Source organism: Sebastes umbrosus, chromosome 10, assembly GCF_015220745.1.
Source record: "Sebastes umbrosus isolate fSebUmb1 chromosome 10, fSebUmb1.pri, whole genome shotgun sequence".
Classification (NCBI taxonomy): Eukaryota; Metazoa; Chordata; class Actinopteri; order Perciformes; family Sebastidae; genus Sebastes; species Sebastes umbrosus.
The window spans coordinates 11497098-12073813 of NC_051278.1; the positions used below are offsets into that span (position 1 = coordinate 11497098).

The 576716-nt window shown below is 40.6% G+C and overlaps 15 protein-coding genes and 3 long non-coding RNA genes across 44 annotated transcripts; 9 read left to right on the forward strand and 9 right to left on the reverse strand.

Moving 5' to 3' along the window:
• Window positions 1–45429: 45429 nt before the first annotated feature.
• Window positions 45430–132235, reverse strand: dntt (deoxynucleotidyltransferase, terminal). The gene is made up of 11 exons (XM_037781412.1): window positions 132042–132235; window positions 125827–126004; window positions 121866–121979; window positions 106462–106632; window positions 102880–102951; window positions 102543–102666; window positions 99639–99771; window positions 88908–89010; window positions 78179–78427; window positions 77636–77719; window positions 45430–46910 (listed from the first exon to the last, which is right to left on the reverse strand). The coding sequence occupies exons 1-11, from the start codon at window positions 132233–132235 to the stop codon at window positions 46824–46826; spliced, it is 1509 nt and encodes a 502-aa protein (XP_037637340.1). The 3' UTR covers window positions 45430–46823.
• Window positions 132236–138072: 5837 nt separating this feature from the next.
• Window positions 138073–171258, forward strand: blnk (B cell linker). Of its 5 annotated transcripts, none has more exons than XM_037782639.1 (24): window positions 138073–138331; window positions 138577–138639; window positions 150429–150475; window positions 158628–158693; window positions 160594–160640; window positions 163382–163419; window positions 163498–163615; window positions 163909–164012; window positions 164196–164268; window positions 164369–164452; window positions 166399–166424; window positions 166523–166551; window positions 166667–166729; window positions 166830–166857; window positions 166962–167001; window positions 167173–167233; window positions 167346–167373; window positions 167537–167567; window positions 169170–169245; window positions 169396–169424; window positions 169542–169597; window positions 169703–169786; window positions 169883–170038; window positions 170801–171258. In XM_037782639.1, the coding sequence occupies exons 1-24, from the start codon at window positions 138263–138265 to the stop codon at window positions 170915–170917; spliced, it is 1533 nt and encodes a 510-aa protein (XP_037638567.1). In that variant the 5' UTR covers window positions 138073–138262; the 3' UTR covers window positions 170918–171258. The 5 variants fall into 5 exon arrangements, with proteins under 5 accessions (XP_037638567.1, XP_037638566.1, XP_037638568.1 ...); XM_037782638.1 differs by having other exon boundaries at window positions 138074–138331; window positions 166956–167001; XM_037782640.1 differs by lacking the exons at window positions 138073–138331; window positions 138577–138639 and adding an exon at window positions 149832–150296 and having other exon boundaries at window positions 166956–167001.
• On the forward strand, window positions 152911–154171 carry LOC119495817. Its single transcript, XR_005208571.1, has 3 exons — window positions 152911–153292; window positions 153399–153569; window positions 153683–154171. It is a non-coding gene; the product is annotated as an uncharacterized LOC119495817 (long non-coding RNA).
• A 36-nt stretch (window positions 171259–171294) lies between the features above and the next one.
• LOC119495814 lies at window positions 171295–179593 on the reverse strand. 2 transcript variants are annotated; one of them, XM_037782636.1, is made up of 3 exons: window positions 179436–179593; window positions 173278–175471; window positions 171295–173188 (listed from the first exon to the last, which is right to left on the reverse strand). In XM_037782636.1, exons 2-3 carry the CDS (start codon window positions 175454–175456, stop codon window positions 172545–172547), a joined length of 2823 nt encoding a protein of 940 aa, XP_037638564.1. In that variant the 5' UTR covers window positions 175457–175471; window positions 179436–179593; the 3' UTR covers window positions 171295–172544. The 2 variants fall into 2 exon arrangements, with proteins under 2 accessions (XP_037638564.1, XP_037638565.1); XM_037782637.1 differs by lacking the exon at window positions 179436–179593 and adding an exon at window positions 178919–179183.
• An 8357-nt stretch (window positions 179594–187950) lies between these two features.
• ccnj (cyclin J) lies at window positions 187951–193211 on the forward strand. Its single transcript, XM_037781345.1, has 6 exons — window positions 187951–188156; window positions 188358–188451; window positions 190337–190547; window positions 190639–190938; window positions 191825–191984; window positions 192258–193211. Exons 2-6 carry the CDS (start codon window positions 188383–188385, stop codon window positions 192598–192600), a joined length of 1083 nt encoding a protein of 360 aa, XP_037637273.1. The 5' UTR covers window positions 187951–188156; window positions 188358–188382; the 3' UTR covers window positions 192601–193211.
• Window positions 193212–203496: 10285 nt separating this feature from the next.
• On the forward strand, window positions 203497–231880 carry btaf1 (BTAF1 RNA polymerase II, B-TFIID transcription factor-associated). 2 transcript variants are annotated; one of them, XM_037782581.1, is made up of 38 exons: window positions 203497–203882; window positions 207228–207351; window positions 207631–207745; window positions 209549–209692; window positions 210761–210960; window positions 212538–212671; window positions 212977–213106; window positions 213193–213261; window positions 213459–213548; window positions 213635–213730; window positions 214040–214216; window positions 214445–214585; window positions 215315–215439; window positions 215853–215973; window positions 216101–216205; window positions 216401–216550; window positions 217729–217877; window positions 218034–218208; window positions 218339–218542; window positions 218988–219408; window positions 220585–220772; window positions 220873–221029; window positions 221533–221642; window positions 222292–222493; window positions 222677–222825; window positions 222951–223103; window positions 223584–223705; window positions 224854–225021; window positions 225246–225323; window positions 225422–225551; window positions 225648–225789; window positions 227122–227252; window positions 227898–228017; window positions 228351–228503; window positions 228793–229004; window positions 229111–229270; window positions 229601–229771; window positions 230721–231880. In XM_037782581.1, the coding sequence occupies exons 1-38, from the start codon at window positions 203869–203871 to the stop codon at window positions 230859–230861; spliced, it is 5571 nt and encodes a 1856-aa protein (XP_037638509.1). In that variant the 5' UTR covers window positions 203497–203868; the 3' UTR covers window positions 230862–231880. The 2 variants fall into 2 exon arrangements, with proteins under 2 accessions (XP_037638509.1, XP_037638510.1); XM_037782582.1 differs by having other exon boundaries at window positions 203498–203882; window positions 220588–220772.
• Window positions 231881–233359: 1479 nt separating this feature from the next.
• Window positions 233360–285181, reverse strand: cpeb3 (cytoplasmic polyadenylation element binding protein 3). Of its 10 annotated transcripts, XM_037781988.1 has the most exons (12): window positions 283222–283619; window positions 282967–283102; window positions 281840–282792; window positions 273316–273469; window positions 263306–263362; window positions 258868–258891; window positions 255908–256075; window positions 254349–254438; window positions 243961–244079; window positions 241741–241855; window positions 241100–241281; window positions 233360–239438 (listed from the first exon to the last, which is right to left on the reverse strand). In XM_037781988.1, the coding sequence occupies exons 3-12, from the start codon at window positions 282779–282781 to the stop codon at window positions 239211–239213; spliced, it is 2079 nt and encodes a 692-aa protein (XP_037637916.1). In that variant the 5' UTR covers window positions 282782–282792; window positions 282967–283102; window positions 283222–283619; the 3' UTR covers window positions 233360–239210. The 10 variants fall into 10 exon arrangements, with proteins under 10 accessions (XP_037637916.1, XP_037637909.1, XP_037637911.1 ...); XM_037781981.1 differs by lacking the exons at window positions 282967–283102; window positions 283222–283619 and adding an exon at window positions 284669–285181; XM_037781983.1 differs by lacking the exons at window positions 282967–283102; window positions 283222–283619 and adding an exon at window positions 284669–285179 and having other exon boundaries at window positions 273385–273469.
• A 363-nt stretch (window positions 285182–285544) lies between these two features.
• On the forward strand, window positions 285545–314857 carry march5 (membrane-associated ring finger (C3HC4) 5). 2 transcript variants are annotated; one of them, XM_037781993.1, is made up of 6 exons: window positions 285545–285976; window positions 299036–299238; window positions 309823–309953; window positions 310242–310425; window positions 311010–311161; window positions 312741–314857. In XM_037781993.1, the coding sequence occupies exons 1-6, from the start codon at window positions 285933–285935 to the stop codon at window positions 312855–312857; spliced, it is 831 nt and encodes a 276-aa protein (XP_037637921.1). In that variant the 5' UTR covers window positions 285545–285932; the 3' UTR covers window positions 312858–314857. The 2 variants fall into 2 exon arrangements, with proteins under 2 accessions (XP_037637921.1, XP_037637920.1); XM_037781992.1 differs by having other exon boundaries at window positions 285547–285976; window positions 310995–311161.
• Window positions 314858–314921: 64 nt separating this feature from the next.
• Window positions 314922–350904, reverse strand: ide (insulin-degrading enzyme). 2 transcript variants are annotated; one of them, XM_037781979.1, is made up of 25 exons: window positions 350748–350904; window positions 349370–349554; window positions 348037–348244; window positions 345788–345957; window positions 344977–345099; window positions 343674–343786; window positions 343215–343377; window positions 342006–342098; window positions 341815–341906; window positions 341368–341448; window positions 340721–340824; window positions 338217–338319; window positions 338011–338133; window positions 337474–337556; window positions 336066–336210; window positions 332411–332521; window positions 332040–332160; window positions 330075–330166; window positions 327966–328077; window positions 323777–323944; window positions 321837–322109; window positions 320894–320955; window positions 318135–318207; window positions 317961–318028; window positions 314922–317348 (listed from the first exon to the last, which is right to left on the reverse strand). In XM_037781979.1, exons 1-25 carry the CDS (start codon window positions 350834–350836, stop codon window positions 317253–317255), a joined length of 3051 nt encoding a protein of 1016 aa, XP_037637907.1. In that variant the 5' UTR covers window positions 350837–350904; the 3' UTR covers window positions 314922–317252. The 2 variants fall into 2 exon arrangements, with proteins under 2 accessions (XP_037637907.1, XP_037637908.1); XM_037781980.1 differs by lacking the exon at window positions 336066–336210 and adding an exon at window positions 335133–335277 and having other exon boundaries at window positions 317253–317348.
• Window positions 350905–352514: 1610 nt separating this feature from the next.
• On the forward strand, window positions 352515–371029 carry LOC119495877 (kynurenine 3-monooxygenase). Of its 4 annotated transcripts, none has more exons than XM_037782779.1 (16): window positions 352515–352541; window positions 354927–355030; window positions 356393–356462; window positions 356661–356758; window positions 357398–357487; window positions 358416–358464; window positions 360282–360369; window positions 364652–364817; window positions 364932–365003; window positions 366760–366881; window positions 367347–367494; window positions 367574–367631; window positions 367730–367812; window positions 369296–369397; window positions 369492–369551; window positions 370362–371029. In XM_037782779.1, the coding sequence occupies exons 2-16, from the start codon at window positions 354971–354973 to the stop codon at window positions 370506–370508; spliced, it is 1413 nt and encodes a 470-aa protein (XP_037638707.1). In that variant the 5' UTR covers window positions 352515–352541; window positions 354927–354970; the 3' UTR covers window positions 370509–371029. The 4 variants fall into 4 exon arrangements, with proteins under 4 accessions (XP_037638707.1, XP_037638708.1, XP_037638711.1 ...); XM_037782780.1 differs by having other exon boundaries at window positions 352518–352541; window positions 354935–355030; XM_037782783.1 differs by lacking the exons at window positions 352515–352541; window positions 356661–356758 and having other exon boundaries at window positions 354414–355030.
• Window positions 371030–384676: 13647 nt separating this feature from the next.
• Window positions 384677–413208, reverse strand: LOC119495880. Its single transcript, XR_005208586.1, has 3 exons — window positions 413197–413208; window positions 409756–409762; window positions 384677–385104 (listed from the first exon to the last, which is right to left on the reverse strand). It is a non-coding gene; the product is annotated as an uncharacterized LOC119495880 (long non-coding RNA).
• On the reverse strand, window positions 389687–402149 carry opn3 (opsin 3). The gene is made up of 4 exons (XM_037782784.1): window positions 401588–402149; window positions 397687–398006; window positions 392079–392330; window positions 389687–390493 (listed from the first exon to the last, which is right to left on the reverse strand). Exons 1-4 carry the CDS (start codon window positions 402009–402011, stop codon window positions 390215–390217), a joined length of 1275 nt encoding a protein of 424 aa, XP_037638712.1. The 5' UTR covers window positions 402012–402149; the 3' UTR covers window positions 389687–390214.
• LOC119495879 lies at window positions 402593–450716 on the forward strand. Its single transcript, XR_005208585.1, has 5 exons — window positions 402593–403034; window positions 412508–412589; window positions 438754–438834; window positions 438994–439139; window positions 450329–450716. It is a non-coding gene; the product is annotated as an uncharacterized LOC119495879 (long non-coding RNA).
• A 1795-nt stretch (window positions 450717–452511) lies between these two features.
• Window positions 452512–459073, reverse strand: cdc42ep3 (CDC42 effector protein (Rho GTPase binding) 3). Its single transcript, XM_037783036.1, has 2 exons — window positions 458406–459073; window positions 452512–454338 (listed from the first exon to the last, which is right to left on the reverse strand). The coding sequence occupies exon 2, from the start codon at window positions 454111–454113 to the stop codon at window positions 453046–453048; it is 1068 nt and encodes a 355-aa protein (XP_037638964.1). The 5' UTR covers window positions 454114–454338; window positions 458406–459073; the 3' UTR covers window positions 452512–453045.
• A 22650-nt stretch (window positions 459074–481723) lies between these two features.
• Window positions 481724–530572, forward strand: LOC119495428 (regulator of microtubule dynamics protein 2). 3 transcript variants are annotated; one of them, XR_005208485.1, is made up of 12 exons: window positions 483203–483492; window positions 485578–486032; window positions 497608–497785; window positions 497887–497989; window positions 500856–500916; window positions 511621–511696; window positions 512272–512349; window positions 514242–514340; window positions 515765–515818; window positions 515917–515997; window positions 517058–517195; window positions 530536–530572. XR_005208485.1 is itself a non-coding variant. In XM_037781853.1 (11 exons), exons 2-11 carry the CDS (start codon window positions 485587–485589, stop codon window positions 517109–517111), a joined length of 1230 nt encoding a protein of 409 aa, XP_037637781.1. In that variant the 5' UTR covers window positions 481724–481815; window positions 485578–485586; the 3' UTR covers window positions 517112–518353. The 3 variants fall into 3 exon arrangements, 2 of the variants coding, with proteins under 2 accessions (XP_037637781.1, XP_037637780.1); XM_037781853.1 differs by lacking the exons at window positions 483203–483492; window positions 530536–530572 and adding an exon at window positions 481724–481815 and having other exon boundaries at window positions 517058–518353; XM_037781852.1 differs by lacking the exon at window positions 530536–530572 and having other exon boundaries at window positions 517058–518353.
• LOC119495427 (cytochrome P450 1B1) lies at window positions 524399–530527 on the reverse strand. Of its 5 annotated transcripts, XM_037781846.1 has the most exons (6): window positions 530173–530527; window positions 529974–530044; window positions 529593–529629; window positions 528636–528671; window positions 526713–527735; window positions 524399–526224 (listed from the first exon to the last, which is right to left on the reverse strand). In XM_037781846.1, coding segments are annotated over exons 4-6 (1620 nt in total). In that variant the 5' UTR covers window positions 528638–528671; window positions 529593–529629; window positions 529974–530044; window positions 530173–530527; the 3' UTR covers window positions 524399–525629. The 5 variants fall into 5 exon arrangements, with proteins under 5 accessions (XP_037637774.1, XP_037637776.1, XP_037637778.1 ...); XM_037781848.1 differs by lacking the exon at window positions 529593–529629; XM_037781850.1 differs by lacking the exon at window positions 528636–528671 and having other exon boundaries at window positions 530173–530526.
• Window positions 530573–563540: 32968 nt separating the features above from the next.
• Window positions 563541–567143, forward strand: LOC119495839 (N-acetylneuraminic acid phosphatase). The gene is made up of 2 exons (XM_037782704.1): window positions 563541–563750; window positions 565821–567143. Exons 1-2 carry the CDS (start codon window positions 563589–563591, stop codon window positions 566460–566462), a joined length of 804 nt encoding a protein of 267 aa, XP_037638632.1. The 5' UTR covers window positions 563541–563588; the 3' UTR covers window positions 566463–567143.
• A 185-nt stretch (window positions 567144–567328) lies between these two features.
• polr1b (RNA polymerase I subunit B) lies at window positions 567329–573770 on the reverse strand. Its single transcript, XM_037782703.1, has 15 exons — window positions 573594–573770; window positions 572033–572200; window positions 571755–571901; window positions 571521–571653; window positions 571282–571418; window positions 570891–571114; window positions 570628–570799; window positions 570323–570494; window positions 569952–570233; window positions 569695–569828; window positions 569432–569602; window positions 569126–569282; window positions 568783–568979; window positions 568454–568704; window positions 567329–568211 (listed from the first exon to the last, which is right to left on the reverse strand). The coding sequence occupies exons 1-15, from the start codon at window positions 573768–573770 to the stop codon at window positions 567329–567331; spliced, it is 3405 nt and encodes a 1134-aa protein (XP_037638631.1).
• Between the last annotated feature and the right edge of the window lie 2946 nt (window positions 573771–576716).

A 576716-nucleotide genomic window follows, 5' to 3' on the forward strand; every position in this document is an offset into this window, starting at 1 on the left:
GCTGTACAGTGTAAGTGTGAAAATTTGTCATAAATCGGGAGAATTTTGACCCCGGGGGAAACCGAGAAAGGTCAATCAAAAACGGGAGTCTCCCAGGAAAATCAGGAGGGTTGGCAAGTATGCGTTATATACCGACAATTCTATGATAACTACCATCCTGTTTTCTTTGCAAACCTGTGGGCCGGTAAAGCCCTTTGAGATGACATACAGTGATTCGAGACTCTCACGAGCTACAATATCGGCGAAACATTTCATAGACGTAGAAAATGTTGCTAATATTTCAGCCTTCTGCGCCGCAGCGCTGAACTTACACAGAACGCCAAACTATTAGAGAGATGGAGAGAAAATGTTGTACTTTGCAGTGTAGGCAGTTGTTAACATGCTGGAATAGCAACTTTCCCTGCAGGATATTCCGCCATTGAATCAGTCTTTCACTATCTGAAGAGACGTACACGCGCATCTGCATTTGTAGACCAGCCAATAGGAACGCTCTCTCTCTCTGAAATGACCTGTGATTGGCTAAAGTCTCTTTTAAAGCCTGAAAACAGAGCCATGAGGAAGTTCAGAAGTCTAGTTTTCTCTCAGAACACTTGAATTACAATATGCTGAAAGGTTATTATGGATTTTTTGCCCAATAATGCCAACAATATACTGCCTACCCAGCTTTAAGTGTCGACACAACAACGCTTTCTGGTTGAAGAGACTAAAAGATTGACCAACTTCGAAGAAATGCCCATTGGGGATCCGGCTGCTGAACTACAGATTGCAGATATTTTTAACAACAATGGTTCCTCTAAAAGAGTGTAATAGTGGGACGCATCTCTAACTGTTACTGCAGGGATTCCAGCATCCCCATCCCTTCTTGATGTGCAGTGTTTACTAAATCCTTGCAGAAGTGTGTGTTTAAAATTGAATGCTGACTCAAACATGCAGAGATGCTTGAGATTCATATTTGGCTCGATGACAGAGATGGTGGTTTGTTCTGTAATACATCATAAATCTATTTCCCATATTTCCTTTTCAGTAGAAGTTAGAGCATCTTTTACATTTCCTCCAACGTGTTCAGAGATTTTAATGTGGGAGTAAAAACAATGAATTGTTTCTATTGCTTTTGGCGCCGTGTGTCTTGCCAAAGTGTTTGCAACTGTGGCATATGCATCATGTTTATTTAAACATTTGGAAATCAGAGAAGGCTCTTGGTAATCACTTAGCCAATCGGATATTTTCCATTTAATTCCATGTTAATAACAGTCAGCATGGTTATTCTTCCACAATGTTTCCACACTTTGAGAAACTGTGAATGGTTGCTGATGCCTCGAGACTCCAACTATTAACCTCAATGCCAAGACCTTATCAGTCATGTTTTTTACATGTTGTATTTAATCATTTAATGAGTGCTTAAACTTTAATTAGTATTCTGATTAAATATTAGATGAAGACCTGAGAAAGTGTGTTCCAGCGGTCAAATTCGTGACAATAATGCAAAGTGAATTTACTCTTTAGTTTTTATTTGCCTCAAGCAGCCAATGCACCAACTGTACAGATGTTAGCTGTCCCTAGCTAGCAAACACCGACTGTGTGCGTCTGACTGATCTCAGAAGTGTTTCATAACTCACCAGGAACTCCAGTTCTTTCAGTCTATGTATCTCCTTTTCTCTCTTGTCTTTGTACATCTATGAGGTGGAGTCAAACAAGCTCAGTTGTTTAGAACACTGGTTTCCAACCTGGGGGTCCCGACCCCCACTAGGGGTCTCCAAAGCTTCACAGGGGGTCACGGGTGTAAGACAACTTTTTTTTTTTTATTGTTTTTCTTAAAAAAAATACTCAAATCAACAAATTAATTATCAAAATAGTTGATGATTAATTGATTAATTGCTGCAGCTTTAAACCAAAACAATGAGCTTAAAGAAGCATCACTCCATAACGTTAATAGGAACTTTGGAGTTGGGTGATAATTCTCAGTGGATTTGTCACTATACGAGCGACCCCTTTTACATTAAGATAAGATAATTTAAGATTAGATAAACCTTTATTGATCCCCAGTAGGGCTATTATGAGGCACATGAACTAAATTGTATTATTATACATAGTAATTTAAATCATTGTAGTGTAACCTAGAGTGAATTTGCATCCGTTAGCTCCCATTGCCCTAAAAGTTGCTCCATGTTCAGTCTGAACCTTTAATTTAATTAACCTTTAAAATGATTTAATACATTTTAATTTAATAAAACCATTCTGCAGTCTAAAAAAAAGCTCCACTGTGGTTCTCACTCAAATTTTCTGCGAGAGGAAAAGCCAACACTCTCATTCACCATTCACCGTGATTGCACACTGCTACTTGCTGAGTATGAAGAGAACAGCTCTGTGAGTAGGAACCACCACAGGGCGTGAGGCGACTCAATCACCATGGTGACAGAAGAGGACGCCCCATCAATTCCTTGCATGGCGAAGAAATACATAATTTTCCTGGAGGACAGGATCAAGAGCTGCGACCTCCCACTCCACTGTTCGTTGACCCACTGCGGGTGATTCAAAATGCAGAAGGCTCTCATTATCCCGCGAACAAAACCAAATCACGGAGGAGAGTCGAGTGTTGACCTCTGAGGTATGTTTAAGGCCTGCGGTGTAGCGTCACATTGGAGGAGCTGAAGGAGCATCGAAATAGATAACAGAGCTGCGAATCTGACTTCTTATTAATTGGATATTAGGTTTGAAGCGTTTAGTACATCTTAAAAGAATAGTTAGACATTTTGGGAAATATTCTTATTCACATTCTTGCAGAGAGCTAGATGAGAAGATTGATACCTCTCTCATGTTTGTAAACTTAATATGACGCTATATAGCCACGAGATATAACATGTTACTTAGCAACCCATTCTGACTCCCAACTCGTCAAATACCGATGCTTGGTCAGAGCCCCTCGTCGTCTGATACCGACGTATACTAACTGTAACGTAAACCCATCTGCACCATTATTAGATGGTCAGAGCAACTCACGTAGTGGGCTATAAAGAGCGAGAAAGTCTGCGTAGGACGGGTCAAACGAACTCTGACTTTCAACCAGGAGACCGCTGTTCGTTTCCCGCGTGAAACCAAATCAATGTTGACTAATTTCACCGTATAGTTTTGTTACGCAACTTCCGCACTTAAAGGTGCTCTCTCTAGCTCTGTTAGCACCGTTAGCGGCAAGCCGTCAGCTCAGACGTTGCCATGTTGAGAGCCGTGCGGAAGCAGTAAAAAATGCTCCCAATCTCGCATGTAGCACCTTTAATTAACACCAGTTATGTAACAAACAGACTTATTTTAAATAACAAAAGTAGTTATTTTAACCCAAACCACAATCTTTTCCTAAACCTAACCAAGTATTTTTGTCGCGCAAGTAAACCTAAAACTAATTTTATTTTGAAAAGAGACTGTATGCATGTAACGAGTAGACACGTCTGGCCGTCCCTGACACGTCCAAAACTGAAGCTAGTGGGGTACATAGAGCGTCATAGTTTGAAGTGTAGGGCCATTGACCAAGAAGCAGTGGTATCAATCTTCTCATCTAACGCTCGGCAAGAAAGCAAATTAGCTTATTTACTAAAATGTCTCAGCAAATAATAATTCAAGTATGAAACAAATGCAGATTTCTGATGTTTTTTGCTCAGTTTGGTGGTTTATCGTCACATCATTCATCATTTACTGCAGAGCAGAAAAAGAAATGGCTGGCTTTAAATGACTCCCTTTGTGTGTGACAGAAAGTATTTCCAAGTCGTCGTTTCCTCTCTGTGTCCAGCGCCCAGGCGATCAGCCGAGCTAATTTGGAGCAGGTGATGTGGGAAAGTTATAATTGCGCTTTTGTTCACACATTCACAGCTGACAATGTACCACCTGCCACTGTGTGAAGCGCGCTCTGATTATATGCCGCCTGTACTTGCCATGCGGTTTTCACACAGAATTTGTGTTACACATTACGTCTACTTCCATAATAATTCAGACATGCTTTGCAAATAAGCTCATCAGAGATGCAGAACATAATCTCCTCTAATGGTGACATATTTAAAGTCCTGAGAATAAGCAATCATTTCTTCACATTGGAATATATTAATACATTACCGTGCTGTCAATTCCAGCAAATTTGACATGTGAAATTGGAGGTTTTACTGTGTGGGAGTGTATCATTGCCCTGTAATGTGAAATGTGGCCTGTCGGCTGGAGTTCATTATCCTGCTCTTGGCCTGGTGCCGGTTAGAGAGCAAACCTCTGAGCAGGTTTCAAACCCCACTCAGATCAGCATGAACTTCCCTCACAATAACTGGCTGCTCAGTCAGTTGACCACACATCTCTGAGTTTGACTAGCTCATTCTCACGACGCCTACGAAGCCTCTCCACACGAGCACAGTGTGCGATAGGCAGGGGGTATTTTTAGACGCGCTACTTGGAAGTCGCTGCCTGTTAAACTTTTTTTTTCCCCTTACCCTGATTGAGAACGATTAATCCTCCTACTTGACTGAAACAATGCTGCACAAAAACACTTTTTTTTCATTGTCACATACATACATGAGTACATACATGAAATTTGACCTCTGCATTTAAAGGAACAGTGTGTAACGTTTCAAGGATCTATTAGCAGAAATGGAATATAATATTCATAATTATGTTTTCATTAGTGTATAATCACCTGAAACTAAGAATCGTTGTGTTTTCGTTCGCTTAGAATGAGCCCTTCCTATCTACATAGGGAGCAGGTCCTCTTCACGGAGTCCGCCATGTTTCTACAGTAGCCCAGAACAGACAAACCAAACACTGGCTCTAGAGAGTCATTCATGTTTTTACACTACCTGAATGCCACCGTAGTTCCCCAACACGTTTGTGCAAAACCACGGTACCGCCAGCCGCCGTCTGACTTCCGTTGCTCCTAAAGTAGTGTTATTATGGTGAGGATGGCCTCTGAGCTAGGCGAACGGCGTTACCAGAGTTTTGCATTCGGTGGCTCACGTTAGTCTTGGAAAAGGAGGAGTGAGCGGAGGGGTACTCAGTTGGTTGTAATCTGCAACCACACCATTAGATGTCGCCACATCCTACACACTGGACCTCTAACCCGTCCTAAGCATTAGGAGCAGAGGGCTGTTGTAAAGCGCCCGGGGAGCAACTTGGGGTTCAATATCTCAATCGAGGACACTACGCCAGGTGGACAGGAGGAGCTGGGAATCGACCCACCAACCTTGTGATTAAAGGACGACTCGCTCTATCCCTGAGCAACAGCCTCCCCCAAGTCCCTGAACCTACCACCTTGACTAAAGCAGTGTTGCTAAAAAACATTTTTTAAAAGCATAAATCCTTCAGAATCTGTTCCTAAACTTCTGGGCTTTCAAAAGGAAAGAGTAGATGGCAGCTACGGTGTGACACGATTTCCTCTCCCCCCATCCAGCCTCACCACCACCCTGAAAAAAGAAGAGACTTCATCAACAATAAAGCAGCTGACAGGAGTGTGATGTAGGCCCACGGTGAGCAAATCCGACAGGGCTACACCGAACGTCTCCCTGCTGACTTATTAGCATCCTGAAAAGTAGGTCAATCACAGAAGGAAGGGAGAGGCGAGTTAAAAAAAACACTTTATAGTAGAACAACAACAACAAATACAGAACTAAAACATACATATGTTTGTATTGTAGTAGTATAGCTTACAATGAAACTGATATATACAAATGAAATATGTGCAGATGCCTAATGTTTTAAGATTAATAATTTGATTGCAAAAACAAGTTATAAGGGCATTTCAGAGCCATCTTTAAATGAGTAATCTCTGCTCATTAGCACTATATCTTCTCTGCTTTCTCCCGACTATGGCTTCTTACAAGCTAATTGCCAATTAATTCATTAAGAGCGTTCCAGAAGAGTCATTCCCTATAGTGCATAAAATATTTTTCTTCAGTTCCCCATTGTTGCTGCCAAACACTCAGTAGGGCTTAAAGTCAACCAGATCTGTTTCATTACATGATGACATTTAAACGGCTATCGTTGCAATCAGGAAAGTTAAATTCCTTTTACAAATAACAGTATAACATGAGAAAATTAAGGTGACACTTCATTATACAGGTCTGAAAAGGTCATGGTAATTAGGTGATAATTAGCAAATTTGAAATTTCTTTGGAATTACTTCTAAATTACCCCAATATTTACCTCAAAATTTATAAAAAATCACTTTATTATAAACATTATTTAATAGTTATATTCCGCTATTTCCCAATAGCTGGTAATTTAGTCTATTAGTTCTGGTTTTCCACTCCGATGAAGAGCAGTGCACAGCCGCTTCTCAAGCCTAAGGGCCATATTTTAACGATTACATGCTATTTTAGCATATAATTACTAAATAATGTTTATAATAAAGTTGATAAATGTTGAGGTAAATATTGGGGTAATTTGGCAGTAATTCTGAAGAAATTTCAAATCGGTTACTTGCTATTTATCACCTAATTACCATGAAATTTACGGACCTGTGAAATGAAGTGTTACCAAATTTTATATTAAATGTGAAATATGTGATATGTTTTCAGTATAAGACAAGCACCGGGAGTCAGATATGATTTTTAAAAGGGGGATATCATTAGAGAGCTAATACCGTACATTGTCACATTGTGATAAAGATGACAGTAGTGTGGTTTTCTTTTGATTTGAAGCTGGTTTGAAGTTGGAGTCTTTCAGAGGCTCTTGTAACCTCGCTGCAGTAATAACGGTGATGATGATGATGTCAGCTCCTGCAGATGAGAAATGGCACAGATGAATAGGAGCCTGTGTTTAAGTACGAAATACTTTAGCTAATGCACGGAATGGGAATGACATTAGTCGAACAAATATTCATAGCAGAGCGCTCATGTATATGTGTGTCAATTGTTTACATAGCCTGTAACTATTCTTTGCGAAGCATCTAAATATTTAATGGCGTGTAAAGGCTTTTTTCTGGATATGCTGTGTTTGCATATTTATATGCTTTTAAGGCTCCGCAAACAACTGTGTTGATGGCTCACAGTGGATTCAATAAAGTTATGATGATGGAAAAGTACGAGGTTCTTGCAAATGGACTCCTTGTACATTTATCACTCATTTCACTGGGCCTATAATTCACTCTCTGGCCCGTAATTTAAAAAACACAACGCACAGCACATAATGCAAATGCACACAGGTCTTTGATGGATTTGTGTTATAATATGCATGCAAAATCCTAATTATTCTGGCTGCTGGGAGGCCAGGATTGCCAGGGAACTGCCTTCGTATGGATGGTACAGCTGCAGATTGCCCTAGGTTAACTTTTTCCTGTCTTTTTTTTTTCCTGTCTTTTACAGTGAAGCTGTTATCATATAGGTGCTTGAAGCTGTCCATATTAACTCTGATCACTTCTATAATCATGACCGTGGAGGAATCACCACTCGTGATCGCTTTGTCCCGCATTCAGCTCTGCCCTCATCCCTGGAAATAAAAGCAGCAGAAAATGAGTTAGGGTAGTACTTTTAGGGGTGGGGGGGATTTTTTTTTCTACATCTTGGCTTTTTCTCTGACAGATCTTTGAAGTTATTTGTGTCCTCGGGCAAAGCAAAAGTACTGAGTGTGATAGCTTTTTATTTTTCTGTAAGATTTGGTTTTTGTTTTGTTTCTTTCTCTCGACTTGTTTTATGCAGCGTGGCATATTTTAGACACACTGATGGCGGCTGAGCCTAAGGGAGTTAGAGCTTGTCTGTGTGCAGAGTGCACTTGTTAGGGGCCCTATAGCGGCGGAGATCAAAATAACACTGGATGAACGGAAAAATGCTGAAAATGAAATGGCACTCGAGTTTAAAACGATAAATTGAGATTTAAAAACAAGATTAAGGGTCTACAGCCGTGGTAACAGCTCTGTGAGGTTGTACTTATAGGCACAGTGATGCTTTGAGGTAAATGCTAACGTCAGCATGTTAACATGCTCAACAATAACAATGCTGACATGCTGATGCTCAGCAGGAATATTATATTCAAGATGGTGAATATGTTAAATTCACCATGTTAGTCAAACATATAAGCATGCCAACCTTTTCTGAATAAACACAAGTACAGCAAAGGCTTATGGGAATGACAGATTTGCAGGTGTTTGATCATAAACCAAAGTATTGGACAAACTGAAATGTCAGCCTCATGTTGGTGCTAGAGGAAAAGTCAGGGGAACACAAAAATCGTTAGGATTCATGGTCTGGGAACAATAAATGATTGTACCAAATGTTGTGCCAATCCATCTGGAAGGTGTCGAGAAACCCATTGGTTTGTGGACTGCTGTTTTGAAGCCTCAAGCTAATGTTAATAATAATAATAATAATAATAATAATAATGTTAATAATTACAAGAAAAACAGAAAGAATATTAACCAAAAAGACTCATAATTAGCTTGTTTGCAGAGTTTCTACATGTCATCTCAGTAGGGGGGATTCATAACAAATCCAGTTCAACTCTAGCTAAGCATGACAGATGATCTGCACTCTTATGTCATAATTGACCTCATCCTGTGTTGGTGCCACTTAAGACGGATATCCATTTCGTCATGCGTACAAAACCATGCAATCTAAATCCTTCTCAGTGGTTTGATCAGCTATTTATCGAACTCTATACAAACATGGCACCATGCAGGTTTCTTGAAAGAGCATTCAGACTTTCTGCATAAAAGAGTCTGTATAAAAAAGATTCTAAACGTACTTGGTTTGAATGCTCTCTTAATCAAGGGTGAGTGTGGGGTTGAAAAGCCCTGAGTGTGGGTATAGAGGGGATGATCCTTGAATGACTTCTATGTAATTCACTGGAACATGCGTGTTGGAAATGTCCGCTTGATAACCTCAGAAATATACACAGTCCTCCGGCCCTCATTCTACCAACCGAGCATGGACGGATTACTGAATGGGGCCTACGGGGGCACAGGCTGAGGGGCTCAAACTGACTGCAGAGACAAAAACAACTACAAAGAGACACAAAACAACTACAAAGAGACACAAAACAACCACAAAGAGACACAAGACAACTACAAAGAGACACAAAACAACCACAAAGAGACACAAAACAACTACACAGAGACACAAAACAACTACAAAGAGACATAAAACAACTACAAAGAGACACACAACAACTACAAAAAGACACAAAACAACTAGAAAGAGACACAAAACAACTACACAGAGACACAAAACAACTACAAAAGAGACACAAGACAACTATAAAGAGACACAAAACAACTACACAGAGACATAAAACAACTACAAAGAGACATAAAACAACTACAAAGAGACACAAGACAACTACAATCAGATGGAAAAGGGATACAAACAAACAACATGACTACAAAGAGATACAAAACAACCACAAAGAGATGGAAAATTACTACAAAAAGACACAAAATGTTTTGTAGTAATTTGTATTCGTTTTGCGTTTCTTTCCGTCTGGGTGTCTAGCTCCTACGGGATGTAGGAGGGGTTGGGGTGTTTTATATGTCTGTATCCAGGGGCCCATTTTCTCATAATCCATCCATTCAACAGAGTTTTCTGAGTAAGTATCACTGGATAAAGATATATTTACTATATATACTAATATATTTGCATTCTACAATTGAATCATAAACTCCAAGGTTGACAGTCGCCATATTCAGTACATCTTTTTTCTTTCTTTCTTTCTTTCATATTTGTATTCAAACGCTTTTGTGTATAAAGTCACCTGCTCACCATATAATACAATACCAGTAGCCAAGGTCTGAACCGCCACGTCTGTATAGACAACAGGATAAATAATGCCCGGAACTGTATGGCTTTTAATTCCATCTCCCAGCTATCTCCGACCCACATCTTCAAATGTGTCATTCATTCACCGTTATATGACATCTGTAGGGCATAATGGATCTGCCAGGGCCACGACATTGTCACTGCTGTCACGTGTGCTGATATTCAAGGCTGCTGGCTTTATTGCAAACGAGCACAGAGTAGAGCAGAGCAGAGCAGAGCAGTGTTTTGCAACCCTACAGACTAACAAACTGTGAAAATATCACAATAATTCAAGTAATGTAGTTTATTTGACTCAATTCAGTCATAAAGTATCAATCCCTATTTCCTCTACTTGTTTGTTGTTAGAGATGCATACGTGGGCTTTGGTAAATTAAGTTTAAAGGGCGACTAGGCTTGAGCAGTTGATTTGTTTTCTGCTGAGGAACTGATTGTCATGTAGATCTCATTTCCCCGAGACTCCCACAGATTATAATCCACTTGATTAGAGAGCGGTTGATCCCTCAACTACACAACAAATCAAAACAATCTGAAGTGCGGCCCTGCTGTATAACCACAAGTGCTGTTTTTCTCAGAACAAAATCAACCATGTGCTCGCTACTAAAATCCAAAAGCTTCATCAGTCTTCTTTATAGTCTTTCATCATGCAATTCTTCACACAGCAAACATAACATGCAGCAATTTGTTCACTTTAAAATCCATACTGTAGCTGGCTGAGTGCTTCCCTGAGTTTATCAACTCATTATTTGATGGGGAATTTATCCCAAAGAAAAGTGGTAATAAAGGTACAGAAAAATAATTAGTGCCTGCTTAAGCCTTCATTTATTTATAGCTATTAAGATTTTTTGATTAAAACACCGTGTGGGTTGTCACTCATCGAGCGGAGGAGGAATCGGGCAATTAAATCGTTTTTCCATGTTAGTTTAACACTGTAAATGTCGACATTATGGTGCACAAATACAGTAAAAGAGACACAGGGGACACAACATAAAGATAACAGAATTGATTATGCCGATTATTATTATTATTATTCCTTTTAAAAATATGTAAAAAAAGTATTAAAGTGTTTTATGTAGCCACATAAAAGCACACACAGAGCAGGACATCAAAGGGGATGTAGAAATACATGCAGATAGGATGGCAACACGTTTTAAGCTCAGCGCTCTTCTTCAGGCACCAGGGGTGACGAATGAGGACCCGAAATATGAAAGAAGAAAAGGAGGATAAAGGAGACAGATCAAATATTATTCATGTAAAACTATATAAAATACTAGAGTGTAGTCCTATTATTTCTTTTATCTGAATAATGTTAATAAGAATCTACCCAGCTCGGTCGAAAGAAATGGTGTATGAATGACATGATAATTTAGCGTGCAATAAGAACACCTTTCTTGCATTTGGTGTGTCATTTGTACGCCATGTAGTCTGTATTGACTGCAAAGCAAAATGCATCCGCGTGAATATGCCACGCTCAGAGCTAGTGACGGAGAATGAAAAAAGTGAGAAAGACTGCTTATGGCAGGCGGGAGAGGAGATGGATGGGTCCAACAAACACAGGGCCTTTAACCAGGAGACTGGTGTTTTATTTTGTAAGTTACGTTAGTGATGTTTGTCACGTTCTTTAATGACAATTGTGACGTATTTTCTGTACTCATGTTACGTGGTTTCTGTAGTATTTTACTTAGTTTAGGTACTTATTTTAAGCCCAGCCATGATGTTTTTTCCCGAAACCTAACTAAGTGGTTTTGATGCCGAAACCTAACTGCAGTACTGTAGTTTTGTTGTGTGGCATATAAATGACACGGAAAAAAGCCTAAAATGTGTCCTTGTGACAAACAGAATGTCCGTGTAATGTCGTACTATTCATACGCCTTCCCGTGAGACCGGGCTGTGAAAAACAAATAACCAAAGAAAAAGTGACAAGAAAGATACAAACAACAAGACAGATCAAGTTCCTCATTCAGTCCATCTGGTGTTTTGGTGCCCAGATCAAAAATCCGTTTGGCTTCTGCCTGAAGCAGAACCAGTGGGCAACCTCCAGGGTCTGAAAAGTGAAGCCAATGCTGAAGTGCCTTAAACTTGCATTCTTTCTAACAGCCAGCAGGGGGCAACTCCTCTGGTTGCAAATAGAAGTCTGATGAATAGAAGTCTATGAGAAAATGAGCCTACTTCTCACTTGATTTATTACCTCAGTAAACATTGTAAACATGAGTTTATGGTCTCAATCACTAGTTTCAAGTCTTCTTCATTCACTTAGCTCCACCCTCTTATGTCACTTCTGGTTGCAAAACACCGAGATGGCGACGGCCAAAATGCCGAACTCGAAGCTTCAAAACAGCAGTCCACAAACCAATGGGTGACGTCATGGTGACTACGTCTACTTGTTATATACAGTCTGTGAGCAATTCCTGGTAGTAGCCTCCATTCCTGGTGGATGGAGCAAAATTTAAATTATACGTCCACAGCTTCATGTTTGTAATAGATCACGAAGGGGGAAGAAGAGTCTCTGATATGGCGATAGGAGAGTGAACAATAAACAGTGAGGCTGATATAATTGAAATCAAATTAGTGTACCGTAACACTGGATTATATGTCTGCATCGTTGCCTACATGCATCATACTTGTGAAGGCAATTTAAATCCTGCAAGAAATGGCGGACTCCGCCACTAACAATTGTCCCTTTAAAAAAAATGCCACTACTACTTTATGTCTGAAAAAAATGAAATAATAGGAAGCAAATACTGCAGAGAACTGCATATTTTCCAAGGTTCTTTTTAAAGCAGATGCTAATCCAAACAACACCAACAAACAATTTGATGCTATGCAAACACCCACACAGTCATATTCAAATTAACAGGTGCCAATAGCTCCTCGAGCTGACTGCGTGGGTTTCAAAGTCCACCTGCGTAGAGCAGCGAGGTTGTGAACTCTCCGTGACACCGGCGTGTGAATGCACCTCGGCATCCATCCCTAAATAATTTGTGTGCTGCCAGCTGAACCGGGCTAAATGGTCTCCTAGCCCTTCAGAGATGCACTCTGCTCTGCAATCTCAACTGGTCCACATTTCATGCATCTGGGGGCTGCGATGATGAGAGAACAGCATAACAGATTGCACACATACTGTATGTATGTGCTGGGTAATTATATGCCACTCTATGGACGCTTTCCAAACCATTCAGTTTGACTCGTATATACGAGGAATGACAACTTTAAATAGTGGCACTTGTGAATATTCCAGGTATTACAGAAACATAATTTCCTCATGCTGCCATGGAAAGGAAGGCATAAGAGTTTGAAATACGGGGGGAGCTACAGGGAGCTCGGCTCCCCTGAAAGAGACACGAGTACCGCAGAAATCCTCGTGAGACATTTAGGGGGAGCTCTAAAGTATCATCATTTTTGGTGCCACTGTTTTTTTCTGTATACATTTTTATTTTCCTGTATATGTGTTTCAATCCGATATGTGTAGGGTGTTCACACAGTTTGAAGCATATGTTATAAGAGTAGCGTAGCCGCGTTGGGGAATAGCAAATGTGTGGTTGAGAGAGAGAGTGAAACCTTCACAGATGGCGCACAGCTACGAGCACGCACAAAGGTGCTTATGCTCAACGCCTTGTTCATATAGTATTCTCTGAAACACCAAGGGGACGTATAAAAAACACAATAATCTGTGAAGAAGCAAGATGTCAATTAGCGTTGCCTTCAAAACGCCATACACCAAACGTGCAACTCCTCAATGCCAAGGAGGAATTGTAATTAACTCATAATTAGTCTCATAATCTGATATCAAATATTCATGGATATACTTTATCGCCTTTATACAATCCCTGTAAAGAAAGTAGTTAAACATTTGGTACAACAAATGTATCATAATGAAACAAAGGATGAATGGTTGGATATCTATAATATTTACTCAAATGTAGATATTTAAGATCTCAGTGTTTAAAACTGAATTGGCCGTTTTTCTAAAATCGTGTATATTAATAATAAAAAGTAATTATTTTTCTTCTTAATTTAAGTTATTTGCTTTTATCAATATTTGCCGGAACACTACGGCGATGCGCTCAGAGCGGACAGTTGTTGGCGATCAAACAGAGAAGAAATTAGCAGTAAAGTAGGGTGTGGTAGTAAATGTACAGTGTAGATTACAGTTCAGCCATGATGAATAAACACAGCAGCTTCTCATGACCCAAGTAAAGTTACATGAATCATATTTCTGTGTTTTTGTTGTCCCAGGCTAAATGTGTGAATTGCATTGATAATATATTTTTGCACATAAGTGAATGCAATCATGTATGCACGAGCATGTGTACACGATTGACGGCTCTACTAGTGCAGCTCAGCACAGCTTAACGCTAATGCATCCAATTTGTGGTATTTTTTCACATAAGTCTGGTTTGTGGTGCAGGAATGCAATCATCACATAATTTGTGTCCACATTTTGTAATCTACATTTCAGCGTTTGTGTTCAGCTCCAGTGCCACCGAGACAAATTCCAATACATGTAATGTGCTTGGTAAATAAAGTGATTTATTGACGCTATTGCAATAATCCCTTGAGGCAATAACACAGCAACATTTATTAATATGCTCACTTACTGTGAGGGAACTGTAGATAAAAAAAAAAATCAAAGGAGGAATTACCGATGCATAAGATGAACGGTTATCAAAAGATTTAGGTGCCCGATGAGATATAACTCCGTAGTAGACTATAATCACAGCCAGTTTCATCTCCAGCGAGTATACATCACAAAGACGTAAAACGCTGGTGCTTTTATGCTTTGTGAATTGTAACACATTCATTGCGAGAGCTTCCTCCACTGAGATTACTGATGCATGCTTAACCAAGTAGGAACAATGGGGATATCAATTAGAAGAGGGGCTCACCCACCTGCCTGGGAGCCTGATCGGCCTGGGCCATCTGCAGGCTTAAGCAGGCTCACACATAGATCTTCCAATGAGCCAAAGCTTTGGGGAAAATGTTGGATTCACACCCCATTTAGCCCAATATTAACATAAATCATTGTGGGATAAACACTTCTACTAGCCAGAGCTGCACTGGAGCTCAGCACTCTATGGTTTCCCACTTTACTACTTCCATATGGTTTTCCATTTTTCCTTATTAATGATGCTTTTTGTAATTATGAGGAACCTTTTAGTTTTTTTTACTTCACGAGCAACAAGGGATCTCAAAGCCCTCAGTTTTACCACAAGGTTTATATAGGATTTAATATCACTTCTTTCAGAGGTGAAATAGGGTAAAGTTGGGACAGAGCCTTTTTAGCAAGTTAAAAGGCAACTGTGCACTTTCACCATGCTCACACTCAGTCACACCCTCTTCACTTTCAACCTCAAAGTGGAGAGGAGACCTTCTGACTCTTCGGTAACCCTATAATTTACAGGCTTTTAATTACGTACGTAATTACTGTACCACTTAACAATACTATAACAATCCATTTCTATATAATTACCAACCAAACCCTTTTATTTTGCTTTAATTTACTCTGTAATTACCCAATACTTTAGAGTATTTACCGGTAATTCTACTACTACTGCTTGTTAATTCCCATATAATTACAGACCACTGTGAAGTCACTGAGTGAATGTTTACTCAGGTGGTAGCAAGTAAGAAACCCTTTTTTGACAAATTCCATATCTCAGTAATAATATCTATAATAATTTTACAAATGTTGTCTTTTTCTCGAAGAAACCAACCCTACCCACTGTCCCAACAACCCGTTCTCACTCCCAACTCGTCAAATACCTCCGTTTGGTAAGTACCCATGGCATTGGAAACCAACACACGGAGGCGCCCTTTAGCGACAGCATGTGACGAACCGGGCTTTCAACTGACTCCAACGTAAACTCAGCCGCGGGGTGATCTGACGGTCAGAGCAAGTGATGTAGTATTCATAGCGTGAGAGTCCTCCAGGGCATGAGGGAGGGGTGCTGAATGGGTCAAACAAAGAAGACTTTTAACCAGGAGACCTCTGTTCGTGTCCCGTGGATAACTAAAAGTAACGTTGACTTATTTTGTCACATCAGTCTTTAGTCACATGACTCGTTGGTATTGTTGTTCCTGTGAGTCACATTACCCACATTATCCTTCTTGTTTTTTGAGATGTAGACATTTTCTACTAATGTTCTTTGCAATGCCACGTACAGGGAAATATATTTGAGTTATCGGAGTGAAGCCCTGAATTATTCATGTCAAGGAAGGTTCTAAATGACAATGTGCTCTCTAAAAGCATATACAGTATGCATGTATTGGCTTTCCACGGGAAGCAAGAAGAGCCAAGGACAAATCACGTGTTTGCAGCCATTTGGCGCCCCGAGTCTAGGTTGTAACAGCTACAATGACACAGGGAAGGCTCTGTCATTTCCTCTGCAATCACAAACTTGGATTTGTGTGAGGAAAATCTTACTTTGTTTATCAAAAATAAAGGTGTGAATATGTATGAGTTTCCTCCAGATGTTCCAGTTCCCCAGGTGGAGAGGAGACTTGTCCAATTTTATATGAAGGTGAATATATAAAGCCCTTTTCCATACAAAGATAAAATATACATGGATTTATTAGTCATTCTACAACATAAGGTTGCACAATGAAATGTAAGTTGTAGCCGCTTCACACTACTGCGGAAGCCCTAAACGGAAATGGTTGAAACATTTTTTTTGAATGCCGTTATCGCCTTCGCAAATTTGTTTTGACGCCACTAATTTCTTTAACGCATAAACGAAACTTGTGATATTTAGGTTGTAGCGGGCTCAGTTTTAAAGCTAGAGTGAAGATACTGGTATCATATGAAACTAGAAAACCTAAAGAATCCACTGTTAACTTGTTGCTCATGTCATACGCTGTAAAATGCAGATTTGAAATAAATGAATTACACAAAAAGTGAATAAATACATAACGCAGGATGCTACAGTCATTAGTGTTATACTGGATGCCTAAAGGTCACTAAAGCAAAGCCACTGGAAATAACAGAAATAACCTTTATCATAATAGGAATCTGAGTGAAATGGATTTGTTGTTATAAACCGAAGTGACTGCAAAGCTCCACTGTAAAAACAACACATTTAGAGAAAACACTGTCTGTCTTTAATGTGAGTCGCTGTTATCAACAATAGGCAACATGTCTGCAGTCAGAATTATAGCCTTTATAAACTCCCTTATTGAAACACACAAGTTGTTAAATTCTCCGAGCTTTTCAATCTCGCGGGACAAACACTGTTATTGTAAAACATAATACAACTCATTGTGCTCATCACAGGCACATTTCCTCATATCTTCCCTCGGACCCAGCACCTGCGTAGCTCTGTGCATCTGCCTGTCCTGCTCCTATAAACAAAAGGGTTCATGCATTCAGCTCTGCATAAACACTTTTCTCATTGCCCTACCCCGAGAAAATCAAATCCTGCAGCTAATTTATTCATATCTTCCCATTTCTCTGTGGTCTGGCATGGAAAACAAGAGGAAAAGAGAGGACAGAAAAGCTGTTTTTTTTTCCTTTTGAAGGCCTTCCATTAAAAATAAATGGTCCTCTGATTTGTTGAAAAAGAAGGCTGGGATTGGGATCGTCTCCCAGACGGAGACGGGCAGAGTCTGGCCATAACTGGTCCAAGTTAAATATCTTTCTATCTATTTTAGGTGTTTAGAGAACGAGCATACGCGCTTGGCAAACCCTCTCTGGTAAAAAGGTTTAAAAAATGGAGTTGCTTAGTGACAACTGGCTCGGATGTAACAGAGAAGACGCTTGCTTTATCGCTCTTCTAACTTCTAATGGTAAAATGTACCAACAGCAAAGTCAACTTAATGCCAGTCAGATTAAAATCTATAACAATTGTTCATGTCTGTATTGTTAGTGGCACGCCAGTAGATCAGAGAGGGAGAATCGTCACAACATTGGGCTTTGATTAATTGTGCTTTGTTCTAACAGAGAAATAGTTTTCACAGTTTTATCTCTAAGTGAAGGGGAGGAAACGCTGAATACAGTCAAAAGAATAATCACACTCTAAAACCTCTGGTAAACTTTATTTGTGCAATGTTTCAACTTGGACGGACTTTGGTGATGTGTCACCTGGATAACATCAACACTCAGTTGAAATAGTGCAATATTAAAGTTTTCTGGGAGCAGGAGGGCTTGAAAAATAACAACTAACTAAAAGATTTTATCAATAGAAAATACATGTGTTTGGGAAGTAGTGAGCATACGACTGGATAAATGAGACTTGGATCATACTCAAGCTGTGTGACAGTTTGTAAACGGATGTTTGCTGTTGTTAAATGCGGCCCCCGTTTACTTCAATTCATCAAGGTTGTTCTCTGTTTTTTTTTATTCTCCGTTCACCGTGGAGGCATGCGAGAAAAACAAAGTTTTCTTCAAGAATTCAAAGTAACAGGGTGAGTAATTGATATACAAATGGTCATTTTGGAGGTGATGAATTCCTTCCAAAGTGCCTTCAATTAGCTTTATGACTGTTACAAAAATAATTCATGAGCATTTTCTGATCTATCACCTCTACGGTTACGGTTTGGTTAAGTTTAGGTAACTAAAGGTGCTTTCACAAGCCAACATTTAGTCAGTTTTAATCGAACTCCGGTGCAGTTCAACCCCTGGTTTGGACCAAAACAACCAGTCCAGGACCACTTGCGAGAGGTAGTCTCCAAGTGAGTCTCCTAGTTAGGTTCAATTGCAGTGAGAACATAATCCGATCCAACTGCAGGAAGCGAACCAAAACGCGGGCTGCCTGTGCAGGCATTTGTTGAGATGGACACACTAACAACAGGTTAAGGTGAGTTGGAGAGGATTGACCTGAACTTATGCAGTCCGATGTTTGCTTGACATCTGTGCCGTACAGATCATACAGAATATGCTAAATAAAGTCCACAAAAATGGTGAAGTTTATAAAGTTACTCCAGATAAACTGAAGGAGAAGGGATTCATGCACACAGTAGATCAATGCCAAGTCAAAGGGAACACACCTTGACAGCAATATAGATAATAATGGCATCCTTTATCAACAGTATGTGACGAACTGGGCTCCAATGTAAACCCACCCCATTCGACGGACGGAGCAACTGACGTAGTATTAATAGCCGGAGAGTCCGCTAAGGGCAGGTTGGAGGGGAGGTCGATGGGTCAAACAAACACAAGGCTTTCAACCAGGAGACCTGTGTTCGTGTCTCATGTGAAACTAAAAGTAATGTTGACTTATTTTGTCACGTCACGTTTTTAATCGCATGACCTGTTGGTATCGTCAGTCCCGTGAGTCGCTAGTCAGTGACGTTAACATCAACCACAACACTTTCCTAACCCTAACTAAGTGGCTGTATTGCCTAAACCTAACTCCCTGTGAAAACGTATGTTTATTTTGAAAGGACACTATGCATGTATAGGGGGGTATATTGACACGCCGTCCCTGGTCTGTCCAAAAGCAACGCAAGAAGGGTACCCCGTGCGTCGGTCTCCGATGCCGAGGGGCACTGACCAAACGACGGTAGCCGTAAATAACATTATGTTCCCATTTCAGATCAGAACCTTAATATTCATTTCTATGCTGACGATACAGTTTTGTATGCCCCTGGTTCCACTCCAACCCAGGCATTTGGGCTTCTTTAGTTTGCCTTTGATGTTTTCCAGATATCACTTATTAACCGTAGACTTGTTTTCAATGCAGATAAGACAGAGTACATGGCATTCTCTACATCTATGGTTAGAAGAACCCATCTACTGTTGCTAGGAGACAGCATGTGAACCTTATGTCAGACACTTTATATGCCCAACCATATAACCTGACCTCCACTCTAAGACATTTTATAGCACCATAACATCAGGCTAATTCCACCTTTGCTTCTGAAAAAGAGCAGTCATTACTTGCACAACTGCAACAGCTGTAAAACTGTTTCTGAATATTCAGCTCAAAAAGAGCAGTTTATGTCTATGTCTTTTTTTAATTTTCTATATGTAGTGATTGGCAGAGTACCTGTGAGGGTTTCTGGACAATATTTGTCATTGATTTGTGTTGGTAATTTATTTCCAATAATAAATATATACATATATTTGCATAAGGCAAGCATATTTGCCCACTTCCATGTTGATAAGAGTATTAAATACTTGACAAATCTCCCTTTAAGGTACATTTTGAACAAATGAAAAACGTGCGATTAATCGTGATTAAATATTTTAATCGATTGACAGCCCTATCTTTTTTATATTTTGATTGATGCTTCTCAAAAATAGAGGAAGAGCTGCCTGTGATAGACGGTGATAGACAGATGGTTCATCCAATCACCTGTATTTTTTCTTTTTTTAAAGTGTCTGCCCTTTTCCAAATAGCCTGACGGCTTCTCAGATGGTTCTGTGTAACAAACCATCTGGCACGTCAGGTTAAGGCTCCACCTCATGCATTCAAATCTATGGTTTTTATGATGCAGAGGGAAAATAAACACACTAAACGTACATCATTCCTCACTGAAACAGCCTCTTATTATTGTGAATGTGTAAAGTGCTCTGTATACCACGAACATGTGCTCCTAAATGCAGACGCACGCGCAGCATATAGATAGATACAGTATAATAACATTTGACATTTTGCTATAAGGCATATTTGTAGTTGTGAATAATTCATATATTTTGAAGATTTAATGATGTGTGCATCATAGGGGAGTATTCCTGGTCAGTCAAGGTCCCAAGCCCGGCCCGCATCAGGACTGCAGCAGAATGCCTAACAAGACGGGCGGGCTGAGGATACCAGTGTGTGTGTGTTGTGCTAGGGAGTGGTCCTAAGATCACAGGGTGAAGGCCGCAAGCAAAATGCATCTTTAATTCCAAAGTTGTTTATCTTTCCTCCTGTTAGAAGTGCAAAAGTCTGTATAATGTAGAAAAACCTCAGCGATAATTACACTCTGATGCGAAAAGGAAATAGCTCTCGGTAAATCCTGAAAACAATCTTTAACACCCTCAGAGGAGAGTGTTTACATCAAAGAGGCATCAATAATTCCACGCTGAGACTAATTTCCTACAGGTTAAACTGCTGTTTGTCCCTGACAAGCTTAGTAAAGACAGGGCAAGGGCAAATCATGCAGAGAAGTAAACCTCATCCAAGATATTATTATCATAATATTCTTCATCTATTTAACTTACACTCTTTGCAACAGAGGAATATGCTTTAAATGCTTGTTCACTGTCTGTACAGGAAGCAGTAAGTAGGGAGGAAGTGCAAGGATTGAAGGCGCTGTGCCTATAACTGGATTTACACTACATTTGCATGAGCCTTTTCCACACTACATTAAGCAGAAAGTGGAGATAGACCTAATAATGTGAGCCCCTTCTTTTACGACAGTGATGAGCTTATTTCAACCATTACCCTTGAGAAATCTTCTTTGTTACCTTTAGGGAGAGTTTGCTGAGCAGGCATGCCCTTTTTCACTAACGTTCTGCCACAGGAGTCAAACAGTGAAAACACAATAGCACTGGTTACTGACATGGGGTAGGGTCGAATGTTTTCCTGTGTGATTATATATATATATATATATATTTTTAAAGTAATTTTTTTTAACGCTATTTGATTTCTTGCCATGACTTATATTTTATATTAAAAACAAAACTGCATACACTATCTTAAAAGCTTAATTACAACCCGTAAATTGTATATTAGAAGTGGACGTAGTCACCGGGATGTCACCCACTGGTTTGTGGACTGTCGTTTTGAAGCCCTGAGTTCAGCATTTTGGCTGTCGCCATCTTTGTTCTTTGCAACCAGAAGTGACACGAGGGGGCGGAGCTAAGTACAACCGAACGCTGAATAAGACATTTAGGAGATCAAAAAGTTACAATTAACTTTCATGAACTGAAAAACACACTGTGAAAGGGTTAAAGTTGCAAAACAAAAAACGGACAACTCCCAGACCCGACAACGCCGTGGTAACGCCCTAAAGCATACCCTGCTTTATGGTCTATTTGACTCTAAATGGGACTATAATTTACTAAATGAACATCACGCTGTGTTGAAGAAGACTTGAAACTAGCGATTGAGACCATAAACTCATATTTACAATGTTTACTGAGGTAATAAATCAAGTGAGAAGTAGGCTCATTTTTTCATAGACTTCTATAAAATCAGACTTCTTTTTGCAACCAGAGGAGTCGCCCCCTGCTGGCTGTTAGAAAGAATGCAAGTTGAAGGCACTTCAGCATTGGCTTCACTCTTCAGACCCAGAGGTTGCCCTGTTTCAACCACATATGTTCAATTGATGCTCTGCTTAGAAGCATATCCTCTTCTCTGTTTTAAAATGTCCAAAAGTCTTTTTGATGTGTTGTTTTGGTGGACTGGTTGCCTTTCTGCACTCTGGAGCCTTGCTTGTTTGATTAAAGGGGCTCTCTACCAAATGTATTAGAATGGAAGTGATAAGAACTGATAACATTCGAAATGGATGTTTCAGGAAAAAACCCTGATGAAGAAGTTGCAATTTAAAAAAAATCTTCAGTCATTTTCAGTTATATATTTTGCACTTTGTTTTGTTCATATTCTAAGAAATATTTTTTGCCACACGGAAAGCTGCCAATTATGCATGAAAGGAAACTGCTGCAGCTGAAAGGTAGAACCACTTATTACCACATTAGCAGCATTTCAAGGTCGGATATGTAGCTACAACAGTTCTATGGTAGTGTTAATGAGGTTTGGAGAGGGCTGCTTTGTTTCAGTACATAGAGAACACACAAGTGCACACAGACACACAAGCACACACATGCTAAACAACAAGTTCCTGGAGGCATTTTTTCCCGGGAAATGCGAGATGGATTTGGCAAGAATTTACAATAAATACTGTGAACTCAATCCCTGGCATTCAACCCTGGCACAGAGGCTGCTAACACAGGTGAGGATGGGTCAGTGGATTGATGCTCGTGTCAGAAACTCACCCTTTGAACTTAATTGGCTCCAAAAACCCCACAAAATGATTGACAGCTGCTGTATACACATGCCCCAGGACACATCTTGGGCAGAAAGCAACCTAGAAATGAAACTTCCTCACAGAAGTAGATCTGGTGGTACCATAATACTTGAGAGACAGGCTGTGTTCGAAACCACCTACTACACACTACCGTTACTGTTAATCTCATAATGGACATTTGTGTTGTGATATTTAAACAAACTACCCGTCTACAAGGAAATAAAAGCTTCTTGCCTACCAGACCGGTCTCCGGCAGGTGCTGGCTAGCTGTCCCGGCAGTTTGTGGCGCTTCTAAACTCCGGAAACGTTGGAGCAAATGTTCGATTCGCCATTTAATATCGTTAAACTGCCAATATTCAAAATCTACACAGTTGATTTCTCGCCTCAAAGATTTTCGGAAGTGAATTTAGTGATGAAATAGCTGCGAAACATGTTTTTAAAAAGTGCTGTTTTGGCTGCTGTCGTTATTGTAACCATAGCCTGTACCGTTCCAGAGCTTTGCATTGTGGGATACAGTAGGCGAGGTACACTGGTCCGATGCAAACTGGAAATGTTTTCCAAATCAGTCACACACTTTAATAGGCTACTCTATCAAAAAGTAAGAACAACTACAAGCCAAGTATACCAGTCTGTAGGCCTTTAAGGCAAGAATACTTAATTATACTTTTCTTAAGTATATCTCGATCAAAAGATTAAGTAGGCCTATAAGCCAAGTATACTTAGACTTTTCTCTATACTTGTCAAGTACACTAATGTATACTTTTATTAAGTATATCTCTGATAAGTACAAAACAAGTAAACTGAAAGTATACTCTCTTATTTTAAGTTTAAAAGAAGTATACTAATAGCACACTTGAATAAACTTATTTTTGGTAATGGATGACATCTGGGTATTTTTAGCATACTGTAGATTTAGCTTTTGTTTGTAAACTGCATGCCACATTTTTACCAAATCAGTACGTACTACTATACTAGTACAGTATACGGTTTTGAATACAGCCACAGCATTATTTACCAGTCCGTTGTGTGGATCTTTAGTGGTTGTGTTTGTACACAGACGTGTGAAACTTTTATTCTTATGCAGATATGATTTGTGTTGTTACTGGTCACAGCCGTTCCGTCTTCATCTGCCGAACAGTCAACATGGAAATGGAGCTGACGAGAACGGGACCAAAATTACTGTTTGATTAATGGAATCAGTTCTCATCATGAAATCGACAGATTAAGCTAATCTTTACCGTTGATTGAATGTAATGGAAACTAATGAGACCCAGAGATGTGCTTATCTTTATTCACTGTGTGTAATCTTAACTTAATGTTTAATAATGGCGTCATTACATGCCGTCTGTTATAGCTAATGGAAATCAAGAGGGGCTTTAAATTCTTACTTGAAATCATTCCCGCTATAACTAACTACCTTGTAATTCCCCGAAAGCCTTCACTTGATACAGCTCTTTTCAGATAGGATTAGTTTAACAGGTAGAGGTGATGTAATCATTACCAGAGCGTGTCTGCAATTTCAGTCCCCTCTGAATCTGCCGTGGCTGTAATTTGTATGGACTTACTCATGCCCACGCCACTTAAATCTGTGTCCCCTTTTACCTTTTTTATGATATCCAGTGAAAATAACCTGAGTCCAGTTCTGACATCTCTGAGCTTATTGCCAAATATTGGGTCATTTCCATTGGGAAAGGCGCTCCTTCTGTATGTTCGTGGACCATCTGCTCAAATTGCAATTGGCAGCCCAAAGAGGGAGCTGACCCAAAGTCTCAACTCTGGTTTGGCTCTGACTTTTCTCTGCTTGTTATCCTCTGCAAATTGGACTTTTGATGTCCTGGGTTAGCAGCTAATGTCATGCAAACAGGGTTTATAAGTCTATAATACATTTAAGCTGCTGACAAAACTGCATGTCTGCGCACATACTGTATGTGACAAAGCACATAAAAGTAGGATATTTCTCAGGCCTATAATTTTCAATTTGTGCTTTTCATGCACCCCGTTTCGCATGTGTTACACTCGGAAGCTGACTCTCAGAAGAAATAGATTCACTTTGGGGATTTTAATGACTCCAGACAGCAATTTGATCAAGATGAATTCAAAGCAAGCCCGGGGACTTTTAAGAGGCTTGAAGCTATTTAATCTCACAATGTTTGCTGCACAATGTACTGAATGTTCAGTAAACAGATATGCTTGTCATTAAAAATGCCATTACTTGCCATCTTCTCGCCTTAATTTCAGCTGTCATGGAGAGGCCCAGAAGAGGCCGAACAAATGGCTGCGGACGGTTTAACGCCTGTCAGACTGAGAGCCAAAGATGTAATTATTCCACTTACATAGCATACTGCCGGGGTTATAATAGACAATGAGTGTCGTAGAGGGCTTCCTGTCACGCATTAACATCAGATAAATACAGTGAGAGACAGAGACAGCGCTGAAGAGGATGGTGTTGTTTATCAGTATCTCTTCAGGGAGGTCGGTGTCAGCATCCACATAATTATATGAGTTTATGTGAGTCATATAGTTCATTTAGTGATCAGCTTGATCACAATGCAATAAATGCATGCATGTTTATTTAATTTCCCTGTCCTGTTTGTCAAAAGTAAAAGCTTTTATTTTCTTTTTGTTGTTGTTTATGCTTTTGTTGGGTGCTTGCTGCCAATAAACAGAATCCAGGCAGCAATATATATGTAATTTTTAGGAGACAGGGTTGATGATGTGTATAGCACAGTAATAGGGGTGGGAATCACCAGAAGCCTCATGATACGATATTATCACGATACTTAAGTCATGGTACTATCTTACTGCGATTTTATATTAGTATTGCGATAATATATATTTATTACACAGCTTTATTGAATACCTGATTCTGATTGGTTGATCACAGCGTTCTACGGTCTGTTATTTCTTTATAGCAGACCGTTGCTATGTATAACAGACCGTTGCTATGGGTGCAGTCCTGATGTCGGACTCTGGTGGACCGTTATAAGTAAGTAGCCGTGTAATAAGCGGGATAATGAACAGCCAGTCTATGTCACAACAATGACCGGCACGCTGTACATTACAAATTATGCAATTTCTCACCATCTGTTTTATCTAATAAGATACAGTTTTCACTCTGTTCATCTCAGAGTTTTCATTCACATATCTTGAGGTCAGAGGTCAAGGGACCCCTTTGAAAATGGCCATGCCAGTTTTTCTTCGCCAAAATTTAGCGTAACTTTGGAGCGTTGATATTTATTTATTTATTTATTTATTTATTTTCTTCCAGACAAGCATGTTAAGAGGTTAATAGTTTATATAATAAAAGATCAATACTCAACGTCTGTGTATCGATACATTATTGCCATGCAAAATATCCTATATCGATTTTTCCCCCCACCCCTGCGCAATAATAATAAAAGTCCCATAATCTAATGTGATCAGACAATTCTTCACATTTGACTTTGTCTTCTGCAGATTATTCAAGAAACAGGAAAAAAACTGCTTTATTGTCTTTCATTATAAACAAAGCTAAAGGTCTCATAGTGGCAGGTGGTGAAAATCGTTCTCACTGTTCATTGTTCCCAAAGACAAAGAGAAAACAAATGGCAGGGACTAAAGGGAGCTAGTGGCAACATCCTCTTTGGGACAGGAAGTAATGGCGTTCTTGCAAAGGCAGCATGAAAAACGCCGCTGGCGAGAGATTATCCTCGCTCTTATTTGTTCTGAAGGTATCTCACGTGTGTTGCAGTTATGATACATACATTTAATATTCCTGTCTAAACAAGCTATGAGACTCCTCTCCTCTCCCGTGTCTTGTAATTTACAAACTGGCTGTTATCACATGGTGCCATATCAGTTAATGTATTTTGGATTAGAAAAACTTTCATTATTTGTGCAACATAATTTACATAATTGGTAAAATAGAAGTTTTACTTCAATGTTTATTAATGTAATCTAGTCTATAACCTTGGTAGCGAAATGTTAACTTTTTCAAACTTGTTTTTGAGTCCTGACAGAATAAATTGACTGCCAGCTATAATATCACTGAGCCAAATGTATTCAGAAAATATGCATCCAATTATAGGATACATTTTTGGACAAGGATTTATTTAATTTCACCTTTAAATCTGGTGACGTCCATGCAGTTATGTGTCCTACTGTGTCTGAGACGGTTTTGGATTGTCCCTGTGTTTTCAGACTGTTCTCGTACACCGTTCGTAGCTCTGCCTACGAAAGGTGTTTCACTGTTATTTGTATATATCCCCTGAAATCAATTTGTATGTAATGCAAGTAATTGTGAACCAGGAAGTATAAAGGGTATCAAACGTCATGTCATACTTCGGAGTGGTCGGAGTGGATGGCTGGGACAGGAAACCGGTGTTTGTACCCCGTGTGAAACCAGAAGTCACGTTGATTTATTTGTCACGTAACTTCCGTACTCAAAATATGCTACTTCCGGTGTTGTTTTAACCCAAACCATGATCTTTTCCTAAACCTAACTAAGTAGTTTTGTTGCCTAAACTTACGGGAAGTTTATTCTGAAAAGACTGGAACGGAAATTGACATGTGTTGAAAAGTTCGTAGGAAAATGCATGAAAAATGAGGAATAACTTTTCGTAAGATATCATACGAACCGTTGTATGATTGCAGCAAAGAAGGCAACCCAGTGAGCTACACAGCCTTTAGATTATAAAAAAGTAATGCTTGAGCTATACTCTACCAAACTACCAGACTATAACAGATATTAGGGGGGAAATAAGGTTATTCCATCCTGTGTTTTAGGGGTAGATTATTATAAAATGCAGTAATGAACTGACCTTTATATTATTAAACTTTATACCTGGTAATATGAGGGTTTATTTATCCAGAGCAGTGTGTTCACCGGGAGGAGCGAAGGCGCGGGGGGTATTCTGGATAAATATTTGACTTTCTGAGTTTACACTGTTTATTAAGGATTATGAGTTTTGAGAGACCAAACACTCCAGGAGCGAGGCCTCGTCTACCGCACCCCCCCTCCTGATCTGCCTATCCGTAATGTTTCCTGCCGATCCATCACTCTGCCTCCCAGTGGGATCTCCTATTTCATAAAGACAACCGTGTAAACACACCTCTGCATTCCCGAGTTGTCATATTCACTCTGTAAGGTTTGGTGTATTTTTAAAAGTGTGTGTCTGCAGGTGTGTATAGATGAAACAGTAATGTGGGAGCGGTTTGATTAACATATGAGGAGCAGAAATGTGTCATTCATTAGTACAGATACTACAACATGCAATCCCAGGGGAATCAGACTGCAGTGGCTTATTGGATGTAATTTGATTTTCACACTGTCAAACATAAATCTTTGCATCTTTTAACCCAACAGGCGCGATCATCGGTGTCACTTGTATTCCCACGAAAATTACTGACATGATTATCAACTGCTCCTATTACCAATATTGCCGTCTGTCAAAGATCTCTCACACCCTAAGTGATGGTTCTAATGATGTGATAAGAGTGCTAACATTATAGACATCAAGGTAAGAAAGTTGTTTCAACACCTTTGCTTGGATGTTTGCTCTATGGCTCAGTATATTTGACTTATTTGAGGCATTTTTGTTTGTAAAAAAAACATTTTCACTGCTAGTTTTTGTTTAAAATATATCAGGGCTGTCAATCGATTAAGATATTTAAATCGTGATTAATCGCATGATTGTCCATAGTTAATTGTGATTAATCGCAAATTAATCACACATTTTTTATCTGTTCAAAATGTACCTTATAGGGAGATTTGTCAAGTATTTACTACTCTTATCAACATGGGAGTGGGTAAATATGCTGCTTTATGCAAATGTATGTATATATTTATTATTGTCAATCAATTAACAACACAAAACAATGACAGATATTGTCCAGAAACCCTCACAGGTACTGCATTTAGCATAAAAATATGCTCAAATCATAACATGGCAAACTGCAGCCCAACAGGCAACAACAGCTGTCAGTGTGTCAGTGTGCTGACTTGACTATGACTTGCCCCAAACGGCATGTGATTATCATAAAGTGGGCATGTCTGTAAAGGGGAGACTCGTGGGTACCCAGAGAACGCCTTTTCATTCTCATATCTTGAGGTCAGAGGTCAAGGGACCCCTTTGAAAATGGCTATGCCATGGCCATGCAAAATTTTGTGTAAATTTGGAGCATTATTTAATCTAATTATACATTATTACTATTCCTCTGCAAATAAGTTATTATGGCATGGTTGGTATCAATGGATTTCTTAGGTTTTTTCTAGCGATGCCAGTAGCTTCACTCTAGCTTTAAAACTGAGCCCGCTACAACCTCCGAAATATCGATTCCATTAAAACAAATTTGTGTTAACGCGTTATTATCCCATTAACTTTGACACCCTAAAATAGATATATCACATGAATAGATAATCTCTCCATTCAAGCAGTTATTTCTACTCCTTCCATATCTGTAGCCACGATAAAATGTAAAAACTCCATCAGTCACAAGCTGCCTAAGAGGCCCAAGGAGGTCAGGAGTCACATGCATGTGTGAATATTTGACAACTCAATTAAACAAAATTCAACAGGGTGAAATGCAAAAAAAAAAAAAGAGAAAGAAAAATGTTTCTCCTAATTACTGAAGCATTTCTTGCCTCATTTTAATGTTATGGGCATTTTGTGAACTTGCCCTCACCGCCCATTAACTTGTGACCCTGATCAGCATTTATTTCTAAAGATTTTAAAAACTCAACCACCGAGCATGATAACCTTTTAAATGGTCAGATCACCATGTACAAAAACGTGTCATTAAGAAAGATAAATAAATAAATTAAGATAATTGGTGTCTGACAACCTTAAAGGATGACATTCAAAAGCTGGCAAATAATTTACTGCAAACATTAAAGGAGCACGATTCAATATTTTTTTAATTGACAAAGGGTTGTATGACTGTGTGCAATGTGAAAATGCTGTTTGTGTCATGAAGAGTGACACAGGTGGACCTAAACGCAGGAGACTACAGACAACAGGCAGAACTGAACATCACGTTACAAAACCAAAGATCAAACAGAGACTGAACTGAAAGCCAGGACTTAAATGCAAACCAATCTGACGAGAGGATGACGTGCAGGTGGAGAGATGGGCGGAGAGGCTCAGGTGAGGGGAATGAGGTGTTAAGCAGGAGGATGGGCAGGGAGCTGATTGGCTGGCGAAAAAACACTGGGAACAGGAAAGAACTAACAGGGCTGATTCAGAGGAGGTGTGTAGATGGGCAAAGGAGAGAAAGGCAGTACGGGAACACAGAAAACAGCAGCAGTCTACAAAGGCTCGTTTCACATTACAAGGTTTAACACTCAATTTCGTTTTTTTTCCAGAGGTCTGATCTTACTGCCTAGACTTAATGATCAAGCTGTTGAGGTGGTGCAGCAGTACAAATACCTTGGCACGGTACTGGATGCTGTATGTAAAAAAGCTCATCAGCTGATGTATTTTTACTGTAAACTTTGTAGTTTTAAGGTACAACACTTCGATCGACACCACGATCTTTTTCTACAGTAACTAAGTGGTTTTGTTGCCTAAACTTAACCAAGTTGTTTCCTGTGAAGATGGAAGTTTATTTTGAAAAGACTGGAGTGGTCAAAATACATCTAAATAATTCAATATACCATACATCATAAAGTAGATACTTTTTCATTTTAAGCAATTTGGCAATCTGCTCTCTCTGTGTTTCCTCCAGTGGCCTTGCTATCCACACGTTCATCCATCTACAGCTCTTATTGAGCGATATTTTCTACCAAACGTTAAAAAGTAAAAAATATTAAAAACAATCCACAGCGATGTCAGTGGACTGATCATTTAATTTAAAGTAATGTGTCATACTTTTATGTATTTAAAATCATCAAACACAAGTATGAGATGGGAATAAAAGAACAATGTTGCCAAAAACATAAATATAAAATCACACATTACTTACAGAACTTGATCAAATGTAGTTAGTTTCTCTCCACCTCTGATCAAATGTTCCCAGATCTGTGTATAGCTGATAAAGGGGCAAACTGCTTTTCTCTGCACGGATGCAGTCATAAAAAAAAAGAGCATTTTTCATTGGTTGTGTGTATTGACTGTGTAGGCCTGTCTTCACACATGATCAATACCAATGTATAATGTCTGCTCTCCACCGCTCCTAATAATGAGCCTCAAACACAGCCAAATTTCCATTTTGCTTGGCTTTGAAAGAATAACAAGGTTGTTAATTACAAAAGGTTACATTGATTAATATCCCTTCTCGCCCATCAATGGATGAGTAATTCTTAGTAATGGAACATGCTCTGCTCAAAAGAATCGATCGGGGTTCATGGAAGTGGTGAAAAAATATCTGGCTGATATCAGAGAAATGATTTAGAGGACAATCACAAGGCGGCAATGAGCTCCTGCGTTCAGACATCTTAACCCTCTGAGACCCACAATAGACCTGTTTTTGTCTTTTTATGGGAGTACAGGGGAGATAGCAGGTCAACAGTAGTAGATGTCACATAGAAGTGTTGTACATCATCTGAAAGCTGGGAACCTGAAGATTAATTTGAGATGCAGCTCAGCACTGTGTGTCAAGTTGTTCTTGTCATAAATCAGAAATAAACATGAATTCATTTAAATAAATTGTGTATAGGAGTTTAGAACGTTATGATAGAGGTATATGATGGCCGTTCCCATGCTCTATTACGTCTCATAAGTTGTTGAAGCAATTTTTTGGGTTGATACCATTTGCTACACAGATTCGGTGCTAAATTTAACCATTTTTTTACCACCCGAGAATTGTTAAAAATTATCATAAATCCCTCTGAAATACCACATTAAGACACCGAGACCTTGAGGAACACCATAGAAAAAGCCATGCTGTGATTTGGGATCAAAAAACTTTTGACATTTGGAGATTTCTGCAAGAATTGCATTTTTCAGCGATTAGATGGCGAGTACTTCTGTTGTGTAAACTGCTCAGGAACCTCCTTATTGTCAACATACCTGGGAAAGCCATCCATCCTCTGAATGCTCTAGGTCTCTAGTTTATGGCTGTAAAGTTTCATGAGACTGTGATTATCCTAGAGGTCACCATAGGTCATTTTATACAGTGAGGTCAAGTTTAAAAAAATGGTCTCAATACAATGAAATGGCTACTATGGGGACTAACATCATCACACATGAATACAGTTGGGCTCATTAGATCCACAAGAGTCTCAGCTTTACATCCATCCATCTTCAACCGCTTATCCGGGATCGGGTCGCGGGGGCAACAGCTCCAGCAAGGGACCCCAAACTTCCCTTTCCCGGGCCACATTAACCAGCTCTGACTGGGGGATCCCGAGGCGTTCCCAGGCCAGAGTAGAGATATAATCTCTCCACCTAGTCCTGGGTTTTCCCCGTGGTCTCCTCCCAGCTGGTCGTGCCTGGAACACCTCCCAAGGGAGGCGCCCAGGAGGCATCCGTGCTAGATGCCCGAACCACCTCAACTGGCTCCTTTCGACGCAAAGGAGCAAGGACTCTACTCCGAGTCCCTCACGGATGACTGAGCTTCTTACCCTATCTCTAAGGGAGACGCCAGCCACCCTCCTGAGGAAACCCATTTCGGCCGCTTGCACCCGCGACCTCGTTCTTTCGGTCATGACCCAACCCTCATGACCATAGGTGAGAGTAGGAACGAAGATTGAACGGTAGATCGAAAGCTTTGCCTTCCGGCTCAGCTCTCTTTTCGTCACAACGGTGCGGTAAAGCGAATGCAATACCGCCCCTGCTGCTCCGATTCTCCGACCAATCTCACGTTCCATCGTCCCCTCACTCGCGAACAAGACCCCGAGATACTTAAACTCCTTCACTCCTCAGCTTTACAGTGATACCCAATTTATGTGAAGACTGATTAGGGACCCCAGGATGCAGAAATATTCAAATACACCATTTTAGAATAGGTGGAAATAACACATTTATACTACATGCAAAAAAACTGCATGTTTTTTGCCCCAAACTGCATGTGATCATCATAAAGTGGGCATGTCTGTAAAGGGGAGACTTGTGGGTAACACATTTTCATTCACATATTTTGAAGTCAGAGGTCAAGGAACCCCTTTGAAAAAAAAAATGCCAGTTTACCCTCGCCAAAATTGTGTTCAACTTTGGAGCGTTATTTAGCCTCCTTCCCAACAAGCTAGTATGACATAGTTGGTACCGAAGGATTTCTTAGGTTGTTCTAGTTTCATATGATATCCGATATCTACCTTCACTCTAGCTCTGAACCTGCTACAGCCTGTGAAAGACAGTAAAGTCAGTCGGGATCACGGGTCACAGAGGTTTAACTTGATGGAGTAAAAACAGACATAACGGGACAGGACTAAAATATACAAAAATCATGCATGAACAGTTGCCATTTTCTGCCAAAACGGCGGTAAATGTACACAACCAAACCCTCAGGAGAAGTACGTAAATCTACTGTATGTGGGCAGCCTGCTTCCAGCCCACATCCTGCTTGTGGACAGATTTATAATGACTCACTTGATTTGTAGCCAGAGGTGATCGTACATATGGCAGATAATGCACGCTGCACCTTCAGATAAATAAACCCTCTGCCACACATGCTAAGTGAGGCATATTTTGCTGTAGTCAAACAAGAAATTTGCACTTTTTGTGTTATTTTTAACTGGGTTAAAAAATCTGTTTTGGCTTCCGTGTGGCATCTCTCTTGAGTTGAGGGGGGAGATGCCATCCTGATCGTCTAATCCCCACCTCCCCCCCCCCCCCCCCCATCTATACGCCACTCCTGCCTATCTCTGTGACTGAGGCAGACACCGGCGGAGGGCCAGATGGTGCGTGTTACACTTGCTTTGCTGTCGTGCGACTGTTATTTATACGCCACAGAGGCGGCGGTGGCGGCAGCAGCGGGGCCCCCTAGACGAGAGCTTTTGTTTCGGGAAGCTTGAAGAGGAGAGAGGAGGAGACGGGCGAGGAATGAGCAGGGAGACAAAAACAAATGTCCCTATTAGATTATCACCTCAGCCCCTGTGGAAGAGCTCGCTCCTCCTGTCGTGTGTGTGTGTGTGTAAAGCTCTGCTGGCGTGGGTGTGAGCCCCCCCGCTGCCAGGAACAGAAAACAGTGGTCTGATATCTCAATATCACTGGTATTAGCCCGGGAAAGAGGCCATGGATCATTTTAATGCCACCTCGTGTACAGGAAGCCCCGAGTAGCGGATCGATGATACATGTCCCCCAGCCACCCATGACACCTACCAGCCGCACACACACACACACACACACACACACATCCCTCACCACTGCATTCCTGCCTTTTTACGCTGTCGCACACACACCCCTCCCCTACCCACTCAATAAACTGTGAGAAAAAGCAATATCTCTCTTGAAGGCAGAGGAATATGATTAAAGCCTTCGCGCTGCCGTTATCATCCCATGAGCCGTTAACAGCGAGCAAAATGAAGCAAAGTGAATTACCTCCAGCTGTCACCGTATAGCCTGCAGACCCAGAGTCAAGGGCCTGTAATGTTCAAAGCATTGTTGAAGCTCATAATGAGAGGTAGAAGTCAAGAAAAGCACATTGTGCCTTTGTAAAAGAAACCATGTTGGTGTGGTGAAAAGATTCTGCCATTGTTTCCACTGAGAAAATACTATCAAAGCTTTTATTGTTTCAGTATACTGTAGAGTGTGCAAACATCATGACATTGAATAGTGGCCGTTACCGCCTGCACCAGTGCTGGAACGCTGTGTACTGCACATATCGCAATTTCTCAAATAATGGATAGTTACATTTTGCCGTTTTTTGATCACTGTTGAGCTACTGTCAATGAAACTCAACACTTGTACAGATGTTTCATGTTAAAAGTCTTCTTGCAGCTCAAAGCTCCTACAAAATATATTTTCTCACTTAATTGTAGTGTTATCGAGCCGTGCTGGTAGTTTTGGTTTTATTTGTCTAGGTCAGCGGTCTGCATCCCGCGGCTCCGGAGCCCCTCTCAAGTGGCTCCCTGTGGATTTTTCTTTTTTAATTAGTGGAAATGAAGAACTGTTTTTTTGTTTACATTTTCAGTTTAATTTATCATTGTTGTAGGTCTATGGTACGACGGTACGGCGAGTATTAGGGCCACATTGAGGAAAAAAAAAAAATCTGAGATTACGAGAATAAAGTCAAAGGTTTACGAGAAAAAAAGCCGTAGTATTATGAGAGTAAAGTCAAAATATAAAGTAATAATTTTACGTGTTATTTTCTATTTTTCTTGTAAAATTATGACTTTATTCTAATAATATTACAACTTTTTTGTCGTAAAGTTATGACTTTATTCTCATATTATGACTTCATTCTCGTAAACTTCTGACTTTATTCTCGTAATAATACGACTTTTTCTCAAAAAGTTATGACTTTATTCTCGGAAAGTTATGTCTTTATTCTCATAATATTACGACTTTTTTTCTCGTAATATGACTTTATTCTTGTAATATTATGACTTTATTCTCGAAATCTCCGATTTTTTCCCCCCTCAATGTGACCCTAATACTCCATCGTACATTTGCACTTGGGCCCGCAGTGCATTAGACTTATACACTATATATTTAGACTATAAACTGTGTTACCTTCATCACATTGCTCAAATGTTTTGCGGCACCAGACAGATTTTTTTTTTTTATTATTATTGCCTAAAATGTCTCTTTTGATAGTAAAGGTTGCTGAACCCTGGTCCATTTTAAAAATTCAATGGAAACATTTCTCGCTGAAAACAGTGTCCCAATGACTACACTTAATGCCGAAATCTCACATATGAATATCTCAAAACCTGGGCTTAGCAAATAGTCTTTTTTGTATTTGTATTTTTTGTGAACCAACCACTTAATGTCTATTATGAATTCTAGTGCTGTGATTGTAATGCCTTAACTTGACTCAACCTGAGAGATGTGAGATCTGGGTGTAACGTAAAGTAAAGTGTAAATCATCATTCCTGTCATCACACTGTGATCTTGGTCTCTCATGCCTCTCGGTGTGTTGAGTTGTTGACAGCAACGTTAAGGGGAAACATTAAGCCATTTCCAACATGTCATTTACTCTGTTAATCTCATTATCTGGTCTCTTCCTATTTCCGGAGTGCATTTTATGTTCTGGGGTTGAAACATCGCAGAGAGAAAAGACGCGTTATAAACACCGTCATTAGAAAATGTTCACTGTGTCCTTTTGAAAAGCCATGGATTTTTGCAATCCTTCACAGATAACATTACGCCTCACCATCAAACGAAATATCATCAGCTCTGGCTGCTGCGCTAATCGGTAGCGGCACTGGCATGAGAGGAGACTCAGACAAGAAGAAAGAAAATGAAATAGAAGGAATGAAGTGTGAGTAGGAGACTGATTGCAGCCGGCTGTCTGATCCCTGTCGGTCTCCCTGTTTGAGTGCAGCCCTGTCAGCCTTAGTCCTGCTTCTTTTTCTTTAAGTCAATGGACAATTTAATGGTTTACTCTGTGATCAGTACTGAAATGCAGCAGGTATGGTGTCTTGTCAAACCTCAGGAAGCATTATCATTATATGTAGTGTGTAGGCAGAAACCAATACAACGGCTGTCACAGTGATCTCCCGCGTGAATGGAACGGCAGCGTGTTGATAAATTAAGTCAAATAAATTAGGACAGGGACTCATTTTGTGCCAGACTGACAATTAAAGATGCCTTGGGATTCACCCAGTGATAATATTCATCCCCTCTTTTACAGCCATTAAACAGGAGCAATCATCTAGATTGACACAATGAGTGCTTATGAAAAAACCCAACTGATTATATGACATCATTACTTGACTTTTCAGGTGCAACTAATCTTCAGTAATCTAGTTTTCTCAAAGGAAAGACTATAAGAATGTCCTAAATCTATACTGCAGAGATATCTCAACAGAATTTGAGTAGTAGTGTGTTTATGACAGAGTAGACTCAAAAAGGTGGCCGTAATGTAAATCATTACCAAATATTATTTTACAAAAAACAAATCGCAACATCTATTAAACATTAGGGGATTAGCAATCATAACAACGACTTTCAAACAGAATAGTTAGAAGAAAAGTCTCAGTCCATGTCTCCCCTCTTCCGCCATGAGGTCTTTTTAACAATTCTTCCAATTTGAACTACAAAACAGATCGTCATTGCCCTCCAAAACAACCCACCTGATCTGGTGCCCCTACCGTCAGGAAAATATTGTTTTTCAAAATGCATGACCATTACAAAATTATTTATATGACATTTTTGGATCCTTCATGTCAGTGGTTAAGGTTTGGTTAAATTTAGGTGCTTTCACAAGCCATAGTCCGTTTGGTTAGTCTGAATCAGAGTGAAATTAATACTTTTTGTTTGTTGTCTATTTAGTCTGGTTCGGTTTCACAGTGCACAAATTGAAGCGGATCAAATAAAAAAACTAAGTTGCTGAGGGGCGTGTATGAAGGAGCGAATTTGTCTTTTTCATCTCAAGAGTTGTCACTTTTGTACAGGGAATTGCAGACTTGATATATTCTTGTCGAAGTGTTTTAACTTTGACTCGGCACTGATCTACTGTGCGCACAAATCCCCTTTCCTCCAGTTTACCTCCAATGACTTTATAAACTTCGCTATTTTTGCAGACTTTATTTAGCATATTCCGTCTTTTCTCTCCGGCCCAGATGTCAAGCAAACATCAGATTTCTGCAGAAGTCCAGGTCCGTCCTCTCCCACTCATGTTAACCTGTTGTTTACCTGTGTCCATCTTCACAAATGCCCGCACAGACAGCCTGCATTTTGGTTCGCTTGGTGCGGCCCAAAACAAATTGTGCGAGGTGGTCGCGGACTGGTGGTTTTGGTCGGCACCAATTCCGCACCGTACGATTACTGCGTTCACAACTGCCAAAACTGCACCAGAGTTTGATTAAAACAAACTAAATGTTGGTAAATGGTAGTAAAGCTGCACTAACTTATATCTATATATTAACAAGGCAGCAAATGACTATGTGTATTGTGAAAGGTGTTGCTTGTAGTGACGAACCCACAGATAAATTTCACTCAACTCTGCAGTTTCCCACAGCTCTAAGGAGTGTTTAAGTATCATGCAGCTAATTGTTTTGGTTTTACAGCCGACAATGTCACTGTTTTGTTTCATTCTCACCGCTCTCATCAGCGCTGTTTCCAGGCGAAACAGGCAGCTGTTTTCAGTGACTAACCTCCAAAGACAAGCTGTTCTCTACCAGTCTAGCACCAAAAAAGACAGTTAATACTGCTTTAAGGCTGCCTAAAGGCCCTCATCATGTTTAAAAGAAACCAGTGCTTACTGTTGGTAGACAGCTGCAGGTCTCCTGTGTCAAAGTTGGAAACTTTTTAAATCAAAATATCCACCACAATCTGAGGTTTTGTGGCAATATAGTATGTATCAACATACAATCGTGCGATTGTTGTAAACAACAAAAATATACCTTCTCTTAAGTGACCAAACAAGCATATATACGTTCTTTGTCTGGTAAGGACTCTCTCAGTCTTACCATTAGTTATGAAGAGGAGATTGAGATTCAGCAGCAGCTTTTCGTAACGATCAATATGCAATTTTGAGCTTATGTAAAGTCGAAATGATGCAATTAAAACAGTGGAAATGAAACTGAGTTTTACATTAACTTGAAAATCAAAGCTGTTTCCATTTTGTGCTCTGAAGCATTCCAGCAGATTTCACACCTACTCTCACTCCATGGAGCAAAACATTTTGAAATTAACTGCCACCACGTTTAACAAAGAAGAAATGTAAGATGTGATAGAAACTAAGAACACTCCAGCTATAACACTCCAGACGTGGCTTCACTTTTGAGAACGGTGTGTGCTTATCGAAAAAAAAGGCTAAAGGTAACTTTACTGGATTATTGTCAACCTGCACTATAAGACCGACTCCGGCAGAGCGATTTATGTTTTCATTTTTTTAGTTCAATCTATCGGGATGGCGTGCGGCTTGGCCCCGGAGGGCGGCCAGACGTAGGTGTTTATTCAGCATGAAATGAGGTGAAGCCTAAAAATACATGGAGGTCTAGGGGGGGCGCTGGGCGGGGTTAAATGGTTGGCCCCCCCATTCAAAGAACCACAGAATGAACAGTGCTGCCTCATTAGCAGCCTGATATGGAAGCAGGTCCATCTGGAATAGCAGGCAGAGGAACCGGAGAGACTGAGCACAGACCGAGAGAGAGAAAGGTCAGAAATAGCTAAAAGATGAACAGACTGACCGCAGGACACACACACACACACACACACACACAAAACACACACAGGCAAGCAGACAAAGAAGGGAATATAGAGAAGCACACACACACATGATCACTGTTAAAGTCGGAGACAATGTCAAAGTCATACAGATACACACACCTAGATACAAACAAACAGATGCAGAGACAGATACGTTCACATCATCACACATACGTAGACATAAATTGTTGCTCAAGAGCCTTTTCCATATTTTTTATAGCTTATTCATAAGATGATGTAAAATAATGCAGTCTGGTTTATACCTTAGCTAATGGATTTTCTCATGGAACAGGACAGATGTGTTTGTGTTTCAATTTTTCTGAATGCATGTATATTTTAAATGTCCATAGGGTGATGGAGTAAATATGAATGCTGTATATGCAGTATGTATGAGTGTTACTGATTGGTCATGTTTGCATTGGGTATGCAAAACACTTCTCTTGTTGTGCGAGGTTTTTATGCATTGCTTAAAGGCGGTACTACACTTCATAAAGTTGAGGGACTCTGGATCCTACATCAGTGTTGCCGACTCTTTTCCGATGAAAGTAGCCAACACTGAGTCGCCAGATCTCATACGCTAATTTGCATTTCGCTGAGGTCACCGCATATTATTTGCATAAAGCTTAGTGGTTGTGTCGACTGAATGCCTGCCTGTGCACGGCGCAAGAGGAAAGGGAGAGACCCCGTGCTGTTGGCAGAAGAGCTGTGGACTCTGAGCAGTATGCATGGGAATAATTACAATATAATAAAGTTCTTGCTAAGTTGCTAAATTTGTTGCTAGTTGCTTTTTTAGAAATAAAGTCACTAAGAGGGTGTGGAGGGACTCTCCTTCTCTGGGGCAGACCATTAAATTAGCAAAATCCAATGACAAAAATTGCCCCAAAATCGCCCTGCTGGTCTTGGTCTCGCTGTCTGTTCCAGTTTATCTTCGGGATCCTGAAGGAGGTCTCCACACTTCTGTTCCAGTGAGGAGGAAAACTTTCATACATGGTAACACAACACACACACAACTGGCTCTCTCTGGGTTGTCGTTGGCGACAGCATCCAACACAAACTGCCAACGTTGACATTCATTATAGCAGAATGATTCCCTTTCTGTTGGCACCAGTCGGTGTTCGCTCTCGGCAGCTCCGGTTCTGGAGGGTCCTTGCCGGCCATATCCTCCCAGCAGCATCGAGCAGCCTCTCTCAGACTGAATATCAGAGTCAGCCGTACAATATGAAATGTACGCTGTAAAAAATCCTTGTCCATAACATCATCTGCACTGCACTAAGATGCCATTTTTCGCTGATGGAAACATACGTTTTTGAGCGGCATTGTGTCCCACAGCTACCAAAGCTGAAGTAGCTCCAACACTCTGTAGTTCTTCCGTACATTGTGACGTCACTGGTATACGGAAGAACTTCTTCTTAGGGGTTTTCCAGCATCCTTTAAGTTGCATTACTGCCTCCTACTGGATATAATCATCCACTGTTATACGGAACAGATTTTCCGGCTGTTAAACTGTGGCTTTCCCGGTCAATATAGCACACACTGAGGAATCTATTGGCTTAATTGACTACATTTACCGTCAACACTGATTGGACATCCACTTACAAAGTGGTGAATTTCTCTTTTAATTCATTCAAGTCACAAGAACCTTTTGTAGTTAAAAACAAACTACCGTCTGCTTTTGTGCTTGTTTATGGAGCGGGCATGTGGTAGAGAGATCAGAGGTCACATTTGAACAGAGAGAGAGTGCAAAAGTGAGGTGAAAGTTGAGAGTGTACGTTAATAGTGTTTTTGTTTGGGGGAATATGACAAGAATTATTCATTAATTTCATAAAAAAATGATGCTCGCTATGTCAGTGACATAGATGCAAACCTGCAGATACTACACACCAAAGATCTTTACAGAAAATGCAAAAACAAACATATATGTTAAGAGACAATTTGGCACATGGTCAGACTTGCAGACACATACCTGTACATGCACTGTAAAGAAAGCTGTGCATACACACTCTCATACAAAGACAAACAGATCAGACTCTCGTCCTGCCCGTTTGCCACAAAGCAGAAAGCGGAGGGAGGAGAGGAGATGTGGTGACATGTTGCAGCAGATGGCTCATCTCCTCATCCTCCTCCTCTTCTCTTCCTCTCATTCCTCTGCCACCTGTGGAGGAGGACACACACTCTCCGAAACCGTCCGCCCTCCCCGAAATCAAGGATGCAGGTCATTTATCATGAAAGGAGCGGGTCACCTCAAATTAAAGTTTGTTGTGCGAGTCTGTGCGATTGTTCTTGTGGGCTCTGCACATCACTCCGCCTACTAGTCAGACTGCTCAGACTGAGTCTGAAAGTCACAGTGACACCGATGGGAGTTTGTCTTTGCGAGCAAATTATCTCTGAGATCCATTTTAAACATCTCCACTGATCACACAAATCTTCAATTTCATTTCTTTTTTTTCTCAGGCAAATTAAAAGGGCTTGTGTTTTGCAGAAACTCTCAATAAATGTGATTTGAACAAAAGAAGATTTGTGCAGAACTCAAAGGTGGTCAAGATGAAAACTTATTTAAAAAATCCTTCATAAGTCTTTATTTCTATTTAATGCAGACATCTCACAGTGCAGCGTCTCGTCGTCACTCTCTGTTCTTTTGTTTCAGAGCCGGCCAAAGCCATGCATCGGCTTCACTTCTCTCCGGCTGAGTTGACGTCGTGACAGGCCTTGAGAGGCAAGGATACACAGTGTCCTTATTCTGTCACCTTCCGCCATTGGCTTTGACTGGCCCCAACACATGCATTCAACCCCCCTACAGCTCAGCCAATAAATCACTGTCTTCTGATACAATGCAGGAGAAAGTTTGCTCAAGGAGCTCGGCGCAGACATTATCAGTGTTTGGTCCCGATCTATTTTTGGTCCTCTCTCCTTTTCAGTCGCTTGATGTCTGACATGAAAGGATAGATCTGCTCGTGGATCACACTGTGATGAAAACTGTGATGTTCTTCGCTGCATTAATGGTTTTGGACGATAATCAAACTGATGTGGATTTGTGCGTCAGCTCCTTTTTTGGCATTTCATTCACAGATGCTTGCTCTCACTTCTGAGGAGTGTCTCCGCGCAATTACTCACATTACACACTTGCTCACTCATTGTTCGTCGCGACCTTTTGTCACATAACTTTGAGAGGAAAGTGACACTTCATATTCTATCTTCAGACCATCTCTGGAGAGGCATTATGGCTGATGCATGTTCCCCCGGGTACATGTGTCCTCCTCAAACAGCCACCCATTAATCTTTGAGCGCTTCCTATCAATGCAAACCGTCCCCATATCATCGGCTCTCTCAATCAACCTCATAATATCTGCAGTGACAAATTGACAGAGCTGCAGAATGACCTCACGTCATTTTACATTGCAGTTTATCCATGGATGAATTATGAGCACAGCAGTAGGCGATTTGAGGGGAGATGTCAATCCACTTGTTAGCAAAATGACTAAAATGCATCCTCCTTGTTAACCTGCTATCCCCTCTCTCCATCCCCTAGTAGCAGAGAGGGTTCAGGGGCAGACGGGTTGTTAAGTTGGTGTTAGTCTAGTCTGCCTGACTCATTGATCCTTTATCTGACTGAGGTTTGTGCAAGTTAGTAGCCTCCACCGGGTGCAGCTTATGATTCCACCAGACGCAACGCAGCATTTTTCTCTCTCTCTATGCACCCCCTGTTAAAAATTAACAAATTGCATAATAATTATGAGACAATGGCCCAAGTAGGCATTTTGCGTGTCTTTTTGTCCGTTTCTGTGTCTCTTTGTAGTTTTTTGGCGTCACTTTGTGGTCACTTTGCATCTCTTTGTAGTTATTTTGCATCTCTTTGAAGTTGTTTTGTCTCTCACTGTAGTTGTTTGGCGTCTCTTTGTAGTTGTTTTGTATCTCCTTGTAGTTTTTTGGCATCATTTTGTAGTTGTTTTGCGTATCTTTGTGGTCAATGTGCATCTCTTTGTGGTCGTTTTGCATCTCTTTGTAGTCATTTTGCATCTCTTTGTAGTTTTTTTGCATCTCTTTGTAGTCATTTTGCATCTCTTTGTAGTCATTTTGCATCTCTTTGTAGTTTTTTTGCATCTCTTTGTAGTCATTTTGCATCTCTTTGTAGTTGTTTTGTGTCTTTTTGAGGTCAATTTGCATCTCTCTCATTGTAGTTTTGCGACTCTTTGTAGTTGTTTTGCGTCTCTTTGTACAAGTTGCATCTCTTTGCGGTCATTTTGTGCCTCTTTTTGGTCATTTTTCATCTCTTTGTGGTTATTTTGTATCTCCTCTTTTTAACAGTCCTTGCCTCTTTGGGTCCCCTGAGCCTGTGCCAGGAGGTAATCCATCCATGACTGTATCCCAGTGCACATGCTTGTTAAAAGGTCAGGAGGGAGGCTGCGATGTTGCAAGACACAGAATGAATGAGACCTGGCTGGCATATACCATCAAGGTGTCAATATAAACCTCCTGTGCCATGATGGATCTGGCAGAGTTAAAAGAATGGCTGTCAGACTGCAATGATTGAAGGCTTTTGGCGCTGGAATGTCACTGAGAGACAACTGGGGATTGGAAATGATTGCATAGGTAGAAATGAAAACTGATTGGATGGCAAAATATATTTTTGTCAGCAAATCAAGCACTTTTATGCAAATTCCTGCGAGCAATTTTTCATATATTCACACATCTGTCATCTCAGTCAGACCTCAGACATCAAGCATGCAAAAAAGTGTTTGCCAGACTGCGAGGAGCCAAAGGCGGTGATTTGCATAGAAAATGGCCACATGTGATTGGCTTAAAGTGATGAACAAACAAATGAGTTAGATCTGAGGCTTTAGAGTTGGACCTCTGCAAAAACGATTTCTCTGAGTGAGATTGAAATTTGGACAGTAATGAGCTAATAGAATTTGTCCAGACATTTCTCCCCCAAATATTGAGCCTGTGTAGAGCAACAACAAGTACTGCAGTGTCTGATAGCTGGTTGGCACAGCCTGGTAACTTTGTTTTTGTTTGTTTGTTTCAGTTTAAAGAATATTATAATAAAAGTCAATGGGTTGTTTTACTGAGAGGGAATACAAATAGAGGCAAAGTAGATGGTTTGTTGCAAGGGGGAAGGTTTTAGTTTTAACTTTAGCAGTCAGACACAGTATGCACACTTGTGTATGTACTTTCAATCTTTCTCTTTCATTTGCACACATTAACACACAAACCAACCCTGTCTCCAACAAAATACGTTCCCATACAACTAAACTGCATAACCAAAATACGTTTTGAGGGAAACGTATTTTCTCCTGGATTACGGTCGCAGTTTAAAATGGTTTTGAACACGTGATTAATGTTGTAAATTGAAACAAAACAAAACAAAAACGCAACAAAAATACTTGGTTAGGTTTCGCAAAAACACATCATGGTTTGGAAAAACTGACATGGCCATTTTCAAAGGCGTCCCTTGACCTCTGACCTCAAGATATATGAACGAAAATGGTATCTCTGGGTACCTACGAGTCTCCCCTTTACAGACATGCCCACTATATGGTAATCACATGCAGTTTGGGGTCAAGTCATAGTCAAGTCAGCACACTGACACACTGACAGCTGTTGTTGCCTGTTGGGCTTCAGTTTGCCATGTTATGATTTGAGCATATTTTTATGCTAAATGCAGTACCTGTGAGGGTTTCTGGACAATATTTCTCATTGTTTTGTGTTGTTAATTGATTTCCAATAATAAATATATACATACATTTGCATAAAGCAGCATATTAGTCCACTCCCATGTTGATAAGAGTATTAAATACTTGACAAATCTTCCTTTAATATACAGTTTGAACAGATAAAAGATGTGCGATTAAAATGTGATTAACTGTGGACAATCATGTGATTAATCACGATTAAATATTTTGATCGATTGACAGCCCTAATAAGATTATAAAACAGTTTGTATCGTTATAGATTAAATTACACAACAGTAGTAGTAACAATCCAATAATATATTGTGAATGCAGGACTCCTACTAATGGAGTAAACACTGAAGGTTAAAGTCTGTGATGAGACTCTCTGAATTCCATGCACGTGCTTTCCAAATTCATTTCTGTAGTACAATTAGTAATTACCTGAGTTCACTGAGGTTAAGTGTTGAAATACTCCAGAATAATCACTTGTTTTGTGAGGCATTCACGACTACCTCCTTCACTTCAGTCAGACAAAGTAACGAAGATAAAAGATGTTCTCGCTTAATAATGTGTGATGATAACCACGTAAACATATTGATCCGTGGTGAATGAAATGGAGGGCTTTGGAGGAGATTTGTTTTTCCAGCTTTACAAACAGTTTAAGACCGAAACAACAATGTGTGAATTCTTAAATTGAGTGCTACAGCCTTTTAATCCCTTTACGCTGGTGAATATTTAATGTGAAAGTAGAAAAAAAGATCCCATCCGCACTTGGAAAAACAATTAGGAGAAAGAGAGCAGGACAAATGTAAATTTATTGAGGTCAGCTTGTTTTTACTCTGGAGAGATTTCCTAATTTCTGGTAAAGAATTAAGCCCTGCTTTAAAAGTGAAAACAGATAACCCAGGAGACCAGGGTGCCGGAGCTCGCTCCATCTGGTTAACACTCAGAACCGTCAAGAGTTTGTTTTGTGTCAGCGAGAGTGAGAGAGCAACACAGCGGGAGAGAAAGACAGACAGACCGAGAAGGAGGAAGAAGAAGAAAGGGTGGCGGGGAGGAGGCCCGGGTCGAGTCCTCAAAGTGCCGGACTGTTCTACTTAAAGATCTTTAAATAGGGTGATTCACTAGAAGGGCCTGGCTCTCATCTGTCTCTGCTCTTGTTGAGGCGCCATGGGATAAACTGGGGGCTGAGCATCATGGGAAAGTGGGTTGGGGTGTGGACAGCGGGGCAGGTTGTGTCCACACTGCAGGAACAAGTCGGACTTACCCAAATGGCCCACGGGGGATCAATAAAGTTTCTTCATTAGCGAATCATTGTCCTACACTGCCACTGTAAAATAAGGACATAAGCAAGCATCATACATAAAACATAAGCCAAAGTCAAACCAATAAGATAATGGACGCACTGGAGCCAGAGCTGCTTTGAATGCCAAGACTCATTCATGTGGTTAGTGGACTCATTTACCTTCCATCTGAATTCTCCAGGACTTCCCGGTGCAGCTGATTGCCTCTAATTTCAGCCGAGCATCTGGGGAAAGGGGATTCATTGTGGAACAAGAGCGGAGACTGTGGGTCTGTGGATTGCCGCATGCCAGCTAAATGATCTCCAGTGGACGTAGGCTTAAATGGAGGCTAAATGGCGACGCCGAACGCTCCTCTATCTGAAGCTCATTATCCGCCTCTCAATTCCCCAGAGACCTGGCTCAGCCTCACGTCGAGCACTTTCCTGCCAGGAGGAGGGTGATTACAACATTTTGCTCGACAAAAGCTCCCTTCCCCCTCGTTTCTCTCATCGCTTCCTGTCTTCTCCCTCGCCCTCCCTTCCTCTCTGTGGTCCCTCTCCTCTGTTTCTCTTTCAGACTCCCTTCTCTCCTGCACCTCGCAGGCACCCCGGGCGATTCATACTCCGACTGATTTGTCTTTGTGTCCTGCCTATGATTACGACACTTAGAGACAGGCAAAGCCATGAATGGTATAGGAGAGTGTTTACTCGCTAACAGACAATAGTGAATAAGCAAGAAGTGTGAATCATGAAGTCGTCCAGACAACAACAACCACAATAGCAGTAACAACAAAACAAAACTGTATGGAAATCAAAAGCTGTTTGAAAGTGAATCACAGGAGAGCCGCAGAATGGCAAGCAGATGGGATAAACACTGATGTACGCACAGGGTATCATCCAGCCTGGGAGGAGTGGAGGCCTACGCATTTCTCTGCCAAGGCTCGATGTACTCGAGACCCAGATGGGCAAAGATGTCCTTTTCAGTCGTAGCTGCCAGGAACTCTTTCTAGAGAGAGGACAAACAAACATAAAGTCAGTGACTTGTGCAGGAATGTGCAGGAATTTGTCTCGGTGACACCGGTGCAAATCCACAAATTCTCAATTTTAACTCCCTGAGAATGTTCATGTCGCAGCCTTAACCCGCGCTTGTATTTGGACTCCTATCTCCGCTGCAAGCTGTCAATATCAATTTAGGATTTTATTCCCCCAGTTTGTGCCAAAGCTCAAACATGCAGTGACTGTGCCGATTTACATTTGACCGCCCACCTCCCCTTCCAACCCATAAACACTCTAACCTTGCTCTAAGTGATTGCACTGTTCAGCAGATGAGTATTTTCCCTGACAAATCACGACAGGGCTATTAACTGCTGGCCGTCTACCAACGCCATGCGATGGGTTATGTCTCCATAGGAGCGGTGACGAGGCCTGACTCACCTTGAGAGCGAGACAGCCCGGAGAGAGAGAGAGAGAGAGAGGGCTGTGATTCTGACACATCCCGCCGTCAAGTGCTAAACTGGACCTGACAAGTTGCGAAGAGACGGCGGAAAAACCAAGAGCACGTCCGCTCCCGCTGCCAGCCGAGAGGCAGAGATAACTGAGAGCAACTAGTTCGCAGCCAGGAGAAGGAAAAACACTACAAGGCACGTCTCCCTACATACTGGCTTGTTATTTATAATGCAAATGACAGGTTAGCCATGCGGCGGGGAGGTTTGGGTGAAGGCTGCATTAAGCTCTGTTCATAACACAGATCTTCTTAACCACTTTATTTGGAAGTAAAAGTGAAAGTGAGCACACTTGAAAGATCCATAAAAATCCCCCATCGAACAGGGAAACAGTGTGCACACAACAGTGGAAGTGTGGTAAGTCAACCAGAGAGTCGGCCTATAGATTGTGATGGTTTACAATAGGGACTGTTTGGGTGATCATTTTACCGTTCACCTTTGTTTTTGCTTCATTTTCACTCCCTTTATTGTTAAGCTACTCATGTCAGTGGTACTATACATGTTCTGGTACAGGTTTGAACAGTTTTACGCATTTTGATTTTATTGTAGGAAGTATTATGTTTACATGGAGACTAAACTAAAGGCTTTTGCACACCAATCTGTATTTGTTTTACATTTTGGTAAATCTGCACCCTGAAAAGTCTTGCTGCATCAGCTGCTAGCAGTTCCTGTTTGCACTCAGTGTGTTTACATGCAATTAAATAACCGGGTAATGCTTTATTTATGCTTGCCGCATCCACAAGGGTCGCCGGTGTCCGCACGGCTTTAAGTGACATCACACCATCAGACACGGCCCTTCGCGGGGGGTTCTGTGCAGCAGGTTCTCGCCTATCCGTGCACATCCCAATTTTTCTAAATACGTCAGTCAGCTTTCTCCAGTATGGTTTCTTAAATGTCATGTAAATGGTAAACCTGGTTTCTGTAATACGGGGTTAGAGAGACCTGGTTTCCCTGGGTAGATATCTCCTGCAGGATGCAGATTTCTCTGCCATGTATACAAGTAATAGTTTATTGTGATGGGTATCGGGATAACTCAATCTCTGGAAGGACCAAGTTGCAGATTTCAAAAAACTGCAACTTGCCAAAACTACAAAAATAACACCCCAGTTGTAATAACCCCTCCTATCCTTTAAGGTCCACTTCTGAATATCTGTGGACTCTGAGGATAGTTCTGTTTCTAACTCTCATTTCCTCTTGCACACAAAAAACATTTAATCAGTGCCGCCCAGAGAAATATTACCGCTCTTTTACAAAAAAACATTGTATTGTTAGTGAAACAGTATTGTATTTGAGTGAAACCATCCCGAGGCCCATTATGTGGTCCACCACTGCCTGTATTTTTCATTGTGCTCATAACCCTGAACCCATTTATTGCTCTCACCACTCAAAACACAGATCGCTGCAATTTATGATGCAGCGAGCTCTACTGTATTGGACTTACAGGTGATAAAAAAAGTGGAGGCAGGGAGGGAGGGAGGAGGAATGAAAGAAAACAGGAAAGAAAGGAGACCGCAGGACAAGGCTGATGTGATTTGGAGTAAATCCACATTTCCAACAACACATGGCAGGGCTTACCGGAGATCCAACTAAAGGAGAAACAGGGTACAGATGAGATTCTCACCATTACCAATTTAGCCATTGTCCTGGATCAGGACTAAAGCCCCCTCTCCGCTCCACTGTCCACTTTCCTCAATTCCTACAATCCTTACACGCCCTCAGGGAGACGCTGCTTTATTTACTTAGCACAACACAGTGTGGGCTCTCTGAGAGAAAAATCCTTATGTACCTCTGAGTTCTCCCCCGGAGGCATACACAGGGAAACTATACTTGAAATGGCAAAAGCAGCTTTTTGGTATATCAAAAGGAGCTTAGGGTTTAAGAACAGAGTGGCGGTTAATTAGAAGGAGAGGTTATCTGTCTGAGACACTGAAGTTCTTCTCAGTGACTGGCACGCCATCAGCAAACCGCGAGCCAGAACGGAAGCCGGGTGTGTTACTCCGAGCCAGTGTCCTTGACTTAATAAGCCGCTAATCAGCTACATGTTTCTCTGTCCGCCGCGTAATGACATCCCTCGTGGACGTGAACACATATCAGTTCCTGCAAAACATCTGCCCCTTCTCTGCTGCACGTCATCGTCTCTCCGCCACCCGGCCCACTGCTTGATGGATGGAGCTGATGGACATGGCTGCCTGCCCGGCTCTGGCCCGACTCAACTGACACATCAGAGAAGAGAGAGCGAGGCAGAGAGACAAAGAGACAGAGGGAAGAACCTGGAGCGCTGCTCAACGCTATCCTGCCAGCAAGCATTTGAAGGACAGAAACATGGAGGAAAGCTCAACCCAAATGAGCAAAACCACTGAAGAAAATAATATATAATATTACCCTGAAGTCTGAATATGCATATTATCAAAAGCTATGCTGTAAAGGAGCAACATCTTTTGTTAGTAAATTGATTTTTATTTCAAGTTAACATTATTTTTCAGCTCCATTTCAGAACTTCAAGGCTACTTCGGATGTGAAGTCTTGTGAATTGGTATGAGATGAAAGAATGAATGTCCTGCTGAGTCTCATCAAATTAACATCCTGGAGAAACATGGTGAGCATATTAGCTTATTTCCCATGTGCATAGGTTAACACCTAACCTGACCCTGTCAGATGGTTTGTTTCACAGAACTGTCTGAGAAGCCGTCTTTGGAAACTGTTAGGTAGGCAAAGGTGCAATTTGACACTTTCAAAAAAATACTTGTCAGGTGATTGGATGAACTATCTGTCAATCAAATTAACGAAAGCCGTACTTTACACCTTCAGCGCCGTTCTTTGCTCTTCTTTCAATGACGAAATAGTCTTCAGTTCTAATATAAGTGATGCTATTGCAACATCTACGCTAACCTCTTCAGGAGCCGCCATCGGTGTTTAGAACGAACGCCTCTCTGTGTCGTCTCACACTATAGTCTCACCGTCTTAGATACGTAAGCCACAGCTGTAGCTGCAGTAGCTCCTCACAGGACGCTGATTGGTCTGTTGTCTAACAATTTCGTCGTCTCTCCATTTAGACATTTTCGTTGGCGCCATCATGTAAATGACTCTTCTTCTTCACCCTTGGATGTTTGTATTCTTACGGTTTCGCGCCAGTTGCATGGAAACGTCATCAACACGACTGTTGCTACTGTAACACGTTCACGTTATAATGTAATAATATATCAATGTTTTACAGCTTGTTGCGCTGTCCCCAAGTGGCCAAAAATCTATTAATGCAGGTGTAAAATGTTTTGCAGTACGAGTCATTATTAACAAACCCAGTAGCTATGAACAATTGATTTTTAGATTTACACAGATTTGTGGTCATTTTGCTGTATCCACATATAGTATATTGCAATGTTAACTTTTAGTGTGTACATTTAAAATACTAAACAAGAGACAGAAAGAAGTGATATGATATGAATTATCTTACATAAACATCAGACAGAGAGAGATATCTTTAGAAACACAGTGAGACAAAAGAAAACAGAAGTCTGTGAAGAGACCCAAGGTAAAGGTCATGTGGTGAAGTATGCAAAAAACAACCTGAATGCCATGCAAATTCACTCTCTGGTAGTGAAATGTATCTGAACAAAAGCCCCAGTAAGTGTGCAGTCATCTTACTTTCAGTACCGACTGTCTGCTTGGCCGCAACAGAAATGGCTGCACATCAAGAGCTCAAGTATTGAGGTCAGACTGAATGGCAGATGCACACAAAGCTTTCGAATCACTTTCAACATGTATTTTTACGGGTCTAACGGTATTTTATGTTTGAGGACATTCGCCTGTATAGAAAGAGTCCAAGGTACACTTCCCTCAGAGAAGGCACACTCGAAGGCAGAAAGAAATGCGATGTTTTTTTCACCGGAATTTCAGGTTATCACATCAGCTAATGTTCTCAGTCTCCTTTTTTTTATTTGGACTTCTCTCACTGACAGTTAGAAACGGATTACTTTATCGCCAAGAGATCAAGAAGAAAAATCCTTTGATTGCCTTTAAGTTAATTTGTCTTTATTGCAGCACACAGGAAAGGGCTGACAGGCGCAGAAAAAGTGGGAAGTCGATTATGCCCTAGTGTCTTCCTCCTGCAACGATCCGCCGCACACCCACACTTCCCCTGTGCTCCGGTCGGCGAGAGCTCAGCTCACAGGACAGCCGGAGCAACCAGAGAGGGCACAGACACCTCACTAATCACACCAGCAATTAGTGCAAGCATCATAAAGCACTGCTGCCTATAAAACAGCTATTGAGTTTAGTGTTATCGTCATTACCTATCCGTCCCCAGCTTGCTAATCAGCCCGTGCACTGGGCGCAGAGGCAGACGGGCAGCAAATAATGAATTCCTAATCAGAAACAATGGGATCCTCACTCCACGTCCCCGGTGTTATGGCTCTCTGCTCCCGTGGAGGAGTAAACATTTGCAAATCAAAGTTATTTAGTTGATTAGGCTGCCCAAAGGTAATGAACAGATACAGTAAAGAGTCTGAGAGAAGTGTAATAAAAGCTCTATGTTTTTCCAGCGTCCTTGTGATGTTGCCAAAGTAGAACTTCTAAATGTATGTTTTCAATTTGCACGTCATTGTCCTTGAATGAAAGGAACTGGAATGAAGCAATGACAATTTATGACTTATTTCTTCAGCATGTTACGACGCCTGTTAGAGCCGTGGCAAAACTGCTTCTTGCTCATCATGAATGCAAAGAAACATGAACCAGGGGAGGGCATAACTTGAAGGCAGGCGGAGGAGGTGGGGGGGCATATGCATTGAAACAGACATAGGCCTACGGTATATACAGTAACTGTATGTATGAGTGCTTGAGTATCGTTACAGAATACTTTTTTAGTCTGACACCGAGGCCAGGCGCCAGGATGAAGTGACTGAGATGCGGCTTTTTGAGATTGTGAGGGGGCAATTTTTTCGAATCGAATACAGTTTTCTTCAGCACAGCGGGGTCGTTTGGTTGATGAGGCTTTGTGAGATTCCTGCAGCACTCGCTTGAGCAGTGACTCTCGGCCTCTGCAGTGTGGCTTGTAGGGGAGAGGAGGGCAGATAGCGGTCAAGGCCAAGGACACAGCGGGGGTACACACAGAATCTGGATTAGTGGCATGCTCATCACATTTCAGCCCGGTCGCATGAAAAGGCGTGTGAATGACACAGTAATGCTCAAGGCGAAAGCGTGCAATTAGAACGCTGTTCTTGCTTTAGGTGTGTCATGCTCATGCCATGTAGTCTGTACTGTACTTATGATGGGCGGGAGGTTGAGGTGGATAGGTCCAACAAACACAGGACTTTCAACCAGGAGACCAACTTTTTTTGTAAGTTACGTTACGTTTGTCATGTGTTTTTTCCGTACTTACGTTATGTTGTTTCTGTACGTATTTTACTTAGTTTACGTACTTATTTTATGCCCCACCATGAGGTTTTTCCTAAACCTAACTAAGTGGTTTTGTTGCCCGCTGCTGGTACTGCACCTTAATAAACATGTGTAATATTTATGCTCCAGCGAGGCAACACGTGACACTTACACGCTACAGTAAATCCACCATTATTATTTTTTCTTCAAACTCCACAACACAATTATAATGATAAGGTATTAATGTATTAATTTAAAAGCATTACTTCAGTTTTAATACCAGAGAGGACAGTTACTAAAAAGTCCCTTTCAAAGTGAAATTATTGACTTCATTATCATTCTCCCTGACATACAACGTGTCAACTTGGACAATTGTCCGAGGAAGATGTTTATTTGTTGCCCTCACCCGTTTAATTTACATTTATTAGCTGATCATCTTCCTGAAGTTCATCGCTGAAGTTTGGAGGCATCTCGTGAACTTGAGTCGTATGAAGCTCTCTGTAATCTGCGGAGCCTGTAATTGTAGCTTGACTCTTCCTCATATGGACCCAAACAGAACACTCTTCTTATGATAACAATAAATTAACTTTCTCTGCTCCACTGAAGCCCATAAATAATTAATTGGTTTGTTGAAGAGGGGCCGGTTTTGCATGACCAATTTGCTTCCTGCTCCAGACAGTGTGATCGGATGCTGCTGCCTCAGCACTCCTTTCATTCTGCTCAATTAAAACGGCACATTGGCAAAATATGAGCTTTTGTTTGGGAATCTTAACGACACGGTCTCGTACTGATATGAGCCAGGATCTTCTGAGTCATTTGATCGGTCACACCACTGGAGGAGCAGTAAATCAGCAACGGGATTGGGCAGGAATATGCTGTACCTGAAGGTTAGAAATGCACGTTGTGACCATAAAACAATTCCAAAAGTAAGTTGTTATTTGTTGTGATAATAAAGTCAGCCATCATTACTTATATTTGTTTTGCTCTTATACTGTTGTACTAGATGTAACCTGTTGCAGGTTGAAAATACAGTATAGTCATCAAAATGCCTTTGAAATGAAGCTTATGATGTGAAACTATTTAATATATATAAGATCAATGTCAACGTGTAGTGTGCCAACACGTTCTCATCCCAACTCGTCACATTCTGACGCTTTGTCAGACCCCTCGGTGTCACTTTACAGTCCCATTAAATACATGCTTAATGTTGTGAATTAAACAAAAACACTTGCTTAGGTTTAGGCAAAAAAAAACACTCAGTCACAGGCACAGTTTGCGTTGGCTGAGTGATCTTTTTATTTACTTATAATGTAATAAAAATATATTTTTTTATATAATATAGTAACATCGGAAGCTCTCTGTCAACCCACTGAAGCCGTTAAATAAGCACTTCTGTTACGTCTCAAGTAAACAAACCACGTACCTACAGTATCAGCTGTGCGCTCGAGATCAGACTGGAGACGAAACCACTTAAAAGATGGGTGATACTCGCTATCTTCCTACGTTTGCACTTTTTTTAACAGAAAACACATTTTATATTATGATATCTATTGGAAATGTCATAAAATATAGCCAACAGCAAGTGGGAATATTTCAGACAATCTCCCTCCAGCCAGCTGTCACCTTGTTTATGTTTTTGTAGTGAAATGAGGAGGTATCGTGTAGATAACTCTTCATTTCAACTTCATGAATCAGCCGTTCTTCGTCCATTTCGGCGCTTTCAAATCGAGCGACAGGAATAAATAGAAACAGGGTGTGAAAAAGTTCAGCTCTAAGCGCTATGAACATTTGCTGATTGTAAAGTGAAAGTGAAACTGAACGCACGGGACATGACCAGCGGTCTCCTGGATGAAAGCCCTGTGTTTGTTCTACTTTTACAATTTCATGTGTTCAAGATTTTTAAAGGATAATGTATTCTTTGTGATTACAATGCAAGAAATTGTTGTTTGGAATTGATTGTTGATTTATAATTATAAGCTAGCAAGTACTACCGGCTATGCAGAACTTTTTTTTTTTTCCCAAAAGCTGTCAAAACCAATTTCAAACAATTTTTTTGAGACTGAAAAACGTCCACATTTACATGAGCGAATTTCATCTGTCGATTGCTGACTGTGATCAACCAAATATCATTAAAATATATGCGCTCCTACTGTCAGTGTATGCGTTCAGTTTGATTCTGTAGCCACAGTATTGGCAGTGCTGAGAGCACGACACATCAATCATCCAGCAGGTTTGTCTGTGAGGGCACTCAGGGTTCTATTTTTGTGACAGTGCATCGGTGGGCTTTGTGTCGGCCTTTTTGCCAGATGCACATAGCTTTATTTTCTTGATGGTAGTCATTTTGTATTTTGGTAACTCACTGTGATGGCGAATGACCCATTGGGGAGCCAAAGGTGCAATATAGTGCATGTCAGTAATGATCAAGCACTGCTGGGTAATTTGGGTGTCGGGGCCCTGGACTGTGTGCTCACAGAGAGACTCGGTCAGACTTTCATGGCAGAGGAAGCATTTTCTGTATTTGCACGGCTTTACCAGCGCTCATATCACAAGATCCCTAAACTTCTGAATAAATGACATTTTTCATTCCAATTGCTTTATCCTTCCTGGCTGTGCTTCTAATTCTTATCATCCAACACTGAACTGCCGATATGCGTCATGACTTAAGAGGCTGGCAAATATCCTCCTTCTTTTTCTCCATCATTGAGCAGTTTCATGCATTAGAAAATGGTTCTCTTAGGATCCAGGAACATGTTGCCAAATGTGCTATCTCCCTCCCACGCCAATTTAATTTAAGGTACCATATATTTACCTCAGAGTCCCACTGGGAGAGGCTTTTTGTGGCAGAGAATCTTTTGTGGTGGATTTTTGCTCTGAACTATTCTCTCCATCTCTAAATTGTCAGAGCGCGGTCGCTCAGAGCCGTTAAAAGGAACGACAAGAAGTGATCTGATTTGTCATGACTCATGTCAGGGCCTACACTGACTGATTAATGTATTCCTCCTAATCGCACCCTCGTTCCAACACAGAGTCATCGAGGCCACAAGGTGACAAAAAAAATCAGCTGCCACATCCTGTCCGCCTGCACCGTTACAGAAATAGAGCTCTGGATGAACTTCAGCTTCTTATCTTTGCTTTGCTGTCTCATATTTCACCCAAATGAACTGTAGTTGTTGATTCTGCAAACAGAAAAATGCCTCACCTCCGTGCAGGAGGGCTCTCATCAGTAAACAGTGTTCAGAATAGCTCAGATACAACCTTTTATGAACCGGCTGAATCATCAATGTATGACATAAACAGGGCAACAGGGTTGCCAAACAGACATTTTTATATGAAACATTTATACATTTTTAACACTAGACCCGCCAACAGGTCAAATTTACACGCAGCTGTTTTTCAATTGTATGTAACTTTGTTTCAATAAAATATTCAAGACCCCAATCTGTGACTTTTCCTAAAGTGTGATGTGTAGCACCGGCTATTGTCAAAAAATTGTCAAGATAAAGCCAGATTTTTTTTTTAAATGGCGGTATCACTTCATTTTACAGGTCTGCAAATTTCATGGTAATTAGGTGATAATTAGCAAGTAACCGATTTGAAATTTCTTAGGAATTACTGCCAAATTACCCCAATATTAACCTCAAAATGTATCAAAAATGACTTTATTATAAACATTTTTTAATAATTATATGCTAAAATAGCATATAATCTTTAAAATAAGGCCCTTAGGCTTGAGAAGCGGCTGCTCTTCATCGGAGGTGGAAAACCAAAACTGATAGAAGACACTTTTGATCAGGCACAAATCTCACATTGTGTGACTTATTGTCTACAAGCAATTAGCTTTGTATTCTTTTTCCCTGGAAATGTATTAAATAAATTATCAGCTATTTATTACTGCTTATTGAGAAATAGCGGAATATAATTATTAAATAATGTGTATAATGGATATAAAATAATAATGATAAAAGTCCAGAGTCAAGTCCCAAGTCAAGACAGCCAAATAAAGTCATTTTTGATAAATTTTGAGGTAAATAATGGGGGAATTTGGCAATAATTCCAAAGAAATTTCAAATAGGTTACCCATAAAGCAGGGTATGCTTTAGGGCGTGGCTACCCTGTGATTGACAGGTCACTACCACGGCGTTGTCCGGCGTTTTGGTTGCCTAAAAATGTCTTATTCAGCATTTGGTTGTACTTAGCTCCACCTTCTCGTGTCACTTCTGGTTGCAAAAAAACAAGATGGTGACGGCCAAAATGCCAAACTCAAGGCTTCAAAACAGCAGTCCACAAACCAATGGGTGACGTCACGGTGACTAGGTCCATTTCTTATATACAGTCTATGGGACTAACTAGTTAGTTTGGCAAATGCATGTCTGGTTAACATTTCCACCACCAAAGAAAAGCAGTGCATCCCACAGAAGAGCACTGTTTGCACTGTTTATAATGTAGAGTTATAACACGATGATTGTTTTCTTTGGCTGTTGTTGTATTTTCGTGAGCTATTAACCAAGTAATCATCTGATCTGACAACAATACTAAGTCACCAGTGAGGGGAGTCACTGATTTGTTTCATATATTCAGTTTAAAGAGTCTGTGTTATAGATTTGTTTGTACATGTACTGAACAGCTCCTGCAACATCTCCTTTTCCTGGTATTCTCCAGTGAAACCAGCCGTGCCTTTTAGAGGGCACGACAGCACAGAGACCACAAGATAAGCCTGAACCACCCCAATGATTGTTCAGTCGAGTGTCCCTGTAAATAAATCATGGCGCAAACTGAAACGGGAGCCCCGGACGGACGGACGGACGGCTGCCTGTGCCACCGCAGGGGCCGTGTCAATTAATGTTACATGGCAAGCGGACACGGCCCAACACCGGGCCTTTCCTGAAACCTTCTGTCATTCACTTTCATCAATAATGGAGCAGAATCTGTCTCCTGAGTGAGCCGACACCCCGGTTCAGCCCAATCCACCATGCAGCCCCCCCCCCCCGTCTCTCTCATTATATTGCATTCTTTGTCCTCTCCTTCCATCTAGCAAGTTCACAGAGTCAACTCATTTTTTCTCTTTACGCTGTAATTTCAGAAAAATAGATTGCAGGTTGCAGAATTTAGGGGGTATAATAGCCAGCTATTGAATTTCATTTTTTTTTTAGTGATGCAAAATGCAGGCTCAATAGAATCTATAAATACTTCCTATCCTTTATCTTCACCCATTAAGCAGTGATAACAGGCAGTGTGTGGGTGGATGGGAGGCTGGAGAAGTTGAGGCAGAGTGGGTGAGGTGGCGATGGTGAAACGGGTGACAGGGGTAAAGAGGGGGTGGTGAAGTACAGTAAGTGAACAGATAATATACATGCAATTATCCTGAATGTCTTTTCTCTTCTTTTAGAAATGTTCCCTCTCACCTATCTGTGTCCATCACTCTTCTTTTCACCCCTTAATTCCCTTTAATTTCAGTCTATTTTTCAACACTTCCACATTCCCTCCTCTATCATTACCCCCCTTCTGTCAGGCAATAGCTGTCAATATGATTTATCATTGATGCTAACTGATGTAGTTGTCCCCACTGTGAAGGCTGATTAGATGACCATCCTGCTGACACAGCCTCGTCAGGGATAACAGTCTGCGGGAACGGCGACAAAACCTTCCCGTCTCTTTCCTTCTCTCCATGTGTCACTCTATCCATCTTTCTCTCTCTCCCCGGTTTTATTGTCATGACTGTTTGCCTTCCCTTAGCACATTCCCACATCATGCCTCTTAAAGCTGCACAAGGCAACAATTTTATAGAAAAATATACTTGTCCTGTCAACATAAATCACAAATTGCAGCTACAAAACTACGTCCCCTTCCGTGTGATTTTTTTCGATTTGCCCTGTTTGCCCCAGGAAAAACTGTGGTGTCAGGCATGAACAGAATCTTTTCCTACTAGGGTGATGAATTGAAACATAAGACTGAAGTACAAACTATCTGCCAAACAGGAGTGAGAAATACTCCATCTACAGAAAGTGGAAGTCAGCACTGTTTTTTTCCCTGTTTCATCCCTTTGCTGTCATTTGGTATGAAGCATCACATGCTACCACTTCACTGATGGCATTTAAACAGTTTCTGTTTAAAACCAGCATGTAGCTGCCCAACGCAGCTTTATTATTGTTAATTTATCATTGGCCCATTGGCCCAATGCCCAATACAGCTTGTCGTGAAGGAGGCTAAATAACGCTCCAAACTTGTGCAAAATTTTGGCGAGGAAAAACTGGCCATTTTCAAAGGGGTCCCTTGACCTCTGACCTCAAGATATGTGAATGAAAATGGGTTCTATGGGTACCCACGAGTCTCCCCTTTACAGACATGCCCACTTTATGATAATCACATGCAGTTTGGGGTAAGTCATAGTCAAGTCAGCACACTGACACACTGACAGCTGTTGTTGTCTGTTGGGCTTGAGTTTGCCATGTTATGATTTGAGCATATTGTTTATGCTAAATGCAGTACCTGTGAGGATTTCTGGACATTATTTGACATTGTTATGTGTTGTTAATTGATTTCCAATAATAGATATATACATACATTTGCACAAAGCAAGAATATTTGCCCACTCCCATGTTGATAAGAGTATTAAATACTTGACAAATCTCCCTTTAAGGCACATTTTGAGCAGTGAAAAAAAAAAAGCATTACTGAAGAGCCTGATGGAAAATATAAGATATGGAACCTTCTCAATCACAACTTCAAGTCAACGCTAAATGTGGCTCCTTTACTACAAATGTAACAAAATACATGTTAAACTCAAAATGAAATAATAAAGACAATCGTTGTTCCAGTAAATCAACTTGTGAACTCAATACTGCTGGACTATTAACTGGCTCTGTAACACGAGGCTACGTCCATCATAGAGCACCATTATTGCATCAGCCCTCCCACTTCACACTCCACAATCATTCCCATTAAAGTCCCTTAATTGTTTCTCTGACCTCTATGGGGAACGACCCAATCACATGGCAACTGTATCCCGAAATGGAGGTCCATATTTGCATTAGTCACTTGTCACGGGGGCGCCATTACCTGGGTAGTTGGAGCGAACAGGTTTCTTGTTCAAGGGAAGGGAGGACAAAAGAAGGGTTCTCATGAATATCTTGATTTTTTTTAATGACCATGCCATCATAATGAAAGACATGTTGACAACTGATTTTAAGTTTCCAACTCTTCTGGTGTCCAACTACAACTCTTGCTTGAGATTTGCTGAACTAAAATGTGACATTTAACTTTTAAACTATAATAAATTCTAAGGTTTTGTATCTGTCCTTTGCCAAATGTTTTTTGTCAAAACAGTAGAGCACAAATCATGAAGGATTGGTCAGAAAACTGCAGGAGTGGAATCAGACGTCACTGCGGCAAACACCTTGACATTACACTCAATGAATGCTGTCACTGTATAATCCATCATACACACATGCTGATTTACCTGTCTTCAATCATTCCAGTCGGCTTCCGTCTTACAGTCGGAGCCTTTCAAGACCAACTCGAGGACAGAGCAGAGAAAATGTCCAAACTGGCGTGATCAAAGCAAATCCCTGAAGTGAAAAATTCCTTGAACCCCTTTTTGACTGGCAGAAAAAGAAGAAAAAAAAAACGGAAATATGTGCAGGCTTTTACGGGGAACCAGCAAACCCCTGTCTTTGTAATGCTGAGTGGCAGCTCCCTCGGAGGAGAGCAGGGTTCTTAATCAGAATAAATGCAAGAAGACACTCAGACCTGTTGCGTGGTTGTGGCATTAACATGGACAGAGAATCGACAGAGGCTTTCCAGCCCTGTAGAGGAGATCCTGATTATCGCACCTGCACACAGACTGGAAGCAAATGAATCAGTGGAAGATAACAAGCAGGCCGAAGTGCAGCAATAAATGATCAAAACAGGACGTTTCCGACATGTGTATGGGGATTGAGCTTGAATGAAAGTAAAAGTAAAAGATCTTTCTTTGGTGCCTATAAACGCAGCACTTACAGTATATTGTCCCCACGGAAATGCTTTCTTGGCAAGTACAAAGACCTCATTTACAGCTGGTAATACAATCTGGATCTGGATATACTATCTGGCTAATTAACAATCTGATGGTATTTGTTGTGATCTGTATTCTGTCTGTATTGACTAAATGCTATTTTGGATGAGCGCTGTGCAAAGAAGGTGAAAAGGTGAAAGTGAAAACAAGGGACATTTAAGATGCACAGTACACCTTAAACGTATTTTACTTTGCCATGGAAGTTATAGTTTATCAAGCAGGATTTTAGCCTTTTGTAAACTAATCCATGCTACCTTTTTATCTGAGTGGGAGAAAATTAACTTTTCTTGGACTAGTGCAGTGCGCGTAAGGGCCGACTGTTTCGCCGCCAGAAGTTCTGCTTGCAGCGTTGTCAAGAAGCGCGATATGGCTGCTTTTACCCGCCAAGTGTGAAGTTGATTGGATGAACGGTTCTCGAGATATGCGAAGGGCAGTCATACATACACAGACAGACAATAAAATAATACTTCCTTTATAGATAGATGATGCTGCTACAGCGTCACCTATTGGCCAAATGGCACCAAATTTCCAATGGTCACTCAGACATCATATCTACCCAAGTCCACCAAATGTGGTCCAAATAGCACAAAGCGTTCAGGAGATATAATATTTTTTGTAACATAAACCCCGCCCACAGCACTTGAGGTAAATTTTTAGAGCCAGCTATAGCAAAACTGTATGGAACATCAAAAATAAAAAAAGTATTTTTTTCTGGCTTGGTCCAGAGATGATCTGTACCAAATTTGGTGACGATTGCTTAAAATTTGTAGGAGAAATTAGATTTGGACAAAATTCGAAATGGCGGAAAATCAGTCTCGACGTAAATGGTCGTGGCTTATATAGATAGATTCGTCTTTACCACAAAATCCAGGACAAATTTCTTTTGTTTCCGAGACTTACTGTTACAAAAGTTACAGACTACAACAAGTTCATTGTTATGGCACCACCATCGGGCGAAGTTGCACCACATTCTACCCTGCGCTCCCTTGGGTCCCCAGCAATACACCCGCCAAGTGTGAAGAAGATCGGATAAGCGGTTCTCAAGATATGTGAACAACCAGAGGGACAGACAGACGGAGATTCCTGGCTTTATAGTTTGACGTGTGATTGTACCATGGTCATTAGTGGACAAGTAAAGAAGCCATTCCTTTCTCCAATCCATTCTTCCCCATGTGTGCAGTCCAGATAAGGATGTGTGATTAGCACTCAGTGACCAGAAAAAAGAAACCTTTGTTCACTGCCATTTTTGACCACCTTTGGCCCAGACATATACTGCCACACATCATGGCAGTGACTCAGAAAGGGACCAGGAGAGTCCAGTTGTTTAAACCGATCAAGTTCAACCCAAGGTGTGCAATGGGATTGACAGCAGGGGATTGTGGTGGCCGGGTCAAATTGGTTGTTTTATCCCACAACTGTGTTGTGACATTATCTTGCTTCTTGTGACCTGAGCCACCCGACATCTATCATGTTCATCTTCCAAGGGCGGCCACCCACATCTTCAAAAAAGGCCAAGCAGCAGCCAAGTCTTTATCAGCTAGATCAGGCTTTCAAACCCAGTCACAGTAATCCTTCCTTTAATAGTGTGGGGGAAATTACACACCTTACATGAATGTGGTAAAGTAGCAACACATTTGCAAATAGTGCTTCTTTTTTGCAGGGTTGGGTTTCTTTTTTTTTGGTCACTGCGTATCCGTGTATGCATTTAAAACAAGACAAAGAGTCTACAGCCATGTTAGTGTCTATGTGAGGCTGTTTGAGCCAAATGCTAACATGATCACAAAGATAATACTAGCATCATCAGAACAGTGTGATCTGCATTTGCATTTATCACAATAACATCCAACGAGTGGATGCACTACTTTGAGAGGGCACATACACTGAGAGGTGGCATCTCTTTGCAAATAAAGTTCAACTTTGCATGTAAACTACTTATTAAAAATCAAAACAGTGTTTTTGAGAATCGATACAGTATCACAAAATATAATATCACGATACTCAATATTTCCGATATTTTCTTACACCCCTTGGTAAGTATGGTGTTTGTTTTGATTAGTGAAACAGGAGAGAAAAGTATTTTTATATCATAATTATCTCACATGCAAATCACAGCTTGCAAATTTGCCGAAACTAACAACATAAATCACTTCTCCTTTGTAAAACTAAGTGCTACACCATCAATGCCTTTAAAGATAAACTGTCAGATAAATAAACTAGCGTGTTGCCCCTGTGACAGCATGCTTTCCTCCCCACGTTGGGGTGTGGCCTTTTGGAACAGATACCAACACTTCTGCATTAAGACACGGTGGAACAACAGTTCATTTCAAGCATACTCTAGCATAGGATCATGAAGTAGCAAAGCAAAAACAAAACTGTAAAGAAAGCCGAAGCAAACAGCAGCTTTAGAGGAAAGCAATTGTCTCAACAGTAAATACTAAGAGCGCTTCTGGCAAAACCAAAAGCTCCTGGCTTCCACACCTGCACATCCACATTTTCTCACTTCACTTTCCTTCCACAAATTATGACTGCAGAGATTTCACTGCTGGCCCGGCTCCATGCTTGTTCTGAGTTTGTCGCCGCAGATTGCGAGAATGCACAGGTTTGCAAAATTCAAGATGGTCCAATTTCCCAAATCCTATTTTACAAATCCGAATGAATCTTGTAATCTGCTATTTCCCGTTCTTATCTCACGGCTAGGTGGGAGCTTCTCTTGGAACGTGAGACAAGGTTTTATGAGAGAAATCTGGAGCGGACGGCCTGTAAATATGAGATATGTTGAGCTTCTTTAAATCCTGTAGTCTGATCCCAGCTTAAGAAGCAACTCCTGCTCTGCGCCAAGATGTCTTCATGCAGTATATCGCTCTACTTTTATTAACTGCCCAATTTTTCCTGGACAGCGTCGTCACATCACTGTCCAATGTTTCTGCGAGTTTCTTGTTGGCTCCAGAGATGATAATGGCCCATTTCATGATATATGGCCAGAAGTAGGGGACACGGGGAGTGTGTTATTACCCGAGATGACGTTTCTACCTGCAGTGATGACATTGATGCCCGTGGTGATGACATTTCTATCTGCGGTGCTAATGTTTGCACCCACAGTGATAACTATTCTACCCACAGTGAGGATGTTTCCAGCCATGATGATGACACATCACATTCCCATGGCCATGACATTTTGTTTTGTTTGGGGTTTTTTTTTGCAAAAATTATCACATCTCTCTCTACAGTAATGATGATTTAATTTGCAGGGTTTCACGTTTCTCCTCTCATGGATACTTACTGATTGAAACACACTAGGAATAGCTTTTTGGTATGGCTGACTCCAACAGTGTCATGCCCATTAAACTTGAAATTTCTCAAATTTTTGAGATTTGATGGCTTTAGAAAATCAGATTTTTTTCCTAATTTCTTTACTATTTCTATTTTTTTCCTTTATTCTTTCTCTATATTTTCTCTGTGTCTCTGATAAACAGAAACCCTCCTCTATGGGTATTTGGTTCCTTCCAGCTGGAGCACAAATACTAAGCTAAACACAGCACAGTTTTTACAGTCAGTATACAGCGTGCAGTACATCCAGGCCAAGACTTCCTTTTCCATGCGCTGCTCATTGTTTAGTCTCCGAGACCGGAGTTGGAGTTGAGTGACGAAGTCTACGACCGCAGCCCATTCGCACGGAATGGCGTGTGAATGCCACGAAAATGCGCAAGGCATTTAGCATGCAATAAGAACGTCTTTCTTGCTTTTGGCGTGTCATGTGTACACCATGTAGTGTGTACTGACTGCAAGGTAATGCTTCATGTGATTATGCTTCACTCAGAGTTAGTAACGTAGAATAAAAAGCAGTGTTAGAGACCGTTTTTTTTTTAACGTGTTTTGTAGTGACGTTTGTGACATGTTTTCAGTACATATTTTACTTAGTTTACATACTTATCTTAAGCCCAACCATGACGTTTTTCCTAAACCTAACTAAGTGGTTTTGTTGCCTCAACCTAACTTCGGATGTTACCGTAGTTTTGTTGCACGGCATACAAATGACACACGAAAAGTCTAAAATGTGTCCTCATGACACGCGGAATGTCCGTGTAATGTCGTGCTATTTATACGCCTTCCCGTGAGACCGGGTTGACGGCCGGATTGTTTCACAAGTAGCCAGTTTACAAGCTTATTTTCAACCAATAAAAAGCGAAATCATCGTCAGACAATAACCGGTGGGTTCCTAGCTTATATTTTGGCCAATGCGTTCTGCTTCCTTTGCTCTCCACACGGACTGTTTACCTGCATTCAACCAAAGCCTGCTTGAACATGACTGGTCAATACTACTCACACTACAAACGGAAACCTCCAATGCCAAAGTCTTGTCCCGTTGCCTACAGATTCTACATGTGAATGCAGAATCTGTTTATAGAGATTATTCGCAGTGTGCCCATTATACTATACTTCTCCATTTGTGTGACACAAACAAGCTTAATTCATACAGAATAGAGCAATGTGTTCTGTCAGATCGGGTGCTTTAAATACGTTATTTAGCAATCTTCATGATGAGGTAAACTGTTCATGTTGAGTTTTGAAAGCGTTCTCCTTGCCTTCTGGCAGGCAGCGATCGGTTCACCTCTAAAGGTGACCTACATGCCTGAACACATCCCATTTACAATGTTATCTGTGTGCATTTAACCTTAAACATACTTTTTATTATCCGGGTACAGAATTTGTTAAACAAGCTTGAGTCTGAAGCTGCACCTCCCTCGTGCATTTGCTCTGTAGGTCTAACCATTTTGCACAAAGTTCTTGACCAATTTAAAGGGGCTAAATAAGGGACAAAAGCAGAAGAGAGCACAATCCAATATTGGGAACAAACCGCACAAGGCTATAACAAAATAGACCATCAACAAACCTGAGGAAGCTGAGAGGAAGGAAGGAAGGAAAGGAAAAAACACTTGAAATCAATTTCTGCTCCCGAAAATAGAACAGCCAGTGTAGCAATTACCAGAGTAATATGCTCCTGGAATACTCCACTTCCACCACAATAATACGCAGGGAGGATGATTCGACTTGTAATCCACTTAGTGTGCTTAATGAAATGCTACATGTATTGTTTGTACCCATGTAAGACAAAGGAAAAAATAAACTTTCCGACTGGCTCGTACTTCCTTACCTACACTCAGCCCTCCTCAGTTAGATTTCATATGATTAGTGCAGAAATGGCTGCATGTCTTATTTTAGCTATTTAATTATTGCACTCCTTGCCATTGGTTGCTCAACATGTGGGCAACGAACAGGAATAATTTCAGGTTTTTCTTGCTTGTTATGAGCAGCATTGGATTAAAACTTTCAGCTAAAGGTTTTATAATATGGAAACAGAAATGGTAATAAAGTGGCAAGAAATTGCTGCATGCATTTAATTGGTATGGGATCATATTTATAATCAACGGCAGAGCGGCTGGTTGTTAGGATGCTACCTCCGGTGTGAATCGGTACCCTGGAGAATGGTGGCACTGCATTCTCCTGAGAGAGATGTCTGGAGGTGTTTAAAATAGTGTGGCAGTGGTGGAAAGAAACAAAGTACATTTACCCAAGTACTGTACTTAAGTACAATTTAAAGTACTTGTACTTTACTTGAGTATATACATTTTATGCTACTTTATACTTCTACTCCACTACATTTTGGAAGCAAATATTGTACTTTTTACTCCACTACATGTGTTTGATAACTTTAGTCATTTACAGATTCTGATTATCAACACAACATTTTAGAGCTGAAACGATTAGTCGATTAATCGATTAGTCAATTGACAGAATAATAACTGGCAACTATAGTATTTCAATAATCAATTAATCATTTCATTAATTTTTAAAGCAAATGTTTTTTCTGGTATTCAGACTTTTGGTCGAACAAAACAACATTTGAAGACGTTATGTTTGGCTCTCTGAAGTTGGGATGGCCATTTTCGTAGACTTCAGACTAAACAATTATGGATTATTTGAAAAAAAAAAAGATCGGCAGATTAATCGATAATGAAAATAATCGGTAGCTGTGGCCCTACAAAATATAAATAAACTAATAAGTTATGATATAATTTTATAGGTTAAGCTATCCCTATAACATATGTTAATAATGTATATAAAAATAAAAAATAAAATATATATAAATAATTCAAATTAACCCCATGTTTACCATCTGCAACCTTAAAGTGACATTAATACATCAATAATTATAATATAATAATATCAGATATATTATTCTGCATAATGACTACTTTTGCATTTTTACTAAAGTAACATTTTTAATGCAGGACTTTAATTTGTATCAACACTGTAGTATTACTACTTTTCCTCAAGTAAAAGATCTTCTTCCACCTCTGGATTGTGGTTTAGAGTCCATGCACGTGCATATCTGTGTGTATTTGTTTCCTTTCCCCAGGATTTTCTGTCTTGATTTTTTCTAAACCACGAAGCCCGTCTTCATATTTTCATCAATAAAAAGATTCTCTCACTATTGCACTTTATACAAAATGGATTGACTTTGGTTGAAAGCTAATAGCCACACACTGAGCACTGAATGAACTGGATCAACTTCTGACCTTGAAAAGGAAAAGAAACATCACAATGCGTGCCTCCTCTTTCAAACGCAGCTACAACAGCTCTATTCATCAACTTCTATTAATTAGAATTCATAAGTACAGACGTGCCACCAAGGTCGAGAAGAAACGTTTGCAAACGTTAATGGTAAGTGAACAACCTTCCCCCACCTCCTCCACACATCGCTCCATTTAAAAAAAAGGCTAATTTCCCAGCTCACCCAGGCTGCCACCGGGATGTTTGGAGGACAGAGGCCGCACCTTTCCTCGGCTCACTTGTCTGTCACAACGTACGCTAAGGTATGTGTGTGTCTTACAGTATGTGACGCCCTGAGGGTCCTTGTGCCACCATCCGCTAAATTAAACCTCTCCTCCCCATCCGCTGCTCGCTGAGATGGGGGCCCCCTTCCATGCGGCTCCCATCCTCACCGCGAACGCTTCCTGTGTGAGCAGCAGCCAGCCGGCCGGGGGAGCGTTCGAAACCACCGCTCCCCAAAGCCCAGTGCAATTGCCCTGTTATTGTCCACTCATCCACTGCTCAGAGGGTGGAGGAGGGTGGGGGGTCGAAAGAGCTGTGAGCACTCTACATCCAAGATATCGTAATTTGACAGTGAGCTTCGTATTAAATTCGGCTGTTACCCCGGTGGACACACACAGAGAGAGAGAGAGGACGTAGTGGTGGAGCACATTTTAGAAACGCTCTTCACTTTGTGATCACTTTTAAATTAAACATTTTATGCTTGTCACGGAAAATTTAAAGAGCAATCTGCAGAATGATGTTCATTTATGTATTTTTATAATGTTAAAAGGAATCTCCTGTGGACCTTCATGCTATTGTACTAAATTTGCGCTAAAAAAATCTAACAGATTGGCCCCTTTTTTACACATAAAAACAGCAGGAATATTGGTACAATCTATTTGAATTTTGTAAAGACACTTTGTGATTACAGCATATTTAATTTCTTTTTCTGATGTTATTTAGTTTTTGTTGTAAAAGTTAGACAATCCCAGTGAACATGTGCTGTTTATATTATATTAATATTAGGGCTGTCAATCGATTCAAATATTTAATCGCAATTAATCGCATGATTGTCCATGATTAATCACAATTAATCACACTTTTTCTTTTTCTAGTTTCATATGATACCAGTATCTTCACTCTACCTTTACGGCCGAGGCGCTACAGCCTCTGAAAGATCGAGTACATTAATATGTTAAAGAAATTAGTGGCATTAAAACAAATTTGCGTTAACGAGTTATTATCGCGTTAACTTTGACAGCCCTAATTATTATGTTATTATATATGGATATTCTACATGAAGCTTTACCTGCTACGGATCAACAGAAATTCACCATTTCAATTCTTTTTTTGATACATCCAGAAACTTATCATGAAAAAACCAAGACGTCTTACATACAGTTTTCATTTCAGCATTTAGTAACATGGTGAGGTTGTTAGATGAGAACAATATTGAATAAAATATGATTAATTAAAATAATCTGTTTAGATCTGGGCCTGTATTTATCAAACTGCTAAAAGTGAAATATAATGAAAGTAAATACTCCTACTCAGAAAAGAATAAAAGCTATTTATCAAATTCCCCATGACTTGAAAACTCTCTTAAATTTAAGAGCGCTCCAGAGATCTTTTAAATTGGATGACTGCAGGACAGAAATAAATTCTGAAACATGTTTATACAAAATATCATAGGCCAATATTTATAATTCAGAATAGAGTAGTTTTATCCTACTGTTAATATTTGAACATTTGATATGATGTTATACCACTTTTTCTTTTGCATTTATCAGAAACAAAGAGAACAAAGATGCAGCAGTCACTTCTTATACACTTCATTGTCTGCACTTTTCATCGGGTTTAAATTCTCCTTTTTAGATTATTTCTTTGACGTAGCTCATCAGCAGAATACCTTTTCTTTCTTTAGTTCGGGTATCTTTTTGTTTTCACTTCAGCCGATTTCCTATTATTTCATCCCTATCTATATATTGTAAATATACAAGAAGTCAGTTTCCATGTTAATTGCTACTGAAGATATCACGCAAATATATATATTTTTTTATTTCATACGTTTTAAAAGAATAAACAATGCAGGAGGTGTAGGATAAATCCTTGTTTGATTGGCTGTTCCTGCTCTGAGTATACATGTGATCACTTTGCTCTAAGTAGGAGTCAATTGATAAATTTGTCTTTGACACTCACAAATCATTTCTTTACTCATAAGTTGGTTCTTTAGAGCAGTCTTAAGTGCAATTCTTATAAGTTTGATAAATACAGGCCCTGGTTTCTTTGAAATATGTATATATCACACTACAAATATAAAGATGCAATAAAAGAATGAGAGGAAAAATGCAGTAGACTTTTTATAATTCTAAGATGTCAAAAAGTTTCTTATTGTACAAAAAGCTGTATTTTGTATAACATTCGGTTACTTGAACTCCACATCAGAGCGTGGCGTAGAGCTGGAGGAGTGTCAGCAGAGAATATGAATGGTCCTTTCATATCAGTAACTGTGCTTCAGGACCAAAGCCAGGACATCTATGCTCACTGCCTTTTGACCAGAACCTCATTAATCACACTCCTACACATGACATAGAGTAATTACCCTCTGAGAAAGACACATAGTGATACACACACTCACACTCGCAGTATATCGCACACTTTATGCACACGGTATGAGAAAGTATGCATAAATAGGCAGAACAAACGACAACGAATTGCATTTCCATGAACGCGTTTTGAACAGGTGTACTTTGGTTTGCAGCCTGGGAACACCTGAGCCACACCGCTGAGTACTCACACACACAAACACACACAAACACACACACACACAGAGTGAATTTCAAGGGTAGATCCTGCCACACATAGAGGGGTGTGTGTTTTTTCGAGGTGTTGGGCAGGTCATGGATCCCTACTGCCCAGGGAGGGAGTCAGTCTGTCTAGGCATGATGAAATCCTCCACCTGTCCTCATTCATCAAGCCCACTACACATATTAATTATCACACACCTTCAGACTTACAGCAGAGGACACACACACACACACACACACACACACACACACACACAGACCCGCCTCCCAGCCTACACCACCACTCCCTCAGACCTACAGTTAAAACTCAACTGTAGAGGCCAGGTACTGATGCGGGTTGTAAGTGCCTGTGGCACTACAAGTCAGCAGAGTATTTTCAGAGGACGCCTAGATGTCAGTTATTGCTAGCAGGGTGTCCCGACCCAAACCTGACAGTGGAGGGGCAGTCATATCGATCACACTACGGTGTGAAAGATATCCTGGTTCACAGTGACCGATGCGAGTAAAACAAACTGACTCAGTGGCTTCTTCATGTAAATAAAAGCCATTTTCCACAGCAGGAGCTTTTCCTGGGAAACCACAAGAACCATGATACAGAAAGCTCTCGTCCGGCGCCATCAGTACCAGGACCACCAGACACCTAAACAGTTTTTCCCTAAGACCATCACTCACTTCAACAACCCATCCTAGTTCCTTCCTTCCTTCATCCCGACCGTCTACTACACATCGTCGCCTAATGTCCCACCTAACCTCATCCCCCCCCCATACACACACTAGGGCTGTCAAAGTTAACTTGATAACGCATTAATGCAACTTGTGATTTTTAGAGTTGTAGCGGGCTCAGTTTTAAAGCTAGAGTGAAGATACTGGTATCATATGAAACTGAAAACCTAATGAATCCATTGGTACCAACCATGTCATACTAGTTTGTCGAGAAGGAGGTTAAATAACGCTTCAAACCTTACACTAAATTTTGGTGAAGAAAAACTAGCATGCCGATTTTTAAAGGGGTCCCTTGACCTCTGACCTCAAGATATGTGAATGAAAATGAGTTCTATGGGTACTCACGAGTCTGCCCTTTACAGACATGCCCACTTTATGATAATCACACGCAGTTTGGGGCAAGTCATAGTTAAGTCAGCACACTGACACACTGACAGCTGTTGTTGTCTGTTGGGCTGCAGTTTGCAATGTTATGATTTTAACATATTTTAACAAAAGTAACAAAGTTTTCTTCAAGACTTCAAGGTAAAACGGGGTGAGTAACTGATATACAAATTGTCATTTTGTGGGTGAAGTACTACTTTTGTTTCAAACCTAAGTGGAAATTGTTCATTCAAATACCAAAGCAGAAATGGAAAAAAACAAACATGAAACATGCGTAACACACTTGATTGTTGCTATTTTGGAGACAGGCATTCTGGTGTTTTCACTCCTGACCACCTCTGTATGCGACAATCAAATAACAGGAAACTACAAAGAACAAAATGAAGTGAAAACTGCCTCTCAGGCAAATTGCCTAATCATAATGGTTCTTCAGATACGGTGAAAATAGAAAACAGAATTTCAGTTTTTGATTTAGTTCCTTCTTAGGGGTCCTTATTTCCCTGGACTGTCTGGTAAAAGGGGCTAACGTGTTGGGAACCTTTCATCCTGCTAGTTTAGAGGATTTGGCGTCAGGAGGAAAAGCAGAGGAGAAAATGGTGGAGGCGAAACCAACTTAACATCTAAATATGACCGCCTCTGCCCATATTCTCAGCGCAGGTTATAGTCTGTTCATTTTGTTATGCGAGGCTTTATGAGCACGAGGAACTCCAGCTGTCAACACCCATCTCCTGATACCCATAAAGCCTCGTGTTGTGGGGTCATTCCCTGTAATTGGTTTGGATAATGTTCCCACTACGGACCAGAACCTGCACTTTCAGCCATTTCACTGCTGTTCCTCTGGTGTCACCTGTGTTCAAATTACATCATTTTCACCTGTGCAAGCAATCTGAATGACAGTAAATGCTTCAAACTGGAAACATGTTTGGTGGGAATGAACCCTGATGCTGTATGTTCACACTACGAGCAAGAAAAGCAACAAAACGACCAGCGCGGCCACTTACATTTTCGCCGGGTCGATGTCGAAGTGTTGCTCAAGCGCTCGATGACGTAGTATGATCGATAAATATAAAAAAGAAAAAAGCTAAAAACGTGTCTCTTCACTTTAACCTCTAACAGGCCTGAGATTCTTTTTTGCGTTTTGCTTTGCACTTACAGTATGCACTACTACCCTTCTTTTAGAATGTATTTTACTTGATTTATGCATTCTATGAAATCTGTCAAATTAATGCAATAGTAACGCATTAATGCAAATTCGTTTTAACGCCACTAATTTCTTTAACACATTAACGCAATCGATCTTTCGGACGTTGTAGCGGTTAAGTTTTAAAGCTAGAGTGAAAATACTGGTATCACATGACACTAGAAAACCCAAGGGATCCATTGGTACCAACCTTGTCATACCAGCTTGTCGAAAAGGAGGCTAAATAATGCTCCAAATTTACGCTAAATTTCATTTATCAAAACTGGCAAGTCCATTTTCAAAGGGGTCCCTTGACCTCTGACCTCAAGATATGTGAATGAAAATGGGTTTTATGGGTACCCACGAGTCTCCCCTTTACAGACATGCCCACTTTATGATAATCACATGCAAGTCAGCACACTGACACACTGACAGCTGTTGTTGTCTGTTGGGCTGCAGTTTGCCATGTTATGATTTGAGCATATTTTGTATGCTAAATGCAGTACCTGTGAGGGTTTCTGGACAATATTTGCATAAAGCAGCATATTTTCCCACTCCCATGTTGATAAGAGTACTTAATATTTGACAAATCTCCCTTTAACATATATTTTTAACAGATAAAAAATGTGCGATGAATTTACGATTAATCACGATTAAAGTTGAATCAATTGATTCCCTAATTATTATTCAATGGTTTTATCTTTCATTTTATATTATGCATTCTAAGTATTTTTTTCTGGTTTTATTTTTCCATCTTAAAATGTTTTTTTTACATGTTTTTATGTTCATTTTAATGTGAGGCACTTACACAACATTGCATGTAATGCAATTTGTTAAGCATTTTGAGCAACATTTCTTGTATGAAAGGTGCTATACAAATGAAGTTTATTACTATTATTATTATAGTTATGTTATTAAATAGCACTGGGAACTGGCTGACGGCATTTTTTATTTTTTTTAGATGGAACAGAACAGGGTGAAACAAAGGCATATGTTTGGTTGACGTTTCACCGCGTCATTGAAAAGTTGAAACTCAGCTCAACTTTGATTTTTAGCACGTCACGCACATCACACCCGTCACGCAGCGACAAGTGTCAGCCGTCAGTTTGTAGCTTCATGTCATCGGCTTCCATTGAAAATGACTTGTTGTTGTTGTGTCGCTCATACTGTGAACGCAGCTTCAGTCACTGTGTCTCTGTGTGACAGTTGTCCAGCACCCACCCACAGCGATTCGAGGATTACCCCTGAGCCTGTTCTTAATTGGGAGGAGATCATTAGCTTGAGTATAGCCCTCTAATCTTTTTTTAAGCATTTTATAATAAGAGAGAGGCCAGCTTGTATCCGCCGAGAGCCTCTCTGAAGCCCACAAGATTAAAGTCCTCTAAATGACCGCCTTTGGTCCTTAGCTGGGATGTCTCCCCTTTAATCAGACATCAGCCCTCATCGCTCCCATGTTTCTCTGACACGAGCAGCGTCGGATCTCTCCAAAACCGCTGGCCAATTAGAAGGGACACGGAAATGATGAAGGCGCCATTACCGCGCCGTCCACAGTCATACGTCGAACCAATTAATGTCGGTGAGCGCGGACGAAAAAGGGGGAAAACGCTCCTCCTGTGCTGCCCACGGTGAAGCGAGAGCGAACAGTCAGTGTATGCGGGCAGTGACGACACGACAGACACAGGGACAGTTAATTGATCTTCATTACATTAATTACGACTGTGATGTGGAGCGGAGAATGAAAAACGGGTCACACTGTTGTGCGATTCTGGGTGAATGTACCCCGTTAAGCATTCTGCTGACCTTGAAACTATAGCCAGGGAAGTGACGGCGCTGCTTAAGTGAGCATAAATAGTTTGGCCTGTTTCCCTGCACTTTTAAATCTCCGACAGGCTGATAGTTATCTGCTGTAAATCTCCTGTTGTGCTCACCTTTTCTCACTTTGTAGAATCTGCTTTTCTTGCCTGACGTACCCTCTTACCTCATCAAACTCCAACAAACACGTGCACGATTTCTGTCAGAATGAGTGTCCACTCCAGTGCCACGGATGGCTGCACTGTCAGCAGGCCCGGCTCTGCCCTTGCATTTGAATAAACACCATCTGAGTTGGCTGTTTGTGTATAATATCTGTCAGGAAGCTGCCACCCGGTGATCCCGGCGACTCTGACCTCTGTCCCCGGGGAGCGGCTGATGGGACACCGCGGTGACAGGGTGTCTCCCCTGTCGATCCGCCGCGCCGATACGCCTTACACCCCTTCTACCGCTCTGCTCGAAACGGCCTGCCGCTCCGTCCCGTGCATTGGAAATGAGCTGTGGCTGCCTTACAGGATGCAATGAATAGTCGCGAGGATAAGATAAACAAGAGCTTCGGAGATGGCTGTCACAAAGATTGATGGTTCCCTGGAATTTTTTGTTGTCGTCTTGTCAGTACTATAAACTTTTTTCCCTGCTGAATAACCGAGTCCTTCAGCTGAAGAGTCCTGTCAATCTTTTTTTAAGTTTACACGCACTCGTGCTTTCAGGAGTGTATCTCATTGTCTGATAGCTGTAAATCAATGAGCCGTGCGGATAAAAGAAAGCTGAGGTTGTGCAATTCCAGCTGATTTACGACACAAAAATGACTCGGATTGAATACAAAAACTACAAGTGGCTTCATTGATCAACACACTTCAAACAAAAAATTCAGCATTTGCTTGGTTTCCACGGTTTCAGTTAACTAAACCCTAATTATATTACACGACAGTCAAAACTCCCAGACTTGTTGCTCTCTCACCTCGCAGCTCATCGTCAAAACTGATTGTCACGTTTGGAAAATGACTTCTCTGTGTGGCTAAAAATATCTAACTGAAGGTCTGACTGTGTCATAGGTTACCAACTGTGACAGCCCATCTTAATAAAGTGGTATTACCACCTGTCACACTGCACGAGACTAATAACTACTGTATGAAAACACACCGACCCACTGTTCTATCCCTCCTGAAGCCAATTAAGCGCATCAACAAAGGCAAGGTGCTACTAAACAAAACCTAATTAGCTTTTGCATTGCAGGCAAGCAAAGAGTTAATTGGCTATTAAATTGCACGAGCTATGGTGTGAAAATATTTTCTCTGCTGCACCTTTGTATCACTGTGTAAGGTAAGATGTGGTTTATTTAATTTTGAAATGTGTAAATGAACCTTGGACTCCCCAATGCAATTACCTTTACGTTAACAAGCGTGCACTTTCATATATTTAAACATTAAGAGGGATTTTGTTCACTCGTCTTGCTCTGATGTAGTCATGTATACGGTGCACGATATATGTGTGTGTGTGTGTGTGAGTGATGCATCCTGCATCCTCCCACTAAGCACTGTGCTATGATTAAAAATGCTGCTCTTGCTCCAGTATCAACTTTCTGCTCGCTCGGAGTGGAAGCACATATTGCATCGAATAATTTGAGATAATTTGTCTAAGTTTTCTCATGCTGCGGTATTGCAACACGCCGGCACTAATCTTTCCAAAAACCTTGGAGCACCAAAGCTTTGGCAGTAATTCACTATTCAGATTCATAAGCGCACACTCAAGAGGAGAGATGAAGCAAATCCCACCTGATAGTATAAACTCTGTGGGAAACACTGATCAGATGGCCTGTACACCCGCTACTCTCTCTCTCTCTATCTCCCTCTATCTCCCTCCTTCCTTCCTTTTTAAGATCAACCGAAGAGGAGTTTTCGAGTTTAAAAGTTCAAGATGTAAAGCATTTTGCTTGTGTCCTCCCTCAGAGTAGCCTGGTTTAAGACCTCTGACTTGCCGCCTACTGTGCAATCAGCAATTCAAATCTTTCTGGTGTCCATCGGCTGTTTTTTCCCAGTTGGAGAAACAATTGAGAGCATTCGGAGCTTAATGGGCAGGACTAAAAACAGAGGTATCAGGAAGACTCTCGATTTGCCGCTACAACCTGCGAGGCAACGGTCAAGTGACCGACGGTAGTGGTCGAGCTAGCACTGCTGATACGTCCTGTACGAGCTAAAATAGAGCTCAATAGAGAGTTTCCGGAAGTGTCGTATTCAGAATCAAGGATTTTAACTAAATGCCATAATGTCATAACCATACAAGGTAGACTTATCACAAGCTATGAGATTGTGAAACGCTGGCTCCTGTAGAAGCAACAAGTCTGTATGATATCAACCTTGTTTTAAGAAAATCCTGTTTTATTTACGACGTCAGGGAGTAGTACTACTCTACCCAAAATCCTAACGTGTAACAGCGACGTCTGATTGGTGGAGCTCGCCGCATACACCGACACTTGCTAACATTAAGCACAGAACCTACGCACTGAGGTATTGATTAAAGGAGTTTGCTACCTGCATAGCACATTTTTGTTTAAAAAAACCTCTTAAAAATACATAAATCCCCGATGATTAGGCCCGGTGGGGAGTCAACTTAGCCTTGACGGAAACCCTGACAACTGTGGAAAGTTAAAGTTACATCTCTCCTCTCGACATTCCTACTCTATACATCCCGAAAAGCAGTCTGCTAGTGCCTCTGCATCTACTTCACTCAGAGCTGCTGTCAATCACAGCTGTCAATCATGACATCTCACCCCCTTTTATAGCATCAAATAACTAATTAAAACCAAAGTTATCAGAAAAATGAACACTTGAACATACATCAGCGTGAAAAGAACTACATAAAATGACAGAAAACCATCTTTGGGAAAAATGTATTTGACGTGTACTTTGACTTTTTAGTTTGGCCCATCTGCTAACATGGAGAAGGCAGGCTTTATGACCTTTACTGCAGCCAGCCACCAGGGGGCGATCGAGATGTTTTGGCTTCACTTTTGGGGAGCTGTCATGTCGTTCATCTTTATATACAGTGTATGGTTGCAACTAAAACTACAGAGTTTGTTTGTGGCCACCTTTTAAGAGTATTTGACACTAAATTGCTACGTTTTGCGGTTCTAAATAGTCAAAATAGCAAATTGCAAGACTATCTCAAAGCACAGCAATGATACCATGAGTATGGTCTTGTTTAAGCCACTAGTATAAATCTTATAGAATATATCTTAACTGTCTTCTCACACGTTTTTAGCTGATTGACTAAAGAAATCAGCTCCAGTGAATCTCGTGCTGCACTAAGTACCTTGCTCTTGTCGTACAGGGCGTGGTTGTCCAGAAGCATCCCTCGCTTCACTCGAGCGAACCTCCTCAGGTCTCTCTCAAACTGCTGTGGAAGAAAAGAATCAATAGTCTGAAACCAAATATATGTTTTACTTATCTGTTTTTATGGCATTGAAAGGAAATAGGGTTGCCTGAATGCATTTTTTCTTCCTGATGGACTTTATACCTACGTATCCTATAACAAAAGGTATTTCATATCAGATATTTTATATAACACTGTACACTTTCATATGACTTTGCATTGACTTTTCATATCTTTCAAATTTCTTTGAAGGTGTTTTAGTTGTCCATAATGTAGAGCCAGACTACCAGAGACTAAAAACTACCCGGACCTTGACCTTGTTTTTGTGTCCAAGCATCATTTTATCACATGGTGGTGGCACACACAAGAAAATGATTGATCATGAAAGACAGTAACTCCTACGTTTTTCTTTTTTGTACCCATGGATTCCACCTGCAGCTACCGCTCACTGTCATTCAACCTGCACTGTATAATCCTTCATACCCTGGAGCCGGTCCAGCCCAGGAGAGCAAAGGCGTAGCGATCCATAGGTGGCGACACCAAGTCCACGCGCACTGCCCTCCAGCCCCTGTTGTCGCCCTCGGCGCAGTGGAGACCTCCCTCCACTCGGCTGCCCTCCAGCCGCACGATCAGGAAGCACTTCGCAAAGTTGTCCATGGCCTCAAACCGGTGGTTGGGAAGCTTCGCCATATCAAAGGTGGAGGCCTGGTAGTCACAGTACAGCAGAATGCCCTGGTGAAGAAAGAAAAATTCAATAATTTAACAGAGATATTGGCAGAAATTGATAATTCCAATGTTTTCACTTTGCATCGACATGGATTGTTGATCATTGCATCGATATATCGATCCAGATCGATGGATCGTCACATCCCCCGTACTGATCATGTTTTCCTGTCTTTTATACTGTTATCTTTTTCTTCCCTCCCTCTTCTCTCTTATTTGGCCTGTGGGGAAGTATGTTTTTATGGTTGAGCGGAATAAGGGGAACGAAAGTGACAACATACTCTAAAGCCCCCCTCTTCAGCTGCTGTCTCACAATCATCTTTTATCCACCTATTAATTTGTTTGTAAGTAATTTATTATAATACTCTGCATTTCTGTTCTTTATGATCATGACTATTATTATTTTAACAAATTTCAATTTAATTTCCACCCACTTACGTACCATTATTATTATTATTATTATTATTATTATTATTATTATTATTATTATTATTATTATTATTGTTATTATTGTTAATATTATTCATAATAATAATTATAATAATATCTGTTTGTTTTTGGCTTTGTTTTTCATTGCTTTTATTTATTTATTTATTTTTTCTTTCCCCTCACATAAAAATACTGCTTTTGGATTTATGACTGTGTTGTGGCATGTGCTTTTTGTGTGATGGAGTACTTTGTATTTTGGAGAACGAAGTGCATGTTTTGTTTGGCTGGGTCAATAAATAAAAAGTTAAAAAAAAATAAAAAATAAAAAATGTATAATTTATGTATACTGGGTTTGTCCAAGACAATAACAGTATTATTTGTAACACTCAGCTTAAATAGAAACATTAAATTAAGTCAAAGTTATGCAATTTAAATGATGAAAACGCCTTTTTGCATGGGTCTTGGCGAGCGACTTTAAAGAGTACAGCCAGTCTATCTTTCTCAGGCGAGCACCCAAGGGCCCTGACAGGAAAAACCCGGCCACCTTTCATCTTTAGCCCAGACTTCAGAGCAGCCAAAAAGAGCCCTACTGTATCTGAGGATCAGAGCCCGCGCACTGGCTCATAGAGGATTAAAAGTACTGAAATATAATCTTATTTATCAGCAAGGTGTTGATAAATAAACCTTAAAAGTATCAAACTCTATTCATCAATTCTAACACTGACACCAAAGTGAGGACGCCACATCTGGAGTGATGTGTGGTCTCTTAGTCCTGAACAAAAGCACTGAAGATTTTCCCAGACCTGAGCCATGCCTTATTAGCATTACGGTAATCAAGATAAGAGGATATGATTATCTCTGCATCACCGACTGACGGGAACCATTTCATGTTTTAATTTGTATTTTAAAAAGACTCAATTACTGGAATACTGCTCAAGGTTTAAACTTGGATCAAAAAGCACAATTACAGTAAAATGTTTCAATTCATGTAAGAGTATTTGTTAGGGGGGATTCACTTTTGTCCAGGCTATTAAAACGTCTCTATTGTCACAGATAAGCTGCGGAAAGTTTGATGACATTCAGTCCTTCATCTGCCAAAAAGTGGTTCATTAATAAATCTAAGTAAAAGTTTTTACTGGAAGAATTGGCAGCGTGGAAATGATTGCCAGTCTGGCAGACAAGCATTTGCTCCCACTGTCTGACCTAGAATTGAGCCATTAAACACACCAAAGCCAGTCTTTCTGTTATTTGACATGAGAGTACAGCCGCAGAGAAACCAGACACTTATTTGGAGCTGAGTAAAAACCTTGGGATCTTTTTGTGGCCTGTAATGTTGTATTCACAGAGCACCTCCCTGTTTCTGGATTCATCATAAGATCATTTAACACAAATAAGTTCAGTGCTGTGCTTCTTACAGAAACCTGAATGCAATCCTTATAAAATGTTATTCTATGAGCACGGCAACCTTCTTTAGAAAAAGATTCTTCAAAATCTTGGGAGATAAATGCCGGCTTAGATTCAGGCCTGGAGTTATTGAAAACGGTCGAGTCAAGGTTACATTTCTTTAAACGAAAGATATTTAACATCTTAAAAGACTGAGCAGAGGGATATTTAGTTTATTTATTGTTAAAAGACATAAAATACTTTGAAATAAAATTATGGAGTCAGATCAGTCTCAATATTATTGAACGCACACACAGAGGGATTCACAAATGTATTTTGTGATTTATATATAAACGACTCTTTCTACAAAAATATTTTTCAATGCACACGAAAATAGTTATGATTATATATAAATGTAAAAACAAAAATCCATTTAAAAAAATAAGGTTCACAAATATATTTCTGATGGACACACAAATATTTCTTGTTTTAAATAAATACACTATAAATCCACAAATATATGTATTTAAAAGTATTTGCAATTTTCATCAAAACATATTTAGATGTTGTTACATTTATATAAAAATTGTTGAACCTGCGTTTACAAACTACTTGTCATGTGTGAACTTCACTGCATTTGTGTGTGGGATTTTTGAGACTCCCCTGACGTGCACCGATCCACAAATGCATTTTTTTCACCAGGGAATTAACTGTGGCCAATCAGATGTCTCCCTCCTTTTCAGCCAATCACATGAGCGTGTCCCCATGAGGTTATGATTTACGTCATGCACAGGGTGAACGCGGAAACTAGTCAGACAGCTACATGGATGCTTTGGTGAAGTGGTCATCGAAAAACATTTGACTTGTGCTCCCCAGCTGAGTGTTGAAACAATCAAACGTGGACAGATACGTCTGTAAAGATCCCCAAAATAATCCAAACAATGGTATGCCAATCGTGAGCCGAGCACAGCCGCAGCTGGTTAGTGAGAGAGACTCACAGCTGTCAATCATAACGTCTCATCCCCTTTTTATAGCATCAAATAACAGAAAAAGTGAACATATATCAGCGTGATAAGAACTACATAAAATGACAGAAACCGTCTTTGGGAAAAAATTATTTGACGTGTACTTTGACTTTTTAATTTGTCCCATGTCCCATCCACTAACATGGAGGAGGCGGGATTTATGACCCATACTGCAGCCAGCCACCAGGGGGCGATCAAGATGTTTTGGCTTCACTTTTGCAGAGCTGTCATGTCATCCATCTTTATATACAGTCTATGATTAATACACATTAAATGAATAAAATCTGCTTAGTGATTAAATCAAGAACAAAGTCAACCTGATTATTAAGCTTTAAAAAACTGCAACTTTAGTCTAGCTGAGAACAGAGCTAGCCAAAGGGCTATGGATGCCAGCAGAAGAACATGGACAACTGTGTGAACATCTGCTCAGACTTGTCATCAGTCTAATTTGAGCCTGGAGTGGTGAAAAAAGGGGATGGCTGAACATCCAATAGAGAGACAAGCCTCCGGTCAGCCATAGTAGATGGCAGAAGCCCATTCCCTGGTAAATGGTTCCACTCCTCAGATAATGGAAATCTCTGCCAAGTAAGATGTCAGTGTGTTGAAGAGAAGAGGAGAAGAAAGGGTCACTGATGAGAAACAAAGCCGTGAGTATAGAAAAGAGTGTAAAAGGAGTGAGTGCACTGAAGTTAGAGAATAAAGCGTTCAACCTGTAAGAGAAAGTGAGAACTAGGTGGACGAGTAGATAGCGAGAAAAGACAGAAAAGCAGAGAGAGGAAAGACAGAGAGTCTGTGAATTGATTTCCTCTGAGCCTCGGCCTGGCTGATTGTGCCTCTCCCTGGATGCAGGAGTGTTAAGGCGATTAAGATTACAAATTGTCAATTTAATTCCAGCGGCCAGCGTAATTGTTGGGATACGACTCTCCTCTCACCGGCCATAAATCTGCCACACTCTCCTTAAAGAGCAATAATTGGGGGAAGCGAGTGCAGCGAGCATCCACTCTGCCCATCCAGCCAATGACTGAGGTTAATCACAAGGCATTAAACACCTAGTCAGCATGCCCCAGAGGGCACTGAGGAAGGAGGCAGCGAGAAAGCCAAGGTGGTGGCGGTGAAAACCTTGAGTGGCACACGGGAAGCAGATCTCAAAGACATCGCCGTCCCCCTCCTCGCTTTTCCACTTCTAATTATCTTCAGGGGTGGACTCGTTTGTGGCGCAATTGCAGGCACAAAAATTCTTGAGATCATGCCTCTGCTGCTGCACCCCTGCACCGCTCCACCTCTGCAATTACAGATAACCATTCACCTTCCAATAATAGGCAGGGAGAGGGCTTCTTAAAGTTCCCTTTACGTTCAGTAATAGCTTCGCTGAAGGCGGCGACAGTTCCCACTTAGATAATGAGGCCAGAATGACAGCATAAAAGCACTCAAACACTGACTAATCTGAAATTAAAATCCCCGCGAGCCACACTTGAGACAAGTTGTGGGAGAAGGTCTGCAACCCGTCTCATGCATGAGGCCGCAAATGTAGGTCGCGTCTTATTCTGGCAGATATTGCGGTCCCTCCTGGCGGTGTATTTCTTTAAGCCTTGAATCATTTTAATGCCTTTAGAGAAAAGTATTAATGAGTTATGGTGACAGTCGCACAGACCATTAAGTACCTGAGTACGGACGCCCTTTGTTCGATGAGCTTCGCGGCCCTCCTGCCTACACACACACACACACACACTGCAGTTTCTCTCAGTTTCTCTCTTTCTGTCTGACAAACACACTCACAAATCCACCATAAAAACAGGATGTCATGAAGTTCCCCGTCTCAGCATCGCCGGGGGCTGTTTAGCCCAATAGCGCTCTGTAATCATCTCCCACGCAGCAGGTAATGTCAGCGAGCATCTGAGAGTAAGCTTATTCCACCAGAACTGTTTACAGAGGGAATTACAGAGGAGGACAGCGGGAAGATAATCTTTCCCCCAAAGCTTCGCCTCTGAGCGCTGAAAGAAAAAAAGAGTCAAGTGAACATGACTTCTGAAATTGTGATAGAAAAATAGCTGAGCTTTTTATTTTTTCCTTTCGATTATTTACTCTTTTCTTGAGAGGGGAGTGATGAGTGGTCGCAGCAACCACCTGCAACCACGCAGAGGACCGGTGCGGCGTTGTCAGGGACGAGAGGAGCTCTGATCTCATCTCGCAATCTCTCTGAGTCACGGAGAGACTTCAAAACCTGCCTTCAAGTCGCAGATTAGCGCGTGTTAGCCAGGACCGTTTGAACCGTGCTTCCACTTTGATTCGCAGCTTCGGCGGGAATGAAAGAGACTGATTGCTGAAATTAAAGCGCGGTGGGTTTGTGAGTCTGTATGTGTGTGTCCCTCAATGTCAGTCAGAGTAGCCTTCGCTGCCCAGATTTTATTTAAATCTCAATGTGACTGCGAAATGACCTCGGCTGTATGGGCCCCGAATCGCTTATTCAACCGGAGGGAACAGCCTCCGATCCCTAACCGCATCGACTCGGACCAAATCAGAACAATAAAGCCGGAGCTGAATGGCATTATAATGGTGGCAATGCACACAGAGCTCAGCCTTCAGAAAAAGCAGCACTTATACAGTATTTAGAGACAGAGATGATCGATGGATGGAGGATGAAACATGGCCCTCTCCGGCTCTCCGTTGCAATTACCAGGGCCAAGCTGAATCTCATCTGTCTGCCACAGAAGCTGGTGGCTGACCTTGCCTCTGCCCCCAAGTTATGCTTTCAGAATATCAGCAGGAGGAGGAGGAGGAGGAGGAGGAGGGGGAGAAAAAAAATGATGAACCCGTTTTTACAAGGACGTTTCTAGATAGATGTATTTTTAACTCCCTGCAGGCTGAGGAGGGGTGCTGAAGGGGCCCGTGATATTAGGCCTGACTGAAGACACGTGGGCCCCCGGGGGGCTTGATTGCAGATGACAAGGTTACACGACTTAGAGTCAACCTCTGCTACCTCCACTTAATCATTGTCTCTTGTGTCCTCGTCCCTGCAGACCGGTCCCCTCTGCATCCCTACTCCATCCAGGCTGCCGAGAAGAAAGCTTCCGGTCGTATCACGCTGTCCCCTTCTAAGCCTTTTAACACCTGCCCCGGCCGCCTAATTCACTGTCTCACATCCTTTCTACCTTATTATACCCACACGTTCACACATGCTTTCGCGCCATCACCTCGTTTCCCTCTACCTATAGTGAACGTAAGTGGCTGCAAGAGGTGAGAGCTCCCCCGCGATAACGTACAGTAAGTAGGAGGTAATTATCCACAGAATGGACCACTCAAGGAGTGGAGGCCTGTGGAGGTGTGGACGGAAGAGGGACGGAGGGATTTATTTTTAAACCCAGGGATGACAAAAAAGAAGCCGACAGCTAGACTAGACAGCGCTGCCTTGCTCTTCATCAAACACTTGTCTCCCCTCATGACCCTCTCCAAGTACGCATTTATCTCAGGGAGAAAACTGTGTTGACAAATCCTCTGCCTTTTTTCTTTAACAGATTGTCATGTACTGTACATTCTTTGTAAGTTATATTGTCCATAATGTATTTGTGTTGGCCTTTGGAGATACAGTTTTTTGTATTACATGTGTCATCCCGTACAGTGGAAAGAGATCAACTCAAATCCATTGTTGTTAATGTAGATGCACGGCAAGCACGCTCAAATGCGAGAGTGACGAGGAACAACCAATTACAGCCGGCAGATCATTTCTTCAGTAAATATCCGTCTACGGTAAATCTGGAGGAGACGTTAATCATTTTAGTGCAGGACTATCCAGAACTTGACCATCTGTCCCACGGACTATTTTACTTTGCTACACCCTTTCCGTCCAAGAACGTCACAACATCCGATTGAAATGTCAGCAAAATTGACGCTTTGAGTAATTGAGCAGTAAAGCTACTACGAGGGATTTACGGTGCTGGTTTTGGTTGCTAAGTAACGGCAGGCACGACAGTAGTGCAAACTTTGAAGCGCCTTGGATAAAAGGATGAAAGCGGCACGGCTGGTGTTTTCCATGCGTTTTAAACGATTTTATACTATATAACTATATCTTAAAGGATATGTTTTAGATAGATATACTGTAACTACTGTATATCGTTAAGGTGCAGTGTGTAGGATCTAGCAGCATTAGCGATGTGAGTTTGCAGATTGCAACCAACTGGAACTTCTCCTGTGTGTCACACGTGTAGGAGAACTACGGTGGCCGACGAGAAAACGTGAATGGCCCTCTCTAGAGCTGGCTTTTTTTTGTCCGTTCTGGGCTACTGTAGAAACGTGGTGGTTGGCTCGGTGAAGCGGACACGCTACCTGTGTAGATATAAACGGCTCAATCTAAGGTAACGTAAACACAATGATCCTTAGTTTCAGGATATTATATACTAATAAAACATAGTTATTAATATTATATTCCATTTCAGCCAGTAGATCCCCCTTAATGCTACACACTCTCCCTTTTATACAATACAAACATGCATTATGTACAATGATCTCCCGTCCATAGAGGCCATGCAGTGATCCCTTCATAGCGTGACTACACTGTAAGAAATGCTAGGGGGGAGATACACAGTTCTTGTTCTGTGCAAGTTGCATTTTCAAGTACTGTCTAGACAGGAGGCGTTTCAGCATTTATGAGTTGTCCATCTGACTGAAAAGCTGCGCTTCTATTTTAATCAATACAGCTGTCTAGACAGGTCGCACAATGGCTCGCGTGTATTTCCTATCGTTTTAGTGGACATTGAATGCAACGAGCTGCATTGGTGGGGGCGTGTTGCTTCAGGTACCGGTGAGAGACAATGAAATACCATCCAGAAAGTCCAGTTAGAGGAGCAGAGAAATGAGACTGAAGGCCTGTCTCACTGTCCTGTGAAAGCTATGTATCTCTAAAATGGTTTATTAACTAAGAAAAATGGGCTTGGTTTCAGCTTTGAGTCACTGCATTTTCAGATAACCCAGTGTAATGTGGAGACAAACTACAGTTGAACAGACCTAAATAGATATTTGGACTCATCAAACACAGGTGTAACTAATAACATTATTATTTGCTGCATTGCGTTGCAACAATTACTGGACCAGAACCACCGTTTATGTCATTAGTACATTTCCCGTCGTGGGAATTCACAATGTCTGCTGTGAAAAAAAATTAAAAATCATTCACTAGCAATGTAAAGTACAAAATAGACATTTTGCACATCAAGCAAACACGTCAGTCAAAGCCTTGCTCTACAAAACTCCCTCAATATAGCAGAAGAACCTTTTGTCTTTTATATGTAAAAGTAAGAAAGAAAGTTAAAGACACTAATGCAGAAACATAAAGTTCATGTTCTTGTTAATGATATTGTAATTAAATTATACTTGTTACTAGTTACCTCAAACCTGTTACAGGTTAATAAAAAATGTGATAAACATGAGCATCGAATGGTAGTGTGAAATTTCTTCAGCGTCAAAGGTTGGGTACAAGAGAAAAAGAGCCGCTGATTTAACCATTCTGGCGTAGCATCGATGCTACGGTAAGAATGTTTCTACAAAACATTAAATAACTTTGGAACTGTTTATGAGGATTAAAAGGTGTAGTTGCACCCAACTTCACATGGAGCTCAAAACCCCCTAAATACAACTTTTCACATTCAAAAAACAAAAATTCCCTGGTTGACTCTTTTTGAATGTAAAATCTGGTATACTCGCACAAAGGTAATGCATGATGGTGACTTTACACTGCACCAGAAATAAAGGGTATAAAGGGCGTTTCTCTGTATATGTATGCTCTAGAGGGTTAAAGTCTGCTGATCTTCAAGGATCTCAAATAGCGTGGTTGTTATGAATGAAAAACAACCAATAACATTGCCTATTTTTATCAAAAGATTAAGTTCTTTACTTCTGATTCATGCTTGCCAGTTATCTAACGGCACATCTGATCATTGTTTGTATAACTGAACTTGCAGACACTGATGTGACTTGGCTATTTCCTCGTCTCGGGGGCTGAATGCATGTATGCACACAACAAATCTTTACAAACTGACTCAGATTTTTCCATTTCGTTTGAACGCAAAAAGGTGCTGTTGTTGAAATTCCTATTCTCATATAGTGTTGTAAAGCCAGAGAGCTGGATGAGGTAAAAGCAATGGGTGTAAAAATGAACATGCAGGACTCGTGTTTGCACAACTGTGATTAAGACCTCAGTTTAACGTAATTAGGTAAATGTGTTTACATACATGAGTTTTAATCGGACACTTCTGGAGCGCATTGATATTTGTCACATTACTGCGATATTAGCAGCAAATAATTGTCATCATTTGCATACAGCCAATAATTAAACCATTATGTGGAAGTAAACATAGCCTTCCATTAACATTGTCTGTCACCGTTTTATCTCTCGCTCACACATTTCCTCGCTATTCTCGCTTTCTCTCTGCTCTAGTCAGACGCCATCTGTTTCGCCTCTCCTTCTCTCTCCTCCGTTCTCCATTGAAGGATCCATTTTCTGTTAAAGGGCCTCGAGAGCTGCCGATGGTCCTTGAAAGCCCAGCTAAAAGTTCTTAAAGTGACCTGCCAAATTGTACCATTTCTATTTCACCTGATTCACTCACCTTTTCCCAATCTCCTTCCATTAAAGGCAACTAAATCAGAACCTCGGACCACCTTTCTCTCTAAGTTTTATAAAAAGTAAGTTTCCAACAACAGTTCTGAATGGTGGAAAAGTATCCAACTCCATTCAGTGTCTTATTGTCGAAACATACTGCAGACAAAGATATATCCTTAAGGCAAGAAGTATTGTAAATTTGTACAGTTTCAGTGACAATGAATGGGAAATTGACTTTTGAATGAATGAGGTTTTTATCATATATCTTAATAGTGCATAAACATTTGAAAGTGAAGCCAATGCTGAAGTGCCTTAAACTTGCATTCTTTCTAATAGCCAGCAGGGGGCGACTCCTCTGGTTGCAAAAAGAAGTCTGATTGTATAGAAGTCTATGAGAAAATGAGCCTACTTTTCACTTGATTTATTACGTCAGTAAACATTGTAAACATGAGTTTATGGTCTCAATCACTAGTTTCAAGTCTTCACCAATACAGCATGATGTTCATTTAGTAAATTATGGTCCCATTTATAGTTAAATAGACCATAAAGCAGGGGATGATTTAGGGCGTGGCTACCTTGTCATTGACACAATTGGCGTTGTCCGATCTGGGAGTAGTCTGTGTTTTCGTCTTAGAGCTTTAACCCTTTCACAGTGTGTTTTCAGTTAATGAAAGTTAATTATAACCATTTTGGTCTCCTAAAAATGTCTTATTCAGCGTTCGGTTGTACTTAGCTCCACCCTCTAGTGTCACTCCCGGTTGCAAAAAACCAAGATGGTGACGGCCAAAATGCAGAACTCGAGACTTCAAAGCAGCAGTCCACAAACCAATTGGTGACGTAACGGTGACTATTCTGCAGTGCTCTGATTATTTATTTACCCTAGTCTATAATAAATCTATACCGCAATTGTTTTTCCAAAACAGAGTTAAATTCCTGAGATTTGGATTTAAACCAATGCTGCCTATTAATTATATAAATTGTCGGGAAAGCACTGCATTTTATTCACAACTGATGATCAACATCCTCATTACTTTCCTTAATTACAAAAAAGGAAACAACATACCTGCTCTTCAAGTTCATCAATAATGTCGGGCAGCAGACTCTCCTCCTTCCCCAGCTCAGGTGTGGTCACGATAAAGTCTACATCATGACCAAACTCCTTCCCCCTGAAGATAAAGACATAGAAACGTTACTCATCCACTGTGTCCAGGAAATAATGAACAGAATTATCTTTTAGTCACAGCCCTTAACTGATGAAGAGGGAAGGTGGCAGACGGCGCTATTAAAAGCACAGGCCATACTAATGGCATTGACTTTTTTCATTATTCTAACAAGTCATTTGTCCTAAGTTGTTAAGTTGGAAAGCTCCCTTTTTGATGCCTCAGCTGTCAGAGCTTTAACTTTTATGAGAATCATCATTTTCTGCTTGGATCGGTGTCATAAAGCAGACCCATATGGAGCCTGACTGCGCTTACACAATGCATTTTCTCCGTCAGCACAACTGCACCGTAGTAGAAGTGATTATTAAGTGATTATCAAGCAGGAACAGATACAATGAAAAGCTCAGCAGAGAACCCCTGGATGTGCATAAGATTGTACACAAAAGACATATCAAAGCTTCAGTCTGGAGTCAGCGCACTGAATCAGTTACATGACACAGTTTTCACTGTTATTCAGGACAGTGATGTCTCCATTTCTGAAGATGCCAATTGAGAGGATTGATGTCTAACCGTCTAACCTAAGGATCTGAAAATGAAAAGTGAATTCAATGCTGAAGTGCCTTAAACTTGCATTCTTTCTAACAACCAGCAGGGGGCGACTCCTCTGGTTGCAAATAAAGAAGTCAGATTGTATAGAAGTCTATGAGAAAATGAGCCTACTTCTCACTTGATTTATTACCTCAGTAAACATTGTAAACATGAGTTTATGGTCTCAATCGCTAGTTTCAAGTCTTCTTCAATACAGCATGATGTTCATTTAGTAAATTATGGTCCCATTTAGAGTCAAATAGACCATAAAGCAGGGGATGCTTTAGGGCGTGGCTACCTTGTGATTGACAGGTCGCTACTACGGCGTTGTCCGGTCTGGGAGTTGTCAGTTTTTTCGTCTAAAAATGTCTTATTCAGCGTTCATTGTACGTGTATGTATATTTCAATAGCCCTTTCACTCACAGGGGATTGGTTGAAGCGGGTTTATGGTATCAGGGTTGTTGGTTTATTCTCTTTTGAATTCATGTTGTGTCTTCACTGAAAGCAGAGTCAGATTGTGTGAGGCCAAGTAAAATATAAACTCATGACATTTGGTTATCGAAAATCTTATTGTAAATGTCAAATAAGTATGTTTAGCCCTGTGTGAATTTGCCACCGGAATCATATTGGGAGGCTGTGAGTTTGCTGCTCCAGAGGCGGTGTACTGTTGATTTGTGCTACCTCTTTGTTGCACTCTCATACTGTGGCGTAAATATATAGCTAAGCTGGCCTGTTGTTGTGTTCATTGAGGTAGTCTTACTGTAGTACAGTTTGCTGATTAGGAGAACTTAACTTTGAATACTCCAGTAAGAAGATACTACAAAACTGTGGATTCTTTTTACATCAGAGTCCTGTGGAAGTTGTTCCCTCTCAAGTTGAACACCAGTTAGGCCAAGGCAATCGTTGAGCTTCAACCCTTCATATTATTATTTATTGCATCCTGCCAGCACAATGGATCTGTAATCCAAGTTGTGCTGCTAAGTTGTGTAGCCCAGAGCTCTGAGTCTGATGTTAGCATAATAAGCACATGTTGGTGTTGCATGCTAATCTACTAACATGTAATTTCAGTATGTATACAACATTCACATTGTTATTAATACATCCCCTTCCAATTAATCTATTGGTTATATGCAACTTCAATCAACCAATTGTTTGTTGAATGAGCTCCCATCATATTACCTGCTGGTCTTGGGTCCAAACTGCCAAAAAAGGAAATGAGAGCTTCCAATGGGCCTTATAGTAGAGGAAACTCAGACTGTACCATTTTGAGTTCAGACGGGGGGTTTCATTGTTTCAGGGAATAGTCTTTTTAAGTACCCTAAACAATCTATATTGTTAATATTTCTGTCTTAGGACTATTAAAATAATGATTCAGAAATGTAGAAAATATTTAGTTGTTTTTACATAGAAATGTTAAATCATTGTCTTAATTGATTATGCACTTGGTTTGTCTGTGGGAGGAGCTTCCTGTTTAAAAACTAAGGGTAGTAGCTCCTGAAGGGTAGTGGCTCAAGGGAGCCTGCAAACTGGGGAAACTCAGAAGATTGTTAAGGTTAGGCATTGATCTCGAATAGTTAAGGTTAGGCTTAGACCTTGAATGTTTAAGGTTGTCGGGCAGCGAGTCTCGCAAGAGTTTTTGCAGATCTCAGATTGTTGTTGTATTGAGCGTTCAATCCATGAAGGACAGAACCTGCCAAAATAAAAAAATAATAAATAAATAAATACAGTACATGGCTCGATAGATAGATATAATATATGCCATTAAATGTACCAAAAATAATATTAAAAATAAATGTAGGCATTAATTAATAGATAAAATGTGACATAAACTGATATTTCTGTTTTAATTTGCTTCTTCATTTATTTACCTTTGTACTAATTCCCCTATCTTTCTACTGTTTTATTTAATTTTCCCTAATCCAAACTGTAAATATGAGAGTGAATGTGTGGTGGACTGACCATCTGTCTCGGGTGTTTCCTGCCTTTTCACTCAGTGCATCCAGAGTGACTCACAAAGCAGTCATACGGAGTGATGAAAAGAAACAGTGGGTTCCTGTGATTATAGCAACCGGCTAAAACAACCTCATATTGCAGTTTTTTTCGACAGTCATGGAAGTGAGAACAATACAGACACACACACACACACACAGCAAACACCATCCACGAGTGTTGAGGCTTCCCCCCGCCAGGCTGTGATCTGCTCAAGTTGGCCGCCGCCTCAGCTTTGGCTTACGCCGGCGCTACCTGCTAAAAGGCCAGGCATCCTTTCAAACTGATCATCACCCAACACTGACACACACACACACACACACACTCACAAACCGTTTGAGAAACAATAGGTGAAATCATATAGACGTAAGTGCCAACATGACAACGAATAGTGGCGATAATGCTGAAGACAAGGCTCAGCTGCCGCGAGGCTCCGTGTTTGATCTCTCCTCGTTGCCTCTCACAAATGTGTGATGGCAGCGAGAGCGCGGAACATTAAAGGAGGCCGTGAATGGCTTGTGGGAAAGCTTCGAAAGGTCACCGTGGCTAATTCAGGGAGCAAAGAAGTATTAGAAAACAGCCATTAGAGCTCCACAAGGCACGATAATGTTAATGGTTAGCGTTAGTGGCAGAGAGCGTGTACCCAGGTGGCATTAACAGAATGAGAGCCCGGCTTGCAGGTTCACTCAGCAGATGCTGCTTTAGTCACAGTCGTTTAATTTGCACTGTGACTATATGTAATTTATTCTCTTTCTAAAATAATAGAAGGTGTGGGAGTGCTCGCTTTTACGCTTGTGTTTACACTCAGTGGTATTTGTGTAGGAAAGTTGACGCTTCTTTAATGAGTTGACTGGTCGGACGCAGCTATTTGAGACTGCATCACAGATTTCCATCTGCTGAATGAGCAACTTTCCTCCGAGCTTTCCAACACTTAATTGGCGAGGCTGAGATTCCACAACACTTCCAGCTCGTACAGCGCGCTCAAGTTGTTAAGTGAATCTCGCTGTTAGCCTCTGCTGCGCTGGCAAAACTCACTCGAGTGCACTGCATAACTGTGTGCCATGAATAGCAAAAAAAACAAAGCGAGAGAGAGACGGAGAGATCATCAGCATAAATTGAGTTTACTCCCAATCAGAGCTTAAAAACAACCTGATTTTGTTGAAGCATTGGGAACATGGGAATTGGAGTTTATTTGAGGAGAAGACACCGCGGCGTTACACATTGCAGTGTCGGGTCTGTGCAGATACTTCGTCTGGTTCAACCGCAGTCAGCGGAAAAGTAGACGACTGCACATCAGGCACATTCTCTCCAGCAAAGAGGGTGTTTTTCTTCTTCTCTGCCTCTAATGGTGCACCTTCAGAACACTGTTTTTTATTTAGCATTAGTGCATCCACTCCTGCTCAGCAGGAGATATGGCTGGGAAGGTTGGGCTGAAAATATTAGCTTTGATGGTGCTGTTAACACACTGTGCACAGTAACACCGCCAGTGTGTCTTTAAATTAAGTGCAGCAAAGAGCACAGCAGTTGATTTTAGCCGGTCTACTATTTTATTGCGTGAGGGAAAATGCTAAATTATTCATTCTTCCAGCACAAAGCCCATAAAATATACATAGTTATTTACAAATTTGTGTGGACGACACGGCGACATGTATAAATAATACAGATGTGTGAAGTGTTGCTGCTGCTGGAAATTTCACAGAATGCATTTATCTGCAGGAAGGAGAGTTCAGCGGCGGTCAAAAGTGGCTGGTCAGGGAAAAGAAACAGGTCTGTGCACACTGATGCATCATTTCACCTTGTTTCTCGCTTGCTATCTTAAAGGGACAGTTCACCCCAAAATCAAAAAATACATATTTTCCCTCTGACCTCTATTTATAAATCTAGATTGTTTTGCTGTGAGTTGCAGAGTGTACCGTAGAGATGTCTGCCCTCTCTCAAATATATAGGTGGCACTTGGCTTGTGGTACTCAAAGCGCCAAAAAAATACATTTGAAAAACTCAACAGCAATGTGTCCTTCCAGAAATCATCCTGACCCGGTTACGCAAGATAATTCACAGACCTTGTTGTTAGCAGTTTCATGTAGTAACTATTTTCTTTCTATCGAACTACACCCGCCAACCGTATCACCACGCAGAAGGAAGCGTGTATCTACTCATAGAAGAGAGGCCGTCACAAGCACGAGCCTCTCGTCCATGAGTAGATGCACACTTCCTTCTGCGCGGTGATACAATTGGCGGGTGTAGTTCGGTAGAAAGAAAATAGTTCCTACATGAAACTGCACATGACAAGGTTTGTGGATTATCTTGATATCTTACGAAAACGTATTCCTCATTTTCCGAGTATTTTCCTACGAATGTCCAGAAATATGTGTCAATTTCTGCTCGTCACATGTATGCCGTTTTTTCAAAACAAACTTCCATCTTCACAAGAAATAACTTGTTTAGGTTTAGGCAACAAAACTACTTAGTTAGGTTTGGGAAAAGATCGTGGTTTGGGTTAACATAACACAGGCATATCTTAAGTACGCAGGTTATGTGACAAATAAATCAACGTTGACGTCTGGTTTCACACGGGATACAGACAGCGGTCTCCTGGGCGTAAATCCGGTGTTTTTTGACCCACCTATCCATCCCAACCTCCTACCTATGCAACATTTTGGCGCTCTTTATACTCCCTGGTTCACAATTACGTGGATTACATACAAATTCATTACGTAGGATATATACAAAATATAGTGCATTACTTTTCGTAGGTATAGCTATAAATGGTGTGTGATAACCGGGTTATGATTTATGGAAAGAGCCATTACTGTTTAGTTTTCCGAATGTATTTTTTGACACTTTGAGCACCACAAGCCGAGTTCCATTATATTGGAGAGAAGGCAGATATCTCTACGGACAATATCTCCAACACTCGGCAACTCAAACCAAAACAGTCTAGATTGAATAATAGCACTACAAGTAAGAGGGACACTATCTAACATTTTTGATTTTGGGGTGACCTCTCCCTTTATGTTTGTTGCTCACACAGAAAAACAAGGTGATAATCAGGAACATAAAAACAAGAAAAAGCAGTGCGTGGGCTATACCTCATGATCAGACAGCTTGTTTTGCTCGTTCCCCTGCTAGCTGATAATAGAGTTGGTTTTAAAAATCGTGACACCCTGAACTAAACTGATAAGGATTACTTATCTCGGTTGTTGTTCGAGGGAAACAATGCAGCGGGACTCGGTCCCTGTTAGAGGATTTGAGAGCAAACACCACTCATCAGTGTCACTTTGAGTCGTATTCCAGACAATCTGATGTTAAATAAGATCCACAGCGGGGACTTGCCGGCTTCACACCGAAATAAATACACACTCCGCTGACACGGTGTGAGCCTTTCACACGCAGTGGTGGTACAAGCTGTATTTTCCAGCCCTAATCTATTTTTAATCCTCCCTCCAACAAAACCGCTTTAAGACTTGTCACCCGCCTTCCACAGCTGTCCTTTCAATAAGGCTAATGTCAGTGGCATCAACAAATCCGCGCCATGCCGTTTCCCTCTGAAGTGGGTGACAGCTTGAGTTTACTGGAGCACGGCGCTTATTTCATGAAACTTTTTAGGAGCCGAGTTATTTCTTTGTGTATGTTATCCAGAGATGAAAGAGTTGCCGGAGCAGAGTATATCTATTTAAAGAGGTATATAGCAGGATATACAGTGTGTTCTGCTACTTTTTTGACAAGGGCTATCGGCTGGAAAGATGAAGCTAATAAAGAGGCTCTACATCACGCTGGAAATTATAAGTAATTAAATCGAGCTTTGACAGGACTTTAGAAGGGAACATTTTCAAATGTGTCACACAGGAGAGAATTAGTGGGTTATTAGTGGTGCTGCAGGCATCTTAGAGAGCATATGAACTATTTTGGTGTAATAGGCCTTATATAGCGCCTCCCGCTGCGCTCAAACCATGTCTGGAGAATCTGCTTTTCAGCAAGATAAAGGTAAATTACTTACTTACTGACTGATAATGTACAAGTCATCGTTCTTCAATTATAGCTCCGCATGATTCCAATTAGGTCTCACGTAATACTCCCCAAGCCTGCACCAAATATGAGATGAAGTAAATGTGTGCTTCATCTCCCCAAGTTTGAAGCCATAAAAGCTCCCTCGCAGGCCCCTTTACGCTTTGCAGCAGACTCCTGGCCCATAAATATTACGCTGTTCCTCCCCTTCATTCTTGATGTTAACTATGCATGATGCTCTAATCACTTTCCTCATCTCTTTTACCACATTATCCCCTTGAGGAGCGGTTATTTACATAATCAGATATCATTCCAGCTGTCATTTATCCTTTTGAAGATTAGAGATATTGGATGTAGTTTTTCTTGTGCTGTTTGATACCATCTTCACTTAGGAAAGTTGTGGACCTATAACCAGTGAGACAAATTAAATATACACCACGTTAAAGCGAGACTGAGAGGAGATATAACAACATCTTGTTCTTACGAATGAGAATGAATGAATGAGTTGAATTCATAAGCAGTACAACGCACGTCAGGGGTTTTACTGCTACCACCTTACTTGGTCTGGTATGACCAGTAGCTTATGGCGGCTATAACGTTAGCTAAAGTTAACTTTAGGTAAATATTGCTGTATAATGCACATTACTGAGTGAGTTTGCTGGCTTTATAGCTGTATCCCAAACAGTGCTTGACAGTAATACGGTGACCAGATGTCCAAGTTTGTCTGGGACTCTCCTCAAATATCTGTAAAACACTGAATTGTCCCGGTATTCACCATAATTAAAATAATAATATTAATATTATATATGTTTTCAGTGCTTACATAGATGTTTATAATGTCCTGTCCCACTCATTATTACTGTACATAACCCAATATAAAAGCATAAACAATGCACCATGCCTTGGAATTCAGTACTGGTTTGTCTGTATGTGTGTCCATCAGTCAATGTGTTGTTGTTGTTGTCAAGGCTGTTGCTATGACGCTTGCCGACTCTCTCCGACAGAACCTGTCAGTACGCTTAACTCTTAGCTGTCATGCCGAGGAGAAAGTCTGTCTTTTCTAAAGGAGCTCCAGGAGGCTCAGTCCTTCCTTGGTGAAGTGTAGTAAAGCAATGAAAATGCTGCGGTCTGCACACTGCAAGAGTAGGTAGTAGTCGTGCACGGTGGAAATGTAGATATAAAAGATCAAAATTAAGACGGTCAGATAGCAATATACGTAATAATAGTTACCGTACATTACTATTATTAACGCTCCGTAACCTCAAAGCTTGTGCGCTATTTTACTGTTACAGTCTGGTCCAGTAGATGATCCAAAAAAGGAGAAATGTGAAAACTCCACAGTTTACAGGGAGTTTTTGCCTTTATTTGAAGGTTTACAGTTATTTATATTATGTGAGTTCTTAGTTGGCTTGCTGATGTTACCCTCTGGTAAATCTACTTTTAGAAATCACTTGTGTGTGTGGATTTCACTGTAACGGTGGAACAGTGGTGCTGTGGTCAGTCACCGGGGTTAACGTTAAGCCAGCTTTTGGTGGTCAGTAAACCAAAATGTAGACTGACAACTTCTTGTTAAATATTTATACACAGGTCAAATACAGAATATAGGCCATGTGGATATGGAGGATCTGGAGTTGTTTAAAGGAAACGTAGTCACAGTTTGACATGTGGCAGCCAGTCTGGAAGGATTTGAAGTTTCAAATAAAAAATCAAAATCTGAGTTTCTGAGAGTTTCCTGCATTCTGGTGACTTTTAAAGAATGAAAATAAGAAAATAATAAATACACTGCAAAAGTATTTTTGTTAAATATTTACCGACTTTTAATTTTACTTTTAATTCTCCGGAAAGAGAACGGAATAATTCGCCCCTGTGGCGTGAACTTGCATGAATCTCTGGCATAAACTATTATTCATCAGTTTTCATTCATTCATTTTTTGCACCTGCTTGAGTATTTCTTTCTCTTAGTACTCTCCATTTCTCTCTCCTTCTCTCACTCACTGAAGGCGCTTTCAGATACCATGCGACAACCTTTTTTGTCCAATTGCTTGAGCCGCGCCATTGCGGCTTTTCGCTGCGTCGAGCAAAGCCCAACTAAAGGCACCGCAGATAACGAAAAGGAAAAAAAAAAAAATCATAAATTGGGAGAAACACAGGAGAATTGTGACTCCGAGAGGAAACCGGGAGAGGGCAATGAAAAATGGGAGTGTCCCGGGAAATTCAGGAGGGTTGCAAAGTATGCTGGCAGCTAAATGTTGTATCGTTTCCTGTTCGTATAAAACACTCAACTTTACTGATTTCTTGTATAGTACAGTAATTGCAAAAACAGTATGAAGGTTAGCATATACTGTTGTGGTCGTTGTTTAGCAGAAGTTCATTTTGTCTCACTTTAGTGATGTCTATGGTAATTTCATACCAAACTTTGACAGACTGAAATCTGTTAGAATACAACAAAAGGGAAACATTCATAAGCTTTTTAGAGAAAAAATAAATAACTGTCCTTGGCAACATGTAATGTTTGTAGCGGGCACTATTAAAGACCATCAGCTAAGCTGCGGCAGCCCTGTCACCCCTGTTGAGATGCAAGCGCCTGTCCTTACCGCCAGACTGCTTTTGAATTATTTACCGCACACGCCACTGGTTATGGCTGGATTTTTACAACACCACGGAGCAGAGTGCTCCGCGCTTACTCAGGCACAAAGCGCCGCACATAAAAAAAGAGCAGCTCAAAGAGGCGGCGGCGGAGGGAGGCGCCGGCTGTGAGCAAATAGTTGCACTCAGTAGGTGGCTTTACAAGAGCACTCACCATGCACTCTGAGATTGACAATGTAATGCATTTCAACATCTTAATGTAAATTCAATACTGTGCTTGGAATGACCTCTTTTTACGGTCAAGAACAAAGACATGTTGTGTTGTCATATCAACACATTTGATCTATTAATTCATATCAACTATAGGATGCATTTAACCACGGGCAGCTCTGATGCTTCTAACAACACACACTCTGTTACAGTAGTTAATAGGGGTGTAACGATTCATCTACTACATCGATGTATCGATTTATATCTCTACGATCCAACTACATCGATAGGTCCTCTGCAACTTGTCCTTCACGGGGGTTGATCTATATATCGATCTAAAATCGATTTGCAAAGTAAATAATCTATTGTATCGATACTAAGAATTGTATTTAAGCAAGACAAATGTTATATTGATGTATGTTTTAGCACTTTTAATAGTAAAAAAAATGTTAAACGTTACTCCGGTTCACTCTCCCTGTGTATGATGTCAACGACATGCGCCAGCAGCACCAATCTCAGAAAGACGACAACAAAATGCAGCAGGTCGAGGGCAGGGGAGAGCCAGACGAACGAGAGATTTTCAAGCCGTGATTGAGGTCCAACGTTGTGGAAACATTTTGGCTTTTGCAAAAAGGGAGAGGTCCTTGATAAATAGCTCGCTGTTTGCAGAATATGAAGCAGGTGCAGAAGCAGCAGGTTAAACTCCTGTTCATTTAACTTGTAGTTATTTTATTATTTGTTAAATATTGCTCTGCCTTGTATCTTAAGAACTGAAGCAGCAGGTCCTGAAGTTGCAGTTTTTATTATTTTCAAATAAAAGGTTTATGTATTTTCCGTTAATCATTGTTTACTTGTTTATTAATTTATCCCTGATTCCCTTACAAGAAACATTTTGAGGAATCTTGACCTGCACTGTCCAGTATCCAGCTGTTTATTGATTCATTGATTAAATTTTTGGCAAAATAAGGTTAATGTATCAATTTCAAGTCATTGAATTGTATTGTATCGTATCGTATGGTATCGCTCTAGATGAGTCAAATATCGTGCTTGAATCGTATCGGAAGGTGATACGTATCGCATCGTTGTAAAAACGTATTGTTACACCCCTAGTAGTTAGTAATAAGGATGGGGACTCGAGCAGACCTCTTGAAACTTTTCTAATATCATCAGAAAAATGAGTTTAACAACAGTGGAAAAGAAGTAAAACTGCAGTGCTGTTCCATATCCACACTGAGAGGAGGAGACAAGTCATGTACCTGCAAAAGCCACCTGTCAGTGCTATTACGGCGGCCGGCGTGATCGCATGGACAGCTTCGTCAATAATGTTCCCCAGGGACCGGGCCTCTGCTTTACTGACAGCCCTGGAGATGTCTCCATAATGTAGAAAACCTGCAGGGAAAAGACCACGTGGTTATTAGTCTGGGAGCCAGCCATCAATCATCAGCCATTTGCTCTGGAGAAGTGGAGAGTCAGGGTGAATTAAAAGCAAAGTAAAATGTGATGCGTTCTGCTGGCTGATAGAAGGCGACTAGCGGTGCACGCCTGCTGCAAACACAAGAGAATTACAGCCAGTGTAGATACGCATCTAAATTATGATTGATGGATGGATGGGTATCTTGTTGATTTCATGCATCTCACTTTGTATTTTTTCTGTGCTACATAAAAATGGTCTTTTTCTTCCCTTAGAGCACACAGAGCCACCCCGCCGGTTCATTACAATATCTTAATTAATATTTCTGTCTCTACTGCAATAAAATAAATGGGATAATTCATGTATCTGTTCTTTTAAGATTTGCAGAATACGGCGGAGGGATCAGGGTTCAAACACATTTCCCGTGTCAAAAACTGGCATTATTTCTCTGCACGCAGCGGAGACTGCAGTGTTCCGAATGATGGATTATGACCAGTTTGATGAAGATGTCTGTCAGCATAATACATCATCGCATGGAGTTTCTAACTGAATGGGAACCTGCGAGCAGTGTAATATAATGTTTTGAATTACCACCTCATGCAGTGCTACAGTGAATGCGGCATCCAGCACCATCCTAAGCAGCAGCAGAAGAAGCAGACAAATGAAAAGCTGCATATCAGTACTTCCCTTTGAAACATTTAACCACGTACATTAAATGCTCCGTGGGATTTCTGTCACCGACAACAATTGAGGCTGATGCTATCTTCATGTCTGGATGCTTCTACAGTATTCTTGTTCACTCAGCAATTTCTTTCAGATTTGAGCATCACCTCAGAGAATAATCACTGCAGATACGTTCTAAGATATTCTAACTTCTTCCTGTTTTGTTGAGCCAAATCATTATTATTTGTATGTTTTCAGCCACGTTGGTCCAGACTGGAAATTCTCAACACCTATATAATTGGATTCCTGTAAGATTTTGTACAGACATTCACGGTTTCCAGATAATTAAGCCTACTGACCCCTGACCTTTCCTCTAGCACCACCAGGAGGTGAAATGTCTCAACAACTATTGGATGGATGCAGTTCAGTGTAGACATTTACAGACTGTGAACTTTGGCAATCCCCCCAAATTCCATCTAGGTCGTGATTTGAAGTAGTCTAACACTTTGGTTTATGACCAAATACCTTCAAAACTAAAGACATTCTCATCAGCCTTAGCAAATGTTTGCAGCTGAGGCTGATGGGATAGTTTTGCAGGTATATTGTGCAGCAGGGATGACGTATTTTTTTAGGCTAACCAGGAAGTTAGTATCGCCCTGGTTCCCTCGACAAAAATGTTCCCATCGTGTTTGTTTTTTGGGATTATTGCAGAAGATATGCTCTGTGGCAAACAAACGTTTATGATAATTGCACGTTTTGTTCAGCAAGATAATCTCCACAAATGAACACCACTTCTATGATTTTTGAAGTGTGAATGTAATCGGCAGAAGTAAAAAGCTAACGTTAGGCTGTAAACAAACGCCACCACGGTCGCATGACTTCACGTCACCAACACTAAGCTAAAGGCGGACGAGTCAGCGTGATGATGTTTAGTAGTCCCATTTAGTCACTTGTTAGCAACCACCTTTTTTAAGACACTGACGTATTTTATGTCGTAGAACAAAACTTTAAAAATCTTTTCAGCTTGTGTTAAACACAGACATTATTTCAGGCATTTAACTAAAAACCCATTCAAAAAACGAACCGACTTTAAGACGAGGGAACCGAAGGTGCTAAAATGCTAATTCATTTCCGGGTTTTAGGACTCATTCCTGCAGCACTCGATTTGTCCAAAGTAATAGACAAATTTAAATTTTGACCTGATGAAGTTTAGGTATCACCAAAACCATTACAATTCATCCTGAGGGGGACAAGAATGTACCAAAATTCATGGCAATCAATCCGATAGACAGATATTTCACTGAAAAACACATATTTCGATCTCATGGTGGCGCTACAGGAAAAGTCAGGGGATCATCAAAGTCAGTAGGTTCCACCCTCTGGGGACCCTGAATGTTTGTACAAATTTAATGACAATTCATCTAATAGTTGTTGAGATATTTAAGTCTGGATCAAAGTGGCGGACCAACCGATAACCGTCAACAGTTTGGTTTTCTTCACAATGAGTATTTCAGCCTCACAGAGCTGCTAGCGTGACTGTAGACAAACATGTTCTACCAGCACCAAATTAATTTACTGCAGCTCTGGAAACTGTCCAAACACCTTCATCCAAAATCAATCTGTGATTAAACTGAACAATAATATTACAAAAGCAATGATTCCCCGCAGACGTATGAACCAAAACCTTCCTTTTACAAAAAGCTCTAGCTGAAACACATCATAGCTCTCCCACTGGAAGTCAGCGACCTCTCACGGTCTCTGCTTTGTTGGCCCTCTCTGCCCGGCTGATTGATGAGAGCTCATGGGAATTCTACAGCAAGCGTTCCCCTTCACAGTCACTGTTCATTGATTTTTATTAAAAATCCCCCTGCTGCCTTTTCCATTGTGTTTTCACTGTAAACTCCCTGCTGGTCACATCTCATCTCACTTTAGAAAAAAACACATTACAGCTAGCGCCTCACATAAGGAGCCTCCTATGGGACCAAAAAAATTCAAAATGACATGCAGGCCCCCCCCGTCTCTTGGAAGCAAACTCGAGTTGTAATTTTCAGTCTATAATTTGTGGAGTGGCAGAGAGTTGACGTACCACTTTGTTGCATCCGGTTTAGTTGAACGCTGCGGTCTGCCAGAACGTCGCTGAATGAGCGCAGCCCTCCGCGGTACCACTTCTCCGCCGTCTTAGGTCCAACCCCAAACACACTTGTGAACAGCTGGCAGGAAACGAGGTAAGGACGTAATCAAGAAGACATGCTCTGAAATGACAGGCTCTTCTCAGGGTAGGGGGGGGGGGTAGCATTCAAAGTTTTGAAGAGCAGCTCTATGTCCTTAAGAGATAGCATATGCAAATCATATTTTCGCAGCAATTTCGAAGCACCAAAATGGAGAAAGCAAGCGAACGTTGGAGTTGTTTTTCGTCTACTGACCTTAAGTGTTTGATACCTTTCATCGGAGAGGATATTCTCGACTTCAAACGAACGGCCGCATTGAAGGACGTCCTGCAAAATGTAAAAGTAGATGATATTAGAAACATGCTCTTAGGTGTCAGCATCGGCATGTTCCCCCCCCCCCCCAACCCCCCGGTTTCTGTTCCTTCAGCAATTAACAAATGGCCTTAAATTGCCGCTCATTTGAAAACAGTTTCCACTTAAATCAGGTGCTCCTCGTGTCCTCATTTCCATTTCTTTTCAAGAAATAACGACTTTGTTGTTGTGAAACCTGGGATTAATACCGGTTTTATGGCGTTCATAAAAAGCCCACGGTAATGTTTTCCCCCTGCTTCTATTGTTTGCTCCGAAACAACTTTTGTTCTGCGTTTAATTGTCTGCCGCTCTCAGCAGAGCACGGCTAATTTGCTGGTCACATTTTAACTGTCTCCATTTATGTGAAGACATAAAATGAGGCAGCAGTTATGTGGTTAATATCATCATGCCATCGTGCATTGGGGAAATTGTAAAAAGTTGTTGCCTGTATATTTGTGTTTTACAAGAAGTATGCATGTTAAGCTTGTGCATGAAGGGATGACATCTAGTATCAATGAACCAGTGAACCTGAGATCCACGCTGAGTACAGCGCCGTTTAAAGCAGCCTTCGCTGCTCAACGATGCATCCAGCCGTCCACCTCTGCTTTTCAACCCTCGAGCTAAGGCCATCCCTCAAACGCAGGGATAATGCTTCAACACACTCCCTGCTCTGGGGAGGACACACTTCTCCACATGCACGACGTCTCTCACACACACAGAAAACACATACTGACTATTCATCCCCAACTCTGCCTCAGTGCTCCCAGACTTTCATGTCAGTAGGTTTATATCTTTTTTTCCCACTTTGAATGTTCAGCGAGCGGTTCAGCCGCTGCTGACAAGAGTGTCACTCCGATGTTCACAGGCACATCAAGCGTTTTGTTTTTACTCTCTTTGGTTTCACTTTGTTTTTCGTGTCATGTCATTTTCTTGTTTTGAGCCGCGATCTGTTCAAAGAGACAACCTAGCGGAAGAAACCTCACCGCTGGGTGAACGTCTGAATCATGTAAGAACAACAACAGGGAGAGGTCATTCACAGCCGCTCTAATTTAGTCTCCCGGGACATTTATGTTATTTTGTTTAATGAATCTGCCTCGGCGCTGACAGATTTGACAGATTTTGAAACTTGCTCTGAGACCTGCCGTGTGTCTGTTAGGTGTAATGTGTCAGAGAGTTGGACTGCGGAGCTGCACCTTGTTCTCCTACAGGGACCCGCCGTTCTCTCCGAGCAAACATTTCTCGACACTTTCCCTGACAACTCGCCGTGATTTCTGCCCTGAGCACGACTGTAGGTGAGGGGATGATTGCCAAGTGACCCAATAAGACTTTTTTTCTCCCCCAAAAGCTGAGATAAATCGGTGTGATGCCTGTCAGTGTGTGCGCTCAAGTGTGTTTTGTTACCGTGTCTGTCTAGGACTTGAAATTTCAAAACTATTTTTGATATCTTGTTGAAAGATTGTATTTTTTTTAGCCTTCAATAACTCACAGCGAATGCGTTCTGCAAGATGAATTCCACTCTGGTGTCACCTGAAAGTATACATGTATTGGAGCAGATTGGTATTGTTAAAAGAAGAAAGCTACATTCTTATTGACAGCGCACTAAAACAATCTGCACAAAATTTGAAGGAATATACCAAAAAAGTATAAAATACTCCATGAAGCGAAGAAAAGTTTGGATCTTGCTCCCACACAGAGGACAGCAGCTTTTATCTATTTATCTCTCATAACATCAAAATGTGAAATCTTCATGATAAGTCAGCTGATAATGAGTCGTATTAAAATGTTTGGTAATGATGATGATGATGTTTTAACTGCTGTTGATTGGGATGAATGTTAATGGCCTGGATGTGGTGTACATTGTGAGACTGCGTGGTGGATTTTAGCATTTGTTTTACATATTTTTAATATATGTTTTATGTATTTTGTGTCTTATGTCTATTCTATAGTCCTCTGGCTCTAAATTTCCTCTCAGGGTAAAAAAAAAAAGTATCAAACTTCAGCATCAGTTTGCTCCAAACATCCATTCTTTCTCCCCAACATAGCTGAAGGCCCTGAAGGAGATAAGGCTGGTGTTCTGTATATTTTTCTTATTGAAAACAAATCCCATGTAAAGACCAAAATCGTCTCTTACTACTATACCTGACTTCTGTCTGTGGCACTCAACCCCAACCCCACTAGTTCTGAATATGGCCGTAAATCTTTAAAAACAAGTAAACAATGCATAGTTTCATGCAGTAAATAGTGCATTTGTTAGGTACTATTTCCAGTGGAAGATTATTCTACATTTGGTGTATTATTAAGTATTTACATCAGCAGGACAGTGTGTGTGTTTCATTGGCTCTACAGTGTCTGTGTTCATCGTTTTCAAGGAACAAGTCATCCAGAGCAACAATGTGACTCATTGATGTGTTTTTTTATGGACGACAATGGAGCTCTATGGCACAGAGAAAGAAGACATATCAGGCTTTGGCCAGACAGACAGAACTTGTTAGTAGGGCCAATTAATTGTTGGGTCTTTTCATGTGATTAATTTGCATGTTAAAATACTTTTTCAAACTGTTGTTTTTGTAATGAGTACTTTCACACAGAACATGAATATTACGCGGCAAAAAAGCGACAATTGTTTTTACAGACAAGGCCGATTTTCTGAGCTTTCACACCGCTCATAAAGGCGTCAGCCAATCACATTTTGCGCAACCAGTTGAGATGCGCCTATATTTATAAAACAACAACAAGGAGGCTCCGTTGTCTGAACCAGGACGGCAAAGTTTATTACTTCTTTCAACCTTGACAAAGGCTGCGCAGACCAGATCCACTCCTTCCATTCTTACCTTTCACAATAAAAGCCCAACACATATATAATATTCGCAGGCGAGTATTTTACATTTTCATGCCATTTTTTCGTCACACTTGTGATTTAGAACATACTGAAGTTGAATATCTTTCTATGGATGTTTTGATGTTTAGACACATTTTTACTGTGACTCTTCACTGTAGCAACCTTTGGGAAGGAGCAAAACATTGAAAACCCAAACACATGATATCTTTAACTGAGGTGACATAAACCAAATTGAGACACCCACCGACATCAAAACCTGTGTGCAAAATTTGCTACAAATACTTTATACTTAGCATTACTGCTGACTATTTTCTAATGCATTTCCCAAAGTGTCTAAAGGATTGACTTTCTCCCTTCAAGGCAGCCACTGAATTTAGATCATTTGACAACAGTATGAAAATCAAGTTCAAGAGACCTGAGAGGTGCGCAGTGAGAGAGGTAATCCATCACAGTAAACATTGCATTATTTATCGTTTGCACACAGAGAATGATTTGAAAACTCTCCTTGTTTGGAAATTTAAAGTCAGCTTATGCTTTCAGTCAGAAAATCAAACTAGTATGGCTGCCCAAATAAACAACAGTTGTTTCATGTGAGTCTCAACACATAATACAAATGGATTGGCTGTCAGCTGGACTCTGGGCCTTACCTCCATGACCTCCTTACTGTGTTTCCCCAGGCAAGGCAGGTCCTGAGTTTCCCCGAGGCACCGCACCGCCCAGGGCAGACTCTTCAGCACAGACGCAGCTCTCCTGAAGGCCAGGCATGGACCCTCGACCTCGTTGAATTCATAGCTCTCCGCTAGCACTTCAAAAGCATCCTACAGGGAGAGGTGGGCAAGGACACGTGAAGGAGGAATATTTTAGGAGAGAAGATAAGATGGATAAGGCGGGCTTATTGCATGAATCACCAATTCTTTGAAACATGTAAATAAAGGAAAGACAATGAAAGCCCAGGAAAGAAAGAAAGCGAGACCCAGCACCGATGTGTAAGGTGTGCATTCACATGTGAGATGCACTGACCCGAGCAGGAACCCAGACAGGGAAGGGAACTCCCTCCAGTTCCTTCCTCCCCCCCTCTTTATCACTCCTCTCCGTGTCCCTGTCACCGTCACTTTACAGAGGGACGTGCTACATGTTGTTTTTTCTTCTGGATGACCGGACAGAGACATTAGAGGCTGGCGAACACCAGAAAGGAACCTGTCATTTTCCACTTGTTCGCAACAGTCTCCCCAGGGGGCCGGCCATGGGCTCTCCCTTTACAAAGGCAACATGTTCAAACACTCAAAAAGGACGCAGTCGGGATCATGGAATGAATGGATCTACAAGAGAGAACAAAGTCTGCAAACTTTCATATTAATAATGGATCAAATGACTACTATAGGTGAGAGGGGTTACTTGTAGTGACAAACCAACACATGACCCTACAGTGCCCCACAACCAGGCTCTGATCCAGTCCAGCACCAAACGAAAGACACACAAAGTAAGCAGTTAGCTGGTGAAAACAATGGAGCATTTAGCAGCTAAAGAGACGGATATTTCTTTAAGAAGTTGGTGGACACAAACTGAGACTAACACAAGCTATAAGGGAGAGTGAATATTAGACTTACATGTGTCGGGCGAGGAGAAACATGACTCTGAATTAATAATAGGCCCTTTTTATGGAAGACAATAACATAAATCGTTCAAGTGTGTCAAAGTAAGCCGTGAAAGTGTGACAGTGAGCCAGCATGCGCGAAAGCACTCAGGCATCATTAACTGTATTATCTACACCTGTGGTTTCTCCCAAATGTCAAAATGTCTGCTGTGAAAAAGAGCGGTGTTGCTCTGTGTCTGCTGGATGTGTGAAGAGGCAGCTGTTCGCCAAAAAAGTTTGTAGTTTGTATACATTTTTCAACTTAATAAGGTGATATTTCAATGTTGTATGGCTTGTTCCCGCTGTACCAAAGTGGCCAAGAAATCAGTTAAATAATAATATATTATGTGAATCGGAATCAAATTAAAAATAGTTCTAATAGTGCTGAATGTTGGAGAATACTTAGGATATACTATGGGACTTCTAGGATTCAGCACAATGTAGGCCATTTTTCTTGAGGGTTTAATGAAGGTGGGTGAGTCAAAAAGTCCAGGGATAGTTTCATTCCCAGTCTGTTGGTGGTAGATAACCTCAAGTATGTAACAAATGTCTGTATAAAATGTTAAAGCAATCCATCCGGTATGAGATATTTCAGTCTGGACCAAAGTGGTGGACTGATCGGATGAGCGACCGGCAGAAAATCTGTGTAGGTGGACATGAGTGTGGCCTATATCGTATGTACAGATGTATGGGTTTGACCAAAGATTCCAGGAGAAAGAAATGTAGCTCCTCCACCTCATAGTTCAGGAGTTATGAGTGAAAACATAAAGGGCTTTGTAAAAAGGCCCCATGGTGCCACTATCTTCACCAAACCCTAATCAGTTATTGCACTTCAAGAGAATGAAGTGAGAGAAAACACTTCACCGTCACACTTTGTGATATTGGCGTGCAGCTGAACATTTGTGCTGCTGCTGAGGTGATGAGCTACCGTTGCGGAACCAAGTGGAGGAAAACATGTCACCACATGAGGGTTGGATCGTCAGTACAGCCATTCATTAGCCAAAAAGGTAATATTCTTATGTGGGCTGCGACAAAACGCTTGAATTGAGACTGCTGTCTGAATGTGTCTGAGAATGGAGCAGGTTGGTGCCGTGTGGAATAAAGAGCTGCAGGTGGGCTTTGCGCCTGTAGTAATATGAGAACTCCCATTATTTCTAATAGGTAGCACTTTCCTTAAGAAATGAAGCTAGTTTTTATTGAAGCAAGAAGGTGGAAATCTCTGAAATAAAGTCCCAGTTATGTTCTTTCTATTCAGCCACCAGTCTTAAAAAAGACATTAACAGTAAATTGTCAGAAAACTACAGTACAGTATGTGAACGTTCACTCTAACTACTCAAAAAAGTCTAAAATTTCACGGATAAGTGACTTGATGCAATTATCACATTTCACTCATTTATAGAAGCACATAACAGGAAATGCTAATGTGTTGCTTCATGAAAATCCTCGGGGTATTCTTCTTGCCAAAAGCCCAAAGCATGTTGTGTTATGTGCTGCGTTACTCGAGGGACATGAGATAATTGCAATGTATTTGTTTTTTTTTCAAATTGTTGGTGTGCTATCTTGTTATGTGGTTTTAATGTGGTGTGTGTTATTACACTGTACGCCTCCTACAGAAATTATTTTCCAACCCACAAATTTTATTATTAGTTTCAAAGAGGAAACTGCTATCTTATTATTTGTCTTCTTCTTAGAAAACCAGTTGTAGTCGACAAAAATCCTCTACCTTCTTTATACATTCTTCAGTGGAATAGTCCATTTCTATATAACAATAATGATACACAATGAGTTAAACAATTTGTAAAGCTGATTCATATATAAAATTATGACAACACATAGACTGTATATAATAAATGGACGTAGACACCGTGATGTCACCCATTGGTTTGTTGACTGCCGTTTTGAAGCCTCGAGTGCGGCATTTTGGCCTTCGCCATCTTGTTTTTTTTGCAACCAGAAGTGACACAAGAGGGTGGAGCTAAGTACAACCGAATGCTGGATAAGAATTTTTTATGCGACCAAAATGTTTACATTAACTTTTATGAACTGAAAACACACTGTGAAAGGGTTAAAGTTCTGAGACGAAAACACGGACAACTCCCAGACCGGACAACGCCGTGGTAGCGACCTGTCAATCACAAGGTAGCCCCACCCTAAAGCATCCCCTGCTTTATGGTCTATTTGACTCTAAATGGGACCATAATTTACTAAATGAACATCATGCTGTGTTGAAGAAGACTTGAAACTAGCGATTGAGACCATAAACTCATGATTACAATGTTTACTGAGGTAATAAATCAAGTGAGAAGTAGGCTCATTTTCTCATAGACTTCTATACAATCAGACTTCTTTTTGCAACCAGAGGAGTCGCCCCCTGCTGGCTGTTAGAAAGAATGCAAGTTTAAGGCACTTCCACTTTGGCTTCACTTTTCAGACCCGGAGGTAGCCCACTGCTCTTGACCAAAGCGGTTAACCGACCAGGCCAACATTGCCATCCCTAGAGCCGGCTACGAAGAACAATTCAGTCACTATAAATATATATATATAGTAAAAATGATATATAGTAACAAAAACCAAAATGTAACTGCAAAAAGCCTTCATTATTAACAACAATAAAGTTGTATTTGGGAAGCTACATGCTGGTTTTAAACAGAAACTATTTCATGTAAAAAAGCCATCGCACCAAATGACAGCAAAGGGATGAAATAGGCAAAAAAAACAGTGCTGACTTCTTTTTTCTGTAGATGGAGTGCTTCTCACTCCTGTTTGGCAGATAATTTGTACTTCAGTCTTATGTTTCAATTCATCACTCTCTCTAGTCGGAGAAGATTCTGTTCAAGCCTGACACCACAGTTTTCCTGGGGCAAACAGGGCAAATCTAAAAAATCACAGGTAAGAAGACACATTTTTCTAGCTGCAATTTGTGATTTATGTTGACAGGACAAGTATATTTTTCTATAAAATTGTTGCCTAGCGCAGTGTCATTTTCTCATAGACTTCTATACAATCAGACTTCTTTTTGCAACCAGAGGAGTCGCCCCCTGCTGGCTATTAGAAAGAATGCAAGTTTAAGGCACTTCTGCATTGGCTTCCCTTTTGAGAGCCAGAGGTAGCTCACTGGAGTACACGTGATGCTTAGTAGTAGTCTCTTGCCTTGTATTTCTGGTTTGATCCACCAACTTCTGAGAAATTAGACGCGTCTCTTTGTTCTAATGTTTACCTAATCTGACCACCTTTTCAGGCTGGTCAGGTATTGTACAGTCCTTCTTCAAAGCAGACATTTTGACTTGTCATATAGGGAAAGGGCAGACTCCGTTCTAGGGGTAGGAGTCATCAGAGGCCCCATAATACAATATTATCACGATGCTTAAGTCACGATACAGCCTTATTGCGAATTGAAACATTTTGAGATATGCTGAGTATTGCGATAAGATATGCTATGATATATAGATTTCTTACCTTTTTTTTCAAAAGATGTTTGTCAACATCTGTTTTATCTAATAAGATACAGTTTCCACTCAGTTCATCTCAGAGTTTTCATTCACATATCTTGAGGTCAGAGGTCAAGGGACCCCTTTGAAAAAGGGAAATGCCAGTTTTTCCTCACCTCAATTTAGCACAACTTTTAGGAGTTATTTATCGTTCTTCCCGACAAGCTAACATGACATAACATGATTCCTTAGGTATTCTGGTTTTGTGATGCCAGTATCTTCACTTGAGCTTTAAGACTGAGCTCACTACAACCTCTGAAAGACTTAATAGTTAATATAATAAAAGATCAATACTTGACGTCCGTGTATCGATACAATATTGCCACGCAAAATATCGCGATACTACTGTATGCTGTATCGATTTTTGCACAATACCACAAACCTGAAACTGTAGCAGCTAAATGGAATTCAGCCATCTTTTTTTCTTTTTCTTTACAACTGTGGTTTTTCTTTTGTCACATTTCTCAGGCGTCTATCTGATGTCTATCTTAGGAAATAGATACTAACCAATTCAAAGCAGCCTTCACTGACCACAGCATCTTCAAAGCTGTAACTGTATTGTTTTTTTCAGCACTTACACAAGCAAATACAAGACGGCGTATTAGGCTGTGTGTCAAAATGCTCCTGAGAACCGTGTAGTGCTACAGCTGAACAGTGTAGACACCGGAAGAGGTCTGCAGGTGCTGCTGATGTCCTGTTGTCGCTATGCGGACAAAAATAGACAATGTTTGTTTATCATTGGGATCCACACTACAACCAACCCTTTCATACTACGGGGATTCATTTGGTTCAACATTAGTAACAGAATATTGCTTAGTGAAGCTTTAAGAACACGGGCAACTGAGTGTGAAGTATCTTCTCTAAAACCTTAGATAGCACAAGGGGCTTAGAAATTAATCGGTAATCATGCATGGCATTTGGGTCAGCATTATATATTATACTAACTCTAGCATGCTGCTACTCTGCCCTTTATGTAATGCATGAATCAGTTATGTTTAAGAAGAAGATAATAATAGATATCAGTGAAATACAATACAGCCTATAAAACCAGTCTGCCGGGGCACAGTGCCTAAAGGATGAATACAGAAAGCCTCTACAGGGGCTAAAGATGAGGAATTCTAAACCCAGGACCTGGAATTGATGCGGCCTGGCGTGACCAGAGCTCTGGGCAGACTCAGACGTATTCATGCCTACGTTTCCTCTCCCCTAGCCAAGCCACAAGCTGAGGTCACTGCACCACCCGCAGTCCTGTGCAGACATGCAGCCTCAGGTCAGTGAGCAGCAGACTTTAGTCCAGCTCACCCAGGAGACGCACTGACCCGTTTACTACAGCACATGGAAAGGGAGTGACCCGTTACGTCCCAGCAAACACACACACAACGCACACACAAACACAAACACACACACAACCCACACACAGCTGGGCTCTCTTCACAGCAGGCGACAAATAAGAGAAGCAAGCTTGTAATTGGATAGGTGATGGGGCAAGCTTGTGTTATGCAAGTGTTTAGTGTTCAGGATCCAAGCAGTTTGTCTAGATGTTGTTGATGAAGTTGTTTTTTACTGGTTTGGGGTTCCTGGCACCTCACTATTATAATTTTTGTGATTGCTTACACACTAAAAGTGAATGCTTTGACAAAAACGGCAAAATTTCAACTTTTGTAACCATGCCTTAAAGGGACTCTATGTAAGAATCAGAAATTGCTTGTTAACAGCGACACCTGTGGCCATTAAGTCAACGAAAGTCAACGCCCTGTTCCGCTCGCTCTTGTGCTCGCTCTACATAGACATGAATGAGCATCGCTCCAAACAGTAAGGCGACACACGTCAGCTAAAACCACAATATCACCCTATATTTCACCTGCATGGCAGTAATGTTAGCTGACCAGACGAAGGTCTCTCCATGAATCAATGCTGATCCTAGTGTTGTCCTGCTTCAGACTCCTGTCTTCTGCAGTGTAGTGTACATGCATGCATGTGAGAGGTGGAGCGAGTGAGAACGAGCGCGGTGTGTGAGTGAAGGCAGGCATTCAGAGGAGCAGAGCAGCATCGACTCCAGCCAGGGAGACCAAAGCTACGGTCTCCCCTGTGTCTTCTGGCCGCGGTTGGGGGGCTGGAGCAGGAAGAGTTGACACTGTTTTGCAAGACGGGCTTCACTAGATATAACTTTGCGGTTTTGGTGCTTCCGTGTAGTTTGTGTTGGAACAGCGTAGCCACACGCGAGCATGCATGGTGACACCGACCCAATTTCTACGTGTAAGAAGTTACAAACAGTCCCTTTAAACAAAGGCACCAAAACTACGAACACATTTTCTGCCTCGACTTTGTTTGCAATTCTGCACCACACTTCTTGCAAAATACTAAACCTCGTTTCTTACTTTAGACACACACACTTTCAATAATGAAATCTCTTGCAATTATTGGGAAAACACTTCTTTTCAAAATGCAAAATATACCTGAAATTGGCAACCCCCACACACACACACACATGAAACACTTACACACTAATTGAACACCAATCAGTTTGAGCCTTAGCACAACAAATAGACCTCAGGTAAGCTCACCTCTTTTGTGAGAACTTCGCAAAAATGGGGGCTGTGAAAGCGAGGAGAAGAGGAAGAGGTGTTTACCGCTTAATGCGCTGCCCCCAGGTGGCCAAAAAATTCTACCTATTGCAGGTTTAAAGCCTCTGAACACACAACAAAGGTGTTTTCAGTCAATCTGGCTAACTAGACCTCTTCTCAGGACTGTGCTGACGCGTATAGACTGTAATGACTCCTATTAGCTTAGTTGCACCTTTATCATTCTTATTGTTTGATGAAGATTCGTGACCTCATGAATTCTCATCATAGCTCCACCTACCTTCAACCTGAGCAGAGGTCTAATCAGCCAGAATAACTGAAAACACCTGTGTGGGTGTTTAACTCCTGCGAGCAAACAAGTGAATTTCCCCCCAAAAATATTGTATTTCTTTGAAGCAACATAATTGCATTACTGTTTCTTGTTGCAAAATCATACTCAAGCAGAACACCCAATTATAATGATCTCACCTGCAGAAAAATCGTACACACTGACACACTCTCTCTGCAGCCAGTCTGTCAACTGTCATGTTGTCTTAGCAGCTGCATGGAGTCGGCGCTGCGGGCTGAAAAACCCACCCTGCATATGCATTCATCTAATTAATGAGGAGTTAAGGCTAGTAGGGGGACTTGGTACGCAGGGACGTTGATATAGCACGCCGATTTACCCCCCGCCACCGGATATCACGGAAATGCCTGCGAGTCATGTTCGCACAGCAGCCCGCCTCGCTGCATGCGCAAAAAGGAAACCATAAAACGAGGTCAGAGAACCCACTGAGAAGAGTTTTAACACGATTATCAGCTAGGAGATGGATATTATCTATCCCATAGCTAATGAATAAGTAGCCTAGCGGACATAATTCTGTAATTTGAAGCTTACATCAGATGAGGAAAAGGAGCTTCTTTAACTTTGGTTTCTACAAATGCCTTCAAAAAGCAAATAGTCTTTCCAAAAACACTTAAACCAAACAAGTATTGAAGAAGCATTGCTTGGCCCTTTTCTGATCTTTATGGCTTTTTGTTTGTTAGCTCTTTAAGTTGAGAATGTAACTCCGCTGGGGAATAGAGGGAATCAATTTGATGCATTTAAGGTTCAGTGCTCCCATACCCATACCCCCTCCACCCATCTGCTCATCCGTGGCGTTTGCTACTATCAATACATCGGAGGCCTTTTGCTGAAGGGGAAACAAATTCAGGATGTTTAGCCATTTCTCTATGTACCTCCTTCTCTCTCTCTTCCCCTCTATTGCATTCCCTCCCCTCGTTAGTCTGGCAAACTGTGTGTGCTTGTTTGTATTTGTGTGTGTGTGTGTGTGTGTGTGTTGCCATCAGAGAAAAGGCATTCGATGCTGCACGTCAATCAGCCACGACACAAATGTCAATTTTTGTGTCAGCGTACGTCAGGCTTACGGTGAAAGTATGACAGCAGAGGAGTCATGGCTAAGCAGATAAAAAAAGAGAGGGTGTATGTGTAGACGGTGTGGATTTCCCAGTCACAGCAAGAGACAACAAGAGTGAGAGAGAATGGGTAGACAGGGGACGGAGGGGGAGGGGGTGGGGTAGACATAACAAAAGGGCAGGAAGAAGTGGTGTGGGAGTGAAAGAGTGTGAGGCAGAGATGGTGAGGGATAAAGAGGGAGCAGGGATGAATAAATCAATAGCGCATGGTTGTGGAATGAAGGGCCGCTTGCTGCCAGTGTGTGATTGACACCTCACTGGGGTGCTGTTGCTGAGACGATGCTCATCCTCTCTTCCTGATCCTGACGCCTCTCTGCACCACCTACTTCCTCCCCCCTTCGCCAGCACACCCTGCTGCCTAGCCCCCCGGATGCCTCCCCTCCATCCTGTAAAATCATCGCAGGTTGTTTCCTCCGACACTTCCTCTGTCTGTCTATTGCATCCATCTACACGAACACGAAGATGCACAAACAGCATACGCCAAGATGTGCTTCAAAAACACAGCGGTGCACCTACACATGAATACAGATACGCATCATTTAAAGCCCCTGGGTGTTTGGCTCACTACACTGTATCACTGTCAAACTAATTGGTTTGGTTGGTCAAATACATTGGTTTTTGTTAGTGGTGAAAATTTCATGTGTTTATTCTTTGTCCTGCTTCCTAAACAAGCAATAGTTTCCATTTAAATTGCTGCTTGTTCATACAAATACTCACACAAATCTGTGCTAGGAGTGTGTCTCATCATCTTTTGGAATGGTTCGATAGTTTGGGAAATTCAGAGTTTTGCTTTCTTGCAGATAATTAGATGAGAAATTCAATACTACTGTCACATATCTGGGCATTATTAAGTGTGAAGCTGGAGCAAGGAGGTGATTAGCTAAGCTTAGCATAAATACTTAAAGGGAGGAAACAGGTAACTTAGGTCTGTCCAAATGAAAAGGTCTAAAGACATTGTTTTCTGCTAATATTACAGCTATTGGCACTCAACCATGGATGTATTATAACGGAATACTGGACTGAAAGATGGCGCCCATCCACTTGAGTGGATATTGCTCACTGAGCGCACAATTGACTTGCCGCGGTAGTCGTTGTTACACGGTGTTCAGGCGTACACCGATTACATTACTTGCCCACCGCCCCCTTCTTCGTTTTGCTTTTTTTTTTGTAGAAATAAAAACCCATTTAGTTACATTTTCGCATATCAGCGCCGTGTTATCAAAATATAGTCGGACGACGGACGCTACAAACTGAAAGTGAAAGTGTCTGCTTGGTACGGAGACTCAGCTCAGAGAGAGTTGGCAGACAAGACGATGGCGGAGGATTTGGTTTCAAAGCGAAAAGCAAAAGTGCCTATTTGGCAATATTTCAGATTTTAACCCAATGCTATAAGAGAACCAAAACGTTAATGAGGCAATCGCCGTGCACCGGGCGCGCCAGGTGGAAACTTGTGGCGCCGCAACGAAAAGAGGCCAGACACACCGCCATCCAACGTTAAAGATCAAAGTAAGCAGATATTGAGCGTCATCTTTTCTTGTAAAATGTCTGGTGTAATTGGTAACACTGGTGTTGTCACAAGTTTATTAACTGGTGGGAAAATGTCTTCACCGTGACATGCCTAGCACATAGGTCAAAGATTTCATGCTTCTGGGTTGTGCAGCCGAGTGCACCAGCCCATATGCGCATCAGTGTTTCTCCCGCTGGCTCTTCCCACTTTACAATAGGATGATGTCGCTCTATGGGAAATTTTTACAAATATGAAACCTTCATGGTTTATAAATTCATAATACACAGCATGACGACCGAGCAAAATGCTTTTTGGGCCACAGGGGGATTATTTTGTGGCAGCAAGGCTGAGTGGTGGCACCATATCCAGCTCTCTTAATACATCCATCCTTAATACATCAACTCAACCTGACTCGCCTCGTTCTTTGGGTCTGGTGAAATTTAACCTGCGGTAGTCAAAGGATTATGGGAAATGGTGTTTGCTTAAGGTAACTAAAAACATAAATATGAGTTAAATAAACTACGATATTATTTTTTGTTTTTTCAAACAAATGTCCGTTGATCTGCACCACCTAATTTTGAGAAAGGCTATGTTATAGACATGCTGGAATTCTAGTAATTTGCATTATTTCAAATGTCAATGTGATATTGAATGAGGTTTTCTTATTTCTGAAAGAGTTTACTTTTGGTTCTGCATAACTCTGGCTGTAATTTTGTGAAAGAGCTGCTTTGTTAGGTCTGGGAATATTAACTGTATTGTAATGTAAAGAAATCAAACTTTTACACACATGCATTTATAAAGCAATGCTGAATGAGTCAAGAGAGCTTCGTTTAATTGAGCTGAGGGATTCCAATTTGACTGTCTGACCTCTTTTTGCTCCCGATGAATACATCTCTTACCATCAAAGAAACAATTATCCTTCTTATAAATGGTTGTCCCAGACAGTTTAAGGTCCCCTGCTGCGTAGGTTGTGCCGATTTGTATTCACTCTGCAGTCTGCGTTAGGTACATAAAGGGGTTCAGGAGCTCACCAAAGTCCTCCAGTTTCACATTCTACAAACAGAAGCTCTAACGCTACAGGAAGCTTTATTTTAGATCAAATTTTCAGTTTCATCTCATACTTCATCCATGCTATGTATTGTGCAAAGCTTTTGAAGTTACATGAATATCAAATAACCGTGAAAAGAGTCCAGATTTTCAGTGAAGTGCAAATGTTGGATTGGCAGGGTTTCTCTTTTTTTGTAAATAATATAAAGATAGCCAAATAAATAATGAGAAAAAAACAAACCAAAAAGGCAAACTCATATGGTTGCGGTTGCTGGGTGACAGTGGCACCGGCTGCCCATGATTGAGCCAGATGAGCAGCCTGAAAGCAGTCAGAGAATAATGTGGCCACATGGCAGCCCAACAATTAACTGAAAACAATTTTGTCCATCGATGTGAGGGTATTTAACAATGTGGTTTTGTTGTGAGCATAGATTGTATATAAGAAGTGGTTGTAGTCACCGTGACGTCATCGCCATTGATTTGTGGACTGGCGTTTTGAAGCCTCAAGTTCAGCCTTTTTGGCAGTCACCGTCTTGTTTTTTTGCAAACAGAAGTGACACGAGAGGGTGGAGCTAAGTACAACCGAATGCTGAATAAGACATTTTTAGGCAACCAAACTGTTACAATTAATTTTCATAAACTGAAAACACACTGTGAAAGGGTTAAAGATGTAAGACGAAAACACGGACAACTCCCAGACCGGACAACGCCGTGGTAGCGACCTGTCAATCACAAGGTAGCCACGCCCTGAAGCATACTCTGTTTTATGGTCTATTTGACTCTGAATGGGACCATAATTTACTAAATGAACATCATACTGTATTGAAGAAGACTTGAAACTAGTGATTAAGACCATAAACTCATGTTTACAATGTTTACTGAGGTAATAAATCAAGTGAGAAGTAGGCTCATTTTCTCATAGACTTCTATACAACCAGACTTCTTTTTGCAACCAGAGGAGTCGCCCCCTGCTGGCTATTAGAGAGAATGCAAGTTTAAGGCACTTCAGCATTGGCTTCACTTTTCAAACCCGGAGGTTACCCACTGGTCGTGAGTCTTTGCTGCACATGAACATCTTTTTTTATTACAATAAAATTTTAGAGTGAACAATTCTCACCGATCTCTACCACCACTGCCTTTAGACATGCTTCTCCTCTGACACCGCTCATTACTACAATGCTGTGAACTGACATCTGATTTGCTAATGAGTGAGAATGAACTTTTCAAGCACCTTATTGACAACATTCATGAAGGAGCAGCAGTAATCGATATCTGGCCACTTGACTGTTGCATTCATCCATGACTTGACAGCAAGGGCACCAATGCATCAATTGCGTTGAGTCTGCCTCAGTGGCAGCCTGGTTTCCTAAAGATTACGTTCCAATACAACGAAACTGCATTGTCAATCAAAAGTTTGGGGGTATTTTTTCCCAGATTATGTTTGGTTTTGATGTATCACAAAAACATTTGTAATAATAGTCCGCGGAAGTCCGCATAGGGAGGAGGTCCGAGTGGATCAAACAAACACAGGACTTTCACCCAGGAGACCGCTGTTCATGTCCCGTGTGAAACCAAAAGTCATTGTCGAGTTATTTTAATTTACGTCCATAATTTATATCAATGATTGTCAACCTGGGAGTCGCCAAGGAGGGTCGTGAGATAATTTCAGGGGGACGCCAAATGGTTGTGGACAAAAACATCATATTTTAGACTGGGGAATGTTTGATACATCACATCAGAGATATAATTTGCCTTAGAATAGATTTTATTGAGTGTGTTTGTGAGAGGTAAAGTGTGCATGCACATGATTTCCAGAGGGTTAGGGGGAAAGAAAAAGTCGCAAAAAAGCATCAAAACTAAACTAAACAAAACTGTCATCACAAACAAAGCATTATATTATTTATCCTACATTTATTAATCAGAACATTCACAATAATCGCTCGAAATCAGCGCAGGGAGGTGCACAGAAAAAGGTGTTTATGCGTCGCGAACACCAACCTGATTATTCTGGGGGACTCTAAATTTTTAAGAACCACCGATTTAAATAACGTTAGAAAACGTACTAATTTTAAGCCAAATCACAATCTTTTACTAAACATAACCAAGTAGTTTTGTTGTGTTTTTGTTTTGTTTTAATTTACAACGTTATCCATGTGTATAAAACTGCAACCGTAATCTAGGAGAAAATGAGTTTCCCTCGAAACACGATTGATGATATGTAAATTGATCGTAATGTACGATGTTGTATTATATGATTTTATGTAAGATGTGCTATTCTGTTTTTTTTTATTTTTTTTTATTTATTTTCTTCTTCTTAAAAGCCTAACCAGGGACAAGGTCTGCAAATTAGCTATTGTTAGAAGTCCTATATACCTTGCATTGGTTGCACTTTAATTAAGTGTAACAATGCCTATGTATTGTCCCTGTCAAATAAACTAATAAATAAATAAATAAAATGCAGTTTAGTTGTATGGGAACATCATTTTGTAGGAGACAAGGATGTCAGTGGAGTGTTTTACCTGTTGCTTTCTCAAGATCACGTCACAAACAACCTTTCCCTCTAATCAGAAAGTCTTCTTTGATGTGGCTTTATGTGGGGATAATGAGTCAATCATGGGGATAGGGAAATTGAGTGGGATTGCTAATTATGGAGGTAATGCTGTGGAAAGAAACAGGGGATAAGAAATTGAACAGCAGCCCGCCCCAGGTGAGACGTGTGTGGGTGTGCACATCTGTACGCGCCTGTCCATGAGGACAACACACGCATGCGAGAAGCACGTGTGGGTGAATTGCGGTACACGTGTGTGCATCCATTATGTACATTTACCGTCACTGCGAGGTAAAAAGTCATTATGTCATAACAGATGCCTCACAGGCCCTCGCTAAGCCGTGCATAATAGGTCTAGAAACTCATCAGCGGGTCTCCAGACTCCCACACAAACACACACATAGGTTTGCCAGTCACTTCACGGTGATATTGCACATCTCAGACCTGCGATTTCATATCCTGTGCCAAATATGGCATCGAGACGGTGTCTCCGAGAGGGATCGCAAAAATTAAAATGAATGAAATGTAAAGAGTAGATCAAAGTTGAAGCATTTTTAGATACTTTAGTTCTTCTTTTACTGAGATTGTGAATGTTTCTTTAGGTGATAGCAGTGTTATTAAACTTACAAGTAATTACTGTTATTCAGTAATGATGGATTAATCTGTCAATCATTTTATGATTAATTATTTTCTAGATTAATTGTTTTGTCTATAAAATGTCAGACAATAGTGAAAAATGTCCATCATAATTTCCGAGAGCCAGAGTTACGTCTTGAAATTGCTTGTTTCTTTCCAACTAAAAGTCCAAAAGCCGAAGATATTCCATTTACAGTAAATGCAGCGAAGCCTCACATTCATGAAGGTGGAAACAGTAACAGTTTGGGATTATTGCTTCATAAATGCCATTAGGAGCACAGGAGGACACAGAGGATTTTTTTCACAGAATATCTGTCTCATGCACTATTGTCAAGATATAGTGAAAGTTTTATAAAAAATAACTTTTTAATCATAATTGCTCAAAGTTACCAAATTCAGCTTTAATACATTGGCCGCATGTAGACACTGCCTTGTTCCTATTTTCTGGCTGGTTTCTCACACTGCACCTGCAGCTACATTTCCATTATCTCAATACAACATCCTTTCCCTTTTCCTCCATGCTCATCAACACCTGAGCCAATCAGCCGATTAACCACCACTTCCCCATTCTGCGAGGGAACCTGAGGCTCTGAGGCCGACCTCACCCCTCCCTCCCACGCTGCCCACCAGATGGCAGAGGGACAGATCCATCGTTGCTTGTGAGGAGTGTCACGTCCGTCCCCCGTCTTGGCGTAGCGCACTGCGCCTCGGGGCGTGTCCGTGCCGGCCCCCTGTGCCAGGGATCGTGGGCATGTCAGCTGTTGCACCTCCAACGCGCCACAGCTGCAGATGCTGCTCATTTGCAGGTTAATGTATTTTGGGGAGAGTTGTGTCAGAGCGCTGGTGAGTGAAGCCAGCCATCCAATTAGAGCAGAACAGATTAGGCGGCTTTTTTACATTGGAAAGTCAGAGCGACAGCCTCTGGTGGGCGAACATGTAAAAGTGCATTTGTGACGGAGCGCCTTGTTAGTCGAATGGTTACGGCGCACGCCATATAACCGCAACGTCTTGGGAGCTTTGTTGCCTATCACACCCCTCTCTCTCTCTCCCCTCATTTCTACAGTCATCTGTCAAATAAAGGCGAAAATGCCAAAATAAATAATACAAAAAAGAGTGTTGTTGTGTCCAGAGTGAGGTGAGGTAACAGTTTCTTACTGTGAATATCTTGTTATTGTTTTCTATGGTTGTCCGTCTCTGGCAGGCGTATGGAGAGACGGTGGCCACAGGAGTGGGTGTAGAACCGTCTGGCGATGTGGGCAAGGTGTCCTCCTGTGTACAAAAATAACCACAGACTTATGAACCCACACATTCACATACAGTTACGCTTAATTTCTGAGCTCTTGCAACTTGTTGACGGGCTAAATGTGTAAATGTGTGTAAGGCTATTCCCGACTAGCACAGAGCCAAGAGTTCAAATTGAATTACATAAAAATGTAGCCATTTGCCTTGGAGAAGTTATTTTTATGACTGTGTGTCTCCAGGGCAACAGGCTAATGACACTCATCTCACAGTCTGGTGGCATCCAAATCCATTACGCCACCTAACCCGTGGCATTACAAATCTGCTTGCCATCATCCAATTTGCCTCCTGTAAATTGCCTTTTCATTCTATGAAGAAATGGTTCCCCCATTTGTAATATATGTGTCAAAAGGATTACCAATGTAATATTAATATTCTTGCCGACAATTAGACATCACAAAAGGGAACATTGTGTCCATAAAATTACCCATGGATCGGGTGGGAGAGTGATACGGAGAGGGGAGGAAGAGGAGAAAGAGGAAGATGGGGAGATTGTCACCACACAGTGTTGACTGGGCCCGTTGCTGCGGAAGGAACAGGGGTGTCTCAAAAAGATAATGAAAAGAGCTAGTACCTCTCACACTGCTGGGCTGAATCAATCAGTAAGGGATTCAAAAAATGTTCATCATGTATTATCTGCCAGGAGCCATTCCTGTTCTCAAAAAATATAGAATAACTGAATATATTTCACGGGACAATTTTTCTGCCAATCAAAAGTAAAACTGTCTTAGAAACTCTTTAAGGCCCTGATCAGACTGAGTGCGTTTTAGCAGTCTGGGATGGCTTTTTGTAGCTGTTTTCAATAAGATTGACGCGTTTTGCACGCTGGTTTTGTGTTGCTGAGCGCCTTGCGTTTTTACAGGAGTGCCCTGAACGCCTTGAGTTGAAAATAATTCAACTCTGAGTGGAAAAGTGCCCGACGTCATTAGCGTTTTTTCTAGGGCTGTCAAAGTTAGCGCAATAATATTGCGTTAACGCAAATTTGTTTTAACACCACTCATTTCTTAAACACATTAACGCAACTTGCAATTTTTAGATTGCAGCGGGCTCCGTTTTAAAGTTAGAGTGAAGATACTGGTATCATATGAAACTAGAAAAACCTAAGGAATCCATTGGTGCCTGCCATACATGTCATGTCATAGTAGCTTGTCGTGAAAGAGGTTAAATAACGCTCCAAACTTATGCTAAACTTTGGCGAGGAAAAAAACGGCATGGTCCTTTCAAAGGGGTCCCTTGACCGCTGACCTCAAGATATGTGAATGAAAATGGGTTCTATGGGTACCCACGAGTCTCCCCTTTACAGATATGCCCACTTTATGATAATCACATGCAGTTTGGGTCAAGTCATAGTCAAGTCAGCACACTGACACACTGACAGCTGTTGTTGCCTGTTGGGCTGCAGTTTGCCATGTTATGATTTGAGCACATTTTTATGCTAAATGCAGTACCTGTGAGGGTTTCTGGACAATATTTGTCATTGTTTTGTGTTGTTAATTGATTTCCAATAAAAAATATATACATAAATTTGCATAAAGAAAGCATATTTGCCCACTCCCATGTTGATAAGAGTATTAAATACTTGACAAATCTCCCTTTAAGGTACATTTTGACAGATAAAAAATGTGCGATTAATCGCGATTAAATATTTGAATCGATTGACAGCCCTAGTTTTTTCTCATTGTGGTGTCTTCTGCTGGATACCCGGAGCTATATGACTTTACCAACCGTAGTTAACATGATCTGAACAGAAGAAAAGCAGGAGGCAAATTTCTTTCGATTTTGGTTAAGTTGTTTTCATTCATTTAAACTGTTCTATTAACTATTTGGGTCAGGTACAGTTTGTATTAAGGTAGCGTTAGCACTCATTTGGTGGTGGCCTTGCAACATATAAAATAAAAAGACGCATCAAACTGCAAAAAAATCCTTTTTCTGATCGGCAACAAAAAGGCAGTGCGGTGCACTTTGTGTTTTCCATCTGCAAAACGCTCTGTCTGATCAGGGCCTAAGTGTGCTCCTTGTAAATACAACAAGGGGTTCTCCATCACTTTTTCAACCTCAGCTGCAGCTTGTTTAATCCAATATGGGATTGTGGGTCCATGGAGACGAATGTCTGTGCATCAGCATGCAGAGGTTGGTTTTCCCCATCTGGGCTCGGTTATTATACAGGCCTATAACTCTGTGGAAGTGAAAGCTCTCAGACTGATCTCAGAGGCTGCCTATCCCCGCCTGGCCTTCTCTCCAGTGTCCTCTCCACCTTTGCTGTATGGCTCAGATGTAACTAAACTAATGTGTACAGTCTACGCGCTGCAGCTTCATTTCTTCATGTACCATCTGCTGAGATGAAAAGCTACAGTAATCGTTGCAGGACCTCGCCCACTCCGGCGCCTTGCTCCAAACAGTAGAGGCACTCCAGGCCACTTCCTGCCTTCAAGTTAATGCCTGTCACGCAGTGCACTCAGGTGGGTTAATGAAATCCTCCCGGGCCACTGAGCAGGGCAAAGATCACAGAGGCTCCTCTACACTAACCCACAAACAGCTCACCTGTCTCCTAACAGAAGAGTGAAGGCAGACACATGTTCACAAGCCTGATGCCAACTCTAAATCCCCGGCAATCATTTCAATTTTCCTTCCTTTCAGGCAGCATATTCTTACATCTTACCACCTTTCCACTTAAACAGGCTAAACAGCCTCTCTGCAAGCCAGGGCGTAATGGAAAATATTACATTTCAATGGGTTTAATACTTAAAATTCCTCCCTGACTTGATGTAGAATATTTATGATAGTAAAACACATTGCATTTCCAGACTATCAAGAGGAGCCGCAGGCAAATGTGCCCAAGAAGTGGCCTGTTTGGGGAATATTTTATCTCTACATGGTAGCTCCTTAAATGGATTTATGACTCATAAAAACAATCTACTGGAAACGCCGCGCACATAAATGCCACAGCGCGTTACCTCGTTGGCTTCAGAGAGGAACTGCATCACAAAACAAGAAGAGAAGTGGGCTTGCGGTTACCTGGGGAGATGGGTCAATAAATGTCAGCATGGCATCATTAGCCCCGTCACTTAATGATGCAGCCGACTAGAAGCGCCACACTGATGTGCCGCACTCACGTGGCCATGTGGAAACAATGCTAGAACTAGACAAAAGCCGGCGAATGTCATCGTGACCGTTGGCGCTGTCACAGGCAGTTAGGGGAAAGCGGAGATGGAGCTTGGCAAACGTGACTTCGGGAGTGTTTTTCCCTCTCCACTGTGGGAGGAACAGGAGACAACATATTTCTTTATTTTGGATCCATATGCTGCCAAGCACTCATAGTGCCATTCACAAGGGGAAGTATGTGTGTGTGTTTGTGTGTGTGTTTTTCAGTTAGTGCGCCGCTCCGAGCCCTGACGTCCAGCTGATGGGTTTATTTGACTCTCCCACGCAATATGGGGGATGTTTCTGTTGCTATCAGCGAGGTGAAGTGCGGTTATATGAGCAGAGGCGGAGGGAAGTTAGATGTGTCCTCTTTTTAAGAGCTCCCTGTCAGGGGGTTGACATTATAGATTTCCTGGGAGAAGACGAATCTCACTATATACCTAGACGTAGAGGAAATACCTTCACAATATACATTATATTGTGAAGGTATTTCCTCTACGTCTAGGTACGTCCTGCATGAAAGAGTATTCAATTATAGTGTTTCCTCAAATACTTCATGCCTATTTCATTTCTTTGGTGGTAACATACTCAATGAAAACCTGTTTGGTTCGTAGTGCCATCTAGTGCTTGCCCCATATCTACCTACATACTTTTCTGTCTGGATCGTGACACAAACCTGAATGAGGTGTCTGGTCTCCACAGCAACAGGTCTCCCCTCTCTCATGCTGTCAGTGAACCAGCTGATGTGCAACACATGCACATGGCTGGGTAGATTCTTCGGGCCACACTCCTTTAGCCACTTCCACAGGGACGAAGCCTGGCTGTCCTCCGACACCACATGAGTGACCTCATCGCTGTAGAGAGAGAAGACAAAAAGCTGTTCAGTGTTCACTTTATGGTTTTATTCCGTTCTGTCAAAGCTCAAGGAGAGTGGTGAGCATTATTTTGTCTAAAACTGACAAGTTTTCAAGTTCCCGTTCAAGTTTCAAGCATCTGTATCGAACTATAAAACAAGGAATCTCTGTCTGTGTGTTATACGCATATCTCGAGAACCACTCATCTGATCAACTTCACACTTGGCGGGTGTATTGCTGGGGACCCAAGGGAGTGCAATTTCGAATGTGGGGCAATTTGGCCAGATGGTGGCGCTATAAAAATGAACTTTACGTTTTGGCCTGTACATTTTGAACATTAAGTCTAAGAAACAATATTTTCCGTCATTTTGAATTTTGTCCAAATCTAAGTCTTTGTTTCCTTCATTCTGTCGGCTTTTAAAGAATGAAAATAACAAAATAATAAGCACACTGCAGCCTACTTTTAATTTTACTTTTAATTATCAGGAAAGAAAAGTGAATAATTATCCCCTTTGGCATGAACTTGTGTGAATCTCTGTTATAAACTAGGCTAATATTGATCAGTTTTAATTCATTCATTAATTTTTTGCCCCTGTTTGAGTATTTCTTTATCTTAGTGCTCTCCATTTCTCTCTCCTTCTCTCATTCACTGAAGGTCCTTTCAGACAAAATGCGACAACGGGACCACTGCGTTCTGAAACCCATTATTTCCAACGGCTTGCGCTACGCCACGACGGCTTTGCTGTGACGCCGAGAGCAGCTCTCCTCCGCCAGGAAAAGACATTTATTGTAGCTCTATTGCCGTGTGGGTGGAAACGGTAGGGCTTATAGCTTATACACACAGTACAGTGCCAGAAATAGATTGAGATAATGAAAATAAAAAAAAAAAGGTTTGAAAATTGCCATAAATTGTGAGAAATATTGTGACCCTGGGAGGAGAGGGCAATGAAAAACGGGAGTCTCCCGAGAAAATCTAGAGGGTTGGCAAGTAGGTGGTACAGAACATCTCTGGACTAAGCTGGAACAAGTTACTTTTTTGGATTGTTGATGTTCATACAGTTTTGCTATAGCTGGCCCTCAAAGTTAGCTCAAATGTTCTGGGCGGGGTTTATATTACAAAAATTGTCATATCTCCTGAATGCTTTGTGCTATTGCGACCACATTTGGTGGACATGTGTAGATATGATGTTTAAGTGGCCATGACAAATTTGGTGCTATTTGGCCAATAGATGGTGCTGTAGCGGCATCATCTAACTATAAAGGAATCATTATCTGTCTGTCTGTCTGTCTGTGTATGTATGACTGTCCTTCGCATTGCTCAAGAACCGTTCATCCAATCAACTTCACACTTGGCGGGTACAAGCAGCCATACCACGGTTCTGGACGCTCCAAGCAGAATGCTGCAATTGTCCCGTTCCAGACGGGAACGTGCTCGAAACGGGCACCACACTAATCTAATTAAATTTCTCTTAACGCACCAAACAAGATGACAGAAGCCTTGGTGTCGGGTTTATGGATTAGGATTCCCAGGATGCCTTGAGTTGTTTGATTGAAAGATTTCCTTCACTGCTTGATTTAACAAAAAGAACTTTCCTGTCTTCGTCTCAGCAGCCTTCAGAGAGTCCAGAGGTTCAAGTGAGGCTTTTGAAATGCAGCTCAGATCTCAGTATCACGGTCTTACTCGTGCTGTTTGGGGATCAACACTGGGTGAACAACAATCAGCACAGACCCACAGTGCCTCCCTCCAATGTTTGATAGCTGAACTCATTCAACCGGTGCCTCCTCCAGCTCCGCAGAGACTTCCTCAACAGACTTTTTATCACTGCCTCCTCCCCCCTGCTTCCTTCCACTGAGTCCAACTACCGTACCCAATCAGGGCGCCCAGCCGTGCATAATTACCCTCCACACACTCCTCCTCTTCTTCTATCCTGGCGTGGGTAAATCACTGGAAAGACTCTTTAAGAGATGTCCCAGCAGAGCTCAGGCTGAGGCCTAATTGGCCAAATCACTGGCGAAACTAATCCTCTATCTGCTCGGCATACCAGTCCGACCACCGATTGTCCATGTTTTTAAAAAAAAATCCTTCCCAGCACAAAGATATGAACCAATAGCCTCTCAAACAGACACTTCACACTGTTTTATCGCGCAGTTTGCACTTGTTTTAATTTGCCTGTATTCATTTCTTCACTTTGTTGTACAGCTCTTTGAACTACACCCCTGTATAAAAGGTGATATATAAATCAAGTGTATTATTACACTTTGTATTATTATTATTACATTTCAGGTATCCAAGGGACTATTAACTCCACTGCAGTTGTCTAACTACAGTAATAGAGCTCTAGCTCTTGGTGCTGACTTAACTCTAAAATCACAAGAGGTTGAGTTGCTATATGTTGGAACAAGATTAAGATCATAGAATAAAATACTCTCTCTTCGCGCCGTGTTTACCTAGATATAATCCAGCCCCTGGATCTGGATCATTATCTTGTGCGTAGCTGCACAGAATGTAAAACGGCAGATTGACATGCAAATGAGCGAGAATACAAGCCCAGCACCAGATTGTTCTTCCCAGAATCAGTGGGACTCTGAGCCCAGACACAAGGACAGGCTAAAGTCAATGGGCTTTGATAGGGAGAACTGTCTCTCTCGAGTCGTCTCATGTCAGCAGCTACCCTGCGATTGCTTCCAGTGAAAACCAACAGGCAGATCAAAGACGCAGTATGTCCATGACTGATTTTTACACCATGGTGAGGCTTCATCTGTTTGCCTTTTTTTACAGCTGCTCCCATGAGACATCTTCACAGAGAGATGCATGATCATTGTAGATAGAGTAAATTAATCATAATAAATAAATAGCTAAATTAAATTACATTAAATTATCTTAAACTCATTCAAGAGGAGCTGCTTTCCATGCCAATTCCATTCCATCAACCAAGATGTCACATCACAGATAAACATGAGGAAGTGGCTGGGGCTATCGGTCAAACATTGGTATTGGCCGATTTTGCACCTCGTTGACTGCAAATCGGCATTTCGGAAAATAAGATGACATTCACCGATGGCAGTAGCTGATGTTTATGTGTTGCATTCATTTTGTGCTAAATGTTGTTTAGTAAACAACTCATATTTTCAGGTTAATTAAACACTAATGAAAACATAGTAATGACTATTTTATTCCATTTCTGCTAATAGATCCCCCGAAATGTTACACCGTTCCTTTAAACTGAACTAAAATTGTTAAATCGTACTTTTTACTTACGTAAGCAAATCAGCATGAAGATATTGAAAACCTATCAGTATTGTGTCATTTAAACAGTAATTCATCGACGGTCCCTTTAGTCGGAGATGAGCTGACAGCCCTCCTACTGCCAACCCCGGCGGGGTGAAACTGGGTAAGAAGATGCCTGTCATATCCAACTTAAAACTAACTTCACCGCAGTCATTCGTAAAAGAGCATTCATTGCAGCTCATCAATCAACCGGGACAAACATGTCGATATTTGGATCCATGTTCATGTGACTTGAAATAAGGCCAAGGGGAGTCTGGTGTGTGTGTGTCTGTGTGTTTGTGTGTGTGCGTGTGTGCGTGTGTGTGTGTGTGTGTGTGTGTGTGTGTGTGTGTGTGCGTGTGTGCGTGTGTGTACCAGCACAATCCTCTATGCACAGAGGAATGCACACAGCGTGTCTGACCATATGCTCAAGGCAGTGTGCCTATAACTTGTGTAAGACTAGACTAGAGATATGGGAGGTGTTGCCATCAAACTGCAGCTGATATCAGTTTTGTCGGCTTGCAGAATTAATGTCAGTTTGAGGCAGGCACGCTCTACTTCCTGTCGTTGGTTTCAAACAATTGTATCAAGCCAAGTGTAACCGTAGGAGCGCTCAAGCTGTGTTTCTGGGAATGCTGCCATGGCCAAGCTGGCGCACGGCTGGCAGGCGCACTTAGACACACATTTAAACACTCACACACACACACACACGCACACACACACACACGCATTGGTTATACTATACCCGTGAGGACCCTTTATTAACCTAAATCACGTGCTAAATTCAACCTTTTCTTTTTAACCTTAAAGGAACATAAATTTGAAAAAAAAACTAACCTTAATGTGAATTTCTAAAAGTCAAATTGATCCATGCAACGACAGAAGGAATACACACACCTGCTCGGCAGAGGAGCTCAAAGTCTGAGTGTTGAGCTGCCCAGCCACGAAAAACAAAGATGACTTTTAAAAACGGGAGGCTCCATCAACAGTATCACGAGCCTCAAAGGAACCGGACTCTGAAGCGTTAAAAGATGCTTTCAATCAAAGATGGATAAAAGTAAGAAGGCATGCTGCTATCATAATTACCGCACAATAGATGATTCACCATCACGAGGATCAAGCTCACAAAACATCTCCCCCCTTAAGTGAGACTTCACAAAAACTTTTTGCCCAACTCATTAAAAAAAAGTTTGTGTGTGCTCTGTTACCTTTCTTTCAATGTGTTTAGTTTTCTACAAGATGTAGCTGGTAAAGCCAATTTCTTCCCCTTCCTAAACGTATTTATGTAGGAGCTGTGAGTTATGGCTCAGGGGGGAAATCCACTAAGGTGTAGCGGAGATAGAATGGATGCCCTAACCCCTCCTAATGAAGTATTCATGAGACAATAGTGGCTCTCTAATTAGCTAATTGGACCTGAACTTCTTTAAAAAGGCATATGTTTTTAAGAAAATTAAAAGTAACACTGAATATCTTAATGGAGAAATGCTCTTTTCAATAATGTCCTGACCTTTTTTTTTCTTCCAGAAACAGCCTGATCTCTTTACTGTTAACATCTGGGTTATAGGTAGGGGTGTAAATCACAAGTTTCTTCACGATATATTATATTGATACAATATTTGCTGATATAAGTCTGCCACAATACGATTTTGATTTGATTCAATTCAGGGGCCTGCGATCAATATGAGACGATATCATATGGCCATTTAACACAATCAGTTACATTTATATCAACTCACAAAAAATAAAATAAAATATGATTTGACAATCTTATTACTGAGCTCTTCCAGACATTTAAATGAAAAACAATCTATTCTTCTTAATAAAAAGAGTAAATAAAAAAGTGAGAATTTCAAAATAAAGGTGTTTCTCAAAGATGATTATATTTATAGATTAGTGCTGTCAAAGTTAACGCGATAATAACATGTTAACACAAATTTGTTTTAACGGCACTAATTTCTTTAACACATGAAAGCAACTTGCACTTTTTAGGTTGTAGGGGGCTCAGTTTTAAAGCTAGAGTGAACATACTGGTATCATATGAAACTAGAAAACCTAAGAAATCCATTGGTATCAACCATTTCCAAAGGGGTCCCTCTGACATAAAGACATGTTAATGTAAATGGGTCTTATGGGTACCCACGAGTCTCCCCTTTACAGACATGCCCACTTTATGATAATCACATGCAGTTTGGGGCAAGTCATAGTCAAGTCAGCACACTGACACACTGACAGCTGTTGTTGCCTGTTGGGCTGCAGTTTGCCATGTTATGATTTGAGCATATTTGTATGCTAAATGCAGTACCTGTGAGGGTTTCTGGACAATATTTGTCATTGTTTTGTGTTGTTAATTGATTTCCAATAATAAATATATACATACATTTGCATAAAGCAAGCATATTTGCCCAGTCCCATGTTTATAAGAGTATTAAATACTAGACAAATCTCCCTTTACGGTACATTTTAAACATGTTATTTATGCATGAAAATAAGTCTTAATTTTGCATTCATTGGCCCGACTGCTTCACAGGATAACAATGCTCAAACAGGCCTTTAATTAGTCTTGTGAACTAAGTTACAATAAAGGCCTTGAAAGCCGACCACAAGGTCAAACCATTCTGGCTGGTACCTTCACAAAAAACACAGAAAATACTCCAGCATCCCTCTCAGCTCTACATTAGCGTGTCCTCTTGAGGTTCACATTTAGAAAAGCTTTTAGGCACCGAGCCCTGCTCAGTCATTGAACGACAAAATTGCAAGCTTTTTTCCAACCTGAGGACGTCTTCCACAATAAAGCCCTTTGACGTGGCCAGCTGGGTCAGAAAGCTTCTCCTGCTGCGGCCCATTTTCCTCTCCACCAGGTACAGCCTGACATCCTCAAACTTCACCTCTTCACGCCTGGGAACGCCGGCTTCTGCTGCTCTCAACCTTTTCCTCGCACGAGGCACAGCGGGACCGTGGAACATCTCTTCTGAGGTGAGCTAGCCAAAGTATTTCTGCACCTCTAGGAATCTGTGCTTTTTTCTGAGCTGTTTTGTTGTTGTTGTGTGCCACTTAACTTCCATCCAGGAAAAAACACCCACTTTGGTAAAGCCACAGTTGTTTATTTCACAGTTTTTTTTATTTGCCCAACTGTGGGACGGTGCGTCAGTTAGACCAGGGTTGGTGAGAGTTGGCAGACAGGAAAAGCCTCTGGCAACAGGTGTTGAGGATTTGGTGTTTACCAAAAAACACCTGCCAAGATCGAATGATTGAGGATGGGGGAAAGGAAGATAAAAACACCCTGTTGGCATGGCATTATTCACTTCCAGTAAAAGTTGTTCTGCAAACACACGTTTGGAGGAAGTAAACAGATGCAGTTGCTTCTTAAAAAGTGGCTCAAAAGTTTTCAAGCAGTTGTAACTCAACTCTCTTGGCTGGAGTAAAGCTTCACTCCTGGGAGATGCCTGAATTCTGGTCACCTCACAAACCCCTCACAGCTGTCCTGCCATGTCCGGTTCGTCTCGCCACTCTCCGGCTCATTATGTCCGGACCAAGTCTGCGCCATCTGCTCCGCCGCTTTAATTAGCTTACTGCCTAAAATGAGAGCCTTTGTGGGCATTTCTCCTGAGATCCCACAAGCTCGTACACGGCCTCTGCACACGCAGGTACTGTATATGCAGGCCATTGATGATTAGGAACATTTATCCGGGGAAAAGAGCTGGATGTGTTGAAAATGAATTTAATCTTTTTATCTATTCCTTTTCTTTCCAAAGAGGTAATTACAGTATGAGCCGTTGCCTCGTGTTGTTTTGATTTCTCTGCTACAGCGGTCAACACTGTGAATGGAAAGGTTTAAATGTCACTCCGCTGTAATTATCTACAATAATGCGTCTGCTTCAGTAAACCAAATAGGAATGATTTGTTGATTTAGGCAAAGGGGAAAAAAATCATTACGGCCTTGTTTCTACTCTAATTATAAAGCCTTTGTTCATTTATCCACTTTAATAAGCACACCTTGACTCTGTCAGCTAGACAGAATTTATTACACTGCTCTCATTAGCGTGGAGTTCTGAGGGTTAACGGGTGTCACAGGGCAGACGTGACTAATTGTTTGACTATTTACCCCCCCAATCGCTCAGCTGTATACGAGGGTGCTGGCCCCTATTCAAACTGAGACAGATGAAATTCTACCATCACTTAGACAAATGGCTCTTAAACTGCCAGCAGCAATCACTGCAAAGAGCAATGAATCCAATTTCTCATCGAACTTTCATCAGTAGCTCTGTGGATGCATGGTAAAATTGTACGATAATTGTTTAAAATCATCGTAGGCCTACAGGGTTGTGAGCCAAACTCAAATGTTGTTCAAACCCACAAGACTTTATTTTACCCGTACTACTTCCCAAAGACATTAAATATGATATTAAATTTGGTGGAAATGTGTATAAAACGATGCTAAAGACATCCAGTGGTGGATTTACTGTACAATTTTGAAGGTATTTAACTTGAATATTTCCATTTTATGCTACTTTATACTGATTCTCCACTCTTTTAAAGAAACAGTGTGTAACAATTAGGGGGATCTATTGGCAGAAATGGAATATAATATTAATAAGTATGTTTTCTTTTGTGTATAATAACCAGAAAAATAAGAAACGTTGTGTTTTCTTTACCTTAGAATGAGCCGTTAATATCCACATAAGGATCTGGTCCTCTTCACGGAGCCGGCCGCCACAGTAGCCCAGATGTTTTTGCGTCGGCCATCGTAGTTCTCCTACACGCTTGGCACACAGGAGAAGTTTTAATTGGTTGCAATCTGCAACCTCACAACAAAATAAAGTATTAATAGTTAAGGTATACATTATGCAAAATGGTCCATCAGTACTTGAGTACCAGTACTAGTATTTGAGAAAATGCACTTTATTTTCCACCACTGTATACCTTCATTGAAAACCTGGAACAGGCTACAGAATATGTACTGTACTATGGTATGTGTGATACTGTCAGACAGCGTGGAACAAGATGATTTTAACAACCTGGAAGCCATAATAATGTGTCGGACCCCTTGGAGGCAGCAGGACAAGCTGAAAACAAAGCATCTGATGTGTATCGACTTATAACATCGATATGGCGAACATATTAGCACAGAGTTGCCTTTTCAAACACATCCAGCAGACACGGATCATCAACAGTATTCATTCGGAGTCGTGTTTCTGGCAACTTGACAAATGCCAGAAAGCCTCCTTTTAGCTTTCCACCAACACCTGAGACAAACATCTGGTTCTTCAGATGCTAAATGCCCCACTTAGCTCACTAGCTAGTTGCTGAGTTTGTCTGTCTACAGTTTGGTGCTGGGAGGGTAACGTTAAAGTAGTGTACAGTCAGTTTATTAGAGCTTTGTTGCTGCTGCTGGAGGCGTGGTTGGTGAGAACAAAATCATAAAACAATTAAGTCACTAAAATTCTCGGGATGGGAGCTGCAGAGTGGTTTGTCACTACAAACACACCTTTCATTTTACAAGTAGCCACTTAATTCCATTGTTAATATAAATATTGATTAATGCAGCTTTAAAGCTACTTAAGGCAAAACACAATGTAAAAACTGGATGGTTAGGGTTAAAATGTCAACTCATCTATCGATTTATCTAGATAGATAAAATCATACCAGATCCATTAGGCCTTCTGCATTAAATGTTTTCAAATCAATACCCAGCAGAGCATCAAAAAGGGAGAAACAACACAGCCTCGAAGGTAGGTCTTATTATCCAGTTTTCTAGCTGAAGAGCTGCTGTTTTGTATCATCAATATTTCAGGTTGAGAATGCTTCCTAACAAAGTAAAAGGAAAAATTGCCCGCTAACAAAACAAAGAGATATAAAAAGAAGTAATGGTTTCCTTTTGTTTTATTGGAATTTACTTCTTCATTAATTTGCATGTTTTAAGGAAGTGTACGGCTGTGTTTGAAAGTCGTATTCATTATCTAGCAAGGATTCAATTTGCTGTTGGGTAATGAGAGGTTCAAACACATGCACACTATTACTGGAAATAATTGGAAAAATGTAGGAAATAAAGTAATTACAATCTTCCATCTAAAAAAAAAAAGGACGATTCTGTGTTTTAAGATTTTACACAAACACTGTTTCAGACCACAAAGGCTCCTATTCATCATTATCGTCCTCGGATCCTGCCTTAACAAAATAGTTTTTGGGGAAATGTGCTTATTTGCTTTCTTTCCAAGAGTTAGATGAGAAGATTGACACCACTCTCATGTTTGGTTGCATTATGTATGGAGCTTTAGAGCCAGGAGATGATAAGCTTACCTCTAACGTTCACCGATTTGAGTTCACAGCTCCCAGCAGCCACTGTTAAAAAAAAGAAACAACATATTATTCCCTGTAAAATCACAACTTTTTGTTTTAACGTAGGTAATAAAGATCCATGTTTATTAGTGGGCTTTAGAGTAGCTGGCTTTCAGGCTTGTCAGGCTTGTGATAACAGCCAGATTATTCCACATCTGCATTTATGTCAAAGGACGTAAAGGTCATCTCTTGTGGACAAACAGTGCATGCTCTGTCTAGTGGCAAATCCTTTGTTGCTTTTTTCGATTACAGTGTTTACATTTTTGAAAATCTATACTGTGTCAATGTACAATACATTGACACAGTGATTGTATAGTGGGTTTATATTCATGTAAATAAAATAAATGAAACAAAACCAGAAACTGTCCGTCTCTTAAATTTAAGGGGAGAAAATACAGAAAATATAAACAAATCTATTTTACAAATTTCGTCGTACCTATTGTTGCTGCCGTGATTCAACGTTGTTGTCTTGTTATGTGTTGGATGCTGCTATTTGACCCTGTCTTGGCTAGGTCTCACTTGTAAAAGAGTTTTTAATCTCAATGTGACTTCCTAATTAAATAAAGGTTTTATATATATAAAATATACATACATATATAAAAAAATAATATATATACATATATAAAAAAAATTATATATATATATATATATATATATACATATATATATATATATATGTATATATATATATATATATATATAATCCTTTGCTATGACTACTCAATGCAGGTACCAATTTTACAGCAGCAGGTGAAGTAGTTGTCACCGGTAACAACATTTGTTGTTCAAATACATGTTAGAATAGCCACATGTCCAGTCTTTGTGCTAAGCTAAGCTAACTTGCTGCTAGCAGTAGCTTCATACTTACCATGCAAACATGAGCTTTGTATCAATTTTCTCATTTAAAGGGACTGTTTGTAAAGCTTGTTAACGACGACACCTGTGGCCGTTAAGTCAACGAAAGTCAGCGTCAGGTTCACGCTTGTGCTCGCTCTACATAGACATGAACGAGCATCGCTCAAAACAGTGAGGCGACACACGTCAGCTAAAACCACAATATCTCTCTATATTTCACCTGCTTGGCAGTAATGTTAGCTGACCAGACGAAGGTCTCTCCATGAATCACTGCTGATCCTAGTGTTGGCTTTTCCTGCCTCAGCCTTTCGAGATTCTGAGGCAGTTTTGGATCGGAGTTTTGTTCGGAGACGATAACGTTTCTCGCTGCGGAGCCCCGTCACTTAACAAGACACGGGAAACCTCTGTTGGTCTTAGAGGAGCTGCAGCATTTATTTCTGCACAAACGTCCACTGTACATTCACTAGATATTCTCAGAGCTACGAAGTCTTCTGCAGTGTGGAGTGTGTAGTGTGTAGTGTGCGCGCATGCACGTGAGAGTGGAGCGAAATAGCGATAACGAGCGCGGTGTGTGAGTAAAGGCAGGCAGGCAGAAGAGCAGAGTACAACAGAGACCCCCTGGAGATCAAAGCTACGGTCTCCCCCGCGTCCTCCGACCGCGGCCAACACTGTTTAGCAAGACGGGCTTCACTAGATATAACTTTGTGGTTTTGGTGCTTCCATGTAGTTTATGTTGGAGTCTTGTCCGAACAGTGTAGCCACACGCGAGCGCGCATGGGAGACCGACCCGGATTGATTTATACATGTAAGAAGTTTCAAACAGTCCCTTTAAACAATTTAGTTTTGTGTCACATATTTGTCTCATTTATTATACAGGTACGGTGGGGTCACATTTTCTGACAGTCATCAGAAACGGTGACCTCGCCACAGATTTCAGTGGTCACAGATTCTGGTGTAACACCGGCAAGAAAGCACATAAGCGTATTTCCTTTATATTTGTTTTAAATCACAAGTTAGATACTTCCTTGTCCTTTATCTAAGCATGAGTCATCCAGTACTGACTGGTACATCCAAAAATAATATTTAAATTATCGAATTTGGTATGACTCAATCTGATAAAACCCCCAAAATCCATTTAATTTTAGGACTTTTAACATATTTTTAGATCTGTTTCTCTTGACATGTCTGACCACAGTCATATTTCTTGTAACTTTAGTTAACTTTAGCTCTTTAGATTAGTCAACAGCAAAAAAAAGAACAACCGTCTGACTGAAAATTTCCGAAACTTTGATTGAACAAACTCAACTTTCATTAAAGATAGTGCAGCTATTATTACCACTTCAGCGATCTTTCCCCCTATGGAGTCAGAATAGTCTTGCACCTTAAATAAGATTACACCTTGAAATGAAAATTCATGTACGATAAATTCACTCTTGCTTGACTGTAAATGAAGTGTGCGCTGGAAGGTGAAAGTCAACTCACACTCTATTATGACACTTTGGTTACTTAACACTTTTTATATATGACATTGAGGAAGTCCCTGCTTCCCTTTTGTGGATGCCTCAATGCAATCTTAGTGACAGATTTATATTTCTTTGGAAATACCATGAATTGCCACATTACTTATGGATGAGAGAGAGACGGAGAGAATGTGTTGGTTTTAATGAGGTGACCTCCCTGTGTGTACTTCTCCTTGTTGAAGCTTTCTGCTGTGTTGGAGCCGCGGTGCGTGACGGGTCAGTCCATTACTGTACATCCAAACACACACGACTGCTCAGAGGTTCCCTGTTGAGACAAAAATGAACGTGCCGTCCAGAGAGGAGTGGGAGGGGTGGGACCCGGCGCAAGTAGCCTTCTTTATGTGCAAGGTGAGTACAAGACTATGGTCCTGTTTTCTCATCATTTAAAAGTTAAGTCGTTCATTCTATCTAATGTGTAATGTCACGTTTGAGTGTTTCTCTTCATACACATTGGTCGTATACTGCTCAAGCAAGTGGTGAAATAAACATAATGTGAAATAAGATGACAGAAGACATATTATGGAATTAAATTCAGTTCATCTGTGTAGTTAAATGTAAATTCAGGTGAGTAAATCCATGTTTACTGCCCGCAGAACAAAATGCAAGAATGTGCTACCACCGTAATCAGACTGAATATTGATGGACAAAGATTTCTGGTGAGTTACTCCCTCACATTTCCCTTCTTTCACCTGAATTTTCCAGAAATATACTCGCTCTGTCCCTCTTGCAGTTACATAATCTGCTAATCCGTTCAGGTTCATATCTGGGTTGTTGGTTGTGCTCAGTTTGTTATTCTAATTACATCAAAATGGACAAATCCTCCCGAGCAATTATTATTATGATTATGGTATTAAAAACAGCCGGATGATTATATTTCCTCCAGCTATTTGTGTCTGTTTTGCTAAAAAAAACAAAATAGTTTACAATGCCAAACATTTACAACATCCTCATTATTCTTTTTAAAGTCAAATGTGTTTGTAAGAATATGTTATTTTCTTGTTAAGCCTAAACCTTCAAATTAATATTTCCTTAGTAAATTGAAGCCTTCCTATGAATCTTAAATTGTACTGCAACACTTTGTCCAAAGTTGAAAAACAGTGGAGAGTTTACTGGACATGAATCATGACTAAACCAACTTGCTTGTATTACTTCCCCCACTCTTTCGGTTCGTAATTAGTGCTCCTCCCAATATGGAAGTGAGTACATCACTTGCAACTTCTGCTTTGAAATGGCACACATTGCATTGTCTACAGTGTGTGTGTACACTCTCTGAGGGCCTTTGCCATGTTTCTGAGAGGCACACTGACACAATGAGTGCAGTGTGTGTCAGTGGGAGAGAGTAAGAACTGTGAAATGAGACTCGGGGGATAATAAAGCTGTGATCCCTACTTATTAAGTAAGTATCATTAAATCTGCTTGAGACACGAGGGAAGGGAGGGGGACTGTCTAACGAGGATTTTATGCAGTGAAATAACTGAAGCACGGGTTATAACTTCCTAATATTTAGTATTTAAAGGATCCATAATAATACCTCAGTGAAGTAGAAGCATTCATTCATATGCGTCTTTTTAGTGGCCACTTCTTCCCGCTACCAAATGAGAGCATCAATCTAATCCTCTATTCATTATTCACTGACCCTGAGCTGATAACATTTTAGGTGGGATATTGTATCATATCCCTTCCCCCCACCCCTCCATATCTCGCAGGCTTATCTCCCCCCAAAATATGCTCACTGTGGATTTTTATGAGTCAAAATGATTAATGTTTCAGAGCCGAGGCTTTGATGAGCAAGTTACCGGTGCACATCTGAAAAATACATATACATGCAGTATGTGTATTGACTGATAGATCCCATAGCTACGGAGCCAGCCGGGCTCTATTAAGCTGCAGGTAAACCCACGCTCATATCGAACGAGAATAATTCACCATGGCTGCACAGCTGGCTATAAACACACTTTCAATTTAACCAGCTCCAAGGCTGCAGAGCCGAACATTCACAGTCATACACCTGAAAGTGTGGACTTTTGTTTTCTGTATTTAATAATAATAATAATACATCAGATTTATATAGCTTCCTCAAAATCCTTAAATACGTTTTACATACTGTTGAATAAAATAAAGAATAAAATACAAGCAGTAAACTCTTTAATACAGACAGAAAAAAGATTAGGATAGATTAGAATAAAATGGTGTCGACTTGGAAATAAAAACATGTGGAGAGGGGGATTTAGCTGGGGAAGGAAAGTCTGAAGAGGTGGGTTTTTGAAGGCCTTTTTGAATGATGACAATGTGGGGGCGTTTTTGATGTGGTTTGGTAATGAGCTCCACAGAGAGGGAAAGGGAGGGAGACTCAGGTTTGGTCCTAGAGGCTTGCTGAAGTTGACATCTGCAGACTTGAGGCAAAGGGAGGGGGCGTGCTTTTGGGAGTAGGTCGGAGAGGTACAGTAGAGGGGAGCCAGGTTCTTGAGGGATTTGTAGGTGGTGAGGAGAATCTGCATGTTTAACCGGGAGCCAGTGGAGGTCATGGAGGACTGGAGGGATGTGGTCACTTCTGTACATACTGGAGTTTATAGAGTGGTGCAAGAATGACAGAGAGCTTAGTAATTACATTTTTCTGTGGCCGGGAGGCGTGCTCATGTGTTTCAGGCCGGAAGAAATTATTTGTAACACAGGTCAACATGTCACAGGAGTCACAGGATCTGTTTACTGACCACACTTCGAGCCCGGGAGTGGCCACCGCAGCTTTCCATAGACATTTCATGGCAGCTCGCTCTGGTGTGAATTTGGCATTAATCATCAGCATGTAAGCTATGTCATCGTGAGCATGTGAGCTTTGTCATCGTGAGGATGTGAGCTTTGTCATCGTGAGCATGTTAGCATGCTGATTTAGCTCAAAGCACCGCTGAGCCAACGTACAGCCTTGTTTAGGAGTATGTGCAATGATGGAGATGCCTCGGTATTGAATGGGGAATTATATTGACAAATCAAGTGAGGATCAATTTAACATTTGTAGTTAGTTACAGATAATTAGCTCAGTGGTTCTGATAGCAAGGCTATCTTGCTAACCTGAATCTTTTGTTTATTTAAATCAAATTCAATTTGGCTCGTTTTATTAGTGCTTTCCCCGTTATTTATTTATTTTTGCTCAAAGTCTTTTTATTGGCATTTTGTACAAAATCCAATAAATCACAGAAATAATTGTATAAACAAATTATTAAATAAGCAGAGTTAATTCATAAACAATTACATTTATACATATAAATGAATTCAATCCGATAGAAACATAAATGAAACACATACAAAAAAAAAGAAAGAAGGAAAAAGCAATAAGGAAAGTACCAAAAACAAAAAGATAAGTAAATTATTTTTAATGATTGATGAAGGAAGGGGTGACAGCATGGATTTTTTTTCTTTTTTTCAGCTTCTGAAGGGCAGCATGACAGAAAAAAGTTTGAGAACCAGTGAGTTAATGGATTACCTGACCAGTATACTGTAAAGAGAGAGCCTTTTGTGTGTATAAAGAGTGATTTGTCTCTTTGTCCTTGTGTGTCCTTGTACCTTGTCCTCACCGCATACTTCACCATGTGTGTCAGACGGAGCAGTGTTAATATTTAATCTGCCATCTGCATCCTCATCCTTTAGCTCTAAAAAGTCATTACTGTAAAGCCATTTGTCAGGTTTAGAAGTGTTTTATCTCCGAATTCAGTAGGTGGCACTCTTCACCTCTTCAGTTATGAGTGCTCCTGCTCATTGTAACCATCCAGTTCCTCTTCTATTTATGACAAACGGCCGACTGTTACCTCTGGCAGAGAAATGTCACATCCTGTTGCAGGAGGATTTTACAACACCAACTGCAAGCGCCGCTGCTTTAGTGTATCAGCCACAGTTGTATTATGGATAACAGTGAAACAAAACAGATATTTACTTACGCATATATTTTGATACTCCGAGAACCCATTCACTCAAAAATGTGTTTTGCTAACATAAGCTCCGAGCTTCACTGTGCAGAATGAAGAAAGTGCTGAGTTTGACACTAGAAAGCTGTATTTACATTATTCGAAGGGGGGAAGTTTGTCTTTGGTCACCTTAAATCAGAGTTGAAGACATGTACAAGCATTTTGTTACATCCAGTGGGCAACCTCTGAAAAGTGAAGCCAATGCAGAAGTGCCTTAAAGTTGCATTCTTTCTAACAGCCAGCAGGGGGCGACTCCTCTGGTTGCAAAAAGAAGTCAGATTGTATAGAAGTCTATGAGAAAATGAGCCTACTCCTCACTTGATTTATTACCTCAGTAAACATTGTAAACATGAGTTTATGGTCTCAATCGCTAGTTTCAAGTCTTCTTCAATACAGCATGCTGTTCATTTAGTAAATTATGGTCCCATTTAGAGTCAAATAGACCATAAAGCAGGGTATGCTTTAGGGAGTGGCTACCTTGTGATTGACAGGTCGCTACCACGGCGTTGTCCGGTCTGGGAGTTGTCTGCCTTTTTGACTTTTTCCACAATGTGTTTTCAGTTCATGAAAGTGAATTATAAGTCACAAATAGCTGATCATATATTTAATTTTTCTTCTCTCTTTTTTTTTATTATATGATATATGATTGTTTACCCTGCCTACATGCAGCTTATTGTTCCTTCCCCATTTTTCCAGCCTTTGCTGAATCAGTTCCTATCTAGGGGAGGTTATTTAAGAGAATGAGAGCCTCATATCTATTTGACTCTGATGAAGACGCAGATGGCGTCGAAACGTTAGTCTGCTAATAAAGTTGATTGCCTTAAATCCGTGTGCTTCAGTGCGTTTTGGAACTAGTCTCTTAGGCTTTGCCCGTTATTAGTTAACTATAACATTTTGGTTGTCTAAGAATGTCTTATTCAGCGTTCGGTTGTACTTAGCTCCACCCTCTCCACGAATATGATGGGTGCCAAAAACCAAGATGGCAACGGCTTCAAAACGCCCACAAACCAATGGGTGATGTCATAGTCTACATCCACTTCTCATATACAGTCTATGGACATATGTTGTAGGGCAGCGGTATGCCTTCACTGCAACCAGTCTGCCAGAAACGCAGCAGAAAAGGAGGAATAATTGTTTATTATTAGTTCTGTTTGACTCATCAGTAACTCAGCATGTGTCTGAGGGCAGAGAGCGCCTGTACTGTGGGCTCTGAATGTCATCCAGCGAGTGCACTGCTGCTGCTGAGCATTGCCTTTGGCTTACTTTGCATATTCATATGATGTTTATACAGTAGATGGAGCAAAGGGCATAAAAATCCTCAAGTAAACGGGCTCAAGTAAGTACAGATCTAAATAAGACAACATCGGCTGTGCTTCGAATGCACCTTCTTCACATTCCACCTACAACATCTCTTCATTTAGCGGTGAGAATGAAAACAATCCAGCCCTGTTGGAGTGGTGGGTGGCTGTATAGTACAGTGTGGATGGGAATGACAGTCAGTCAGCACAGCGTATAGATAAAGGTATTCTCCATCTCTTTGATGCCATGTTCGCTCACACAGGTAGACAGGTTAAAAGAGATATGTAGTAGATCAGAAGAACTGTCAGCCTCTATCTTTGTGACGCTGCCTGTGTGTGCGGCTGCTGTGTGAGGAAGTCACAATCAAAGTAAAGTAAAGGACAGCCTATATGCACACACATTCAGCAAAATATAACACATGATTGCTTTGTTGTTGGTATCGAACATCTACAGTGAAATACAAATGATATGTGCTTTGTAAAATGTGTGTAGTTAAAAAGAGAAAGAACAAATATACTTTTCAACAGAGATTATAGATGTTAATATGTATACAACTGTAGCCTTGATAAATCTAATTAAAATTCTGACGCAGACCCCTTTGTAATGGATAATAGAGGAAACAGAGCAACATATTAGTGTCTTAAAGCACTGGGTCCCGACTCCCTCTAGGGGTCGCCAAAACTTCAGCAGGGGTCACGCGGCCTTCTTCATTTTAAGAGGTGTAAGACAACCTTTTTCAAAAATATACAGGTGGCCTATATCTCAGAATTTCCTTCATTTCTGTGAAGAAAATTAAATTAAATTGTTATTTTAAAAGTTTGGATTATTTAAGATATAAACAGGATAAGAGCACGGTGAAGACCTGAACACAAGCTAAGAGCTAATAGAACAATGAGCGTCAGGGAGAAGAAAACACTGAATTTGTCAAAAAAAAAGCCTATTAATTATGTATTACTGTTAAATATTTTAAAAATACATAATACAGACAAATAATTGTATTAAATGTTAATAAAAATAACAGGAAAGCTCATCTCTGATACAATATTCATAGGTAAGAATCTCAAAAATCATCCAAATCACTCGTTCTACACAAACTTCCTGCAGTTATTACATTCATTATTTGGGTTAATCGTATAGTTTATCAGTTGTTTAGTTCTTTACTTCATTATTTGTGCTTATAATAAAATAAAACAAAGGAGAAGAGATATACAATAACATAAATAAAAGCACAGGTGGGTTGAAAATTAAAAACAGGAACCCATATAACATTGATATTAAAAACCGCTGTATTATAATTAACAAAATACAAAAAAACATTTTTAAATATCTAAAAAAAGGAAAAGAATACTTAGTTCTGTACTGTTATTGTTATGCATTGACTATAATATAAAATATCCATAAATATTTCACTTAGTCAGGGGTCGTCAGTTTACTCAATGATAGAAAAAGGGGTCCCTTTAGGAAAAAGGTTAAGAACCACTGCGTTAAAGGAGAAAAAGACCTTTAACCAGAATCAGAGTTACACTAGTGATTTTGTTACGTTCGGTGTAGATTAGTGAACATGTGGGAAGCCTCTCACATAATGACAGTCATGAGACTTTGCACAGCTGCTGTGAAAGAACCAAAGCTAATTTTGTGGGCATGTAGCTGCGAAGCTGCTCTCTCTGTCGTGAAATGGAACTCATTTCAAAGGAAAGCTTTAACAAATGTTCCACCACGCGTCAACACCTCCACGTGCTGTTTGCCACGCCAGCAGCACAGACGCAGACAGCCAGGCACATGTGTCTGTTCTGTACTGAGATTTAACCCCGACAGAACAGACAGAAAGAGCTGCAAAATGTGGGTAGTTGCCACGTTATGTGCTTTAAACTTTGGCAGCTTTGCACCAAGCTTTTTTGTTGTTTGGGCCTGAGGTCATCTTACCCAACATCTGCAGAGATGTCTGACAGCAAAGACATCTTTGAACCTCGAGGACATAGATCTATCCATTGCGAATATGCTAATGTTTAGCATATGGAGTATATTACAGTAGGTTGTTCGATTTAAAGCTGCTACATGTAGAATTTTACATAATTATTGTATCTTTAACATAATGATGATGGCATCATTTTAGACAAAAGAAACAATCCTGGCAATCTATATCCACCCCAAATGTCTTTTATTGTAGCCATGCTAGTAGCACAGCGCTAGGGATGGCAATGTTGGTCCACCACTTCAGTCCAGACTGAAATATCTCTACAATTATTGGATGAATTGGTGTCACATTTTGTATATAGATTCATGGTACCCAAAGGATGAATCCTAATGAGTCTGGTGAGATCCTGACTTGTTCTCCAGCGCCAGCAGCAGGTCACATTTGTATTTGTTTGTCCAATATTTTGGTTTTGAAATATCTTCAAAACTATTTCCAGTAGCCTTAGCTGTACTTTGTGTTAACTACTAATTTTGTAACCATATTTTCAAACCCTCAAACCGGGACCCTTTAAGTATACTGCATTGTTGCATGTATGCACCAAGGCCACGGACAGCGCCTCAGCAGACGAAAAATGATGTTTTGTCTCCCAAAATCCACCAAAATATAGTTTATTTGAAAACGATATAATAACTAGTAAACACAACACATCACAGAAATTGCAATTGGTGTAATATAACATATTTATCGATTGTCAGATACCATTTAAAACAAAACACAATGTATTTGCCGGTGTGCACAAGAGCAGGCTGCCAGCTAAATGGCCGACTGTGACACATCCTCTGCCAGATATTGTGTATTGATATCTGGCCGTCTTAATACTTCACGAAGGAAGGAGTAGCCTCCTGGAGCTCTTTAGAAAAGACCAACTTTCTCTTTGGCATGACAGCTAACCATTAGAGTAAAGAGCCGCTGGCATCATAGCAACAGCCTTGACAACGACTCATTGATAGATTGACGCACATACAGACAAATCAGTGCTGAATTCAGACGTGTGGTGCATTATGGGTGATAATGAGTTGGTAATAAATGTCTCTGTAAGCACTGAAAACAAGTATAATATTATTATTTTAATTGTGGTGAAAACCGGGACAATTTGGTAGAGACTGTTGACATTTCAGTGTTTTACAGATATTACAACCAGCTTGAAACGCTAAACTAAGACGGTGAACATGATAAACATTATACTTGCTAAGAAACAGCATGTTAGCATTGTTAAGGTACGTGTCCACAGGCTCCATCCTTTCCACACTTCCCATTCATTGTGTATGTAAGCAGCCGTGCAATGCTAGTGTGGTAGCGTGGCGGTGCAATTCGAGAGACGGGGCGTCACATCGCCCGCTCCTTATTTGCATAAAGTTGAGGTCTAGGCTACTTTGTGCAAAACACAGGCGTCCGAGGCAACTCGCCACCTCTGGAAACTCCCTAGAAACTTTTAAACTAAGCGTTGTCGTTCCAAAATAAAGATATATTCAGCTCCTGCATGGCTTATTTCTCACATAAAATGTTTTCAGAAACACATTTCGGTGAACTATATTCGTGAAATAAGAGAAGAAATTTTCCAAACGAGCCGCCATGTTGGTTCCATTTGAAAGCTAAGAGCAGCAGCCCACGAGGGAAAGCGTTCGTCCAATCAGGTGCCTTGTGTCTAGTGACACCCCATCAAGCGTCCACAATGCTGGGAAACGAGGCAATCCGTAAAAAACGCTTAACATTTAACTGTAGACTTGTAGCCCTGCAAATACAATCACAAAATGGTGTCAATGTCTGATATTTGAATATTCTACATATGTTGGCTTTAAAGAGAATAGAAAAAATATATCTACGAGGATCAATAGAACGTTAATTCAAATAATCTTAAACTCAAAAATTTGGCGCGCACACACATTGCTATTCACACAAATCATTGAAAACAAGAATTCCAGCTTGAGAAAGATAGTTCCACGGAGACCATAGTCTCTGTTCACATATGCTAATTATTGGTCTATATGTACGTTATAAAATCGTGTAAAAACTTAAGATGTCATTGCTCAGTACAAAGGAGAGGCTGCGGCTTGTCGAGCTGTTGTGTCTCATTTGAACAAGCTCAGACGCTCCTATAAATAATTCAATGTCGGAGCAGCGCCTGAGTATCCACTGGGGCGGACTATTTGATATTTTATTCTGTGTCAAAAGGCTAAGTCTGATTTTATAGCGATATTCTCCTGTAAGCCAGTGGGACGATCAAGTGTGTATCTGTGGGGCCAAGGTTCAGTTCTTTGAAGGAGGTAAAGCCTTTCATATTAAGTGATTTCGCTCTCTGATTTACAAATGATTAAATCACAAGCTCTGCTTAAAGGGCTTCACTCTACTATTCTGCTAGAGGTAATGCTTTTGTTGCACCTACATTCCCATATTCACTCGCTATATGTGAGCTACATTATCAAATCACAAGCAGCTTTGAAAAACTACTATTTAATCAACTGTATGCATCTTAACAGTATATCATTACACTTGTTTCACAGGAGAGTCTGCAGATAAAGGGCCTCCATACATTATTCATGTGTAAATTAACTAGCCATATTAGATTCATACCTCATACCTTCTTATCACAAGCCTCTCTCTGTTTGTTCATTTGACACCCAACAAACTTCAACGCAAAACATCCAAATTTTCACAAACATTTGCTGTCATGGATCTTCATCGCATTACGACAAACATAAAACAGAAACGAGTAACGACCCAGAGCAATGAATTATGAATGAAGTGGGGAATACATAATTTAGCGGGATTTTGTTGCATATTTTATGGTAATCATTTCCTTTCATTTGCGAATCACAATTGCCTTATACTGCAAAGCAGACGTTAAATGCAACACAGAATCCCAATGCAGCAGCGGGCAACCAGATAAACTTTTTCAAATGCTTGGTGATTTAGGAAATTGTGTGTAATATGGTGGTGGGTTTTTAGTTACGGGAGCAAGCTCTTTACTTGAAGGTCAGCTGTTTCAATTCACACAAGAGAAACCAGGCAACAGCAACACATCTTTTTATCTTTATTTATTTAGAGATTATGTTTGTCAGTTCTATGTCATTCATTAATCGATGAATTGTTTAGTTTATAAAAATGTGAGAAAATAGTGAAAAATGTCCATCACAGTTTCTCAACGTTCAAGGTGATGTCTTTAAATTAGGGCTGTCAATCGATTTAAATATTTAATCTCACATTTTTTATCTGTTAAAAATGTACCTTAAAGGGAGGTTTGTCAAGTATTTAATACTCTTATCAACATGGGAGTGGACAAATATGCTTGCTTTATGCAAATGTATGTCTATATTTATTACTGGAAATCAATTAACAAGACAAAACAATAACAAATATGGTCCACAAACCCTCACAGGTACTGCATTTAGCATTAAAAAAATGCTCAAATCATAACATGGCTTGACTATGACTTGCCCCAAACTGCATGTGATTATCATAAAGTGGGCATGTCTGTAAAGGGGAGACTCGTGGGTACCCAGAGAACCCATTTTCATTCACATATCTTGAGGTCAGAGGTCAAGGGACCCCTTTGAAAATGGCCATGCCAGTTTTTCCTCGCCAAAATTTAGCACAAGTTTTGAATGTTATTTACCCTCCTGCGTGACAAGCTAGTATGACATAGTTGGTATCAATGGATTCTTTAGTTTTTCGAGTTTCATATGATACCAGCTACTTCACTCTAACTTTAAAACTGAGCCCGCTACAACTTAGAAATCACAAGTTACGTTAATGGGTTAAAGAAATTAGCGGCGTTAACTTTGACAATGTGATGATGATGATGAATATCTTTGGGTTTGTCAGTCTGTGGCGGTACTGAGTTCCCCAGACTTTAGTTGTTCAGTCAGAAGACTGAAAAACAGTTCCCATCCACATAATAATATAAAATAAAATGCCTTCTTAATAATAATAATGAACAAATGCCTCTTCAATAATGAACAAATGCCTCTATATTAACAAACAATTAAGGAAACTGAAATATTGGTTTGTGTTTTTCCTTTTACCCTCCTTTAAAGTTTTCCCAAATAAAATACACTAAAAGAAATGGGTATAAAGGGTTTCATTGAAAATCAACAAATGAATAGAATACAAAAATACAGCCTGCAGGCGTTAGGCTATTGTAAGGCAAGCCAGATCGTTGCACAAATAGTACCTAAACGTCCCAGTGCAGGTAACCCAATTGGTTGGCACTTAACTTGTTTCCCCAACCAGGAGAGTCAACACTCTCAACAAACAAAACACAAAGATCACAGAATCCCAAAAGGGCCCAAAACAGACCAGAGTTTCTGGTAAAGCTGATAACACATGTTGCATTGAGTGAAGGAGAGATCAGAATGACACTGGGTGTGCAGTTTCCCTCCTCTTTTAAGCCCTACAGAAAGGGCGTCGTTACACCCTGATTGGCCAAGAGGGGAATGCACCAAGCTGCTCTCAACTATCATTTAAGAGCCAGTCCCCACACCCTGCGCAACAGGTGAACTGAATAACCCTCTAATCGCTCAGCAACTCAACCAAAAAAACACCAGGGAAAAGGGAAACAACAGCAAACACCAGAGAATTGGCAGCTGCCACAAGTCCAAAACCCAAAGATATTCACTTTAATATAATATAAAACAGAGAAAAGCAGGAAATCTCCATATTTGAGAGGCTGAAAACAGCATTTTCTGCCTTTTTTGCATGAGAAATTACTTCAGTGATAATCAGTTTTCAGTTATTTTGATTTTAATCTCATGTTGTCTTTGAGCCATTATTAAAGGCACCACACCCCAGCAGCTTCTCTCTGCTGCAGTATCTGACCAGCAATACTGACAATTGTAAGATAAAATGCATTTATGTAATGTTGGTGACCATATCTGACCCTGCAGCTCCCATGCTGTACAGTACGTACAGTTCATACTAATAAAGTGGTTTCTCTTCCTCTTGGTTTAACATGGGGGTTTCATGAGAAAAACAAACAGTGCTGTTGGAGTGGCCCTTACAGGGAGCTGCTGCCATCTCCTGTTAGCTAAGAGCTGATGCACGATCAGGAATGTATTTGTGTTGCAGCCTTTCATACGGTGACATGGTTAAGTGCATGTATTCAGCGAAGGTGACACACTTGTATTATCACTTCTGCTGTAAGAAATCACAGTCATTTGAGAACTCTTTCATTTTCACTTGTCACTGTATTACATTGATTTCTGTGATGTTTTCACAGAACCTGTCTGACACTGACATGAGCAAGTTTAGTCTCATCCAGCGACCGTAAGTAACACCGTTGAACCGCTGTCATCAAACACCCACATCACACCTTCCTCTCTTCACACCTTTTCTCCCTCCTCACATTTACTGCTCCTCTTACCTTCATTTTGATGGTTGTCATGAGAGTAAAACATTGCATACTCTTCATATCCAATGGGATAGTCAGTTTATTAATATTACTATTATTGTTATTATTATTATTGTTATTGTTGTTATTATTATTATTATTATTATTATTATTATTATTATTATTATTATTATTATTAATAATAATAATAATATTATTATTAATATAATTATTATAAAGCAATGAATTCCAAGAGACAGGATACTGGAGGTAATGCTTTTTATGCCTCAGTGTAGTATATAGTAAAAACCTACATATAGGGTTGTAACGGTATGCCGGTATCAAGATATACCATGGTATTAAAGTTGACGGTTATCATACCGTGTACATTTGCTTATCTATGGTATTGAAAAAAACTGACATAAATGAGTTAAAGATAGAGACAGAAGCAGCCTGGCTAAGCTGTCGCACACTTACAGTTTATGGTAATTGTTAATAATCATAGGACAATATTTTAAAAGATCACAGCTGATTTTATTTATTTTATTTATTTTATTTATTTTTCATTTAGTACTCTAACATGTAAACTAACATTCTTTAGTTATATAACAACATGTTATAGTTACAAGCAATTCTTTTGTCAGTTTATTTCAGTTAATTATAATTCTGTTGTCATTCCTTTAAGGGTCATTGTAACTGATACTACTACTACTACTAGTAATAATAATAATAATAATAATAATAATAATAACAGTGTAATCCCATATACCGTGAAACCGTGATGTATTCTGAGATGGTTATCGTTCCGTGAAAATCTCATACCATTACAACCCTACCTACATACTTATAAAATGACATAGAATTGTGTTTACAGTAATATGTGTCAGTGTGTGTTTGCAGGTGTTTGTGTGTATGTGCACGTACGGATGTAGAAGCAGAGTTTTGTCTGCCTTCTGACTGCACCTGCTCATTTGTCTACATGTTCGTTTGTTTGTTTATGAGATATGTTCCTGTTTATGTATCCTTGTCCTGTGTGTGCGTGTGTGTGTGTGTGCGTGTGTGTGTGTGTGTGTGTGTGTGTGTGTGTGCGTGCGTGCGTGTGTATCTCATAAAAACATGCCTGACAATATTAGTGATTAAGTGAAATTAGTCAAACTGAAACTTAATTTGCAATATGTGTATATTCATTTTATTTTACATTTTTTTAATTTTATATTTATAATTGATATATAATTAATAAATTCAACAATAAATTAAAAAACTAAATAAAATTATACATCTTTGTGTTTGAAAAAAAATTCTTTTATTAATGGTTAAATACGAGCTAAAATCATTACAAAATTCAAGGCCAAACTCCCATGTTTACACTTTAATTGTTAAGTTTCCATAACCTATTCTTTACCAATTAAAAATTAAAAAATTGTATGTGGATTATGCTTCGAGCACACCCAACTTTATTTATTCATTCATTTTTTAATCTTTAATTTAATCATTTTCATTTCAATTTTAATCTCAGCACTAATGGTGCTAACAAGCAAGTGAAATGTATTTTTTTTTGTATACTCTGCACAGATATTGCAGATTGCATATTGACTAATTTCAATGTGGTATTATCAGTCCCATGCTTTTCTCTTTGAGTTCCTGTTTTGATGTGTTCATTTTCATAAACATGTTGAACCAGGAAGTAACATGTTATTACTGCAGCATGGAAAGTTGTTATCCTCTGGTCCTCTTAGACAATGTACACTGTAAACAATTGCTGTTAATTTACAGCAGAATTTCAACAGTATTAACCTGTTATTGCTAAAAACAGCGCTTTACTGTTAATACAAAAGAAAATCTGTTAAATTACGCTCATAGGCCGTTTTTTAACTGAACTATAATGTATTCTTAAAAAACAGCACTTTACTGCTGATCAACTGTCTAAAGTATCATGAATAACAGTTTCATGCAGTATTTTTTGAATTCTGGGAAGAGCAATTTCACCTGATCTGCACATGTGAGGCTGGATCCATTCTTTTATTCATCCATCCCCATCTTACTGATTATTGGTGAGTAGTAATTTTATTTAATTAATAAATCTGTGCAAAGTTTATCAGTGATGTTTCCAGTTAGTTTGCATTACAGAATATGTGCATGTCATGATAGAGGGATTCAACAGCTAGCTAGAATTTCACAGATGATTGCACATTAATCGGACAACACAAGGAGCTCATTTTAATTTCTATGTATTCAAGTTAATATCTAAGTTAATGTGCTGATACATGTATTTTGCCAGTGAATTCATGCATAACGACGGTGTATACATTTTACAGTCTATGGAAGTCCCTTCAACATTTAAAGTAACATTAAGACTTCAGTGCATGTTGGTTATTGGGTGGTAATTCAGCAGAGCAGATACAAAATTGAAGGCAAGTTTATTTACTAGCTAACTAGTGTTTTTGAATGATATCTGAAAACCACATGTTCTATAGATCAGATGGTCAGAATATTCATAATTGATCAAAAAACGGTTTCTCAACCAGTAATGCACACCACTCAACACAATTCATTTCAAACATTGACTAAAAATCCATGAAGTTGACTGAGGAAAATTCTTTCTAAGTTTCAGGTGAAACAGCAGGAAGCTATTGGCGCTGGATGGTCAGCCTTGAGGGCCACTTCATATGTGAGGGGATCCAGCCCACCTTCTTGATGGGGCTTGCTGCATTATTTTCCACCTTCTACACCTGCACGCTCAAATTAATCTCAAGGTTAGATACTTTCAGTAAAACCTGTATTTTTATTGTGGCATTAATCTAAGTGATTCACACAACTTGATTTTTACACAGTACCTGAAGAAACACTATCATTTTTCAGGTGCACCGTAGGAATAAACCCTGAGAGAGGCACCAAGGATGGACAGGGCAAAGTCTTCTCAAAGAAAACTGGCAAATTCACGAGCTACAAGACAAGACTACAACCGTATATCCACATGTATCCACTCTGCTGATGGGACTCATGGACTTGAGTGGGACTTCATTTAAAATGGTGAGTTTACATTACATACATGATAAGAGGAAATGAGGGCTACACACGCTGATTTTGTACGTGAGAAGTTACAATGAAAGTTATGTTGGAACTCATATATCTCTCTCACACAGTCAGCGGGCTACCAAGGCTGGATTGAGAGTACTGGTGTCTTTGAGTGGGCCATAAGTCATTCGCTAACTCACTCCCCCATTATCGCCCAATACTTGGACTTCCACACTTATCCATGTGCCTTGTTAGAGCCTGAATATTCATACTTGGACATGATTTCACATGTCTGGTGGTGTTGGTGCTCATCAGTATATAGACAAATTATTTTGTATTTAATGTTAATTTTTTTTTTAATTTGTACCACTGATATGCCTTAAGGCTCAGCAATATATTCAGTATATTCACATGTTACATGATATAAGGCAAAATATTATTTGAGAGTTTTGTTTTAACTCTATGATATAGCTCAACTGTCTGTAACTGTTCCACAAAGTAAGGTTAGTAAGATTGACAGATGTCTTCAGAAATGCTATTTCTTCTGAAATTTGGTTTGTTATCTGTGTCAGGTTTTTGTTGGCGCTGTGTTGAACTTCATATGAAAATAAAAAATAAAGTGCAATAAGATAAGCTGTAGATGTTCTTTTCTCACACATTGTACACGATTGTAAAATCAGTGAATTAGCTCTGTTCTTCACTCACATGTTGTTATGGTTTGCATTCTGTGCTTGTAGCCAGCTAGAGACAGACATTTTGGGCCTTATAGCCTTAATTATAGCCTTTTTCTTAACAAGTGCCTTTAATTGTATTTAGTGTGACTATTCCTATGTCTGTAACCTGCTAAGTCTATTCATCTAGGCAAAAAATAATGTTTATTAAAATGTATGTAAAAAATACAACCTAAACAAATCAGTAAGATAATGTAAAAGAAAGGTGAAAAACAGCTATATAATGTATCCTTAAACAGTAAATTAACTGTAAAATACTGTGAAATTAATCAAAAAAACAGTATATACTGTATTTTTCATTAACAGTACAAAGCTGTAAATTTCAGCGACAGTATAATACTGTTAATTTTACAGTAGAATAATGGCAACCCTGCTTCCAGCTCTTTACTGTTATTTTACTGGGAAATTCTTAACAGTGTAGGAAACGTATATTTAAAAACCTACACAGGATGTTGAGTCATTGCTAAACATATGACAGCTACTGAACTGACTTGAAATGTTCATCACATACAGCAGGTCAGTTACTACAATATGTATATAACACACAACATGTTCTACTATCTCACATAGCCAGGAATAAACCAAACTGTAACACTCATTCACCCTCTCTGTGATATAACAGCAATATGCAGTGCAGCTCTGTACAGTGAATCAACTGGAAAACACCTGGTCAAGTGACAGAAATTAAAATTTCCCATCAGTATATAAATGTCCCCAGCAGTTTCACATCAATCTCCAGACCACATGGTGACCAAAGGCTGTCTAAAGACTTTTTCTCATCATGAATCACACACAGCTGGTTCCTTAAAGGAACAGTGCGTGACATTTCAGGGGATCTATTAGCAAAAATGCAATATAATATTCATAATAATGTTTTATTTGTGTATAATCACCTGAAACTAAGAATCATTGTGTTTTCGGTAGCTTAGAATGAGTCCTTTATATCTACATAGGGAGCGGGTCCTCTTCACGGAGTCCGCCATGTTGCTCTGCCATGTTTCTACAGTAGCCCAGAACGGACAAACCAAACATTGACTCTAGAGAGAGCCTTTCACGGTTATATTTTACCTGAAGGCAACCGCGGTTCTCAGACGCTCTTGTGAAACTGTGGTAACGTGAGCAGCAGAGCTCAAAACCGTGTTACCACCAGCCGCCGTCTGACTTCCGTTGCTCTTAAAGTAGTGTTATTGGCTGGACCGCAGAGGGCCAGAGTGACAGTGAGTGATAAAGTTACATTATTGGTCGGCCGAGTGTTGGAGTTTCCTCGTTGGTCGTTGCTCTTTCAACATGAAAAGGCAGGAACAGTCCTTTGTTTACGTTTTCAGGGGGGCGTGTCAGCGGTTCCACTCACTGGTTGGAGTGGTCCTCTCTTATTTTTTCATACATAGTTTTACAATAACGTGATATGCTACTGCAGTACATTTAAAGGGGACATATCATGCTCATTTTCAGGTTCATACTTGTATTTTGGGTTTCTACTAGAACAGGTTTACATGCTTTAATGTTCAAAAAACACTTTATTTTTCTCATACAGTCTGTCAGAAGATACCTGTATTTTTGCTCTGTCTGAAACACTTTGTTTTTGGCATATTTCAACGGAATGGCAGCGGAATTGCGTTGCTAGGAAACAGTTTGGGTCCATGTTTACTTCCTGTCAGCGGATGTTATTTACATACACTGCAACAGGAAATAAACTGGGACACATTTAGTATGTTTACTTTTAAAACTGTGAAATGGTCTAAATATTGTAGATTTGTGACATCACAAATGGACAGAAATCCTGACAGCTTGTTATAAACGCACAGTTTCTGAATACGGACTGTGTGTATTTCTCCATGGATTGAGTGTTTTGATACTTTCACAGTATTTACATATCACGCAAACCTGCTTTATAATATAAAAGACATGAAAATATCACTTTTTACAATATGGGACCTTTAAGTAAGACTTACTGGATTTAACATTATAGACCACTGAGTATTTGTGTAACAATTTAGCCACAAATTTACAGACAGACCATACACAGTCCAGCCATATACTCGGGTTTGACCGAGTCTAGTTATGGCAAGGATGGCGTCTGAGTGAGGCGAACGGCGTTAACACGATTTTGCACTTGGCGGCTCACGTTACCGCAGTCTTGCAAAGGGAGCGGAGGAGTACTCAGCTGGTTGCAATCTGCAACCACACAACTAGATGTCACCAAATCCTACACACTATACTTATAAAAAGTCTTTTAATTCTGGATGCACATTTGTCACCACAGGCAGCTCCCTGGTTTCTCATTCTCTGCTGTTGTTGACGGTGATCAGAGGAAGAGAACATAGATTTATTTAGCAAAGAAATCCCCTTTTTGGTAACCACCCACACACTCATCTTCCTGCCAGTTTAACAGGAAAGTTGCATTTTTACTCACCCTACGACAACACTGTACTTTCCATTGCACACCATACATGACATTGCACCTGCTTCAAAGCTAAAAATAGTGATGGATTAACACGCTCCCACTTCACGCTCACACCCACCAACGCCTGTTAATTATTTGTGAAAAGGTGTCCAACGATGACTAATGATAACATCTCTTGTGAGGAAACTTTTAAAACACAGTTTGGCACAGTTCTTGGCAGAGGAGTGTTAAGAAATTAAAGTCAATAAAGAGGTTTGTGTGTGAAACACTGGAAAGTGCATGTGTGACCTTGGTAGAAACAAAACATGTCCCCATTAACTTCAACTAAAGTGATCTCATTGGTGATGTAGTTATTAGCAGCAAACCAGGAAGTGGAATTGAAGAGGGTCAGAGGAGATGTGATGCAAGAGGTTTGTTCTCTGAAATGTGTTTGTTGAGTATGTGAGAGAGAGACGAGGAGTGGAAAAGAGAAGTGATTTTTCCCTACAGACACTGGTTAGAATGGTTTCCCTCCTCCTCCCCTCTCACACAAAGACTTGACTTGTAGCCTAAACGTCGTGTTCATTTACATTTCGGCGAACAATCTGACGGCACACACTTTAATACACAAGGCCCAAAAATGTTAAACGTGAATATGGATACGTTGGGTAAACTCGCTGCTCCTGCTACAGCAAAGATTCGGTAAGAAGATCAGTTTTATTTGAGTTCTTGCTTCCTAATATCAGTTTTTGCTTATGCTTTTTAATGTTTATAAAACTGTCTACAGTGGTGAAATGTAACTAAGTACATTTACTCAAGTACTGTGCTTAGGTAAAATGTTGAGGTATTTGTACTTTACTTGAGTATTTCCATTTTATGTGACTTTATACTTCTACTCCACTACATCTCAGAGGCAAATATTTTACTTTTTTACTCTACTACACTTATTTGACTGTTAGTTACTTTGTAGATTCTGATTTCTTAATATAAATTATAAACCAACTAATAAATTATGATGTATTATTAAGTAATTATTAGGTATATAAATTAGCTTTACCTTTACCAGCTGCAACATTAAAGTGATAAACACATTAATGCATCGATAAATACAATCCAATAATATACATATTATTCTGCATAGTGAGTACTTTTACTTTTGATTCTTTTAGTATATTTTGACAGTATTAGTTACTAGTTACTATTAGTATTTCCGATTCTTAATACAAATTGTAAACCAACTAATAAATGATGATGTATTATTAATTAATTATTAAGTATATATAGTAAAATAGCTCCACCTTAAGCAGCTGCAACATTAAAGTGATGAAAACTTTAATGCATCAATAAATACAATCCAATAATATAATACATATAATTCTGCATAATGAATATTTCTGGTACTTTTAGTATATTTTGATGCTAATACTTTTGTACTTTTACTTAGGTAACATTTAGAATGCAGGACTATTTCTTGTAACTGAGTATGTTTACACTGTGATATTGCTACTATTACTTGTGTAAAAGACCAAAGTACTTCTTCCACTAATGACTGTTTATATATTTGGCACTTTGGACAAAAAATAAACCACAACTTTGTACATTTTTGCATTATATTGTCCATAAAATCATTGTGTTACATGTGTTAACTTTGCTCTGCTATGAACAAAAGGGATCAAACTTGTCATGTCAATGTAGGCATTTGTTTTCAGTATAAAAATAGATGATTTTACCATTAACACAAATCAGAACTGCAATGCAAAACCTTGTCAGAAAGATTATATAATAGAGAATTCAAGGGAAAATGAAGAGTGACTAATTGATGTGAACACTGCAGCTGTCTTTCTGAAGTACCCGTTAAAGCTGAAAAATAACAATGACTACACTCTCAGCTCATAATACTGCATAATTCATTTTGTGAACACTTGTTTCTGAATGACAAAGCCACATTATGTTTTCCAGGCAGCTTCAGAAGATCGTACAAGACATCAAGAAAAATGACGGCAGCTTACTGAATAAACTAAGAAGGTCAGTCTCTAAAAATTCAACATCTTTGCTGCACATTTAGTACTACACATACTATCATGGATAAAAAAAACGCCGGGGGAATATATCAGTTTGACTTGTTGATAAGTAGAAGACAAATCTCTGAGAAGTCTGGCTGATCTAAAAATGCTCTGTTTGTGGTGTATATATGCATCATTGGGGAACGTAAATTCCTCTTTCACAACCGTTGGAATAAGAGTAAGAGCCACATACTAAAAATAACTCAAACAGATGGTTGTTTCGATTTCCTTTCCTTAAAATGAGTCCCCTTAAGGCACACAGATACTGTAATGACACACGTATTACAGAAGCCATTCATTCTCGTCCTGTCTGGTAAATATGCACAACAGCAGTCTGCTAACTACATTATGTAAATATAGACCTTCCACAGTTTTACAGCACAGGTGTCTGCTGAGATGCATGTATGCAACTATAAGTCAAGGTATCATTACTCAACCAGTTCCACTTGACTCATTTAAATCTCAGTTCATATCTTGAATTACTGTACATTTTTTTTATTGGCTTTGATGTAGATTTGTGGCAAATTTTCTGTTCACTGTATATGACTTAACATGAAAGCTCAAAGGTGAATTTTATGTTTACAGTATGTAACACATTCCTTCTAGGGCTGACAATCGATTAAAATAGTTAATCAAATTAATCGCACATTTTGTATCAGTTCAAAATGTACCTTAAAGGAAGATTTGTCAAGTATTTATTACTCTTATCAACATGGGAGTGGGCACAGTATGCTGCTTTATTCAAATATATGTATATATTTATTATTGGAATTCAATTAACAACACAAAACAATGACAAATATTGTCCATAAACCCTCACAGGTACTGCATTTAGCATAAAAAATATGCTCAAATCATAACATGGCAAACTGCAGCCCAACAGGCAACAACAGCTGTCAGTGTGTCAGTGTGCTGACTTGACTATGACTTGCCCCAAACTGCATGTGATTATCATAAAGTAGGCATGTCTGTAAAGGGGAGGCTCGTGGGTACCCAGAGAACCCATTTTCATTCACATATCTTGAGGTCAGAGGTCAAGGGACCCCTTTGAAAATGGCCATGCCAGATATCCCTCGCCAAAATTTTGCGCAAGTTTGTAGCGTTAATTAACCTCCTTCGCAACAAGCTAGTATGACGTGGCTGGTACCAATGGGTTCATTAGGTTTTTCTAGTTTCATATAATGCTGATCGAGCTTTAAAACTAAGCCCATTACAACCTAAAAAGCGCAAATTGTGTTGATGCATTAAAGAAATTAGTGGCGTTAACTTTGACAGTCATAATTCCTACGCAAATAAGTTTACTGTATACATACAAATGTTCATATCCTTTTTCTGTGTACTACCGTATTGTACACTATATTATTGACTTTTGACTTATTGACTTGCCAGTAAACGATAAACGATGGGAATCTAAAGATCAGTGTTATACACAACAGCATTCAGCTGGACAAAACTGACATTCATGTATCGTACGGTAAGAAGTCAGTGTCGACAAAAAAGTAGAACAAAACAGAGATGAGTATATAAGAAACATTTCCAGGGTTTGACTGCTGTGGTGAAAAAACATCAAAACACTTTACGTAACCAGGGCGGCTCACACGATGACAAAACAACGTTTCATTTTGGTGGCATTGGCCAATTTACTGACACAATAACTAGGTTCTGAAGCGTGAATGAAGTGTTTTGGGGGAGTTTCTGCCTTTTGCAGACATGCAATAGAGTTGTGATGTCCCGTGAAACAGTTGTGACAATTGCACTTACACTTAGAGAAGACTGAAAAACTGCAATAGTAAAGGGATATTATGTTCTGTTAAGTCATTCATTGCCTGCTGCTGATTTCAATATCTCTCTCTCTATGGCAGACTGAAGAGCAAACCACTTCCAAAAGTACCTGCGAGAGATTACAGAGGTAAGAACTGAGTCTTTGTCTCTGCTTCCACAAGAAGATTAACTCATCTGGTACAAAATAAGATGTCATTAAAACCTCTTATGATACTGAACACAGATGAGTGTTTTATGCACAGATAGCCAAGACGTCTTTATTCAAGTCTGTCTCATTATTGAAATCACGTTTGATTAACACGATAACCCATTATATATATACTGTATGTATATATATATATATATATATATGAGTATACAATGAATAAGTTGCTAGTTTTGCAAGATTTTGCATAAAAAAATATATGTTCAGTTTATAAAATATGATGCATAGATATAGATTAAACTACCCAAAATATATAAATATAACTGGATATAAATATAAATATATAAATATACAAAGGAGTTCAAAATAACTGAAAATAAAGATGTTAAAGGGACTGTTTGTAGCTTTTTAAGTGTATAAATGTACCGGGTCGGGACACATGCGCGCTCGCACGTGGCCGGAGCTCTCCTCCTCTGCTCGCCGTCACTGACACAGCGCGCGCGCGTTCTCGCTGTCTCGCTCCACCTCTACCATAGACGTGAACGTGCGCTCACTCCACACTGCAGGAGAGTTAGTTTAGCTCTGAGAATATCTAGTGAATGTACAGTGGACGTTTGTGCAGAAATAACTGCTGCAGCTCCTCCAGACCAACAGAGGTTTCCCTTGTGTTGTGAAGTGACGGAGCTCCGCAGCGAGTTACTTTACCGTCTCCCTCCTGCGCCCGCAGGGAGACAACGGGTGCCGGTGTCTCGGTTCACGTTTCTCGCTGCGGAGCCCCGTCACTTCACAAGACACGGAAAACCTCTGTTGGTGCGCGCTGTGTCAGTGAAGGCAAGCAGGCAGCGGAGGAGAGGCTCCGGTTGCCGGTGTCACCCTGCGGGCGCAGGAAGGAGGCGATAAAGTAACTCGCTGCGGAGCCCCGGAGGGTGAGGCAAGAAAAGCCAACACTAGGATCAGATCTAAATCATGTTCATGGAGAGACCTTGGTCTGGTCAGTTAACATTACTTCCAAGCAGCTGAAATATAGAGTGATATTGTGGTTTTAGCTGACGTGTGTCGCCTCACTGTTTTGAGCGATGCTCGTTCATGTCTATTTAGAGCGAGCACAAGCGCGAGCCCGACGCTGACTTTCGTTGACTTAACGGCCACAGGTGTCGCTGTTAACAAGCATTTACTGAACGTTACAAATAGTCCCTTTAATGCATCAGTAATAATATTCCTGTAATATACAGTCTATAGATATATATTTTCCGTTGGGCAGAGCAGCCCCTTATACAGAGAAGTATATTATAATATATATCTAATCTATAGACTTTATATTACAGGAATATTGTTACTGATGCATTAAAGGTCCCATATCATGCTTATTTTCAGGTTCATACTTGTATTTTATGTTTCTACTAGAACATGTTTATATGCTGTAATGTTCAAAAAACACTTTATTTTCCTCATACTGTCTGCCTGAATATACCTGTATTTACTCTCTGTCTGAAACGCTCCATTTTAGCGCATTTCAACGGAATTGCAACGGAACTGCGTTGCTATGCAACAGCTTGGGTCCATGTTTACTTCCTGTCAGCTGATGTTATTTACATACACTGCAACAGGAAAACAACTGTGACATATTTAGAATGTTTAGGTTTAAAACCGTGTGATGATCTATATATTGTATATTTGTGACATCACAAATCGACTGAAATCCTAACGGCTTGTTTCAAACACACAATTTCTGAATACGCGCTGTGTGTGTTTCTCTTTATATTGAGCGTTTTGATAGTTTAACAGTACTTATATAGCACTTAAACCTGCTTTATAATATAAAAGATATGAAAATTTCTCTTTTTACAATATGGGACCTTTAACATGTTTCATTTCACGGTTAATTTGAACTCCTTTATATACTTTTGGGTAGTTTAATCTATATCTATGCATCATATTTTATAAACTGATCATATATTTTGTTTGCAAAATCTTGCAAAACTAGCAACAGCAGTGGTCAGATCATTGTAACTGAGTAACAACTGACGTATTTCCTTTTGAAATGTAGGGGAGTAGATGTAGTAAGTATAGCATAACATTGAAATACGCAAGTAATGCACAAGTAATTAAGTACAGTAAATGTACTAAGTTACTTTACACCCCTAGATTTAGAGATGTTCAGCTTATTTCACTAATCATGGAGATGATATTGTATATTGAGCTAATCATGTGCAAGTTTCATATCAGCACATGATTTGCCTTAAATTCTCCATCAGAACAAACACCTACGAGATCTGTTTCATCTCAGTGCTTAAACTCCAGCCTGATAGAAACCTCCACGCTCATGAAATGTCCAAATTAAAAAAATAAAAAATAAAAAAACATATTGCAACTGAGCTGCGGAAACAAGTAGACATGACTGCACCTGTTTCCAGATGGTGTTCTGAGAAACACGCTGTGCTTAATTATGTGACGCTTCTGTTCAAATTGCGTCCTAAAAACAGCAATTAAAGTCACTTGTGGAGAGATTATTCAATAGTTCAAGAGGTGAGGAGACGCGATCCGCTGGTTCCTCAAGAGTCAGCTTCTCTCTAAAATTAGAAAATGTGCTCTGACACCTGCTCCGGTGAATCTAATGCTGGTATTTCATATTTTTTAAGGTAGCTGGGTTTTCTTAAATCTACAATTTCAATTCCATCTCATGCTCACTTCTCCCTCTTTGTAATGAATGTGTGTGTTTACAGATAACAGGGAAGATGCTGAACTGTCTGACCCTGATTATGTAAGTTGGGAATCATGTGAATTATTTAAAGTGTTTACCTGGTGTTTGTTTGAAACATTACAAGTGTGTTGTTCCCAGGATAATGACACGTATGAGGATCCACATGAGGACCACGACGACAGCTACGAGCCTCCTCCCAGCCACAGAGCCTTCACCACAACTCCCTCCACTTCGTTCCCAGCGGGGGAATATCTCGGTCAGTACGGTCATCTGACACGAAGAACCGTTTATATAAGCGCTTATTTGTCACCATAAAAGGCTAAAATAAATCTGTCAGGGTGTTAATTTTTATGGCAACATCATTAGTTCACACATAGTTTCTATATCTTCAATAGCTTCTCCTTTACAGTCATCTCTCTCTTCCAGCTGGAGGTGTACTTCGCCCCTTCACACCGTTGAGTCAAAGCCACAATACTCAGAGGGCTTCAGATTCTGGCGCTTCATGCAAATGCTGATGTCCTGTTTCTGCTTCTGCTTCTCCTTTTCCAGATAACCGCCGCAACCAGCCCGACCGGCCGCCCAGAAAGCCCCTCCGCCCAGGCAAAGCCTCCAGAGAGCTGCCCCCCGAGCCCACCCAGCTGGAGAGCGATGAAGTAAAGCACCCAAAGCTCACATGAATACTGCACTGCAGGCCTGTTGTCACTCGGATATGTCCACAAACATTATGGTGTCTTGGGAGAATTTCGCCATATCCTGAGTATTGCTAAATACCTTCCAGTGACTGTGTGGACAGCTGACCCCGTTTTTCACAATATGTTGTGTTTGTTGTTTTGCAGGAAGACTACATCGATCCAGACGGCAGCAATGATGACGACAACTACGTAGAGCCGTCAGGGAATGCACCTTCCAGTATGACACAGATTTTGTGATGAATATGGATACTACTGCTGCAAGGATACTACTATAAAGATATAATAATATTGATAGTAATCTGCAAGCCTCTCCTCAGATCCTGTGATGCATGCTGGGAGCAGAGCAGGGAGGGACCGTCCTATGTTGCCGAAACCTTCACCAGAGCGTCCACCCAGTCCTGGTAGGTACAACAATACCCATGCTGTACCTCAACACTAGCTCACAAGGGGGTCAACCTCTAGATCTATTGGTCCTAATAACGTCTACTCATCACAACTCCCTTACAATCAAACCCAGTGTTGAATACACCATCTGACAATGTACTTGTAACACAAGGAGAAACGGTGCATGATATAAAAGAGTGAACCCACTCCTGACTGCATTTTTGTCGTTGTCCACCGGACCATGTATTCAAGTTTCAGTTTTATTTGTCACATGCAGGTTAACACAGGGTCAATGGTACATTGAAATGTATAGAATGAGAGAACGGGTCAACTCTGCAATAAAAGCAGTAGTCGCATAAGATAAGATAAGATAAGAAAGACAATGATAAGATAAAATGACACTAAGTTGTAAGATAAAAAGTGATGACATAAATAAATTAAATATAGTGGGCGTACTATATACATATGAAAGTAGACAATATTAGGTGACAATATCTCCAAGAATAGTGCAGAACTGAATCAGAAAGAGGAATGAGGTATGAGGATATGAGAATGGAATTGAATAAATAGATACATTTCAAAAAAAAAATCTAGCACCATATACATAAAGTGGCTCAAAAACAGCAGTATGATGATGTTTTTTTTTCCACTGCATTGTCATTAACTTTAAAAAAAGGCATTTTTTTTTTGTTTTTTTTAACTTAGTTTTTTTAAACTAAGTTTAACATTTCAGAAATATACAGATAGCGGTGATATATTTTAAAAAACAGTCTACAGCCACGCTAGCAGCGCTTTGAGCTAAAATGCATGCACACAATGACAGTGTTAACATACTGGTATAATGTTTACATTGTTCGTTTTAGTTTAGCGTTTAGCATGCGAACATTCTCTAACTAGAAAATGCATTTCCTGCTAAAAATGCTTGGGAAAAGCTGAAATTTATTGAAAAGCGTTGCTGAAAATGCAGAAATGTGAAATGACTTGCCTAAAAATGTTAAAGCTCAAATGCATTGCACTGCACTGCTGAAAACGCTAGAAGATGAAATGTACAACTGTCAGAGTTGGAAGCTGAACTGCATTAGCTAAAGAAGCTAAGAGCTGAAATACATTGCCAGAAAAGCTGGAAGCTAAACTGTAATACTGTCAAAAGTGGTAAATTTGAATTTTACTGAAAAGGCGGAAAGAAGAAATGCTTTGTATTAATATCAGACAGATGAACTGCATTGCTAAAGACAAAGAGAGACAGAGATGGGCTTAAATGAGCACATCATCTGAAAGAAGACAAAAATACCTACGTTTGGATGTATTAATTGGGTATGAGGAGTGGAAGTTGTGGGTTAGAGAGCAACTTGTTTGGAAATGGTCTGAAAATTTAATAAAACGAAATTCGGAATCATCAAAGTTATTACTATTAACTGAGCGAGGCACAAAGTGTACCAAATTTGCAGGGTTATCCTTCAAATATGTGTTGAATATGCAACATTTCAGTCAAAATCACAACCAAACCTCATGGTGGCACAAGAGGAAATGTCGAGGCATCATTGCGCAAAGTCATTAGGATATCATAGCAGAAGAATGTGTGTTCCATCAAGTAGATCTGTTTCACTAAATGAGTGAACATTTTGAGAATTTATCCTTTAGGGGACCATGAATGTCTGTACAAACCATCCAATAACCTTCCTTAGAGGCATGTTACTAGCATGTCTAAACACAGAAAGGAAAAGGAGGGCCTCTATTATGTCTACAGCATTGAATGAACAGATTATAGGCCTATGCATGAAAAGTCTTTGCAAATACACGACAACGAGAGACAGTTAGTCCAAACACAAAAAAACGCCCAAGGGCAGATACTGCTGCATGCTGAAGACATGTTTGACATAATGAAAACAATGCGATCCAGCACCAAAACGAGGCTTTTGTGGTTCCCCAGTGTGTCTAATTTTGGCTTTGGTTGTTTTTCCAGACTTTTATGAAGTTCCTGACAAAGAGGTAGGCGTTTATGTAACAGCAATTCAAAGTATTTTTTTTTGTTAAAGTGCATTTACATGTGGAATTCATTGTGGTTCCATTTTATGATGTCTTTACAGGGGAACTCATTATCTCTCCCAGCAAGCAGGTCAGTGTGAGACTGAGGTTCATTTATGTAATTGAATAGACATTATACAATATAAAATGACAGTATTTTAAAGATAATTTTTGACTGCAGTCTGAGACTAATCATCTCCTTGCAGATTGTGTCCAATACCAATCCCCAAAACACAGTCGCACTCGTTGCCACCGAAACCCAGCCCCAGGTAGGACTCACAACATTTAATCTAGAGGCCTGAAAGTACGTCATTAAAGTGCATTGCTTTCCTATTACTACTCTAACAGCGAGTTGTTTTTCTTCTTCAGGGTGAATACGAGGAGATCTCCTATTGCTGTAAGTGATGACGAATGTGCATTTAGAAGAGGAGTTTTGCAGAGATTTGCAGTCTGCTGCACAGTTAGGAGGACTTTAATGGTGTTGTGATTTTCCAGGTCCAGGAGCCGACAGACGACGATGAATATGAAGTTTGTGATCCAGGTGAGTGTTAAATCTAACAATAAGTGACTTGTTTGTTAAATAAAGAAAGACCATGAATCATTCTAGCATGATACGCCATCTAGAGGACGGCCAGTGGAAGGACAGTAAATGGACAATAGACAGTAATACTAACTGATAGATCTCTTGGTATTGCATCGTGTGCTCCGCTAGGTTCCAGTGATAAACCTGCAGCTGGTCCTTCTCCTCTCCTACCAAAACCTTTGCCCAGAGAGTAAGCATCACCTAACCAAACATTTTTACAATTATATATATATATATATTGTAACCTGTTTAAGCTTTAAGAAGGGAATAACTGATTGTCTGATCATCTCTTTTTCTCTCAGGAGGTCACCAAAGCCACCTTTAAAGCCGGTAGGAATATCAAAGAACATCACGTATCATATATCATCAATATCGTCACGGCTTTACTGTTTCACTTTGTTTTTATGTCATCAGCTGATGTCTGTCAACAACATTACAGTATGTACTTTTGTTTATGATGCTGAAAAGTTTTTTTGTTGTTGTTTTTTTTCAGAGGCCAGATTTAAAACCTCGGGAATTTGAAAGTAAGTGTTTACATTCATTCAGATAATATACCATTTTACCTATGCTATTATTATTTACAAATTTATTCTTGGTAAAACAATTCTACCTACTTATCTTCTCTTCTAAATTTGAATTATGGATATTACAATCTCTGTTCGAAAGACTTTTTGCACTTTGTTGTTCCCAAAGTCAGAACTGAATTGGGAAAGAAAGATTTTATATTATCTGCACCTACTGCATGGAACAGTCTACAGACTGATCTTAAAGATTCAAGATTCAAGAGTTTTATTTGCCATTTGCACCTAAGTACATTGGAATTCTGAGCAGTTTACAAAGTGGCAGTAGGTAGTATATTTTTGGCATCATTGGGCAAAAATTCCATAATAACCGTTCAGCATATTGTATTTCAAGTGTTCTGAGAGATAACTAGACTTCTGCACCTCCTCATGGCTCTGTTTTTAGGCTTTAGAAAATCTAGCCCGTGACGGGAGACTTTGACCAATCACGGTCCATTTCAGAGAGAGAGCATTCCTATTGGCTATGCTCCGGTCATGTGACTAGAACTTGGCGTTCCTTCACCAGATTTCACAATGGCTATCGCGTCACAAACTTTCTCAATTTACAGCTAAACCGTGCACTACAAGATGATTCTGAAAACTTTTTAGGCGAGAAATAGGCATTAACGTAACATAATATTGATTCATATTTGATCATCGCAGTCTGGTTTGGCTGTTTGGTCAGAGTTTGCGAGTGATTGACAGCCGGCTCTCATAGACGGCAGCTGGACAGCAGACCTCAGATCAGCTCTGACTGCTTGTTTTCCTCCGGTCTGTGAAATCTTGCAGATGCCGTTAGGAGCACCGGAGGACACAGAGGCACATGATTTTTTTCAGGTTACCAGTTTCATGTACTACTGTCACAATATAGCGACCGTTTTATAATAATAACTTTTTTTAATCATATTTGCTCCAATCTCGCTTCAAAATATAATAAACCTGAACAAGTTTAAAACTATGGTAAAATCTATTGGGTCCAGTATGTCGGTGTACAAATGTTTTATCTGATGAGTTTCAATGTTACTCAGTTCTCAATGTGCTTTTACATTAATGTTAATTGTTGAAACTCTGTGTTGCTGCTATTCTTGGCCAGGTCTCCCTTGATCTCAAACCTGGTTAAATAAAGGCTAAAAAAAGTACACATAATTACTCACACACATCGTAAAATTAGTGCCAGTCACTTCCCTATGATTGGAGTTGTTCCCTGAAACACTATCAAACCACAATTGTTACCGTCGCACATTTCCTTTATTCTGTTTTTTTTTTAAGGCAATAATGTCCCCCAGTTACAAACCTTTAGCGACTTTTAGTGTCCAGTGATGATTCAATTCCATACACACATACAGTATGCTGCACACACATTGAGGATTTATAGATTATCCACATCAAATGTATTCCAGTTAAAAGAGAATGTGGATAAAGCAGACAGTTACAAATGTACAGTAAAAGCCTCAAACAAACTGCAAAACACATTTGCATATTTCATCTTTGGAATGAGTCTTCAATTTCTGCTCATTACTAAACAGCAAACAGTTTAATTACCACACGTCTGGATTTATTCCACAGACCGAACGCTGCCTGTGATGCAAATTGACCAGAAGCCTCCGCCAAATGCTTTTTCGCTGGACTTGAAACGACCAAAGTAAGAAGCACAGCAGCATACGGTTTTTACACAATGTACACAATTTTATGCACAGCATTTTTTAATGCCACTGAGGGGGAAATGTCCTTTAATCACAGCTTGGTGCTGAGCGTTAAATGTGGTCTGCTCTGTTTGTGGTCTCTGTTGCAGGATTCCTATCCCACAGTTGACGTCCCTCAGTAAGTACAGCTCACAGCAGGTTAACACCCAGATGCACAGGAGTTTGTTTTTTTTACTTTAACACGAAGTGAAAGAAAAAACAAAATGTTACAGTATTATAATGTTTGTTGTCTCAGATCCAGCTGACAGAAGAAGTGCGTCTGCTGAAAATGGGTCAATAGACCCAGATAAGGTGTGTTCTTACAACATGATATTGTAAATAAATTAACAAACTATATGCATACAGTATATCCAGAGAGATGGTGTATAAATCTATCCTCCATTTACTTTATTTCAGAACGCAGACGTCTATAGGAAACCCTGGTATGCCGGCGCGTGTGACCGCAGGACTGCTGACGACGTCTTGTGTCGCTCAGACAAAGTGAGAATTTGGGAGAGCACTGTCATTCAAATGAGTAGCCTGTGGTTTTTATCCCGTAATAAAACCCCCCTGCTGGGTGTGACTTTTCTGTTTCAGGACGGGGCGTTCATGGTGAGGAAGAGCTCCGGTCAGGACTCACAGCAGCCCTACACATTAGTGGTGTTTTACAAGGGCAGAGTGTACAACATCCCGATCCGCTTCATACCCTCGTCTCAGCAGTACGCTCTGGGAAGAGAGAAGAGGGGGGAGGAGGTACGGTGGAGGACTGTTTTGTCTGATCTGTATATTATATAGAGTATATCCTGTATTAGGGCTGTCAAAGTTGTTAAAATTTGTTTTAACGCCACTAATTTCTTTAATGCATCAATGCAAATTGCAATTTTTAGGTTGTAGCGGGATCAGTCTTAAAGCTAGAGTGAAGATACTGGCGTCATATGAAACTAGAAAACCTAAGTGATCCATTGGTTACCAACCATGTCATACTAGCTTTCGAAGGAGGTTAAATAACGCTACAAACTTGCGTTCAATTTTGGCGAGGAAAAACTGGAATGACCATATTCTAAGGGGTCTCCTTGACCTCTGACCTCAAGATGTGTGAATGAAAATGGGTTCTATGGGTACCCAGGAGTCTCCCCTTTACAGACATGCCCACTTTATGATAATCACATGCAGTTTGGGGCAAGTCATAGTCAAGTCAGCACACTGACACACTGACAGCTGTTGGTGAGTTTGCCATGTTATGATTTGAGCATATTTTTTATGCTAAATGCAGTACCTGTGAGGGTTTCTGGACAATATTTGTCATTGTTTTGTGTTGTTAATTGATTTCCAATAATAAATATATATACATTTGCATAAAGTAAACATATTTTCCCACTCCCAAGTTGATAAGAGTATTAAATACTTGACAAATCTCCCTTTAAGGTACATTTTGAACAGATAAAAAAATGTGAGATTAAGAATTGAAAGACATTTAAACTTTTCATTCTAACATCATTTTTTCTCTTTTTGCAGTATTTCAGCAGCGTCTCCCACATCGTCGAGAACCACCAGAGGAATCCTCTGATGCTGATCGACACCCAGAGTAACAACAAGGACGCCACCAAGCTGTGCTACCCTATGAGACCCTAGATGATCCTCGCCACGTAACTGGACTAATGCAGACTATTGTTTACAGATTGTGATGCTTTTGAGGCCGTGTCAACGGGACTGTATGCTGGACTTGCCTGCTTTGCTGCTTTTCCACACAGAGCCCAAAGTAGCACCGACTCAGCTGACTTTTTTTAACTTGTGTTTTATTGAGATGTTTTTTTAATGCTCAGTCAGTAAACAGTTTATTAAAGTGAGAGCTGGGAAGGAGACAATGTTGCTGAAGTAGACAACTTGTTTATGACAGCAATACTTTGGGGAGCCAAAAATACAAAGTTGTATATATTTTTGTTTTAATAAAACTCTTTTCTTGTGTTGTATAACTCTTCAGTGTTCAGTCATCACACAACGCCACCAGGGACTGACAAACTGGTTCATTTATTGTCTGGTCAACAAGTAATGCTATCATACTCATGCACATTTGTTGCATAACAAGGATTCCTAGGCACTTGGTGGAAACTCTCAGGTAATATTTTACAGTACCTCTATCTGGACTATATACACAATAATAAATCTTTATCTAAATTGAAAAAAGTATATATACAGTGAGTTACTGTGCACTCCAGAGACAGAGACACAATATCAATATACAGGACACGTCCGTCCAATGGTCCTTGACTAACAAACACAGACACACACATACATACACTCAGAAGCCACCGTTCCCTTGCTGTGAATACTGCGGGATGGCGGCTGCATAAGGAAATGTTGAGCCACAGTAGGACACTGGTTGAGATTGTCAAAAGCTTTCGGCCTGATAAAGGTGAGGTAACGGGAAATATAAATCCTCCTTTCATAGTGCAATTAAAAGATAAGATTATCATTTCAAGTCAAAAGAGGAAAAAAACAAAAGCATGATCAGATCATCTCTAGGCCTCTTGAATCCAGATTTTAAACGCTAGTATTTCAATGACATCACAAAACACAGGTTTTTTAAATTAATCGTGTCTTCCAAATATACCTCTTACAGATAACACTATTATTTGAACATAATTTGGAGTTTATACAAAGATTTTACATTGATTCGTCTGATGGCCCAAAAAGAAAAGCATAAAGAAATAGCACATAAAGAGTCATAAATAAATGTTGAATAAAACAGCTTATTTTTTTTTCTTTTTAAACACACAGTTTTGGTATATTATCTGAGTAACTTGTGGGTCTCTGCATCCCATTCCAACACAAATAATGATAGCTACCACACTGTAGCGCCTACCCGCACATAAACTGAGTCATAAAATTCAGATGGTATGGCAAATATACATATTACAGTGTTCTATAAAATATTCCATATGACAGTGTACTTAAATCACCTTAAATAAAGCTATCGTGTAGACAAAATACAAACAATACAAAGAACTAAACTGTCGACGCCACGTCCTTGTGGCTTTACAAATAATGAGTTTGTGAGAAGCTACTCCGACGGGGAGAGAGACGATAGGGAAATGTTTACCCTGAGAATGTGAACCCTCCAGGAGGTGTGACGATGATTTGATTCTCCTCAAACCAACAAATCATAATTAAGACTTTAAAAAAACTGAGGCCATTCACCGTCTCCGTTATTGTTTTGCTGTATTGCAAAGAGTCATTTTCCATCCAGTGTGTGCGACATTTAAGAAGAGTTTTCACAGTTTGGCCTTTTCCACTCCATCAGATGTCGCTGCCGATGGACCATCCACATTTCCTGGCATGCAAAGAGCCTGCCGCAAAACCAGCAGCGAAACTTCGTCGCCGCGTCGCTGCTGGGAGCGGCCGCGTCTACCACTTCGTACTTTTTCCTGCTCAACCTGCGAAGTTTCAGTTTCAACATGAATCTCTCCTGTACGGAGTTTTTAGCAAACCCCTCTGAATCATCATCATCATCATCATCATTCATCTCCGGGACCTCGCCGTCCATGGCTGAGAGGGCGTTCGCAGTTTTCCGCGACAGCACGACCTTCTGCACCTCTCCTCTGTACCTTTTGATGACCTCCATGATCCTGGCGACCTCGGGGATGTCGGCGTCTGGGTGATTTAGCACCACGACGGGCTGGTCTCCAGCAGGACGCTTTACCAACTGAGATGGATTTATGGCGACTAGCTTCAGGGTCCTCTCCAGGTTCTTTGGGAGTGGCTGCCACGGACGCCCAGCGGCTGGCGAGGGCTCCTGTTGGAGGTCGTCGAGGAGATCTGGGAAGGAGTCGCCAGGCACTTCTCCATCTCTCATCCCCTCGACACTCTCGGACAAGACGGCAAGACTTACATCTTCAGAGTTTCCTGCAAGACAAAAGGTGAAAATACTCATTTAAAAAAATATCCAAATGTGACCATTATGTCTGTGTGGAAACTATAATTTGCCGCCTTACCCTGCGCTGTAATCACAGGTTGGGTGTCAGGTGTGTAACTGCTACGAGGAGTCGCTCCATCAGCAGCTGAACTCATCTCCTCCTCTGACACATGGCAGTCCGTGCCGCCGCCTGATGTTTGCAGCTGTGCATTCTCGGGGCACGTCTCTACTTCAGTCGCAGCTGCAGCCGTCGTCGAATCTGACCGGCCCGTCTCACAAGCTGAGCCGCTCTCGTCAACTTCTGCTTCCGAGAGCTGCTGTGACTTCTCTGCGTCATTTTGCATTTCTTGATGCGGCGAGCCTTCGAGCACGACAGGCGTGTTTCCGTCCATATTTTTGTCAGACGCCATTGGCTTAAGTTCCTCCCCTGGCGTTGATTGTGGACTAGAAGTGATGGCTTCAGAGGGGTCGTCCAGGTCAGCTTTGGTCCATATCTTCTGCTGTACTTCTGCTAGCGGCGTGTTTTGGAGAGTCTGCGCCGTCTCCTTCGGTGTCGTATGAGAACTTGGCGGTCCATGACAGTCATCTGTCGGACCACTTTGCGACACCCACTGCTTCTCCTTCACTGGATTCTTCTTCAACACGATCTTTAAGGCCGATCCTGATGATCTTCTATCCGCTCGTTTAGATCTCGCCCTTCTTTTCCGTCTTCGCCTCTTATTTTTTGGTACGACTTTATGAACGGATGTCTGCTCTTCGCTCTCATTTGTCAACTTCAGCTCACTGGAGATCCCGTCCTCATGTATAGGCTCCTCAGGTTTTTTACTTTGTTCCTCTATTTCCTGATCATTCTTTAATTCCTGATTCTCTCTGTTTTCCTGCATTTGAATGCACTCAGTTGGCTCACTCTGTGCCGGCGCCGAGACGCCATTGTTTAGTTTGGTTTCAGTCTGTGGACAAGGTGTGTGACCGCTTGAATTTGACTGACATTCGTTTTCAACGACACGGCGAGCATCATCGGGAGCACCTTCAGGGGAAACGGTTTCCTTATCCGATGATGTCATCATTTTCAACCTTTTGGCGTAAGTCGCGCCGTTCTGAGCGACGGTTATCTTGTTCTTGACGGTCAGGACGGTGAGGTCCGACGAGTTAGACACGATGCCGTTCTCCGACTTCGGGTGAAGGTTCATATCTTGAGGGACGTTTGACAAAACGGTTTTAAGAGCCTTGGTCCATTTCTGGTCGTCGGTTTCCCCGGCGACAGATTTCATCAAGAACTGTTGCGTCTCCTCTAGTGTTGTCTGTGGATCTGACATGTGGCAGTATTTATCCAGGAACTCTCTCCCTGGCAGAGAAAGGCAGTCCTGCGTCAGCCAGCACATTTCCCTAACTGCACTTCTGGTTAATCTGGGCTTCATTTTTGGGATCGGGTCATTTGGTTTCATCGCTAACGGACAAAGCTCCTCTTTCGTCTTCTTCTTCCTCCGATTACCATTCTGGCAAACATGCACAGCTTTAATGTGCTTAGTAAGCAACCATTTATGAGATGCCTCATAGCTGCAGTGCTGACAACGTAAAGTCTGAGTGGTTGTTTTAGGCCCAAACTTATTCTTGCCGCCCTTTGTGCGCAGCGATAGCTCCTTAGCTCCCTCCAGGCCCAAATTATGTGCACACATGTGCTCTAAAAATACTCTAACGTCACCTGTGGAGAACTTCTGACACATTTCACATGAATATTTGCCATTTTTGCAGTGATACGCAGTTAGGTGTGCACTGAATTCAGGCCATGTGCGCTGAACGTTGTCATTACAAATGCTGCAGCTAGAAAAAGTGTCTTTGTGGCTTAATAGATGAACCTGAAGGTAGGAGAACTCGTGCGTACTGTAAGTACACGTATGACAGGAGAAAACTGGCTTGTTCCCTCTGTGGTTGTCCTCAAAGTGTTTCACTAAGTCTTTGGGAACATATTCCAAGTTGTCCCCACATTGAGAGCACGTGAACCTGAGTGTGTCATTTGTCCTGCGCCGACCCTGCTGCTGTGCTTCCTTGGGGGGCTTCTTTGACGAAGGCCACACTGTGCTTTGCTCCCACTCCTCTGCTATCTTCTTTGGTCCACGCTTATCTCCACATTGCATAGTTGGAGGCTGAACGGCAGTCTTCCTGAGGTGGAGCCGTTTGTGCCAATCTCTATTCTTCTTGTTGACACGCCGTTTATTATCTCGTCTGGAGGTAGCTGCACAAATATCCACCGAATCCATGTTTGTTTCAGGTTTCTGAAAGTGCAGAAAAACACAAAGAATCATCAGAAAAAGAATACAGATTCAAGGCCAACGCAACAAACAAAAGAATGCTTGTTACCTCCGCGAAGGAGGTTATGTTTTCAGAGTGTTTGTCTGTTTGTCGGCAGTATTATGGAAAAACTATAGGCCTGATTTTCATAAAACTTGGTGGAAGGGTGCAGCATTGACATGGAACATGGAACATGTAAAAACCTACGGATGTCCCAAATACAATTTTTTGGGCTTCGAAGCTTTGGTGAGAAATATTCAAAGGTATAAGAAGCTTTGTGACGCGGCGCCACTGCCGCATTACTGTACACACACGCACCTCTACAAACAACAAATATCCGTCTCAGAATAACTAACAATTAGGGGTGTAACGATTCATCTACTACATCAATGTATCGATTCATATTCCTACGATCAAACTACATCGGTAGGTACTCAGCAAGTTGTCCTTCACGGGAGACGTATATCGATATAAAATCGATTTAAAACGCAAATATCGTTTGTATCGATACTAAGGATTTGCGCCTTGTATTTAAGGACGACAAACGTTATATGAAAGTGTTTTTTAGCACTTTTATTAGTAAAGAAAAGTTAAACATTACTCCAGTTCACTCTCTAGACATGCACCAGCTTGCCAGCTCTGCCCTGTGCAGCGTACTGCAAATACACTAATTATTTTCACTTTGGTTAGAATTGTGGAGGTCTATGCTCTCCGAGTGCCCTTCTAGTCTCAGATGTATTTAGTTTAATACCTTGTTACCTCCTATCTGTTTACGCTAAGGTTTTGTCTGTTTGTCAGCAGGATTACGGAAAAACTATCGGCCCGATTTTCATGAAACTTGGGCCAAGGAAAAGCCCATTAAATTTTGGAGCGGTTACACAAATTATTATTATTATTGCAGAGGTTTTGCACTCTGAGTAAGGATGTCACGAGAACCGATGCTTCGGTACCAAGTCGATGCCAAAATTCTAAGAAAGTGATGGTACTCTTTTTCTACAGTAACGACGGTGCCGTACGATGCCTGTAATGGTCGTTGGTAGGGATGCGACAGTGAGGAAAATCTTCCCACTAGTTAATAAACTTGTGACAACACCGGTGTCACCGATTACACCGGACATTTTACAAGAAAAGATGACGGTCAATACGTGCAGAACGCTGACTCTGATCTTTACCATCGGGTGGCGGCGTGTCTGGCCTCTCCGGTAGCGCTTTTGCTGCGGGGCTCCGCTGCGGGTGTCTACCTGGCGCCGCTGCTCCGTGCACACCGGCTGTGACAGCTCCATCCACCTCGAGGTGATTACTTCATTAATGTTATGGTTCCCTTATAGCATTGGGATTAAACGTGAAATCTTGCCAAAGAGGTGCGTTTGCTTTTCGCTTCAACAATAAATCCTCTGCCTTCTGCTCCTACTCCTACTATTCTGAGCTGACGGACCAGATGCATTCACGGTCAGTATGTAGTGTCTGTCGTCTGACTATCGATTGATAACATGCCGCTGATACGCCAAAATGAACAAAATGGGTCAATTATTTTTATTTATTACTTAAAGGCTACATGCCTCTGATTTTTGTAATGTTCAAATGTTTTTAATAAAAGAGTGCGTGTTGAATTACGTGGGATTTATTGTTGTTGTTTTTTGTTTTTTTACCGTGGTATTAAATTGGTATCAAGAATCGTGGAAGTTCACTGGTATTGGTATCGACTACTAGATTTCTGGTACCGTGACATCCCTACTAGTTTCAAATGCATAGACTATTGTTATGAAATACCTTGTTACCTCCGCCAAGGAGGTTATGTTTTACGGTTCGGTTTGTTTGTTTGTCTGTCAGCAGGATTACAGAAAACCAACTGGCCCGATTTTCATGAAACTTGTTGGCAGGGTGTAGCATGATCCAAGGATAACCCATTAAATCTTGGAGCGGATACACAAATTATGTTTCCCTTTCATTAACATTGCGGAGGTCTGCGCTCTCCGAGTGAACATCTAGCTTCAAATGCATTTACTCTCTGTTGTGAAATGCGTTCCAAAGAACCAGCATGTTGTGTGTGTGTTGAAACTGCTGTATCATAATTTCACAGTAAAGCCATAAAAAGCAGCATTGGCAAAGGAAAATCCCATTACATTTTGAGGCAGATACACAAATTATTTATCACTTTTGTTACAATTATGGAGGTCTACGCTCTCCCAGTGCCCTTCTAGTCTCAAATGTATTTAGTCTAATACCTTGTTACCTCCTACCTGTTTAAGCTAAGGTTTGGCTGTTTGTCAGCAGGATTACAGAAAAACTACCGGCCCGATTTTCATGAAATTAAATTTTGGAGCGGATACACAAATTATTTTGTCACTTTCGTTAATATTGCGGAGGTTTTGCGCTCGGAGAGTGCCTTTCTAGTTTCAAATGCATATCACTATTGACCTCCACCACGGAGGTTATGTTTACGGTTCGGTTCGTTTGTTTGTTTGTCAGCAGGATTACAGAAAACCTACTGGCCCGATTTTCATGAAATTTGGTGGAAGGATGTAGCATTGGCAAAGGAAAATCCCATTAAATTTTGAGGCAGATACACAAATTATTTTTCACTTTCGTTATAATTGTGGAGGTCTTTACTCTCCGAATGCCCTTCTAGTCTCAAATGTATTTAGTCTAATACCTTGTTACCTGTCTGTTTGTCAGCAGGATTACGAAAAAAATACCAGCCCGAGGAAAAGCCCATTAAATTTTGGAGCCAATACACATATTATTTTTCACTTTTGTTGACATTGCAGTGGTTTTGCGCTCTGAGTGTGCCTTTCTAGTTTCAAATGCATAGACTATTGTTATGAAATACCTTGTTACCTCCACCAAGGAGGTTTATGTTTACGGTTCGGTTTGTTTGTTTGTCTGTTGTCAGCAGGATTACAGGAAAACTACTGGCCCGATTTTCATGAAACTTGGGCCAAGGATTTGTTTGTTTGTTTGTCTGTTTGTCAGCAGGATTACAGGAAAACTACTGGCCCGATTTTCATGAAACTTGGTGGAAGGGTGTAACATGATCCAAGGAAGAACCCATCAAATTTTGGTGCGGATACACACAAATTATGTCTCCCTTTCATTAACATTGCGGAAGGTCTGCGCTCTCTCCCACTGAACATCTAGCTTCATTTACTCTTTGTTCATGAAATGCAAAAGAACCAGCATGTTGTGTGTGTGTGTGTTGAAACTACTGTATCTGTATCATAATTTCCCAGTAAAGCCATAAAACAGCAGCATTCACAGCCCTACCCCCTGCATGTTATTAATGTTAAGTCCACCTGTTGCTGGCTGTGGTTCAAAAAGCCTCTGCATGGATATTAATTCATCACACCAGGTATAAAAACAGGTATATAAAGCAACAAGTTTAGATTCTTAACAACCACCCAGGTTGCAGGGAAACTTGCACTTTAACTCACCTGCCCGCACACAACAGTAGTTAACTTATAAACCAACTAAAACACATGCACCAATGAAAACAGTAGAAAAGCAGCAGATTAATCAGTGAATCATGCGGCCATTGTGTGTCAATTTGACTTGACCACAACAAAGTGATGAGCTTTTGAAACGAGCAAACGAACCGCCTTGGGAATAGTGTGAAGTTACGATAAAAAACTATCCCACTGTGATACTTATTAAAGCATTTAACGCACAAAACACACATTTAGTTACGTACAATCGGAGCTATAACCGTTAAAAACCGTTAGAGTGATTTGAATTAACCGTTAAAAACCGTTCGAGTGATTTGAATGACTGACGCGACGAGACGTTACAAAGACGAAATAACTTGAAAGATAAAAAGCGTCAAAACGAAGTTACGCCAGAGCAGTTTTTTAACCTCCTATCGAGTTATTAGTGCAGATAAAAGCCATCGGCTGGTGTAAATAAACCACAAAGCTGTAGTTATGTGCGTAGTAGTGTCGTTTTTTTTTTTACCTTTTTTCTTTTGTGGGAGAGCTTGACAGCTCAGCGAGTGGCAGCCATGATGGTCTCATACGGGGATTACAGCCTCTGAGCTGCTTTTAGCCTTTAGCCCGACTAGAGAGAGAGCCGTGCTGTCCCGGGCCTAACGTTACAGCACAACACAGAGCTGCTTTAATGCAAAATACTGCTCTCATGTAGTGGTTTATTCATATAGGGATGATTCACTTCTGTTAACATGAGGTAAAACAACCACTAAATGGTGTAAAATAACCAAATTAGTATCAACTGGTGATGTTATCTACCTAAAACTGTTAAATTAATTCTCTCAAGTTAAAATTCTACCCACAATCCCCCTGGAGAGTTCATGGCATACAGTAATATGCCCACCTCAAAAACATACTCACATTGTGAATTAGGAAATTCCCCAAAATGTTTAAAACATACTACAATACTATATATATATATATACTATATATGTTCCTAAAATAAAAAGCTGTATTACACTTTCAAACTTAAAGGTGCAGTGTGTAGGATTTGGCAGCATCTAATAGTGAGGTTGCAGATTGCAACCAGGTGGCCATTTTTTTAAAATGAAGCCAACGGGGAGCTTCATTTTAATAGCCAGCAGGGGCCGACTCCTCTGGTTGCAAAATGAAGTCTGATAGAAGTGTATGAGAAAAAACAACTGGTGACGTTAGCTAGAGCTGTTAAATTAATTCTCTCAAGTTAAACCCCCTGGAGAGTTCATGGCATACAGTAATATGCCCACCTCAAAAACATACTCACATTGTGAATTAGGAAATTCCCCAAAATGTTTAAAACATACTACAATACTATATATATATAGATATATATACTATATATGTTCCTAAAATAAAAAGCTGTATTACACTTTCAAACTTAAAGGTGCAGTGTGTAGGATTTGGCGGCATCTAGTAGTGAGGTTGCAGATTGCAACCAGGTGGCCATTTTTTTAAAATGAAGCCAACGGGGAGCTTCATTTTAATAGCCAGCAGGGGCCGACTCCTCTGGTTGCAAAATGAAGTCTGATAGAAGTGTATGAGAAAAAACAACTGGTGACGTTAGCTAGAGCTGTTAAATTAATTCTCTCAAGTTAAAATTCTACCCACAATCCCCCTGGAGAGTTCATGGCATACAGTAATATGCCCACCTCAAAAACATACTCACATTGTGAATTAGGAAATTCCCCAAAATGTTTAAAACATACTACAATACTATATATATATATATATACTATATATGTTCCTAAAATAAAAAGCTGTATTACACTTTCAAACTTAAAGGTGCAGTGTGTAGGATTTGGCGGCATCTAGTAGTGAGGTTGCAGATTGCAACCAGGTGGCCATTTTTTAAAAATGAAGCCCCATTGGCTTCATTTTAATAGCCAACAGGGGCTGACTCCTCTGGTTGCAAAATTAAGTCTGATAGAAGTCTATGAGAAAAAACAACTGGTGACGTTAGCTAGAGCTGTTAAATTAATTCTCTCAAGTTAAAATTGTACCCACAATCCCCCTGGAGAGTTCATGGCATACAGTAATGTGCCCACCTCAACAACATAGTCACATTGTGAAGTATGAAATTCCCCATACATATACATTTAAATAATCTATAAATTATCAATATTATTAAATTTTTTGTCTAAAAATAAAAAGCTGTATTTAATCAAACTTAAAGGTGCAGTGTGTAGGATTTGGCCTGCATCTAGTGGTGAGGTTGCAGATTGCAACCAGGTGGCCATTTTTTAAATATGAAGCTAACGGGGAAGTGCCTTAAACTTAGCCAGCAGGGGCCGACTCCTCTGGTTGCAAGAAGAAGTCTGACTGTATAGAAGTCTATGAGAAAAAACAACTGGTGACGTTAGCTAGAGCTGTTAAATTAATTCTCTCAAGTTAAAATTGTACCTTCAATCCCCCTTGGGTTTTCAGGTTGGTTATACCTGAAATATGTCATACAGTAATGTGCCCACCTCAACATCATATTAACATTGTGAACTATGAAATTCCCCAAAATGTTTAAAACATACAGCAATACTACACAAATTTGTAGTAAAAACACATTTATCAAGATCTGAATACAAGGCACTCAAGGGATTTGGTAGTTAAAGGCTCCCCACAGAAAGATAAAAAAAAAACATACGTTTTGAAAAATTTGAATAGTCTATAAATATTAGATATTTTCTAATCAGTGTACTGTTCTTGTTGTAGTTTTTGTCTAAAAATAAAAAGCTGTACATAATCAAACTTAAAGGTGCAGTGTGTAGGATTTGGCTGCATCTAGTGGTGAGGTTGCAGATTGCAACCAGGCAGCCATTTTTTAAAAGTTAACCCAACGGGGAAGTGCCTTAAACTTGTATTCTTTCTAATAGCCTGCAGGGGCCGTTAGCTAGGGGCTGTTAAATTAATTCTCTCAAGTTAAAATTGTACCCACAATCCCCCTGGAGAGTTCATGTCATACAGTAATGTGCCCACCTCAACAACATATTCACATTGTGAAGTATGAAATTTCCCCAAATGTTTAAAACATACTACAATACTATGCAAATTTGGAGTGAAACCACGCATATTTTTTGTCTAAAAATAAAAAGCTATACATAATCAAACTTAAAGGTGTAGTGTGTAGGATTTGGCCTGCATCTAGTGGTGAGGTTGCAGATTGCAACCAGGTGGCCATTTCTGAAATATGAAGCCAACGGGGAAGTGCCTTAAACTTAGCCAGCAGGGGCCGACTCCTCTGGTTGCAAAAAGAAGTCTGATTGTATAGAAGTCCATGAGAAAAACCACTGGTGACGTTACCTAGAGCTGGAAAATTAATTCTCTCAAGTTAAAATTGTACCCGCAATCCCCTTGGAGAGTTTAGGATGGTTATAACTGAAATATGTCATACAGTAATGTGCCCACCTCAACATCATATTAACATTGTGAACTATGATTTCCCAAAAAATATTAAAACATACAGCAATACTACACAAATTTGGAGTGGAAACACGCATTTATTAGCCTCTGAATACGAGGAGAGTTTGGTGATTAAAGGCTCCTGATTGAAAAAACAACAATGTACAATTTGTACAATTTAAATAATCAATAAATTAACTATAATCTCTAACAAGTGAACTGCTCTTATTTTATTTTTTGTCTAAAAATAAAAAGCTGTATAAAGTAATCAAACTTAAAGGTGCAGTGTGTAGGATTTGGCTGCATCTAGTGGTGAGGTTGCAGATTGCAACCAGGTGGCCATTTTTTTAAAATGAAGACAACGGGGAAGTGCCTTAAACTTGTATTCTTTCTAATAACCAGCAGGGGACGACTCCTCTGGTTGCAAAAAGAAGTTTGATTGTATAGAAGTCTATGAGAAAATAACCCTACTTCTCACTTGATTTATTACCTCAGTTAACAGAATAAGTTCAGATTTTGAGTCTCACAAATCATTGTTTTGGTCACGAGGTTGGCATGGGTAACCATGGTTACACGTCTCTAACCGGCAAGGAGGCTCTCAGGAAGTGAAATAGTAAAAAGTAAATTACAGCTCAGTGCGTCCGAAAAGATACTACTGTTTATTCACACAAAAGTATTTAACAATAGTACACATATTGGGTAAAGTGCATACAGTAGTATGCAATTTTGGACGAAGCCATTGTTCCTTTAAATATTAAAATTATGACAATAAGTGAACAGAGAAAACAAGGGAGCAATGATAATGTAATCAAATACAAAGCTGAATTATTTTGAAATGGAAAATGTTGAAATGTACGAAAATACAAAATAAATTTGACATATGTTTCACTTTTCACGCTCAGTTTGGGGTCCGTTTGCTTATGCTCAAGCATGTACCATGTTGCTATTCCAGGCATGTACCGTAGGTAATGTAATGCCCATAGGGAGTGAGGCTGCAGGTTACTCTTGCCAGAGTGTGGGAACCCCTTAGGGTTCAATAACAGCCATAAAAATAGGCCACTGGGCCTGAGTTCAGTAAATGTGAGACACTTTATTGCATCTAGATGAAAGGTTGTAGACTATTTCACACCAGTGATCTTTTAGTGATCTTTAATGAGACTCTTTCACGTGACTTTTAAAAAAAATAATATATATATATAAATATATATATATATATTCACTTTAGAGTCATGTAGTACGTCATTTTAATATGTAACTTTATGTAGTTAAAAATGTTTCATCATGTATTTACTGACTTTTTATGTGTTTGACCAATTTACTATTTCTACTTCACAGCTTACACACTCTAAGGTAGCATGCACATGTAACTTCCTGATTTTTATTGTGAACTTTGTCATATATTATATGCATATACACTCCGTCATTCCTGTATGACTCGTTCGTTTGTCATTAAATCGTATATGATTGAGTCTATATGGGCAGAGTGACCTTTGGGCTGCCAACAACTTGAAACAGAGCCTTCCCAAAACTAAGATAAGGTAAAGATGAGCATTTGTGTCACCAAGGAGGAACGTCTAACGTACAGCAAGAAATCTATGGTTCAGATTAAAAAAACAAGTCATAGAAGATCTTTGTCACCAACACCCCCCCTTCCCCTTGACCGGACTATTTCTGATGTAAATAAACCCAAAAGATGGTGTCCCTTCTGCAAACACTGAGGACTGCCAGTACTGATCCAGTGTAATATCAATTAACTGGCACACCGTTTATATCCTCTACTTCCTTATTTCTGTCTTTCTGTCTGTTCAGAGAAAGAACAGCAGTGGGTTGTTCACATTCCTGTGCAGGTCAATGGCTGTCAGCTGCCCCTACCCAAGGCACTGTGTGACACCATGAAGAAGAAAGGACGGCCACCAGCTCCCTCCATGCAGGACACCATTTGTTTCCTCTGGGAGACATTTCCAGCCCATTAAGACCCAGACTACCCACCACCTCGACAGCTTCTACAACAGAGCAGCTAGCATTACCAGTCCTCTTAAGACTCGCCCCCCCCGCACGCAGCCACAATCTCTGGACTGCTCTTGTGTATTATTCAAGCACGACATGGAACCACTGTGATGTCTTCTTTGCACTAGTGCTCCCTACAGAACGTATTAAGTAAAACAAATGTAAGGTTACTTCCAGCACAGTATACCTGCTGTAGTTATGATGAAATGTATAGAACATATTCCATTTGTTTTTTATGCCAGCTCTTCGATGCAACCCGTTCTCATCCCAACTCGTCACATACTGACGCTTTGTCAGACCATTCGGCGTCACTTTTCGGTCGCAGTCACGTGCTTAATGTAGTGAATTAAGCAAAAAAAAAAAGCTTAGGTTCAGGCAATAAAACCACATAATTAGGTTTAGGAAAAAAACAACACGGTTGGGCTTAAAACCACTACGTTTGTACAGTGAAAATGACACTGTACGTTGTGAACACAGGACACGAATGACCAGCTGATTGTAACGTGACGCACGGGACACAAACAGCGGTCTCCTGGATGAAAGCCTTGTGTTTGTTGGACCCATCCACCTCCACTCCACACTTTAAACTACGTCACCACAGCACTTTCCCTGAGCATTTAATATTGACACGGATGGGTTTACTTTGTAGTTAATGGAAAGCCTGGTGCGCCTCATACCGCTGCTAAGGGGTGCCTCTTTGTGCATCTAACGCCGTGACAAAGCATTGGTATTTGATGCCCTGGGAATGATAACGACTGCTCCACTCATACATGATAAGTTTCCTGAAAAGAAATTACTTAATGATTTAATAAATCAAATTTTCTCCTAGTACTGTCAGCTCAACACAGTAGACGTCCAGCTCCAGCTAAAATCTCGACTCCACATAGCTATAAGGGACATCTTCATCAGCTGAGATCTTTAATGATAATTACAATCAGGTTTCCTCTGCACCAAATTGAGGTGTTGGGGTATCCTGGGATAATGCACTAGATGAGTTAATTTGCTCTTGAAAGGCAGGGAAGTCACTTTAACACTGATGTCGCTTTAACCTATTTGGGTCAAATTGAACTGTGCTGTGCTGCCAGGGCAATCTGACCCACTTTGACTTAACATGCACGGCCATACTGGTTATAGTAAATATGCCAAAATACGTGATTTCACTTCTTGTGACACTAGCTAGATGTCAACAATGCTCTCGCAGCAGTGTACCCAGACACATATGCATGCAACACTCATGCAACACATGTGTTTTCTTTGCCTTTTTGCACCATATTACAAACATTTAAGACATGTGGATTCGCTTACAGCTCCTTCCAAACAATTTTGGCACTTTGTACTTCATGATAGAGAGGGACAAAACAGAGCCATTCCCACCAGCATCTAGCCTAAAGCAGCATCATGATGAGCTGAGCTGAGGGATGCTCGGGTTGCCTCGGGGCTAATGCAACACAACAGAGCAAGGCAGACAGGGAGGGTGACAGATGGGGTTTCTCTGAATGTCATGTACTGTAGTAAAATATTAGTCCAAAACGAATAGGATATCTATAGGGTGGAGTCAGGTAAAATGGGCCGCTTTTTGGTAAATTATTTATAAGACCATCAAATAAACTGCATGAGATCAAATTATATTTTTTATAAATTGGCATGGGTCTCTTAAATATTTATTTGTTATTTGTACAGGTACATACATGCAAATGTACCTATGCATTGAACCCATCCTAAGTATTTAGGGGGGGAAAAAAGCAAAAATCAAAGCACCAAAAAGCATTAACATTTACTCTATAGGTCGTAACATATCTGGTCTTGATAGGTATTGTCCTGCATTCCCTCAAACACTGTCTGCAATGCATAATTTAGAAAAAGTTTAAGATTTTGCTTGCATACATATCTAGACATACAAACCTGTTTTGCACCCTCAATTTCTGTGTAAACGTGTGTGTGTGTATGTGGCCCATTTTAGCCGAAAATCATGGCCCAATTTAGCTGGCATGGTTAAGCTAAAATGGGCCAGTACCTGGAATTTTTTATTTTTTTTTATTTAAACTTTTATTTGAAGGAGCCTGTCAAAACATAGCTTTGTTTGTAAGCTTACTTATTTTTGCTTTATCATCCTTATTAGTGATGATGAGTGACATTTGCTAGGTCATGCTCACTTACCATACAATTTCTATGAGATGCTTCATGTAACACTATGCCCTGCCCATATTAGCAAACTCAGACCAAGCAAAACTATGTCAACTAGTGTTGTAGCAACAATGCAAGATGAGTTATTATGATTGGATGTAAAAAAAAAAAAATTGCATCCAGGCTAATCAACATCTAACAATCCAGGTATTCATTGGAGTGTCTTTATTTACCTTAAAAAATTGATAATTGGCACTTTCATTTTAAGTGTGATTTAGCTTTGGGTGAATTTGCTATTATTAATCATGAATACATATATATATATATATATATATATATATATATATTTATTTTACTTTTTATTTATTGACTCACTTAGACCACACATATACGAGTTTGTTCTCCAAGATACAGAATCGTTTCATCACACAATATCAATGAATAAGCCAGAGAACATAATAACATAATAATAAATCCAAAGGCAATATTTATATATTATTACACATTATATATATTTATTATATATTATTTATATTTATGTGAGGGGAAAGAAAACCATAAATAAAAATAAAAGGAAGAAAAAAATAAATAAATAAAAGCAAGGAGAAACAGCCAAACAAACAGGCAAAAAATATTAAATGAATATCATATTGTACAATATATTATTAATCAAATTAAAGATAATATATGTTAAGTACTTTTCTGTCGATGTTATTGCCAGGTCATCATGAGCTCTGCCTTGTGGTGCCATTGACAAGGGCACAGAGTTAATATTTCTCACAAAATCTAGAGACATTTATTGAAAGCTTTATTGCAAGATCATCTGTAAATCCAGCCTGTACTCCATCTAAACTTTGCATTAACAAGCTGGTGCAACAGTAAATACTAGAATTTCAGTGCACAAATAAATGTTACCAGTGAATTGCATGAATTTTGCTGTTTTTCACAAATAATGTGGAATCTTATTGGCCAGATTTTCAGTCAATATATAATCTGCTCCTTATCATGTTGTTTTACAATAAAATATACATGTTGAGCATATCTTGCTGTGGAAAACTGGATCATTACAAATTCTAATCTTATCCACTTTATTGGGTATTGGCTGCATCTGGCCAGGGACAAAGGAGGACGGTCTGCAGGACAGATAATAATGCACACAGTGCACTTTCATAGACTAAGCTATTGGAGTTACCCTGCTCTATACTCATTTTTAACAGTCTCTTCTGCACTATATTCACTTTTTTAATAGCAGCTTTCATGTACAAATCGGAAACTTACTTTACTCACCCTAAAAAGCCCCTCTGACATAATAAATATTTCTGGTTAAAAATTACAGTCTACTAAAATTTAGATAGTAATTTGAATGTGACAAGATCAAACCATAATAAGATGAAACATTTTTAATATATTAATCTGTTTGGCCACCACTTTTCGGTTTTCTCACTGCCAGCATCACTTCCGTTGGATGCTCATGCCGCTCTCAACGTGAAAGTTAGTGTTTCCGGTGCGCACTTGAACGCAGCAGTAGCGTTTGCTGAACTCGTGTTGAGCAGAGCGCCGCCTCACTTCACCACCTCACCAACTCAGCGACTACAACAATGAGTGTCTGAGCAAGCATGTACCGGCTAGTTTGAATTGAAGTTTACTTCAGTAAAACTGCCCCGTTATATTCACTATATGTGCTCATCGGGTGAGTCTCCACTTTTGAACTGTCAACATCAAGAGTTTGTATGTCCTAGTTTAGAAAAATACGAACCAGCTAGAGGAGATTGAACGTGGTTCTCACTGAACAGTTCTGCAGCTGTTGCATGACACCTCAGAGAGTTCACTTACTGCAGTTTTTCCATGTGCATGATCATCTTCTTGCCTCTCATGTGTTTTTGCCTTGCAGAGGTTTGTCCAAAGCACTGTTTTAAATGGAGCTAGAGGACCAATGGTGGAAAGGACAACTCGCTGCAGACATTTATCAGGCACTACGATACAAAGTGAGTGACTAAATCAGTTCAGTGATTGCTGACAAAACACACACACTGGAGCCAACCATGGAAATAACTTACCTGTTTTTAATCTTGTGTCATGCCTACATTTTGTGGATAACATATTGTCTTTGTTTCATGTTACTTTATTTATTTATTTATTTATTTATTTATTTATTTATTTATTAATTAATTTATGCCACCCCCTCATGAATCTGTGTTATTTGTAGTGGATATATGTATGCTTTTAAAAAAAATATATAAATCTGATGATAAATTGGTAGATAAGTCAGTTCTAAATTAAATGCATAACATAAACACACTTTTTTTATGAGATCCCTTCATTTTTTTATTTATTTATGCCACCCCCTCATGAATCTATGTTCTTTATAGATGATATCTGTCTGTTTTTTTTGTTTTGTTTTTTAAATCTGATGATAAATTGGTAGATAAGTCAGTTCTAAATTAAATGCCTTACATACCTTTTTTTTATGAGAATCCCTTTATTTATTTATGCCACCCCCTCATAAATCTGTGTTCTTTGTATTGGATATCTGTATGTTGTATGTTATTTTAAATCTGATGATAAATTGGTTCAGTTCAAAATTTAAATGCATAATATAAACAAACCTTTTTTTATGAGAATCTCTTAATCTTTATTTTTTAATTATTATAGTTAATTAATTATTGTCTTTATGCCCCCTAATCTGTGTCCTTTTGTAGTGGATATGTGTTTGTGTGTGTGTGTTGTTTTTTTTGTGGCAGATACCAATTAAACAGATAAAATAATCTGAAGATAAATTGGTAGATAAGTCATTACTAAATTAAATGCATAACATAAACAATTTTTATGAGAATACCTTCATTATTATTTTTAGTTAGTTAGTTAGTAAGTTATTGTCTTTATGCAAGCCCCCCCAATCTGTGTTCTTTGTAGTGGATATATGTTTGTGTGTTTTTTTGGCAGATACCAATTAAACTGATAACATAATCTGGTGATAAATTGGTATATAAATCAGTTCTAAATTAAATGCATAACATAAACAAATCTTTTTTTTTTATGACAATCCCTTCCTTATTTTTTATTTATTTATTTATTTTTGTCTTTATACCTGTGGTGATCAATTGGTAGATTAGTTATAAATTAAATACCTAACATAAACAAAAATAATCCCTTCATTATTCTTTATTTCTTATTATTATTATTATTTTTATTAATTGAAGAATGCCCAAAATAGATTTTGCTGTTCAAATATATATATATATATATATAAACAATATTATATAGATATTTTTATATAGTTTCTATCACAATATTAGCTAAGCCTATATTTATTTCTTTTTTAAATTTAATTTCACTTAAAACTGTTATGTTATTTTGCACTCAAGTTCTTAAAATGAGAAAGTACTCAGTACTTTCATTTGTCAAGTATTAAATTCACAGAGTATACAAAAATAGGCTTTTTATTATTATTATTATTATTATTATTATTTCATATAGATGATTTATAACTACATTTTATGACTATTTATTTATTGAATTACCAGAAAACCTGCTGTATCATGATATATATATATATATATATATATAGTTAACGAGATATAAAATGACCTATATCGTAATAGAAGGTTTTGGCCACGTCGCCCAGCCCTACTCTCTGGTGGACAAAATTATGTAGTGAAGACACTGTTTCTGAATTATGTCAAGCACATTTTGGTGTTTCTACACTGCAGTGTCTTGTTACTTCCCAGCCAAATTGTGCCGATATCAACATATCTATGATCAGTTACGGCCCAGACCAATTTATCAGTCTTGCTCTAGTTAGTTAGTTAGTGCATGACCATCAAGTCCTGTGTGTTCTGAGATCTCAAACACAACATGTTGTCTTAACAGGAGCTCAAGTTACCGTCCTACAAAGGCCAGTCCCCTCAGCTCAACTTGAGACGATACTTTGCCGACCTCATCGCCATCGTCAGCAACCGCTTCAGGCTGTGTCCTGCCGCCCGACACCTGGCCGTCTACCTGCTGGACCTCTTCATGGACCGCTATGACGTCTCGGTGCAGCAGCTCCACATGGTCTCACTCTCATGTCTTCTTTTGGCCAGTAAGTTTGTAACTGACCTCACACTCAACACACATATGTGACCGTTTCTGGTTTCTGCATGTGGTGTGATGGTTTTTCTTCCTCATTGCAGGTAAATTTGAGGAAAGGGAGGACCGGGTGCCCAAGCTGGAGACCCTGAACAACCTGGGCTGCATGAGCTCCATGAACCTGGTCCTGACCAAGCAGGGTTTACTGCACATGGAGCTGCTACTGCTGGAAACCTTCCAGTGGAACCTGTACCTCCCTACAGCCGCCCATTTCATAGAGTACTACCTATCTATTGCCGTCCAAGAGGGAGACCTGCATGATGGCTGGCCTATGACCTGCATGGACAAGACCAAACTATACATGGCCAAGTATGCTGATTACTTCCTGGAGGTTTCCTTGCAAGGTAAGTTGCATTTAATGTCATGGTTGCATCTAAATGTTTAAGGTATATGGACCTCTTAGTCTTACAGATGGCCCTCAATGTGGGATCAGAAGACGTACAACTAGGGTGCTTGAAGCAGTTGGGTCAGGTCCCAAAGTTGGAGAAAAGTTCAGTTTAACTCAATTTAAATCGAAAGAAATGAAATGCTGAAACAAATGTTATAATGTCGTCTTTTCAAGCTGATTATTTTATGCAAATGTTGATTATTTTATTCGATCAATCAGTGGTTGTTTGGTCTATAAAATGGTGAAAAATGTCGATCAGTGTTTCCCAAAGCCCAAGATGACGTCCTCAAATGTCTTGTTTTGTCCACAACTCAAAGATATTCAGTTTACTGTCATAGAGGAGTAAAGAAACCAGAAAATATTCACATTTAAGAAGCTGGAATCAGAGAATTTTGACTTTTTTTTTTCTTAAAAAAAATGCTCAAACCGATTATCAAAATAGTTGCAGATTAATTTAATAGTTGACAACTAATCATTTCAGCTCTACATTTAATATATTTAAATGTGTGGCTTAAAGTTGGCTTAAACAACAACTAGGGAGATATCAACAAGTAAATGTAGCTTTATTTAAGGCTAGCCGTGTCCATCTCACTATCTAGCTTTCACTTCATGTGGCTCTTTTGTTTTAGCTGTCTAGTTTGCTGTCTTTCTGTGGCGACGGCAGCTTTGACAGACTACAAATTACGCATATTTTATATGCTGTTTTATGAAAATGTTTGTCATAATAGTTTATACATCAAAAAGTTAGATTGGCCATAACATTTTGACCTATTATGAAGTTACTGCGTTTCAGTTTTTCACTGCATGTGTTGATGGATTGCTGTTTTCTTTCTTCCTCTCAGATCATGTGTTTCTGTGTTTCGCCCCCTCGCTGATATCTGCTGCGTGCGTGGCCACCTCCCGCCTCATCCTCCACCTGTCCCCGACATGGCCGCCCCGCCTGCAGCGCCTCACGGGCTACACGTGGGACAGCCTGGTCCCGTGTACCGAGAAACTACTCATGTGTGTATCCGTCTATAGCTCGCATGATGCCGTACATGCTCGTTGACAGCTAGTAAAAATGACTGTAGTCGCCAAGGACGATCAAGCGTGCAGGAATTCATGGATACTGACAGCACAATGCATGGCGCCACATTACACACGGACAATAGGATCTCATAGACAGTGCAAGCAGACAGTAGCGTATACATTTCACGCTTCACATTCAACACACCTTACAGCGCTGAATCTTTTCACTAACCGCCAGTGCAACTCTTTGTTCCTATTTTCCTATAGGGCACATGACAGTGATGTCAAAGAGGCCAACAAGCAGAAGTGCCAGCAGCCCGGCCAGCAGCAGCAGACGGTGTTCCACGGTTCAGGCCAGACAGCCACCGTGGCCCAGTACCTGCACCGGCCCAGCGTGCAGTTTCCCCCCCAGCAGGCTCCCCAGCCAGGCCTGGCTCCAAACCTCAGGCCCACCTCCTACCTCAGCCACTCCGCCGCCAGCCTGCAGCCTCCCAACGCCAACAACGCCCAGGCCATCACCGCCTCACAGGATCCAAAGTCCAGCATTCCCAACAGGGCTTACCAAGTCAGCATGCACTATACCTGCGCCGCTCCGTGCTTCGACAGATGATGGAGTTTCAGGATGTGGAGAGGAAGAGATGAGAGATGTGTCTCACTGAAGGAAGAAGTTTTTAATTTGGAGAGACTTTATGAGATTGGTACAGCACTTTGAACCAACGTGCAATATGCGTACTGTAATTTTCTGTGGAGAGCCTGCATTAAGATTATTTTTGTTTTGTTTGAGATATATTGGGTATGAATGTTGTTGTGAGGCGGCTAGAGGCAGAGTTTGCACCCACTAGTGTCACTGTAGAATTTAGCTGCAGACCAAAAGTATTTATTTGAGCCAAATTACCTCAGAAGTATTGAATGTTTAAATACCTCACGCCTATAGCCTTTAAGATATAAGGGCAGTTACAAAAAATGACTTATGTTAGTTTGTGGTTGAGATTAGCGAACACAGTTTGTGTAGGTGTTCTGTACCTCGAACTTTTCTTTCTTTCTTTCTTTCTTTTTTTTTGATGTCATTTGTAAAACTAAGAAAAAAGATGCTCCTCTAGATGTCACAACTTATTTGCAGAGATAATTGTTGCTCTTCTTCTATACACAGAGAATTCCAGTCAGTGCTGTGCACTTCTACGATGATAGTTTTAAATAAAATACAAATCTGTGTTAGTTGAACTGAGATTTTTGTCCGGTTTATTTCTATAATGCTGCCTTTCTATTGAAATCCTTAGACATGGGTGATTGAGGACATCAACTTGGAGAAAACTGGACGTGCTGCAGTAACCAAACTTCATCTTTTAGGCGTCTCAAACATCCACTGCAGCTGAAATATATGAGAGCTTTTTTTTCAAGAATATATTTATTACATTTTCCATAAAAAAAAAAAACAGTTCAGAAATGACATGACAAATAAAATGAGTATGTAACAGTTTAACAGTGAGAAATAAAGAAAGTCAATGGGCATTATATCCATCCCCAGCCCTCACCGCCCTAACATAGAGAGGCCACGTTAAATAAATCAATATAAACTAATAGCAAGGTTACAGGAAAACTGATTTGCCGTAAAGAAGGTACAGAGAAACCTTTGTAATATGGAAGATGACAGTGTAGGTACAATATATGCTAAGTGAGGGTCCCAAACTCTAGAAAGTGTCCGAGGAGTGAAGCAAACATGAAATGTATTCCCTGGGATTACACTCCATTATGAGATTATGCCAAGATGTTTTTGTTGGAGCAGCATCCTTTATCCAAAAAAAGCCAAATATTCTTCCTGGTCCGAGCTGATTTTTGATTTTGTGTGATCAGGAGACCTCAACAATGACAGGGTGGGGTTGGATTTTGGGTGCCTGTGGACCAGTGGGTCTCAAAGGTGGATATTATGGCAAGGCTATTGTGTTAGATTGTACAGGTGTACCTAATAAAGTCACCTCTGATAGTATATCTAGTAGGCAGGTTTCAGGTGCTTGTCAGGAGAATGGAAAAATACCTGTCAACTTCTGCGGGTGTTTTTGTACACCTGTCATTTTGGATGTTTTAAAATACATTGTACTTGTTCAGCAGGTGAGATAGAGACTGATGAGGTCTGGAACCAGCAGCAACAGCAGCCAGTTAATAAAAAACACGTAATATCCAGACCAGCTGTAAGTAAGGTTTTCCCAGGGCTGACCATGAACTGCAGCGTTCCCGGTGCATGTCTGTCATTCCCCATCACATTCTCTTCCTCTTTAATTCATGCTATCTTCCCACTGTTGGTGATTTAATAAACTCACAAAATGCCCAGAAACAGCTAAAGCAAAGCATCATAAATGACAACTGAAAGGAAGAAAAACAGCATTTACTGCCATCAACAGTTTATATCTGGTGTCATGGCGACCCACAGTCTGCAGAGGGCAGCATGTGCCACACTTCTGTTGATGCTTCACAGCTCTATTATATTCCTGCATGAGGGCTGTCTCTCTCTCTCTGAAGAAAAAAAGCTTTACTGAAGTTTTCACCTCATATTCTGGACTATAATAGCATCATGAAATCATACCTGCAGTGTGTGTGTTTCAACACTTGTCTTGGCTGCTAATGTGTTAAGGACTTAGCCTCTTTATAATCCCCAAAATGAGCCTCTGATATACGAAAGGTCAGCTGTCGTGCACGGATACATTCTCACAGTTCACACTTGTTTTCTAGGCTCTGTACTTGGAAAATGAATAAGCCAAATATTCCTGAAGTAGCGCCAGCACTTCTGATTCTTACCACTTATTGCATACAGCCACCGCTTGAGTCTAGGTACGCACCGCCTGAAAACAACTGTGTTTGCTCAGTCTATGTTGATTTAACTCACTGTACTTCAAGGTGACCTATTACCTCATCATTGGAGCTAAATAAATGCAGTCTTGCCCACACATTATAGGACTTGCTTTTGCTATTCCTTCTCGTTGTTCAATGTTATCTCTAGGCATACAGATATCATATTTTCACTTGGTTTTATTGTAGCAAATATGCAATATATTTGTGTACAATTTTATTTGTATAAATAGCTACATAAAAAGTGTTTTTATTAACCAAAATACATTTATGGACAAACTGTGGAAATGTATGTTGTATGTAATGCATACAAAAATACACTTGAAGTGGGATATATTACCAAGATATGCTTATAATATAAATATATCCAAGACGCATGCAATGATCATGTCATGAAATGCTGCTGAATTAGGGTGTTGGCACTTTTTTTGGTCCAGTTCAGGCACTATATTCTAGTATATTACCGCTGTGTACCTCTGAGGTGAACCACATGCCCCCACTACCCTGGTTATATAACATCTGAATCAATTTGTTTCTCCTCCACTCCAACATTTTGTTTATTCAACTCTGAGGTTGCATTCGTGGTTATACTTTTCTTGATTGATTCTGATTAAAGTCATTTCCTGCTATACAACGATGTGGTCAGGATATAAACCTCTAATGCACTCCTGATTCCTACATGTCACCATGTGGTGGAGCTACTGAAATAGCATTTCCGCTGTGGGGTTATACGCTGCAGAGCTTCCTGTGGAGGAGGAAGCAGATTGATGAACCTGTGTGGTGACGACCGAAGTCTTTCTCAGCCAAACATTGCTGTTCAGTGGCCAAACCAGTAGGTGGATCAAGATGTGTATGAAGTCATCCAGGAAGCTCACTGTATCCTCCTGTGTCCGGGTACAAGCCAACAAGCAGAGCAGCTGACACACCTTTCAAAACACATATTGGTTCAGCGTTTTTGTCTTGTGACTTCACTTGTATGTGATGCAGGAAAACCACAATGAACAAGGATGGAGGAATTAAAGTCATCCCAACAGGCAGGGTGGGTTGAGTCACTTCTCAATGAGACTATAAGCATGACATCTCAATAACTTATGAACATTTTTTTAATTCCCAGACAAAGTTCAGGAGAAAAGCAGTAAATGAAATAAGTTAAAGGACTTTCACATACTTTTATGTGGTTGCTAAAATCTGAAAAAAAAAACGACCGCCCACTTATCCATCTGTTACTCCATGAATACTAAAAGCTCTGACACGATTTGGCAAATTGCATCGTCCGTATTCAGAATGTTCATTTATGAATGTAATAAACAGAGCGATATAATCCTTTTGATAAATTAGGGCGACCTTGGAAAGAACTTGAGTTCACTGATCAGCCTCAGAGCATGAATGTTCAGTAAACCTGTCACTAGCAATTAAACACCCAGTCCATCCATAAAAGTTTCTTTTTTTTTAAGAAATGTTGGTAATATAATTGGTCACACTGAGACGAGCTTGTGTTTTGTTCATTAATTGTCTCTTGATGACAGCAGTAACTTCCCCTCTAAATTCAGCATAACTGCGACCTTGGAATAATTTCCCTTACAAAAAAGAAGTATAATTCAAGTTTATTTTATGAAGTAAACGTAAGTAGTTTAAGTATAATCCCAAGTATACTTTGTGTAACAAGTAAACTAATATCAATGTCCTAGTACTGTAAGTGTACTACTTGAAAACTTCTTGGGACTAAATTGGCCCACTTTTTAGTTTATAAAAGTATACTTTTAGGTATACTTTCACTTGCACTTTCACTGAAGATAATTTAAATGATGACTATGACAAGAAGATTTACATCACTCTGGCTAAAACAAATGTGTTCACACTACAACAAGAAATATTACTTCTCCTATACCACTCATGCTAGACTATCCGAAATGGTGGTAGCTATACTGTTTGGTCTGAATATATTCTTTTTTTTCAATAAAATAAATGAATATAATTATTTTACAAATTGTGGTTTCAATTATATATTTTACACAATTTATCCATATGTTTTTTTATTTCACAATGTCTATGTTTATTCATTTATTTTTATTTTTTTTATTGTTTTTATTTTTTTTATTTATTTTTTTTTTTTTTATTTATTCATTTATTTATTTATTTACTCTGAGGTCACTGAAAAATGTCTGCCTAGACTGTAGTATACTTTATGTATACTGTTATGGTGTTGAAGCTCTTCTATAATCACCAGCATTTAAAGATATTGTAATAACAAGCTATGGTATGTCCTCTAACACATGAGGAGGTATTATTCAGGGCTTTACTAAATAATACTGTGTGATTTTGATGTGATAATATAACATGGGGAAGCTCAGTCTGGGAGTGACAACCACTCGAGGTTTAAACACGAATCAAATCAGAAAAAAAAAGTCATAATTTTTTTCTCTTCGCCGGCTGATGCATCCTCCTCCAGATTCATGAGCTCATTACACACAAAGCACCTCATAAAAACCACATTGTCCACCTTCTGAAGGAGGATGAATAAGCCCATTACATACATCCAGATGATAAATTGCATTCAAAGTTTTCGAAAATGCATTTTCTATCATTGCATTATGACAAGAACCTCTTTTTTTTTCTCTTCAGATTGGATGATCTATTTGCCTTCACTCTGATCAGAAGGCAGCCAGCATGAATATGTCATTGAGATCTCAGCAGTGTGTTCAAAGGGAGATGAAGAGGCCTGATTTGTTACACAATAGCAACATGCTGCTTGTGTCTGAGGAGATAGAAATTTTTGCAGATTTCATCTGACAGATGTCGGTATGTTTTATGCTTAGCTCCCAGTAATATTTCGTCTGTTTTCACTTTTTTTCCATTTCACTGTCTGTCTTCTTGTTGAAAATGTGCTTCAGCTAAAAAACTTCAATCCAAAGTTATTTGATCAGAATAAAACGCAAATATCACGTTTCATTTCCACATATTTTGTTACTGAAGCTATGTTTATTTTTAAACATGTTTTTCAAGCCTTTTCCAGATTCTGCAGCCCGATTCACTGACATCAGTGGGTGAAGCACGGCTCAGCCTCATCATTGCCAGCTCTGAAATAAATGTGCTCAATATAAATATGATGTAGCTTGTGCTGCAAGCCGTCAGTTGCACCTGATATCAGGGCCGCTTTGCTCATTTTCTGCAATACTCTGCAGTACTGAACAAGCATTATGATCTATGATGAAAGCAGAGTAGTAGGTGACAATAAGCCCAGCTATGTTCAGGTCAAGCTGCTACTTTAAAGGGGACATGTCATTCTCATTTTCAGGTTCATACTTGTATTTTGGGTTTTTACTCACATGCTTTAATGTTCAAAAAACACGTTATTTTTCTCATACTGTCTGTCTGAATATACCTGTATTCACCCTCTGTGTGAAATGCTCCGTTTTAGCACCTGACTCTTTCCTGAAAAAGCCCAGTCTGCTCTGATTGGCTTGCAATAAAATTATGGTGCATCTTTGCAAAGGTAGTTCTCAACCTGTGGGTGATATAATAGGCTTGTTCGAGATGAACTGAGCCTAGTAAACGAGATCAGGCGTCAGCAGCAGGGAGCGGTGACAAAAAGCTGCAGTCAAGTCAGACAGTTTCCAGCAGCCCGGCTCTAAAAACTTCGGCCGCCTCGATCTCGTGACCACATGTGCATGACGTCAGAGCAAGGTGGGATCAAGTCGGACACAAATCTAACTGGCATGCATTGTGCACCGGCCTGGCTCATCTCGAATGAGCCTACTGCATACTAATGAGCCTACATGTGACATAGGAAGGGGAGCCAAACCTGAATGGCTCGTAGAATCACAGGTTTTCTGATCTAGACAGCCCCAAAAGAAATGTACTGGGTTGTCTGATTTCACAGCACTCCAGATACCCAAATGTACTGTATGTGCATAGGCACTGAAAAAGTGGGTTTTTAATGATATGTCCCCTTTAATACTGCAGTCTATATTGAACATATGTATATTACTATACAGTTGTTATCTTAAAGCGTCAGAAAATGGGTGTAAAAAATATCAAGCATATGTGACAAAACCACCTCCTAACAAATCTCCCTTTAAATTAGCCTACTGTGTTTTTACTAAATGAAAAACAGGTTAATCACATCTGTTTCTAATTTTAGAAAAGCATATTGTAGTTTATTAATACGACAGTGCATTGTCACCTATTTAGATTCTACGCTTTGCATAGCCCTGAAGAGATGAAGAGGATTTACTGTAATGTAAATGTGAACATACACATAGCACTCCAAACTGCAGAGCACTGTGCTTATTTTAGACATTGCATAACAATGTTTCATAACCAAAACTCTGAACACAGACAGGATGCTCATTATGTGATAAAATCATTTCTAATTCTTTAGAAGCCGCTCTACGCTGATGTGATGCTTTCGTAACGCGATGTAGAAGATATCAGATGCAACTCTGTCATCTCAACAGGGAACCTGAAAGAAGAGGTCAGGCTCACTTCTTTAAGGTTCTCTTTTACTGTTCGTCCACTGTAGAATATGGGGTTGATCCCATGCATGCTGTGTTTTCTCCTGCTGCATATGACAGCCTCAGATAGTTTGCGTTTTCATTAATATCAAGGATATAACTTTGGATATTTTGCAGACTTTAAAATTGCAGTTTTCAAGTGTTCTCAACCTGTGAATTCAACAAAAACCTGGTTACGCTTCAAGAACACGCTGGCAGTTATTACATTTATTTCTAAATCACATTGCTGGAAGAGAAGAAATACACCTTCAAATAATACAGGTCACGTTGTACTTATAATATTCATTCAGCACATTTATTGCAGAAAATAGGACTCCTCCTTCGAGATGCTGATGAGAAAGAAATAAAAGGCAATGACATAAAAATCTTCCAATATAAAAGACCATGAAATATTATGAGGACAGACTGAGAAAGGTCACCCATTGTATTGCAGGCAATACAACTGTTGTCCATTGAATTGCCTGCATATTTACCCTGCTGGTTAATCCCACTTAATACCACCTAAACAATAGCTATCTGAAACACTAAGCATGATTAACCTTTGCTGAATGCTGGTTGTGTTTTATTTATTTTTTTGCCAAAATATGATTATTTGCCATTCTTAACGCAGGGCTATGGGTAAATTCTCTGTTTGAATCTGACAAGGAAGCTTTTCAGGACCACGGTCAGTTCAGAGTTCATTTGCAAACTAATTGCAAGTAACATCAGCAAATAACACATATAGTGGAAATGCATGAACACATTAAATTTTAAGCTAAAAATAATTTGAGAGGATGTTAGAAGCAAATTCAGTTAGCAGTTAAATGATATCTTGGTTGCATATATATATATAGATAGATAGATAGATAGATAGATAGATAGATAGATAGATAGATAGATAGATAGATAGATAGTAACTTTATTGATCCCGAGGGAAATTCAAGTTTCCAGCATCACAGTTCCATAGTGCAAAACATGTTAGTAAAAAGGCAGTAAAAAAGTTAGTAGTGCAAAGTACAAAGTACAAGAAAATATACCAGATATAGAAATACAAGGAGATGAAGAAAGCTGTTAAAACTGAATATAGTGCAGGGTAACAGCTGAGATACAGGACTATTAAAAATGTGAATATAGTGCAAAAAGTGATATAGTGCTGAATAATAAAATATAGGAGATATACAGTAGAGACCAGGGGATTAAGAAATGTCAAATATGGAATATAGTGTGGGATGAGAACTGAGGTAGAAAGTTTTTTTTAAAATAGACTAAAGTGCAGAATAAAGCTGTACATGGCCCAACACATCACCGGGTGCGAGCTGCCCAGCCTGCAGGAGCTGTACACCCAGCGGTGCCTCAGGAAGTCCCTGAGGGTCATTAAGGACATCACACATCCCCACAACAGGCTGTTCTCACTCCTGCCCTCTGGTAGAAGATACAGGACCCCAGGACTCTCACCAGCAGACTGAGAAACAGTTTTTTCCCCCAGGCCATCAGACTTTTACATAGATAATTCATACGACACCTTCTCACACAAAAAGTACCTCAATCATATATCTTATACTGTATATACTGTATATGTTCGTAATATGCCCGTGTAAAAAGTATTTCCTTTTATAATTGTAATATAACTTATATGTAATATTTTTAATGGAGCTTCCCAGAAAAAAGCATTTCACACGATTATACTTTTATAATCGGCGTGACAATAAACATCTTGAATCTTGAATCTACATTATTGGTATAATACAGTAAAAAACAGTCTATAATGAGCATACATATATACATATATATGAGCATACACTCACGAACACACGTACACAGTTAGTAGTATTATTGTTGTATGTTTTAGATCCACTAATAGATCAACTAGAGCCACGTAAGATGCAACTATGCATCTAACACAGGGGTCAGCAACCTTTACTATCAAAAGAGCCATTTTAGGCACAAAAAAAAAAAGAAATCTGTCTGGAGTCGCAAAACATTTGAGCATTGTGATGAAGGCAACACAGTTTATAGTCTAAGTATATAATATATAAGTCTAATGCAGTGAGGGCCAAAGTGCAAATGTACTACAGAGTATTAGGGCCACATTGAGGGAAAAAACATCTGAGATTTCCAGCAAAAAGTCATAATATTACAAGAATAAAGTTGTAATATTACGAGAAAAAAATCATAATATTACCAGAAAAAAGTCTTAATATTACAAGAATAAATTTGTAATATTACAAGAATAACTTTGTAATATTACGATAATAAAGTCGTAATATTACGAGAAAAAAAGTCCTAACTTTATGAGAAAAAAAGTCTTAATATTACGAGAAAAAAGTCATAACTATATGAGAAAAAAAGTCATAACTTTACGAAAAAAAGAAAATAACACGTAAACTCACTACTTTATAATATTATGACTTTTTTCTCGTAATATTAAGACTTTTTTTCTCATAAAGTTAGAACTTTTTTTCTCGTAATATTATAACTTTATTCTTGAAATCTCAGATTTTTTTTTTTTCCTCAATGTGGCCCTAATACTCCGTCGAACCATAGACCCACAACAATGATAGATAAAAATGAAAATGTAAACAAAAAACAGTTATTCATTTCCATTTTTATAAATCCACAGGGAGCCACTGGAGAGGGGCTAAAGAGCCGCATGTGGCTCCGGAGCTGCAGGTTGCTTATCCCCTGACCTACAGCCACGTTAAGATGCAACTATTCATCAAACATGATTGAGAAATCATGTATTAAATCCCTCTTCTCTTTTCTCCTCTCCATTCGTTTCCTCTTTTTAAAGCTGCATTCTGATTGGCTCTCAGGACTATTAAAAATGTGAATATAGTGCAAAAAGTGATATAGTGCTGAATAATAAAATATAGGAGATATACAGTAGAGAACAGGGGATTAAGAAATGTCAAATATGGAATATAATGTGGGATGAGAACTGAGGTAGAGAGTTTTTTAAAAAAATTGACTAAAGTGCAGAATAAAGATGTACATTATTGGTATAATTCAGTAAAAAACAGTGTATAATGAGCATACCTATATACATATATATGAGCATACACTCACGAACACACGCACACAGTAAGTGGTATTTTTTAAAATATTTTAGATCATCAAATAGATCAACTAGATTCACCTAAGATGCAACTATTCATCAAACATGATTGAGAAATCATGTAATATATCCCTCTTCTCTTTTCTCCTCTCCATTCCTCTTTTTAAAGCTGCATTCTGATTGGCTCTCAGGACTATTAAAAATGTGAATATAGTGCAAAAAGTGATATAGTGCTGAATAATAAAATATAGGAGATATACAGTAAAGAACAGGGGATTAAGAAATGTCAAATATGGAATATAATGTGGGATGAGAACTGAGGTAGAGAGTTTTTTTTAAAAATTGACTAAAGTGCAGAATAAAGCTGTACATGGCCCAACACATCACCGGGTGCGAGCTGCCCAGCCTGCAGGAGCTGTACACCCAGCGGTGCCTCAGGAAGTCCCTGAGGGTCATTAAGGACATCACACATCCCTACAACAGCCTGTTCTCACTCCTGCCCTCTGGTAGAAGATACAGGACCCCCAGGACTCTCACCAGCAGACTGAGAAACCCCCAGGCCATCAGACTTTTAAATAGATAATTCATACAACACCTTCTCACACAAAAAGTACCTCAATCATATATCTTATACTGTATATACTGTATATGTTCTTAATGTATATGTTCTTAATATGCCTTGTACAAAGTATTTCCTTTTATAATTGTAGTATAACTTATTATTTTTAATGGAACTTCCCAGCAAAAAGCATTTCACTCGATTATACTTGTATAATTGGCATGACAATAAACATCTTGAATCTTGAATCTACATTATTGGTATAATACAGTAAAAAACAGTCTATAATGAGCATACATATATGCATATATATGAGCATACACTCACGAACACACGCACACAGTTAGTAGTATTATTAAAAATATTTTAGATCATCAAATAGATCAACTAGATTCACCTAAGATGCAACTATTCATCAAACATGATTGAGAAATCATGTAATACATCCCTCTTCTCTTTTCTCCTCTCCATTCCTCTTTTTAAAGCTGCATTCTGATTGGCTCTCCCGCGGATCGCTTCCAGCCAATCAGCGTCCGCCTGCTATGGAGGAAGGAATAAATGCAAGATGGCTCCTCATATAAAAACAGTCTTCTGGGTCGCCCTCGGCGTGCCACTAAATAACTCTTTACACCTCGTTAGGTTGAAATATCTATCCGCCAAGAGCTCCGAAGGGTGACTTCAGCTATAGATTGATGTGCGTGTGGTACTCGGCGACATTTCGTGGGAGGAGATACGGTAGAAACAAGAGGGGAGACGTTAGAAAGCCTTGTGTTGGTGGTCGGAGAGAAGCTCAGAGAGCTGGGCCTCGGCTAGCTGCTAACGAGCTAGTGACTTCATCTAGCTCCTGTTTAACAGCACAGAGAGGGAACAAGACTCACTTTACTGGTTCCTGTTGAATGTGGGGTGTGAAAGAGCATCTAATAAGTGACTATGGCTGTTTCAAGGTAAGATTGGCTCACTCTTTTTATCTGTTTTGCTCTCCCACCCTGGCTAATCTGCTAGCTTCTGATTTCATGAAGAATGGCCGACTAACGTTAGCCAGCAAAGCCTCTAACACAGTGTAATAGTGGTATAGTGTTCACTTTTATAGGCACTATTCATGGCATAGATTGTACAAGCAGGTGGCTACAGAAAGAGTTGTTTACAGCAGGTGCAAAAATGACATTTTGAGTGATTCACACTCCTCTGCTTGATGCTCTGCCCCTTAAAATACACATTAATCAACGTTATTGTGAAGTTGTGTCAGGAAATGTCAGCTTGCAAACACGAGATATATAACACCATCACTAAACAGTGTTCCTGTTCTTGTTATGGTAATTCCACGTGGTGTCTGTGGGCCTCTTTTGCATTACAAAGCAGACTCCTCTCTGTAGTTTAGTTTAAATCTTAGTGGTATATCTCTAAGCCACTCCACTTTGAGTGATTCACACTCCTCTGCTGATGCTCTGCCCCTTAAAATACACATTAATTAACTGTATTGTGTTTGGAAAAGTCAGCTTGCAAACACAAGATATACCACCATTGGCTACCTGTAGAGTTATATTCATGTTGGATAACCAGAACAGGAACACTGTTTAGTGACACAAGCATGTCAAGTGTTTGCAGCCTGTCCTCGATGTTAAAGTAAATTGGGTACATCTCTAATCCACTCCACTTTGAGTGATTCACACTCCTCTGCTTGATGCTCTGCCCCTTAAAATACACATTAATCAACATTATTGTGAAGTTTGTGTCAGGAAAAGTCATCTTGCAAACACGAGATATAAACCACCATTGGCTACCTGTGGAGTTATATTCATGTTGGTAACAAGAACACTGTTTAGTGACACATTTAAACACTCAAGCATGACAAATGTCAAGTGTTTGCAGCCTGTCCTCGATGCTAAAGTAAGTTGGGGTGATCTTTAACGTCTCTAAACATGCCAGATAATATTGTTTTGATGTTATGATAATTCCACGTGGTGTCCTCTTTTGCATAGCAGAGCAGACTTCAGTTTCATCTCTAATCCACTCCACTTTTAGTGATTCACACTCCTCTGCTGATGCTCTGCCCCTTAAAATACACATTCATTATTGTGAATTTGTGTCAGGAAAAGTCAGCTTGCAAACACGAGATATATATATATATATATATATATATATATATATATATATATATACACCACCATTGGCTACCTGTAGAGTTATATTCATGTTGGTAACAAGAACAGGAACACTGTTTAGTGACACAAGCATGTCAAATTGCAAGTGTTTGCAGCCTGTCCTCGATGCTAAATCTAAAAATATCTAGTAAAATATGACAGATAATATTGTTTTGATGTTTACTTGTCTGCAGTTCTTGTTATGATAATTCCACGTGGTGTCTGTGGGCCTCTTTTGCATAGCAAAGCAGACTCCTCTCTGTAGTTTAGCTTAAGTGTTAGTGGTACATCTCTAAGCCACTCCACTTTGAGTGATTCACACTCCTCTGCTGATGCTCTACCCCTTAAATTACAGATTAATTAACTGTATTGTGTTTGGAAAAGTCAGCTTGCAAACACAAGATATACCACCATTGGCTACCTGTAGAGTTATATTCATGTTGGATAACCAGAACAGGAACACTGTTTGTTTAGTGACACAAGCATGTCAAGTGTTTGCAGCCTGTCCTCGGTGCTAAAGTAAATTGGGTATATCTCTAATCCACTCCACTTTGAGTGATTCACACTCCTCTGCTTGATGCTCTGCCCCTTAAAATACAGATTAATTAACTGTATTGTGAAGTTGTGTTAGGAAAAGTCAGCTTGCAAACATGAGATATATATATACCACCATTGGCTACCTGTGGAGTTATATTCATGTTTAGTGACACATTTAAACACACAAGTATGTCAAATTGCAAGTGTTTGTGGCTTGTCCTCGATGCAAAATCTAAAAATATTTAGTAAAATATGCCAGATAATATTGTTTTGATGTTTACTCGGCTACAGTTCTTGTTATGATAATTCCACGTGGTGTCAGTGGGCCTCTTTTGCATAGCAAAGCAGACTCTAATCTCTAATCCACACCACTTTTAGTGATTCACACTCCTCTGCTGATGCTCTGCTTCTTAAAATACAGATTAATTAACGTTACCACCATTGGCTACCTGTGGAGTTATATTCATGTTGGTAACCAGAACACTGTTTAGTGACACATTTAAACACACAGGCATGTCAAGTGTTTGCAGCCTGTCCTCGATGCTAAAGTAAATTGGGGTGATCTTTTAAAGTCACTAAACATGCCAGATAATATTGTTTTGATGGTTGCAGTTCTTGTTATGATAATTCCACGTGGTGTCAGTGGTCCTCTTTTGCATAGCAAAGCAGACTCCTCTGTAGTTCAGCTTAAGTCTTAGTGGTACCTGGGTACATCTCTAATCCACTCCACTTTATTAATAGACTGCTAATGACCTCGGGGAAAGACCAGGTTCATTAGACAGGTTACCTTGGTGCAAAGCCAAACTATTAGTAATACATAATGGCTTTATCCATACAAATAAATGTCAAGTGTGTTGTCTTTTGAGAGCATTGACCATATAGATTAGAGCTGCATGGATTAGTCAACTATTAAATTTACTGCCAACTATTTTGATAAAGTAAAAAATCTCTGATTCCAACTCCTTAAATGTGAATATTTTCTGGTTTCTTTACTCCTCTATGACAGTAAACTGAATATCTTTGAGTTGTGGACAAAACAAGACATTCAAGGAAGTCTTCTTGGGCTTCGGGAAACACAGATTTTTCACCATTCTCTGACATTTTATGAACCAAACAAGTAGAGCTGACCCAAATGCTTTGAAGCTTTGACCATTGCCAAAGCATGTTATAATCAAGTATAAATCCCAAATAGCCCATGAAAAAAGGAATAATCCCACAACATTATTCACATTCAACATTCATTATTAGATATTCTCAGACAGATATCTGTGTTTGTTGTGTGTACAGTAGTTTGGCAGCACCACTGTACCGGGAACTGAAACAGGGCCAGCCCACGAAGCTTCGAATACCTTCGAATATTTCTCACCGAAGCTTCGAAGCCCAAAAAATTGTATTTGGAACAGCCCTACAAACAACTAATTGAGAAAAATAATCGACAATGAAAAGATTTAGATTTTATATTCTGGCCCTCTCATCAGGTTCAATCAGAAGTGGTCCTCCTTGCATATTATAGCACCAACATTTGGAGAACAGGAACCAGCATGTTGTTTGTTCAGTGAGGTCTGTAATGTTTCCGTTGACCTTTCTTTGTTTATTGTCACCTGTCTTTAGACTTGACCGTTTGTTTATCCTGCTTGACACCGGAACAACACCAGTAACCAGGAAAGCAGCAGCCCTGCAGCTTGGAGAAGTGGTCAAACTCCACCCTCATGAACTCAATAGCCTCCTATCAAAGGTGCGTTTGATAGCTTTGTCCAAACTCTTTCATGAGCCTCCATAAAATGATGTCAACCTGGGCAGGTTTGGCTGTCCCTGCTGCCAAATTTGTGAAATACTGGTAATGTCCAACAGTGTAATTCTTGCTGGTAGGTCAATGAGCTGCATATATTGGGCACAGATACACAGTTTTGTGTTGGTTGTTTTACTTGTCTCTTTCCTTCTCTTTTATAGGTCAAACAGTTGTAATTTAAATTGTATATGTAGTAAATTAAATCTATTTTCTGTCAATTACCAGGTCTTGACCTACCTAAGGAGTCCCAATTGGGACACTCGAATAGCAGCAGGCCAAGCTGTAGAGGCCATTGTGAAGAATATTCCTGGGTGGGACCCGGCGCCCAGGCCTAAAGAAGGTGAGCTTTTCTGTCAAATTTGAGTGATGTTAAAGGGATAGTTCTGGTTATTTGAAGTGGGGTTGTATGAGGTACTCATCCATAGTCGGTGTATTACCTACAATAGAAGGCGGTCGGCATGCCCCCAGTTTGGAGAAGCAGGCAGGAGTTACCGCATGTAAGCAAAGCAATGTACTTCTGTGGACGGGGCAGCAGTAAAACATATTTTAGACACCCAAAACAATCAATATCAGTTTAAGTGTACGCTATGTTTAGAATATTTCTGATGGGGAATTGAACTGAAAGCGAAACTTGTCTGTACTGTTTTTGTCAACGGAGTCTGGTGGCTTTTAAGAGAGCATAGATAAGTTTCAGTTCAGATCCCCGTCGGAAAGGGCTGTCTGACGGCAAGGTAAATTGGTGAAAATATTCTAAATATAGCGTACACTTAAACTGATATTGATTTATTTTAGGTGGGTCTTTGTTTTAGGTGGCTAAGTTTTGCTGCAGCCCCGTCCACAGCAGTACATTGCTTAGCTCCTGTGCTGTAACTCCTGTCTGTTTCTCCAAACTGGGTGCATGCGGACCGTTTTCTACTGTAGGTAATACACCGACTATGGATAAGTACCTCATACAACCCCACTTCAAAACACCCAAACTATCCCTTTAAAATGAGGCATATGTGCCAAATTAAACACGGGATTAGTAGTTTGTCTTCCCTTTTAGCATGTTAATGAAAAGGCTCAGGGCACTAATGTTTACCTTGGCTTTAGTTAAAAAAACCCATATGATCAGTGTGTCAGTTAATTGTGTGTGTGTGCTCTTTTACCTGGCAGTTAAGATATCTTACAGGGAACTTAGTGGCAGGAAATATTTGAAAAGTCAGCCAATTTGGATACAGGGCGAACTGATAACATACAGGTTTTGCTGTTCAAACACATAATGCCCTCTGTTGAACTGGAAAAGATCACCTCTACAGGTGATAGGTCCGGGTATAGTGTGATTTGACATTATTGTATTTTTGTCAAGCGTGGTCCCAAACTAACATTTGCAGAGTTAAAAAAGAAGGTCACATTGAGACACCAAAACAATAGGAAAATGATCAATACTTCCTCCTCTTTTGTTTGACAAACAATTAAATAATGCATTACAGTCATCACATGATGAGGACGAGTTATGAAAGAAAGCACCTTTAGGCCAGACGGAGCCCAGTTCCTCCACTTTGTCTCAGCAGGTTAAAGCCTGTTCTGTCTTCTCTCCGTGGTCACTTGTTGTATTTCAGTGTAGCCAAACACACAATTTAGATGTGACATGTTGTGATTTTCACTTGCCTCTATGATTATAAAATGGTGATTTGGAGCGCCTTAGTAGCCAAATGGTTACAGCGCATGCCACATAGCTGCAACGTCACCAGTAACCTTTGTTGCATGTTGTTTTCTGTCCGCCTCTTCATTGTCAACTGTCCCATAAATACAAAAACACCAAAAAATACATTAAAATGATGATTTAATCATGGCTCATAAATGCTACGTGTTAACCAAGGCTTACGTCGGCATTTCTTGGGCTGCTACATTGAGATCTTTTGATCAAATCTGTATTATTTTATCACAAACTGTGAACATAAACATTCATAAATATAGTTTAATGACAGCACCTGTGTTGTTTGTCATTGGTATCCAACAACATCTGTGAAGGCAAGCATCACTGGAAAAGCACAAGCTTGTTCTTGATGAAAGGCATTGGTGCGGATATGACCTCTGATTCACTAAATAGTTCGATGGAAAGATGTGCAGTTATGAGACTCTTTTTGTTTCTTCTTCGTAGAGTCATGTGAAGACTTGTCTCCAGAGGACTCCTCCTGTGATCGGTTGAGTTTCTATCACTTTGACATCTCCCGCCTACTCAAACACGGGGCCTCTCTGCTGGGATCTGCTGGGGCTGAGTTTGAGCTGCAGGATGACAAAACTGGTTTGTAGTGTTTTTTTTCTAGTTTTAGTTTGCAATACCCACGTTTACAAACCCACGTACACACAGATGGGGGGGGGGGGGGAAAGATTCATTGTTCGGGGCTGATCACACCAAGGCGCGTCGCGACAGGCACAGCTGCTTCAAAAACACCTTGGCAAAGTTGAGAATATTTTAACTTGTATATGCATCTAAAAACTTCTAGAAAAGCGCGACGCACGGCGCAAGAGAGGAGCGCACGGCAGGCTCACCGTACCATAGGAAAACAATGGTTTTGCTGGCGACGCGTTTCTAGCGACGCGTCTCTGTGTGATCAGCCCCTTACATTGTGTTCATTCTGTATGTACATTGTAACCTGTGGAGATGAAAAGTGCGACTCATTTGAGCCATGAATATAATAGTGAGGTAGTTTTAGTTATTGGCCAGTCTTTGTGGGGCGCTGACCACTGGGCAGTTTCGCTTTTGATTGTGTCTGACTTTGAGCTAATTGAGAGATTTTGAGTCTTTCCAACCTGTTGATTTTGACCTGAGGAAAGGGATTCTGTCATGACTTTTGTTTCCTAAACAAACTTTTTGAACCGAAGTTACTCCCCATCTCTTAAATGACACACTTTTGTGTTGTGAAAAATAATTTAACTGAGACTGGACTACAACTTCACCGCTAATATATCTGAGGTTGATTCTGACACCAATGCCACACAACAAACTAGTCTACTTGGCCATGAATGTAAATATAATTTGAATAGAGAAAGCTGTTCATTCTCGTCTTTTTGATTTTGCATTCTGTTATTTTACCAGTCGTTGTTTCTCTGTGATCTGATTTAATTTCTGGTTCAAGGACCCCTAAACTGTCTGTTGAAGTTCTAGGTGATTCTCAGAGGTATTTATGGCACTGTTCCTGTATATATTTGTGGCCCCAGCACTAATCATGTTTGCCTTCTAGCTGTATTTAGCTCCCAAATGACACTGTTGTGCACATATAATTAGTATTCGTCCCACAGCTACAATGTACTTACTCTCCAGGCTCCAGAGTTTTCCCCTGATGTCCTGCCATTTTTTTTTTTCTCTCAGGTGAGATGGACCCTAAGGAACGCCTGACCCGTCAGAGAAAGCTGCTCCAGAAGAAGTTAGGTCTGGACATGGGTGCTGCTATTGGCATGGACACCGAGGAGCTGTTCAACGACGAGGACCTCGACTACACCTGCCAACCCAGTGTTCTTGGAGCCCACGGAAGCAAAGCCACAGCTGGATCCAGCTCCCGCAACCACGTGGTGGGTTTCATTTTAGTCTCTCACCTTTTGATTCAGCAGAACTTTTAAGCCTGCACTGTGGGTCCCTTTGGTTCACTTCCTGCAAGTTGAAGCCTTGGATGAACTATGACGTTCAAAAACAGGTGAAGATAATCAGAAATGTGAGGCAGGAAGTGGGCACCTGTTGTCTCTGCTTCTGTCAGCCGTTGAATGTTGCGCTGAAGTGAGTTACTGTGGCTTTACAACACGGTCTGACTTATCTGGCTAAGTTGAATTAAGTTAAGTGAAAGAAGGTAGGCTATATCTTGTCTCACGATGACGGAGGCTGTTTCTGTGGAGCTGTGCGGTGTTAAATTCATACTGATTCTGACAGTCTTTTTTTAAATTATTCTTTTTCTCTGCCTCTTTTGAATCAAACCTTTGTGTTTCCAGTTTTTGTCTTCATGCTGTCTGTCTCTTCATATCTTCCAGGTCTGTGTGCCTTATCTATTGTGAGGCGCTGCATACATTTCAAATTAGTAGAAGGCGGGGAATGTCTGTATTTATATTGGTTATACAATATAATAAACAACTTTTTAGATTTCTCCTTGATCCATATGTAGGATGTCAAACATGCCTCTAATAATAATCGTCTAAATGTTTGTGTGGCATTGGTAGCTGCAACTGAACTGGCAGTATGGAGCAGAGGGCTTCATTCAGTGATTCGTACACTGTTAAGGCCTCTCAAAAACAGACAAAGGCTCTAGTGAGACTGAAACATATACTGTATATATACATATACAGTATATACTATACCTACATACAGTATAGGACGCCATGAACCAGTTACTGGTGCTCCACTGATGATGTCTGGGAAGGGCCAGGGACAGGTGTAACGAGCACTGCAGCATTTTTCTTTTCAGGAAACAATCAATTGTTCTCTTCATTTTAAATTACCGGTATTTTTTATAATTGGGATGTCACTCGAGGAAGAGTACAGGGCGCATTTTCACATATACACACACACACAGAGACAGACCTGCTAAATGTCAGGCGCAATCAATGACAATGTTTAGTCGCACTTGACAGATTTCTGGGCGTATATGCGGAGTTGCCTCACGGGAGCAAAGCAATGTAGTGCTGTGGATAGGGGCAGCAGTAAAACTTTTTTTAGCCACCTAAAAGAAATGCCACAACGGAGACTGAAATCTCCTGAACTGTGCTGCCAGCCTGTGTGCATCTACGCTCTGGGTCCGCACAATTACCACGCCAGCATAGGCCTGCGGTGCGCCTGCAGTGCGTCGAGTAAGCAGAGTCTGCACACCATTTAAAAGGCGCATCAGCTGGCGCATACGCCATATGCCCCACTCAATTCAAGTGGAGAAAACGGCGTGTACGCCTACTTATACTTGACATACAGCAGGGCAGCCAGCAGGTGATTGTTGGTATCATTGCGCCCACAAACACTGTGCCATTAAGACACATGCTTTGAACCAGAGAATGTACTAATTAAATGATTCATTCAGTAATCTTGTCTACGTTTTAGTGCGTCTGATGAAGTACGTATGTGTTCAGTTAAACGTCAAAATGAATAATCAACTCCACTGTTTTGTTTTCAGCCCATTCAGGCTGCTGAGTTGATTGACTCCGAGTTCAGACCAGGCATGAGCAATCGTCAGAAGAATAAGGCTAAGAGGATGGCAAAGCTAGTGGCCAAACAGAGATCTAGAGACATGGATCCAAATGAAAAGAGGTAAGATGATGCAGACTGTCTACCTATAACATGCCCGGTTTGATTATGGCTTGAGACTTTGATCATCATATATCCTCTCCATCTCTTAAAGACAGACCCAAGTAGAGAGCATAACACTGGCTAAAGACCCATTATACATATTGAAGGGGCTTTTTTCCATCCTTTACAACCAAGTGTGTATTTCCTAGCATTAGCATACTAAAGACTTTCAAGAGTTTGACTTCATGTTGACAGATTTGGACCTTTTTCATATGTAAAGTTTGATTGCTTTTTATGATAACATGATGATCTCTCCACCCTTTTAGTAACGACAGTTTTGAGGGTGAACCTGAAGAGAAACGAAGGAAAACCACCAACGTAGTTATCGACCAACCGGCTACAGAGCATAAAGTCTTAATCGACAGCGTTCCAGATAACTCCAGTCTTTTAGAGGAGGTAAGGAATTGGAAACAATCCAATCACTCACTGATGTCAAGCCCTGATGATGATGTAACTGATGTCTCATTGCTTTGTCTTTTTAGATACACGAGTGGCCTCTGGAGAGCTTCTGTGAGGAGCTCTGCAATGACCTCTTCAATCCTTCATGGGAGGTAAAAACAACGCATTTTTAAGTCACGTGGTACTCAATTTTAGATTATAGTTGAACATGAGGTTGGCTGAGTTAAAGGCACAATCTGTGACCCAGTTGTAAAAAGGGTTGCCAACAAAACGGTAAAAACCTGCTTACGAAGAACTCAATTTTAACACGTTTTTATATGACCGTTGTATTGCATGTGGTTGTTTACAGATTCGTCATGGTGCAGGCACAGGTCTTAGAGAAATCATCAAGTCCCATGGTGCTGGGGGCGGGAAGCTGGTGGGAAGCACTGCAGAACAGGTATATCTGAACCTTATCCTCAGGTTTTTTTTTTACATTTACGTAAGGATTAAAGATGACACAAACTGTCTGGTGTTTTGATTTAGATGTCGCAACAGCATCAGGAGTGGATAGAGGACCTGGTCATCCGGCTGCTCTGTGTCTTCGCTCTGGACCGCTTTGGAGATTTTATATCTGATGAGGTAAGGTCGTCTTTTGCTGGACAGCTGAACAGAACATCTGAGGATGCAAAAAGTCACTGGGTAGTCATGTTGTGTTCTTTTTTTGTTTTGTAAATATTTCCGCAGGAATTATATTCTTTTCTATGGTTTCTTGATTGATTTTCTGTGTAACGAACATGTAATCAAACAATGTCATACTGATGTTGGCTGACCGGCTTACTAGACCAACATCATCCAGATACAGTGGCAAACGGCTGCGTATAACTAGTTAACCAGCTAAATTGATACTATTTTTTGTACTTATCCAATATCTCCCTCTCCCTCTGCCAGGTGGTGGCTCCTGTCAGGGAGACGTGTGCCCAGACACTCGGCGTGGCCCTTCGCCACATGAATGAAACTGGTGTTTCCATGACAGTAGACGTCCTGCTGAAGCTGCTAAAAGAAGACCAGTGGGAGGTCCGTCATGGAGGCCTGCTGGGGATCAAGTATGCCCTGGCTGTTCGACAGGTACCACCTGTTCTCTGTGTATATGATGAGCTGTTGAATAAGCATAACAGGGTCCTACAATGAATTCGATTTGAGCGGCCATATGGTGATGAATATAAATTGCGGGGGTGGGAGCATATGTGAATGGACAAAAAGGTCTGGAAGCATATGTGCTCCTTGTGGAGAGATGTCACTGATCTCATACCCATACATCTATGCTGATCTTCTGTCTGTTTCTTTGTGTCTCAGGACTTGATCTCTGTTTTGCTGCCCCGGGTGCTCCCCGCCATCACTGTCGGCCTTCAGGACCTAGATGATGACGTCAGGGCCGTGGCAGCTGCATCCCTCATCCCTGTGGTGGAAGGCTTGGTACAGCTACTGCCCAATAAGGTCAGAGAGGCTAGAATAGTACTGTCTTTTTAACAATATATCCTCATCAAGTTTCAGTTTGTGTTGAAGTCTGCCACCTGTAGGCAGTTATATTTCACATTATCTTCATTTTGGAGGTCTTAAAAGGATAGTTTGGGTATTTTTGAAGTGGGGTTGTATGAGGTACTTATCCATACTAGGTGTATTACCTACAGTAGATGATGGTCAGCAGAGAAGCAGACGGGAGTACCGACAAAGGGGAAAAGTGCTGTGGACGGGGACGACAGAAAAAAATATTTTAGCCACCTAAAATAAAGGCTTACCTTAAAAAATTGATATCCATTGAAGTGTACACTATATTTATTTATTTATTATTATGCTTATTTTCAGGTGTATACTTGTATTTTGGGTTTCTACTAGAACATGTTTACATGCTTTAATGTTAATAAACGCTTTTCATACCAGCTGTGCTGCAGCACCTCTATTCACCCTCTGTCTGAAACGCTCTGTTTGAGCTCCTGCTAGGCGGATATTATGCAAATGTGTTACTTAATGACATCACCACGTTATGGAAGAAAAGACAGGACTTCAATCAAGGCAGTTCAGGAGCAGTGTTTTTTTTGTGGGGGAGAGAAACTTCCATGGGTGTGGACTTTGGGCTTTGTAGCTTTGCAGACCTTTTACATGCACAAAAAAAAGCATAGTAGGTCCTCTTTAATTTAGTTATGTAATTCTGTGTGTATCTCTCAGGTACCCTTCATCGTGAACACACTATGGGATTCTCTTTTGGACCTGGATGACCTCACTGCTTCCACAAACAGCATCATGACGCTGCTGTCCTCGCTGCTCACCTACCCGCAGGTCCGCCAGTGCAGGTCAGTCTCACGGAAGTTCACACAGTAAATACTACGGCCTCAAAATCATAATGTGTTTTGTAGCAACGGAAAGTACACTTTCTTAATGCTCCAATGGACAAAAGAAGCTTTTGATAACCGATTCAGCATATTAATGTACACAGCCACCTTCTTCAAACACTAGTTCTTGAAGCTGTACTCAACTTACAGTATAAAGCCTGCAGTCGGGAAACGCACGCCCCACCACTGAGCAAACGTTCTACAAACACACAATTAGATGACTCTTTAAGTCTAGACGGGATACGTGTACAGTATACCCCTGTAACAGTGCATTATTTTATTCAGGTCTTTTTTTTTGTACTCTAAAATGATGATTTTTGCATGGCCCTTCCTGACTGTATTTATATTGACACACTTTTTTTGGTCCACTCCAGCATGCAGCAGTCATTAACAGTCCTGGTTCCTCGGGTTTGGCCGTTCTTGAGACACACTATATCATCAGTAAGACGGGCGGCACTGGAAACCCTCTACACGCTGCTGTCTAAAGCTGACGGGGTAAAGTTGATTGAGAGAAACTGGATATTCACGTCATATCTGGCAAAGTACTTGTTGATCTTATAGGATTTTAACAAAGCACCAGTTGTGCCTAATAAGGCAGTTTGTTTGTTTTATTATTATTCAGAGCTGTGCGATGTGGATCAACCCCATCCTACAAGAGATGCTGCGGCACATCTTCCAGTCCTGCATACTGGAGAGCAATGAGGAAATCCTTGAGCTGATTCAGAAGGTATGTTGCGTCACCCACACTTCATCTCAAGGGTAAAATGACTAAGATGACCAAAGTTTGATTATTGGAAACGATACAGAAATTTCAAAGAATAAATCAAATTCATGATAATTGTTTAAGTCTAACTTTTCCTTCCTTGTACATGGATGACTTTTTGGATTCAATCTTCATGTGTTGATGTGTTTCACTGGGCAGGTGTGGATGGAGCTGCTGTCTCAGACTCCACAGCAGTACGTGGTAGCAGCCAGCTGTCCATGGATGGGCGCCTGGCTCTGTCTCATGATGCAGGCCTCTCACATCCCCATAGACCTGAACATGCTGCTGGAAGTGAAGGCACGCTGCAAGGTTGGACATTTTTTATTCATAGCTGAATAAGACTGAAGAATAAGACTTGTTCTATTCTCAGCTGATCTTCTGTATTTATAGTGTGTGCAGGTGTGTAACGGTTGTGTCCTCAAATGCAAGCTGGTGTTCCTTTCGAAGGACAATAGCTGTTAGTAGATAGCAATTTTAGCCAGTAAAATGATTCATATTTAAGAAAACTAATCTTAAGCTCAGTTTTTACCATGCAACACATCTGATGTAACAACAAATATCAAATAACTAAAAAGGTCAGTATGACATAACTCGGGGCGTTTCTGTTGCAAGTTATATCAACAACTTCATGCAAATAATTCATGTGACGTTCAAGATATCGCACAAAATAAATGAACCTTGCTGAGGTTGCTAGGCGACAGACTGGCAGACAGACGACGTGAAGGTGTGTGTCTGACCTGAACAGTCTGGAGGAGGAAATAAAAATATAACCGAGAAACCAAGTAACTGAATAGCCAGTTTTATGGCAACAAGGTGCTTGGGAAAACAACATTTATAATGCCACAGGAAATATATATGGAGTTCCATTTTTTGAGCTAATAACTGTTATATTAATTCAGAAATCTGCTGCCAGGCTTTTAACTAGAAAAAGAAAGGGAGAGCATATCGCCCCAGTTTTAGCTAACCTGGTCAGGCTCCCAGCGTCTTTTAGGATTGATTTTAAAGTTCTGGTTTACAAGGCTCCTAATTGTTAAGGACGGCCTATATTACTAACTCTTTTGTCATTTTATAATCCTTCATGGCCTCTTAGATCCTCTGCTGCTGTTTTTTTATATACAAACTATCACACAAATAAGAAAATCAGCAGCTCAGCCTTTTTTTTTTTTTTTAAAACTATGCACCAAAAACTCCACCAAGGTTCTAAGAGATGCAAGCTCCGTTTTAAACGAACAACTTATTTATTCAGCATTGCCTTTAACTAACTGTTGCTCTTCCTTTGTTTTATACTTATCTTTACATCTTTTATTGATCTTATGCCTTCCTTTATTTTTTTGCTTTATCGTGCAGTATTTGCATGTTTTAATCTGTTTTTATTTATTCTCGTTTCTTCACTTTATTGTAAAGCACGTTGAACTACTTCCCCTGTATGTAAGTGGTTATATAAATAAAGTTTATTATTAATAATTAATGTTGTATCGATGCAACAGGATAAGGCTGGTGCAAAGGCGCGTCAAGGGATTATCACCACTCAGGTGAAGGAGACAGTCCAGGAGTACATAGCCGGTGCAGAGACGGTGACCGACGACCCGCTGACGAGGGACTACGTAGTGGTTCGTTCTCGCCTCATGGCTGCCAAGTAAGTTTTCATTGCTGCCTTGGAAAGGAAATCAGTCCTGATATTGAGGTGACTTTCTCTCAAGAAATAAAGAAACCTGCCAGATGAGTCGTTTTTTTAAAGACGCTAACAGTTCTGACAGTGTCTCCCCGCTCTCTTTGTGTCTCTGTAATCCAGATTGCTGGGGGCTCTGTGTAGGTGTATATGCGACCCTCAGGTCAACGCTGCGTCTCAGGAGATCCGACCAGCGGAGTCTTTAGGCCAGCTGCTGCTCTTCCACCTCAACTCTAAGTCTGCCCTGCAGCGCATAGCTGTGTCTCTGGTGCTTTGTGAGTGGGCTGCACTGCAGAAGGTGAAAAAGCTCAGACACGAAGTTTGTTTATTGAGGATTACACATTTTTTGGAATGTGGTATGAGCAGAATAGAATCGGGCATTTAGAGGCCGAATACATTAATTTACTTTTCCATTCTCTCTCTTTCAGGATTGCCAGGTGGTGTGCTCCATCGTGCAGCCTCGTCTTCTGGCCGTTCTGTCGGAGCAGTTGTACTACGATGAGATCGCCATTCCCTTCACACGCATGCAGAACGAGTGCAAGCAGCTCATTGCTCTGCTAGCTGATGCCAATATAGACCTGCAAGATCGCCTCAACTGTAGCGTTTTCACTATTGATCAAGCCAATGAACTGGTAGGTGCAACCACACACATGCACGTAAGAAAACTGGACTTATGGAGTCAGAAACCTTTTCATTAAGGGTAAACACTACAGGTGAATAGGGTAAAAGTTTTAACTAATGGATAACACCACGAGACTTCCCCAGTTGATTACTGCATAAAGACAATTATTTTTTGTATTACAAGTTTTCTAAAAATATGTTTAAATGAAGAATTATCTTATTAAATTTGTGCTAATTTGCATTAATTTCCAGAACACAAATCTGAGCATTGGATAAAGTCAGGTTCCAAATTTTAGTTTCATTTTGTTGAAATAGTCAAAGGTTTTTGTAGAGGGGATTTTGGATATATCTTTGTATCACTCCATAAATCAGAAAATACTGCCAGTTTCAAAGGTCAATGGGTGTTGCACTCTGTAACAGATCACTCACATCCCACCCAACCCTCTTGTTCCCTAGGTAACCACCATCTTTACAGAGTCAACCGCGAGTCTGAGCGTGATGTCCCAACAGTGGCAGGCACTGGACGGTAAACGACAGCAGGCTCAAGCAACAGTGACGGAGACCAACACGGAGTGGCAGCAGCTGCACCTGCGCGTCCACATGTTCACGGCCTGTGCAGTGGTTAACCTGCGGGTGCTTCCCGACAAGCTCAACCCTCTGGTCAGGCCTCTGATGGAGACCGTCAAGCGGGAGGAGAACACCCTGATCCAGGGCTTCGCTGCTTCTTACATAGCCAAGCTGCTGCAACAGTGTGCCGGACGCTCGCCGTGCCCCAACCCCAAGATCATCAAGAACCTCTGTGCCTCAGCCTGTGTGGACTCCGCGGTCACACCCTCATCTGCTTGCCCCGTACCCCCAACACAGGATAACGCGAAAGGTAAGAGTTGTTGGAATATTTTCACTACCGGCAGGATCATTGACATTTTAATCATTCCACTGACACAAATACATGGCATAGTGTAGTGCCCTTATTACATCTTGTGAAGGGCTCATTGTAAATATAAAAATGCAAGTCTCCTTCAAAAATAATCCAAGGCACACTGTAGGGTTTGTGCAAAATTAAAATGCCTTTATTTCACATGACAATATGTATCTAAAATGACCAACATGTCAGCAGTAGCTTGCTCACCTATGTTGTGTTAAACTAACGAGCAGATTGGGACGATGAAAATGGGCCGATTGGTCAAAAACAGGAAGTGATACATCATCAGTAGAGAGGAGAAAGAAGGAGGGTTGTGTCTAGAAGGAGACCCACAAATCGCGAAAACTTGCTAAAACTCTTACGAGATTCTCTGTCTGACGACCTGTTCTAACCTGAGCTATTTTAGGTCAATTTCTGACCTTAACCATCTCAAACTTGCTGGGTATCATCTAGACATGACCAAGAAGGAAGGGGGAAGGGGAATGAAAGGAAGTGAAAGAGAGACAACAGCATAGTGTCTTTAACTGTGTCTCAAATCGGATACTTCCCGTTAGTACACTTCCATGAAGCACACTGTGTACTTACTTGTGCGGTGCGTGAAGTTCGACAGGGTGGTGTTGTCTCAAATCACACACGGCTCTTATGCACTCACCGGAAGCTCGATAAATCAGCCTATGATAGTCAGCCACGGACATCACGCCGTATCAGCAGTAATTCAATTCAGATGGATAAATGAATAATGGCTTCTATCTGACTACAGTATAGTAGTACTTAAATTTGTTTGCAATAGCTGCAGCTTTCTCGTCTGGAAATAGGCTGGTGGCCCCTCCCCTTTCGCTACATAGCAAAGATGGTGAGCGTTGAGGGTGAGAAGTGTCCAGCATTCCACTCTCGATGTTATGAGCGTTTTGAGTATAACATCCAGGTACTTGGAGTGCACTGCATTTTGCCACTTTTCAGCGTGAACACACTTATGTGCTCAAAATAAGGTTTAAGTACGGAAGTATGCAAATTGAGACACAGTATTTGTTTTTCTGCTTTTGTCAAATGTAAAAGTACAGCAGCTCTCCAATAATCATGTCTCAACACTGAAGAAGTCCTTGCTTACTCTCTCCTTATGTTTCATCCCAGTAGGCGTCGGGTTGGAGAAAGAATGCACGCATCACATGGTCAACAAAACCCGAGGCATCATCACCCTGTACCGTCACCAACGGGCGGCGTTCGCCATCACCAGTAAGAGGGGGCCGGCCCCTAAAGCCCCGAAGACCTCCACCACAGAGCTTCCTCCGGGCAGCACCATCAGCACTGATAATGACGAGGTACAGACGGCTATTAAAGTACATTCTCCTCACATTTAGATCATATCAACAGGTTGTGTTTACCCTCTTTTTCTTTTTATATGATCTGTTCCCTTTTTAGAGCAAGAAGCCGTTTCTCATTCAGAGACGAGGGGCAGAGTTCTCCCTGACAACCGTTGCCAGGCACTTCGGTGCAGATTTCACCAGGTCTCTGCCGTATCTATGGGAGAACACAGTGGGACCGCTGAGGACGGTAGTGACTGAAAATCAACGCATTGGTATGTTGATTGGGTTGATCCGATTTTAATCTGGGACAGACATTGAGTAACAGCTCTTTCTTTAAAAGGTTAAACACTTCATCGATTTAAGTATTTTAATTGGCTTGTAGACTTTTTGCCTTAAATGGTCTGTAGCGTTTTAAGATGCATTATTCAGTCCACTGAATGTGTAGTTGTCTCATGATGATTCATAGCACTGTGTGCTCAAACTTGTCTTTTAGCTTCTGATTTGGATCAAAGTCTCAAGTACTCATGCGCAAATATAAGAACGGTTGGATTTTATCTGTGTATATCAGCTGCCTACAGGTCTACAGTAATGTTGAGTTGGTCTGTTGTTCTCGGTGGTATTATAGCTGTCTGTTATTTATCTGTTTGCTGTATGGCACATAATGAATTTCACCAAGAGTATCCACTCATTATCATCCAGGACTCCACGTTTCAGGAAGTCAAGGATGTATGTAGTCAGTCGTCTGAATCACTTTGTGTCTGTTGTGTTTTTCTAGACAGGCAGGTCCAGCTGGAGAGGGGAGACGCTGCAGCTCAGGAGCTGGTCAACTCTCTACAAGTGCTGGAAGTCATGGCTGGGGCCATGTCTGCTGAACTCACACCTCTGGTAAGACTACTGATTCACCAAGACTGCTCTACTGTACAGAAATTTAGTAGTCAATACCGACAAGTAAACATAAATCCCATGTAATCACTTTTACTTTAACATTCACTCTTTACAACACTCAGCAACAACACTCTTCTATTACTGTTTGCAAAATGTTTTTTGTTAGAGAGGGATTTAGGACGTGATTAACTTCCTATTAGCTATTTTATATTGCTGTGAAAATCTCAATACAATTATTCAAGTTTTTCGCCAAAAACTAAATTTTACAAGATCACATTTAAACACATCATGATAACGTTAGAATTTACCTTCGCCCAATACTCATTTTTGCAATGTAGCATTATCAGGGGGAGAAAATAGGGTGTGTCCCCCATGGACGCGTCCATAGTGAGTTTACTGCATCCCAAACACATTTCTATCATCTCCAGGATGACGGGACGCCGTTAGTCTCGAGCCCTGAAAGTACCTGTGGTACTGTAGTAAAATGAGTCAAAGGGTCCGTCTCAAAAAGTTAATTCACTATAGTAATGAACTGTATTTAGTATTTAGGAAGGAGATATTTCCAGGAGGAGTTCATAAATGCATCTTAAACCTAAACTATTATAATGCAAGCAAATTATTGAATATGTCTCTTTTCTTTCTCCTCTAGCTACTGGAGCACCTACCCCATCTGTTCACCTGCCTGCAGCACCCGTACACGGCGGTGCGTCACATGGCAGCACGCTGCGTGGGCGTGCTCAGTAAGATCGCCATGCTGGAGACCATGAACAGTTTCCTGGAGTGTGTGCTTCCCTGGTTAGCTGCTATCGATGACTGCACCAAACAGGAAGGAGCCATCGAGGCTTTAGCCTGTATCCTTCACACAGTGATTCAACTTTAGATTCAGTTCTCTTCTCTGTTCATAACGGATATGTTGTAATGCTGTTTTAAAAACTTCATTATTAGGGTGAAAAGTGGGGAAGTTATACGCACACTGTTTAGGATTAAAGCATCGACCTTGTTGCTGTTACTGTCCTTGACTAACATGTCTCCAGGTGTCATGGAGCAGCTGGATGTGGACATCGTTCCCTACATTGTGCTGCTCGTAGTCCCGGTGCTGGGCCGTATGAGTGACCCCAGTGACAGTATTCGTTTCATGGCCACTCAGTGCTTCGCTACACTCATCCGCTTGTTACCCCTCGAGGTAGGAGCACACAAACAGAAGGCCAAAATGACTAAATCACTCACTCACTGTTACACCATTAACACAATGTCATTATCCAGTGTTTTGCTTTTAAAGCTTCTTTTCCCTGTTGTGTTGTCCACCAGGCAGGTATACCAGACCCTCCAGCCATGTCCGCTGACCTGATCCGCCAGAAGGCCAGAGAACGCCACTTCCTGGAGCAACTACTAGACGGCAGAAAACTGGAGAACTACAAGATCCCCGTGCCCATTAAGGCTGAGCTCAGGAAGTACCAGCAGGTTTGTTTTCAGCCTCCTAAAGCAGCAGATAAATGACGCCCAACCTGTGTTTCTTTTATTCCTGGAACACGTCAGTGTTTAGTGCCTGAGCTGCCTCTTCACTTTGAGTCTGATCGTTGCTCGGCCAGATTCAGGGATGAGGTTTTTGCTTTAAATGCTACAGGCTGGCATTATAAAAAAAACAGAGACACTGACAATAAATGGTTTTCTTGACAGAGTAAATTTAAAGTGGTCGAATGGAGATGGGGTATGTGTGACGGTTCCATCTGCTGAGACTCTGCAGCTCTGCTGAGACCAGCCATCCATCTCTTTAATGGAGCAGTTTAAATGCTACTACCACTTTTACTACTATTGGTCAACACACTGACTCAGGAGAAAATGTCACTCTTAAACCAACTGCAGTTACAATGGATAGTGTAATGCCTTTATGTGTATTTTAGAGGGCATTTAATCAGTGTGGATCTTTGTGTCGTCTTGCAGGACGGAGTGAACTGGCTGTCCTTCCTGAACAAATACAAGCTGCACGGGATCCTGTGTGATGACATGGGCCTCGGCAAGACGCTGCAGTCCATCTGCATCCTGGCGGGAGATCACTACCTCAGGTAGTCCAAACACCACCGTTACTGTTATTGTTGTTGTTGTTTGACTTTCAGCGTCAGCACACTGACTCACCTCCTTGGTCACTCGACACAATATATTGTACCGTTCAGACGCAACATCACTCATAAGATTGTTCCCTCTATAGTAACTTCACAGCTTTAAGACGTGTAAAGAACATTTATAATTGAATGGTAAAATAGGAGTCTAAATATGTTACCCATTTAAGCAGATATCTATATTCTGGTGTATTTAATCATTGTTGGATATTAATATACTATTACTACTACTAAATCACAAAAAGGATTGAACTACTTAATCGTAACATAAGGTCATTAAGGCTTGCTTTAGAGCTGCAAGGATTAATTGAGTAGTTGTCAACTATTGAATTAATGCCAACTATTCTGATAATCGGTTTGATTTTTTGAAAGAAAAACAAGTACAAATTGTCTGATTTCAGCTTCTTAAATGTGAATATTTTCTAGTTTCTTTACTCCTCTATGACAGTAAACTGAATATCTTTGAGTTGTGGACAAAACAAGACATTTGAGGACGTCATCTTGGGCTTTGGGAAACACTGATCGACATTTTTTCACCATTTTCTGACATTTTATAGAGCAAACAACTAATCAATTAATCGAGAAAATAATCAACTGATTAATTGACTTGCTTTGACTCCTAATTCTTTTAAGTTCATATAAACAATTGGCAATGCAGAAAGAATCCATATCTCTACATGAGACAGAATTCTTGTCTGCATGTGTTAACATGAACTATTTTCTAAAACAATATACAAGATAATATGAGATGTAATGTCTCATTAAAGATGAACCACAAATAAAAAGCAAGGTTAGGTTAGTATGGCTAAATTTATAGAAGAGAAAGAAGATAATTTCCCTCAAAATGTTATGTAAAACATTGTGAATATGAAAAAAGGTCTTGTATAATATGCTGTTCATTTCTGACCACAATGAGTCTGCCACACGCTGCGCTGTCAAACAATAGACAAAGCAGGGTTTGACAGTTTCAACATCAACGGTGATTTTGATCCTCGTTTCTTTAAAACACTTGTTCTCTTTAATGTTTGAGTTGTTTTGAAGTGCCGTGTAAGTAAACTGGACTCAGCCGTCTGTGTGTTTGATGTCTATTTCAGGGTTCAGGAATATGCCAAGACTAAGGCCGCAGACAGCAGCCCGCTGCCCTCTCTGGTGGTGTGTCCTCCCACGCTGACTGGCCACTGGGTGGACGAAGTGAGCAAATTCTGCAGCAAGGAGTACCTCAACCCACTGCACTACACCGGGCCTCCTACAGAACGAATGCGGTAAAGCTTAGTCAGCATTCAGAGAATGATTTATGTCCTCGGCCTCAAGGTTTTACACTTTAGAAACTGAATAACTACAGAGGAATAAAGCTGTTCAGGAGAGCAAAGCATTTTTTTAATATTGGTTTGGATTAATTTTTATAAGCTAATTGTTGGTTTACAGAATGTTACATTTACGTCCTCTAACAAAATTCATGAACCTAAACAAACGTTTACTTTTCCAGGCTGCAGCACCAAGTGAAAAAACACAATCTTGTAGTAGCTTCTTACGATGTTGTACGCAATGACATCGACTTTTTTAGGTGAGTATCGTTCTAATCCTCATAAATGTGTTTGTGTTTTGGAGTTAGGCGCTCAGTTTTAACATTAATTTCCTTCTTTTTTTTTCTTTTTTTTAAAGAAATATCAAATTTAACTACTGTATCCTTGATGAGGGTCACGTCATCAAGAACGGTAAAACCAAACTCTCCAAAGCCATTAAGCAGTTGGCCGCCAACTTCCGAATCATCTTGTCAGGAACGCCCATCCAGGTGAGGTCACAGCTATGTGGCTGTTGTAATTGTACTTATTTCCTGATGTTGACTCGTCAGAGCGTGAAAGTATTTTCCACTCTCGTCCGTCCCCAGAACAATGTCCTGGAGCTCTGGTCATTGTTTGACTTCCTCATGCCGGGCTTCCTGGGAACAGAACGGCAGTTTGCTGCACGCTACGGTAAACCAATCCTGGCCAGCCGTGACGCCAAAAGTTCCTCACGGGAGCAGGAGGCAGGTATGTCAATATTGAGTTGTTTTTTTCATTTCTACCCAGGCCTGGCATTTTATCATTTTAGGTGCGAAGCCACTTGGCCTTTGGTGTTGTCAATTTTTTTTGATGGCACAAAGGCCAAATGCCGAGGCAGCAAGGCTGTCAAATAAAATAATGATTTACTTAATCGTAACATACGGTCATTAAGGCTTGCTTTAGAGCTGCAACGATTAATCGAGTAGTTGTCAGCTATTTAATTAATTGCCAACTATTCTGATAATCGGTTTGAGTCATTTTATTAAAGAAAAACATGTACAAATTCAGATTCCAGCTTCTTAAATGTGAATATTTTCTAGTTTCTTTACTCCTCTATGACAGTAAACTGAATATGTTTGAGTTGAGGACAAAACAAGACATTTGAGGACGTCATCTTGAGCTTTGGGAAACACTGATCGACATTTTTTTCACCATTTTCTGACATTTTATAGAGCAAACAACTAATCAATTAATCGAGAAAATAATCGACTGATTAATTGACTTGCTTTGACTCCTAATTCTTTTAAGTTCATATAAACAATTGGCAATGCAGAAAGAATCCATATCTCTACATGAGACAGAATTCTTGTTTGCATGTGTTAACATGAACTATTTTCTAAAACAATATACAAGATAGTATGAGATGTAATGTCTCATTAAAGATGAACCACAAATAAAAAGCAAGGTTAGGTTAGTTTGGCTAAATTTATAGAAGAAAAATAAAGTCCACTGAAATAATGAATTTAACTTAAGGGTTAAGGATGATTTAATTTTGAATACATAGTATAACCATTAGTAAAATTTAATAAATAAAAAGTTGTTTATTTCACAAAATAATTTACTGGAATTTACAAATTACCAATATTTGTAAGCCGTTTATTGTTTTTATTTCCTACTTGTGTTGTGCTGTAGCCTACAGACAAAGCTAATAGTGTTAAGAGTCAGTTATGAACGACATGGATCAAAGATTTATGGTTGTGTTTTAGTTATAAATAACAGTTTTCCAGCTGTTCATACCAGGCTCGAAATCAAACCCACCACTGGTTATGTGCCCAGCGTTTCACTTGATGTTGCCCAATAAGAATTCAGAATCTCAACAAAGTACACTAGTGTCTAAAAACCGAATCGGATAAAACAGCTGGGGCAGTGTGGGCGGGGCATCAAGGCCACTGTGGCCGCAGGGCATACGATTTTCAGAAGGGCATCAAGGCCAGACAGCTGGTGGAATTCCTGCCCTGTTTCTAACTGAATATCCCACAGAGGTACAGTATATTAAGACTGTGACATTAACTGTGGTTAATCTTGGTTCCTCTCTCTCAGGTGTCCTGGCGATGGAGGCGCTACATCGACAGGTGCTCCCCTTCCTTCTGAGGAGGATGAAGGAGGATGTCCTCCAGGACCTTCCTCCTAAAATAATTCAGGACTATTACTGCAACCTGAGTCCTCTACAGGTACGTGTGCCCCCCAACAACTATCTAATGGGCTATCCCAATAACCAGAGGCAAACGGTTGTTGTTGTCACTATTAACATTGAAAAGTGCCTCAGCTTTGCATTTTTCCTGCGTTATCGTGATCTGGGATTAGGGCTGCATGATTACGGCCAAAGTGATAATCCCGATTACTTCGATCAATATTGAGTGCATGATTATTCAGTGATTTTAGGGACAAATTTTTATTACACTTTAACATTTAAATAAACTGAGCACTGCTTCCACTTCCAAGTTGTGATACATTTCCCAAAAGTGAAGCCAAAACATCCCGATCGCCTCCTGGTGGCTGTCAGTTTAGACGTTTTAAACATAAATATTGCAGGCAATCATGTTCATTTAATTGTGGGAAGCTAAAATCCTGATAGCGATTGATATTCAATAAATTGTGCAGCTCCGTCTGAGATATTATACTCATTGTACGGCCTTCTTTTATTGACTAAAAGTAGCTAGTAATATTATTATGGGCCAGCAATGTAAGTTAAATGCATTGCACATGGGATGTATGCTTACATAATTTTAGGTCAGAAGGTTTCCACAGGAACTACGACTGGATATAATGGCCCAACCGTCCTGTAACAATGTGATATACTTTCTCACCACCTGCAGGTTCAGTTATATGAAGACTTTGCAAAGTCTCGAGCCAAGGCCAGTGTGGAGGACAGCATCTCTACCACCTCTACAGAAGAGGAGAAGCCTAAACTGAAGGCCACAGGCCATGTCTTCCAGGTACACATTGGTTTTTTTCCTCTATTCATCTCGTGTGGGCATCAAATGTAGACATGCTCTGAAACGATAGTTAAAGCTGCTCTGTTATTGTTTATATTCTGTGTTCTTCATCAAAAGGCATTGTGTGTGTATCCTTGAGGTTTAACAAATGTGTTGAATACCTTTTTGTTCCTCATGAAACCTTTCCAAAGGCAGTTCTTTTTGTCTTCTTCCCTTCTTCTGTTGGCACATTGTCTTGGTGCATTACCGCCACCTGTCATCTGTGTGCCTTTTTATCTCTTGCAGATGCATATCATTATGACCACGCAGTAATATTTACCATCATTCTTTCAGGCGCTGCAGTACCTGCGGAAGCTGTGCAACCACCCGAGTTTGGTCTTGACCCCGCAGCATCCGGAGTACAAACGCATCACTGAGCAGCTCGCAGGTCAGAACTCCAGCCTGCGGGACCTTCAGCACGCACCCAAACTCTCCGCTCTCAAACAGGTAATGTGCTGGAGAGTCTTTTGGCTCTACTACACCACATCACTTCTGCTTGTGTGGGCCACAGTTTAGAATACATCTCACATAATCCATCATAACGTGGATTTTGTCCAATTACGTTTTCATGAAAGTAATATGTTTACTTAACAATGGAGATAAAGGAGGAAGAAACAAAGATTACACACACATTCTGGTGAATCTGAAGATTGAATCTTTTTCGCAGAACAAAACTGTAACTGTTAACCTCTCCTCGGTCTCATACTGTGGCTCTGATGTGTTTTCTGTTCTCTAGTTGCTGTTGGACTGTGGTCTCGGAAGCGGTGGAGGATCAGAGGGCGGCACTGAGGCAGTGGTGGCCCAGCATCGTGTGCTCATTTTCTGTCAGCTCAAGAGTATGCTGGATATTGTGGAGCACGACCTGCTGAAACCCAAACTGCCCTCCGTCACCTACCTGAGGCTGGACGGCAGCGTGCCGGCCGGCCTGCGCCACTCCATCGTTTCCAGGTCAGTGGATTGAATTATACACAGTCGCTTTGGTTTCGAAGGCCACCTAGTGCTGCCTGTTATTGTCACCAGCTCTTCTCACTGATTTTTTTCTCTCTTCTCTCAGGTTTAACAATGACCCATCCATTGACGTGCTGCTGCTGACCACCCATGTTGGGGGTCTAGGTCTGAACCTGACGGGTGCAGACACCGTTGTGTTTGTGGAACATGACTGGAACCCTATGAGGGACCTGCAGGCCATGGATCGTGCCCATAGGATAGGACAGGTACATACAGCAGAATACAGGACACACACACACACACAGCTACATACAACATGTCATGGACCTTATCCCAATAACATTTAGATCATCTGCTTTGATAAATTCCAGTTGCATTAAGATGCCCCTGTTGCTCCTGAGGTAGGATGTGACTTGTTGATGAGTTTCCTCATTGCATTATTAAATATGGCCTTTGCACAGCGTTGGATTGTGTGACACTGCTGCTGTTGTCTGAAACCAGTGATGCAAAATGACCCGAGTGAAATTAATTTGGCAGAGAGTCTCTGTCCTACACATCTGTTAACATTCCTCATTGTGTTTTTTTGTATCGTGCAGAAACGGGTTGTGAACGTGTACAGGCTGATCACGCGAGGCACGCTGGAGGAGAAGATCATGGGTCTGCAGAAATTCAAGATCAGCATCGCCAACACTGTCATCAGCCAAGACAACGCCAGCATGCAGAGCATGGGCACAGACCAGCTCCTCAACCTCTTCAGCCTCGACAAGGTCAGACCTCCGAGTGTTTCTGTCACCGAGACACACAGAGAGACATTGTTTAGATCTCCCACATGGAGCTTTTTATTATTTATTATTTTGTCATGATGTCAGTCATATAGGCTTTTACATTGTGGCTGGTCTCTGCTGTCAACACAGAGTAAAATGTTTAAAAGTTTTTTAATGCCAGAGTCGGCATCATTGCTTCATTTGAGTCTATGTGGAGGTAGAAGGAAGTTCCCGCTTTTATTGTTGTAGTGAGCAAGCAGAAAACTGCATAGGCTCCGCGGGGATACGACCTGCACCCTCACATTTTAAATCCAAAGTGGTAAACACTGCACATACAGTAAAGTATGGAAACACTTGGGTTTCACACATTGCCAGGAAAGGCAGAGCTAGACACGATGTCTAAAGCTGCATGCTCACTCTGTCATGGACAGGTGACGTTATCGTATTGCGGTTACGTGCTTAATAACGTGATACCATGCCTAAAGGTCACCTTACTCTGCCTCATCCTACTAGCTTAAGCAAGCCCGTCTCGCATGTTTTCCGTCATGACGCCACGGTATTGCTTTCCTTAACCAGGAACGAGTCCTCCAGCCCTGCCTCACTTAATTGGCATCTTGAGATGAGATCACAGTGAGGCCATAATTAAGATAACAAGAGTGCTTATTAATACCAGGTAGAAATGCAAAAATCCTTAGAACCGGATGTCATTATTCAGATACAGATCACATGTTATTACCCCGCTGCTTATTATAGCAGAGGTGCCCCGCTTCGCCTGCCCACTTCTAAGAAATGTAGCGTTAGAATTCAGAGAAATGGAGCAAAGTCGCTAATTCACACAGTTAAGGATGTTAAATGCTGCGGTTTAAATCTTCTGATCTTAGTTTGTTAGGATCTGCTGAGAGACATCAGGAGTGCCATTTTTATCTAATCTCGTATATAAATGTGTTTTCAGGGTGAGAAGGGAGAGCAGGCGGCGTCAACCTCAGGGAAGGCCTCCGTGAAGTCTGTGCTGGACGGCCTGGGAGAGTTGTGGGACCAGCAGCAGTACGACACGGAGTACAACCTGGACAGCTTCATGCACTCCCTGCAGTAGCACTGTATGACCCCACCCCCCTCCACCTGCCACCACGCAGCCTCCATCTGCTGGCCGAGCAGGACCTGGTCAGAGCCCGAGGAGACGCCTACTGCTGCAAGTATCTGCCCCACACCTTCAAACAAGATAACTACAAGGAGTCACTGATAGCTAATGGTTACACGTGTTCCAAAGCAATAACTAAAACACAGCCAACATGAGAACTAAATCTAGATGTTAGTGCTTAGGTATGCTGCAACAAGCCCTCTTCAAAACTGCTATGAGAATATAATGGTATGATGACGATGTACCATCTGCGACAAACACCTCCAGTGTTGGTTTACGTCGTCTACATTAGTTAACCGCAGCATCACCGCTGTGTACAGTGATGTCCCTGCAGCCTCTCAAGCATGCAGTGCATCATAATTACGGCACCAGGTGCTACTTTTACGGCCCGCCGCCCTTCCTCCTACGTCGCATTGCCAGAGTATACAGTGTTAACTGCTTCAGACACCCAGTGGCACCTCCCTCCTCTATCTGTCCCCCAAACCTCATCACAAGGTCTTAAAAAGCACTGCGATACCCAGCTACACCCGTCAACGCCTCTCTGACTGATGGATACAAACAAGGGAAACGGGGCGAGAGTGGCGAGCTCGCTGGAGAAAACCACAGGACGTCCTTCAGCTCTTTGTAGCAGACGCTACGACAAGACGGCTCCCATCCTCCAGATGGCGCTAGTTTGTACTCGCCCCAACAGGAGAGTCTGTCCATATGGCCGGTAGCCATCAAGAGGCTTTGGTGGAGAAATGATTTGTGTCCCAGCGCCACCCTCCTCTAAATGTGGTGTAACGATGACCTGGGAAAGCACTGCACTTGAAGCAGCATTACAGAGACTGAACACGGGGGCCAAGCTGAAACTGGTACCTGAAACTCATCACCAGTATTTTAAAAAGAAGAATAGACTTGTACATATTTCTGTAATTGCTGCTTTTTGTTTATGATCGTGGATTGTAATAAATTCTACAGACCTTTGAACTACATAGCTATCTTTGTTTTTCTTTGCATGTGTGAACGGCGATGGCCAGTAGATGGTGTGGTTGTACATCCAAGAAGAATAAGATATGAATGAACCTAAAATATGGTCACATTAGCCTTCTTATGACAAGTATACACATTTAAGGATCATTAACTACGTTATTAGAGCTGCACACTGCAAAGGAAAACAGACACTTTTGCTGCAGATGGAGGTTTAAGGAGTTCTTGTCCATGTTGCCCTTCAAGGTCAAAAATTAAGTTTCAAGCTAGACTTTTAAACCAACATGGACGAGAAGGCTTTAAAATACTCAGAAAGAGAGAATAAAATAATTTGAATTTCATAACCAACCGAATACCTCGTTGTGTAATCACTACTGAATACTTAATACTACAAATTTCAGACTTTGAAAACCCAATATATGTATTTTGAACTATTCTTACAATTTCAAAATGTTATTTTGGGTTCACAATTTCAGATAGAGAAATGTAAGTATTTATGGTTTCCAGTTGCTTAATCTGAGCTCGTCTTTCTTGGATCATGTGACTGACAAAATGTAACCTGACAGGACGGGTCTGTTTTGATTATCCGCTGTAGTCCAGATGTTTAAGTTAGGATTTTTCATCTTGAATTTGGAGTCTGAATTTCATCGATCCAATCCGAGCAACTTGAATTTTTTTTATTATTAACGTTAACTTGAATTATTTTTAGGTTTGAATTTGAACTTGAATATATTTTTTTAACATTAGACACTATCTGAATTTGTGAACTAAAAAAATAATAATTGCACAACTTAAAATGACCTGTACATTTCAAAGGGGGATTTTCAAAATACAATATTCCAGGCTGTGTCCGAAATTGCACTCTATACACTACATATCCATGTGTGTACTATCGTTCAACATACTTGAACATAACCATGGTAACCTGTACCAACCTCATTGTAGTCACTGCTACATTGCATTGTGGGATATTTATGCCGCCGTAGTGTCCAGTGTTAATGTGATGTGTAATATTTCACTGGAAATAGTTTGCAATTGTTGTACTATTAGATTCAAACTAAGGTTTCGGACATACTAAAAATATCTCACATACTGTTTTAGTGTACTAAATAGCATGTTGGTATGGAATTTCGGACGTAAGCCTCGTCTTCATTCGACAATTTGAACATCTACAATTCTATGACAACTGGACAACCTGCTGATGAAGGCTGTGTGATCCAATGGAAAGCTCCAGAACAGCTACTAAATGGACTTTGTGGGGAGATTGTTTTGCCAATTGCAGAAACCGATGCTTTGTCTGCCTCACCATCTGAATCTGACAAGTGAATCCATACTGAAAGGACGGATGAATCAATATAAAGACAGTAAGTCACAGAGGGCCGTAATGCAGGTTAGTGCTGGTTCTCTAAGGTCTGGTGCATGACAGGGAACAGAGATGACAGAGAAGGGAGAGAGGATGCCATGCCAAAGACCACAAGGTTTCACAGCGTCATACAACTACGTTTAATAAGATTTGCTTATTAGTACAGAAAAAGGAAAAATTAAGGTGGGAACTACAAACTCTGAAGCAGTAGTAAGCATTAGCAGCATCGAGCTCCATGTTTTCAAATCACAGTTATACTGCAAAAAGTTCAGACCAAGTCAACAATCTCAAAAGCCTCGCCAAGATAGAACCAGTGTTCAAGTCAGGAAATAAAAACCTACAAAATAAAAGCACATATGCCTTAAAAATAATAATAAAAAAAAAATGTACATTTTTAAAAGAAGTGGGATGTTTGTGAAAAAAAAGCACATTACCAAACTTTTTTTTTCATCTATTTTTGAGATCACAACATGACGAGACCGACAGTGTTAACCTACCCAGAGAACGCCCATGAAGCAGAAGTGAATATACAGCGTACTACCCAAGTCTAGTTACATGAAATACATACGTATATCTATAGAGAGGAATATATAAAATGGTTTGCCATCATCCACATCACGATCTTTTTCATTTGCACATACACTTTTGTGTTATAGTTCAGGTATAAATTGTTTTAAGTGAAAGAGAAACTAAAAAAACAAAAAGGCCAGGAGATGGATAAATACTTGGTGGTATGGTGGTGAATAATACAGAGCCCTGGGAGAGAGAGAGAGAGAGAGAAACGTGGGACTAGTTAGAAGACATGAGGTGGGGGTTGGTATTAGCATCAGCTGTATAAACTGGTAGAAAAGGCCAGCCAGAAATAACATTCTCACATGAGCACTGAAGTCTCTTTTTGGATGAAGACAGAAAGGGACGTCCAAAACACTTCAGTCTAAATTAAAGAAACTGTTTGGGAAATACGCTTATTCGCTGCCTTACTGAGAGTTAAATGAAAATAACAATACCACTCATGTCTGTGCAGTAAATATGAAGCTTGAGCCTAAGGCCGGTTAACTTAGCTTAGCACAAACACTGGAAACCGCCAGCCTGGCTCTGTTAAAAGGTTACTATAATCTACCAGCAACCTCTAAAGCTCACTAATTCACACATTATAACTTAAAATTCATAAAACCAAAGTGTAAAAACGACACATTGGGTTATGTGAAGGACAAAATTTCAGGAAGTCACTGCTCCCGGCCAAGAAATAGTCCGGCACATAACCTCCCCAACAATGCAATGTGTCGCTTTTACACTGCAGTTTTTAATTAGATTAAAATGAACAAGATACAACTTCTTATTTTGGTGCTGGTAGACTGATTTTGTCACCTAAGCTAACAGTCTACTGGCTGTATATATTGAACAGACATGTTGACAGTGGTGTCAATCCTCTCGTCTAACTCTTGGCAATAAGGCAAAATGAGAATATGTCCCAAAAATATCAAACTATTCTTTTTAAGGCAAACCAGGAGGGTGAAATGTAGGAAAAAAATATAGCACAGAAATCAAAAATTGGGGAAGAAAAAAAAACAAAAAACACTTAAGACCATTTTCTCCTATGATTAATTACGATTCTACAGTTATACATGCTCTTCCCAAACTTTGCATATTACACAGTGAATCTCTACATTTACATTCATACTTAAATACAATCACACTGGTGCACTCTGCAGGAACCAAACCTACTACAAAGAGGAGGATGTGACATGGCTGTTGAATATTTCACATGTGAGGAAATGTTGCTCTCCACTGCACAAAGTGAGGATGAGTTATTGTAGAGTTAGTGGTAATAGTAGTAGTAGTAGTATTGGAGTATTGGAGTAGCAGAAGCAATGTAAATGGTCAGTGGTGTTGTCCATCTTCCACAATTACATCACAACATACTGCATGTATGCTCCATTCTGCCATTTTTATTTTATTGCCCATTCATTTGTTTACATTGCGAATCACTTAAACATCACCAACCACCAATCTGCTGTTTGTGAATAGTTATTTTTTTTTTCTCCGTAGATCATTTTTCACACTAATGTAAGCAACATCAGCGAGTTAACACATAAAGCTTAGCATTTTCAAGAATCGAGACACTTTAGTAACAATATTACAAAGGTTTTTTTTTTTTCAGCTTCAAAAAATGAAAAAAGTGAACAAACCAAAAAAAAAAATAAACTTTTAAAAAGAATTAGCATCATAAAATTAATTTATTCCAAGTAAAAATACAAAATAATATTAATGACATTGACCAGATATGAAAGTCTCCCCCAGAAATAACTATTAATGGTTGAGAAATAAGTCTGTAAAGAAAAAAATAAAAATGTAAATATGTTTAAGTTCTTTTCTTTTTTAGCAAAACTTTCTAAAAATAATGAAAATTTCTCAGTACAAAGGCTACATTACTACTGGAAGGTACTAGCAGGTAGAGTAGGTAAATACACAGTAGAAAATGATTTTAGTGAATCACAATGCTTGCAATGAAAATAATTCTGCAATAAAGATTTATGCCTCTTTTTTCTTGTTTTCTTCTTTTCTACAAACAGTACAAACAGTATTGCACATTACAACAAAGAATCAAGGTTCTTAAGCCTTAAAAAATGGGACTAATTCAAGTCTTGCGTTAATAGAAGGCCACCAGTCAATTGATGCACCTTGTGGGGCTTTCGATCAAGTTACAGGTGAAAACACACGTGTGTCTGTTTTGTGTTAAAAATAACATTCTCGTCTCTCTATACCTCCAGCTGTTCAGCGACTCTCACAAGTTTTTATTTTTCTCCCGACGACGTCAGGCTAACAAATCAGGGTCACGTTGCGTTTTTACAAAAACAAAAAGGGAGCACATACTTTTAGGAAACATAAAAAACTTCTCTTAAAAAAAATAATGAACAGAAGATCTCTTTCACAACTCTGGTCAGCATAGTAAATGATTGATTATAAATATACAAAAACGTGGGAAATATGTTCAGTTTTCTCTCTGAGCACCAGATAGTTTTTCCTAAAGAGCTCTTCTCTGTTGTTTCGACCAATTTAACCAGTGGGAACGCTAACGTCCACTGTAATAAAGCAGACCGTACTCTCGCTAACTACGTCATTATATTAGTTATAAAGCTCTAGCTCCTTCAGTTGTCGTCGTTTTTTCAAAAAAATAAATTCTTAAAATAAAAGCAAATAAGCATGATAAAAATAAAAAAATCAACCATCTGTTAAATCATTTCTCTTGAAGAATTAAATTAATATATATTTTTTTCATCTGAATAAACTTACTTAGAAAATATCAGTTTCTCTCCTAATATATTTCAAAATTGAGGTATTGCAAAAGATCTTGTCAGTCAGAAAGCACGCTTTGTCGCCTTTGTTTTTTTTGTCTTTTAACAAAAAGAACTGCTGACCGTCGAAAACTGTTCAGATACAAAGAGTAGTGCATAACAAATATCTATCATAGAGAAGGAACAAACATAGAAAACCTGTCTGGGTGGGGAAAGAAATGTCACAAAAACACCCAGAATTCACTTTCATAGGGATACTTATTATTACTCATGGTTAGCCTCTTCTTCTTCTTCTTCTTTTTTAAGTCTTTTTGTTTTCTATCAGTAAAAAATCTTCAGCTTAGTTTCAATTAGTTTTTTCTTGGACAACAAAAACATCTATTTTAAAGCAAAATAAAACAGTTTGCGACTAAAACGAGAAAGAGGAAAGGGACTGCGGGGCGCCAGCACGGGACAATCACAACTCACGGACAAAAAGAAATAATAAGGGGACGACACACATTAACTTGCAATGATGTAGGACCCCGTTCGGATTGTCCACAAAACTGCTAAAACCAGTGTAACTTGGCCCCCCCACCCCAACCCCCTAGCCGCCCTGTCTTCAGCAGCCAATACTTGTTTCTACCCACCCACCCAATCCTATTTGAACTGCGCACCATAACCTTTTTTGATAAGATATATATGTCCACCATTTTTTTAGCAGGTCCATTACTTCAAGCTTTGCAGGAAAAAAAAATCTGGATAAATAACCCCAGCTTGCACATCTGGCGATGTCGTTTCCCCCGTTCCCACCCGCCCCAGCCATGTAGTGAGAGCATGTGCAGAGCTCAGTTTATCAACCTCAAGTCTCCAGTAGCTTCATTTCATCCCACCCACCCCGATTCTTCCTCCTAAAATTTTCCTCATTTAACCGACTGCACCTCCAGCTCCTCTCTGCGGGAGGCCGCGCGAGCTGCAGGTGGCCCGTTCGCTCTGCGTGTTAAGGTGGTTAAAAGTCGAACACGTGAGCTCTTTGGTTGCGTTCTGAGACGTAAAACGTGCGCTTTCGTCAAACGGTGGAACAAATTAAAGAGTTTAAGCTCACATTGTTGTCTCTTCAGATCAGACTCTGTGTGTTTGTAGGCCTGTTTGTGTGCGTATGAAAGACAGCCGTCCATGTGTGTGTGTGTGTGTGTGTGTGTGTGTGTGTGTGTTTATGTGTGTGTCGAGAGGCTTCTGTGTATACTGGTGCAAGTGTGTGTGTACAAGAGAACATATATACGTGTGCATACACTAGTTATGAAGTTTCACAGGACTTCTATGTCGGACATTGACGACATTTAAAGCGAATCACAGTTCTAGGCATACTCAGACCTAACTACATACGGTATAAAAAATTGCACAATTATATCAACAATCACTGCAAAAAAGTACTTCACCTATCATAGACAGTTTTTAAATGGTAATCCTACATTTAATTTGTGATTATTAAGGTTTGATGTGTTCGCTGCCCGTTTGTGCAGGAACCGTCTGCTCTGGCCGCCCCGTGGCGTGGCCTCGTCAGCCCGACCGACGACGTGGAGCCGCCGTGACCAGCCCTCCCTGTTTCTGTCCAGTTTCGTGCGAGTCGAACGTACGTCTATAGTGTGTTGTGCAAACATGGGCAGAATCGAATAGTAGACATGATACTGAAAAGTCTATTGCATGCAGCAACCTGATTGAAATAAACATGCAGTTAGGGGCGACCCACCCCGACCCCCACAAAAGGTAGCCATCGTCGTCTAGGGGCGCCCCCTCCCCCCCTGTGATAGCTCGTCATTCTACGACACCGGGTGCTTCTCTTGATCGGTTATTATTTTACACCCTAGCCTGAATAATATGGTATCTGTTTATACCATGGATTTAGCAGCAAAGCTATTGCAGCATTACATTTACATAACACTAAAAAATAATGTTATTATAAAAATAAAGACCTAGAAATCAAAAGCAAACTAATCTGATTGCACGTATGAGGTATTAATATTTCCAGAGTCAAAATTGAGAGCCGTGTTATTTTTATTCCGGGGCGATACGGGCCCACACTACTGGATAGCTGTTAAGTTGCTACATCTTATGCCACCTTTTTCTGTATGCATTAATTTGCCTTTGGTAATTATTGTTTTTTTTTAGTAGGGGCAATATAACTACAGCTTTTGAAAATAAGTGCATGCTCCTTTTACATAAAATTTAAATTATCTATATGTATAGATAGGTACAAAACAAAAAAATATATACTTTTTTAAATATTTGTATGGTCCCACCTCTGTCTCAGTAAGGAGGGGTCCAACAGGACGTACCACACCACCCAGTCAACACAACTGAAAGTGTCGAACATGCCATCCTGTGTGTGTTTGTTTAGTGAGATTTTGTGCCAAAGTGCAAATTCTAAGCTGATAGACTTTCGCATTTCATTTCCCCACAATGCTTCATCAGAGGGGAACCGTAGAGTTCAGAGCCGTGTGGGATGAAGAAAGTCCCGTGTGTTTGACGGTTTGCTTTTTTCATGAGGTGTTTGTGGGGGGCAGGGTGGAGTAGTCGGTGGGGCTGTGGGGGGGTTTCCAGCGCTGTCCCGGCCTGTAGGGTGGGAGGGGGCGCGGTAGGGTTTTTTTAGGGGTCGGGTGTGGGTTCACCGGGGCAGGGCTGACTCGTGACCCCCCCTCAGCTCCAGCGGAAGGACACGTGTCGAGGGCGGTCGCCCCCCTCCTTCACCAGTGGCTTGTGAAACTCTCGGCCGGCTCGCGAGTGGATGCTGGCCCAGCAGTACTCGCAGTAGTACTGCAGGCAGGTGACGTTGGCACAGAAGAAGGGGGCGAACTTCCCCCCGCAGCGTGCCCCCTGGCACTCATCACACATCTGGTCGTCCAGGACGTACGGCTTCACCTCCACCTGGGGAGAACGAGAGGAATAAACGTTTAGTTTATTCTCATCCACGGAACAAAACGTGTTCAACTGCAGCACAGTTAGTCATCTTGTTAGACAAATGTGGATTCCCATTAGGGATGCAAAACCGAAACGTAAAAACCGAAACATACAAACCGAACCGTGGGCTTGTTGAATCTGCTAAGGTCTGCTAATTATTTGATGAACTACTAATTGATTGAACTACATTAAGTAGCCTGCCTTATTTCATATATAAAATCAGTTTTATGGCATTCATCACTATCTATCTATCTATCTATCTATCTATCTATCTACCGAACCGAACCGAAACCATGACCCAAAAACCGCAATACAAACCGAACTGTGGGCTTGTTGAACCGTTGCACCACTAATTACCATATGCCCACTGTTACAGGAAAATCACATTTTTAAAAAGGTGGATTATTTAACTGGTATCTTCTTCTTTATGCCAGACTAATAAACTGTAAAACCAAAAAAACAGTACGTAAACATGCTGCAATAACAGCCATGTTGATCCAGGTCTGTTAGCCATTACCCACAAACCCCATGCAGAGCAATCTCTGTGCAATTTTCTCCAAATAAAACCAGGCTGGACTGAGGCAGGTATCCTTACGTCCACCAGTGAAATGAGTTTGACCACCAAGCCGGGAGACAAGAAATGAGAGCTCAGTCGCCATGGAGACGCCTCGGAGCATGAGTAGGCAGGGGTGGATGCTAACCTTGTTATAGCGTGGCCACAAAATGAAAGGTTATTAAATCCCTCAACAGTAGAAGACCGTCCCTCTAAAGCTAAACTCTGCAACAAAACTACAGCGCTGCTGTGAGCAATGAGACAAATCAGAGGACGACCGGGCAGAGACGACATGATATTAAATACCAATAACAACTCGGTGGACATGAAGGGTAACGAGCTTCTGTGTGTCCTATCATCAAGAGCCATTTACGGTTAATGGAATTGTGGACGCCGACGGTGAGAAAATTAGAAAGAAAAGTGGCAAAAACAGGCGTCCTTGTTCTACACCACAACTAACAGACTCTCAAGGATGTGCTCAACTTTCTGCAAAGGATATAGGTTCTTTTAAAAGTGTTCATTTTTAAATGTCTGTACACCCTTTGTTGCCTTCATCTTGAGCACTATTTGTATTCCACCCACTTCCAGCCATAATAAAGACACCCTAAACTTCGGCTGAAGATCAATGGTGATAGCTGAGGTGGGGCGGACTGCCCCGCCCTGCAGAGGCTCAGCTTCCTGGCTGACAACCAGTCTCTCTCGGTCACGATCTGTCCCGCTGCAATTGGCCGGGGTGCCTAAAATAACCGGTCTGCAGCACAGCCCGAGTGGATATACATGTATAGGGAACTACTATAATTAAACCCTATGTGTCTGCAACTTGAAACATCTGTCGGGACTCCGGCAGCCAAAGGGCCGTAGTGATTGCACAGCCGGGCCGGGCCTTCCGTTATTGCGGAGTCTGAAAAAGCCGGCTGTAATGAAAGCTGTGATACATGGGAGAGGGCTCAGGCAGAGTTCAGCCCCGCAGCATGCCATAGGAATGACTGCGAAAAACCTCAGCTGTGGTGGAGAGACCTCGCCGCTTTCGTTCAGAGAAAGGATGTTTGTGAATGAAGCGCATGAACCCGCTCACCCTTTTGTCGATGTCATTGTGCTGCAGCTGAACGAAGCGAGCGCTGATGGCAGCGATGTAGCTCTGCTGATTGGAGAAGGCCACGCGGCCGGCTCCCTTTGGATATTTGAGCTCCGGGTCGGTGTCGATGCCAGCGTAGCAAACACCTCCGTACAGCCGGTCCATGATCATAGCCAGCTCCACTGGAGAGAGGAGGGAGAGAGATGATTAGTGCTGCAGCCTGGAGTTTTTCTGAGTTAAAGACAGTTTGGGCTTTTTTTTTTTTCCTTCAGCCTCTCTTAAAAACTAACTGAGAGGTTTTGTGATTGGACGCTGTTATTAAGTGATGTAAAAATCCACCCTACTGCACTATTCATCAGAGCAGCAGTCTCAAACTGCTGGTATAATTAGTAGGGGTCACATTGCAGACCAGCCAGCGATGTTTATCCCAAGAACAGAAAGACCGAGCCTTCCATTACACCATGAATTCTTAACATGACGACCACTTGGCCTGCGTCCTGGAAACCCAAGTAGAGGATTGCTTTCTCACAGAGAGAATTTTCATTGTAGCCTCCAGCCTCTGTGCTCCGGCCAGCCAACGTTAAGAAGCCAATCTAGAGGCTTTTGGGGGATCACAAAAAAAGATATTCCATTCATATTACCTGCACGCAGGGGCCGCGGCACCCCCCCTACAAAGATGGTTTTGCGGGGGTCCAGAGGCTGGGAGCCGTCCATGACGAAGTCGCTGTCGCTCAGGTTCCAGGGACGGATCTGGACCTGCATAAGAAAGAAGTAAAGAAATGTGGTCAATTAGAAGCAAATGTGTGGTATACTTCCTGTATTACTGTATATTTTTGCCGTGCCGGTCAGTATCGGTTAGTCCACCACTGAAAAATCTCGACAACCATTAGATGGATTGCCCTGAAATTTTATACCCACTTCCTCCTTGGTAACCTACTACCCATTTACCTACTAGTACACCCACCTCGTCAATGAACACCACAAAACTGCAGTTACGACACCTGTCACTCAATTATATCAGTTATGCCTTTAACTTTAAACCTTAATATAATTTAAACTAGGGCTGACAATCAATTAAAATATTTCATAGCAAATAATTGCATGATTGTCCATAGTTAAAGGTCCCATGCAATTATAAAAAAGTGAGATTTTCATGTTTTTTTTATTATAAAGCAGGCTTAAGTCCTATATAAATACTGGGAAAGTATCGAAACACTCAATCCACAGGGAAATACACACAGTCCGTATTCAGAAACTCTTAATTTGAAACAAGCTGTAAGGATTTCTGCCCATTTGTGATGTCACAAATATACAATATTTAGACCCTTTACGCAGTTTTAAACGTAAACATTCTAAATGAGTCCCAGTTTATTTCCTGTTGCAGTGTATGTGAATGTCATCAGCTGACAGGAAGTACACATGGACCCAAGCTGTTGCCTAGCAACGCAATTCTGTTGCAATTCCGTCAAAATGCTCTAAAACGGAGCGTTTCAGACAGAGGGTAAATACAGGCATATTCAGGCAGACAGTATGAGGAAAATAAAGGTTTTTTTTTAACATTACAGCATGTAAACATGTTCTAGTAGAAACACAAAATATAAGTATGAACCTGAAAATGAGCATGATATGGGACTTTAAATAAAAAAAAAAAAAACCCTGTTTAGTTGTCATGAACAGGGATATTAGCTTTAGAGACCAAAACCGTTTTTGTACCAGGCTGTAAACATGTTTATTTTATGCTTTAAAGTTGGGCATTTTAACATGGGGGTCTATGGGGGATGGACTCCTCTTTGGCACTTCCGCTTTGGCTTCATCTCTTAGCAACGGAGGTTGCCCAGGTTACCGCTTGGTTGTAATTCGAGTTTCTCCGTGCTAGCTCATGCTCGCTGCTCTGCACTGCTCTCATACGGCGGTTACAGCTGATAACGACGTCCCAACCGTCGTCGTCAGGGAAGCATAGTACCCACCTTCCGGTTCCCCCCTCAGGTAAACACTGTCATCTCTGTCAACAATGTCGCTGTTATTTACACTGTTAGCGCCGTTAGCACCGTTAGCACCGTTAGAACCGTTAGCAAACAGTATAGAAGCAAAGAGATGAAACTCTGGTGTCAGCCGCTGCAACCATTTTGGACTGAAAACGCATATTAACATAATAATTCTGTTTTTTTTGTGTACAGTTTACATGATTTCAATCTAATTAATTGAAGCAAAAATGATGTGTCCTAGAGCTGTAGTTTAGGACAGGTGTGAGAATAAGGTGGGCGATGGTTGCGTCCTAAATTCCATACTAATATGCTATTTAGTCAGTCGATTTTTTAGTATGCGTGAAACCTCATGAAACCAATAGTATGCAAATAGTATGCATACTTTTAACGGTGAAATATTACAGTATGCAAACACTGGACACTACTGCGGCATAAATATCCCACAATGCAATGCGGTAGTCATGACAACGTTCATGACAGACGTTGACGGACAGCTCTGTAACATAAATAACGCTTCAGTTTAAGTGTTAGTATAAGATTTCGCTTTGCTAGGCGTAATATATTTTTTTTTATATATTGTTTAAAATTAGTTCAGACTTTATGATTCTCACAAATCATCGTTTTGTTCACACGGATTTGGCACGGGTTGCCATGGTTACACGTCTCCAACCGGCAAGGAGGCTCTCAGGAAGTGACGACATGAATTACAGTTCAGTCAGTGCGTCCAACAAGATGCATACTACTGTTTATTCACACAAAAGTATGTTTAATGATAGCACACATGTTGGGTATGTAGTGCATAGTATCTGATTTCGGACGCAGCCAATGTGAAGACAGAAATCTACTTCTACTCCGTAAATGTGGTGTAGCACTTACCGGTTTGTCTTTGATGGTGGGACTGGACACACACAGGTAGAGCTTCCCGTCCTCCTCGATGCAGGCGTCGATCAAGGCCTGGACTGAAGTCTCTTCCTGGAAGAGCAGGAAGGCGTAGCCTGGAGAGAAGAACAAAGAGGGGATTTAAAGTGATAAAAATAAAGAATTTTTTGTTATATATACATCCGTTGAATTTAATAGTCATGCCCTTGTGACATTGATGCTTTATACTCTGTCCTCTGGGCAACAATTCATCAACATCTTTTCTATTTTCTACAGCGTCTACATTGTATAAGTCACAATCCCATGACTCAGCCCCATATATTTTCTTTGTAATTATTCATGGTTTCTGACATCTTCGGCTTCGTCTCCACACAGGCATACGACCTTGTGGCCCGCTCTCCTGTCCTCATTTGCCTCGCCTGCCTCCATAAGACACTCGACAGCCGGAACCTCGCTGCCTGTGCTGCTTCCGATTAAATGGCTGAGAGTGCTCCACTTCTAAAGGAACCGTGCAAAATCGACCCAGCCTGACATACTGCAGATCTTCCCTGAGGTACAGAGAGAGTTTTGGTGATGTCTTTTGCGAGGCAGAGAGCAATTCAGACAGTCACTCTGTACTATTGAATTATTTAGCATTGAGAGCAGAGACCTTATCCAAGGTCAGAGCTATTAAGCCGTTTCAGGAGGGACAAAAAACCCCAACTAAATAGGGTACATCCATCACACAATGCTACAGGGGTCGGCAAACAATAGAGATCTGATTTATACTGAGACAGGACAAAGAAACAAGAGCCCAGAGCCACTATTTGAAAGCCAAATGGTAATAAAATAAATGCAATACTTGGCCAAAAGAGACGAGGGTGAATATATTTGCAAAGAAGCAGCAGATATTGGGGCACGCAGGCGTCTCTGAATGGGTCGTAAATTATTGCTCTGGTTACGTTAGCAGACGCCCAGCACCACCTGTGGCACCCATGAGTCAGGGGAATATGAGCCGCCGTCTGAGTGGAGCAAGTGGGATCGGTAGATATGCACAAGTGCACACGATCACACTTCTACTGGAGGACACTCTGTCTCCAAACTTCCAATCACTTCTTCATTTTGTAGTGTCTCTTGAGACTACTACAAACCTGTTCCGGTGTCTCTCGTGAAGCTGCTTTTATGAACTGTCTCTCCGTTTCGCACATAAACTCAGATGCACTTATGCAGACAAATGCATGAGTGAAAATCAGCAAAGAGGAATGTGCAAATGTCATGTTTCACTTTTAACATTCCTGAGTGGAGCTGCTGCAGATGGGATGAGGGGAAAACGAGAAAAGAAAAAGAGCCTGACTCGGCAGACCCAGTCAACTGTGGTATGTGTGCATCGGTCTGACTCGTGAGAGTGTGTATCGGGGCAGGGAGGGAGGAAGGGTGTGAGCGTGTGCTGCTGTAGAAAGAAAGAAAAGGCAGCGAGCATCAAAGGTGGAGTGGAAAAAGCAGGCGCATGTGTCCTCAAAGCAACTGCTGCTGTGAAAGCAGCTTTTGTTTGTGTATGTGTGACTGTACGTGTGACGCGTGTCCCAATGCAGGTGACGTGTCCCCTGTCACGATGACGTGTCTTTTTCTGACATTTGCGTCTATATCAGCAGACAATACATGTGGTATAAGAAGTGTCAGTGTTACAATCTGATGACTATGTAGTGTAATAAACCCACGTATGTGCACAGATTAGTGGACAAATGTTAAATAGGATCCAAAAACAACATTTCTAATGGCGTCCACCAAACACAAAACCTAATTGAATTAGAGCTAAAACTTTTAATCAGTTGATTAGATCATTGGTTAGTTTGAACAGCTACCACATAGGCGTTGTCCAATGTGCTCCAGGTACTGTGGATTTTTGATGCGTTCTGTGACTTTTTCTCTCCCCCCGACTCGCCAGAAATCCCCCGTCAGAAAATCATGTGCACGTACACTTTAACTCTCACAAACACACTCAATAAAATCTATTCTGAGGCAATTATATCACCGGTTCAGTCGATGTAATGTAAAAACCATTCCCCAGTCTAAATTATGTTATTTTATTTTTAATATTCTATTTAATGTTTAATTTTTGCCGCACAACCATTTGGAGACCCCCAGAAATTATTCTGCGACCCACAGGTTGAGAACCACTGGATTAGTCGATAAAGAAAAATTAAATCAGCAATTATTTTGCTAACTGTTTGATTGTTTTGGTCATTTTTCAAGCAAAAATTTCATACAATTAACTGGTTCCAGCCTCTCAAAATGTGACGATTTGTTGCTTTCAGTAAACTGAAAAAAAAGCTGTTGAGAGTTGTTATAATTGGCAGTTTTTCACTGTAATAGAAATCATTGTTTGCTGCAGCCCTAAAACGAATAAATCAAGAACCATTTATTTATCAGAATTTTGGTTGTAGACAAAAGAGAAAATCAGAAACAAAAACAGCAAAACAAATCAGAGCTGCAACGATTAATTGATTAGTTGTCAACTAGTAAATTAATCGCCAACTATTTTGATAATCGATTAATTGGTTTGAGTCATTTAATGAAAACAGTAAAAATTCTTTGATTCCAGCTTCTTAAACGGGAATATTTTCTGGTTTTTTTTAGTCCTCTGTGACAGTAAACTAAATATCTTTGAGTTGCAGACAAAACAAGACATTTGAGGACGTCATCTTGGGCTTTGGGAAACACTGATCGACATTTTTTGACATTTTATAGAACAAACAACTAACTGATTATTCGTGAAAATAATCGACAATGAAAAAAATCGTTTGTTGCAGCCCTATTCCGTACCCAAACTTTGAACTCAACATTGTGCTCTGCTTGTGCCACACATTCAGTGCTCTGCAGTGGATATTGATTCTATTAAGTGCCAACACAAATAAGAAAAAAGCTTACTTACAACCTAAAATAAAAAATGATTGCTATAATTACCTGACTTAATATGCTGCTAAGTACTAAGTATATTAGAATAATGGCAACAATGATAGTCAGAAAAGAAAAGGAGTGTAGTATAGAGAAGCAGGTCTGTGTGTCTCGAGAGGACTGAAACATGATAGACACCATCATTATCCATGTGTCCCTTTTGGATCAGTATCAGCTCCATGCTAACACACTAACATACACACTGTTGAGTGACTGTATGCATCTACTATTATGCAAAGTAACCACAGAGGCTCTTACTAATTAAAAGTTTTTAGTGGTTGTTATTAGGAGCCTTGTAGAGTCAAGTAACAGGCTGATAACCTCGGTGGTGCTATGATGTTTTCTCTAATAACAAGCTGTACCATCGCGGGCAAAACAAAAGTCTTCACAATGCAAAACTAATTGCAATCAGCTGCTTTAAGTGACCCGCTTAATCTCTGTCTTTTTGTAATTTGTCAACACAGAGCCAACTCCCCTCCGGGCCCGCCAGCCGCACAAAAATAAATACACCATTAGACTCGACATAAAGAGGATTTTGTGCATCGTCATCTTTCTCCGCGTGCCTCGTCATCACCCGACATAAGACCCCTGTCTCTGTGTCGCTTGGGTTACATAAAGAGGGTTTGTCATTGGGAGAAGTCATGTGGTGTAGCGCTGACATCCCCCCTCAGAGAAAAACACAACTGCAGTCTTGCACATAAAAAAGAAAACAGCATGAAAAGGCAGCGCCAGCCAGCAGCTCGTACAGTCTGAAGGAGGGAACAACGTGTTCCATGACCCAGGGCAGGAGAGAGAGAGAGAGAGAGAGAGAGAAGGAGGGGGAGAGGAGTGAGACAGATGGAAAGAGAGGGGGAAAAAAGTGAGAAAAGGTAGAGAAGCAGCATGAATGAGTGCCATACTGTACAGAGAGTTTGAAAATACACGGGAGGGCAGGAGGAGCAGCGTAGAGACAGACGCAAAGCTGCTACTTTAATGGACCCCCGTTACAAAACTCATGCAAGAGGCCTAGAAACTCAGACAGACGACCTTTTTCCATATGCCACACTCAGTTTCACAGAGAAAGTACTGTAAAAACCCTGTGTTGACTTCAGGGGTGGAATGTAATTAAGTACATTTACTCAAGTACTGTACTTAAGTACAATTTTGAGGCACTAGTACTTTACTTGAGTATTTCCATTATATGCTACTTTATTCTTCTACTCTACATTTCAGAGGGAAATATTGTACCTTTCACTCCATTACATTTATCTGACAGCAAAATATAATCAACAAATAAATTATATATTATTACTAGGGCTGTCAAAGTTAACGCGATAATAACGTGTTAACACAAATTCGTTTTAACGGCACTAATCTCTTTAACACAACTCGAACAACAATTTTTAGGTTGTAGCGGGCTCACAACCTAAGGAATCCATTGGTACCAACTATGTCATACTAGCTTGTTGGTAAGGAGGCTAAATAACGCTCCAAACTTGCGCTAAATTTTGGCGAGGAAAAACAGTCATGGCCATTTTCAAATGTGTCCCTTGACCTCTGACCTCAAGATATGTGAATGAAAATGGGTTCTCTGGGTACCCACAAGTCTCCCCTTTACAGACATGCCCACTTTACGATAATCACATGCAGTTTTGAGGCAAGTCATAGTCAAGTCAGCACACTGACACACTGACAGCTGTTGTTGCCTGTTGGGCTGCAGTTTACCATGTTATGATTTGAGCATATTTTTTATGCTAAATGCAGTACCTGTGAGGGTTTCTGGACTATATTTGTCATTGTTTTATGTTGTTAATTGATTTCCAATAATAAATATATACATACATTTGCATAAAGCAGCATATTTTCCCACTCGACCAATCTCCTTTTAAGATAAAAATGTGTGATTAATCGCGATTAACTATAGACAAACAATAATAAATCACTATTAAATATTTTAATCGATTGCTGAACTCCACGTTTACCAGCTGCAACATGTTAGTGATGAACACATTAATGCATCAATAATTATAATCCATGAATGCATGACTTTTACTTGTAGCAGAGTATTTCTACAATGTGGTATTACTACTTTTACTAAAGGTGGTTGACTTCTATGACATCCCTCAAACTTGTCAGGGCAAAACTACAGTTGTTAAAGTTCAAAATAAACTTTTACAATCCTAAAAGTAGGCCTTTGTGTTGGCCTCTGGCATCAAATAGTCATTACAGTTCAATTCTTGATAATATAATTGGAATATTATTAAATTGTAATGATAATTGTGTGCTTTTTATGTCACTTGCTTGTGTTGTATCTGTTAAGATCTGTGCTATAAGCTGCAGTCACGTATTATTCTCTACTTATATTCCATCAGGACGCAGTATGTCTTCTTGATCAAAAGCCTGGAGTACAACACAGATACTCAATTCAGTTCATAGTAGAATGAACATGGCACACATTAAAGCAGCCTGTACCACTTTAATGCTCTGATATTTAGTCTGAATGGTTCTGAGGATCTGTCTCTTTCCATCAGCCTTGCGCAGTGCAGAGGCTTACACCACGGGAGGACAGCGCAGATCTGCAGTGGCTCGTGCCTGAGATTTATAGGGCTTTGCTGCTGAGCCCCCAGCACTGTCCAGGGACGACGGTAATACCTACACCCGCAGCATTTTCCAGCCTAAAGAGTGCTGTTTACAGACACAAACGATAGGCAGAGTGCCTCGTAGGTTTGTGCAGACAAACCAATGACCTCATGCAGAAGAGAGTCTTTCCTGTAACGGAGGCCAGCAGTTTGACTCATGAGGAGAGAAAAGGTTACCTCAACAGCAAACTGAAAACTATTTGTCAAATTTCCGTAAAAACAATGACACTAAGTCACTAACTGCAATGACTTAACCAGCAAACTGCTACCTAAAAATACCATTAGGCTCGTCTTTAGGTATTAATGGAACAGTTTGACATTTTGGGAATTACAATTATTCGTCCTGCATTGCTATCCTATTCTCTCCATTACCTCATCAACTGAACCTTGTGTTGACTTTGCTGAAATCCAATCCGTGATGACAAGATAAACTGAGTGAGCATAGTCACAATATGCATCTCTCTGGCTTTAATAGTGACATTTAAATCCAGGCTTATCTTTTCATACTCAGACATGTGTCGACAGGACACAGTCATGTTTGGTCCCAGTGACCAGAATCAATCAGACATCATAGAAACATGGGAGTAAACAACACAACATAGATGAAGCCGACCTTCCACGTATAATATCTATGACATGAGGGTAGAGAGATAGAGAAAGAATCTGCAGGGGGCTTTAACTTGGCTACAAAATGTAAACAGACCGACTGCTGACATCAGAAGAAGGCGGCGGCGGCTTTGCAGGATGGATGGAGGGAGACACAAACATCTGCTCTCCTAAAAACAAACAGGCCCGAAGGCTCTGGAGCAATTGGAGAGTAGTCAGTGATAGAGTAGAGGAGGGGTGAAATCAAGCGTCGCTAATCATCTCAATTCGAACAAGTCACTCACTGGATATAATCCCAGCACGAGGGTGGAAAGATAAATCGAGGCCCGAATAATGCGGTAAGATGTAATACTGCGATTGTTGCCACTGCAGCACTTCTCTGCTGCCATTATTTGAGCCTTTGCTGCATTCATGTTATATGGAAAAGAGACTGCGTTTGAGTTCTGTATGAACATTTTTGCCTCACGACATCATAAAAAAGCTGCTAATGACAAAAGTAAACTTCAGTTCAGTAACCTTTTGAAACCTTCGAACACGGCTGACGCACTGTTATTGCGGCATGACGTGAGCATTAGCATTTGTAGCAGTTTATAGCTCCCGGCACTCAGGCTCCAGCGTCCTGACAGCATCATCACCTCCTCCTCCTCGCTCTATCCCCAGTCAGACAGAAAAAGCTCCCTCACATTTCAAGCTTAGGTAGGCAACAACAGAGAGGGTGTGAGCGACAGCACCGCAGTGACCAGAGCTTATTGGGCCCAACTTTTTAAAGAGTGGGATGACCAAAAAAAGCAGCATGAAATGGGGGTGCGTCATACTGCATCACTAGTATCATTTTAAAGCAGCATTAAATGATTTTTTGGCAAATTGGGGGCATCGGAACAAGCTGTAAATACAACACTGACATATTATCTTCTCATAAAGGTTACATGGTGAACGTGTTAGCAAGCATTTGCCTAGTTACACATCCAGCAGACGCAGAGTAACATTCATTTGGAGTAATGTTTCTGGCCACCTGATGAATGCAAGTTCACTATTTACTCTTCTTTTAGCTCGGTTTTGGTCTTCATCGACTCCTGAGGGAAATATGAAGCTCTTTAGCTGCTAAATACTCCATTATGTTCACCAGCTAGTCGCTAACTTTGTCTGTCGTTTGGTGCTGGGCAGGTAGTGCACAGTTGATTCATCAGAGCTGTGACCAGTGGGCTACCTCCGGGCCTGAAAAGTGAAGCCAAAGTGGAAGTGCCTTAAACTTGCATTCTTTCTAATAGCCAGCAGGGGGCGACTCCTCTGGTTGCAAAAAGAAGTCAGATTGTATAGAAGTCTATGAGAAAATGACCCTACTTCTCACTTGATTTATTACCTCAGTACACATTGTAAACATGAGTTTATGGTCTCAATCGCTGGTTTCAAGTCTTCTTCAATACAGTATGATGTTCATTTAGTAAATTATAGTCCAATTTAGAGTCAAATAGACCATAAAGCAGGGGATGCTTTAGGGCGTGGCTACCTTGTGATTGACAGGTCGCTACCACGGCCGGCCTGGGAGTTGTCCGTGGTTTTGTCTTACAACTTTAACCCTTTCACAGTGTGTTTTCAGTTCATGAAAGTTAATAATAACCTTTTTGGTTTATATGAAAACGTCTCAATTCAGCGTTCGGTTGTACTTAGCTCCACCCTCTGGTTGCAAAAACCAAGATGGCGACGGCCAAAATGCAGAACTCGAGGCTTCAAAACGGCAGTCCTCAAACCAACAGGGGACGTCACGGTGACTACGTCAACTTCTTATATACAGTCTATTGGCTGTGACTGGAAACAAGCTTGATTAGAGCGGTGGGAGTGAACCAAACCAGTAAAGTTGCGGGCCAAAACAAACCCGAAACAATAAATCTTTAGTTAATTTAATAATAATAATTTAATAATTTAATAATTAATCTTGCAAAGGAATATAATAAAATACATCTTGAATGAGCAAAGACAAGATAAAGAGAAAAGACCCTCCCTGGCTCTGCCAACAAAATTTGATGATTCTCCCTTTAGCCCTGCAATATCGTGACACAAAGATACGGGAAAGTTGCAGATAGACAATGCATGACAATGTGCGAACAATACAAATACAATCTGAATCGAAAGATAGGGGAAAAGTTACAAATTGTGAAGACACAAGAGCTTTGAGCAAAGATAGCTAATCTCTGTTCCTACTTCCTCTCTAAGTCGCCGCCAGTTCTCTCTCCAAGTAGCGAATGAGTCCTAGTCTGCCCCTAAAGTCGGACTGAGCCACGATATGAGTCATCCCTCAACCAAAACACTTTCGTAACTGTACAGACACACATCGCTGGCAGCTTAATGCAAAGCAGGACGGAAAGTGACAACCATCTTCCATTCGGTGGATGTTGGAAGGATGTTTAACATGAGGAGGAGGCTGATGACTTCTTCTTGGTGTGAATCCCACATCTGTAAATGAGCCGTCACACAGTCCACGCGACGGTAGGATACACACATGCAGATGTGCACTTGCTCTCAACCCTGAAGCTATTAGTGCTGGGAACTCTGTCACCAGGCGTCTGCCCAAACTCCCTCGCCAGTTAATATGGAGAGTGTGATATAAACAGGATATTTTAGCAGTTTCCCTATGAGTTTTGGCGTGGATGGGGGTTTTAAATTCTACACAGATCACTAGTCCCACATGTCTCCTCCCCTTACATGGCGGCGTCCCCCAGCCGCTGTAAGCTCATTCATTCCCCTAAAAGGATGCTGCATTTTTCCTCCTGGCTTTGGATATTAGTAGAGTCAAGCCTATTCAAAATAATCCTCCCGAGCTATAAAAAAAGGGATGTTGAAAAATGAGAGTGGGGGAGAAACTGGCAGAGATTTTCGCAGGTCCTCCAGATGCGGCGTATTACCATCTGCCTATGGAATGTCAGTTATTTCCAGAGCGTCTTTAATAGCTTTCCTAATATGACACACAGCAGCTCCCGGGCCAGAGGGAGTGATGTAGAGGCTTGGAGGAGGGTGGTGCTGCTCTGATCACCTGCCGCAAAAATGACACCCGAGATGCTGCGCAGAAAGGAGAAGAACCACCGTATATGAAGATGGACAACGTGTCTCCATTTCCTCCAATTGCACGGAAGTAAAGCCAAAATATTCCGGGATATGGGAGCTACCAACTTGAGATCTGGATGTGATTTGGAGCCAAAGTCTGCGCAGTAGTGAACGGGCGGCGGAGCCGCGGTATCAAGGGACTCACAGCTGTCAATCATGACGTCTCAACCCCCTTTTTTATAGCATTAAATAACTAATTAAAACCAAACTTATCAGAAGAATTAACATACATCAGCGTGATAAGAACTACTTAAAATGACAGAAACCATCTTTGGAAAAAAATTATTTGAGGTGTACTGACTTTTTAGTTTGGCCCATGTCCCATCCACTAACATGGAGGGGCGGGCTTTATGACCTATACTGCAGTTGATGCTGCTATAAAGTTAATGTAGGACTGTATTACTGCAGCAGCCTCACACTCAAGCTAACGTTAGATAGCCATGCTAGTTGCCAGCATCTTTTAGCCATTTACCACACTGACAGTAAATCTCAGTGTGAAAGCCTGAATTAGCCTACTACACAACAGCTTTTCGTCATTTTCCATTTTCTCTCATGTGACAGCGAGTTTATTTCCCCCAAACAGGAGCGGAGCCTTGGCAATGACGCAATGTTGGTCTGGTCTATAGATTGGAGTCATAAAACCCCTTTATTATATCTTTTTTAGGACATGGCAGGGGAACAAATTGGAGATCAGCGTTTTTTGTTGTTGGTGCAACCAACTACACAGCAACTCTTCGGCATACTGTAGTGTTATTACTGATACCGGTTTGTTTTAAGTAGAAGTTTGGAGACATGTTTCAACTTCTTCTGGTTAGGCTGTTACCTTCAACGAGCGAGCCTACTCTAGATGACGTAAAGAACTTTCACACTCCTCAGGTACTAATTGAAGCAAACAAGTCTTTGGTCAGACCTCTTGGTGGCCAGTTATATACTGCGTGTGTGTTTCTGCGAGATGACTACAGGGGGTCGCTCAGATAAACAGATACCTCCATGCTTGCCCAGCATGAGCCATGAATTCTGAGTAACACGATTCTTTAGAAAACTAAAATGGCGATGTACCCGAGGCGATATTTATTGGTTTAGACTTTGATGTCTGACGGGAAAATACCGATGAGAAACTGTTGTTACCTTTAGGTGGGAAGTAGGATTTGCTCTCAGCTTTGTGGGGCCAGTCTACCACCAGGTGCCCGTAGCGACGGAAACTGTTGGTGATTTCATCTGTATAGAATTAAGAAACAAACAGAATTGAAAGTTGTTTTCATGATAAGATACCATTCATGGTTGTTCATGTAATATGCATATGAAGGCCCCTATGCAGAGCCACACTCAGTGCTGAGACAGGCACGGTTTCTATTTTCTGCCATGTTCCTTCCTGCTGCAGTAGTCACCACTGCATTAAACAGGAACACGGGCCGGGCACATCCAGTCTTCACTGGGCTGACTGTGGAAACTAATGAATTTTTCAGCCAGCTAAGGGCACGTACTGTATTGTGCATTGTGTGCTTGTTCAACGGTGTAGACACATGTGACAGTAAACATTTCATTTTGACGTTAAACTCTTTGGCATGCTCCAGAGATTATGAAAACAATTACAGGTCCGCATGACGTAACTGGTCACAGACGTTACACTAAAGCATTGCAAGTGATTTAAATAATCTCTATATGGACATTTTCTCTGAGGAAACAAATGACATTTTCACATTGATTTTGATAAACTGTGTCTGTTTTTGGTTAAGACTCATTCGTGTTAAAGACGTCTACAGCAAACCCAGTGATATCTGGAGGATATTTAATAGAGTGGTGCAGGAATGAGACCATGCGACTGTGGTGTAGTTTGTTTATAGCTTAACGTTAGCTTTTTACTTCTGGTGATTGCATTCATACTTCAAAAGTGGTGTTCATTTGTGGAGATTATCTTGCTGAACAAAATGTTTAAGTATCATGAACATTTGTTTTTCACAGAGCTTATTTTCTGCAATAATCCAAAACCCAATGGAAAAATCCCATTGGCTTTTTGTCGAGGGAACCAGTGTGATTCTAACTTCTGGGTTGGCCTACAAAAAGCACTCTATAGAAGTTTGCAATGGCTAAATTGTGGGTAAAATGAATACCGCCAACAAGGACCATCAAGGGGCCCCTAAAAGTATACTTTGACATTTTGGGAAATGCACTTATTCGCTTACTTGCTGAGAGTTGGAAGAGAAGATCAATACCACTCTCATGTCTGTACAGTAAATATGAGTCTTCTTTTCTAAGCTAACCAGCTGCTGGCAGCAGCTTCATATTTGCTGCATTTATGATAGTGGTATCAATCTTCTCATTTAACTCTCAGCAAGAAAATGAATAAGGATATTTTGTAAAACATTGAACTATTCCTTTACCTTTGATAAAATCTGTTCTTTGGTTAGGGGTCATTGGTGTAAAAGCTTCCAACTGTACGGCAAACCTACGTTTATCGTGGCTTAATAGTGTGTTAAATTAATATCCGCAATAAGGGGTGTCAAGGTGCCTTTATGCTCAAATACTTCAGTGTAACTGCTAGTGGCAAAAAGCCAAAGACTGCACTGGGAGGCTCCAGTTGTGAATGTACTACACATTATGTATCAGTATAAATCTGCAGCAGGGAGATGCTCAGAAAGAGCCTGAAGTGAAGTAGACGAGTAAATGAAAAAGCATCCTTTGTTTACCTTCATCTATGTCAGGGGGGAGGCCTCCGACAAAGACCTTCCTGGAGTAGCGCTCCATCCTCTCTCCGTTCTGACAGCGGGTAGGCGAGTTCAGGCCCGGGGTCAAGGAGGGGTCACCGTGACCGTCGTCGAGGAAACCATCCTCAAAGGGAAAAAGACAGGAACGACCTTGGAGGAGAGGAAGAGAGAAGGACACCAGGAAGACAGACAGGGATAACGGGGGGGATGACAGAGAGGTACGAGAGTGTGAAGTAAAAAGGGAGGGAGGGTGTGAGAGACAAATTAATCAATTAATCACATCTGGATTACTGCAGCAGAATCAGTTTAGATATTGAGATTACCCTCGTAATTCTGACTAAAGTGAGATGATCGTCTGTATTTCTGACTTTTATCTGATGAGGATGTTATATAAAAGCTGTCAATATATTAACAACTCCCAAGTGATCATATTTTCAGTTGGTGGGGTGGCTTCAAGGCCACAACTACAATGGCAATGGAAAATCTCTCGTCTTTTCCCCAAATTTGACTAAAATTGTTTTTGATATTCTGTTATAGGCCTTTTCATTGCCAGTCTGTTGCTGGGGAAACAGGCTCTCGGGAAGTGACGACGTAAATTACAGTTCAGTGCTTCCAAAAACCCTAACATAATACTGTTTATTCACACAAAAGTAGGTTGAACGATAATACGCATATTGGGTATGTAGTGAATAGTATGTGATTTTGGACGCAGCCTTCCTGTCTGCTACTGCATTAACTACCATTGCAACAGGAAATACAAAGGGGCCCATTTACAATGTTAATGTTGTCAAGTTTGAAAAGGTCTATAATTTTAAAAAAGGAACCCCATAAAAACAAAAAAATCAACATAAGGCCAAAAATATGTGAACACCCAAGAACATACAATGATTCCCAAGTTCCAAAGTTTTGTGGAAAGAACACGTTCAACAATCATATATGGGTGTAATATCCGAGTGTCCGCATACTTCTGGCCACAGTGTATATCAAATTATAATGATGATGATATTGTAATGTCGTCTTGGGAACTTCCTGGCTCAAATCCTCATTAAAATACCAGCCTTCAACATGCTGAATGCAGCACATAATGAGAATGGAGGGACTGTTGATCAGTCAGTGATGAGCATGGTTATAGTATTCTCTCCTTGTTGGACACATCACGCCTGAGGAAATCTGGTTTCCCATTGGGAGGCTTCCACTGGTGCAGCGATGACTTAGCAATATTCTAGTGTATTTTTAAATTGTAATGTCCACATGTAATATGAATGTCCTATGCAGTAGAATCACATTTGTCTCTCTTTCTTAGGCAGGGTTGATAAATGTGGTAAGCAATTACATTTTTACATCATAAGGAATACTGCACTTCCTGTCTTCTGCCTCCTACTACAACATATAACCGCAGCCCACTAGTGCAGTGACCTTACAAAACGTCACACAGCAGCTTTCCTCCTTGCTGAAGAAAGACAGAATTAGTCAAAAAAAGCACATCAAATCAGAGATGAGCCACGTTGGAAGCACCCATCTTTGCCATTCAGATGATGAATCCCTTCTGAGTCAGCGTACTCCTTCATGAAACCCTCCAGACGCTGCACCCGATTTGACTATTATCATCAGGCCATTAAATAGGCTTTATCGGTCGCTATAAGCACCATAGATGTGGGTCATTGGGGGCCTAATATGCCTACTTTGGCTCACACAGGATGCAAATGCCAGCCTCCTTAGGTTTAGGCAGTGATGGAGGAACTACTCAGATGTTTTACCTAAGTAAAAGTAGCAGTACCACAGAGTAGAAATACTCTGTTATAAGTTAAAGTTCTGCATTCAAAATTGTACTTTAGTAAATGTTCATAAGTATTAACATTACACAAATATACTTAAAGTACCAAAAGTAAAAGTGCTCATCAAGCAAAATGGCCCATTACAAAAAAATCTATATTATATTATTGTATTATAATTATTGATGTATTAATGTGGTCATCACTTTAATGCAGTTGGTAAAGGTGGAGCTAATTTTAACTAGTTTATATTAGCTACTGCTGGGTAGCTTGTGAATTTCCCCTCAGAAAACAATTAAAGATAATAATAATACATCATAATTATATTAAATATTATTAATCTGAATCTGTAAAGTAAGTAGTAACTACAGCTGTCACATAAATGTAGTGGATTAAAATGTACAATATTTCTCTCTGAGATATAGCGGAGTAAAAGTATAAAGTCGAATAAAATATAAAAAATAAAAGTACCTTCAAATTGTACTTAAGTACAGTAGTTGAGTAAATGTATTTAGTTACTTCTACACCACTGGGTTTAGGCAACAAAACCGTCTTCTTCTATAGCTTATTTCGGTGATCTTCCGTGTGAATAGATGATAAAACCTACTAGTGGGTGTAGTAGGCCCCTATTGACCCACATCTATGGTGCTTATAGCGACTGATAACGCCTATTTAATGGCCTGATAGATAACAATCTAATCGGAAGCACTCCAACTAAACGTGTCATAATATTTGAAAAGGTTTAGTGTTTGATTTGGTGGATGAGTTGATGAGTCCATCCCTGTTGTACCAAATACTGCAAACAGATCATATTTGTTTTTAGAACTGCTGATACTTTTCTTTTTTATTGTTCCTGTTATAATCATTACAGGTAGAACGCTGACTCAGAATAGAGAGAAAAGAAACAGACAGATTTTTTTTCCCCCTCTCACCATCAAGCAAAACAAGATTCATAATTATAGACAGATTTTGGGTGACCCTCGCCCCACGTCAATTAAATTCACAACACGGAAAACTGCGTGTCAAAATTAATATGATTTTCATTCAATCACAGCACAGATGAGAAGCAGATAGTGACACCACCACCACACTAAGAACCCCCCTCAGCCTCGGAGAGAGAGACACGGCCGGCATGGCAAGCAGAACCCCAGAGAAAACGCCACACGTTACCTCTTCTGCGGCCATAGCTCCGGGCTGCTTGTCAGCACAGTGGGGGAAGGAGACACAAGGAGAGACAGAGGGTTGGGGCAGGAACAAGGGTAGGAAAGAGATACAGAGACATGGGTTTTGTGGAAATAATAAACCAAAACTAGGAACATCTCTAAGGCAACAGAGAAACCACAGATGGCCACACCTAAGCTTCGGCAACGGGAGGAGGGTGATTATCACGGCCTGGCACCGGCCCACAGTAACCCTGCTGCACCTGCCTTGGCAACGAACGCATGCAGATGCCGGGGGAGTGCGGCGTGATAGGTGAGGTTTAACCACGGAAACGGCCGAGATATTGAGCAGCATAATGCAACGCCCTGTAGCCGGGGATCGTAATCTCAGTTTAATGAACCCACAAATAGCCCGCGTCCGTGATTATCTTCTGTGAATATTCACAAATGAGGCCATAAAGCAGAGTGCATGCAGGACTGAAGGGAGAGCAGGTTAGTCATTATCATGGCCTTGGCGAAATATTAAAAGCTGCTCTCAGGTCAGGTACGGCAGGCCAGGTGCGAGTGGAAACTTCCCACAGGAAAGGAGAGGGTACGGAGGTGGCTGGCAGCCTCGGGGCTCTGAGAGAGGGAGGAGGGGCGCGGTGGAGAGCAGGCGATGATGTCAGGGCTGAGCGGATCCAAATATATGGCGAGGCGAAGGTACAGCATTGTGACCACTTATATCTAATCAGTTGATCACATGTGCCAGCTCTTAAAAATGATCTACGTCTTATCTTTTTCAGATTTTTAATGATTGTTTCAATGCAGTGACTCAAATGAAATCTAAATAAAAAAAATATAACAAGTGGGAATTTTATTTATCAAATTTAATTTTTGACTTATTACAAACGTAGCTCATTTGGACAAATAAAATCTGAACTCAAGGTCCACTTACTAGCTTATTCCAGAGCTTTCAACCACATTTTATGGTCTCTCTATTTACGACCTACTGTTATCACATGACCTCACTGAACATCCGCTAATGAAGACAATGAGATGTGTTTGAAAGCTCCAGGAAAAGCCAGTAAGTCCACCTTGAGTACCGATTTTTTTTTGTCAAAAAAAGCTACTTTATTTCCAGTTAGTCAAGGTCCACTTCATAGCTTTTCTCAGAGCTTTCAACCACATTTCATGGTCTCCTCCATATATAACCAACTGTTGACTTCAGTTCCATGGCAACTGAGCAATCTCCATCAACTGATGAAGACCATGAGATGCGTTCCAGGAAAGCTAGTAAGAGGACCTTGAGTTCTGATTTTTTTTGTCAAAAAAGCTGCATTATTTCCAGTTAGTCAAGGTCCACTTAGTAGTTTTTTCCAATGCATCTTATTGTCTTCACCCCCATATACAACCACCTGTTATCACGGGGCAAAATTTCCATACTTGGGTCACGTGATGACAGTTGACTGAGCTGTCTCCATGACAACTATGCAAACTCCATCCACTGAGAAAGACCTACAATGGCTACATTATCAGTTCATCAAGGTCCTCTTAGCAGCTTTTTACTAATTGCATCGTACTGTTTTCTCCTTATAAACTACCACCTGTTATCACGTGGCAAAATATCTATACGTAGGCCACATGATGACAGCTGAGAAAGACCATGAGATGCATTCAAAGGCTCTGAATAGACCTTTAGTTTTACCACTTTTTCCAAGATCAAAAATGAACTTTCACGCTAAATGTAGCTCAGGATTTGTATGCAAAAACCCCACATCTTGTTTCAGGATTACGTTTGAGTGTTTCCCTAATCTCTGAAATCTTCCCACAAATGAGCTCAATTTGAATCTGCTGTGCCGTGAATGAAAGCCACACAGGAGGCGAAAATGTGTCTTAAGACGGGTCGAATTCAAACCAACAGCAGGAGGGGTAACATTACTAAATGGATCCTCCTGCTCCTCTAAACGCATCAGTCACAAAGCAGACTCATCGCCTCAAAAACCAATATGGGCCTTTGCATTGTGAGAGCCCCATTGTGTGACTTGCCCCTCTGGCTTCTCTCGGGGAATATATTGTCTCTGAGCCTCTTCTCCCTTGCTATGTTTTCATTAAAAAGATCTGGCTCTCCAATCCAAAAACCTGGGCAGCCTCTGTGCAGCTTTGCCCTCTCGCCGTCTGGCCTTGGCAGAAACAAAGTCACCTAGCAACCAGGGCGAAATGAAGAAAACGTTATGTGGGAAACCGTCAGATACCTCAGTGAGAGAGAATACAAGCCATGAGGGAGAGGAGGAAAGGGAAAAGTGAGGGTTAAGAATACTTCAAACTGTGTAGTGTCTGGGAGACAGAGAGTTTGAAAGTGATTCCTCCGGGCATGATGAGTTTGAGGTCTGCTCGGCTTCAAAGCCTCACACACTTCTACTAAGCTGTCAAGAACAACACCAATAAATCTGAATAGAGGACCTACGCTCACTAACTCCCCATTCTTTCTTCCTCACTTCAAGTGCAAACACCATCCGGAGAAGTTACTGGTTCTCACAGCGTGAAGCCTCAAAGCTAATGGGACGAAATGAAGGCGAAACACTTTAAAAGTTGAAACCAAAGCTTCCCTGTCTACACCCATCACAGGCTACAGCGGAGAGAGCCGGCTCTGACAGACTTGGAAGATCTGGGCAGATCTGTGCTTGCCTGAGCGTAATCCCATGACACAACAGTTTAACATCAATCCAGGACGCGTTCTCCGAGGATACGAGTGATGAAAAGAACAAAAGAGGAAGGAGCATCAAGATGTGATGGTAGAAACTACTTCACCAAGAAAGTTATGTTACATATCCTCTGCCTTTACCCGTTTTTATACCCCGTAGGCCGACTGAACATGTCCGGAGAGGAAAACTTCACTGATTTGGTTTGATCACCAGTCAGTCCAGCCGTCCTTGATGTTTTTTGCTGAGGCTTGAACAAAACTATGAGAAACGTGATTACGCCTAAAAGAACCAGAGGACATGGACTAACTAGAATTATGCCTCCATCAACAAGTTGCAGTTTACATCAATATCTGTATATGTCATCGCTTCATCATTTTATCCTGTTAGACATGTGCGTGAAATTGTCGTAATTAGCATATCAATTCTTGAGTTGTGGCCAAAAACGTGTTTTTTGAGGTCACAGTGACCTTTAACCACCAAATTCCGATCAATTCATCCTTGAGTCCAGGTGGACGTTTGTACGAAATTTGAAGAAACTCGCTCAAGGTGTTCCTGAGATATCACGAAAATGGGACGGACGTAAGGTCTCAGTGATCTTTGACCACCAAATTCTGATCAATTCATCCTCGAGTGCAGGTCGACGTTTGTGCCAAATTTGAAGAATTTTCCTCAAGGTGTTCCTGAGATATCGCGTTCTCGAGAATGGGTCGGATTTACAGACGAACAACTCAAAAACTGTCGCGGGTGTGTAAGACCCTAATCATCATGTCCCTGATCCCATCTAAAGACAAATAAAGAGTACTCGGAAGGGCCTGGCGTGGAAAACTTTGTGGCATCTGTATAGCAGCATATGGGATGAAGACCTGATTTCTCTCTCTGGCTCGTCTCCTGTCACTGTTGGTCATCTGCCGGCTGGTGGGACACCGGGGGGGAATCTAGTCTTACATACTGGGGTATTTTTAGAAGTGCTATTCACAGGTCAACTGTGCTTCGCCCCAGTGCTTAGAGGTCTATCCTAGGTTTATGGTGTCAGGGAATCCAGACAGGGAGGCAGGTGTGCACACTGACCCCGGCAACTCCGGTGTCTGAAAAGGGAAGCCAAAGCTGAAGTGCCTTAAACTTAATTTCTTTCTAATAGCCAGCAGGGGGCGACTCCTCTGGTTGCAAAAAGAAGTCTGATTGTATAGAAGTCTATGAGAAAATGAGCCTACTTCTCACTTGATTTATTACCTCAGTAAACATTGTAAACATGAGTTTATGGTCTCAATCGCTAGTTTCAAGTCTTCTTCAATACAGCATGATGTTCATTTAGTAAATTATGGTCCCATTTAGAGTCAAATAGACAATAAAGCAGGAGATGCTTTAGGGCTGTAGCTAGTGATTGAGAGGTCGCTACCACGGCGTTGTCTGGTCTGGAAATTGTCCGTATTTTCGTCCTTTAACTTAGTGTGTTTTCAGATCATGAAAGTTAATTATAAACATTTTGGTCGCCTAAAAATGTCTTATTCCGCGTTCAGTTGCACTTAGCTCCACCCTCTCATGTCACTTCTGGTTGCAAAAAAACAAGCTGGCGACGGCCAAAATGCTGAACTCGAGGCTTCAAAACGACACTTCTTACATACAGTCTTCATGAGAACACACCACAAAAATACTTCCCATTCTTAATTCCTTCAAAAAGGACAAAAAGCAGCTGCAACACTTTTATCAGAAAAACTGTTTTGGAGAAGAAGAAGATGATTGGCACTACAATAAAATGTGACTTACTATTTAATGGCATTATGTGCTCTGCTCCAGGATGATGAAAGTTGAGGCCCATGCGTCCTGTCGGAAGAAAAAGAAAATATTTTTTACAAAAGAGGGAAAACATGGAAATCTCTCATAAAAGTCACCCTGTTGACAGACATATTTAATCTTCCATTCTACTGTCGGCAATGGGAAAATGCCAGCCGTGATGAAATGTTTAACATGACATGAATAAACAACAAATTTACTCAATGTGACACAATGAAGACCACAGACAGCAGATGTAAAAAAAAAAAAAAAAAAAAACGAGTTGGAAGCATTCCTTTGTTGTCACATATCTCATATGCACACACACATAAAAACAAAGGCGGCTATAAGGCTAGGAATTCAACAGAGCGTGCTTTCTGCTGCGGTGACAACGTGTGAATGTTACATAGGCCCATCTGTCGGTGCTTTTGTGGGGAGAGGGGCGGTGTGGGACGTCTAAATGGAAGTCTTCCTGGTTATCTCTGTCTCCATCATCCCATTTGTACAGGCGACAAGACAAACACACTTAACCCGAGGCAGAAATAGCCTACCTGGTTTAGTACAAAACACTGCAGTCTCACTGTCAACATCATTTGCAGAAGCAGCCGCAGAGGCACGCCCTTTATCCCTAACCACTTTAAATTAGGGCCCTCTGTCAAAATCCGCCTACACCAGCTTTTTACTCAGCAAGCAAGCCGCCTACCTAGAGTCATTTAGGAAAGACGCTACAGTCTCACTGGGATACACATTGATATTTGGCAAATACGGTTAATATAATACGTTATAATATGTTAACACTGGGGGTTAAGGTCGAGGGGGACAGCTGCAACGGAGATCTTCCTTTACAGCTAGTGCATGTTCCTCCATATGTAACATGGACTTTGAGACACTGACCAGCTGCATGTCGCATGTTCCTATGGCGCAAACAAGACGACATGTCAAACGTTTCCAAATATGACCGCAGAAGACAGATAGTGGGGACAGCGAGGGGGCCTCTTCCTGGCTCGCAAACAACTAGCAGTTAGACCTGGTTGAAAACCAGAGAGGCAGGGGGGAGGTAAGGGGGAGGACAAGGGGGTGGCCACCCTGCAGCGCCACAGATGTGGATTTCCACACACTTCTCTCAGCCAGTCAGAATCCAGCTGACAGTAGTACTCGAGGGCAAATGGAGAGCGACAAGCCCATACATTCACACACATGTTTGTTTGAACACGTGGATATGTGTGACATGGCCTAGTGTCACATGATCTTTGCTCTTTCCAACTTATTATGAACATTTTTGTAAGATTACAAAAAGAGGAAGATCCAGCGTTGTTTTCCCGACACTGAGGGGTTTTTAACTCTCTATCATGTGTATTGGTAAACGTGTGGATGGTCTATTTGTTAGTCCTCCAACCAAATTACAGTGTGCTTAAGGCCAAATGTCTGACTGGCTTAAATATCCTTCAGAGAATCCCTTATATCTCCAGAACAGATCATGCACCTTGACCTAGTACCACTGCATTTGGTTGAGCAAATACATAAGAGGATCTATAAAATGCTGCATTACTAGTACACTCCGTTTCGAAGACTCCATCAAAGCCGTGACTTCGCTGATAGGAGGGCAAAAGTCACAGCGAACACTGTGGTCCGAGCTCGCCTTTCGGTCAACATTTTGGATGACAGAGGGGGGGGGCAGTTGCCCTCCTGAAGCCTTAAAATAGCACTGGGCATGTGCCATCTGCTTCCCCCAGGAGTTGAGTGGCAGGGCCTGAGGGGCCCCCGAGTCGCTGCTGCTGCTCTTCTGGTGACATTTCCTCACCGAGAGCCTGAGCTATTCTCAACCTCCCCATGATGGTTACACAGCAGCGCGGCCACTCGGGAGACACGCCATCCGCTTCCTTTCCGCACGGATCCAACAGTACCTCCCTTTTCACGCGGCACAGACTGGACGGTGACGTCGCCGTGACTGCTTTGGTAGAAATGGGATACAGAGTAGGGGATGGATTAGCTAGATGTAGCCAGTGATCATCAATTTGGAATCGGGGGACACTCCACAGTTGTCATTGTGGGGGAGCATGAGGCCTCTGAGAGGTTTAAGTAGGGATGCACCGATCCAACTTTTTCAGTCCCGATACCTGGGTTTTAGGTGTCGGTCGATACCGAGTACCGATCAGATACCAGTGTTTAATTAATAAGCTGTATGCCTCACTGTGTTGAAGTGCCAAATGAGGTTAAAAGCAACATCAGCTGTATAACTTTAAGGGCTGTAAAGAAATCTTTCATCAACAGCTATCAACAACTGAGACATTGGTCTGCTGATGTTCGACAGACAGTGAGGAGGTAGTTTTAACATTACTGCTTTCTGGTTTGTTTTTTTGGCTGGAGGGCAGACTGTCTCATAGCGCCATCTTCATACTGAGTCACTGGTACTGATCAACAACCATATCTATCATTGTGTTGCGTGTGGTCCTGTCAACGGTGGGCAGGTTTTGAGACATCTGGTAATGAAAATAGTGTTGGGACCTTTGGTCTACATGGACTATCCTGAGGGCCAAATGAGTACGGTGCCTCAAGTTTCTTCCTAGGCGGTTAAATTTTCACTATGTTGGCTGATCACCGCCGACTGTGTCCCACCTGGAGTCCTTCTCAACGGCTTTGGTCACGTTTTGCTCCCGCTGTTCCACATTATAGCACATATTTAAGCCCTCAATAACACCTCTAGGAGAAAGCTCCAGAAGAAGTTATGAGAGGGGAGTGGGTGTGCCGACAGAAAGGTGTGGAAATGTTAGAGAAAAAAAACCACCTCAGCAGCAGGGTGCCCCAAAGCTGCACTTCTTGCTGACTACTGCCAAAGAAACTTTCAATTAACAACACTACACTGGCAAAAAAAAAAGAGAGGCATGTGTTTTGCACACAGCCGACAGATGACTGAAAAGATTGAGTGGGATGGATGTTTCTGTAAGAACCTGGTGAGAGATTTGTGCATCTCTGTTTGTCAGATCGGCCTACTTCTTCTCCTTTCATACAAGCTCCAGCTGAACCCAAAAACCCTTTACAAGACGATTACAACAGGGCCAAAGTTTATTTTGCTAAACAGCCATAACACTTAAAACTATATAAAACAAGACAAAAGTGAGCATGGCTCAAATACCCCCGCTCACTGCTCGACTCCTACTAAAGTAGGGCCAAAGGTTTTGCCCTTTTGGAACTAATGGAACAAGTTCTACTCCGGAAACAAAATTGAAGTCGAAAAAAATCACAGTTCAAATCAAAGTTTTAGGCACCCTGGACTTCTAACCCCCAAAAAGCACAATTAGACCACACTGTCAACCATCATACCAAATTTGAAGTTTCTAAGTGAAATAGTTCTGGAGTTCTACTCCGGAAACGAAATTGAAGTTGAAAAAAATCATATTTCTTGGGAAAAATTTTGGGCACCTTGGACTTCAAACCCCCAAAAGGCACAACTAGACCACACTGTCAACCATCAGACCAAATTTGAAGTTCCTAAGTTAAATAGTTTCCGAGTTCTGCTCCAGAAACGAAAGTGTGTCACGCGAACGGACGGAAGGACGGATGGACACGCGGAGCGCTATATACCCCCGACTACATTGTCGCGGGGGTATAATTATGGGCAGTATAAAACACAAATAGTTTCTAGAAGCAAATCCCCAAATATTCCAACCACCCACTGCTATTTAATGTTTCATAAAAATATTAATCGTAAAACTACTAAATAATAATAGAGGATTTCCAGAGTCCAGTTAAGCCTGACTTGGCAGTGATAGTAATGCTTTCAATAGTCTTTCATGGGCTTGTGAGATCTGGACACACCAGGATTTTAATAGACAAAACAAGCCCAGACTTGTTTTGTTGCCTGGACTGGATTAGCTCAGTCATGCTCGCAGGAGTCGTGAATTTTTTCCACCATAACAAAACATAGCACTCTGACAGTGTCGTTTATCGGAAACAAGATGAGACTAACCTTTAACACAGCCAACAAACACATTGTCTTATCTCTATACAGTCATTACTGGATGTTTAAAGTACAGGGGCATCCCTCGACATTGAGATCATCGTTTAACTATGAGGGTTGAAAGGTTGAGAGGTCAAGTCCACTTCCACAACATCAACCCAACCGTGTGTTTCAAATGTTGACCTTTCACCTCAGGTTAAGCTGCGGTGACCCCTCTCTGAACCTAGCCAGAAGACAAAAGATCACAAAGAACTCCTTCTACAAACAAACGTGATCTTTGAGGATATAGCTAAGACGGAGGACGGTAGTGTTTTTCTTGGTTAAAGCTGAATCTTTATCTAAACCCTCACTGGAGACCTTTGTAACACCACATCTTTACTTTATGTTGTGTGGGCTTCTAGCTATGCAAAGGTTTCAAGAAAAGTTATACGGAAACACCCACTGCTTCCTATCATTGAAGCACCTTCACACTCTTACTCATCTGACCTGTATACTGCACTTGCCATTCTTGTTTTCCTCCTGATAAAAGCTCCTGTGTGTGTCAACTCTTATCCGCTGCTCTTGTCAACAAGTGCACAAAGTCAAACAGCACCAGTGTTTGCTCTCTCCCTCCCACTGACTTCACTTATAGCTCGCACCTTCTATCTGTTACAACAGCAATATACCTCATACAGGCCGATAATAGGTGACACCCAAACACAACACGGCCTGGAAAATCCGTGGAAAGCTGCTTGTGTTAAAGCTAAGATAGTTAGCATTTTTTAAAACACATGCCAGTAGGTGTTCTTTATTCAAATAGTTCACAGAAAAATTAATAGACAACAATTTTAATCAACTGATACAATATTTTAAGCGATTTCTCAAATAAATTCCCAAATATTTGTAGGTTGCAGGCTCTGCATATGTTAGCATTTCCAAACTTATGCACCTTTTTCTTTTTAAACCTGTTGACATTTTATAGACTTATAGAAATAGTTTGACATTTTTGGAAATACGCTATGTGCTTTTCTTGGCGAGAGTTAAATGAGAAGATACGACTCTCATGTCTAGGGCCTATACCTACTGTAAACTGACATGTATACATGCATAAACTGTAGCCTACATATCCACCTGTCACATTAGACATTCTATATTTAGTCCAGCATATTTGTTTACAGTTATATTTATCTTCTTTCACCTACTTGTGTGTAGCTAAATGTTTATGTTTACTCTTGTTCGGCTTTGTTGTCCTTGTTTTTAGCTGTATTTCTGTATTAATTTGTAGGACGCTTGCGGTGATTGGCTGCCTGCAAGCAAAACCATACAAATGGTCATTTTTTTTTCAGCTGTGAGTATAAAAATGATCGAATTCAGGTATCGTTGGAGAAGTTTCGATACTACTTGGTAGTGGGTTATTTCGGTTGATACCTTAAAAGGTATTATTAAAGACCGATACCCAGCTCTACTTACAATGGAATAAAGTTGATCTTAGCCATAAGATGTTTTTGAGAAACAAAGCAAATATTTATCTTATTTCACCTATTTGTTTGTAGGTGGTTTACTCTTGTTTAGCTTTGTTGTTCTTGTTTTAGCGGTATTTCTGTACTTTACTGTGTATGTACAATGAGAGCAACAAAAACGGAGTTAAATGCCTGGTATGTGTAGCCTACTCATACCTGGCCAATGAAGCTGATTCAGGAGTTCAATCTTCTAAAAGCTGCACTTATAAACACACAACACAAATCGTATCTGACGCATGAGTAAGATCATGTGAGTCAGACCAGCTGAGGCAACGTGTTTGTGTGTGTGTTCAGAGAGAGGCTTTGTGGGAGGGGTGGGATCCACACAGCCTCCACGAGGACTTAAGGGACTTATTAACACTTTTGAGTATTTCAACTGGTTAGTGACACCATTGAGGTTGTGTGTTTGGGGAGTGGCTGAATGCTGCAGACAGTATCGTGTCTGCGGAGACGACGATGGGTGAAAGAGTGTGTGAGGTGAGACTGCTTTGCATGGAATGTCACAGTTGATTTACATGTCAGAGACAATTTGGATGTGTGTATCCTGTGTGTGATGATATAGCTGGCAGCAGCGGTGGTGGTGGTGGTGGCTGTTGTCAGACTGGTAGTGTTTTTCCAGGCCGAGGGGAGAATCTCTGGTGGGTGTGTGTTAGTGTGGGGGTGCCTAGCTCTCCACACGTGAGCTCAGCTGACCCAGTTCAGACCAGTGTGTGTTTAGGGCCCAGACGTCCCTGCAGCCCCTCACCCAGGAGCTTTTACAAAGTTTGAGAGGCGAATAAAGTGTCTCTCTCTCTCACAGACAACACACACCCTTTGAAGCTTCTCCAAACAAGTGCTAAGAAAAAAACAGGTTGAATCGAGATGACCTCGCCCTCCTCCCTGTCTTCACAGAGAGAGAGATGGGTGTGGGTAACCTCACCTTCTCTCACCCCACCGATTCATATTCGCATCACAGTACAAGTGCTTCTCCTTCTTTAGAGAAACAAACACACATACATACATACAGGGACTCATAAAACACTCAAGGAAAAACAACTATTCCAGTCACAATGAGAAGTATGCGAGAAATGTCTGTGATGGGATGGATGTGGGTGGGACCCATTCAGTTGAGAATGCAAAACTGGGCGTACTGGGTTAATTAGTTTTGACTGGTGGCTCTCAGCTGGTGGGTAGTAACCTCAGAGTGGAATGTCACAATTACTACGACGGTAGCTGGCTTAGGACACAACTTATCATAATAATGTCTTCACTTGTTATTGTGTAGTGTCCTCTAAGTAGGTTTCAATTAAGAATTACTGGTCTAGAAGTTAGCACCCAACAACAAAAGACAGCTTTAGTCAAAATCAGGTATGTTATTAATTTAAAATATCCATATTATGTTATATATGCTGGATATTTATTTTTCTCACTTGTCAGAAATATTGATCAGGTTCGTCAGGTTGCACCTCTCCAGGTGACAATGCCAATGCTGAACACTTCCATGAATGTGCTCCGTTTCCCAAACAGGAAACTTAGAAGATGATCTTAGTAGCCCATAGACTTACACTTAGGGCTGGGCATTGTTTAAAACAATACAATACCAGTACTAAAATCAGTACTCTACTGGTGCCTTCAAATGAAACTCGTGAGCTTATGTTTACAACATGGGAAGTCGTGTACACAATATGCGTGGCGTTCAAGTAGTTAAGTTGTGAGAACACTGCTGCTAAGCAACGGCAACATTAACGTTACTGTCAGCGTCTAGAAGCCACGGAGGCCAGCAATTTCGCAAGCTAGCAAGTGGGTAACATAATGCAGTTTATGCAAAGGCATAATGACAGAGGAAAAGATGAGGCTGTTAGGAATATCAACATTTTCCTCAGACTTATTATAAAATTATGAAGAAAAACAATATACGACTGAAATTACAATATATTAACTTATTATGCACCAAAAAATTAACTTCCATGGGCTCCGCCATTCTGACAACGTCAACACACACGTCACAAGTCGTAAACTCAGAGCTTTCAGAAACTTTCCACTTACGAGGTCGTGAATACCAAAAGAGGGGGGCGTTCATATGGCGTCTTCTCGTGAACACGGTAAACACGACCCCATTTGAAGGCAGCATATTACTCATCGTGTGAATGGAAGCATTCAGTTGCATAAAATGACACTACCATCGCATTTATGTTTATCAGATGCCACAGGCGTGTAGTAGAGCTATACTTTCGAACGTATACACCTCGATCGACTTCACCACACCAAAGACTGCATGGGTTGTAGCTGCTGCGGCAGTGGGCTAATCACACGTCGCATGAAAACGAAGAATGATTGGCTGCCTGCTTGCAAATCCGTACAAATAGTATTTTTTTCCCCCCAGATGTGGGTACAAAAAGGATAGAACGCTGGTATAGTTGGAGAAGTTTCTATACCACATGGTACAGGGTTATTTTAGTCGATACCTTAAAGGTATTATCGAGCACTGATACCCAGCCCTGCTTATAATGGAATAAAGTTCATCTTAGCTTTAAGATGCTTTTGGGAAATGAAGTCCTGGCCAGTCTGTGACATTTTCACTGCATACCAGCAACTTCACAACCGCAGCACTAAATGCTCGGTCATCTTTGCTGCAGTGTGACGGTGCACCGGCACTAAAACCCCTAAAACACCTGAACATTGCATGGTTCCAGACCTCCAGAATCGCCACCCCGACATCTCTGATTTGTTTAGCAATTCAGACTTTAGACTTAAGCTTCCTACCTAAAAAGAAAGCATTAGAAAAATGGAGACTAGCGCAGATGAGATAACTTTTTTTTATTAAAGTGAACATTTTTAAGTGAACTGCTCCTAGAAACAAATACTGCAGCTTCAGCGTCAACTGAAAATGATGTAAGAGGTAAGGGGGGTATGTCGCTTGCAACTAACTGGTTAGGGCAAAACAAAACAAAACACACCCATTTCGCATCAGGAAATCAGCCAACATGTCAATGACAATGCCAGGATGATTGAATCATATGAAACAAAATGGATATTCAGTCGGCTTAACAGGTTAACCTGATTACAGCCCATGCCTTTACAACCTGACCCAAACCCAACTGGTAATGCCACATTTGAGGCTCAAAGTTCCATTTTTGCCACTACTCTTCAATTACTGATGTTTAACTTGTCAACACATATTCTATACTTGGTATCTTTCGCTGTTTCCTCTGGGCATTACATGTCTACTTGCAACAAATGACATACATGGATGTAGACACTGGTAAGTCAGAGAGAGAAATAGAGGAATTTCTTAAGAAATTACTTCTGAAAATGACCAAACCTGACCTTTCCATAACAAAATGACCAAGGCCTGTCAGGTAGCAGTACTCTTCCCTTAAGTACAGTGTTTTTTATACAAGTTCTGATCTAAATGACCTCCAGAGTGAAACAAGCACCAGCAGTTTTGCTTTTTGCAGTAGATTACGCAGCAGACGAAGCATAGGGCCCTTCTCAGACAGTGAGTAGGTACGCCAGCAGGGTGGAACTGCTCTGTGGTTGGCACAGTAGCTTACTGCAGCCCCCATGCTGTCTACATGATGGCGAAAGGGGTAAATAAGCAAAGAGAGATGCAGGTATGCACGTCCTTGTCGCTTCGGTCATGCTTTGATAAACAATCGCTGGGGAAGCCCTGCAGGACATCACGACACCTTTCCAGTGAAGCTGGGTCGGGCCGGGATGACCATTTTGCCGCAACAATGCTCTCTCAGCACGAGATTGGGAAAACAGACTCCACGCATGAGAAAGCGACATGCTCTGCTCATTATATACCCCTCCCACCAATCTTTCCATTGTTAAGGTGGGAGGATGGGGGAGCATAAAAAAACCCTACACCCAACCTGACAGGGCCCCATCTGGGAGACTGGATCCAAAGTTTTTACAATAGACACGTGACCTGTGCTACGAAAATATTGGCTTAGAAGGCCTGACATACATTGGATGGCCTTAAAAATGGGCGTCAAGAGAGATTTCATAATGATTTCATAAATTCTCTGTACTTCCCAGGAGATAAAACTGTGTGTGAATCGGCATTTCACCATGAAAAACTCTGTCTGGGTATCAGCGTTGCTTAGAAACACTCTAATCACACAGAAAATAAAGGTCCAAGTAGGATTTCTGCTTTCAAATGTACTCAATCACTCAACATTTATGCTCACAGCATATTCAGTCAAGTCATGTGACATTTTCACTTCATCCATCGATTCCAATCAGCAGAGGGAAAGAAGAAGAAAGGGCAAACGAAAATGCAATTAGCAAGTAACACCACCTGAGTGCACATTGCTGCACATCTGGTCCACACAAACACACACACACACACACACACAAACACAACAAATTATGTGAGATTTTGCAGGTAAGGCTCATAATGTTAATTTTTCAATTTCAAACAGAACATGATGGTCCGTACTGGTTATAAAGAGATTGACAAAAGAAAAACAAATGTACCCAGAGATGATTTATGCTCATGAAGCAAAAAAAAACAAACAACCCAAATAAAATGAAAGCATGGACGTATGAATATTCCTAACCTGCAAAATGATTCCTCCATATAATATCAGCGATAGTCATTGGTGGGCCACCGGCAGGGTGCAGTTTACCTTTGTCATGGTCAGTCCTTATCATATCCATTAAGGAATTCTCCAAAGAGTGCAAGCTAAAAGCATCAAAGGGCCGATTCCGGTCCTGCAACACAGCAAAACAGGAAGAGGGTTGAGATCATATACAACATAAACACAGGGGAGGACATACTTTTATCACTTTATGGCTCCTACAGTTAGAACCACTAACTGTTAGAACGAAAAGTGTCATTAATATGAACTGTATAATAAAAACATTCTCTGATATCACAGCTTAAATACAATGAATGCACTTGTAAACTCCTGGATCTTTTCATGTGGTGTTAAAGAGGACCTTTTCTGCTTTTTCCCTTTCCTTTAGTATGTTATATAGTTTTTTGTGCATGTAAAAGGTCTGCAAAGTTACAAAGCCCAAAGTCTACGCCAAAGGGAGTTACTCTCCCCCACAGCAACACTGCTCCTGAACTGCCTGAAACGCCTTGCTTGAAGTCCCGCCTTTTCTTCCGTAATGTGGTGATGTCACCAAGTAACACATTTGCATCAGTGATAATTTTGTTTACTAAAACTATGACGAAATATGCTTGTCAACCCAAAATACAAGTATGCACCTGGAAATAAGCATAATAGGTCCTCTTTAATATTGTACAGTACAGCAAAAAAGAATATAACAATGATAAATGTAACAAAATAACAACATTGACAGCATAAATAAAATGTATCCCATCCCTCCCAAAAAATCAGAATCACCAACAGAGTGGGGAACAATATGAAAACCCCTGTATGAAGGACACGATCTTGAAAACCTGGCCTATTTAAGCCTTGCTGTTGAAATTCTGGTTGGGTGCTTACCTTCGGGCAGATCACTAGCAACAACCTGCATGTATCAACAGCTCCCATTTTTTGTTTAAAAAAGCAAGACAGTGTGGGATGCATTCTTAGCTAATCTAGACGAATATATAAATGAAAGATCTAGATGTTACAGGTAAAGGAAGGTGGACTAGATTGTATGTGTCAGCCCTGGAGACGATGGTGAATACAGCTGATATTGTAAGTGAGATATGAATCTTTACTTTAAAGTCTTTTCATGTTAAAAAAGCTGCAATGAAAGCACAGACAAGAGTCTGCCCTGAGGAGCCCCATCTGTCAGGATTTATATAATTTAGTGCAGAATTTCTTAACAAAGGGGAGAATTAAATCTAAAACAGTTACTCCTTGGGCTTTCTCATAACTGATGAAGTACTCCTCACTTTGCGTATGACCCTCTGGAGTAGAGCTGCAACTAACCATTATTTTTTAGTTGTTTGGTCATTAAAATGTCAGAAATTGGTGAACAAGACTTGGTCGAAACCGAGTACAGTATATGTCTGTACCGTGTATGGTCAGTCTGTGGATTTGTGGCTAAATTGTTATACAAATAGTCAGTGGTCATGTCTATAATGTTAAATCCAGCAGTACATGTCCACCAGGTCCAGCGAGAACACTAGGGGACGTGGTGACGCAACCTATCGTGAAATGCACCTAATTGGTCCCTGGTTTTCTGCTTGCCGTTTCAAACAGGAAACAACTTGGTGGCCTGCTCGTAAACTTTCTGTAACCAAAATCTACTTCTGAAAACATTTTAAGAGAGAAATAGGCGAAGCCACTGCTGAATCTCGCTTTGGCGGGCCCTCTGCGGTCCAGCCAATAAAATGTCGATCAGTGTTTCCCAAAGCCCAAGATGACGTCCTCAAATGTCTTGTTTTGTCCACAACTCAAAGACACTCAGTTTACTGTCATAGAGGAGTAAAGAAACCGGAAAATATTCACATTTAAGAAGCTGCAATCAGAGAATTGTGACTTTTATTTTCTTATAAAATTACTCAAATCGATTAACAAAATAGTTGACGATTAATTTAAGAGTTGACAATTAATTGTTGTAGCTCTACTCTGGAGGTTCATTTTGATCAATCGTACAACTGAAGAGGATCTGACTAGGGCTGAAACAATTTGTCAATTATCAGATAAGTCGATCGATATAACTATTATCAACATTTTGTTTATCAGCCTAAAATTCTCTGGTTTTAGCTTTTCAAATGTGAGTATTTTGCTGGTCTTCACACTCCTCTATGATAGCATATTGAATATCTCGGGGTTGTGGACTGTTAGTCGGACAAAACAAGCAATTTGAATAAACCATCTTGGGCTCTGGGAACTTGAGATGGACACTTTTCACTATTTTCTGATGTTTTATAGACCAAGTGGTTAATTGATGAGTCAAGAAAATACTTGACAGATTAATCAATAGTCAAAATAATCATTACTTGAAGCCCTATACAATCTTCTCTATTTGTCAAGTCTGCGGCACTGAGTGTCACTTGAAATGTGGTGATTTACAAAACCTCTCCAGACTAATTTCCTGACCCTATGAGGTGGATTGAGTCCAGAACTAGTCGGTCAATACCACATCAAACACTTCAAGGTCAAACCGCTTGCTGTTGATGAAATGTTTAGACGCCCGCTGTGTGTGAATGAATTTATGAGAACGTCATGTGTGCCAGAGGTAAAGCCTGAGAGCGCGTCTATCTAACCGGAGCTGCAGGCTGCAGCCTTGGCAGCTGTGTCCTGTGTCCGCTGCCCGAGCCGGGGCCACATTGTTTGCACACCACAGCTATTGTTGCCCATTCGGCTGAGCATTCAAAAGCGTTATTCCCTCCACTCTGGACCCGACAGCGCCACGTAGATAAAAATCTGCCCACTTGGTACAAACGGTAAACACTTGAAACGCTGAGCTTTTAGTTTTCCCCCCCTCCCATTTGCTCTGACACATGTGGATGAACACGGGGGGGTCAGAGAGCTCAGTGTAGTCAGACGACCTAAAGAGATCATATATACAAAACAGACTTTACTGTTTAAACATCACACAAGAACCCTATAGTGTGGATCGCAGGTTCAGGTTGACCTAGCTTGACTACACTGCAGATCGTCTTTCCTCACGGCACATAAACAAGATATAAGAGTGTTTATGAGGGAGATCTTGATAAGAAACAGACTTTAAAATGTGGCTGAATACCTGTTTTAAACGAGGAAAGTCTGCTCGGTGAGGTTAAGTGCTGCCAGATTCAGAGGCAGTTGGTGAATTTATCATCGATAGGGTTTTTTTCCCTTTATGAACTGTAAAAAGTGCAAGCAGCAGTTAATTCTTTTTATGTTAAAGGCCCAAAGAGTTACAACAAATATATGTGTATCCCACCTGATATTTAGATTACACTGACTCGATGGTTACACCCACAAACTCGTCCAAACTCCTGCTCTTTTGCATGACGCTCAGACATCATTTGACTGTGACACTCAACCTGTCAGTCTGCCCTCTAACTTCCAACTTCTTGATCTGATACGATGTGATTACGATCACAGGAGGACCGCACAGTCGTCCGCCACGAACATCACTCCAAGTCAGGGTATATCTCCCGAGAAAGCTCATGTGACTTTGCGTCTTAAGCCTCACACCGACATGTTAAGTTGAATTCCTCACATTCCTCTGCCTTTAAGCGTCAGCCAGCAGCAGGCGAGTACGAGCACATATCGGAGGAGCACACAACGCTGTGTTTCTTCCGAAGAATACTGAGATCTGCGCAATGACGACGAATACACCTGTCACCAGCTGGCCACATGACGGTGCGGGACTAGTGTGTGTGTGCACCCGGCGGCCTGCTGCTGCTGCTGCTGCTGCTTGGCTCAGCAAGTTTCACTTCGGTAAACAGGACAGTTGACATGTGGTGCACTGACCTTGCATCCTGGTGATAACTCTTCTCCAATTATGGGTGTAATTGCTAAACAGCTAAGTGTGAGCTACAGCCAGGATTGCATCACTGAGGTTCCTATATAAGCCCTTAAAAAATGCCCTCTTTGTCAAATGGTTATTATCCAAATGACAACAGAAAATGCTGACAGATATACAGATTGTATCACCTACTGATACAACTATTGGTGTGTAGCACTTTTATACTGCATTCAAGAAACCAAATCGAACCTGATGGTGGGCCAACTTTGGCTATATGTCTGATCTTAAATGGGAATTCAAATTTACACATAAATGGTGTGTTAACTCGTCAAGGAAAGTACAGCCTGTGAAAGACGTTAAAGGTACAGTGTGTAGGATCTGGCGGTATCTAGCGTTGAGGTGAGGAGATTGCAACCAACTGAAGCCTCTCCTGTGTGCCAAGCGTGTTGGAGAGTTGCGGTGGCTGACGCGAAAATGCTAATGTCCCTCTCTAGAGCCAGTTGTTGTAAGAGCAACGTAGGTCATCTGGAGCAGAGCCAGTGCGTAGAGTGTGTATGTGTATGAGGGAAGTGAGTGGTGAAGCAAGAGAGAGAGAGCAGCAGCGACGGGAGCGAGTAATGTTATTGACTCCGGCCCAAGCAGGAAAAGTTAGTTTGAGTTTGGTTTGTCTGTTCTGTGCTACTGTAGAAACATGGCGGTGAAACATGGTGGACTCTGTGAAGAGGACACGCTCCCTATGTAGATATAAACTGCTCATTCTAAGCTAACGAAAACATACTTATTAACATTATGTTCCATTTCTGACAATAGATCCCCCTAATTGTTACACACTGGTCCTGAAAATAATGTGTTCTGTGGTTCTGGGGGAAGCTTTCTAAGTTTCTAAATATCCCTGATAATATCATTAATCAATCATCAAATTGCTTGCCTTTAGGGCTGCAACTAACAATTATTTTCATTGTTGATTATTTTCTCTATTAATTTGATTCGTCTGTCTATAAAATGTCAAAAAAATTGTGAAAAATGTCGATCAGTGTTTCCCAAAGCCCACGATGACGTCCTCAAATGTCTTGTTTTGTCCACAACTCAAAAATATTCAGTTTATAGAGGAGTAAAGAAACCAGGGAATATTTACTTTAAAAAAGCTGGAATCAGAGAATTTTGACTTTTGTTTTCTTAAAAATTACTCAAACTGATTAATCGATTATCAAAATAGTTGGCGATTAATTTAATAGTTGACAACTAATCAATTAAGCACTTAATTGTTGCTCTACTTGCCTTGTCCGACCAACCCAATAATATGAAACACTCCCATTTAAAAGGCTTTTTGCATAAATACTCAACTTTTGCATGACTCAAACAAATAATAGAGATAAATCATTTTCTGTCAGCTCTAATTGACATACAGTATATATGAGTGAAGTACTGTAACATGTCACTTTAACCCTGTTTTCATGGCCACGCCAGAGTAGATACGACTGTACTCCATCTCTGCTGTTTGCCTGAGTTTCACTTCAGTAAACACACGACTCTATACAGCATGACATGTGGCCCCTTGACCTTGTCTCCTGGTGATAACTGGAGCTGTGAGCTGGCCAAGTCGAGAGAAAACAGATCGAGGCACTCAACTCAACAGACGTGTAATAAAGCCTGGGGAGGCACTGACTGACACACACAATCATTATCTCCTCTAAAGGCTATACGTTTCAAGCCAGTTGGAATTTCACCCTGCGCCGGGCCGTGTTTCCTCTGCATACGTAGTCCTCTCTGCAGTAACAGGTTAACGTTTTGGCTGGCGCTCTCCGTTCACCCGAGTCTTCGCTTTGATCGGGTGAACAAGTACTCCTTTTTTTAAGTGAGTCGGTGACTTAAAGGGGGGAGTATCCAGATGGCTTATTTTTCATGTCAGCTTGTTTGTCAGGCAGCATAACTAAACATAGGGAGAACACATGACTAGCCATGTGAAGAAGCCACACAGTATTGGGACTGTTCATGTGGTTTACTGTGGAATCACAAATGTCAGTCAAATGACCAGTATGAAACTGACTCTCCGGTGTCCACTATAGTGATGGTGCTAGATGAGTCCTGTGGAATTTGATGTATGGACCAAATGACAGAAAACAACACTAAATCACCCTCTTACATATCAGCAAAACCCAGAAACGCAGAGGAAGATTGAGATTGGACTTAACCAGTCAAGGCAGATGTCCGCCCACCCAGAGTCCGGTTCTGCCCGCGGTTTCTACCCGTTAAAGGGAAGTTTTTCTTGCTTGCTCATGGGAAATTTCCTGTTAGGTCTCTGTAAATTATGCAGAACGGTCTAGACCTGCTCTATATGAAAAGTGTCTAATGATTTGACGCTATATAGAAAAAAAATGTAATTAAAGATTGGGATTGGATGGAGAAAAAGCAAGAACGTTCCCATGTTGATGTCAATGTTCACATGTATTTGTCCTACTGAACTCATTTAAAGAGTAAACAGGACATCCTTGCCCTTTCCTATAGCTGACACATGCTGGTCACATGTTGTGATAGGAACCTACAGTCAAAAGTGTTGTTGTTGTATTTGGTCTGCTGAGAGGAACATAGTTATCTAACATAGTTATGCTGCTACAGCTGTCACTTTTCATATAAAAACAACATATAACTTTATGCAAATTAATTTACCTACTAGTATGTTTTGACCCTGAATATAGTTCTCATGGTCATGCAGCTTATTATCAACAGAAACCCAGACATATATCATTGTTAGCACTTGAATTACGTAAAAATATTTTGTTGAAACTCATAAAAAGAGCTTAATATTGTCTTCTTCTTTTTACTGTAAATTGCAAAAAAAATTAAAATAATTAAAAATAAAAAAAATTCTTCTACCTTCAGGTTTGGATATATATATATAAATATATATATAATATATAAATATAATAATTGATAGGTTCCTTTGTCAAACCCCGCCCATTATCGGATCACAAGCCAATCAAATGCGAGTATGGATGTTGCCTTCAGGTACTGTCCAAAATCGTGTAATTACGAGAAGAGCGCACATGAACTACTAACTATGTTGAAAATAGTGACAGAAAAATAAAGCATTTTTTCTACGAGATAAGGAGGGGAGAGCAAGGGAACCGTGTTATAACGAACTAATAGAGAGACACATTATTATCTTTATTACTGTCATTATTATTATTATTAGTAGTAGTAGTTGCCTATTAGTATAATGTCTTATATTTGCTGTGCATCACATTCTTCCTGCAGTTTACTGCACTGTATTTTTTTATAAAATACATCACTGAAAGCAAGAAATTAATTGCTGATAATTAGGGTGAGCTGGTATTCAAATATGCCTATTAAGATCCTGTCAGTCTGAATTTAGAAGGTTACGAGCGGCACCTGAATGCGTCATGTGTCCTTTAAACCCCACGCAGTGAGCTGGCAGTGGGAATTTAACCATTTAAGTGCAATAAAACCGAGCACAGCGACTATTTCTAGGATTGACCCTGCAGTGTGTGTCTTGTCTGTCTTTGAATGCGTAAAAATAGCAGTGATCGATGAGTGTTATACTTCAAGAACTGGCTGTCTCATTATAGATCTCTTTGACCTCCACCATGCACACAATCTGACAGCAAGACACAAGCAGGATGAAAATATCCACTGCTATACCGGCAAAAACCCTGATGGTCATTTTGTCAATTCAACTCACAGCTTCAGTGTATAAGGCACATTTAAAATAATGCAGAATTAATTTAAAATGAATGCCTCTGTGGGTTGCATGTGAAAATTATTATAGGATAGGCTTTAAAAAACATGATTCATGCCATAAAATGATTTCTTAATTGCTATTTTTTCCAATTGACTATGACATAATAGCCTATAATATCACCATAATATATGGACCTGTGGTACTGATGAGTTCAGGGTGACCTTATCAAGGCCTTTGTTGCAGGCCTATTTTATAATCTCAGGCACTGATGGTTTCCTTTGAATATTTGAATAGAAAATCAAAATCATTCTATATTTTAATAGGTTGACCACCAGTGTAAAACATTATAAATACAGGTTAAAGCATATAGAAGTATAGGCCTATAAGCCTGCTCTTATACTCAGTTTTTTTACCTCGAAAGGCAGTATGTTGTTGCTGTTGCTCATGGGAGATTTCATGTTGGGTGTCTGTAAATAATGCAGAACGCTCTAGACCTGCTTTATATAAAAGGTGTCTCTGGATAACTTCTGTTATGATTTGACGCTATATAGAAAAAAAATTTAATTGAAGATTGGGATTGGACAGGGAAAAAGCAAGAATGTTCCCATGTTGACGTCAATGTTCACATGTATTTGTCCTACTTAACTCATTCTGTATTCAAAGAGTAAACAGGACATCCTTGCCCTTTCCTATAGCTGACACATGCTGGTCACGTCAACATGCAGTGTGTATGATTCATGCCATGAAATGATTTCTTAAATGCTATTTTTTTCCCCAATTGACTATGACTGAATAGCCTATAATATCACTATAATATATGGACCTGTGGTACTGATGAGTTTAGTGTGACCTTATCAAGGCTTTTGTTGAAGGCCTATTTTAGGTTTCCCTTGAATATTTGAATAGAAAAAACAATCATACTATATTTTTGATAGGTAAAACATTATAAATACAGGTTAAAGCATATATAGAGGTATAGGCCTTTACGCCTGCTCTTAATCTGGGAGTGTATTTACCTGGAAAGGCAGTATGTTGTTGCTGTTGTCAGTCCTGAAGGCGCTCTCCTCCATCCAGGGCTTGGGTGCGAGGGGACCAGGTCTCGGGAACTTGGGGGGTGCTATAACATTGCTGGTGTAGGGCTTTTTCATGGGTGAGATGGGGTTCAGTGGAGACGGCACCCCGACACCGACTCCGACCCCGACCCCGACCCCGACGCCCACCGCTCTGCGCGGGTCCCTGCCCGCCTGCAGCCCGCTCCAGGGGTTGGAGGCTGCAGCAGTGCTCCACGCTGCGTTCTGGTGATTATTCCAAGCGGACGATGAGGCAGAAGAAGAAGAAGTGGACGACACCTTGCTGCTGTTGTTCATGATGGTCTGATAAGCGTTTCTCTGATGGGGAAAGGGCCCCTGGCTCGGGCTGACTGGGGACCGCCTCTGCTGCTGCTGCTGCTGCTGCTGGGACTGCTGCTGCTGCTGCTGCTGGGGAGCCAGACCCATCTGAGGGGAGAAATTACCCCCGAACACCGGGTTGACATGGTGGGGGAAGTTCTGGAAAAGCATCGTGCCGTTCACGGAGGGTATTCCCTGGAAAAAGCTGTCATCCACGGCGGCGTTTGTAGTCGTCCCGGTGGACCAAGTGCTCCCAAAAGAGGAGGAGGACGGCGAGGAGAGTGGACCGCCGGTCTCCTGCTGCTGCTGCGGCTGGTGGTGGAAGCTCAACCCGGGCAGGATCGGCGACTCCATCGGCACTTTGTCCTTCCTGCTGCTGCTGCTCAGCACTGCTGCTGCTGCTGCTGCTGCTGCTTGGTTGCACCCGGTCGACGGGCTCTCCGACTCCGATGAAGAAGAAGAAGAAGTGGGCTCCGATGTGGAGGTGGAGAGAGGAGGGTCTACTTGCGTGGGATCTTGCTGATGGTGAGGCTGGGCTTTGTTTTTGTCCATCAGTAAATCATCCTGCATGGTTTGCTGAGCTGCAACGAGGAGGTGGAAACAAGAGACTTATTATTTATATCATGTTTATAGCTTATTTTGTATATTTTATATTGGTAGAATTTCAATTTTTTTATTCTTATTTTATTCTAACGTTTTTATCTATTTACTGTTTACTTGCACCAACAAAACCAAAGCAAATTCCTAGTGTATACCTCTTTATACCTGGCAATAAACACGATTCTGATTCTGATTCTAATTCTAATTCTGATTCTGATTCATGCACCGCCGAGGCTGTTGGAGGATCTGATGAACTGGGAACAACTCCGATATGATGTTAGACAGACCAGGCTGCGATCACCCATTTAGCCCGAGAAAAAGGAGAAGAAAACACACTTATCCCAAAAGACTATACACACCAAGAATGATTCAGAATATCCCACACAAAGCATGGCTGCATGCATATTCACCAGATTTTTCGCCACGTCTCGTTTTTTTTTTCCTTCCACGCAGGAACTCTCCGGAGCTGCAATGTGAAACTGATTCAGTGTGTTTTTTTTTTAGCCCCAAGGACCTCCCCTCCTATATTCATTTACATACGTCAGTAAATACAGCTGTCCGTCCTTCAAACCCGGTCTAAAAAACACACAGGTCCACCTTGACCTGCAGGTATACACGCAAGACCACAAAACTGAAATGACTTACACCCGAAAAGGCAACACTTCGCCTTCACCTTTTACGCAGTGGAAAAATGACGCACCTGAACCGCTTTATTATACCGCAAAGATGTCTCATATACCGGCAAAATCTTTCCCTTAGAATAAAAAAATGTGTCACTTATAGGATATAATAGTTTTAGCACGATAAAAAACAAATTTAGGCTAATATAGGATAAAGTTGACTGGCCAAATGAGCAATACTCAATACAAAAGTCTATGATATGATTTATAGTAGGCTAAGGGATTTTATTATAGCGCAAAGAGGGACTCTGCCCGAGGTCCGCATTGACACAGCCACTTGGCATTCACATAATGATATGCACCCATATATATACATGCATTTGAATAACTTAAAGCCTCTATGTCCTCTATTCAAAGTGAGACTTTATATTGAACCCTTTGCATGCAAAAATCCTCCTTTATACTTTGCATTTTCAGAGACAACGCCTTGCAAAAAGCCCCAATTGCACACCCTCGACTATTATCTGGATGGCTCTTTTTTTTGCATTCAGAAAGCCATATATAGTTGCCATATTATTATCAACAAGCAGGACAATTTAAAATGTAAATACACCACAATATGCTTGATCATTGCAAGGCATATATATAGTGAGCAATTCGGCCTATATTCTGTCAGCTGGATCACATGCACAAGGCACAACCCATAAGGGTGTCAAATCACCAATATGATAAATTAAATCCAACAATAACACTGATAATAAGGCTCCTCTTGACTGTCTGCAGCATGCAGGAGAGCTATAATGCAGCCAACACTGAGGCCTTTCAATAACATGAACGCAGTAGACTATGAAAAATAACCCTTCATGATGACATGTCGGATCATTTACCAAGTTGGACTTTAAAGGCAATCGCAATAACCAAGCGTGGATCACACCCCACCACCAGATAATCCGTGTTTTTCTCCTCCAAGAGCTGCGCTTTTCCAAGGTCATCAAAGCAGCAGAATCAGCAGCTCCACAGTAGATCACCTCACCGGACCTTCACCACACTCACTGCCTAAATCTAATGCCTATTCATCGCAGAGATTGGATGCCTCATCCGAAACATTTCATGAAGCTGTCTTGCCTTGAAATCCCTTTAATCCATATGCGTCCTCCTCTATACAAACCATAAAACAGCATGCACACACAACACACACACACAGCAGCAGTGGTCGCTTCTCTTGCCTGTGAATTACCTTTATCCTTCACCTTTTTGGGGACTCTGTAAATAAAAAGATATTTCTGTTTGCCCTCGTCTGGGTTTAGATATGACAAACGAGCTAGTACCCTTGTGCCGAGATAGTCAGCAGTTGCCTCAACAGCTGATTGACTGCGGCGCATGGATGATGCCGAGGTGGCTGCTGGGAGTTGTAGTTTATCACTATGCAACAAATATGTAGTTTATATATTCTGTATTTTTTGACTGCTGTGGTTTAAAAAAAAAAGAAGCACAAAAACATTAGTTCCAAAGCTGACCTATTGGTGAGGTTACAACTTGTTAAAGCATAAATAAAAAAAAAATAGGAATATGTGGAGGAAATACTCAAAATAGGCTAATTATAACACCTTACTGCAATTAGAAGTGTTCTGTAGCCATATATGCATCTTCATCTTCATTCTATCTTCAAGAAGCCAGTGGTTTCTCTTTGGCACATCTGCCTGGGAGTGCATTCACAACATTAATTTGATATTTTTTTGGTCATAAAGAGGGAGGGAAGCACTATAGTAGAACAGTTTATCCCCCCAGGCCATCAGACTTTTAAATAGATAATTCACACGACACCTTCTCACACAAAAATATATCTTATACTGTATATGTTCTTAATGCATATGTTGTTAATATGCCTGTACATGTTCTTAATATGCCTGTATATATTCTTAATATGCCCTTGTACAAAGTATTTCCTTTTATACTTGTAATATAACTTATTATTTTTAATGGAGCTTCCCAACAAAAAGCATTTCACACGATAGTACCTGTATATCTTGCATACAAATAAACATCTTGAATCTTGAATAGAACTACATTTCCTATGTGACGTGCCCTCTGCGTCGCCACACGTCCTTGTTTTGATGACGCCATCACGCACAGCAGTTTGTGTTACCTCAGAGACGAGCCTGTTAATGGAGTCAAGCGGTCAATGCGATACTATTAGTGACTAAACGAGGCCGTAGCAGATGTAAAAGGGGATTTTTCTTACCTTAAATAGTGTATGGTCGCAGGTAGATGCTGTATAGACTGTCACGACCGCGAGGGGATAGTTTTATAGCTTAATTATTGGCTCGTTTTGCAGCTGAGTCTCCGTGTCAACACAAAGGCCCTGTGGTAGCTAGCTAGTTAGCTTCAGGTAGCCTTCCTTCCACAGCTGCAGCACAGCAACAGGCCGTTTTAATGTTTTATTTGTAACGCAGTTAATCTCCTCTGCCAAACAAGACAGTCTTTTTTGCTTTTCTACGATCATGGCGGACCAGGGCGCAGTGGTTATGCAGCAGAATCTGGACAGGTGAGTTCAAGTTTAAAGCTAACATGCTAATAGTTAGCTACGTTAGCAACACACGCAAAGTCACTACTGGTTGACTGAGATCAGAGGACGTTAACGTGGTTTATGTCAACGTGTTCAGACACTCGTTGACTTGGCATGTAGTTAGTTATCGGTGTGTACCGACTACTGACTTAGAACTATGTGTGACTATCAGTAACGTTAGGCTAACGTTATGCTAACGTTATGCTAACATGAGTGTATTTCTGCAGTGTTGATACAGGACGTCCTCTGCTCCTTCTGTCATATGATCAATAACGTTACTGCATTAAGTGATTTTAATACCTGCATATCACTATGACCATATTCACCTTAACATTTTATATATATAGATATATATATATATAAAAATAAACTCTGACTTTTAACTGTTAGTTTATTTACAGGTAACAAGGTTAACAGTATATAGAGGTTAACAGTATATGTATATATATGTATATATATACATATAATGTTAAGGTGAATATGGTCATAGTGATATGCAGGTATTAAAATCACTTAATGCAGTAACGTTATTGATCATATGACAGAAGTAGCAGAGGATGTCCTGTATCAACACTGCAGAAATAAACACAATAACAGGCCAAATGTTTTGGGAAACCTACATTAGCAGTTGAAACTCTGACCTTTAACTGTTAGTTCATTTACAGGTAACAAGGTCAACGTTAAAAAAATATGTATTGTGTTATGGTTATATATATATATATATATATATATATATATATATATATATATATATATACTGTTAACCTTGTTACCTGTAAATTAACTAACAGTTAAAGGTCAGAGTTTCTATATATATATATATATATATACACACTCATCGCCCACTTTATTAGGTACACCTTGCTGGTACAGGGTGGCCTTCTGCTGCTGTAGCCCATCTTCTTCAAGGTTCGACGTGTTGTGCGTTCAGAGATGGTATTCTGCATACCTTGGTTGTAAGGAGTGGTTATTTCAGTTACTGTTGCCTTTCTATTATCTCGAACCACTCTGCCCATTCTCCTCTGACCTCTGACACCAACAAGGCATTTCCATCCAGACAACTGCTGCTCACTGGATATTTTCTCTTTTCCCAGAAAATCCCAGTAGATCAGCAGTTATTGAAATACTCAGACCAGTCCGTCCGGCACCAACAACCATGCCACATTCAAAGTCACTTAAATCCCCTTTCTTCCCCATTCTGATGCTCGGTTTGAACTTCAGCAAGTCGTCTTCACCACGTCTAGATGCCTAAATGCATTGAGTTGCTGCCATGTGATTGGCTAATTAGCTATTTGTGTTAACAAGCAATTGGACAGGTGTGCCTAATAAAGTGGCCGGTGAGTGTATATACACACATACATATATACACACACACACATATATATATATATATATATATATGTATATATATATAAATAGACAATAGACAAATACAATAGACCTACTGTTACCATAGACAGACAGACAAGTAAGACCCATCAGACAAAAAACAAAACACATCACAATTATTCATACATAACCCAATTACAAAATTACCATCTGTCCTCTGGATTTACATGTCTTTAGCAGCACATTAATTATTATTTAGCAACAAGATGGACTGATGGACAAAAGTGTTCTTTAGCCTGATGCGGTTGAAAGTAGGGACTCTGAATCAATCAGTTAAAGGTCAGAGTTTCAACTGCTATCGTAGGTTTCCCAAAAACATTTGGCCTGTTATTAACTATTGACCTTTATGTCGAGGAGAAGGCTGAATGTCACGTTCATAGTTAACAGTCATTATGGCACTGAATGAGTAAACCCGTCTCCTTATCTTCTGTTACATAAGACACTGAATACCATTTCCATGGCAAGTTTACTTTAATTTCCCTGGATACGTACTATGTAAACACACACACGGGTGAATACAATAACCAAAACTTAAGTAACTCTTCAGTTACTTGATAAGATGTCTGAGTTGTGTGCATGGATAAAATATGTGTCGCCACCATACCGATTTGTAAAAGAGAGAAAATCATTTTGAGCGTACACTGAGAGCAAAGACTTAGTGGAGGTGCTGACTTCTTTAGGAAAAGCTGCATGAGCGATAAAGTACGAGCAGGTGTCATATGTCACTAGCTAGGGATTGTGGTGATATTTTACACTAAATGTGGGAAAACAGCAAAGCAACAGAATGAAAACTGCACTGTTGCAGTGGCAAGTTTCATAAGTTCAAACATGTCCTCTGACATTGAAATGTCAAGTTAGACTGAAGCCTTGCTTGGCAGAATGCAGCACCTTAGGTTGAACAGTTTCATGGTCACATGGACGGAGATTCACAGGGACAGGTGGGGAATCATTTTGAGCTATAAACACATACAATCCTACTGTCAGTAATGTTCCATCAGGGACGCCAAAGCACACAGTCAGCAACTCCGCGGGTCCCTTGGATTGGAGCAGTACTACGTCCTGAACCTCGCACAAAGCTGTAGCTCATCACTTTGTCAGTCACACTAGACGTACAGTCCAGACACTGCAGCCTCACTCATGTCTGAAAGACTGCCCCTTTTTATTCTATGTGATAGCCAGCAACTAACCTCTCTAGGCAGCAAGTTGAATTCACATTAAGCACATTATTATTCTGCTTGTGTTTGGCTTCGTGGGTTATTTTAGCTAGAGCATTAGTTCCTGCTGTGACCATTTCCAGTGTTGTTGTGATGCAGCGTTTTGTTCATGCTGCTCTACAATTAAATGGTGATGCAGCACAGGCATTTCACAGTGGCAAAGTGTAATTTAAGATTCAAACCCCTAAAATACAGAAGTCTAATTTTACAAATATTTACAAAGTAGTACTGGAAGTAGAGAGGACAAAGAGTAGCTCACCTCAGGGATTTATGTATGTGATGTTTGAACAGGGTGTTTCAATTATTAAGATAATTAAAAAAAAAATGCAAAATGCTGGTTTCGATCTGTTCAATTATTCATGTAAATACACCCCCAGAAAGCCCCTTTTCTCTGATTTGAACTAAATTCATTTAAAAAACTCAAACAAACATGGATATTTTATTATGTTTTTCTGCTTGCAAGCTTTCACACCTATTTAGTACACATCACGTGAAGTTCTGATTGATCATAATGCAGTTGCAAAACAAGATGAGTGAATCTGCTGGATCAAATGCAATATGATAGTCCCGTCAGGATGTTGAGGTGTCAGGTGTTCAAATTAATCAAGTTGATGACATCTCCGTTTGTGTAATCAGTGTATTTGACATGTTAAAAAAATTGAATAAATAGTCATTTTATAAAGGGCAAGTCATGATATGTCAAGTGTTATCATCTTGCTTCTATTTTATTGGCATGTGCGTTGAAAATTATACACAATTTTGTGGGGATGAATGGGTAATTGAAGTCCATGTAATGAATTCAATAAAGCTAATCACTATGATTGAAGTGGCAGGTAATGTGTGATAAATTTACTACTTTACATAGTAATTTCATTATCTTCATTCAAAATTGAAGTGTAAACTTGGACTTGGCTATACAAGCACTGCACATTAAGAGCAGATGTGATAAGATCTAAGTGTTTTCCACCAAGGGAGCAAGTTGTCCTGTTTTGAAGTTGGACATAGATAAATCTCAAACTAGGGCTGTCTAGTTAATGAAATTAGTTTTAACGCCACTAATTTCTTTAACACATTAATGCAACTCGTAATTTTTAGGTTGTAGCGGGCTCAGTTTAAAGCTAGAGTGAAGATACTGGTATCATATGAAACTAGAAAACCTAAGGAATCTATTGCGAAGGAGGCTAAATAACGCTCCAAACTATGCAAAATTTTGGCGAGGAAAAACTGGCATGGCTTTATTCAAAGGGGTCCCTCGACCTCTGACCTCAAGATATGTGAATGAAAATGGGTTCTATGGGTACTCACGAGTCTCCCCTTTACAGACATGCCCACTATATGGTAATCACATGCAGTTTGGGGTCAAGTCATAGTCAAGTCAGCACACTGACACACTGACAGCTGTTGTTGTCTGTTGGGCTTGAGTTTGCCATTTTATGATTTGAGCATATGTTTTTATGCTAAATGCAGTACATGTGAGGGTTTCTGGACAATATTTGTCATTGTTTTGTGTTTATCGATTTCCAGTAATAAATATATACATACATTTGCATGAAGCAGCATATTTGTCCACTCCCATGTTGATAAGAGTATTAAATACTTGACAAATCTCCCTTTAAGGTACATGTTGAACAGATACAAAAATGTGTGATTAATTTGCGATTATTCGCGATTAACTATGGGCAATCATGCGATTGAATCTTTTAATCAATTGACAGCCCTGTCTCAAACATTTTTCCTAACTGACCAGGCTAATGTCTACCCACCTTTATTCTGTATGTAATAATAAAACAATGGTTCATGGATATAATGGGTTCACTTTTTAAAGTCAGACAAAGCCACGATGGCTCTTCTCCAAGCGTTATCATATGTGAGTATCTTCTGTGTGAGTGGTGGTGAGCAGATGCTGCAACATTATGTCCACCGAGCACATTGGTGTGCTGTTTCTCTCAAAATAGTTCCTGGCATTTGATAGCTTGTGCAGTGCGTACTAAAAGGCATTTGTAGGCATTTGACGCAGCACTTTCTGTCAATATTGAACTTTGGACTTTGAAACCATTTCCCAAGCACATGGTACAGTAGCAGAAAGAAAGGAAGGGCATGTGAGCTTTGTGAAATGTTCTCTAGCTGTGTGCTGCTGCGGGTGTGTGGCAGACGCAATAACCCTGACAGTGTTTGAGAAGCTGATAGCAGGAAGATGTATGTCATGTCCCCTTGCTTCTAGATGGTTGTGTACCCAGCCTCTATCACTGACAAACATAAGGCTCCACATGCTCTTATCTGGGCCTGCCACAAGCAGCCAGCTGCCCCTGCAATGCAGTGTTTCACAAATAGATGTGGGGGACACATTTCAATCCAGCCTGACCTTTTTATTGGCTCTCACACAACCTCCTTGTTTTACTCTCTTTTTCGTCTGCTTTTGTTGTCCAAATCGCTGACCCTGTTGCTCTTTGTATGAATGGGTATACAAATATGTGCTGTATATGTGTGTATGTATAAGGGCTAATAATGATTGACCCTGTAGCCATGATTTGATTAAATTTTGATATAGGGTGGTGTCAGTGTCTACAGGCTTTCTTCAATCCTTAAGCTAAGTTCATACTACACAACTTTCAAAGTTGTCAGATCGCTGTATTGTTCACACTACACAACTTTCTGTCTTGTAATCGGGAATCTTTAAGTCATTGTGGTTATCACACTACATGACTGACCGGAGACAGGCGGTCACACAGTTCCTATTGTTACAGGCGACCCCTCCTTCCTCACGTTTCCCCTGAACCCGTGTCTTGCACTGTCATTGGCTGTAGCTCATCGGGGAGCGTCTGAGAGCTGCTCTGTTTGCGTCTTTGAGTAGTTCACACATGACCCTCGAGTGCCGATGTGCGAGCGGTTCGCCAACGCCTATTTGCCTCTGATCTGGGGCTTTTGTCGGGGACCTCCAAAAACCGTCATGGGGGGCGGAAAATCAGGGCTAAAGTCGTGTAGTGTGAACTAGGCATTAGATAGTGATGTTCATTTTCTTTGTCAAATACAAACCTTAAAAATTAGAGCTCAAAGTTATATATACATAGTCTACTTTTGTAAGATCACAATGCAGATGAAGTAGAATTGACAGAATTATGTCAAATATTAACTTTATTTAGTCTGTATTCTGAGAAAGTCATCAGTCTGTTAATTTATGTCTATTAAATATCATTGTTATTGTGGTCGTTTTAACATTTTCTGCATTTCAGTACACAAATTTGTTATGGAGTAGCCTGAAGCTGTAATAGAGGTGGGAGGTTCCTGTGTTAGTTCAGCAAACAAACTTTACTTAACCTACAATGATAGATAAACAACATAAACACAACTCCCTGAATAATGATCAGTTGCTGTTATTCTGTTATTTTTGAAATGTCACAAACTATTACGTGTATAGATGCAATAACTACATGACCAATGTTGTTCGTTGACACTGTCAACAAGGTGTAGATTCAAATCTGGTAAGCTTAGAAGCTGGAGTTTATTCTGTAGTCGGTTGCACAATATTGTAAGGACACCCTGTTATTTTGTCCTCCTCATGGAAAAGACTATATAACTATCACATCTTTTCAGAGTTAGTGTGGCAGCTGACGCTCACCAATTTACCAAATGTGACAAAGACTAATTTAACCATTTAACTCTGAGTAGTTGGATACTATACTGTTCCAGGGTGGCAAATAGTCTGGGTTGTTGTTAAACTGACATGGACAAGACTAGTTAGTGATTGAGTAGAATCAGTCAGACATGGCGAAGCCCCCCTACACCATAACCTTCCTTTAAGGTCTTTGTGGGACAGGATCCAGTGCTCCTGTGCCCCGTCTTTGTGCTGAGGGACCTCCAGTTTTCCCACCGTCACGTGACCGCTGTTGAGTGAAAGGAGCCTTTGTGGTGTGGCTTATGCACCTCTTAAAGAACGGACCTGACTTGTGAGACGATGAGAAAGTAGCTATGCTGTCACACTCATCTTTTGTACACAGTGTGTCAATCACACTGTCATCCTGTATTCCTTCAGAGCCCACCATCACACTAGGGATGTCACAATACCAGAAATGTAGTAGTCGATACCAGTACCAGTGAAATTCTCGATACCAATTCGATACCATGGTAAAAAACAAAAGTAAAACAATAAATCCCATGTACTTCAACATATACTCCTTTATTACTGTTAGCATACTGGTTAATGTTAGGAAGTTAAACAGGTCATAATTCCCTCTCTGTTATCTATTTTATATTGCTGTGAAAACATGTCCTTCATACAACTGTATTTATTAAAGTTACTGGATACGAGTCTGAACACATCATAATGTTACCTCCCGTGTTGAAATCGGCATGACGAGGTCTAGTCAACGTTAGCTGTTAGCAGCCAGTAAGCAGCACAATTCTGCACGGAGCTAACAGCTAACGTTGACTAGACCTTGTCATGCCGATCTCAACATGGATTTGTTGTTCACAATGTATTATTATCAGTACCCTGGATGCTTTGATAGTGAGTTTACTGCATCCCAAACACATTTTTTATCATCCTCAGGACGAAGGGATGCCGTTAGTCTTGATCACTGACGGTACCTGCGGTACTGTAGTAAAATAAGTACCGTCATGTTTTCAGAATTTTGGCATCAACTTGGTACCGAAGTATCTGTTCTTGTGACATCCCTAAATCAGACCCTCCTCCCCTGTGTTTGTGTAGCTTCATGATACAGTTCTGCGCTTTCTTAGATTGTCTAAATGACGTCCTCAGCTGAAGTGGAACACATGACGTTGGCCTTGCTTGACTGGAAGGATCTACAGTCCTTTATTGCTGTACATTCTTGTGATCCTGGCAGCTTGAAGGATTGTCAAAATAACTGCTGTTTGCCTGCCCTTGAAATTTCAAAGCAGTCGGTTAGCATTAGGTGGATTAAAGCTTCATTGTGGAAACTGCAAAAGCCCCACTTGAGTTTGCCTGTTTAACATGTAAATAAGTGGTTGAGACGGCAGGTCACCTTGCTTCAGCATTAGTTCAGGCAACTCGCCATCATCAGATCTCATGTTCTTGCAGGACATTTTTATGGAAACCTTCCAGACCTTGTTAAGCAGTAATAGGGGATTTTCACACGTGTTGTAGCATCTGTCAACGCTATGTGTCTGTAGGTTTGGCCTTCATTTTTGTCATTTAAATATGTTGTAAATATGTATTGTGAACACATTGCATAATCACCAGCAAAAAAGTATGACAACAATCTAACAGACTTAATTAATGACATATCAATATACTGGCCCTTCAGATTTTTGTTACTATCTGTTTTCATTCATAGGTTATATAGATCTGTATATCTGTATGCAGGAGACCATTTTGTACATGTGCGGCACAGGCTTATCTTCCCGACTGTTCTGTTAAACAGGACTGAGGCACCAGCGAGCTGGAGATTAAGGTTTCGCACAGAGGATAGCATTTCGGTGCTGTTGTATTAGGTCCTGTCATGCTGCGGGGCTGGGTTACAGGAATAGGAGCCAGTGAATCTAAGGGAGCGCTGGGTTTTGTTCTCCACTGTCGAGCTCCTGTGGAGACATCTGTCCACTGTTCTACTCAACTTCTCATCCTCATGTTTTATAGCTGCCTCGGTTTCAATATCTGTGTAGGAAATGGCCACAAGATGCATATTTTTCTTATTAGCCTTTTCCAGCTTTGCAGCGTTTTTTTTTGTGTCAAACAGCTTGTCTTTATGGAGTATGGTGCAGGCTCCTGTCAGAAGCAAAGAGTGGGAGGGCTGTTACATGGTGAGCTCTACAAGGATGGTAGACAGAAGTGTGAATGGAGGGTTAATGTTTCCGTCAGACTCAGATTCACCACATGTGCCCGTCCTGGCCCTTCAGCTGGCCATGTCACCTGAGCGCCTCGACCCTAAGGCTCCTCTCCTGCGTCGTCATGTTTTATTCAGCACCAGGGGAGTATTGGAAAATCATCCATTGCAGGCAGGCAGCAACCCGAGCAAATAATCCAAGTTGGCCATCCACAGAAGAGCCCCCTCTTCTCCCCTGGGGCCCCAGTAACAGAGCACACCTAGACCTCAGTATGATGATGACAGAAAGCCACAGATTTGGTATCCATTATTCAACTGTGGGAGCAGGAGGGTAAAAATATACACGGTGTACTATGGGGATTCACTGAGCTAACTACTGAATAAATGTTGAAGTGCTGCTTTAGGTGGCAACCAAGAAAAGTTTACTTTGAAGTGACTAGAAAGTCCACCAACCTCTTCTCTTCAAAAAGCATTTTGGTTACTTCTTTTCCATAAGAGGAAGTTTGGGGGCCATGTTTGCCTTTAATGGCGCAATGATGTCTATCGCAGTGAGATGTGGCGGTGGTTATGTGGTGGGATGTGTGGTGACTCAAATTAACTGCCAACAAGGCATAGAGCAGTAAGCTTAACTTCTGGATTCAAGCTATCCCTTCAGAAACCTATGGGTGATATCACGGACTTCCAGACATTTCCATGTCTTCCCGACAGATTTCAAGGCAAATCAAAATGTAAGTGAAACAGGTGTCTGATGCACCAATGTTTTTTTTCATCTGATGATGAAAAAAACTAGGCTGGGGATGTCCGCATACTTTACAGCGCTCCCTGCCCGGACCTCGCCGCACCGTGGACAAAGGGCTCGCTGCGCCCTCTCTTCCCATTGGGGAGGAATGGGGCTCCCGGTGCCACTGTCGACCGAGGAGGACTGTCCTCAGTGCGCCCCGACCGCGCCATGCCGCCAGCGTGGGGCTCGGCCCATGTAAAAGGCGTGAGGGGTCTGCGGCGTAGTTGGCAACCCACCGAACCCGTCTTGACACGGACCAAGGAGTCTAACGCATGTGCAAGTCAGAGGGTGCAAGCAAAACCCTGTGGCGCAATGAAAGTGAGGGCCGGCATGCGCTGGCTGAGGTGGGATCCTGGCCTCCCGGGGTCGGGCGCACCACCGGCCCGTCTCGCCCGCACTGTCAGGGAGGTGGAGCGTGAGGACCCTAAAGATGGTGACGAGAGGTTAACATCACGGTGCCGTAAAGTGGTATCGGTGCCCTTGTATTGGAGCTGTTTTGCGAGTACGAGTACATGAGCACAGTATCGGACCCGAAACTGGTATCGGTGCATCCCTAGAAGACACATTTCCTACTTCCTAGTTAGAGTGAAAAAGCAACAGGTTTCCTCCATTCCAGCCATACCTGTTGTTAAAAGACAGGAAATGGAACAGTAAACCAGTAAACTCTAGATACGTCTTATCAGGTTAGACACAGGCAGCTTGTTGTCTAAACCCTGTCAGAGAGGAGATACTGGCCTGTCTGGTACCTCTCAACCTGCACTGCTGACAGTTTTATGGTGCCTTCAAATGGGGTCGCGTTTACCGTGTTCACGAGAAGAGTCCATATGAATGCCCCCCCGCTTGTCATATTTTTGACCTTGTAAGTGGAAAGTTTCTGAATGCTCCGAGTTCACGACTTGTGGCGTGTTTGTTGACGTTGTCAGAAATCTTTTTCCTCTGTCATTATGCCTTTGCATTTCCTACATTATGTTACCCACTTGCTAGCTAGACACCAACAGTAACGTAAATATTAACGTTTCTTAGCAGTGGTGTTCTCACACTTGAACGGCAAGCATATTGTGAACACGACATCCCATGTTGTAAACACAAGCTCATGAGTTTCATTTGAAGGCACCATTAAACCAACCTTGCATGATTGACATGGAATGGATAGACTTGGGCCAGAATTAAAATTTGTGTTAATGCAGTAGAGTCGGTGACAGATTAGAGCTTCATCTGCGACGTGTATTGGTGGAGTTGATGATGTATGCATGCTGTTCCCTGGATTTTGTGACTATTAATCCCCGGATTTATTATCAGAAATGTCCTAATGCGAATGATAACCAAAATGTACATAATCACCGCCTGAGAGAAAAAACTAAACATGCATATCTTTTAGAGTTTGTCTGTCCTCATTGAATTTATGCCAGGGTTTATGGGAGGTGTGTGTAGACTAATCATTGTTTCATCCATCCAGTGAAATGCCAACTACTCAAGGTTCAGTGTAATTATGAAAATGAGAGCCTAAATGTCACACGCGGATAGTCGGGCTGTAAATGGGTCGAAGGCAGCAGTCAGCTCCTGAACTAGTGGATCTCCTAGCAACAAGCTAGTCCCAGGCATAATTGAATGTGAATATGGCTTTAAGGAAAAGCTTGACATTTTGGATTTTAGTTTGTTATTTTTCTTCATTTCAACAATTATCACACTGATCCTACTTCTTATTAGAACCGATGGAACCCCCTAGTCATAGTTTGGGAGCTTGCCTGTGGTGGTCATGAGCTGGAGTTGCTGATTTTCTTAAATCAATTATTCAGGTCTAACCTATGACTGTTTTCATTAGTACGTAGCCGCTAAAATAGGAATGTCACTGGTCTGGATTCTTGCTGTGAGACACAGGGGTAGTGAACCTTCCAGTCAGTCGCATGCTGCTGATTAATTATGTAAAAGCAATATAATGTCACAGTCGGAGATGTACTGTGGTAAGGTCAGGGAACTTGGGTATCAGATTGCCTCCCCAGATGTTGGACAGACATGGAGCGGATGAGGCTTGAGGGTGTATTATCCAATTAATTGGAAGATGGTACAGCTGACAGGCCAACATACTAATGGCTCCTTTCCTGTAAGTGAGGAGGCATACGTTTGAGGTCTCTTCCTTTCTCATACTCCTTTTTAAGTGGAAGAACAGTTTACTCAGAAGGACCTTCACCGTGTGTGGGAGGATATAATGTGGGAGGAGAGGAAGGAGGAAGTGTTGGGATGCTTGTGGGCAGGAGGAGGGGGGTGTTAAAATATGGTTTGGCTTGAGTCCAGAACAAGGCATTTGTCTGGATGTCACACACAAGGGAGACTCTGTGTCCTCTGTTTGTCTGCAACCAAGCCCACTTGTGCTTTCACTGCCTATGTGGTTTATCAGAGTATTGTGTGTACTCACACAGGGATGCCCTGGCGAATTTAGGTTGGAGTAGCAGTGTGATTATTCCTAAAGGCAATGTCAAAAGAATGTAACTCAAACTAGAGGCATAGCATATTCAGTGAAAAGCAAGAGAAACGGTGCACAAGTAAGGTAAATGTTGGCCATATTTTGGTCCAAAAAGGTATTGAATTTGATAAGAATATCTGTCATTGTGATCTAAAAGATAATCCCCTGGAAATGCTTTGCCTTGTATCCGGCTGACAGGCCAGTTTGTTTTAGTGAGTGAGCATTAAAAAGTTCCTTCTGTGTTGTCAGATATGCTTGACAAGCATAACAGCTGGTTTGCCTATCGGGCTTATGTATTGATCTTGGTTGATTTCATGCAGAGAGTCACTGGCCCAGAGTGTGTGTGTTCCATCTCAGCCATTTAATCTGGAGTTATTTGAGAGACTTTAATCATTGCCTCTATCCTTGTTCCCTAAATGGTGAGGAATGGCCAACATTTTTCACAGTAACAACTCCAGATAAGCCAGATCTAAGTTAAACCCTTTGACTCATGTTTGAAGTGACTTTGTGTCGCTGACTGCCCACTTTTCACTCAAAGGGGACATGAAATTACATTAGTCTTGCTTGCTTTCTTTCACTCTCTCATCCAATCTACCATTCACAAACAAACAGAACATATAACCCACCTATAGCCCTACATACAAACAAAACCAACAACATATAGCTTACAGGAAATACAGCATTTTATCAAAAATCCACAATCAGATCAGTCAGAACCATGGACAGCTTCAGGAGGAGAGAGAGAGAGGGGGGGGGGGGAGTGATCGGGAAAGGTAGTAAAATCTTTACTGCATGCGGATGTACAGATTAGCTCAGCTTTAATGCATGGCACAAATGATGACAGAGAAGCTGCTGAACTGAATGTGCTATCAGTAGGTGCGCTGACCCAGGCAGAGCTGAGCACATACATTTAAAATTACCTACCTTACATTGATTATATAAATTTGTACAATATTTATTTCATTATTTGCAGTATTAGAAATGCTAATGGTTTTGTCATTTTTGAGACCCCGCCCCAAACTAGAAATTGTGTTGCTTCTAGGGCAGCTCAGGTCTCTTTTGGTAATTCGAACACTGAATCTGGCTCCCTAGTTTGCCTTTGCTTTTGTGTTGTGCCAGTGGGCAGGAACTCTGCTTGGGTTTTCTTTTACTGAAGCCAAAGGTATTTATCACACCACTTTGATTTATAAGTGCAGAGGCTCTATCCAATCTGGTTGTGTTTCTTCTAAAATCACATTATCACTCGTCATCAGCTGTAACACAATTGTTCCGTAGTTATTTGTTCACACTTGAAGGGAATAATTGTAAAACTTTAGAAATCTACAGCCTTTTTTTTCCAGTTATCAGGGTGTATGTGTTTCATTGTCTTCATCCCACCTGTGTTTGTGTTTTCAGGAGCTGCTGGGTGTGCTTCGCCACAGACGAGGACGACCGCACAGCAGAGTGGGTGCGCCCGTGTCGCTGCCGCGGCTCTACCAAGTGGGTTCACCAGGCCTGCCTGCAGCGCTGGGTGGACGAGAAGCAACGGGGCAACAGCACGGCACGCGTGGCCTGCCCACAATGCAACGCAGAATACCTCATCGTCTTTCCCAAACTGGGTGGGTAGCATCTCTCACAGGATAAAACTAAGACTAGGGAGATGAGCTTTGAGGCTTGAAAATTGTGGCACTAGCTTATCTTTGTGTTTTCTTTTAGGGTCAAGATGTTTCATTACTCATCAGTAAGCATGGTTATAGGGGCTCATGTTTCAGAACAAGGTTTCAGTGCTTGTGGAAAACTTGGAACTGTTTTAGAAATGTTAATGGATAAAAATATTCCTTCCGTTATAATTTCCAAGGTCAAGTGTGGCTACACGTAGTTAGCCTAGCTTCATAAGGTAAGATTCAAATTTCCCTAGCTCTATCTTATTCATTAAAGAGGCATTTAGAAAAATTAGGATCAGGTATATATTAAAAAAAGACCTTCGGTACAACCCTAGTTTTAAGATTACAAGTTTGAAAGTAAAAAAAAAATGGAGTTAGAAAAAAGTGCGGTTAATAGACCTCTGAGGCCCGCTCCTCATTTCTGCTTGAAGCTGGAGGCCTGAGCTGCTCCTAGCATAACACACTCAAATCTCAGGCCGAACAGTCCACGGTTGAGTTGAATTGTGGGTAATGTAGGCGCGATGTGTTGACAAGGAAGAACGCATGGACTAAAACGGACGACATCCCTGGTTCTGCTGCATCAATTTAGATCTTTTCTTCATTTAAACTATCCATTGTGACTCTAACAATGTTATAGGAGCGCAATGCTGAATCTGTGGAGTATTCTCTTAAGTGTGTGATGGATGTTTAAACTACTAAAATGGTGAAAAGATTGCCTGTCTGCTGGTTTGCTACATAGCACTAAGAGAGATTGAGAAACTGCCAAACAGCTTCCAACTTGTAATTCTGAATTTGATTAGTTTTTGCACTGTCAAATTGTCATGATGACTCTCATTTTCCACCAGTTGTCAACATTGAAGCAGTATTACAGAGCAAATTTCCATGTTGTCTGCTGAAGCTCCTCTTTGAGGGCGCTCTTAATAGCTGCCGCCTGCAACTGTACCCAGAGCTCTGAGAGCTATTTAGTTTGTCTTGCCTGAGTGCATGTTTATTTACTCCGGAGCCAGCAAAGGTTCTGTGGTGATCCGGGTAAATATTTCCTTTCAGCCTGACGAGGAACAGAAGGGTGCTCACTTGTTATACGGCCCAGCTCCTGGCTGATTGACCAGCGGCAGTTTAGAGAAGAGGCTGCCTCAATTATCCTGAGTGACGAGGGCTGCAATTGTTCCCAAACACCAGCTATGACTCATTTAGTGAACATACACCATACACGACCATGTTTATTTTTCCAGAACCTCCTCACTTTTCAGTTTCTCTGTCTCTGATCCCTTCATAGACCTTCGTCATGCTGTTTGTTGCACAGCATTTGGCAGTAACAGAAAAATATTCTAGGGGCAGCAGAAAGAATACCGTAGTTTTATCCCTTTGTTGAAGTTTTACAGCCAATTCTGAAAAGATAAAAGGTTAATAGGGCACAGTTGTCACTGGGTTACCCATCAGGAACTGGGCCACTGCCAGTTCAACCTCAAAGAGAGAGAGAAGTTGCAATCTGAGACAGGAGCTGGCCCCAAGACAATGCTAGTCTGCAGGAGGCCTGGCCTGGCTGGTAAACAGGTTCATGTATATTTATAGTGGCCGAGGCTGTGCTGTCAGTCACTTTGGTGCTATAAGCAGAAGGTTCAACTCAGCGTCTTGAAACGCTTCCTCCTCCTCAGTAAATAACCCAGTGAGTTTCTGTATCTCTCTTTGAGAGCTGATTAATGGCACTTGGCTGTTTGCTGGGTGTTTGTGACTGTGTCTGTCTGACCCTTTCCTTTTTGTATTTAAGGGCGTGTTAATTGGCTCAAAGGTCCCAAAAGGACTGTTAATTAGTGCTGTATCAACCCTTACATGCAGAACAAAATAACATCCAGTAGAGCGGTTCAACAGGCCTGCGCTAAAAAAAAGAAGATTGTGCCAAATAAATGCATCTCCCACCCTTCACACACTTTGCGTCTCCATCTACATGAGGATGCAATGCATGTCTGAAAAAGACATTGCAAAACTAATGCAAGTAGTGTAAGTGGGTTGGTAGTGTAACTAAAGAGTTCATTGCCATGGATGTATAAAGAGACGTCTGTAAATCAGAAGATATTTTTTTTTTTAAGGTAAATCAGCTTCCCATTATGAACACTTAAATAGCCCTCATTTCAATTGTTATGTCCATAAAGTTGTAAACTGTTCACTAATAGCTGAATCCAGAGTTATTTTCCTTGGCATAATGAACGTGGATCAGACCCAAAGGACGGCACCACCCTACACGCTGATAGGACATTTCCTGTAATAATGGATATATTGGCTGTAATTCATCACTTTTATCATCTTATAATACACCCATGGGCTGTATGCTGTAAGCCTGTACAGTGGTGGATGTATTAACGTCTCTGTTCCCAAACAACCGGCTACCGGCTAGCAGTAGCACGCACGAAATTAACAGAATTTAACTTAGTTGTAACTTGTAACAGGGCAAAAGCAAAGGGCACAACCTCCTATACATCCATGGTCTGTGGATCTATTGGACATCTATTCTGGAGGTCCTTCACATTAAAAGTTTGAGATTGCTCTCAAAATTTAGTGCTGGATTTTTCTAAATTCCATTTGTGTCCATTGCTCACTTTATGCTCGTCTGGGAAGCGACCGGGAAAAATATAATATAATAATATTGTTATACTTTTGTACGGCACTTTGTAGGCAGATGTTTCACTGACGTTCGGTAGTTGCTCTCAGTCCAAAATGGCGGGAGGGTAGCTTTGCTGCTGGGCGCTGTCGTTGCAATGGAACGAACAATTGACTTTCACTTCTTATCAATAAACGTTCTTTGGTGTAAAATCTTTGGTTGTCCATTTGCACACCCAGTGTTTGTGTCATAGGTACTGTATAACTATTACATAGAAATTCATCAATGTATGGCAAAGAAGGGAAGCACAAAATGTGTACTGATTCACTGAATCAATTGAAGTGAAGCCATGTTTTACTGGTTGCCAAGCAACATGGTAGAAGTCTGTACTTTAGGCTGTACTAGAACAAATCTCTCACAGTCAGGGATATACTGGATATTCATGGACCTTGTCCTCATATTGTTTATGTGGTTTTATTAATCCTAACAGATTACAGTACTGAAATCAAAATAACCTTTATCTTCTATTTTTGTATTGTATTTTCTAGGTTAGTATTCAAACTCGAGCTAAATTGAATGCAAATCTATTCTAGTTCAGTTCAGAGAACTCATCTGCCTTTTTACACAAACATGTTTGTGCTATCTAATGTTAGTTTCACTCACATGCTCTGGCTTTGAGAGTCATGAATTGAGTCTCTGTTTCACACAGAAGCTTTTGAAGTCACGATTTAGACACATTGCATCAGTGTTTTCTCACAGTCTGCCACATCATTATGTCGTTATTCTTAGCCAGCTCTTTTTTTTTTTTATAACAACCAGTGAGAAGTTGTGGCCCGGAAGGTAAAATGTTTACCCTCAAGCTCATCACCTCCTGACTCCTAAGTTTGTGTTCCTTTGTCATGTACTCAAATGCTCAAGTGGTTTGGCCAACAGCAATCCAGCATCATGATGGATGGGCCAGTGGTTTACTTTGCCTCTTTACTGTGGCTGATGGCACCCGCAGAGAATGATGCAGCAGTGTTCTGCTACAATCATTGCTCATTTATTGATGACTTTATATAAGCAACCAGAGGCTTGTGTTACCTTTTAGCCATGTGTAACTGTCTTTGGTTTCCCTTCAGTTTAAACCGGACACGTAGTAGTTATTTTTATACTATCCGCTTATAGGACGTGTTCCTCACATGTAGAGTAGATGGCCAAGACCGCACGATCACAACAACTTGGCGGTACGCTGACATCCGCACAGAGCCTACACGTACACCCTCTTATGACAGAATTCACGTCACGCGTACTCTCGCGGACGTGGAAAGTATACCTTCTGCTTTAGATGACAGACTGTGAGGATGTGTGGGAGGAGGCTCCTCCTATAACTGGCTGTGTATATTGTAGAGAATCCATTTTGCGTTTTTAAGATAGAGATGTGTCCAGTAAGGTTCAGACGGTTCCTCTGGGAATCAGGATATCTATCCAATGAAAATAAAATTTTATTTAGTAAGGCTTAAAGTGGGAGATTAGTAGAGCTGTGGAGATGGGTTGTATTCACATAGTATCGTATCATACTATTAGGAGTTTGTGTTAAAAGTACCTAAAGCCTGAGAGCAACTTTTACTAAGGGGCCGAGAGAACTCCTTAGATGAGAGAAGGGGCAGAGGTGATCCTGTTGCTATGGCTGACATATTTAAATTAACTTCCTATGACTACAAAGATTAGTTGACAGGTAACGGGTTTGTGTGAATGTGAAATTAAATATTCATTAATACACTGGAGCGTGAGGAACACAATACTTAAAAGATAGGTAGGGCTGCCCTCCTCTAACATGTCTTTAGTCGATTAGTTGTTTTTTATGCTTTTTTTCATGCTGAATGAATTATTTCTAAGAAACTTATGAGCACATCTCTGGTGAACACAAGATTTAAAGTGGTGCTTTTGTGTGATACTTTGTGGAGAAACTTGATTTTACCGATCTGTTGAATAAAGCAACAAATCGATTAGTCGACTTGTTCACCGTCAAAATGCTTTTAAAAGTTCACTGACGTGACAAAGTCTAAATAACTTAGGACTCCTGTGGATTGCCTAGAACTTCTCTCATACTCAGGAGAATAGATAGAAGAGATTGGATTAATAAGATGTATTTTGTTGATTTCAATGTCTAACCCAGCAGTACCCACATTGTTTGAATACTTCGGTCATAGACAAACCTGTTTTGCTGCGTAACATCATAGCAACTATTTGCAACCTTTGCTTCGCCTTACCATTTACTGTAGCAACCTGATTTGTTCCATTTTTATTCAAGTGCTAAAACCAGATCCTCTTAAATCAAGGGATTTCTAGCCGCTATGTTCAGAACACCAAAGGTTAATTTATCCCCCAGCAGCTGAATGTATCAGGACATGAAGTTGAGCAATGGTTGGTTATATGTTGCCTGTTGCGTTTACCTGAGAGGCTCTACATCCACAGGGAAAAGTGTCTTTTTCCTAATCCCATTAGCAATTGTCAGACGGCAAGGGGAGCCATGCAGAGATGCTGGATGTGTCTGGGAGAGGGGAGTGGGAGTGAAATTGGGTCACGGCGGGGGGAGCTGACGGTGCCGCTCATCAAAGGCTGACAGAGCAGAGAGGAGATGAGTGGAGTAACGCTGCCGCTCTGCTGATGAATCCGTGAAATCACGGCTGTCCTCCAGTGTTTCCCTGTGACTTAAACATCACATCATTAGAACTCAGGTCTGTGATGGAGACATTTCTAGATTGTAAGGAACAGGATATGCCTCAGACCTGATCCTTTTCAGCAGAGCAGCACATGCAAAAGTTACATGCTGGTTTGCATGTCAGCCTGGGGTCTAACTGCATTTACGATGTATTTAAGTTCGTTACTTGGATAACCAGATAGGTGGCTTTTACCACATTGTGACTGTTTTGTTTGACATTAAATTTTAAATTTGTTATGTATATCTTCCGGCAATCCACACCGTATTCTGCATTCAGTAGTTACGCAGGCAGATGAGCACTTAAATGGCTTTACTATACCTAGTTTCATGCTTGATGAATAATAAGAATATTAATAATGAACGCAGAAAAGTACATTTCCACCTCTTAGCTTAGATTTTATTTGTGCCGTCTGAAGAGTCCCAGTCTCTCGCTGCAGGATACTCTGGGCATTAGTACACTTCAAAGTGAGCAGGAGGAGTACAGCGTTGTCTGTTTTGCTGCATCATTGCTGCAGTGTTCCTTTGGTATTTTTATGCTTTAGTTATATAGACACAATGCAACCTTTTTATAGTTATGGTTTACTTGTTGTACACAGACAACCAGTTGCTCAATGTGTATCTTTAGTTCAAAACTTTAAAGCTTTAAAGTTATATATTCTCCTTTTGAATATAGTTTTAGTGGCTTGGCTTCACAAGCTGTGGTATTTGCAGCAGCTTTAATTAGCCCTCAGAATAATAGCAATTTCCCAGCTTGGTGACAACACCGGGATGACAGCTTTCAATTTGGGTGATGGAGGCAAAGCTGTGGACAGGTAGAGACAGGGTGCACCGTCGGGGGAGCTGCCACAGTAGTTATTTTCTCAGGGTTGCTGCTGAGGCCAGCTCATTTCTAGAGGCTTGACAGGCATTACTCATGTTTGGCTCCTAGGGTGGGACCCCTGCCTGCCGCCGGATCAGGTGGGATGGATTGAGGGGTGGGGGGTTGATGTGGAGCCACAGATCACCTTTTCTATTAACCAAGGTTTTGATTATTTTCACTGACTTATGGCGCAGGAGATACAGAAGATAACAACACTGCAACCCACAAAGAGTAGGGTAGCTATATGCTGTTCTGGCCCTATTCCCATCAGCACCTGCTGCAGAGCCAAAGCCAGCCTATCATGCTAATTTGGCTGGCAATATAACTCTGAGGACGCCGTGTCCTTGCTTCTCCTTTTTTAGAGAGAGTAAACAAGCCAGCTGGAACAGTGTGGCAGCATGCGTGCCCACTACTGAGGAATTGCACTTTTCGCCTCTCTCCTTCACATCCCTCTCCCCTCCCTCCTTTTTAATTATCTTAATTATGGAATCTGCTGCCAGTGGATGAAATGAATTGCTCAGCTCTCCAGCCTGCCAGCAAGCCATTAAGGGCGACCCAGTTCCCTTCGGCGGCGATGGCGTAATGCTTAGGCAGGGAGAAAACGGAAGAGATTCCAACGCTGTCATCAAAATATACCGTTTTAATGCGCTCAAGCATTGCGAGATCAATCCGGTCGGCAAACACAGGTGCGGTAAAAACGAGCTCTGGAAAGCATCAGAAGGCTGGCAGTGGACCGGAGAGAGCTTCTGTGTTTATAACTACTTCAGAAATAAAAGTGTGATATTTCCGTTGCGTGTTAAGTAGCTTTAAAAGTGCCAAATGCTTCTTGCTTGCTTTGGGTTCCTTTCTTCAACAAGTTGCCAGGAGCACTGCTGTCTAAAGAGGAAGACCTTTAGCACGAGGTGCTTAAAATGCTGCACCCAACTGAGCTCTAAACTCAAAGCTTTTATAGAGTGAATGTACTCGGCTGCAGAAATAGGTGAACAGCTAACAGGGGCTGAATTGTATGGTACTTGTGGCAAGTACTTATGGGTAACAGCCTCACGGTGGCCTGGCTGTACAAACAGCTTTATAAAGTCTGTCTTATGTCCCGACTGTAAAAACCCATAACCCCAAAATACCCACAGAGACTTATTTTAGGAAGCTGCTGCTCTTTTTTCACTCGGTGTCTCGGCTACTGTAAATGTTGTAGTTACAGTTTGGTCTCACCGCTTTGATTTCCTCTGCAGGCTCATGAAAACGTATCTGCTCAGGTGTATGCATTAAATCTGTCCACGTCTTAAACGATGACTTGGGAGATGGCTCTGCCAGTAATCCCCTGCCAACAGCCCGTAACCAACTGCAGCACAGTCGCCCTTTAACTTTAAGTGATGGAGGCTCTTTGCACAACAACAACAAGGTCGATCTGTTTTTTACTTGCTGTACGACAGCCTTGTAGCATAAATGAAATAGGATAATATATTTATCAATCTGCTGCTGACAGGGCCAGAGGGGAGAGTGTTCTTGAACCAAGTCCTGCTTTCACAAGGACCAATGACTCAGCACCGTTTTAATGCCACTTCACAGCTTTATTTCTCAACTAGACAAGACATGTGTCAAGATCGCTATTTTAAAAATGTGATCATAAATGTCACCCCTCTCAAGAGACGAGTGTGTTTGTCAGAAAGCGTGTTAAAATGACCTTTGAACCACTTTGCAGTTGAATAAATGTACTTTTGCCCCTGAAAACCTGGCTTCATGTAACATGAAAATAACCATATATATAAGTAAGTACCAATCAAAGTTTAAATCCTTACTTATTATTTGTTGGGAAACCTGTCAAGCTTTGGATTTATTCACATTGTGTTCATGGGGCTGTTGTGAAAGCGATACTAAAAGAGTTTGGAGGAAGGAATGGATTAAAAGGTGTGTTTATCTGCTTTATATAAGCTTCAATGTTACCAGCTTACTAGCGTACTACTTCACAGTTAGTAGTACCAGTACAGTAACTATATTATAAGTGAGGTTACCTGAATGGAAAGCTCTGTTCATGACGAACACATGTACTGTGTAGTATTTTCCCAGCGTGTGGGTCCTGGCTGCTATCAGAGTGGAGGCTAACGTTAGCAGCTCTGTCTTGCTCTTTATTAGATTTGAGGAAGTTTAGACTGGAGCAACCCCAGCCAAACTTGTTATCCAAGACAGCGTTATGTTTGCCAAACACATCCTCCTTAAAGCCCTTTACTCTTGTAACGTTAAAAGTCAAACATACCGCTTGGAAATACAAACAACTGCTTGTCCCAGTGTGTAAGCTAAGCAGCCATACGGGGTTATTATACAATAAAATAAGAGTCTGATCTTATATTTTTCCTCATACCAATAGTGTAATACTACGACTGACTATATACACAATGCTGTTCATTAAAACTGCAAGCTGGAGCCAGCCCTTTTCACCAACTCATGGAATGACATAGCGAACTATAGCTGATGAAATCTGCCTGTGACAGTTGTCATTTCAGCGGATGTATCAACCGTTAAAGGGTAGAAATGAGAAGCCTGCTTTTGTTTATCACTGTCTGAAATGAAGGACTAATTCAGTCAAAAATAACTCAGATTTTAGGTCTGCAACTATCCATTTTTTTCATTGTCGATTAATCTTTTGATTATTTTCTCGATTAATCGATTAGTTGTTTGGTCTATAAAATGGTGAAAAATGTCGATCAGTGTTTCCCAAAACCCAAGATGACATCCTCAAATGTCTTATTTTGTCCACAACTCAAAGATATTCACTTTACTTTCATAAAGGAGTAAAGAAACACAAACTAATCACATTTAAGAAGCTGCAATCAGAGATTTTTTACTGTATTTTAATTTAAAAAAAATAATAGATTATGAAAAATATATATGATAAATTATTAGTTGACAACTAATTAACTAATCATCGCAGCTCTAAAGAATGTAGAGTGGTAAATCTGAAACTGTTATTGTAAACTGCATATTTGTCATTCAAGAACAGAAACTCGACGGCTGTATTAACAGTAATCAACGCTTAGCAAACGGTCATTTACTGAAATCTCTCATGTGAAATACCCCAAACTGTCCGTACTTCGGTAGAACATGTTGTGTATATGTAGGACAACATTGATTTATACAGTAGTAAGAAGGTGTTTGTGAAAATGGGTTTTCAGGACCTTTAAATCCAGCCTGCTCCGTGCTGTGGATCTTATCTCGCTGCTAGTTTACAGAGTTGCACTGCAACACATAGAGGCCCCGAGCTGTGTGCTGTGTAGCGTCCCCACCATGCTCTCCTCCCTCTGACTCCTGGGCTAGTTATTAATAGGATGTGGATGGGTCTGTCTGAGTGAGGAAATCAGGTTGCCTTCCTGTAAATATTGCATGATTTCCCTCGAGTCAGCCTGGAATGCCAGAGAGGAGAATGCAGCAGAGAAATTTCTCAAGTTTTTTTTTTTAAGGTCCTGCTCCTGATGTCAGGCAGGGACGTAGTTGCTCTGAAGGCAAGTTTCTTGGACTTCAGATTAATCCTTATTGCATGTTTGTCGAGATTCAGCCCGGTTATTTTTAATCTAGGTGGAACCTGGTTTGAGAAGCTCCTCCCTGTGTGTCAATAACCCTGCAGGACAAGGTGTGCACCATACCTGACCTGCTTCAAAGTATCGTTTCTTTAACTTTCACATGACTGCATTGCTGTCATTTTTTGTTGCACTGGAAGGCTGCATGATCACACGATGGTTATGTAGTGTGAGCTTCCTTTTGTCCTCAGTTCTTTTACCGTTTACAGCAAAGTTTGTGGTTACATGTCACAGTGTGTCACTTTACCTCCCAGCTTTTACACATACAACAAGCAATAGGCTGCTGTCTCTTTTTTTGTAGATGAATGAGACGTATATGTGTTGGAGTTCGGATGCTTTTCTAGTTCCAGTTGGTTGTTTTACCTGCAGGAGTCTCATGACCCCTGCTGTACACTCACACACTGTTCATCGGCACTGTGACACAAAATGTGTTTGAATGTTTGCCAGTGACGGGATGTTCATGTGTGGATTTACATAAATCTTTTTGCTCTGATTCAGTGGGATTACATGAAAAAGTGAATTGAAGCATGCCATCAGATATTGTCATAATATTTCTGATAAAATACAAAAGTGTTTTAGTGTCTTCTGTATGCATCTCGGTCAAAATTCTTATTAAGAACAAATCTTAGGGATGTATATTAAGATTGTTGACAGCTGATAGATTGATATTTAGGATTTGATCCGATATCGGCATCGGCCTCAAAAATCCAGTATCAGTCAGGCTATACACCGAACAGTGGTAAGAAGATCTTTAAAATAAGAGTTGCATGTGTACAAGTTGGCCTCACTCAAAGCCGTTCTCCTCCATCAGGTCCCGTGGTCTACGTGCTGGACCTGGCCGACCGGCTCATCTCTAAGGCCGGCCCCTTCGCTGCTGCGGGCATCATGGTGGGCTCCATCTACTGGACCGCAGTCACCTATGGAGCTGTCACTGTCATGCAGGTGTGACCAATGATCCCTCCTGAGAGCTTTTGGCTTATTATAGGTCTGTCCAGTCGAGTTAAGGTTGTGACTTTGACTGGTCCTGTGTAGTTTGCTAGTTTATTCAAAAGCAGGATTGCAAGTCGTGCATGTATTTCTATTTGGATGTTAGAGATAATACTGGTTAAGTCACAATAGCCTTTTGTGCTCCTTTCTTTGATTCTTTCTTTCTCATTTATAAGTAAAAGTCAACCAGTTTCTCTCCTCTGCTGTAGTTTTCCATTCTGACCGCACTCCTCTCCTCTCCAGGTGGTGGGCCATAAGGAGGGCCTGGACGTTATGGAGCGAGCCGACCCCCTGTTCCTGCTCATTGGCCTGCCCACCATCCCCGTCATGCTGATCCTCGGCAAGATGATCCGCTGGGAGGACTACGTCCTGCGTCTGTGGAGGAAGTACTGTAACAAGCTGCAGATCCTCAACAGTATCTTCCCAGGTCAGGACACACACTAGTGTAGAACTTCGAAAAGTATTCACGTTGACCTTCATTAAATGTCATTGTGAGTTGATGTGGATACGAGCAGCAGTGTGCTACTGCAGCTAAATCGTAGTCTCCACTGCTGGAGAAAATGGTACATTTTCAAAAGCTCAAACTAATATCTTCTCACAATGTCAGAGGAGCATTTTAACATAATCCCGCGAATCCATTTAATGACAAGAGTCAGTGTCAAAATGGATCCTAACAATGAGTCAGAATTACCACAACCTATAACACGTTTACAAACACAGGATAATAGGGTGTTAGTAACTTAGCAACACTATTGTTTGTGATGAATAGGTGTGTCTTGTTCACACACAGTAACTCTGTGTACATTGCCACCTGTTCATCCGTCACAGAACCCGTCACTGCTAGTGGTTTATGCTCATTTCATCAGAGGTAAATAAATAACACTAACACCAGGTCTGATGCCGATGAACTGACGACTCCCTGCTTATTAGATCAGCTGTAATCTCAGGTACAAATACACTCATGTATGTTTCAACTGGCTCCCTGCTGCTCTGCAGGGCTTGGCTGCCCAGTTCCTCGCATACCGGCAGAGGCCAGCCCCCTGGCGGACCATGTGTCGGCAACGCGGATCCTGTGTGGAGCTCTGGTCTTCCCCACCATCGCCACCATCGTGGGGAAGCTCATGTTCAGCAGCGTCAACTCCAACCTGCAGAGGACCATCCTGGTGGGTACAACCAGAAACCCTTTATGCATCCCATCCAGGAAATGAATAAATAATAGTCACAGTAATACAATCGAGTGTACACCAGAGAATCGAGCAGCGTCTGCTGCATTTGATGTATAGATGATTGATTATAATTCATGAATATAAACGATTCTGTAGCTGTTCAGGTTAGTTAAATGGCGAACACAGCAACAATGCTAGTTAATATATAATTCCAGTTCAGCCAGTGTTAACTGTGTAAAATATGAGCCATTAGTACAGAAGAGAAACCCCACCTCCTCACTCACCTAGTGGTGAGGACAGAGAGATAACCAGAGTGGTTCATGTGATACCACTGAACGCTCTGTCCTCACCTGCTGATGCTGCGTTCCAGACAACTCGGAGGTCACAATTTTCCCAGTTGAAATTTCCAACTTCCGACCACCAGGCGTTCCAAGTGCATGACGCCAAACGTAAACAAAAACCACAGCCGACGGTGACAAACTGATGTTTCTTTGGCAAGATGGGTTTGTCCCAAGTAGGAACTCCGACTTAGAGTGGCGCTCCATTGTACTTTTTCTAGTATGCAGTCATAAATTTCCGAGTTCCGAGTTGTGTGGAACGCAGCATGAGCTCTGTGAGTGACAGCATGGCTGCTGCTGAAGCAGGAAGGAGGAAGAAGCCCTTGTTAGAGCAAGTTATCCAAACAAGTTCAAAATGAATTAAAATTCATACATTTACTACTTTGTTCAAAAGGAAAGCATGAGAATCATCAAAATTGATTTTTCGGCATACTATTCTATGATTTTCTTTAATATATTTTTTGACATACTATACTGTGATGTTTGTTATGACATCCTATCCTATGACACTTTTGACATACTATACTACTTTTTTCGACATGCTGACTTTTTTTTTCTTTTTCCAACATACTATCCTATGACTTTTTTTCATGACATTTTTCGTCATACTATACTATGACTTTTTTTTACTTTTTTCGACTTACTATACTATGACTTATTTTTTACTTTTTTTGTCATACTATCCTATGACTTTTCTCGACATACTGTACTATGACTTTTTTCCGACATAATATACAATGACTTTTTTTCATGACTTTTTTTCGACATACTATACTATGACTTTTTTTTTTTTTTTTTTTACTTTTTTCGACTTACTATACTATGACTTTTTTTCATGACTTTTTTTTTACTTTTTTCGACTTACTATACTATGACTTTTTTTTTTTTACTTTTTTCGACTTACTATACTATGACTTTTTTTTTTTTTTTAACTTTTTTCGACTTACTATACTATGACATTTTTTTTTTTACTTTTTTCGACTTACTATACTATGACATTTTTTGTTTTTACTTTTTTCGACTCACTATACTATGACATTTTTTTTTTTTACTTTTTTCCGACATACTATACTATGACATTTTCCATTAATTTTTTTCGACATACCATACTGTGACTTTTTTTAACTGGTTTTTCCACACCTTCAAACTTTCCACATTTCCACTGAAGCTGCTCTTAATAAAGACAAAGCTGAATCCGCCTTTAAGCCCTCTTTCAACACACTGTGTTTTTCCTACAGGGAGGTATCGCCTTTGTTGCCATCAAGGGGGCGTTTAAGGTCTACTTCAAACAGCAGCAGTACCTGAGGCAAGCCCACCGCAAGATCCTCAATTTCCCCGAGCAGGAGGAAGCCTGAGGAGAATCCTGCAGTCCTGACGGAGGACAGCCGGACAAAACCACACACCTCTGCCGGAGGGGTGAGGATATGAACTGTCAGACTCAGAGCAGGAAGTGCCGGTGAAACAGACTTATGATCAGTGTCACCCTTACCACCCACTCCTCCCTACACCTCACCCTTTCTGGTCGCTGACATCCATGCAAGGATCCCCACCACCACCACCACACATTGTTTTTAAACTTTTGACGCTTTCGTAAGGTGAAGACGGATAAGACTACGCACACAGACTGGAGCATGTTTTTGCAGTCGGTGTACAGTTACACACACATTAACACACAGAACAAGGACTCGTGCTGTGTGACCGTCGGGTGGACGTGCTTCAACAACCACATAAACTAACAATTATTGTAAACTTAACCGTATTTTAAAGATAAAAAAAATGCGGGGGGGATGTGTAATTAGAGTTTTATAATAATAATAATAATAATAATAAATGATTGTTTTATAATGTTTATTTTGCAGATTTGAAAAGGCCCCCTTTGCCAATGTTAGGGGTTTATATTGAATGAGGAATGATGTTCAGTGTGTAGAAAGTATTAATGATGAAACAATAAAATGTGTTGAGAATTATGAGGCAGTACATTAACCACAACCAGGAAGCATTTAAGATTCAACTTGTCTCACCTGTTGAGGTTTAATCTTAATGCCACTGTAAAGAGAACTACCGAAAACCTTTGGCCACACATAGGAACCTTTAGACCCTGCATTATTTGAGGGGTGTTTAATTATTTTTGTCCACATGCCTTGGCAGTGTTTACGTTGATTGTCTGTAGCTTTATCTCCATTTTACAAAACGCCTGTATGTGATGTGTTTCAAAGCCTCATCGTCCATCACAGCGCCCCAGGTTTGGTTTAGCCTGTTGCCATGGTGAGACCGTCTCCACCAGATGGGTGGATGGATTAATAGAGGAGCGTTTTGCAGTGACAGGATGTCGGACTAGAAGCTTCAGGTGACTCTCACGTGACATTTGACGCAGAACTTCTCACTGGGAGATGTAAAGCTTTACTGACTAACATTTCAGTGTGGACTTTTATTTAAGCTACAATTCCACTTCTTCTTTTTCCCTCAACATGTGACGATCGAACTGTTGTGTTGCCTGAACCGTAGCTCAGGTCAGACTGCGGTTCTGAGGTAATTACCATGCAGACGTAAGTGAAACTTGGACACCGGTAGTTGAAAACGAGTCACCGGGTGGTTGATTTCCCCAAGAGTCTTGCCAAAATGTCAAAGGGTCAGTTCAACAAAATGACAAAAGCTAGAGGTATCTAGCTACGAAGATAGTTGGGGATAAATATACCAGGTTTTTTTTAGTTTTTATTCCTGCCTACAACTGAATTGCCTTTACAAAAAAAAAAATGTTTCAAGTGTAGTGTAATTTGCGACCGTTTCTTTAGTAGAAAATAAAACGTTTAAAGAAAGTCTTTGGGACATTGTTTCTCAAAAGACCCAGAATTATGTTCTTACAAAATAAGTGTATTGAAGTGGTGATGGAAATCTCAAAACCTGGATAAACAAATTACTGTATCTGCATGAGGTATGTGTGAAAATAAGTCTTTAAAATTTCAGTTAACACGACCGTAAATGTTTTAAATCATTGGGCACACGAAGCGATTAACAATGTCACTTAATTTGTCCAATAGCGGAGAACTAAGCCCTTAAGTTACTTTTTTTTTTCCTCACAAAAGGAGGCAGGAAACATCGGTACGTGACTTCCTGCGACTGTGAAAAGGTGTGACGTATAAGCCGACCACTTGGAATATTTAACCTGCACATATAAACTGTGCCTGCTTTATAGATGTGTACTACTAGAACCAGCGAACCACAGCTTCCCCAGTAGATTCACTGTCAAGTCTCCACTCTGCCAAAAGAGACGTTGAAGTCTGTGTTGTACAGATGTTGCGTCTGAGTTTTAGAGTTCTATGGTATCCGTTCTGTGAATAAATGTATTTTTCCAATGTCTAAGTGCATGTGTTGATGTTGTGGGGAGGGAAGTGTTAAATACAAACACACACACACATGGCTCCATTCAGTAGTTTATTAATTAGAAACACACAGGAGACAATAAAAAGAACAAACTCAAAATGTCAGCACTCTTTGTATCGCCAGCCAATCAGTCTCTTGAGTTGCCAAAGACATACAGAAAATAAAATATGCTTCTGATTTTCTAAACGTAAACCAGTCACTAGGTACTTCACAAGGTAAACAGTGCATGGCCCACCCAAGCCTGATATGTAATGTTGCTTGTTTCTTCCGAACGCTGCGTGAAAACAGCTTTTATCACCATCCTTACCTAAGTATACCTTCAGTTTGCTGCTACTGCTGGTTGTCTTTGGGTTTTGACCACAAATGGAAAATTTAACAAAGCAGCGAAGTTAATAATCATTTGTTCCTTAAAATAATTGAAATGGTTTTGATCGGGTTGAGACGTAGCAAAATGCTGGAAAACATTGAAGAAGCTTTTGATATACGGCGCAATCATACAAGTACTCCCTTACAACTTTCTTCCCCCAAAATCATTCTTTAAAAACTGCAGCATCATATGAGCGAGCAATGAACTAGGCCTGAGAGCACGTACGGTGGGAAAAATTTAAATCATAAATCCGATTTTTTTTTGGCTGTTTGAACAAAGTTGGTTGGCAGCTCCACCAGCAGTGGTTTGACACAGCAAAGCTGGTTAGCACCTGAGAGAGCAGGTCATGCTTGTGTGGCACAGACATCGCTATCCGTACACCGCCGGCCGCTCAGAACGGACACAGTCCTGTTCGCGGTTTTAGGCTGGAGCTCGGGCTCAGTGTGGATCCAGCTGCTGTAGCTACTCAGCAGTGCAGAGCCACAGCTCACTCTGCCTCACACTGTTCCCAGTGTCCACGTTATTATTATTATTGCTTAGTGAGAGAAGTGCATATATTCAGAAAAAAAAAGCTTTTCTTTAACCCCCTTTTCAGACATTCAGAGAAAAAGGCTCGCTGCTTTTTTTTTTTTTTGTTGACATCTCTGCTGTAAGAGCCAGAGCACAGTCCAGCAATTTCGGGGAGTTATTTCCTCCAGGATTCGGCCCAGGATCAACCAGGAGCAGCTCAGTGCAGCCAGATACAAACTAACTAATGCCCCCCCACCCTGGAAAGGCACAAGCTGCAGAAAGTCTCACATGCAGACACAGAGTGCAAGAATAACGACAATCTCCCTGGAGCAAAATCAAAATGAAAAAAAAAATATTGTTGCCGTTATTTCCCCAGTTTTACAAAAATAACTTGGAGAATACCAATTCAAGGATTTGATCACATTTAGTGATGTGAACAAAGTAGCCTACTGATGCACTAATGACAAGATAAAAAGTGTTCTTATTTTTAATCGCTAGTAAAATTTAATGTTAAAAAAACAGCATAGAGGTACCCCTGAGGTGTCTGAATTACATACTACTGTAAAAATGCAATAAAAATAAAATTAAAATGGGCATGCTCTCTGTGATTAGCAATTTCAAACAGCTCCTCAAAGGGTCCCAACATTTTACCAGTTTACAAGCAACAACATTTCAAAACCAAAAAGGATTAAAAACCAAAATTATTATGTATATTCTTCAGAAAATGCATCAATTTGAATTAAATATTCCGTTTGACCAAGCATCTATTGCGCTAACGTTTTCAAGAGAGCTGCGGTGCCTCGGAGAGTTACGTGGCAAACATACCAGTCCAACTATAATAAAAGCGAAGACCCTCATGGAGCTACTATCTTTAACTTCTACCGCCCCAAAGTTCATCACAATAAACCAGCTATCCATTCTCAAAGCAGCATGTCTGAATAATTCAAATAAAACGCCTCCTACGGTTCTGCGGTATACTTGAACTCGTTTAAAAGGGATCTGGCCCTTGTCTTTTTTTGTTGTTCCTATTTCCTCTACAACATCCTGCACTGGTATTGTGATGCGTGTGAGTGTTGCGTCTCCTTTTAGAGACTTACAACATGGAGGTGAGTCTGGTGTGACCTCTATCGTTATCACAGCTATGTTGACGACCACGGCTAACTTTGTGATTCAAATACACGCATTTGTTTCCAAGCATCTCTTCTAGTGGCTCCAGCCTGCCACACGTGCACACATACGCATTCACATGCACCCAGGCAAACACACACACAGACATACATACATACACACACACACACACACACACACATACAAACACTCTCTCTCTCTCTCTCATACACGCAGGCTCAGTCAGATGAGAGTCTTCCTGACGGGAGGCGGGTAGGGAAGGGGAGAGTGTAGGTGGGGAACAGAGCAGGAAACAGAGCAGAGTCCCTCGCGGTCGACCTCCCCGGCGCCTCCGTGCTGCTGCGTGTCGACCTGCCGGCCTCGCTCACAGTTTGGCAGCCATGAAGTTGATGTGAGGCTTGACCAGGGGGAAGAGAGGCAGGCTCCTCTTGAACTCGGTCATGTTCTCAACCAGCGTGGGCTGCAAAGAAAAAACAGTCAGGTTACACAAATATAGTATGTCGGAAAATGTCAGAGTTTAGTATGACGACAAAAGTCATGAAAAAAAGTCATAGAATAGTTTGTCGAAAAATGTAATGAAAAAAATCATAGTTTAGTATGTCGAAAAAAAGTAAATGAAAATAAGTCATAGTATAGTATGTCAAAAAAAGATTCATAGTATAGTATGTCGAAAAATTTAATGAAAAAAATCATAGTTTATGTCGAAAAATGTCAGTTTAGTATGTCGAAATAAAGTGTCATGAAAAAATATTATTGGACATAACAGCAAGGAGTGCATTTTTTGAGTATTATTATTATTATTGGACAATTTCTAGCTAAAGGTTAATACAATTTTGATGCTGTAGTGCGTTCATGATAATAAAGAAACAAGTCACCCAGTGCAACAGTGTGAACTTATTGATGCGTGTCTTTCTAGGATACATTCATTGTTGGTTTTTGGCCATTTCATGAAATTTGTTGACAATATGAAAAATATAGAATATCACCAGACACCAGTGAATATGTCTCAGTAGATGGGAAAGCGGTCAGGTTAACAAACGCAGAGGCATAAATAAAGAAAATGACCCGTTACCTGTGGCAGGGAAGGAGCAGGAGCCAGGTTGACATCATTCTGAGCGGGGAACTCTCCCACTATTGGACCTGGTAAACACAAACACAGTGACACACAGTGACACACAGTGACACACAGGTCAACCTGACACTCACTGAACCCACAGAGCATCTAGATAAAGCCAATGAAACTCACAGGAGTCCATCTCTCTGGACAGGACGTGCACGGACACCTTGTGTCTCTTCGGGGCTTCGACTGTCAGTCGTTCCTGCGGGGACACAGAGCAGATGGTGGGATGATGCACGGAGGCAGGCAGGGAACATTTGTTGCCGGGGTGATTAATTTTTTCATGACAAACAGCATCATTACCAAAATTTTAAATTTCATTATTTAAATGCCCACATATAGTTGTGAGGGGGAAAAACACATAATTCCATCTGTGCGTTAACGGTGTTAAAAACTATTTTTCGCAGCGAGCCTGGGATCAGTTGTGTGACAGCGCTGTGGAGATTCAGCCACACAGTCTGGCCTCGTCACTGTCTCTGAATGGAGGATTATATTAGACTGAAGATGTGGCTCGTCTGCAGCCAGACAGCGTCAACTCTGCCCACCAAAAAATGAAAAAGAATAGAAAGAAAAAAGAAAATAGTGCTGCGATCGGAGCCGATATGACATTAGAAATGCATTAGGTTTATTCTGCATGGGGCCTGTAATGGTTTCTGCTGGGCTGAGATAATGCCAATTCTTTCAGCGGCTGTGTGTCTTTGGCCCTTTATCCCCCTTGAAACAGGCTGGCTGGCTGTCATTATGGCAGCTGATATGCTGTGAGCGCCCTGTGTCAGTGTCACCTCCGCGGCTATGAATAGAAGCGGTAGGCAGGAGGAGATGAAAGCTGGGAGGGCAGACTGAACCCAGGAAAATCATGTGTGTCTGGACACACACACACACACACAAACAGATTTAGAGGAGGTGGTGGTGGTGTGCTCATGCTGTTGCTGCACTTCTATCAAAAAAGTGGTTCTTCTTAAACCAACTAACCAATTACCTACGGATAAAATTAAATTGGAATGGCTCAATTAATGCTTGAACAGCTGGTAATGTAAACAAACATCTCATTATTGTTCATGAGATGAAGACCGCCTCAGCTGACCTCAAGGTGCTTATTTACATTTATTCAATTGTATTCTGGAGCTTTCGATCACGTCGCTTAGTCACGATCAGCAGATGGAGTTGTCCAGCTGTAATTGTAGATGTTCAGATTCCCAGTTTCTGTTTTTGTGTTTGAGCCTTGGGTGAAAAAGTCGTTAAAAGGAAATTTGAACTTCTATGACAACTTGACGAATGGCGAAAATATGTCTTTGAACGATCTAGCTTGTTTTCTGGTAATTCAATAAATAGTCTATATGAAAAAAACACATGGTAAAGCCTATTTTTGTATACTCCTGTGTGAATTAAATACTAGACAAATGAAAGTACCGAGTGTTTCCTCATTTTAAGAACTTGAGTGAAAATTCACATAACAGTTTTAAGTGAAATTATTGAGAAAAAAAAAATAAAAAATAAATACAGTATATAAAAGGTAGGCCTAGCCTTTATTGCGAAAGAAACGATGTAGAAAAATATATAAGAGACATTTTAATATTGTTTTGATGATATCTATCGTCACATTGCCCAGCCCTAGTAGTTAGTCCATGTGTTTAATAAATAATCACACCAACCAAATGTCTAGTCAGTCTGTCTAACACTGACTTATTGAACTGTTATTGTTAGTTCATATGATGATCAAATTATATGTTTAAGTAGTACTTTCAAACAAAGGTGATGTCAACACTGCACAACGGCACAACCACAAACTAAACTAGTGTCAAAGTATGGGACATTACCAGTGGACTGTGTCAGGGCTAATTTTCTCACCAATACAACATTTATCAGTTCAACTTCAAACATGCATTTAACAATGATTGATAGACCTCTGAAATATTTCATGACTCCTCCATGTCCATAAAACGTTGGGTTATTGTTGTAATTTATGTATCCGCCTCTTAATGACAGTTCTGCTGTCAATACAGCAATAACCACAGACACAAAGTACCACAATTAAAGTCAAATGAGCGCCATAATTTGAGGCTATTTAACTAAAACGGTGGCTGCTGGAGGAGTAAATGCACCCGGGGAGTCGTTTCAGAAATATTAGGTCTTTAAGTATTTCCATAGTAAATGAGAAGCAAAAGCTCTCAAAGTTTAGATTTGTTTTGTGTTTATGGTTTTAACATCCACTCATTACAACATTACAGAGAGCCAGGACGGCTCATTACATGAAGGATGTTTCAGAGAATTTGGGGGAAATAGATGTTATTTAATATATCAGGAATGGATGTATTGTATTGTATCTATCTATGTATCTATGTATGTATGTATGTATGTATGTATGTATGTATGTATATGTATATATATATACATACTCATATATATGCGCTGAAACTTTTTTTTCCCCAAAGAAAATAATGCAGGAAAATATGCTTGGATAATTTAGAAATTTAGTCACCAGTTTGTCCAGCAGAACATAATCTGACTGTGGCAGGCAGCAAAATTCTGATATCGGCCAATATTCATATTAATTAATTTTATTTTTAAAATGTATTTATTTATATGTCTCGGCCGATAGTCATATCAATTAATTTGATCAGATTTTTTAAAATTAATTAATTAATTAATTTGAATATTGGCTGGTATATCAGAGTTTTTTTAACTTCTTAATATCGCTATATGCCCCAAAAGTCCAGTAATGGTTGGGCTCTAGTTAAATGTAATACAAAGGTTTTCAATATTAAATGACCACCAGCCAATAATGATTTGAACCATATAGACGGCAGTTTGAGCTCTGGCATGGGACAAAGTCTCCCACTGCTCACTTTCTCTCAAATGTAGTTTCAACATAAAGTAGTACTACTTACTCTGTAGAAGTGCATTACGTTTTCTTTTGTCAAAGTCTTCAGATAGGACACTTCAGTGTTATCTGCAACACAACAGGGGAAACAGTTCATGTCAGTCAGGTTTCAAAAAATTAACTTTAAAATTCCTTGATACGAGGGATCCATCACTCATCTTTATTTGGGGTCAAAGTTATAACTGCTGCATGATAATGCAACTGAAAGCACAGGGTAATATGTTACATATCAGTGTGTTCACTTGCTTGTGGAAAACTCGGATATCTGAGACTTCAGCTGCCGAGTATCATTTTCATGATATTTATTTTTACTTTTCAAATCAACAGTCTCTACTACCACGAACAGTCTGATGGTAAACCAAAGAGTTCTCGTAAAACAGAATCTAACCGTGTTAAATAAGCATCTTTTTACACAGCATGACTGAATCAAGCAAAGGGAAACAACGAACTAACAGCAGCTGTGTGTGTGTAAACTCTGACTAATGGCGTGTGTTGCATGTTTTTCTGTGCCCTTGGCGTTGAGCGTCTCTCTCCCGACTCGAACACTGCTAGTATCAGTAATCACCACCACTCCCTTGGCAGCCTTTCAGTGTTGCCATCACTCAGGGCTTTAGGCAGATTACCAGTGAATCAGGCCCATTACAATCCATTATGGCACTCGGGAGAGTGCAGCAAGAGAGGTGTGCTACGGCTGCAGATTATTTCAGGCTTTAATCGATCCCACTTTGTGCAGCTCTAAGCAACATCCTGCTCACCTCTGGGACTGACCAAAATATTGATAATTCTCATAAACTTGCATTCCACTTTCTACGCAACACAAGCTCTTTATACGGTAAATGCGAGTAGATCAGAAAGTGTTCTGAAATATATTTCATTATACTTAAAAATGTGCATTTAGCCTGAAACGTAAACATGATTAAGAGTTGGGAGTTTGTGAAAGGACTGCTCACCTCTGTCAAAATTATACTGCTGAGAGATGATCTCTCCCCAGTACTTGGCGCACTCAGCCGACAGCTTCTTGGGCTTATCCAGGCGGCGGATGGCGAGAGCCTGGATGTGTTTCTGGAAGGCTTCATCAGCCATCTCCTCCACAGCCTTCTCCATGGTGCAGAGGAAAGCCTCAACGCGGCTCTCCAGGTAGTGGGGCGCCTTCTCCGACTGGATGATGAAGCGCAGGCCTTGCACTCCGTTAGCCCGTCGAGGCCCGCTGAACACAATGTAGCCTGGGGGAGATACACTAGAGCTCAGCACAGAGGAGAGACTGGGTACCTTAGCTTCTGCAAAGAAACTGTTCAAAGGCCATTGTACGCTAAACTATTAACTTCATGAACTTGAGCCTTTGGTTTCAAAAACATTTTACCACAAGGTATTTGGTGACGTGCTTTTTTGTCCACATTTCATTCTTATTGTCTCTACAATCTCTCTATCTTGATATTAACTTCAGGTCTGGCACTATGATTCATAGACCGTATATAAAGATGGATGACGTGTCTCGAATTCCTCCCGCTGTACAGAAGTGAAGCCAAAATATCCTGAATAGGGGAGCTGCCATCTTGGCTGTGTAGCCGCGGTATGAAGGTCATTCGCCCGAAACAATCGCGAGCCGAGCAAGGCCACAGCTTGTGAGCGAGAGAGACTCAAAGCTGTCAATCATGAGGCCTCACCCTCTTTTCATAGTATCAAATATCTAATTAAAACCAGGGATGTCAATCGGTTAAAATATTGAATTGCGATTAAATCGCATGATTGTCCATTAATCGCACATTTCTTATCTGTTCAAAATGTACCTTAAAGGGAGATTTGTCAAACATTTAATACTCTTATAAACATGGGAGTGTGCAAATAGGCTTGCTTGATGCAAATGTATGTATATATTTATTATTGGAAATCAATTAACAACACAAAACAATGACATATCATCCAGAAACCCTCACAGGTATTGCATTTAGCATAAAAATATATGCTCAAATCATAACATAGCAAACTGCAGCCCAACAGGCAACAACAGCTGTCAGTGTGTCAGTGTGCTGACTTGACTATGACTTGACCCCAAACTGCATGTGATTATCATAAAGTGGGCATGTCTGTAAAGGGGAGACTCGTGGGTCTTGAAGTCAGAGGTCAAGGGACCCCTTTGAAAATGGCCATGACGGTTTGGAGCATTACTTAGCCTCCTTCGCAACAAGCTAGTATGGTTGGTACCAATGGATTCCTTAGGTTTTCTTGTTTCATATGATGTCAGTATCTTCACTCTAACTCCAACCTCTGAAAGATCAATTGCGTTATTGCGTATAAGAAAGTAGTGGCGTTAAAACAAATTTGCGTTAACGTGTTATAATCGCGTAAACTTTGACAGCTCTAATTAAAACCAGGTACATTAGCATGATAAGAACTACCTAAAGTGACAGAAACCATCTTTGGGAAAAATGTATTTGACGTGTACTTTGACTTTTTAATTTGGCACATGTCCCATCCACTAACATTGAAGGGGGCGGGATTTATGACGTATACTGCAGCCAGCCACCAGGGGGCGATCGAGATGTTTTGGCCTCACTTTTGGGGAGCTGTCATGTCGTCCATCTTTATATACAGTCTATGCTACGATTACAGCACTACTGTCAAGATCTCAATCTCATTGAAATCCATTCATTCTCCAAGTTATTAAACATCATCATGGTTGATAGACACTTTAGAAACTTCACTTACACAGTTTCTGGTCTTTATAGAGTAGCATCTAACTACCGTTTTTTCTTCTCAAAGAAAAAATGCCTGAATAAATATTCCCAACCTGGCAGCAAAATGTAAACACAACTGCTCCTGTTTTCTTGTCTTTATATACACACACACATGCTACACACGATATGTTGTACATAATGTTCTGTGCGCTCACCCAGCTGTTCTTTGGTTCTCAGTGTGTTGAAGCAGGGCTCAGAGATGATCTGGCAGAACAGCTCCAGCAGCATGTTGTCGTTGGTGCTCTGCATGTCTGTCTGATAGTAGATCTCAATGCCGCAATTGTTGTGCACCTCGTTCCTCTGCTGGTAAACATACCAGCCACCTGAGAGGAACAGATATATGTTTATTTTTTGCAGTATTGTAATCATATGACGTAAACACATGCAGTTGGAAATACATTATTGACAGAGGGGAAAAAAAGGCAGGGCTCTCAAGCTGAGCCTGAAAAAAAAATAAAGTCAGCAACACAACTGAAGGAGCAGACATGTATTCTGTATGTATTTATACAGGCACCGAACTAGTAAGAGAATATTCAAATCATTATTTTGGGTATTTCCAAAAAAGTCGAAAACTCATTTCCTTCCCGTCTCTTGTCGTACTAAAAACAGCAAACAGATTATGGAACAGGTAATCTCTAGATCTGAAACAATTAATCAATTAGTTGTTAACTATTAAATTAATCACCAACTATTTTGAGAAATCGATTAATGGGTTGGAGTAATTTGTTAAGAGAAAATTATCTGATTCCAGCTTCTTAAATGTGAATATTTTCTGGTTTCTTTACTCCTCTATGACAGTAAACTGAATATCTTTGAGTTGTGGACAAAACAGGACATTTGATGACGTCATCTTGGGCTTTGGGAAACACTGATCGACATTTTTCCTTTCACATTTTATAGACCAAACAACTAATCGAGAAAATAATCGATAGATTAATCAACAAAGAAAATAATTGTTTTTTGCAGCCCTAGTAATCTCTATAAACAGAAAATAGTCTGCCGACGATTTTGCTTTTTAATTGCTTTTTTATTTATTTATCTGCATTGAAACATGGAACAATCCGGTTGTAGACGTCGTCTCTCAACTCCATTCTCGTGTCTCAAGTTGCTAATTGGACTGAAAACAATGGCCGACGCACATAAGAGTCACGATACAATCTTATTGTGATTTTGCAATATACTGAGTATTGCGATAAGATATATTGCAATTAATTACCTTTTTTCAACTGCAAATTATGCAGTTTGTCAACATCTGTTTTATGTAATAAGGTACAGTTTTCACTCCGTTCATATCAGTTTTTATTCACATATCTTGAGGTGAGATGTCAAGGCACCCCTTTGTTCCAGACAAGCTAACAGGATATGGCAGCAATCGATTCCTTAGGTTTCCTAGCTTCATATGATACCAGATCTTCACTCTAGCTTTAAAACTGTGCATTTCAACCTCTGAAAAAATACAACATTGCCACTCAAAATATTGCAGTAGTATGCTTTATCGATTTTTTCCCCCCACCCATAGTCATAACCCCCTCTCTGTCTCTCTCTCTCCCTCATTTCTACACTGTTCTCCGTCAAATAAAAGGAGAAAATGCCCAAAAAATAACCAAAAAAAAAAAAAAACAAGTTCAAATGATTCTGTCAAACGTGACTGATCCGTGCTGATAAGGTGAGAACTACACTTAACATGTAATGCAGTGACAAAGCCAAAAACAGCTGAAGTAGAATCCTCTTCATTAACCCAAAATCCCCAGTGATCAATGAACTCAAATAAGCATGGGAATGAATTTCACCAGCCTAGCTGTACGTCTCTATATAATCCATAACAAATGATGATCATTGTATGCATAATTGGGTCCTTCAAAAAAAACATAATCAGTGCTGCCTAACAAGTGAGCTGTTTCAAACGTAGATACGGAGTCATGCCCGAGCACTTTGCTCCAGGCGTGGACGAGTATAATAAAGTAAAACAGGGAAGTTCAGACAAAGGACAGTGGTGACACTCTCCAGAAAGGCGGAGACAGACTTCCTGCTGAATGCCAACATTGTGCTTTTTGCTGAGTGGTTCCAAATTGGCCTCCTCCAGCCTTTCATCCCTTCTTCAAATTTTCTTTTGAGCAGAACATGGAGAGGAGCCATCAGTTCTTGCATAGGGAAAACCGGTTCCTTTAACGCTCCGCTTCAGTTGGTTTGAGTCCATTGTGATCCAGCTCACTTTGAATGGAGGACGAGTTGAGGCTGGGTAATGCAGGTGCCTTTATGCACATGCTGACGGGGCAACTTTGGCTCTGCTTTCGGGGAGTGTCGTGTCCACAGTCCTCAACATCTCCCCTAGCTTTCTTTCTCAACATGTCAAAAGTTTTACTTTAGTTAACTTGTAAAAAGTACCCATAAACATTTTGGGCAGATAAGCTCTTTGATTAAGCAAAGCACTAATATAAAGTGTGGACATTTCAGGCTGGTGTGTTTTGTTTTGTCACAACACGTTAAACCTCACGCTGCCAGCAGCTGCGTTTCCATTCAATTGTCAAGCGAATTTTAAGCGACCTTTTGAAATGTTGCAAAAAAAGAAATGTGAATCAGGCTCGTTTCCATCAACTGGTTTGGAGCGAATAAACTCGGCTTGTCAGCGTAGTTCAGTCAGAAGTTGGCACTATAGGCTACACATGGCTTTAATCCACCAGTAAACAGTAGAAGAAGTAGAGGCTGCGAATGCGAACCAGAAACAAAACAAGTCGGCTTTGCCATGCATGCATTTAACCATATGCCAGAGAAAAATGGATGTTTCAGGAATTGGGCAAGTTGTAATTGTTCTTTCATGTCAGCTAGTATTGGTCATGTTTCATGCTGTCCGGAGACGAAGACAAGCATTTGTATGTTATGGGAATATCCAAGAAGACGCTGACAGCGGAAACAGCTGAACAGTCATGCGAGTACATGTTCGCTACGTCAGAATTTATACGGCAAAGGCCTTTCCATAACACATTCAGCACATCAACTACATTTTGATAAAGGCAAAAATCACCTCAAGCGAGCGTAAAAACTTTTTTTTCCGCAACTGAGAAAGTTTTATTGAACTCTGCCGTTTCCATACTGCTTTTCTAAGGAATTACTTCAAAATGCACATAAAAATATGTGAATGGAAACACGGCTATTGTAGTAATTAGGTAATTAGAGATATCTGCAATGACATTCTTACTAGTACAAATTGTATTTCAAGATATCTTCAACTTAATTCTCCTAGTCAAAACTTAATTTGAAATATCTTTAAATCCTTAAAAAGTATAAGTGTTTGGCAAGCTGTTTTAACATTTAATAGCTAGACTAGAAATGTATTGCAGATATCCGTGATTCAATTCTTGCTAGTCAAAATGAACAACACCATTCATCCTAGGAAAAATGACGTCACTTTTGATGTGTACTGGGCTTTCAATTTCAGATATCCACAAATGCTTTTTGATGAAACACAAAATGAAAAACAATCCAGATATCCATAATGTAATTTTGGCATAGGCTAGCTTTCAGTCAACTCAAAAGAACTAAAAGCATATTAAGAGGTGAAACTGGATATATCCTTACAGCACAACAGCTAATGCTCAATCAATCATTTTTTTACCATCTAAATTAAAGTTGTTTTCTATTATGAGTCTTTGTACTAAAACTTCTTTCGATCAAATTAAGAGTGATAGCAGGCTCCAAAACTGTGTTTGAATTTTGGGCATTGGGCTATCTTTCAGATAACACTTGGATCACATGGTGCCTTTAACAACGATGCATGTGTTACCGTACAGATTCACAGGAACTTTCGACTCTAAAGCTTTCAGCTGTGAGAGTACTAACATGTTTCCTGGATAGACTGTGAGCCAGTCCATCATTTCATAATCCAACTTAGTGTTTACATCCTTTATGTCCTTCTCCTGCGCTCCTGCTCTGTGTCTGACTGGCAGTCTGGAGCCAAGCCTGGAAAAATCCCTCGGTGAGACACAGGATGTTTCCCGGTGGCCCTGCACAGCATAGGTTTCACTCCACTTCCCTAATGTAATCAGACCGGCAGCACAGGTGCTTTGCTTGGCGCGTGTGCATTCATCGTTGAACTGAGGAGGAAGGTGCGTACGCAAATTTGCCTAATGACGTCCATTTCCAGTCAGTGACTAGTATTTTCCTCTGAGGGAAATGGGGGATGTCAAATTTAATCAAGTCTTTACAAACGCAAGACAGCGTCACTGATGACGAGGACAAGAGCGCTGGGTAAGCACTCATTGGCATGAAGACAGGCATGACTGGCAATGATGATTAAGAGTGCTTAACCGGTGTGTGTCGGGGATGTGGGGGGAGTAGAGGACCTACCGTCTGGAACCTGCACCTCTCTGTAGCGAATCAGCTGGCTCGGGAGGAGGGGCTTTGTGTGAGCATGCTCAATGAGCGTGTCCTCCACCATCTGCATCATGCCAAGAGCAGACTAGAGAGACGACACACGGGAGGGAAAACAAAACATTTTACTCCACAAGAACTGTATTTTTTAAAAGGAAAATTTTACACTCAGGAAAACATTATGTACTGATGATTAGCTCTATCCAAGAACTTGTAATTTATGTTATGCACACGTTCCCTCAACCTGGCTCCTATTTCAGTTAGTGATTTTCTATGTACATTTACCAGAATTGTTGTGACATTTCCCACCAGGCTGCATTACGCTGTGGTTTCTACGAAAACCACAATTAAGTTGTCTTGACATTGGACCTTTTCCACCCTCAATTTGTTGATTAGATTGCTAATTGGTGGTACACATGGGTGATGCATTGCTCTCTCAACCTACACCTAAAAGCTGCTTGATAATCAATGTATATTTGTATGCAGATGGTTTTGATTTTATTTGCAAAGTTTTAGAGATTTATGTTGCTACACTTATACAGAGACAGTGAAAGGAATTTATGCTTGTGGTGCTCAAAGCATAAAAAAATGTATGTTTCCAGAAACAATGTACTGCTTACTCAGGATAATCCACAGACCTCACTGTGGACATTTTCACTATTAGGTTTTAACAGTCAGCAGAAAAATAGTTTGAAAATAAGTTGGAAGTTTGAGTAGCAGATACATCACACTATGACTGTTTTAACATTTAATAGCTAGACTGGATGTATATTGCAGATAATTCAATTCATCCTCATCAAAAAGAACATTTCAGATATCCACAACTACGTCATTTTTGCCATTCAGGTGTATTGTGCTTTAAATAGAGACAGATATCCACAAATTCAATAGAATTCCTACTAGAAAAAAAACTCCCATTTCAGAAATCTACAATCCAGTTGTTACTAGTCATTCCAGGTATCAATAATGTAATTTTGAATATCCAAAAAATACATTGCAACTAGTAAAAAATGCAATTTTCAGATCTCTACAATTTGAATTATAACAAGAAACAAATGCAATTGCAGACATCTGAATGCCTCGTGGATATCTGTTGACGGGTAGATAGGAAGGGGTTCATTGACTATCCACTGTTATATTTTAGATATGCCATTATGGATATCAAAATTATTGCAATTAGAGATATCTGCAATGACATTCTTAAAAGTGCAAATTGTATTTCAAGATATCTAAAACTTTATTTCTCCTAGTCAAGATATCTTTAAATCCTTAAAAGTATAAATGTATGGCAAGCTGTTTTAACATTTAATAGCTAAACTGTATTTAGCTCCGTAATTCTGTATCCGTAATTCAATTCTTGCTGGTCGAAATGTACATTTCAGATATCCACAACGTCATTCTTTGTAGGAAAAATTATGTACACCGCTGCAGTCAAAGTCACTGTATTATCTGAAAAAGTTGTGCTTGTGGAACAAAGTTTCATTAATTAAATGTGAGGGGAGAAGTACACACGGTAATAGGTTTAGCTGCCGCAAAACAACAAGAAAGTAATTAAAGCTACATCACCAATAGCTTTTTTATAATCAATGTTTAACAGCTACATTTCCTGTCCTCTAATTGGCCCGCTTTGCTAACATTAATAAGTACAAAATTCCCATCAAAACAGGACTATCTGACTCTTCTTCTTTCATACAAGGCTTCTTTGCCAAATTACTTGGTCAGCTCTGGCGTTACAGGAGCACTGTAGCTCGATGGATGACGACGAAACGGATCATTGCGAGTCTAATTCTCCCTCCAGCAGACTGTGACGCTGTCATCATTACAAGGCGTAAGGCGGGCGCTGTCACAGCTGGGACCTCATATAAAGTGTGACTTGATCACAGGAGCTTATAAGAGGGTTTTTGACTGTAATCCTCTGTGATATGATTGGAAGGCAAGATAAAACGCTGAATGTGACTCAGATGTTCCGAGAATACGAAGGTGTATTCAATGTTCTCTGAGGAAAAAGGCAGATTTTTCAAAACTTATATAAAAAGGGGGAAAGAAGATTTCCTCAGCTGGCAGTAAAACAACACAGTGACAAACCTCCTTGGTGATGTTGCCATGGAGAAGGGCTTCAATATGTAACCGTGACAATAGCTGAGGTATGAAGGCCTTGAGGCGTGGGAGAGTTACATCTGGAATACAGATCACAGACAACAGCAATCAATCAAATAGCAATTTCCCGAGCAATTTCCCAAGCTGCTATCAAGCCTGAATCAGGGAAAAAACAGAATAACTGCTGTGTGTGTGTGTGTGTGTGTGTGTGTGTGTGTGTGTGTGTGTGTGTGTGTGTGTGTCACGAACAAGACAACAGCGGTCACACGTTAGATAATCATGCAAGCCTGGTAAAACACACACACTTACACATTCAGTTACACATGTATAAAAATCAAGTCTCCATGTGGGCTGGCCAATCTGAATTCAAGCAACGTCTGACCCAGATTCAAGAATACACACACAAACTAGAAAAAAATGATTTTGTGTCCACAGTAACACCAACACACACACACACTAGGAAAGAAGAGACTGACAGTGTCTCTTAGACCCCATACAGGGGACGGCAGGAGGGTAAAGACACTGATAAGGGAACAAGGCTGCGTAATTGGAGGCCCCGGTGACTGGGCTGCAGGCTTTGACCCTGCAGGTTAATTGAGTCTCATGTGAATTTGAGGATAGTCTGTGTAAGCTCCGTGGTACAAAATATAGCCATCTGCCCTTCAGGCTCCAGACTAGCACTGCGGAGAGGAAAGACTGCAGCTAGGGAGGCATCTGCTGGAGAACAAGGTTAGCATTCAAATGAGGACTTCAGGAGGAAAACAGAAGAGAGAGAAAAGACCTAAGGTGAGGAGGGAAAGAGTGGCCCTTTATCGACCGTACGCCAAACACACTGAAAGTTAAGCCCAGGAATTCAAGCCTATGAAACTGAGAAAATTGAATTCCTTACCAATGGCCAAATATCAGTTAAGCCCCGCTTTGACCGCAGGAACTTCCCCCCAGATCTAGGAACCTTTTGGGGAACTGATTGCGTTTCGACCGCAGGGAGCAGAGTCTAAATTAAGTTCCGAGGTCTTTTTACAACCCCAGAAAGTCCCGGGTTGGGAGGTATTACTTTCTGAAAGTACAGGAACTTTGGTGGAGATTGCAGGGATCACTTTCGCTGATTGGTGAAACACACACACACACACAGCGCCGCCGCTTCAACTGTACCGCTTCATTCGTAAACAAGGAAGTACTCTAGTATCGATTTAGGACGAGGGGAGAGCCTTTATCTTTGTTTGATAGCATTAAAAGTAAAGTTAGGCTCTGCTGTCGGCTTCCTGACTTATTTAAAAAAAAAAAAAAAAGAGAGATTGCGCGAGCGGAAGAAGAGACATCGCAGTGGTGCCGTGAATGAAAGAAAATAAAGTTATTTTCAGATTGATTCATGGCCGTTACGTCATAAAGCACAAATAAATAACCATCAAACACTCAACAGTTGATTTACTGTGGAGACGGACGCTCTTCGTTTTATTTTCCACCCTGCTTTTCATTCATTACATCCAACGTGCATCGGTAAATACTATGCAGCAGTAAATGTCGTCGCAGTGAGATGAATTTTAACGTTTATTTTATTTCAACGTGTTTTTTTTTTTTTTAGATGAAACAGGCGGACACATTGACCTGCAGGCTGCAGAGTGTGTTTACCTCGTCACATGTCATGTTGCTTTTTCACTTCTTTAGACCGAGGAGGAAACGCAGACAACAGTGGGCTGAAGTAACCTTGTAGTTCCTTGAAAAGTAGTAAAATTACCAGGGACTACTTGGTGGAAACCCGGCTTTATTCATACAACTAGCTACAAGCTTCACTTGCTCAGTTCTAGTCTGAAGAAGGGCTCCACTATGTATTCGTTCTGTACTTCAGTGAACTCAGTTTGGTCCACAGTAGAGAAAGGGGCTAATAAGCACAAGGACTGGGACTTTGAGACCGAAGTAAAGAGAAAGAGAGAGATTAAGAGACTCCATCCTCACCATCCAGAGCCTCTCTGAGCTCGTCTTTGGTCCAAGCAACCTCGGTCATTAGTAGACGGAGGTAGTACATGGCGTGCTGGTGAGGCTGCTCGGCTCTGAAGTTATTCAAAGACCTCATGTACTGCAGGGAGAAAGAGAAGGCAAAGTCAGTTCAGCATCAACTCTTTATGAACTGGATTTAAAATGAAGAACTACTGTAGCGTATCAAAACAACTACTACTGTTACTTTACTGCTCTTGTGTTGTACGGCAGAGTAAAATAGGTTCTGGATACCCAGGGGTTAAAGTGAGCTGTTCACTAAATTGTCATTCGTTTGATCGATCATGACTCATAACTTTGTACCAATGATTGAGTCGCAGTCAAGAGCTTACCGCTTCTTTGATGATGTCAAAGCGCTTCTCATCGATCTCAAAGGTGGCCATCTTCTCAATGATCTTCTTCAGCAGGATGTTCTGTTTGTCACTGTAACCTTTAACAGAGAGCTGCAGCCGACAGTGAGAGAGGACAGAGGGTGCATTATCAATAAACAGAAAGATATGGTGAGCCTGAAACTGTGGTTTCATTTGAAAGTTTTGACCTATTTATTTATTTATTTATTTATTTATTATGTGTGGAATTATTGGCTGACCAAATGATTGTCAAGAAAAGCCCATCACTCCCTCGTTTAAGATGAGTCACCACCGCTACAATGAATATGACAATATGTATTACCATGACTGTATTTGCCTAAAATGTTTCAAGAAACTTCAGACTAAAAATGTAGGGGAATATACGTTAGACAAAGGTAACTAAAGTCTGATCTATATTAGGAAGAACCACTTCATCATCTCCTTCAGAGCAAACATATTTCACTTTCATCTCTCGGGGAGTCAGAAAAGACTAAAATGGTTGATGAGGTTTTTCTATGCAAATGAGCATCTAATTATAATTTAAAGACTCCCTGTCTGTCCAGAATTAAATTTTCTCGACAACCGTTCATCTGATCGACTTCACACTTTGTGGGTGTTTTGCTGAGGACCCGAGGAAGTGCAGTGTCGAGTGCAAGCTCTTGAGATCTACGTGGCATGTCTATTAGTAGGGCGTCATGTACATAATGAATAGTGTATTGAGAGGGGACCCCGATCAACTGTTACACTGCCCAACGGCATGCTGGGTGCAATATTATGGCCCAATCCCAAAGTCCCCCCCTAAGGCCTTAAGCACTGAGCCCTCAGGGACTTAACCGACGTCACCTGGTAAAGGGTTGAGTGTGAGAGGCTGCAAGTTTCTGTATAAATTTAAATATCCCTGGCTGAACACCCATGGGCCGTCCTTTGTTTACCTTTATTTTCTTTAACGCCTCCGGGCTTCCCCTGGTAACTCTGTGTTTAACGTCACAAAGCTATGAAAGGTGCGTAATCCCCTCAGGCAAAGTCTGCAGAAATGCGGACTTACGGAAAGTGTTCATAAAAGGGCTCAAAATGTCTGCAAGAGAGTCCTAAAGCACTTGATGATTTGACTGTGGGACAGCCACAGACTTTGCAGGAACGCGCCTCAAAGTCTGTGAGTCTGTGAGTGTGGACATTGGGATTGGGCCTGACTGTTACGCAGCCGAACAGCATGCTGGGTACAGCTCGCAAATGACGCGTATGAGCCCAGTGTTGAGTGTGAAGTTGTTTGGACGAGCGGTTCTCAAGAGAGACTAGCAAGAACCAATACCGGAGGCCGAGCATTCTGCCCGTTTTTAACGGGCACTGCACTAGTTTTAAAAATGGAAAAGAACAGTCAAGGTTATTTAAAAAGCCTCTATTTTGCAATGTCATCTGCACCTTGTGGCCCTTCATGATTCAGCAAAACCTCCAGCTACATGACTACGCTCTCAGACTCATCCCATTCCTCCCCGCTCCCTGTCGCCAGGTCCCTGCGGTGACACCTGTTCAAAGTAATCTCTCCTAACATCATTAACCTTGACAAACACCCGGCCAGCCGCACCAATACTGCTGACTCAAATCACTTACATGCAGCACATCACACAACTACACAGACAGCGTGTTGAATAGCGGTCTCTAAGGACACACCACAGTCATGAGTTCTCTGGTGAGAGGAAGCTAATGAATGCAGGTCACCAGGTCATATGATAAAAGGGTGCAGAGAGTTAGTGAAGAAGTTAGGAAGCTTCAAAGGAAAGAGCAAAACACCACCACCGCAAACCAGTTTCATTCATAGGTAACTGCATTAAAACCCTGAGACACACACACACACAGGAAAGTGCTGTATTCATAAATAAGGGAAGCAAAGAGGTGCCTGATGAGCAAGTCGACTTTGTCCATCAAACTTCCTGGAAACAGATTCACTTCCAACGTCCTTTGTGCACTTGCATCAGCAGAAATGTGACTATAAATATGTCAGAGGATCTGGCTATATTCCTTGTGTCTAGCGACTTTTTGATCTACTACCTGTATGACACTAACACAATAGAAGCGAGAGAATGGCAGCCAAAAGTCCAAACAATAATTAGATAGAGTAGGTAAAACCGTGACATCATCTAGTCTATTTCTCCTTCCAGATGCATTGTCATTACTCTGCATGAATCTGTAATATCAGTCACTCGAGCATCCTTGACTGACACAGCCAGGGTTCAATCAGCGTACACTTAAAAGTCTGTTTTAAATGAAAACATTCAAAAACACTAATCTTAGACATTAAAAGGTCTTGTGTTGTGACAGAGACTGAGGTGTTAAGGCATTTAATAAACAGAAAATATGAAAATTAATGCTCCCCTCTGATGAAATGTAATGAGCAGATTCTCTCAAACATGCTTCCTTGAGGGAAATATTTTAATCATAAGTAGGCATAAAGCCCAAAAAAATGGTATTCGGGACAGCCCTACAGCTATCCTACAGTAAAATGACATATTAAGTTGGTGTTTGCAGGCAATGCAGTAGCAAGCAGAGTCCTATAAATCCTTCAGGTTGGATGAGCAGCACACACAGCACGCCACATAATCAAACTGAGCGTAGAAAAACCAAGCCATTTCCACACTCTGTCAAAGCCTCAAAGTGGACCCTTCATTGGCGCCCTCACTTCCCTCCAGACTTCAAGCGGCTTACTTACGAGGATGGCATTCATCCCCGAGGCTATGCCGTAGCCAAGCCCGGCCAGGCGGGCTGCATATGAATACTCGTTTAAATCATCCTTCAGTAACCTGAGTAACAAGTAGGTCATGTTGCAGTGCAGGGGATCTGTGTATATGTAGCGACTAATGGAAGGGGGAAAAAAAAAGAACAAAAATACATGTTTGTTGGGAATGAGGGGTTGTCAAAAAGAAAAAACACAAGACAATGCGAGTATGAGAAGAATGATAAGAAGAGTATGTATATGCAGCCTTATGACCCGTTTCCTGTCCCGTAAAAACGGTCAGACAAAAATATACTCCATGGAAGACACATTATGTCACCACCGTTTTCAGATCAACCTTCAAATCACAAATTCAACGCCGTTGGTGGAACTCTGCCTCACCTGATCTGATAACTACAGGTGTGCATTTAACCAGAATAACAAGGGAGAAATTACACTGATTCGGTATGCCTGACAACGTGCCTGACAACGTGAGAAAATTATGACCTTAAAGTAGTCATAACGGTTTCGCGGGAGGTGGGTGAGCAAAAAAAAGGAATGTAGGATTGATGAAGAATGAAGAGGAAGATGCAGACAGAACAGAGGCTAGACTGGCCAGGTCTGGGTTGGAAGGTTTTTGCAGATAATTTGCATTTCTTTTACTATGAGTTAAGTCTCAAATTGTCAAGTATTTTGACAAAACAGACAAAGGACTATCATATACAGTAGTTTTTTTGTAAATGTTTAAACTTTACTTCAATAATTGTATCATCCTGTGTGATAAAAACCTTCCAATCTGTCCGTACAGATGGCTTAAAACTACCCAGGCCTGGCTGAGCCACAGCAGCCCTGTCTGAGGATGACAAAGGTTGGGGACGTCAGGTCTGGGATGCAGCGTGAGGGCGATGGGGAGGGATTTTGAATACTTACATACATCCCATAGACGGTATTTTGGAGGTCATAGTTCAAGCCAGCTAGCTCGGCTGCATATGCATACTCGTTGAGGGAGTCCTTGAGGAGCTCAAGGTATAAATATGCCATGTTACAATGCAATGGGTCCACATACGCAAACGGGCTGTGGAGAAAACGGCAGTGGTCAAACAAAGCATAGAAACACAGCGTAGAGATATTGGTCTCTACATTTTCTCACAGTAGGAGCTGAAGGTACAACAAGTACCGTACAGAGCACGGTTCTAGACATTAACATACAATTAACTGTACAAACGTTCCGGTATAGGACGTTCGATTTGCTATCCAAGTTTGTTACAACCTATAAACCAACTAATTACAGTCTGAATAGACTGTAATTACTGTTACACCCAGAAGGGTTTGGCAGTGTTTCAGTTGCCGATTATTGGCTAAACCAAGCTAACCCAGCCTATTCCAGTTTAAGCAGTAGTACCTTCTAGAGCTGCAACGATTAATCGATCAGTTCTCAACTATCAAATTAATCGCCGACTATTTCTTAAGAAAGAAAAAAAGTCAAAATTCTCTGATTCCAGCTTCTTAAATGTGAATATTTTCTGGTTTCTTTACTCCTCTATGACAGTAAACTGAACATCTTTGAGTTGTAGATAAAACAAGACATTTGAGGACGTCATCTTGGGCTTTGGGAAACACTGATCAAAATGTTTCACCATTCTAAAAACCAAACAACTAATCAATTAATTGAGAAAATAATCTTTTTTTAAATTTTATTTTATTTTTTTATTATTTATTTTTTATTATTTTATTGAGGAAATCCTGTCACGACATCGGCCTCAACCTGCCTTAGTTAGGAGCAGCTAACCCGCTTAAAACCATTTCAGTAAAATGGCATTCAATTTGAGGTTTCAGTAGCGTTTCCACTTTGCACTTCTATTGCTCTTAACATGCTGGCCTGCGACCTTCCGTTGCCAAACTGTGACAGTCTTCACCTGACCAGAGTTGTGTTGACATAACAGTAAATAACTACTTTTATTTTAAAAGATTACATCGCTGTTGATGAAAAATTAACACTCCATCCATCTTCTTTGAAACAAGTATTTTGTTATTGTGGAGCAGCTAGAGGATTGATACGATACGATAAAAACTCACCTACATATTGATATTTTTTCTACACTTTTCTGCAGTTATTTCTGCAAATATTATTAATTATTATTAATATTATAAATTATTATTAATTAATATTATTCTACTGATGGTTTACACATTGTATTAGTAATTTTAGTTATTATTTGTTATTGATAACTAATGAGGTAACCTTTTAAGTATTACCAAGTAAAAGTTGATTTACTGGTGAGGACTTTGTACCTAAAGCTCCAGCTGAACTACAAAAGGCTCACAGCTAGTGACGTACCTGAAGAACTCAAAGTTCAGACACGCCTTGGGAAGGAAGAACTTGTCATCCTGCTTGAACCACACTTTGCTCATAGCAGTATCCTGGAAGAAATCAACACCACACACAGGCAGTTCTTATTTTCATATTCAAGTCCAATCTGTGCAAAAATGATTGTCTGCAGTGCCTGGAGATGAAAAGGCACGCTTCAGCTACACACCACAAGTAGAGATTGCTTAATTATAAATTTAACAAAGCTACTTTGATATCAACAGATTACACTACGGTCTTTTAGCAATAAAAGAAAAAGGCACAGTGGCTTTTTTTTAGTCCTTTCTTCAGAGAATGGGATATGTATGCTGTTGTTAATAGCGTAGTTCCTGTGATCTTGATATGATGGCAACAACAGTACTAAATGCTTTAAGTCTCAATCACAATACCTTATTAGCATATGAAAGCATAACAGAGATTTGTAACAATATGCAGTTGATCGTCCAGTGCAGTTCGGTAATGAAGAGCGACGGTACTTTGACAGAGCTGTGCAGCAAAAACACTTGCCTTGATTAAAGTGGGGACTGGAGGAGAGTCTTTCTCCAGAGGGTAGATCTCGAAGTTGGTTGGGATGAACTCGTTTTTCATGGGCAGTTTGAACTTGCCGTTGAAGTCAGCATTTGCCCATTTCTGAAACACAGGCGGATAATAAGCATCGTCCAAGCTAGGTTTGAGAACCCCTGGATTAGAGCTGTATGACCGCAGTGATTCACCTCAAGGGACTCTTCAGAGATGGCCTCCTGTTTGTACTGCGTACCATACCACTCTTCTGTCTTGTTTGTTTGCCCTTCAAATGACTTTGACACCACTGCAACTCTGGGAAAAAAAAGAAAAGAGTGAACCAGGTCACGTTACATGGATACTAAAACCTCTCTGTCAGCTGATTACTCTATACTCTCCATTTATAACCACTTCACAAGATGAGATGTGAGTGCTTTTCTATTAGCATTGCATTTGGATCATGTCTGAGGTAGTTGAGATCCATTGACACATTGTCTGCCTAACTGATGAGCTATGTTTAGAATTCCTCTATACCCTCCATGTGCTGCATTTAGAGAGCGTTTCACTGGAAACATTCATTCAATCACAAAGTGGTAATAGTAGGTTTTTTTTAAACAACAACTAGGACTCAACGTAAATACAAATAGTGTGCATCATCAACAAGTGTGATTATAATTTTTGAGCACTTTAATGATGCAACCTGACTTGCTGTAACTTCACTTACGGCTGCTTGAATGATATCGATACATAAGGAAACACCGCCATGAATTCAAAGCAGCGCGGGCAAAACGCCACGCTTAAATAGCCACTTCAGTAAAAGGAGAGACTGGCACGCAAACTGTTAGGGTGAGCCAATGGGGGCATGCAATCTCCTCCTTGGCAAGCATTAAGGAATGGACTAGTTACAAGTCTGCACTTTGCTTGACACAAGTAGCATCGCATAAAATGAATTAGTGGCTACGAATTTCAACACTATTTTTAAACTTAAGACTCAAAGTCAGGCTGCAACAGAGAAGAAGTAGCGCTGCCACGATTAACCGATTCGTTGTCAACTATCAAATTATTTGATACTATTCTGATAGTCGATTAATCATTTTTCACCATTTTATGGACCAGGCAACTAATTGGTTAATCAAGAAAAATAATCAACAGCTTAATCGACAATGAAAATAATCGTTAGTTGCAGCCCTACAGAGAAGATTGTGCTATTCCCACCATATGAAGCTCTTGATAGGTATGTTCTCTGACTTTATTGTCAATTTTTAACCTCCTGAGTGACAATTCCTACCAAACAGAACAGTTTGAAAGGAAGAACCTCTTCAGCATCTTCACAAAAATGTAGGTGTGTAAAACTGTATGGTTCATCATCTTAGCTAATTTAGCTCATCACTTGGTGTTTAGGTCCAAAACAGTTACCTCTGGCTGCCAACTAGGTCTACCAACATACAGTATCAAGCTGTCTAGTTCTGCTTTAAACACAACATACTATTTGATAGACCAGTATCTTTAATTAACGTGGGGCAGGTAGTTAGAAAATAATGTATATTGGCCAAATTGTTTATGTAAAATCCTATAAGGATACCAGCTTTTCTAATTCAGAGACCATAAACTTCATAATGTATTCCTGAGCACACATATTCATCTCCTGATATAACAAACTGACCCCTTTGAGGCTGCAGAGATAATCCAATCTGTGAAGCTGTCTGGGATTCCTTTTCAAGGCAGAAAATTGGACACACACAGCTCATCACAGCTGGCTATCTGAATATATTATCCTCTATATTATCGTCCTCGTATTATGCATCATCACAGATTCCAGTTATAAAAGATACAGCAGACTTTCTGAGGTATTGCTTTGGTGTTATGCACAAATACACACATGTATATAAAACTTGCAATGCATCTACTTATCAATAAAGAAATAGTTATTCACACTGATCACGTATTGAACACTTCAGTTACTGTCTGAAGCCACACTTTAGTGGTGTGTTAGTGACATTATCCTAATGCAGTGGTTCCCAACCTATTTTGCTTAAAGCCCCCTTTACTTGCATCTAAGAAAAACTGAGTTGTTGCTTTTTAAAGGCTAAACGGTAACAAATATGAATTGAAGCAGAATATTTTGTTGGATAAAAACATGTTGTGAATTTTGGAATTGATTACATTTATCTTTTTTTCAATAAATATTGACATTTGGACTTTATGACGCGCTGGAGTTATTGGAAATGTTTGGATCACACGAGTCGGTAAACAATCCTGCGCAGCCACCACTGGAATCTAATTCTACAACTAGTATAATAATACTAATAATATTAGTGTACTGGGCACAAATAAAGGGGTTTAAACAGAATTAGGCATACTAAGTAGCAAAAAAAAACATTTTTAAATAGTTTTATATACAGACTTTTATATAAATTATCCAGTAAGTGTGTTATTATGATATTAATTATACATGTGCAAATCTAATTTTGACAGGATCCCAGGTTGGGAACCACTGTCCTAATGTTACTGTAGGAAACACGCAACTTATACTGTTGATGTACACTACTAAGATTGGCCTTGTGTTAGCTGAAAAAACACATTTATTCTGTAGTTGGGAGTCTGCTGTGATAATAACCATGGCCAACATTACATATTAAAACTATGTTATTCTGAGGAATAAGAAAAGTGAGTGTTACTACAAGTGCATGGATACCATCAGCTTTTCTGTACTGACCTGACATGCTCTGGTCTCAGTTTATCCAGCACCATCTGGATCAGATCTGGCCTGAAGTCCTCCAAAAGGTACTCTGCTGCTAGAATCTCTTCAAGAGGGTAGTACTGAAACACACAGAGCAGACCAACTGTTAGCATTGTACTGCTTGAGGTGGGGCGATTAATTCTACAATTACCTGATTAACTATAAAACATTTGTGGAAAGGGTTTAAAAATCAATTTGGCCAAATAATTATAAGTCTTAAACTGCCACTGGAGTGGACAGACCGTAAAACAGATTTGTTGTTAAAGCTATTATCTTCTTAGATCTCAAATCAATATTTAACAACTGAATTACAGCCTGCAAACTGTTAAGAGACAGGTGTTTTTTTTTTATGTGCACTGCCAAACCCGGAGGGAAGACACGCACAAGAACATTCCTGTAATTAGTGGAGCAGTGATGATTATGTACTTAAATCAATGAGCTTTGTGTCTGTGGTAGATATAAAAGCCAAGCCCAACTCTGACTGTGCCTCTGCAAAATCTCATTTCTCTCAACACAGAGTCAACAGCAGCACCAGGCAGCCTGATGACGACAGCAAGTACAGACGCAATGAGCTGCATTGTGTCTCCCTGGAAACAACCTTTGCAGATGGAGAGGGGACCTACGTGTACAAGACCAGCCACTTTGGATGTGTAGCCACGGGGTCGCTCCTTGTCCTTGAACCTGAAGGCCACTTTGTTTAAATCCTACAGAGAGAGATGGAGAGAGACAGAGATGGAGGATTTAACAAGTAAAATCACAACAGTCACATACAGAAATTTAAAGCCCGATTCTAGAAAGAGGAAGTGTTATTCTAATCCTTTAGGAGAGATATAGTAAAAACAGACTTTTACAGTGTAGCATAAAAAATGAATTCTATCCAGCTTCATTTGACATTGGCTACATTTAGCAGATAAGATGGCGAAAATAGCTGTCTGGTTTGAATCCATCAGTCTCTACTGTCAAAGTCTGTGCTGCTCTACTAGTGTCTCCACTATCCAGAAATAAGTAGGTCAGCTTTGTCCGGCCCCTCCTGTCTGAGATGTTGTCGCTGAATAGACAACATTAATTACCTTGCACTCCTCAAACACCCACTCCTGAGGGCCCTCAGTGCGCAGTTTCTGGATGTACTGGAACATGTGGAAGATGATGTCCTCAACGTGCACTGCAGAGACACACAATATACATTGTATATTTATATATACCATGCCTCAATAAATAGTATCTACACAAAGGAATAATCATAACCACATGTACTACTTACAGAGGCCCTCCTCAGTCAAGTCCACATTGATGATGAAGAACATGAATCCTCTGGCTCCTTCTTTTTGCCCTCCAACAAGTGTGTTCACCCAGCCTGAATAAAAATAAGAATAATGGTCATTTTCAGTTAGTCATTAGTACATACAGGATTTAAAGAATCATTTCGAGAATCACATAAACGAGCTTTAAGGAATAAAACAGCTAAATATCCAGACATCTAGGGGGTTTAGGGACAAGACAAGCAGTTGGATCAGTAAACAGGAATGTAATTGCGTTAATCTAATCGTTTTATTTTAGCTGTGTTTTGTTATTTAATGGGAGTTTGAGAGGATTATTCTGTTTGAAGGTCTTTTTTATGATGTCTTTGTTTTATGATCTTCTTATCTATGTAAAGTATCTTTGAGTTTTTAGAAAAGTGCTATATAAATAAAATGTATTATTATTATTAAATTTAACATCTTAATAGTACATCTTGAATACAAAAAAAAAACAACTATTACGCTGAATAATCAATGGGAAAATGGTACATATTCAGATTTTTGTTATTATTTAGTATTTGCATATGGACATACTATCTAAACAACATAAAAATCCTATTTAAAATTCAACAATCTTTGAGGTAGGAAAATATGATGATGCAAACCATGCATAATAGTTTGAGCTCGTTTTCAGCATTATAGCACCTTTAGGGGCACTTTCACAAGCCACAGTCCGTTTGGCTAGTCCGAATCAGAGTGAAATTTATACTTTTGGCTTGATTTCTATTTAGTCTGGTTCGGTTTCACAGTGCACAATTTAAAGCAGACCAAATAAACAAAGAATTTGCTGAGGGGCGTGTGCAAAGGAGCAAATTTATCTTTTTCATCTCGAGAGCTGCCACTTCCATGCAGGGAATCGCGGACTTTGATATATTGCTGTCGAAGTGTTTTCACTTTGACTCAGCACTGATCTACTGTGCACACTAATGCCCGCATAGGCAGCCTGCGTTTTGGTTCGCTTGGAAACAGTCCAAGACCACCTCTTGCAAGCGTTTCAGACCAGTTGTTTTGGTCCATACAAGAGTACGATTACTGCGTTCTCAACTGCCAAAAACTGCACCAGAGTTTGATTAAAACGGACTAAATGTTGGCTTGTGAAAGCGCCCTTTGTCACAATCCCTGAATTCTCCAAACAGGTTTGTATTATCTTGCAGCTCGACTTTATGTCCTACCTTTGGATTTTAGCTCAGATAACAAACTTCCGGGTCCTTCATGACCAATCAGATGTCCCAGATAATGTCCTGGGTTAGATTTGTAGTACTTCTGTAGGTCCGGGATGGGGAAAGTCACATACAGGTTCCTGATGTCTTTAATAGGTACAATACTGTAGAATTGCTGCGAAAGAACACAAAAAAAAAAAACACTTCTTGTTACTTAGGAAAACTCCTTCATATGATATTTTAGAAAACATATTTCAATGAGTGATTACTGGAAAATGCTTTCATTATCTAGTGCCTGAATGCATTTTCCCACAAAGCATTGAAAATGTCTTTTCATATAGCGAACAGCCAGTTATGATGAACTGGGTAACAAACCTAATAAATACTATCCCATTAAATACTATGAGATGTATGGCCCTGCGTTACAGTAAAAGTGTAAAGAAACACTGGTGAGATAAGTAAGAGACTCACTTTGAGGTGCTCTTCCTGGAAGGGGTGCTCAGGGAATTCTGGGATGGGTACGTTCTTGTTCTCCACTTCTCCAAATAGCTTAACCACCATTGTGGTCAACTCATCTAATGTCTCTGTAGGTAAAGAGGAAAACATTTATAGCTTAGATTCACTTTAAAGTTAATAGACAACAAGTAGATCAAATGAGTGCAAAAAAGACCCAATGAAACTTATCAGTAGTATTTTACTAATAATAAATCTTAATGGATCTTTGACTGCACTTTGACCATCAATAAAGTATTTCCAGGATGCACAGAACTGTTCCACTCCAGTCATAGTTTTAACCAATAAATGCACAAGGAAGCTCACTATACATTCAGCAGATGAGTAACTGAGAGCCACTTGGAGCCATTAAACGTGCTAGGATTGGGTTCTTTTAGGCCCTTCTGTCAAATGCCTTACATTTTCGGATGAGAGAGTTTTGAAAAATGTCAATTTCAGCTGGTAATGAACATATCAGTGACACTTTTTTCTGCCTTCAAATTCAGAGCCAGCTCTTATTAAATGAACATTGTATACAAGAGGGTTGAAAAAAATCCCTAACTTGAAATTAAAATAGGTGTTATGTGCCATCCTAGCATCAATGAATCATTACCAATCGTTCTGAGATGATCTCTGAGAAACCCTTGTTGGCTTTTATTCTTTAAATTCTGCGATATCAGCTTTAGTCTATTGGGACATTTGTTCAACTGTCCTTCAACACAAAGATTGTTTGTACTTTAGATGGTCAAACAGGAAGAGCGGGTGATGTTCTTTCACCACAAAGGAAGCAGAGGTTTTCAAAGTTTCTCACAACAACAGAGGATTACAAAGGCTGAAACTAGTAAAAGACAAAATGGGAAGATATTTTTAGAAAATAAATGAATCACCTCCACCATGTTAGCAAAGCTAAAGAGAATACAAACATGCACAATAGGAGGGAGGAGGTGTAGGGCATACCGTGTATGGACTAACCTTTAACAAATATTACCACCAGCGTTCAGTAGAAGATACTCAGTCTGGACAATGGTTTCATTTGTTTTTGGCAATTGTACCGAGGTACAGTATAACAACCGATTTGACAATGATATGCATGTATAATAATTTGAAATATTATGGTTTAGGCCACGCACACCGAGTCATACATGACTTGCTTTGTTTGTTCCTCTTTGTTGTCTTGAGTAACTGACAGAACAAGGAGTTGACACATTGCATCAGTGCTGTTAAGGCCGAGCGAAGTTTTTGCAACATTCAAACATGACGTTTGTGAGAAGTTAACTCTTACCTCTTCCTAACACACACAGTCCCATGAGGTTAGATGAATAATATGTAGAATGAAATTTCAGGAGCTCCTGACGAATGTCAATCCCATCTTTAGACGGCCTGGTCTCAAGGGTCAATTTGTTACCTAAAAGAGAAATAATACATTAATGGTGAATATTTGTTTTTCAAAATCATGCCACAACTTCTCCATGACAGAGTGCAATGGTAATGATCAATTTTGGTACATATATTAAAAAAAAAAGAAAAAAGAAAAATCAGATCCTACAGGGTTATCTTCTCTGTACAACTGCAATTATCAATTTAGTCTGAATAAACAGATTCACAAATATGAGCAGTGTACGAGAACAGAATCAGTTTATGATGGCCCAGTGACAGTAGCCTGTCAGGTACATGAACAAGCTGCTTGCCGGCCATCTGTGAATAAACCATATTTACATTTTTTTGAGACAGACACAGAAAAACAAAGCCACAATATTGAGAAAATTATGCTAGTCCGCTAAGGGAGCGTGGCTTTCAGGCCGGTCTGATCCTCTTCTATTCATAACTGGAATACATATTGTATAATTCAAGACTGCCATCAGGTGGCTATTTTGAGCTCGGAGCCGCTCCAAGTCAACGTCACTCTGATCTGGGAATTCACTGGCCCAGAGACTAAACTCCCTTCATGCTATGCGATGCTTCCCCTCATAACAGTTAAATGTCTGTTGAGTGAATCTTAATAGTTTTGATTAGAAAGTATAATGAGTGCTACAAATGTCACAGATCAAAGCTTTAGTATGTGTGCGAAATAGAGAATAGAGAGATTTTCAAACCTGTTCCAAATTTACTGAAGGGGTGGTTAGGGTTGCCAGTGGCCTTCTCTAACTGGAACAGCCTCCAGGCATCATTCATCAGGTTCTTCTCATGCTCAGAGTCCACAGCATTCACCTCCCGGTCCTTACAGCTCTCATCAAACAGTGGGCACAGGAAGAATTGGGCAAACCTACAGAGATTGCAAAATGATGATAAAGGCAACATTTAATTAATGTCAGTTTAGTAGTCAACTTTCAGATGCATAATTACTAAAAGGGAATGGATAGTTTGGGTGTTTTGAAGTGGGGTTGTATGAGGTACTTATCCATAGTCAGTGTATTATCTATAGTAGATGACAGTCCGCACACCCCCAGTTTGGAGAAGCAGACAGGAGTTATCGCACAGAACCAAAGCAATGTACCGCTGTGAGACAGCCCTTTCTGACGAGGAACTGTTATATCTATCTATGCTCTCGCCAAAGACACCAGACTCCATTGTAAAAAAACTGTAATTTTACAGAACACGAGAGTTGCTGGTCTTCCGCTGCCTCAATCAGTCAGTTTGTTTGTACAATAATAATGTGTTGTGCACAATAAGACAAACAAACCAACCGATCGAGGCAGCGGTAAACCAGCAACTCTTGTGTTCTACAAGGTAAAATCACTGGGTTTTTTTTTCCCCTAACGGAGTCTGGTGGCTTTGGAGAGAGCATAGATAATGGCTTAAGCTCCCCGTCGGAAACACAGACACAGCTGTCTCATGGCAAGATAAACCAGCAAAAATATTCTAAAAATAGAGTACACTTAAACCCATACAGATTTTTTACGTGGGCCTTTCTTTTAGGAGGCTAAAATCTGTTTTCGTTCACAGCAATACATTGCTTTGGTTCTGTGCAGTAACTCCTGTCTGCTTCTCCAAGCTGGGGGAGTGCTGAAATTCACCTACTGTAGGTAATACACCGACAATGGATAAGTACCTAATACAACCCCACTTCAAAACACGCACACTATCCCTTTAAGGCTGTATCATTTTTAAATTTAAAGATGTGCTCTTTCAGCAGAAGCCTAATGCTGTTCTGGGTTAAATGTGTAGAGTTTTGTAAAGCATTTGTAAACACAGAAAAGGACATGATAATCCATTTGCATGAGTTTAAAGTGAGAGCAACTGCCAAGCAAATGAGGAAAGATAAGCACACACAACATTTGAATGTGCTTAAAGCTACGTCCCAGGTCAGCTTTTGCTGTAGATTTATGCCCAGTCATGTCATCTGACAAAAAGCAGCTGGTTGATTAGATCAATAAAAAAAGCTATTGCAAAACAACCACACCATGACCCATGGTACTGAAATGTCTTATAGTATGAGGTTCAAGTTCAGTTTTTAACCCACCATAAAATGGTGGATCTAGAAAAAAAAAATCTTGCTCTTGCCTATAAAGGATATAAATACAGTCATTATACAGTCATATTATAGCAAGTGTATGGTTAAAATAATGGGGCCAGCTAATGACACATATGATCCTTCAGACACAATGCTGTTCTATTTTCACGGAGGCAACATCATTAATATTTCAGCATACTCTGCACTGTCCTTTCCTCCCACTGCAGTCCAGATGGCCTTCACAATTCACTGGCTCAGGGGAACAATTAGCCCATCGCACATAAACAGGTGCTTGCTATACTATCATTCATTTATAAGTAGGTAAGCTTATCCCAATAGGTTAAATTCTGACACCGCTCGACTGTCCTCGGCAAACCAGCACAGCTGACACGTGAGCAGAGACCCCTGCAAGGCTGAGGACATCGGTTTCACCCTCTGCCTGAGGTTTCTAGCCTGAGTGGGGGGTAGGAACTGTGCTGATGGTTATAAAAGAGAGCACAATGAAGCTGGGTCTGGTAACCAAAGACGGACAGTCAGCGACCTGGCAGCTCACTTGGGTTAACACCTGGACTCCCAAGGGAAACATTGTATACTGATAACAATAATCACTTAGGCTTAGAGATGACATACAGTATGTCTTAATTAGAGCCTAAAAAAAGGACTTGGCTGTAAAGTAGTTAATGTCAGGTTAGTCAATTTATGACTAACATTTGCAGAGACCAAGTCATACGAGGGTGACAAAGTCCACACAAATGATTACAGCAGAGCACACCCAAAACAAAAAAGAAAGCTTAATATAGGACACACCTAAGATGTACATGAGATATATACGAGACAAATTACTTTCGGTACATGGCAGAATTAATCCCATCAAATGAACAGTAGCAGTACCTATCTAGGGCTCCTTCCAAGTGCTCATGGGACACGTCAAAGTAATAGTTGGTGTGCTCTCCACTGGTGAAGGCATTGGAGCTGCCTGCGTGCTCGCTGAGGAACTGGCTGTACTCATTCTCCTTGGGGTACTTCTTTGTTCCCAGGAACAGCATGTGCTCACAGAAGTGCGCCAGGCCCGAGATGTTCCCTGGGTCCGATAATGAACCTGGGAATAATAATTTAAAAAAAAAAAGTTAATCAAGCTGTAGTTCTCATCTCATTAAAGTTCACAGATACAACATCTTGACTTTTCAGTGTATGGCAGATTGGTTGGCCAGACTGGAGAAGAAAGCAAAGAGTGGAAATAATCCTAGATGTGTAACGGCACAACGGTGAAACCACTTGCAAAAAGGGGCACCAGCGTCTGTTTTGGTTGAGGAAACTGGCCTATTTCCACATTGACAAAACCACGATGACCTTATTTTATTGTATCAATTTTGTCTTTTTCGTCATGGTTTGGAAACTTATCTTTAAAGAACAGAAATGCTCTCAATCAGATTTTGAAATGGTCTAGTAGGTTGATTGGTGAGTCACAGCTTAACCCAAGGTCCCTGTACACCAGATAGTTACCGCAGATAACTTGCTCAACTTTAAATGATGACTCCCACCCTTTGCAAAGTGAATTTTAGCTTCTTCCTTCTGGACGAAGGTTTAGTATCCCAAGGTGTAGGACAAAGCGGTATTAAAAAAATTGCTTTGTTCCAGCAGTTTATCAAATCAAATAATGATCTTATACTGCAGTAGAAGTTTTACTCTTGTGTGTTATACTCTATTTTAACTTCTATCCTAGCTATTTTTAGCTTGTTTTTATTTTCTAATCTTTAATGTTTTTATAACTGTTTTAATTATGTCTTAGTGTTCTTTTGCACTTAATCACAATCTTCTTGAATGTTTATATAAAGCACTTTGAATTGCCCTGTTGCTGAAATGTGCTCTACAAATAAAGCTGCCTTGCTTGTGTTTGTAAAATGTGTGTACACGGTGGATACCTTGTCTTTTTACTGCAAACCAAATTTACCTATGGGCAGAAATAGAGTAACCTGAACCTAAAAAATATGCTTACCCAAAGCAAAGCACAAGAGTATTGAGTTACTCTGTACTTGTAACTTTAGAAATCTCCAAAGTACACAGTTTTTTCCCATGCATTTACTATAATGTGGACTACTACAGGGCAAAAGTAGTTACATATGGTGCATATCTTTTTCTATTGCTTTCCAAAAGGGTCCCTGTAAGGAGGAAAGCCACATGAAAATACATGTGCAAGACAACAGTGAAAGTGAAAGTGCTTTACCTATCTGGACATCCAAAGCAGCTGAGGATTTGTCTGTTGTTGGGTCACTGACGAGCATGGCCTTCAGGCCATTGGTGAACTCCAAACCCCTGTAGACACGTTTGTCTTCTGGGGAGCGAATAATTTCCCCAACCACCCTCTTCACAGCCGGGTCGGTCATTCTGAGTGGCAAGGATGACACCAGCCTGCAGAGGAGGGAGTCAAATATACAGAGAAAGTTTTGTTTTATTCGACAAAGTAACATTACAGTTAGACAAAACATAAATATACTTTTTAATTCACATTGTGGTTGACTGTGTCCCCTCCCCACACACACACACACACTCACATCAAACCCCCAGCATCAACACAGAAATCACTGTAACACTGAATCTTGAATCTTGAATAATCAGGTTGTGTTCGCGACTCCCCAAGTTTAGTTTAGTTGAAACAGCCGGCGCCTAGGCATTGTCCAATGTGCTCCAGGCACTGTGGATGTTTGATGCATTTTGTGACTTTTTCTCTGCCCCTGGAATCCCCCACTTGGGGGTCTCGACCCCCAGGTTGAGAACCACTGCCCTTACAGTTTTTCTCAATTGTTAAAACACAAACACTAGTGCTTGAGACACAATGACCACAACCTGCAACTCATGTACCAACTCCCTGAACCAATTCTGCTAAAATACAAGCATGTTTACTGCTCTACATTCAGATTGCAGTTTTTAAAGCTAGTCACATGTCAAACACAAGTTTTGGAACAGTAATGCAAAACAGTACTTTACTATGGACATAAATGCACTTTTCTCTGCTGCTAAACATGACTGCACATTGGGTGTTTATTGTTATTTTTTAGGTATATTCATTTTAATACTTATTTATTCTATCCTTTTGTAATGCACTGACGGGAGCTGGGAGAATATTTCGTTTCCTTCTGTGTATGCAAATACTCAGTGAAATCTTGAATCTCTTGAATCTCTTGAATCCTGACTGAAAACAGGAGTACAACCCCTACAGAAGAGATGATCCGTTACTCGCTTAGAGGACATGAAATAATCCTCCTCACAACAGAAGGGAAACTAGCATTAGCTTGCTAAAGTAGCACCACAAAGCTCCAGAAAATCATCCAGCTGTTTGTCTAATTATGTGGGTTAACTTTAATCTCCTGCTGTTGTAAACATGTATTATAACAGACCAAGTAGACAGAAGCTGCGCACACAAACCCGGTTGTTAGCTAACACCCTAAGTAGCATCAAAGCTAACAGGTTAGCTCGATAGTTAGCATGTTAGCTAGCTAGGTCAACAAACCGGCTTTAGTTTAGTAGCTAGTCTACCGTTTAGTGTGACAATGACTCAGTAGTTTTAGACAATAAGTTACCACATTTGCCTCATAAACACGTACCTGTAATCTCGTTGGTTAAGGGTGAAGCCGTGTCCTGCTGACTGGAGATATCTGCTACACTGGGCCGCCCGGTTAATGCTCTTAAACATACTCTACCATCTTTGATTAGGCTGAAGCAATAGAGCGCAGAGCAGAGCGTCAATTCAACACCGCATGTCTTAAATTATGCGATTAATTCAGCGTCTGATACGTGTGATAATGGACAATTGGTGTCAATTAGATAGGGAAAGTTAAAGTAAGTGAGATGAGGGGAAATGTCTGTGATATAAATTAAATTATGTTGTGTCATTGGTTCTAGTGTTGATTAGTTAGACTGCGTGTTGTGGATTTCCTTTTTACGTTCAGCGTATCAGATTGAATTTTGTCCCACGCACTCAGCTGTAGTTTTTTTTTTTTTATTGGACAAATTCAAATTTACAATCAACATGGCTCATAGATCATTGTATTAGAGTAAAAGGACAAGGTGCATACAGAACAAGAATAAATAAAATATGTAAAATTATACATGTAAATAATAATATATGAGGGCTGCACCTGTAATTCATATTCTTCTATTATACTAAGAAGTTTCAATGCATTTTTGTTTTTCATGACTTTAAAGGGCTTTTATGTAAGAAAGAAACTCAGAATGAAACACATTAAACCTAGGTTTCACTTTCATACACTTTTTCCAAGAATGAGAATGTTATTCACCAGAAAGTCATCTTTGTTATTGTCCATGACAAGACCATAAACAATGTCCTTTTGAGAGAAGTTTCCCAGATGAGCACACAGCCGTAGTTACATTAGTGAGATACTAACACAATTTATGCTAATAAATATATTAGAAATACTGCATGCTCTTCACAGCTCTTCCCTTTGTGGAAAATAATATATATATATATAATAAATATATTAGAAATACTGCATGCTCTTCACAGCTCTTCCCTTTGTGGAAAGTAAAACGGGTATAAGGAGCTAGTGATGTACATATCTTATTTTAATAGTAATTTTAGAGACATATAATTAGAATTATTATTTATTATTTTATTTCTATGGTCAGAGATGCCTGAAATGTATTGAAATCTGCAAAGAGACCTGTAATACCCATAAAACTCTGCAAATTGATAGAGCACAATTGGACTGTTTTTATTTTTTATTTTATTTTGTATATTCTTTTTATTGACAAATTTGAATGACAACACATACATCAAACAAAAATCAAAACCTGTAACTCAACCCGAAAGTTCACGTACCTGCACTCGCACACTCATACACACACCCACACACATTTACACCCGGGGAGGAGCGATACAAATAACTAAGAGAAAATTATCTGTTGACACTTTTTTTTTATAATTGTCATTATTTTATTTATTTAACTTTAATTTTCTTATATTTTTCCTTGTGTTATTTATGTTATTCTTAAATGTTTATGTTTTGCAAAGAAAGGACAGATGCTAAATAATGCAATGTAATGTCTTTATTTTATTATACTGCCCTGTCGTTTGTAAATGGATTTTTCAATAAAGCATTACTAGTAAAAGTAGTGAATTGAGAGATGCTTCTTTTTATACGTCTGTATCTGTAATATATACTGGGTGAATTAAAGGTGATTGGGATATAAGGTAGAATGGGACAGTATTACTATACAGGGTTTATTTTCTCCCCTAATGAGTGAAAATAAAAAACTTTTTTTGCTGAGCCCTATAGCTATGAAACCATATAATCAAAGTTGCATACCCTCATTTGTGTAACATCACGCAGTTGGGCGGGGCAAGCATCAACCAGGAAGTTGACCCTGCAAAGCATGAGGTGAGAAAAATGATGACATAAGCTTTAACTAGTTTTCATCATAAGGTCATAAAATAGCTAATATATTGCTCAAACTTTTGATGGAAACATGAATATGTTGTTCTATTGCAACAAAATCAGTAAAAAAAAAATTATATTTCTATTTTTTTATTTACATTGTTTTTATTGAGGCTGCATGGTTTTGGGTGATTGGGATGGTGTTAATGAAGAAAATTATAATCCTTGCAATAGTGAATGAAAAAAAGTGTATGTCTATGCTGTGTATGCCCTACATTGTTGCATGCGGACCCCTGTGTTCTCAACCTTTTCAAGTCGTGACCCCCCAGAATAATCAGGTTGTGTTCGCGACTCCCCAAGTTTAGTTTAGTTGAAACAGCCGGTGCCTAGGCATTGTCCAATGGGCTCCAGGCACTGTGGATGTTTGATGCATTTTGTGACTTTTTCTCTGCCCCTGGAATCCCCCCCTTGGGGGTCTCGACCCCCAGGTTGAGAACCACTGCCCTTACAGTTTTTCTCAATTGTTAAAACACTAGTGCTTGAGACACAATGACCACAACCTGTAACTCATGTACCAACTCCAAGAACCAATTCTGCTAAAATACAAGCATGTTTACTGCTCTACATTCAGATTGCAGTTCTAAACCACACTTTTTTCCAAAACACTACATTCAATTCTCTCACATTTCTCACAATCTTCATGAATAAAATATCTTGTGTTCACATGTAACACACTGCCATTGTAAATGCTAAACTTACATTCCCTACTATCCACAATTGGTTCTTAGAAATTTTTATTCATTTGATGGTGTGTGTCATTTGAACGAAAATTGTCTTTTTGAGAAGACATAACATTGTTTTGAATGCAGAGTTCGGTTTTGCAGGAGATTTGTGTAGTTTTTGGTTTTGTGTGTGTAGATCTCTGAGAATATGAGTTATGCTTTCAGAAAATGTGTGCAAACAATCGAGAAAAAACTGTAATACAGTTTTTCTCGATTGTTTACACACATTTTCTGAAAGCATAACTCATATTCTCAGAACTCTACACACAAAACCAAAAACACACACACAATGGGCAAAACCCCTCAATTCTCCTGCAAAATGAAACTTTACATTCAAAACAATGTTATTTCTTCTCAAAATGGTATTTTGTTTTCAAATGACACACACAAACCATCATATGAATAGACATTTATAAGAACCAGTTGAACACTGATGTGCTCAATGTAAAACACTATGATGAATGGAAAACACTTCTTCTCCATTCATCATAATGACTTAGGCCTTTTTTTTGTTCAGTGTTACACTTACTACAGACAGTACATACATAAGTGTGTTGTAAAATATTTTAGAATATTGTTTTTATACTCAGAACACACAAATACACGGTAACAAATATATTTTATTTTCCCCACAAAAACAATGTACACAGTGTACATCCCAACCAACACAAAGTTGCACATACAGTGGTCTACATACAAAACAACAGAAGAATTTACTGTATACAGTTACAGTAAAAAAAACTATGCTGCATCCTCTCTTCTGTTTCGGTCTGGCCACAGCACCTCATCCACATCACAAGCAATGTTTGCCCTTTTATGCTAAAGCTCTGATTGCTAATTGTAACACTGTGTGACAGGTGTTTGCCCATGTGATGAGTCAGTGTGCATAGTAGGGCAATTGACTTTAGAATTTTGAATGACAGTGTGTTCCTTGTGAAAACGAGATTTTTCTTCATGAAAATTGTGCCAAATGCAGAGAATTGTGTGTAGTGTTTTGAAAAAAGTGTGTTTTAGAACTGCAATTTGAGTGTAAAGCAGGAATTGTGCTTGTAGTTTAGCAGAATTGGTTCAGGGGGTTGGTGCATGAGTTACATGTTGTGGTCATTGTGTGTCAAGTACCAGTATTTGTGTGTAAACAATTGAGAAAAACTGTAATAACATAAACTTTGTTATGAGTTGTGATTATGTAGCCATTGAAATTGCTGTCTTTAGTCACTAGATGGCGACAAAGTCCATTATTTGTTCAATGTCACTCACTAGACCAGCTGCCACTTCCCTCATTAGAAGAAGTGATTCTAGTCCTCTCGTGACTTCAGGGACCTTTGGACTCTTGTAATGATCTTGTATTTCTTTTTACTAATATGCTTAATGACTAGACACAGTCAGGTTATAGTTTTAGGAGCTTTTCCTTAAATATAACCTAGTGTTGGCTAAAGTACAAGAAATCCTTTAATCACCTGAGGGTGAGCGTGTTATCAGACTCTGTCTGGCTGGAGAGCCCTCATTATCTGTTGCTTTTGTTTGTTTTGAAAGAGGGAACTGGTTTTGTAATAACTTACTCACTGTGCTCCTCCTCCTCTTTTAAACTTCTGTAAACCACTCTGAGTTGGACAGTGAGAGAGGTCAGAGCACCAGAGAGCCTTCAGCACGATGGAGGAGACAACCGGCAGATCAACCAAGAAAAAAGTGGTAGTGGTGGGCGGTGGTTTGGTAAGAAAAGAAAACGAAAGTGAAATATGAAATCATTGTACCTCTTGTGGTTCTGCATATTGACCTTTACCATGGTAACTGTCTTCTTTTAAAGCTGTGCAGTAAGCTCTTTTTTAGTAGTCCTATATTGCAGTCAAATGTGTATTTGCCAGTGGTGGAGGAAGTATTCAGATACTTTACTTCAGTAAAAGTACTAATACCACACTGCAAAAATACTCTGTTGCAAGTGAAAGTCCTGCTTTGAAAATGTTTCTTAAGTAAAAGTAAGTATAATCAGGAAAATGTACTTAAAGTGTTAAAACTATAATGCAGAATAATGTCCCCTGTGACTGTTACACTATTATATATTCTACCAAGTAATGTAAAAGCAGGATTTTACTACAACTAATGATTATTTTCATTATGGATTAATTTGCTGATTAATTTCTCCATTGATCGATTGATTGTTTGGTTTGTAAAAATTCTGAAAATAACCAACCAACAGTCCAAACCTCAACATTATTACTAATACATTACAATTATTAACATTATTAAATGGAAAAGCAGCAAATCCTCACATCTGAGAGCCTGAAACCATGAAATGTTTCAGACATTTTTGCATGAAAATTATAATTTACTAATCAACTAATTGATTATTCGACGTATATTGTTTAAAAAAAAAAAAGTCTTCATATGTTTTTTTATGTTTAATTTGTAAAGTAGGCTAACTAAAGCTGTTTAGTGGACTAAAACGTACAATATTTCTCTCTGAAATGTAGAGTAGAAGTAGAAAGTGGAATGAAATGGAAATACCCAAGTGAAGTACAGATACTTCAAAAGTACTTGAGTAAATCTACTTAGTTACATTCCACCACTGGTATTTGCATTTAACAGTGTGGAAATAAGGAAATTAAAAAAGAGTGTTTAGGTATGGCTATGCCTACAGTATAGTGTTAATATCACAAATCACAAATCTGCCTCAAGGGGCTTTACAATCTGTAGAGGATACAATGTAGAGCTGCAACAATTAACCGATTAATCAATTAGTTGTCAACTATTAAATTAATCAGCAACTTTTTTGATAATCAGTTAATCAATTTGAAAAAAAGTCAACATTTTCTGATTCCAGCTTCTTAACTGTGAATATTTCCTGTTTTTTTTACTCCTCTATGACAGTAAACTGAATATCTTTGAGTTGTGGACATTTGATGACGTCATCTTGGGCTTTGGGAAACACTGATTGACATTTTTCACCATTTTCTGACATTTTATAGACCAGACAACTAATCGATGAATCCTTAGTTGCAGCCCTAATACAATGTGAAGCACAGTGATTTTGGCAAGATGTTCAAATAACTGTCCTTATTCCCCTTCACACTTTAGGTCGGTGCACTGAACGCCTGCTTCTTCGCCAAAAGAGGCTTTGATGTGGAAGTCTTTGAAACTCGGGAAGGTAATATTCAAAGCTTTCTTAGAAGTAAATAACATTGTCACATCACGACCCTCTCTGAGGAATAGACTCTTGCATCGAAACTACAATAATCCTGAACAGTGTGCACATACCGAGACGTTAAAAACACATTGTTTTTTCAACGGATAACCAAAATTTCACAAAGGTAATATTAAACCCATTGTGTCTGATTTTGGTCAGATATCCGGCAAGCCAAAGTTGTGAAGGGAAGAAGCATCAACCTGGCTTTGTCTCACCGGGGCCGGCAAGCACTGAAGCATGTTGGGATTGAGGAGAAGGTATGCTGATTAAATATATTCACTGTTTAACGAGTAAAGTGTAAATTAGGTATGGTTTCTCTCACGGCTGCAGGGGCTGCTGATCCTAGCTTGCTTGTTTATTGGTCCCAGAGATGGGTATGGCATCCATTATTCCTGCCCTTGTTAACGTATAATCCCTCTTAAACCACAACATAGACTGAAGAGGAGGCAAGCAGGTGGAAACCGTTAATTTTTTGTTTATCTGAGTTTCTGATAATGAAATATTAGATGTGTGGCCAGGCCCCCGGGAATCTATCCACCCTGCTTTCTTTGCTTGCAGTCCACTCAAGATGTTTTATTCTGGCATCTTCTTTGTTGGTCCACATTTGCAGCACTGAGCGTGTTATGCACGCCTGAGAACTCTGCATCTTTTTTCTTACACTTAAGTGACTTTTCAGCATGAGCAAACAAGGCCTGCTTTACAAGGCGTTCACATACCGTTCAAGGGCAGATACTGGGTGACTGGTTGCACTTCTCAGTGGCACGATACCCTGTTTCTTATAAATTGAGACTGAAAACACGGATTATGCCAATGCAAAGTATAAAACTATACAGAATTTGTTCTCCTAAATGTTAATGAATGTAATTTGACTACCCTTATTAATCATTTTTCCTCAGATTGTCTCCCAGGGGATCCCCATGCATGCGAGAATGATCCATTCCCTGAGCGGGAAACAGTCCACGATCCCTTACGGCAAGAAAGGCCAGGTAAGCTGGCTGTTGTTATAATAATAATAATAATAATGATGATGAACATATATTTTGTCATGCAAAACGCAGAACCATCCAAGATGACTAAACTGACAATTGTAAGACTATGGTCATTCACTAAACAACTGCAGTTTTGTTTTTGATTTTTGTGATATGCTAATTATATGCTAGGAGGAGGTCCTGCAACATAGCTTTAGAATGAGACATTCAAACTAGTAACAAACTACAATATGTCTTAATTAACTACATAACACTGTAATGACCTATTAGTTAGTACTGATAACATACCTTAATAGATCTTAATGGATTGTTATTTGCGTGGTTATGCAGTATTACTATATCTTGTCACTTCTGGTAAAGTACTTCAGCTTGGTATAGATAGTATCTTTAATATTTCCTACATATTGCTGAAAAGAATACCCAGCTACACCATTACACTACTAAGTTACAAGTGTTTGGTTGTTAGTAAATAGAAGAATTGCCTCATTTACTGGGTCAGTCCAGTAAATGAGGCACACAAGACCTCACATGCGCCAACGTAGGTGTGTTCAGAAGCACATGCAGCAACATGCATGTGTATGTTTGTTGAAGTGACTCAAGGATGCACCAAATGATGAACAGTACGTGTGACAACTCGTGCAGTCTGACTGAAATTATGTCACAAAGCCACAGAGCATGGTTGGTTAGTGAGTCTGAAAATACTTGTTTTTAATTACACTGCTGGCAGTTTGGCAGAGAGTCTCAATCCCACGGGGATTTGCATGGTTAAATAAAACAAAAATATACAAAAAAAGACAGTGAATGCACGTAGAGTCATGAATGTAGGGAGACCCCCGAGGCTTCCTGCTCCCATTTTTAGATGAACAGTGTCACAGTTGTGTTTTTCGAAGCTGCAGCGCTTTAATACAGATGATTTTCCTTCCAGTTCATCCTGTCAGTAGACCGAGCCAATCTGAACAAAGAGCTGCTAACAGGTAAGAACATTAATAGTGAACATTGTCTTAGGTTGTGTGCTGAAATAACCAAATTATAGCCAAACTGAAATGACAATTTAACATTCAAATGATGCAAAATGTGTTTTAGTTTTAGTCCCTTTCTGACATGCACCCCGTCACATTAATCTGATGGCAATTTAACACGTCTGTCTCATGTCTGAATAAGCGCCTGAGTCACTTTTATGTAAAAGTTACAACAGCAATCTCACCAGGCTGACCTAGTGACATTTCTGTAACACTTTCAACACGGCACACATCTGAATTGAAAGCCATCAGATTAACGTGTAGGCAGCAGCAGCAGCTCAAGGTGAAACGTGCAAAGAGAGAGACATTCTTCTAACAGCACTGTGATAAATGTAATATCTCAATCTCCATCAAAATCAGTTTAATTAACTATGAAACACTGTGAAGGAGTTATGCGCTGATTCTTCTCATTTTAGATCAGGCTATAAAAACAATTTTCCCCTCAGGGATCATCCATCCAACCACAGTAATAATCTAACTACAGTCTCTTTATATATTTTTAGTTTTCATTCATGTGTGAACAAATCAATGAATATCTACCAAAACGCTTTACATGCAGCAAGCTAGGAATCAAACAAGAGTCTCAACATCTCAGATATTATAAAACAGCCTCTCTAATTACATTAAATGATGAAATTGGTACAGAATACTCTAAAATATTTCCTCAATGGAACAACATAGTCATGTCCATGGTGCGCAAATACACCTTGAAGTGATGATGCAAAATGATGACAATTCTAGGGGCTGCAACTAACAATTATTTTCATTGTTGATTATTTTCTCGATTAATTGATTAGTTGTTTGGTCTAGAAAATGCTGAAAAATGTCGACCAGTGTTTCCCAAAGCCCAAGATGACGTCTTCAAATGTCTTGTTTTGTCCATTAGCTGTCTTCTGGTCATAAAAGACCTAGTAAGGATGTAGTAACTAAACCTGTTAGTAGTGCATTCATGCCTTTTATTATAATGAATTCAACTTTTTATTTGTAAGAGGAAGAATGTGTTCTTGCAAAAGTTCCATTCTGTATAGTATCACTTTAATAGGATCCACTTTTACTAACAGCATATTATACCGTATATTAATACATATTCTTGAATTCTATGAAAGCCGACCAAGTCACCCTCAATACATCTTTAATTCATGAACTGTGCACAGCGCTCCAAATTAAAAGACAATCTCTTCCCTCCTAGCGATTGTCCTCGAAGAGGTTGTTTGCTACTGAGCTGAGCCTGATCGACTGCAGATCCTCCCTGTGCGTTAGCTCCTTTAAACTATGAGTATACGTCATGAGTACATCTGGGAATGTGTTAGTCTTTTTCCGGCTAAAAGGATTTTTCCTAATATTTAATGAAGTGCCTCAGTGCACGCTAGGAGATAACGTGTGACAGTGTGGCTCTGTGTTTAATTATGTGTGCTGAAAAAGGGGCTGATTGTAAAGCGGTCGGTCTTATCAGGGCCCATCCAGACTCCCGGAGTGAAAATCGAGATAAAGAGATTTTTGGAGAGTGTGACAACCTTTTCACAAAAAACAGATACGCTGACTGTCTGCTGCGTTGTGGTGTTGCATGAGATTCACGCTAATCAGCATGAGGTCACTCCTCTTCAGCGGTGTGGGGATTGATTTAACTGTTTACCTGACAGCTGCTGTCCTTACTGCATTTTATTAGAACTGTGTGCATTTGAACCAGATGTTAGCTGTCATATTAACCTGCTGGAGTTATGTCACGCTTGCATCTCTGATATAAGCTCCTTTTATAACATGTTTTCTAACAGAGGCAGAGACGTATCCAAACACAAAGTTGAACTTTGACCACAAACTGCAGGACTGGAGTGCTAAAACAGGGCTAATGACCTTTGACAGGTAAATAGTTACCGATCTTACACACACACACACACACACACACACACACACACACAGACACACCAGAACCGCTAATGCCTAATCCTTACCCTGACCCTAACCTTAAATCACACTCTACCCTTAAACCAAGTCTTCTCCCTAAAATGTAATGATTTACATTATGGGGACCTTTATTTAGTCGCTAAAAGGAAGGTGAGTCCGCACAATGTTACTGTGTAAACAGATTTATGTCCCCACAACATAATAATAATAATAATAATAATAAGCTTTATTTATATAGCACCTTTCATAACATCTAATGCAGCTCAAAGTGCAAGAGAAACAAATCAATAGCAAAGGTACAGGGGACACAAGGAGCAAAAACAATAAAATAATAAAAAACGCAATTAATCGCACAGTTTTTACCTGTTCAAAATGTACCTTAATGGGAGATTTGTCAAGTAACTGATACTCTTATCAACATGGGAGTGGACAAATATGCTGCCTTATGCAAATTTATGTAGCAATATTTATTATTGGAAATCAATTAACAACACTAAACAATGACAAATATTGTCCAGAAACCCTCACAGGTACTGCATTTAACATAAAAAATATGCTCAACTCATAACATGACAAACTGCAGCCCAACAGGCAACAACAGCTGTCAGTGTGTCAGTGTGCTGACTTGACTATGACTTGCCCCAAACTGCATGTGATGATCATAAAGTGGGCATGTCTGTAAAGGGGAGACTCGTGGGTACCCATAGAACCCATTTTCATTCACATATCTTGAGGTCAGAGGTCAAGAGACCCCTTTGAAAATGGCCATGCCAGTTTTTCCTCGACAAAATTTAGCGTACATTTGGAGCATTATTTAACCTCCTTCACGACAAGCTAGTATGACATGGTTGGTACCAATGGATTCATTAGGTTTTTCTATTTTCATATGATACCAGTATCTTTACTCTAGTGTTTAAACTGAGCCTGCTACAACCTAAAAATCACAAGTTGCGTTAATGCATTAAAGAAATTAGTGGCGTTAAAACGAATTTGAGTTTTTTGACAGCCCTAAATTATTGTTTTAAGTGTTGTTAGGGCAATGGCCATGTGCCATTTAGATAAACTATATTTATAATAAGCTTTTTCAGTGGTAACATATGAGAATTGTCATGCCAGTTTTTCCTTGCCAAAATTTAGCCAATGGATTCTTTAAGGTTTCTAGTTTCATCTGATACCAGTATCTTCACTTTAGCTTTGAAACTGAGCCCGCTACAACCTAAAAATCTCAGGTTGCGTTAATGCGTTAAAGAAATTAGTGGCATTAAAACAAATTTGCGTTAATTTTAAGACATAAAACCATAAAACAAGTACGAGAAATATAAAATAAATATAAAATAATAACAATGATGTTAGAAAAAGGTGGAATTAATTAAAAGCAAGATTGTAATAAATAACTTTTAAGCTTTTTCTTAAAGTTATCAGCAGAAGTTGCTTGTCTTATTTGTGATGTGAGTTTGTTCCAAACCTTTGGTGCATAACAACAGGAGGCTGCTTCACCGTACTTTTAATGTAAGTCATTTTTGGTATGTTGAGCCAGTCAGTGCTAGACGACCTAAGGGAACATACTCAGACACGAGTAATACACGCCCACACACAAACACACACTATATTTGGTGGTAATCTAGGAGGAGGATCTGCTCATTTGGATTCTTTGTTCTGACTCTGGCTTTATTGATCATGTCTCCTCTGTGTTACATGTTAACACACATTGCCAACAATGGTTAACTGCTGGACGGTGATAAACATTTGAAGCCTCTGTCTGTGCATGACTTTCAGTAGCTTTGTAATCGGTTGTCCTTGAGCTAAATGCGACGCACAATTTACAACCCAATTAACAGCGAAACACCTCCGGGTCGTTTTAGTTGTGGGACTTGGCGTATCCATGCAGTGAATTATTAACACAGCACGCAGGAACACAAACTGATTCAGAGTAAACTGAATTCAGCCTTATCTAAAACGTGTACAAATCCATTTGATGTGTATATATTTATTTTATTTGTAATGCCCGGCGGTCCGGCAGCGCGTACCCGGTTGGATCGGAATGAGTCACTGTGCAGTTATCACCACAGTGAACAAACACTTTAATGTGCTTCAATTAAATCAAGTTTTACGTAAAAGGCCGCGAGTGTGCCTTGAATCCAAAAGTCACCCTGGTGTGTACGTAACACATCCAGGACACATCGGTCCCTCTAACCTGCTGTTGAACTGTGACAACTCTTATTTGCTCTCTCCAGCTTGTATGATTAAATGTACACGGAGAGCCTGATGCCACTGTGATAGCCCATTTCCTCCCATACTAGCCAGGAAATGTTCACAGATGGCCATCAGCATGAAATAGAGGTCCGGACTGAAATATCTCAACAACTATCGTAATTAAATTTTGTAATGCTTCATGTGTTGCTGCTCCACCTCTAACCCTTAGCTCAGATTTTTGCATGCTGATGCTCAGCCTCCTACAAGATATGACCTGAAACACTAATGTCTATGAGGTCAAGAATAATAAAATTGACTGCACTTGGCAACGAAAAAACATCATTATGTCCTCTGCAAGGATCATTAAATGGGATGATAGAGTGCCAAAAATGCATTCACATCGAGTTTAACAGATGCACCCACATCTCCACTGGGGTCATTAATGTGCGCTGTCCCCGTGAACAGAGTCAGATCTCACAGCCAACGTTTAACTCTCATGTAACTCCAGGAACTGTGACAGGAAGCCTCAGCAGACCTCCTGCTATGTGGAGCAGCTTTTAAACCAAACAGTATACAGTGTGTGTTTATAGGTGCCTTCATCTGTGACTACTATGGCTTTAAGTGAAATTACTATGAATCGGAAAAAAACAGATACCATTATAACCATTGTGTCAATGAAATATTGTATATTTGGTGAGTAGCTTGTAAATAAGTTAAAGGAACAGTGTGCAACATCTCGGGGGATCTATATGCAGAAATGGATATAATAATCATAACTATGTTTTCATTGGTGTATAATCAGCTGAAACTAAGAATCGTTATGTTTTCGTTAAGTTAGAATGAGCCCTTCATATCTACATATGGAGCGGGTCCACCATGTTTCTACAGAACGGACAAACCAAACACTGGCTCTAGAGAGAGCCTTTCACGTTTTTACATTACCTGAAGGCCACCGTAGTTCCTCAACAGCTTGTGAAACTGGTAACAACACAAAACAATGACAAATATTGTCCAGAAACCCTCACAGGTATTGCATTTAGCATAAATTGACTATGACTTGCCCCACACGGCATGTGATTATCATGTCTGTAAAGGGGAGACTCGTGGGTACCCATAGAACCCATTTTCATTCACATATCTTGAGGTCAGAGGTCAAGAGACCCCTTTGAAAATGGCCATGCCAGTTTTTCCTCGACAAAATTTAGCGTACATTTGGAGCATTATTTAACCTCCTTCACGACAAGCTAGTATGACATGGTTGGTACCAATGGATTCATTAGGTTTTTCTAGTTTCATATGATACCAGTATCTTTACTCTAGTGTTTAAACTGAGCCCGCTACAACCTAAAAATCACAAGTTGCGTTAATGCATTAAAGAAATTAGTGGCGTTAAAACGAATTTGAGTTTTTTGACAGCCCTAAATTATTGTTTTAAGTTTTGTTAGGGCAATGGCCATGTGCCATTTAGATAAACTATATTTATAATAAGCTTTTTCAGTGGTAACATATGAGAATACATATAGTATTATAGTATATATAATGTATATATAATATAGTAAATAGTATTCAGTGGCCTAATTTTCCAACGTACGTACTAATACTAATAGGAAAGCCAAACAAGCTGCAGCTTTAAGTGAACTCCTGCAGAGGAAAAGATACACCCAAAGTGTGCATGGTGAAAAGTTCAAGTGTGAGAAAGAAAAGCTCAGACATACAGCTCCGGGTCTGAATCAAACTCAGAGCACACAGCCTGAGGGGCCCTTCACTTTCCACATTCTCTCAGACTAAACATCCACAGAGGAACACGTTTTTACACACCTGAGTGTCAGCCTGGGTGACAGGTGCGTAGGCATCGGGACATTGCTTCTAGTAAGCCCGATGACGGTCTCTTATCTAACGTGTCGACTGCTTGCTGGTATTATTTTAATAATGTCCTCAGAGTGAGGATTAACCCGTTAAATCAAGTTAGTATCTAGTAGAGCTATGTAGCATATGGATGTCAGTATACATTGAAGTGAATTTGTCATGTTGCTGGTGTGATTCGCAGGTCAGACGGGTCCAGTGAGCACATCAAGGCCGACCTGATTGTAGGCTGTGACGGAGCTTTCTCTGCCATCCGCAAGCAGTTCCTCCGTCTCAGCCGCTTCAACTACAGCCAGACGTACATCCCCCACGGCTACATGGAGCTCACCATGCCGCCCATCAACGGAGAGGTCAGTCTGCTCTGTACAGCACCCTCCTGTTATTGAAGTGGGTGAGATGCTGCTAGTGTTACACTCACAATTTCATTTTGTTTGTCCCACTTTCATCATCCTCATCATCCTCAGTTTGCCATGAAGCCAAATTATCTGCACATCTGGCCACGAAACACGTTCATGATGATCGCCCTGCCCAACATGGTGAGTGTGAATTTTATTTTATTTTCTCCCGTATTTTCTCCAATGTGAGCTGTTTATTGGTGATACCTCACATTTCTTGGCAACCATCAGCTGTTACAGAAAGACTTAATCACTTCAGAAGATGTCAAGGCATGATTGACCTCTGGGATGTCCTCATAGTTAATTAGAGTTAATTAGCCTAATTTACAGAGTTTCATAGCCAGTAGAGGCTTACTCAGTTACTACTGCAAAATGTCTGCTAAACCTCTTTTTGTCAGACTTATCTCTGTCTCTCCTGTCCTTCTTAATTCCACAATGATTTTTTTCTGCATGGCTGACTTAGCACAACAGTGAGAGCAGGTCAAAGCAGCTGACTTTGGAGTGCATTCACGCTGTCACTGACTGTCCTAGTAGGAACACATTAAGGCTGAGAAAACACATCCTTGCGCCTATGGATACCATGGTTACAGAGACGGTGCTAAAAGGTCCTCAGGGAGGACTGCGTGATGTTGACAGATAGCACCTGCTCAGATGGACAGATAATGGCGCGCCCACAACCTCAGCGCACTTTCATCCATCACCCGCACTCGGTGGAGTTTGGCACACATTACATTTGCATTGAGGGTGGAGGATTCTAGGATGGGTTCAGCATGGAGGATTTTTAGACCCATGAAAGTAATCTGTATTGATGCAGCATTCATGAAAGGATGTATTCCTTGTAAGGCCGTCAAAGTTAACGAGATAATAATGCGTTAACGCAAATAGTTTTAACGCCACTGATTTCTTTAACACATTAACGCAATCACTCTTTCAGAGGTTGTAGCAGGCTCAGTTTTAAAGCTATAGTGAAGACAGTGGTATCAGAAAACCTAAGGAATCCACTGGTACCAACCATGTCATACTAGCTTGTCACGAAGGAGGTTAAATAACTCAAAACTTGCGCTAAATTTTGGCGAGGAAAAACTGTCATGGCCATTTTCAAAGGGGTCCCTTGACCTCTGACCTCAAGATATGTGAATGAAAATGGGTTCTTTGGGTACTCACGAGTCTCCCCTTTACAGACATGCCCCACTTTATGATAATCACATGCAGTTTGGGGCAAGTCATAGTCAAGTCAGCACACTGACACACTGACAGCTGCTGTTGCCTGTTGGGCTGCAGTTTGCCATGTTATGATTTGAGCATATTTTTGATGCTAAATGTAGTACCTGTGAGGGTTTCTTGACACTATTTGTCATTGATTTGTGTTATTAATTAATTTCCAATAACAAATACATACATACATTTGCATAAAGCAAGCATATTTTCCCACTCTCGTGGTTGGTACCAGTGGATTCTTTAGGTTTTCTAGTTTCATATGATGCCAGTCTCTTCACTCTAGCTTTAAAACTGAACCCGCTACAACCTAAAAATCGCAAGTTGTGTTAATGCGTTAAAGAAATTAGTGGCATTAAAACCAATTTGTGAGAATGTGTTATTATCGCATTAACTTTGACAGCCTTACAAGAAATATAATTGCAATTAAGAAACAGCTGAGTTATTAAAAAACAATCTAACTGTACTTAGGAAAAGGGTGAACCAATTGAATAAATCATGATCTTTAAAAATTACTTCCACACATTATCGTTTAACAAGCAGTCAGCTTACAATGTGCAGGGAATTACTGAGTATCCAGCAGCTAGCCTGTCTCTTTGTGACTTGATTTAATCTGACAAGCAGTGTGTCACTATGGATTTGAGAGCTAACATCACTGCACTGTGTTTGTTTTCCAATTTAGGACAAGACATTTACCTGCACTCTCTTCATGCCCTTTGAGGAGTTTGAGAAGATCACCACAGGCGATGAAGTCATCGAGTTTTTCCAAAAATACTTCCCTGACACCATACCACTGATAGGAGTGTAAGGAGTGTTTCTCCCTGTCTCTCCCTTTTCTCCCCCTCTGTCTTTATCTCGTCAACCAACCTGCCATTCCATCCTCAAAAACACTTTTCATTTCTCATCATCCTGTCGACTCCGGCAACGTCCCCGGCCATGATCTGTGAAGCATGAAATTGCAGACTTACAGTTACATGGGTTTGCTTTAATATGAGGTGAACCGTGAGTTGAGGGTGACACAGAGATAGGGGAGGCCTGAGCTGAGCTCATTTTCTCTCTGGGCTGACTTTATTTGCAGTGCTCGGGCATAAACAACTGAATGCATTCTTTCTGTTTGGCTGTTTAACTCTACCGGGGCAGACAGAGCAAGGTTGTGTTAGTTTATCCAGATGTGACAGATGCTTTTGTAGCAAGCAAAAACCAGAGTCTGTCAAAATGAATAGCTTAAAATGAGTTTATAATTGTTTTATTTCTGTTTGTGCCTCACAGTGATGCTCTCAAGACGGATTATTTCCGATTACCAGGGCAGGCCATGGTGTCTATCAAGTGCTCCCCATATCACATCGGAGACAAATGTGTCCTAATGGGCGACGCGGCCCACGCAGTGGTGCCGTTCTATGGTCAGGGGATGAACGCTGTAAGTAACACTTAATGGAGGAGAAGAAAAGGCAGAAGAGAATTAAATGGAGACTCATTCATCCGTTCTTGCTTTCTAGGGCTTTGAGGACTGCATCGTGTTTGAAGAAATAATGGATCAGTTCAGTGAGGATTTCAGTAAGTACTTTTAAAATGAGCAGAGATTAAAGGAGACGGAGGATGAACCGACGGTTCATGAGACAAGTGTGGCTGTTTTCCTTTGTGTGTCCGTCCAGGTGCTGTACTGCCGGAGTATAGCAGAGTGAGAGTCCCAGACGACCACGCCATTGCAGACCTGGCCATGTACAACTACACTGAAGTAATGCATATTTATTTAAAGAGGACCTATTATGCTCATTTTCAGGTTCATACTTGTATTTTAGGCTTCTTCTAGAACATATTTACATGCTTTAATGTTCAAAAAACTCTTAATACCCGCTGCGGCACGTCTTTTCACCATCAAAACGCTCTGTTTGAGTTCTGAAAAAGTCCAGTCTGCTCTGATTGGTCAGCTGGCCCACTCTGTTGTGATTGGTCAACCGAACCAAACTCTTTAGACTAGCTTTGTTTGAGGGCGTGCCAGACTAGCCGCTTGGCAGGTATTATGCAAATGTCTTACTTGATGACATCACCACGTTACAAAAAAAAAGGCAGTACAAGTACATCAAAAGTGCACAGAAGTACAGCATTAGAGTAAATGTTACATTCCACCACTGGGGATGGCTCAAGTAATGACTTTCTCTCTTTAATATTGCAGTTTATTCGCAACATTCGGCTTAACCTTTAACAGCGTCTGCCATAATTTAACATGAGTTGTTAGAGTTAATTAAATGAAGAAGAAAGTCAGCTTTGGTTCTGGGTATGCCGGATCCAAATATCTATAGATATTACGCTATCCATCACATCTGACAGGTGGACAGCTCCCTTACCATCTGTCCATTCAAATTCATGCACTCAAAAAGACAGTAGCTGGTCTCAGCACTGTCATTATTCTTACAGATCTTACTGTAAACTTACAGCACTTTGTTTTAGCTTAATCCTCCAAAGTAGAGAAGACCGTCTGGAGCTTCTGATGCGGCTGTAAGATTTATTTAAAACTGCAGTGGGTAGAAACGGAGCAAATATGATTAAAAAAAGTTTTTTTTTATAAAACAGTCACTATGTCCTGACAGTAGTGCATGAGACAGGTAAATCTGAAAAAAATATGATGTGCCTCTGTGTCCTCCGGTGCTCCTAATGGCATCTGCAAGATTTCACCGACCATAGGAAAACAACCAATCAGAGCTGAGCTGGAGCCTTGCCGTCTCTGAGCAGTCAATCACTCACAAACTACGATCATACGGTCAAACTAGGCAGCGCTGATCAAATATGAATCAATATTCTGGTACTGTAATGCCTATTTCTCTCCTCAAATGTTTTCAGAAACATCTTTTATTGTGTACTTTTTAGCTGTAAAATGAGAAAGTTTGTGACCCAGCAGCTATGTTGAAATCTGTTGAGGAAATACCAAGCACCGCCGGAGCACAGCCAATAGTAACGCTCTCTCTATGAAATGACCTGTGATTGGCCAAAGTCTTCCATCACAGGCTAGATTTTTTTAAAGTCTGAAAACAGAGCCATGAGGAGGTGCAGAAGTCTACTTATCTCTCAGAACACTTGAATTACAACATGCTGAAAGGTTATTATGGGATTTTTGCCCAATGATGCCAAAAATATCCTGCCTACTGCCACTTTAAAGACTTTACAATATGAAGGACAGATGGTTCACTTCACTAACACATGTACTTGTTTCTGTTTTATAGATGCGAGCCCATGTCAACTCCAAATGGTTCCTTTTCAGAAAACATGTCGATAACGTCCTCCACTTCCTCATGCCAAAGGCAATAGTTCCACTTTACACAATGGTAGGTGTCTTAATAAACAATAACATGATCACTGTGACATTGCTGAGTTTACCACACAATCTCTATATCATCTGCTGCCCTTCTCTGTCTCCAGGTCACTTTCACTAGGACAAGGTACCATGAAGCTGTGGACCGCTGGCATTGGCAAGACAAAGTAAGACACTTCTCTTTAGACTCTTTCATTTCATTTCATCTTCCCTGCATACTATTTACTGTTTGGAGGATATTTTCATACCTTACATTTTAGTATTGTAATTCGGGACTCTTTTGAAGTCGCAGTTTTATCAGCATCGAGCATGAAAAGCGAATTGTGCGTAAATACTTCCCTTTTTAGAAACATTTATTCTACCACACACACACATAACTTTGCTGCATACTGTGTCTGATTGCTCTCGTTTGGCTGTAATGAGTCGGTTAGTGCTTAAGACACCGTGTTGAACTGTTTGATGTGACCTCACGCCTCCTGCGCTGATGATCCACTGTCAGAAAGACAGCGAGGATTTCAAGGCCTCTTTTGTAAACTGATACAGAAAAACTGCTGTATGAAGCAGCATACAGTATGCATCAATAATTATAGTCCAATAATATAATATATATTATTCTGACATTCAGCATAATAATAAGTACTTTTACTTTTGATACTAGTATATTTTAATTCTAATACTTTTGTAATTTTACTCAAGTAAGAGTTTGAATGCAGGATACAGAGTATTTCCCTACTGTGGTATAAGTACTTAAATAAAGGTTCTGAGTACTTCTTCCACAGCTGCATTTAATTAACCAAAGACCCAAAGTAAAGCATGACAGGGCGTTGTCTTTGCAGTGATGGGCTTAATGCTTTTGATGTTCCTCAAAATGGAAAAAAAAGTCTCATGTGAAGGTGTGAGGAATTTTAAAGTTAGTGTGCATAACACTGATAAAACTGATTTCAAGCTAATTAAGATTTTAAATGTATTTTTCACAGGTGATAAACTGCGGCCTGCTGCTCAGCGCTACAGGAGCTGTTTTGGGATGCTCCTACCTGCTCATTAAAAATCCTCCTGATACCAGTAAACTCATCATCCCCGCTGAGATAATGTGGGACCGGCTCGCGACTCTCTGGACCGCCTGAGCGCCGGCTCTGATCTGACAGACAAGTACAGAGACTGCAGCATCAAACACTAGAATCAAATGATAGTTACAGTTTGATTGAATCTCCTAATGAACAAAATGAAGGCTCTGCTTGGCAGATTAATGTAGTGTAATAATGATTGTAACCTAACTTATACCAGTTATAAGGATTGATAATTAGATTTCATCGCTGTTCAACGGCACGATAATGGTTTGACTGAAGGAGCGCAACAAATTTGATGAGTCTCGTGCCGTCATCATCAACATTTGCACAGTTTTCACTGTGAGAACAAAAATGTCTGTATGAGTTTATAAAGATGCCCATACATGAGTTGCAAATAAATGTTCCCTCAGCTCAAAGTTACTGTCAGATTTATATTTTGCCTTTGGCTCCATTCCTCTCGACATCATCTAGGCCAGTGGTTCTCAACCTGGCGGTAGGGACCCCCAAGGGGGACGCCAGATGGTTGTGGAGAAAAAAATAAAATAGCATGTTAAAAATAAAATAACATATTTAACGTGGGGAATGTTTTTTTGCATTACATCGTCTGTACCAGTGATATGATTTGCCTCATAATAGATTTTACTGAGTGTGTTTGTGAGAGTCAAAGTGTGGGTGCACATGAGTTTCTGACTGGGGGAAAGAAAAAGTCACGGAAAGCATAAAAAATGTTCAGTGCCTGGAGCAAATTGGACAATGCCTAGGTGCTAGCTGTTAAAACTAAACAAAACTGGGGGGTCACGAACACCAACCGGATTATTCTGGGGAGTCGCGACTCAAACAGGTTGAGAACAACTGACCTACAGAAAGAGGGACTTTTGGGAACAATATCAATTCTGTCAACAAATTCTTAAACCTGCAATTTATGCCACTTATGGGCAGCGGAAACAAGCTGTGAACACATCATTGACACATCATTGCCTTTTAAGTTGTCAAACAGTTGCTTATATAGTGCATCGACGTGATCTTCGGCATTGAGAAGCGTGTCCAAAGGACGGACAGACCGGCGAGAGAGAGAAAGGGCCCTGAAATCTTAAGGTAAGCAGAACCTGTTGTATCGAACTCTGCATATTGGCTTACTCTAAATTATCTCTCTTGTTGTGCTGAATCTCCTTTGTAATGATAAATGTTGCAGAAGTAAAGACTTTCTTTTGAAAATTTAGGGGAGTAAGCTGCCCTTTTGGTAAAGACTAAGAGGAGGAAAGCTGCCCTTTTGAAAATTTAGGGGAGCAAGCTGCCCTTTTGGTAAAGACTAAGAGGAGGAAAGCTGCCCTTTTGAAATTTAGGGGAGCAAGCTGCCCTTTTGGTAAAGACTAAGAGGAGGAAAGCTGCCCTTTTGAAATTTAGGGGAGCAAGCTGCCCTTTTGGTAAAGACTAAGAGGAGGAAAGCTGCCCTTTTTAAATTTAGGGGAGCAAGCTGCCCTTTTGGTAAAGACTAAGAGGAGGAAAGCTGCCCTTTTGAAATTTAGGGGAGCAAGCTGCCCTTTTGGTAAAGACTAAGAGGAGGAAAGCTGCCCTTTTGAAATTTAGGGGAGCAAGCTGCCCTTTTGGTAAAGACTAAGAGGAGGAAAGCTGCCCTTTTTAAATTTAGGGGAGCAAGCTGCCCTTTTGGTAAAGACTAAGAGGAGGAAAGCTGCCCTTTTGAAATTTAGGGGAGCAAGCTGCCCTTTTGGTAAAGACTAAGAGGAGGAAAGCTGCCCTTTTGAAAATTTAGGGGAGCAAGCTGCCCTTTTGGTAAAGACTAAGAGGAGGAAAGCTGCCCTTTTGAAATTTAGGGGAGCAAGCTGCCCTTTTGGTAAAGACTAAGAGGAGGAAAGCTGCCCTTTTTAAATTTAGGGGAGCAAGCTGCCCTTTTGGTAAAGACTAAGAGGAGGAAAGCTGCCCTTTTTAAATTTAGGGGAGCAAGCTGCCCTTTTGGTAAAGACTAAGAGGAGGAAAGCTGCCCTTTTGAAATTTAGGGGAGCAAGCTGCCCTTTTGGTAAAGACTAAGAGGAGGAAAGCTGCCCTTTTGAAATTTAGGGGAGCAAGCTGCCCTTTTGGTAAAGACTAAGAGGAGGAAAGCTGCCCTTTTAGTAATAAAAACTGTATGAGTGTACATTAATAACTAGTATTCAGAGGAAAATTAAAACTTACTGTTGATACTGGGCCAACATCGCTGGAACATCAAAGTGTCCAGTAGAAGCTTATGTTGGTAGGATCACAGCGAGGGGCATAGCGACCCATTTACTCTGAATCTAGTTACTGTCATAAACTGAATAAACCTGTGTGAAATAGTACTGGACAGAATGGACGGAGAATGTGACAAAGACTGTGAGGAACGGGGTGGCTGTGGGCCTCCCCGTTTATCATTTGGACAGCAATGGGCTAAAGTTAAGACCAATGTAATCTGTACATTTGATCCCAAGACTAGAAATAAAGAGACTCAAGACCTAGATGAGTGGTATAACATGACAGTGAAGGAAGGGCATTTTCCAGCCACGGTGAGATGCCAGTGATGAGAGCATTAATACAGGTGGTTCATAGAAAGCTGCTGCAAGCAAGACAAGACAAAGAAAAGTGACATATGTTTGTAAGGGGAAATTGAGGAAGAAAGAAGACGAGTTGGCAAGTAAATTGGTAAAATATAATGTGATACAGATGGCTGCACTATCAGCCTTAGGCAGCCAGACGAAAGCCACCCACGCAAAAACCGCTGAAGCAAAACCACTAGTGAATCCCTCACCCAGTCCTAGCGCACCCCCACCACCAAACCCACATACTAGCCAGCCGCCACATTACATGTCCCTCCATCAGCAGTACCCACCTGGCCCACATCCCAACCCCCCTCCTTATCCTCCTCCTACCCCTAGTCCGGTACCAACCCCACAGGACAGTGATTATACAAACGAAGTTATGGCACCATTGTTTCAAGTGTTAGGTGGTACTTTGGAACTTTAACCCCTACGCTACCTCCTTCGGTAATGCTATTAGACAAAAGTATCCCATACCAGCGGGTAAGCTCCACAGCTTGGTGTTTAAGATTAAGAACGGGGAGAGTGGACGCACGTTCATAGAAAGAGCAAAGACAGAGTGGGCGGGGGCTACGGGGGTGAACCCAGATAAAGAATCACAGCAGTCTCTGTTCAGAATAGCTCTGTTAAAACATGCTCCGGAAGGAGTTAAGAGAAAGATGCAAGAGAATCCAGATATGGCAGGGGCAAAATCATCAAGATGGGAAACACATTTCTGCCATCATCAGGATGCAGAAACCAAGGAGGAGGAAGAGGAAAATGAGTCATTAAAAGAGATGGTAGCTCAGTTGACTAAATTACAGTTGGCAGATGCACGGACTCGTGCGACAGATAAGAAAAAGGGAGGGAAAGAAAAAGATACCCAGATGGCTCAAATTGTAACACCAGCTCCAGCCCCGCCACAGAATCCTTATCCACTGCAGGGCCAGTCACAGGCTATGTATCAACCCCAGTATCATGTTCCTTACCAAGCTGCCCCATATCAGCAGCCCCCTTATCATGAAGGTCGGAATAGAGGCAGAGGGAGAGGAGGAGGAGGCAGGGGGAGGAGGTATGCCCAACCAAGAGGAGGCAGTTGTAACATCTGCGGAAACCCGGATCACTGGGCACGTGACTGTCCTCAGAAACAACAACAGCAGATGAGAGGGCCTCCACAGCAGTCATATCAGCCAACAATACAGACTTCACCAAACCAACAGCTAGCTCCAATGCAGGCATACAGCGGGTACTCTGCGCAGGGACCTCCACCTGGTCCATATACACCAGGAATGTTCCCATAGGGGTGCCCGACGGAGATGGAGGGCCAGGGGCTGGCAGAGCCCTGTCTCCAGTTGACAGTGAACGGAAAGCGAAGATGGTTCATGGTGGATACGGGAGCACGTTACTCCACCTTAGCTGAACCTATGTGTTCCCTTTCCTCTCACTATGTTTCCGTTTTGGGATTTTCCGGCACTGAACAAAGACTGCCTTTTACTGTTCCCCTTCCTGTCCGGCTTGGGAGACAGGTGATGGAGCACCCCTTTTTGTATGCACCTGATTGTCCACGTGATCTCCTGGGAAGAGATGTTTTGGCAGCACTGGGGGCTTCTGTACATTGTTCACCAGAAGCTGTGATAGTGAGTTTCCCCGGAGGAGAAGAAATGGTGTGCTCCTCGCCCTCCAGTGCTGATCGCATGTGCATATTGAGTCCTGATACCTCACCTGATGCCCCACCACCCTGTGCAGACATATATTGGGCCCTGCTAGCCGACAGAAACCCTCTGATTGACTTTTACAACATGTGGCAACCATGGATTAGGGCTCTACACCCTTACCTCCCTGTTCCCGATCCTCCCCACTGCACTCTGAATTATGACAGAAATAATGATCTTATGTATCAAGATGAGTTCCAACAGAACCTGTTAGATACAACTTGGGGGATAGGAGTAAGAAATGTTTATATAGCACCAGCAGGAGTAGCAGCCGCAGTAAAACTAACCCCAGCACAAGAACAATGGTATCGCATGTCAGAAGAAGCTGTTCCCCATGTGTCCCTAGCCATAGCTCCAAAACATCAGGCTAAAGACTTAGGCCCCATGGTTAAAGCAGCAGTCGCTCTGACAGACTGGGTTCCCATTTCCCTTTTGGGGGTTTCAATCTCACCATCCTCTAACATATATAGACTCTCCTTTTACAATGCAGTGTCAGGTATTTGCAAACATGAGTTACTAACACGCCACCACGGTAGGGAGATGTTAGATGGTGAAGGAGCCACTTCCATGTTGGCAACTCTCCCTTCCTCACTGTGGTCTACGGGCCCCTTTGATGTTGGCAGGTGCAGCATGGAACCGGTAACTTTCGAGATGAATACTTACTGCCCTATCTGGAGACCTCAGTATAAGCATAAAGTGGAAGCAGCCCAGGGTATCTCCCCTACGATTGAAGGACTGATAAAGGCGGGAGTATTAAGAAAATCTTACTCTCAGTGGAACACTCCCATTTTGCCAGTAATCAAACCCTCCGGCTCATACAGAATGGCTCATGATTTAAGAGCCATCAATGAGCTGGTTTTGACTCCTGTTACACCAGTACCGAACCCCCACTCTGCTCTCTCGATGCTCACCCCAGCCCATGCATCTTTCACATGTATAGATTTGGCTAACACCTTCTTTTGCCTGCCCTTAGCAGATCATTTACAGGACATTTTCTCATTTACATATGAAGGCCAAAGGCTGACATATAATGTGTTACCTCTTGATGGGAAACAATCTGCTCAGGCAGCAGAACTTACGGCTGTAGTTTGTGCTCTGCGGTTAGCGGAAGGGAAGGCAGTGAATATTTTCACAGACTCTGCGTATGTGTGCAATGCAATTCACAGAGATATGTCTGGCTGGGTGCAAGCGGGTTTTAAGACTAGTCAGAATAAACCTATGGCTCATGAGGAGTTGATGAAAGAGTTGTTGGAAGCAATCCAGTTACCACAGAGGGTAGCTGTGATCAAAGTGAAAGGACACAGTCAGGGCACTGAAGGAATTCCCCTCAGGGAGTCGTCACCTTCATGCGTGTTGGTTTATCTTCTAAGCAGCTGCAAGCTCAGAGTAAATCATAAACAAATACAAGTAAGTTTAAAGCATAATCAGTATCAATTTATTCCGAAGATATACTCATCAAAGTTGCACAGAGTTATTACAGAAGTTCTGGATTCATCAATGTGTCCCTGATACCATGCAACACGGTTGTCAGTTCGCAGAGAATGAACCCCGAGCTCTGCTATACGTTTACCTTTATACACATTAGCAGGCGAACCCTGGGGAAGGGGTCAGGCTTTCTGCAGACCCAATACACAACATTATTTGCATGGTCATCCTGTCCCTTCCCCCATCCGCTTTTACCCCCAAGGCCCTTTCGTCCTTGTAGCTATTCCTTTTACAGGCCCACTCAACATTCCATCACGAGATAATCCATGTGATCATTCTTGCCCCGTCTTACATCAGTCAATTATCTGTAGACAGTCTAAGCCTAGTATTTAACACCAAACTCGCTAAACTCACAACATAATTAAGTTTGTTACACAACAACAGTTTTATCATGATATATTTCCAACAATTCCTCTTTTGAACTTGTCCAAGTTCACTTCTGTCCTAGAAATATATTCTCATGAGGCATTCATCATTATTATACTATATACAGTGTTACAGTTTTTTACACAGAGTTATCATCTACCACCTCGTCCTCTGAGTCATGATCATGGAACTCTATGTTGAGTAACCCCTGTGCTTCTGTTGGTGAACACATATTCATTTGATAGGCAGGTAGTTGATCAGGACGCCTTTTCTCTATGGCAGTTACTATAACCTTCTCCGTCAAATGGCGGATACAAGGAATGCAACAACAACCGCATAAAACCAGACATGCCATTACCACTAAAATGGACGAAAAAAGGGAAATTATCATAGACTTCCATTTCCCAAATTTGTGTCTCATACAGCTCTTTTTAAGCATACAGATATAGAATGTATAACATAAGATGAATCATCACCAACGTTATTACCAAAATAGAAAAAGAAAATACAGTCGACTTGCCCGTCTGGCGACATCGAGATTTAAAATCTGAAAAGAGAGTTTTATAGTCACGCTTTTACTGTTCATGTGTCTTCTTCTGTGTTCTTCTCTGGTGTCCCTGCAGAGATGCTTGCATCTACCCCTGGTGCTGATCCTTTGTCCGGTTCATCTGGTGGTGTAGTTGGCTCGTCCACTCCTCCGCTGATCAGATCTGCCTTTGGCGGTGGATTTTTTGTTGAGCTGCACTGGGTTAAGTGCCACCATACGCCACCTTTCCCTTTGAGTTGGACTGCTGTTGTTGTTCGTGCGGTCACTTGGTGTGGACCCGTCCACCGTGGCTCCGACCACTTCCTCTTTAACACCTTCAACCAAAGGTGTTCCGGTGGACCCGCTGGGGTGGTTTTCAACACGGGAGGATCAGGATGGGGGGCACCTGGACAAGAAAAAGCTGATACAATAGCATTAACCGACTGATAATACGGGCGGTAACCAACAGCAGGAAGTACACAAAAAGGATGCGAAGGACCGGGAAATGGTCTGCCACAGGTTAGTTCAAAGGGAGTCAAACCTGTAGAGGTGTTTACAGAGGATCTGATGGCCAGGAGCACAATAGGCAAAGCATCTGGCCAGGACATCCCCGTGGTTTTACAGACTTTCAATAGTTTACCCTTTATAGTCCGATTAGCCCGTTCAACTTTGCCTTGCGATTCTGGGTGGTACACTGAGCCAAACTTATGTTGAAGACCTAAGACCGTTTCCACCGTCCTTAGGTCTTTGTTTTTGAAATGAGAACCATTATCGGATCTGATTAGTTTTGGAAAACCATGTTTTGGTATATAATCGTTAACCAGGCATTTTATGACTGATTTCGCGTCCTCTTTTCCAGTGGGATAGGCCTCAATCCACCTGGAAAAGGCATCTACAATTACCAAGAGAAACCTTTTCCCCCCAGCCCGGACACCCATGTCAGTGAAATCCATAATCACTTGTTCCCCCGGACCCTGTGGTTTCGGATATGTGCCCACTGGAGGCTTGTCCGTGGGTCTTATGTTACACGCCTGACAAACAGCACACTGTTGTACAAAATCCACCACAACTTTCCTCTTTTGAGGGAACCACCATGCATCCAATGCGAACATCATTATTGCTACTCCTGCGTGGCATAAACCATGAGTCTGTTTCAACATTGACGGGATCCATCCCTCGGGCATGACAGTTTTCCCATTCTTCTGCCATAAGCCAGTGAAACAATCAGAGGCACCTGCGTCTTCCCAGGATTTTTTCTCATGCTCGGGAGCGTCCTCCTGAGCTTTTTGTACATCATCTATAAAACTTCCTATGTTTTCAGCTAATAACATTATGCATTCAGCGACATACCCTGCAGCAGCCTTTGCTGCTTCATCGGCAGCGTTATTCCCAATGCTCTCTGGATCACTACCCTGTGAGTGTCCTTTTACCTTTACCACAGCCACCTTCTCCGGAAGGTGGACAGCAGCCAATAAGTCTTTCATGAGTCCTTCATGAGCCATAGATTTATTTCCGCTTGTTTTGAATCCTGCCTGGACCCAACCTGACATATCCCTGTGTATTGCGTTACATACATAAGCTGAATCTGTAAAAATATTGACAGTTTTACCCTCGGCCAATCTAAGAGCACATATCATGGCAGTTAGCTCAGCAGCTTGAGCTGATTGTTTGCCCTCAAGTGGGGCAGATGACATGGTTACAGGATTTGCACCGTCGTCAGTACAGGATACAACAGCATATCCAGCTTTAAGTCCCTCTGTAGGGTGCCTGAAACAGCAGCCGTCAGTGAAAAGGCTAAGATCAGGATTGGTTAGCGGTAAAGCGTCGAGTTCTGGTCTCAATTTCACAAAAGGTTCGGATTTTTCAGCACATAAATGTTTTTCTCCCCCCCCCTTCAACCATATTGTCTGCCATGTTACAGCCTTCGTGTACAAAGGAAACATGTGGTTTTGATAATATCTGTAAGATCTTGGTTTGACGCAATGGAGTGAGAGTGAAACACGCTGATGTAACGTAGGCTACAGTACTATGGGAAGTGAGAATTTGGAGTGGGTGGTGCATGACGATATGACCCACTTTCTCCACTATTTTAGCCAGTGCAGCTGCATATCTTACACAGGGACTAGCTCTCTGCTCTGGTGTGTCCAGTAAAATACTGCAGTAATAGAGTACTTTCCTGTCCCCTCTTTGCTTCTGAAATAGAACACCATGTGCTGTGGAGAGCTGTTCCGAAACGTCAAGATGAAAGGGCTGGGAGTAATCAGGGAGGGCTAAAGCAGCCGCCTCAGCCATCTCTTGTTTCAGTCTGATGAACCCCTCCTCCCCTTCTTGCGACCATTCCAGTTCTGCAGTAAGATTCCTCATCCCAGCCATAGTTACCATTTGTCTTAGTAACTGTGTGTCTCCTGCATAGTTAGGAATATACTGTCTGGAATAACCAGTTAGACCTAGAAATGATAACATTTCCTTCACCGTTCGTGGTTTTGGGTGATGCAAAATCGACTCTCTGTGTGCAGGTGACATAGCAGTGCCTTTAGCTGTAATCATTCTTCCCAAGAATGATACCTGCGCTCTGCAACACTGGAGTTTTTCTTTAGAGACCTTATAGCCACAACTATGTAGTCTTAACAACAACACATGCCTAGGGTCGCCCTAACCCTCGGCCGAGGGTGCTGCCACCAGCAAGTCGTCAACATACTGTACAATAAAACATCCTTCTGGGAGTTCCAACCCTTTTAAGTGTTGTCTCAATGTTTCATTAAAAATAGAGGGTGAGAGGATAAACCCCTGTGGTAAGACATTATAGGTTAATCTTTGTCCCTCATAGGTAAATGAAAAAATATCCTGTAAATGTTCTGCTAATGGTAGACAGAAAAAAGCATTAGCCAGATCTATACACGTAAAGAAGGTGTGAGCCGGAGTGAGCATTGAGAGAGCAGAGTGGGGGTTGGGCACTGGTGTGACTTGAGTCAACACCTCCTTGTTTATGACTCTAAGGTCATGAGCCATTCGATACGATCCAGAGGGCTTTATTACCGGCAGGATGGGCGTATTCCACTGTGAATACGATTTTCTTAACACCCCTGCTTTTATTAGGCCCTTAATGGTAGGAGAGATCCCTTTTGCTGCTTCTACTTTATGTTTGTATTGTGGTTTCCAAATGGGACAGTATGAGTTCATTTCAAAGGTCACTGGTTCCATATTGCATCTCCCCACATCGAATGGTCCTGTAGACCACAAAGAGGAAGGGAGAGTAGCCAACATGGAAGTAGCTCCTTCCCCATCGGTCATTTCACATCCGTGATGACGCTGCAACGAGACATTCTCACATCTTCCCCTTACGGTCCCAAAATATGATATTTTGTAATGTCTTCCCTGGTCAGCCACCCATACTCCCTTTAATGTGGTTTCCTCCCATCCGGTGAGGTGCCCTGCTTCTTTACACATATTTCCTAAGTCTTTTGCTTGATGTTTTGGAGCTAATGCTAATGAGATATGGGGAACAGCATAATCTGAAAGACGGTACCATTCCGTTTGCTCTGGGGTTAGAGACACTACAGCGGCCACCCCTTGTGGTCCTATTATAATGTCTGTCACCTGTAAACACCATTCTTTATCAGCTAACTGCTGTTGAAACTCATCTTGATATTGTAAGTTACTTTCCCTGTCATAATTTAGTGTGCAGTGGGGAGGATCAGGAACGGGGAGATAGGGATGAAGGGCTCGAATCCATGGTTGCCACTGTAGATAAAAGACCAGTAGAGGGTTTGGGTCATCCAAGAGAACCCAATATATCTCAGCCATGGGTTCTATGTTCTGTGGGTCTGATAGTTCTTTTAACATCATTTGATGTGTTTTCCCTGCTGACCCGGAACAGTGTACTATTTGTCCATTCGGGAATTCCACTGATATTCCTTCCTTGGAACAATGTACTGAAGCTCCCAGTGCAGCCAGCACATCTCTTCCCAAAAGATCTCTAGGACATTCTGGTGCATATAAAAAAGAATGCATCAAACTCTGAGTTCCATTTTTAACAGTGAGGGGTACCGTAAAAGGTAACTGTTGTTCCTGGCCGGAAAACCCTAAACAGACACATAGTGAGAGGATAGTTGGCACTGTGGTTCTGCCATGGTTGAATACCGGGCTCCGGTATCCACCATGAACCATCTTCTTTTTCCGTTCACTGTTAATTGTAAGCAAGGTTCGGCCAATCCCTGCTCTTTTCTGCTTTCTAGGCTTCCCTATAGTCCCCAGGGTGGGGGCTGTTGATAGAGGGAAGCCTGAACTGGTGCGTACTGCTGGTTGGGAGCCTGTGGGGGTGGGGGTGGGGGTGGCCCACCCTGACTCTGCTGCTGGTTGTTGCTGGGACATTCTCTTGCCCAATGATCCAGGCTTCCACATAGGAAGCAACCTCCTCCTCCATGGGGTCCTCCTCTTCCTCTTCCTCGTCCTCCCCCCCTTCCTCTTCCTCTATTCTGTCCCTGTCTGTTCTGATAAGGTGCATATTGAAACGGGGCAGGTGGTGGGGGGCCATACTGCTGGGGTGCGTAATATTGCGGATATGGTGAAACTGGAAGTGGGGCAGGTGCGGGAGGTGGGATAGGTGCAGGTGTTTGCACCATTTGTTTCTGTTTTTTGTTCTTCTTATCCTCTGTAGCACTGTCCCTAGCTGATGCTAACTGTAGTTTCGCTAATTGTGCCACTATTTCCCTCATTTCCCCCATCTCACTATCTTTCTTATCCTCATGTTTGCTCCAATGATGTAGGAAGTGTGTTTCCCATTTCCCCACATCAGCCCCATGCATATCGGGATTATTATCCATAGCGTCTTTCACTCCGTGGGGTGCATACTTTAGGACTGCAGCCCTGAATGGGTGTTGGTGATTTACTTTATCTGGATTATGTCCAGATGCATCTGCCCATTCTTTTCTACACCTATTTAGATATTGTCTTCCGGATTCGTCTGGCTTTATTTTGAAGACCAAGCTATGTAATTTTCCTGCAGGTATGGGATATTTTGCCCTTATACTGTCCCCTAAAGGAGTGGCATAGCTTGCCCAGGGTCTGTCATCATTCACTCGAGTGGTGTTTGCTTCTTCCTCTAATTCTCTTTGAACCCATGTTGACACTCCTCCCCCGCCCATAAGTGCTCTCACATCTCCCATAGAGAGTTCCACACCCCGAGTCTGCGCGTCCAATGCTCTTAACCATGCTCCTCCTCCTTCTGTTAGTTCGGGCATTAAAGCCAAAATAGCCCCTTTATCTCCAGCCCCAAATGGCTGATATCTAGGGCCACCTGTACCCTGGACTATTGGGAGCATATGTTGTGCGGATTTCTTCATTACTTTATTATCTGGTCCTCTTTTTCTCAATTCATACCCATGTAATGGCCCACCATCGGTGTCTAATTGGGCAGTAAATCGTCCAGACAGTATACCAGGTTCGTCATTACCATTATTTCCTCTCTCATACAGTTGTGGTTTTTCCCCAGACCTTTGCCAATGAAACTGTTCCTTACCATCTTCCCTTTCTCTGTCATCTTCCCTCCTTGACCTCTCTCTTTCATCCTGCCTCATCGATCTCTCCCTCTCCCTGCTGGACGTATACAGGGGTCCTGTCCTCATACACAGACTCATAGTGTCAGATGAGTCACCACCGTCACTATGCTCGTCTTTCCCGCATGCTTCTTCTAAGTCTTGTTGTAATTCTCTTTCTTCCGCTATCCTTCTTCTTCTTATTTCCTCCCACATTCTATCCTCCTCCTTCTCGTTACGTTTCTTTTCATCCTTCTCTTCCTTTCTTCTTCTTTTCCCCTGCTCAGTTTCTTCTTCATCTACCCGCCTACCCTTAGGGTCAGAGGATTTGCTTGGGGGGACGACCATCAGTGGTGATATGGGAGATGTTAAGTTCTGTTCTGAGATTGTCTCCCCCATTAGATCCACAACCCCAGGCTGATTTCCCACTCTGTTTAACCCTAGCAGGCCTATTTCTAGGAGCCGGGTCCTTCTTTCTAAATCTTCTCTACTTCTTGTATCTTGGGATCTTCTTCTAACCATAGTCTGCCCCCGTTTACTTTGAACAGAGGCATTTGGATAGTCACGATAGGTTTTGGAGGGTCGGGTTCATCAGTCTCTGGGGGAGGGAGTGGGGGAGGGAAGTCTTTGTCAACATATGGGGGAGGTGTAGTTGGTGTTTCTCTCATTATCATTTGATGTTGTGGCATGGGGGGAGGATCGGGGAATGGGTCAGGATAATCACCTAGTTTAGGGTACAGAGTACTCTCTGTCTTAGGCTGTTGTTTTTCCTTTTTTGAAGACCACTGATGGCCTAATTCAGTCACTGAGGCCAGATACACACCATTAACCTTGGCCAGAGCTTTGGCCTTTTGTTCTACTAATTTTTTTGCTTTTGCTCGTGTGAACATGTTGCTGTTTTTCAATTGTTTTCTACTTTCAGCCAAATCGTCTTGCTGCTTTGATATGGTCTTTCGAACTGCCAGGGTAACAGCTGCCTTAGAGTCCTCTTTGGGAAACTCCTCTTTTTCTATCATTCCTTTGAACCAGTCATCCAAATCCCTAGTTCGTTCTGCCCTTTTCCTTGGGTCAAAGGTGCATATCACATTTGTCCTTACTTTCGCCCACTGTTGGCCGAAGGTTAACCCACTTTTGTTACAACCGCCTTTCTCCTCCCAATCTTTGTCAAATTCTCCGTCCATTCTGTCCAGTACTATTTCACACAGGTTTATTCAGTTTATGACAGTAACTAGATTCAGAGTAAATGGGTCGTTATGCCCCCACCACAGATCCCACCAACACAAGCTTCTACTAACGGTCTCCCATCAGCGGTGCTGGCCCGATATCTGAGGCAGTTTTAATTTTCCTCTGAATACTAGTTATTAATGTACACTCATACAGGCGCTCCAAGCGCTATTTTTACTAAACTCTAACGTCCCAGACGTTACTAAACTAGCGCTCCAAGAGCACTACTCTAGCGCTCCAAGCGCAGCGTTCCAAACGCTTTTCTAACGTCCCAGACGTTACTAAAAGGGCAACTTCCCTCCTTTTAGTTTTCAAACAGTAGTGATATCAGAGTAATTGGGTCGTTATGCCCCCACCACAGATCCCACCAACACAAGCTTCTACTAACGGTCTCCCGTCAGCGGTGCTGGCCCGGTATCTGAGGCAGTTTTAAATTTCCTCTGATGTACACTATCAATACAGTTTATTAGTGTTCCAAACACCACAGTACGGATCCCAGATCCTTTTTAACTAAGATCCCAGATCATTAGCGGATCCCAGATCCTTTTTAACTAAGATCCCAGATCATTAGCGGATCCCAGATCCTTATTAACTAAGATCCCAGATCATTAGCGGATCCCAGATCCTTTAGGATCCCAGATCCTTTTAACTATGCAACTTGATGTTTTTAAATAAACAGAGATGTGTCTTACTCAGCAAGAGAGATTAAATTTAGAGCCTATGCCAATATGCAGATTTGATTTAACAGGTTCTGCTTACCTTTTGCCTTGTAGTCAGGGATCCCTTATTCTCTCTCTCACTGAGTCGTCCAGTCTCTGGCTCGCGTCGCACAGAGTTATTACAGAAGTTCTGGATTCATCAATGTGTCCCTGATACCATGCAACACGGTTGTCAGTTCGCAGAGAATGAACCCCGAGCTCTGCTATACGTTTACCTTTATACACATTAGCAGGCGAACCCTGGGGAAGGGGTCAGGCTTTCTGCAGACCCAATACACAACATTATTTGCATGGTCATCCTGTCCCTTCCCCCATCCGCTTTTACCCCCAAGGCCCTTTCGTCCTTGTAGCTATTCCTTTTACAGGCCCACTCAACATTCCATCACGAGATAATCCATGTGATCATTCTTGCCCCGTCTTACATCAGTCAATTATCTGTAGACAGTCTAAGCCTAGTATTTAACACCAAACTCGCTAAACTCACAACATAATTAAGTTTGTTACACAACAACAGTTTTATCATGATATATTTCCAACAATACTGACTTAGAGAGTATAGGAAACGAAGCAGCTGATGCAGCCGCTAAAAAGGCGGCAGGGTATTTACCTACTATGATGGTCATGACCACAGCAGATCTCGGTTCTGAGATAACTGATTTCTCCATTATACAAGCTCAAGAATCTGCCACAGCAGCAGAACGAACCATCTGGGAAGATAAGGGAGCTATAGAACAGTTTGATGGTATATGGTATAACGGAGATCAAATAGTTATGCTCCCCTGTTGGGTGTCCTCAATATTGACTCAGACTCATGGACTTGACCATAAAAGCCACAAACAGATGTTACGAGATCTCCGCCACTGGTGGATTCCCCGGAAACATGCTACTATAACTGACTTCTTGACTAAGTGTGACGTATGTAGTACATGTAACATCAGACCTACCATCACTCCTAGGGCAGGAAAACATCCTTCTCCCACTGCCCCGGGACAGGAAATCTTTATTGATTTCACAGATATGGGAGTAAGGGCTGGGGGGAAAAGATTCCTCCTAGTAATTATGGACGCATTTTCACGTTGGGTTGAGGCCTACCCTACGGGAAAAGAGGACGCAAAATCAGTCATTAAATGTCTGGTGAATGAGTACATTCCGAAACATGGGTTTCCTAAATTGATCAGGTCAGATAATGGTTCACATTTCAAAAATAAAGACCTGCAATCTGTTGAAAAGGCTCTGGGACTACAACACAAATTTGGCACTGTGTACCACCCAGAATCGCAAGGAAAAGTTGAACGTGCTAATCAGACCATTAAGTTAAAACTGCTAAAAATCGTTCGCACGACTGGGCTCCCTTGGACTGAAGCCCTGCCCATTGCATTGATAGGCATCAGAGACTCGGTCAATCGGTCAACAGGACTCACACCATTTGAGCTTACGTGTGGCCGACCTTTCCCAGGGCCGTCCCAAAACCCCTCTCCCCTTCCTGACCTCGGTTACAGACCATACTATTTGAAGGTTAATGCTCTTGTGTCAGCTCTCTCCTATACAGGTGACAAACCTGTCACCCCTGTCACAGAGGACGTTCCAGGACCTGACCCTGGACCCCCGGAACACCTTTGGTTGAAGGTGTTAAAGAGGAAGTGGTCGGAGCCACGTTGGACAGGCCCACACAAGGTTCTGGCCAGAACTGCAACAGCTGTGCAGCTTGCAGGAAAAGGACTCAACTGGTGGCACCTAACACAGTGCTCCAGCAGCAGGACAGGACCTGAAGCAGAGGAGGCAGCCCCACAAGGAGCCCAGGCTACGTGAAAAGAGGGTCACGTATAATTTTTTATTTTTCATATACTGTATAAACTGTGACTGTGATGAGATACACATAAGGGAAAGAAGGTTACAAGGTCTTGCCTGTATTTACAGTTAAATCAGGCTAACATGGTTGTTTAGGTGGACTCATCTAGGTGGTTTTTGAAAAACATTATATATCACATTGTATTAAAAATTGTTGCTTAGAATAAATGCTAAAATAGACAAAAATAGACAAAAATAGATAAAAATAGATAAAAAAGAGAAACCAGGGGTGGGGAGAATCCACCAGAGAGAAATTTCACTTCCTTTCCCAAACCAGTATAAAATAGGATCACCCAGATAAAAGTTTTTCAGTTGCGCGCAGGAAAACAAACTAGAAGCATCATGCAGTACGACAAACTGCTAGTAGCGTTTACTGTAGCATTTGTGTTTACCTCTCTTGTCCTCGTTCATTTCATATTACTATCTTAATGCAATTCATGTATTTTCGTGTTTTCAGTTACCATTTTAGTTATTCATGATAAAAGGATAAAGAATAACCTGGGAAAGCACAGACTGTACTAGTTTAGATACATTACTTATCATCCTCGCCTCTGCACTCTGCTAAAACTGGCTAATCACAAGTAACTCTTTAACAATAGACAATGCTTTCACTCAGAAGCAGGGTGGAAGGTGTGGGCTACAAGGGGGGGAAGGCTAAACCAAGATTATAAAGAATGATGTAGTGAGGTAGCTTCCCTAATGAATATAAACTAGCTGACCAAATAGCTGCAGGTTTTGAAAACATACCTATAATAAGTGCTCTGATCCCTATCACTCCTAACAAAAATGTTGACCGCATTAACTACATCCACTATAATGTTCTCCGTTTGACTAATCTAACCCGTGATGCAATTGCCGGACTAGCTGAACAAATGGCTCCTACGTCACTGATGGTGATCCAAAATAGAATGGCATTAGATATGCTGCTGGCAGAGAAAGGCGGTGTATGCTCAATGTTCCAAGACTCATGTTGTATTTTCATCCCTAACAATACAGCGCCGGACGGGACTGTAACTAAGGCGCTAGAGGGGCTCCGGATGACTCAGGTATCAACAGCCCCATTAACGACTGGTTAGACCGTACCTTTGGGAAATGGAAGTCCATGGTGGTATCTCTATTCTCCTCAATCCTTGCTGTGTGTGCATGCTTAGTATTATGCGGTTGTTGCTGTATTCCATGTATTCGCCACCTCACTGAGCGTGTGATTATTTCTGCTGTGCAACGAAAGCATCCGGATGCACCTCCTTCTTATCAGATGGCCATGTTCCAAGCGGAGAGACAGGGTCTCCTGGAAATGGTGGGGGATAGTGAAGATGTTGATCCTGAAGAGGTTGTGTGATGATGCTTATAATTAATACATCTGTACGTAACATTATCTATGCTTATAATAAATATATCTGTATGTAACATTATCTGTAGGTGAACTTAGTTAAGTTCAAAAGAGGGTCTGTTGGATTTATTATGTACAAAAGTGCTTACAATGACCTGCAATAACCTGATTGTTGGATTTGTTGTGCTTGAAGTGTTTGCGAGGACAGGAAGGCACGCGGGAACTGCATGCTCTGTTCTTTTTGCAAGGTCAAGGAGAGAAAGGAGTCAGAAGGAGATAACAAAGAAGAAGATATGCAGCAAAAATATCACGTGTCATAAGCTCATGAATATTACTATTGTGTAAACCATGAATAGGCTGGATCAGGGATAGCTCGGGGTTCAGACTTCGCGAACTGACCCATGCACTGTATGTTGTCAGGGACACGTAGGTTGGATCCAGATATCTGTAAACTCTTTTATTTTACTTATGCAACATTAATTGTTCGGAATAAATTGTATTATTATGCTTTAACCCGTCTGTTTGGAAAATCTCTTTGTCACACAAGATTAACCAGCACGTAACTGGGCCTTGACCTCTCGGAGGTAGAAGGCCAGTTCCTTCAGTTTCTGGTCACCTGATGAAAGTCCAATATTCTCTCTCTTTTAGCTCTGTTTTTGGTCTCCTCCAGCTCCTGAGAAAAATATCCGTCTCTTTAGCTGCTAAATGCTCCACTATATTCACCAGCTAGTTGCTAACTTTGTCTGTTTGCTACTGAGAAAGGTAGCTGTCTGCTGAAGCCGAAAGCAACAGAGCGTTGAGAGTGAACTAGAACAGTAAAGTTGTGGGTCGGACAGCTAAACAATGAACCGAAGGGAGCTGCAGGTTCAATATCATCACCACAAGCGACTCCTTTGACATTGTCACATTGTTATGCCTCCGCGCTGGCGACAACCGTGGCCGGAGGCATTATGTTTTCGGGTTGTCCGCACATACGTACGTACGTCCAGTCCATTCTTGTGAACGTGATATCTCAGGAATAACTGGAGGGAATTTCTTCAGATTTGGCACAAATGTCCACCTGGACTCAAGGATGAACCGATTAGATTTTGGCGGTCAAAGGTCACTGTTACCTCATGTCTGTCCCATTCTCGTGAACACGGTATCTCAGGAGCGCTTTGAGGGAATTTCTTCAAATTTGGCATAAACGTCCACCTGGACTCAAGGATGAACTGATTTGATTTTGGTAGTCAAATGTCAAAGGTCAAGGTCACTGTGACCTCACGTCTGTCCCATTCTTGTGATGTCTCAGAAACGCCATGAGGAAATTTCTTCAAATTTGGCAAAAACGTACACTTGAACTTAAGGATGAATTCATTTGATTTTGGTGGTCAAAGGTCACTTTGACTTCACAAAACATGTTTTTGGCCATAACTCAAGAATTCATATGCTAATTATGAGAATTTTATACAAATGTCCAATAGGATAAAATGATCAAGTGATGACTAATTGGTGGAGGCATACAACCACAAGGCGGTAATTCTAGTTTTAACATTATCATTTGATTATTGTTATAATATATTGCTTTAAAGAAATAGTTTGATAAATTGGGGACACTTATGTATGTGTTGATTTTTATATATATATTTAGTTATAAGAATAGCAAGAAACCAAACAAGTGTATTTTCCATAATATCCAACTAGAAGACCGAGACCACTCAGTCACACGTCCTCGCTGTATGAGGGTTTTTATCAGGTATGGAAATCCATTCATCAAGTCTATTCATAGCTGACAGCCCAGGAGGTTATGAGAGGAGTGTCTCAGTGGAGCACACTGAGGTCCCAGTCTCATCTCCTCTTATCTAATTACACTCCTTTAGCCCTCATACATATAAATCCATCATTTCACAGTGGCTGGCCTCGTCACGCTGGAGATTTAGATTGAAAGGAGATAAGGTACACAAGCTAGGTAGTTTAAAATAGGATCTCTTTATTGAATCCATACACAACAATGTCAGTTTGTGCATTATGGTTTATGGCTAAGGAGCTAAGGCTTATTTTCCACTTTTCACACTTGCAGTTGGGTACCAACTAAAAACAATCTGCTATCACATGTTGATCCATACTCAGGTCCATGACACCGCTGGCCTCTAAACACTCTGTCACATGGACTGTCTGTGTGGCATATTTGACAAATAAGTGTGATTCTTTTTCTAAAAGTTGTTAACTACGTCATGATGTACTTATATCACCACAGCTGATGGTAGATGACGATGTCACACTTTCATACTACCTGCTTAGACAAAACACTGTCAGGAAATAGGTTTAGCTGAGATCTTGGGCTGACAGTTGGATATTTACAATTAGTTGTAACAAGTGTGTAGACACAGAAATGTCCAGGGAGGTCAGACAGGGTTATTTTGGCTTGGATTTGCATGTTAGGTCCTATAAGGCATACTGAGTGGTCGGCTGAGTAAGTCCAGTCCTTTGCGGATCACAATGGTCTCACTTGAATGACGTTAACCTCCGAGGAATCTCGAGCCTTTGAGGTCGCGTCCAGGTGGTGGAAGTCGTTGTTGCTGGTGATGATGAAGACGATGGAGGAGTTGCTGAAAGTCACCCTCTTCTTTGGTCGGGCCCCTCTGCCGCAGGACGTTCCGGACATGACGATCGGTCGGATGGGGCGCTGGACCGGAGCCAGGGGGCGCTCTTTGAAGCTACGCTGCAGCCAGGAGAGCCGCGAGCAGAGCAGCTGCAGCAAACAGCGCCGGAACTGATGAGTCGGAGGAGAAGCAGAGGGAAGAGATAGAAGGATGGTATTCAACACAGCACCTTTTCCTCAATCATTTGTCTGTCAAACACACAAGATATCAGCCTCTAAGGATGGAAACTAAGACTAGTGTAAGTTCAGTCTTACACACACAATACATGCATACTGTACATCAGGCTTATTCTTTTTTAGAAGGGCCAGATTTGAAAAAACAATGTAGTGCTATGGTGCCGGACATTTACATTTCCTGTCTGATCTGCAAAGCTAGGAATTCAAACGTGAAAACAATACATCTTTTTAATGTTTTAATTTGCTGTTTTAATAAAAACAATATTGCATTTAACATCTTATTTTATTCAGTTGGACTCTCCTAAATTCCCTCTGCTTAAAGGACCAGTGTGTAACAATTAGGGGATATATTGGCAGAAATTAAATATAATATCAACTATGTTTTCTTTAGTGTATAATCACCTGATAATAAATATTTCTGTGTTTTCTTTAGTGAGCCATTTATATCTACAGAGGGAGCAGGTCCTCTTTACAGAGTCCGCCAGTAGCCCAGAACGGACAAACCAAACTCTGTTAACTTTTCCTGCTTGGGCTGGAGTCGATAACGTTACTCGCTGCCGTCGCTGCCGCTCTCTCTCTCTTGCTTCACCACTCACTTCCCCATGTACACACTCTACATACTTGCTCTGCTCCAAATGACCTACGCTACTTTTACAACAACTGGCTTTAGAGAGGGACATTCACGCTTTTGCATCGGCCACCGTAGCTCTCCAACACGCTTTGCACATGGGAGAGGCTTCAGTTGGTTGCAATCTCCTCACCTCATCGCTAGATATCTCCAGATCCTACACACCTGGACCTTTAAACAGTGTTTAGCTTACTAACAGAAGGATGATCTGATAATGATATACACAACGATATTGCTTTTAACTCACTGTAACAGCGTCACCAGCGTGAGTGGTAACGTTTATGAACGGGAATAAACTCTCTTATTGGAAGAAATTATTATTTTTTAAATACTTTTTTTCACAATTATAAATGCGCAAAGGGCCGGATTGAGTTCGTTAAGGGCCGGATTCTGCCCACAGGCCGCCAACTGAATAGGACGGCTGTACATATTAAGGCTCAAACACTTTGAGGAAAACTATGATACTATGATGCAGATATTATTCTCTTTTTGAAATAGATCTTTTCCCATGTTTTTGCAGCATTCTATGTCTAAAAAGTACTTGTGGTAAATTAAATTCTGCACTATTTTCTGTAAAAATCCTCCAACAAATGCTCATGAAAAATAATTTTACAGCTATAAAAATGCTCCTGTTTTTTTCTACTCAAACGACAACAATGGAGCAGCACAAGAGGAGAAGAAACACGCTAATTGAGATCCCATTGATCTGTCCATATTAAATTCTGAGTTCAGCTGTCACTGGAGGGGAAAAAAATCGACTGTGTCATCCTCACCAGCGACACACAGCAAGAAGGTTTACTGATGTCCCATTATTAGCAGGTCTTTAAGTTGACCCATAATAGATAAAAAGTTCTTTACTGCTATTAGTTACAGAACTTTAGGACTACCAACCTTTCTGCTCATGAACACGTAGATGAGGGGGTTGTAGGCTGTGCTGGACTTGGCAAAGAACGAGGGGATGATGGCCATCGTGGGGGAGACCATGCTCTTCCTGCCGAAGGCCTCCATCATGGACACGACAGCGTAGGGCGTCCAACACATCAGGAAGCAGAAGATCATCAGGAAAAACATGACGGCCACCTTCTTCTCGTACCGCAAGATCTTGATGATCTGAACCGTCTGGAGGTCCTGGATGGAGCGCAGCTACAAGAAACAGGAGAGAGTAAGATGCTATCATGAGTTGGGGTTATTGGTTTAACAATTAGACTGTGTTGTGACCAGATTGTTGCTGCTTTGGATCAAAGATTGTGTTCCCAGGTCTGACTATTTGAAAGTGTATATGCAGGTGAATAAGGATGAGGAACAAGTAGGAATAAAGAAAAGTTTATCAAAATGCCAAGATGCTGCTGCTCCGACTGTATTACATGAGGTTTTAATGTTATCCCAAAGTAATTTTTACGGAATTTGACAGGAATGACTTCAATCACTAGTTCCCAATCTTTTTGGCTTGTGACCCTTTATAGCCAACTCATGCTTATTTGTAACTTCTCGTCAGAGGCTGCAAATGTCTATGAGCGCTAAGCAATGCACATAAATAATGATGTATTCTTCTCAGACTGCTCCTTTTTTAAAACTTTTTAGTGTCCTGAAAAGGTAAAACTCTCCAGTATTAACCACCTCCAGGGTCTGTTGTTCATGTTTTCGTCTTACAACTTTAACCCTTTCACCTTTGTGTTTTCAGTTCATGGAAGTTAATTGTAACATTTTGGTCACCTACAAATGTGTTGTTCAGCGTTTCGGTTGTACTTAGCTCAACCCTCTCGCGTCACTACTGGTTGCAAAAAAATCAAGATGGCGACTGTCAAAATGCTGAACTTGATGCTTCAAAACGGCAGTCCAAAAACCAATGGGTGACGTCAAGGTAACTATGACCACTTCTCATATACAGTGTATAGTATTAACATTATATTGGTATTTTGGATAAACGTTTTCCATCTTCTTTCCTATCCTATTAATGAGCTTGCGACCCTTCCATTTTATCTTGTGACCCCTCCCGACCCACAGGTTGGGAACAACTGACTTAAATCACCTTACAATCACATCTTACGCAACTTTGTATGAGAACTGCAGTTTTTTACTGCAGCCAAAATTGCGAATTTTGCACTTGCATTGCAACAAACTACAGAAGTGGTAGTAGGGGAGGAGACACCCTGAGTTACATAAGTTGTTATCTTTGTAATTTGCACATTGTCTAACTACACTGGAGATCAGAGAAAATCTATCTTCTCTCTTTGCATGTGCTGGTTACTGTGGAGATCCATTTAAAGACTATGTAACCTTCGCTAAACAGCACCTACTGCAGGTACAAGTAACGACTATGGGATAATGCTAAATGTGAAAATGCAATGTAACAGTAGCACAAGTGGAGAAGAGTCATAAAGGCAGTGAAGTGCAATATCTACCCACAGTCATATCAGATCAAGTAAAGCTGTAGCAGCGATACTATATACTGTATATAGTGTATTACTTTTCATTTGTAAGACGGAGAATGCGTAAGTTCTTCTTTCAAAAGTCACATTGTTTTGCTTTAAATCATTAATAAAAGGAGCTTCAGCAAAACAGAGAGACACCTGGTATTGAGAATGTTTCTATTTAAGAGCACACAACTGCTTCATTGAGTTCTCTATACAGCATCATTTCCATAATCTTGGTAACATTGTAATGCCTCAATAATAGACTCTGTGTCTGACACAGTATGCTAGATTACAGATAAAGGGATGAGCATTTTCTAAACTCCCTCAAGACAGCTGACTGAATCACTGCAAGCTTCTATTTCTATTCATGAATTCACAAGGTCTGTTTTTATTTATGTTCCTCATTCCTTATGATCTACTTCCATGTTAATGTTCTGCTGTTCTCCAGCTATTCAGACATCTAGAGTGAGATTGTCTGGCTTTGCCAAAGCTGCTTTATACAAAGCCAAAAATACTCTGTAGGGTTCAGAGTACTCCGCTTTGAAGATTTTCAGAGCATCTCTCAAAACGCTATGACGTGTGATGAGTCCTCTCAGGCCTCTGAGGTGTTCAGGGAGCTTTGTGGTGCTTTCCTACAACGTTGTCAGACTTGCATATTGTTTTTCTCATTTACATGTCTGCTCACATACCATCCTGTTCAAACAATTTAGCGACAATCTGAACAAATGAAGATGATACGGGCACAAACTGGAGAATGCTGTGGCTCCCCAATTTCTATCAGACACATTTTCTCCAAATCACCCCCACAGCCTGCTCACATGTCATATGTCACCAGGCTGTCGGTCTTCTGGGACTGATGACATCAGTGACACTTAAAGGCTGCACTTTTAAGGCTTTCCAATGATTTCCACCATACAGGACGAGCCCTGAAGCGTATTATGATAAAGGGAGCCAGTAATGAAAGAGGAGTGAAAGGCAGCACTCGGTCAGCGAAGGTCAAGGAGTTTCTTTTTTATTAAAATTAAAACCCAGTGGAGTCTGTAAAATCTGTACCTGTACAGACTTTGGCTGAAAGTAATAATGTCCTGAAGATCTTCGAATTTAGCATAATACTTTCTTTCATCTCTGTAATTAGAAAAGACTACGTTTTCTAAAGAACCTGCTCCTGACCTTCCAGACAAACTCAATGACTTTTATGGGAGATTTAAATGGTCTCTAGTCCCCCATTACTCCCCTCCCATCCTCCTCCACTCTTCATTCAGCAGGAAGAGGTGAGGGCCAGAGTTGCCAAGTCCGCTTATTATAAGTGACTTTGGGCTTGTTCTCATGAAAAGTCGCTTACAAATATTGTGCAGGTTTTTTTTGGGGCATAGTTGCGTAAGTGTAGTTGCTTATTTGGGCTCCTGTCTCTCTCCTCTATACCAGTCTAGTTTGTCCTGTTGCAGGATCCGTACACAACCCCCACAACCGCCACCACTCAGAGTGTTGTTGTGAGAAAAATCTTTGCGGGGTTGATGGAGTTTAACTAACAATGCCAGGTACTAAGTCGGCAAGAAGTCGGCAAAAAGTACAACAAAGACTGGGAAAAAGAGAGTGGACTTAACGATTGGATTAGCCCTTAAGTGGGGAACGATTCGAGGGGCAATTTGCCATTTTCGTTAGTGTGATATACAAGCACATCATGCTGTTCTGATTTAACATGCTAGCACTGAAAAACATAAAAGAAATGCAGCACCATTCTCTTCAATGAGGCTTACCGACATTGGATTCACGGCCTTTGCAAAAGAAAAAAATAAATGGATGCAAAAACTAAATTAAATGCATCCAATCCAAAATATATTCATGCATATATATGAAGTGATCAAGTGACGGCCTCTCTCTCATATTGTGGAAGGTAGGTAAGGTTGCTTGTTATGGGCTTTTTGTTTCTATAGACCTGGTTGCTTGTTTCTCTCTCTCTCAACATTGGTGAGGGCCACATTCAGGAAAACGAACAAGAGGAAAGCAGCAGGCTCGGACAGCATCAGTCCTTAACCACTGTTCAGCTGAACTGGTTCCAATGTTCACTAACATCTTCAACACCTCCCTCCGCCAATGTGCAGTATCAACCATAATCCCTGTGCCAAAGTCAACCAAGATCTCCCGCCTCAACGACTTCAGACGAACTGCCCTAACTTCATCTGTGGTCATGAAGGCGTTTGAGCGCATCATCCTAGGGCTACACAATTAATTGAATATTAATCGCGATCACCACAATTAAATGAACATGATCGACAACAATATTGACGTTTAAAATGCTCCGCTCATAGAAAACTCTGCTGCATATCAAATCAAGCACCTCCTAAACTAACAGCCGGCCACCAGGGGGCGAGCCAGATGTTTTGGCTTCACTTTTGGGGAGCTGTCATGCCGTTTCGCACTCACCCTACAGCGTCAGCCTGTGAAAAACGTTCCTGAATATTGCAGTCCAGAGTAGAAGAGTTATATATTGTATATTACTTACTCTTTTTAACAGAGAGCAGATGGGCAAAACAAAAATGCAACCGAATTCAGGTGAAGAAGTGTTATCTAAACATAAAAGTGAAATAAAAATATTTTCTCCCTAAAATCTATGAATAATCATGCAGCCCTACATCATCCTCACTTATCTGAAATCCATCACCACCCCTCTGATGGCCACTTATCAGTTTGCTTACTGAGCCAATAGATCTGTTGAGGATCCTGTTAGCCCTCAACCACACACTACAACACTTGGAGTCATCCAACACCTACGCCCGCATCCTAGTCATTAACTTCAATACGACAAACCTGGTCAATCTCGTCAATAAACTGTTGGATGAGCACAGGCCCTCCTCAGGGTTGCGTCCTCTCACCCTGGCTCTTCTCCCTCTACACAAACCACCACACATGCCACCACAGCTCAATCACCATATGCAGACGACACAACCATAATTGGGCTCATGACCGACAATAATGAAGACCGACACCGCGAGTAGGTAACCCAAGCAACCACTGGGTGTCTTGGTAACAACCTCCAGCTCAACACATCTAAAACACACAATAACTCATTATAGATTTCACTCACAGCCCCCGCATCAAATCCAACATACATGTCTCAGGAGAACCCATAACCATCACTTACTCAAATTTCTTGGCACACACATCGGCAACACTCAAATGGAATATCAATACAGATCACATTACCGAAAAAGCCCAGCAAAGACTTTTTTTTTAAACTTCAAAGTAAAACAAAGCCGCCTCCTTCAGTTTTAAACAGCAATCATTGAGAGCATCCATAACAGTTTGGTACGGCAGCACGGACAGCAAAAAACTACCATGCATAGTCAATAAATCATCCAAGATTATTGGCTCCCCCCTTCCATCAGTTGAATCACTACAAACGCACAACCAAAAGAGCAAAAAAAATGACCTCTGACCCCTCACACCCTGACCACCACCTCTTCCAGCTGATGCCATCCATGATTTTTTTTTTTTTAGAGGGCAACCAGCTCCCCTCAGAAGGCACTCAAGCGACCACCTATGTGGCCTATGCCATAAGCCGGCCCTGGTTGTTGTTGTTAGTCATGTGTCTAATGCAATGTTGATGTCTATGTTTTGACGTTACTGACTGTAGTTTGAAAGCAAATTCCACAAACCTTGGTCGTGTGGTCATTAATAAATGCTTGATTGATTGAAGAAAGTGTAGTAGTAGTAGTAGTACTTTAGTTGAAATGGCAGTTAAAATGGAAATGCTGAAAGAAGCTACATTTTCAGTTTGAGTGTTGAGTCAAGTTGAAGTGTCAATTAAAGTGTAAGCTGAGTTAAGTTGAAGTGAAAGTGCTGAAAGGAGTTGCAATGTCAGTCGCAGTGTAGCTGATAAATTGATCCGGAAGTCAGTTGAAGTGGCACGTCCTGAAACAAATTAGCGGTAGTTCATGTGTACAAACTGAAAGACGATGGCAGTTAAAGTGTCGGCTGAAGTGTTTAGTGCTGAAAGCAGTTGGTGAAGAGTGGAAGTTGTTTATTAGTCTAACTCACTCATGATTTATTAATTATGCTAACAACAACTGGACAGCGTGTCTTACCATTTGCACTGTGTAGAGGATGTTCCCGTAGCAGTAGATCATGATGCCCACAGGCACAAAGAAGCAGGCCAGGAGGAAGAGGAGGATGAAGGAGGCATCATTGGGGTCCTTAGACGCCCAGTCCAGGGAGCAGCCCAGCTTGTGGATCTCCAGCGTGTAGCGGTTCCACCCCAGCAGAGGAGCGCCCGTCCAGGCCAGCGAGTACAGCCAAATGTGGCCTATGGCCCGCCACGCCCAGGGGAAGTCCACCACCTGGGCGTGCACCACTCGGATGTAGCGCTCGTAGGCCAGGGCTGCTAGAGTCATGATGGAGACGATGCCTGACAGCAGAGAGAGAGACAGAGAGAGAGAGACAGCCACGCTGAGTCACGCAGAGCGCTCGCTGGAGGATCTGGGTCAGTGGCTACTCAGCGTCTCTTTGGACTGAATGAGTTTCATCATTCTAGGTATAAACAGAAATCTGAACATCTTGTGCTGAACATTACATTCAAACATTTTGTTATGAGTCCTTGAAAACTCACAGGAAGAGACTCTTACCTCCCACACATACACACACACACGCACCTCTAAGACCTGCATTGCACAGCCAGCTTTTTCCACACAAAGTGAAGCTTTTTGATGCATCTTATATTAAAATCATCCTTCTCTTGTGCATCAGTTTGTTCCCAAATCTGCAAGCCAAGATAAAGCACCTAAACATGATTATGCAACTTTTTAGTCACACACACATAACCTATATATATATATCTATCCAGTGACACACTCCAACGCATCTTTTTTTGTCTCAGTCTGTAATTCATTCATCTCTTGTTTAATGGGAGCAACACAGGAAAAATGTCAATGAATAGACACACAAATTAATTACACTATGACTTGTTTCAGGTTATGCATTCAGCTTGAGCCACAGCGACCCAGCTCTGGTTTCTCACAGCGGGATGGACGTGCGTTGACGGAGCTGTCAGGGTTTATCGCTGCAGCCCCTGTGTGGCCCGTATGTGTGTGACAGCAGCCTCCTCTGAGTAATGCATATGATAAGGAGGAAAGATGACGGCATGTTCGTGTAGAGGACAAAGATATGGGGTGTATTTTTGTACACTTCGATTTTTATATTACAACCTGTGTCAGCAGGGAGAAATATATTGTACTCATTTTATCACTTGTGCAAGTTGCTAAGTGCCAGGTTTTCCACATTCATGCCACTGCTCGCTGTATGACCTTGAGGTTCTCACATGTAAAGATGTCACACAGTGCTTAATGCCAGTTATCTTGTCTTATCAGTTAACTCCAAGAGTGAGCTGGCCAAGAGGGCAGCACGAACATTGTTACAACAATAAAAACAAACAACACAAGCAGACAAACACAACAGTCACACACCAGGCATGAACAAGCATGACATGCAGATTGTATGCAACACAGAAACATCTATAATGCACAAAAAGATCAATCTCAAAACGATTCAGTGAGAAATTCAAGAACAATCACATCGACCTACATGTGTGCCACTTTCTCGATCCTTTAAAATTGACTTAAATTAGTAAACCCGTAGTAATCAGCTTCAACATCAGCTCCTTCTGTACATTATTGCAGGAAGAAGGAGAAGCGTACTTAAAAGCTTTTTTGCCTACTTCCGTTCTAACCTTTGGGACCAACATCTGTAGAATATTGTGAGAGCACAGACCATATTGATTTTGGTTTGTGCACATGTATGTACACAAATACGAAGAAAACAGTCCAAGGACATTTCGATGATGACAGAAGACACTCCTATATCCTGAATAAAGGCTTCAATATATAACTGTACTGGAACGAGTTGCCTCTGCATGTTAGGCTGGCACCTACACTGCCTGTTTTTAAATCCCTCCTTTAGGGCTGTCCCTAATACCATTTTTGGGCATCAAAGAAGGGATGCAACTTTTTCAGTACCGATACCGATAGTGATACCTGGGCTTTGGGTATCGGCTGATACCGAGTACTGATCCGATACCAGCGTTTAATTAATAAGCTGTATGCCTCACTGTGGCGAAGTGACTGAGATCATTTATTTATGTGTAAGGCAACATCAGGCTTGACTTAAACATTACTTTCCTAACTTTGTAAAACAAAATGTAACAAATAAATACATATATACATTTACTGAATTGTTATTTATTATTCAAATAATAAATCGTACATCAGCGATTTGGTAAAAAAACATCTTCAAAATTAACAAGAATTATAATTCAGGTGTAAACCTTTTTAATGTAGCAACAAATTGGTCAAAATGTAAACAGGAATTAAAATTCCAGTATATCATGTATACAGTATAGTATAAACATAAAATTGAATTTAATAGCTCTGCCCCATTGTCACTGATATCCGATCCAGCTATCTGGTATCGGTGCATCCCTATTCAGTGCCCGAGACAGTGCCGCTTCCGCACAACTGTACACACGCGCACCTCTACACACAACAAACAGCAATATCTGTCTGAGAATAACTAATAATAATTAATGTTGAATAGGAATTGTGGGATTATTCCTTATTTCATTGGCTATTTGGGGATTTATACATTATTATAACATACTTATATAAAAAACAAAAAAAACAAAGCATTCGCATACTGATTTGGAGGTTGATTACCATGGCAACGGTCGAAGTTTGAAGCATTCGAAGCATTCGAAGCATTCGCAGCATTCGCAGCATTCGAAACATTTTTATTCTCTGGCTGTTTGTAGTGTGTAGAGGTGTGTGTGTACAGTAGTGCGACAGCGGCACTGTCCCGGGTGCTGAAACGTGGGTGATGGTCACAGACAGACTGAGGAACATGTCAGCCTGGCCCACCGCACTGCAAAGCTTCGGTACCTTCGAATATTTCTCACCGAAGCTTCAAAGCCCCAAAAATGGTATTCGGGACAGCCCTATACAGCACTTTGGTCAACTGCTGTTGTTTTTAAATGTGCTTTACATTCGGATTTTGATATAAATCTGGATGTAAACACCTACTTTGCACACTTTTGATTTAAAAAAAAGAATCTCAACTGTCTGACATATTTGCAATGCCAACCAGATCAACAAAGTGTGTAGTGTTGTATAGTGTGTGGTGCCACATGACAGAAACTGGCCAAAGGACAAAGAAGACAAAGAAGATGAAGAAGAAGAGGGAAACCGTCCACTGCATCTCTGTGGTTAGTTTGCTGATAAAGGAGCAAAAAGCTTGAGGGTTTCGTTCTATAATGAGCTCATTATCACACATTCTATACAGGGGTGGGACCTGAATGACCCTGAGTGTTCATTCACACTTCACTGCTGAACACTGTTGTGCTGGCAACAAATAGACAATCATGTTACAGTAGAATGAAAGCTGTAGGTGATAAAAAAACATTCCTCTCATGCATAAGGAAATGACCTGCACTATATGCTCACTTTACATACAAAAACAAACAGAGAAAATAGTATTTAATTGGAATGGATTCAAGGTCGTTAGATGTTACTGCATCTCATCATGTTTTTGACCCAAACTCAAAATTATATTCAGCTTTTACCTTTATTAACATGTATTTTACAGAAATTATTTCTATTTTGAACATGCTTCGTTCATGCGTAATATAGTGATTATGGATGAGCTCATCTCTGCATCCCAATTTATTACATGACATTTAGACTGCGTTTGCAATAACAGTTTAATAAAAAGTATGTGACATTATTGATAAATGTGAGATATATTTGTATTTTTAATTACATGAAATTAGACTGCTCATAATCTGAATTATGACAGAATAATATTTTTGCCTATAGTGAGAAACAAATAAATAAGGGAAATACCAGTTCAATAAATTCGTCTTGAACTATTTCAGTAAAAAAGTTTATGTGACATTATTGATAAATGTGACATATATATATATGTAATATTTATTTCTCTCACCGAATAAGCTGTTGCTGAATCCGTCCCAGACGCATGTCGCCTGGCTCCAAATCCACCCACCTTTGACGCACGAAGCAAACGTAAAGTTTATTCCCACGACAGAAACCAGCAGATCACTCAAACTTATGTTTACTAGTAGCAGATTGCTGGGCGTCCTGAGTCTCTTGAATCTGCAGTAGAGGATGATGACAACCACGTTGTTGCAGAAGCCGAATACTCCAATGGTTCCGATGGTGAAAGCCAGAAGTTTGTAAGTGCCAACTGCAAAGATGTAATGTTCTGTTGTACTTCTGTCCGCTCTGGTTTCGTTGGTCGGATTCATTGCGTGGATGAAAACTTGTCCATGTCCAGCATCATTGTAGTGCGCAACGACGCGCGTCCTGGACACGAGACTCTGTCCACGCAGCTCATCCACGCGCCTCATCCACGCGCCTCTAATTCAAACCAACCCAAGACTGATGTTTACTGAAACTGGGTCAATGTACCACTGTCACACAGGACAGCTTATAAACGGTACATATCCGGCTATTACTTTCAAAGTAAAATAGTATTTGACCTACATGTTTGGAGCACGTTTTGGAGATGAACTTATACTTGACAAACAAATACAAATAAGAATAACATTTATAGAGTGCCATAATAAAAATAACACATTTCCAGATGATGCAGTTGCCTATTTCACTTGTATTTCATCCTGTATACACTTTATTATTGCACACTTTTATTTTGAAACCAAAGTCTCCAAATAATCTTCTGTTTTACTGTGACTAACTCTGGGGAAATTAATGTAGCTTTCAATTCAATAATAAAAACAATATTATTATAAATATTTATTTATACCTCTACACCATATTTGACCTCTTTTACAAAATGTTTAAATGCATATTACATACTTTTGAGGTTTATTAAGGACATGTAGAAGCTGAATAATATTTTTTATATATTGCCATCTGTTGTAATAAAAATAACACATTTCCAGATGATGCAGTTGCCTATTTCACTTGTATTTCATCCTGTATACACTTTATTATTGCACACTTTTATTTTGAAACCAAAGTCTCCAAATAATCTTCTGTTTTATTGTGACTAACTGTGGGGAAATTAATGTAGCCTTCAATTCAATAATTAAATAAAAAAATAAAAATTGTTATGCTATGTTTGGAAAAAAAGGAATACAAATAATTTTCCAAAAAAACTATAGGAAGATTGTTACTTATTAATATGAAATTTTCCAAAAAATAATAAATAATTGTATGATATACAGCATGTTATTATATATATATCTTATGATGCCATCATGCTACTCCCGTTGGTAAGCGCTTCCCCCCTTGGTTACTGTTGCTAGGGCTGTTGCTAGGTTTCTCATAGCGGGAAAAGTTTCACCTTCTAAAGCCTTTAAAAGTGAACCACCTTCACCTGGAGAGCAACACCGTTCCTGTAAAGCCAGGTAGGTCTTCATTCACTGTGACAATCATTAAAAAAGCAAAAGCAGCATGTGTTTATACATTCATTAGTAAGTTAGCTAGCGTAGCATAGAAGTGCTAGTTAATGATATGCTAATGTACTCTGCTAATGCTAGCTTCACAGGTTTTTACATAGAAACTTAAAGTTGTAGAAACGTATATCCGTCCAGCCTTTCTGGGTAATGAGTATAACTATTACACACATTCCCCAGGCAAAATATTTAACCATGACTAGCTCAAAATCCACTAAAAAACAACAGCTTAAAGGTCCCATATCGTGCTCATTTTCAGGTTCATACTTGTATTTTGTGTTTCTACTAGAACATGTTTACATGCTGTAATGTTAAAAAAAAACTTTATTTTCCTCATACTTGTCGGCCTGAATATGCCTGTATTTACCCTCTGTCTGAAACGCTCCGTTTTAGCGCATTTTGACGGAATTGCAACAGAATTGCGTTGCTAGGCAACAGCTTGGGTCCATGTGTACTTCCTATCAGCTGATGACATTCACACACACTGCAACCAGGAATAAGCTGGGACACATTTAGAATGTTTACATTTAAATATTGTATATTTGTGACATCACAAATGGACAGAAATCCTGACAGCTTGTTTCAAATGCAGAGTTTCTGAATACGGGCTGTGTGTATTTCCCTGTGGATTGAGCGTTTCGATACTTTCACAGTATTTATATAGGACTTAAGCCTGCTTTATAATAAAAAAAAACATGAAAATTGCACTTTTTTATAATATGGGACCTTTAAAAAATAATCTGAAATGATAGCAGAGTCTGGTCGGAGCTAGATAAATGCTACGCTATGATTGGCCAGTCTGCGTTCGAGGGGCGCGTCTTAGCTAAGGGTCAATTATGCTCCTGTCATGCCAAACAATTTTTGGGAGCTGAAAAAATTATAGGAGAGTGTGTGGATAACAGAAAAGTCAGATTGTATAGAAGTCTATGAGAAAATGACCCTACTTCTCACTTGATTTATTACCTCAGTAAACATTGTACACATGAGTTTATGGTCTCAATCGCTAGTTTCAAGTCTTCTTCAATACAGCATGATGTTCATTTAGTAAATTATGGTCCCATTTAGAGTCAAATAGACCATAAAGCAGGGTATGCTTTAGGGCGTGGCTACCTTGTGATTGACAGGTCGCTACCATGGCGTTGTCCGGTCTGGGAGTTGTCGGCGTTTTCATCTTACAACTTTAACCTTTTCACTTTGGTTTCATGAAAGTTCATTTTAACATTTTGGTTGCTTAAAAATGTCTTATTCAGCATTCGGTTGTACTTAGCTCCACCCTCTCGTGTCACTTCTGGTTGCAAAAAATCTAAATGGTGACGGCCGAAATGCCAGGCTTCAAAACAGCAGTCCACAAACCAATGGGTGACTTTACGGTGACTACGTCCACTTCTTATATACAGTCTGTGGTCTGCACCTCCAGTGACATTTTGAGGTACTCTCCTTACACCAGCCGTCTCGTTTTGTGTCCACACAGAAAATGTCACTGAGTTGAGATTTTGGACTCCCGCAGCGACATTGTTTGCGTCTGACCTAATTTCTCAGTGCCTACAGGTTGATTCAAAATAGCAGATCTCTGTCGAATAACACCAGGGACATGAGTGTGTGTGCGTTGGGGATGTGCATGACACAGACTCTAGGAATGTTTTAATTATGCTCTAGGTAATTGTGCTCATCCAATGATGTCTATTCATAGTTTGAAGGTATTTAATTTGATGTACAGATGAAGCATATTCATCTTGATTTAATCACAGTTGCCAGCATTCATGCTGGCACTGTAATAAAATTTGTTCTCCTTTTTTACACCGAGGGCAATGTGAAAGGGGACTGTAAGCCTTGAGGTCAATGATTCATTCTCCTGGAACATGTCGTCACATGTCACATTGCTTTCTTATGATTAATATTGACCTCTCGGTGTGAATACTGCTGCAGAAGAACAGCAGGGTAGTAATGCTGCTGTATTGGAAAGCAGTTGCATCACCAGTGATATATATAGAGTAGATGTATTGTTCAGGCCAGCAACACTTCAAAACAAATAGCAAAATCCAATTAAAAAAAAAGGTCAACGGTATTCAAATATCATCATGAAAAAAAGAGTTCAAATATGTGTCGTAAATGTCAGGAACTGAACATGATTTATTGACACTTCATATCCTGGTCTGGTACTGTATGTTCTCTGGAGGCGTCACTCTTTCTATAGCCTTTGGTGCTGACATAATCTCCATAAGTAAAGACAGATGCCTCTTATTGAGTTTTATCTCTGGTCAGAGTTTCTGCAACTAGGTCAAGCTTCCAATCATAGTCCATCTCTCTCTCTCCTCCTATTTGTTTGTCACTCCCAATTTAATAAGAGGCAATGAACATAACAGCTTCTATTGGGTGAAGGTAATCTCTGAGCATATGAGCCTTCACTCAAAGCACATCTGCTTGCATACACGCAAGCAACCACTGCTGTGCATCCCTCCTGAGAAGCAATTACTGCAGCATTAATCTCTCTGTACTGTGAATTAGTTCAATAATGAATTGTTAAATGGCTTTTCACTGTCACAAACGTCAGCACGTGCACGTTCTACCATCACTCCCACATCTACACACATAATTCAATATCATTATGTCTTTACTGATAACGCTCCCGTCATGCTGCAGTGGTTCACTGTGTAAATTGCCGTTTTTCTCTCGTGAACGATATGGTGTGGAGCTCCAGAGTAGAGGCGATAATTCAGGGCGCGTCAGCTTAAATTCAATCATTAGGACCATGTTTATGCATGACCGCACGGGCGCAGATGAAACATGAGGTGTTAATTTGTTGACTTTTTAATTGATGCACTCGCCTGGAAAGGTATAGTCATTTATTGGAAATTAAAAGACCAATCATTATCTCAAATGGAAAAAGCAAAAGTCCTGCACCCGAAAAAAGACAAAACATTGAAGTGAATCATTCAGTTTAGAGATCAGTGCAGAGTGGGGTTTAAAGAAATATTGCCTTTCTTGCCGAGAGTCAAAGGAGAAAATTGATATCACTATCATGTCTTTATGCTAAATAGGAAGCTACAGCCAGTCAACAGTTAGCTTAGCTTAGCGATAAAGACTGGAAACAGGGGAGGCAAGGAGACGGAGACAGCCAAAGGCATCAGCAGGCTAGTTTTCTGCAGCCTTGCCAGTTTGTCTATTTGCTCAGAAGACGATAAACTGTGAAGAAGCACATAACACAACTGATCTTGAAAAAATTGTAAAGCTCACTACAGTGAAGGGAAAAAACACTTCAGTCATAAATTAGAAATACACATGAATAAATTGTGAGAATGTATAAGGGCTAAGAACATTATGATGAAGTATATGATGGTCATTCCCATGCTCTATTATGTCCCATAAGTTGTTGCGGCAATTTTTCGGTTGATACCATTTGTTACACAGATCTGGTGCTAAATTTAACATTTCTTTACTACTTCTTTTCTTTGGACAGAGCCAGGCCAGCTGTTTCTCCCTGTTTACGGTCTTTATACTGACCTGAGTTTATTGCCTGCTAGCTCTAGCTTCATACTTAGCATAAAGATGGTATTGATCCTCTCATCTAACTCTCTATAAGAAAGTGAATAAGCGTATTTCCCAAAATATCAAACTGTTACTTTAAAGTTTTTAACACTTCCAAAAAAAAAAAAAACTGCCTGTAATTTATAGAATTTCGAAAATCCCCTGAGTTTGGGTTTAAGTATTTTAAAATATATTTAAATGTTTATTTTTCTTTGTGCTCATTTCATTGTTACCAACTGCGGCTCTGACTTTGACCCAAATAATGACTCAGGCCATACTTGCTGGCAGTGATAACCCTGATGAGCTTTTCCTAAAGTCTTTGACAGATCCTGACTAATTTCCTTCCGACTCCACAGTGAGCTATTACACCTGAAGTGGCACTGTAGGAGCCTTTTGACTTTTATTTGGACCACATTCATCGCTATAGCAGCCCAAAACCAGTTTCTCTCAGATGGCTGTGTGTCATATCATGCCCTGCTCCCACCGAGGGATTAACAGAGAGGAGAACATGAACTTGGAGGTTGAGGACAGGGGATGGCAGAGATAGAAAGTGTGCTTTTAGCTTTGCACATCTGTTTTCACCCTTGTGTAGCAACTAAAGTGCTTGTGCGTGTTCAGACTCGATGTTGGATTTAAACAATTTAATTTAACGGAGCTGAGTAGTTAATGTCAGAGAACATATCTCTCTCAGTCAGGATAGTGACTGAGATTATTATCACACTTGGCGTTCAGCGATGGAGACATTTCTCGTCACACATCATCCTTCCTCCTCGCTGTCATTGCAAAGTGTCATTGAGAATTCGCCAAAGGAGCTCCACTGTCTCTCTGAGGAATAAAAAGGTGTGAATGCTTGAGTCCCGCAGCGTTTTAGTCTTTGACATGTAAAAGACACATTCAAGGTTATCCCAGGGTAAGATAAAATAGAGATCTAAATCTGCTAAAGTAGAAAGCAATCTCTGATTTCAAAATGTCCTATAGTGATCAAAGAATAGTGATAAATATTGGCACAAGTGATGACTGTGATGAGCAGGAATTTCCCTCTAAACTAGTCACTTTGTTTTAATGCTTCACGAGACCCAAGTCAAACTCCATGTGCAGCTACGAGGGCAGCCAGAATTAAGCTCTAATCGCAGCGAGTCTGGTGGCCCCATTCTGCCCACGCAAAAAAGCAACTTAATTACGGCGGGCAATGATGTCAGCCGAATTCAAGAAATAATCTCTTGAAGGGATTCAGAGGAGCAGACTCTAGATTAACACGCTAACCTTTGTGATGCATCTTCATTGAGTAATGAATAATTCATTACAGTAAACCATATCTTGCTCCCACGGCAGTAATTGGGTAAGATAGATGTGTATGTGTGTAGAATAAGCATTACATCAGAGCTACAAATAGAACATGTATTAACGTGCCACAGTGAGAGACACCTAGAAAGGTTATCATTGACACTGAGGTGTACCATTCCCAGAGCCACAGAGGAGCAGTGGAGGTATTCTTGGATGTTTCAGATCTGTTTCCTCCCCTGGAGGTTTCTCCCCTCCAGTGGAGGCTCGGACCCAAAAGGTTTTGTAGTCTGGCTGGTGTCTGGTATTACACCCATGTCATGTGCTGCCAGAAGGGATGCAGAGGTAATTTCCCAAATTTAACATATTTAAAGCTGCACTAATCAATATTTCTATTTCTATTTTACATATTAATTTTAATTGATCAAATTACTTTATATTATATGAAATGGGTAGCTTGTAGTAATGAACCCACAGAGAATTGTTACCCAACTCTGCAGTTCACAGTTTTAACCTTTTTTTTTTTAAACATGTTTTGGTTTTCCAGCCCAAATACTCTGCTCTCATCAACATTGTTGGTGTATTGCTCAGGACCCAAGGAAGTGCAGTGTCGAGTGTGAAGTTGTTTACGAGCGGTTCTCGAGAAACACCGGAGGCCATGCAAACTGTTCCGAACAGGCATGTTTTGAACGGTCACTGCACTAGTAGTGGAACATTTTGCAGTTAAAGAGACCAAAACAGAGATGATGTTGTGTTTGTTTGTTCTGTTGCCCCCCATGGCAAAAAAATCAATGAAGTAATAATCAGTAGTTCATCTGTAAATTGTAAATAAATTGTCTGTCCCCTTCTATGGAGAGAATAAGGCTAATAAGGCAGCACACCTACCACCTATATAAAATAAAAAAGCTTCCATCAAATTTGGCACAATTAACTGTAACTACTTTTTATCCAAATTTAGAATAAAACACTTCATATATAAGCATGGTAAATAATTAAAAGAATCATAATTAATAATGTAAAAGTGCTATATATATATATATATATATATATATATATTACTGCGTGCGAGAGGTTGTTGTTTTGTTCACAAATGTTTATGTAGTTGACAGTAGCTGTATTTCCCTTGCTTCGTGTTATGTGTTCTCAGTGGCCTTGAGATACATTTGTGCTTCAAAGTAATGGAATAGATTTTACTTGTTTATTTTCTTTTCCACGCACACACATTTGTCAGACTCCTGACCTACATCTCTCTTCACAGACAGTTTGAAGCTGTAATGTCTGCAGCAGCACTTGCTTTTGCTGTGGTCTTTTGTTGATCTCTCTTTTGAGCAGTGACCCTGTACAGTGCAATATCCCAAAAGGTTTGAAATCAACACAGAATCTCCTCCTGCATAAATGTGGACGATGACTGACTCACCGGTGCATGCTGAAACTGTGAGGTCAGTTGCATCTTTGCTATATGGCTTTTAGGTGCCTGTAGACATTAAAAGCATTCACCACACACTCACCCAGTGGGACCTGTCGGTGTCAGCTGTCTATTTTCTGCTCAACTCAATCAGCCAGTGTTTGTATTTGTCTCCGGGTAACTTTCCTGCAGCGGACATCATTATATAACTACTAGCTTTGCAGATGATGTCCTCTCACCTCACTCTGAAACATGCACCGCAAGCAGCCCACAGTGTCATCTTCAATGTCCTTTACTGGTGAGAAACGCTGATTCATAAACAACCAGTGGTCGTCCTCATCACATTAATTGGTTTGATGTCCCCAATACACACACACGTGCACATTATTATAATAAGCATCTCTTAAAGAGTAGGTGGTGGGTGGGTGGTGTTAGCAGAGGCCAAAAATGTAAAGTGTATACTGTGAGTCTGGAGGAGGCTCCCCTGAGAAATGGTGACTATTTAGAATCAATTTATTGCAATTTCACAATTGATTTGCATAATTAATGCCAATCTGAACTGCTTCCTGTCCTGCAGGTCAGGCAATCACAACATAGTCATTATGTTAGATGTGGTAATTTGCGTCTAGAGCACCCTGCTTAAGGCAATTTACAGAACTTTACTCTCCATTTACAGACACAGCAACATATAAATCAACATGAATTCAGAGTATACATTACAGAAAGTATGTTATAATAAGCTACTGCATCGAGTTATTGCTCCACTAGCTTATAATTGCTTTGGTAAAAGCCTTCAGTTGCTGGTTTAATGTTGCTCTACTCCGATAACACGCGGAGGTCAGGCCTGGGGAGCTTAGCCTCAAACAATATCAGCAGTATATACACTCATAATATACTGGAACTGAGGAAGGAACCAGATTCTTGTAAAACCTTCTAGGGTTTTTCTATTGAATCGGGCAAAAGATGATGCAGATATAAACTTATTAAAATATAAAATGAAAGAATCAAAAGGTTTAAAGAATAGGGTTTGGCATTTTGGGAAAGACAAAGATTCACTTCCCTGGTGGCTATGGTGCTGTGCCAAAGTTAAAAAAAAAATCCTGAAATATGCAGGCAGCTAACGAATGAATGACCAGCAAATTTTTGCAACTTTGGTGACCACAGGTATTGGCGCTGGTTACTAAGGATGTCACAATATTAGAAATTTAGTAGTCAATACCAATACCCGTGAACTTCCACGATTGTCGATACCAATTCGATAACACGGTAAAACCCCCCCCAAAAAACAATAAATCCCATGTACTTCAACATACACTCCTTTATTACCGTTTGCATACTGGCTTTTGTGAATTTATTCTTAATCCCTGATGATGCGCTTTACAAGATTACATTTAAACACATCTTGATAATGTTAGAATTTACCTTCGCCCAATACTGAATGAGCTTGAACATATAATTATGTAACTCAATGCAACCTTCGTTTACGTTGGCTTTTAGCTCCGTTATTTAGCCAAGCAGGACTGCGCTGCCCACAGGCTGCCAAGACCTATAACATTTCTCTCTTCCTGCCAATTTCAATGTGGATTTGTTGTTCAAAAGGTAGCATTATCAGGGAAATTTTCTATTGTCCCCGGGACGATGTTATTCTGGAGCCCTGAACCCCGGCACCTATGGCACCTTATAACGAGTACCGTCATATTTCAGAATTTTGGCATCAACATGGTACCAAAGTTTCGGTTCTTGTGACATCCCTACTGATTACATTGTTAGAAGGAGGACTACAAAATCAGCAAGTGGAGGCGAGCTTCAGTAACGACCAATAACATGAGCTCCTCTCAACCCCTTTAAAAGCAGCAACAGGTGAAACAGAGAAAGAGGCTGAGGTCACTGAGAGAGAAAGAAAGAAAGATAAGTTTATCTCTATAAGGCACCTGAAGGTCCAAAATAAAAACAAAACTCAAAACCCATGTCATTGTAGATCCAGTAGCTATAGCTGAATGGTTAGCCAGGTTAGCTTGATAAATGAATCGTTGTGGTGCATAAACATGACCATGTGTTGGCAGCTCTTGTGACCGAATGAAACTTTTTAAAACACTAATGTCTGGACAATTTGTTCTGCTATGCGGATAAATGATTGTTTCCATCATATCATCAAAGAGCTTTGTCAAACTTTGCTTCCACATTGTCTACCTCTCTCCTGCTGTTGTCTCTTCCTCAACAGCCTCCGTCTTTGTTTTACCTCCCACTCCAGCTTTGTCCTCTGCTCTGCTCTGCTGCTGGCTGTGCGACAACTCAGATTAGGCTGAACACACACATCTGTTCTCCCTGGTTTACACAGTTTTAATCTTCTTCAGGTGTCCCGTACTTTGTTCTAATTTTCTCACATAAAATTGTCATTCATTGCTCTGACAGTACGTATGAATGTTCTTTTGTTACAAACATAATGTGTTTCTTATTTGAGTGCATAATTATTATGTAGCATTGTCTTGCAGTTCTGTTTCTGTTTCAGACTGGGTGAATAAGGACCTCAGTGTGCAGTGATTAGTGAGGGAAATACAGTCCAGTCCTGCTATGATGACATCAATATACTGAAACAAAATAGTGGGTTTACATTACTCAATGGTGATACATCGGAGGAAACAATGGCCTGTGATAGGGAAGACATATGTACCGTTCTTTAACAGCTGTTGTTGCCTGTCGGGCTTGAGTTTGCCACGTTATGATTTGAGCATATTTTTTATGCTAAATGCAGTATCTGTGAGGGTTTCTGGACATTATTTTTCATTGTTTTGTGTTGTTTTTTGATTTCCAGTAATAAACATAAACATACATTTGCATAAAACAGCATATTTGCCCACTCCCATGTTGATAAGAATATTAAATAGTTGACAAATCTCCCTTTAAGGTACATTTTGAACAGATAAAAATGTGTGATTAATTTGTGATTAATCACGATTAACTATTTTAATCGATTGACAACCCTAATTATAATGTCTTGCTGTAGGGGAAGGTGTAATGAGAAACCTCAGTGTTTGCTGGCAGGCATAAGCACATGGTATTTTACTGCATATTTTATAGTCATTCTCACCTTCATACCATGTTGTCAGCGCAGCATTGTAGAATAAAAGGCCATAGCAGAAGAGATGAGAAACAGAAGAGGATTAGAGTATAGACGTGCGTGTCAGACAATATAGTGACTGTATATTATTTCCAGGCAGGACTCCAGGGGTGAGAAGGAAGCAGACGACTAGTGGACGTCATAGTAGAAGTGGAAGTGACGCACTGCAGCTCTAAAGGTAAATGTTACACAGCGACTAGAGGAAACAGTGTGGACTGATTGGTGACTGGTGAAAGACATTAAGCTTTGAACATAGAGTGATTTTCTTACCTTTAATGCAGAAAGAGAAACACAGCAAAATGTCCCGTATACAACAGAGATGAATTAGACAACAGAGATACACTGAGGCAGCAGCTCGCCGTTGGTCAATCCAGTAAAGTTCCATCTAACACCAGTCTGCCATTCGATATGTCGGTGTTGCCCTGTGGAGAAGCTGATGATAGACGATGAAAAGAGTTCTTCAGACACTCAGCAGACCCCCGCAGGGCCTGAACTCATAGACGTACATGTGGGGGGTGAAATCAGGTAACATAGTCAGAGCATGGTGACAGTTTAGAGGCCATCTGATCCTCTCAGTCACCGTCACTGTCCAGCTTATCTCCTCATAGTGAAAGCAGACCTGCATCTATGTCCTGGTCAGGGTTTAATGTGGACCGAGGTCAGATGGAGGGTTGTTTGTCTCAATTAGAAAGTTGTTACTGTAGTTATTAAAAGTCACTTATTGGAAATTTTTCAAGTTATACACCAATCAACTTAAAATAACCGTGAAGGAACGGTCGAATGACTCTTCTGTCAGTTTCTGTGGTTCAATGTCACAAGAATTGACATAAATTCATTCTGTCTCTTTTTTTTCAACAGTGATATATTGTAGTTAAAAAACTAAAACTGAAATGAATTTATGTTAATTTTTTTATTTGTTTTTTAACCAAGCAATATCGTTTCAGTTTAGTTTTAGTTTCAGTTTACCATAATAACCCTGGTGCATAAATGTTCATTCACATTGCATATTTACCAAGATTATTTGAATGTAAGAAAATACAGCATTTCTACAATGACTCTGGTTCAATGACAATGTAGCACTATACTCTCATTTTCCACTCATTCAAATTCAACCATCCGAGAAGTGTGATATCCCTTACCTGCCATGTGACCCAGGTTGGCGCACAATTAGACAGCCGGTCAGATAACCACACGCACTGTAGTTAAAGAGACGCTGTCATTGCACATCATCATTTATTGTGTTTTTTGATTAGCAACCATGGTGTGGTTTTAGTTTCATTCTGAAAAGACCACTCTGTGTTCTTTATAAAGGAATAATTAACACAATGTATAATCTTGTTTGTTTAAACCATACACAAACCAAAAACGCATAAACAAAAACTTGTGGTTTTACAGAGAGTTCGTGTTGGAAGTATTTCTTAATCAGATGCAGCGATTCAAAACAAAACGTTGAAAAATAGAGCAAACTATTAAGACTTCCTCGGTTATTGCTGATACGAGATTAAAAAGAATCATTTTAGTATTTCCTGCTCGGCTCGCTCGTAATCGTAAACTTCAAAGAGACAATTTAATTAGGTGCTGCTGTGTTGGTGAATGAGTACATCTTGTTGGGTTTGATGCCCGTCACACCAACTTTGCAGCGTGAGTGATTTTTTTTTTATCATATCCTGCAGGAAGATTGAGTCTGTAGTCTATACCGTGCTACTGAAGGCCTAAAAGCTGCTTCACTTGTTATTTCTCACCGGGAAACATGAACACCTTGATCCATGAGTGTGTATGTGCTGTATGTGCCGTCACTTGGAATGTTTCACAAGAGATACTGGTCAGATTGCTGAAATCAGTCTTTATGAATATTTATATTTCAGGTAGGAATCTTGTGTTTCCTCTTACTGATCTATTTGTCTCTCTGCGGGTATCGGCCTGAGAAAATAATATTCCCACTCCCACTCCATAACTCCCAACAGCCGGGGAATTATTCAGCTTTATGAGCCAGAGAGGCGTGAGGGAACGACATGAAGCTGATTGGAGCTCTTTCAAGTGAGACTTCTCTTAATGTGTCATTGGAGTGACCCAGATGCCTACAGCAATACAGTTGGTTTTAATGATGCTGTGGATAGGGACTGGGTAAAGCTGCAAATGAATTGGGATTCTTGGGAATAAAGTTATCTGAATCTGATGCACAGTGGAAGTAGATCAGTGTGCCGTACAGCATGAGGGAAACGGCAACAGAACTGCAGAAGTGCATCAGATAGAGTTTCCTTGTGGAACACCAGCTGACATGCAGAGAAATGTGTTTTCCGGCTGTAAGGACACACTGCAGACTTCCAGACAGGTAATTGTACCTGCTAAACACCAGCGTGTTTGCATTGGGAGCATGTTAACATGCTGATGTTAGCATTCAGCTCTTTGTGCCTGCATACAGCCTCACAGCTTGGTAGACTCTTACAGATGCTGTCTCGTTTTTTAATCCATCATGCTACTTAACTTCATCGTATGCCCGAATTTGTAAAATGTGTGCAAGAACTTCCTGTTGTTGCTATATTGTTGATGAACTGAAGTATTGATCACATTAACAGCCTATTTTTTCAGCAAAAGCACTTATGTGAAGCTTTGTAGATTGTGATGCAGCGGGGGCAGACAGTAGCCTCTCACAGTGGTAAGTTGATTTAATTCATTCATTCAAAGGCCCTGCCAGTCTTTCCTTGCCAGAATTTTACACATGTTTGAAGCATTATTTAACCTCCTTCCTGACAAGCTAGTATGACATGGTTGGTACCAATAGATTCATTAGGTTTTTCTAGTTTCTTATGTTACCAGGTCTTCACTCTAGCTACAACCTCCAAAAGATTGATTGCGTTAATGCGTTATTAATGCGTTAACTTTGTCAGCCATACCTATTATAAAAGTGTCATGAATTATTTCCTTAAATAATGGTTAAAGAAACGCGCAACTTAAACCACTTAATTCTCCCCAAAAGGGAACCTGGGAGTCGCAGAGCATCTTTGTGAATCCTGCTGTTTATGTGAGTTGACTGGGAGGGAAATACAACCCATGATTTATGGGTAAAGTTCAACAGCACATAATGAGCAGAGAGGTAGTTTGTGTCTCTGTCTGACATAGGTTGACAATGTTGTCTACCTGCTACCGGTTACGTAATGCTGGTGAGCGAGATGTCTGAGGGCGCAGAGGGGGTTAATCCTCGTGGTGGAATCTTATCAATGAAACACAGAGCTGGGTCAAATTGTGACTGCGGATTCTTGAATGTGTCTGGAAGTACCAAGTGGAAGAGGCAGGTATAAGACGCTCGGCTCAACTCATCTTTAATACATTACCCCTCGTCTTTGTGGGAGTCAGAGCCGTGTTTGAAGTCTTCTAACCTCATTAGGATTCGGTTTGCTTATGCGGGATGACGTCTCCTGCACGTCTGTGAGGAATAAGACCCCAGAGGAGGAGGTTTGGATGCTTCTTTTGATGTCGGCAACATGGGATTGTGTGTTTCTTGCCAGCAGAATGGTCGGTTGTGGCTGCAAATCCATCTCTTCCGTACTCATTCACACAAACACACACATGACGTTTGATGTCTCCATGCAAGGCCTCTTTTATGAAAATCAATAAATAGAAACTACCTTTTTTCAAACCAGAGGCAGCTTTATTGTTTGTGTCTCTCCTCACCCTTATTCTCCTCTGACCGTCCACTCTTTTCCCCCATCCCTTCACTCAGTGATGTTTCCAGGTGGGGGCTCTTTCATCCTTGTGATTAGAGCTATTGAAAGCCTGCTACTGGCTGTCTGACATTTCAACCAAGTGACAGAGAACTTCTAGCAACTAGCAATCAGTCACAAAAGGCCTTGGCATGGTCACACGGAAGCAAAACAGCAAAAGTTTACCGATATAGCAAGAAAGAAAACAAAGAGCAAAAACATTTACTAACAAGGCATTCATTTCTTACCTGCATTTGATTCTAATCCAAGTTTGTACCTGGAATCAGACTTTCCACGGTTGTTAGGGACTTTCACAAATGATTAGGGAGGGAGGGACAGAAAAGGGGGAGCGTATTACATTTTTTTGGCTAGGTTAAAACTTACATTTTACAACCTACATTTTCTCATCCCAGATATATGTTTAATAATGTTATTCATCCCTTGTGAAATTTATTGTAAAGTAAAATAAAGATCAAATAGTTACATCAAAAAGATACCTTTTGTGTGGCCATTATTTTCCCAGCCTGTTGCCAAGAAAAGGCGTATGAATGACACCATAATGTGCAAGGCATTTAGCATGCATTAGTAATGCCGTTCTTGCTTTTGTCGTTTCATTTATACACCGTGTACATGTGACGTAGAATAAAAAGTGAGAAAGACTCCTTATGGCGTGCGGGAGGTGGATGGGTCCAATAAACACACAACTTTTAACCAGGAGACCGGTGTTTTGTTTTATAAGTTATGTTAGTGACATTTGTCACATGTTTTTTGCGATGTTTGTGACGTGTTTTCCATATTTGTGTTACATTGTTTCTGTACGTATTTTACTTAGTTTATGTACTTATTTTAAGCCCAACAATGACGTTTTTTCCTAAACCTAAGTGGTTTTGTTGTCTAAACCTAACTATGGACGTTACCATAGTTTGTTGTGTGGCGTATAAATGACACACGAAAAGCCTAAAATGTGTTGTTGTGAGATGTGGAATGTCTTTGTCATGCTATTTATACGCCTTCCTGTGAGACCGGTTTGATTGTCCCCATCCGAAGCAGATTGTATGCTCATTATGTCAGTTTCGAGAAATGGATAGATGTGGATGTTTTGCTATCTAAATCAAGTGGAGGGTCCAAAGAAAATATGAATAAATGCCCCCAATCATTTTCATACAGTCTCTTAATTAGGTGGCACACATTCTTGAGTCAGCGTGATTTTGTCTTGCGTAAAAGGTTTTATGTGCTGTGGTAACTCTCTAACAGCAGGTGTTTGCATCGTGCTGTGAGTACAGCCGAGGAGTATGTTCAGGATATAATTTACTCTGCTTACTGTCAAGGCCATAGCTCTCCGAGGGATAATATATTCTCTTTATGTTCAGACAAAGAGGAGCTGTTTGTGCAGGAAATTGCTTGTCCATGCAGTGCAGTCGTATGTTAAATACTGATGAATGTTGAGGGCTATGGCAGTAATGATGTAGCAATGAACAATTTTCTTTGACCTTGGAGATCCTGTGTTTCTTAAAGACATCATGCAGTATTATAATTGCCTTTATAAGTGGTAGTAGCTGTTCATGTTATCTCAAAAGAGAAAATCAGTTAGTAAAGTTAAAAACTGTTCCAAATGACTTTGACAATAATTCCTCCAAGTTCTTTTCATCATATAAACTACTTAGAGATTCGCCTCACGTCCCTCTGACTGTACGTTATTTCACACCGAGCCTTAGTTTCTGTAGGAAGGATTTCTTCTTTTCACTGTAATTACCACGACAAATGTCACAGAGGCTGATTGCTATTCAGAATCAATTCCAACGTTAAACACGCTAATCTAGGTGGCGCATCAATCTGCCATGTTCTGTCAGCAGGAGACAAGCTACCTGAAGGAATGCCAGCCACGCTTTAATGATCCTCTCTGCTGCTGATTTTCTATCACGCGTCCATCCACCTGCTAGTTACACTGTTACATGAACAAAGTGGCTTGTTCCAGAGCTAAAATGTATAATTTTCCCCAGGTTATTTCCTACTGCAGCAGTGAGAGGATTCCAAATTTATCCTTGAAGGTTGTGTGAAAGCCTCACTTAAAATCAGCAGAAATTGTAAGACATGCTACCCAGGGAAGTGTGATGTTAGTGAGCTCGCTCTTGATTCTGACGTGTGAAAATAGTGTGAAACTTGTCAGTTCCAGTTTTCCTTTGACGACTTTATTGGCATCATAAACCAGGACAGGTGCAAATCAACATTTCTCAATGGCAGGCAATATCTGCTGGTGTTTAAATATATGATATGTAGGCTATTGATTAAAAAGCATTATGTATACCAGCTTTAAGGCGACTGCAGTGCCTGTAGGCAGGTCATTCTTTATTAATGCTTTTCATCTAGTTCAATGTCCATCATGTCTTATGTATGGAGCTGTGGTAGAAAGCTATGAAAGCTATGAGTCAGTATAGGTCAAAGAGACTCATTTATCATCATCCAACATTCATCATACTGCATACAGTTCATGTGTATGGAAAAGTTTGCAATACAGATAAAAATAGTTTTTACCTCAGGCAGGCAGGTACAGTATTCTAATATTATAATGCATAATACTATACAGGCTGTAAGGCAAGGGCTGCCAAGATTGCTATTTAAAGACAGCCAGTCGCCCTTTCCTCTCTGTAGACAACTCTGTTTCCTAGAAATTACATTTATTAAGATCATATCTGCAAAGTCACAAAATGTTTATAGGCCCTACGGGATGTAGCCTATCTGCAAAATGCTGTCTGGCAACATATTTTATTTGCTTTCTCTTAGAAGAGTAGATTGATACCACTGTACCATAAATATGAAACTAGCTCTGTTTGATGGTAACAAAACATACCAGCACCTCTAAAGCTAACATATTAACACGTAACATGTGTTTTGCCAGTACAAAAACTGAAGTATAAACATGACAAGTTGGACAGAACTAGGTTAGCCGTTTCCCCGTTTCTAGCAGCGGGCAACCTCCTGGTCTGAAAAGTCAATGCTGGAGGGATGGACATGTACAGCCACCTCTCGTGAGCTTGTTATAGCATCACCACTCTCTACAAGTCCTTGCGGCTTTGACCTTTTGATCTTCAGCCTACAAACCATTAGTGTCTAACCTTTGAAAGCCTCTCATTATAGTGTTCCTTTGTGCCATGTTGGTTTTGAGTGAAACAGAAAGGCTTTAGTACCTGAGTGAGATGTATTGGGTTTGACTTTGTTTTAGCCATGCTGGCTGCTAATAGCAATGTTGTTCAGTCTGTCAGTGATCTTCTGAATTTTCCTCTAGCGACATCATGAGGTTGACATTTTTTAGTTGTTTATGTCAAGATCACTGCTGGATCGCTGGATGGATTGACATGAAATTGGGTCCATACATGTACGTCCCCCTCAGGATAAATTGTAATAATTTTGGTGGTTCTCTGATGTTTCATTTAGCACCATCGTCACGTCCAAATTTGTATTTATCCAATACTTTGATTTACGACCAAATAGCTACTTGCACTACCCATGACATTCCCATCAGCCTCAGGTTTACTTTGTGTAAGTACACCTGAGGTGGCTAATTAGCACATGGTAGCATGCTAACATACTAAACTAAGATAATGGTATATATTGTATTACATCATCTGCTAAACATCAGCATGTTATTGCATTGTAAGTGTGAACAAGTTAGCATGCTAACATTTGCATTTAGCTCAAGTACAGCCTCACCGTAGAGTCTTTTCCTTTGATTAAGCGCTGGTATAACAGTTGCCCTCTGATTCCAGTCTTGGAGCTGAGCTAGGCTAAACACATCCTGAACGAATCAAAAAGATAACATTTCTATTTGACTCTGGGTAAAATGGCAAACATGCATATTTCCCAAAATGTCAGACTGTTCCTTTAAAGTGTTTATTTATACAGATATGATTTATTTATCTGTTTATTTGTATATGTATTTATGTCATATTTTGACCATATAATTGCTTTATCATTACACTCATAAATAATGTTTATAAATAATATTCTTCCCTATGAAACTTGTGTATTTTTAAATGTAACAAGATGCTGTCAAACTCTGTCAATCACTGTGCATACAGGAGAGAATATATTTAAGGGTACACAACAGTGTCATATTGATCGCTTTCATCCATTATAAATAACCCAATATTTCAATATACCCGTCTCTGTATAGGTCAAATCTATGAGTCATTACCTTGAGATGCAATTGTAAAATACCATAAGGATAATTTGTAGTCGTCGCTGCAGCAGCTAAGGGCCGTTTGTTGTGAAACGAATTATCATGAATTACTTTTGCAAAAGCTGTTTGACCTCCCAGATGTGATCACATCCTTCTCATTCTAATCAGGTCTGCTGAGCAGGTGTGGGAGAATAAATGCAGCTCTGTCTGATCATGTGATTGTGTGTAGGATGCAGAATATGTGATAATGGTGTATGCATATTTATGATGTGATGTCCCCCCCTACATCTGTATCCACATTGTACAACAATACCATCATTTATCTTGTCAAAACAATCTGTCACGGCTGGAAAAAATTATTTACTGGGATTGGGAATTGAGAGGATCATTTCCACTCAGTTTGTGCTCAAATGATTTTAGCTTTATTTAAAGCCAGCAGCAGTTACGCTTGACTCCCACATCAGTTTTAAACACGGCGGAGGCGGACAGCCCACCTGCATCAGCTTATTATTCAAAGCAAACAGCAACTGACACAGAAAATGACACGAGATCAGTGTTGTGCTCTGCTCACTTTCACAATGACGTGTTGTGGCAATTAATGTAATGCTGCAGTGGTATAGGTGTGAGATGCCAAGGTCAAAATAACTCATTATATGATCTCTGTGAGCAACTAAGAACAGGTGCTTGGCATTAAAGACTCCTACAATCAGCTGTTCATTCGTCTCCTGCGTTCACAACATTTAGCGTCATTTTCACTGAACAAAAATAGTAGTTTTAAGTCCATCCATGTAGTTATTTCCTAAACCTAACTATAGTGGTTTAGTTGCCTAATCCTAAAGTGACGCCATTATGCGTCTCTGCAAGCGTGATACAAGGCTGATATGAAACGTATTCATGAAACGCATCCCGTGGTTTGCAGAAACGTACAATGTCAATATTTTTTTCTGACGACTGGGTTGTATACATATGCACATACACACAAAAACACAATTTTAATTAGGTCCCATGTAACTAAATACTTCACTTAAAGGAGCAGTGTGTAGGATATGGCGGCATCTTGCGGTGAGGTTGCAGAATTACAACTAATTTAAACTTCTCCCGTGTGCCAAGCGTGTTGGATGTGTCTAGAAGTTAGCCCTCAAGTTGTAAGAAGGTGTGAATACTCTTGTGAGACTCGCTGCCCGACAACCTATCCTAACCTTAACCATTCAAGGTCAATGCCTAACTGTAACCATCTGGCAAGAGTTTCACAACTTGGGGGTTACCTTCTAGACTCAACTCTAGCGTGTAGGAGAACTACGGTGGTCCATGCGAAAACGTGAATGGCTCTCTCTACGGCCAGTGTTTGGTTTGTCCGTTGTGGGCTACTGTAGAAACATGGCAGCCGGCTCTGTGAAGAAGACCCGTTCCCTATGTAGATATAAACGGCTCATTCTAAGGTAACAAAAACACAATGATTCTTATTATCAGGTAATTATACACTAACAAAAACACACTTATTAATATTATATTCCCTTTCTGCCAATATATCCCCATAATATTACACACTGGTCCTTTAAGGGCATCGAGCGTCACGGATTTCTGGGGAAAAAGTACAAACATCTATTGCAGATTCTCCCAGCCCCAATTCGCCAAGCTTCACACCTAACAGTCAGTAACAGCCACCGTGGGCCAAGTGAGGCAGCACAATCTGTTCCACAGGAAGCTTTACAGGGCAATGCCATCAACGGTGAATTGGAACCACTGAAGTGTTGCGTCCAGCTGCTGTGCTGCACTTCTGCCTGGAAGTAGATCAGAGGAGCCACAGAGTCAAGAGATTACAAGTGTCTGGAATTAGGAGGGATATTTATAGGAAGTGGGTGAAAACAAGATTTGGTGGGAGGGCTTTGAGACATTCCTAATAAAGCACAAATGCACACAGACAGTCTGGGTTGAAATTAGAATTAAAGCTGCTTTGACACTGAGCTGCTAACCTGTGTTCTCTGCAGCAAGTTTGGGATGGGATGCTGAACTATTTGTGAGAACACGGTGACAGATTTAGTGCAAGGCTGGATTATTACTCCTAATGATGATGTATATATATATATACTGTATATATATATATATATATATATATATATATATATATATTATTATTATTATTTATCATGGATACCTAATGATTTGACATTATACAATAATCTTACCTTTGTTTATGTATAATCAATAAGAGTCACTGCTTTTACTTTAGTCTGCTTGCTTCTCCTCTTGTTCTCAGCAGACAGGCTATTGATCGCACTCCATTCACCATCCTGATGCCTGGCTGCAAAACATTTACTTTACATTGTAATCTGAGGAGAACCATAGTGCTGCTACTACAATGCATATGGCATAGTATGAGCGACTACAGTGCAATGTGAGATTATAGCCATGAGAATGGATCGTCGTAAACCTTCTGGGACACCAAATACCAATAATGAACGTGGCATGCATGCATGTGCACACACATCTTTGGACTTCTTTGTGCAGAAATTTGAGTCAAACTAAGACTTATACATGCTCAATGTTTTAAAAAAGGAGTGTTAAAGTGAGAGAAAGGGTGACAGATTATCTGCTAATGACGTTTGTCACTCTCCTGTGTGTGTCCAGCAACTTTCTCAGCACATTCGGTTGGAAGAAGGCATGTGTGAAAGTGGTGGATAGGATGGGGTTGGGTGTGTGAGGGGAGTACAGTACCTCAAGGTCAGTGAGGAAGATACTGCAGGAAGAGGGGGGAGGGAGAGCACAGCTAGAGAAACAAATGTCATCTGTGCATTCTAACGTATATCTATGCAATGCCAAAGATATTATGCCAAAGCATGTAATAGACCTGCTTGTCCACCAGAGGATAACGTGTCAGTGTCACGTTTTGCCTTGCTGAGGCGTGAATATTACACACGTGTATGAAGGTGCAGTACCAGCAGGGGGCAACAAAACCACTTAGAACAAGTCACCAACATCACTAACGTAATTTACAAAAAAACACCTCTCTCCTGGTTCAACGTATTGTCATACAACGGTTCATATGATATCTTACGAAAAAGTTATTCCTCCTTTATCGTTTGTTTTCCTACGAATGTCCAGCAACACGTGTCAATTTACGCTCCTTACGTGCATACAGTCTTTTCAAAATAAACTTCCGACTTCACAGGAAACGACTTCCTTAGGCCTAGGCAAGAAAGCTACTTAGTTAAGCTTAGGAAAATATCGACTTAGTTAGGATGAGATAACAAAAATACTTAGTTGGGATTCGTGGGATATACACAAATTACAGTGCGTTACTTTTCGTAGGTATACGAACAGTGTTTGAGAACAGCCTGCCTGGTTGAAAGTCCTGTGTTTGTTGGACCCATCCACCTCCCCTCCAGCCTGCCATACAGTAAGTGCTCTTTCTCACTTTTATTCTACGTCACTAGCTCTGAGCGTAGCATATTTACACGGATGCATTTGCATTACAGTCAGTACAGACTACATGGCGTACAAATGACACGCCTACAGCAAGAACCGTGTTCTAATTACACACTTTTGCCTTGCGCATTATCATGGCATTCACACGCCTTTTTGTGCGACCGGGCTGATCTATTATGTAGCCCGCTGGCCTCATGCTAAGAGCTAAAATGCCATAATGTCAAAACTTCACTACATTAATGCTAGGGCAGCCTGCAGGCTCTGTCTCATATGCCATTTCCTAGCATTGCTGTTGCCAGTGTAGGTGGATGATTGTGGTCAGTGACAGCGGGATACATTTTTTCATCTTCATTCATTACTTCCCTTTTTCTCGGCCTTTGAGTTTGACTCCAGCTTTCTGTCTCATTTGCCGCTTTGGTTTTCATTTCTTCCCCTCCTTTCTCCTCTTCTCCTCCCATGATCCTCCCCTTTCATCACACTCTAGTAGAGGTGGTAATCGGCACAAGCAGACGAAAGTACTGCTGAGACAAATGAGAGCGAGACTCCCGCTGTGGCTGCCTAACTCACACTTCACACACACACACACACACACACACAAACACATAAACACATACATACATACTTTGTTCACCAGCTAGCCACTAACTTTAGAGGTATTATAGCGGCTATCCCTACAAAAAGTAATGCACTGTAATTCGTATATATTCTACAAAATCAATTTGTAAGTAATCCACGTAGGGAAGAGGTCGGGTGGATGGGTGGGTCAAAAAACAACAGACTTTTGCCCAGGAGACCGGTGTATGTACCTCGTGTGAAACCAGAAATCAACGTTGATTTATTTGTCACAGAACTTCTGTACTTAAGTGACGCCACTTCCAGAGTTACGACCTTTTCATAAACCTAACTGAGTAGTTTTATTTTCAAAAGATTGGAGCGGAAATTGACACATGGTTTACATGTTGCTGGACATTCGTAGGAAAACGCACAAAAAAATTAGGAATAACTTTTCATAAGAAATCATACAAACGCTTATATGAAGATACAATGACTGTGGGAGCTTTGGATAGAACTGGAAAGGTTGATGAGAGCGGTAAGAGTGAACCAAAATAGTAAGGTTGCGGGTCAGACACCAAAACAATTAGCTAAAAGACTCGCTTCATAAAGGAAAATTCAGAGTTGGATGATAATTCTGGGTTTGTCATTATGAGTGACACCTTTTATATTAAGTATGGTTAAGTGTCCCTCTCCTCATAAAAATATTGATTAGAGCAGCTTTAAAGACATACAGTTATAATAGGTTACACGCCTCCATCAATTGTCAGGTCAATCTTCCACTAAACCCATCAACCCAATGGCAATATACTGATATGCTTAGCAGGGTAGCAAGATATTCATCAAAAAAACATATAGTTTGAGATTTTTGGACCATGTTACCTCCACAGATTCACTCTGGCTGTGACCAAATGCTTGAAGCGACCTCCGCCTGCTTTGGGATGGAGGACCTGCTGATTTATAAACTGTGTATGCACTAGATTTCATTATAGGATGACCATGGCTGCTCCCACAATGCATATCTAATTCTGCTGCAACGGCTGAATGAATTCTCCAGCCAGCCTTTGGCTCAGGAGAATGGTGACTACAGGAACGGTCACAGGCGGAAAGGACTCTTTGCACTGTGACAAATTCAACCACCCTCACCGCGGGGGGGGGAGAAGGGTTTTATTCATGCTGACGCAGCTGTAATGCTCTCAGTATCTGTCACACTGCTATACATTCACTTTTTAAGGCTGCAAAATGCAATTTTGCAAGTTTTTTCTTTTGAAATAAAATGAGTAGGAATTATCTATTATCAGCCCGTGTTAGCCATGTGCAACAGAATGTGTCCACCATATTCTATATCTCTCCCTTAATTCTCTGATTTGGCTTTTCGATAATAATTAAGCCATATGCTGTGGGCACAATCAGTTGTAAGCTGCATCCAAACAATAGCAAAAATCAGTGGGTTAATAAAACATGTGGCAGGCAGGTTAATGCCTAATTTATACTTGGCTGAAAAGCCAAACCAAATAAGTGGGTTTGTTACCTAAACGTAGGCGTCATAGTGTGACGCACTGGGCAACCCGGTTGCGGAATTATGTGAAAGGTTGGGATGAGTATGTGTTGATCAGGTATAACACTGTATTCTTAAAGGGGATTGGCTGTGTTTGCCACCTGCTTCTGCAACATCTGTGAGGACTTGCTTGAAGCACCACAGCCGCAAACTAGATGATGTCAAAGTAGACAGTTTACCCAGATGAATGATGCTGTCAGATATGAACTCTGACGGCCAACTTGTCTGAAAGCAAGATTTAAAGTTATTGTCGCTTTATTTTTTTTTAATCTTTTTTGAGTGTCCCATACTTTCTCTACGCCTTATTCTCTCTCCTGTGTAGCCATAGCTTTTCCCCTTGAACTGTCAATCAGCCCCACTTACTGTCCCACATCTCTGTGTGAACCTTTCACCCCTGTTGTTGAACCCATCACTCCTGGATTACCTCTGTTCCGCTGAATCCCCGGCAGAGACGAATCAGCCCGGCTCTGATTAAATGATCTTATCTCCTCCTCTGCAGGTCTCCTGGCAGGCCGGTGACAGGCCGCTAAAGGGCTTGTTTAAAGTCTTTAGAGTAGACCGGAACATCTCTCTCTGGTTTTACGCACCTTTATCCACTTTCTTGCTTGTCTCTTCATCATTTTAACCAGCGGTCCTCTGTAGAAAGTCCTCTTGCACAAGATTGAAACATACATAAAAGATAAAGGACAGAGTGGTTAGCGTACGCAATATGAATGTTGCCTGTCAAAACATTTGTTCGACTGGAAAAACTGAGTTTCATTTCACAACACTTTAAAATCACAGTGCTGTGACAGTTATTATTACTTTTAGTCTTCGGATGTATGAAGTGCTCTGATTCTCAAGAATATAGTTTCAGCATGAATACCAATGAACGATTGCCCACAGTGTTGACAAAGTATAAAAGCAAGCTATTCAACTTGACCCTAATTTTCACGCTCTTTGTTTCGAGTGAGACATTTTTCCTGCCAAGCCGTGAACATGCTTTCATTAAAATGCTTTAGATGTAATCCATCAAAAGTGTTTTTCACGCCTCCATAAGGCCGTTGTTTTAACCAAAGGCCTCTTCCTAATGGCATTGATGAGGAGTAGTTTTCGATTAGCGAGAGGCGATGGCTCAACATAATCACCACCGTCACTATGAATTCATTGCTTGTTAGAGCACTCAGATCCCTCCCTCTATACAGCACGTTGCATGGCACTGGAACTTTGTAGAGCCATGTATTGCACATTTTTAACTTCCACGATCTCATTCATCTTACTGGGAGCTTCACAGTCTGGTGCTTCTGAACAGCTTCAATCATGATCAAGTGAAACATCATAGAGTAAACGTAGATGGTTGTATTGTATATAATGTTAGTAAATGTCAGAAATGTTTGTATAAAACTGCTTGGATCCGGACCAACTCCTGGAGACAGGCCTGGGAGAGGTGTGTTCTGGGTGGGGTGAGGTGAAGGGCAAGGGTCAGGTACACCCCAGTAGAGCACAGGATGGAGCACGGCCATAGACTCTATGTATAGATGGACAACACGTCTCCACTTCCTCCCACTGTACTAAAGTGATATCGGGGTCCCGCCCACACATCTGAGCGTGGCCGCAGCTTGCTAGTGTGAGCCACATTGCTGCTACGTTAGCACCACGGTAGCTGTTTAGCTAGACAGACACAACAACTGACCATAATATCTCTATAACATTTATGATCAAATGGAAACATTCTATTACACAGACTCATGATGGTTATGGAAAGTAAAGTTACATCTCCTCTCTCATACAACTCCCGAGCCTCTGAGTCCGCGACTACTTCACTCAGAGCAGCTGTCAATCACAGCTGTCAGTCATGACGTATCACACCCTTTTTCTAGCATCAAATAACTAATTAAAACCAAACTCATCAGAAAAATGAACACCAAAGAACTACCAAAAATGACAGAAAAATTTATTTAACGTGTAATTTAACTTTTTAGTTTGGCCCATGTTCCATCTGCTAACATGGAGGGGGCAGGATTTATGACCTATACTGCAGCCAGCCACCAGGGGGCGATCACGATGTTTGGGCTTCACTCTTGGGAAGCTGTCATGCCGTCCATCTTTATATGCAGTCTATGAGCACACCACCCTATGACCCTATCGATCCCAGCAGAACGCCTCCTATTTAAGTGAGGTCTGCACATGAATGGATTGGTGTATCTCACAGTCATCAGTCAATCTATTTGCTCGTACACTATAGTTAATTCAAGTTTGGTTGTGTCTTCTTAAAGGAATAGTTTGACACTTTGGGGAATGTGCTCGTTTGCTTTCTTGCTTCTTGAGAGTTAGATGAGAGGAAAGTGGCATCAATCTTCTCATCTTAGCTCTCATCAAGAAAGCAAATCCCAAAATGTCAAACAGTTTTGATGGGGGAAGAATAATTTACATTCTCGGGTGTTGACCCTTGATTCCTGTGATGGTGTGGTTTGACTGAAGTAGAAGCTGAGTAAAAGTCAGTTTTTGTTGCACCTGTGTTATTTGCAGTTCCCCTGGAAATGTCATCTTTACAGTTTATTGAGTTGGTGACCTCACATATTTCACTGATAGCAGTAATTAGATTACTGCTCTGTAATGAGCTGACATGTTTCACAACTTCAGATATTCTGATAAAATGCATTTTGTAACATCAGTCCATCATAAATCTTGAATGTAATTTCCCACATCAAATATGTCTCCATCTTCCCTGATAATAAGAGGCTTTGAGGGGTAAATAAATGGAATTACCAAAAAACTGTCCTGGGACTGAAAGGGTTAATGTCTGTTGCATTTTTCATCCTTTTGCATAAATGATATGGAGGTTTGGCATCAGAAAACTAATGCATGTGAGTAACATTGCAATATCTGTATATGGTGTGTGGGAGAGTGAGATTGCCAGTTGAAAACAACACTTACAATAACGAGGAAATGACAGACTGCGTATGTAAGTCAAGTCATTTATTTTCATATAAAATAGTATATTTCATATTTCACCATCAGGGCTTTAAAGGTTATGTCATGCTGTCCTTATGGCATGTTAAAAAAGGATTGTTTTTTATTGGAAACCTTGACAAAAACATATTCATTCAAACAATTATAACATAAAAATAATTCCAGCTGGCTGACATTTGAGCATCTTAAGAAAAGTACGAAGAATAAACAAAGGGATGACAATTAGAGTAGCGGTCACCATGGGAACCAGAAGTTTTATTTGTTTGTGTCCTACTTTCCAGCCTCATCTGTTGCCCTTCCTGCTGTGAGAGGCTGAGATTTCAAGAAAAAATAGCATTGATTGTCATCTCCAGCTCAACCTTTAAAGCAACCTAACAATGTTCAGAATGACACTGTGATTAAAGGCAGGGACAGATGCAGCCAGCAGACTTCCTCTGAGGTCCGGCTTCCTCTCCGCCTTTCAAATCCGACATGGAAGTCGCATTTAAATGTGTGACGATCGCAGAAGTCCGACTAAGCAGAGGGTTTATAATGACAGTGTGAGTCAGCCCTGAACCTTTCTGAGGTTTTGAAAAATGTCATTTTTTTGATGAGGACATTATGTGACAAGCACTGGACTGGTAATTGCACTGGAGGCGAAGTGTTTTATAAGTGCTGGACCTTGAGAGTTGGTGGGTTTTATGGCACGTTGTCAGAGTAAAGCCGGGCGATGTACAGCAAAGTTTTGAAATTGACCATTTACTTTACTTTGAAGTGAAGCAAAATTACTAATGTGATAATACAAATACAATATTAAACCCATAGACTGTGTATAAGAAGTAGACGTAGTCACTGTGAATTCACCCACTGGTTTGTGGACTGCCGTTTTGAAGCCTCGAGTTTGGCATTTTGGCCAATGCCATCTTGTTTTTGAAGTGACACGAGAGCTGGAGCTAAGTACAACCAAACGCTGAAGAATTTTTTGGTGACCAAAATGTTAAAATCAACTTTCATGAACTGAAAACACACTGTGAAACGGTTAAAGTTGTAAGACGAAAACACGGACAACTCCTAGACCGCACAACGCCGTGGTAGCGACCTGTCAGTCACAAGGTAGCCCCATCCTAAAGCATTCCTTGCTTTATGGTCTATTTGACTCTAAATGGGACCATAATTTACTAAATGAACATCATGCTGTATTGAAGAAGACTTGAAACTAGCGATGGAGACCATAAACTCATGTTTAAAATGTTACTGAGAAGTGAGAAGTAGGAGAAGTAGGGTCATTTTCTCATAGACTTCTATACAATCAGACTTCTTTTTGCAACCAGAGGAGTCGCCCCCTGCTGGCTATTAGAAAGAATGCAAGTTTAAGACATTTCACCACTGGCTTCACTTTTCAGACCCGGAGGTTGCCCACTGGTTCAATCAGATACTGTCATGTTCTTGACATGTTCATGGTCGTGTAAAGCCTGGCGATGTTGGCGAGGTCTCCTTCGTCTGATGGTATGCTTGCTGACCAGTAAGGAGGCCTCTTCTGTCTGTTTTTGTACTTCCTGGTGAGCTCCTGTCCGCTGTGCTGGATTTAGAGCTCAGCTGACAGGCTGATGATGGCGCCGCTGGCAGCAGACATGTCTCTGTCCCTTAATTTATCCGAGGTGTGTAAATCACCTTAAGTGCCGCCCTAAAGTGCCCGAGCCATTTGAATGTGCAGCCCAGGCCCCGAATGGCTCTGGAGGTCATCTCTTAAATGCGTCACAGCGCTACAGAACAGAACAGTGATGTGCCCTCCGTCTGTAGAGGGGTGAAGGCGGAGCAGGAGATATAAGTCACTGCCTCACCTTGTGCACACTATCCCCGAGGGTCGGGCCGACTGTCATCTCTCATTTTTCTCGCTGCCATGACGTGAAGTGGAAGATGGGGATTCGTTGTGGTAGTTCGAAAGCGTTTTGAAAAGCAGTTTAGATAATTGATTGTCCGTGTTCTTGTCATCGCGTCCCTCAGGTGCAGCCTTTCTCTCAAATCCCTGACAGCTCTCCCGGAGATATGAGGAACGCTTTGAAAAGTCTTGTTGTCATTACATGCTACTCCGCCTCTAAAGGAGCAGAGAAGAGAGGGTGGATCCCTCCAGACTGCTCCATTGTGTTGTCCTCCAGCCATGGAAAAGACAAGATACAAGTTGCAAACAAAGCATCCATAATTCATCAAATGAAAACAGTCTTGAGACGTAATTGACTGGTAAAACATACAAATCCTGCTCCCCGGGGGCTGGTGCTCGGCATGAAATTACAGTGCATCATATCTGAAGAACTCCCCAGCTGTTTCACAGGCAACTAAGCATCTGCATTAACATTCAAGGTGTTTTCACTAAAGGAGGCCGGCTTGGATTAGAACTCTACTTAAGCAGACCTCACGAAGCTAACGTATTAAAGCTGCTGCATCTCTGTTTACGTCTCTGAGGATTAAGGGAGTTAAAGACCGAATTAATCAAATACTAGTCTTGTTTTTTACTTCTTCCTTTCAGGTCACTATGTGTATCAGAATATTGGGGTTTGTTGGACTAACACATCTGTTAATTAACTGCAAATTATAGGCTGGAGGAGAAAAAAGTCAATCTTTTATCATCGTACTCCGGTCAGGTTGATGCTGTCCAAAGACTCAGGCAGACATGTTTTCATACAAATCAAACAGTTCGACCTTCATTCATCCGTTTCTCTCTTTGACTCAGCCCGTCATTGCTTTAGAGAATCTCAGCTGGTCACCGTCCTGGCAGTGCCTCCGCCCCGTTGGAGTCCCTTTGATTACTTTTTTCCTTGGGGGAGGCAACGGGCTACTATGTGACAGCAGAAAATCAGTGGAGCAGACAAATATCTGTAATTCCACCCACATTCCCACGCCACGGGTAAAACTGGATGACTCTCGAAATGTGCATCCAGAAAAGATATTCAACATGCTGTGCTGTCTTCACTGGGGCTGTGCAGAGAGCAGATATTTGTATACAGAAGACAGAATCCAAAAGTATACAAGGGTATGAAACATGTAAAGTAAAACTGGCATTTTTCAACCTGGGTCTTATATCATTTTACTTTGGAGTTGCCATCTTCGTTGCATCCTGGAAACACTAACGCTAGCAAAACAAAGTATATCAGGGCAAGCCTTGCCAACCTTACTAGTAATAAGTAGCCCTTTAGATTAGCTATTTTTGCTAATTGCACAACATATCATACAACGGTTTGTATGATATCTTACGAAATTTGTTCCTAATTTTTCATGCATTTTCCTACAAATGTCCAGTTACCCATGTATCAGTTTCCGCTCTTTATATGCATACAGACTTTAGGTTTAGGAAAAGATCATGGTTTGGGTCAAAATAACTCCGGAAGTGGCGTAACTTAAGTACGGAAGTTACGTGACAAATAAACAGGGCCGGCTCTAGCCCTTTTGGTGCCCTTGGATAAATTCGGATTTGGACGCCGCTCTAGGGTTAGGGTTCAACCCACCAGAACCCTAACCCTAGCCCTGTAAACCACAACACACATCAGACATTACAGTGGTATTAAGACAAAAATTTAGATTTTTTTTCATAAATAACTGTATTTATCATAATATAAATAAACAATTGGTCCCTGATATTGTTGGCTTAAAAGATTTTAGTCAGTTTCACTACAATTTACACTTTTATTCACAAATAAATGCGGCCGGACGGATGAAAAAGTGTGAGAAAGAGAGATACAGGGGTGAAAAGTGTATTTCTTTCTTTCTTTCTTTATTTGTTCATTAGTTACCTCAATGTAGTAAATGAGGAAGGGTGCCCACCAGCATTTTTTAAAATTGTAATGTGTTATTTATTTATTTATTTTTTTAGAGGGCGGCCAGCGTCCCCCAGAAGAAGACACTCTAGCCGACCGCCTATATGGGCTACGTCTTAAGCTGGGCGTGCAAATAAATCAACGTTGACTACTTGTTTCACACAGGGTACGAACACCGGTCTCCTGAGCGAAAGTCTGGTGTTTTTTGAATCACTCATCCACCCTGACCTCCTCCCTACGCGGCGTTTGTCACTCCCTGGTTCACAATTAACTGATTTTGTGGGATATATTCAAATTACAGAGCGTTACTTTCCGTAGATATAGCTACGAATGGTGTCTGAGAACCGCCGGATCTGCAAAAGTACTTACTTCCAGGCAACCAGCTGCTGAAAAAACATGTATTACTCATTATTTAATATATATCATGAACACTTTAACAGAGGTGAACAGATAAAATGCCATGAAAGGCTTTGATTGCTTTATAAGGGAGTTATTGCTGTTGCTTTCCGTACCATACAACATTTTCAGGCAGTCTCTCTTTGAAGACATTCATAGTGTTGCACTCTGTAGTTCACATGAAAAGTGACTGAGATAGAGATGATTGATAGATATGATAAAAGAGAACTAGAGAAAGAAGTTCAAACTCTTGTTTCTTTCTCACCTCCGCACATCTGGCCAATCCCGGTGGGAAGTAGGTGTGAATATCTGCTTTGGAAAGGAACAGAAATCGTTAGACAAAGCCACCCCTTATCCAACCTCATACAGGTGTGGGAGGACGGGGTTCTGAAGCTATTCAACCATCTGACAAGCAGTTCTTACAGAGTATATTGGCTCCTTCACACATTTACACAATCTGGCGCGTGCAAATGAACAGGCAGCTGTTTGGTTAGCCAACAATTTTCCCTGGAAAGTAGATCCCTACGCAGGTCGCTAGCTACATTTAATCCAGTGTGAAAGTTAGCATGACTCATAGTCAGAACACACACAATTATAAGAATATGTTTGGAAAATACTGTAATTTCCCTTTAAATAGTCCTCACTGATGAAACCATCAATCAAGGGTTCCCAGACGGCTAATGATATGTTAAATCTCTTCTGAAGCCGGGTGATTTATGATACTAGAGTCATCATGGGAAAGCAGGGAAAGTGGGAAATGGGAGTCCGAGCTGAACTGGAGGGTGCGATCTCTTACTGAAGTCTCATCGTTGCTACGGTTACCCAGGTTAATGAGTAACCTTGGATTGATGGGGTTTCAGCATGCTCCTCCTGGAAACCTTTTTAAAAGCATTTAATAGAATTTATCCGCATGGTTGATGCCATTACCTCCCTCCTTACAGCAAAGTGGCTATACGTCTAATGACCTTTTACGAGGAACTGTAGAGAGATTGCATGATGACCTCCTATAGATCACACCACAGCTGTCTGAGATGAAGCCATACGGTGGAACATTTAATCATATGAATGCTTTTATAATCTCTCACAGAAGGTCAGGCTTATTTCCAACCGGTTTGATTCTTTGCATTAAGGCGTTTAAAATGTGCAACCCTCAAGTCGAGTTGTATTATTACAATTTAAAATGTAAGATGATTTTGCTTTATGTCCTTTCTTTTTTCTCCCTTTACTAAATTACATAACACGGTTTTAGGATGTTAAATCATCCAAATTCTTCCCTTTTGGTCCAATATATGACCGTTTTACAGTGTTTAGTATAAAAAAGATGAATCAAACTAATCCGTCCCACAGATTTTATGATGGTTGTAGATTCACAGTTCAATAATATCTTGGCTGACGTTCAAAAGAGATTCCAGAGAAAGAAAAAACACGGGGAGAAACAGTGAACTAAAAGTACCGCAAATTATAAATGGTTGAGAGCAAAAGGCTTTTCAAGTTTGATCAAACAAGAGGAAAACACAATCAGCAAAAGTTTTCTGTTCCGACTGGTTTTGAAATTGTTTTCTTATCGCTGTAATCTACTGAACAATACTGCTGCAATAAGCATCAAGTGAGATGCTTTTTGGTTCATATTAGATCTGTTATCGCTCTGTATCCTTCCTTGACCCACTCTGGGTTTATGGTTATAAATGAGTACAGCAGTTGTGATAAAAAACAGGCTATTTCTCTTGATTACAATCAGGATATGATGAATTAGTTCTTGCATTTCTGCAGTAACAATGATACGATCCCCAAAATACCAGATTTTACTCTTCACATTGTCATACTGTAGGTTTTATTTTATCAACATAAATTAACATTTAACAATTTACATACAAAGCATGCAAACCGCTGCGTTGTCTCTAACTTGTCCCGCCAATGTGACCTTCGCTGAGTCATTATTGATCGATTGGCTATCTGTATGCAACGCACCAGCAGACAGTCAGACACAGAAACACCTGACTTTAATCTCAATCACCCAGGTAACAAGGCAAGTTGCTGTTGTCATGAAAAGTCAAAAAAAGAACCGCAAAGTCAACACAACCACAACTCCAGCTCCCTGTATCTCCTGTTAAACAAGTGACTTAGTATAGATTTTAATGGATGACTCACTAATATTAATTATGGGTTGATTAAACCCTTCCACCTCCTAAGTTGTGATAATGGTAGGGTGTTTAATAGAGGATGTACAGCACAACGACAAAGAGGATGGAGATTGTGTCAACAGTTCATGATGAAAAAAAACATACAGTGGTAGAATGTCACTAAGTATATTTACTCCAGTACTGTACTTTTTGAGGTACTTGTATTTTACTTGAGTATTTCCATTTTATGCTACTTTATACTTCTATTCCACTACATTTCAGAGGGAAATATTGTAATTTTTACTCCACTACATTTCTCTGAAAATGTGACTTTGCAGATTTAGATTATTCATTAAGCTATAAAAGTATTAAACTGCGCTCCACCTTTACCAGCTGCAACATTAAAGTTATTATTTAATATATATTAACCTATTACTAGCATAATAACAGTACATGGTTTGTTTTTTTCTTATGAAGCGACATCTCAACCATTTGGTAGAGGCCTTTATTAATAAAACTGTGGGGTCTGTTTAAAAAAAAAAAAACATTGATTGTTATAATTGCCTCAAGGACATGTTTTTTCTTAGTGAGGACATTAAAGAGATAGACAGCAGTCGGTTTGTGTTGCACCATGTTGATTTGAACACTAGATGGCACATGAGGTTAAATAATCAACACTATCATGCAGTAAAACATGATAAATAGCCTATATGACTATTTCCCAGCAAGGTTTTCTCACTGTGATAATTTAACTCCTTTTGGTTTTCGACCACTTTTTGAAGTCTGAGAAATTCTCACAACTTTATATGCTGAAGGCAACGAACACTTCAAACACGAGTCGGTTTGACAGCTCAGTCTGCTTTGAAGAGCTTTCCTTCATCTCTTCATCTTGAAACAAGCAGCTTCACTAGCGGATTTACACTCTGTTTGTTTTTAGGAGACAAATTGTCTGACAGAAAACACGTTATGACTTCATCACAGTTACAGATAGAGCTATCAGTCAAAAGACATTTTGAATGCGATATGTCAACTCGGCTTCTCTGATGCGTCACCTCAAATCACTTTTCATCACATATACCGTTCATGTGTGAATATTGTACGAATGCGAGTGCAGTGTTTGCACATTTATGCACATTTATGCACAAAAACACATAAAGTTGCCGTGACAGCCAGGCCCCAAACTGAACTGTGACCACTTAAGACCAAACAAAAACTTTCCACATGGCTTGCTAAGTAAGTCCAATTGGTTTAAACATGAAACAAAAAGGTTTTCATGTGAGATTACAGAACAGATTTCAAAAACAACATCATTTTGCTGCGTTCGCCGATGAGATTTCAGTCATATGGCGTCTGTATTGTGACCGCTCCACTTTCTGAGTTTGTTAAACTCTTCTAATAAGGTTTATGTAATTTAGAAAAGCTCCCTTGAATCGGATCATTTTAGAGCTTTAGTGGATCAGTTAGCATGCGAGGATTAAGCTGCTGGAATATTCCCTCATCGTTTTCCATATTAGCCCTTCTTAATACAAACACAGGTCATAATAAGATGGTGATGAGCTTGAAAGGTTCAAAATTATATATACAATATGAAAGTAAAGTCACGGGCATGTTTGTAGTTGTTTAATGAACCACTATGAAGTGACTGCACCCTGCTGAGAATGCTGCAGACTTCAACACAAATATAATTTGTCTCTGAGGGACGACGGAGGCAGATGGGATGTTTATGTTGACTCTTCCTTCGGGTGGAGAAGATTTCCCATCTGTGTCCTTCAGGACACACGGGGGGAGTTTAGTGCCTCAGATAGTTAAGATGCTACTTTACTTTCTGTTGCATCTACTCTTTTTTGTTTTTTAGGTGAACCTGGTTTCACCAAATGAAAAAATATTGTCACAATTTCGTGTATTTTTCTGTTTTCTTTTCTTTTCCTCTCTTTATACTTTACCTGAAAAGTCCTTCCAATAATAAATAAAACATTTTGAGAAGGCCTGCTTACGATTCATGTCCCCACTAGGGCTGGATTCACACCACGTTGCACTGAAATCACCAGTCCTCCCATTCATTTGAATGTTGGATTTGCTTTCTAGGCTAAGGCGGGATGCCAAAAATAAAAGCAACATTCCTGTAGCAAAGTTGAAACAGAAACTCATTTTGGAGAAACGTAACCCGACGTCATGTTGCAGTGGCCAATCACGTAACCGGCGATCAGATCGGAAGACGCCCACGATAAGAAGAACCTTGTTTACCATCAAGCATCGTAGCATTCCGCTGTTTACCGAGTAACTGTGAAGATGGAATTGCCGCTGTTATGACTTTTCCAGAGCTGTACAGCCCCGGCATGAGGGAGTACAAAGACGTTAATCAGGCAGTCACTTGGCGTTCTACTGCTCTTCAAGGTGGGATTTGTGGTTTAGTATTATTACCTGTGCAACAATGACACTCCCACACCACCACACAACCCTGCGCTAATCGCCGCAACGCCTGATTTGGTGTGAATGCAGCCCTAAGGCCCTAACCTGTGATAAGGAGCCACAAGTGGTTATTACTTCATTTTAAGGGTTCACAAGTCAAAAATGTTGGAAACTGCTCTCCTACACTGCAGCTTTAAAGGTACCTTGTTGCGATTTTTACTGGTAGAAGCGCTATGAAGCAATTTATTCTACAAGAGGCTCCCCTGTTTTGTTTGGACGCACATGCACTTGTGCGACCACGTGGGCTTCACATGGGAGTTGGTGGCCGCAATGCACAAAAGAAGACTGCAAACATGGATGTAAACAGCGCACGATTTTGAATATTTGGTTGCGTCTGAAATTCCACACTAACATGCTATTTAGTACGCTTAAACAGTAGGTGAGAGTTTTTAGTATGTCTGAAACCTTAGTAGGAAACCAAAAGTACGCAAATTACATACTATTTCCGGTTAAATATAACAGTATGCAACGCTAGACAATACGCTGGCCTAAATATCCCACAATGCAATGCAGTAGTGACAACAACTTTGCAACGGATGTTGACGGACAGCTCTGTAACATGAATAACGCTTCAACAACTGCCTCCCGTGTGTTAGGAGAAGTAACTGTTGGAGCACACAAATGATGCGTGTACACACATGTTCAATCGGAAATATTAAGTACAGTCATGTAGGCTACATATTTATTAAATTCCTCCACATCTTTTTTTAACGGAGATGTTGAAAGATCTCTTAGGACGGGAAGTCCAAAAGGTGCATTCAGTGTCCTAAATCTGGGGACACTAATAAAACCACAAAGTCCATCTAGTCCTCCCGAGCTAAGTCACGTATTAAAGCTCTCAGTGTTTTGGGGGTTAGTTGCTGTCATGTGTGGAGACAAAGTTCACTACTCTCTGTGATTTCATAACAGCGAAACAGAGAAATGATCATCTGTTGTCAGTTTTACAGAGAATTTCATAATGGCATGGTGCCACCCAGTGGTTCCACATATTACAGGAAAACACAACACACTGAATAAGAAGACATACTTGTACTGTATCTGTTTAGCTCAGTACCACAAAGTCATATGGTTTCTCACCACAATCAAGTTTTCATTTCACACATGACAAAGGACCAAATATGTCAAATATGTTTCTAACAATAGTAATAATTAGATTTCAAAGTCATTCCATGGACCGAAACCAGAATCCACTCTTTTCTGCAGATCAGAAATTGGCTCTATCGGCTGTGTTTTGCTTGGAGGGACTCCCAGAACGAGAGTGATTGACACCCGATCAGCTTCAGAGTGCGTCAGAGAGGCAGCAGCAACAGCAATCATCAAACCACAACCCTCCTTCTTCTTCTGTTGTCTTTTCAAATCTACATCTGCCTTCAAGCTATATGGCACGGTGTGAAATTGTAGTACTTTTGTTGCTATCATTAACTTTTCTTTTTTTACTTACAGGAGTTCCCCGTGTAATTTCATGATTGATGACCAGAAGCGTAAATTGGAGTTGACTCTGGGGGTAATTACACCAGAGAAAATGAGAAGTCCTCGGCCACTTGAGGAACCACTTCATAACAAGGGGAACTGGTACTGCACAGATACCAGTGAGTGAAAGTTTTTTCTCCCTAATTTTAACAAAAACATTTTGTAGTTTTTTTATATTGATTTGTTTTATAGCAGTATAGGACAACAATGACAGTCTCTCTTTGACATTTTACACTCTGCCGCTCACGTTACCGCAGTTTCACAGGCGTGTCAGAGAACTACTGCGGCCTTCAGGTAACGTAAAAACGTGAAAGGCTCTCTCTAGAGTCAGAGTTTGGTTTGTTCGTTCTGGGCTACTGTAGAAACATGGCAAAGCAACATGGAGGACTCCGTTAAGAGGAAACGCTCCCTATGTAGATATGAAAGGCTCATTCTAAGCTCACAAAAACACAACAATTCTTAGTTTCAGGTGATTATACACTAATGAAAACACAATTCTGAATATTATATTCCATTTCTACTAATAGATCCCCCAAAATGTGACTAATAAAGATAATAAATATTGACAATAAAAAGTACAGAATCTAAGCAATATAAGTGCAAAAATATAAGCAATATGAACAACGATAATACACACCTAACGAGTTGTATATAGCTTCCTTGCATTAGGTAAAACTAATTACATATTTATACTTATTTAATCAATCACAAGCTTCTTTAATATATATATTTTTTAAATTTGTTCTCCATTTTCTTTAATCTAACACCACCCCACTCCCCACCGTCCAACTGCTGCTAAAGCACCCCAGCACTTTATTACTTACACATTTAACTCGCTGTGCAATACCTTCTTAGTATTTATTATCTTTTATTACATGTTTTATCCTTCTTGTTTTTATCTTATTATATTGTTTTTATCTTGTTCTCTTGCTGATGGTCACTGGAAGTTATCAAATGTAATTTTGTTGGGTGTATGAAAGTATCTTGAATCTCTTAAAGGCTATTTTGTTAATCACTGTCCATCAGGTGTTTTGAATGTAGAATCACATTTTAATGGTCTGATATGTTTAAGACAGGAGTAATTAAACTGGCAGATTTCATATAAACATTAGCCCTAACTGCTTTTAATCTTTTAATAGCCTTCTCACTGCTAATTTATGTATTGTTTTTCCAAGCGTCTTGGCTGTGTGGGTCATGGTCATCTCTGCTCAGGCGGTCGGCCCTGAATAGAGTGACCAGGGGGGGCATGTGACATGTTTGGTGACCGTTTCTGACGGGGCGCTAATGATCGACTGGCACGCAAGCGGGTTGTTAGCCAGCCGGACGAATTAGCAGGTTGCATGCAAAGGACTTGGTATCAGGCCAGACCACAAAATAGTTGAGTCATTTTCATTCTTCCCCTCCCTCGCCCTCGGAGGGAAGTGCAAACGCAGATAATCTCATTAGTAAAACATAACTTTTGTAAAAGAGCTTTAGAGTAACCCTTGATTGAACATGACAAGCCTGCACAGAGAGATTGCAGATATCCTGAGTAAACTAAAAGTTATTATTATATCACCCTCATGTGATAGCCTTTACTTCATGTGATGCCCTTCAGCTTTATCTTCCCGTTTCATCGGCCACTTAACCACCCAACCAGTTGAGCCTGTGTTTAGCTCTCGTGTTGACCCTTTGACCTGACCTTGCTATGAAGAATGGAAGTTGGACGACCTCAGAGGTGCCACGACCATCTCGAGATCCTCTGATTTATGAGGTTAAAGCAGAAAAATGTTGATCTGTTTTGTCATCCACAAGCTTTGATCGATGAAACACTTCCATTCAGCTGTCACAATAGTTTGACAGTCCAGCGACCTGCATTAAAAAACTATTCTTTATCGTTACAACCTGAATACAAAAGACAGATTATCCAGAGAAAATGTTAACTGCCATCACACAGATTAATGTCTCTACACTAAGGAGAGAACGGAGGACACATACAGCCCTAATTGTGTTTGACATTCATAAGCGAGGAATGTTTTAGTCAAGTGCTGAGACGAACATGGGAGGTCTCCAGATCGGCTTTGTGCCAACAAAGGAAAAATCCACTTAATAAAGTTAAAGCTATGATTGTTAAAGCTCCGGCTGAATGTGGCTGTCCTTTAATGATCATATGGGCTTGAGAGTGAGAGCAGCAGACAGACACTAACTACTAGAACAGTAGAGGGAGCTGCTCACCATTCCCTGATACTGATATCATTGTGACCGCTCTAAAGCTTTGTAACAGGAATAATTATTTTGTGTTTTCTAACTGGTAAATACTTGCAAGTGAAGGGGTTCATACTTAAATTCATATTTTATTGCAATTTATAATTTAACGATTTAATATAACTTTCCACACAAGTTTATATCCAACAATCCAATGACAGAAGGAAAAAGAGAAAAAAGAAAATTGCACTATGGGAGGAAAAAAACTCAAATGAAGAGGGAAACGGGGCGTGAATAAAATAAATACATAAAAATAGTTCATTAAATAAATAAGCTAAGTAAATATTGTGCAGTAGAAACAAAAGAACGTCTTAATTGAAGGGTGACTTTATTAGCTTCCCCAATGGGGCCATATTTTTTAAAATAGTAACCATTACTTCTATTTAACAGCCTAAGTGACAGTATTTCAAAGTAATGCTGCTCTGTCTTAATGACTGCTCATTTACAGCGGGGGGAAATGCTGTTTTCCATATATTAGTAATTCAAGTTTATGCTGATGACAGCAGAGACTGACACATGGAAAGAGCAGCAAAAGTCTCAACAGTAATTGAACTGGTGAAGATGCGTTCTAAACGTTTTTGCTTTCTAAATATGTGAAACAACAAGGTTTAATATTTAAAACAAAATGTGTAATACCTCTACTTACCTTCGGACACAAATCAGTCAAATTCTTAAAGCAATTCCTTTTTTTTCCTTTTCTTTTTTTTTGTATTTATTTATATACTTTTTTTGAAAATCCCTAAAAAAACTTTCTCAGGTTTTATTCATTAAGAGTTTAAATTTAATCCATGTTATCAGCTTCATCAAGACTGTTTTTGTGTAGTTTGATCAGATTTGATGATATAAAGTAATAACCAAACAACTGTCAGGCTTTAAATCAAATATTGCTAAACCCGAATTGGTGCACAGCAATTTGCAACCCACTTCAAACCAGTGAGAAAAGCACTGAAAAACAAAAATACATAAATCTGTCATGTGAAATATAGAAAACTATTCCAACTTTGTCAGAAAATGTTGTGTTCATGTAGGATCTCATTGCTCACAGTAAGTAGCTGATTGGAAAAAAAAAATGGTTTTCAGTGCCTTTAAAAACATTTAAAGGATCAGTGTGTAACATTTCAGGGGATATATTAGCAGAAATGAAATAAAATATTCATAACTATGTTTTCATTAGTGTTTAATCACCTGAAACTCAGAATCCTTGTGTTTTTGTTAGCTTAGAATGAGTCCTACATATCTACATAAGGAGCGGGTCCTCTTCACGGAGCCCGCCATGTTTCTACAGTAGCCCAGAACGGACAAACCAAGCACTGGCTCTAGAGAGAGTCTTTCATGTTTTTCCATTACCTGAAGGCCACTGTAGTTCTCCGACACGCTTGTGAAACTGCGGTAACGCTACTGCAGTCTCTGAAAGGGAGGAGTGAGCGGAGGGGTACTCAGTTGATTGCAATCTTCAACTACACCACTAGATGTCGCCAAATCCTACACACTGTACCTTTAATGCATGCTATGAACAAATAATAAAGATGAGAATCCCCACAATGAATTAGGAGAGCTCCAAATGCACACAATCAACTCCAGTCCTGAAGTGTCATTGAGACGTTGCACTTTGTGTGATACTGAGATCAGTCTCATCAAGAGGATGGAGGGAAAAGCAGATGCACTTTCCCAGAAACATTTAACCGGTACATTCAGATGAAAACCTGACCAGTTTCTGTGTTGTTTCTAAACTGTTGTTTATCAATGTGCATCCAACTTTGTAATCACTGAGACATTAGGGAGTAGTAACGTCTGGTATTAGCAGTATTTATCGCTGCTTCTGTGTTTGGGCTCCTTATCTGATTAACCGTCAATTTGACATATTTCAAAAACTGGACAGCGGAGCAGCTCCCGGAGGCCTCGAGCACTCAGGTCCTCAGAGGACATCAACTCTGACCTCGTGATTCGTCTTTGGTCAGGGATATTCCTCACAAGATGCCATGTGCTTCAAACTCACTGACAGCCAAAATATGAACTTTGCATCTGGGAGGGTATTTTCCCCTCCCGCAAGAAGACGACCCTGTGACCTCTGTGACCCCTGGGAAAGGTCAGTTACGTAAGAGTTGATTAAACTGGGAACATTGAAAAATAATATTCTACATAGTGTTATAGAACATTTTGCCTGTGGAGGGCTCACTCCATTTACTGTTTTTCTTCTGTCAGCTCGGTGAAGCATTGATCACTTGAATCACAGCCCTGTGGGGATTTAAAGGTGTATTTTTACAGGGAAATATTTGAAGACAATATGACATTCTGCTTTGAGTTATTGAGTCATCTTTGGTGATCCAGACATTGGCTCCTATTGTATTGTTTCATGTTAAAGCTCTTGGTAGTCATTTAATGTTGATCCTGATGCATACCGGGACGCTGTCCAAGACATTCTTAATATTGATGCAGGTTATGAAGAGAGCCAGGGCTCCTTGGCCCTCACACATGATTGACATTCCAGTGAAAGAGGCTGAAGTATAAGCTGTTATATTGCTTTACTCCCCGCGGTGTCAAATGGAAATGAGATGAATTTTGCAGACGTAGCTCGGTGTGTTTCAGGTGGAAGCACAATGCAGCTCTTGAGAGCAGGACAGAGGTCACAGCACTACGAGATCGGCACTGATTCATCACTCTTCCTCTTTTCTTTTTCTAAAATTGGACGTTTGCAGATCTTGTGTTTTGCTCTCTTTCTCTCCGTGCTGTGTGTTGTTCTGCTTTACTGCCTGACCGTAATTCAGCTGTGCAAACCTGAAGTGTAAAAGCCCCTCCAAACAAAGCGTAAAACGAATGGCCACCAGCTGCTGTTTCTTTTTTACGGTCCTGTAGGAAAGGAACCTGCTCGGAAATTTCCTGCAGATGTGAGCGCATGACTGGCTGGTGACAACTTATAAAAAGGAGACTCTGGGGCACCCAGTGAGTCCAGAGGGAGACAGAGGGATCAAGCCTGCATGGGGATAAGGAGAAACAGAGTGGGGTCTTACCTTAAAAGGCAGAATCCTGAAGGCTGTAGGCCATAACAGCAGGAATGTAGCCCTCTGACCTGAACACCCGGTACTTTCATACACTCTCCTTTATGTGCAATTCCATGCAGGTCACCTTGTATCCTTAACAAATACACTATGATATAAAATATGAGTAAACGGTCTTGGACAGTTGAGTCGTGAGTCATCCCTCTCTTGTAGATATAAGACCGTCTGGAATTCTGCATGTTATCAAGAGAGCAGAGGCAACTCCACTGAAAATAAACAGGAGGTGAACTTTCTAGAGCCAAGGTAATTTTCTAGCAATGTGGGAAGATTTGCTTTTTGAGAGTTGAAAGCTTTACAATGGCCATCTGAGAGTTAGAAATACTAAATAATGCTCATCAGGCGTAAAAAGCCATGAATCAACACAGTCAGTGTCCTGTTCATTGTTAATGGAGCAGCTGAAGGATGCAGCTTTCAAAGCAATAATTCAGCATTTTGGAAGATACCTCTAGATTCTCTTTCTTTCTGGGAGTTACTTGAGAAGATTGATATCACTCTTACAGACGGTTAGCCAGGCTAGCTTTTCCCCTGTTTCAAGTCCTTATGCTAAACTAAGCGGCTGCTGGCGGTGGCTCAGCTCGTTCTCATTCCCAGGGCGTCAAATACCGAGGCTTTGTCATGGCCGTTGGCGTGAGATATCAACGCACAAGGCACCGTTTAGCGCTGGTATGACACGCACTGGGCTTTCCATTAACTACAATGTAAACCCATCCGCTGCAACAGTAAATGCACAGGGAACGTGCTGTGGTGACGTAGTTTATAGAACGAAAAGAGACACAAAAGGGGGGTGGGACGAGAGGTGGATTGGTCCAACAAAAACAGGGCTTTCATCCAAGAGGCCGCTGTGCGTTACATTTCACTTGCACTTTACAATCAGCTATTCGTTCGTGTCCCGTGTTCACAATGTTCATTTTCACTTTACAAACGTAGTAGTTTTAAGCCCAACCATGTAGCTCTTTCCTAAACCTAACTATAGTGGTTTTGTTGCCTAAACCTAAAGTGACGCGAAGGGGCGTGACAAAGCGGCAGTAGGTCACGAGTTGGGATGAGAACGTGTTGGGTGGCTACATATTTAACATACAAACACAAGAGTGGAAGGCTATATCTATCAATCTTACACACACATTGTATCTCATTAGTTTAACCAGTTCAAATCGACAATTTGGGGTTTTAGGAGGAGTGCAAATAGGCGCAGTGCCTTCCTGGGGAGTCATGCCGGAACAGAGACCTGTAGCTTTACTGTACCAACCGTATCTAGCAACCTGCATTATAGCTTGAAACGTTTCACAGAAGTACTGTGCAGATGGATATAAGCTGCTTTTAAATAGCTGTTTTTATGCTCGGTTAGGCTAACCATGAATTGGCTCCAGGTCCGTACTTGTGCCGCTTCCACGTCATAGAAAAAACTTTTATGTCAGGTGCCTAGCTGTTATTCCAAGTCACAGATATCAATAATTTCTCACTTTGGGAAAAATTACTATACACAGTTTGTTTGTTTTTGGCTTCCCTGCAGCAAAAGTAGCTCAATTACTCTATTGTGTGTCTAAACTCAATAGTGTGACTACGAGGTTAGCAGTGGGGGTAACCATGTGTGAACACTCCCAAGTCGAAATAAAGGTTTTCCGTTTTTTTTTTCTATTCTGTCGACCTTGTGTGAATGTAGCATTATCCCATTACATAATGAACTTCTCATCTAACTCTTGGAAAGAAAGCAAATGGACGTACTGTATGTCTCAAAATGTTGAACTATTCCTTCAGTGTCACAAGCAAGATTATATAAACTATAGATAACGGTTCATGGTACAATTAATGAAAGGCCTTATCAACAGACTGTATATATAGGCTGATTTTCGTATAAAATATATTTTAAAAATGTATATAAAAAATAGTAACACTGAAAATGACACGTGCAACAGAAACATTTTGCATGTAAATCTTATAAACAATCTCTAAACTATTCCTAGGAATGGCATGTACCCGCCAATAAACGCCACTCCCCAGTGCAACTCAATGACCTGGCCTCATTATCTGGACCTAGAAGGTGATTGAGTCCAGTCATCTCATTATGGTGACAGAGATGTTGTTGACCTGCTAGAGGAAAAGATGGTAGGTGATGTCACTCACATCTATAAGGGGAGATACCCCCTAAACCCGTTCCCCTCCCTCACCCTTCCCTCTGCATGGCGTTAGAGGAATTCTCAGAGGGTTGTCTGGAGGAAATGCAGCAAAGAGCAAATATATAAATACCTCCTCTGGGTGAATATAGGTCGCTGGCCAAAGGAGAGGACTTGATGGGCAGTTGCTGCCCTGCTGGGGGCATGCCATTTAAAAAGAGACAAAATATAGACAAGGGTGATCTTAGAAAGACTCACATGATCACTGCCTTTGGTTTCGTTCCCTCGTGTTGCCTTAGAAGGAGAGTTCAGAGCATACATTACTGTCCCATCCCACTGGGCTCAGTCACAGTCCCATTCTTCCCAGGCTGGAATAAATAGGAATAAATATGAATAATTCATGAATTGTTTGCAGTGTGGGGGTTGTTGTAAATTAAGCCGATTAAAATGGCAAGCGCAGACTTTTTGCTAAGCCCAATGTCTCAGAGCACCCTTCTGCAGTATTTATCATAAAGCTTGCATGGTTTTAGCATTATTTTCCTTTAATCAAGCATTGTAACACATTGGTTTGACTAAAACTATTTGTGAAATAAGTGGGAATAAGTGGGAAATAAAGGCGAGAAGAAAGTCTAGATTTAAAAAGGAAAGCACAGTTGCCACAAAAGTAAGATAAAAGAAATAATGATAAATGCTCAAACATATTATTACAATAACACAGGCAGAGAACTGTCAATAAGTTAACAAACTCATGTCACTTACACAGCAATATCTAAGTTTGCTATATGTAATACATCTATGGAACAGTGTGTAACATTTCGGGGGATCTATTGGCAGAAATGTAATATAATATTCATAACTATGTTTTCATTAGTGTATAATCACCTGAAACTAAGAATCATTGTGTTTTCGTTAGCTTAGAATGAGTCCATCATATCTGAAACCTGCCTTGGCAGAGGTCTGCGCTCTCTGATTGCACTTCTAGTGTTATTTCTTCTTTCAAAAGTTAAATAGTCTCGTTTTAAATTAGGTTTTTCTTTTATCACTTATAGCACTAATTGGGCTCCTGGACCCTAAAGATAGACATTTTACTTTAGAGGACTACTTACTTTTGACCATACCTGCCTCCACTTGACACTACTTACAGAAACATGTATTAAATAACTGTATTGAAATGTTTTAGCAGCACGACAAGTGATATATCGAGCACAAAACTATTATTATTATACCAATTTATAAAGTATACAAATTAAAAATAATCAATGTTAATAGCTATAACTATAGTTTACAGAAACAATTTTTTAATTATTCGTACAAGACCAGGTATTGTGCTGATTACTCCCCAGTGGAATTAACCCCAAGATGATGCAGATTAGAGATAAATGAAGCGTACGATTAAGCTTACAGTAGCTCTTGTTTTGCTCTACATAGCGTGGCACCGAGCACGATTAACTGGGCCTGGGTTTTGTCACGGAGGTATTCTGGTGCCTCTGAGGTGACACAGCTCTGTTTAACTCTCTCTGCCCTCCTCTCAGCTCGGCCCTCACGTGCCGAAGACACAAACTCAACTCGCTATGGTTACTGTCAGCCAAACAACAGTCAACAGTGCAGTGAACCTGAGCTGTCCACTGCCTGCCAGACCAAACTACATGTGAGCTCGCTCGTATCTGCACTGCATCAACCCCCGGCTCAGGCTCATTTTTATTCACCCCTGGGAATAAGTTCTCTCTGCTCTCTGCTGTTGTTGTCTTTTGAAAAGGGAGCTGCAGCCCCGCGCTGCTAAATCAGCAGATCTGCAGAACACTTGATTCCCAGCTCCATGCTCAGCATCCCAAAGAAAATGTTCTCAAGAAGCTTTCTACTACTGAGGCCCCCGATTAGCAGAGGCATGGCACGTACAGTATGCATCAACGATGAATAACATCTCTCCAGCAAGCAAGAGAAATATTTAACAATAATATTTCTAGGAGAAGCTGCGCTCATACAGCAGATATTTCCTCCTGCCCGGTCTGTTGGCGAGATGGAAAGTATCTGTGTTTGGGCTCATTTTGTGCTGTAGCAGGTGAAGACAAGAGGAGCTTTATCCTGCTGCACATGGGGAAACATCTTATTAAAGTTTCCCCTCTCATCCGCCTGACACGGCTCAAGTCCGGCTACGAGGGGCTCCTACACCGACACCTCTATGTGAAAGACAGTGTGCACATTATGCAGCTCTGTTGTGGAGGTCGGGTGGAAAATTTTGCTGGGTCTGAGCTGTGCTTTCTTTGGCACCGGTGGCCTCTGGGCCAAAAGCTTATTCATCTGTGAACTGACAGCTTCACCTTAGCCCAGGAAACAGAGGAGCCGGATCCCCTGGATCACTGATCTGCTGGAGGAACGTTTATGATTTACCTTGTAATGTAAGGGCGGATGTTTGGTGAAAATAGCCTTTTTGTGCCTTGGTGATTTATATTTTATATGGTCGAATTTGCCTTAAAAAGTTGTTTATGTTCTTTTTTCTCCTCGTGTTTTTCACCGTCCTCCTAAACCACGGAATCAAAGTCAAAGAGACAGAATTTAGCAATTAGGCTTTTTTCTGTTTTTGTCAAGAAAGCAACTGGTTGGGGAAATTACAAGGCAGCAGGTAGAGTGGCAACACCCGTGTCACCTCCCTCTCTCGGCTCACGTCACCAATTTGGCTGTCTGTTTTCAGTAACACCAGTTTGGTTTCACCAAAAAAGGAACATTCATTTCTCAGTGAATTTATCTCAAGAGATTCAAGCAAATGGAAAAACACAAAGCTAGGCTATGTGACTTGCCAGTAAAACAAGTGGAATATTGTTCTGCTTGTAAGTCTGTGGGTGTCACAATGAGTTGGCTGATTGTGTTGCTGTACGGCATGTTTGTGGTGTTACAGTAACATGGAATATCAGAGTCGAGGTCTCTTCAGGTCAAACTTCCACCTTGGCCCTGTGGTAATGAGAAACTTTTCCTCTGGCACTATTTCTGCCTTCCGTTTATGGTATTTTCTCTTCTGCCCTCAGGCCTCCAGAGAAGACTAAAACACACTGTTGAAGTTGTGCAATTCAAACACAGACTTCCATTAGAGAAACCTCTATGGCTCAACTAGTCGCTCAAACACTGTATTTCATGTAGAGCGCTGAACTCGGAGAACATGGAGGCAGCGTTGAGGGTGTAACATATGTCGAGTATTTGTGTTGGATTTCATAAAACACTGGTATTTCCTGGTATTTTGTGTCTGGCATCTCTACAGAAATACTTCCAATGCGTTACACAACACACTAAAGGCTCTTTTGTAAACCAAAGGAAGTTTCCTTGGGGTCCATGCCTGTCGAAATTAAAGGCTGTCATCAAGTCAATGACGTGCCATTGCAGGTGTAAGCATAGTAATTACCTGGACGGCAAAGGTTTTCATTACTCATACTTGGAGAGTTGGATGCTTCGGCTCAGTATATGCAAACTCTTTAGCACCGATGCTGGGATTTTCCAAAGGCCGGGGTATCTGCCATGTCATGGCTTTTCTTCTCCTCTAACATCTGGTTTCACGGGGGCTTCAGATGCCTCGGCTGGGGTCGGCGGTGGTTGTTTACGGACATTCTGAGGCCTCTGAGGGATTTGGGGAGGTTCGCCAAATTGGCCTGCTAAATGACAGAAGTGGAATTGAACCCAGATAATTATTTGCAAATGAAATTAGCTTGCTAACACAAGTATAAATGACTCTGGATGTGTTAGGAGAGAGGATGACACAGTGGCACGTGGGTGTTTGGGGGAAGCTTGCCATAAGCCTCCATAAGTTGGGCTCAAAGGGACGGAGGATCAGGGCGAGGAGGCCCCCAATGAGGGGTGGTTGAGTTCAAGAGGCTGCATGCATGGGTAACCACTGCTGTCCTGCTCTTTCAGGCTGTTGCTCCAACACTGCTGGGTCAACACATCTTCATTGTAACTAGACAGAAGGAGAGGACTCATCCATCGTTCAGCACTGAACAAAGTTTGCCTGCGGTGTTTTACAGCCTCATCTCGCTATACATTCTGGCTGCAGATAGCGTGGCTCTGAGGTCCGGAGCCCTCCCTCCTCACTTGAAACAGCTGATTTATGTCTGGTCCTGGACACTTGTGCTCTGTGGCTGGAATGCAGGGAATTTCTGAGCCCCCTCCTCTGCCTGTCCCGTCCACACGCAAACAAACGGAGCAGGCGCCTGGTTGGGCAGATGAAGGCCCACCGGTGCTCCCACTGCAGGGCAGGGACGCAGAATGTGAGGAATGTCAAAGGCGAGAAAATAAATCCATTCTGTCAGTCTGTAGCTCTTTCCTTGCTATCTGTCATGTTTGCCTTTTCCCTTTTGTGCTACATGTTTTTCCAGAATCTTCAAGCTGATTTGACTGTTATCAGGCCATGAAATAGGTGTTATCTGCCGCTATAAGCACCACAGATGTGGGTCATTAGGGGCCTACTACAGCCAATATTAGATTGGTGTTCAAAATGTAACGTTTCATTCGGTTTTACAATGTGGAACATTTAGCTTTTAAGGTTCACTTTAAGTTTTACATCGTAGTAGGTGTAGTAGGCCCCTATTGACCCAGAGCTATGCCGGTTATAGCAACTGATAACGCCTATTTAATGGCAGGTGGTAACAGTCGAATCGAGTGCATTTTCAGTTATCAGTTATCAGTATCTTGTTTAAAGTCCCAGTGAAACTGAAGTTAGAGCGTCTTTAGCTTCTGTACTGTGATGTATTCCACAGTGAAACACAATATTTGAGCGGTGTACAGTACAGTTATTTAAATCAAATCCTTTGCATTTGATTGGACCACTAAAAAGATGGCGGGCTTAGCATGTAGTACAAAACTGGGCGTCAAATACAGAGGCTTTGTCATGGCCGTCGGCTTGTTCTACTGCTGCAGAAGGAACCCTTTAGCGGCAGTATGAAACGCATCAGGTCGTTCCATTACCTACAATTTAATCTCATCTGCGGCAACAGTAAACTCTCCCAGAAAGGGTGCCGGGAGTGACTGTGGTGATGTAGTTTTTCATCCAGGAGACTGCTGTTCATGTCCCATCTTCAACACTTTTAGTTTAATTTTCACTGTAAAAACGTAGTAGTTTCAAGCCCAACCATGTAGTTTTCCGAAACCTAACTAGGTGGTTTTGTTGCCTAACCCTAAAGTGATACCAAGGGTAACTATGGAGTGCTCCTGGTATTTTTGTAGGCCAACCAGGAAGTTAGCATCGCCCTGGGTTCCCTCGATTTTTCTATTGGCTTTTAGATTACTGCAGAAAATAAACTCTGTGGCGAACAAACATTTATGATACTTACACGTTTTGTTCAGCAAGATAATCTTCACACATGACACCGCTTTTATGATTTTTGAAGTGGGAATGCAATCGCCAGAAGCTCATGTTAGGCTATTTTGTTAGCAACTGCCTTTTTTAAGACATATAAGAGCTTCAAAATTCACGAGGTTATTTATTGATGTATTTTATATCATAGAACTAAATTTTTAAATCGCTTAAGCTTGTGTTAACCACAGACCTTATTTCAGGCATCAAACTAAAAACCCATTGACTTCCAGATGAGGGAACCGGAAGTGCTAAAATGTTAACTCTTTTCTGGGTTTTAGCACTCATTCCTGTAGCCCTTTCTAGTGGTTTTGATGCCAAAAATAAAGTGACACCAAGGGATGTGACAAAGCGGCAGTGTGTGACTAGTTGGGATGAGAACGTGTTGGAGTTACTGAGGACTGTAGCTCCATTGTAGACTGTACACACTCCTCCCTTGTCACTAAAAGTTGCAGATTGATTGATGGATGGATGTCATGATATCCTTGGTTGAAATTGGTTGGTCCTAGCTTACATAAGCACACGTCATATTTAGTTTTACAGGAAGAAAAGATGATTGGATTTTGATATAAAACTACAAAGAAATGTATATTTTTCTCATTTTTTTGTATATATTGTTAAATAGGTGCACAATATGACCGGGGATGTGATCTAAAAGTGCTTTTCACCTTGACTTTAATCATCTTTTGGAATTAACTCTCAGTTCGGGTGTATGCACACATTACCTGCCAAAAATTAGCCAGAATAGGACAAAATGAATTTATTTGTGTTACAATTTTAAAAACACAAATATGCATAGTGTTCTGCTGTTTGAAATGTGGCAAATGAATTATGTGACAGACAAAATAATGCTTTGTTAAACACACTTAAAGTCACAAAATGCAATATGTTCAAGACTGTGTAAAAAAAGCAAAGGGCCTCAAAGTTACTGTGTATATACGGTGGAAGTCAACATAAGAACACAAATCTATCATGTAGCATTTTTACAGTAATGTAAAATCAAAGGCACGATGGCTGTGTTTTAACTCAATAGCACATGCATCTTAAACATGCAGCTGGCATGGCAAACAAAAAAGAAGAAGAAGAAGAAGAATCAACACTCCATAGAAGCTAGAATAGTTATATGTTTTGACAATAAAAACATAAGCAGCTCTGTCTATTGTAGCTCGTTTCATCTCAATGATATATCCAGACACCATTTTGATTGCTTTGTGAGTCTTTCCCTCCTCGTGGCTATAGTTTAATAATTCCCTTTGTCCTCCTGGGGCCTCGGCGCAGCTCAAGGCCTGCTCTTCGCTGCGGGTTTATCCATTATGTTGAGCACATCGTCCAAGATGGACGGGCCCAGATCGAGTTCGAGGGAGAGGAGTGACCCCGTGATGTGGGCGAGGGAATCCCGCGACATGGTCTTCTCCTTGGAAAACTCAAACTCAAAATCACAGATGCGGCCCTCCTCCACACCGCTGTCCCTGTCCACCCACTCTCCATTGCACTTTGAGAGCTCCTGCTTGAAGCCCAGAGTAATGTCATTGTTAAAGTGTCCGTAACCGTTGCAGTTGCCGTTTCCGTTGAGACTCCTGCTGCCGTTGCAGATCTTGCTCTGAAAGTCCCCTTTGCCGCAAAAGCTGTCAAAGCTGTCGCTGCTCATGTCACTGTTCAGGCTGCCGTTAGCTTTGAAGGTGCTGTGACCGTTGATATAGTAGGACGATGGCTTGTCAAACCTGGGTTTGCTCTTGTTTATTTTGTTAGCTTTGGCGACTGCCTTCGAGGTGGACTTATCTGTGTTTTCCAGCAGATCCAGGAGGACGTCAGGCTTCGATTGGATATCTGTGGAAGGAGATGGAGGCCCGCTGTTGAAGACATCCATGGAGCGCAGCAGAGCGTCCATCTGCAAGATCTCCACCTCCTCTGTGCTGTCAGGTTTCATGGGAGACCCCATGATGTCTTCCAGCGGCTCCGGGGGCATGGAGAACACAGTGGAGGAGATCATGGGGAGGGTGAGCGCCTGGCAGCCGCCGATAGTTGGGAGGGAGATGGCGTTCTTGAGCACCGGAGAGGGGGTCTCGGTGAAGGAAGCATCGCCGGTGCTGTGAGCTCTCAGAAACTCACTCTGGATGCCGTACTGAGGGTGGACGCCTCCCTTCCCGGGTAGGAGTTCATACTTCCCCTGGAGGAAAGACATGTCTCCGAAGGCGTCTCTCTCTCCGCCCCTGCCAATGTGGATGGTATGGCGAAAGTCCCCCAGCGGTGGACTGATCATGTCTGGGGACAGAATATCTCTGAGGCGACATTTCTTTCCCTTCTTGTTATTGTTGGGTTTCAGGTATATGGGTGCTTTTGCCGGCATGGCTGTAGCTGCAGAAGAGATCTCAGATATGCAGGATAGGAAAAGTCGGAAACGCTCTACAAGTTCTGGACGTTGCAGTTCCCCCCGGGAGGAGCTCCAGTTACATTCTCAGTAACAGACAGGACTCCAAAAATAAGTTCAGCAATTGCGGCATCGATCAGGAAACGGGATTCCAAGCAGGACTGGTGACGTCCGTCGCTGTAGGAAGGTCAAATGGCCACTTTCCTGAAATCAGAGACAAACAGAGAATATGTCAGCGTTTTTCTTTAAAACATGAACTCAGCACTGACACATTTCCTCAAGGGTTCCTATCCTGCTTTCCATAAATCTGGTCAGCAACAAACAAACTCTGGATCCTACAAGAGAAAACAATCTTATCCTCAACTCGCATCTGGCGAGCTCAGAAGCCAGAGAGTAGAGGAGGAGGATGAGGCCTAGGTCGAAGGCTTTTCGCTGCTCTGTTCACATTTCCACACATGAGCCTCCTTTGGCCTCCTCGGCTCTGGATGTGCTAATGTGGACCAGCTGGAGCGCAGATTGGGAGAGGAGAAGCAAAGCGGGACTTTAGGAGGATCAGAGCGGGGCAGCCTGTTTTATGAACGAGCTACTGCTCAGACACGCACACAGATAGAAAGAGATGGACCAGAGTCGGGGGGGAAAGAGGGGAGGGAAGAGGTTTAGGGGATTACAGAGCAAGTGGATCTGAAGAAAGAAGGTGATGCAGATTGTGAATTGATGGGCAGAGGGTTTAATAAGGGCTGAGATACCAGCCAGGCTGCACAATACATCAGGATGGGTAAACATTATTAAGGCGGGATTGGATTTGATAAAAGGTGCCTGATTGCATGCTGCCTCCTCAGAGCTTTTCCATTACAAATCCAACCGAGAATGTCACCATGTTGGCAGCCGGCTTAGTGTAAGATGAACGAAAAAAGAGGAGAGAATCGGTTTGACCGTTTGAAATGACATAGCAACCGAGGAGAAAGGGAGAAACACTCCGTGGAGGAAGGGAGTTGACTGTGTGTGATGGGGGGGTGGGAGAGAGCACCAGTGAGGAGAGAGCTTGCCCATTTATAGACATATTTACTTATGAGAGGTCTGTCAGCAGTGACAACGCCGCACAAAAGTGCCTGGGCGGTCAGGTCCAAAAAAAAAGTTTCACCGAGAAAACATCCACATTCCTGCTGCGACCGACCCCGTCGAGACGCACTGCATCAGCCTTATCAGAGACACTTTAAGTAGGCTATGTTTATTCAGCAGGCACATTAGTGTGGAGCCAGAGAGACAGACACTTGCTGCGCATTTGAATCCAAATAGCAGCGCTGACATCCACTCTCAACATGGATTCTTGTGTTTCCAACCTGTTTGAGGAAGCGCAGATATCCTTAGCCTTATGAGAGCCACGGCTTCAGTAAACTGTATAAGATGTGAAGTACAATGTGAAATCTTCGCACTTCACGGGATGCCATTACAACACAAATAAACCTGTCAGCCAACAAGCACCATGGGGCTATTTATAGCCATGACAAACACGGAGGGATGCGGAACATGTGTGAGTTTGTTGAATGGCAGTGCCGCTCTCTCTCCGAGGGGCCTTGTGTGTTCGAGTGCTGGTGTTGAGTGTTTGCGCGAGGAGCCTGACTGCGCTCGTGAGAGATAGCAGTTTTGAATGCACGCCATGTGTGCGATGGAGAGCGTGTTTGTTTGCTAACAGTGAGGGAGAGAAAGGGAAGGGGAAGGAGGAGGGCGAAGAGGAGTGCTGCAGTGTTTGATGAAGGGAGGGAGGGGGGATACAGCAAAATCCCTCACTTGTTTAGCTCAAGCTTCTTCTTCCATTTCTCTTCCTCCTACTTCTTTTTGTAGTCTCTTTCCCTTTCGCTGCTGCTGCTCCTCAATCCTGTCTGACCTTGACAGCTGATGCTCGCTGCAGTGGGAGATGGGGCTCGGATAGGAAGTGAAACAAATGCACCAGCAAGCCAAAAGCTGCTTCCTGTGGGCTCAGAGCGCACATATCTATATCTGTGTTAACTTTTGCATCGCTGTTCCCAAGAATAGAAGGTCACTGCTTGCTGAAACACTTCTTATCAAACGTACCTATTGATTATTGGTCTGCCCTGATGAAATTATAACCAGTCTGTGTGGACCCTCTCTCTCTTGCACAGCCCATGCATTATAATAGATGGGATCAATAGTATGGACGAAACTTGTAGGAAATCCTCTTGCAGAAGAGTCTTGCAACTCTCGCAGGAGGACATCTGCTGTGCATCCTACCCAAGGTCAACACTTGTGGCCCGTGAGAAGTCAGCTGGTGCGATGAAAGCCTGGAGGTCTGACCTTCACGTCAGCCGTCCTGCTGGTGGCCCAGTTTGGCTCATATGGCAAACATGACTGGAATTCCAGAGGCCAACAGCAAAGTATGAAGAAAACAATATCCCCATGTTGTTGTTTTTTTAGGAATCTGCTGCAGTATGAGGGTTAATTGAATGAGTACTATTGATTCGAGTGTATGTAGAGAATCTCAAGAGTTATGGAAATGTTAGTTAATCTGGCCCAAGAGGAAATTGATCAATTACACCTCAGGATATCCCAGGATGGACCCTTATGGATTGACCCAGTGAATCCATTTGTGTCTCTGCAGGATGTTAATAGTTGAGCAGGTGCATTCTGGTATATCTCAAAGCCAAGGCTAGATTTGCACCCTTCTTTTGGAACTAATCCAAAAAGAGGCGGCGTGGCACGTGTTGACTGGTTCAAGCCCGGCGCCTCCACAGAATGCGGGTTTCATTTACACCTCCGGGGGGAAGTGGGGGAATCTGATGGCACCTTGCTTTCAGAAGTGCTCGCCTGAGCAGCCATCCATCCAGACATAATGGGGAGCTGCAGGATAAAGCCACTACTGTGTCATTGGGTCAGCAACAGCTATCTGTCTGGGCATGAAACGATCTGGAGCCACTCCAGCCTCTTTAAAAATGGAGCTTTGCCTCATCAGCTCGTGCTTGGAGGGTCGGTTATTAGTGAGGTGGGAGCGAGGTGATGAAAGCCTGAGTGTGGGGGCTGATAAATGTAGGGTTGGTATCTGGTAATTGAACTAATGGTTGTGATTTGTCTGGGTATTTCTGGACACCTAAAAGCTACGTGTGATTTTAGTGGGTCAGTATATTCTTAGAGGCAGTGTAAATCTTCTGTAGCCTAAATAGATGCTATAGCTTGATGATGCTCGAACTGCTCCAAAGCCGGTGATGAGGGATGTAGAGAGAGAGAGAGGCTCAGGAGAGCAGCTGTTCAAAATATGACCTGTATTTGACTTCCCCATTCTTTAAAATAGACACCGTGCATCACCTAAATATTCCTCCCGTGATGGGATTACTGTGCTGACATCTCACATCAGCGCTGTTTAAAAAAGTAGCACGCTATTTTGCACTTGTGTAGTAGTTGTGGTCAGTTTAACATCATCAGCATGTGGGAGACAAACTTCTATTCCTTCCGCTGTGTCTACAAAGCAACTTTGTGGAAGTTTGAAGTCTCCAAATACTCCTCTGACATCTAACCGTGGCCTTGACTTCTTGTGTCACGCCTTTGAATAGCAGAAAGACCCTCTCTTTGGGGCTGTTATAAAAAGCACATACCACAGAGGGTAATGGTAGCCTTACAGAATAGACTGAGCTGCTTGTTGCATAAAAAAAAAAACCTCAATTATAGGCGAAGGCCTTACTTTCGGGGGCCTGGTGGCGGTGACGAAGGCGAATGGCAGGGTGGAGTATTTGTTCTGTCTTTCTTTCTCGCTCCCCCTTGTGCCACCCGCAAGCATGGCCAGCACATGCCAGAGTTATCCTTGGCAGGGATGAGCAGGGAGCCGAATCAAAGCGTATGAAACATGAAGGGAATGTCAACATACACTGGCAAAAAAAGAAAAAAAGTCCTATCCCCCCTAGTGTACCCACAAAAACCTCCTCTCCCCTTGAGAGATAAAGGCAAAGCCAGCTCTGCATTTCAGAGGAACATGCCTTAAGCGCGTAGCTGGACTAAAAATGTCTCTTGGAAAGCGGACAGGATATCATGTTGCTCCTAACAGTTCAGCTCTTGTGTTACATGTGTGAGACAAACGCTCCTGTGCAAGCTTAACTTGCCATGCATGCTTTCGCATGTTTCATTGTCACTAAGAAATATCCCATTCTGCTCCAGACATTCAAGAGAAAAACACTTACATGATGGCAGGCATACTGCAGCAACATTGTCCTATCTACTAATTCAGATTACAGAGTGAAATAAAACATGCTCCCGCTCTCACTCACCTCTTGGTTGATCCGTCCCAGGTATCGCTGCTGTTCTCCTGAACGCTGCAGCCTCTGAGGTTGATGTGTCTGTATGTATGTGTGTGTTCAGTGGCTGCTGTTCTGCTCCTGTGGCTTGTTGACACTGCCCTGCCTCCTGTCTCTGCCTCGGGGCTGCACTTCTGTCGACTGGGACGTCTGCCGGACAGCTGTTTTGGAATTGCTCTCCGGCTCCTATTCCCTTCTGAAGCAAGTCAAAGTCTCCTCCTACACCTCCCCTCACTGCTCCCCCCTCTTCTTCCTCTCTCTCTCTCTCTCTCTCTCTCTCTATGCGCTCTCGCTCCCTCCTCTCCCTCTACCAGCACCTGTGCATGTCTATCCTCTCCCAGAGCTCAGATTTTTTAAGCAGTTCTGTGGTGTTTGAGGATCCTCTCTGCTTCCTGTGCCTTAGTGGAGCTGCGGTGATGAGTGATCACAAGCTCCGGTCTTGCAGAGAGAGAGAATAGGCACTGGCCTCATGGGATGTCTGGCTGTCTCTCCTCCTCTAAAACAGTCCTTCATGATATGCACACTGAGTATGTGTTCACTCTTTTCCCTCTGCTGCTATTCTGCCTCACCCTGTCTGATAAGAGCTGTCTGTAAATGCAGCCGGCAGACACTTGACTGGAATCTCCCTGACTCTGGCTTATCCTTATCTGTCACACAAGCACACCCATTCCCTCCCATTGTTTCCCCAAAACTATAACTCTGCATCATCACTTCATATTCTATCCAATTCTATTCATTTTGCTGCAGCAGGCTGAGGCGACACTGTGCAAATGGACTAATTTGCTGCAGAATACTGCAGCACTGCAGCACATGCAGGGGACATTTACAGATGAGGCTAATGGACAGCACATGCTGCAGCAGAAGTAGACTTCCTCAGAGGGAGTCGTTGTTTCTCTATCATGATTTTAAATGCAAAGACAGAGACGGTATGCGTTAAGGTTCTAACCCGATGCCCTCAAGTCAAGGACGTGGCAAACCTTGCCTCTGCATCCCAATTTTTATGGGGGGGGGGTGGGGGTTCTATTCTTGTTATCACCTTGGTAACCGGTGCAGCTCAGAGGTGATGTCACACTTTGCTGTGTACTTTCCCCCAAAGAGGCGTTGGGGAGAGGTGTGTGTTTCTGCTTGTACAGTGAATTTCAAGAGGGCAAAGAAGATAAATGTGGGGGGAGGGGTGCTTGTATCTCAATCAACGTGTGTCTGCGGTTAAGAAACGGGGTGAATGCATGTCCTCACAAGCCGTAACAATAATCCTGCCTTGTCCAGCATATAAAGCAACACATCCTTCTGCAAACACCACCCATTCTCGCCTCTCCTTCCAGAAGCTCATTCTCCTTAATCCGCTCTTTCTCCTCACTTCTATATCTCATGTGACACTGTAATAACTAGCCATTTATAATGCTTTGAAAAGTCTTGCGCTGAAATGAACGTTGGGTTGTTTGTGGGCGGCTTACGTTGCTGAGACACCCTCTATTTAACTTACACAGGCGTTATTTAGCACCAGTTAAACAGCATGTTGTGAATGAAGCCCTTTTAGCATGGTGTTGTGGAGTCGCCTCAGGGTGATGTCATCGCGGCGTCCATGTGGCCGGCACATGATCTGTAAGTAGAACACACAACACTGTCTTCTCATTTAGGAAGATCGTCAAACCCTGGAAACTCCAGATCTACTGATAGAAATGTTATTCCCCCTAAAAGATAAATTGCTCAGCAGGAGAGAGATGGGAAATTCAGTCAGTGATAACTTCCTAATAAGGCAATAATAGTATAACGGGTTTATAAGTTGTAGATATTTACTTTATAATACATCAATCAATTTACTTATTTACAAGGTCAATGCACATTAATCATCATCTGTAAATGTGTCAGCTGGCTCATTTTTAACTGCAGTTCTTTGGCAAGATGTTCTAAAAGCAAGAGCCATTTTCACAGCAGATATTTGGACTTGTTATAGGAGGAAAAGATGTCTCTGTTATTGTCTCAGTAAGCCATGACAGTGTGAGCCAGCATGCTCGATACCAGGACCCTAAAAATGAAGCAGCTAAATGGAATTCATCCATCATTAATATGATTATTCACACCGGTGCTTTCCTATTCTGAAAACATTTGAGGTGAGAAATAGGCATTAATGTAACATAATATTGATTCATATTTGATCAGCGCTGCCTAGTTTGACCGTTTGATCGGAGTTTGCGAGTGATTGACAACTGCTCAGAGACTGTAAGGCTCCAGATCAGCTCTGATTGGTTGTTTTCCTCCGGTCTGTGAAATCTTGTAGATGCCATTAGAAGCACCGGAGGACACAGAGGCACATGATGTTTTTCAGATTACCTGTCTCATGCACTACTTTCAGAATACGGTGACCATTTTATAAAAATCCATTTCCACACACTGCAGCTTTTAATACTTGGTCAAATGCATTTCACTTTTTAATAAGTCCGCACTTGTAAATGTTAGTAAGTCAATGGCTACTTAAAGAAGCAAGTTAAGGAGGAGAATATACACCAGCCTGGCAAACCAAAGGTCATCCTTATTAATGGGTTATTATGACTGATCTATAAAGTCTTAATAAATGGATTTCTGACATTTATAAAGCCACGAGTTACAACTGACAAAAGCTTTAATAATTTCCCCTTAATAGAAAGTGTTGCCAACTTTACACCCACCCAATGTTAGATTACTGGCCTTGATGTTTTTCAGTTTCCTTGTTGAGCCCGCAGCGTTTTAGAGTGTTTTCCCCCTCAACTGTTCTCAGCTATTCTCAAGACAGCAGCATAGATTTATACTGTATGGTGTATTCTGTTGAATACAGCATGTTTGCCAGGAATATGCTTGTCGTCTTATTTTTGCTTTTCCATCACAAGTTGTGTTATTGGAGGAATTAGACTCATATTTTCTTCCAGTTCAAGACTAATTTGCCTCGGTCTGCTTTGGCCTGTGTGGTTGCCGTTTACACAAGGAGAGCTTTCTAAGTGAGGCTGCCGTACAGTCGGAGGTGTCCTGTCTAAACTGTTCCACTGAGGTTACTTTCCTCCATCTGACACACCACACAGTACTGATCTCAGGTCAGGTAAACAAGCCTGTCCTTGTCTACTAAAGTAAATCAACTGAGAAAAACAGGACTTAAAGAAGCATGCTCAGCTCTTAGCGAGTTGCAACAAGCAACTACAGTAAGTGTGGATGATGGCTTTCTCCTGCTTTTACAGATTTAGTTTTAATCTCATGGTAACACCTCGCTCGGTTGACACATCAGCCGCCTCCACCCTTCCTCCTCCAGCTGCTGCGACGCAAGTGTTCACACCCATTATGGAGTAAGCTACATCATTATCACTTGTTGTCTGAGGGAGGCCAAGTGAGTGAGGAATATAAAACACAAAGCACTACTCTAGATTGTCTTTTAAAAAGGTCGCTGCTTCCACTGCTGGCTTTATCGAGTAATAGTGTATTAGAAGTTTGCCCAGTCTTTATGTACTGGAATCCATCTATCATATGGAAAAAATATTGGTTTTAAATATAATATATATAACAGTAATATAATAAAGTGGTGTAACTGATTCCAAAGGGAATGACTCTAAAATAATAAAGATATATTTAGATATAACAACACACTATATGCTCGTACAACTGTTCGTATGATACCTTAAGAAAAGTTATTCCTCATTTTTCGAGTCATTCCTACAAATATCCAGCAACATGTGACGCACATGTCAATTTCTGCTCCAGTCTTTTCAAAATAAAACTACTTAGGTTTAGGAAAATATCAACTTGGTTAGGTTTAGGCAACAAAACTACTTAGTTAAGTTTAGGCAACAAAACTACTTAGTTAGGTTTAGGAAAATATCAACTTGGTTAGGTTTAGGCAACAAAACTACTTAGTTAAGTTTAGGCAACAAAACTACTTAGTTAGGTTTAGGAAAATATCAACTTGGTTAGGTTTAGGCAACAAAACTACTTAGTTAAGTTTAGGCAACAAAACTACTTAGTTAGGTTTAGGCAACAGAACTAATTAGTTAAGTTCAGGCAACAAAATGACGTAGTTCGGGTTAGGAAAAGATCGTGGTTTGGGTTAAAATGACTGTGGTGAAAACTTAAGCAAGGAAAATACATGACAAATAAATGAACGTTTACTTCTGGTTTCACACGGGGTATGAACACCGGTCTCCTGGGTGAAAGTCAGGTGCTCCAGTTACATTCTTATCAAAGCTGTCTCTCAGGGTTGCACTAATACACTGTAGGTCCTCGTGAGCACATTTATTTTCATCCTGACAGTAAACATTTCACAATGTTCTCAGCCCTGCAGGCAGCACACAGGGAGGGACCCGATCCTGAGGGCACTGGCCAACGTTCTGAGTGTAGGAGATGTGCAGCTGAGCGGAGTGGGAGGAGGGGATTGTGGGTAGTCTAAACACCGTCTTGCTCTGTGGCTGTATCCCAAAATGTTTTTTTGGTGTGTGTGCGCGGGCGATGCACTCTACTGAATTACAGCAGACCACACACACCAGAGGTAGCACCTCGGCTTCTGTGCCTATTTTAGCAACTGAACAAAGTTAGCGTGAGGTGAAAGGTGGAGTTCAAGAGCAATAACAACAAGAGGTCGAGACTTCAAATGATGGTATGTAGCAATGCAATTTACAGTATATTTACTGTGCTCAGTAAGCATTTTGCCACTTCTTTCCATAGTAGTACATTAACTTTCAGTGGGATTTAAACCTTTATAGGAAAAATTAACCCTATTTTTTTCCCTCTTAAAAATCTGAAATATCACCGTTTTGGTTTCACTTCCTCAGAAATAAAAGAGCATGAACTTCTCGCTTGACAACAGTTTTAACTAACTTAAAGCGGCACTAATCACTATTTTTGTATTAACATTGAGTCAAATGATGTGTAACGTGAAAGAGATCATTGTGAAAAACAATCGGAGAATTAACCCTGGGCTCTGCAGTCCATCTCAGCTCTACAAAGACTTTTAGTGTTTTTCAGCTCATTGTTTTGGTTTTACGGCCCGCAACTTTAATGTTTTGTTTAGTCTCACCGCTCACATCAGCCCCGGGTAGCTGTTTCTAACAAACAAGCTCTGATAAACCACTGTACATTACCTGTCCAGCACCAAATGGCACACTGAAAAAGATAGCAACTAAAAGGTAAACACAGATCTACAGTACGGAGGCTAAAAAGCCAGATATTACCTTCAGGAGGTGGTGGAGACCAAAAGAGAGCTAAAAGTAGTGTGAATATTGGATTTATATTTGTCAGGTGGCCAGAAACACAACTCCAAACATCCAACATCCAACTAATGTTGCTCCCTCTGTAATTAGGTAACCGTTTGCTAACACATTCACAGCTTGTTTCTCTACCCCTTAGTGGCCCGAAAAAAAATAAATACGGCTATAAACAGTGAAACTGGAAGAAATCATAACAAACAAGGCACAGATACTGTAATGACGGCCTCAAAATACCAGAATGCAGTGCAGCCACAGTCATGCAGCATTTGGAGTAAGGGGCACGACTCTTTAATTTTGTTAATGGGAAAAACCTGCCAACGCTCACTCATTACTATTATTGCTTGCTATCATTACCGCTGTGCCTCTCCACACCGACATGACGTCCGTGTATAAACCACAACTGATTGCAGCAAATTGAGGCATGTTCTCATGGAGATGGAAACAGGGCAAACGTTGAGGAAAAATGTTCAAGTAATTGTAACTTAATGTAACACTTCATCACAATACAACTCCTGGAATGCATTAAACATCTCAGATTGATGATGGTGTAAGAGCATCCAAGAGGGATTTTTTCCTTTACCATGAAGAGACTAACTCTCTCTTCTATCTGACCACATCCACGCTGGTGTGTCGATGTCTGGCTCGCATCCTTGGAAAGAGAGCAAGTGATACATCACTTGGTAAGGAGTGAGTCTTCCCACTGGAATTCCAGTAGCTGTGCCACAGGCCACCCTCTTGCAATCAGCTTGTGGTCGTCCATTTCCACCAGCTTACATCCTGCTCCATCCGCAACCAAAAGCGCTATTATGTCCATGAGAATTGGCAGGCTGCCCTCGCCCATATTATGAGGGGTGAGCGGAGCAGGAGACCAGCTCGAGTCAAGCTGAGGCCAGCTGGAGGCCTGAACCTGAGCTGTGTTCACATCACTGGCTGGGAGGAAGATATTAGAGCCAACGCCGGTCATGGATGTCTCATGTTGTGCTGCTGGAGATCTTTAGATAGCTTAAGGGACACACTGTACAGTACATAGGGTGTCCTTAGCAGAATCATTGATTTACTCTGGGCCCCTGGCAGAGTCTGTTCCTCATTAGAGATGCTTTTCTGGCTCCGAGAACATGCTCCGTCATGTTGGAATTTGAAAAATGTACAAAGCGGTTGTTAAATAATCATTTTACATGTGGGGAGATAATGTGAGTAAACTGATGTTTGGATGCAATTATCGTGCAACAACCCAGACAGTAAAGTTGGATCTTACGGGTCACATGGGGAAGAGGAAACATACTCAGCATTCCTTTTGAGATACAAGTAAGATGCTTGGTGAATAGCTGCTCAGTACTATTTTTGAACCTGGAGTTTATTACATGGTCGTTGCATGACAACTTTGGCAGGGGAATGACCTTTAACCTGTAGCGTTGTCCGGTTACCTCTAATCTGATCGAATGATTACTTCCTGTTTTCCTCCGTGCCTACTTGGATCATGTCCTCTGGGGATCCATGTGTCAGTTCGGTTTATGTAAGTCTTATCTGTTTGGTCAGTAAATAACATTCCTAGGAAAAAGAAAAACGTTTCTGTTTGTGGCTGACCTTTTAAATTCTGTTGTGTCCTCTAAAAAAAAAATCCAACTTTGCTGCTACTGGAAACATCAGCAGAATAATAATAATGAGTATTTTTGATCTCTGGGAGTGTTTTGCGGCACTGTACATTGTCAGAACGAGTGTGTGTTGGCTCCTTTTCACCAGCTTTTGAACAAAATATGTGTGGTTTTATTTCCAGCAACAGCAATGTGCTTTGTAACATCTGGCGAGATTATCTCCAAAGGCTCAGTTCATTAGAAGCGCTGGAGGTTTCCAGCTGCCGACTTAGAAACACTTTGATTAAGTTGATTGCATTCATACTTCTTATAAAATTGCTTAATTATGTTATTTTGAAATAAGAAACGCATTCTTGAGGATTTCTCGGGCATTATTGCTCATTTTAGTGGCAGCTCTATGTATGGCACGCATCCCACAGTAAAGCATATGATTGGTTGCAAAACAGCGCTGAGCACGGAACGACAGAGAGGCACGGGAAGGTTTGAGCCAGGACTTTTAAAGATACCCAGACGCCATCTGCTCTACTTTTGATCTCAACAGTTTTAATATGAGAGTTTCATTCTTTTAAACAATGAGCGTGAACTCTCCTAAATGGACCCAATTAATCTGTCTTTTGCTTTCATTTTTTCCCAGAAGATGTTGGTTAGAGTCTTGTGACAGCTGACAATATACATCATGGCCACGTACTGAAGGCGTTCTGTAACAAAACAACATCTAACTCAAGTGCCATCAACTTTTAACAATATATATTCTTCATTTTACATTTAGGTTTTTTGAGAATTGGTACAATTTTAACTTCTTAACCAGAATCAAATAGACTCAGTTGGTTGCAATCTGCAACCACTAAATTAGATGTCACTAAATCCTACACACTGTACCTTTAAAGTTGTAGAATAATGAGCTTTGTTTAATTAACGGGCATTAATGGGATCAGTAGCAGCTCTGTTTAAAAGTAGGGAAGCGTACCTCACCAATACTTGTTCAGTTCATAAGCAATAGCTTAGCGTAAATAATATTTCTTAAACATTTTTAATAACTATATATAAAGGTTTAACAGTTTGCTTTAATTTATTTAACAGGAAGTGGACATTTTAAAGCTGTGTGAATTTTTTTGTTGTTGTTATGGCTATCGTATCAGCAAACAACTGTCTAGTCACACATCCAGCAGATACAGAGCAATATTAACATGAATGTAATTCTACAACAGAAATGTTGAGCTGAAATTGGTTAATCTCATCATGCACGCGCACTAGCGGGGAAATGTTAAACTACCTGAGGCTTAAAATCATCGTATTTTGAGGGAATTTATCGTACAGGAGTCATAACCATGAGAACAAATAGGAATAAATAAATATTTTAACACATATTTAAACGACTATTTGACATGCCTACAAATCTACCCACATCGTATATTTTTTTCTTTTAAAGTAAGCTGACGCAGCTATGATACGTGGAAGGGGGTATGTGTCCATAAGTCCATCAATCTGACAATTTTTATAGTAGCCTCCTATTATAAATTCAAATTACGAGACAGGAGGGAGAGAGAACGACAGCCGTCCTCGTGAGTCACGTTCATCAACATCATAGCCTACACTAAGCATGATTGGCTGGAAAGAGGTCATATGAGAAGAGATGCGTAAACTCAGACGTAGGATCCATATTTTGCTTACCGGAAATTAATTAAAATGAGACAGCGCAGACTCAAACCAACTACTACTTGTAAGGGTTACAAAATGGTCAAATTATCCTCCATAATGACACTTTAGGCATTACTGATCGTACACAGGGCAAAATTAGCATACTAATGTGATAATTATCACACATCTGGCAACGCTGACGTGCACCTTCACACTGCGTCAGAGATGCTAAAAGGAGAAGCTGTGAGAGAGACGGAAAAAATAATTCAGAAAAATTCACATTCATTTAAAGGATGGCAGGTAAATAGATGGCCTGGCCCTTTAAATAGAAAAATACAAGGTGAGCATATTTCTAAAATGTTTTTCCCCAGAACAAAGTTGCGTAAAACAACAACTACTATCTGCCGAGACTGTTAAGTAGAGCTGACACTGTAGGTTAAAAGCTGACACTGGTAACACAGTGAGGACCTGTTTAAACCTGTCGACAGAACACTGCAGGTATTTTAACTTGACACCTCCTCAGTTAGTCTGTCTCCTCACTAAACGAAGTCCACTGACCCTGACAATGAGCCTCTGTTCAACTTCACAAAATGACTCTTCACTTTATGTAACATCCATACATGCCACACACAGCATCACACCCTACACTTCTCAACTCAAACATAGAAATTAGCAGAGAAAGGATTGTGCGGAGGCCTGTAATAACGGTCCGTTCCTCAGAAACTCTAGTATGTGTCAGAGGCAGAGGGAGCTGCTGCGGGGGCTAGACGAATACCACGGATACCTCAGGCTTTATTGTATTCAGAGCCAGCGAGCGTGTACAGAAGTACTGAGACACCGAGCGTGTGCGGTGAAACTGAGCGTGTGCAAAAAGGCAGAGGCACAGCGAGGCCACAAAAGAGCTGATCAAGTGAAAGGAAGGCCATTTGATAGCTCGGACACAAACGGTGTGTGGCGTCAACTCTGAGACCATCAAAGAAGCCCAGCTGATAATTAACAGACAAATGCATCTTTCAGGGATCTTTCCAGTTAACAAATTAGTGGTTTCAGAATCGTTCAGCTGTGGTTATTATCTAATGTTGCCTGTAAGCATCCAATATTCTGGATTAAAGGTTTAGTTAATGAAAATCCTGGGAGGCTCTGAGCCTTCAGATCCAAAAGAAGGTCAAAGATGGTAGTAATGAAATAAAATGTCTTATGTTGCTGTAATTTAGCAGCATGGTTTTGTCTTTGCTCTTTTTGTCAAACATAATGTTGACTAAAGCATTCTAGTTTATCACTTACAAAGTGCATTGCACTGAAATTGTGCCAATTATAATTTAATCTGTTAAATACTGATTTATCAATGCACTGCATTTTTTTAATTCAAAACGATCTACGTTAAACTTCCATATGTGACAAACTTCTCCTTTTTAGCAATTTGTCCAACAATTTGGTTTATGACTACCTGCAAAACTAATGACATTCCCATCAGCCTCAGCTGTAGGCCTACTTTATGGTTGTGTCTAGAAGGTAACGCTGCCTGGCGACCTATCCTAACCTTAACCATTCAAGGTCAATGCCTAACCTTTAAACTTTCGCAACTTTTGGGTTACCTTCTAGACACAAAGTTTAATGTTAATTTGCTAATGTTAGCATGTTAACACGTTAAACTAAGATGGCAAACAGTAAACATTGTACCTGCTAATCATCCCCAAGTTAGCATTGTCATTGTGTGCATGTTAGCATTCTGACATTAGCATTTATACTCAAAGCACTGCTGTGCCATAAGTACATCCTCCCAGAGCTGCTAGCACGGCTGTAGACTCTTAGTTAAAACCAGTGGGCAAATGCGGGGTTTGAGAAGTGAAGCCAATGTGGAAGTGCCTTAAACTTGCATTCTTTCTAATAGCCAGCAGGGGGCGACTCCTCTGGTTGCAAAAAGTAGTGTGATTGTATAGAAGTCTATGAGAAAATGACCTACTTCTCACTTGATTTATTACCTCAGTAAACATTGTAAACATGAGTTTATGGTCTCAATCGCTAGTTTCAAGTCTTCTTCAATACAGCATGATGTTCATTTAGTAAATTATGGTCCCATTTAGAGTCAAATAGACCATAAAGCAGGGGATGCTTTAGGGCGTTGCTGACAAGTCGCTACCACGGCGTTGTCCGGTCTGGGAGTTGTCCATATTATCGTCTTACAACTTTAACCCTTTCAGTGTTTTCTGTTCATGAAAGTTAATATTAACATTTTGGTCGCCTAAAAATGTCTTATTTAGCATTCGGTTGTATTTAGCTCCACCCTCTCATGTCATTCTGGTTGCAAAAGACCATGATGGCCACGGCCAAAAACCAAGATGGTGACGGCCAAAATGCTGAACTCAAGGCTTTAAAACGGCAGTCCACAAACCAGTGGGTGACGTCACGCTGACTAAGTCCACTTCTTATATACAATTTATGGTTAAAACTCTCATTATTGTCTCTTCTAAATTTTGACACCGAAACTTCATCTTCTGCAAGAAGTTGTACTTCTGCTTGAAGAAGCTTTTTTGGCCCTCTTCCAACAGGCTAAAACAACGCATATATCATTGTAAACCAAAGTGGTAGCATACAGCGCTCACTGTAAGACATGAACTCCTTAAACATCAGTTAAGCTGAAAACACTGTAGGAGTAAACGTTTCTGAAATATTACAGGCTATTAAAGTTGAATTGAAATGATAGATGCCCGTAGTTTAGCTCAAATGTGGCTTATCTCTCTAATATATGTACTGTATTGTGTGCAGTAATTTAGGAAGACAAACGTTTGTGTGTGAGATGCATAGGCACTTTGGATGTTTTCGTAAAAGCTGTTGTTTTGTCCTTAATAACCTCCTGTATGTTTCAAATAGAGCTGTTAAGGATCAAATTTTCCGTCTCCCGATCAACTCTGACACTGACTCGTTATCCGTTATAGTTTACGACAAAATAATACATGATTATTAAAAGACTAATCCTCCATTCATACAGGTCAGACAGAAACGCTTACTCTTACATGATAACATCTGCTGCTCTCGCTGGGCCATCATTCATCGTCTGTGCCGCCATTTGTCAGGCAACTCTGTTTTTCTGCAGCACAATGCAACGCAACCTCCCAACCTCACCAGGCAGTCTGCAGGGTCACAGCGAGAGCGCGCGACTGTAAAATGATGAGACTGAAGTCCAAGATCAACCTTCCCTCTGTGGCATAATGAGCAGCCATATATTTTATCCATCATAATTTACTGCGCAGTAAACTATCTCAACCTCGCTGCCCGTGGTAGCTGGGTCACACAGAGGCTGAGGACAGAGAAGCACACCCGTCTGATATCCTGATTCCCCCACGGGGCACATCAAACGGTGATCTACACCTCTCCCATGTGGTATGTGTTTGACATGGGGTGGGGGTGGGAGTAGGGGCATAAGCTCCTCGCCGGTCCCCTCCACTGTCCAGGACTCGGGGTTAAATCATGTGGTCAGACACATCCGACCTGCCGCATCTGGGCCTGCTTATCTCTCACTCTCTGGAGCCAAGGCCAGCCGTCAATCAGAGCCGCTGATACAGACAGAAGTGTCTGAGCTGAGACGTGAAGACAAGACTGTGGTGCATTATGGGGGATGGATAGCGTGGGGGTTTCTTTACATTACTAACCTGAAATGTGTTGGGTTTGACAGCAATTTGGGTCAGTAAACCATAAAGAGTGAGCCTCTACACTATGTCATGTATGTAGAGAAATACAGAAGGCCTATCTGGCATGTTTCCAGGCCACTAAAATACAGTAAGTGTGAGTGTGGGAGAGAAAGAGGGAGTATTTGAGTGGAGATACAGCAGCGGTTGTGTTCAGTGGACGCATTCCTCTACAGTGAGAGTGTTTGTGCTTCACCAGGTGCCTGGAATGCATCTGGACAAACGGGCAATATTTCACTCATATGGTCCTTTGTGTTGCTGGATACTACATATTTAAGTCAGCAAAGAAAGCCGGAGAATAACAAATGTTAACTTAAGGCCTCCCTAAAACAATACAGCTCTCTGTACGGCTGCAGAATTCCCCACCAGCCCGTCATTACATTGTTCTGAATTTATATTCCCCAGCGGTGCAGTTCGCCGACACATTCGGATACCAAACAAAAGGAAAATGTTTCACATTTCTTTCACATTACACTGCCCTGCCCGGAGGTAGCTAAACATTCATTAGTCATTGAATTAGACTCAATCGGCTGCACATAATTGTGTGATCAGCAACAGTAACGCCCCAGGAATGTCGGTGTTATCGTTAAAAGTGCATTTCATTTCACTCTGATGACTGATGCTGTGATTAACAACTCCACTGGGTGTGTTTATCCTTTCCCCCAGACTGCTTACAATTTTTTTTTCAAATCCAGAAATAGCAACATACTTTTAACTCATTGCATATGTTATTTCTTCCTTTTACATTTAAGCTTTTCCTTCCAACGGAGCAGTTTACGACAAGGGAAAAAATAGATAAATATTCTTGTGTCACCAGTGTTATATTACAGCAAACGGACAGAAATAAGATGTGCAGACAGTATGTGGAATAAACAGACCGTTGCTATGGGCGCAGTTATGATGTCGGACTCTGGCGTTTTTGTGACAAGTTATTGATTTCTTAAAGGTCCCATATTGTAAAAAGTGAGATTTTCAGGTCTTTTTCATTATAAAGCAGGTTTAAGTGCTTTATAAATACTGTTAAACTATCAAAACGCTCAATATACGCAGAAATACACACAGCCCGTATTCAGAAATTGTGCGTTTGAAACAAGCCGTTAGGATTTCTGTCCATTTGTGATGTCACAAATATACAATATTTAGACCATTTCACAGTTTTAAACGTAAACATTCTAAATGTATCCCAGTTTATTTCCTGTTGCAGTGTATGTAAATGTCATCAGCTGACATGAAGTAAACATGGACCCAAACTGTTGCCTAGCAACGCAATTCCATTGCAATTCCGTTGAAACGCACTAAAACGGAGTGTTTCAGACAATGGGTAATTACAGGTATTTCAGGCAGACAGTATGAGGAAAATAAAGTTTTTTTTAAACATTGCAGCATGTAAATCTGTTCTATTAGAAACACAAAATACAAGTATGAACCTGAAAATGAGCATAATATGGGACCTTTAAGTAAGTAGCCATGTAATAAGTGGGATAATGTACAGCTAGCAGTTCATTGTTGTGAAATAAACCCCTTCAGGTCAATGCAAGATTTTACAACAATAATCGGCTCGCTGTACGTTATCCCTTATATGGCACACACACGGTTCGGTTCATACAATCTGATTATGTTTGAACCAGTTACACACTGCTGTGCTCAATCCAAAATACTTTAAACATTTCTATTTTTCTAATCATATAGTCTGGGTTTGTTTTTTCAGAGATATTGTTAGAGTAAAGTACATGAATATATTGACCACACAAGAGTGTGTCGTACTGCACACTGATGGAAATATTAATTTCTCTCCACAAAATCTGTCAATACATCCATGCATTTCCAAAGGTTGCGTAATAACAGTTTTTTTCCATTGCTAATACATGTTTTTGAAAACAGGCCTCTTTCTGCTATATTGGCTTCCATCGCTGTTATAAACAGGTACTCGCCTGTGGTCTTTTTATAGTGCTTAACATCCTGATTGATGAGTTGACAATCCAGCAATTAGGTGTTCAGCCAGGTGGCACGTGTATTGGCCAAATGGTCCATGCGTGTGCCATTTTTAATGGTAGTGTTTTTAGTGTCCTGTGTCTTATGTAGAGAACCGTGTGTTGCAAAAAAAGTGCCATGTTTAATTGCAAATTGGGTACAAAGCGGAAAATATGTTTAGAGTTTTGTAGACTTGAGCTGAGGTTTTGCTCTCTGAGTGTCAGTTTCAATAATTGTGCTTTATGTGTCATTTTAGTGTGTTAGCAATTGAAAAAACTGTAAATTATAGGATAGGAATAGTGGGAATAGAGGAGTACTATAATATATTTTAGTGCAGTATGATCAGGTGGAAATTAGGGGTGAGGGCAAAGTGAATCTAGCTATTATTCTCTCAAACTCAATTTCCCTTCATCTTCCTGTAAGCCCCCACTGTATTTCCAAATATTGTATAACTCTAAAAGGCAGCTGTGTATGGAAAAGAGAGAGAGAGAGAGAGAGAGAGAGAGAGAGAGAGAGCGAGAGAGGGAGAGAGGGAGTGAAAATGAGAAAGAGTAAGAGAAGAGGACAGAAATAGTTGAGGGTGTGTAGGCCGGGCTCCGACCACTGGCATGCATGAGGAAGCAGCCTCCATTCCACAGGCCAGCGGATGGTTTAGAGACACTACAGCTCCGCAGCCCACATGCAAGTCCGCTGGCCTTCCCCACCCTCGGCTATTCTGGGCCTCTCTGCCACTGTGGTGGCTTTCACTCAGCAACCACACAAATAAAGCCTGGGAGAGAGAAAAAACATGAGAAACTGAAGCTCCAGGCGAGGAGGAGAGGAGGAGATGCATTGTTTACTGTTGGTCTTGTTGTTTTATTATCTCTTGCCATCATATGGTTTCTGATCTGATTTATGGGACTGTGGCGTCGCCGAAACAAAGACGTCCCGCTGCAGTTTACGTAGCATCACCAGCACTCATGTTTGAAGGATAAATCTGGTTAATTATATCTTGGGTTATGATAACAATATGCTCACCAAAGTAAGTGTTGACATTTGAGAAGAGGGTGACATGGCTACAACAATGGTTGTGAATAAATCTACAGTTTGGCCAGATTATCTAACCCACTTCATTTAGAGATAAAAATCAAAAGTGAGCGTACGTGGAATTTTAATGCTAACCCCTCACTGCACAGGAAATCTGTGTGCACACTCAAGGTAGACATAGTCGGTCAAAGTTTGTTTAAAACCTGTATGATCATCTCACTACTTGTGTTTTTTGTCCAACAACGTTATTATAATCCCTATAAACACAGACAATATTTTGGTTGGCCGGAATGCAATCTGGGAACCCACCGGCTATCGTCTAACGATGATTTAGCTTTTTATTGGTTTAAAATTATCTTGTAAACTATCTACTTGTGAAACAATCCCATCGTACGCATCGTCTCTCAACTCCGCATGGAAGAGGAAATCTTGGCCCGGATATCTGCTGGCTACACCGGAACCCCAGATATATAGCCCCTCGCCCTCAGAGGCTTATCTGTCGTCAGCCCGATAGCTGATGGGTTCCCAGATTGATGTTTTTATAACTTAAAGGAACTTAAAGCCAAACCTACAGAAAGACCCAAATTGTAATAATCCAGAATGATCCTTTAAGGAAGCACCGCCCAAGTTAAAGCTACATTATGTAAGACTTGTATTTAAATTCCAACACAATGAAGATGTTGAACATTAAAGCTGATAAGGCTGTCAATTGATAAAAATATTTGCGATCGCGATTAATCACGATTGTCCACAAATTAATCGCACATTTTTCCTCTGTTCATAATGTGTCTTAAATGGAGATTTGTCAAGTATTTAATCCTCTTATCAACATGGGAGTGGGCAAATATGCTTGCTTTATATAAATGTATGTATATATTTATTATTGGAAATCAATTAACAACATAAAACAATGACAAATATTGTCCAGAAACCCTCACAGGTACTGCATTTAACATAAAAAATATGCTCAAATCATAACATGGCAAACTGCAGCCCAACAGGCAACAACAGCTGTCAGTGTGTCAGTGTGCTGACTTGACTATGATTTGCCCCAAACTGCATGTGATTATCATAAAGTGGGCATGTCTGTAAAGGGGAGACTCGTGGGTACCCATAGAACCCATTTTCATTCATATATATTGAGGTCAGAGGTCAAGGGATCCTTTTGAATATGGCCATGCCAGTTTTTCCTTGCCAAAATTTAGTGTAAATTTGGAGCGTTATTTAGCCTCCTTCGCGACAAGCTAGTATGACATGGTAGGTACCAACGAATTCATTAGGTTTTTTAGTTTCATATGATGCCAGTATCTTCACTCTAGCTTTAAAACTTAGAGTTAGATACAGCTATAGGAGACTTTTAAATTCTTACTCTCTCCTAGCTGTTCTAAATCTCTCTCTCTCTCTGCCTCCACTTTCTCATTTCTACTAGTTTTTGCTCTTGACCGGGTCATTTGATGATGAAACAATACATTTTTATACATACATCTGGTGTGATGAGCAACAAGAACTTTCCCATTCTCTGACTCCAGTGGGAGACTGGGAGACACGGCAGCCAAATAAAGGAGATCAGACTGGATTTAGTATGTCAAACTTCTGGTAATTTATTGGCGGGGCTATTATAATTGTCTGTGGCTCCATCACCGCCTTTCCTCTCATCCCGTTTGTAGTCTTTGTTATAAAGCATCACACAACGGCTGTTTACTGGTGTTCACACAGAAAACAGAACAATGAATGTGCCATTTGTGCCAATGTAACCCTCGTAACTACAAAACGCCCCCATATGTTCCTCCAGCAACTTTTACAATCTCACATTTATAGAAATAGCACGTATATTTCCTCCCCTCCTCCCCCCAATGTAAAGCCTCACTGGCCTCAGACAATACAAGCCTGTGCTGGATGCTGTTCATTGTGTCATGGATAATAAACCATCTTCTCAACCTTCCACTGAACTGTCTGTAACTTGTGACACAGCCGCTCTGCAGTTTTGCCTCATGATAATAACGTCACCTTTCTCTGCCGCTCCGAGGAGGCTGATCAGCTCTGCTTTCAGCCAATTCAACAATAAATCACCTCCTGAGCTGCACCTGCGTTTCCCATCAGGATGGAAACAATGTTTAACCACCGACTGACTGATGATAGGCCGCATTAGTAGCGATGAACCCTGTGACATCACTTGTGAAAAGGGATGGCCATACACACTCTTATTGGTATTCCTGCCTTTACTTGCGAATTCACTTTTATTTGCCGTGCACTCACCGATCCCCCTTTGAGAAATCATTAAACATTGATCAAAAGACAACGAAGAAAGAACAGTTGCTCTTTGATACTGATGGATGTTCTACAGCAGCGTCTCCTGGGGAAACTACAGACGCTGAATTACTGACTCCCTCGCTGTGTTATATTTCATGTATCTTGGTTATAACAGCAACAGTTTTTGAGAGCACCTAGACAAAGACTTTTATCAGGCACACGTGGCTCTATGGATGGCAATGTTGGTGTATCGGCCCACCATTTTGTTCCAGACAGAAATATCTCAACAAATATTGGATGGCACGAAACAGTGTACAGACATTCATAGTTCAGAGACGATGAATCCTGATACCTTTGGTAATCATCTGACTTTTCCTATTGCACTATTATAATGTAAAAATCTCAAAAACAATGTCAAAATTCAACACTTCCATGACATTCCCATCAACCTTAGCTGTACTTTGTGTTTAGTCAGCTGATTAGACTGTTGTCAGACTACTAAATACGCATTATTGGTCTCTCTAAGCACCATAGATGTGGGTCAGTAGGGGCCTACTATGCCAAATAGTAGGTTTTATCATCTATTCACTTGGTAGATCACCGAAAGAAGGTATAAAAGAACACGACACTGTAGTATAGACAGCGTGAAACTCTGTTTGGGGTAGAGGTTGGGGAGAATGGATGGGTGCCGAATCACAGGGCTTTCACCCGGGAGGCCAGAGTTCACATTCTGTGTGAAACCAACAACCTGTAGTTGTCTTCTTCGCGTTCGCTCTTGAACATCGTTATTTTAAGCCAAAACACAATATTTTTTCCCTAAACTTAGCGGTTTTGTTGCCTTAGCCTAAAGAAGCCTTTTTGTTTGTGTTCTAAATGCGACGTTTCGTTCAGTTTTACGTGTAAGAATATGTTGCTTTTAAGTTTCTCTTCACTTTTACAACGTAGTAGGTGTAGTAGGCCCCTATTGACCCACATCTATGGTGCTTATTGCGACTGATAACACCTATTTAATGGCCTGGTAACTATCAAATTGGGTGGTTTAGAGCTTATTAACAAATGTGAGCATGTTTATACACTAAACTAAGATGGATATCATGGTAAACATTATATCTGCTTCACATCAGCATATAAACATGAGGACGTTAGCATTTAGATCAATGCAACGCTGTGCCTGATGAGAGCCCCACAGAGCTGCTAGCATGGCTGTAGACTCTTTTATTGACACCTGAGACAGTTTACTTTAAAATGTTGAAGCTCTACATACACGTTTCCACCTTCTGATTCGTGATTCTACTTGTTTTAATAGATAAAGAGATTTTTTTTCAAAGTGTTACATGAACGGGGAGTTTTGTGTTTGGTAATATCTAATTATCATGTTGTGGTCTGCCTGAGGAGAGCAGACATAATGTAACTACCCAGATAGACGTGACTCAGGCTTTCTTCACCTCCGCTTACACTGCTGCAGGCTGGGTAATGTGTGTGGAGCTGTCGACATTAAGCCCAAACTGTGTTTAAGAGCAGATTATCTTGATCTTTGGGCTTATTCCACTCTGAACCACAAAGAGCTGTTGTGTCTCGGTCAATGCAGACTAGTGATTCACATAATGCAGAATACGCTGAGGATGGCGATGAGCAACGTCTGTGCTTGTTATCTATCCTGTATCCTGTTACCTATGTGCTCCTCACCCACTCTTCATCCCCTTAGGAGCATCTCAATACTAATTCTTTAGGCGCCACCTGCTGGTTGTAATCTGCTTACAACTAAAACTGTCTATTTCCTCATAGTGCATACTACATTAATGCTGACGAATTTTAACAGTCATTATTGTCACGTTTATCCACTTCAATTAGGATTACCTTTAGAAGAAAAAGTCAAATACCAGTAGTTTATTGTTGTAAATGTTGTTGGTAAAGTTCATACATTTCTTAGAAGAGATAAGTGTAATACACTTGTGTGTTTACTTAGTGGAGGGAGAGGACAGGGAGGGCTGATCAAAGTTCAGGGTCTGGAATGTGTTGGTGTTATTTTTTAAGGTTTTGTTAGTGAACCATGTGTTCTTACCAACTGTCCTAACTTTTGGAGAATAAACAATGGAAAAAAACGTTCATTTTTATTGTGAGGGACGGGCATCTCATCATTTGTTTTGTAAGTGATGTGAATCTGCTCTAGGAGGAATGCACGATGTCTGATGGCAGGACTGATTGTGTCCCCGAATCTTTGCAGAGGAGGACAGAGAGGAAGGAAGAAATCATTAGACCACAAAGTTAAAAGTCACAGAGGGGTCTCTGATGCAATCTGCCTGCCTTAGATTTACCCAGCATGCATCAGTTGTTAGGGAGTTAACATTTCGTCATTCGTTAATTACCTCCGACAAGGCTGAAGGCCTTTCGGAAGGAGGTTGTGTTTTCACCGGCGTTTTTTTTTTTTTTTGTGATGAAAAATCCTTCTTAGCATCAGAAGATGTTTCATCACAAAAGAAAATATTTATCACTGCTATTATTTATTATTTTTCTTAACTACATCAAGAGAAGCCTGCAAAGTTGTATTGTACCTGAGTGACAATAAAGATCATTCTGATTAAAATTTATTTTAGAAATTACCATAATTATTTTTATTATTTACAAAATTACTGTAATGTCAAAAGTCAATGTCAGGAAATTTAACTGCAAAATAAATCTCATTTATTTTGATGTAACCAGCTAAGGACATTCAGTGATTTGTTGTCCTGATACAACAAGTATTTTAATAAATAATAAAATAATAAATAGATAATAAAATGTGCAATATTGTTTTAAATCAGTGACACAAATCCACTGGCTAACTGACCTTTACACAAACTGGATGTCAGTCTAGACCTTGGCAAAGGAACAACAAACACAACACAGTGCCAGACATTGTCCTCAGTAATGTAACATATCATCATCTGTGCTACAAAGATTTTCTGAGCTGCAAACATTAGCATGTTATAATGCAACTAAGTTTATGAATGATTGTCTGGTTATTTTAACCATTCATGTTTCAGGATATAGAGTATCTCTCTGTCTGTCTGCCACAGCAGGGTGCAGTGACTGTTAGACAGGAGAAACAGGATTTTAATAAGGTAGCTGAGGTGTGTGTGTGTGTGTTCAGCATGTGTGTTGTTGAGAGAGCATATTGTCATGCAGATGAGCTGTATTCTCATGATCCAGTACTTGTTTAGCCTCTTTTTCTGTGAAGGCGGTGTGAGGTGACAGCAAACAGCGGAAACAAGATAACTTGAATCAACACTGAATTAACAACGGTAACACACCACCTCTGTTGATACCTGAGCTGTTGCTGAGGTGCTTTGAGAGAGCAAATGTGAATGAACGCAATGCCAAGTTCTCTAAGCTGGAAGGCTATTATTACAACCATAAAGCCAGCTTGGAGCTAACATGATCGGGCTCATTCAAACCTGCTTTAAACAATATGCTGAAGATAATTAGACATCTGAAATCCGGCCCTCTGTAATTCATCCAAAATTTAATTTACACTACACTTGATTTGTGAAAAACTGATATATACTGTGTATAAGTAAGCACTGCTCATCTGATGGTGTCATGTCCACTCTCTCTCTATAGAGCTTCTTCTGCCTGGAAATACTCCTGTACACTGATACAGGTAGGTTTCCGTTGGGTCAGACGTTGGTAACACCTGTTGAGCTCCATGGTTGAGAGTTAAAGCCTGAAACACCAGCTTGGGATCAGGAGTAGCAAATTAGTTTCAGGGTATGTTGAGAACAGATCCAGACTTTCAGTAAAAACTAGTTTCTTGAAGAGAGGAATTTTTTTCTGTGAGTCCCGTTTTTGAAACCAGCATTTCCTGAATTTCAGTTCAATAGATCCATTTAACTTTCTCTTTTCTGGTTAAACCCTCAGAAGAATGAACATCCATCTCTGTGGCCAGACCTGTACCTATAAACAAACTAGGGCTGTAACCAATGATTATTTTCACTGTCAATTAATCTGTTGATTATTTTCTCGATTGATCGATTAGTTATTTGGGCTATAAAATGACAGAAAATGGTAAAAAATGTCGATCAGGGTTTCCCAAAGCCGAAGATGACGTCCTCAAATGTCTTGTTTTGTCCACAACTCAAAGATATTCAGTTTACTGTCATAGAGGAGGAAAGAAACCAGAACATATTCACATTTAAGAAGCTGGAATCAGAGAATTTTGACTTTTTTTTCTTAAAAAATTACTCAAACCAATTAATCGATTATCAAAAAAGTTGGCGATTAATTTGATGGATGACAACTCATCGATTAATTGATTAACCATTGCAGCTCTAGTGATGATTCATTCTCTGCTATTTCTTAGGTGAATGCACAAATCAGAGTTATTATGGAAGCTGCTTAAAGGCAGACCTGAAATGCAACATCCTCACCAGTTAAGACGTTTCAATAATAACTGCTCTCAAAGACTTTTCACATTTTATGTTGCTTTTTGTTTCAGTTTTTCGTGTCCTTGGTGACTCACTCAGTGATACAGTATCTAGCTGAGTCCCTTGGTATAGGCCTAAAGAACACTGAGTGCTCGCAGCTGAGATACACATCAGCAAAGCAAGTGTAGGCCTATGAGTTGGACTTCCCCAACTCCTCATTGTGCCTTTCTGTTACACAACACTTGCCATATCTTTACGGCTGAATGAGTCTTTAAACTATCTGTAAACACGGCACGCAACTGTTACAGAAGTTAGCTTTCCTCCCACTGAGGTAGATGTCTCATGCACGCGAGTAGAGAACTGACAGGGAACAATTGGGCTTCACACTCTGTGGTCTGTCAGTAGAGGCCTGATAGTGATGCCTTATTTCACCCTGATTCTTCTCCCATGTATTGTTTGACAGCTGTAATGGGCTTATTTCTGTGCATAAAGGCAAATCTGAGGCTGCTTTGATTTCTCCCCCTGTGGTACGAGAGCTGGGGCAGATGTGTGGTGGGTGGATAAAACGACAGTGTTGACAATATCTTCTTATCTTCTGGCTTTGACCCGATGGGAGCGAGGCCACGGCTGGATGCGCCTGCCTTATCGACATTATCTACATCTGCGAGGCCAACCCACAACCGCTGGGCAAGCTTTTTTTTTTGCACCGTCATGCCTCCGGGTTTCAGATGGGCTTTTTGTTCCCTTTGCAGGCATAATGCAGGCTGAGGGCTGAGGAACAATACTGTGTTCAGAGAGCAGGGAAGAAACTGCACGTAGCAATCCTTACATCTTATTATGCAAGGGAACTCCCTGTTACCTCTGTTCCCAAGCAAGTATGGCCTTCTACCTCTCTATAGGCTGAAAGAAATCACCATGTAGAGAGTTCACGCACCTCTGCCAAGTCAAATAAACATGATCGTCGTTACATTTATGTAATTTAATGAACTAACGCTTAAGGTCATCATGGTTGTTGTTTTCTTTCTTTCCTTTTTTTTAGATGGAAAGTTTCCCAAACCGTTAATCATGAACTTGTCTGTTTGTGCAGATGAACAAGATAAAATGAGAACAAGATAAACACAAGCATCTGACAAAAAAAAGTCAAAATAAGTACAGAATATCTGCAAACAATAATAAATCACAAAAAAATGTGCCGTTGCATTTTAAGTGGGGCTTTACAGATGTAAAATAATAATAATAATAATAATAATTACAATAATAATAATAATAATGATACACAAGCATCTGACAAAAATGGAAAAATAAATACAAAATATCTGTAAACAATAATAAATCACCAAAAATGTGCTGTTGCAGCTTAAGTGGGGTTTTACAGATGTATAATAATAATAATAATAATAATAAAAATAATAATAATAATAATGGAAACCTTGAAGTCAATCACTAGTTCCTACCTATCTACCCAGAGAGGACAGGTCCATGTTGACTGACTCCAGGTCCATGTGATAACACACTCGGTTACATTTTAAATCCCGGTGCACATTCTGTCCAAACTCACTGCAGGGAAACACAAGTGAGAGGAGTAAATCATTGAGGTGGGTCTTTGTTTTTAACTTCTTATTACAGAATAATGATTAAGAGCAGCACAACATTAATTTATAGTTTATAATATGCTGGATCATGATACATTGATATTTATTATAGAAACAAGTATGGGTGCAACACATACAAATGAGACTGGAAATCCAAAATGAAACTCGTAGAGTAATTATATAATGCATGATGAATCCCTTTAAATGCAGTTATTTTTACCTGTTCATATAGCTAGTAATATATTTTTGCATTATGGTATCAGTTGTATTGAACTTTGCTCGCTGATTATTCACTCACGTGTTGTTGTGATGATAATGTTGATGAAAGAGGTAGGGTAAAGTGTACCACTAGATCCACATCTCTGTTATTAAAGCGTAAAAATAACAACATAAAGGCAATAAATCGCAGATAACAAGGTTATTAGCAACCAGGGCAATGCGAACCATGATGTGTGCAATAATCAAGTGTTTTATTACTACTTATTATATTGTGAATTGAGAAGGAAAAATCAGATTGAAGACAAATTATTTTGTTGGTGCACTGTTTTACATGTGTTATTTCATTTCAAGTGTGCTGTTTATCATTTCAGTTTAGAGCCAATAGTATATATTCTGAGATCTGATGGCAAACTGTAAATCAATTTCAGGTTTCAGAGACTTTGTTTCCTGCATTCTGGTGACTTTTAAAGAATGAAAATATCAAAATAATAAGTACACTGCAACAGCATTTTTATTTTAAATACTTTAAAATTGACTTTTAATTCTCAGGAAAAAATACAGACTAATTCACCCCTCTGACGTGAACTTGAGTGAATCTCTGACATACACTAATATTCATCAGTATTCATTCCCCAGCTTGAGTATTTAATTCTCTTAGTATCAAGTAAAATAAGATGTTATAGTTTTGTCAAGGTAATAAGACTGGATTTATGTTTAGTTCATATAAAGGATAGGGCTACATATGCTGCCAGTATATGAAGGTCTGGTCGGTGCTGGGGCCCTAACTATGGATAGGTCTGATATCTTTCAAAGATCTAGAGTAACACGCTCAGGCAGACCACACCTAATGGAAAAATAGTTTCCTTTTCACTTGATATGCATCAGTTTGGATTGAAGGAGGGCACACCTGTTGGAAACATGCAAATTATACACCAAAAAGCACCCGTGAGGCAACAGTGATGACATGAGTTTAATAGTTTGGAGGTCATAACAGGATCAACTTAGGTCAACAATTTTGATTTTAATGATAAATTGAATTATAATCAGAATCAGAATCAGAATCAGAATCAGAATCGTGTTTATTGCCAGGTGTAAGAGGTATACACTAGGAATTTGCTTTGGTTTTGTTGGTATAAATAAGCAGTATAATAACAAAGAATAGATAAAAAAACGTTAGAATAAAATAAAAAAAATAAAAAATTAAATTCTACCAATATACAATATAAGCTATAAACAAAAATAAACCTATAAACATAATAATCATATATCATTTATTTGCACCAAAATAAGTAATTTGCATTGCGAGGTTGAAGTCCGGAACGTTTCACAGTGGCGCCCGCGCCCACACGGAACATTCTAACGAAGACACGGTGTAACCGTCAAAACATTCCGTGTAACTCACACCAGTGAGCTGCTGCTGTCAAGCCAACAGAAAGTGCCTCTCCTCGTCTCACCTGTGCAGTAAGGGCTCTAATGCTGTTATTTTTGTTGTTATTTAGACATAATATATTAATGTAACGTGTTGTTGTGATGCTGTTTTAACTGAAAATGAACATTTAATGTCTTTTAAACTGTTTAACCTTGAAGAGTAACTTTGTTTTTCTGTGTTAGCAACAAACAGACTTTTAGCTGCAGCAAGGCTTCTCTTATTGACAGATAATCAACACATTTAAGTTTAACAATGACGAGATGTAGTTAATAAAGGATGAGGGATGCTTGAGAGTCTGTCAGACATTAAATCACTCAATGTGTTTATAGGTTTTATGGAGCTGCTGTTTCTATGTTGGCTAACACACTCTCTGTGTGATCAGTATGTTGAGTCAATTATCTGAGCTAACCTATAGTTGTCTGTTTCCAGTCGTGTATTAGCCTTCCTTCACCATTTGCTTAAGCAACAGGGACACTTCACACAGGGTAAATTGTTGAGTTAAAGGGTATGGCCACTGTACACAGCCCTCAGGGCTTTCTGCCAGGAATCCAAGTTTCAAGTTTCCAGTTTATTTGTCATATGCATTTAAAAGTACAGTGAAATGCAATGAAATGCATTTTACCCTGGCTCTCTCTCAGCCCTTAAAATCTATAAATAGTACACTAGATAGATACCACAATAAATAAGACAATACCTGAGAATAAAATGATAAAACAACCTAAAAACATCCATAAAACAATCCACAGCTCTGCATTCATTTAGTGCTACTGTTCAGTGTAAAAACTGTCTCTGAGGTTGTGTTCCCTTTAGGTTCAGGGAACACAACTACTTGGTTAGGCTTAGAAAAAGATCATGGTTTGGGTTAAAATAGACCCCTTCTGGATGAGAGCCTTGAAGACTTAACTTCTCCCATTTGCCTGTACACAAAACATTTAGGGAACATATTAAAAACCTGGATCCACCTCCAGTATCTGCTGCTGTAAATGTTTGTGAATCGAGGCAGGATGTTCAAATGGCACATTTCGAGGACATTCAGGGAGAATGATGTCCTCTCCTCCTAACATAGATAATGTTTTCTTTTTAGAGAAGCCACACGTTAGTGTGTCCTTGTGCTTCACGCTGAGTTAACAGACTCTGTGCAGTCAGTATTTCACTTCATGTAAATAATTGAAGTGTGTAAACTCTAAGGAATCCACCAGCGTACACTGCTCCTGTCAGCCATTGAGAAATTCATTGTGTTAAAAGTAGGAGGTCACTATCTGAAAAATATATTTTTGCCAGCAGACTTTTGTCACTACAACTGTACTTGTAATACACACTAGGGAGTCCTGATACCGATAGCGATACCTTGGCTTTGGGTATCGGCCGATACCGAGTACCGATCCTATACCAGTGTTTAATGAATAAGCTGTATGCCTCTCTTTGTGGAAGTGACTGGGATCATTCTTTAATGTGTAAGGCAACATAACATTGCTTTCCTAACTTTGTAAAACAAAATGTAACAAATACATACATAGATATAAATTTACTGAATTGTTATTTATTATTTAAATAAATCGCACACCAGCAACGTGGTAAATAAATTCGTCAAAATTAACAGGAATTACAATTCATGTGTAAACCTTTTTAATGCAGCAATACATTGGTCAAAACATAAACAGGAATTTAAATTGCAGTATATAATAGTATATTAACATAAAGTTTTATTGAATAGATCGGCTCCATTGTCACCAATATCTGATCCAGGAATTTGAATCAGTCGGTGCATCCATAACTTGGATCAATAGTAATATTCATGGGTGACAGCTTACTATATGTGTGTGTGTGTATATATATATATATATATATATCATTGTTTTGTCATTGTTAATTGATATATGTGTAGGATTTGTACTTTTGGTCAGAAAAAACAAGCAACTTGAAGGCATCATCTTGGGCTCTGGACAATTGTTATGCCCATTTTCCTTTACTATTTTTTTTGACTAAATGATTTTTTGATCAATTGCAAAACATAATCTACAGACTAATTGATTATATAAGCCCCACATTTTTCATATTTCTATTATGTATTTTCAGTGAAATGTTTATGAAAACGTATTTCTATCTGTTCTCTGCAGGCCTGCAGGATGGCCCAGGCAGACAGCAAGGTGCTGGTTCTGGGAGCATTGGCTGGAGTGGCTGGCATCAGTCTGGCTGTGGTGTGTTACCGGGGCCTTACGTCGAAGCGAAGGGTCTCGTGGCCGGGGTTCTACCTCAACCGCAATAATGAACATGGGCCTGGCATCATGATGGTGGATGGTCCAGGTCTGCACGGCGGTCAGGCCGAGGTACTGGAGCGCCTTGAGGCCCTGATCCAGTGTGTGTCCGAGCTAAAGGATGAGATGAAGTCGTTGAAGAACGCTCTGCCGACGCTGCAGCACCAAGTCAGGGAGGAACTGAGGGGACGCGATGAGGCGCGGCGAGCCAGCCCTCTCCAAAGGACCACACCGACAAGAAGGAAACGGGCTGCAGGTAGCATCGCTGGGGCCAGAGCTGGAGGTCGGAGCTCAGAGGAAGCAGAGAGTGAGGGAGGGTGAGTACTTTAAAAGCTGGGAGATTCCAGTTTTATAATCAATAATGATACATTTCTCAAAAATGTGTCGTCCCGTACCTCACTACACTCGCAATAGATCCTTTCATATTATACAAGCTCACTTTTGCTCCAACAGATTCTGTGACTGAGATATGTTTTCCTAAATGTCCTCCCTCTGAGCCACAAAAGTCATACTGCGACCCCCTCACAATGACACACACTTTAGATTTTAAAGTCTTTATTTGAACCCACCAATTGCCTTCAAGTTTACAGGATTTGCACACACTCACACAAAGTATAACACAAAATGTTAACAACACACTCTCACAGACTGTCCCTGGCTAACTTGTGAACCAAATATTAATTTCACATGGCAGACTTGGACCTTTGATCACAGATGGTACTTTGGATCAGTGCTCCCATGACAATCATTAATGTGCCTGTGCTCAAAATACAGTATCTTCACCACACTATCCATTTATTTGTTATCACACACTATTATACATGAATATATATGTTTGTCCCGATTCTACTGCTGTTAGGGAATCCATAATGCATGCTTTCTGTGTCTGAGCTGGCCCTCTGCCCATAACACATGAATGGCACACAAATGATATCATGTTTTAAATATATATTAGACCTAACAGGGCTCTACAGCACAAGCATTTTCCTTGCTCAAGTGAAAATTAGAGTGTGCAAATGTGAAAAATCTGTCGATTAAATCAACTAATCGATTAGTCGACAAAATCGTATGAGTGTTAGTCGACTAAGAATTTCTTTGGTCAAGGACAGCCCTAGATATAAGGTTATCAGATAATAGTTCTGATTCAGGACCTCCAGTATTTGGAGAAAGTTACTTGTGAAAAATAAAGTGTGCCAAAGTCAAAATGGTTACTGCTATTTAAACGTGTCAGATACATATTTAATCAACATTTCATATCTCCTGCTGCTTTAAACATTTATTTTACTATATATACAGTACAGAGCATCTTTGACACAAAATACCTTATCTAATTTTCAATTTGTAGTTACAGGTTGTGAACAAATTATGTTGCCACAGTTTCTGTCCTCTCAACCTACCGATTTCAGCTGAATCATTTGAGTTGTACTTAGTTATGATTTTAGTTTGCCCCAAAGTGCTCAGAACAGTGTCTTGCACTATTCTCCCTTTGTGACTAATATGACAAAGAATAAGGTTATCACAGAAGTGGATTTGAAGTACATGACTGCATGTGCTCGAGGTAGTCCACTTAATTAAAACAAAAGATAATGGACTCATTGTGGTGTTTTTATGAATATTAAAGCAGGTAGTTTCTATAATGATTAGTTCATACCCAGCTGTGATCGGGGAGAAGTAAGTGAGTAATTGAGGGTGATTGAAGTGTTGGGTCAAAGTGCATTTCACGATTCATGAAATGCACTATTTCACATACTTAACATTTTTACTTTAATCAAGTTGTCTTTTCACACATACTGACATTCCTATATTGATGCTGATATCAAATGAATACAACTTTCAGGTCATGGTGCCGAAACAGTGCTTGTAATGATTTAGAATCAGTGTCATCACTACATAGTTTGTCCAGCAGACTCCACTGTTTACAATACTTAGCTGCTGCTCATGAGTTGACGCAGTGACAGCAGACAACTGATGAGCAGATGTTGGTGTAAAAGGTTTTGGAAAAGCTGTAAATATCTGCCTACGGTATGTAGCTTTGTTACTGTCTATTTTTCTGTGAATTATCAATATCAGCTTCAGCCACAAAATGTCATCAGGCTCTGGTCTTTTCTTGATGTAAATAATTCCAGCAGATAAACAGAAGATGTAGAAGTAACAGATAAATATCTGGCAAACTGTAAATTGTTTTCATGTAGGTTGATTTCCACTTTAACAATCTCATCAGTTGATCAGTGTGCACACTTGCAAGCTCAAGGTAACCACATTTTTCTGGAGGTCCTCTCCTAGAAAAGTTACAGTGACTGAGTTTCCTGCATTCTGGTGACATTTAATGAATGAAAATAACAAAATAATAAGTACACTGCAACAACATTTCTATGTTAAATACTTCAAATTGTACTCAAATTCTCAGGAGTTAACACAGAATAATTCGCCCCTCTGGCATAAACTAATATTCATCGTTTTTCATTCATTCATTTGATAAATTTGTTGCCCCTTCTTGAGTATTTCTTTCTGTTAGTACTCTCCATTTCTCTCTCCATCGTTCACTCACTGAAGGCCCTTTCAGACACAATACGACGACGGCACCACTACGCTCTGAAAGCAATTGAAAGTTATATTCAATTACTTGCGGCACGCCACGACGGCTTTTCGCTTTGTCGAGCGTTATGATGTGCACCGTACCCAGCGGCGATCAGGGTGCATGCCAGGAAATGTCATTTGGTGTAGCTGTATTGTTGTCTTCGGGGAAACACACCGCACAGAGCCAGAAACACGACATGATAACGAAAAGGAAAAAAAAGGTGTGAAAATGTGTCATAAATCGGGAAAAGCCTGAGCCTGGGAAGAAACTTGGAGAAGGCGTTGAAAAACGGGAATCTCCCGGGGAAATCGGGAGGGTTGCCTTTGGCAAGTGTGTCAGTGTGTGAATCAAAAATCTCGTGGCCCTCTAGTTTACCAGGCTAACTGCTCGTTTTATGTGCTAAATTATAGCTCTGACAGTATGTACATTAGCCTCGGGTGCTGCAAAGAACAGCAGACTAATCAAGCACCACATGCCCACGTCATTCACCTCCATCAACAGCCAAACACCTTGAACTCACGCCAGCCTTAGATAACATAAACAACAGATGTGTTTCTTTTGAATGGACTATCATTTTAAAACTCATAAAAACAAATATCAACAGTTAAATGATGATGATTATGTCAAGGCTTTAATGTTTTCTGCAGTCAGGCAGACTTCAGTTTTTATTGGCCATGACGCTCAATTCAGGAATTGTATCAAATCAGAGAGTGCTGAGTTTGGATATTGTAGCACGAGGACTCGGATGGACGTTTTGTCTGTCACTCGGGTGCTTAACTTGGATTGACCGTTGCTTCCTTTGTGTCGGAAGTAGAGTATTTGAAGTGCAGCTGCTTTTACATCCTAACCACACGGTTTTTAGGTGTGCTCGGTGAGCCTCAGATCAGAGCTGTACGGCTCCTCCCCATCTCTGTTACTGTCCTCGCAATGATTAATCAGTTGCCTCGGAGCACATTTTTACAACTACAACAACATAAAGTAGGCCAACTGAACATCCAGTGCACCCTGGATAATTAATGAGTGTGTTTTACCGTCTGTGTGAATCAAATACCACTCAAAGGTTGGGTCGAGTGTCTCCTACCGTTTTTTGTTGTTTTGTTTATGTTTTTACCAGGAAAGAAGCTAATGGCAGTTGTTATGTAACGTTTAAGATGCTTGATATTCAGATGCATGCGTCCATAAACATATATCATGTGAAAAAGATGAATTGCTAACTTTTTCCAGCACTATTTACTCTGCATTGAAAGTGCAGATATTGCCCTAAAAGTACCGCAGGTCATGCAAGTTTGTTGGCATTGGAAGTAAGACAGCTCATAGACGGGTAATAACACCATATCACGTGAGTCTTCTTTCATAATAGATAAACATTTCAGGTCAATCCACGTCTACTTGTGTTACCATCGCCCTCCTCATTGGCTGAAGGAGCAGATGGAAGTGTAAGACTGCCCTCTAGCAGATGTGGCTCACAGGTTTTGAGTGACAGTCGTTGGCCGCATCAAATGCTCTTAATTACAGCCAGGGTTATTATGCTTTAGAAGAAATCACATCACGCACACACCTCCCATAATTAAAGAGCCTTTCCTGCCGCTCTGTTATTTGTTGGAGCACAGGGTGTGGGGTTTACTGGGAAAGGTGCCGTGAAGAAATTCCAGCCCCTTAGGGAATGTGTAGCGTTCCCCCTAGAGGAGCCAGCTACACCCCTAATCCTCACATCCATTTAAAGGGCTCTTCATGTCTGTTCGGCCGGCTTGGAAGTGTTTGGAGCACAATATCTCCTCACAATATCCCCGCAGAGCCGTAATGCTGAGGGTTGAGTAATAGTTACTGCATGATTGTTGAAATCTAAAGCCTTAAGAATACATTTAAGATTAGCAAGATTAGTGCACTGGTGCAAAATGTGACTTTGCAAACATCTCAGTTCAACATTTAGCTGCTTCAAAAACGGATTTAATAAATGAGAGAAAATCTTCAATTGTATAGTTTGCTCAACTTACTGAACTGTAAATAACAACTTAAGTGGGGCTGCAGATTTCCAACAGGGGGCATTGTGCAAGTATGAACAAGGCCTTCAACAAACCCTACAGCGAGCTCTGCTGCAGACTATGATAGATACACGTCATGAATAGGAAAAGGCTTGTTTATACCCTCCTGGAGCTGATCTTTTTTTCGCTTTTTTAATCTTAATGGTTTTATTAACACGTGTTTTGTAATGTTATTTCTAGTTGCACAATTGAGGTTGATAAATTGAAGAAAATATTATTTTTATGAATCAGCATTGTCCTGTTTGTTTGCAGAGATAGTTCAAGCGTGACCAGCGTTGCCAAATAGTCTGATACGACAGCGTAGCTCCAACCTTCGTCTGTGTAATGATGCATATTACTTCTCAGAACAATTAGTGTGACATAATGTCAAAATTATAGAGCAGCGTAGTGTCGATCAAGACAGGGAACATGCAGAACCAGCCACCGAGAGGTTGAAAGTTCCAGCTGTTTATTCCGTTCACTCCTCATGTGTCACAACGGCTTCCTCAGAGCTGCCTCTCTGCAGGTAAGGAGACCCATCAATCACCCCGTCTGTGTGCCAAGCTGTCAGAGGCCTCATTTAAAAGTGTCTTGTAGGAACTTGTAATTCCTTGAACAGTTCCCACTGAGTTTATTCACATCACGTCGCTGTAGCTCAAGGACATTACCGCTTCTTTTTTCCTTTTCCAAAAAAAAACCTAAACAAAAAAACTAGCATTTGTGTCATTGGATAGTTGTTGATTCAAGCAGATTAAAGCCGGAGTTTTGTTTAGAGAGGGGCAAGCCTGATCAACACACACAGAAATGTTTAAAAAGAGAAAAGAGAGCTCATTGTCTGCACTGTGATTAAAAGCTTTAACCTGTGACGTCATGGTACGCGTTGCTCCGCAGCCGTCCGTATCCGAGACATTCACGTCTATATCCTCAGATTCATGTTTCAATAAAAAGGCTTTTAGCCAAACAAACACATTTGAATTGTATACCGTGCACACAGAGCAGACATGTTCATCTTGTCTGATGTGTCCCCAGTCACCCTGGCCGATCTCTGACGGGGTTCACTCTGACCACCCACATCTCCCATTCTCGTGCGCTTTAGTGGCCAATGCTGGCTTTTCTATGATCCTACAACCTCAAGTGTAAAATGCTCCTTCATGTACATTTTTGGTATCGAAGAAATATTGATCTTGCTCCCTGAGTTGTTTTCTCCTTTTTTCCGTGATACATTGAAGCGGCTATAATTATAATTTTTTGTATTGGCGATGAATCGACTTGTACAGTGTGTGAAATGTGTCGCTCTTACGGTGCATTTCCACCAGATCTGGTGATGGAGGGGCATCTCAACGCTTTCCATTCATCTCCTATGGAAAGCAGGAGAGGCAGCTGGGAGTGTTGCGGGAAGTTGGAGAGGATCTGCATCGGCATAAAGTTGAAAAATCTCAACTTTTATGCAAATGAGTCCGTCTAGCGTGACGAGCCTGGCTCACGAAACCAAGCTGTCAAACTGGGTGATACAGTTTTAAAATTAAATGACAGCAGTGGTGTAGCTTATTTCTCACCTACTTTGTTTTCAGAAATAGATTTTAGTGGATTGTTAGATTGAATAACAGAAAGTTTATGAAGAGGCCGCGAGCGGAGAACCAGGGACCAGTCAGGTGCTTTCCACGATAGGGTACGTCACCACTTGAATGGCGAGTTAGGTGGAGCAGCGCGTTCCCAAGCGTCCTCGCCGGATCTTGGTGACATGTAGCGTCGGTGATGAACCCACAGAGAATTATCATCTGACTGCAGTTCCTTTCACTACTTTACTGTTTTGGTACACTCTCACCACTGTCATAGCATTGTCTTCACCTGCAGCCTGGATTATATGAACAATTGCGTGTGGATGCTTGGCTCTCTTTCCACATCTATTATTAGAGAAGTAAACTTCTCGTTAGGTCACTCTCACCAACCATTGTCTCTTTGTCTTTCATATTTCTTTTCTGTTTCGTAATCATTTCCTGATTCATTCTCTGTAAGAGTGGGAGTATTTCTTGCCTAATTGCCTTTTGGCAAAATTACAAGCCAAATGTAATTTGCATACAGTTGTGTACATACAAAACTATTTGTTTCCTCCTCCTGCTATTTAAAGAACAGTGTTACAACATCCTAATAGAAGTGCTATTTATGGTTCCCCAGTAGAATTGAATCTGGTGTGATGTCATGAACATGGAAGATGAATCACTGCATTCATTTTTGACACTCCTGTGACAAATGAATGACATTTTTCCATGTGTACTTACCACAACAAAGTTATTGTATAGTTAGAAAGCCAGTGATGATGTCAGCTAGGTGACTCAGCAGTTGATGAGGAAATTAGGAGTTAACATCTTAACACCAATGCTGAGCCTTTGGGGGGGGATAGAGAATAAATAACTGGACTCTCTCCAGTCAGTCAGCCATTGTTGTAGTGCAGGCTTTCATTGGTCCTGTCACCACAGCTACACACACTGAATAAGCTGGTCTGCATGTTAGAAGGCCCGGTGATGTTGGGATGGTAACTCGGGTTTGTTTTGAACTGTGTAACCACGGAGACCACCATTGCTAAGCTCTATTGAGAGATCCCTTCGTTGCCCCTTGGGGTCTGTGCACTGAATGGCTGATCTCCTCTAGTGAGCACACAGCCTGTTGAAAACGAAGGTTAAAGCTTTCCAGTCTTTGACTTTACCAAGTGTTTAGTGTTACAAGGTTGGACACCGCATGGGTTGATGTATTATACTGTTTCTTGTCACTGAATACAAAGTGGAAGATAAAGCCTAATGCAGTGTTTTTATACAAGCAACACATTTACTGATTCTGGCACTGACCTAGTATAATGAGCTTTGCTTATTATTAAGGGGTTTCTTTCACTCATCAGTGTTGATATACCTCTTGTATAGTTAGATGAGCTATATTACTGGAATGCCTTTATTTAGGATATATGTCCATAGAGGTAAATGCCACATCCATCATGTTCATTATCAATTAATCTAGCATTTTTTAATTATTAATTTTCATTAATTCATTCATGACCTTGTTTTTAATAGTGTCTAATCACCTGAAACTAAGAATCGTTGTGTTTTCGTTAGCTTAGCATGAGCCCTTCCTATCTACATAGGGAGCGGGTCCTCTTCACGGAGTCCGTCATGTTGCTCCACCATGTTTCTACAGTAGCCCAGAACGGACAAACCAAACACTGGCTCTAGAGAGAGCCTTTTGTGTTATTACATTACCTGAAGGCCGCAGTAGTTCTCCGACACACTTGTAAAACTGCGGTAACGTGAGCCGCTGAGTGCAAAACCGTGGTACCGCCCGCCGCCGTCTGACTTCCGTTGCTCCTAAAGTAGAGTTATTATGGTAGGGATGGCCTCTGAGTGATGCCAACGGCGTTACCACGGTTTCGCACTCGGCGGCTCACGTTATCGCAGTCCTGGAAATGGAGGAGTGAGAGGAGGGGTACTCAATCTGCAACCACACCATTAGATGTCGCCAAATCCTACACACTGCACCTTTTAATTTTTTCTGTCTATGAAACGTAGTGAACAAAAGTGATATAAAATCAAGCAACCGCTTGTCAAATTCTCCGATTTTTTTTATCAATTAACTAACAAATGCTTCAACCGGTCCTTCAATACTACAAATGTAATATCTGAATGGGCCAGAGGTGTCAATAAGAGGTCTTCACGGGTCCACCCGAGACCAGATCCGGCACCCATTTGGGTTTGGATCCATGGTTTATAGTCAATCGAGTCCGGGTCGGATCCCGTTATATTACCGTGGGTCCCGGGTTTAATTATGTGTAATACCCGAGTGGATCCGAGAAGACCCGGCGGTGATCAGACGGCGCTGATCATGATGGAATGACCACGACCAATGTCAACCACTAAATCTGCACCATGAGTATCAGCTCAGAAAGTCAAAGGTCATTGCCTACTATTCTGTGTGGTCTTGTAAATGTTTTTTTTTGCACATAAGAACAATTTTTTTCTGCCCTTACAATCTGAATTTACCGGCATAAGATAATACAATTTAGTGTCATGTGTGAGTCATAGACGGGCCTGCTGGTATATTATGTACTTAGTCAGCGTTGAAATGCTAAAGACAATATTTAGACTTGTTCTTTCAGAGCACTGCTGGCAACGTTGCAGGGGCAATAATGGTTCCTGCACAAACATATATACATTACATAAACACACACAGTAAGGCAAATAGATCCTTAGCTTCTTTTTCTTTCAACTCAGGTGATTCATGAGCCGTGTAATGGCGTGACAGGAATGCGCTGATCACTCAGTACGCTGCTGCCTGCCTCACCAGCTCCACTGAGTAAATGACTGCAGGGAGGGAGGGGAAAACGGACTGCTGAATGAATAAAAGGACAAAAGGATGAATGAATTAGGGAATGAATGAATGACACAAGTCCTATAATGTGACTCTCTTGCTGCAGTTGACTGCCAGGCCTGTCTGTTGCAAGGCAGTGCTCTATAATATGGTGCAGGCAGACAAAAAGGAAGAACCACAACAGTCAGACTAAACACATTCAGGTTGTTATTTAAGCTGGGGTGTGTTGGCCAATAAATGGTTTGAGCCTTGCCTGCAGGTTTTAGGGTTTATTCAGGGGTTAGTGCAGAGAGGGGGATTGTAGAACGGCTTTGGCACACTATTTCAAAATGACAGTATAAACACTGATAGAGATTAAAATAAAGATACTCTAAAGTCTAGTTTCTCTTACGGTAACAGCAATTCTCCATTTCCTACTAAGCTACTGGATGTGAATGAAGTACAATCATAGGAAACAGAGTTCTCCCTTTATATCACTAAATGTCTCTAAATATTTAGACTACGGGCTAATGCATCTATTAAACTCACATTAATTGGTCTTAAAAGTGGCGATCTTGAACAATTGTGTTTTTATGCGTCTGCACCGGCGTCAGCGTCAGCCGTGGCCGGAGGCATTCTATTTTGGGGTTTTCCATACTTACGTACGTCACTGTGACACTGATAACTCAATTGATTTGCTAATTATGACAATGTCACACAGTCTAACCGGATAAAATGATGAAGTGATGACATTGTGGACAGATATAGATGTTAAATGCAACTTGACTGGTTGACGGAGGCATAAAACCGCAAGGTGGTAATTCTAGTTGGCCATAACTCAAGAATTCATTATTAATTATGAAAAGTGCGCACAAATGTCTAACAGGAAAAAATTATGAAGTGATGACATTTTGGACAGACATGGATGTAATCTGTAACTTGACTAGCTGGCGGAGGCGTACAACCTCAAGGCAGTAATTCTAGTTTCATCTGTTTTATAAAAGGGAGAATATGTAACTTTTGAATGAAGATAACACAATCTTTCTTTTATAAATAAAAAGTTAAATTCATAATAGGTCTGTCAATCAATTAAAATATTTATTCGCGATTTATTGCAAATTAATCACATTTTTTATCTGTTCAAAATGTACCTTAAAGGGAGATTTGTCTTTTTACGTTTGGTTTTAATACTCTTATTAACATGGGATCGGGTAAATAGGGTTGCTTTATGCAAATGTATATATATATATGTTTAATTGGAAATCAATCAACAACACAAAACAATGGCAAATATTGTCCAGAAACCCTCACAGGTACTGCATTTAGCATAAAACAATATGCTCAAATCATAACATGGCAAACTGCAGCCCAACAAGCAACAACAGCTGTCAGTGTGTCAGTGTGCTGACTTGACCATGACTTTTTTGTTTCATATGATACAAGTATCATCAGTATTGCTTTAAAACTGAGCACAACCTCCGAAAGATCGATTGCGTTAATGTGTCAAAGAAATTAGTGGTGTTAAAACAAATTAGTTTGAACATGTTATAATTGCGTTAACATTTACAGCCCTAATTCATAAGCAATAAAACGCACAGCTTATGGCGGCTCACGTTTGCAAACTTTAGATAGATATTGCCATTTGACTGACATTAATGAGTCAACTCCCTAACATTATGACTCATCTCTACTTGTGCTGCTTTTATACTTATATTTTATCATTTGCCATTGTCTTGTAATGATCACTTTTGACCACAGTGGCCACTGTTCAGCAAAAGTTAAATCGGTTCACTTTAAAACCTGCATTATTAATGTTTTGGCCACTAGGGGGCAGAGGAAAACAAGTCATTAGATCCATTGTTTATATAAAAATATTGATCAGCTTTAAAGCACATGATACATTTCCATTTAAACGGCACAACCCTGACTTATTATTACTGTGAAACAGGACAGAATTCCTTCGTCTCGGCGCACCATTGCGGCTCCATTTGTGTTGTTGACTTTGTCAGCCGTGGCGCGTTATTCTTGACAGTTCCTTTCTTGACTGAAGCAAATCTCTTCAGCTCAGATGCCCTCATGTTACTCCTGTAATCACAGCGCTCCGGTTTGAAGGTGTGTGTTGTGGGGTGGAGTCAGGAAGCAGCCTCCGGCACGAGGCACCTGTTGGGTCCATGATGTTTCTGTCTGTGGCTCGCTCTGACACATCCCGCCAGAACCATGGCTCGCAGCCCAAAAATACTCCCCTTAACCACCAATGACGCACATGCAGCCGCTGCCAACACTTAATAGAGGCTTTTCATATTTTCACCCTTGTCTGTGTCTTTCATTTTTACCTGTACCATTAATATAGCTATTTTTTACTGCTGCTTCTTAAGTGTTAGCTTAGGGTGTTTGTACATACTTAACAGTAGTTGAAAGAGCACTATAAAACATCTAATGCAAGTGTTGCGTGCCTCACCCTGACAAACAAGTCTCCCTGTGTTCATAGAAAAGCCTTTAGGTATCCACGTTAAGACGTCAAGAGTTTCTTAACAGCTAGTATTTATAAACAATTAAGTGACCCACTTATGTAAACAAACCCGGTGCCATTTATGTGTAAACAGGCAGTGAAGATTGATCCTTTATAATCAGCACTTGGCAGAAAACTGCTTGTAAAATTTTGATTGAACTGAATAAAAAAACTCCTTAGCTTGTTTTTATTCCACCTCACAAGTCGAAGATGGTTTTAGATGGAGTTACGGGGACATTGTCTTGTTATTCAGGGAAACTGGCAACATTGAGACTGTTTATTGATGCTTCCTGAGGCCAAGTTGCACATCTTGCTGATGGCAGGAACCACTTAGGTGTTCAGTTCAACCTTTCTAATCCACATCAGCAAAGTTTAATTGCACATGTTGACAGCAAACTGCAGATACAGCTTTTTTCTTTTACCAACACATTGTGCTCTGTTTGTGCTTTCAGGTATATGACTGCGCTGACAGACTCTGAGGATGAAGAGCTAAGCGATGCAGAACAGAGGGATGAAGAGCAACCTGCAGACAAGTTATGCGTCCTCCTCGAGAGGATCGACAGTTTGCATCACGGCGCTGAATCTGACAAAAGGGAAAGTCTTGACCTCCTTTTGGAGCAGAGGGAGGAGGTGTGTGAAATTGATTGTTGACTCCTGCATACATTCAATTGATAGATGTCAGTAACCCTGTAGCTCCATACAGAACTTAACACTTTGATGTGCTTCTGTAGTTTGGACAGAACTCAACATTTCTTTGGCGGCTAATCCGAGCCTACTGTGACGTTCATGACGTCAGCTCCACTCTGGAGGAGAAGAAGACCCATGCAGCAACTGGTAGGTAATCCACTAAACCTTGTGTTGTACCTCATTTGCTACGCATCCCACTGTGGATGTGACGTGCTATAGCGTCACAACCACAGCTGGCCAAACCCCAAATGTCAGTGTCTCATCTGGAAACCCCAAATCCGTTTAAGTCTGTATTCCTGCAATGACCTCAGTCAGTTTGTTTGTATTGTTGACCCACAATTACTAGAAACGATGTTTGCCAACCTACAAATTGTCTGTGGTAACAGTCTACCAGTCTACCATGGACCAGATAGGATAAACTGTAATCTTTACATGTTGCATCCATTTTAAAGCACTCATAAGGTCTGAATTGGTGCTCATATGCCATAGAGTACCAGCCTGATTGTGTTACATACACATCCATACTAGGTCTGTCCCGAACACCATTTTTTGGGCTTCAAAGCTTCGGTGAGAAATATTCAGAGGTATTCGAAGCTTCGCCGCGCTACTGTACACACACACAAACCTCTACTTATATAATAAAAAAACAAAAAAACAAAGCATTCGAATACTGATTTAGAGGTCGATTACTGTGGCAACGGTCGAAGCTTCGAAGCATTCGGGTCAGTCAAGCACAGATCAGTAAAACTGACAAACAGAGGTCGGTAAAGGACAGCAGATAATATAATAAATAGATAAAAAGAGAAAAATAGATAATAAATAGACATTGTTACATGATTTATCATGTAAGGGAACGGTCAATAAAAAAATCTCACATGAAATGACTACTGTCTGAGTTTAATAACCTGATAGCAGAAGGAATAAAAGAGTTGGAGTAACGGTTAGTTCTCCTCAGAGGTGCCTGATAACGGCGGCCTGAAGGCATCAATGAGAACTCAGGAGACAGAGCATGAAGAGGTTGGCTGATAATATTCTTAGCCTTCTTTACCACCTGATTCTCCCAGAGGGGAACACAAGTCTCTTTGTTGGACTCCAGTAATCTTGGAGCAAACCTTAACAATGATATACAGGCTGTTTTTGTCCTTAATGGTTAAGCCAACAAATAAAAGAAAAGGTTAAACGACTTTCGATAAAAGAACAATAAAAGTTAGTTAAGATCCTCTCGCTGACATAAAAAGAGTTCAGCTTCCTCAACACATAGATTCTCTGTTGACCTCGTTTGACGATAGACTCCGTTTTAATATGAAACTTAAGTTTACAATCAAACACAGTTCCAAGGTATTTATATGACTCCACACTCTGAACATCTTCGCCGTGTATGAAACTAACTTTGTTTTCAGTATTGTGTCTGAAGTCACTGATCATTTCCTTTGTTTTGGAAACATTGAGGTCAAGATACTTATCATCGCACCATTTAACAAACTCAGGTAACGCAGGACCATGATCTGACTCTGAGCCTTGAAGTAAAGATAACATAGTTGTGCTGACGCCATCACATTCCGTCCACTGATAATTGTTTTTTTGACATTTATAGTGACGTTAAGGCGGGTCAAATCCTTGATTTGTGTCCAGTGCAGCACCCTTTCCTCCACAAAAGCCACATCAATCACATTAATCCGGTTATTAAGAAAAATATCTGGCTGTTGTGGTGGAAAGAGCACTGTGCATCAATTGAAGATTGGGCATGTAAAGGCCTCTTTACACTGTGCGATATTGGGCTGTCCCAGATGAATGGAGAAACATCGTGAAATCTGTGGCTGTCAATCAGAAACAATGTTCCTCGATTGCACTTAGAGAGGAGTCCACTGACGGCAGAATTAGAGCTTCAGCAGCCAAAGACGGACCGCATCAATATACTGAAAGTATCAGAAGTTTAGGACCAAAATCTCACAATGTGACTGATGCTATGATCCATGTTTAATATACTTATTAAATATACATATACAGGTATAGTTTTAAAATAATTAAACTTAAATTTATTCATGATATATTGAGCATGTGCATAACATTACATAGCGTGCAGATAATACAGATCTACCTTAACATAAGTTGGCATGTATACAGACGTACACCTGCACCTACATACACAAGACCTAAATACATATACTTATATACATGCATGCACCCATATTTAAATATGCACGCACATATGCACATGCACAATTAGTTGATACTGCATGCATACTCTCAAACTACCTTTGCAAACGTGGCATTTCATGATCTCCTCCTACTCTTTTTCAGTGTGTTGAAGAGCCAGAGCTATAGCCTAAGTTTGTTTTTTAATTTTTCTATTCACATTGTAGCTCTACAATTTACCAAGCATCTTAAAGTCATCTTCACAATGACAAAAACATTTTCTCGCTGATGTCCCAAAGGCTCTTTTAAAAGCAGGCCACAAGGACTTCCCGTGCTTGTCTTGTGTTACACTAGAACTTTGTACCGTAGACCATAATGCTTTTTTATCTCAAACAGAGGCTGTTTTGTGATTCTACTGAAGTTCAGACTGGATTGACCTGTTTCTCTGTAATCCTTCCTCGTCAATGTGCCTCTAATGAGAGCTGGCCAGGTGCTTCCTGCAAAGACACCTGTGACAAAGCATTTGACGTTGTTAGGGGCTATTTAAAGCAGCAGCGCATCATATTTAACATTCATTGAGATATTAATAGAGCAGCTGGAATGAGACATTTATCCACTGAGTGATGAAGGATTTAAAACTGAGCTCCATTCTTGGATTGCATTTCATATCACATCTGTTTTTATTGCTTTAATCCAGTGCCCGGTTGATGTTTATTGGTTTATGTATATCATGTTGTGTTTTCTCAGTCAACACACCCCTTGACTCCACTAATCCACACTCTCTTCTTTTGTTGTGTGAGAACGTCCTGGGTGAATGATTGAATTTGTGTTCCTGTGGAGCATCGTTACCTATTGTCTGTCTCTTCGTTCCTCTTAGGGAAGACAGTTGGTGAGGAGGCGGTGAGCCTGAACCCTACATGTGCTGAAAGTCATCAGTGGTACGTTTCACTTGTCTCCTTCCTTCCACATTCAAAAACTACTTTTTGTTCTGTTCAATAAAGTCTTTAGAGCTGACATTTCAAATGAAGGATACTTGAAGATACAGTTTGATGGCACGTGACTTGCTGTTATTAAGCCCCATTATGTAATGGTTGAATTGTAATCCAGTATTAAAGGTGCTAAATTCGATATCCAGAGCATTAATATCGCATCAAACACTATTAGCTATGTAAAGATATAGAAGAGTAATGTCTACCTGAGCAGAGAATGAAGTCACTCTCCCTGGTTACAGCTGATAATGCCGTCCCAGAGGCAATAGAAATGCTCCCAATCCTGTATTTAGCATCTTTAAAGGTCCAGTGTGTACCCGACTGAATACCCTCCGCTCAACCCTCCCTTTCCAAGCATGTAGAAGAACTATGCTGGCCTTCACGTAACCATAGTTCCAGGTAACCATAGTAAATTTGAAAGGCTCTCTCTAAAGCCAGTGTTTGGTTTGTCCGTTCTGCTAACGAAAACACAACGATTCTTAATTTCAGGTGATTATACACTAAAGAAAACACAGTTATGAATATTATATTCCATTTCTGCCAATAGATTCCCCGAAATCCTACACACTGTTCCTTTAACTGTTTCAGTAAATGCTATGAGACAGATTGAAAGCTTAAACACAGGTACTTTCCTCAGATGAGAGGTGTTTGAGGGCTGCGCTTTTGAGTGACGTGCCGGGCCTGGAGCAACTGTTCCTCAGTGTTTGAGTGGATGTTTACTCAAGCATTTCTTTTGCGCAGTTTAGCAAATTTAACTTGAATGAATCCCGCGGAACATCACAGAAAAACCCACAGCGGTAAAAGACAGGGTGAATTAAATGTGAGATATGTCAGTTTACTCTTTGGACCGAACCAACACAAGACTGAAATACGCAAAAAAAAAAAAGTGCATCTTTTATCAAATGAAGGAATGAAATAGTGGTTTTCAGCAGAGCATCGCTGCATGTTTGTGAGATGATAGTAGCTTACCCCCTAAACATCTCCCTCCGGAACATCACCCCCTCATCCACCTGATAGCATCACATGCAGTTTGAGGAATGTAAACACGGCCTGGGTTAACTTCACTCAGATAGACTGACGGCTCCACGGGAATAATGTGATAAATGGTCTTCTGTTATTACAGTTCCTGTATGTTGATGGTTGCTTCACAGCACGAGCTGTACATATTTGCAGCTGTACATATTTAGTGCTTGGGGTTATGCTGGTGGTGATACATGTGGTGCCAAGGCATTGTGTATTTGTGTCCCGCTCATAACATTTCATGTGCTGTATTCTTATGGCTGTGGTCTATTGTCGGACTTTCTAAAAAAAATTGCTTAAAAGGCATTTTTGTTGCGTCTGTGTGATTCTAGTGGACGTTTTATAATGGCTAATAATTCACCCGCTGAGTGGGCCTTAGTGCCACCTTTAGTTAAGGGGAATTTCACCGCCGTAGGTGATTCTCAGACAAAGGAGATCGGGAGAAAGTCTTCTCCCCTTGTATACCTCCCCGGTTGCTCGGTGACTCAGGGAAAAATCCCCTTTCTTTTAATTAGTTGTGCAGAGTGGGCCTGATGGCATGAGTCCCGTTTGTATTTGTGCAGGCCCCAGTGGTGCATTCCTCATCTGAAACACTGCTCATGTCAAAACTTGACTGCTGATCACACACGGAATCCACGGCTGGAAGAGAGAGATGAAGATTGCACCAGATGCAGCTCTGAAATCAGCTTGCAACTGTTTTTTATTTAGCTTTGCGTAACTCGTTGAGCATATATGCAGTCCATACAGTAAAACAGTGTGCTATGTTTGCACGTTTATATAATACTAATAGTTTCCCCAGTGTATGGATTTGTTACCATTAATTACATACCCTGAATTAGCGTCCTGTGTAATTGAGATCATGTGGTTACTTTTCTGTATACACGCGTGTGAAGTCTTCTCATGGAAAACCGACCAAAAACTGCCTGCTGGAGCCAGCAGCCCTGTTTGCTCTGTTCGTTAGGGAATAATTAGCATTAGCTCATGCACATACCGCAGCACTCGAGACGTCAAGTGAAATAGAAGGCCGTGTTTGTTTAGTTAATTAAGAGCAACAGCTTTAAAAAAAGCTTAATGCTTAATCCTATATCCACTAATGGAATTTGTAAGATTCTTAAACCGAGCAGAAACGCGGTCTAAATTGAATGGACAGGGCAAAGTAGGTAAAGCCGCACTTTGAGAAGGGAGGAGGCGGGGACTGGGGACGGTGCCAGGCAGTGTTGCAAGGAAGTTTATGTCTGAGGTAACTGTTTACTTAGTGTACCAATGCCGTGAGAAAACGTGTCACCTGTTTTCCTGAATGCTGCCCAGCTTGTCACAATTTGGCAGATGATCCTGCTCTGCCACCGAAACTACTTATCGAGTGAACCTTTTTGAACCTTTCCATTGCCATCCACCCTAATTTAAGTCTATTAAAGTGTTGCAATGGGTCCAAATGAATGCTGAATATTTTTATGCCTCCGTACGTATGTCTGTCTTTCCGTCCGTCCCTCCGGGTCATTCTTGTGAAACCTCAGGAACGCTTTGAGCGAATTTCATCGAATTTGTCACAAACGTCCACTTAGACTGAAGGATGAACTGATTAGCATTTGGTGGTCAGAGGTCACTGTGACTTCACAAAACACGTTTTTGTCCATATTCAAGAATTCACATGCTAATTATGACAATTTCACACAAATGTCTAAAAGGATAAAATGATGATGTGATGAAATTTTGGACTGACACGGAAGTAAACTGCTACTTGACTGGTTGGCGTAGGCATACAACCACGATGCGGTAATTCTAGTTTTGGATATGCAAGATCTTTATAACAGCATTTTTAAATCTGTGAAAATACAAATAGAAAAGATGCAGGCACGACTGAAAAGGGCATGCAACACACTGATGAAATATATAGTGTTTTAGGAAATAATTGGTGCAACATAATTTATATCATTATGGTAATGACGAAATGAATTTTAGATGAAGTGGTAGAACAGTATGCTGAGTGCTGTAACTTACAGAGAAGGGCAGATCTTGATGAGAAAATGAAAGGTGAGGCCACAATGTCCTCATCTGCATGACGAAAACTGCTGTTGGATGAACTGTGACCAATAGTTATTGTTGTAATGTGTTAATTTCACACCGTTAACCAAAGTTGTTTACAACCTCAGTGTTGGGGCTCATTATGTGTTACGATAACCCAAACAAGGCCTTCATTCTTAGTCTACATTCACACCACCACAGAGCTGGCTAACATCCTGGCAAAGCAGGTATAATTGGATACTCACCAACTCCTTTATTCTGAAACTTCAACCCACTCAAACTGTTGGGTTAAACCAGTTTTACTCATCTCCAATTACAGTCTAATTACTGTTTATGATCTATGATTACGTGGAACAAATTCTACATTGAATATTCCCACTAAATTATTTTTTAAATGATTTTATCTGTACTTAATTTGTGGAAGTTTGTTTGAGTCATTTTTTGGGGGGGATTCAATATATCTAGAAATTGACTTAATGCGTTGTCACCCAGAGATCTTTGGGTGACAACTTGGTATCTGTAGCTTGCTGGGCAAGTCACAGATATTAGTAAATACACTAAACGGTACAACCGCTCTAGCTGTGCACCAGTTAAAAGCCTGGATCCCCAAATACGGTTCAATTTAGTCTTATATGACTTAGGGGGCTAACAAAGCTTGTCCTCTGTTCAATGGCTCCTCCTAATACAGCAGGAAATGAGCCTACTTCTCACTTGATTTATTACCTCAGTAAACATTGTAAACATGAGTTTATGGTCTCAATCGCTAGTTTCAAGTCTTCTTCAATACAGCATGATGTTCATTTAGTAAATTATGGTCCCAGTTAGAGTCAAATAGACCATAAAGCAGGGGATGCTTTAGGGCGTGGCTACCTTGTGATTGACAGGTCGTTATGACGGTGTTGTCCGGTCTGGGAGTTGTCCGTATTTTCGTCTTACAACTTTAACATTTTCGTCTCCTAAAAATGTGTCTGTCAGCGTTCAGTTGTACTTAGCTCCATCCTCTTGTGTCACTTCTGAGTGCCAAAATGTCAAACTCGAGGCTTCGAATCGTCAGTCCACATACCAATGGGTGACGTACCCTTATATACTTATATACAGTCGATGTTTCACATTCACAAAAGTTTGTATTTAACTACAAATTGAAAAACGGTTAAGCTCATTCTGTGAGTTTGTTTTTATTTTTGTAGCACCAAGTCGATGCCCATAGTGAAAGATGTCAGACTGTGATCATAGAAACAGGGATTACTCTAAATAACCCGAAGCTTTTACCTATGAGAAACTGTTGATGTGCAGCTACAAGTACAAGACATTTGCAAACCTCACGCAGTCAAAAACACGCAGCATCCTCTCTGAGCCTGTACAATGGCCGTTTGAAGAGCTGAAGTGTTGAATGAATGTGATGTCCGCATAACAGTCATCACTTCGCAAGAGATTACGCATACTTTCCCACTCTGTCATGCACCAGATCTCTGTACTTTTCCCAGGAGAGGCGGAGGAGGACTCTTTTGAAGTTGGAAATGTATTGAGGCAGTCAAAGAGCACCATTGAAATGGTTGCTATCAGCATCTCCACACTGTCACCTCATATTTTTTTTTTAATTCTCTGTGCATGTCAGAATACACACCTCCACCTCTTTCCTCTCAGGTTTCATTCTTCAAAAGCTCTCCAGTAAGAAGTAGCCGTCATGTCTGCCGTAGAGCTTTCTAGTAAACCACTTCATAAAAGACAGCGTAAGATGTGTTTTTGTCTGTGTGTGAGGGAGCGTACAGTATGCTTGGTCACATGGGGTGCTTTCGTGACAGTGAGTGTGAAGCCCATTGGTATATTCTCAGCTGGCTGACGGCTGCGAGATGTGATTGCATTCTTGTATCGCCGGCTTTGTTTATAGGTGCGTTTTCAATGATCCCACCGTGTGAATTCAGCCCGTGTAAATCCCCGGCTATAGGGCCTCTCTGATGGTACAAAGGCCCGCGGATTAAGCAGGGAGCCTGTGGCAGTGCCAGTCAGAGGAGGGAGGGGAGGATGGGGGTCACTTTGACCTCTACAAAGACAACTTTAATTTCAAACTCGTGCCTCTGTTTGCCGTGGTCATCGTTAGTGTCACCGTGGCAGCATTGTGCTCTGTTCCCAGTAGCCGTGGAAACCCTGTGTGTGTGCGTAAACTTCACTGTACTCTAGTTCATCGCTGTGGGAACACTTTGACACACGCAAAGAACACACTATCACCTCGTTCTGTCACGGGGCTAAGTATATCAGCGCACTTCACACAGGTTGTCCTTGAATTCCTCGAGTTCCTGCTCCTGTTTCTGTACAAGTTTTAGCCTGGAGTCCTTGCTTGGCCCACTCTGTCTTGAATGAGGTCTCTATGTTTGGAGTTGAAGGCTGAAATCAATCTGCTGTTTCCGCCAAGCAGCTGACACTTAGGCCCTTTTGTTTTTGCGCAGTAGAGTGGGGGATTTCACTGAGCCGCGGTAAAAAAAAAAACTGCGGACTAACCTTGCGCAATTAAGTGTTCTCCTTGTCTTCTTATCTTCCACCTGTCATGTTTTGCTGCCGCCCACCTTTCCTCCTCCTTTTGATATTTCCCTTTTCTGGCCTTAGACAGTCAGGGAGAGATAGTATTACAACTCAGTGAAGAGAGGAAAGGATAAACAACAGCAGGTTGGCCCCTGAGGCGAGACACACCTCTACATCTTCACACTTCTTATACGCTGATTGCCCTCACTTCTCCCCGCCTCTCCACTGAAGGCCTGGTGCTGTTTCACACAATGACAATAGATGTTGCATAAGACCGAAAATAACACTCCCCCCCTCCTGCATGGTGCAGAAAATCTGCTCTTTGATTTTAAGATGTTCATTTGTTTGGAAATTATACAAAAGAAACAGAGGCTGAGGATTAACTTTGACAAATGCAAACTCCCCCCACAGGGGAAAGTCCAGGTGCCGAGATGAGCCAACACTATTATATGCTGGTCCAATTATGAGCAGCTCTGCCACTGGCACTCTCAGGTCCACATACTTCTCAGTACAGTAAATACTGCCAGAATTGCTGCATGCTGAATAATGTTAGAGCTAGCCAATCAGAGGGAAGTACAAATGTGTCTTGCGGTAGCCTGGATGTTGAGCAATCTCTCCCACAGCCCTCACCTGGCCAATGCTCCATGATCTCAATTCTGATTACTACTCACCTCTGGTATGCTGCTCTGGTCGCTCTCCTCATCCCACCACTAGCAAGATGCAAGATTTATTGCATTTAATCACATCAGCACTGCTCATTGGTGTATTACAGAGTTGTTGGATTCATTATAGGTGATGTAAGGTAGTGCTTCTTGTTTATTAATTAGTATAAATAAGGATTAAAATATTTGATTTCAATTAATTGCACGATTGTCCATAGTTAATCGCAAATTAATCAAATTTTGTATCTGTTCAAAATGTACCTTAAAGGGAGATTTGTCAAGTTTTTAATATTCTTATCAACATGGGAGAGGGCAAATAGGCTTGCTTTATGCAAAGGTATGTATATATTTATTATTGGAAATCAATTAACAACACAAAACAATGACAGATATTATCCAGAAACCCTCACAGGTATTGCATTTAGCATAAAAGTGTACTGTTTAGCTGTAAAATGAGAAAGTTTGTGACCCGACAGCCATGTTGAGATCAGCTGAGAAAATGACAAGCATCGCTCACATGGCCGGAGCACGGCCAATAGGAACGCTGTCTCTCTGAAATTAGTGATTGGTCAAAGTCTTCCGTCACGGGCTAGATTGTTTAAAGCCTGAAAACAGAGCCAAGAGGAGGTGCAGAAGTCTAATTTTAATATGCTAGGGAGGTTATTATGGATTTTTTTGCCCAATGATGCAAAACAATTGTTGCCTACTGAAGCTTTAACAAACACTTAAAGCACTGAAACATTGTATTTGTCCATAAATCAAAGCATTGAACAAAGTGAAAGTTTGACCTGATAATGGTGCTAGATGGAAAGTGAAAGTTTTTATAATTCTTCCTGAGGGAGACGTGAATATCTGTACCAAACTACATGGCAATCCATCAAATAGTTTTAAGCTGCTAGCGTTGCTAAAAAGTGTTTAATCAAGCAAATAATCCCGTAGCTGTTAAGTGTATTTTTGTTAAAATGCTTATTTGAATTGTTCACACTTCTAACAAACAATTTTTGAGCCACCGTTGCTTTGATCGTCAACCTTTGTTTAAATAGTCTCCAGTCCGATGGTGGAGCCGCTGGATACTGTGAGAGACTCTTTCTACTTGTTTGACAGAAGCTCAAAATTGGACTTAAATCTGGCGGCCAGGCTCAAACCAGCTGCGTCCTGGCTTCGTTTCCTCGCAGCAGATATTTAGTCACCGGTGATGGATTTGCTCAAAGCCTTTACATCCAGCAGTCTGTTTTTATTGGAAGCTCGGCAGCATAACTGCAGACAGATAGCATCTCTGCTCCTGTGATGTTGTGGAGCTCTCCACTCATCGAGCGCCAACCAGTGGCAGCGTGGCCACGCCTTGTGCTACCTTAAGAAAATAAACTCCTCTTTTTTGGTTACAGTTGCACATAATTCATCCGCCTGTGTTTTCTTTGCAGAGAATATTCTGGGCACTTAGGCGTGATGTGGTTAGTACTTGTCTTATTGCTGTTAATTTTCCCCACCGCCCCCAGTAAGTATGAGTAATGATCGTAAACACAAAGCTCAATGTTTGCTTGATGTTTCCCCCAATTAAAACCACTTGTATTATGTTTGTTTTTTGATGTACATTTTGTTCTGTTAGTAGTTGGAACATTGTCAACTGAAGTCAAATCGCCCAGTTTTTCTTACTTACCAGTGAGAAAAGATCATTGTACCTACATTTTCTTGATTTAATAATTACCTGCCAATCATGTAGTATTATTTTCACTCTGTCACAGCACACTACATCTCAATCATCCTGGTGTTGTACTATGTGTCGGCATGCTGTGCCTGATCACAATCCAGAAGCCGAGACACAAAGAGTGAGAGCGACAACAGAGAACAGTAGCCCACCGCCAAATCCTTCCCTGTTAAAAAAAAAAAAGCCATTCACACATATCAGACACCTCAGCACACACACACACACACAGTGGCAGATTCCAACTACCATCAGCACCACCATGTCAGACGACACTGTCAGATGACCTCTGTACGCGCCGATCCTTCATACAAAAAGCTGTTTATGTCCCTCGGTGGTGTTTGACAGAGTACCAGCAGGATTAAAGCAGCCTAGCGGTGAAAAGACTTTGATCAGCTCTCTCCTCTCCTCTCCAAACCCACAGCGTCATGCTGACTTACACATCGCGAAGCTGAAACCGCTCTTTGTTTGCCCTCCACCTGCCCACTGGTCCAAGTCGGTGTATTAATTAGTGGGTGAAGGAATAAGGTGGAGCAGCTTATCTCTGCTGATGTTGCCTAATGAGGAGTCTTTCTAAAGAGGGTTGAATGTTGGTGGTTTCTCATTGTTAGTGACCCAGAGAAAGAGGTGGTGTGACTGAAAGGTGAATTTCTCTCCAACGCTCCTGCAACACTTCACTACTTGGCTTCTGTACTGTAGTCAGTCAGGGCTGTGCCTGTTGTTATCAGGGTAGTTCATGTTAGATTCTTTCAGTTGGAACTTTTTCAATTAACGTACAGGTACAGTATCAACCGAGAGTAATAAAGTTCTTTGACCTAATGGTGCAGCTTTCTTCTATAAGATATGCTGCTTTCAGTCCAATGAATTCCACTAATAATCAAGTGTAGGGCTGTGTATCGGCAAGAATCTGGCGATGCGATACGTATCATGTGGGGTAACGATTCATTGACGATTGCGATATATTGCGATACTGTAGGCGAGGCGAGGCGAGGCGAGGCTCATTGGATCCACAGCTTTCCAGTCTCAGCTTTCCAGTCATACCCAAATTTATGTAATTCTAAGACTCTTTAGGGACCCCAGTATGCAGATGGGTTCAGTATGCTCGTGGGTTCCCATAGAATCCATTTTCATTCACATATCTTGAGGTCAGAGGACAAGGGACCCCTTTGAAAATGCCCGTGACAGTTTTTTCTCGCCAACATTTAGCGTAAGTTTGGAGCTTTATTTAGTCTCCTTTGCTACAAGCTAGTATGACATGATGGGTACCAATGAAGATTCTCTAGTTTCATATGATGCCAGTATCTTCACTCCAGCCCGCTACAACCTCCGAAAGACAGAATAGCGGCTGTTGGATTTTTAAGAGGTTAATTAAAAATCAATACAGCATTTTGGAGAATCGCTACAGTATCGCAAAACATAATATCGTGATACTCGTATATCGGTATTTTCTTACACCCCTACTCCAGAGTACCTGCGTTATAACGATGAGGCAAAGTGAGGACAGAGGTGATCTCGTCAAGCAAGGGCAAAGATTCAAATAGCTTGAACAACTGGGTGGGTGGATTTAGTGATGGTGTTGAGGTGCCCTTGTGTAAGACTCTCAATCCCCACCTGTCTTAATGCTCAAAATGTGGCCTCTCTTGAAGGCGTGTGGGAATAACGGCACACAGTTTCAGACCATCCTCGCTCAAAAGTGTTGTTGAGGAACTATTGTATTGCTGAGAGCAATTGTGTTCAAACCCTGCCTAGGGGCATGCTCGCGGATTGTCGGGTTTTGGAAGGTAAAAAAAAATGTCGGACACAGCTTCCCCAATTCTTATTTTCACACCAGATCAGGTGTTTCGGCGATGCGGCAGTGTGGGAGAGTAATTTGAATGGCCCATTAACTGCGGCCATTAACTTTTGTTCCCTCATAGATGGGTTGTACGTGACGTCGGGTTGCGTTTCTCCAAAAGTTGATTCTATTTCTACTTTTCCGCCCCAGGCCGCTGCATTTTTTTTCGGTACCCCTTCTGGCAGCCTCAGCCGCAGCTCAAACACATTACTCCCATTCAAAATGAATGGGAGTAATGTGTTTGAGCAAAATGAATGGGAGGACTTGCGTTTTCGCCGCACCGCCGGATCAGGTGTGAATGCAGTCTTACGTTGGAAAGATGTGGGGACAGGGGGTTTCAGACACTGTTCAACTATCCAACAAGCCCTTCAGCAGAAACATACCGACGCCTTTAATCTGTGTCTCACACTTGCGAATGTATTAATCTGTATGTTCAAACCAAGATTATACATCCCAATAGGGCATAATCAGAGCTCATTATTTTCTGTTTGTGTAAAAAAAACATCGTAGAGTTTATTTTTGATATAAAACAATAAATAAAAGTGAACATAGAGTTTTTAAAAACTGCTATTTGTAATGCATGTTTTGCTTCTTTTTTTTTTTAAATGTACTCATTCACTTGCATTTCCTCCCAATTTTTCTTGGAGAATTTCGTCAGCTGTGCTCTTAAAAAGAGGTTTCTTGATTACTGTTTAATTATGGTGCTCATGACCCTCTTGCAGCAGGAAATTCTGTAACGTTTTGGGTGCGGGGGACATAAAAGATGGAAAATGAATCAGTTGAAAACCATTTTTACTCTTTTATTAAATCTGTAAAAACTGGAAACGATGAGCCAAGCAGTATAACCTGTAGACACCTGATACTCAGCTGATCAACATAATGCTGTCTCTCCACAGGTATGCCATCATGTGTGGGATTATGGCCGAATATGACACCGTGCAGAACAAGATAAAGAACGGATACATCTTTAAGGTAACAGACTGTACTCTAGTCATATGTTGCCTGGGACGTGTCGTGACTACGTTATGAAATGCTTGCACTATTATGTGTATACATTTTTCATATATATGTTGAACATTGCTTCTCTCATGTACTCAGAGTAGAGGGGAGTGGCTTCTCATATCACTTAAAGCCAGTAAGCCACTCCTACAGCCATTTCTTTGCATAAGAGCGAGTGTGTGGAGCAACAGCACATTGCATTTTATCTTCTGTCAGCGGCTTCCCCAAACACTGTGTACCTGCAAAACTCTTGACAGGTGAAAGAGAGAGAGTAGAGCGCTGGAGAGGGAAGATATGAAAGAGGAAAAAAAAAAAAAAAATCAGAGAGAGGCAGAATGGAAAAGAGCGAGGGAGGGTGTGTGACAGCCGGGAGTGTGTGGTCGCTCTGCGAGATCGCGTGTGTGAGAGGTGTTTGTGAAATACTTGTGGGTTGGTGAAGCAGGACAGATCAGGTCAGGACAGAAGGCAGTGGAAATAGCAGCCGTGTCATGAATCAACAGTGAAAATCTTCTCCCTGTCTATGTTGTCTGTCTGCCTTCCCCTCCCAGGATCATCTGGATAAAGCCATTGAGCTGAAGCCACAGGACCCCATGTCCTACTACCTGCTGGGCCGCTGGTGCTACGCTGTATGTGACCCTCCCGACACACTTATATCTCTCCCATCTCTCTTCACATACACAAACAGTGCATTTATGGATGACCGCTTGGCCTCCCTCCTCCCTTTGCCAACCCACCCACGGTTTCCCCTCATTCATTCCCACTGTTTAGGTTTCCCTGAAGTTTGTTTTTCCCTCTGCGATATTCGCAGAAAGCGCTACGGGAGGTTAACACCAGCCATTGTTAGCTTTAAATCAGATTGCGCCAGAGAGACATTTTCATCCTGTTTCTACTCCGCTCATGTTATTTCAGTACAGGCAGTTGTCTCTGTGACGATTATGTCTCGTCTGTCAATCATTTAATCACTGCCGGTATTTTTTGAAAATGATTTGCGATGTTTACAGAGTGTTCCCGTTGTTTCATGAACTATTTATCACGTAACTCGGTGCCAGTTGTCAAACTAATTGCCTGAAAGGAAGGAAGCTATTACAGCTCCGATTTAAATTATATAACACTCACCTACACTGTTGGTACCAGAGAGGGAGCGAGGGCCTGTGCAAACTTTAGCGGAGCAGTAACACCTGATATTTTCAGGGATTGAGTTTTATGGGCTGTCTGTGCTGCGTTTATGTTCAACAATGATCTACTGTTTGTATTCAGCCAGCGGTTCTGTTTGAAAGGTGCTGCGATGACGCCAAAGCAACGCTACACCTGCAATTAGACGTCGCTCTGATGAATGGTGCGAGGCAGGAACATTACATGTTTGACCCAGGCTTCTCCTGGCCATTATCATCTGCTGCAAAAAGTGTCAAAGTATCAGTGTACAGGGTACCTGTGGTCATGGAAATACTTGAGGAGGCACAGTGTGTTTTTCTGGCCTGGAATAGTTAAGACAAATGATATGTAACCAAACCAGCTAGGACATTTATGGAAACGAATACCCACAAAATTCATCAACTTGGTTTCCATTAACTGTTAAACCACTTAGTTTCGCTGTTGATTGCTCACATATGTAATTACGAACAAAAAGGAAAATCCTCCAGGGTATAAATATCTCAATAAATAGCAATATGCCTCAGCAAGATCTGATGAGAAATTATCATTAAAGGGGTTCTATGTAAGAATCCGAAATTGCTTGTTAACAGTGATACCTGTGGGCGTTAAGTCAACAACAGTCAGCGTCCTGCTGCTCGCACTATGTAGACACGAGCAAGCATCAGTCAAAACAGTGAGGCGACACACACGAGACTGAACACGATTGACAGCTAAATCCACAATATCATATCTATATATTTCACATGTTGGCAGTAATCTTAGCTTACCTGTCTGATTGGAATTTTGCCAGCTCGGGGTCCGTTTTTGAGGAAACCAAGAAAGTCATGAAAGGTCTCATTTTGGGTCAGGTTACAACTTATTCTGTTCACACATTAAAAAACTATTTGAAAACTTTTGTAAGTGTAAAAACTTCCATACAGTTCCTTTAACTATAAAAAGTTAAACATAGATGTGAGAAATATTGATTGTAGAATTTTCACTTCATGTCATTGAAAAGTTGTTAATTTTATTTTGGAAACCTGAGGGAATGACGACTCTTTTTGAGAAGTTTTTAGGAATTATATGAGGACAAAAGGTATTTGAAGTTGATGTCTAGTCACAAAGATGTCTTAGATAGTAATTTAACATCTCCTGAAAATCTTGGTTTTGCTGACTGACCTCCAGTGGTTTAACGTTCTTATGTACTCCAGGATCACTGTGACATCCCTGTTGGGTGTGGTTACAGATTTCTAACCACACCCAACATCTGAAGCAGTTTGAAAGTTTCAGCCAGAGAGGGCAGTGATAAACCGCTTTTTAGCCCGGTGTTAAGTTACTCTAATGTGCAGAATTGTTTTTTGACTCAAGGTGTTTGGTTATTTTGCAGGTGGCTCAGTTGTCGTGGATTGAGAGGAAAGTTGCTGCAACGTTGTTTGGAGATCCTCCAAGTGCAACAGTTGAAGATGCACTGAAGAATTTTCTTAAGGTGCTGTGATCATTCTGCAATCGCTCTCTTCTTCACACACATTCGACTTTGTAAAGTGCGAGTATGCTAAAAACAAACTAGTTTACAGTGTGCTCACAACAAATGTTTGTAGCTGTTTCACCCCACATAAAAAAACACAGCGGGAAAAGACATGTGAGACGCAATGAGTCGTGCAAATAATAGTAACAGTGCAACGTACAGTGTCCTGTTTGTGTAGCGTTCACTTGCAACTTGCCTCCAGGTCTCTCCTGTACCCAATTCTCTAAGCCCAAACGCTCCGTATTTAAAAAGGCTTAATCTCTGTTACCACATTTCAAATGTTTATATAGTAGAGAAATGGATTTTGCTTCTGGCCAATATTCGTGTTCATGCCTCTTCCTCATGTCTTGTGTATCTCACCCATCAATTTGATTTAAGTGATCCCTGTTACAACACGCCACTCGTGACCAGGAGGAGAGCCTCCGGTGAGGCTGTTGAGCTCGTTAACAAATACATCCGGCAAGGTTATACGAGTCCCCAGCCTCTAACCTGTGGTTATCTGTGATTGACTAACTGTAGGAGAACTGTTTAGGTTGTAGGAGCCGCAGAGGAAGTGAAGGAGTCGAGTGAAATGTTGTCCTAGGCCTTTGTAATGATGCAGGCAGGACTGTTGACCACGCCTTGGTGAAGATCAGTGTCTTCATTTAAATCCAGACCATCTTCGTATAGTCTTATCCAGTTAAAACAGAAAAAGGCGTGTGAATGACATGATAATGTGCAGGGAAAAAGCGGGTAATAAGAACACCATTCTTGCTTTAGGCGTGTCATTTTCAGGCCATGTAATTGCATCCACGGAAATATGCTCCGCTCAGAGCTAGTGACTATAAAAATTGAGAAAGACCCCTTATGGCAGGTTTGAGGGGAGGTGGATGGGTCCATCAAACACAGGACTTTCAACCAGGTTTTATAAGTTACATAGTGACTTTTGTGACGTGACTTTTGTGACGTGACTTTTGTGACGTGACTTTTGTGACGTAGTTTTTAGTGACGTTTCTGTACGTATTTCACCTAGTTTACATACTTATTTTAAGGCCAACCATGACGTTTTTTCCTAAACCTAACTAAGTGGTTTTGTTGCCCCCTGGCTGGTACTTCACCTTCATACATGCATGTAATATTCGCGCCTCGGCGAGGCAAAACGTGACACTGACACGCTGTCCTCTGGTGGACAGGCGGGTCTATTAAATGTTTTGCGTGATATCGGGTTGTAAAATTTCTACCAGCAGCTACTGTACCCTTACAGCTTTATTGGTGAGTTTTCTTGAATACGTAATATATAAAGTACTACAGTGATATAGTGGTATATGCATAATGAACAGAGATTAATTGTTTTACTATAGACTAACTATATAACATATAACTATAACTATATTTTTTTTATTCAGGTTGAGGAAATCCAGTCAGGATATTCCAAATGCAACTACGTGTTTCTAGCTAAGGTCAGTACCAGAGACTTGCAGTTGAACTTTGATTGTGATTGTTTTGCGACTACACTGTGGGATCCTGCTGAGACTAAACAATGCATTTTCTCTGGCAGTGCTACAAAGACCTGGGGCAGAGGGATAAGGCTAGGAAGATGTGTGAAGCTGCTTCTTCAATGAATGTTGTGTCCAAAGAGGTAGACCTCATCATTGCATTACTGTATTTATATCCGTCTCAGATTATTGTTGTTCCATCTGTTGAATACAATTTTATTATCTCCGCCAGGAGTTGATGAAACCAGTCGTGTGTGTGCGTAAGAGTGCACACACGAGTGTACTTCTCTGTGTCTGTCCACAGCTAATCTCACATACTGCTGCACCAAACTGCTTAATATTTTGGGTGCTCATTTATGGTTGCAGACTCAAGGACCTCTCGTGGTTGCAGTGAATAACACTTTCTCGAAACACCTTTTTATGGCCTGTTTGATACTGACATTGACTGCTGCTGACTCCTCACTCACTACTCTTAACTGACCCCCGGCCTGCAGGAGCAGCAAGAGATCACACAGCTGATTGCACTGTTCATGCTAAAGTATGCTCAAGTGGCAGCTGGGCCGGTCTCAAGGCTCCCGGCCAGCAGCTCCGTCACAACTCTGAAAGCATCGCAGTTAATAAATAATAAACTGACCACATACTGGGAATCGACGATTACTTTCTCGCATGGAAACATATTAAAACTTCATAAAGTGACATATTAACAGCCCTTACCCTAGCTCAAAATCTCACAAGTTTGTCGGTCGGGCCGGTTTCAAGGCACCCCATCACAAAAATGGTGCAGCACTTTTCCAAACAGGTGTTATTTGGATAAACTGACCACATATTGGAAATCTAAATGGTTACTTTCTTGCATGAAAAAAATATTAAAACTTAATAAAGTGACATGTTAACAGGTTAAACTGTTTGCTCAGTAGACTTGAAGTCTAAATAAACTCTTCAAGTCGCGGCTACGCCCGCGAGACGGAGCTGAGACGCGTACTTGCACAGAGCCAGTGCAGACATCTGCATAGATTACAATGACGGCGTATCTGTTGTGAGAGACATGCGAGTGATGATACAGGCAGTCTAGACGGGTGGTTTAGTTAATTGTGGGTTGTATTCTTTCAATCAAACATCACAGCAGTGGTCGTTGCAGACACACCTGGCGGAGATCTGCACCTTTCTAGTTTTATTATATTTTAACTAATGTTTTTTCCTCAGGATGGAGACGCACAAAAGGAGTTGGACTTACTCTGCCCAGCGCTCGGAGTGTGACGACGTGCACATAGCACATTCTTTTGGAAATGCATTTTCCATGTGCTACGGGCTGTGGGTGTGTGTGTGTGTGTGTGTGTGTGTGGATATAGTGTGAGGCCATCATGTTAATTCACTCTGTGAGTGGAGGGAGGTGTGCTGTGGCATTATATCATCTATCGGAGTAATAGGCTGCCACAGTCAGAACCGTCCTACAGTGTGTAGTTTTAAATCAGATTTGTGTTCTAATCATGTTTTTGTTTTTTTCAATAAGTGGAAAACTAATTATTCTCAACTGTTTTTTTTTTTTTTTTTCAAATTGACGAGATAATAATCAAGTCTATCAGGTGGATTTTTGTTGATTTTAATGGGATTAATCATAGCTATAGTAAATACAGTGTGATTGTTGGTGTATATTCATGTATTCCCAGTCGAACTCTGTGTGCAGCAGTGCGTCGCAGACAGACGTCTGATTGCTCTGATAGTGAAAGTCTCAAGGTGTGTCTCAAGGATACCGATTTTGGGGAGGTGACCCCTGGGGACTTGCTGTTCCTTCCTGTTTTTTTGTTGTGTCTCCCACCACACATTCAAGTGGCAATAACAAAAAGCACATCAGACAATGGCGCACCCAAACAAAGATCTAGGAATGCTGTGACCACTGAACGACCTCTTGCCCTCACGACTCTGCCTTCACTCGGACCGGCTACATTTATTATTTAATCATGCCGTTAACGCACACTGATGATTATGTTCTTTATGGTGTCTTTTCTTTTGTTGTTTACTTTGGCATCTCTCCATTGAAGACCTTCATTATTCAGTTATCGCCTGCTACTGTGACAGTGATGTCACTCCAGTATATAACTGCAGGGGTTATATGAAGCCGTTGGACAGGTGTTTTGAAGCAAAGTCCCCTTTTTAATCCAGAGTTCCTGTTGGAAACTTTCAGGAAAGTTTCTCTTGCTGGGGGGGGCTTCCTGAATCCTTTGAGTTTGAACATGAAGCTCTGACTGCCTTACATTTTATTGGTCTTGTATTGTTTTTAAATCTGTGTAATCTAAAATCAGTTTCCAAAGCACACCACTCCAATTGATACGCCAAGTAAAAAAATGGTTTAATGTTTATACAAGGCTCCTATTACTCTGCATATACAGTATACAACACCTGATTATCCCGTTTAAGGTTAACCCTACCTTTAAGGTTTGCTCAGGTTTCAATTATTGTACAAAAATACCCCGGGTTAAGTCCACACAGGCCACAATTTGCCATTCCACAAAGTGACAAAAATGATGATCAGGCTTCATCAGTACACTGAAGAACTAATAACATATTTAGATTAAGGTGTTTTAAAAATGAGTGTGGAGTCTTTGACTGAGAAAGTGGAGGGCCAGATGGTTTTTTTTTTGTCTTCTGTGTTTCTGTCTGTGACAGAAGTGTTGGACCAATGGCTCTCAAGTAAACTATGATGAACAGAGCAGAGGATGCTGACCCTTTGATTTGGCACCCAATTAGACTGTTATCTATCAGGCCATTAAATAGGCGTTATCAGACGCTATAAGCACCATAGATGTGGGTCATTAAGGGCCTACTGCGTTGTAAAAAAAAGTAACACGTTCTAACATGTTGTAAATCTGAATGAAACGTCGCATTTTGAACACAAACGGTATGGTTTTTTATGTTTAGACAATAAAACAGTTAGGTTTAGGCAGTAAAACTACAACTTCTTTAGGTTTAGGCAATAAAACTACAACTTCTAGCGGCTGATAACGCCTATTTAATGGCTTGATAACAGTCTAAAGTCAGATGTGACGGTGCATACTGTACGATTGCATTAAGATAATTCCACTAAAATGTGCGCTGATCTGACTGATGTAATGTTTAAATGTTTCATTTTATTACTGTCTCATGCATTCCTAATGATTTTACACTTGATAATGTGATAAGTGTGATGCATTTTAGACGTGCATATTGTATGAAACCACAAGGCTTTAGTTGTGTTTACTCTTGAGGTTTGTTTTGGCAGAGCCTGTGGGTTTAGAGTCTGACTAATTTTAATTTATTATATGTCGTTAAGGCTATGTGAAGTGGGAAATTTACAAAAAATAATTGTTTTTATCACATTACAGATTTTTCTACCAGCACTACGATTGTATTTTTATTTAATTTTTTTCAAATGCCAAAGCAAGTACAATATTCCTCAAACTTCATACACTACATAGAGATAATACTGTACAGTGTCACAGGCAGTGAAATATTAATGGTCTATAATTAAATCTGTGCAATCGTGATAACGAGGTGTCGGTTTGTCACTTGTCTTGCTTGCGTAAGAGCTTATTTGTGTTAGTTTTATTGCAGTTCAGGAGGAATACGTTTTGTAAGCTCTAACATGATTAAAATCTAAATTTTTTGGGGTCATAAACTACATTGGTCTTAATCCAAAAACAAAAGTAAAAATGTAACGAGCAGGCTCCTGCACGACTCTCCTTGATTGTGGAGTTCTGAGGCATCCTTCCCGTCTGCCCAGACTGTGCATTCTGTGCCAGGGCAATTGGGAATTTGTTACTGGATCAGATTCAGACCACCAGTCTAGTCATGTTTCAGCCTCTATGGTAGCACCGCTCTAAATGAGCACAGGTGTTTGTTTATACAGTCGTGAAAACTTCACCTCTCCTTCACTGATTTGATTAGCTGCCATTTAAAAGTCACAGTTCAAACAGCTGCAGAATTCACGTCTTAATTATGAAGGGAACTTTTGATGTTTTATATGTATTCGCAGGCATCATATAATGTCTCTGCGTGTGATTGCATCTAATCTTGATGTCTGTGCATGCCGCCCTAAAAGACGATGTTGCATAAGAGTTCAGAGGCTGCAGCTTTCAGGTTCTCTTTAACAGCAGGTCACTTTCCCTGAAGTTTTCCTGGACACCGGACGTCTATTTTAATGCCATTTTGTCTTAGTCTAGTAGTCTCAGGCGTGCCTGGACTGAAATGTGTGTTGTTTTTTTTGACAGTGTGGTTCCAACCTGGGGCGGATTGAATGATTAGTTCAACATTTTGGGAAATTCACTTTGCATTTTTAACAGAGAGTTAGACGAGAAGATCAATACCACTTTCATATCTGTCCTTTAAATGCTACAGCCAGCAGCCGGTTAGCGTAGCTTAGCACAAAGACTGGAAACGGGGCTAACAGCTAGCCTGGCTCTGTCCAAATGTAAAATAATATCTGCCAACTAGCATATCTAAAGCTCACTAATTAAAACATTATGTCTTTGTTTATTTAATCTGTGCAAAAACCATGAGAAGTGTAAAAAAAAAACCATTTTATTTATATTTTATTTTTCTGCATTTTGAGAAATGATATAGTTACAGAGAAAATAGAATAAAATAAAAAATAAGATAAAATAATCAGAGGAGAAAAAAAAGAATAAAAGAGAAAGGAAAAAAAGAATAAAATAAAATAACTGATGACATTAATATCGATTCATAGAATATAGTTGAGAGATAGCTGATAAATTCATGGCAAAGGATATACAAACACCACAACAACAACAACAACAACAACAACCGGGTGGCACACATGCAATCATCTTAGCTGTCACATCTAACCGGGGACTCATTAGAAATGTGTGTTACAGTTTATATCTCACCCATCCTTTTCCCATCTTTCTTCAAAGAGATAAAGTTGATTTCTTATTCTTAGAAAAAAGTTATTTTTTTCCATTCAATGTATTTAATTTACCAGATCTTTCCATTTGGAGTTAATTAAGTTATCATCTTTTAACCAATTCCTTTTAATTTGTTTAATTATTGCTACCCTTATTACTAAGAATAAATGTGAATCCTGCTTTTTCATCTCTTCTAGTATTTCCCCAAACAGTATGATTAGTGGGTTTTTATTTAGAGAAATACCAAAAATAACTTGATAGTTCTCTAATGGATTTTTTCTTTTCACTTTACATGACCAAAATATAAGACTGTAAAAAAAAAAACATTTTAAGACACATTATGGTTTTATTGGGGGTTAGATTTTACACTTTTTGATTAAAACAAACGAGAAAGCTGACTGTTTCCAGCCTTTATGCTAACGTAAGATGCTGACTGTACTCTTATTATTTAACAGAAAGTAGTATCAATCCTCTAACTCTCCACCAGGAAGCAAATAAGTGTATTTTCCAGAACCAACAGTGTTCCTTTAACCCTCTAAAAGGCTCCCACTCACTGCGCATCGTGTATGTATTTGTATCAGTTATTATTATTATTATTAGTTTGTGGTAACTTCATTATCCACATATTTATTTAGGTACATATGTCATGTAAAGATAATATAAACTGAAAAAATAAAGGCCTAAAAACTGCTCACTTAACTGTGAGCTCCTCAACAAGAATGTAATAATGCAGGTGTCACCTTCATCCCCTTTCATTTCTGTCTGTATCGTGCTTTAGTGTTGCATGCATATAAGTTTACCACAAAAAGAAAAATGCAGTCAATTAAATTACCACAAACTAATTGCCACACTGAACCTTGAGGCTCTGGAGCCTGCGTAGTCTCTACATTGATTACTCAGATGTAAGAGGGTGATGTACAGATTTCAGTTCATGTCTTCATTAGTCCGTCTATACTGTGGTCTTGACCTGAACATCTTGGGATTCAAGCTCTGATAGCGTTGACTTCAGCCCTGCGCAGACATTTCAGCGCTATTGTTCCTTCATTCCTGAGCTCCTATCAGTTTGTCTCAACAGCCAGTGACCTCTCCGAACGCCACATCTGTACAATCTCGCTGACATTCATTCAGATCTCCGTATATCCCTCTATTCACAGTCTAAGCTCGGCTACATCTAAGTTACACAACTTCACAGTCAACAGCGGGAGGCTCTTGTTGTGCTGCATGCGTGCGTGTTTTATCCTCGGCCAATGCAGGATACAAGCGATTCACGTTAATCTCGTTAATGCAGTCTTGACAGGTGTAAGCTGTAATGACATAGGATGTGTCTTACAACAACTTGATGTGATATTTCATCTTTCTCAGCAGGCTTATTCCTCCACAGCACCTGCTTTTACCAAGCAAGACATGACATTTCTCCTGTCATCTTTTTAATCAGCACATATTCTTTGTGCTTCATTTCTTCATAATTTGCGGAATATCACAGTTCTGTTTTTGTGTTGTATATCAGGAATATTTGCTTCCTTCTGCAGCTCCCTGTAATGCAAGGAGGGGAAACACAACAAAAGCAATTCCCCCTGAAGGCTGATATTGTCTGCTACTATAACTCAAGTCATTAACCTGCTGATACAGGCGTATTACTCATGACATTGTCAGCGTCTCAGAAGCTCATTTGTGTTTGATGATCTGTCAGCTCCTTATTTCAGCAGAGAGGTGCAAAAGCAAACTTAGTGTTTTCCTTCTGATTCGTAGAGATTAAGCTCGGAGCATTGCCACACATGACTTCAGTTTTTGTACTTGTGAAAACTGAGAAGTGGAGCACAGAGAGAGAGGGAGCCATATCAGTAATCATCTACTGGAGTTTTATCTGAATTTGTCACGCACTCTGAAAAGTTGTCTGGCCGGCTGGCTGCAAGCCTCTCGCTGATCAAGTACAGGATGTTCTGGCAGGGCGAGATAAAACGCTGTTCAGGGAAAGGGATCTCCCAAACACTTCCTTTTTGTTCCCACCTGACCTGGCAACGCGCCAAGACTCGCATTGCATTTGTTTTAGACGTTCACAGTGAGACTGTATGAAATGTCAATGAAGTACGGAGTCCCAGTGATGTCAAAAACATTTTCGAAATTTGTAAATGTGTCAATTACATTCTCATGAGTCCGTCGTATCGCTTTTAACCTGTTGACAACAAACCTGACAGTGAAAAACAAAAGAATAGTTAAAGTGTCTGTTTATTATGTAACTGTACAATATCATTCATAACAACGTGCAGGCAAGCGGGTTGAAGAAATACTCATCACAGCTGCAGTTACAGTATGCGTAGCCAAAAGCTTAAAGTATTAGCAGTAATGAATGTTGCACTTGTCAAATTTGTATTATTCTACATAAGAAGCACATGAGGTAAAGAAATTTTTGGATTTCAGGTATTTCTCGACCCTGTTAGGAGCAGATAAACATTAAGAAAATGGAAGTTTAAATTTATTATTTGGTGACAAAAGCTATTTTTTTTTTTAGTTTTTGCTTCTTTTTAGGTGGTTGTTATAGTTTCCGAATGATGAAGACAGTTGGAGAACAAATAGGTATAAAATTGGATGGAGGCTCTACAGGATGATTTCCTTTTTTGGCAGCTACCGTGCTTTTCCCAAATGATGTACAGATTTTTAGACAAATGGCTTGATAAAAATGGCTATAAAATAGTACTTATAGCTGTCGTAAATAGGAAAAAAAATCTGACTATGACCCATGCCACCATTCAGCAAAATGTAATTTCAACAGTAACTTCACTCCTCTGCTATTTCCAGTTAAACTTTGACAAAACCAGCACGTAGAACATTTCATCATTTGGTTTACTGAGGAAAAGAGAAGTGGCTTATGCAATTGTTTTCTGGTCTTACCAACTGAGCGACGCCTCCAGTGGTGCGATTAAAAAAAGATTATACTTTTACTTCTATAAGATAATTATGAACTGTCAATTAATGGATATCTTGTGATTTACTAAGACATACAAATCAGGTCTGTTACCAACTTAAAGAGGACCTATTATGATAATTTTCAGGTGCATACTTGTATTTTGGGTTTCTACTAGAACATGTTTACATACTTTAATGTTCAAAAAACACTTTATTTTTCTCATACGGGCTGTGCTGCAGCACCCCTTTTCACCCTCTGTCTGAAACGCTCTGTTTGAGCCCCGCCCACCTCCCAAAAAGCCCAGTCTGCTCTGATTGGTCAGCTGGCCCACTCTGTTGTGATTGGTCAACCAAACCAAACTCTTTGGACTCTGCTCCAGCTCGGCTTTAACTAGGTTCGTTTGAGGGCGTGCCAAACTACCCGTTATGCAAATGTGTTACTTGGTGACATCACCATGTTACAGAAGAAAAGGCGGGACTTCAATCGAGGCGTTTCAGGCAGTTCAGGAGCAGTGTTTCTGTGGGGGAGGGTAACTCCCTTTGCAGACCTTTTACATGCAAAAAACTATATAACACACTAAAGGAAAGAGAAAAAGCATAAAAGGTCCTCTTTAAAGTCACCTGTTAATTAAAAAAAATTATCTGAATAACATTATTCCAAAACGCTTCAGCAGGAAGCCAATAATTGCTCAAATCCAAGACTTTACAGTCAGTGCATTAGTCTTTCAAGCTGAGGCAGAAATTAGATGAAAAATACAATATTTACCCCCAGTGTCCCAACCTTAATTTTTACAGTTTGAATATTTATTTAAATAAAAAACAACAAGAAGAAGAAACAATGTGGTTACTGGCATCTTGAGCATGGAAATTAAATGACGGGGTTAAAGGTTTATCCACCGAGCAGCATTCTACAACATTCAAACTTAAAAACCTTTTGCAAACACTGATCTAATATTAGTCTTTTCATACTTGCATTGAACAGCAGTTCACAGACACGAGCAGAAAAGGCAGGTATGTTGGGCGTACCCTTACGCTCCTTTACCTTGTCTGTTCAAACAGCATCTACAGTAGATTTCAGAATATATCAGATGACTTTCAAAAGCCTTCTCGTTAAAATATTTGACATTTCATAGGCCTTATTCTTGAGTAACTAAGCTTTTACACTATATATATATATATATATGAATAATTACACATAAGTACATTTTATTTGAGTAGACATTAGGTTAAAGGGCTGATGCACTCCATGAGCTTATTCGCCTGTTTCATGCAGAATCACTGTCACGAGTCTGACTTTACTGTAGGTGGCACATTACTTTTGTCACATAAACATCTCCAGTTTTGTATTGTTTACCTTCAAATATAATATTTTTTATATGTTTTGAGAAGTTTGACAGGGTTTAGAACCCTTATTAAGAAGAAAAACTTTAAAATTAGCAGCCAAATTAAAGGGATTCCTGAAAAGCTGACATTTTGGAGATATGTTTACAGCAAAAATGTTAATAGAAATGACATGCAGCACTGTAATGTTGATGTATGCTTGATGGTTTCTACTTTTCAATCAATTATTGTAACAATAGCATTCACACTAGAATCACAAGGGTGTGTTACAGCAGCCATTCAGGTTCCTGTAACCACAGTGCTGCCTGTACTGAGGTCTAGTTGAAGCTGATCTCCAGTGACGTGCAGCTGACTGCCGTCCTCCAGCTTAGTGAATCAAAATAAGAAGTTAAATAGTAAAGGTGAACTGCTGGTTGTGTGGGACGTGGCGTGTACGCACTACGCCGTGTCTCCTGTGAAACACATCTGTTAATATAATACTTAAAAACGAGTCAGTAATCAGTGATAAAAAATTTAGCCTGAGATTTCAGCTTATAAATATAGTTTTCAGCCCACAAACAGGAGCTACAGTTCATAAGTCTTTTGTGTTTCAGCCTTCATTTGCTTTGCTTTTTTTGATAATTTTCTTTTGTTTACGAGTCTGATGAGGGCTCGCCCTCGACCTCCTTCCTGGCAGCCGCATCCAGCAGCGTCATATCTCCGCGCAGAGTCACTGCTATGGAGTAGGGATGCGGTTTCAGAGTCAGACCGTAGCTTGAGTCCAGTTTGACCGGCCTGGCCGGGTCCACGGTGATGTGGCACTGGTGGACGATCAGGGCCGTGAAGAGGAACAGCGACAGCTTGGACAGCTCCTCGCCGATGCACCGCCGCTTGCCCAGGGAGAAGATGAGTACGCTGCTGATCAGGTCCTTGTTCAGCACCCCGTCCTGGTTCAGGAAGCGCTGGGGGTCAAAGGTCTCTGGGTGGGACCACAGGGTCGAGTCGTGGTTGTTGGACCACTGGTTGACGAAGACCACCGTGTCCTTTGGTATGGCGTAGCCCATGATGGAGGTGTCCCTGGTGGTGCAGTGAGGGATGGTGAGCGGCATGAGGCTGGTGAAGCGCATCACCTCGTAGATGAAGGCCATGATGTACGGCAGCTGCAGCTGGTCCTCAATGGAGGGCAGCCGGTTGCGGTCCACCACCTTACCCAACTCCTGCTGGAGACGAACCTGCATCTCAGGATACCTACAGTCACAGATGAGACCTACGTTTTAGATGATGGAGGATACGCTCACTTCTTTTCCACTTTATTTATAGAAATCTGACATTTAGTAAGCAAAGAAAGGATTTATTGAACACTGTCATAGAAAAGTACTACAGATGTACATTTACTATCTCTTTCTATAAAAAATAAAAAAAACAGTGGCTCAAGGCTCTGATGGGATTAAACAATCACACAAGATTAGAAACTTGTGTGTGAAATCTGCCAACGATGGTGCTGCTTTGTACAGTTGAATGCTGACTGGGCACTTTCACTGGTGTGCAGTTTCAGGTCTTTATGTTGTGCTGCCAGTACCTGCCTGTGCCTCAGCTCCAACACTAGGCTGTTGCATAACACAAATGCTACTCAACTTCCTCAAGTCTGTGCAGCTTTAGCAGCAGGGTGATGCATTTGCCATTATATATCTCCTATTGTCTGTTTATGATGAAAATGTGAGGAAAATGTTGCTTACTTGATTAGTATGAGGATGATCCACTGCAGTGAAGTTGACAGTGTGTCTTGACTTGCTCCAAATATGTCCCCCATAATGGGGGTCACAAAGTCCTTCCCTGATGAGAGGCCTGATTTGTCCCTCAGCTTGTCCATCGCCACTATAAAAGCATCTGTCATGTCCCTGATGGTGCTGGACTGGATGGTTTTCCTGTGTTCAATCACTTTTTCTCTGATGAACTTGGTGAACTCCAGGTTGAGGTTCTTGAAGTTCTCAAATATGGTTTTGATTGGGTTTGGGAAGTACTGGAGCCAGGGCATCACGTCCACTATGCTGCCTGCGCCCACTGTCTGGGTGAACTGCTCATTCCTGCCAACCACCTGCTGAAACTCCGCATCTTCATAAGAGTACCTTTTCCCAAAGCACACCGCGCTCATGATGTTGGCCGTGGACACCACCAGGTACGCCATAGGCTGGAAGAACCGATGCTCTTTGGTTTTCCCCACAAACAGCTGCAGCAGCTCTCTGATCTCGCAGACCACGTGGTGCTCAAACGCCCTCTTGGTGTGCGGGTTCCCAGTGGAGAACATCCGGATTGTGGACATGGCCACTCTGCGGTGCATCTTCCACAGGTCGGTGATGGTGCCAAACGCGAAGCTGTCTCCGTCGCCGATGTACCGGAAAGAGGTGAAGTCAGGTCTGCCGGCGAACTCGGGTCCCTGCTTGACCAGAGCTTTTTTGATGGAGTCCCCGCTCAGCACCACCACGGTGCGAGAGCCCAGCTTGATCTGGAACACGTTGCCGTACTTCTTGGCCATGCGCGCAAAGTAGAGGTGCGGCGCGTTACCAAGCTGCGGAGCGTTACCGACGAGCGGCCAGGCGAGCGGACCGGGAGGACCGGGAGGACTGGAGAGAGACCGCTGCCGGAGGAGCCGCAGCCAGCGCCACAGGTGGAGGGAGAACAACAGAGTCACACATGCCAGCAACAGAGCTCTGGTGTTCACCGGGTTAATCCCCTCCAATGTGACATCCATGATGGGGATCCTGCAGAAGGGAATATATATACACTGTTAATTTACAGCAGGATTTCAACAGTATCAACCTGTTATTGCTAAAAACAGTGCATTACTGTTAATACAAAAGAAAACCTGTTAAATTACGCTCATAGGCCAGTTTTTTAACTGAACTATAATGCATTCTTAAAAAAACAGCACTTTACTGCTGATCAACTGTCTGAAGCAAGGGTGCCCAAACTTTTCCCTTGGAGGGCCAAAACTGGAACTCAATGGAGGGCCACGGGCCAAAATTAAACACCTATTGTATTGTATTGTTAAGATGCAAAATGGTACTAGGATCCCAAGTTCCCATGTATGCTGCATTCAAAAAACTGCATGTTTTCCCCAAAACTGCATAGGATTATCTTAAAGTGGGCATGTCTGTAAAGGGGAGACTCGTGGGTACCCAGAGAACCCATTTACATTCACATATCTTGAGGTCAGAGGTCAAGGGACACCTTGACAAATAGCCATACCAGTTTTTCCTCACCAAAATTTAGCCCAACTTTATAGTGTTAGCCTCCTTCCTGACAAGCTAATATGACATGATATGGTACTAATGGAGTCCTTAGGTTTTCTAGTTTCATATGATGCCACTATCTTCTAACCATAAACCCGAGCTTGGTACGGCCTCCAAAAGACAGTAAAGTCGGTTGGGTCTTTTAATAAAAAAAAAAGAATTTGCTAACATCTGGCGGGCCAAATCAAACCTGATGGCGGGCCAACTTTGGCCCGCGGGCCCCACTTTGGGCAGCCCTGGTCTAAAGTATCATCAGTAACAGTTTCATGCAGTATTTGTTGAATTCTGGGACCTGATCTGCACATGTGAGGCTTGTACATTGTACATGATTGTAAAATCAGTGAATTAGCTTTATTGTTCTTCACTCACATGTTGCTATGGTTTGCATTCTGTGCTTGTAGCCAGCTAGAGACAGACATTTGGGGAAAAGTGTCAACAAGTCTATTATAGCCTTTTTCCTAACAAGTGCCTTTAATTGTATTTAGTGTGACTATTCCTATGTCTGTAACCTGCTAAGTCTATTCATCTAGGCAAAAAATAATGTTTATTAAAATGTATGTAAAAAATACAACCTAAATAGTACATTAAAACAAAACAGTAAGATAATGTAAAAGAAAGGTGAAAAACAGATATATAATGTATCTTTAAACAGTAAATTAACTGTAAAATACTGTGAAATTAATTTTTTTTTAAAAATTATTTTTCATTAACAGTACAAAGCTGTAAATTTCAGCGACAGTATAATAATGTTAATTTTACAGTAACATAAAGGCAACCCTGCTGCCAGTTCTTTACTGTTATTTTACTGGGAAATTCTTAACAGTGTATATATAACATCAGTATTAAATGCATATTCTCCTGGGAACCGAGTAAAAAAAGAGTCTTTCAATTACTTTTTTTGTGTGATTTCCTTCCTATTTAGGCTTAAAAGAAAATCTTACAATTTAGACTTTTTGGACTTTATTTTTTATTTTACAGCATGTCCACTGTAGTGGACCACAGTGGACCATTTCAGTGTGAAAAGACTAAAAAAAAAGCAGATTATGGCCATAGAGTGATATTAAACCGAGAATATATTCAACTTGATTCAAAAAAACACATGCCATATCACTGGAAAGCCCATGATGTCCTCTTTACAATACACCAGGGGTTGATAGAGTAGGTCAAAAGAGTAAGAGGATATGCATGTGGACAAAATGTCCACTACAGAGGACACATGTCAATGGGCTGGGTCTCAGGAGGATATAGAAGGTTTAAAATATATGATAGTATAGGCTTGTGAAATTAAAGGTAAAAAAAAAAAAAAATCAGGACGTGATTAAATACCTGCTTATGTCCTTGGTTCATCGAAAAAAATATGATCCTGCAGGGGGAATATGTATATATATATATATATATATATATATAAACCTTTATTTCACCAGGTAGTACTCATTGAGATTAAGCATCTCTTTTTGCAAGAGAGACCTGATGGCCAAGATAGCAGCATTTAAACATACATTAAAGTTTCAGACTCCACAACATAAAACAAATGCAAAATAAATACATAGCATAATATCATATAAAAAACACATTAAAACCAAGTGTTTGAAGCCATAACATCAGTATTAAATGCAATATAGGAGGTTTAAAATATATGATAGTATAGGCTTGTGAAATTAAAATTAAAAGTAAAAAAAAATTAAAAATTAGAAGGTGATTAAATACCTGCTTATGTCCTTGGTTCATCGAAAAAAAACAAAAAACACCAGCTTTTACGATGTATCCAAAATATGATCCTGCAGGGGAAATATATATAACATCAGTATTAAATGCAATATAGTAGGTTTCAATTATATGATAGAATAGGCTTGTGAAATTAAAGGTAAAAAAAAAAAAAAAAAAAGATCCGTAGGTGATTAAATACCTGCTTATGTCCTTGGTTCATCGTAGAAAAAAAAGTATCCAAAATATGTTTCTGTTTCCAAATGTGTTTATCCTTGAACTGAATAATGGAGAGACTACATTTAAAAATCCACACACAACAGATCCAGAGAAGCAGCCTGATAGAAAGAGTGAAGTGTGCAGCAGCAGCCTGTTGCTGTTGTGCATCCACAGTCACAGTGTGTGGAAGAAGAAGAAGTGTGTTGGTGTTGCTGCTCTCCGTCCGCAGCAGCAGCCGGGCCATGCTGTGAAGCTCCGCTGCAACAACTACAACCATTTATCCAGAAAACGACGCACAGCATCACTGACTCTCTCTCTCTCTCTGTGTGTGTGTGAGTGTGTGTGCGTGTGTGTGTGTGTGTGTGTGTGTGTGTGTGTGTGTGCGTGTGCGCGCGTGCGTGTGTGCACCCTGGCTTTGTTACAGTGGGCAGGTTTGTTGCAAAGGGTGTCACCTCCTTCACCTCCTCCTACCATCACCTCCTCCTCCCTCTCTCAGTGTACTCTCACCGGCAGCACACGTTATTGTCAGACAGGTAGTAAACGAGCGTTTAAAGCAGAGAAAGATAAAGCTCACCTGAAGTGACTGGATTGTTCGTTTTAAGAGAATAAAGTAGGACCATTATAGATTTAAACTATTTAAATAATAAAGAATAAACACTTTAATAGTAAGTATGAGAAACTTATTTTTGTTATAATAATAATAATAATAATTCTTATTATTAGAATATAATATATCATATATCATAATATATACATTAATATAATTATTATTGTTATTATTATTATTATTATAACAAAAATACATTTTTCATACTTACTATTAAAGTGTTTATTCTTTATTATTTAAATAGTTTATTATTTAAATAATAATGATTATTATTATTATTATATAATATATAATATAATAATATATATATTAATATAATATCATAATTATTATTTTTATGAAGGGGGTATTATTGGTGTTGGTAATATATTGGTATGAGTATTTCTCCATGTGCATCTTCTTTGAGTTAACTATTTTAAAGCAAACATAATCGTTAGTAGGCTATAGTGGTATTATTATTATTACTATTATTAGCTTGTTGTTATTATTATTGTTATTTTTATAAGCAATATGAACATGCAGGTTCCTCAGCAGTTTGTTGAAGTCTTGTAACAACGTGTGTCGCTGCCTGAGGGAAGAAACACCAGGTCGACGGAGTTCAAACTGATTAAAATAAATTATACACCTCGAATCACAATGTAAACATCAATTTATAACTGCTGCTTTGACGTAGGTGTGACGATGCGATGTTTTCTTTTGAGGGTTTTTTTTTAACACCGCAATTTAGCCTTTTTTTTTTTTTTTTTTAAATGAGATTAAAAATCATAATTAAGCTCTTCTTTTCTTTTTCTGTTTTTGTGCAGGCCTAAATATTTTTTTTGGTTTCAGTGTTATGGTTTTATTTATTTATGTATTTATTTATTCATTTTTATTTTTTTTAGTTATTTGTTTGTTTGTTTATTTATTCATTTATTTATTTGTTTTCGCTATACTCTACTTATTCCCCTCAGAGCAGCATTATATCTGCTGTAATGAAAAGAAAAGAAGCTTAAAATTACACACATTGTAGTGTTTTCTGTGTTTCCTCTGATGCCAAAGTTGTTTTTTCAATGACATTAATAATTGAGGGTGCGTTTTCCTATCAAGCCACCAGGAGGAGGCGAACCTCGTCTTCTAACTCATTAATTTTCCCTAATTAACAAGCTGCTCATCAGACAGGTTCCTGCACAACCCCTGCAGGCTGCAGCCTCACAATTAACTCTTCATTCTCTATAATAAAAAACAATACTCCATGTAGGAGGCTGTTTGGAAATTTGGAAATGCACTTAATCAAGGCAGATATAATAATAATAATAATAATAATCTGTTTACAGTTTAAATCAAGTCAAGGCTGGATGATAATAGTGGTTGTTATGTGTCTCTCGGGGGTTCAGACCTGCATCAACATCATCATCCTCATCATCATCATCATCATTTAGAGAACATTCATTTACGTGTATTTGTTTTTGGTTTAGTAGTTTTTCCTTCAGTGTTCAGATGATATTTGTGTCTCTGTCCTCTGCTCTGCTCAGGTCTGCTCTGGTCTGGTCTGGTCTGATCTGGTCTGGTCTGGTCTGGTCTGCTCTGGTCTGGTCTGATCTGGTCTGGTCTGGTCTGATCTGGTCTGGTCTGGTCTGGTCTGGTCTGGTCTGGTCTGGTCTGGTCTGGTCTGATCTGGTCTGATCTGGTCTGGTCTGGTCTGGTCTGGTCTGATCTGGTCTGGTCTGGTCTGGTCTGATCTGGTCTGGTCTGGTCTGGTCTGGTCTAGTCTGATCTGGTCTGATCTGGTCTGCTCTGGTCTGGTCTGGTCTGGTCTGCTCTGCTCTGGTCTGGTCTGGTCTGGTCTGGTCTGCTCAGGTCTGGTCTGGTCTGGTCTGGTTGTGATGTGGTTCGGGGATCCGGGTTCAGTACCTCGGACAGCGGCTCAGATAAACGCATTCATGTCCTCTGACCCCCCAACACAAACACAAACCACCGTCACATGTCATGCTGCTGATTATGTGTTTTTGTTTAAAAAAGTAAAATAATATATAATAAAATTAAATAATTAAAAATGTAAAATATATTATTTTAAATAAATAAAATTAAAAAATAAATCTCTCTGATACGCTGAGTACCAGAATACATTGTAGTATCCTAATTTACTCAGAACATAATGATCTTATTGTACTTAATAGAATATTTTTGACTTCTATAATATCATCATAACCTATAGAAATGATGTGCTTTATGTCAGTTTATTATTTAAAATTAATGATGATAATGATGATAATAATTATAATAATAATAACAACAACAACAACAACAACAACAACAACAACAACAATAATAATAATAATGATAATAATAATAATTTGCAACATTTTATATATATTTTATATATATAAAACAACAATAATAATGAAAATAACTTGCAACGCTTTATATATATATATAAATCGTGATTGCATCCAGAAGACGTTGCAAAGTTGTCCTTTTAAAGAACATTCATAGCAGCAGATTATTCACAATGCTTTTAAATTCAAATATAAATGTAACCATATTATAAATAAATATTATATCACGAAATCTTCATAATATAATATGGTTACATTTATATTTTTATTTTAGTTTAAAAAAATCACAGAATTATAAATGAAGTTCTACCCTGTTTCAAGATAGATAGATAGATAGATAGATAGATAGATAGATAGATAGATAGATAGATAGATAGATTTAAGTAAAGTGAATGTAAAGCACACAGACACTTACAGCGTCAGGTCCCTCCAGTTGTCCTCCCCTTGGTGAACTTGTGATCTGTCTTTATTCCAGTAGTGAATGGATCTATGAGGGTGGAGGAGAGCTGGTGAATGAACAACTGGTCCCAGCCTCCTTTACCGGCAGCATCCAGCTATTAGACCAAACCCCAGCAGGTCCGCCTGCCTTTTAATCCACATGGTCGTTGGGTAAAAAACATGCTGGATTTTACTCAGATCCTCTCATTGGACCAAATAATTAAATTTTTGGTAACCTGTAATTACTGAAACTATATTATCTATAGCTGATAATTCATTAACTGATGGAAAATTGCTAACAAAATTATATTAATTTGCATTTATCTGATCCAGTGTGTGTGTGTGTAGTGGTCAGTGGTCAAACTAGTGATCCTGAACATCCCATGGTCATAAGACCTTTGTTAACTCAGTAAGTCTTTGGTTAAAAAGACCACACACTCTGTGCTTGAGCGGTCATAATATATTCACTCCACATTTTACGGATCAAAATCTCTTCTTTTTATATTATTCCTGGGGGCTAAATCATTTCCCACTACCTTACATTTCTTATTATTGTTAAAAGACAAGATGGGAAAACTTTGCTTTGTCTGATAAAAGTGGGACATCATCATTCTAATTCACAGATAAGCCTAAAAATGATAATAATAATAATATAGCATCCTCCATTTGTAGCCTTCATTTTATTCCCATATGAAATTTGATACTAGAAGACTATCCAAAGAAATGATTTGTTCTTATTGTCTTTTCTTCCACTATTTGTCAGCTGTATATCTGTATAGAGGCAGATGACCAATTAGACCACTGTAGTATATCAGAATCTCATTTTAAATCAATTTTAGATGTTAGATACCAGTGGAGCTTCATGCATAGACTCAATAAGCTCTGTTTCTGTGCAAGACTCCTAAATATAGCCCCTTAAACCCACATTTGTTTGTGTTTGGATGCCGAGTCTTAGTAGGTAATCCCCTCAAAGGTGCAGTTAGGTGTCTTTAGCTGCAGAACAAGCTGTAGGGTAGACGGGCCCACACAGCGGCCTCTGCCTTGGGTCCTCACTGCTAGTAAGTTCAGTTTCAACACCGTGTTTCCCTTCCCGCTTGACTGACAGCTCAATTGCTCATCGCGTGTGAGTGAGCATGGAGGTCAGGGAGGAGCTCAGGAAGGAGTGTACAGGTGATGATGTGCTCAGATGGTAAAGGTACAGTTACAGTGTACAGTTCCTACCTGGCAGGGCAGCGATCACGGCTGATTCCAACAGCATTTCTCACATTCAGAGCATAGTTTGGTACAGGGGGAAATCAGACTAAGTCATATCAGGAAGTTAGGTCATCCACAAACAGGAATGATGAATGAAACAAGCCATTACTTTGATTTATGCCTGTTATTAGTGGAAGCATGCACAGGACCTCGGAAGAGCTGCGCGCCTTTTACAGCACTTACGGGGCTTATCTGACTCTCCGAATCAATGCTGTGAACTTCTGGGGAAAACAGAGGAACAGAGGGGGGAGGCCCAAGGCTATTCTAAAGGTGCTGAGCAGTCACGCACATGTGCTTCATCATAGGGGTGACAACTGAATGTAAAGCCACTGACAACTTCACTAAACACAGGTCTACCTCCGTGTGCTTGGCATGGTTAGGCACAGAATAGAGCTGCTAACCCGCCTAGATTTGGTTAAGCTTTTTAGGCAGATGCTGACCTGCCAGGGAGGTTCTTAAACAAAATGCACACATTTAGGCTAAATAGACAGATAAAATGTATTGACAAAATGCATATTTAAGACAAAAAAATTGAAAAAAATATGTAAGTTAATTTAATTTAAATTTACCCTTTAATTTAACACTAAAAGTGCACCTAAATTAGCTTGATATGTTGAGATTTCAGATGATAGATATTTTTATTTATGCATGCACTGAAGTCCAATGCAAGAAGAACATGAATGAACAGGGTGTGCATAGTTATATAGTGGAACAATGACCATTTTTCTAATCATGTAACAGGTTTATAAAATGAACAATGAATATTGCATTGTTTCAGAAGAGGCAAAGAAAGGTAATAAGTGATATGTATTTTATAAACAACTTTAAACACGTTAGGGACTTTGAGTAGAAAACCAAAACACAATATAACACTTCACGGAAAAGGACTTTATCTCTGCAATAACTAACCAACTAACCAACTAACTAACTAACTCACGGGTAGAGACATAAGGAGAGTTAACAGTTACTAACAACGTCTGGCAGTCAGTGAATTGATATGAGATTTCAGAGCAATAAGACGACTGTCAGGGCTCCAAAAGTGCCAAACCATTTGTATAAAACTACAAGTGCATTGGTCAAGAACGATGCAAAATGATTTAAAGCTGCACTCATCAATAATTTGATATTAACAAAGGATCAAATGACTATGTGTCATGTGAGAGGTGTTACTTGTAGTGACAACCCAATACAAAGTGTTTTAGCATCCAGCTTTGCTGTGAATTGTGGTGAGCGTAGTTCAAACGCGGTGTCGCAAGCAGCTTTCCTCCGCCGGGAAAAGACATTCGGTGTAGCGCTATTGCCTTCTGAGTGGAAACGGTATAGGGCTTATACATACTGTACAGTGCCAGAAACGTATTGAAGTAACGGAAAGGGAAAGAAAAGTGTGAAAAATTGCCATAAATGCGAGAGAACTGTGACCCCGGGACGAAACTGGGAGAGGGCAATGAAAAACATGAGTCTCCCAGTAATATCGGGAGGGTTGGCAAGTATGTGTGTAAGAATTGTTTTGCTATAGCAGGTTTGCCATAATGACTTTACGGTGACAATATGTCTATGCTCAGATTGTTCCGCTGCACCTAAGTGGCTAAAAAATCAATAATGCTGCTTTAAAGTACAGAAAAGTTCCCTGAGCTAGCAAATGTTAGTATACCTTACTAACTGGAACATTTCATCATCTTAGGCAGCTAATAGCACAAGCACTTCTTTGTTCTGCTGCCCCCAAGCTGCCAAAAAAACAGACCAAAAAAAGCCAAAACCAGATAAATGAAGTTGAAATGAAGCATCAGGGATATGACAAGAACGCTACATGAACCGTATATAATGAGTAATGAGCATTCAGCTTAATATGACCCACCACTGTGGCAGTTTGTGATTCAAGGATAAAGCCCTTTTTCATGAGGTGTTTACATTATTTTGTCATCCGCTTCTGTGGTTTTACCATCTGTAACAGTTAACAGACAGGAAAATAAACGTACAAATAGACAAGTGCATACACACACACATGCAGAAACACACAGACACACACATCAGGATTGTCCGTACGGCCCCGTCTTGTTAATTACTTTCCATTAGAGATGAATCAACCTGCCGCCGTGTGATTGGTCTGACTACCACCAAACCGAACTGTCATCTGGCTTGGCGGTGAATCAGCAAGAGTTGAGCGCCGGGGCAAACCCTTTTACTTTGGTCCGACCGCGAGCGCCTCATTACGACTGAATGACCCCAGTGACTCCAAATGTCATATTGTCCCACAACAACTCCCCCCCCGACTCTCACCCCAATATTTCCCAGAAGTCCATGAAATCCTGTATTTTTCTTTTCTTTACCGACGCTGAAAAAAAGAAGCAGCCCTCCATCTAAATTCATGAGAATGATGCTAATGAGTGTTTCAAGTATCCTAATGACCTTGCAGATTAACTGAGCGCTCATTGAGGTACCTCTATCTGTATGGTCTTTTTTTTTTTGTCCGGCCGAGTCCGGCTGCGGAGGCCCTTGCCAAAGCGTAGTCAGCAGTCCGTGAAGGCGTCTCCCCTCCATTCTCACACTAAAAGGGCATTTTCCCCCTTGAATTCTGAATCGGCGTGCACGGCAATTTTTTTTGTCTTACTGGAGGAAAACCTTTTCAGGGGTCTGCGGAGTCCAGTTGAACAGTCTGTACTGGAAAGAATGGGAGGCTTATTACGTGTTCAGCCGCATGACTGCGCTTTTCAAATCCACGCCAACTAAATAAAAGCCGTGCCCGCTTCTATCCTTGTAACTGTTGTCGTCACTCTTTGTTTTTATTGTCCTAATTGAAGAGACTGACAAGAAGCTCATGGAAAACAACCAGTGAATAGAATGTGAATAGCTTTTGATGAGGGCGGAGGTGTTTTGTTTTTGCGGATTACTGTGTTAAAAGAATGAGATGAGGATTATGTGGAAATGAATGTTGATGACAAGTTTGATCAGGACCTCACATTTGAAAAATTGGTGGAGACACATATTTGCTCTTTGTGAGTTTTGTCCCAAACGCTGCTCCGAACATTTGGTGTGCTTATAAATGTTCGCTTCCTGCAGGAAACTGTGAACCGAGTGACCTCAGATGTTATACTGTGCATATGTAAATGTGAATTCCACCTCTCATGCAAAACACACATCTATGTTCACACATACAGCAGAAAACAGCACCAAAAGGCTGTCGCTTCTCCTTCCCTTGCCTGATGAGGCTTAATCTTATCTAGTCTCTGCATGATGACAGTGTTGCTATTCTAACCCAAACCAGGTCTGTCATTAAAAGTCACTGAAGCTTAGTTGTCTCCCCCCTTGTGTTTATCTCTTTCCCCCTGCGAGAGGTCGAAGGTGAAGCAGCGCTCAAAGGGAGGCGAGGCCTCTCCTCGGCGACCCCCTCCCTGGGCCTGTCTTTGGTGTTTTTACAAGAAAGTAATGATGACGGACAGTCATGCACGATGGGCTGGAAGTCACGCGAGGTGCTGCGTCTTGTCCCCCCCCTGTCAGATCTACCATATGAACCGAAGCAGCAACGGTCGAGGAAGTAGAAAGTAGGGAGGCGTGAGAAGTAATTAGCCCAGCAGAGAGCTCAGGGGCAACATGACCTCAGGATGGAAAACTCCTCAGATTATACAACCTGTCTATCTTGCAATATGCCATAAAAACAAAGCTTTGTTCTCTGTTAGAAACTTTTGAAGAAATTATAAAAAAACCTGCTTTAAAGAAATACTTCAGCGATTTAGTTTTGTACTTAGCTGAGATATTTTAGTCCCAGTATGGGTCAAGCTTCAAAAACATAAGATCCTACATTTCCCATAATGCAACGCAAAAGCATAATTTCGATATAGAGAGGCAAAGTCCCGCCCCTTCCAGTCGACCCCATGGGACCTTATTTCGGAATTTTATTTTTACAGTAGTCAACGGAGAGAGACAAATATTTTTTTTGATCCCCTTTGAATTGCATCTTGAATCTCACATATGATGTTTGTCAATTTAAAAGATCATTTTTCAAGTCAAGAAAGTCTCAGTTTGTCGTAGTATCATTTAGTTTTATGTGAAACCGCTCAGTGAACTACATCTCTCGTCTCCCACAATATACACCACCAACACTAGCTATCTAGCTAACGTAGCTATATGTTCCACGCACAGATGAAACTTTGTCTTACCTGATGTGTTTTATCCAGCGACTCCTGGTCTTTTTATTTTATCAGTCGGGACGTGAAAGAACGAGTGAGACGCGTTGCTGGTGTGAGTAGATCCCAGTACGAAACACACAGACATCGTAGCTTCAGCGAGAGAGACCGTGACTTTTGGGTGTGTTGTCTTTCTAATTACGTATATCACAGTCTGATACTTCAACAGATTTACAACAAACTGCGACTTTCTTGACCCTGCAAAATTATCTTTTAAATTGACGAACATCATATGTGTGATTTGTGCCGCAATTCAAACGGGATGAAAAAATGATTTATCTCTCTCCGTTGACTACTGTTATTTTTTTCCGAAATAAGGTCCCATGGTGGTAAACTGGACGAGGCGTGACTTTCCCTCTCTACAGCTTCCGTACCTCATAAATGCCCAATTCTTTCAAACTCTGCGCCCCTTTGTTAGCATATAGGCTCTCTGTTATAACTTTGTAGCATCCAAGACAAATCAAAGATAATGACATTGATGTGTAAAATCAGTGTAGTTCACCTTTAACTTCAAATACAAGCAACATTAAACTTGAGTTACAATGAAAACATTAATAATAAGTAGTAGTTTTAGTAGAATATCTTTATATGAACGAAGCAGAACAAAAACAAAAGCACATAGACGTCCCAGTTATTGTATCACATTACAAATTGTTGTCTTATGTTTGTGTCTTCATGGCTGGAAAGACCCAAACAAATCCAACAAATCAGTCCTCTGAAGCAGTAAACTGTGACTTATTTTGCCAGTCATGTGAAAACAAAGGGTGTATAAAATGCCCAGCCACAACTGTGGGATGATCTGATTCTGGTGAATGTTGCAGGGTGCTCATTTGTTTACACGGAGATGATTGTACTTATTTTCATTCTTTAATGTTTGCTGCTGCATCTCAATGGCAACATGAACAGGGACCTTGTTTTTAGAGGAACATCTTAAGATCTTCTGTCCTGTATTCTGAGTATTCCTTCTCCATTCCTACCTCCAGAGATTCTTGGGTCTTCAGCTGTTTTTCTGACTCTCATCTGAGGTTTCTCTCTGACGGTTCTTCTACCAGACATCCTGGATTACAACAGTGGGAAAAAAAAATGAATCATCTTCATCCTGGGTGTTTTGGTTTAACTCACCTCTACAGAGAAGATAAAGGAATTCATTGCATTCATTGTTGCTCTATTGAAACACTTTGGAATCAGTAAACCATCGATTATACCTGGAAAACGGGACAAATGTCTGTTGGAAGTAATGCTGGATTTGACAAAGACTATGTTTGCAATGTTTGCTCGACTGCATTAGTGAACACTTGCTGAAGAGTGGGATGGATATTTTCTATTTAATGTGGAAAAAAAAGATGTGAGAGTATTTAACGGGGTGATCCCTTTTTATTTTGTTTTTACTCCAAGCAAATTATTAATATTATTGATGGAAAGTTGCTTTTGTACGATTATTTTTGATCGAAACCCCTTCAGGGCGATGAGAGACCCCTCCGCTTCACGTCGTGGGTGCAGCTTCGCCCTGTCGGGTTTTCTTTCACAACAATGACCAGCTCGCTGTACATTATTCCTTACATATCTTTACATAGCAAATAGCTGTTTGCTGCTATATTGATGCTCTGGATATCAAACAGAGCACCTTTAGCAATCAGAATCCAGATTTCTTTCTCAGATGATTAATTTTATCGGCTCATACAAACTGTGGTTGAGTTCAGTTCACACGAGGGCATCGTATAGCAATGAGTCTTGCAGGAGGAAACCACGAGATCCCTCCCTTATAATCCCATACGAGAGGCTATTCAGCTCTGAACAGTATGTCCTTAGCTTATTGTTTCACAGGGGGATTGGTATTTCCTTTGGGCCTGTGGTCGTTGCTGATACGGCATTCACAGTCCATCAGATAGTGTCATATGGAGGCGGATGAGGTCATGTAAGGTTGGTTTTTTTTTCACTGGCATGCAAACGTTGCAGGGCCTCTGTAATTGAGAAATATATATATTAGGCACATTGTTTGTGTTTTATGTGCATGTCCTTATGTGACTGTTGAAAAAAACAAACTATTGGAAGAAGGCAAACAGCCAGTGACACCCTGTTGTGCAGGTTTACGTTATTACTGTGCTGAATGTCTCCTTCTGATAACGTAGAAAGTGTTTGATGAAGATGAGTCTTTGAACACCAACAGTGAAAAGCTATTTAACATGCTCAAACATTTTTTTTATCTGTTCAAAATGTACCTTAAAAAGAGATTTGTCAAGTATTTAATACTCTTATCAACATGGGAGTGGTCAAATATGCTTGCCTCATGCAAATGTATGTATATATTTATTATTGGAAATCAATTAACAACACTAAACAATGGCAAATATTGTTTGGAAACCCTCACAGGTACTGCATTTAGCATAAAATATAAACTTAAATCATTACATGGCAACAACAGCTGTCAGTGTGTCAGTGTGCTGACTTAACTATGACTTGCCCCAAACTGCATGTGATTATCATAAAGTGGGCATTTCTGTAAAGGGGAGACTCGTGGGTACCAATAGAACCCATTTTCATTCATATGTCAAGAGGTCAGAGGTCAAGGGACCCCTTTGAAAATCGCCATGGCGGTTTTTCCTCGCCAAAATTTAGCGCAAGTTTGGCTCCTTCACAATACGCTAGTATGACATGGCTGGTACCGATGGATTCTTTATGTTTTCTAGTTTCACATGATACCAGTATCTTCACTCTAACTTTAAAACTAAATCTGCCACAACCTAAAAATGGCAAGTTGCGTTAATGCGTTAAAGAAATTAGTAGCGTTAAAACTAATTTGCATTAACACGTTATTATTGCATTAACTTTGACATCCCTAATTTTCATACAGTTTTGAATACCAAAAATGATACAATTACTGGAATATGTATTAAATATTTCAGTTAAGGCATCCTTCATTCTTAAATTTAAATGTGGTACATCTCAACATCTGAACATTTGAACCGATGCTCGTAGGTTTTTAATAATCTATGAATCACTACACGTAAAATACAGTACTGTAGATAGTGTGAAGGAAAAAACATCTTATTTTTTATTGTAGAAATGATGGTAAATTGAGAGGAGTGAAGGAGAGAGATAGGTGGTCCTTTGTACTAGAAAAAAAAAGAAAAAGTCATGAAGAGAAATAAATACCAGCGTGTCATATGTTGCTCTAACCTACAGTGGAAACAAACTACTTCCTCTCCACCCACATCCCCCTTCCCCCCTAAAGACTAAAAACCCTGTACAGAAATAAAATAAAGTCCCAGCGGATCTGATTCTATTGAGAGAAGGAAGGGTGGAGGGATACAGAAAGAGCAACACAGCAAAACATCGCTTATCATCTGAGCTGGAAAACAACAGCGCACACACGCAGATGTTCTGCTTTTATTTGCTTAATTTGATCGAAAACAAATACAAACAGTTAATTATTAAAGAGACAGTGCTTGGATTACATTTTTGGGGCAAAAATCATCCCTTTAAAATTCATTATTGTACCTTTAAAATATATTAAATCAAACTATCTTCACTTTGAAGTTTAAAAACTGTTATCATAGTATTAAATGTAGCTCCGTCACAGTGGTTAGAGAGGGTGTGTGCTGTGCGTTAAACCTGTGTGAAGCAACTGCGTCTGTAAAGTTGTTCTTATTTTTATCACACCGAGAGGGACAGACGTCACACAAACAGATGCGTGTTTATTTTGGATGACACACTTTTACTGATGAATTAGTGAAATACAATCACTAGCATTTCAATAGAAGGTTCAGTACAAGGTGCAGCTTTTGAACTTGTTTGTGTGCTTGTCGAGTTATCTTTAGATACAGGTTGCAATAATCGTCACGGAAGAAGAAGCCAAGCAAAATAGCGACTATTAATTATCAACTTCAATGACTGAAGTGGTTTTTATCTCTTCTTTGTCTTTTCAACTCATTCGACTCATTAACTGAGACTTATATAACAATTCAGGCTGTCAAAGTTAACGTAATAATAACGCGTTAACGCAACTTTGTTTTAACGCCACTAATTTCTTTAACGCAACTTGCTATTTTTAGGTTGTAGCGGGCTCAGTTTTAAAGCTAGAGTGAAGATACTGGCATCATATGAAACTAAAAAAACATTAAAAAATCCATTGATACCAACCATGTCATACTAGCTTGTCAGGAAGGACGATAAATAATGCTCCAAACTTATGCTAAGTTTTTCTCTTTGGAGAGGAAAAACTGTCATGGCAATATTCAAAGGGGTTCCTTGACCTTTGACCTCAAGATATGTGAATGAAAATGGGTTCTATGGGTACCCACGAGTCTCCCCTTTACAGACATGCCCACTTTATGATAATCACATGCAGTTTGGGGCAAGTCATAGTCAAGTCAGCACACTGACACACTGACAGCTGTTGTTGCCTGTCGGGCTTGAGTTACCATGTTATGATTTGAGCATATTTTTTATGTTAAATGCTGTACCTGTGAGGGTTTCTGGACAATATTTGTCATTGTTTTGTGTTGTTAATTGATTTCTAATAATAAATATATACATACATTTGCCAGCATATTTGTCCACTCCCATGCTGGTCAGAGTATTGAATACTTGACAAATCTCCCTTTAAGGTACATTTTGAACAGATAAAAAAACGTGTGATTAATTTGCATTTAATCGTGATTAACTATGGACAATCATGCAATTAATTGCGATTAAATAATTTAATCGATTGAAGCCCTAATAACAATATATATATATATAATAATTCAAGCTTCAGTCATTCGAAATCCAATTTGATTTGACATATTCGCATTAAAGCGGAGCTTAAACTCAGACTCAATAGGCTCCAGATGGCTGTGGGAGTTAATGTGATAATAGAATAGTGGTGATTTGGCCCCTATATGACAAAAGGACCCCCGCTAAATAAACTACCCATAAAGCGTGACAGCCCCCTGTTGTGTTGGGAGGAAACGTTCTCACACACACACAAATAAAGACTCCAGTCTGACTGTGAGAGAGTGGCGACAGATCTCTCAAGCATGACGTTCTCATCATGTTGCCACAACATTGTCAGAATGTCACAGCTCCTCAACATGTTGCAGATAACGGTGACACCGGGGGCGCGGGCACACTTGGACAATCAATCTGAAAAGCGAAGGCGAAGGATTTTGAGGGCATGGGTGAGCAGTGAACCATTTTGTCAACGGTGGTGGCGGTGCAACGGTTGCCTTACAAAGTCTCACTGTGACGTGTCTTTAATTTGAAATTAATAATAATAATATTTTGAACATTAAAGCTGCATAAATATTTTAATATTAATAATTAATCAAATGATTACATGTAATGTGAAAAGAGAGATAATAATCAGCTGACTCTGCAGTTCCCCTCAACATTACGAACCGTTTTAGCATCTTTCAGCGCACTGTTTTGGTTCACTCTCACGCTCTCATCAGCTTCGTTTTTAGCAACAGCAGAAAGCTGGTTTTAATTAAAAAGCTTTGTTAAACCCACACAACAAAGTTAGCATCTAGCCAGTGAGCACAGAAGCATTCAGCAGCCAAAAACCTAGATATGTTTCTCACGAGCTGGTGGAGACCAAAACAGAGCTAAAAGGAGTTGCAGCGGATTAAACATGACTCCAAATGCTAATGTTGCTTTGTGTCTGCTGAATGTGTAAATAATAGGCTAACATATCAGCAATAACTTCATACCAGAGGTGGAAGAGGGACTCAGAAAAGTATGAATACCACACTGTGAAAATACTGTGAAATACCTGTAAAAGTCCTGCACTTAAATTCTTACATAAGTAAAAGTATGTACGTATAATCAAGAAAATGTACTTAAAGTATTAAAAGTAATCAATATACTATTAGATATAGTATAATCTAATGTTAGATTATTATTACTTGAGCATTAACATGTAAGCAGCATTTTAACGTTGCAGCTGGATGTGTGGATCTAATTGTATTTTACACAGGGATGCAACTAATGATTCTTGTCATTATGGATTATACTGCTGATTATCTTCTCTATTACTTCATGGATTGGTTTGAACATCTTCAGAAAATGGTGAAAATAAAAAAATAATAAAATAAATAAAAAATAATTCAAAGAAAAAGCAGCAAATCCTCATATTTGTGAAGCTGGAACCATGAAATATTTATCCATGAAAAAGGATTATCAAAATAGATGCAAATTAGTTTTCTATCAATGAATTAATCGACTAATCGTTTCTGCTGTACCCATCAATGTTTTGCATGCAAAAATCTTACTAATAATAAGTAATACGTAACTAGTAACTTAAGCTGTCAGATAAATGTAGTGAAATAAAACGTACAATATTTCCTACTGAAATGTAGTGGAGTAGAAGTATAACGTAGCATGAAAAGAAAGGCTCAAGTAATGTACAAGTACCTCAAATTTGTTTAATTACATTTCACCACTGTTTTATACTATAATAATCAGTGTTGTGTTTGTTCTGCTGCACCAAAGCAGCAAAAAAAAATCAAATTAATACTGCTTTAACCAAATGTACTTTTGAAATAACTCTACAAATACAATCTTCCTATTCCGATTTTTTTTCTTTTTGTTACTATTACTATTTCAGAAAGAACCCAATATTTATCCTCACTTTTCCATCTTTGGCTACTTAAAAAAGAAAAAAAAGTCTATGACTGTCATTATGAACGTAGGATACAAATGTTGACAGGTTTAATTGAGGTCAAACGTATGTAGGTGCCAGTCCTCAGCCACTGTTTGGGTGTGTCTAACGGTCGATGGCACAAAGACAGACATGCTCTAATAACTCAGACTGAACTCCAATTAGATCCAGGCGTTGGTAGGTCTGCGTATGGTCGGATCGAGTCCCTCCCTCTTGTCTGGATTGACAGAAGAACCTCTAACTCTCACGGCCCTGATGCATCATGGTCCATCCACTGAGAACGTCTATACTCTATTTCCATCGTGGCCTTCAAACACTCCATCTTTTTGGAGTCGTCTGCAGCTTTCCCATGATACCACACTACAACTGCCAGTGTTAACGGCAGGCGCCGCGGTTGCCAAGGCGCTAACAAGGTGTACAAAGCACTGCCAGGATCGTGTGGGATTGTTTTGTTTCTCTGACTTAAGACTGAAAAAAAAAGAGAAGTGTTGTCATGGCTTTGGTACTCTGGCAGAGAGGTGAGAGGCTGGCCTGTCACTCTGGATTACTTCTGTCTCAGCAAGACTTTGATGTGCACTGACAGCCTCAGATAACTTTTACAAGTTGGAGGAACATACGCTTCCTCTCTGTGTTTGGATTGGCTCCCACAGACGGGACACTTATTCAGCTGGCAAGTACATCTGCTGTGCGTGAGCATTGCAACTTTTCCAAGAGGAAAAAAAATGCCATTGCAACTTCAGATGAACTGTCTGCATGAGTACAACATTAAGTCATTTTAATGTAACGTTGCAGTTTGTTGTATTATCCCCTCTCTGTAGGCAGCTAACTCCGGCACACATGATACATTTACATTCAGCTGGATTTATGAATGGCATGCTAGAAAGGCTTTTTCCATTCATAAAAGTCTCTGTGTTCTGCCCTGTGTGTCTGAGTGTCTTTTTTTGGCATCGACATTCTTTGTAGTTTACATTCCTGTTTGTAACCAGGTAATGTGTGCGTGTGTGTGTGTGTGTGTGTGTGTGTCAGGCTGAATGGAACATACCAAACTGGATGGACAAGGTTACCAGCAGAAGCACGCAATGCTTGCAAACGTGCAAGCATTGCGTGTCTGAAGGACTCTTGCAGGCACGCACGTTTGCTCTGCAGCCTCAAACACATTCAGAAATTTGTGCGTAGATTGTGGGTTTTAAAGATCAACAATTAAAATGCATTTATGTTGCATTTACTTTATTGTCAATACTGCCTTTTCCAACTGTTCACAGACTCCGTGCGATTTCTGAATAGCAGGAGTTGGCCTTGGTTGCTCAGTAGACAGGAACAGATGAGGGTGTTCAGAGGTAAGATGAGCTGTCGACGAGTTATTGTTACAGCGCAACCATCACGTGTGGTGGCTCTGCCCTGACAACTCTCTGTTGCACCGTCTTCTCACGAAAAGATCGCGCGAGGGAGGGGAGGGTTCACAGCGCAGTGCAATATCTAATGAAGAATCTCTCAGAAGTAGCTATTAGAGTCTGTTGCATCAGATAAATGACGAGCTTGCGTGGATATCAAGATTGCGCTGAAAGCCCCAGACGAGTTCAGCTCAGTGGGACGGAGCTGGAGGGGTGTTCCTGGTACACTCAGGAGGGCGACAATACAGCAGGAAAATGAGATGAATGCTTACATGTTTCACTGAGTCAAGGCAGCATCACATAGCAAAGTGAATGTACAGTAGAAAATGAATGAAGCAGTTTGAAATACAACACTCTGCTGAAGAGTTGTTGCATTTTTTTATCTAAAAAGACTCCCAGGACACTTCCGTCTAGATTTGGGCAGTTATGTTACAGGTTTTGATGATCATTTTGATGATAGTCAATTACAAAGAAGAAGAGTTTTTGCTGACAGATAACTTAACAGTCTAGACACATTTCCAGCTACCTGATGATGTGTTCAGTATGAACAACAAATCCAACATTATTAAACATGACCAAATTATCCACAGCTGTTTGCGAAGGCCCTCTAGGCACTGAAACACTGTGACTGAGGAGCGGAGGCTGACTGAGGAGCGGAGGCTGGCTGAGCCAGTGGCATTCTTTTTTTAAATCACACCTTAAAACACAGGCTGCTGTATACATATTATACCGCCTGTCTATTAGATGGCACCTACAACACAAAGCAGAATTAGCAGTCTCTTTCATTTACATTTTAGGTATTAAAGTTGCAACGTGTAATACTGAGGCACCTGCTCCAAAGAGTATTTACAGAGTAAATAGGGGGCAGCATTACACCTTTAAGAGATGGTCAAAATAACACTGCTATCTTACAATCTTCACGTGTGGCGTCGGCCTATAGTTTACGTCAGCCATTTTTGTGTTTACTGAGACCCTAATTGGTGGCTGTGCGGTCCATGTAATGTTACCCATAGAACCTATTTTCATTCACATATCTTGCGGTCAGAGGTCAAGGGACCTCTTTGAAAATGGCCATGAGAGTTTGTCCTCGCCAAAATTTAGTGTAAGTTTGGAGAGTTATTTAGCCTCCTTCGCAACAAGCTAGTATGACAGAGTTGATGGATTCCTGAGGTTTTCTAGTGTCATATGATACCAGTATCTTCACTCTAGCTTTAACTGAGCCCCCTACAACCTAAAAATCGAAAATTGCCTTAATGCGTTAAAGAAATTAGTGGCGTTAAAACAAATTTGTGTGAACGCATTATTAACGCGCTAACTTTGACAGCCCTTTGTGCAAACCACAACAACTTCCAGTATCTTATTACTACATAAGACAGACAGTACTGTACATGTCAATCAAATGACAATATGAGGTAAATAAAGTGCAAACATATATAAAAAACGTCCACTCTTCCACATGGACAGACTACACAAAAGAGGCAAAACTCAATAAATAAACACCGTTTCTTGAATGGAAGCCACACGTCCATCCACTATTGTGAGATGCAGAATCAGCCAACGTAATTGATGATGCCCCAGGGAAACGCTAACTGCCGTTACTCGTTTTCATGGGAAACATATTTGTTGACTTCTGTTGTTTCTCTGTTGAGTTTACATCACCGTTCACCATAATCCAGCCTCATTTCATTTCCAAATGCTAAGATTTGTGCTGCTTCATTGAGAGCCGCCACTTAAGTGTAATCTCTTTGATCGAGGCCTTTTCAGCGATACTCGAGCCAGGCCTCCTCCTACAGTACAACTGAAATAAGTGTTCGGTAATTACCGGACTGCTGATGGTGGCACTGACAGCTTCCCATTGTGTTGTGTAAGCCCTGCCAGTCTTTCTTGGTGTTGACATGTGTGTGCTGAATTCAACACTTTCCACAGATCTTAGTGACAGACCTTTGTTTTCATATGTTTACTCGTTGCTAATTGATGTCAACATCTGCTACTTTCCTTCTTCCACCCACCGCAGGTTAAATGAGACACATGAGAAAACATAGGATGCATAAGGTCGAAGGTCATAAAAGCAGAATTAATCCTAAAAAAAAATCACAGTTAAGTTAATTTAGCATGTTAACAAATAAATTGGAATAGAGCTCGCTTAAGTATGACGTGACTCAACCTTCATACAGCAACGCCATCACCATGGAGAGTGTTTTTATAAACATTTGGGTGTATTAAAGCAATCTCGGTCCCACCCTGGGAAATAAAGCAATGCACCTCAACTGGAACCTGGTGTGAAAGAGTGAGAAGAAACCTCCTGGGTAATGGCGATACAATAAAACTCAATGTGTGTCACGGTCTGCGTATCCCGTCCATCCCCATACATACTCCCTAAAAAAGTGATTGTCTACCTGCATTACGTGATATTGCCACCTTTCTATTTTTAACGCTGATGCATTCGCTGATGGCTGCTATTGTGTTTGCACAGTTGGCTCGGTTTTGTCGCTTTGATGATTGGTTGGAAAATAACCGTCTGGTCACGTACAGTCAACAACAATGTGGTGCCATTTTGTCTGTCTCTTTTTATCAAACCATTTACTGCTTCCTGGTTTTGGATTTATGGGGTTGGAAGAAAAACAAAAGAAAAGCCTTCTACCATATCTTCTAACTGACTGTTGGCTTAATTTACAATTCTGTTGAAGTCAAATACACAAAGAGAGTGTGTGTGTGTGCATCCATATCCATGGGTGTATCAACGCTGTGGTATTAGTTAAGGGCTGGAATCGATCATAAAGAAGGCTGCGATATACAGAAGGAGACCTAATCAACCTAATCTGAGGAATTTAAAGATAAGAGGTGAAGAAACCTGCTGCCTCGGTCATTTTGATCAAAACAAAAATAGATCACCTGTGGCCTGTTGTGGATAAAGATCCCTCCTCAAATAAGGTAGCCTATAAATAGGGTATTACCCTGCAGTGGCTTTCTTTGTGTAATAATGCAAGAAAGCCATGGTGATTCAGCCTGATACAACATACATATTTATGGTATAACACACGCACACATGTCATGAGAAAGATAATCCAGTGGCATGATTAGGCAACAAGACCCAACAATTATCTGTACAACAAACACGCAGTTCCCCCTGTGAGCCAGTTTGAGTCACTAACATCACTCCAGGAATGTAACCTGGGTCATCAGGAGCGTACTACCACACCATACCAGCCCTCGCAAACCCAAGTCCCAACACATCATTACCAGCTTACTCACCATTCTTTAGTCATGGAAAATGATCTAAGGCCTAAAATCATTTCCAACACGTATACCCTCAGGTTACACCATTCACAACAACAGCACATGCAGGCAGAGATTCTCAGAAATCAGTCATTGCTACTGTGGTTTATAGGCTGGATGGTAGTCGAATTACTCCACAGGATGATTGCTTCATATTCTTATATCCCTCTTTCATAATAAGATTAAGCTAATTCACGTTTTGTACTAAAATCTCAAAAATAAAGTGGAAATGCTTGCCGTTCGGACTTGCCTCCAAGCTAGGGACGTTTCACCAGCAGTTGGCTTATGGGAAATGATGTATGCTAAAAGCAGCTAAAAACAGAATTATAAATTAAAAAAAAACAATAATTGCCACCCTTATCTATACGTAATAAACCGCATGTCATATTGTTGGGTAGAGCAATGGTTCCCAATCTTTTTCCTTTTCTATCATTGAGTTAACTGATGACCCCTGACTGTGAGACATATTTTTATGTCTATGTAATGTTTATAGATAAAAATCATTTTTTAATCACTAACAAATACTTTATATATTATATAAAATGTTATAACGTACAACAATAAACTGTTAATAAATACTTTACTAATGTAATCAGAATGTAATCGTTATCTTTTCCTATCAGCTATGATAGTATATATAATTTATAAACTATAGTTCCTATTACACAGACTAATGATAACAGCGTTCTGCGTTCTGTTATTTCTTTATAGCAGACCGTTGCTATGTATAACAGACCGTTGCTATGGGTACAGTTCTGATGTCGGACTCTGGCGGACCGTTTTTGTGTAAAATTATTGATTTCTTAAGTAAGTAGCCGTGTAATAAGCGAGATAATGTGCAGCTAGAGGGTCATTGTTGTGAAAGAAACCCCTTCAGGGTGATTAGAGAGAGAGTGCAGCATCGCCCTGTCGGGGTTTCTTTCACAACAATGACCAGCTCGCTGTACATTATCCCTTACTTTTAGCATTACTAATAATTATTAAACATTATTGATTGTTTGTTAACAGTAAATAAATTATTAACTAAGTTTAATTAACTATCAATTTACTATTTATAAATGGTGGTTATTATAAAGTGTTACCGGGCCTTCCTGTAAGCCTCGTTGCACACTATGCTTCAAAGAACTACCTGCTGTAATAGTTTATTATCATTACCGTATTGTGATGTTCAACCTCAGTGAGCCATAGCAGGGCTCATCATTTGATCTACCTCAGCTATATAACATAACAGCAGCTCTGCCCACATCACTGGACAGACTCTACAGAGACACAGGTGTCCTGTCCTCAGAGCACAGGTTGCTGCTGAGAAGAGGAGGTTGTTGTTTGACAGAGAGGGCCTCTTTGTTGTCCATTGGTGCTGCCATGCCATGCTGACAACAAAGGTTCCCTTGAGCCTGAGCGGGCCGGGTCAGAGGTCCCGTTCCTCTCAGCCGGGTTAGATAACAGAAGGGTCTGGCTATCAGTCTCCCTGGGGGCCGTCTGTCACCAGCCCTTATCAGCATCTGGGATCCTGCTTCATTAGAGAGGCCTGCAAAAAAAAAAAACTCCAGGATGTTCAGTGTTGAATGTAATTCCTCAGCACTCCTGAACCCGTGATTCTTTTCACTGAGTCATTAGACATAAGAGTATCCTTAAATGTCGAAACTGTCGAATGTTTATTTGTCTTCTCTTTATGTGCTGTAGATATACATTACTCATATGTTCTCAGCAGTGTTTGCAGTGATGTGTTAATGGGGGAACTGGTTAGTATAGTTTGGAGCGTGCTTGCTTTCATTGCCTTGGAAACAAAATCCACTTGATCCACTTATGTAATGACATAAGCCATATAGTCACCGTTAAAAGAAGAAATCTTTGCAGACTTTTCCAACTCCCTGAAGCGAAGGATGCGTGAGAAACACGACTCCATGCATACTCCAAATTACCAAATTTATTTTACATCAGTCTGATATAAACAACTATATATGTATATTGTTTTAATTCCTTTAATTACCTTGTATCAATGTGGTCTGCTGGCAGGGAGGTCAGGGTCAGTGTCTAAGTAGTTTTTCCAGAGCTGAGAGTGATCCGATTCTTCCCACCAATGCTTGAGAAGTTCAGTTCAAGATGAAGAAGATGTAAAGCTTTATATTAGCTTATAAAAGTAATTTAGATCACTTTCCCTAATACATGGTGTGGGGATGATCAATTCTTATGAGTTTGCATCTTCCTCCAAAATGCATTTGACATTAAAGCCCTTTCCATTGATCAATGAATGTGTATGAGAATATTACTGTACTTAACGCTGTCTCTCTGTGTGTGTGTGTGTGTGTGTGTGTGCGTGTGTGCGTGTGTGTGGGTGTGTGGGAGTGTGCGTGTGCGTGTGCGTGTGCGTGTGTGTGTGTGTGTGTGTGTGTAACGTCATTACATTCTGTTTATTTATCTGTTTATAATTTGGCAGTCTGTCTGTGACAGCTGGACAAGTATCATGTACCATATCATAATGTGTCACAAATATTCGGCACCGTGAACAGGAACTGAGTTGTTCATAGAGTGCTACTGGAATGAGTCCTAAAACATAAGATCTGTGGTTCACACAAGCTTAAGAGATTTTAAGGTTTTGTTCTACGATATATCCCACTCGTGAATTTTGAAGCTTTTACGTGTCTCTAAAAAGTGCGGTTACTAACAAGTGGCTAAATGAGACTACTAAACGTCATCACGCCGACTCGATTTGTTTGAAAAAGCAATGTATCACACTGTTCCTTTAAATGTCTGCTGTGAACACTATATGGAAAGAGAAAACTGTTTTCTTCTTCTTGACTCTTATGCCAGTCATATGTTGGAGGTGACAGGTGGATGATCTCACATTGAACCCATATACAAGGACAGGCAGGAATGACACACAGAATCCATATGGAGTCATGTCTCCTCCACGTCAACACCAGACCCTCCATCTGGAAGCCTCTTTTAAACCTCGGCAATTGACACTGGACATGTCATGTCATCAACACGCCTCCTCGATGAAGGAAAAAAAACCTTCAAATGTAAAGTGTCAGCACCCGGTGCAGTCAGAGTCAAGCAGCTACACACCATCTGTCCTCTCCACTGTCTGCATTTCTGCACTGCACATCATGATCCAATCAGGGAGTGTGAGGAACTTGATTGGGTTTGTTTTTCTCATCCTTGAGCAGAACCCTGCAATAATATCCGGCCATGGACAGATTGCAGAGTATAAACAAGGAAAATAAGGTGCAAGAAAGATCTAAGAGAAGACAAAGTGATGTATCAGTGTTTTGCAGATATTCATTTGCCCATCTAGACCAGCGGATCCCAACCTTTCTCGCTTTTCTCCCCTTAGAACAAAGCAACCCACTGTCACAGGTTAAATAGTATATAACGTATTGATCAAGTGATTTTTTTCCCCTTCTCATAAACTTTTTTGGTAATACCTTATTTTATAGTTCATAAATTCCCAAAAGTGTCCAATTACTTTCAAAAAATGTCATAGTATAGTATTTATAAAAAGTTCAAGAAAAAACGTCATAGTATAGTTTGGCGAAAAATTTCATGAAAAAAGTCGTAGTATAGTATGTGGAAAAATTTTATGAAAAAACAGTCATACTATAGCATGTTGAAAAATTTAATTTAAAAAATTCATAGTATAGTATGTCGAAAACATTCATAAAAAAAGTCATTGTATAGTTTATCAAAAAATTTCAGGAAAAAATTCATAGTATAGTATGTCGAAATATTTCAGGAAAAAAAAAAGTAATCTTATAGTATGTCAAAACATTTAATGAAAAATAAGTCATATTTTTATCTAAAAATTTCATGAAAAAAAGTCATAGTATAGTATGTCGAAGAATTTGAGGAAAAAAGTCATAGTATAGTATGTCGAAGAATTTGAGGAAAAAAGTCATAGTATAGTATGTCGAAAAATTTCATGGGAAAAAAGTCATACTGTAGTATGTCGAAATCATTCATGAAAAAAGTCAGAGTAAAGTTTGTCGAATAATTTCATGAAAAAATTCATAGTATAATATGTCAAAAAATTGTATGCAAAAAAGTCATAGCATAACATGTCGAAAAAGTTCCTGAAAAAAAGTCATAGTATAGCATGTTGAAAAATTTCATGAAAAAGTCTTAGTATTTCGAAAAAGTTCATGAAAAAAAGTTCATATTTTTATCGAAAAATGTCATGAAAAACAATTCATAGTATAGTATGTCGAAAAATTGTAAGAAAAAAAATCATAGTATAATATGAATAAAAAGTTCAAGAAAAAAAAAGTCATAGTATAGTATGTATAAAGATTTCAAGAAAAAAAGTCATAGTATAGTATGTGGAAAACAATCATGAAAAAAGTCAGAGTATAGTTTGTCGAATAATTTCAGGAAAAATTCATAGTATAGTATGTGGAAAAATTGTATGTAAAAAAAAGTCATAGCATAGCATGTCGAAAAAGTTCCTGAAAAAAGTCATGGTTTAGTACGTCGAAAAATGTCCTGTCCGTGCTGACCCTCGGTGGAGCTACGGTGGCGGCGGCCCGACATGGTGCTGCTCTCCACTAACCCAGGACTGGATCCTGGTTTGGGCGGCAGAATGCTGTATGGGTCCCTCAGGGTTTCTACTACAGGCTAACTCAATCTGAGACATTTTGTGAAATTCTATGTCCAACTTAAAAAGTCAGATATGCTCTGAGGTTGCAACCTTGTATGATTAATCATCTGACATTTGAAAAGGCAAAGCTGTTGTCAACTGATTGAAACATTTGAATTTTGTAACTGTCCCTGCAGGGTGTTTCCACGGAAAATGTTGCATACAAACCCATGATGTCAGAGTTTCAAAATCACACAGGGTAGTTGTTTACACAATTCAGGTGACTTGTTTTCCACAAAGTCAACTGTGTTTCTGGTATTGAATTCAAATTTCGTGATTTTTTGACCTGCCTCAGTTGAACCCACTGTATGCTACGAAAACGTGTCTTTCACAGTTATTTTGTAGTTTCAGCCACTATTTGTATTGATCAAAACTGTAAAACAAGACCCAAGACCCTTCCTTTAAGGGAACCTTGTGTTTTACATTGCTTTTTAAAGTCCACAGTATTATCATCTTGGTAACAGCAAGTCGTGTCTGTGTTGTGGTTCGCCTTGTGTGTGTCAGAGAGAAGCATCAAAGCCTCTGATACACTTTGTCCAGTCACCTGTCTCAGCCTGTCCCGTCCCGTCCCATCCAGTCAGCTGGAAAATTGTACCTTTGGGATACAGTGACGTGATGTAGAATCTGTAGTATAACTCCTCTGGGTTAGCGGAGCTCCATCACACACACATACACACACTCATATTGATTTACTCCAGGCTACTCATACCTCATGATGAGTCAGCTCAAAAGGAAAGTCTTCTTCAAACAGTCTGTTATATTAGTGTGTAGTGCTGATTCTCTGATTACACAATGGATTAACTCTTGAGTCCTTCCACTTTATCATCCCAAACTGTATCCAAACTTTATCAAGCAATGAATTTAAAAAAAGTAAGGCTGTCAAAGTTAACGCGATAATAACGCGTTAACGCAAATTTGTTGTAACACCACTAATTTCTTTAACGCTTTAACGCAACTTGCGATTTTTAGGTTGTAGCGGGGCTCAGTTTTAAAGCTAGAGTGAAGATACTGGCATCATATGAAACTAGAAAACTTAAGGAATCCATGTCATAATAGCTTGTCGGGAAGGAAGTTAAATAACGCTCCAAACTTACGCAAAATTTTGGCGAGGAAAAACTGGCATGGCCATTTTCAAATGGGTTCCTTGACCTTTGACCTCAAGATATGTGAATGAAAATGGGTTGCATGGGTACCCACGAGTCTCCCCTTTACAGACATGCCCACTTTATGATAATCACATGCAGTTTGTGGCAAGTCATAGTCAAGTCAGCACACTGACACACTGACAGCTGTTGTTGCTTGTTGGGCTTGAGTTTGCCATGTTATGATTTGAGCATATTTTTATGCTAAATGCAGTACCTGTGAGGGTTTCTGGACAATATCTGTCATTGTTTTGTGTTGTTAATTGATTCCCAATAATAAATGTATACATACATTTGCAAAAGTATTAAATATTTGAAACATCTCCCTTTAATGTACATTTTGAACCGATAAATAATGTGCGATAAATTTGCGATTAATCGTGATTAACTGTGGACCATCATGCAATTAATCGCGATTAATTATTCTAATCGATTGAAAGCCCCTAAAAAAAAGCTAAAAGCTGTGTTTTAAAGGCCCCTTTAGCCAAAATGACCACAAATGGAGTGTTGAGAAGTTAGCTGAGTAAGTAAGGTGACGTAAGATAGATAAGTTGTCATTAATACAGTAGTAATTTATTGTATCTTTAACAGACATATCTGTCAGATCATGGGATACTTGGTTGTGTACGTACCGCTCTAGTAAAAATGAGACATGATAATTAGAGTCAGTGACATGCCAACGGAGCAGTGCCAGAGAACTGTTCAGGTTGTTGTGACAGAGTCAGAAATTAGAGTCACAGAGTCACAATTACGCAACATTTTGCAACATCCTGATGTCTCTACGTGATTTATTTCCTGCTGAAACAGAAACTGGAGTTTCAATGAAGTCATCATTCAGTGAGTTAGGGAGTTTTAATTTCAAGTGAAGCAGGAGGGGCACGATTCTTTGTAATTCTGTTTATTTATTGGTTGGATTTTTTTCTGCGGCAGCACGAGGTCACTATAGGTCATTTTGTTAATTATTTCTAATTGACAAAAATTCCATATTTTTTATAGAATTGTCCTAACCAAAAACCAAGACTTAACCCGAATATTTTGAGGGGACTTATTGGGTTTTCATCCCCAAATTAGAGACGCATCTCGTAATTGTGCTTCAACACTCCACACTGACCAACTACAGCAACGTCACAGGGTCAAAACTCAAACTCAGCACTGGAAGGGGATATTGTTAGCTCATGAAAGATGATTTTATGTTCAATAATAGAATGTTTTAATTATTGTTCATGTTTACTACAGTCATTCTGCTGTTCTGTACTACTAGCCAAGAAAAGAAAAGTCGTTGCTGGCATGTTATAGCCTTGTTATATTCGTCTTTTAGTCAAATTTTTAATGCATTCAATATTGTGTAAATTTTTCCCTATAAAAAATGGTATAGAATATTGGTATTTTTCAAGGTATCGGATCAAAGTTAGAAATTCCAGTATCGTGACAACACTTATTGTGACTGTGTGGAAAGACTTTTTGGTAACACTTCATTTTACAGGTCCTCAAATTTCATGGTAATTAGGTGATAATTAAAAAGTAACCTATTTGAAATTTCTTTGGAATTACTGCAAAATTACCCCAATATTTACCTCAAAATTTACCGAAAATTACTTTAATAAAAACATTATTTAATAATTATATTCCGCTATTTCCCAATAGCTGATAATTTATTTAATGCATTTAATAATACATTTAATTTTATTAGCAAATAACTTATTTGAAATTTCTTTAAAAAATCGCTGGTGAGATTTGTGCCTGATCAGAAGTGTCTCCTATTAGTTTTGGTTTTCCACCTCCGATGAAGAGCAGCGCACAGCCGCTTCTCAAGCCTAAGGGCCCTATTTTAACCATTATATGCTGTTTTAGCATATAATTATTAAATAATGTTTATAATAAAGTAATTTTCGATACATTTTGAGGTAAATATTGGGGTTATTTGACAGTAATTCCAAAGAAATTTCAAATAGGTTACTTGGTAATTATCACCTTATTACCATGAAATTTGCAGACCTGTAAAATGAAGTGTGACTTTTGTACCCGTAGTATGAGCAGTGCAAGTCTACACACACATTCCCCTCTGGTTATGGACTTTGCTGTGTCCCAGCCAGGACTGGATTGAGATTGGATGATCTTCCAGGGTCCGGGCTCTCAGGGCTATACTTCAGTGACCACGCATAGTTTGCCTCCCTCCTTGCTGCCGTGCTGGTTCAGTGGCCGGTCAGGGGAACTCAGGTGTATCGGCACACAGACGGGGGATACTGGAAGCCTGTCAGACTACAGGAGGTCCTGTCTTTTCATGAGGAACACCAACACGTTCTCATCCCAACTCGTCACATAGCGCCGCTTTGTCACGCCACTTGGCATCACTTTAGGATTACGCAACGAAACCACTAAAGTTTAAGAAGGAACTCCATGGTTGGGTTTAAAACTACAGTAAAAATGATACTAAACACTGTGAACACGGGACACGAACGAACAGCTGATTGTAACGTGAAAGTGAAACTTAACGCACCGGAATGCATGGGACACGAACAACGGTCCCCTGGATGAGATCCTCGTGTTTGCCCTGCAAATGAGAACAGGCTGCAAAATATCTTTCCACAAAAGTCCACTAAGAAAAAAGCAGATTTATGTTGATTTTCGGCCTCAAAGAGTAGCCACCATTGACACAATTGATCGAAGCAGATGCAGAATACTTGCGATTCCACAACATTGCTGATGTCTATGGGTGTGAGGCCCTAACACACAATTTACATGAGCTAAGCAGAAAAGCATATCGCTCCTTGATCATGGAGAGCGTTACATAACGACCTGACGAGGCACCACCCTGCCCCAGATTATGTTGTTTTTGTTTGTATGTATGCAGGTTGCCAGACTCCCCTCTTGACGAGTCCCATTAGGCACATTTAGACTGTAGTTCAGACATTCCCCTGGCCTCGATAAAATCTCACATCTACGTGTGTGTGACCTTAGTTTGTCTCTATATCGGAGAGGCGAGGCTTGATGGGAGCACCATGACAAAGAAAGGACAGTTCTCCTTTCTATCGCATCAGCATTGTAGGCATATTTGATGCAAATCTTTCAGATCTGAAGAATGTTCAATATTTTACAGCTGCGTAATGTTTGTAAAGAATGAATTTGGTGTCACTCGGTCAAAGGTGTCACAGACGAGCTAAATGAAGAAATGCTCATATCTTGATTTGTAGGTGACCTGCACACTTCCTAATATACATGTGTACTGTCACGTAGAGGTCAGGACATGCCAATACTATTCAGGGCTTCATTCTCTTCAGATTACCTGACACTAATTAAAACCCAGGAGCAGCCAACATCCTTTGAAGCTCCTTCCTCTGCTGGCCGAAAGACTCACCTGTCTCTCTGGCTTACACTAGTCCTATGCAGGCCTGAGCCAGAATTAGTTATGAAAGAGGAGCAAACCTGCCTCCCGTACGCTCAAAACACAACCTGCCTCCATATATCAGAAACACCGCTGGCCCAGATGAACAGCCCAATTATAAAGAACCAAAGGGAGAGTCACAAAAACATAATAGGTGATAATAAAGTCTTTTAACTAGGGCTTTTAACGCCAATTTGTTTCAACACTACTAATTTCTTTAACGCATTAACACAACTTGTGATTTTTAGGTTGTAGCGGGCTCGGTTTTCAAATGAAACTAGAAAGCCTAAGGAATCCATTGGTATCAACCATGTCATACTAGCTTGTTGCAAAGGAGGCTAAATAACGTTCTAAACTTATGCTCAGTTTTGGCAAGGAATAACTGGCATGGCCATTTTCAAAGGGGTCCCTTGACCTCTGACCTCAAGATATGTGAATGAAAATGGGTTCTATGGGTACCAACGAGTCTCCCCTTTACAGACATGTCCACTTTATGATAATCACATGCAGTTTGGGGCAAGTCATAGTCAAGTCAGCACACTGACACATTGACAGCTGTTGTTGTCTGTTGGGCTGCAGTTTGCCATGTTATGATTTGAGCATATTTTTTTTTATGCTAAATGCAGTACCTGTGAGGGTTTCTGAACAATATCTGTCATTGTTTTGTGTTGTTAATTGATTTCCAATAATAAATATATACATATATTTGCATAAAGGAGCATATTTGTCCACTCCCATGTTAATAAGAGTATTGAATACTTTACGAATCTCCCTTTAAGGTACATTTTGAACAGATCAAAAAATGTGCGATTATCGTGATTAATATGTATATATTAAATATTTTAATCGATTGACAGCCCTACTTTTAACTAATGGAAAAACGAGGCAGATCAAATATACTCAAGTGTTATCTTCCTGCTCTGGAGAGGCTATGAGGTGTGTGGTGGAATGACACCTTTAATAATCGGCCTTTGAGGGGGATCCGTGCCCAGCTGAGAGATAGCGTGTGACTATGTGCAGCCACGGCCACCCACACAGATAAAAGAGGAATGGTGTCGTGCAGACAAAGACATCAGGCCTCACCAGTCCTTCAGATGCCTGCACTTTCTTGGAAGAGTCACACTGTTAGGGAAGTCATTTGCTTCTTTTTTTTCCCCTCCTACATCAAAAGGGAAATTCCATCTTTACTTGTAAGTTCACTCTTCATGCATACACTGTTTATGTTTCTCTTCCCTTTTTAAGGTTAAGGGTAATAAAAGGTTTTGAGCTCATTTGCTGCACGTCATGTCATTTAAACAAGCATATTCCTCCTTCGCATGCAAGCGGTAGAGGTTGTGTGTTCTGATAGATAATAGCAGGCTAGGCCTCTCACCATTTCTTGATTTATAGTTTATGTTTTGACATTTTTTGTCAGAGGTAATTGAAATAATTAGGTCAAGGTTCTCTTAAAGACACAAGCACATGAGCCGCAATCAGAATAGTGTCAGGTAATGTGAGAAAGGATTGTTGTGATTTCTGATTAGAGCTGGTAGTGCAACAGGCCTGCACACTGTTGCGTGTGAACCTCTGGCCCGTTGCCAGATGAGAGAGGAGTCAGAGGACAGGTTGCATAAGAATTGAGGTATGTTTTGATTTTGAAAGAGTGCGTGTCACGGAATATGTGTTTAAATTGGCAATGTGCATGGTCAAGAGTCACGTAGGGCATTTAATTAGACATGTGATTGTTTTCCTTTGATTACTCCTGTCTATAAATCATTTTAGAGTGTAATATAAGCAGGTTTCGCTTACAGTTCAGTCACCGCCAAATGGAAAAGTAGTCCATAATGGAAAATGGTGTGTGGTGTCTCAAACACAGTGAGTCCAAAAAGTCAAAGTGTTCCATTTTTGCCTTTTTTTCTGACAAAATAATCACTTTTGATATTTCTATGGTGGGTTTTAGTGTGCCATGTGCCTGTAGTCCTCGATACTTTTTCATATTTTATTATTTTAAATTGCTTTATTGTACTTTCACAGTCAAATATTTAAATAAAGCCTGTCTAATATAACAGAATAAAGCATGCTCTAGTGACTCTAGTAACCTTAGACAATGATGTAATGTAACTAAGTATATTTACTCAAGTACTGTACCCTTGTATAACTTTGAGGTACTTGTACTTTGCTTGAGTATTTCCATTTTCTACTACTTTCTACTTCTTCTCCACTACATATATATATATATATATATACATATTGAAATGGGCCATTCTGCTTAATAATAAGTACTTTTGTTACTTTAAGTATATTTTGATAATAAAACTTTTGTACTTTTACTCAAGTAAGATTTTGAATGCAGGACTTTTACTTGTAACAAAGTATTTTTATACTGTGGTATTACTACTTTTAATCAAGTAAAGGTTCTGAGTAGTCTGGCTTTTATGTAGTGTTTTATAATTTTATAATTTGATGGTTTTATTGTTCATACGTATTTTATTTATCATCATATTTATAGTGTTTATTTTACTATATTTTATTTAATCAATGTTTTATTGTTGATCATTATCACTTTTATTCTATTTTATTAAAATGTCATTATTTTAATACAATCTGCTTATTTTGTGCAGTTTCATCATTTTTATTTATTTATTTTTATTTCCTTGCATTTTATTTATCTTTTATTATCTTAAATACCTATCTTTTATTGCTCTCTTATTCAATGAACTTTTATATTGGTTGTTTTGGTGTGCATAAGTCTCTAAATCCATGTTTAACATTATACATTTTGTCAATTGTCTGTACAACACTTTGAATTGCATTTGACTTGTTTGAAAGGTGTTATATAAATAAAGCTTGATTGATTGAATGATTGATTGAGTACTTCTTCCATCACAGACCTTAGAATTTGGGGATTTGTAAAAAAAAAAATTTTGTAACTGTAGTATTTCTACATCTGTACTACACAACTAAGAGGGACACCTCGAGGCTGGACAAGCTGACCAAGAGCTCGACTCTCTGGTGACGGTGGCAGAGGAAAGAAAACTCAACAGACTGCTGGCCATACTGGACAACGCCAGCCATCCCCATTAATGACACCTACAGTCAGCATCCTGACATCCCACCACATTGTTCATTAATTCCTGATAATGGACCCCTTGTCGGGCATTATCCCTTCAATAATGTTCTGAAATGTTTCTATATTTTATTTGGACCATTTGCTCCAGGATACTAACTAGCTTATAATTTTCAAAATTACTTTATTAGCTAAACCAACCAATGGCTTCTTTGGATTGTCCCGGCAAAACAGTTCCAAGTCCTTTACATAGAAATCAGTCCACACACAGGCTGTTATAGGCGACCGAACAAGTCGAGGAAGGTCTCAGTTTTTTAAGTTACGTTACAATCCGTTCACACATTGGCAATATAAAGTGATTAAGACATGTAAAATGTTACATATAGTACCTTTAAATGACACACACACACACATTGTGATTGAATGTATTGTCATGTAATGTAGGTCATTATAAGTGGTGCAGCTGATATCAGTGTGGAGAGCTCATTGAGAAACTTGTGAACTGCTGGCAAAAAAATAAATCTATATTTTGATTTAATGGTGTCCTCTGGAGGTATAAACATTGTTTTGTAACTTAATATTTCTACATCTGTATTATTGCTTATGTATAAGCAGGCCAATATTTCCCTTAAATGACAGACATTGTAATTTAATTTAATGTATTGTCATGTAATGTAGGTCATTATAAGTGGAGAGCTCATTGAGAAACTTATGAACTGCTGATAAAAAAATAAAAATCTATATTTTTGATTTAATGGCTCTCAAGGTATAAAAATATTTTTGTAACTGTAGTATCTCCACATCTATACTATTATTTATGTATAAGCAGTCCAATATTTCCTTTAAATGACACACACATTGTAATTTAATGTATTGTCATGTAATGTAGGTCATTATAAGTGGAGCAGCTGATATCAGTGTGGAGAGCTCATTGAGAAACTTATGAACTGCTGGCAAAAAACAAAAAAAAAACTATATTTTTGATTTAATGGTGTCCTCTGGAGGTGGAAACTTGCAAGTGCTGCTGCACATTTATGCACACAAAACTACAACTCCCATGATGCAGTTCACCCGGCAGGACGTCCGCAGCTATGGTCCGCAATAAATCGACCCCGAAGCGAAGCGACCAGTATTTAGGTGTAAATAAACACTGTTCTCCGGCTATGGACGGTAATGCTGTGAAGGCGATACTGTTTGACTTGGACAACACGCTCATAAGAACAAAACAAGCAGGTAGAGAGGCGATAAGAAAGGTAATAATGTCTGTTATTCTTCGTGTAGCATTTAAAGTTAGCTTCAACGTTTTGTAACGTCAGCTGGAACCGGAAGTGCTCAATAAACTCAGTTTAGACGGGTTAAAAGGGCGTTTATTGTTCTTTTAATACATCCATGGCGTGGATTTACTGTCTCCCGGACGATAAACCTTATTTATGTGTATAATTCAGTTCGCTTTAAGTGGCTATGTTGAGCTAAAATGGGTGTTATTGGTGACTGTGTGTCACCGGGGTTCATTTCTGAATGGCTGAGGGGCGTTCAAAGGCGCTGGGAATTTTAACACTTTGCTCGTAGTACGCATATTTCTATTCTACTCCACTCAGAAGGAAGCAGTTGTTGTTTCTACTCCACTACATTTGTCTGACAGCTATAGTTACTGTTCAGTTTAAAAATGTACATTAAAATAAACAGATGATTTATCAAATACAATAGATTGTTAAAGATTAAGCCAGTGGTTACTAACCTTTTGAAACATAAACAAATAAATTCTACTTATGTCTTGATAGATCATCAATCTAATAATGTTATATATTGTCACAGGGGCCCTTTTCCTGCAGAATGAGTACTTTTACTTTTAAATACATTTTGTTGATACTTTTCTTTAACTTGGATCTGATTTTAAAGCAAGATTATTATTTGTAATAAAGTAGTATGCCTATTTCTATTCTACTCCACTCCACTCAGAAGGAAGCAGTTGTTTTTTTACTCTACTACATTTGTCTGACAGCTATAGTTACTGTTCAGATTAATAATTTACATTAAAATAAAATAATATATATATAACAAAATGTAATATATATATATATATATATATATATATATATATATATATATATATATAACAAAATATAATATTTATATATAAAACAAAATATAATATAATATATAACAAAATATTTTGATTGCACTTAAAGCTGAAGTAGGCGAGATTGGATCAAATATGATTAAAAAAAGTTATTTTTATAAAACGGTCGCTATATCGGGACAGTAGTACATGAAACAGGTAACCTGACAAAAATCATGTGCCTCTGTGTCCTCCGGTGCTCCTAACAACATCTGCAAGATTTCACATACCAGAGGAAAACAAGCAGTAAGAGCTGATCTGAGGTCTGCTGCCCTCTACGAGAGCCGGCTGTCAATCACTCGCAATCTCCGACCAAACGGTCAAACTAGGCAGCGCCAATCAAATATGAATCAATATTATGTCACATTAATGTCTATTTCTCGCCTCAAATGTTTTCAGAATCATCTTGTAGTGCACGGTTTAGCTGTAAAATGAGAAAGTTTTTGAAGCGGCCGCCATTGTGAAATCTGGTGAAGGAACGCCAAGTTCTGGTCACATGACCGGAGCCCAGCCAATAGGAACGCTCTCTCAATGAAATGACCTGTGATTGGTCAAAGTCTCCCGTCACGGGCTAGATTTCCTAAAGCCTAAAAAAGAGCCATGAGGAGGTTCAGAAGTCTAGTTTTCTCTCAGAACACTTGAATTACAATATGCTGAAAGGTTATTATGGAATTTTTGCCCAATGATGCCAAAAATATTCTGCCTACTGCCACTTTAAGTGACCCAGCAATGCAAGATTAAGAGGCATTCATGAATCCTGAATGAGGATTTAAATACTGAATATGAAAAGTACTTTTTGCCTGGTTTGGTTAGAACAATGACGAACCAGCAGCCTTCTAGTAATCGTCTCCAGAAAGTGTCTTAAAAAGTGAATAACTGTCTTTTTTTTATGCAAAACATGCAGCCATAGATATGAAGAAGATAGGAATATAGGCTGAAGTATCATATACAATTTTAATTTTATTCTTTAATTAAATAGTGTCTTTAAGAGGATCTTACATACTGGAATTTCCATGCCTGATTCTGACCAAAAATGTGTATTTTTACATGGTAACCGGTTGCTAAGAGCCACACATCCACCTAAATATAATGCGCTTTAGCCTAAAACTTTAAAACAATCTCGAGGCTGACGTTTTGTGGTTTACTGCTGAATTAGATATACATGTTTTTGTTTTTTTAAATATCTGTTGTTTGAATCTTACAGACCACTGAACTTTTGAAGACCACGCTGGCCCTTGATGAAAACACCATCAGCACCATTTGTGACAAGTTCAAGCAGAAGCTTTTGCATGAGAGCTTCGACCCCTCGGCTGGCAGATCCATTGATGAGGTTCGTGTGGGTCACTGGCAGGAGAGCATCCAGGAGGCTGTGGGCAGTCGTTCCACATCCTCATTAGCAGCTAAGTGCTACTACATGTGGAAAAACAGTCGCCTGGAGGTTCTCAGTCTGTCCCCTGAAATAAGCAACCTCCTGAAACAACTGCGCAGCAGATACAAGCTGCTGCTGCTGACCAACGGGGAAGCTCAGACTCAGAGAGAGAAAGTGAAGGCAGTCGGATGTGAGGAGTTCTTCGATGCCATTGTGATCGGGGGAGAACATGCAGAGCAGAAACCATTCATCTCCATCTTCAAATTTTGTTTTAACAAGCTGGAGCTGGAGGCCCAGGATTGTGTTATAGTGGGAGACTCTCTGGACACAGATATTCAGGGGGGCTTTAATGCCAAAGTACGAGCTACAGTTTGGATCAGCAGTGCAGGAGGTGCTGTGCCAGATGGTTCAGTGAAACCAGACTACACTATCCCTACTGTGCTGGACCTGCCAGGTATTCTACAGCAACTGAAATAAGGACAACTGGTAACTGAAACCATGTGGGAAACAAGTGAATGGGGAGGACCGTCCCTTTAAGTTGGATTTGTAATCATAGATATGTTAAAAGATGGATGTCATGATCAATTTTCAACGAGGGTAGTTTTTACTTGTAGTATACATATTTCTATTCTACTCCACTACATTTCAGAAGGAAGCAGTTGTTTTCATTCCACTACATTTGTCTGACAGCTATAGTTACTGTTCAGTTTAAAAATGTACATTAAAATAAACATGTGATTTATCAAATACAATAGATTGTTAAAGATTAAGCCAGTGGTTACTAACCTTTTGAAACATAAAAAATAAATTCTACTTATGTCTTGATAGATCAACAATCTAATAATGTTGTATATTGTCACAGGGACCATTTTCCTGCAGAATGAGTACTTTTACTTTTAAATACATTTTGCTGATTCTTTTCTTTAACTTGGATCTGATTTTAAAGCATGATTATTATTTGTAATAAATGGAGTGTGGAGTTGGTACTTACACTGAATTCTTGGTACAGCATCATTTTTATTCAACACTCAGTATGACTGTACAAAAATACCTTTGGGTTATTTTTACATACCATAACAGATATCAACACATCTGCTGCTACTCTGTCATTTCCTCAAAGTCTTGACTAATAAAACATTTTTGACAAAGGAGATAAAATGTTCAGGAACTTGGTTATTCTGACACATCATGGCTTTACAGTTTGTTTTTTAATCTTTCTGTAGCAGCTTCATAGGATAGAAAAACCCATTTTAATAAAACACAAACAGCAGATTCAAAATAGACACTTTCTTTTGATTTGTCGCATTTAAGGCATGGATCTTTGCTGGATATCCTGCAAAATTTTACTTAACATCTAATTTCACTTTGATGTTCATTGCTGCGAGCTCGGCCACAAAGTAGCGGAAGACATAAGGAACAGACACGGAGTCAATAGAGTCACTTTTACCACACAGAGTGCAGACAGTCTTACGGTGGCGCATGGCCGACCAGTAGGGTGGTGGTTTCTCTAACAGAGGGGAGAGCAGGCTGCCGCAGTCGACACACACCTGAGTTACTGATCGGTCCGAGCAGTTGAAGAGGCGATCATGAAGCAGGAATGAAGAGCCGTGGGCCAGCAGGGCGTCTCGCTCCATCTCCCCAAAACGGATACCTCCCTGGATGTTCCTCCCTCCCACTGGCTGGTTGGTCACCTTGTCTCGTGCTCCGGTGGTCCTCACCTGGAACTTGTCGGAGACCATGTGACGTAGCCGCTGGTAATAGACGACTCCAATGAAGATGTCGGCCTCTAGCTCTTGGCCACTCACTCCACTATACAGCCGCTCCGTGCCGTAGTAGTTATATCCACCTGCCTTGAGCATTTCACCAAAGTACTCGAGCGCAGAGTTCTCCTCTGAGAAGGTGAAGGGCGTGGCGTCGTGGCTCAGGCCGTGTAGGGCGCCAGACTTGCCCGCCATGCTCTCAATCAGCATCCCGATGGTCATGCGGGAGGGGAAGCCGTGGGGGTTGAACAGGATGTCAGGAGCCATGCCGCTCTCTGTGAAGGGCATGTCCTCGGCCGGCCACAGGCGACTCAGGATGCCCTTCTGACCGTGGCGACTGGCAAACTTGTCACCAATGGTGGGATTTCGTGGCACTCGTACGGTGATGCAGACACGTTTAAAACGGCCTGAGCCAGTGTCATTGCTGCAGATCTTTATATTGTCCACAACGCAGGCCTCTTGGCTCCTAGGAGAACATAGAGAAGTAGATTGAATGCCGGTTGTTTGTGAAAAAAACGGTTTGTGAGGTCACAGTTACCTTAACCACTAAAATGTAATCAGTTCATCCTGGAGTTCAAGTGGGCGTTTGTGCCAAATTTGAAGAAATTCCCTCCAGGTGTTCCTGAGATATCACATTCATTGAAGAATTTGTTTTTCTAGATATTTAGATAATAATTAAGAAATGAGCACACAGATGTTGACACTTACTTGTAGAAGTTGACGAAGGTCTGGCCAGTGTTGAGGTTGATGTAGCCATAGAAGGGGTCTCCATACTGAAGTGTTGATCCAATGTATGGTAGTCCATCAGCGTCTAGTTTTTCATTTACTTTAGGGTCACCTGGTTTGGTCCCAAACACAATGCCGTCGTCTCCCCTCACTTTGTCTGCCAGGTCCACCAGCTCAGTCTTGTAGATACTTCCATGGGCAAAGCCTCTTTCCCATGATGACTTGTTCACAATCTAATAAGATCAAATTGTGTCAAGATTTCACTCCATTTCTATCAGGAAAACTTACAGTAACTATTGTGTTTTACTCACCATGGCGTCTTCCATGTCGTAGCCTGTGTAGGATATGACGGCCACGATGGCGTTTGTGCCGCTGGGGTAGTTGTCCAGGTTGTAGTGGTCGTACATCGAGGGCCTGACCAGTGGGCTCTGTGGGGTCTGGAGCCGGTACAGCTTGTTATCTGAGCGATCCATGAATGAGTGCAGGGGGAAACCCATAGTCTGCTTACCTGAAAAGAGAATGAGTTTAATCTCTGATGGACACAATGCTTCACAGGAGCTCAAAGTGGTAATGAAAGGATTGAAATACTTGAATCTTATCAGCCTATACACGTGTGTAGGTGTTTGGAGCCTCTAACGGTGGTCTCAGACTTACCCATCTGACACTGGTACATGTTCCTAGGACTCTGGTTGTGGTCTGAGTAGGGGATGAAGCTAGCCACCACACTGAGCATACTGTGAGGGAAGAGCTCCTGATGTGTGGTCACTCCTGGCTCGATCTCATCCTCCAAGATGCCTACATTGATGTAAAGCTTGCGCAAGATAGAAAAACGATTATATGATTAGATAAAAGTTTCAGCGGCAAATATGCAAAACAAATCAACCTTTACAGTTATGTGCTTCAGGTATTGGGCTAATATAACTACCACAGCATCTTTTTAAAATCATAGTTTACACATACTTGTTCAAAGGTGCCAATCAATTCCTGCTGGCCAAGAGCCAAGTTGCGTACGGGCCGCACCATACGGCAGGGTGTTGTGAAGAGGAACAGGCCTGGGTACAAGCTGGCCTTGCCTGTTTTTGGAACCAGAACAATCTCAGTCCAGGGAGGGATCTTCTTCTCTTTCAGCACCTGAAGGTGTTTGTTTTAAACATCAGTTTTCTGCACACACAATGTGGCTGGCACAGACCGTTGACATTGTATACCTTATACAGTTGACATACCTTGAACCTGCGCAGGGAGTCGACCACGACTTGAACTAATTCAGTCTCCACCCAGCCTACAACAGCCCCGTCCAGGACCACAGGGTAGCAGTTTGAAAAGGCTTGGCCAGGAGATCCATCCACTGGAGTGACACCTTAGGCACCACAGACCGAAACGATTTTAAAATGTGTGTCAGACAATGTTTAAGGACGGAATCTCATATGATCCATACTGCATTTGGGCCTCATGGCTTAATTTAGCAGAATTGTTGACTCACCAAGGGAACAGAGCAGAGCAGGCAGGGATATGGTGGGCAAGGTTGGTGCCACAATCTCACAGATGGCCGTCATGTGGTTCATGAGTCCACAAGGCTCTCCATCTGGAGTGTGGACGGGACACAGGAAGCCCCAGGACTCGGGCAGCAGCTTACGAACAGAGGTGGTCCTCATCTTGGCGAATGCTGCTCCTCTGTGCACGCAGCGGAAGTGGGAGAGGTAGCGGATGAAGTTGAGCTTGTCAGCTACCACACACAGGCCAGTGTTCTGCAGCATGCCAAGACCTGTAAACAAAGGGGAAGACAATATATATTTAATAGATGAACAAAATTGTATTTTATTTATACCACAATGTGTACTCATACAGCCGTACCTGTCTTGGAGCTGAGGTTCCCGGTGGCCAGCAGATATTCAAAGGGTTTGGTCAGGTCACTGCCCAAGTTGAATATCTTCATCATGTTTTCAGGGCTCAAATTTCCACTCACTCTGCTGCCTTTCTTTTCAAAGGACAGCTTCACAGATTGCAACCAGGCAGACAGTCTCTCCTGTTGGGAATATCGTAGGGGTTAAATCCGTAACAAGATTTCAAAGAAAAAAACAACATTTACATGGTCATCACCAGAGGTCAATAAAGGACAAACATCATCGGTGCTCGTTCAAATGACTTCATGACTGTACCTTCATAAACATGAGATAGAGCTGACCGGGGGTGAGCACTTCCTGACACATAATGCTGTCAGGGTTTTCCTCCATACACTCCTGCTTGGCAAACGTGAAAAGCTTCCTGGTCATCAGACACAGCAGGTAGAACTTCTCCATGTCTGTCTTCAGGTGGATACAGATGCACTCACTGGTCAAAACAGAACACAACCAAATTCACTAAATGTACAAAAAAAATATCAGTGTTGTTTCTGTCAGGCTGTTGATGAAAAGAAACGTACTCTAGCAGGAAGTGTGCACACTGCTCGTTTGTGTACCACTCAGGAAGGTTCATCTTAACCCTGAAGCGCTCTCCGAGGTAATTAAGCACCTTGCTGCGGGTGGTGCAGCCCTCCTCCATCACAATGCGCAGCATCTCAGATGCACAGCTCTTATAGAAAGAATTGTCCTCATGGCCCTTGATAAGTTCCTGGTAGATTTGGAAATCTGTGAAGTCCGCCAGGGCCTGGAGGATAGCACAGAGCAAATGAGCTGTATTAACATATAAAAAAAGAGTTTATACCTTTTATTTTATTATTTTTGTCTAAGATATTATGTAGATTTATCATCTCTCTTTTCACTCAATAATGAATGCTGTAGATTTGTTCATTTATAAAAACACATGATTACTACCTTAAGTGCAAAACCTAGTGGGAGGAAGAAGAGTTCCTTCTGATAAATGAAGTTCAGCATCACAGTCCCGTTTTCCAGATAATGGAGGTTCATGTTGACGCCAGTGTGCTCTTCCTTCACGCAACGCATGGAAATACCTGTGAGAAGGAATTTCTGATGAGATCCATTTTAAAAGATATGCAGCTGTAATAGTTGAGCCTAGAATATTATATACTACTATTATACTGCTTTATATTTACCATACTGAGTGTATCCCTGGCCTCTGCTCTTCCACTTTGGTCTTGACATGGCGATCGGATAGTTCCTCCTAGGCATTATCAGCATTCGGATAACCTTCTCATTCCCATTCACAATGAAATAACCTCCCATTTCCTGTTAATGTCAAAGAGTTTTTACTTTATTAATATTAATAAAAATGGATGCATGCAATGCATTTCTGTTCATCTTGCAAATGTTTCAAATGTGTGTCTTACCTCTGCTTCTTCGTGGTGTTCTACAAGCTCTTTGGGGGACATGCCATGCAGGTTACACAGCTTGGATTTCACCATGATTGGCACGTGACCCATGGACTGTTTGATGATGCCTTTGGGAACTCCGTTGATTGACCAGCTGACGTCAGCCTGAGATGATACCAAAAAAAAAATTAAAGAACTGACCAAAGTGTTATCACGCCCCTCACAAGCAGTTTACATCCAAAATTGGACAATCCTTTAGTTTAGCACTTCCTTGTTTGCACACATCCCAGACTTACCACCAGCTTTCCTTTGTATGTACATCTTCTTCCCCTGCACTCTGCTGGAAACAACTTCATTTCCCTGCAGATGCTCCCTTTGGCGACCATTGGGTTGTAGAGGGTGGCTTCAACAAACGCAAGGCCAATCCTCTCATTTTTGAACGTGAACTCCAAGGGAGGGATGGCCTGAAAAAGACAAATGTCAAATCACAAAAAAATCGTTGAAAGAAAAAGACTGACAGAAGGTAACAAAGCAACAGATTGTGAGAACAATAAATGTACCAAATGTCACCAAAACAGACAATGAAAGGGGCTGTTTGGAGGGAATAAAGCTACCTGGTGCATACTTTCACAGAGTATTGATGCTAGCAAGCTAGCTAAACAAATTACAGCTCCTTCGTTTTCATATTATATTAAAAAGCTCGGGATTTTGAGAATTATAGATAAGTACAATGTGTCCTAAATTGATATTATGTCTTAGCTTCTCACAAATAAACAAAATGTACTCGGAACAAACTGTTAGCAAACACGGCTAAAAGCAATACTTCATATGAACTGGGGGAAAAAAGTTTGGAAACTTGTGTTTGGTGGATAATTTCTCTGTTGTTACAATGCTAATTGGCATTGTATTTTACATGGTTGGAAAGCCTGTTTATTTACCTTCATAATGATATCCAACTTGTAAGGATCATGCATTTGTGTGATGAGCAGCACAGCTGATTATGTGGGTAGCACCCAAGAAAAATTTGCCAAAATGCTCTGCCAATGGTAAACAGTGTATTATCCTGTTGGCATTGACTCTTGTTTTGAGTTGTTTGGTGGATTGGATGATTTTCCCAGTTTAGATATAACTTACACTCTGTCTTTTATTTACTCCTCTACTTCATGTTTTTATTTTATTTTTATATATATATATATACACATTTAATATTGCAATATATTGTTGTTAATTGTTTTTTATTTGTTTTATTGACACAACAAATTATTTCTCTATTGTTTTCTACAATTTCCATGTTCTCTTTAAATATCTATATATTGTAATTTGCTTAATGTATTGTATATATGTGTATATAATTTAGATGTAACTCACACTGTCTTTTATTTACTCCTCTACTTCATGTTATTTTATATATATTTTATATTGCAATATATTGTTGTTAGTCGTTTTTATTTGTTTGTTTGTTTGTTTTATTGACAAAACAAATTATTTCTCCATTGTTTTCTACCATTTCCATGTTCTTTTTAAATATCTATATATTGTAATTTGCTTAATGTATTGTATATATGTATATATATAATTTACATATAACTCACACTGTCTTTTATTTACTCCTCTACTTCATGTTTTTATTTTATATATATATGTATATATATATATATATATATACATATATATATATATATATTTGATATTTGATATTGCAATATATTGTTGTTAATTAGCATTATAACAACAGAGAAATAATCGACCAAACACAAGTTTCCAAACTTTTTTTCCCCAGTTTAGTTTAAATGTTCAACTGTGAAGGCAATACTATGTTCATGTGGTTTAAAACTTTGCTCAGAGAGTTAAACTGACCTGAACAACCCGACTGAGCCCCTCAGTTACAGCCTGGTCAAACGACTCGATGTGAGCTTTGGTCAAGTCCTGAACAGCTCCATGTTGAGACTCCTTCAGGACACCAAATCCTCCTTCTGTCAGGTTCTTTAGACTCGGACCTTTCTGCAGATTATTCCACTTTGCTGAAGAGTCCATGCTTGCTCTCCGAGGGAGGGAGACAGATGCTTGTTTACCACATGTGCACACATGAAGGCACCGGAAGTAGATCCCTCTGGTACAGGAAGTCTTCTTCTTCTTCACTGATATTTTGCAAGCCCACAGGAACAGCGCCAGGCTTTGACGCAGATTTTCGTAGTGGCCAAATGGCGGTACTACAACTTCCTACAACTATTACACATACAGTTTATTCTGCATGCTCTACTACAGTTTAAAATTATTACAAAAACGGATAAAATTAAATGAATTAATGAAAAATATATTGATAGATAACAAAAGAAATAAAGAAATAAATAAAGAAAACTTTAAAAAAGCCAACATAACTGGGAAAGATCAATATTATGTGTCTGTGTACATTGTGTGTGCTTGAGAAGGGGTGGGGGTGGCTGGCTTTCAGTCAGGGTGCAAATCAAATTAAGGCAAGATTAAAAAGAATAAAGTAAAATAAATATTAACACTGTTAAATGTTTGTGATCCTGAATTTTACACCTGGAATAATTATTGTAGACATATTTTCTTTATTATGAAGAGAAAAACAGACATGTTTGGGAATGCTTTCCTCTTCATCTGTGATGCTGCTTTGACTGGTGTGTTGGTCATTGCTCCTCTCTTCCAGGTGGAGGTGGTGACTGATGGTCATTGCTCCTCTCCTCCAGGTGGAGGTGGTGACTGATGGTCATTGCTCCTCTCCTCCAGGTGGAGGTGGTGACTGATGGTCATTGCTCCTCTCCTCCAGGTGGAGGTGGTGACTGATGGTCATTGCTCCTCTCCTCCAGGTGGAGGTGGTGACTGATGGTCATTGCTCCTCTCCTCCAGGTGGAGGTGGTGACTGATGGTCATTGCTCCTCTCCTCCAGGTGGAGGTGGTGACTGATGGTCATTGCTCCTCTCCTCCAGGTGGAGGTGGTGACTGATGGTCATTGCTCCTCTCCTCCAGGTGGAGGTGGTGTTGGACACACAAACCCAGCTGGTTTGTGAAGGTTTCCATGTGACTAAAGAGATGTAAATGAATCAGTTGTAAGATGTAAGGATCGTGTGTGTGGTCTCAGTTGTTGGTGTAACAGTAGAAAGAGTGCTAAAAGACTGGGTCCCGCTGTATTACTCAGGCTGCACTACAGCGTCTATTCACAGGCGCGATCCCACTACTGAGCGGCACGGGGGCTTTGGCCTGCTCCGTCTCCGACCTGGGCCGGTGCACCCCTCCTTAGACGACCTGGTGGTCCCGGGCTCCCCCAGGAGCACCATATCGATACCGAACTTAGTGCGGACACCCGATCGGCATAGTCCGCTGCAGCTCAGAACTCCTGAGCTCAAACGCTCCGCCAGCCTCAGCCTCCCAGTGACTTGGATTACAGGCGCGCGCCACCGCACCCGGCGAGGATCTACTGCAGTCATCGGGCTTTTAACTGCTACACATGTGACGTCATCAGGAATGGCGGCCAGCCAGCGACATCTAGAGGCAAAACACTGAAACTATATTATAACAGTTTTCTTAAAGGGGACATATCATGCTCATTTTCAGGTTCATACTTGTATTTTGTGTTTCTACTAGAACATGTTTACATGCTGTAATGTAAAAAAAAACACTTTATTTTCCTCATACTGTCTGCCTGAATATACCTGTATTCACCCCTCAGTCTGAAACGCTCCGTTTTAGACGGACAGACAGATAGATAGATAGATAGATAGATAAATAGATAGATAGATAGATAGATAGATAGAAAGATAGATTGAAAAATAGATAGATAGTAACTTTATTAATCCCGAGGAAAATTCAAGTTTACAGCGACACAGTTCCATAGTGCAAAACATGTTAGTAAAAAGGCAGTAAAAAAGTTAGTAGTATGAAGTACAAAAAAATATACCAGATATAAAAATACAAGGAGATGAAGAACACCTCTAAAACTGAATATAGTGCAGGGTAACAGCTGTGATACAAGACTATTAAAAAAGTGAGTATAGTGCATTATTATCTGTCCTGCAGACCGTCCTCCTTTGTTAGAATATTACTAACAGACCTCTAAGCATTAAAGGTCATCCATGTGAACTGAAAATACTCTTTAATATCATAGTTTAGAAGAAAAAGTCCTTGTTCTAATCCAGAAATCTATAATCAGTTTGTGAAAAAATGTAATTGTGTTTTTTTGGCCAACTGAGGTGTTTGCTGGTGTTTTGTGATCCTGATGTCGATACCTGGAAATAAAAATAAAACCTGACCTGAAAACGTTTAATGAAAAGATGAATCACTGGCTGAAACTAAACCAAACCTGTGATCAATGATTATTGATTGGGAACATACAGTACATATGTAAATTGATTGTAATGTACAATGTTGTATTATGTGATTTTATGTAAGATGTGCTATTCTGTATTTTTTTTTTTTTTTTTTTTTTTTTCTTAGAAGCCTAACCAGGGACAAGGTCTCCAGGTGGAGGTGGTGACTGATGGTCATTGCTCCTCTCCTCCAGGTGGAGGTGGTGACTGATGGTCATTGCTCCTCTCCTCCAGGTGGAGGTGGTGACTGATGGTCATTGCTCCTCTCCTCCAGGTGGAGGAGGTGACTGATGGTCATTTCTCCTTCAGGTGGAGGTGGTGACTGATGGTCATTGCTCCTCTCCTCCAGGTGGAGGAGGTGACTGATGGTCATTGCTCCACCAGGTGGAGGTGGTGACTGATGGTCATTGCTCCTCTCCTCCAGGTGGAGGTGGTGACTGATGGTCATTGCTCCTCTCCTCCAGGTGGAGGTGGTGACTGATGGTCATTGCTCCTCTCCTCCAGGTGGAGGTGGTGACTGATGGTCATTGCTCCTCTCCTCCAGGTGGAGGTGGTGACTGATGGTCATTGCTCCTCTCCTCCAGGTGGAGGTGGTGACTGATGGTCATTGCTCCTCTCCTCCAGGTGGAGGTGGTGACTGATGGTCATTGCT

Excerpts from the sequence above, each read along its gene's own strand:
- dntt (XM_037781412.1), bottom strand. The coding sequence starts at position 132,235 with ATGTTCCACGGTCCCGCTGTGCCTCGTGCGAGGAAAAGGTTGAGAGCA. Across the intron at positions 102,952-106,461 it reads ACAGTAAGGAGGTCATGGAG|GACGTCCTTCAATGCGGCCG; the intron begins GTAAGGCCCAGA and ends TACATTTTGCAG. Across the intron at positions 78,428-88,907 it reads TTGATGAACTTGAAGAGCAG|GGCATTCTGCTGTACTGTGA; the intron begins GTATGTTGTTTC and ends TTTCTTCACCAG.
- blnk (XM_037782638.1), top strand. The coding sequence starts at position 138,263 with ATGAACGTGCCGTCCAGAGAGGAGTGGGAGGGGTGGGACCCGGCGCAA. Across the intron at positions 163,616-163,908 it reads CCCAGCGGGGGAATATCTCG|ATAACCGCCGCAACCAGCCC; the intron begins GTCAGTACGGTC and ends CTCCTTTTCCAG. Across the intron at positions 164,453-166,398 it reads AGAGCGTCCACCCAGTCCTG|ACTTTTATGAAGTTCCTGAC; the intron begins GTAGGTACAACA and ends TTGTTTTTCCAG.
- LOC119495814 (XM_037782636.1), bottom strand. The coding sequence starts at position 175,456 with ATGGATTCGGTGGATATTTGTGCAGCTACCTCCAGACGAGATAATAAA. Across the intron at positions 173,189-173,277 it reads ACCTGTGATTACAGCGCAGG|GAAACTCTGAAGATGTAAGT; the intron begins GTAAGGCGGCAA and ends TTTGTCTTGCAG.
- ccnj (XM_037781345.1), top strand. The coding sequence starts at position 188,383 with ATGGAGCTAGAGGACCAATGGTGGAAAGGACAACTCGCTGCAGACATT. Across the intron at positions 190,548-190,638 it reads CTCATGTCTTCTTTTGGCCA|GTAAATTTGAGGAAAGGGAG; the intron begins GTAAGTTTGTAA and ends TCCTCATTGCAG. Across the intron at positions 191,985-192,257 it reads TGTACCGAGAAACTACTCAT|GGCACATGACAGTGATGTCA; the intron begins GTGTGTATCCGT and ends ATTTTCCTATAG.
- btaf1 (XM_037782581.1), top strand. Across the intron at positions 215,974-216,100 it reads TGCTGTCTAAAGCTGACGGG|AGCTGTGCGATGTGGATCAA; the intron begins GTAAAGTTGATT and ends ATTATTATTCAG. Across the intron at positions 225,790-227,121 it reads CTCACGGGAGCAGGAGGCAG|GTGTCCTGGCGATGGAGGCG; the intron begins GTATGTCAATAT and ends CCTCTCTCTCAG.
- cpeb3 (XM_037781981.1), bottom strand. The coding sequence starts at position 284,813 with ATGCGCCGCAGTCAATCAGCTGTTGAGGCAACTGCTGACTATCTCGGC. Across the intron at positions 254,439-255,907 it reads CCCCCCTGACATAGATGAAG|ATGAAATCACCAACAGTTTC; the intron begins GTAAACAAAGGA and ends AATTCTATACAG. Across the intron at positions 241,856-243,960 it reads CCACCATCAAAGACAAACCG|GTCCAGATCCGTCCCTGGAA; the intron begins GTAAGTGCTACA and ends TTTCTTATGCAG.
- march5 (XM_037781992.1), top strand. The coding sequence starts at position 285,933 with ATGGCGGACCAGGGCGCAGTGGTTATGCAGCAGAATCTGGACAG. Across the intron at positions 310,426-310,994 it reads CCTCAACAGTATCTTCCCAG|GGCTTGGCTGCCCAGTTCCT; the intron begins GTCAGGACACAC and ends GCTGCTCTGCAG. Across the intron at positions 311,162-312,740 it reads ACCTGCAGAGGACCATCCTG|GGAGGTATCGCCTTTGTTGC; the intron begins GTGGGTACAACC and ends TTTTTCCTACAG.
- ide (XM_037781979.1), bottom strand. The coding sequence starts at position 350,836 with ATGTTTAAGAGCATTAACCGGGCGGCCCAGTGTAGCAGATATCTCCAG. Across the intron at positions 348,245-349,369 it reads TGCTTTGGATGTCCAGATAG|GTTCATTATCGGACCCAGGG; the intron begins GTAAAGCACTTT and ends TATTATTCCCAG. Across the intron at positions 343,787-344,976 it reads ACTGTGTGTGTTAGGAAGAG|AGACATTAGATGAGTTGACC; the intron begins GTAAGAGTTAAC and ends CTTTACCTACAG.
- LOC119495877 (XM_037782779.1), top strand. The coding sequence starts at position 354,971 with ATGGAGGAGACAACCGGCAGATCAACCAAGAAAAAAGTGGTAGTGGTG. Across the intron at positions 365,004-366,759 it reads TGATCGCCCTGCCCAACATG|GACAAGACATTTACCTGCAC; the intron begins GTGAGTGTGAAT and ends TTTCCAATTTAG. Across the intron at positions 367,495-367,573 it reads ATGGTCAGGGGATGAACGCT|GGCTTTGAGGACTGCATCGT; the intron begins GTAAGTAACACT and ends CTTGCTTTCTAG.
- opn3 (XM_037782784.1), bottom strand. The coding sequence starts at position 402,011 with ATGAGGCGCGTGGATGAGCTGCGTGGACAGAGTCTCGTGTCCAGGACG. Across the intron at positions 392,331-397,686 it reads TCCTCTACACAGTGCAAATG|CTGCGCTCCATCCAGGACCT; the intron begins GTAAGACACGCT and ends TGTTTCTTGTAG. Across the intron at positions 390,494-392,078 it reads ACGTGTTCATGAGCAGAAAG|TTCCGGCGCTGTTTGCTGCA; the intron begins GTTGGTAGTCCT and ends CCGACTCATCAG.
- cdc42ep3 (XM_037783036.1), bottom strand. The coding sequence starts at position 454,113 with ATGCCGGCAAAAGCACCCATATACCTGAAACCCAACAATAACAAGAAG.
- LOC119495428 (XM_037781853.1), top strand. The coding sequence starts at position 485,587 with ATGGCCCAGGCAGACAGCAAGGTGCTGGTTCTGGGAGCATTGGCTGGA. Across the intron at positions 512,350-514,241 it reads TGGGCCGCTGGTGCTACGCT|GTGGCTCAGTTGTCGTGGAT; the intron begins GTATGTGACCCT and ends GTTATTTTGCAG. Across the intron at positions 514,341-515,764 it reads CACTGAAGAATTTTCTTAAG|GTTGAGGAAATCCAGTCAGG; the intron begins GTGCTGTGATCA and ends TTTTTTATTCAG.
- LOC119495427 (XM_037781848.1), bottom strand. Across the intron at positions 526,225-526,712 it reads ATCATCCTCATACTAATCAA|GTATCCTGAGATGCAGGTTC; the intron begins GTAAGCAACATT and ends CTGTGACTGTAG.
- LOC119495839 (XM_037782704.1), top strand. The coding sequence starts at position 563,589 with ATGGTCCGCAATAAATCGACCCCGAAGCGAAGCGACCAGTATTTAGGT. Across the intron at positions 563,751-565,820 it reads GTAGAGAGGCGATAAGAAAG|ACCACTGAACTTTTGAAGAC; the intron begins GTAATAATGTCT and ends TGAATCTTACAG.
- polr1b (XM_037782703.1), bottom strand. The coding sequence starts at position 573,770 with ATGGACTCTTCAGCAAAGTGGAATAATCTGCAGAAAGGTCCGAGTCTA. Across the intron at positions 571,115-571,281 it reads CACTAGGTTTTGCACTTAAG|GCCCTGGCGGACTTCACAGA; the intron begins GTAGTAATCATG and ends GCTATCCTCCAG. Across the intron at positions 568,980-569,125 it reads CATGTACCAGTGTCAGATGG|GTAAGCAGACTATGGGTTTC; the intron begins GTAAGTCTGAGA and ends TTCTCTTTTCAG.